The 576,716-nt window shown below is 42.8% G+C and overlaps 1 protein-coding gene across 2 annotated transcripts; it reads left to right on the forward strand.

Annotated features, from left to right (window-relative positions):
* Positions 1-211,857: 211,857 nt before the first annotated feature.
* Positions 211,858-465,343, forward strand: LGR5 (leucine rich repeat containing G protein-coupled receptor 5). Of its 2 annotated transcripts, XM_073651787.1 has the most exons (18): positions 211,858-212,227; positions 315,926-315,997; positions 400,005-400,076; positions 403,599-403,670; positions 419,244-419,459; positions 421,186-421,257; positions 430,137-430,205; positions 431,840-431,911; positions 432,912-432,983; positions 434,483-434,551; positions 434,642-434,713; positions 440,727-440,792; positions 440,998-441,069; positions 446,250-446,321; positions 447,070-447,195; positions 457,399-457,544; positions 457,859-457,942; positions 463,945-465,343. In XM_073651787.1, exons 1-18 carry the CDS (start codon positions 212,013-212,015, stop codon positions 465,021-465,023), a joined length of 2,718 nt encoding a protein of 905 aa, XP_073507888.1. In that variant the 5' UTR covers positions 211,858-212,012; the 3' UTR covers positions 465,024-465,343. The 2 variants fall into 2 exon arrangements, with proteins under 2 accessions (XP_073507888.1, XP_073507889.1); XM_073651788.1 differs by lacking the exon at positions 315,926-315,997.
* The last annotated feature ends 111,373 nt before the right edge of the window (positions 465,344-576,716 follow it).

Genomic DNA, 576,716 nt, shown 5'->3' on the forward strand with positions numbered 1-576,716 from the left:
TGGCCTACACCAGACTATTTTCAACAGATCTATTTGTGTCTGAAAAATCAGGGAGACACTTATTATTTTTATACAGCAAAAAATGCCAAAAACAGGATAATAGAGATGTTTTACCGTGGAACATCAAAACCACAGTGATAATTTACTGGTGTATACCAGGCTTTTTAAAATATATATATATTTGCGGCTGAACAGTGAGCGACACACTCAAACTGTTTTTTTTAGATACAAATGGCCCAAAAGTGGATAATACAGAGGTTTGTACCGTGGAACTGCAAAACCACACTTGTATTTCTCAGGCCTACACCAGACTATTTTCAACAGATATATTTGTGTCTGAAAAATCAGGGAGACACTATTTTTTTTTTTTTACAGCAAAAAATGCAAAAAGCAGGATAATAGAGATTTTTTACTGTGGAACAGCAAAAGCACACTTCTGTCTCTCTGGCCTACACCAGACTATTTTCAACAGATATATTTGTGTCTGAAAAATCAGGGAGACACTATTATTTTTTTTATACAGCAAAAAATGCCAAAAACAGGATAATAGAGATGTTTTACCGTGGAACATCAAAACCACAGTAATAATTTACTGGTGTATACCAGGCTTTTTAAAATATATATATATTTGCGGCTGAACAGTGAGCGACACACTCAAACTGTTTTTTTAGATACAAATGGCCCAAAAGTGGATAATACAGAGGTTTGTACCGTGAAACTGCAAAACCACACTTGTATTTCTCGGGCCTACACCAGACTATTTTCAACAGATATATTTGTGTCTGAAAAATCAGGGAGACACTATTTTTTTTTTTTTTACAGCAAAAAATGCAAAAAGCAGGATAATAGAGATTTTTTACCGTGGAACAGCAAAAGCACACTTCTGTCTCTCTGGCCTACACCAGACTATTTTCAACAGATATATTTGTGTCTGAAAAATCAGGGAGACACTATTATTATTTTTATACAGCAAAGAATGCCAAAAACAGGATAATAGAGATGTTTTACCGTGGAACATCAAAACCACAGTAATAATTTACTGGTGTATACCAGGCTTTTTAAAATATATATATATTTGCGGCTGAACAGTGAGCGACACACTCAAACTGTTTTTTTAGATACAAATGGCCCAAAAGTGGATAATACAGAGGTTTGTACCGTGGAACTGCAAAACCACACTTGTATTTCTCGGGCCTACACCAGACTATTTTCAACAGATATATTTGTGTCTGAAAAATCAGGGAGACACTATTTTTTTTTTTACAGCAAAAAATGCAAAAAGCAGGATAATAGAGATTTTTTACCGTGGAACAGCAAAAGCACACTTCTGTCTCTCTGGCCTACACCAGACTATTTTCAACAGATATATTTGTGTCTGAAAAATCAGGGAGACACTTATTATTTTTATACAGCAAAAAATGCCAAAAACAGGATAATAGAGATGTTTTACCGTGGAACATCAAAACCACAGTAATAATTTACTGGTGTATACCAGGCTTTTTAAAATATATATATATTTGCGGCTGAACAGTGAGCGAGACACTCAAACTGTTTTTTTTAGATACAAATGGCCCAAAAGTGGATAATACAGAGCTTTGTACCGTGGAACTGCAAAACCACACTTGTATTTCTCGGGCCTACACCAGACTATTTTCAACAGATATATTTGTGTCTGAAAAATCAGGGAGACACTATTTTTCTTTTTTTTTTACAGCAAAAAATGCAAAAAGCAGGATAATAGAGATTTTTTACCGTGGAATAGCAAAAGCACACTTCTGTCTCTCTGGCCTACACCAGACTATTTTCAACAGATATATTTGTGTCTGAAAAATCAGGGAGACACTTATTATTTTTATACAGCAAAAAATGCCAAAAACAGGATAATAGAGATGTTTTACCGTGGAACATCAAAACCACAGTAATAATTTACTGGTGTATACCAGGCTTTTTAAAATATATATATATTTGCGGCTGAACAGTGAGCGACACACTCAAACTGTTTTTTTTAGATACAAATGGCCCAAAAGTGGATAATACAGAGGTTTGTACCGTGGAACTGCAAAACCACACTTGTATTTCTCGGGCCTACACCAGACTATTTTCAACAGATATATTTGTGTCTGAAAAATCAGGGAGACACAATTTTTTTTTTTTACAGCAAAAAATGCAAAAAGCAGGATAATAGAGATGTTTTACCGTGGAACATCAAAACCACAGTAATAATTTACTGGTGTATACCAGGCTTTTTAAAATATATATATATTTGCGGCTGAACAGTGAGCGACATACTCAAACTGTTTTTTTAGATACCAATTGCCCAAAAGTGGATAATACAGAGGTTTGTACCGTGGAACTGCAAAACCACACTTGTATTTCTCGGGCCTACACCAGACTATTTTCAACAGATATATTTGTGTCTGAAAAATCAGGGAGACACTATTTTTTTTTTTTTTTACAGCAAAAAATGCAAAAAGCAGGATAATAGAGATTTTTTACCATGGAACAGCAAAAGCACACTTCTGTCTCTCTGGCCTACACCAGACTATTTTCAACAGATATATTTGTGTCTGAAAAATCAGGGAGACACTATTATTATTTTTATACAGCAAAAAATGCCAAAAACAGGATAATAGAGATGTTTTACCGTGGAACATCAAAACCACAGTAATAACTTAGTGGTGTATACCAGGCTTTTTAAAATTTATATATATTTGCGGCTGAACAGTGAGCGACACACTCAAACTGTTTTTTTTAGATACAAATGGCCCAAAAGTGGATAATACAGAGGTTTGTACCGTGGAACTGCAAAACCACACTTGTATTTCTCGGGCCTACACCAGACTATTTTCAACAGATATATTTGTGTCTGAAAAATCAGGGAGACAATATTTTTTTTTTTTACAGCAAAAAATGCAAAAAGCAGGATAATAGAGATTTTTTACCATGGAACAGCAAAAGCACACTTCTGTCTCTCTGGCCTACACCAGACTATTTTCAACAGATATATTTGTGTCTGAAAAATCAGGGAGACACTTATTATTTTTATACAGCAAAAAATGCCAAAAACAGGATAATAGAGATGTTTTACCGTGGAACATCAAAACCACAGTAATCATTTACTGGTGTATACCAGGCTTTTTAAAATATATATATATTTGCGGCTGAACAGTGAGCGACACACTCAAACTGTTTTTTTTAGATACAAATGGCCCAAAAGTGGATAATACAGAGGTTTGTACCGTGGAACTGCAAAACCACACTTGTATTTCTCGGGCCTACACCAGACTATTTTCAACAGATATATTTGTGTCTGAAAAATCAGGGAGACACTATATTTTTTTTTTTTACAGTAAAAAATGCAAAAAGCAGGATAATAGAGATTTTTTACCGTGGAACAGCAAAAGCACACTTCTGTCTCTCTGGCCTACACCAGACTATTTTCAACAGATATATTTGTGTCTGAAAAATCAGGGAGACACTTATTATTATTATTATACAGCAAAAAATGCCAAAAACAGGATAATAGAGATGTTTTACCGTGGAACATCAAAACCACAGTAATAATTTACTGGTGTATACCAGGCTTTTTAAAATATATATATATTTGCGGCTGAACAGTGAGCGACACACTCAAACTGTTTTTTTTAGATACACATGGCCCAAAAGTGGATAATACAGAGGTTTGTACCGTGGAACTGCAAAACCACACTTGTATTTCTCGGGCCTACACCAGACTATTTTCAACAGATATATTTGTGTCTGAAAAATCAGGGAGACACTATTTTTCTTTTTTTTTTACAGCAAAAAATGCAAAAAGCAGGATAATAGAGATTTTTTACCGTGGAATAGCAAAAGCACACTTCTGTCTCTCTGGCCTACACCAGACTATTTTCAACAGATATATTTGTGTCTGAAAAATCAGGGAGACACTTATTATTTTTATACAGCAAAAAATGCCAAAAACAGGATAATAGAGATGTTTTACCGTGGAACATCAAAACCACAGTAATAATTTACTGGTGTATACCAGGCTTTTTAAAATATATATATATTTGCGGCTGAACAGTGAGCGACACACTCAAACTGTTTTTTTTAGATACAAATGGCCCAAAAGTGGATAATACAGAGGTTTGTACCGTGGAACTGCAAAACCACATTTGTATTTCTCGGGCCTACACCAGACTATTTTCAACAGATATATTTGTGTCTGAAAAATCAGGGAGACACAATTTTTTTTTTTTTACAGCAAAAAATGCAAAAAGCAGGATAATAGAGATGTTTTACCGTGGAACATCAAAACCACAGTAATAATTTACTGGTGTATACCAGGCTTTTTAAAATATATATATATTTGCAGCTGAACAGTGAGCGACACACTCAAACTGTTTTTTTAGATACCAATTGCCCAAAGTGGATAATACAGAGGTTTGTACCGTGGAACTGCAAAACCACACTTGTATTTTTCGGGCCTACACCAGACTATTTTCAACAGATATATTTGTGTCTGAAAAATCAGGGAGACACTTTTTTTTTTTTTTTTTTACAGCAAAAAATGCAAAAAGCAGGATAATAGAGATTTTTTACCGTGGAACAGCAAAAGCACACTTCTGTCTCTCTGGCCTACACCAGACTATTTTCAACAGATATATTTGTGTCTGAAAAATCAGGGAGACACTTATTATTTTTATACAGCAAAAAATGCCAAAAACAGGATAATAGAGATGTTTTACCGTGGAACATCAAAACCACAGTAATCATTTACTGGTGTATACCAGGCTTTTTAAAATATATATATATTTGCGGCTGAACAGTGAGCGACACACTCAAACTGTTTTTTTTAGATACAAATGGCCCAAAAGTGGATAATACAGAGGTTTGTACCGTGGAACTGCAAAACCACACTTGTATTTCTCGGGCCTACACCAGACTATTTTCAACAGATATATTTGTGTCTGAAAAATCAGGGAGACACTATTTTTCTTTTTTTTTTTACAGCAAAAAATGCAAAAAGCAGGATAATAGAGATTTTTTACCGTGGAATAGCAAAAGCACACTTCTGTCTCTCTGGCCTACACCAGACTATTTTCAACAGATATATTTGTGTCTGAAAAATCAGGGAGACACTATTATTATTTTTATACAGCAAAAAATGCCAAAAACAGGATAATAGAGATGTTTTACCGTGGAACATCAAAACCACATTAATAACTTAGTGGTGTATACCAGGCTTTTTAAAATTTATATATATTTGCGGCTGAACAGTGAGCGACACACTCAAACTGTTTTTTTTAGATACAAATGGCCCAAAAGTGGATAATACAGAGGTTTGTACCGTGGAACTGCAAAACCACACTTGTATTTCTCGGGCCTACACCAGACTATTTTCAACAGATATATTTGTGTCTGAAAAATCAGGGAGACAATATTTTTTTTTTTTTACAGCAAAAAATGCAAAAAGCAGGATAATAGAGATTTTTTACCGTGGAACAGCAAAAGCACACTTCTGTCTCTCTGGCCTACACCAGACTATTTTCAACAGATATATTTGTGTCTGAAAAATCAGGGAGACACTTATTATTTTTATACAGCAAAAAATGCCAAAAACAGGATAATAGAGATGTTTTACCGTGGAACATCAAAACCACAGTAATCATTTACTGGTGTATACCAGGCTTTTTAAAATATATATATATTTGCGGCTGAACAGTGAGCGACACACTCAAACAGTTTTTTTTAGATACAAATGGCCCAAAAGTGGATAATACAGAGGTTTGTACCGTGGAACTGCAAAACCACACTTGTATTTCTCGGGCCTACACCAGACTATTTTCAACAGATATATTTGTGTCTGAAAAATCAGGGAGACACTATTTTTTTTTTTTTTACAGTAAAAAATGCAAAAAGCAGGATAATAGAGATTTTTTACCGTGGAACAGCAAAAGCACACTTCTGTCTCTCTGGCCTACACCAGACTATTTTCAACAGATATATTTGTGTCTGAAAAATCAGGGAGACACTTATTATTATTATACAGCAAAAAATGCCAAAAACAGGATAATAGAGATGTTTTACCGTGGAACATCGAAACCACAGTAATAATTTACTGGTGTATACCAGGCTTTTTAAAATATATATATATTTGCGGCTGAACAGTGAGCGACACACTCAAACTGTTTTTTTTAGATACACATGGCCCAAAAGTGGATAATACAGAGGTTTGTACCGTGGAACTGCAAAACCACACTTGTATTTCTCGGGCCTACACCAGACTATTTTCAACAGATATATTTGTGTCTGAAAAATCAGGGAGACACTATTTTTCTTTTTTTTTTACAGCAAAAAATGCAAAAAGCAGGATAATAGAGATTTTTTACCGTGGAATAGCAAAAGCACACTTCTGTCTCTCTGGCCTACACCAGACTATTTTCAACAGATATATTTGTGTCTGAAAAATCAGGGAGACACTTATTATTTTTATACAGCAAAAAATGCCAAAAACAGGATAATAGAGATGTTTTACCGTGGAACATCAAAACCACAGTAATAATTTACTGGTGTATACCAGGCTTTTTAAAATATATATATATTTGCGGCTGAACAGTGAGCGACACACTCAAACTGTTTTTTTTAGATACAAATGGCCCAAAAGTGGATAATACAGAGGTTTGTACCGTGGAACTGCAAAACCACACTTGTATTTCTCGGGCCTACACCAGACTATTTTCAACAGATATATTTGTGTCTGAAAAATCAGGGAGACACAATTTTTTTTTTTTTACAGCAAAAAATGCAAAAAGCAGGATAATAGAGATGTTTTACCGTGGAACATCAAAACCACAGTAATAATTTACTGGTGTATACCAGGCTTTTTAAAATATATATATATTTGCAGCTGAACAGTGAGCGACACACTCAAACTGTTTTTTTAGATACCAATTGCCCAAAGTGGATAATACAGAGGTTTGTACCGTGGAACTGCAAAACCACACTTGTATTTCTCGGGCCTACACCAGACTATTTTCAACAGATATATTTGTGTCTGAAAAATCAGGGAGACACTTTTTTTTTTTTTTTTTTACAGCAAAAAATGCAAAAAGCAGGATAATAGAGATTTTTTACCGTGGAACAGCAAAAGCACACTTCTGTCTCTCTGGCCTACACCAGACTATTTTCAACAGATATATTTGTGTCTGAAAAATCAGGGAGACACTTATTATTTTTATACAGCAAAAAATGCCAAAAACAGGATAATAGAGATGTTTTACCGTGGAACATCAAAACCACAGTAATCATTTACTGGTGTATACCAGGCTTTTTAAAATATATATATATTTGCGGCTGAACAGTGAGCGACACACTCAAACTGTTTTTTTTAGATACAAATGGCCCAAAAGTGGATAATACAGAGGTTTGTACCGTGGAACTGCAAAACCACACTTGTATTTCTCGGGCCTACACCAGACTATTTTCAACAGATATATTTGTGTCTGAAAAATCAGGGAGACACTATTTTTCTTTTTTTTTTACAGCAAAAAATGCAAAAAGCAGGATAATAGAGATTTTTTACCGTGGAATAGCAAAAGCACACTTCTGACTCTCTGGCCTACACCAGACTATTTTCAACAGATATATTTGTGTCTGAAAAATCAGGGAGACAATATTTTTTTTTTTTACAGCAAAAAATGCAAAAAGCAGGATAATAGAGATTTTTTACCGTGGAACAGCAAAAGCACACTTCTGTCTCTCTGGCCTACACCAGACTATTTTCAACAGATATATTTGTGTCTGAAAAATCAGGGAGACACTTATTATTTTTATACAGCAAAAAATGCCAAAAACAGGATAATAGAGATGTTTTACCGTGGAACATCAAAACCACAGTAATCATTTACTGGTGTATACCAGGCTTTTTAAAATATATATATATTTGCGGCTGAACAGTGAGCGACACACTCAAACTGTTTTTTTTAGATACAAATGGCCCAAAAGTGGATAATACAGAGGTTTGTACCGTGGAACTGCAAAACCACACTTGTATTTCTCGGGCCTACACCAGACTATTTTCAACAGATATATTTGTGTCTGAAAAATCAGGGAGACACTATTTTTTTTTTTTTTTTACAGCAAAAAATGCAAAAAGCAGGATAATAGAGATTTTTTACCTTGGAACAGCAAAAGCACACTTCTGTCTCTCTGGCCTACACCAGACTATTTTCAACAGATATATTTGTGTCTGAAAAATCAGGGAGACACTTATTATTTTTATACAGCAAAAAATGCCAAAAACAGGATAATAGAGATGTTTTACCGTGGAACATCAAAACCACAGTAATAATTTAGTGGTGTATACCAGGCTTTTTAAAATATATATATATTTCCGGATGAACAGTGAGCGACACACTCAAACTGTTTTTTTTAGATACAAATGGCCCAAAAGTGGATAATACAGAGGTTTGTACCGTGGAACTGCAAAACCACACTTGTATTTCTCGGGCCTACACCAGACTATTTTCAACAGATATATTTGTGTCTGAAAAATCAGGGAGACACTATTTTTCTTTTTTTTTTACAGCAAAAAATGCAAAAAGCAGGATAATAGAGATTTTTTACCGTAGAATAGCAAAAGCACACTTCTGACTCTCTGGCCTACACCAGACTATTTTCAACAGATATATTTGTGTCTGAAAAATCAGGGAGACACTTATTATTTTTATACAGCAAAAAATGCCAAAAACAGGATAATAGAGATGTTTTACCGTGGAACATCAAAACCACAGTAATAATTTACTGGTGTATACCAGGCTTTTTAAAATATATATATATTTGCGGCTGAACAGTGAGCGACACACTCAAACTGTTTTTTTTAGATACAAATGGCCCAAAAGTGGATAATACAGAGGTTTGTACCGTGGAACTGCAAAACCACACTTGTATTTCTCGGGCCTACACCAGACTATTTTCAACAGATATATTTGTGTCTGAAAAATCAGGGAGACACAATTTTTTTTTTTTTACAGCAAAAAATGCAAAAAGCAGGATAATAGAGATGTTTTACCGTGGAACATCAAAACCACAGTAATAATTTACTGGTGTATACCAGGCTTTTTAAAATATATATATATTTGCGGCTGAACAGTGAGCGACACACTCAAACTGTTTTTTTAGATACCAATGGCCCAAAAGTGGATAATACAGAGGTTTGTACCGTGGAACTGCGAAACCACACTTCTGTCTCTCTGGCCTACACCAGACTATTTTCAACAGATATATTTGTGTCTGAAAAATCAGGGAGACACTATTATTATTTTTATACAGCAAAAAATGCCAAAAACAGGATAATAGAGATGTTTTACCGTGGAACATCAAAACCACAGTAATAACTTAGTGGTGTATACCAGGCTTTTTAAAATTTATATATATTTGCGGCTGAACAGTGAGCGACACACTCAAACTGTTTTTTTTAGATACAAATGGCCGAAAAGTTGATAATACAGAGGTTTGTACCGTGGAACTGCAAAACCACACATGTATTTCTCGGGCCTACACCAGACTATTTTCAACAGATATATTTGTGTCTGAAAAATCAGGGAGACACTATTTTTTTTTTTTTACAGCAAAAAATGCAAAAAGCAGGATAATAGAGATTTTTTACCGTGGAACAGCAAAAGCACACTTCTGTCTCTCTGGCCTACACCAGACTATTTTCAACAGATATATTTGTGTCTGAAAAATCAGGGAGACACTTATTATTTTTATACAGCAAAAAATGCCAAAAACAGGATAATAGAGATGTTTTACCGTGGAACATCAAAACTACAGTAATAATTTACTGGTGTATACCAGGCTTTTTAAAATATATATATATTTGCGGCTGAACAGTGAGCGACACAAACTGTTTTTTTAGATACCAATGGCCCAAAAGTGGATAATACAGAGGTTTGTACCGTGGAACTGCAAAACCACACTTGTATTTCTCGGGCCTACACCAGACTATTTTCAACAGATATATTTGTGTCTGAAAAATCAGGGAGACACTGTTTTTTTTTTTTTACAGCAAAAAATGCAAAAACCAGGATAATAGAGATTTTTTTACCGTGGAACAGCAAAAGCACACTTCTGTCTCTCTGGCCTACACCAGACTATTTTCAACAGATATATTTGTGTCTGAAAAATCGGGGAGACACTATTATTATTTTTATACAGCAAAAAATGCAAAAAACAGGATAATAGAGATGTTTTACCGTGGAACATCAAAACCACAGTAATAAATTACTGGTGTATACCAGGCTTTTTAAAATATATATATATTTGCGGCTGAACAGTGAGCGACACACTCAAACTGTTTTTTTTAGATACAAATGGCCCAAAAGTGGATAATACAGAGGTTTGTACCGTGGAACTGCAAAACCACACTTGTATTTCTCGGGCCTACACCAGACTATTTTCAACAGATATATTTGTGTCTGAAAAATCAGGGAGACACTATTTTTCTTTTTTTTTTACAGCAAAAAATGCAAAAAGCAGGATAATAGAGATTTTTTACCGTGGAACAGCAAAAGCACACTTCTGTCTCTCTGGCCTACACCAGACTATTTTCAACAGATATATTTGTGTCTGAAAAATCAGGGAGACACTTATTATTTTTATACAGCAAAAAATGCCAAAAACAGGATAATAGAGATGTTTTACCGTGGAACATCAAAACCACAGTAATAATTTAGTGGTGTGTACCAGGCTTTTTAAAATATATATATATTTGCGGCTGAACAGTGAGCGAGACACTCAAACTGTTTTTTTTAGATACAAATGGCCCAAAAGTGGATAATACAGAGGTTTGTACCGTGGAACTGCAAAACCGCACTTGTATTTCTCGGGCCTACACCAGACTATTTTCAATAGATATATTTGTGTCTGAAAAATCAGGGAGACACTATTTTTCTTTTTTTTTTACAGCAAAAAATGCAAAAAGCAGGATAATAGAGATTTTTTACCGTGGAACAGCAAAAGCACACTTCTGTCTCTCTGGCCTACACCAGACTATTTTCAACAGATATATTTGTGTCTGAAAAATCAGGGAGACACTTATTATTTTTATACAGCAAAAAATGCCAAAAACAGGATAATAGAGATGTTTTACCGTGGAACATCAAAACCACAGTAATAATTTACTGGTGTATACCAGGCTTTTTAAAATATATATATATTTGCAGCTGAACAGTGAGCGACACACTCAAACTGTTTTTTTTAGATACAAATGGCCCAAAAGTGGATAATACAGAGGTTTGTACCGTGGAACTGCAAAACCAGACTTGTATTTCTCGGGCCTACACCAGACTATTTTCAATAGATATATTTGTGTCTGAGAAATCAGGGAGACACAATTTTTTTTTTTTACAGCAAAAAATGCAAAAAGCAGGATAATAGAGATTTTTTACCGTGGAACAGCAAAAGCACACTTCTGTCTCTCTGGCCTACACCAGACTATTTTCAACAGATATATTTGTGTCTGAAAAATCAGGGAGACACTATTGTTATTTTTATACAGCAAAAAATGCCAAAAACAGGATAATAGAGATGTTTTACCGTGGAACATCAAAACCACAGTAATAATTTACTGGTGTATACCAGGCTTTTTAAAATATATATATATTTGCGGCTGAACAGTGAGCGACACACTCAAACTGTTTTTTTTAGATACAAATGGCCCAAAAGTGGATAATACAGAGGTTTGTACCGTGGAACTGCAAAAGAACACGTGTATTTCTCGGGCCTATACCAGACTATTTTCAACAGATATATTTGTGTCTGAAAAATCAGGGAGACACAATTTTATTTTTTTTTACAGCAAAAAATGCAAAAAGCAGGATAATAGAGATGTTTTACCGTGGAACATCAAAACCACAGTAATAATTTACTGGTGTATACCAGGCTTTTTAAAATATATATATATTTGCGGCTGAACAGTGAGCGACACACTCAAACTGTTTTTTTAGATACAAATGGCCCAAAAGTGGATAATACAGAGGTTTGTACCGTGGAACTGCAAAACCACACTTGTATTTCTCGGGCCTACACCAGACTATTTTCAACAGATATATTTGTGTCTGAAAAATCAGGGAGACACTATTTTTTTTTTTTTTACAGCAAAAAATGCAAAAAGCAGGATAATAGAGATTTTTTTACCGTGGAACAGCAAAAGCACACTTCTGTCTCTCTGGCCTACACCAGACTATTTTCAACAGATATATTTGTGTCTGAAAAATCAGGGAGACACTATTATTATTTTTATACAGCGAAAAATGCCAAAACCAGGATAATAGAGATGTTTTACCGTGGAACATCAAAACCACAGTAATAATTTACTGGTGTATACCAGGCTTTTTAAAATATATATATATTTGTGGCTGAACAGTGAGCGACACACTCAAACTGTTTTTTTTAGATACAAATGGCCCAAAAGTGGACAATACAGAGGTTTGTACAGTGGAACTGCAAAACCACACTTGTATTTCTCGGGCCTACACCAGACTATTTTCAACAGATATATTTGTGTCTGAAAAATCAGGGAGACACTATTTTTTTTTTTTTTACAGCAAAAAATGCAAAAAGCAGGATAATAGAGATTTTTTACCGTGGAACAGCAAAAGCACACTTCTGTCCCTCTGGCCTTCACCAGACTATTTTCAACAGATATATTTGTGTCTGAAAAATCAGGGAGACACTTATTATTTTTATACAGCAAAAAATGCCAAAAACAGGATAATAGAGATGTTTTACCGTGGAACATCAAAACCACAGTAATAATTTACTGGTGTATACCAGGCTTTTTAAAATATATATATATTTGCGGCTGAACAGTGAGCGACACACTCAAACTGTTTTTTTTAGATACAAATGGCCTAAAAGTGGATAATACAGAGGTTTGTACCGTGGAACTGCAAAACCACACTTGTATTTCTCGGGCCTACACCAGACTATTTTCAACAGATATATTTGTGTCTGAAAAATCAGGGAGACACTATTTTTTTTTTTTACAGCAAAAAATGCAAAAAGCAGGATAATAGAGATTTTTTACTGTGGAACAGCAAAAGCACACTTCTGTCTCTCTGGCCTTCACCAGACTATTTTCAACAGATATATTTGTGTCTGAAAAATCAGGGAGACACTTATTATTTTTATACAGCAAAAAATGCCAAAAACAGGATAATAGAGATGTTTTTCCGTGGAACATCAAAACCACAGTAATAATTTACTGGTGTATACCAGGCTTTTTAAAATATATATATATATTTGCGGCTGAACAGTGAGCGACACACTCAAACTGTTTTTTTTAGATACAAATGGCCTAAAAGTGGATAATACAGAGGTTTGTACCGTGGAACTGCAAAACCACATTTGTATTTTTCGGGCCTACACCAGACTATTTTCAACAGATATATTTGTGTCTGAAAAATCAGGGAGACACTATTTTTTTTTTTTTTTTACAGCAAAAAATGCAAAAAGCAGGATAATAGAGATTTTTTACCGTGGAACAGCAAAAGCACACTTCTGTCTCTCTGGCCTACACCAGACTATTTTCAACAGATATATTTGTGTCTGAAAAATCAGGGAGACACTTATTATTTTTATACAGCAAAAAATGCCAAAAACAGGATAATAGAGATGTTTTACCGTGGAACATCAAAACCACAGTAATAACTTAGTGGTGTATACCAGGCTTTTTAAAATTTATATATATTTGCGGCTGAACAGTGAGCGACACACTCAAACTGTTTTTTTTAGATACAAATAGCCCAAAAGTTGATAATACAGAGGTTTGTACCGTGGAACTGCAAAACCACACATGTATTTCTCGGGCCTACACCAGACTATTTTCAACAGATATATTTGTGTCTGAAAAATCAGGGAGACACTATTTTTTTTTTTTTACAGCAAAAAATGCAAAAAGCAGGATAATAGAGATTTTTTACCGTGGAACAGCAAAAGCACACTTCTGTCTCTCTGGCCTACACCAGACTATTTTCAACAGATATATTTGTGTCTGAAAAATCAGGGAGACACTTATTATTTTTATACAGCAAAAAATGCCAAAAACAGGATAATAGAGATGTTTTACCGTGGAACATCAAAACTACAGTAATAATTTACTGGTGTATACCAGGCTTTTTAAAATATATATATATTTGCGGCTGAACAGTGAGCGACACAAACTGTTTTTTTAGATACCAATGGCCCAAAAGTGGATAATACAGAGGTTTGTACCGTGGAACTGCAAAACCACACTTGTATTTCTCGGGCCTACACCAGACTATTTTCAACAGATATATTTGTGTCTGAAAAATCAGGGAGACACTGTTTTTTTTTTTTTTACAGCAAAAAATGCAAAAACCAGGATAATAGAGATTTTTTTACCGTGGAACAGCAAAAGCACACTTCTGTCTCTCTGGCCTACACCAGACTATTTTCAACAGATATATTTGTGTCTGAAAAATCGGGGAGACACTATTATTATTTTTATACAGCAAAAAATGCAAAAAACAGGATAATAGAGATGTTTTACCGTGGAACATCAAAACCACAGTAATAATTTACTGGTGTATACCAGGCTTTTTAAAATATATATATATTTGCGGCTGAACAGTGAGCGACACACTCAAACTGTTTTTTTTAGATACAAATGGCCCAAAAGTGGATAATACAGAGGTTTGTACCGTGGAACTGCAAAACCACACTTGTATTTCTCGGGCCTACACCAGACTATTTTCAACAGATATATTTGTGTCTGAAAAATCAGGGAGACACTATTTTTCTTTTTTTTTTACAGCAAAAAATGCAAAAAGCAGGATAATAGAGATTTTTTACCGTGGAACAGCAAAAGCACACTTCTGTCTCTCTGGCCTACACCAGACTATTTTCAACAGATATATTTGTGTCTGAAAAATCAGGGAGACACTTATTATTTTTATACAGCAAAAAATGCCAAAAACAGGATAATAGAGATGTTTTACCGTGGAACATCAAAACCACAGTAATAATTTAGTGGTGTGTACCAGGCTTTTTAAAATATATATATATTTGCGGCTGAACAGTGAGCGAGACACTCAAACTGTTTTTTTTAGATACAAATGGCCCAAAAGTGGATAATACAGAGGTTTGTACCGTGGAACTGCAAAACCACACTTGTATTTCTCGGGCCTACACCAGACTATTTTCAACAGATATATTTGTGTCTGAAAAATCAGGGAGACACTATTTTTCTTTTTTTTTTACACCAAAAAATGCAAAAAGCAGGATAATAGAGATTTTTTACCGTGGAACAGCAAAAGCACACTTCTGTCTCTCTGGCCTACACCAGACTATTTTCAACAGATATATTTGTGTCTGAAAAATCAGGGAGACACTTATTATTTTTATACAGCAAAAAATGCCAAAAACAGGATAATAGAGATGTTTTACCGTGGAACATCAAAACCACAGTAATAATTTACTGGTGTATACCAGGCTTTTTAAAATATATATATATTTGCAGCTGAACAGTGAGCGACACACTCAAACTGTTTTTTTTAGATACAAATGGCCCAAAAGTGGATAATACAGAGGTTTGTACCGTGGAACTGCAAAACCAGACTTGTATTTCTCGGGCCTACACCAGACTATTTTCAATAGATATATTTGTGTCTGAGAAATCAGGGAGACACAATTTTTTTTTTTTACAGCAAAAAATGCAAAAAGCAGGATAATAGAGATTTTTTACCGTGGAACAGCAAAAGCACACTTCTGTCTCTCTGGCCTACACCAGACTATTTTCAACAGATATATTTGTGTCTGAAAAATCAGGGAGACACTATTGTTATTTTTATACTGCAAAAAATACCAAAAACAGGATAATAGAGATGTTTTACCGTGGAACATCAAAACCACAGTAATAATTTAGTGGTGTGTACCAGGCTTTTTAAAATATATATATATTTGCGGCTGAACAGTGAGCGAGACACTCAAACTGTTTTTTTTAGATACAAATGGCCCAAAAGTGGATAATACAGAGGTTTGTACCGTGGAACTGCAAAACCGCACTTGTATTTCTCGGGCCTACACCAGACTATTTTCAATAGATATATTTGTGTCTGAAAAATCAGGGAGACACTATTTTTCTTTTTTTTTTACAGCAAAAAATGCAAAAAGCAGGATAATAGAGATTTTTTACCGTGGAACAGCAAAAGCACACTTCTGTCTCTCTGGCCTACACCAGACTATTTTCAACAGATATATTTGTGTCTGAAAAATCAGGGAGACACTTATTATTTTTATACAGCAAAAAATGCCAAAAACAGGATAATAGAGATGTTTTACCGTGGAACATCAAAACCACAGTAATAATTTACTGGTGTATACCAGGCTTTTTAAAATATATATATATTTGCAGCTGAACAGTGAGCGACACACTCAAACTGTTTTTTTTAGATACAAATGGCCCAAAAGTGGATAATACAGAGGTTTGTACCGTGGAACTGCAAAACCAGACTTGTATTTCTCGGGCCTACACCAGACTATTTTCAATAGATATATTTGTGTCTGAGAAATCAGGGAGACACAATTTTTTTTTTTTACAGCAAAAAATGCAAAAAGCAGGATAATAGAGATTTTTTACCGTGGAACAGCAAAAGCACACTTCTGTCTCTCTGGCCTACACCAGACTATTTTCAACAGATATATTTGTGTCTGAAAAATCAGGGAGACACTATTGTTATTTTTATACAGCAAAAAATGCCAAAAACAGGATAATAGAGATGTTTTACCGTGGAACATCAAAACCACAGTAATAATTTACTGGTGTATACCAGGCTTTTTAAAATATATATATATTTGCGGCTGAACAGTGAGCGACACACTCAAACTGTTTTTTTTAGATACAAATGGCCCAAAAGTGGATAATACAGAGGTTTGTACCGTGGAACTGCAAAAGAACACGTGTATTTCTCGGGCCTATACCAGACTATTTTCAACAGATATATTTGTGTCTGAAAAATCAGGGAGACACAATTTTATTTTTTTTTACAGCAAAAAATGCAAAAAGCAGGATAATAGAGATGTTTTACCGTGGAACATCAAAACCACAGTAATAATTTACTGGTGTATACCAGGCTTTTTAAAATATATATATATTTGCGGCTGAACAGTGAGCGACACACTCAAACTGTTTTTTTAGATACAAATGGCCCAAAAGTGGATAATACAGAGGTTTGTACCGTGGAACTGCAAAACCACACTTGTATTTCTCGGGCCTACACCAGACTATTTTCAACAGATATATTTGTGTCTGAAAAATCAGGGAGACACTATTTTTTTTTTTTTTACAGCAAAAAATGCAAAAAGCAGGATAATAGAGATTTTTTTACCGTGGAACAGCAAAAGCACACTTCTGTCTCTCTGGCCTACACCAGACTATTTTCAACAGATATATTTGTGTCTGAAAAATCAGGGAGACACTATTATTATTTTTATACAGCGAAAAATGCCAAAACCAGGATAATAGAGATGTTTTACCGTGGAACATCAAAACCACAGTAATAATTTACTGGTGTATACCAGGCTTTTTAAAATATATATATATTTGTGGCTGAACAGTGAGCGACACACTCAAACTGTTTTTTTTAGATACAAATGGCCCAAAAGTGGACAATACAGAGGTTTGTACAGTGGAACTGCAAAACCACACTTGTATTTCTCGGGCCTACACCAGACTATTTTCAACAGATATATTTGTGTCTGAAAAATCAGGGAGACACTATTTTTTTTTTTTTTACAGCAAAAAATGCAAAAAGCAGGATAATAGAGATTTTTTACCGTGGAACAGCAAAAGCACACTTCTGTCCCTCTGGCCTTCACCAGACTATTTTCAACAGATATATTTGTGTCTGAAAAATCAGGGAGACACTTATTATTTTTATACAGCAAAAAATGCCAAAAACAGGATAATAGAGATGTTTTACCGTGGAACATCAAAACCACAGTAATAATTTACTGGTGTATACCAGGCTTTTTAAAATATATATATATTTGCGGCTGAACAGTGAGCGACACACTCAAACTGTTTTTTTTAGATACAAATGGCCTAAAAGTGGATAATACAGAGGTTTGTACCGTGGAACTGCAAAACCACACTTGTATTTCTCGGGCCTACACCAGACTATTTTCAACAGATATATTTGTGTCTGAAAAATCAGGGAGACACTATTTTTTTTTTTTACAGCAAAAAATGCAAAAAGCAGGATAATAGAGATTTTTTACTGTGGAACAGCAAAAGCACACTTCTGTCTCTCTGGCCTTCACCAGACTATTTTCAACAGATATATTTGTGTCTGAAAAATCAGGGAGACACTTATTATTTTTATACAGCAAAAAATGCCAAAAACAGGATAATAGAGATGTTTTTCCGTGGAACATCAAAACCACAGTAATAATTTACTGGTGTATACCAGGCTTTTTAAAATATATATATATATTTGCGGCTGAACAGTGAGCGACACACTCAAACTGTTTTTTTTAGATACAAATGGCCTAAAAGTGGATAATACAGAGGTTTGTACCGTGGAACTGCAAAACCACATTTGTATTTTTCGGGCCTACACCAGACTATTTTCAACAGATATATTTGTGTCTGAAAAATCAGGGAGACACTATTTTTTTTTTTTTTTTACAGCAAAAAATGCAAAAAGCAGGATAATAGAGATTTTTTACCGTGGAACAGCAAAAGCACACTTCTGTCTCTCTGGCCTACACCAGACTATTTTCAACAGATATATTTGTGTCTGAAAAATCAGGGAGACACTTATTATTTTTATACAGCAAAAAATGCCAAAAACAGGATAATAGAGATGTTTTACCGTGGAACATCAAAACCACAGTAATAACTTAGTGGTGTATACCAGGCTTTTTAAAATTTATATATATTTGCGGCTGAACAGTGAGCGACACACTCAAACTGTTTTTTTTAGATACAAATAGCCCAAAAGTTGATAATACAGAGGTTTGTACCGTGGAACTGCAAAACCACACATGTATTTCTCGGGCCTACACCAGACTATTTTCAACAGATATATTTGTGTCTGAAAAATCAGGGAGACACTATTTTTTTTTTTTTACAGCAAAAAATGCAAAAAGCAGGATAATAGAGATTTTTTACCGTGGAACAGCAAAAGCACACTTCTGTCTCTCTGGCCTACACCAGACTATTTTCAACAGATATATTTGTGTCTGAAAAATCAGGGAGACACTTATTATTTTTATACAGCAAAAAATGCCAAAAACAGGATAATAGAGATGTTTTACCGTGGAACATCAAAACTACAGTAATAATTTACTGGTGTATACCAGGCTTTTTAAAATATATATATATTTGCGGCTGAACAGTGAGCGACACAAACTGTTTTTTTAGATACCAATGGCCCAAAAGTGGATAATACAGAGGTTTGTACCGTGGAACTGCAAAACCACACTTGTATTTCTCGGGCCTACACCAGACTATTTTCAACAGATATATTTGTGTCTGAAAAATCAGGGAGACACTGTTTTTTTTTTTTTTACAGCAAAAAATGCAAAAACCAGGATAATAGAGATTTTTTTACCGTGGAACAGCAAAAGCACACTTCTGTCTCTCTGGCCTACACCAGACTATTTTCAACAGATATATTTGTGTCTGAAAAATCGGGGAGACACTATTATTATTTTTATACAGCAAAAAATGCAAAAAACAGGATAATAGAGATGTTTTACCGTGGAACATCAAAACCACAGTAATAATTTACTGGTGTATACCAGGCTTTTTAAAATATATATATATTTGCGGCTGAACAGTGAGCGACACACTCAAACTGTTTTTTTTAGATACAAATGGCCCAAAAGTGGATAATACAGAGGTTTGTACCGTGGAACTGCAAAACCACACTTGTATTTCTCGGGCCTACACCAGACTATTTTCAACAGATATATTTGTGTCTGAAAAATCAGGGAGACACTATTTTTCTTTTTTTTTTACAGCAAAAAATGCAAAAAGCAGGATAATAGAGATTTTTTACCGTGGAACAGCAAAAGCACACTTCTGTCTCTCTGGCCTACACCAGACTATTTTCAACAGATATATTTGTGTCTGAAAAATCAGGGAGACACTTATTATTTTTATACAGCAAAAAATGCCAAAAACAGGATAATAGAGATGTTTTACCGTGGAACATCAAAACCACAGTAATAATTTAGTGGTGTGTACCAGGCTTTTTAAAATATATATATATTTGCGGCTGAACAGTGAGCGAGACACTCAAACTGTTTTTTTTAGATACAAATGGCCCAAAAGTGGATAATACAGAGGTTTGTACCGTGGAACTGCAAAACCACACTTGTATTTCTCGGGCCTACACCAGACTATTTTCAACAGATATATTTGTGTCTGAAAAATCAGGGAGACACTATTTTTCTTTTTTTTTTACAGCAAAAAATGCAAAAAGCAGGATAATAGAGATTTTTTACCGTGGAACAGCAAAAGCACACTTCTGTCTCTCTGGCCTACACCAGACTATTTTCAACAGATATATTTGTGTCTGAAAAATCAGGGAGACACTTATTATTTTTATACAGCAAAAAATGCCAAAAACAGGATAATAGAGATGTTTTACCGTGGAACATCAAAACCACAGTAATAATTTACTGGTGTATACCAGGCTTTTTAAAATATATATATATTTGCAGCTGAACAGTGAGCGACACACTCAAACTGTTTTTTTTAGATACAAATGGCCCAAAAGTGGATAATACAGAGGTTTGTACCGTGGAACTGCAAAACCAGACTTGTATTTCTCGGGCCTACACCAGACTATTTTCAATAGATATATTTGTGTCTGAGAAATCAGGGAGACACAATTTTTTTTTTTTACAGCAAAAAATGCAAAAAGCAGGATAATAGAGATTTTTTACCGTGGAACAGCAAAAGCACACTTCTGTCTCTCTGGCCTACACCAGACTATTTTCAACAGATATATTTGTGTCTGAAAAATCAGGGAGACACTATTGTTATTTTTATACTGCAAAAAATACCAAAAACAGGATAATAGAGATGTTTTACCGTGGAACATCAAAACCACAGTAATAATTTAGTGGTGTATACCAGGCTTTTTAAAATATATATATATTTGCGGCTGAACAGTGAGCGACATACTCAAACTGTTTTTTTTAGATACAAATGGCCCAAAAGTGGATAATACAGAGGTTTGTACCATGGAACTGCAAAACCACACTTGTATTTCTCGGGCCTACACCAGACTATTTTCAACAGATATATTTGTGTCTGAAAAATCAGGGAGACACTATTTTTCCTTTTTTTTTACAGCAAAAAATGCAAAATGCAGGATAATAGAGATTTTTTACCGTGGAATAGCAAAAGCACAATTCTGTCTCTCTGGCCTACACCAGACTATTTTCAACAGATATATTTGTGTCTGAAAAATCAGGGAGACACTTATTATTTTTATACAGCAAAAAATGCCAAAAACAGGATAATAGAGATGTTTTACCGTGGAACATCAAAACCACAGTAATAATTTACTGGTGTATACCAGGCTTTTTAAAATATATATATATTTGCGGCTGAACAGTGAGCGACATACTCAAACTGTTTTTTTTAGATACAAATGGCCCAAAAGTGGATAATACAGAGGTTTGTACCATGGAACTGCAAAACCACACTTGTATTTCTCGGGCCTACACCAGACTATTTTCAACAGATATATTTGTGTCTGAAAAATCAGGGAGACACTATTTTTCCTTTTTTTTTACAGCAAAAAATGCAAAATGCAGGATAATAGAGATTTTTTACCGTGGAATAGCAAAAGCACAATTCTGTCTCTCTGGCCTACACCAGACTATTTTCAACAGATATATTTGTGTCTGAAAAATCAGGGAGACACTTATTATTTTTATACAGCAAAAAATGCCAAAAACAGGATAATAGAGATGTTTTACCGTGGAACATCAAAACCACAGTAATAATTTACTGGTGTATACCAGGCTTTTTAAAATATATATATATTTGCGGCTGAACAGTGAGCGACACACTCAAACTGTTTTTTTTAGATACAAATGGCCCAAAAGTGGATAATACAGAGGTTTGTACCGTGGAACTGCAAAACCACACGTGTATTTCTCGGGCCTATACCAGACTATTTTCAACAGATATATTTGTGTCTGAAAAATCAGGGAGACACAATTTTATTTTTTTTTACAGCAAAAAATGCAAAAAGCAGGATAATAGAGATGTTTTACCGTGGAACATCAAAACCACAGTAATAATTTACTGGTGTATACCAGGCTTTTTAAAATATATATATATTTGCGGCTGAACAGTGAGCGACACACTCAAACTGTTTTTTTAGATACAAATGGCCCAAAAGTGGATAATACAGAGGTTTGTACCGTGGAACTGCAAAACCACACTTGTATTTCTCGGGCCTACACCAGACTATTTTCAACAGATATATTTGTGTCTGAAAAATCAGGGAGACACTATTTTTTTTTTTTTTACAGCAAAAAATGCAAAAAGCAGGACAATAGAGATTTTTTTACCGTGGAACAGCAAAAGCACACTTCTGTCTCTCTGGCCTACACCAGACTATTTTCAACAGATATATTTGTGTCTGAAAAATCAGGGAGACACTATTATTATTTTTATACAGCGAAAAATGCCAAAACCAGGATAATAGAGATGTTTTACCGTGGAACATCAAAACCACAGTAATAATTTACTGGTGTATACCAGGCTTTTTAAAATATATATATATTTGTGGCTGAACAGTGAGCGACACACTCAAACTGTTTTTTTTAGATACAAATGGCCCAAAAGTGGACAATACAGAGGTTTGTACAGTGGAACTGCAAAACCACACTTGTATTTCTCGGGCCTACACCAGACTATTTTCAACAGATATATTTGTGTCTGAAAAATCAGGGAGACACTATTTTTTTTTTTTTACAGCAAAAAATGCAAAAAGCAGGATAATAGAGATTTTTTACCGTGGAACAGCAAAAGCACACTTCTGTCCCTCTGGCCTTCACCAGACTATTTTCAACAGATATATTTGTGTCTGAAAAATCAGGGAGACACTTATTATTTTTATACAGCAAAAAATGCCAAAAACAGGATAATAGAGATGTTTTACCGTGGAACATCAAAACCACAGTAATAATTTACTGGTGTATACCAGGCTTTTTAAAATATATATATATTTGCGGCTGAACAGTGAGCGACACACTCAAACTGTTTTTTTTAGATACAAATGGCCTAAAAGTGGATAATACAGAGGTTTGTACCGTGGAACTGCAAAACCACACTTGTATTTCTCGGGCCTACACCAGACTATTTTCAACAGATATATTTGTGTCTGAAAAATCAGGGAGACACTATTTTTTTTTTTTTTACAGCAAAAAATGCAAAAAGCAGGATAATAGAGATTTTTTACCGTGGAACAGCAAAAGCACACTTCTGTCTCTCTGGCCTTCACCAGACTATTTTCAACAGATATATTTGTGTCTGAAAAATCAGGGAGACACTTATTATTTTTATACAGCAAAAAATGCCAAAAACAGGATAATAGAGATGTTTTTCCGTGGAACATCAAAACCACAGTAATAATATACTGGTGTATACCAGGCTTTTTAAAATATATATATATATTTGCGGCTGAACAGTGAGCGACACACTCAAACTGTTTTTTTTAGATACAAATGGCCCAAAAGTGGATAATACAGAGGTTTGTACCGTGGAACTGCAAAACCACATTTGTATTTTTCGGGCCTACACCAGACTATTTTCAACAGATATATTTGTGTCTGAAAAATCAGGGAGACACTATTTTTTTTTTTTTTTTTACAGCAAAAAATGCAAAAAGCAGGATAATAGAGATTTTTTACCGTGGAACAGCAAAAGCACACTTCTGTCTCTCTGGCCTACACCAGACTATTTTCAACAGATATATTTGTGTCTGAAAAATCAGGGAGACACTTTTTATTTTTATACAGCAAAAAATGCCAAAAACAGGATAATAGAGATGTTTTACCGTGGAACATCAAAACCACAGTAATAATTTACTGGTGTATACCAGGCTTTTTAAAATATATATATATTTGCGGCTGAACAGTGAGCGACACACTCAAACTGTTTTTTTTAGATACAAATGGCCTAAAAGTGGATAATACAGAGGTTTGTACCGTGGAACTGCAAAACCACACTTGTATTTCTCGGGCCTACACCAGACTATTTTCAACAGATATATTTGTGTCTGAAAAATCAGGTAGACACTATTTTTTTTTTTTTTTACAGCAAAAAATGCAAAAAGCAGGATAATAGAGATTTTTTACCGTGGAACAGCAAAAGCACACTTCTGTCTCTCTGGCCTACACCAGACTATTTTCAACAGATATATTTGTGTCTGAAAAATCAGGGAGACACTTATTATTTTTATACAGCAAAAAATGCCAAAAACAGGATAATAGAGATGTTTTACCGTGGAACTTCAAAACCACAGTAATAATTTACTGGTGTATACCAGGCTTTTTAAAATATATATATATTTGCGGCTGAACAGTGAGCGACACACTCAAACTGTTTTTTTTAGATACAAAAGGCCTAAAAGTGGATAATACAGAGGTTTGTACCGTGGAACTGCAAAACCACACTTGTATTTCTCGGGCCTACACCAGACTATTTTCAACAGATATATTTGTGTCTGAAAAATCAGGGAGACACTATTTTTTTTTTTTACAGCAAAAAATGCAAAAAGCAGGATAATAGAGATTTTTTATCGTAGAACAGCAAAAGCACACTTCTGTCTCTCTGGCCTACACCAGACTATTTTCAACAGATATATTTGTGTCTGAAAAATCAGGGAGACACTTATTATTTTTATACAGCAAAAAATGCCAAAAACAGGATAATAGAGATGTTTTACCGTGGAACATCAAAACCACAGTAATAATTTACTGGTGTATACCAGGCTTTTTAAAATATATATATATTTGCGGCTGAACAGTGAGCGACACACTCAAACTGTTTTTTTTAGATACAAATGGCTTAAAAGTGGATAATACAGAGGTTTGTACCGTGGAACTGCAAAACCAGACTTGTATTTCTCGGGCCTACACCAGACTATTTTCAACAGATATATTTGTGTCTGAAAAATCAGGGAGACACTATTTTTCCTTTTTTTTTACAGCAAAAAATGCAAAATGCAGGATAATAGAGATTTTTTACCGTGGAATAGCAAAAGCACAATTCTGTCTCTCTGGCCTACACCAGACTATTTTCAACAGATATATTTGTGTCTGAAAAATCAGGGAGACACTTATTATTTTTATACAGCAAAAAATGCCAAAAACAGGATAATAGAGATGTTTTACCGTGGAACATCAAAACCACAGTAATAATTTACTGGTGTATACCAGGCTTTTTAAAATATATATATATTTGCGGCTGAACAGTGAGCGACACACTCAAACTGTTTTTTTTAGATACAAATGGCCCAAAAGTGGATAATACAGAGGTTTGTACCGTGGAACTGCAAAACCACACGTGTATTTCTCGGGCCTATACCAGACTATTTTCAACAGATATATTTGTGTCTGAAAAATCAGGGAGACACAATTTTATTTTTTTTTACAGCAAAAAATGCAAAAAGCAGGATAATAGAGATGTTTTACCGTGGAACATCAAAACCACAGTAATAATTTACTGGTGTATACCAGGCTTTTTAAAATATATATATATTTGCGGCTGAACAGTGAGCGACACACTCAAACTGTTTTTTTAGATACAAATGGCCCAAAAGTGGATAATACAGAGGTTTGTACCGTGGAACTGCAAAACCACACTTGTATTTCTCGGGCCTACACCAGACTATTTTCAACAGATATATTTGTGTCTGAAAAATCAGGGAGACACTATTTTTTTTTTTTTTACAGCAAAAAATGCAAAAAGCAGGACAATAGAGATTTTTTTACCGTGGAACAGCAAAAGCACACTTCTGTCTCTCTGGCCTACACCAGACTATTTTCAACAGATATATTTGTGTCTGAAAAATCAGGGAGACACTATTATTATTTTTATACAGCGAAAAATGCCAAAACCAGGATAATAGAGATGTTTTACCGTGGAACATCAAAACCACAGTAATAATTTACTGGTGTATACCAGGCTTTTTAAAATATATATATATTTGTGGCTGAACAGTGAGCGACACACTCAAACTGTTTTTTTTAGATACAAATGGCCCAAAAGTGGACAATACAGAGGTTTGTACAGTGGAACTGCAAAACCACACTTGTATTTCTCGGGCCTACACCAGACTATTTTCAACAGATATATTTGTGTCTGAAAAATCAGGGAGACACTATTTTTTTTTTTTTACAGCAAAAAATGCAAAAAGCAGGATAATAGAGATTTTTTACCGTGGAACAGCAAAAGCACACTTCTGTCCCTCTGGCCTTCACCAGACTATTTTCAACAGATATATTTGTGTCTGAAAAATCAGGGAGACACTTATTATTTTTATACAGCAAAAAATGCCAAAAACAGGATAATAGAGATGTTTTACCGTGGAACATCAAAACCACAGTAATAATTTACTGGTGTATACCAGGCTTTTTAAAATATATATATATTTGCGGCTGAACAGTGAGCGACACACTCAAACTGTTTTTTTTAGATACAAATGGCCTAAAAGTGGATAATACAGAGGTTTGTACCGTGGAACTGCAAAACCACACTTGTATTTCTCGGGCCTACACCAGACTATTTTCAACAGATATATTTGTGTCTGAAAAATCAGGGAGACACTATTTTTTTTTTTTTTACAGCAAAAAATGCAAAAAGCAGGATAATAGAGATTTTTTACCGTGGAACAGCAAAAGCACACTTCTGTCTCTCTGGCCTTCACCAGACTATTTTCAACAGATATATTTGTGTCTGAAAAATCAGGGAGACACTTATTATTTTTATACAGCAAAAAATGCCAAAAACAGGATAATAGAGATGTTTTTCCGTGGAACATCAAAACCACAGTAATAATTTACTGGTGTATACCAGGCTTTTTAAAATATATATATATATTTGCGGCTGAACAGTGAGCGACACACTCAAACTGTTTTTTTTAGATACAAATGGCCCAAAAGTGGATAATACAGAGGTTTGTACCGTGGAACTGCAAAACCACATTTGTATTTTTCGGGCCTACACCAGACTATTTTCAACAGATATATTTGTGTCTGAAAAATCAGGGAGACACTATTTTTTTTTTTTTTTTTACAGCAAAAAATGCAAAAAGCAGGATAATAGAGATTTTTTACCGTGGAACAGCAAAAGCACACTTCTGTCTCTCTGGCCTACACCAGACTATTTTCAACAGATATATTTGTGTCTGAAAAATCAGGGAGACACTTTTTATTTTTATACAGCAAAAAATGCCAAAAACAGGATAATAGAGATGTTTTACCGTGGAACATCAAAACCACAGTAATAATTTACTGGTGTATACCAGGCTTTTTAAAATATATATATATTTGCGGCTGAACAGTGAGCGACACACTCAAACTGTTTTTTTTAGATACAAATGGCCTAAAAGTGGATAATACAGAGGTTTGTACCGTGGAACTGCAAAACCACACTTGTATTTCTCGGGCCTACACCAGACTATTTTCAACAGATATATTTGTGTCTGAAAAATCAGGTAGACACTATTTTTTTTTTTTTTTACAGCAAAAAATGCAAAAAGCAGGATAATAGAGATTTTTTACCGTGGAACAGCAAAAGCACACTTCTGTCTCTCTGGCCTACACCAGACTATTTTCAACAGATATATTTGTGTCTGAAAAATCAGGGAGACACTTATTATTTTTATACAGCAAAAAATGCCAAAAACAGGATAATAGAGATGTTTTACCGTGGAACTTCAAAACCACAGTAATAATTTACTGGTGTATACCAGGCTTTTTAAAATATATATATATTTGCGGCTGAACAGTGAGCGACACACTCAAACTGTTTTTTTTAGATACAAAAGGCCTAAAAGTGGATAATACAGAGGTTTGTACCGTGGAACTGCAAAACCACACTTGTATTTCTCGGGCCTACACCAGACTATTTTCAACAGATATATTTGTGTCTGAAAAATCAGGGAGACACTATTTTTTTTTTTTACAGCAAAAAATGCAAAAAGCAGGATAATAGAGATTTTTTATCGTAGAACAGCAAAAGCACACTTCTGTCTCTCTGGCCTACACCAGACTATTTTCAACAGATATATTTGTGTCTGAAAAATCAGGGAGACACTTATTATTTTTATACAGCAAAAAATGCCAAAAACAGGATAATAGAGATGTTTTACCGTGGAACATCAAAACCACAGTAATAATTTACTGGTGTATACCAGGCTTTTTAAAATATATATATATTTGCGGCTGAACAGTGAGCGACACACTCAAACTGTTTTTTTTAGATACAAATGGCTTAAAAGTGGATAATACAGAGGTTTGTACCGTGGAACTGCAAAACCAGACTTGTATTTCTCGGGCCTACACCAGACTATTTTCAATAGATATATTTGTGTCTGAAAAATCAGGGAGACACAATTTTTTTTTTTTACAGCAAAAAATGCAAAAAGCAGGATAATAGAGATTTTTTACCGTGGAATAGCAAAAGCACAATTCTGTCTCTCTGGCCTACACCAGACTATTTTCAACAGATATATTTGTGTCTGAAAAATCAGGGAGACACTTATTATTTTTATACAGCAAAAAATGCCAAAAACAGGATAATAGAGATGTTTTACCGTGGAACATCAAAACCACAGTAATAATTTACTGGTGTATACCAGGCTTTTTAAAATATATATATATTTGCGGCTGAACAGTGAGCGACACACTCAAACTGTTTTTTTTAGATACAAATGGCCCAAAAGTGGATAATACAGAGGTTTGTACCGTGGAACTGCAAAACCACACGTGTATTTCTCGGGCCTATACCAGACTATTTTCAACAGATATATTTGTGTCTGAAAAATCAGGGAGACACAATTTTATTTTTTTTTACAGCAAAAAATGCAAAAAGCAGGATAATAGAGATGTTTTACCGTGGAACATCAAAACCACAGTAATAATTTACTGGTGTATACCAGGCTTTTTAAAATATATATATATTTGCGGCTGAACAGTGAGCGACACACTCAAACTGTTTTTTTAGATACAAATGGCCCAAAAGTGGATAATACAGAGGTTTGTACCGTGGAACTGCAAAACCACACTTGTATTTCTCGGGCCTACACCAGACTATTTTCAACAGATATATTTGTGTCTGAAAAATCAGGGAGACACTATTTTTTTTTTTTTTACAGCAAAAAATGCAAAAAGCAGGACAATAGAGATTTTTTTACCGTGGAACAGCAAAAGCACACTTCTGTCTCTCTGGCCTACACCGGACTATTTTCAACAGATATATTTGTGTCTGAAAAATCAGGGAGACACTATTATTATTTTTATACAGCGAAAAATGCCAAAACCAGGATAATAGAGATGTTTTACCGTGGAACATCAAAACCACAGTAATAATTTACTGGTGTATACCAGGCTTTTTAAAATATATATATATTTGTGGCTGAACAGTGAGCGACACACTCAAACTGTTTTTTTTAGATACAAATGGCCCAAAAGTGGACAATACAGAGGTTTGTACAGTGGAACTGCAAAACCACACTTGTATTTCTCGGGCCTACACCAGACTATTTTCAACAGATATATTTGTGTCTGAAAAATCAGGGAGACACTATTTTTTTTTTTTTTACAGCAAAAAATGCAAAAAGCAGGATAATAGAGATTTTTTACCGTGGAACAGCAAAAGCACACTTCTGTCCCTCTGGCCTTCACCAGACTATTTTCAACAGATATATTTGTGTCTGAAAAATCAGGGAGACACTTATTATTTTTATACAGCAAAAAATGCCAAAAACAGGATAATAGAGATGTTTTACCGTGGAACATCAAAACCACAGTAATAATTTACTGGTGTATACCAGGCTTTTTAAAATATATATATATTTGCGGCTGAACAGTGAGCGACACACTCAAACTGTTTTTTTTAGATACAAATGGCCTAAAAGTGGATAATACAGAGGTTTGTACCGTGGAACTGCAAAACCACACTTGTATTTCTCGGGCCTACACCAGACTATTTTCAACAGATATATTTGTGTCTGAAAAATCAGGGAGACACTATTTTTTTTTTTTTACAGCAAAAAATGCAAAAAGCAGGATAATAGAGATTTTTTACCGTGGAACAGCAAAAGCACACTTCTGTCTCTCTGGCCTTCACCAGACTATTTTCAACAGATATATTTGTGTCTGAAAAATCAGGGAGACACTTATTATTTTTATACAGCAAAAAATGCCAAAAACAGGATAATAGAGATGTTTTTCCGTGGAACATCAAAACCACAGTAATAATTTACTGGTGTATACCAGGCTTTTTAAAATATATATATATATTTGCGGCTGAACAGTGAGCGACACACTCAAACTGTTTTTTTTAGATACAAATGGCCTAAAAGTGGATAATACAGAGGTTTGTACCGTGGAACTGCAAAACCACATTTGTATTTTTCGGGCCTACACCAGACTATTTTCAACAGATATATTTGTGTCTGAAAAATCAGGGAGACACTATTTTTTTTTTTTTTTTACAGCAAAAAATGCAAAAAGCAGGATAATAGAGATTTTTTACCGTGGAACAGCAAAAGCACACTTCTGTCTCTCTGGCCTACACCAGACTATTTTCAACAGATATATTTGTGTCTGAAAAATCAGGGAGACACTTTTTATTTTTATACAGCAAAAAATGCCAAAAACAGGATAATAGAGATGTTTTACCGTGGAACATCAAAACCACAGTAATAATTTACTGGTGTATACCAGGCTTTTTAAAATATATATATATTTGCGGCTGAACAGTGAGCGACACACTCAAACTGTTTTTTTTAGATACAAATGGCCCAAAAGTGGACAATACAGAGGTTTGTACAGTGGAACTGCAAAACCACACTTGTATTTCTCGGGCCTACACCAGACTATTTTCAACAGATATATTTGTGTCTGAAAAATCAGGGAGACACAATTTTATTTTTTTTTACAGCAAAAAATGCAAAAAGCAGGATAATAGAGATGTTTTACCGTGGAACATCAAAACCACAGTAATAATTTACTGGTGTATACCAGGCTTTTTAAAATATATATATATTTGCGGCTGAACAGTGAGCGACACACTCAAACTGTTTTTTTAGATACAAATGGCCCAAAAGTGGATAATACAGAGGTTTGTACCGTGGAACTGCAAAACCACACTTGTATTTCTCGGGCCTACACCAGACTATTTTCAACAGATATATTTGTGTCTGAAAAATCAGGGAGACACTATTTTTTTTTTTTTTACAGCAAAAAATGCAAAAAGCAGGACAATAGAGATTTTTTTACCGTGGAACAGCAAAAGCACACTTCTGTCTCTCTGGCCTACACCAGACTATTTTCAACAGATATATTTGTGTCTGAAAAATCAGGGAGACACTATTATTATTTTTATACAGCGAAAAATGCCAAAACCAGGATAATAGAGATGTTTTACCGTGGAACATCAAAACCACAGTAATAATTTACTGGTGTATACCAGGCTTTTTAAAATATATATATATTTGTGGCTGAACAGTGAGCGACACACTCAAACTGTTTTTTTTAGATACAAATGGCCCAAAAGTGGACAATACAGAGGTTTGTACAGTGGAACTGCAAAACCACACTTGTATTTCTCGGGCCTACACCAGACTATTTTCAACAGATATATTTGTGTCTGAAAAATCAGGGAGACACTATTTTTTTTTTTTTTACAGCAAAAAATGCAAAAAGCAGGATAATAGAGATTTTTTACCGTGGAACAGCAAAAGCACACTTCTGTCCCTCTGGCCTTCACCAGACTATTTTCAACAGATATATTTGTGTCTGAAAAATCAGGGAGACACTTATTATTTTTATACAGCAAAAAATGCCAAAAACAGGATAATAGAGATGTTTTACCGTGGAACATCAAAACCACAGTAATAATTTACTGGTGTATACCAGGCTTTTTAAAATATATATATATTTGCGGCTGAACAGTGAGCGACACACTCAAACTGTTTTTTTTAGATACAAATGGCCTAAAAGTGGATAATACAGAGGTTTGTACCGTGGAACTGCAAAACCACACTTGTATTTCTCGGGCCTACACCAGACTATTTTCAACAGATATATTTGTGTCTGAAAAATCAGGGAGACACTATTTTTTTTTTTTTACAGCAAAAAATGCAAAAAGCAGGATAATAGAGATTTTTTACCGTGGAACAGCAAAAGCACACTTCTGTCTCTCTGGCCTTCACCAGACTATTTTCAACAGATATATTTGTGTCTGAAAAATCAGGGAGACACTTATTATTTTTATACAGCAAAAAATGCCAAAAACAGGATAATAGAGATGTTTTTCCGTGGAACATCAAAACCACAGTAATAATTTACTGGTGTATACCAGGCTTTTTAAAATATATATATATATTTGCGGCTGAACAGTGAGCGACACACTCAAACTGTTTTTTTTAGATACAAATGGCCTAAAAGTGGATAATACAGAGGTTTGTACCGTGGAACTGCAAAACCACATTTGTATTTTTCGGGCCTACACCAGACTATTTTCAACAGATATATTTGTGTCTGAAAAATCAGGGAGACACTATTTTTTTTTTTTTTTTACAGCAAAAAATGCAAAAAGCAGGATAATAGAGATTTTTTACCGTGGAACAGCAAAAGCACACTTCTGTCTCTCTGGCCTACACCAGACTATTTTCAACAGATATATTTGTGTCTGAAAAATCAGGGAGACACTTTTTATTTTTATACAGCAAAAAATGCCAAAAACAGGATAATAGAGATGTTTTACCGTGGAACATCAAAACCACAGTAATAATTTACTGGTGTATACCAGGCTTTTTAAAATATATATATATTTGCGGCTGAACAGTGAGCGACACACTCAAACTGTTTTTTTTAGATACAAATGGCCTAAAAGTGGATAATACAGAGGTTTGTACCGTGGAACTGCAAAACCACACTTGTATTTCTCGGGCCTACACCAGACTATTTTCAACAGATATATTTGTGTCTGAAAAATCAGGTAGACACTATTTTTTTTTTTTTTTACAGCAAAAAATGCAAAAAGCAGGATAATAGAGATTTTTTACCGTGGAACAGCAAAAGCACACTTCTGTCTCTCTGGCCTACACCAGACTATTTTCAACAGATATATTTGTGTCTGAAAAATCAGGGAGACACTTATTATTTTTATACAGCAAAAAATGCCAAAAACAGGATAATAGAGATGTTTTACCGTGGAACTTCAAAACCACAGTAATAATTTACTGGTGTATACCAGGCTTTTTAAAATATATATATATTTGCGGCTGAACAGTGAGCGACACACTCAAACTGTTTTTTTTAGATACAAAAGGCCTAAAAGTGGATAATACAGAGGTTTGTACCGTGGAACTGCAAAACCACACTTGTATTTCTCGGGCCTACACCAGACTATTTTCAACAGATATATTTGTGTCTGAAAAATCAGGGAGACACTATTTTTTTTTTTTACAGCAAAAAATGCAAAAAGCAGGATAATAGAGATTTTTTATCGTAGAACAGCAAAAGCACACTTCTGTCTCTCTGGCCTACACCAGACTATTTTCAACAGATATATTTGTGTCTGAAAAATCAGGGAGACACTTATTATTTTTATACAGCAAAAAATGCCAAAAACAGGATAATAGAGATGTTTTACCGTGGAACATCAAAACCACAGTAATAATTTACTGGTGTATACCAGGCTTTTTAAAATATATATATATTTGCGGCTGAACAGTGAGCGACACACTCAAACTGTTTTTTTTAGATACAAATGGCTTAAAAGTGGATAATACAGAGGTTTGTACCGTGGAACTGCAAAACCACACTTGTATTTCTCGGGCCTACACCAGACTATTTTCAACAGATATATTTGTGTCTGAAAAATCAGGTAGACACTATTTTTTTTTTTTTTTACAGCAAAAAATGCAAAAAGCAGGATAATAGAGATTTTTTACCGTGGAACAGCAAAAGCACACTTCTGTCTCTCTGGCCTACACCAGACTATTTTCAACAGATATATTTGTGTCTGAAAAATCAGGGAGACACTTATTATTTTTATATAGCAAAAAATGCCAAAAACAGGATAATAGAGATGTTTTACCGTGGAACATCAAAACCACAGTAATAATTTACTGGTGTATACCAGGCTTTTTAAAATATATATATATTTGCGGCTGAACAGTGAGCGACACACTCAAACTGTTTTTTTTAGATACAAAAGGCCTAAAAGTGGATAATACAGAGGTTTGTACCGTGGAACTGCAAAACCACACTTGTATTTCTCGGGCCTACACCAGACTATTTTCAACAGATATATTTGTGTCTGAAAAATCAGGGAGACACTATTTTTTTTTTTTTACAGCAAAAAATGCAAAAAGCAGGATAATAGAGATTTTTTATCGTAGAACAGCAAAAGCACACTTCTGTTTCTCTGGCCTACACCAGACTATTTTCAACAGATATATTTGTGTCTGAAAAATCAGGGAGTCACTTATTATTTTTATACAGCAAAAAATGCCAAAAACAGGATAATAGAGATGTTTTTCCGTGGAACATCAAAACCACAGTAATAATTTACTGGTGTATACCAGGCTTTTTAAAATATATATATATATTTGCGGCTGAACAGTGAGCGACACACTCAAACTGTTTTTTTTAGATACAAATGGCTTAAAAGTGGATAATACAGAGGTTTGTACCGTGGAACTGCAAAACCAGACTTGTATTTCTCGGGCCTACACCAGACTATTTTCAACAGATATATTTGTGTCTGAAAAATCAGGGAGACACTATTTTTCCTTTTTTTTTACAGCAAAAAATGCAAAATGCAGGATAATAGAGATTTTTTACCGTGGAATAGCAAAAGCACAATTCTGTCTCTCTGGCCTACACCAGACTATTTTCAACAGATATATTTGTGTCTGAAAAATCAGGGAGACACTTATTATTTTTATACAGCAAAAAATGCCAAAAACAGGATAATAGAGATGTTTTACCGTGGAACATCAAAACCACAGTAATAATTTACTGGTGTATACCAGGCTTTTTAAAATATATATATATTTGCGGCTGAACAGTGAGCGACACACTCAAACTGTTTTTTTTAGATACAAATGGCCCAAAAGTGGATAATACAGAGGTTTGTACCGTGGAACTGCAAAACCACACGTGTATTTCTCGGGCCTATACCAGACTATTTTCAACAGATATATTTGTGTCTGAAAAATCAGGGAGACACAATTTTATTTTTTTTTACAGCAAAAAATGCAAAAAGCAGGATAATAGAGATGTTTTACCGTGGAACATCAAAACCACAGTAATAATTTACTGGTGTATACCAGGCTTTTTAAAATATATATATATTTGCGGCTGAACAGTGAGCGACACACTCAAACTGTTTTTTTAGATACAAATGGCCCAAAAGTGGATAATACAGAGGTTTGTACCGTGGAACTGCAAAACCACACTTGTATTTCTCGGGCCTACACCAGACTATTTTCAACAGATATATTTGTGTCTGAAAAATCAGGGAGACACTATTTTTTTTTTTTTTACAGCAAAAAATGCAAAAAGCAGGACAATAGAGATTTTTTTACCGTGGAACAGCAAAAGCACACTTCTGTCTCTCTGGCCTACACCAGACTATTTTCAACAGATATATTTGTGTCTGAAAAATCAGGGAGACACTATTATTATTTTTATACAGCGAAAAATGCCAAAACCAGGATAATAGAGATGTTTTACCGTGGAACATCAAAACCACAGTAATAATTTACTGGTGTATACCAGGCTTTTTAAAATATATATATATTTGTGGCTGAACAGTGAGCGACACACTCAAACTGTTTTTTTTAGATACAAATGGCCCAAAAGTGGACAATACAGAGGTTTGTACAGTGGAACTGCAAAACCACACTTGTATTTCTCGGGCCTACACCAGACTATTTTCAACAGATATATTTGTGTCTGAAAAATCAGGGAGACACTATTTTTTTTTTTTTTACAGCAAAAAATGCAAAAAGCAGGATAATAGAGATTTTTTACCGTGGAACAGCAAAAGCACACTTCTGTCCCTCTGGCCTTCACCAGACTATTTTCAACAGATATATTTGTGTCTGAAAAATCAGGGAGACACTTATTATTTTTATACAGCAAAAAATGCCAAAAACAGGATAATAGAGATGTTTTACCGTGGAACATCAAAACCACAGTAATAATTTACTGGTGTATACCAGGCTTTTTAAAATATATATATATATTTGCGGCTGAACAGTGAGCGACACACTCAAACTGTTTTTTTTAGATACAAATGGCCTAAAAGTGGATAATACAGAGGTTTGTACCGTGGAACTGCAAAACCACACTTGTATTTCTCGGGCCTACACCAGACTATTTTCAACAGATATATTTGTGTCTGAAAAATCAGGGAGACACTATTTTTTTTTTTTTACAGCAAAAAATGCAAAAAGCAGGATAATAGAGATTTTTTACCGTGGAACAGCAAAAGCACACTTCTGTCTCTCTGGCCTTCACCAGACTATTTTCAACAGATATATTTGTGTCTGAAAAATCAGGGAGACACTTATTATTTTTATACAGCAAAAAATGCCAAAAACAGGATAATAGAGATGTTTTTCCGTGGAACATCAAAACCACAGTAATAATTTACTGGTGTATACCAGGCTTTTTAAAATATATATATATATTTGCGGCTGAACAGTGAGCGACACACTCAAACTGTTTTTTTTAGATACAAATGGCCTAAAAGTGGATAATACAGAGGTTTGTACCATGGAACTGCAAAACCACATTTGTATTTTTCGGGCCTACACCAGACTATTTTCAACAGATATATTTGTGTCTGAAAAATCAGGGAGACACTATTTTTTTTTTTTTTTTACAGCAAAAAATGCAAAAAGCAGGATAATAGAGATTTTTTACCGTGGAACAGCAAAAGCACACTTCTGTCTCTCTGGCCTACACCAGACTATTTTCAACAGATATATTTGTGTCTGAAAAATCAGGGAGACACTTTTTATTTTTATACAGCAAAAAATGCCAAAAACAGGATAATAGAGATGTTTTACCGTGGAACATCAAAACCACAGTAATAATTTACTGGTGTATACCAGGCTTTTTAAAATATATATATATTTGCGGCTGAACAGTGAGCGACACACTCAAACTGTTTTTTTTAGATACAAATGGCCTAAAAGTGGACAATACAGAGGTTTGTACCGTGGAACTGCAAAACCACACTTGTATTTCTCGGGCCTACACCAGACTATTTTCAACAGATATATTTGTGTCTGAAAAATCAGGTAGACACTATTTTTTTTTTTTTTTACAGCAAAAAATGCAAAAAGCAGGATAATAGAGATTTTTTACCGTGGAACAGCAAAAGCACACTTCTGTCTCTCTGGCCTACACCAGACTATTTTCAACAGATATATTTGTGTCTGAAAAATCAGGGAGACACTTATTATTTTTATACAGCAAAAAATGCCAAAAACAGGATAATAGAGATGTTTTACCGTGGAACTTCAAAACCACAGTAATAATTTACTGGTGTATACCAGGCTTTTTAAAATATATATATATTTGCGGCTGAACAGTGAGCGACACACTCAAACTGTTTTTTTTAGATACAAAAGGCCTAAAAGTGGATAATACAGAGGTTTGTACCGTGGAACTGCAAAACCACACTTGTATTTCTTGGGCCTACACCAGATTATTTTCAACAGATATATTTGTGTCTGAAAAATCAGGGAGACACTATTTTTTTTTTTTACAGCAAAAAATGCAAAAAGCAGGATAATAGAGATTTTTTATCGTAGAACAGCAAAAGCACACTTCTGTCTCTCTGGCCTACACCAGACTATTTTCAACAGATATATTTGTGTCTGAAAAATCAGGGAGACACTTATTATTTTTATACAGCAAAAAATGCCAAAAACAGGATAATAGAGATGTTTTACCGTGGAACATCAAAACCACAGTAATAATTTACTGGTGTATACCAGGCTTTTTAAAATATATATATATTTGCGGCTGAACAGTGAGCGACACACTCAAACTGTTTTTTTTAGATACAAATGGCTTAAAAGTGGATAATACAGAGGTTTGTACCGTGGAACTGCAAAACCACACTTGTATTTCTCGGGCCTACACCAGACTATTTTCAACAGATATATTTGTGTCTGAAAAATCAGGTAGACACTATTTTTTTTTTTTTTTACAGCAAAAAATGCAAAAAGCAGGATAATAGAGATTTTTTACCGTGGAACAGCAAAAGCACACTTCTGTCTCTCTGGCCTACACCAGACTATTTTCAACAGATATATTTGTGTCTGAAAAATCAGGGAGACACTTATTATTTTTATATAGCAAAAAATGCCAAAAACAGGATAATAGAGATGTTTTACCGTGGAACATCAAAACCACAGTAATAATTTACTGGTGTATACCAGGCTTTTTAAAATATATATATATTTGCGGCTGAACAGTGAGCGACACACTCAAACTGTTTTTTTTAGATACAAAAGGCCTAAAAGTGGATAATACAGAGGTTTGTACCGTGGAACTGCAAAACCACACTTGTATTTCTCGGGCCTACACCAGACTATTTTCAACAGATATATTTGTGTCTGAAAAATCAGGGAGACACTATTTTTTTTTTTTTACAGCAAAAAATGCAAAAAGCAGGATAATAGAGATTTTTTATCGTAGAACAGCAAAAGCACACTTCTGTTTCTCTGGCCTACACCAGACTATTTTCAACAGATATATTTGTGTCTGAAAAATCAGGGAGTCACTTATTATTTTTATACAGCAAAAAATGCCAAAAACAGGATAATAGAGATGTTTTTCCGTGGAACATCAAAACCACAGTAATAATTTACTGGTGTATACCAGGCTTTTTAAAATATATATATATTTGCGGCTGAACAGTGAGCGACACACTCAAACTGTTTTTTTTAGATACAAAACGCCTAAAAGTGGATAATACAGAGGTTTGTACCGTGGAACTGCAAAACCACACTTGTATTTCTCGGGCCTACACCAGACTATTTTCAACAGATATATTTGTGTCTGAAAAATCAGAGAGACACTATTTTTTTTTTTTACAGCAAAAAATGCAAAAAGCAGGATAATAGAGATTTTTTACCGTGGAACAGCAAAAGCACACTTCTGTCTCTCTGGCCTACACCAGACTATTTTCAACAGATATATTTGAGTCTAAAAATCAGGGAGACACTATTTTTTTTTTTTACAGCAAAAAATGCCAAAAATAGGATAATAGAGATGTTTTACCGTGGAACATCAAAACCACAGTAATAATTTACTGGTGTATACCAGGCTTTTTAAAATATATATATATTTGCGGCTGAACAGTGAGCGACACACTCAAACTGTTTTTTTTAGATACAAATGGCCTAAAAGTGGATAATACAGAGGTTTGTACCGTGGAACTGCAAAACCACACTTGTATTTCTCGGGCCTACACCAGACTATTTTCAACAGATATATTTGTGTCTGAAAAATCAGGTAGACACTATTTTTTTTTTTTTTTTACAGCAAAAAATGCAAAAAGCAGGATAATAGAGATTTTTTACCGTGGAACAGCAAAAGCACACTTCTGTCTCTCTGGCCTACACCAGACTATTTTCAACAGATATATTTGTGTCTGAAAAATCAGGGAGACACTTATTATTTTTAATACAGCAAAAAATGCCAAAAACAGGATAATAGAGATGTTTTACCGTGGAACATCAAAACCACAGTAATAATTTACTGGTGTATACCAGGCTTTTTAAAATATATATATATTTGCGGCTGAACAGTGAGCGACACACTCAAACTGTTTTTTTTAGATACAAAAGGCCTAAAAGTGGATAATACAGAGGTTTGTACCGTGGAACTGCAAAACCACACTTGTATTTCTCGGGCCTACACCAGACTATTTTCAACAGATATATTTGTGTCTGAAAAATCAGGGAGACACTATTTTTTTTTTTTTACAGCAAAAAATGCAAAAAGCAGGATAATAGAGATTTTTTATCGTGGAACAGCAAAAGCACACTTCTGTCTCTCTGGCCTACACCAGACTATTTTCAACAGATATATTTGTGTCTGAAAAATCAGGGAGTCACTTATTATTTTTATACAGCAAAAAATGCCAAAAACAGGATAATAGAGATGTTTTACCGTGGAACATCAAAACCACAGTAATAATTTACTGGTGTATACCAGGCTTTTTAAAATATATATATATTTGCGGCTGAACAGTGAGCGACACACTCAAACTGTTTTTTTTAGATACAAATGGCCTAAAAGTGGATAATACAGAGGTTTGTACCGTGGAACTGCAAAACCACACTTGTATTTCTCGGGCCTACACCAGACTATTTTCAACAGATATATTTGTGTCTGAAAAATCAGGGAGACACTATTTTTTTTTTTTTTTTTACAGCAAAAAATGCAAAAAGCAGGATAATAGAGATTTTTTATCGTGGAACAGCAAAAGCACACTTCTGTCTCTCTGGCCTACACCAGACTATTTTCAACAGATATATTTGTGTCTGAAAAATCAGGGAGTCACTTATTATTTTTATACAGCAAAAAATGCCAAAAACAGGATAATAGAGATGTTTTACCGTGGAACATCAAAACCACAGTAATAATTTACTGGTGTATACCAGGCTTTTTAAAATATATATATATTTGCGGCTGAACAGTGAGCGACACACTCAAACTGTTTTTTTAGATACAAAAGGCCTAAAAGTGGATAATACAGAGGTTTGTACCGTGGAACTGCAAAACCACACTTGTATTTCTCGGGCCTACACCAGACTATTTTCAACAGATATATTTGTGTCTGAAAAATCAGAGAGACACTATTTTTTTTTTTTACAGCAAAAAATGCAAAAAGCAGGATAATAGAGATTTTTTACCGTGGAACAGCAAAAGCACACTTCTGTCTCTCTGGCCTACACCAGACTATTTTCAACAGATATATTTGAGTCTAAAAATCAGGGAGACACTATTTTTTTTTTTTACAGCAAAAAATGCAAAAAGCAGGATAATAGAGATTTTTTATCGTGGAACAGCAAAAGCACACTTCTGTCTCTCTGGCCTACACCAGACTATTTTCAACAGATATATTTGTGTCTGAAAAATCAGGGAGACACTTATTATTTTTATACAGCAAAAAATGCCAAAAACAGGATAATAGAGATGTTTTACCGTGGAACATCTAAACCACAGTAATAATTTACTGGTGTATACCAGGCTTTTTAAAATATATATATATTTGCGGCTGATCAGTGAGCGACACACTCAAACTGTTTTTTTTAGATACAAATGGCCCAAAAGTGGATAATACAGAGGTTTGTACCGTGGAACTGCAAAACCACACTTGTATTTCTCGGGACTACACCAGACTATTTTCAACAGATATATTTGTGTCTGAAAAATCAGGGAGACACTATTTTTTTTTTTTACAGCAAAAAATGCAAAAAGCAGGATAATAGAGATTTTTTACCGTGGAACAGCAAAAGCACACTTCTGTCTCTCTGGCCTACACCAGACTATTTTCAACAGATATATTTGAGTCTAAAAATCAGGGAGACACTATTATTATTTTTATACAGCAAAAAATGCCAAAAACAGGATAATAGAGATGTTTTACCGTGGAACATCAAAACCACAGTAATAATTTACTGATGTATACCAGGCTTTTTAAAATATATATATATTTGCGGCTGAACAGTGAGCGACACACTCAAACTGTTTTTTTTAGATACAAATGGCCCAAAAGTGGATAATACAGAGGTTTGTACCGTGGAACTGCAAAACCACACTTGTATTTCTCAGGCCTACACCAGACTATTTTCAACAGATATATTTGTGTCTGAAAAATCAGGGAGACACTATTTTTTTTTTTTTACAGCAAAAAATGCAAAAAGCAGGATAATAGAGATTTTTTACCGTGGAACAGCAAAAGCACAATTCTGTCTCTCTGGCCTACACCAGACTATTTTCAACAGATATATTTGAGTCTGAAAAATCAGGGAGACACTATTATTAATTTTATACAGCAAAAAATGCCAAAAACAGGATAATAGAGATGTTTTTCCGTGGAACATCAAAACCACAGTAATAATTTACTGGTGTATACCAGGCTTTTTAAAATATATATATATATTTGCGGCTGAACAGTGAGCGACACACTCAAACTGTTTTTTTTAGATACAAATGGCCTAAAAGTGGATAATACAGAGGTTTGTACCGTGGAACTGCAAAACCACACTTGTATTTCTCGGGCCTACACCAGACTATTTTCAACAGATATATTTGTGTCTGAAAAATCAGGGAGACACTATTTTTTTTTTTTTTTTACAGCAAAAAATGCAAAAAGCAGGATAATAGAGATTTTTTACCGTGGAACAGCAAAAGCACACTTCTGTCTCTCTGGCCTACACCAGACTATTTTCAACAGATATATTTGTGTCTGATAAATCAGGGAGACACTTATTATTTTTATACAGCAAAAAATGCCAAAAACAGGATAATAGAGATGTTTTACCGTGGAACATCAAAACCACAGTAATAATTTACTGGGGTATACCAGGCTTTTTAAAATATATATATATTTGCGGCTGAACAGTGAGCGACACACTCAAACTGTTTTTTTTAGATACAAAAGGCCTAAAAGTGGATAATACAGAGGTTTGTACCATGGAACTGCAAAACCACACTTGTATTTCTCGGGCCTACACCAGACTATTTTCAACAGATATATTTGTGTCTGAAAAATCAGGGAGACACTATTTTTTTTTTTTTACAGCAAAAAATGCAAAAAGCAGGATAATAGAGATGTTTTACCGTGGAACATCAAAACCACAGTAATAATTTACTGGTGTATACCAGGCTTTTTAAAATATATATATATTTGCGGCTGAACAGTGAGCGACACACTCAAACTGTTTTTTTAGATACAAATGGCCCAAAAGTGGATAATACAGAGGTTTGTACCGTGGAACTGCAAAACCACACTTGTATTTCTCGGGCCTACACCAGACTATTTTCAACAGATATATTTGTGTCCGAAAAATCAGGGAGACACTATTTTTTTTTTTTTACAGCAAAAAATGCAAAAAGCAGGATAATAGAGATTTTTTTACCGTGGAACAGCAAAAGCACACTTCTGTCTCTCTGGCCTACACCAGACTATTTTCAACAGATATATTTGTGTCTGAAAAATCAGGGAGACACTTATTATTTTTATACAGCGAAAAATGCCAAAACCAGGATAATAGAGATGTTTTACCGTGGAACATCAAAACCACAGTAATAATTTACTGGTGTATACCAGGCTTTTTAAAATATATATATATTTGTGGCTGAACAGTGAGCGACACACTCAAACTGTTTTTTTTAGATACAAATGGCCCAAAAGTGGACAATACAGAGGTTTGTACCATGGAACTGCAAAACCACACTTGTATTTCTCGGGCCTACACCAGACTATTTTCAACAGATATATTTGTGTCTGAAAAATCAGGGAGACACTATTTTTTTTTTTTTTTACAGCAAAAAATGCAAAAAGCAGGATAATAGAGATTTTTTACCGTGGAACAGCAAAAGCACACTTCTGTCTCTCTGGCCTTCACCAGACTATTTTCAACAGATATATTTGTGTCTGAAAAATCAGGGAGACACTTATTATTTTTATACAGCAAAAAATGCCAAAAACAGGATAATAGAGATGTTTTACCGTGGAACATCTAAACCACAGTAATAATTTACTGGTGTATACCAGGCTTTTTAAAATATATATATATTTGCGGCTGAACAGTGAGCGACACACTCAAACTGTTTTTTTTAGATACAAATGGCCTAAAAGTGGATAATACAGAGGTTTGTACCGTGGAACTGCAAAACCACACTTGTATTTCTCGGGCCTACACCAGACTATTTTCAACAGATATATTTGTGTCTGAAAAATCAGGGAGACACTATTTTTTTTTTTTTACAGCAAAAAATGCAAAAAGCAGGATAATAGAGATTTTTTACCGTGGAACAGCAAAAGCACACTTCTGTCTCTCTGGCCTTCACCAGACTATTTTCAACAGATATATTTGTGTCTGAAAAATCAGGGAGACACTATTTTTTTTTTTTTTTTACAGCAAAAAATGCAGAAAGCAGGATAATAGAGATTTTTTACCATGGAACAGCAAAAGCACAATTCTGTCTCTCTGGCCTACACCAGACTATTTTCAACAGATATATTTGTGTCTGAAAAATCAGGGAGACACTTATTATTTTTATACAGCAAAAAATGCCAAAAACAGGATAATAGAGATGTTTTACCGTGGAACATCAAAACCACAGTAATAATTTACTGGTGTATACCAGGCTTTTTAAAATATATATATATTTGCGGCTGAACAGTGAGCAACACACTCAAACTGTTTTTTTTAGATACAAATGGCCTAAAAGTGGATAATACAGAGGTTTGTACCGTGGAACTGCAAAACCACACTTGTATTTCTCGGGCCTACACCAGACTATTTTCAACAGATATATTTGTGTCTGAAAAATCAGGGAGACACTATTTTTTTTTTTTTTTTACAGCAAAAATTGCAAAAAGCAGGATAATAGAGATTTTTTACCGTGGAACAGCATAAGCACACTTCTGTCTCTCTGGATTACACCAGACTATTTTCAACAGATATATTTGTGTCTGAAAAATCAGGGAGACACTTATTATTTTTATACAGCAAAAAATGCAAAAAACAGGATAATAGAGATGTTTTACCGTGGAACATCAAAACCACAGTAATAATTTACTGGTGTATACCAGGCTTTTTAAAATATATATATATTTGCGGCTGAACAGTGAGCGACACACTCAAACTGTTTTTTTTAGATACAAAAGGCCTAAAAGTGGATAATACAGAGGTTTGTACCGTGGAACTGCAAAACCACACTTGTATTTCTCGGGCCTACACCAGACTATTTTCAACAGATATATTTGTGTCTGAAAAATCAGGGAGACACTATATTTTTTTTTTACAGCAAAAAATGCAAAAAGCAGGATAATAGAGATTTTTTATCGTGGAACAGCAAAAGCACACTTCTGTCTCTCTGGCCTACACCAGACTATTTTCAACAGATATATATGTGTCTGAAAAATCAGGGAGACACTTATTATTTTTATACAGCAAAAAATGCCAAAAACAGGATAATAGAGATGTTTTACCGTGGAACATCAAAACCACAGTAATAATTTACTGGTGTATACCAGGCTTTTTAAAATATATATATATTTGCGGCTGAACAGTGAGCGACACACTCAAACTGTTTTTTTTAGATACAAATGGCCCAAAAGTGGATAATACAGAGGTTTGTACCGTGGAACTGCAAAACCAGACTTGAATTTCTCGGGCCTACACCAGACTATTTTCAACAGATATATTTGTGTCTGAAAAATCAGGGAGACACTATTTTTTTTTTTTTTTTACAGCAAAAAATGCAGAAAGCAGGATAATAGAGATTTTTTACCGTGGAACAGCAAAAGCACACTTCTGTCTCTCTGGCCTACACCAGACTATTTTCAACAGATATATTTGTGTCTGAAAAATCATGGAGACACTTATTATTTTTATACAGCAAAAAATGCCAAAAACAGGATAATAGAGATGTTTTACCGTGGAACATCAAAACCACAGTAATAATTTACTGGTGTATACCAGGCTTTTTAAAATATATATATATTTGCGGCTGAACAGTGAGCGACACACTCAAACTGTTTTTTTTAGATACAAATGGCCTAAAAGTGGATAATACAGAGGTTTGTACCGTGGAACTGCAAAACCACACTTGTATTTCTCGGGCCTACACCAGACTATTTTCAACAGATATATTTGTGTCTGAAAAATCAGGTAGACACTATTTTTTTTTTTTTTTTACAGCAAAAAATGCAAAAAGCAGGATAATAGAGATTTTTTACCGTGGAACAGCAAAAGCACACTTCTGTCTCTCTGGCCTACACCAGACTATTTTCAACAGATATATTTGTGTCTGAAAAATCAGGGAGACACTTATTATTTTTAATACAGCAAAAAATGCCAAAAACAGGATAATAGAGATGTTTTACCGTGGAACATCAAAACCACAGTAATAATTTACTGGTGTATACCAGGCTTTTTAAAATATATATATATTTGCGGCTGAACAGTGAGCGACACACTCAAACTGTTTTTTTTAGATACAAAAGGCCTAAAAGTGGATAATACAGAGGTTTGTACCGTGGAACTGCAAAACCACACTTGTATTTCTCGGGCCTACACCAGACTATTTTCAACAGATATATTTGTGTCTGAAAAATCAGGGAGACACTATTTTTTTTTTTTTACAGCAAAAAATGCAAAAAGCAGGATAATAGAGATTTTTTATCGTGGAACAGCAAAAGCACACTTCTGTCTCTCTGGCCTACACCAGACTATTTTCAACAGATATATTTGTGTCTGAAAAATCAGGGAGTCACTTATTATTTTTATACAGCAAAAAATGCCAAAAACAGGATAATAGAGATGTTTTACCGTGGAACATCAAAACCACAGTAATAATTTACTGGTGTATACCAGGCTTTTTAAAATATATATATATTTGCGGCTGAACAGTGAGCGACACACTCAAACTGTTTTTTTTAGATACAAATGGCCTAAAAGTGGATAATACAGAGGTTTGTACCGTGGAACTGCAAAACCACACTTGTATTTCTCGGGCCTACACCAGACTATTTTCAACAGATATATTTGTGTCTGAAAAATCAGGGAGACACTATTTTTTTTTTTTTTTTTACAGCAAAAAATGCAAAAAGCAGGATAATAGAGATTTTTTATCGTGGAACAGCAAAAGCACACTTCTGTCTCTCTGGCCTACACCAGACTATTTTCAACAGATATATTTGTGTCTGAAAAATCAGGGAGTCACTTATTATTTTTATACAGCAAAAAATGCCAAAAACAGGATAATAGAGATGTTTTACCGTGGAACATCAAAACCACAGTAATAATTTACTGGTGTATACCAGGCTTTTTAAAATATATATATATTTGCGGCTGAACAGTGAGCGACACACTCAAACTGTTTTTTTAGATACAAAAGGCCTAAAAGTGGATAATACAGAGGTTTGTACCGTGGAACTGCAAAACCACACTTGTATTTCTCGGGCCTACACCAGACTATTTTCAACAGATATATTTGTGTCTGAAAAATCAGAGAGACACTATTTTTTTTTTTTACAGCAAAAAATGCAAAAAGCAGGATAATAGAGATTTTTTACCGTGGAACAGCAAAAGCACACTTCTGTCTCTCTGGCCTACACCAGACTATTTTCAACAGATATATTTGAGTCTAAAAATCAGGGAGACACTATTTTTTTTTTTTACAGCAAAAAATGCAAAAAGCAGGATAATAGAGATTTTTTATCGTGGAACAGCAAAAGCACACTTCTGTCTCTCTGGCCTACACCAGACTATTTTCAACAGATATATTTGTGTCTGAAAAATCAGGGAGACACTTATTATTTTTATACAGCAAAAAATGCCAAAAACAGGATAATAGAGATGTTTTACCGTGGAACATCTAAACCACAGTAATAATTTACTGGTGTATACCAGGCTTTTTAAAATATATATATATTTGCGGCTGATCAGTGAGCGACACACTCAAACTGTTTTTTTTAGATACAAATGGCCCAAAAGTGGATAATACAGAGGTTTGTACCGTGGAACTGCAAAACCACACTTGTATTTCTCGGGACTACACCAGACTATTTTCAACAGATATATTTGTGTCTGAAAAATCAGGGAGACACTATTTTTTTTTTTTACAGCAAAAAATGCAAAAAGCAGGATAATAGAGATTTTTTACCGTGGAACAGCAAAAGCACACTTCTGTCTCTCTGGCCTACACCAGACTATTTTCAACAGATATATTTGAGTCTAAAAATCAGGGAGACACTATTATTATTTTTATACAGCAAAAAATGCCAAAAACAGGATAATAGAGATGTTTTACCGTGGAACATCAAAACCACAGTAATAATTTACTGATGTATACCAGGCTTTTTAAAATATATATATATTTGCGGCTGAACAGTGAGCGACACACTCAAACTGTTTTTTTTAGATACAAATGGCCCAAAAGTGGATAATACAGAGGTTTGTACCGTGGAACTGCAAAACCACACTTGTATTTCTCAGGCCTACACCAGACTATTTTCAACAGATATATTTGTGTCTGAAAAATCAGGGAGACACTATTTTTTTTTTTTTACAGCAAAAAATGCAAAAAGCAGGATAATAGAGATTTTTTACCGTGGAACAGCAAAAGCACAATTCTGTCTCTCTGGCCTACACCAGACTATTTTCAACAGATATATTTGAGTCTGAAAAATCAGGGAGACACTATTATTAATTTTATACAGCAAAAAATGCCAAAAACAGGATAATAGAGATGTTTTTCCGTGGAACATCAAAACCACAGTAATAATTTACTGGTGTATACCAGGCTTTTTAAAATATATATATATATTTGCGGCTGAACAGTGAGCGACACACTCAAACTGTTTTTTTTAGATACAAATGGCCTAAAAGTGGATAATACAGAGGTTTGTACCGTGGAACTGCAAAACCACACTTGTATTTCTCGGGCCTACACCAGACTATTTTCAACAGATATATTTGTGTCTGAAAAATCAGGGAGACACTATTTTTTTTTTTTTTTTACAGCAAAAAATGCAAAAAGCAGGATAATAGAGATTTTTTACCGTGGAACAGCAAAAGCACACTTCTGTCTCTCTGGCCTACACCAGACTATTTTCAACAGATATATTTGTGTCTGATAAATCAGGGAGACACTTATTATTTTTATACAGCAAAAAATGCCAAAAACAGGATAATAGAGATGTTTTACCGTGGAACATCAAAACCACAGTAATAATTTACTGGGGTATACCAGGCTTTTTAAAATATATATATATTTGCGGCTGAACAGTGAGCGACACACTCAAACTGTTTTTTTTAGATACAAAAGGCCTAAAAGTGGATAATACAGAGGTTTGTACCATGGAACTGCAAAACCACACTTGTATTTCTCGGGCCTACACCAGACTATTTTCAACAGATATATTTGTGTCTGAAAAATCAGGGAGACACTATTTTTTTTTTTTTACAGCAAAAAATGCAAAAAGCAGGATAATAGAGATGTTTTACCGTGGAACATCAAAACCACAGTAATAATTTACTGGTGTATACCAGGCTTTTTAAAATATATATATATTTGCGGCTGAACAGTGAGCGACACACTCAAACTGTTTTTTTAGATACAAATGGCCCAAAAGTGGATAATACAGAGGTTTGTACCGTGGAACTGCAAAACCACACTTGTATTTCTCGGGCCTACACCAGACTATTTTCAACAGATATATTTGTGTCCGAAAAATCAGGGAGACACTATTTTTTTTTTTTTACAGCAAAAAATGCAAAAAGCAGGATAATAGAGATTTTTTTACCGTGGAACAGCAAAAGCACACTTCTGTCTCTCTGGCCTACACCAGACTATTTTCAACAGATATATTTGTGTCTGAAAAATCAGGGAGACACTTATTATTTTTATACAGCGAAAAATGCCAAAACCAGGATAATAGAGATGTTTTACCGTGGAACATCAAAACCACAGTAATAATTTACTGGTGTATACCAGGCTTTTTAAAATATATATATATTTGTGGCTGAACAGTGAGCGACACACTCAAACTGTTTTTTTTAGATACAAATGGCCCAAAAGTGGACAATACAGAGGTTTGTACCATGGAACTGCAAAACCACACTTGTATTTCTCGGGCCTACACCAGACTATTTTCAACAGATATATTTGTGTCTGAAAAATCAGGGAGACACTATTTTTTTTTTTTTTTACAGCAAAAAATGCAAAAAGCAGGATAATAGAGATTTTTTACCGTGGAACAGCAAAAGCACACTTCTGTCTCTCTGGCCTTCACCAGACTATTTTCAACAGATATATTTGTGTCTGAAAAATCAGGGAGACACTTATTATTTTTATACAGCAAAAAATGCCAAAAACAGGATAATAGAGATGTTTTACCGTGGAACATCTAAACCACAGTAATAATTTACTGGTGTATACCAGGCTTTTTAAAATATATATATATTTGCGGCTGAACAGTGAGCGACACACTCAAACTGTTTTTTTTAGATACAAATGGCCTAAAAGTGGATAATACAGAGGTTTGTACCGTGGAACTGCAAAACCACACTTGTATTTCTCGGGCCTACACCAGACTATTTTCAACAGATATATTTGTGTCTGAAAAATCAGGGAGACACTATTTTTTTTTTTTTACAGCAAAAAATGCAAAAAGCAGGATAATAGAGATTTTTTACCGTGGAACAGCAAAAGCACACTTCTGTCTCTCTGGCCTTCACCAGACTATTTTCAACAGATATATTTGTGTCTGAAAAATCAGGGAGACACTATTTTTTTTTTTTTTTTACAGCAAAAAATGCAGAAAGCAGGATAATAGAGATTTTTTACCATGGAACAGCAAAAGCACAATTCTGTCTCTCTGGCCTACACCAGACTATTTTCAACAGATATATTTGTGTCTGAAAAATCAGGGAGACACTTATTATTTTTATACAGCAAAAAATGCCAAAAACAGGATAATAGAGATGTTTTACCGTGGAACATCAAAACCACAGTAATAATTTACTGGTGTATACCAGGCTTTTTAAAATATATATATATTTGCGGCTGAACAGTGAGCAACACACTCAAACTGTTTTTTTTAGATACAAATGGCCTAAAAGTGGATAATACAGAGGTTTGTACCGTGGAACTGCAAAACCACACTTGTATTTCTCGGGCCTACACCAGACTATTTTCAACAGATATATTTGTGTCTGAAAAATCAGGGAGACACTATTTTTTTTTTTTTTTTACAGCAAAAATTGCAAAAAGCAGGATAATAGAGATTTTTTACCGTGGAACAGCATAAGCACACTTCTGTCTCTCTGGATTACACCAGACTATTTTCAACAGATATATTTGTGTCTGAAAAATCAGGGAGACACTTATTATTTTTATACAGCAAAAAATGCAAAAAACAGGATAATAGAGATGTTTTACCGTGGAACATCAAAACCACAGTAATAATTTACTGGTGTATACCAGGCTTTTTAAAATATATATATATTTGCGGCTGAACAGTGAGCGACACACTCAAACTGTTTTTTTTAGATACAAAAGGCCTAAAAGTGGATAATACAGAGGTTTGTACCGTGGAACTGCAAAACCACACTTGTATTTCTCGGGCCTACACCAGACTATTTTCAACAGATATATTTGTGTCTGAAAAATCAGGGAGACACTATATTTTTTTTTTACAGCAAAAAATGCAAAAAGCAGGATAATAGAGATTTTTTATCGTGGAACAGCAAAAGCACACTTCTGTCTCTCTGGCCTACACCAGACTATTTTCAACAGATATATATGTGTCTGAAAAATCAGGGAGACACTTATTATTTTTATACAGCAAAAAATGCCAAAAACAGGATAATAGAGATGTTTTACCGTGGAACATCAAAACCACAGTAATAATTTACTGGTGTATACCAGGCTTTTTAAAATATATATATATTTGCGGCTGAACAGTGAGCGACACACTCAAACTGTTTTTTTTAGATACAAATGGCCCAAAAGTGGATAATACAGAGGTTTGTACCGTGGAACTGCAAAACCAGACTTGAATTTCTCGGGCCTACACCAGACTATTTTCAACAGATATATTTGTGTCTGAAAAATCAGGGAGACACTATTTTTTTTTTTTTTTTACAGCAAAAAATGCAGAAAGCAGGATAATAGAGATTTTTTACCGTGGAACAGCAAAAGCACACTTCTGTCTCTCTGGCCTACACCAGACTATTTTCAACAGATATATTTGTGTCTGAAAAATCATGGAGACACTTATTATTTTTATACAGCAAAAAATGCCAAAAACAGGATAATAGAGATGTTTTACCGTGGAACATCAAAACCACAGTAATAATTTACTGGTGTATACCAGGCTTTTTAAAATATATATATATTTGCGGCTGAACAGTGAGCGACACACTCAAACTGTTTTTTTTAGATACAAATGGCCTAAAAGTGGATAATACAGAGGTTTGTACCGTGGAACTGCAAAACCACACTTGTATTTCTCGGGCCTACACCAGACTATTTTCAACAGATATATTTGTGTCTGAAAAATCAGGGAGACACTATTTTTTTTTTTTTTTTACAGCAAAAAATGCAAAAAGCAGGATAATAGAGATTTTTTACCGTGGAACAGCAAAAGCACACTTCTGTCTCTCTGGCCTACACCAGACTATTTTCAACAGATATATTTGTGTCTGAAAAATCAGGGAGACACTTATTATTTTTATACAGCAAAAAATGCCAAAAACAGGATAATAGAGATGTTTTACCGTGGAACATCAAAACCACAGTAATAATTTACTGGTGTATACCAGGCTTTTTAAAATATATATATATTTGCGGCTGAACAGTGAGCGACACACTCAAACTGGTTTTTTTAGATACAAAAGGCCTAAAAGTGGATAATACAGAGGTTTGTACCGTGGAACTGCAAAACCACACTTGTATTTCTCGGGCCTACACCAGACTATTTTCAACAGATATATTTGTGTCTGAAAAATCAGGGAGACACTATTTTTTTTTTTTTACAGCAAAAAATGCAAAAAGCAGGATAATAGAGATTTTTTATCGTGGAACAGCAAAAGCACACTTCTGTCTCTCTGGCCTACACCAGACTATTTTCAACAGATATATTTGTGTCTGAAAAAACAGGGAGACACTTATTATTTTTATACAGCAAAAAATGCCAAAAACAGGATAATAGAGATGTTTTTCCGTGGAACATCAAAACCACAGTAATAATTTACTGGTGTATACCAGGCTTTTTAAAATATATATATATTTGCGGCTGAACAGTGAGCGACACACTCAAACTGTTTTTTTTAGATACAAATGGCCTAAAAGTGGATAATACAGAGGTTTGTACCGTGGAACTGCAAAACCACACTTGTATTTCTCGGGCCTACACCAGACTATTTTCAACAGATATATTTGTGGCTGAAAAATCAGGGAGACACTATTTTTTTTTTTTTTTTTTTACAGCAAAAAATGCAAAAAGCAGGATAATAGAGATTTTTTACCGTGGAACAGCAAAAGCACACTTCTGTCTCTCTGGCCTACACCAGACTATTTTCAACAGATATATTTGTGTCTGAAAAATCAGGGAGACACTTATTATTTTTATACAGCAAAAAATGCCAAAAACAGGATAATAGAGATGTTTTACCGTGGAACATCAAAACCACAGTAATAATTTACTGGTGTATACCAGGCTTTTTAAAATATATATATATTTGCGGCTGAACAGTGAGCGACACACTCAAACTGTTTTTTTTAGATACAAAAGGCCTAAAAGTGGATAATACAGAGGTTTGTACTGTGGAACTGCAAAACCACACTTGTATTTCTCGGGCCTACACCAGACTATTTTCAACAGATATATTTGTGTCTGAAAAATCAGAGAGACACTATTTTTTTTTTTTACAGCAAAAAATGCAAAAAGCAGGATAATAGAGATTTTTTACCGTGGAACAGCAAAAGCACACTTCTGTCTCTCTGGCCTACACCAGACTATTTTCAACAGATATATTTGAGTCTAAAAATCAGGGAGACACTATTTTTTTTTTTTACAGCAAAAAATGCAAAAAGCAGGATAATAGAGATTTTTTATCGTGGAACAGCAAAAGCACACTTCTGTCTCTCTGGCCTACACCAGACTATTTTCAACAGATATATTTGTGTCTGAAAAATCAGGGAGACACTTATTATTTTTATACAGCAAAAAATGCCAAAAACAGGATAATAGAGATGTTTTACCATGGAACATCTAAACCACAGTAATAATTTACTGGTGTATACCAGGCGTTTTAAAATATATATATATTTGCGGCTGAACAGTGAGCGACACACTCAAACTGTTTTTTTTAGATACAAATGGCCCAAAAGTGGATAATACAGAGGTTTGTACCGTGGAACTGCAAAACCACACTTGTATTTCTCGGGACTACACCAGACTATTTTCAACAGATATATTTGTGTCTGAAAAATCAGGGAGACACTATTTTTTTTTTTTTACAGCAAAAAATGCAAAAAGCAGGATAATAGAGATTTTTTACCGTGGAACAGCAAAAGCACACTTCTGTCTCTCAGGCCTACACCAGACTATTTTCAACAGATATATTTGAGTCTAAAAATCAGGGAGACACTATTATTATTTTTATACAGCAAAAAATGCCAAAAACAGGATAATAGAGATGTTTTACCGTGGAACATCAAAACCACAGTAATAATTTACTGGTGTATACCAGGCTTTTTAAAATATATATATATTTGCGGCTGAACAGTGAGCGACACACTCAAACTGTTTTTTTTAGATACAAATGGCCCAAAAGTGGATAATACAGAGGTTTGTACCGTGGAACTGCAAAACCACACTTGTATTTCTCGGGCCTACACCAGACTATTTTCAACAGATATATTTGTGTCTGAAAAATCAGGGAGACACTATTTTTTTTTTTTTACAGCAAAAAATGCAAAAAGCAGGATAATAGAGATTTTTTACCGTGGAACAGCAAAAGCACAATTCTGTCTCTCTGGCCTACACCAGACTATTTTCAACAGATATATTTGAGTCTGAAAAATCAGGGAGACACTATTATTAATTTTATACAGCAAAAAATGCCAAAAACAGGATAATAGAGATGTTTTACCGTGGAACATCAAAACCACAGTAATAATTTACTGGTGTATACCAGGCTTTTTAAAATATATATATATTTGCGGCTGAACAGTGAGCGACACACTCAAACTGTTTTTTTTAGATACAAAAGGCCTAAAAGTGGATAATACAGAGGTTTGTACCGTGGAACTGCAAAACCACACTTGTATTTCTCGGGCCTACACCAGACTATTTTCAACAGATATATTTGTGTCTGAAAAATCAGGGAGACACTATTTTTTTTTTTTTACAGCAAAAAATGCAAAAAGCAGGATAATATAGATTTTTTATCGTGGAACAGCAAAAGTACACTCCTGTCTCTCTGGCCTACACCAGACTATTTTCAACAGATATATTTGTGTCTGAAAAATCAGGGAGACACTTATTATTTTTATACAGCAAAAAATGCAAAAAACAAGATAATAGAGATGTTTTACCGTGGAACATCAAAACCACAGTAATAATTTACTGGTGTATACCAGGCTTTTTAAAATATATATATATTTGCAGCTGAACAGTGAGCGACACACTCAAACTGTTTTTTTTAGATACAAATGGCCTAAAAGTGGATAATACAGAGGTTTGTACCGTGGAACTGCAAAACCACACTTGTATTTCTCGGGCCTACACCAGACTATTTTCAACAGATATATTTGTGTCTGAAAAATCAGGGAGACACTATTTTTTTTTTTTTTTTTACAGCAAAAAATGCAAAAAGCAGGATAATAGAGATTTTTTACCGTGGAACAGCAAAAGCACACTTCTGTCTCTCTTTCCTACACCAGACTATTTTCAACAGATATATTTGTGTCTGAAAAATCAGGGAGACACTTATTATTTTTATACAGCAAAAAATGCCAAAAACAGGATAATAGAGATGTTTTACCGTGGAACATCAAAACCACAGTAATAATTTACTGGTGTATACCAGGCTTTTTAAAATATATATATATTTGCGGCTGAACAGTGAGCGACACACTCAAACTGTTTTTTTTAGATACAAAAGGCCTAAAAGTGGATAATACAGAGGTTTGTACCGTGGAACTGCAAAACCACACTTGTATTTCTCGGGCCTACACCAGACTATTTTCAACAGATATATTTGTGTCTGAAAGATCAGAGAGACACTATTTTTTTTTTTTACAGCAAAAAATGCAAAAAGCAGGATAATAGAGATTTTTTACCGTGGAACAGCAAAAGCACACTTCTGTCTCTCTGGCCTACACCAGACTATTTTCAACAGATATATTTGAGTCTAAAAATCAGGGAGACACTATTATTATTTTTATACAGCAAAAAATGCCAAAAACAGGATAATAGAGATGTTTTACCGTGGAACATCAAAACCACAGTAATAATTTACTGGTGTATACCAGGCTTTTTAAAATATATATATATTTGCGGCTGAACAGTGAGCGACACACTCAAACTGTTTTTTTTAGATACAAATGGCCCAAAAGTGGATAATACAGAGGTTTGTACCGGAGAACTGCAAAACCACACTTGTGTTTCTCGGGCCTACACCAGACTATTTTCAACAGATATATTTGTGTCTGAAAAATCAGGGAGACACTATTTTTTTTTTTTTACAGCAAAAAATGCAAAAAGCAGGATAATAGAGAATTTTTACCGTGGAACAGCAAAAGCACAATTCTGTCTCTCTGGCCTACACCAGACTATTTTCAACAGATATATTTGAGTCTGAAAAATCAGGGAGACACTATTATTAATTTTATACAGCAAAAAATGCCAAAAACAGGATAATAGAGATGTTTTACCGTGGAACATCAAAACCACAGTAATAATTTACTGGTGTATACCAGGCTTTTTAAAATATATATATATTTGCGGCTGAACAGTGAGCGACACACTCAAACTGTTTTTTTTAGATACAAAAGGCCTAAAAGTGGATAATACAGAGGTTTGTACCGTGGAACTGCAAAACCACACTTGTATTTCTCGGGCCTACACCAGACTATTTTCAACAGATATATTTGTGTCTGAAAAATCAGGGAGACACTATTTTTTTTTTTTTACAGCAAAAAATGCAAAAAGCAGGATAATATAGATTTTTTATCGTGGAACAGCAAAAGTACACTCCTGTCTCTCTGGCCTACACCAGACTATTTTCAACAGATATATTTGTGTCTGAAAAATCAGGGAGACACTTATTATTTTTATACAGCAAAAAATGCAAAAAACAAGATAATAGAGATGTTTTACCGTGGAACATCAAAACCACAGTAATAATTTACTGGTGTATACCAGGCTTTTTAAAATATATATATATTTGCAGCTGAACAGTGAGCGACACACTCAAACTGTTTTTTTTAGATACAAATGGCCTAAAAGTGGATAATACAGAGGTTTGTACCGTGGAACTGCAAAACCACACTTGTATTTCTCGGGCCTACACCAGACTATTTTCAACAGATATATTTGTGTCTGAAAAATCAGGGAGACACTATTTTTTTTTTTTTTTTTACAGCAAAAAATGCAAAAAGCAGGATAATAGAGATTTTTTACCGTGGAACAGCAAAAGCACACTTCTGTCTCTCTTTCCTACACCAGACTATTTTCAACAGATATATTTGTGTCTGAAAAATCAGGGAGACACTTATTATTTTTATACAGCAAAAAATGCCAAAAACAGGATAATAGAGATGTTTTACCGTGGAACATCAAAACCACAGTAATAATTTACTGGTGTATACCAGGCTTTTTAAAATATATATATATTTGCGGCTGAACAGTGAGCGACACACTCAAACTGTTTTTTTTAGATATAAAAGGCCTAAAAGTGGATAATACAGAGGTTTGTACCGTGGAACTGCAAAACCACACTTGTATTTCTCGGGCCTACACCAGACTATTTTCAACAGATATATTTGTGTCTGAAAGATCAGAGAGACACTATTTTTTTTTTTTACAGCAAAAAATGCAAAAAGCAGGATAATAGAGATTTTTTACCGTGGAACAGCAAAAGCACACTTCTGTCTCTCTGGCCTACACCAGACTATCTTCAACAGATATATTTGAGTCTAAAAATCAATGAGACACTATTTTTTTTTTTTACAGCAAAAAATGCAAAAAGCAGGATAATAGAGATTTTTTATCGTGGAACAGCAAAAGCACACTTCTGTCTCTCTGGCCTACACCAGACTATTTTCAACAGATATATTTGTGTCTGAAAAATCAGAGAGACACTTATTATTTTTATACAGCAAAAAATGCCAAAAACAGGATAATAGAGATGTTTTACCATGGAACATCAAAACCACAGTAATAATTTACTGGTGTATACCAGGCTTTTTAAAATATATATATATTTGCGGCTGAACAGTGAGCGACACACTCAAACTGTTTTTTTTAGATACAAATGGCCCAAAAGTGGATAATACAGAGGTTTGTACCGGAGAACTGCAAAACCACACTTGTGTTTCTCGGGCCTACACCAGACTATTTTCAACAGATATATTTGTGTCTGAAAAATCAGGGAGACACTATTTTTTTTTTTTTACAGCAAAAAATGCAAAAAGCAGGATAATATAGATTTTTTATCGTGGAACAGCAAAAGTACACTCCTGTCTCTCTGGCCTACACCAGACTATTTTCAACAGATATATTTGTGTCTGAAAAATCAGGGAGACACTTATTATTTTTATACAGCAAAAAATGCAAAAAACAAGATAATAGAGATGTTTTACCGTGGAACATCAAAACCACAGTAATAATTTACTGGTGTATACCAGGCTTTTTAAAATATATATATATTTGCAGCTGAACAGTGAGCGACACACTCAAACTGTTTTTTTTAGATACAAATGGCCTAAAAGTGGATAATACAGAGGTTTGTACCGTGGAACTGCAAAACCACACTTGTATTTCTCGGGCCTACACCAGACTATTTTCAACAGATATATTTGTGTCTGAAAAATCAGGGAGACACTATTTTTTTTTTTTTTTTTACAGCAAAAAATGCAAAAAGCAGGATAATAGAGATTTTTTACCGTGGAACAGCAAAAGCACACTTCTGTCTCTCTTTCCTACACCAGACTATTTTCAACAGATATATTTGTGTCTGAAAAATCAGGGAGACACTTATTATTTTTATACAGCAAAAAATGCCAAAAACAGGATAATAGAGATGTTTTACCGTGGAACATCAAAACCACAGTAATAATTTACTGGTGTATACCAGGCTTTTTAAAATATATATATATTTGCGGCTGAACAGTGAGCGACACACTCAAACTGTTTTTTTTAGATATAAAAGGCCTAAAAGTGGATAATACAGAGGTTTGTACCGTGGAACTGCAAAACCACACTTGTATTTCTCGGGCCTACACCAGACTATTTTCAACAGATATATTTGTGTCTGAAAGATCAGAGAGACACTATTTTTTTTTTTTACAGCAAAAAATGCAAAAAGCAGGATAATAGAGATTTTTTACCGTGGAACAGCAAAAGCACACTTCTGTCTCTCTGGCCTACACCAGACTATTTTCAACAGATATATTTGAGTCTAAAAATCAGGGAGACACTATTATTATTTTTATACAGCAAAAAATGCCAAAAACAGGATAATAGAGATGTTTTACCGTGGAACATCAAAACCACAGTAATAATTTACTGGTGTATACCAGGCTTTTTAAAATATATATATATTTGCGGCTGAACAGTGAGCGACACACTCAAACTGTTTTTTTTAGATACAAATGGCCCAAAAGTGGATAATACAGAGGTTTTGTACCGTGGAACTGCAAAACCACACTTGTATTTCTCGGGCCTACACCAGACTATTTTCAACAGATATATTTGTGTCTGAAAAATCAGGGAGACACTATTTTTTTTTTTTTACAGCAAAAAATGCAAAAAGCAGGATAATAGAGATTTTTTACCGTGGAACAGCAAAAGCACAATTCTGTCTCTCTGGCCTACACCAGACTATTTTCAACAGATATATTTGAGTCTGAAAAATCAGGGAGACACTATTATTAATTTTATACAGCAAAAAATGCCAAAAACAGGATAATAGAGATGTTTTACCGTGGAACATCAAAACCACAGTAATAATTTACTGGTGTATACCAGGCTTTTTAAAATATATATATATTTGCGGCTGAACAGTGAGCGACACACTCAAACAGTTTTTTTTAGATACAAAAGGCCTAAAAGTGGATAATACAGAGGTTTGTACCGTGGAACTGCAAAACCGCACTTGTATTTCTCGGGCCTACACCAGACTATTTTCAACAGATATATTTGTGTCTGAAAAATCAGGGAGACACTATTTTTTTTTTTTTACAGCAAAAAATGCAAAAAGCAGGATAATATAGATTTTTTATCGTGGAACAGCAAAAGCACACTCCTGTCTCTCTGGCCTACACCAGACTATTTTCAACAGATATATTTGTGTCTGAAAAATCAGGGAGACACTTATTATTTTTATACAGCAAAAAATGCCAAAAACAGGATAATAGAGATGTTTTACCGTGGAACATCTAAACCACAGTAATAATTTACTGGTGTATACCAGGCTTTTTAAAATATATATATATTTGCGGCTGAACAGTGAGCGACACACTCAAACTGTTTTTTTTAGATACAAATGGCCCAAAAGTGGATAATACAGAGGTTTGTACCGTGGAACTGCAAAACCACACTTGTATTTCTCGGGCCTACACCAGACTATTTTCAACAGATATATTTGTGTCTGAAAAATCAGGGAGACACTATTTTTTTTTTTTTTACAGCAAAAAATGCAAAAAGCAGGATAATAGAGATTTTTTACCGTGGAACAGCAAAAGCACACTTCTGTCTCTCTGGCCTACACCAGACTATTTTCAACAGATATATTTGAGTCTGAAAAATCAGGGAGACACTATTATTAATTTTATACAGCAAAAAATGCCAAAAACAGGATAATAGAGATGTTTTACCGTGGAACATCAAAACCACAGTAATAATTTACTGGTGTATACCAGGCTTTTTAAAATATATATATATTTGTGGCTGAACAGTGAGCGACACATTCAAACTGCTTTTTTTAGATACAAATGGCCCAAAAGTGGATAATACAGAGGTTTGTACCGTGGAACTGCAAAACCACACTTGTATTTCTCGGGCCTACACCAGACTATTTTCAACAGATATATTTGTGTCTGAAAAATCAGGGAGACACTATTTTTTTTTTTTTTTTACAGCAAAAAATGCAAAAAGCAGGATAATAGAGATTTTTTACCGTGGAACAGCAAAAGCACACTTCTGTCTCTCTGGCTTACACCAGACTATTTTCAAAAGATATATTTGTGTCTGAAAAATCAGGGAGACACTTATTATTTTTATACAGCAAAAAATGCCAAAAACAGGATAATAGAGATGTTTTACCGTGGAACATCTAAACCACAGTAATAATTTACTGGTGTATACCAGGCTTTTTAAAATATATATATATTTGCGGCTGAACAGTGAGCGACACACTCAAACTGTTTTTTTTAGATACAAATGGCCCAAAAGTGGATAATACAGAGGTTTGTACCGTGGAACTGCAAAACCACACTTGTATTTCTCGGGCCTACACCAGACTATTTTCAACAGATATATTTGTGTCTGAAAAATCAGGGAGACACTATCTTTTTTTTTTTTTACAGCAAAAAATGCAAAAAGCAGGATAATAGAGATTTTTTACCGTGGAACAGCAAAAGCACAATTCTGTCTCTCTGGCCTACACCAGACTGTTTTCAACAGATATATTTGAGTCTGAAAAATCAGGGAGACACTATTATTATTTTTATACAGCAAAAAATGCCAAAAACAGGATAATAGAGATGTTTTACCGTGGAACATCAAAACCACAGTAATAATTTACTGGTGTATACCAGGCTTTTTAAAATATATATATATTTGCGGCTGAACAGTGAGCGACACACTCAAACTGTTTTTTTTAGATACAAATGGCCCAAAAGTGGATAATACAGAGGTTTGTACCGTGGAACTGCAAAACCACACTTGTATTTCTCGGGCCTACACCAGACTATTTTCAACAGATATATTTGTGTCTGAAAAATCAGGGAGACACTATTTTTTTTTTTTTACAGCAAAAAATGCAAAAAGCAGGATAATAGAGATTTTTTACCGTGGAACAGCAAAAGCACACTTCTGTCTCTCTGGCCTACACCAGACTATTTTCAACAGATATATTTGAGTCTGAAAAATCAGGGAGACACTATTATTAATTTTATACAGCAAAAAATGCCAAAAACAGGATAATAGAGATGTTTTACCGTGGAACATCAAAACCACAGTAATAATTTACTGGTGTATACCAGGCTTTTTAAAATATATATATATTTGTGGCTGAACAGTGAGCGACACATTCAAACTGCTTTTTTTAGATACAAATGGCCCAAAAGTGGATAATACAGAGGTTTGTACCGTGGAACTGCAAAACCACACTTGTATTTCTCGGGCCTACACCAGACTATTTTAAACAGATATAATTGTGTCTGAAAAATCAGGGAGACACTATTTTTTTTTTTTTTTTTACAGCAAAAAATGCAAAAAGCAGGATAATAGAGATTTTTTACCGTGGAACAGCAAAAGCACACTTCTGTCTCTCTGGCCTACACCAGACTATTTTCAAAAGATATATTTGTGTCTGAAAAATCAGGGAGACACTTATTATTTTTATACAGCAAAAAATGCCAAAAACAGGATAATAGAGATGTTTTACCGTGGAACATCAAAACCACAGTAATAATTTACTGGTGTATACCAGGCTTTTTAAAATATATATATATTTGTGGCTGAACAGTGAGCGACACATTCAAACTGTTTTTTTTAGATACAAATGGCCCAAAAGTGGATAATACAGAGGTTTGTACCGTGGAACTGCAAAACCACACTTGTATTTCTCGGGCCTACACCAGACTATTTTCAACAGATATGTTTGTGTCTGAAAAATCAGGGAGACACTATTTTTTTTTTTTTTTTACAGCAAAAAATGCAAAAAGCAGGATAATAGAGATTTTTTACCGTGGAACAGCAAAAGCACACTTCTGTCTCTCTGGCCTACACCAGACTATTTTCAACAGATATATTTGTGTCTGAAAAATCAGGGAGACACTTATTATTTTTATACAGCAAAAAATGCCAAAAACAGGATAATAGAGATGTTTTTCCGTGGAACATCAAAACCACAGTAATAATTTACTGGTGTATACCAGGCTTTTTAAAATATATATATATTTGCGGCTGAACAGTGAGCGACACACTCAAACTGTTTTTTTTAGATACAAAAGGCCTAAAAGTGGATAATACAGAGGTTTGTACCGTGGAACTGCAAAACCACACTTGTATTTCTTGGGCCTACACCAGACTATTTTCAACAGATATATTTGTGTCTGAAAAATCAGGGAGACACTATTTTTTTTTTTTACAGAAAAAATGCAAAAAGCAGGATAATAGAGATTTTTTACCGTGGAACAGCAAAAGCACACTTCTGTCTCTCTGGCCTACACCAGACTATTTTCAACAGATATATTTGTGTCTGAAAAATCAGGGAGACACTTATTATTTTTATACAGCAAAAAATGCCAAAAACAGGATAATAGAGATGTTTTACCGTGGAACATCTAAACCACAGTAATAATTTACTGGTGTATACCAGGCTTTTTAAAATATATATATATTTGTGGCTGAACAGTGAGCGACACATTCAAACTGTTTTTTTTAGATACAAATGGCCCAAAAGTGGATAATACAGAGGTTTGTACCGTGGAACTGCAAAACCACACTTGTATTTCTCGGGCCTACACCAGACTATTTTCAACAGATATGTTTGTGTCTGAAAAATCAGGGAGACACTATTTTTTTTTTTTTTTTACAGCAAAAAATGCAAAAAGCAGGATAATAGAGATTTTTTACCGTGGAACAGCAAAAGCACACTTCTGTCTCTCTGGCCTACACCAGACTATTTTCAACAGATATATTTGTGTCTGAAAAATCAGGGAGACACTTATTATTTTTATACAGCAAAAAATGCCAAAAACAGGATAATAGAGATGTTTTTCCGTGGAACATCAAAACCACAGTAATAATTTACTGGTGTATACCAGGCTTTTTAAAATATATATATATTTGCGGCTGAACAGTGAGCGACACACTCAAACTGTTTTTTTTAGATACAAAAGGCCTAAAAGTGGATAATACAGAGGTTTGTACCGTGGAACTGCAAAACCACACTTGTATTTCTTGGGCCTACACCAGACTATTTTCAACAGATATATTTGTGTCTGAAAAATCAGGGAGACACTATTTTTTTTTTTTACAGAAAAAATGCAAAAAGCAGGATAATAGAGATTTTTTACCGTGGAACAGCAAAAGCACACTTCTGTCTCTCTGGCCTACACCAGACTATTTTCAACAGATATATTTGTGTCTGAAAAATCAGGGAGACACTTATTATTTTTATACAGCAAAAAATGCCAAAAACAGGATAATAGAGATGTTTTACCGTGGAACATCTAAACCACAGTAATAATTTACTGGTGTATACCAGGGTTTTTAAAATATATATATATTTGCGGCTGAACAGTGAGCGACACACTCAAACTGTTTTTTTTAGATACAAATGGCCCAAAAGTGGATAATACAGAGGTTTGTACCGTGGAACTGCAAAACCACACTTGTATTTCTCGGGCCTACACCAGACTATTTTCAACAGATATATTTGTGTCTGAAAAATCAGGGAGACACTATTTTTATTTTTTTTACAGCAAAAAATGCAAAAAGCAGGATAATAGAGATTTTTTACCGTGGAACAGCAACAGCACACTTCTGTCTCTCTGGCCTACACCAGACTATTTTCAACAGATATATTTGAGTCTGTAAAATCAGGGAGACACTATTATTATTTTTATACAGCAAAAAATGCCAAAAACAGGATAATAGAGATGTTTTACCGTGGAACATCAAAACCACAGTAATAATTTACTGGTGTATACCAGGCTTTTTAAAATATATATATATTTGCGGCTGAACAGTGAGTGACACACTCAAACTGTTTTTTTTAGATACAAATGGCCCAAAAGTGGATAATACAGAGGTTTGTACCGTGGAACTGCAAAACCACACTTGTATTTCTCAGGCCTACACCAGACTATTTTCAACAGATATATTTGTGTCTGAAAAATCAGGGAGACACTATTTTTTTTTTTTTTTACAGCAAAAAATGCAAAAAGCAGGATAATAGAGATTTTTTACCGTGGAACAGCAAAAGCACACTTCTGTCTCTCTGGCCTACACCAGACTATTTTCAACAGATATATTTGTGTCTGAAAAATCAGGGAGACACTTATTATTTTTACACAGCAAAAAATGCCAAAAACAGGATAATAGAGATGTTTTACCGTGGAACATCACAACCACAGTAATAATTTACTGGTGTATACCAGGCTTTTTAAAATATATATATATTTGTGGCTGAACAGTGAGCGACACACTCAAACTGTTTTTTTTAGATACAAATGGCCCATAGAACTGCAAAACCACAATTCTATTTCTCTGGCCTACACCAGACTATTTTCAACAGATATATTTGTGTCTGAAAAATCAGAGGCACACTTTTTTTTTTTTTGGGGGGGGGGCACCAAAAGGTTAATAAGATGGGTATTTGTACATTGTGAAGGAGGAAAAAAAAAAGAGGATTTAGATTAAAAAAAAAGGATTTTTCCTGGCCCCCGGGACCTGGAGCTAAGTCCAGCAATTTCAGCAACAGGAGCAGCACACAGGACTGTAATGCAGCGTTTGCTGGTATAACCACTGCGTCTCCTATACAGCCTGCCTGCCTGCCTGTCTGATATACCTGGGATGGATATTAGTCCTGAGAAGGACTGTTTGTTTGATCTGGCAGCCTTTACAGACCCTACACTAACTATTTTGCAGGATATATCTCTCCCTAAATCAGCAGCGCTGTCCCTACACTGTCTGATCCGGAGCGACTGTGTCCAAGATGGTGGCGCCCGGTTTTAAATACTCGAGGTGACGCTGTGCGGCCAGCCAATCACTGTAATGCCCACAAACCACATGGCTGCGGCATTACAGTGACTGGCTGGCAATCCCTGCATGTTCATTGGCTCTGTAAAGAGCGCCAAACATGCAGGGCGGAGACCCGAGCTCCCGCCCGAGTAACCCGGAAATGCTCGGTGCTCGCCGAACATCCCGAGTAGCGTGATGCTCGGGTGAGTACCGAGCAGTGTCGAGCATGTTCGCTCAACACTAGTCGTAAGCGAAAATACGCCACGGAGGAAGACCGAAAAGCAGCAGAAGCAGCAAGAAAACGACAACGTCGAGAGCAACAGACAGCACAACATACTGCCGCCAGACAAGCCCAGAATGCGGAATCTCACAAAAAACGCCAGGAACACGAGACACCACAACATACTGCCGCCAGACAAGCCCAGGATGCGGAATCTCACCAAAAACACCGGGAACAGGAGACACCGCAACAAACTGCTGCAGACAAGCCCAGGATGCGGAAGCTCAACAAAAACGCCGGGAACAGGAGACACCGCAACACACTGCTGCAAGACAAGCCCAGGATGCCGAATCTCACAAAAAACGCCTGGAACAGGAGACACCGCAACACACTGCCGCCAGACAAGCCCAGGATGCGGAATCTCACCAAAAACGCCGGGAACAGGAGACACCACAACACACTGCCGCAAGACAAGCCCAGGATGCGGAAGCTCAAAAAAAACGCCGGGAACAGGAGACACCGCAACACACTGCCGCCAGACAAGCCCAGGATGCTAAATCTCACCAAAAACACCGGAAACTGGAGACACCGCAACACACTGCCGCCAGACAAGCCCACGATGCAGAATCTCAACAAAAATGCTGGGAACAGGAGACACCGCAACACACTGCCGTCAGACAAGCCAAGGATGCAGAATATCACAAGAAACGACGGGAGCAGGACACACCGCAACACACTGCGCCAGACAAGCCCAGGATGTGGAATCTCACCAAAAACGCCGGGAACAGGAGACACCACAACACACTGCCAGCAGACAAGCCCAGGATGTGGAAGCTCACAGAAAAATTCGGAAGCAGGAGACAACACCACACACTGCCGCCAGACAAGCACAGGATGCGGAAGCTCACAGAAAAATTAGGCAACAGGAGACACCACGACACACTGCCGGCAGACAAGCCCAGGATGCGGAAGCTCACAGAAAACTTCGGGACCAGGAGACACCACAACACACTGCCGGCAGACAAGCCCAGGATGCGGAATCTCACAGAAAACATCGGGAACAGGAGACACCACAACACACTGTCGCCAGACAAGCCCAGGATGCCGAATGTCACAGACAACGTCGGGAACAAGAGACACCACAACACACTGCCGCCAGACAAGCCCAGGATGCGGAATCTCAACAAAAACGCCGGGAACAAGAGACACCACAACACACAGTCGCCAGACAAGCCCAGGATGCAGAATCTCACAGACGTCGGAAACAGGAGACACCACAAGACACTGCCGCCAGACAAGCACAGGATGCAGAATCTCACAGACAACGTCGGGAACTGGAAACACCGCAACACACTGCGGCTAGACAGGAACACGATGCGGAATCCCATAGACAATGTCGTCTGAATGAATCTCCAGAATCCAGGACAAACCGAGAACAACACAATCGACAAATTTATCAAAAACGAATGCTCTACCAACTAAGGCAAACCCAGCAGAACATTCAACAACTTGCACGTTACGTAACAGACAATGAAACTATCATTATTCAACACTACTGTGGGAAGATGAATGTAGTTTGTTCCAAATGCGAATCTATGAATTTTATCGAGGAAAAACCATCTGACAATCTGATGCTACCAAGATGTCACTACTCAGATCTGTTTGAGCAGTTGATGAAAGGAACGCATGAACACAGTAGAAATTTTATGGAAAATATCAGAAGTATCAACAGTTCTCATGCGTTTGCTTCATTTGGTGCCAACATTGCACTGCCCCCTGGATTCGGACCGTATTGTTTTAAAATTCATGGCCAGATCTACCACCGCACTGGAACACTTCACCCAGAACTAGGACAACCACCAATATTTGCACAATTATACATCTTTGATCCAAATGAGGCTACAGAACAAAGGATGAACCGAAAAGAAAATGAAAAGTGTAATGCCGAACTGATGAACCTAATTGCCGTACATTTACAAACAATCAGCCCATTTGCTGCCACATATCACATGCTTAAAGACGTTGAAGCTGAGGAAGAACAGAGAGCTATACAAAATGGGACGTAAATGCCTTCTATTATCATGGCCATTAAACAAGAACGTCAACAAGATCCCCGATGTTACAACAAACCACGTGTAAGTGAGGTCGCAGTTGTTTTTCAAAACGATGATGGAGAGCCTCCTTTTCAAAGAGATATATTAGTCCATCTTAAGCCAGACAAAAACAACCCTTTTGTTCCTAAAACACAACGAATTAGCATTTTGCACAGCAACCTTGATGCTCTTCTGTATCCGCTATTCTTTCCAAGCGGTGATCAAGGGTGGCATGAAAACCTACACCAACAAGGAACTTCAAGAAGAATTACACAACTACAGTACTACAGTTTTCTTCTGTCTGTGCGAAATTACTTCAATCCTATTTTAAACGGTGGGAAACTGACACAACAGTACTTAGTAGACGCATACGTTAAAATTGAAGCAAATCGGCTCAATTTCATACGAAGGAACCAAAAACAACTTAAAGTTGAAGACTACTGCGTTCTTCAAGAACATTTGCAAAAACAATCCATTCAAAAAGGAATTCCAATTGGAAAAACAGTAATTCTCCTGTCGTCTTTTGAAGGTAGCCCCCGCAACATGCAACAGCGTTATCAAGATGCAATGGCAATAGTAACAAAGTATGGAAGACCTGATATTTTTTTAACAATGACCTGTAATCCTAAATGGCCGGAAATTACAGAAAATCTACAACCCTGGCAGCAAGTTGAACACAGGCCGGACTTAGTTGCACGCGTATTTCGACTAAAACTCAGCAGCCTTTTTAAAGACATCACAAAAGGCCTTTTTGGAACAGTCGTAGCAATGGTACATGTCATAGAGTTTCAGAAACGAGGTCTCCCACATGCGCATATACTAATTATTTTAGACGCGGATTCCAAGTTTCGCATGGAGGACGAAATTGACAACATAGTGTGGGCTGAAATTCCTAACCAAGAAAAGTATCCTGAATTGTATAATATTGTAATCTGTAATATGGTTCATGGCCCATGCGGTGTAGCAAATCCAAAAAGTCCATGCATGGAAAACGGAAAGTGTACAAAAGGGTTTCCAAAGCAGTTGAAACAGCACACTGTTAAAGATTTGGACGGCTACCCATCCTACCGGAGACAACTGATTGATAACATTGTACACAACAAAAAGATTATAAATAACTCATGGATAGTTCCATACAACCCGTACTTATTAAAACGCTACAACTGTCACATCAACGTGGAAATCTGCGCTTCAATAAAAAGTGTTAAATATCTTTTCAAGTACATCTACAAGGGGCATGACAAAGCTAACGTCGAAATCCAACAAAAAACAGTCAATCAGACGAATCATCACGGTTTGTTGACTCAAGATATGTCAGTGCTCCAGAAGCTGCTTGGAGAATATTTGCATTTCCAATGCATTCACAGTCCCATGCCATTATACGTTTAGCTATTCATTTACCAAATCAACAGCAGCTTTATTTCTTTGAAAATGCTCAAGTCGAAGATGTCTCCAAAAATTTAAGCACAACGTCAACATTAATGGAATGGTTTTTGCTGAACCAACGTGACGAAAACGCAAGGCAGTATTTGTATCGAGAGATTCCAGAGCATTACGTTTGGAATAAAACTTGGAAGCCAAGACAACGAGGACTTAGCAAAATAATTAGACACATGTGTACGGTTAGTGTCAAGGATCAAGAAAGATATTGGCTTCGGCTGTTACTACTGCATGTCAAAGGAGCTAGAAGTTACGAAGATTTGAAAACAGTTAATGGAGTATTGCACGATACATTTAAAGCTGCAGCTTTGGCTTTAGGACTTCTATTGGATGATATTATGTGGACACTTACTTTAGAAGACGCAGTTACCCTACATATGCCTAAGAAACTTTGTGAATTGTTTGCCTACATTTGTGTCTTTGGACCGCCTACAAATCCGGCTCAACTTTGGACAAATTTCAAAGAACATATAATTGAAGATTACTGCTTACGTCTTCACAACAAAAGTGGAAATTGTCACAATTGCGAATCTTATGCCATGCAAGATGTCCAAAATATCCTACTACTGCATGGAAAAACGTTTTCAGACTTTAATTTGCCACAGCCTGCAAGTCAAGTTGCACAAATTTAAGAGTATGACGAAGCTTATGAATTATTGTTGGCAACACAGAAGAAAAACTCCTTAAATAAAGAACAACGGATTGCATATGACACTATTGTGAGCGCTGTAGAAAACCAAGCCGATCCAATGGCAAAATGTTTCTTTATTGACGGTCCTGAAGGCAGCGGTAAAACATACCTCTATGAAGTTTTAATGCATCACGTTAGAGGGTTAGGAAAAGTCGTATTGCCATCGGCTACAACAGGTATTGCAGCAAACCATTTAAGAGGAGGTCGCACTATGCATTCACTCTTTGGGATACCAGTTCCGGTCAATGAAATCTCCGTTTCCAGAATCAAACAAGACACATTTGCAGGAAAACAGTTGAACAGTGCAAATCTTTTGATACTTGATGAGTGCACCATGGTGCTCAAATATGCTTTGAGCTTAATTGACAGACTTCTGCGTGAAGTTATGACTACAAATATTGCTGAAAAAAAAATGAAATTCCTTTTGGAGGTAAAGTTTTTGTCCTTGGCGGAGATTTTAGGCAATGCCTTCCAGTTGTACCAAATAGAACAAGAACAAATATTATCGAGTCAACCTTAAAAATGTCAGACCTTTGGAAAGAGTTTAATAAACTCCAACTAATTAACAACATGCGATCTTCTGACCCAAAGTACAGCAACTGGCTTCTTAAGCTTGGTAATGGTGAACTTAGCAATGAATATAACCTTGGAGAAGACATTATTGAAATACCAGAAGACATGTTGTGCACTGACTGCATCGTAAGTGATGTTTTTGCACAACGCGTTGAAATAGATGTGAACGACCAAAGCAGTGTTGAGAGGGCCTCTTCCTATGCAATTCTCTGTCCCAAGAACGATGACGTAGCTCTGCTAAATTCCCGTGTGATGGATAGAATGCCTGGAGAGTATAAATTGTACAAAAGTGATGATTCGGTGGATGTCGACAATGAAGATGAACAAGAGCATTATCCAGTTGAATTTTTAAATAGTGTTACGCCATCAGGAATGCCATCCCACAGACTACAACTTAAAGTTGGAGCAATCGTAATGTTGCTGCGGAATCTAAATACAAGAAATGGCCTATGTAATGGAACTCGCCTTATTGTTACTGGACTCCATTCCCACATAATTCAAGCAACAGTGATCACTGGATCTGCAAAAGGAGACGAAGTGTTCATTCCACGCATTGATTTATGTCCTTCAGACACCGGTCTTCCATTTAGGCTTCGACGTCGACAGTTTCCAGTAAAACCAGCATTTGCCATGACAATAAACAAGTCACAAGGTCAAACTCTACACCGTGTTGGCATATATTTACCGGAGCCCGTTTTTGGTCATGGACAACTCTATGTTGCATTTTCAAGAGTTAAAATGAGATCCAATGTCAAGGTGCAAGTTTTGGATACCCATTTACAAGGAAAGTTGCTTAGAGATAGTCCAAAAGTATTCACCAAAAATGTTGTGTACAAAAATATTTTAGGTTGATATTGTTAAGAAATATATTCTAGGGTCGTACTTCTTTTGTCCGATGATTTATTGTTAAATATTGTTACATATTCATGGAATAGTTTATATATTTTGATCATCTGTTTAATAATTTTGTTCAGTTGTATTAAGTTCTATAACCAATAATAGTTAATAAAGTATTATTTTGTGTATTCATTGTATTATTGTTAAATCTTCATAGCGACATCTGCGGCATGTGCTATTAAAGTGAATGCAGATTTGTGCCTCTCTACGCACTTAGTCCCGGCGTAGAAAGCAGCGAATCTACAGACAGCAGCTAATCACAGCAGTATCTGAGAGCGCGTGCTGTGCCTCACATCCTGCGAGGAGCTGCTGAAAACAGGACAGACAGCGCTGGAGCAGAGAAAAGGAAACAAGGTGAGGATTAGGGTTTAGTTTTTGAAATGTGCTGTAGAGATGGGAGAATGAGTAGGTCATACAAAACCAGGATAAGCAGGCCATACAAGCTAAGATGAGGAAGCCGTACAATCCAAGATAAGGGAGCCATACAAACCAGGATTAGAGGAATGACGAAGCCATACAAAGCACATTGACAGACCGCGCTGTGGATGCTGGATGTGACACGATGAGGGATAACCCCGCCCAGAGCCCGTCATTCACTGTGGTGCGCGAAACAGCAGACCCCTGGCTGCAACCGCAAAGAGTCGTGATGTAAACGGAAGCAAGATCCGGCTGCAGGCGGAAGAATTATGTGCTGGCTGTGCGTCGACAGCGATGTTGTCACAAGCAGGATTGACAACATGACGTAATGACAAAATTCATTAGGGGCACCGAGGGGATACATTGTGAAGTTAATTTAAAGTAGTACACAACCCATTTAAACACTGCTTCGCTGCTTAGTCACGCCCGGTCGGCCGCATGCATATTCTAGATTACCCGATGCATTAGAATCGGGCCACCATCTAGTAAGCTATAATCATCAACATTAACAGAAATAAACACTTGAAATAGATCACTCTGTTTGTAATGACTCTATATAATAGATGAGTTTCACTTTTTGTATTGAAGAACTTAAATAAATTAACTTTTTGATGATATTCTAATTTTGTGAGAAGCACCTGTACATGAATATCCTCATTCTCAATCAAGAATATGAGATCAAACATTTAATGTGATTGGATTTATTGTTTCTTGACTCTGAATTCTGTTTTTTTGTTTATTTCCAATCTAAACATCCCAGATACGTTGATTAATGTATAGTTTCATATTTTAATGGAACTATGCGATCTTGGGAGGATATTCATATATATATCTATATATATAGATATATATATATATATATCTATATATATATATATATACAGTGCAGACCAAAAGTTTGGACACACCTTCTTATTTAAAGATTTTTCTGTATTTTCATGACTATGAAAATTGTACATTCACACTGAAGGCATTAAAACTATGAATTAACACATGTGGAATTATATACTTAACAAAAAAGTGTGAAACAACTGAAAATATGTCTTATATTCTAGGTTCTTCAAAGTAGCCACCTTTTGCTTTGATGACTGCTTTGCACACTCTTGGCATTCTCTTGATGAGCTTCAAGAGGTAGTCACTGGAAATGGTCTTCCAACAATCTTGAAGAACTTCCCAGAGATGCTTAGCACTTGTTGGCCCTTTTGCCTTCACTCTGCGGTCCAGCTCACCCCAAACCATCTCGATTGGGTTCAGGTCTGGTGACTGTGGAGGCCAGGTCATCTGGCGTAGCACCCCATCACTCTCCTCCTTGGTCAAATAGCCCTTACACAGCCTGGAGGTGTGTTTGGGGTCATTGTCCTGTTGAAAAATAAATTATGGGCCAACTAAACGCAAACCGGAAGGAATAGCATGCCGCTGCAAGATGCTGTGGTTGCTATGCTGGTTCAGTATGCCTTCAATTTTGAATAAATCCCCAACAGTGTCACTCAAAGCACCCCCACACCATCACACCTCCTCCTCCATGCTTCACGGTGGGAACCAGGCATGTAGAGTCCATCCCTTCACCTTTTCTGCATCGCACAAAGACACGGTGGTTGGAACCAAAGATCTCAAATTTGGACTCATCAGACCAAAGCACAGATTTCCACTGATCTAATGTCCATTCCTTGTGTTCTTTAGCCCAAACAAGTCTCTTCTGCTTGTTGCCTGTCCTTAGCAGTGGTTTCCTAGCAGCTATTTTTACCATGAAGGCCTGCTGCACAAAGTCTCCTCTTAACAGTTGTTGAAGAGATGTGTCTGCTGCTAGAACTCTGTGTGGCATTGACCTGGTCTCTAATCTGAGCTGCTGTTAACCTGTGATTTCTGAGGCTGGTGACTCGGATAAACTTATCCTCAGAAGCAGAGGTGACTCTTGGTCTTCCTTTCCTGGGGCAGTCCTCATGTGAGCCAGTTTCTTTGTAGCGCTTGATGGTTTTTGCAACTGCACTTGGGGACACTTTCAAAGTTTTCCCAATTTTTTGCACTGACTGACCTTCATTTCTTAAAGTAATGATGGCCACTAACAGTCTATTCAGTAGGACTATCAGCTGTGTATCCACCACACTTCTGCACAACACAACTGATGAGTCCAAATTTGAGATCTTTGGTTCCAACCACCGTGTCTTTGTGCGATGCAGAAAAGGTGAACGGATGGACTCTACATGCCTGGTTCCCACTGTGAAGCATGGAGGAGGAGGTGTGATGGTGTGGGGGTGCTTTGGGTGACACTGTTGGGGATTTATTAAAAATTGAAGGCATACTGAACCAGCATGGCAACCACAGCATCTTGTAGCGGCATGCTATTCCTTCCGGTTTGCATTTAGTTGGACCATAATTTATTTTTCAACAGGACAATGACCCAAAATACACCTCCAGGCTGTGTAAGGGCTATTTGACCAAGGGGGAGAGTGATGGGGTGCTACGCCAGATGACCTGACCTCCACAGTCACCAGACCTGAACCCAATCAAGATAGTTTGGGGTGAGCTGGACCGCAGAGTGAAGGCAAATGGGCCAACAAGTGCTAAGCATCTCTGGGAACTCCTTCAAGATTGTTGGAAGACCATTTCCAGCAACTACCTTTTGAAGCTCATCAAGAGAATGCCAAGAGTGTGCAAAGCAGTCATCAAAGCAAAAGGTGGCTACTTTGAAGAACCTAGAATATGAGACATATTTTCAGTTGTTTCACACTTTTTTGTAAAGTACGAGTGTCAGTCAATAAGTAATGCCTCCTATTTTTTTTCTCCTTAAATATGGTAGTTATGTTAAATATTCGAATTTGGCACAATTCCTCAAACCTTCTTCTCCAATCCACAGCAATTGCAACTTCCTGCACCAACAGGTGGCAGGACTGTATCCGTTTGCAAAATGGCTGACATCGATGTTCGTATTAGACAATGTTCTGTGATTGAATTCTTGCATGCAGAAGGTGAAACGCCCATTCGAATTCATGAGAGACTGAAAAATGTGTACGGTGATGCAGTGGATGTCAGTACTGTTAGACGATGGGTTCGTCACTGTAACACAGCTGAAGGGCCATCACCGTTCGTTGACAAAATGCGGAGTGGCAGGCCAGTAACCGCTGTGACTCCAAACAACATTCAGCGAGTCGATGACATCATTCGTGGTGACCGCCGGGTGACTGCAGATGAATTGTGTGGCATTATCTGCCTCAGTAAAGGCATTGTGATGAAAATTATTGGACAACTGGGATACAGAAAAGTTTATGCACGGTGGGTCCCAAGAATGCTTTTTACCATGCTGGAATACGTGCCCTTGTTAAACGGTGGACCAAGACTGTGGAAATGGATGGAGATTATATTGAAAAGTGACAAATTAATCGCTAATGTTGTGGTTTTCAACCTATGTAATTGCATTTGAATTTCTTGCCAATTAAAAGGAGAAAAAAAATAGGAGGCATTACTTATTGACTGACCCTCGTATATAATTCCACATGTGTTAATTCATAGTTTTGATGCCTTCAGTGTGAATGTACAATTTTTGTAGTCATGAAAATACAGAAAAATCTTTAAATGAGAAGGTGTGTCCAAACTTTTGGTCTGTACTGTACGATTGACATTCTCAGCATGAAAAGTACCCCATGCCATTTCTTCTACAAGATCCAAGAGAGAAAATTGTTTATTAAAAATTATAAAAATAATAAGGAAAAATAAAAAATATTAATGTATAATTGGATTAATAATGATTATGATAATCTATAATAAGGTTATTCAGAGGGGATATGGATATAAAATTAATTCAATCGCTGTATATATGGATATCTATATAGATAAATGATTCTTTGATGATTCTACAACAGTTTTTTGAAATGAGGATATTAATGTATATATATTTGATGTTCTGTAGATGAGAAGTCCTCCTCTCTTTTCTATAAGATGTAGGAGAAATGATGGTTTATCAAGATGAAAAATAAAAAATAATAAAACAATAGAGGAAAATAAGAATAAATGCATAGTTGGATTTATATTGAGAAGTAATAATAGGCTATAAAATTTATTTAAACTTTATATGCTTGGATATCCACACATATTAATGATTTCTTGGTGGCTCTACAAATGTTTGAAAAAACGAAACAGTAATTAATTTGGGATTTTGTTAAATAAATTTTGGATTTGTCATACATTCATTGAGGTGTATGGATTTTGTTAATTATTTATGTTTTTTATTTTTATATTTGAAGTTTCTTTTTATGTTAATTTGTATGATGTCATTTCCATGCATATATGTGATATTAAAACGTGTTAAACCTGTTGTTCCTCAATTGACAAAAATCTGGGAGAGGCAGAAACATCTTATTTAGTGTGGATTGCCATTAAAAAAGCATTAGTGAACGCGTGAGTGCTGGGGCTTGTCCTTTTCTCCTGTGTATAATGTCACTGGTGATCCCTGTATTACCTGTACACTATATACAGAGCCCCTCCAGGCTCTCCCCAGTACGTGGCGCAATGGGTCCACACCCACCAGCATGACATAATTAATATGTTAACATTAATATTGAGCAGAATTTCAACCGATTAGTTTGACTGTCCACAACAGTCACGTTCTCTCATGTGGCCCCTCAGGAGAATTAAATGCCCACCTGTGGGCTAGGGGAAGATTAGTTTCACAAAGATCGTCCCCATTTAGCTACTACCCTATAATCTTGATCAACAATTTTTTTAAATTTAGAATTACATTGATCTAATGAGGCCAAAATGTAAGAATTTTGGAATGATTGAAATGCCACCAAGTTTTAGGTGGTTATAATCATAACAATTGCCATTACACAACAGTTATGTCAATACAAATTATATATTCCCTATGAGGGTGCCTTTGCACCACAGCCCATAGACACAGGAATAGCAACCACCTGGTACCTGATCCAATTTAATACTGTATCTGCCTATATAATATCCTTAAATCAATTGAATCTACGAGATTAAGGGTAAGGCTAGATGTAGCGGCTAGATCGTGCCTGTGGTGTGACCGCAATGTGGCCAGAAATCGCAAGTGTAATTAACTGCTGTTGTTTTGGTGATTGTTTTCATAATCAATAGCTGATTCACCAATAAAAAAGCATGGCTGATTGTAATTACCATGTGGTTTTGCAGGTGAATCAGTTGTTCCTCTACAAAATCAAGCGATTGCCTGTTAAACATTTAGCAAACAACAGCGGCTAAGTGACCATATTATAAAGTGGCCTCTGTAGCGTCGGCGTCCCTGCCTCCTGCTAGGCAGGGACGCCGTTCCCCTCACCTCTCCGCTCCGTGCCCGGCGTCCTCCTCCCGCTCTGCTGGCAGCGCGCGCTGCTTCCCCGTCACTGTGCTTAGGGCGCGCGCACGCTCCCTCTCTCTTAAAGGGGCCACGCGCGCCGTCCTAAGGAGTCCCCGGCCAATGGCCGGAGGATCTCACCATATATAAGGCACCTCCTCCAAAATGGAGGTGCCCAAGCAATGTTGTTGCAAAGCCTTTCAACTCTGCTTCAGCCCTCAGGTCCCGTTGCCAGCTTGTTTTCCAGTGCTGTCTACCTGCTTGCAATCCTGCGGTCCGACAGTCTGCCTACCAGCATCTGCCAGTCTGTCTATGGATCAGTCTGCCTGCGGACCAGGAAGTACCTGCCAGATACCTGCCTGATACCTGCCTGATACCTGTCTACCTGCTTGCAATCCTGCGGTCCGACTGTCTGCCTACCAGCATCTGCCAGTCTGTCTATGGATCAGTCCGCCCGCGGACCAGGAAGCACCTGCCAGATACCTGCCTGATACCGGCCTGATACCTGCCTGCCAGCCTGTCCAGAGACTCTTACCCGCTCACCTGGGAGCGCTCACCTGCTACCCGCCTGCTAGCCTTCCTGGAGGCTTAGCCGTCACTTGCTGTGACCACCTGCCTGTCCAGAGACTCTTACCCTGCTGTCACTTGCTGTGACCACCTGCCTGTCCAGAGACTCTTACCCTGCTGTCACTTGCCGTGACCCCCCGCCTGTCAAGAGACTGTCCCCGTCACTTGCCGTGACCTCCTGCCCTTCTACCCAGAGACTATCCCTGTCACTTGACGTGACTACCTGCCCGCTTTCCCTGGGAGCCACCCGCTTCCTTACAAGGACTGCCCCTTTGTATAGTAGCTCAGAGGTTCAACCTCCCAGACCCGTTACAGTTTGCTCGGGCCATGAAACCCGGTGGCACCCAAACTCCCTCGCTCTCGGACCTATGCCATGAACTGTCCCGTCAGAGGTCCCAACAGGAGTCCATCCTGAGCCACCTGCATAGTGTTAACTCTCGCCTGGACACACTGACTACCTCTTCGGGACCTGCTTCCAGTCGCATGACTCCTACCCCGGCAGCGTCGCTGCCCATCAATACCATGGCATCCCTTCCCGGTCCCCGCCTTTCCGCCCCGCCTTGTTTTAGTGGAGATCCCGGTCAGGCACGGGGCTTCATTAACCAGTGCACCCTGCACTTCGAACTTTGGGCATACAGGTTCACCACTGACCGAGCCAAGGTGGCCTTCATCATGTCCCATCTCACTGGGGAGGCACTGGCTTGGCTAAATCCTCTATGGGAGAGAGGAGACCCCCTGGTATCCAACCTGCCAGCCTTTCTCACGGCCTTCCGGAAAGTCTTCGACGAACCAGGACGAAAGACCTCATCCGCCTCATCTCTGCTACGCCTCCGTCAAGGGAGTTTCACCGTGGGCCAATATGCCATACGGTTCCGTACCCTTGCTTCCGAGCTTGCCTGGGATAATGAGGCACTGGTTTCCGTCTTCTGGGAGGGCCTGTCCGGCCGGATTAAAGATGAACTTGCCGGTCGGGACATTCCTACCACTCTCGATGACTTAGTGACACTTGCCACCCGGATTGACATCCGGTTCCAGGAGCGCACCAAAGAGGTCACAAGTGAGAGGAGGTTTCCACGCCTTGCTCCTACTTTTCTGAATCCCGTCTCTTCCTCTGTAACTCCCCGGGCGCACTCGCCAGAGCCCATGCAGGTCGACCAAACCAAGATGGTCAAAACCCGTCAAGAGTCTCGCCGTGCCGAGGGGAGCTGTTTCTACTGCGGTAGTAAGGAGCACCGGATCCGTTCCTGCCTGGAGAGGTCGGGAAACGCCTGTGTATAGGATCGCTCAGAGAGGTCGTACTAGACAAAAATAAATCCTCTCCTTCTCTGATGTTGTCGGTCTCTATCATCTGTGGGGAGAACCGTTACTTTGAACTTGCTCAACTTGATTCTGGAGCTGCCGGAAATCTCATTTCTCAGTCCCTGGTAGAGAAATACCGCATTCCCACCAAACCTCTGGCTGTACCCTTATCTGTCGCCTCCGTGGATGGGGGTCTCTTACCGCATCCCATCCAACTCATCACCGAATCCATAACTCTGCAGGTGGGAATGCTGCACTCTGAGAGCATCTTCTTCCATGTTCTGCCTGGAATCTCTCACGCCCTCTTGCTAGGCCTACCTTGGCTCCAGAGACATGCACCCGTGCTTGATTGGCAGACCGGAGAAGTCCTTCGATGGGGGCAGGACTGCCATAAGACTCGTTTGGTTCCCATTCATCCTGCCCGTCCTTCTCCTACCCCAGCCAACCTACCCGGGCTACCGGTTCCCTATTAGTCTTATGCGGACGTCTTTAACAAAAGAGAAGCAGAGACATTACCCCCTCATAGACCATACGATTGCCCAATCGACCTGATACCCGGCGCTACTCCTCCCCGTGGGCGTATTTACCCTTTGTCCGCTGCTGAAACCCGGTCCATGTCTGAATATATCGAGGAGAATCTGGCCCGAGGATTTATCCGGAAATCTACCTCCCCGGCTGGAGCAGGCTTCTTCTTCGTCAAAAAGAAAGACGGCTCACTCCGTCCCTGTATAGATTATAGAGGCCTTAACCAGATCATGGTGAAAAATAAATACCCCCTTCCGCTCATTCCTGAATTATTTGACCGTCTGAGGGGTGCTAGAATCTTCACCAAGCTGGATCTCCGTGGGGCGTATAACCTGGTCCGTATCCGTCAGGGGGATGAATGGAAGATGGCATTCAACACCCGGGACGGCCACTATGAATACCTCGTAATGCCCTTCGGTCTCTGTAATGCTCCCGCCGTCTTTCAAGAGTTGGTCAATGACATCTTCCGTGACCTTCTCTACTCCTGCGTGGTGGTGTACCTGGACGACATCTTGGTCTTCTCTCCGGATCTTCCCACACACCGGAGTGACGTTCGTCAGGTCCTGCTCAGGCTCAGGCAGAACCACCTCTACGCAAAATATGAGAAGTGCCTCTTTGAGCAGACCTCGCTTCCGTTTCTGGGCTACATAATCTCTCAGACCGGCCTACGAATGGATCCTGAGAAACTGTCTGCCATCCAGAAGTGGCCCCGACTGGAGGGGTTGAAGGCTATTCAGCGGTTCCTGGGCTTCGCCATCTACTACCGCCTCTTCATTCCGCACTTCTCTTCCCGGACTGCCCCTATCTCTGTGCTCACCCGTAAGGGCGCTAATCCCAAAGAATGGCCGCCCGAAGCAGAGGAGGCCTTCTTTTCTTTGAAGCTAGCTTTCTCCTCCACCCCTGTGCTGCATCGTCCGGACAGCAACAAACAATTCTTCCTAGAAGTAGACGCTTCCTCCTCCGGAGCCGGAGCGGTACTCACCCAAAAGTCGTCTTCCGGAAGAATGGTAACCTGCGGCTTCTTCTCCAAACTCTTCTCCTCTTCTGAGCGCAATTATTCTATAGGAGACCGAGAATTATTAGCCATTAAGCTGGCACTGGAGGAGTGGCGTTACCTGCTCGAGGGGGCTCTTCACCCGGTAATAATTTACACGGACCACAAGAACTTGGCTTGCCTCCAGAGTGCCCAGAGACTTAACCCACGCCAAGCCCGGTGGTCCTTGTTCTTCGCCCGCTTTGATTTCATTCTTCATTTTCGCCCGGCAGACAAAAACATCAAAGCTGATGCCTTGTCCCGATCCTTTTTGGTCTCTGATCTAGAGGAGGAGCCTAAGCACATCATCGACCCCGCCAAAGTAATGCAGGTGGCCCCCGTGAATCTAAATCGTCTTCCACCCGGTAAGATGTTCGTAACAGTACCTGATCGTGAGAAGGTCCTACACTGGGGACATTCGTCTAAGCTAGCTGGCCATGCTGGTCAGAAAAAGACACTCCAGCTTATTACCCGGCATTACTGGTGGCCTACCCTGCACAAGGACGTAATAGACTTTGTTTCAGCCTGTGCGTCCTGCGCCCGCAACAAGGTTCCTAGACACATGCCAGCCGGCCGCCTCCTGCCTCTTCCTGTACCTACTGCCCCGTGGCAGCATATAGCCATGGACTTTATAACGGACCTCCCTGTCTCTGCCGGTTGTACGGTCATTTGGGTGATCGCTGACCGCTTTTCTAAGATGGCTCACTTCATTCCCCTGCCGGGCCTCCCGTCTGCATCTGAGTTGGCTAAAGACTTTATCCATCATATTTTCCGTCTTCATGGTCTTCCTCTCCACATCGCATCCGATCGAGGAGTTCAGTTCACCTCTCGCTTCTGGCGAGCCATGTGTAAATTGCTGGGGGTCACCTTGGACTTCTCTTCTGCTTATCACCCACAGTCCAATGGTCAAGTAGAGCGGATCAACCAAATTTTAACCAGTTACCTCCGGCACTTTGTTAATGCTCACCATTCCGACTGGGTGGATCTTTTACCGTGGGCCGAATTTTCCTACAATAATCACGAGAGCGAATCTTCCTCCAAATCCCCGTTTTTTATAGTCTATGGTCAGCATCCTCGGATCCCGTTTCCCGTCTCCACCTCGGTGGACAATCCGGCTGCAGAATCTATTGTTAGCGAATTTTCCTCCGTTTGGGAGAGTACCAGATCCGCACTTCTTCAGTCATCCGAGCGGATGAAAAAACAGGCTGACAAAAGACGTCTGGATCCGCCACAATTCCGTCCTGGAGATAAAGTCTGGCTCTCGTCCAAATATGACCGGCTCAAGATTCCTTCCTACAAGTTAGGGCCTCGGTTCATCGGCCCACTGGAAGTTATCAAACAAATCAACCCGGTGGCCTATAAATTGAAACTCCCGGCCAACTTGCGAATCCCTAACTCCTTCCATGTATCTCTACTCAAACCCGTTGTACTTAACTCTTTTTCCAAGTCTACAGGTACGCCTCCTGCTCCGGTTTCCGCTGAAAACGAGTTTAAGGTAGAGAACATTCTGGCCACCAAAAGGGTAAGAGGAAAGACCTTTTTTCTAGTGGATTGGAAGGGGTTTGGTCCTGAGGAGAGAACGTGGGAGCCCTGGGAGAACATCCATGCCCCTCTCATCCTTGATAAATTTCTCTCTGGCCTAAAAAAGGGGGGGCCTAAAGGGGGGGGGTACTGTAGCGTCGGCGTCCCTGCCTCCTGCTAGGCAGGGACGCCGTTCCCCTCATCTCTCCGCTCCGTGCCCGGCGTCCTCCTCCCGCTCTGCTGGCAGCGCGCGCTGCTTCCCGGTCACTGTGCTTAGGGCGCGCGCACGCTCCCTCTCTCTTACAGGGGCCGCGCGCACCGTCCTAAGGAGTCCCCGGCCAATGGCCGGAGGATCTCACCATATATAAGGCACCTCCTCCAAAATGGAGGTGCCCGAGCTATGTTGTTGCAAAGCCTTTCAACTCTGCTTCAGCCCTCAGGTCCCGTTGCCAGCTTGTTTTCCAGTGCTGTCTACCTGCTTGCAATCCTGCGGTCCGACAGTCTGCCTACCAGCATCTGCCAGTCTGTCTATGGATCAGTCCGCCTGCGGACCAGGAAGTACCTGCCAGATACCTGCCTGATACCTGCCTGATACCTGTCTACCTGCTTGCAATCCTGCGGTCCGACAGTCTGCCTACCAGCATCTGCCAGTCTGTCTATGGATCAGTCCGCCCGCGGACCAGGAAGCACCTGCCAGATACCTGCCTGATACCTGCCTGATACCTGCCTGATACCTGCCTGCCAGCCTGTCCAGAGACTCTTACCCGCTCACCTGGGAGCGCTCACCTGCTACCCGCCTGCTAGCCTTCCTGGAGGCTTAGCCGTCACTTGCTGTGACCACCTGACTGTCCAGAGACTCTTACCCTGCTGTCACTTGCTGTGACCACCTGCCTGTCCAGAGACTCTTACCCTGCTGTCACTTGCAGTGACCACCCGCCTGTCTAGAGACTCTTATCCTGCTGTCACTTGCCGTGACCCCCCGCCTGTCAAGAGACTGTCCCCGTCACTTGCCGTGACCTCCTGCCCTTCTACCCAGAGACTATCCCTGTCACTTGACGTGACTACCTGCCCGCTTTCCCTGGGAGCCACCCGCTTCCTTACAAGGACTGCCCCTTTGTATAGTAGCTCAGAGGTTCCACCTCCCAGACCCGTTACAGCCTCATCCTAAAACCATCGCAGCAAGCCTCACATACACTATGCAAGTTATATATTTCATAAATTTTACCATAGATGAATATTCATTTCTTTCTACTTCATCTTTACTTTCTTTTTCATTCATTTTGCTATTTACTGGAAAAAAAAACAAATAACAAAGCCAAATAATATTAAATTATTTCATGTAAATGGTATTAATTTCAGAAGGGGAATATATATATATATATATTTTATTTATACTAGTTAGACCCATGTCTCTTCCATGGAGAATTTAGAACCATGTGGTTTGTGATTTCTCCTTATTCCTTGGAGAATATTGTTAACTAAATAAATGCCCTTAATCATCCTCTTCTCAACCCAATTAAAGTAGGTTCTCCTTGAGACATTTATATTACTATGTCCAGTGTCAAAATGTAAAGGTTCTGTGGAAAAGAAGTTCAGATGACCAAAAGTGAACAAAGTATTTTATGATATTTAGCAGAATTTTGAGTTTTAACAAAAAAGTATTATTAGCTTATTTTGTATTGATTTATTTTATGTGAATTTCTTATAATCATTTTTCATTGTCACATAACTCTATTATATTATTAATATTATGTTCTTATTTTAGTTAAGTTGTTCCCTGATTGAATACTAATTAAAACCGTAAAAAATAAATGTAAGAGAACATACAAAGCCGTGTTGGTTCTGTAAGGATGGCAGACTATGTTTACTGTCAAAGTTGAGGATGACCTTACCTTGTGTGGTATCTCCTTTTACCAACATAAAGGTTGTCTACGTACTTATCTATGAGTGATACTATCCATGTATTCACATCCTGACAAGAGAGTAAAGGTATCATCAAGGGCACTAATTGGCTTCTTGATGTATTTTTCATAGTAAAGGATACATTATCTTGCTCTCTACCCAAAGGTCACTTATTTTAATTGAGAACTTCTGTGACATCATCTAGTGGCCCCTATATTAATCAATCATGTTATATTTCAGTCTGAAAACTTAGCATCAGTAGGCTTACTGCATATACTACATAGTTTTTTTTTTATTCTGGTACCAATTAGCTATATAGATGTTACGTACAACGTATATATGCAGAATTGAATAAATAAAGTACAAAAATGAAAGTCAAATGTAAAAAACTCACAATGCAGCATTTTAGAGAAAGGAGTTTCTTTACGGCCACGTTCACATGTTCAGTATTTGGCCTGTATTTTACATCAGTATTTGTAAGCCAAAACCAGGAGAGGAAAAGTATAATAGAAACGTCACCAATTTTGCATTTTTCACCCTCTCCTGGTTTTGGCTTACAAATACTGATGTAAAATACAGACCAAATACTGAAAGTGTGAACGTAGCTTAAAGTTCACAGTGCATGATAAGCATGATTAGGCTGTCTGCACTTGACGCGCCCCCTGGGCCATGGGGTACTCGGATTTGGGAAGTGTTCGTGACGCCACCTGTGGAATGTGGCTAAGGGGTGCCGCCGCTGGAGCTGGTGTTACGGCAGCAGGGATGGTGTGGCTCTCCACAGGTAGAGCTAGCTCCAGGGCAGCGTGGGGGGTGTAATGGATGGTGGTGCAGGGGCGAAATGGCAGGACGGTCCCGGAGGAAAGACGGACACTCACACGGGGGTAAGCTTCAGTACCTTTACTGGTGATGTTGCAGGCACGGTCCAGGGTACTCCAGGCGAAGGGCACACTTTTGGACTTTCCCCAGTGAGCAAGTATAGGGCCTCCTGATCCGTTGCTTTATTCTCTTGCTAAGCTTCTGACCTGCCTGGAGCTAGGCCTAGCTTGGTTACTGTCTCTCTTTGCACCTGCTGACCTGGTGGTAGGGCCTTCTCTTTGGAAATCACTCTCCCTGGACGCTGGGACCTCCGTGACTCCTAGCCCTGGTACTGCAATCAGCGTTTGGTGAACCTGGGACCTGTAGTCCTCCAGGGGTTCCGGTGGTTCCTACTGGGTATAAAGGGTCCCTGTAGGCGCGCACCCGGTTTCCGGTATATATATTGGGGTAAGCCTGGTATGCTCCTCTGCCTCCTCGCTACTTCTTCCTTCTCCTCTCGCCTTCGGCCACTCAGGGCCCTCACTAGGCCTTTACACGTGCTGTAGGCCTTGGCTCGCCTAAGCACGGCAGCCAGCTTGCTGCCTCTTCGCTGCTCTCTGAGCATCAGCACGCTCTCTGCTCACTCTGAGCTCTGTCCCTCTCCATGTCTGAGAGACTAACTAACTGAGCTGCCTGGCTCCACCCTCCCTATATATATCCCTAACGGGCTCCCTCTGGTGGTCTGAGGTGGTAGGGTGGAGGTGTGTGAATGTGTGAGGGCCTCTTGTGGAGAAGTCCATCCATGCACCCTTCTGGGTTCTGTGGCACCAATGCGCAGCAGGGCGCCACACACTACAATAAAAGTATAATGCTACAGCAATTCATGTAAATTAAGTGGTAAAATCTGTCCTGCTTTTTCATGTAAAACCATTACAAAATCCAAAGATCCAAAGAAAAATCTGCAAGAGTTTTGTGTAAATGTATTGTTGGACTAACTATAAATTTGCCATTCAGAAGATAGGGAAAACAGGTAGTTGAATTTAGCCGCAGAAGGGTTGATAAAAAAATACCAATTAGGTATTATAAAAAAAATGTAATCAAATGCTGAGCATTTCTGAACCAGTCTGGCTCCTTCATCAGGCTGGTATACAATGGCAATGAATACAGATGGTTTTATGCACTCACAGGATGGGCTCCTTCACAATAGATTACAGATACTGATCAATAAAGAGACCTATTGGACTTTTAAACTGACGAAACTCAAACCTGAACGTTTGAATGAATGTAATGACAATACGAGATAGTAAAATTAATTGAAGGAGGAAATACTTGTAAATGAAATACATATAATCAATATCAATGAACGAAAAATAAAAAATGAAAGCCAAACAGAAATAAAGAATGATAAATATATAATACAAAAACAGAAAACAAAAAATAATTCATTATGCTTCCAAACACTTTGGCTAAAATAGTAACAATATTTGTGTAGTTAAAGGGTTTAAATAATTTGTATGGCACTGATAAGCCTTTACATTATTTATTTTACACTATATATATATATTTTAACCCCTTTACGACCAAGTCAGTAATAGTACGTAGCTGCGCCCTGGGCATTATGGGCCAGCTACGTACTATTACGCACTCTGCGATCGCGCCCGCATACAAGCAATGCGGGGCGATCGCCGCCGGGTGTGAGCTGATTGTCACAGCTGACACCCGGTGCTACGTGCCAGGAGCGGTCCTGCTGCTGGCAATTAACCCCCAAAATGCTGCGATCGAAGTCGATTGCAGCATTGCGGGGGCAAGGGGAGGTAAGCGCCGATACTTACCTCCTCTGCTGGTGTTCCGCGCTGTCTGCGGCGGCTCCCGGATGTTCGCAGTGCAAGATCAAAGTAACTTCTCCCTGTGCAGCGCTGACAGGCTGCATAGCATAGGGAGCTGATGCTCTCTATGCTATATAGTCCATCAGGCTGCAAAAAGTGAAAGTTCCATAGTGGGACAAAGTTTTAAAGTAAAAAAAAGTGCCAGAAAGTGAAAAACATTTTTTAAAAAAAATTGTAAAATATTTAAAAAAAATAATAATAATAATCCCCAAAAAATGAAAATATATTGTACTCATAATATTTATTTATTTTGAAAAAACAAAAAACAATAAAAGTACACATATTTGGTATCACCGCATCCGGACCGACCTGACCTATAAAACAGTCCCACTATTTAACCTCTTTAGTGAACACGGTAAAAAAAAAAAAACGAAGCAAAAAACAGTGCTTTATCATCATACCGCCAAACTAAAATGGAATAACACGAGCTCAAAAAGACGAATGTAAATAAAAGTGGTACCGCTGAAAACGTCAAAAACCCCGCCATACAGCTCCATCATCCAAAAAATAAAAAAGTTATAGCTCTCAGAATAAAGCGATACAACAAAATGATTATTTCTATAAAATAGTTTTTATTGGGTAAAAGCGGCAAACATAAAAAAATATATAAATGTGGTACCACTATAAACATACTAACCCTATGAATAAAGCTGCCTTATCAATTTTACCACACACAGAACGGCATAAAAAAAAAAAAACAATTCCTGAATTGTTGGTTTTTGTTTATTCTGCCTCCCAAAAATCGGAATAGAAAGCGATCAGAAAATGTCACGTGCCCAAAAATGGTACCAATAAAAACGTCAACTTGTCCTGCAAAAAAAGCTGTCACATGACCCTGTCAGCCGAATTAAAGAAAAATTATAGCTCTCAAAATATGGCGATGCAAAAACTAGTCTTTGCAAAAAAGCGTCTTTTAGTGTATGACAGCTGTCAATCATAAAAACCCGTTATGAATCTGGTATCGCTGTAATCGCACTGATCTGAAGAATAAAGTTGTCTAATCACTTATACCGCACGAGGAACTGAGTAAAAAATAAACTCTAGGGTTAGGGTTGTGCTAGGGTTAGGGTTGTATTAGGGTTGGGGTTAGGGATGTGTTGGGGTAGGGATTTTTTCAAAAGTAAAGAAAAAAAATGATGACGATATGGCAACCAGTGTTGAGCGCAAGTGCTCGCTACTTGAGTCTGCATTGGGTGCTCGGGTATGCACTGAGTATCGCGGGTGCTCGAGTGACATGCTCGAGTCTCCGCCCCATATGCTTCGCGGCAAAAAAAAACCTTGCTGGGATTGCCTGCCATGCACAAGCGATCCCCGAATGGTATTTTTTGGGTGTCTAACAACCGTGAAACATGCGGGGCAGGGACTCGAGCATGTCACGCGAGCACCCACGATACATGGTGCATACCCGAGTACCCGATGCAAACTCAAGTAGCGAGCACTTGCGCTCAAGTCTAATGACAACTTATTCAATATGATGACCTAATGTTATCAAATTCTGTTGTACCTCTGGGTTCAAAATGTACACAATACCCCTTGATAAAATCCTTGAGGGGTCTAGTTTCCAAAATGGAGTCAATTGTGGGGGGTTTCCACTATTTAGGTGCATCAGGGGCTCCCGAAACGCGACATGGCATCTGCTCTTGATTCCAGACAATTTTGAGTTCAAAAAGTCACACAGTGCTCCTTCCCTTCTGAACCCTGCCGTGTGCCTAAACAGTGTATTTTCCCCACATATGGGGTATCGGCGTACTCAGGAGAAATTGCACAACAGTTTTTAGGTTCCATTTTCTCCTCTTACCCTTGTAAAAATAAAACATTTGGGGCTTAAAGATCATTTTTGTGGAAAAAGTTAGATTTTTTTATTTTCACGGCTCCATGTTATAAACTTCTGTGAAGCGCCTGGGGGTTGGGCGTTCAGGGTGCTCACCACACATCTAGATAAGTTCCCTGAGGGGTCCAGTTTCCAAAATGGTGTCACTTGTGTGGGGTTTCCACTGTTTCGGCACATCAGGGGCTCTCCAAACGCAACATGGCGTCCGCTAATTATTCAAGCAAATTTTACATTCAAAAAGTCAAATGGCGCTCCTTCCCTTCCGAACCCTGCTGTGCGCCCAAGCTGTGGTTTTCCCCCACATATGGGGTATCGGCTTACTTAGGAGATATTGCTCAACAAATGGTATGGTGCAATTTCTCCTGTTACCCTTATGAAAATGCAAAAGTGGGGGCTGAAAAACATTTTTGTGGGAAAAATGTGAAAATTTCATTTTTACGGCTCAATGTTATAAACTTCTGTGAAGCACCTGGGGGTTCAAGGTTCTCACCACACATCTAGATAAGTTCCCTGAGGGGTCTAGTTTCCAAAATCGTGTCACTTGTGGGGGTTTTTCACTGTTTAGGCACATCAGGGGCTCTCCAAACGCAACATGGCGTCTGCTTATTATTCAAGCAAATTTTACATTCAAAAAGTCAAATGGTGCTCCTTCCTTTCCGAACCCTGCCGTGTGCCCAAACAGTAGTTTTTCCACACATATGGGGTATCTGCGTGCTCAGGGGAAATTGCACAACAAATTTTGGGGTCCTTTTTTTCCTGTTACCCCTGCGAAAATAAAAAAATTTAGGTCTAAAGTAGGATTTTTATGAAAAAAGTTAAATGTTCATTTTTTTTCTTCCACATTCCAAAAATTCCTGTGAAGCACCTGAAGGGTTAATAAACTTCTTGAATGTGGTTTTGAGCACCTTGAAGGGTGCAGTTTTTAGAATAGTGTCACTTTTGGATATTTTCTGTCATAAAGGTCCCTTAAAGTCACTTCAAATGTTATGTGGTCCCTAAAAAAATGGTTTTGTAAATTTTGTTGTAAAAATGAGAAATCGCTGGTCAACTTTTAATCCTTATAGCTCCCTAATAAAAAAAATTTGGGTTCCAAAAATGTGCTGATGTAAAGTAGACATGTGGGAAATGTTATTTATTAACTATTTTGTGTAACATATCTCTCTGATTTAAGGGCATAAAAATTCAAATTTTGAAAATTGCTAAATTTTAACAATTTTCACCAAATTTCTGATTTTTTCACAAATAAACACAAGTGATATTGAAGAAATTTTACCACTATCATGAAGTACAATATGTCATGAAAAAACAATCTCAGAAACAGTGGGATCCATTAAAGCGTTCCAGAGTTATTACCTCATAAATTGACAGTGGTCAGAATTGTAAAAATTGGCCCGGTCATTAACGTGCAAACCACCCTCGGGGGTAAAGGGGTTAAATTTGATGATATGGGTTTTCTTCCCTGCCACTGGCAAGGCGCAGCCAAGCGCATGTGGCAGCTAACAGATTAACCAATCGAAAGTTGGATGTAATTAACGATGTTTCCTGTGAGTTTATAAAACCATCTGTATTCATTGTAAATGTATTTCTGCCTGATGAAGGAGCCAAACCGATTCTGAAACACATAGCATTTGAATAAAAGGTTTTTTATAATACCTGATTGGTATTTTTATCGACCCTTCTGTGGCAGTGCTAAATTCAACCATCGGTTTCCCTATCTTCTGAATTTTTCTTTGGATCTCCTGCCGGGTTCCAGCGGGTGGAGCAGCAGCCATCAGACCCTTTACACATTCTCTCAGTGTTGTGCCTGTCTTTCCACAACATTGTCAGGTGAGAACTTTCATTACTGTGAAGTGTGTGTGCTTTTAGGATGATCCACGCAAGGTGCGCTTTCTCTCTTTTATATAAATTTGCCATGGATTTCACCAAATGTGTACTGCAGGCGCATGCGCACTTATATTTTCGGCTTTGCCCACAGTAGGGAAAAGCATAGTGCGCAGGGGAGCGTTGCGATTTATGTGCGCAGACGCAAGATTTTGCCCGGTAATGTGGGTGAATCGAGCCATCGTCCACGTCAATTAAAGGAGGACGGCGAGTAGCAGCTGGGGGGAGAAATGGAGAGGCTCGAAAGCACGCCCATCGGACCAGACCGACCCGATTTTCATACAGTGCGGGAGAACTTAAAAAGGTTTTTGGGGGCTATACAGAGGGAGTTAGGGGGTTATACGAATATAAAATTCTCGTATAAGCATTTCTGGAGTGCAGAACAGTCTCTGAATAAGGTCATAATTTTAGTTGTTATATGACATAATTGGTGACAGGTTCCCTTTAAGGGTGAAACCCCTTAGAAAATCTGCAGAATAAGTTCACATACTGCAGATCAATTTTCATACAAATTTCATACATATTCTACTGCAGTGGGTGGATGAGATGTGAAAAAATCTTTCCCATTATGCTGTTACTGTAATATGGTGTGGATTTTCCACCCAGAAAATCAGGGTGGAAATTTTACAAAGTATAACCTAAAGGTTTGAGTACTTTTTGTTTGTTTTAAAACAAAATGCACTATCTAAGTAAGCATAATGGCAGCACTAATATTCCAAGACTAAATTCTAATAAAAGTGCCACTGCTGACACATGAAGTAAATGTAAACATGTGCATTCATACAAAATGTGAAGTAATGCAGGCAGTGTTCTTTTTAGGCTAGGGCAACATCAGGCCGAGAAGAGAGGACATTAGGGGGGGGAGGCAACACTCTCAGTATAATGGGGCACTGATTTGGATTCCCTTAGGTATTTAAAGGAAAGGTTGGGGGCATTGTCTGGGCTAAGAGTGTTGCCTCCCCCCCCCCAAGATCCTCTCTTCTTGGATTAACCTATCATAAGGGACCAGACCTAGATCGCACAAAAAGGACAGAATCCGCAGTATTGGTGAGATTGTTCCTTTTCTTCTTTTATCCATACACATAAGGAATATACTACATGTTGTGTGTGTTTTTGAGCCCAAGCTCTTTTTAATTAATATTATTAAAAGTTGCATTTTATATTTATACAAAATCTACTCAGCTAAAATTACTATTATATGGTGGTAGACCACTTACCTCTATTGCTGGTTATAAATACATTAAGCATAAAATATGCACAGTGGTCAGTTGAGATATTGCATAACACTCCACATGTACAAAACTGAATTAGTGTATACATACGTACAGTATATACATATATGTATGTGTGTATATATATAAATATATATATATATATATAAAAATATATACAGTATATTGTGGTAGATCGCTCACTTGGCTGCATACGGAGGTAGACACAGGTACTACGTCTCTTTAAATCTTTGGTTGATTTATTGTAATGCTGCATAAACCAACCTTTAGTCCATAAAAATAAACACAGCCCGCTGGACAAAGCAGGAAAACAAAGCAAAAATGGTAACACATAGAACACAGTCCTTGGAGTAGCAGGGATTCACCTGCTGAGAGTTCAGCAACTCCACATGGTTCAAACACAAGCTCCTTTCTGGAGCTTACTCCTCCAGACATTGAACTCTGAATGTCTCAGCTGGTCAAGTATTTAAACCTGCCCTAGACCACACCCTGGGGAGGAGATATGGAGAGGAACCTCCCACCCGCTCTATTGTTGTTCTCATAAAAACACGCCCTTTGGAAATGGAGACTTAACCCCTCCTTGCACATAACATGCTGGAGGAAACTTAACGGTTTCAATTCACTGACGCCCATAGCCTCAGGGAAACATATCTCCCCTCCACTACTTTACCAGTGGCTTTGTCAGAATATATATACCCAAAAAACAATCAATTGGTAAATTAATATCTGAAGTCAGTTTGTAAATCCGTAGTCATCTGGTGGAGTCTTGACTGTTTCCTGGGGCAGGGTACCACAATACATCGTGACTGAGTTGAAAGAATAAAAAAAAAAGACGATTGTGAGATCATTGTGAAATAGTGCATAGAAGAAAAGAAGTTCTTCATTTAAACCCCGTGGGGCTAAACTATCCACAAAGTAGATCCATCCAGATTCTCTCCAAAGGTGTTCTGGAACAGGATCACCACCAGAAATTTTGGTGGACACATCTATTCCTAAAACAAGCAAACACATGTCCGCCCCACCATGTGCCTTAAGAAAATGCATAGCAAGAGGGTCTTACCTTTTTTCATATCGTTTTCCATTTTCACTACATTATATAAGTGTTGTTGTATTTTGCGTTGTCTGGTCTACATATATATTTGAATAAGTACCAATGATGATCTATTTAACGCTACATGTTTAACAAATTATATAGACCTGGGAAAAACCCTATTTGGATAGAATAGAGAGATTCAAATCATTAACCAAAGTCATATACAGTGGGGAAAATAAGTATTTGATACACTGACAATTTTGCAAGTTTGCCCACCTACAAAGAATGGAGAGGTCTGTAATTTTTATTGTAGGTACACTTCAACTGTGAGAGACAGAATCTAAAAAAATATACAGAAAATCACATTGTATGATTTTTACATAACTAATTTGCATTAAATAAGTATTTGATACAATAGAAAAACAGAACTTAATATTTGGTACGAAAACCTTTGTTTGTAATTACAGAGGTCATTCGTTTCCTGTAGTTCTTGACCAAGTTGGCACTAGCTGCAGCAGGGCTTTTGGCCCATTCCTCCATACAGATCTTCTCCAGATCTTTCAAGTTTCAGGGCTGTCACTGGGCAACATTGAGTTTCAGCTCCCTTCACAGATTTTCTATTGGGCTCAGGTCTGGACACTGACTAGGTCACTCCAGGACCTTGAAATGTTTCTTATGGAGCCACTCCTTATTTGCCCTGGCTGTGTGTTTTGGGTCATTGTCATGCTGGAAAACCAAGCCACGACCCATCTTCAATGCTCTTACGAAGGGAAGGAGGTTGTTGGCCAAAATCTCGCAGTACATGATCCATTCCATCCTCTCTTAAATACGGTGCAGTCATCTTGCCCCCTTTTGCAGAAAAGCACCCCTAAAGTGTATTTCCCCCACCATGCTTCTCGGTTGGGACGGTGTTCTTGGGGTTGTACTCATCCTTCTTTTTCCTCCAAACACTGCGAGTGGAGTTGATAAAAAAAGTTCTATTTTGGTCTCATCTGACCACATGACCTTCTCCCATGCCTCCTCTGGATCATCCAGATGGTCATTGATGAACTTCAAACAGGCCTGGACATGTTCTGACGTAAGCAGGGAGACCTTGCATGCCCATCAGGATTTTATCCATTAAGGCGTAGTGTGTTACTAACAGTAATGTTTGAGACTGTGGTCCCAGTTCTCTTCAGGTCATTGACAAGGTCCCACATATAGTTCTGGGCTAATTCCTGACCTTTCTCAGAATCATCCTTACCCCACGAGGTGAGATCTTGCATGGATCTCCAGACCGAGGAAGATTGACAGTGATCTTGTGTTTCTTCCATTTTCTAATAATTGCACCAAAAGTTATTGCTGTTATGTTCTGCAACTTAGAACTAAGGAATAGGAGGGAAAAGCAGTGCCTGCACTGAGACTAAGCTTAACCCTACGCTGGGGTGGGTGCCCTATTCCTTGTGAATAGCCCCACCGAAACTTCTGCACTGAACTCAAACGAAGACCTGAAGTAAAGGGAAAAAGGGGTCCCTAAAGGATCTAAGGACTGGGAGCAAAAACAGGAGACCTCCTAACAGAAAAGCTAGTTGCAGAAATGAAAATAAAAGAAAACAAAACTGGTGGAACTATAAGTCCCAGGATAACTATAGTCAAAAGCTAGAAGAACCAAACAAGACTACTTAACCAGAGCACAAGCGATACAACACTGATGTCCAGCAGGGAATGGGGGCCAGGTGCTGGGTAATAAAGAGTGCAGAGATCACGTGACCAAGAAACCCAGCACCAGAGGAAAACACTAGAAACAAGCAAACCACAACAAGATGGCCGATAGTAAAACAACATAGATTTTAACAGTTGCCTTCTCACCAAACTGCTTTCCTATTGTCCTGTAGCCCATACCAGCCTTGTGAAGGTCTACAATTTTGTCCCTTGTGTCCTTAGACAGCTCTTTGGTCTTGGCCCTGGAGGAGAGGTTGGAGTTTGATTGATTGAGTGTGTGGACAGGTGTCTTTTGTACAGGTAACGAGTAGTGATGAGCGAGCACTAAAATGCTCGGGTACTCGCTGCTCGGGACGAGCAAATTGGAAAACCCAGGTACTCGACCCGAGCAATGAGCCCAATGTACGTCTATGGGAAACTCGAGCATTTTTCAGGCGGCTTCCCCCGGCGGTCTTCAGAGGGCCTAAAAATTGACCAAATCGATGGGAACAGTGCTCAAATGACATGGGAACAGCATGGGGAAGACCCCTGGAAGCATCTCTGACTCCCAGATCACTGCTGTCAGCAACATGGTCAGAGTATTACGCCACTTTTACGGACTCACAATAAAACATACAAAAACGAAACCAAAATGGATTTTCCTGGGAAATATGTTAAGGAACATCCTTTCCAGGGTAATGACTTGTATATAAGGCAAAATAAATAACCAAAAACAAAAATACTCCTCCACAACTTGGGCTATGTTCACACGTAGCGTTCTTGATGCGTTTTTGCACTTTTGAATTGCTTTCAACCAAGACAAAAGCATTCACCAGGAAATGTCATTTTAACATTTTACAACCTTATCTGGCCATGTGGTGTGTGACACATTATCAGACACATGCATACAGTGCTGAAAAGACATTGGAACAGCATGGGGAAAACCTCTGGAAGCATCTCTGACTACCAGGTCACTGCCTAAAAGTGTGCCCATCATCCTCTGCCTTCCACGAGCACGTATCCCACAACATTACCCATGCCCTCCCCAGTGCACTTACTGGGAAGGACCACCTAACCACAAACAAGTGAATAGGTGAATGTGGCCATGGACGGTACGGAGCCAGTCTACACCATTTTTTTTCTGAGAGTTGTATTTAGCTCGGTGAAAGGACTGGCATAGAGGGAAACCGTATGTACCCTGCGTGTCATTTCTCCCAGGAAGTCCTGTAATTGAGCTTGTTGCAGTAGCAATGTGTCACACTGTCACAGAATACTGGAGGTAGGGGGCCTAAGCTGACCCTAAGCTGGGGCCCTGACTAATCCCTCATCCTGGAGGTACTGTTAAAGGTACAGAGGTCCAGGCCGCCAGCGTAACCCCTACCTCCTGAGGATCCCTGCACCACAGTAATCTAGTCCTGAGAAGGACCCCGATCACAACAATAGGGAACCAGCAATAATATGCCCACACACAGTATTTAGACGAACGAGACAGTACAAGGGAAAAACCAAAACCACCTTGCATACAACTTCAACAAAACTACAACAGAGGGAACACCAACGGGAAAGGAGATAAATGATAAAGCGAGGAAAGGGAAATAACACTTTCAAATACACTTATCTCAGCAACTCCAAACACCACGATCCGCTCTGTAAGTCAGAATGAAAAGCTTTCACCGACACCTCACAAACAGACCTGCAGGAATATAAAGGAGTCTCACTAACGAAGCATTGATTGCAGCTGGGCGAGGCTGGACCTCAGCTAGCCCAGAGAGAGAGAGAATTAACTCCTTCACTGCCGAGAAAACACAAAGCACCAACAAGTCAGCTGCGAGAAGTCAGGCTGTGTACTCGTGACGATCTTCGTGGCAACACACCCGTGACAGTACCCCCCCTTCTACGAGGGGCCTCCGGACCCTCAGGGCCAGGTTTATCCGGGTGAGTCGTGTGGAAGGCCCGAACTAATCGGTCTGCGTTAATATCCGACGCAGGAACCCACATCCTCTCCTCAGGACCATACCCCTTCCAATGAACCAAGTACTGAAGGGACCGGCGATTAAAGCGTGAATCAATGACCCTCGATACCTGGAACTCCAAGTTACCATTGACAACCACAGGAGGGGGAGGTAAAGGTGACGGTACCACCGGCGCCACATACCTCTTAAGCAATGATCTGTGAAACACGTTGTGAATTTTAAACGTAGGGGGGAGGTCAAGACGGAATGCCACCGGATTAATAACAGAACTGATTCTGTACGGCCCGATGAACCTGGGACCCAGTTTCCAGGAGGGAACCTTAAGTTTAATATTCCTGGTAGACAACCATACCTGATCGTTCACACTTAGGTCCGGACCAGACACTCTCCTCCTATCAGCCATACGTTTGTATCGGTTCCCCATAGTATTCAGATTCTTCAGCACCCCTCTCCATACTGAAGCGAGAGATGAGGAAAATCGTTCCTCCTCCGGAACCCCCGAAGAGCCCCCCCTACTGAAAGTACAAAACTGGGGGTGAAAACCATATGCCCCAAAAAACGGGGACTTACCCGTGGACTCGCTTCGCCTATTATTGAGAGCAAACTCTGCCAGAGGTAGGAAAGAAGCCCAGTCCTCCTGGTTCTCTGACACAAAACACCGAAGATATGTCTCCAAGCTCTGGTTCATACGTTCCGTCTGACCATTGGTCTGAGGATGAAAAGCCGACGAGAATGACAAATGCATCCCCCGCCGTGCACAAAACGCCTTCCAGAACTTGGACACAAACTGAGACCCCCGATCAGACACCACCTCGGAGGGTACCCCGTGAAGCCTCACAATCTCCCCAATGAACACCTGCGCAAGAGTTTTAGCATTAGGGAGAGCCGGAAGAGCGATAAAATGTGCCATCTTGCTGAACCTGTCCACTACAACGAGTATGACCGTTTTACCCGAAGACGGAGGGAGGTCCGTAATAAAGTCCATAGACAGATGAGTCCAAGGACGCTCCGGGATCTTCAAAGGTAAGAGGGCCCCAGACGGACGGGTATGTGAGGTCTTAGAGCGCGCACAAACCCCACAGGACGCGACAAAAGTTACCACCTCTTTATGTAAGTTAGGCCACCAAAACCGACGCGAGAGGAGATCCACAGTTGCTTTACTCCCCGGGTGTCCTGCAAAAACTGAGTTATGGTGTGCCTCGATCACCTTTTGTCGCAACTGATCTGGAACGAACAGTCTCCCCGGAGGTCCAACAGGGGCGTCCCCCTGAGCCTCCAATATCTCCTCCTCCAGCTCAGAGCATACTGCCGAAACCACCACCCCCTCCTGAAGAACAGGAATCGGGTCGTCCGTATTCCCGGCCCCAGGGAAACTACGAGATAAGGCATCCGCCTTTACATTTTTAGACCCAGGACGATATGTAACGACGAAATTAAACCTGGTAAAAAACAATGACCACCTAGCTTGTCTGGGATTCAGACGTTTAGCGGACTCCAGATATAGCAGGTTCTTGTGATCGGTGATGACGGTGACCGGATGAACTGCCCCCTCCAAAAAATGGCGCCACTCCTCAAAAGCTAACTTAATGGCCAGGAGTTCCCTATTGCCGACATCGTAATTCCTCTCAGCGGACGACAATTTTTTAGAGAAAAAGGCGCACGGATGCCACTTACCAGGGGACGAACCCTGTGACAATACTGCTCCCACCCCTACCTCGGAAGCGTCTACCTCAACAAAGAATGGCTGAGACGCATCAGGTTGAATGAGTATGGGTGCCGAGGCAAAACATTTTTTCAAGGAGGAGAATGCTTGACAAGCCTTGTCAGACCACCTAGAAAAATCCGTCCCCTTTTTAGTCATGTCTGTGAGAGGCTTAACCACGGACGAGAAATTACGAATGAACTTCCGGTAATAGTTAGCAAACCCCAGGAAACGTTGTAGTGCCTTAAGATTCTCCGGCCGATCCCACTCAAGAACTGCCCGCACTTTCCCAGGGTCCATACGAAAACCGGACGCAGAAACCAGGAAGCCTAAAAACTGGAGTTCCTGTACGGCGAACACACACTTTTCCCACTTGGCATACAGTTTATTATCCCGCAAGATCTGTAACACCTGTCTAACGTGCTCCTGATGAGACACCAGATCCGGCGAGTAAATTAAGATATCATCCAGATATATGACAACAAACTGTCCCACCAGGTGGCGAAAAATATCATTAACAAAGTGTTGAAACACCGCCGGGGCATTAGTCAGACCGAATGGCATGACAAGGTTCTCATAATGCCCCTCCGGAGTGTTAAAAGCCGTCTTCCACTCATCCCCCTCCTTCATCCTAATCAAATTGTACGCCCCCCTGAGATCCAACTTAGAGAACCATTTGGCGCCCACGATCTGATTAAAGAGATCGGGAATAAGTGGGAGCGGATACGGATCTCGGACCGTAATCCGATTAAGTTCACGGAAATCCAGGCAAGGGCGTAGGCCTCCATCTTTCTTCTTAACAAAGAAGAACCCCGCGGCCACCGGTGAAGATGAAGGTCTAATATGCCCCTTAGCCAGACTTTCAGAAATATAATCCTTCATGGCCTGCCTCTCAGGACCAGAAAGGTTATACAACCTAGCTTTAGGTAACTTGGCCTCAGGGAGCAGTTTTACAGAACAGTCATACTCGCGATGAGGAGGTAGTTCCTGACACCCATTCTCCGAGAATACATCCTCAAAGTCTGCCAGAAATGGAGGTAAGACCCAAGGAGTAACCGCACCGATGACCGTGTTCATGCAGTTTTTATTACAGAATTTACTCCATTGGCTTATCTCTCTGGTTTGCCAATTAATAACAGGGTTATGCTTAGCTAACCAAGGAAGGCCCAACACTATAGGAGTGGGAAGACCCTCCAACACATAGCAAGACAACAGTTCTTTATGTATTGCCCCCACTTGAAGTTTTACGCCATGCACAGCTTGCAAAAAACTTCCCTGACCGAGAGGCCTGGCATCGATCGAGAATATGGGGATGGGTTTAGCCAACTCACTCAATCGCATACCTTGAACCCGGGCAAACCGAGCATCAACCAGATTAGCCCCGGCCCCACTATCCAGAAGAACAGATATCCTCTCAGTTCTCGTACCCACCACCACCTCCGCCGGTACGAGAAACTGAGACGAACCTAGGGACGAAATACCTACTCCCAGATTGCCGTCCACCACACAACCTGGGATCAACAGTTTTTTCGACGACTCTTTACTCAGCAAGGGACGGGATGGACACCCCCCAATAAAATGTCCCTTTTTCCCGCAGAGGAAACACCTTCCTGTCTTATGGCGCACCACCGGTCCCCTTCCCCGAAATGATGTCCCTCCTAATTGCATAGGCTCCTCCGGACTGACCAGGGGAACCACCATATGAGGGGACCTTGTAAGAGGTGGAGACATTACAGGGGGTAGAGTTATCCCGCACCTCTCCCGAAGCCGTCTGTCAACGCGAATAGCAAGGGCCATAGCGGCTTCCAGTGACGCGGGAGAGTCATACTGTGCCAACACATCCTGTAATTTGTCGGATAAACCATGACAAAACTGGCTCCTAAGAGCCGGGTCATTCCACTGGGTGTCCGTGGCCCACCTACGGAACTCCGAACAGAATTCCTCCGCCGGACGATCTCCCTGCTGAATCCTACGTAACTTAGACTCAGCAAGGGAGATCCGATCTGGGTCATCATACACGAGTCCCAAAGCAGCGAAAAACCTATCCACTGACTGGAGAACTGGGGAGCTAGGGGGAAGAGAGAACGCCCAAGATTGTGGGTCCCCTTGTAGGAGCGAGATGACAATTCCCACCCTTTGTTCTTCACTGCCCGATGACCGAGGCCGCAGCCGAAAGTACAATTTGCATGCCTCCCGGAAAACAAAAAACTTGTCCCGCCCCCCAGTGAACCTGTCAGGGAGAGCTACTTTAGGTTCTGGTCCGGCTTGCTCCAGAGGATGCAAAACCTTGGACCTAACGTCCGCCAGCCCCATGGACAAACTCTGCAACTGCTGAGCTAGACCGGCTACTGGATCCATGGTAGCTGGAGAAAAACTAAGATGGTCGGTGAAAATGTCACACTGTCACAGAATACTGGAGGTAGGGGGCCTAAGCTGACCCTAAGCTGGGGCCCTGACTAATCCCTCATCCTGGAGGTACTGTTAAAGGTACAGAGGTCCAGGCCGCCAGCGTAACCCCTACCTCCTGAGGATCCCTGCACCACAGTAATCTAGTCCTGAGAAGGACCCCGATCACAACAATAGGGAACCAGCAATAATATGCCCACACACAGTATTTAGACGAACGAGACAGTACAAGGGAAAAACCAAAACCACCTTGCATACAACTTCAACAAAACTACAACAGAGGGAACACCAACGGGAAAGGAGATAAATGATAAAGCGAGGAAAGGGAAATAACACTTTCAAATACACTTATCTCAGCAACTCCAAACACCACGATCCGCTCTGTAAGTCAGAATGAAAAGCTTTCACCGACACCTCACAAACAGACCTGCAGGAATATAAAGGAGTCTCACTAACGAAGCATTGATTGCAGCTGGGCGAGGCTGGACCTCAGCTAGCCCAGAGAGAGAGAGAATTAACTCCTTCACTGCCGAGAAAACACAAAGCACCAACAAGTCAGCTGCGAGAAGTCAGGCTGTGTACTCGTGACGATCTTCGTGGCAACACACCCGTGACACAATGGCAGCCTGTCCAACATCAACTCGCACTTGTCGGTGGTGCTTTGACACACACACATCTTTCTTTGCGCATTTAATTTCTTGAATACAGAGTTGGACAATGGCCTGATCTGTAATGCGTTTTGAGAAATAACATGCGTAAGCATGGCCGATCCACATTAAAAAAGCAGCCATAGAGTGTCCGGGAACCTTCCCCCACACTTTTCTTAGCCAGGGCTGCTTTTCGGCAGGCTTGGATGGGCTCACCAGAGAACCGGAGATTCCTCTGGCGGTCCCTGGCTTCTCCTTCAGGAGAGTTCATAGTGCTGAGGTGAGGCCATGATGATGATAGAGGCCACCATCTGCTTACAATTAGGTCCATATATATTTGGACAGAGACAACATTTTTCTAATTTTGGTTCTAGACATTACCACAATGAATTTTAAACAAAACAATTCAGATGCAGTTGAAGTTCAGACTTTCAGCTTTCATTTGAGGGTATCCACATTAAAATTGGATGAAGGATTTAGGAGTTTCAGCTCCTTAATATGTGCCACCCTGTTTTTAAAGGGACCAAAAGTAATTTGACAGATTAAATAATTGTAAATAAAATGTTAATTTCTAGTACTTGGTTGAAAACCCTTTGTTGGCAATGACTGCCTGAAGTCTTGAACTCATGGACATCACCAGACGCTGTGTTTCCTCCTTTTTGATGCTCTGCCAGGCCTTCACTGCGGTGGTTTTCAGTTGCTGTTTGTTTGTGGGCCTTTCTGTCTGAAGTTTAGTCTTTAACAACTGAAATGCATGCTCAATTGGGTTGAGATCAAGTGACTGACTTGGCCATTCAAGAATATTCCACTTCTTTGTAATAAACTCCTGGGTTGCTTTGGCTTTATGTTTTGGGTCATTGTCCATCTGTAGTATGAAACGACGACCAATCAGTTTGGTTGCATTTGGCCGGATCTGAGCACACAGTATGGCTCTGAATACATCAGAATTCATTCGGCATCTTCTGTCCTGTGTCACATCATCAATAAACACTAGTGACCCAGTGCCACTGGCAGCCATGCATGCCCAAGCCATCACACTGCCTCGGCCGTGTTTTACAGATGATGTGGTATGGTTTGGATCACGAGCTGTACCACGCCTTCGCCATACTTTTCTCTTTCCATCATTCTGGTAGAGGTTGATCTTGGTTTTATCAGTCCAAAGAATGGTCTTCCAGAACTGTGCTGGCTTTTTTAGAAGTTTTTAGCAAAGTCCAGTCTAGCCTTTTTATACTTGATGCTTATGAGTGGTTTGCACCGTGCAGTGAACCCTCTGTATTTACTTTCATGCAGTCTTCTCTTTATGGTAGATTTGGATATTGATACGCCTACCTCCTGGAGAGTGTTGTTCACTTGGTTGGCTGTTGTGAAGAGGTTTCTCTTCACCATGGAGATTATTCTGCAATCATCCACCACTGTTGTCTTCCGTGGGCGCCCAGGTGTTTTTGCATTGATGAGTTCACCAGTGCTTTCTTTCTTTCTCAGGATGTACCAAACTGTAGATTTTGCCACTCCTAATATTGTAGCAATTTCTTGGATCGGATTTTTCTGTTTTTGCAGCTTAAGGATGGCTTGTTTCACCTGCATGGAGAGCTCCTTTGACTGCATGTTTACTTCACAGCAAAACCTTCCAAATGCAAGCACCACACCTCAAATCAACTCCAGGCCTTTTATCTGCTTAATTGAGAATGACATAATGAAGGGATTGCCCACACCTGTCCATGAAATAGCCTTGGAGTCAATTGTCCAATTACTTTTGGTCCCTTTAAAAACAGGGTGGCACATGTTAAGGTGCTGAAACTCCGAAACCCTTCATCCAATTTTAATGTGGATACCCTCAAATGAAAGCTGAAAGTCTGAACTTCAACTGCATCTGAATTGTTTTGTTTAAAATTCATTGTGGTAATGTCTAGAACCAAAATTAGAAAAATGTTGTCTCGGTCCAAATATATATGGACCTAACTGTACAAGGGGGAAAATAAGTATTTGATACACTGCCGATTTGTCAAGTTTTCCCACCTACAAAGAATGGAGAGGTCTGTAATTTTTATTGTAGGTACACTTCAACTGTGAGAGACAGAATCTAAAAAAAATCCTGAAAATCACATTGTATGATTTTTAAATAATTAAATTTTATTTTCCCCACTGTATATATATATACAGCTCTGGCAAAAATTAAGAGACCACTGCAAAATTGTCAGATTCTCTGATTTGTCTCTTTATAGGTATATTTTTGAGTAAAATGTACATTGTTGTTTTAGTCTATAAGCTACTGACAACATGTTTCCGAAATTCAAAGCTAAAAATGTTGTATTTATTTACAGCAAATAATAAAGCGTCAAAATACTAAAAAAGAAACAGTGCTTTCAGACCTCAAATTAGTCATGTTTTAACTCAGGAACAGTTCACAAATTAATATTTGGTGGAATAACCATGATTTTTAATCACAGCTTTCATGCGTCTTGGCATGCCTTCCACCAGTCTTCCCATGCTTTCCAATAGAAAACTGTTCAGTGGTCTCTTAATTTTTGCCAGAGCTGTATATATATATTTATATATACATATATATACAGTACATACACACCTTCTCATTTAAAGATTTTTCTGTATTTTCATGACTATGAAAATTGTTCATTCACACTGAAGGCATCAAAACTATGAATTAACACATGTGGAATTATATACTTAACAAAAAAGTGTGAAACAACTGAAAATATGTCTTATATTCTAGGTTCTTCAAAGTAGCCACTTTTTGCTTTGATGACTGCTTTGCACACTCTTGGCAAAAAAAAAAAAAAAAAAAGTTAAGTAAAAGAAATGAATATCATATAAATATGAATATAAATACTACATTAGATCAGCAGGTTAAACCTCAGGCTCTTCACCATTGGCGCTCCTACTGTTTTTGTTTTCTATATCAGACCTGGCGCCGTCATGCTTGTCACAGTCACTCCGGATCAGACAGTGTAGGGAGAGCTGCTGCTGTGTCAGGGAGAGATTTGATCGTGTATTAGGTAGTGTAGGGAGAAAAACAGTACATTGCACATATCCATCTTAACAAACAGTCCTTCTGAGGACTAATCCATCTGCAGAGATATCAGGCAGGCAGTGTATATAGGCAGGCAGGCAGTGTATAAAGCAGACTGCAGTGCATATAGCACAAGAGGCTCCATTCCAATTCTGCCTTCTGCTGCTCTTAGATATTTCTATACAAAGGCACAGGTCTCAGGGGACAGGAATACTTTTCTTTGGATCTTAATCCTCATTATTTGCTTAAAAAGCAATACAGAGAACACCATTTTTCTGCACCATTTGCTTGTTGGCACTGCAGAATACAGCCAGGTCCTTTACATATTAGAGCGCTAGAAATCCAGCTATTTAAAACTGTGTTTTCTCCGTCAAACGGATCACATATACGTTGTCAGAAAATACTGCCATTTCTGGCCTTCATTAAAAATGTCCTTTAGTGTGTCATTGAAGCAATTCACCGCAGTTTGCTGTTCAAACTACCTACCTACAGGCCAGGTATTTAAAACTGTGTTTTCTCCGTCAAAGGGATCGAATATTCGTTGTTAGAAAATACTGCCATTTCTGGCCTCCATTAAAAATTTTCTTTAGTGGGTCATTGAAGCAATTCACTGCAGTTTGCTGTTCAAACTACTTACCTACAGGCCAGGTATTTAAAACTCTGTTTTCTCTATCACACGGATCACATATAAGTTCGCTCCAAACTCAGTCATTTGTAGTGAGCGTGGAAGATACTGTCCTCGATTTAAAATGGGCAAGGCACGTGGCAAGGGACGGGGAAGTGGACGTGATGGTAATGGTGCATGCAGAGGCCAAGGACAAGGCCGTGGGCAAGCCGAAATTGTGCCACATCAAACACCCACATCTTCTTGTCTGACCTTCCTGTCCCAATTTCTAGGGGACCACAGCACACCACTATTGAACCCAGAGCAGTGTCAAAATATTGTTGGTTGGATAGCGGATAATGCTTCCAGACACTTAGCCACCACCACTACCACCCTGTCTTCGACGCGGTCAAGTCTCAGTAGCCGTGAGTCTGGACCGCATATTCCTCACCCTGATCCTCCTTGCTCCCACCGTGCCATGTACCCAGAGACAACTGATCCCACACTTGGACACTCTGAAGGGCTTATAGATTCGGGCCTCTCGCCCGGTCCACTTGATGCGGGGCAAGAGGAGATTGCGTGAAGTTATGCCCAAATATTTGAGCAGCCACGGTCACATGAAGGCAACGCTGGAAAAGTGTCACAAGAGGTGGACGATGATGAGACACAATTGCCAGAAAGTCAGGAGGAGGACCAGGGTGTGGAAGTGGAAGACGAGGTGGTGGATGATATAGTAAGTGACCCAACCTGGCAGGAGGACATGCAGAGCGAGGACAGCAGCACACAGGGGGAGGGAGGCAGAGCACCCCAACAAGCAGGAAGAAGCAGTGTGGTGACCTCAGACAGAAGGCAGGCATCCGTTCCCCATAACACCAACACGAAGGAAGTTGCCAGTACAACTGTTAGGTCTTCCCGAGTCTGGTTGTTTTTTAAAGACTCTGCAGATAACCCCCAAAAGGCCATTTGCACCACCTGCCAGGCCAGCATCAGCAGGGGTGGCAAAACGACAAGCCTGACCACCACCAGCATGATCAGGCACATGGCAGCAAAGCACCCGACTTTGTGGGCCGAACCCCAGGGTCCAGGAACAGTGTCTGCGGGTGGCACCATTGCTTCTTCCGCTGTTGTGCATGCAAGCCAATCCCCTGTCCATGGTGCATGCGAAGACACCTCCTGCCCTGCACCTGTCGTTGCACACTCTCAAGTAGCAGCATCAGGAAGCACGTCCATGACCTTGTCCCAGCGCAGCGTTCTGTTGTACATACCCCAGTCCTTGGAACGCAAGCGCAAATATGCAGCCAACACCCCACAGGCCACACTACTAAATTCTCACATTTCACGACTGCTTGCGCCTCGAAATGCTGCCTTTTAGGCTCGTGGAGAAGGAAGCATTCCGCAACCTGATGGCGGCGGCCTCGGTACTCAGTCCCCAGCCGCCACTATTTCTCCCGGTGTGCCGTCCCCGCATTACACAAGCACGTGTCCCAAAACATTAGTCGTGCTCTCAACAACGCAGTTACCGGTAAAGTCCATCTAACCACGGACAAGTGGACAAGTGCTTGTGGGCAGGGACGGTACATCTCGCTGACGGCACACTGGGTTAACATAGTGGAAGCCGGGACCCAGTCAGACCTTGGGACGGAACACGACCTCCCGATGCCAAGGATTGCAGGCCCTAGGTCAATCAGGGTTGCCCCCACGGTCTACAGCTCTTGCACCTCATCCTCCTCTGCATCCTCCTCCTCTTCAGCCTCCATCTCCGAAATGACCACATGAGTCACAAGCTGGAAGCACTGCAGCACTACCTCGGCCAAGCGGCAACAGGCTGTGCTGAAGCTAATATGCTTAGGTGAAAAACCGCACAATGCTGAAGAGTTGTGGACAGCTCTGAAAGAGCAGGCAGATCTGTGGCTCACATTGCTGAACCTACAGCCAGGCATGGTCAGGTGTGACAATGGCCGGAACCTGGTGGCGGCTCTGAGGCGAGGCGAGCTCACACACGTACCATGCCTGGCCCATGTGCTTAACCTCGTGGTTCAGCAGTTTCTCATATTCTACCTGGAGCTGGCGGATCTGCTTGTTAAAGTACGCAGCCTGTGTGCCTATTTTAGAAAGTCAGCTACAGCTTTCGCCATCGCTGCAGTGTTGCAGCAGCGTTTGTAGCTTCCAGCTCACAGACTGGTGTGTGATGTCCCCACGCGTTGGAACTCTACACTGCAGATGTTGGGAAGGATTTGTGAGCAGAAGAGGGCAGTTGTTGAGTACCAGCATCAACAAGGCCGTCGGTATTCAGTTCAGACTCCAAACATAAGACCTCAGGAGTGGACATGGATGTTAGACATATGTACCATCCTCTAAAACTTTGAAGACTCCACCAAGATGGTGAGCGGCGATGACGCCATAATTAGCATAACCATCCCGCTTCTCTGTCTTCTGAAACGCTCTCTGCTCACAATCAAAGAGGGTGCATTGCAGACGGAGCACGATGAGATGTAGCAAAGAGCCATACAGGGTGATTACACACAGCCAAGCCTCATCTCATCCCAACGTGGATTGGGTGACAATGAGGAAGAGAAGGAGGAGGAGGAAGGACAGGAGCTAGTTTCATGCACTATAGACGGTACTACCTGCACAGCTGTCATACTGTCTATTCAGCGTGGATAGACAGAGGACAGAGAGGAGGAGGAGGAGGAAGAGAGCATGGTCAGTGAGGACATGGAAGTCTTGCCTGTTAGTAGTCTGGCATGCATGGCTGAGTTTATGTTACGCTGCCTTTCCCATGACCCTCGCGTTCTCAAAATTTTGGGTGACAGTCATTACTAGTTGGTGATACTTCTAGACCCACGCTAAAAGGAGAACTTGTTTGGGAAGATGCTGAGGGAGTACATTGCCGACCGTACCAAAGTCCACCGTGATTCCTATGTGCCTTATAATTATTGGGTATCCAAGCTGGATACGTGGAATGAACTGGCTCTCTATGCCTTGGAGGTCCTGGCCTGCCCTGCCGCCAGCGTTTTATCAGAGCGGGTTTTTAGTGCCGCTGGTGGAATTATAACTGATAAGCGCATCCGCCTGTCAACTGAAAATGCTGACAGGCTGACTCTTATAAAAATGAACAAGGGCTGGATTGGGCCAGACTTCTCAACACCACTGAATGATGGCAGCGTAACATAAACTCAAATCCAGTGTCTTTTCTTGGCAGGTGTATTCCCATGCACCTTTTCACACCCAGACATGGGTATACGCTTCCTGATTTTGTCTATTTGCTCTTGTCCTCCTCCTTCTCCTCATCCTCCACCACCATATCGCCAGGGTGATCGTGGTCCGTGATGCAACACCCACATAACTTTTTAAAGGGTGTTTATGATGCCCGTAAAAAAAAAATTTTGTACACTATGTTCATGTATACCCCCCAGGGGTAAATGTTTGTCAGCCCATACACTTAGTGCATGGGCATTACAAGTATAGGAGGCCCGCTCCTTTCTAATGGGAACATTTTTTTATGAGGCCCTCCTCCACGTCTCTTCCAAGGGGCATTGAAGTGCCTCCAAATTTTTGGCAGCCCTTGCATTCACTGCATAGGCCAACACTATGGGAGACTCTCTCCTTTCTAATGGGAATTTGTCATTACTGTGGTCCTGCTCTGTGTGTCTTTAAATTCTTAGTGGGGCTTTTCCTAAAATTGGTCAGCCGTTGGACTCACTGCATACCCTATAACTGTATAGCAGATAGTGTTGAGCGATACCTTCCGATATCGGGAAATATCGGATCGGATTGGATCGGACCGATACCGAAAAAGTATCGGATATCGCCGATTCCGATACCGGAAACCAATGCAAGTCAATGGGACATAAATATCGGAATTAAAATAAACCCTTTCTTTCCTTGTAGGTTATTTCTACATGAAGGAAAACAACTAAGAATAATGTAGAATGTATTGGGGGAGGTGGGGGAGACAATAAAGGCATAGAGGTTTAGCCCAGTCAAATGGAATAGCAGGAATTAATATTTTTTTATTATGTTCTGAGTTACGGAAATATTAACTATGTTAAGTATTTTTATATTTTGTCAGATATTTATGTTTCACTACTTCCATGCTCTTCACCTTCTTTTTTACTTCTCCCACACTTTCTCCTTCATCATCCTCAGCATCTTTTTCATCCACTTCTTCTTCACCTTCTTCTTCTTCACCTTCTTCGTATTATTCTTTTTTTTACATTCTTCATATTCTACTTCTTCATCTTCTTCATATTCTTCTTCTTCATCATATTCTTATTTGTGACAGGCATTCCTGTAGTTGTTATCTATAAAAGGTTGGACATTACACCTTTCGTTCTGCCCGTCACCAAAGATTTACAACAGGATTTGTCCGCGTTCAGTTTGGCCTGCAGCAGCAGGTCTTTTCCAGGGGCACCACGAGGAGGAACGGACTCACCCCCATACACTGCTTAGTCATCTTCTGCTTATAATTTAGATATTATCTTTTGCTCTGATTTTTAGTCTTATGCTTAATGTTCTTCCGCTTTTTGTTCTGCAGCTTCTTGTATTTCTGCTTCTTGGTTTTCTGTCTCTTGTTTTTCTGTATCTTGGTGCTTGTCTTCTCTTCTTTGTCTTCTTGGTCAACTTCTTCAGGGTCATCTTCTTGGTCTTCTTCGGGGTGGTCTTCAGGGTCGTCGTCTTCGGGGGTCCTCGTCTTCGGGGTCCTCGTCTTCTTCGGGTTGGTCTTCTGGGTCCTCGTCTTCGGGGTCCTCGTCTTCTTCGGGGTGGTCTTCAGGGTCCTCGTCTTCTTCGGGGTGGTCTTCAGGGTCCTCGTCTTCTTCGGGGTGGTCTTCAGGGTCCTCGTCTTCAGGGTCATTGTCTTCGGGGTCCTCGTCTTCTTAGGGTTGGTCTTCAGGGTCCTCGTCTTCAGGGTCCTCGTCAGGGAGATCCAGAGTGATTACCAAGAACCATTTCAAAAAGCTTGAACTTGGAAATGTAGCAGAAGGTACAAGAAAGCTGAGGAACTACCGAGGACCAGCTGACGGTGCTGGAACCCGGATGGATAGCAGAAGGTACAAGAGCCAATGGAACTACCGAGGACCAGCTGATGTTACTGGAACTCGGTTACTAAGCAGGAGGTACCTGTGCCAGAAAGCACTACCAAGGACCAGCAGACGTTGGTGGAACTTGGATACCGAGAAGGAGGCACCTAATCCAAAGGCACTGCCGAGAACCAGCTGACGGTACTGGAACCCGGATGGGTAGCAGAAGGTACAAGAGCCAATGGAACTACCGAGGACCAGCTGATGTTACTGGAACCCGGATGGGTAGCAGAAGGTACAAGAGCCAATGGAACTACCGAGGACCAGCTGATGTTACTGGAACTCGGTTACTAAGCAGGAGGTACCTGTGCCAGAAAGCACTACCAAGGACCAGCAGACGTTGGTGGAACTTGGATACCGAGAAGGAGGCACCTAATCCAAAGGCACTGCCGAGAACCAGCTGACGGTACTGGAACCCGGATGGGTAGCAGAAGGTACCCATGTAAAAAAAAAGTTCAAGGCCGCGAGCCGGCCGCAGTTACCAAAACCCACAGTCCTACAGAGGGTGCTTGTCCTATTGGCACTATGGAACCAGCCTTCATTGCCAGATCCCGCAGCCCACATAGGAGTCACCTAAACTGCAGGCACCATAGAGTCGGCTAACCCGACCGCAACACGACAGGACAACGCATTGGAGGCAAAGTGACGTTGACACTACCCGGAAACAGCTGGCGTGCTGGAACCAGGCTGGGCAGGAGGGAGTACCCGTGCCAAAGACACTGCCGAGAACCAGCTGACGGTACTGGAACCCGGATGGGTAGCAGAAGATACAAGAGCAAATGGAACTACCGAGGACCAGCTGACGGTACTGGAACCCGGATGGGTAGCAGAAGGTACAAGAGCCAATGGAACTACCGAGGACCAGCTGATGTTACTGGAACTCGGTTACTAAGCAGGAGGTACCTGTGCCAGAAAGCACTACCAAGGACCAGCAGACGTTGGTGGAACTTGGATACCGAGAAGGAGGCACCTAATCCAAAGGCACTGCCGAGAACCAGCTGACGGTACTGGAACCCGGATGGGTAGCAGAAGGTACCCATGTAAAAAAAAAGTTCAAGGCCGCGAGCCGGCCGCAGTTACCAAAACCCACAGTCCTACAGAGGGTGCTTGTCCTATTGGCACTATGGAACCAGCCTTCATTGCCAGATCCCGCAGCCCACATAGGAGTCACCTAAACTGCAGGCACCATAGAGTCGGCTAACCCGACCGCAACACGACAGGACAACGCATTGGAGGCAAAGTGACGTTGACACTACCCAGAAACAGCTGGCGTGCTGGAACCAGGCTGGGCAGGAGGGAGTACCCGTGCCAAAGACACTGCCGAGAACCAGCTGACGGTACTGGAACCCGGATGGGTAGCAGAAGATACAAGAGCAAATGGAACTACCGAGGACCAGCTGACGGTACTGGAACCCGGATGGGTAGCAGAAGGTACAAGAGCCAATGGAACTACCGAGAACCAGCTGATGTTACTGGAACTCGGTTACTAAGCAGGAGGTACCTGTGCCAGAAAGCACTACCAAGGACCAGCAGACGTTGGTGGAACTTGGATACCGAGAAGGAGGCACCTAATCCAAAGGCACTGCCGAGAACCAGCTGACGGTACTGGAACCCGGATGGGTAGCAGAAGGTACCCATGTAAAAAAAAAGTTCAAGGCCGCGAGCCGGCCGCAGTTACCAAAACCCACAGTCCTACAGAGGGTGCTTGTCCTATTGGCACTATGGAACCAGCCTTCATTGCCAGATCCCGCAGCCCACATAGGAGTCACCTAAACTGCAGGCACCATAGAGTCGGCTAACCCGACCGCAACACGACAGGACAACGCATTGGAGGCAAAGTGACGTTGACACTACCCGGAAACAGCTGGCGTGCTGGAACCAGGCTGGGCAGGAGGGAGTACCCGTGCCAAAGACACTGCCGAGAACCAGCTGACGGTACTGGAACCCGGATGGGTAGCAGAAGATACAAGAGCAAATGGAACTACCGAGGACCAGCTGACGGTACTGGAACCCGGATGGGTAGCAGAAGGTACAAGAGCCAATGGAACTACCGAGGACCAGCTGATGTTACTGGAACTCGGTTACTAAGCAGGAGGTACCTGTGCCAGAAAGCACTACCAAGGACCAGCAGACGTTGGTGGAACTTGGATACCGAGAAGGAGGCACCTAATCCAAAGGCACTGCCGAGAACCAGCTGACGGTACTGGAACCCGGATGGGTAGCAGAAGGTACCCATGTAAAAAAAAAGTTCAAGGCCGCGAGCCGGCCGCAGTTACCAAAACCCACAGTCCTACAGAGGGTGCTTGTCCTATTGGCACTATGGAACCAGCCTTCATTGCCAGATCCCGCAGCCCACATAGGAGTCACCTAAACTGCAGGCACCATAGAGTCGGCTAACCCGACCGCAACACGACAGGACAACGCATTGGAGGCAAAGTGACGTTGACACTACCCGGAAACAGCTGGCGTGCTGGAACCAGGCTGGGCAGGAGGAAGTACCCATGCCAAAGACACTGCCGAGAACCAGCTGACGGTACTGGAACCCGGATGGGTAGCAGAAGATACAAGAGCAAATGGAACTACCGAGGACCAGCTGACGGTACTGGAACCCGGATGGGTAGCAGAAGGTACAAGAGCCAATGGAACTACCGAGGACCAGCTGATGTTACTGGAACTCGGTTACTAAGCAGGAGGTACCTGTGCCAGAAAGCACTACCAAGGACCAGCAGACGTTGGTGGAACTTGGATACCGAGAAGGAGGCACCTAATCCAAAGGCACTGCCGAGAACCAGCTGACGGTACTGGAACCCGGATGGGTAGCAGAAGATACAAGAGCAAATGGAACTACCGAGGACCAGCTGACGGTACTGGAACCCGGATGGGTAGCAGAAGGTACAAGAGCCAATGGAACTACCGAGGACCAGCTGATGTTACTGGAACTCGGTTACTAAGCAGGAGGTACCTGTGCCAGAAAGCACTACCAAGGACCAGCAGACGTTGGTGGAACTTGGATACCGAGAAGGAGGCACCTAATCCAAAGGCACTGCCGAGAACCAGCTGACGGTACTGGAACCCGGATGGGTAGCAGAAGGTACCCATGTAAAAAAAAAGTTCAAGGCCGCGAGCCGGCCGCAGTTACCAAAACCCACAGTCCTACAGAGGGTGCTTGTCCTATTGGCACTATGGAACCAGCCTTCATTGCCAGATCCCGCAGCCCACATAGGAGTCACCTAAACTGCAGGCACCATAGAGTCGGCTAACCCGACCGCAACACGACAGGACAACGCATTGGAGGCAAAGTGACGTTGACACTACCCGGAAACAGCTGGCGTGCTGGAACCAGGCTGGGCAGGAGGGAGTACCCGTGCCAAAGACACTGCCGAGAACCAGCTGACGGTACTGGAACCCGGATGGGTAGCAGAAGATACAAGAGCAAATGGAACTACCGAGGACCAGCTGACGGTACTGGAACCCGGATGGGTAGCAGAAGGTACAAGAGCCAATGGAACTACCGAGGACCAGCTGATGTTACTGGAACTCGGTTACTAAGCAGGAGGTACCTGTGCCAGAAAGCACTACCAAGGACCAGCAGACGTTGGTGGAACTTGGATACCGAGAAGGAGGCACCTAATCCAAAGGCACTGCCGAGAACCAGCTGACGGTACTGGAACCCGGATGGGTAGCAGAAGGTACCCATGTAAAAAAAAAGTTCAAGGCCGCGAGCCGGCCGCAGTTACCAAAACCCACAGTCCTACAGAGGGTGCTTGTCCTATTGGCACTATGGAACCAGCCTTCATTGCCAGATCCCGCAGCCCACATAGGAGTCACCTAAACTGCAGGCACCATAGAGTCGGCTAACCCGACCGCAACACGACAGGACAACGCATTGGAGGCAAAGTGACGTTGACACTACCCGGAAACAGCTGGCGTGCTGGAACCAGGCTGGGCAGGAGGAAGTACCCATGCCAAAGACACTGCCGAGAACCAGCTGACGGTACTGGAACCCGGATGGGTAGCAGAAGATACAAGAGCAAATGGAACTACCGAGGACCAGCTGACGGTACTGGAACCCGGATGGGTAGCAGAAGGTACAAGAGCCAATGGAACTACCGAGGACCAGCTGATGTTACTGGAACTCGGTTACTAAGCAGGAGGTACCTGTGCCAGAAAGCACTACCAAGGACCAGCAGACGTTGGTGGAACTTGGATACCGAGAAGGAGGCACCTAATCCAAAGGCACTGCCGAGAACCAGCTGACGGTACTGGAACCCGGATGGGTAGCAGAAGGTACCCATGTAAAAAAAAAGTTCAAGGCCGCGAGCCGGCCGCAGTTACCAAAACCCACAGTCCTACAGAGGGTGCTTGTCCTATTGGCACTATGGAACCAGCCTTCATTGCCAGATCCCGCAGCCCACATAGGAGTCACCTAAACTGCAGGCACCATAGAGTCGGCTAACCCGACCGCAACACGACAGGACAACGCATTGGAGGCAAAGTGACGTTGACACTACCCGGAAACAGCTGGCGTGCTGGAACCAGGCTGGGCAGGAGGGAGTACCCGTGCCAAAGACACTGCCGAGAACCAGCTGACGGTACTGGAACCCGGATGGGTAGCAGAAGATACAAGAGCAAATGGAACTACCGAGGACCAGCTGACGGTACTGGAACCCGGATGGGTAGCAGAAGGTACAAGAGCCAATGGAACTACCGAGGACCAGCTGATGTTACTGGAACTCGGTTACTAAGCAGGAGGTACCTGTGCCAGAAAGCACTACCAAGGACCAGCAGACGTTGGTGGAACTTGGATACCGAGAAGGAGGCACCTAATCCAAAGGCACTGCCGAGAACCAGCTGACGGTACTGGAACCCGGATGGGTAGCAGAAGGTACAAGAGCAAATGGAACTGCCGAGAACCAGCTGGCGGTGCTGGAGCCCAGGGTAAATACTAAAAACAGAAGAGCCAGAGGTGTATTTGGAGGAGGTTTTAAATCCGTACTACAGTGGATGTGGACAAAGCAGGAGAATTTGCCGGACACACAGCTGGGGATCAGCTGACGTTACTGAATCCCAATAACACTGGAGCAAGCGTTGACTGTGCAGACGGCACTTCTGAGCAGCAACTAGCGGTATTGGAGCCCAGGGTAAATACTAAAAACGGAGGAGCCAGAGGTGTAATTGGAGCAAGTTTTAAATAAGTAGCACAGTGAATATGGACAGAGCAGGAGAAATTGCCGTGAACACAGCAGGGGAACAGCTGACGTTACCGAACCCCAATAACACCGCAGCAAGTGTTGACTGTGCAGACGGCACTTCCGAGCGCCAACTGGCGGTGCTGGAGCCCAGGGATAAGAATGAAAACAGAGGAGCCAGAGGTGTAATTCGAGCAACTTTAAAATCTGTAGTAGTGAGAATGTGGACAGAGCAGGAGAAATTGCCGTCCGCACAGCAGGGGAACAGCTGACGTTACTGAACCCCAATAACACGGCAGCAAGTGTTGACTGTGCAGACGGCACTTCCGAGCGCCAACTGGCGGTGCTGGAGCCCAGGGATAAGAATGAAAACAGAGGAGCCAGAGGTGTAATTCGAGCAACTTTAAAATGTGTAGTACAGTGGATGTGGACAAAGCAGGAGAAATTGCCGTCCGCACAGCAGGAGAACAGCTGACGTTACTGAACCCCAATAACACGGCAGCAAGTGTTGACTGTGCAGACGGCACTTCCGTGCGCCAACTGGCGGTGTTGGAGCTCAGGGATAATACTGAAAACAGAGGAGCCAGAGGTGTAATTGGAGCAACTTTAAAATCTGTAGTAGTGAGAATGTGGACAGAGCAGGAGAAATTGCCGTCCGCACAGCAGGGGAACAGCTGACGTTACTGAACCCCAATAACACGGCAGCAAGTGTTGACTGTGCAGACGGCACTTCCGAGCGCCAACTGGCGGTGCTGGAGCCCAGGGATAAGAATGAAAACAGAGGAGCCAGAGGAGTAATTGGAGCAACTTTAAAATGTGTAGTACAGTGGATGTGGACAAAGCAGGAGAAATTGCCGTCCGCACAGCAGGAGAACAGCTGACGTTACTGAACCCCAATAACACGGCAGCAAGTGTTGACTGTGCAGACGGCACTTCCGTGCGCCAACTGGCGGTGTTGGAGCTCAGGGATAATACTGAAAACAGAGGAGCCAGAGGTGTAATTGGAGCAACTTTAAAATCTGTAGTAGTGAGAATGTGGACAGAGCAGGAGAAATTGCCGTCCGCACAGCAGGGGAACAGCTGACGTTACTGAACCCCAATAACATGGTAGCAAGTGTTGACTGTGCAGACAGCACTTCCGAGCGCCAACTGGCGGTGCTGGAGCCCAGGGATAAGAATGAAAACAGAGGAGCCAGAGGTGTAATTGGAGCAACTTTAAAATCTGTAGTAGTGAGAATGTGGACAGAGCAGGAGAAATTGCCGTCCGCACAGCAGGGGAACAGCTGACGTTACTGAACCCCAATAACACGGCAGCAAGTGTTGACTGTGCAGACGGCACTTCCGAGCGCCAACTGGCGGTGCTGGAGCCCAGGGATAAGAATGAAAACAGAGGAGCCAGAGGTGTAATTCGAGCAACTTTAAAATGTGTAGTACAGTGGATGTGGACAAATCAGGAGAAATTGCCGTCCGCACAGCAGGAGAACAGCTGACGTTACTGAACCCCAATAACACGGCAGCAAGTGTTGACTGTGCAGACGGCACTTCCGAGCGCCAACTGGCGGTGCTGGAGCCCAGGGATAAGAATGAAAACAGAGGAGCCAGAGGAGTAATTGGAGCAACTTTAAAATGTGTAGTACAGTGGATGTGGACAAATCAGGAGAAATTGCCGTCCGCACAGCAGGAGAACAGCTGACGTTACTGAACCCCAATAACACGGCAGCAAGTGTTGACTGTGCAGACGGCACTTCCGAGCGCCAACTGGCGGTGCTGGAGCCCAGGGATAAGAATGAAAACAGAGGAGCCAGAGGAGTAATTGGAGCAACTTTAAAATGTGTAGTACAGTGGATGTGGACAAATCAGGAGAAATTGCCGTCCGCACAGCAGGAGAACAGCTGACGTTACTGAACCCCAATAACACGGCAGCAAGTGTTGACTGTGCAGACGGCACTTCCGAGCGCCAACTGGCGGTGTTGGAGCTCAGGGATTACAGTTCAGGTGGTAGAAACATGAACAGAACAGGAGACCTGGATACTGTTGCCAACCAATTATTTATTCTGGAAGAGGACTGGCAAATTCATGAGAGATCCAGGCCTTGTTCATTTTGAGAAAAGTAAGCCGGTCAACGTTATCGGAGGATAGTCGCATGCGACGGTCTGTTAGTACACCACCTGCGGCACTAAAGACGCGTTCCGATAATACACTAGCAGCAGGGCAAGCTAGCACCTCCAGTGCATACTGACTAAGCTCTGGCCATGTATCCAGCTTACAGACCCAAAACTTGAAGGGAGAAGAGCCGTCTGGGAGTACACTAAGAGGGCAAGACATGTAGTCTGTCACCATCTGACGGAAACGTTGCCTCCTGCTGACTGGAGCTGTCTGTGATGGTGTAGACATTTGTGGCGGCGGGGACACAAAACTTTGCCACATTTCGGCCATACTGGTCTTGCCTTGTGCTGAGGCGCTGCTTCTGCTCCCTCTTTGTGCAGAGCTTCCTCCACTGCCTCGACGCACTGAGCTGCTTTGTAAAGCACTAGCAGCACTGCTCTCGGTTGGAATGGAGAACATGATGGAATGCACCAGTGCGTCTTGGTACTCCCGCATTTTACGCTCCCGGTTCAATGGTGTTATGAGGCTTTGTAAGTTGTCCCGGTAGCGAGGATCTAGGAGGGTGGACACCCAATAATCAGCCGTGTTGAGAATGTGGGCGATGCGGCGGTCGTTTCTGAGGCACTGCAGCATGAAATCAACCATGTGCTGCAGACTGCCAACTGGCCAAGAAACGCTGTCCCCTGCTTGAGGCGTGATCTCTGCCTGCTCTGCATCACCCCACCCTCGCTCTAGATACTGACTACTAGAGCATTGTGTACCTCCCTCCTCTGGACAGATGTCTTCCTCATCCATTGACTCCTCCTCATCCTCCTCACAAAGTGTCCCCTGCCTAGGCCTTTGTGAGGAACCACATTGCGCAGACTGTAGAGAAGCAGATGGCATTTGTGACTCCTCATCCTCCACCTCTTCCAAAACCTCGTCCCTTAGTGCTTGCAGTGTTTTTTCAAGCAGGCAGATAAGGGGGATAGTCATGCTGACTAGTGCATCATCTGCACTCGCCATCCGCGTGGAATAATCGAAGGCACGCAAAACGTGGCAAATGTCCTTCATAGAGGCCCACTCAGTGGTGGTGAAGTGTGAACGGCGCGCACTGCGACTTGTTTGCGCCTGCTGCAGCTGGTACTCCATTACTGCTGCCTGCTGCTCACACAACCTCTCCAACATATGTAACGTTGAATTCCACCTGGTGGGTAGGTCACATATGATGCGATGTTCCGGAAGACATAATCGGCGCTGCAGAGCTGCAATGCGTGATCTTGCATTGCTGGAACGCCGCAAGTGAGCGCACTCTATGCGGACCTTGTGAAGCAGTGCATCAAGATCCGGATAGTCCCTCAAAAAACTCTGCACGACCAAGTTGAGCACATGTGCCAGACATGGGATGTGAGTGAGGTTGCCTAGGCCCAGAGCTGCCACCAGATTTCGGCCATTGTCACACACTACCATGCCTGGCTGGAGATTCGCTGGCACAAACCACACGTCACTCTGCTGCTTGATGGCATTCCAGAGCTCCTGCGCTGTGTGGCTTCGATTCCCCAAAGAAATTAATTTTAATACGGCCTGTTGACGTTTGGCCACGGCTGTGCTCATATCGGTCATCATAACAGGTAACCGTTCACGGGTCGATGTGGAGGTAGACCGTGACGGCTCCTGCAGCGCTGATTCAGAGGAACTGGAGTATGAGGAGGAGTCAATGTGTACAGACTGGATTCCTGCAATCCTTGGAGTTGGCAGAACACGTACAGCGCCACTCTCAAGATCTGTACCCGGCTCCACAACATTTACCCAATGGGCAGTGAGGGAAAGGTATCGTCCCTGTCCATGCTTACTGGTCCACGCATCAGTGGTCAGGTGGACCTTGCTACTGACGGCGTTTTGTAGCGCATGTTTAATTTTTCCCTCCACATGATGTTGCAGGGCAGGGACGGCTTGCCTGCTGAAATAAAAGCGGCTGGGCACGTTGTATTGTGGGACTGCCAATGCCATAAAGTTACGGAATGTGTCAGTCTCCACCAGCCTGAATGATAGCATTTCAAGGGCCAGTAGTTTAGCAATGCCAGCATTCAGAGCCTGTGCTCGGGGGTGGTTTGCCGAGTATGGGCGCCTTTTCTCCCATGCCTGTGCTAACGATGGCTGTAGACTGGCCTGGGAGTGTGAGGATGACTGGGAAAGTGGTGCTGTGGGTGGAATTACACTGTGTCTCTGTACAACAGTGCCAGAGATTCTTCCATGGCGATCCTGTGAGGAAGCCGAACCAGCTGTGTGTGAGCTGGAGGAAGAGGCTACAACACGAGCTGAAGAGGTGGTAGGTGGCGCTGTAGGTTGGCCTAGGTCTTCAGTGTGTTTGTGTAACTCCACCACGTGCTTGGTCCGCACATGTTTCCACATATTTGTGGTATTGAGGTTGCTGACACTTTTCCCTCTTTTCACCTTCTGATTACACAGCTTGCATTTGACAAAGCAAATGTCATCTGCAACTGTGTCAAAAAAGGACCAGGCACTGCAAGTCTTGGGAGCGCCCGCTTTGGATTTTGGAAGAGCCATGCTCCTAATGGGTGCCGAAGTGGAGGCTACAGGCAACCAAGTCTGCCCCCTCCCTCTCCCTCCTTTTTGGGCCGTTCGGAGAATCTCTTCCTCAGAGCTGCTCCCACCACCTTCCTGTCCCTCACGCCATGATGGGTCAAGGACCTCATCATCTACACCACCCTCTTCAAACAACTGCTTCTCCTGGGTAGTCTCGACAGCACAGTACGCACCAGAAAGTGGCACCTGAGTCTCATCATCAGATGCGTACTGAGGTGTGCTGCTGACCATAGGCACTGGCCCACCCGCCTCTTCAGATTCAGAGAGACAAAACGGTTGCGCATCACTGCATACTACCTCTTCTTCAAATTCTCGAATTCTGCTTGGCTGGCCCCCTCTTTCCAAGCCAAGAGATTCAGAGAACAGAAGTAGAGATGGCTCCTGTCCAGGGCTCTCTGACTGCCTGGGCAATTTGGCAGGTGGTGAAGAGACAGATGGGTGCTCTTCAGTGCTCAGGACCTGAGAGGATCTGGAACTAATTGAAGTCGATGCGTTAGCTGCCATCCATCCGACAACGGCTTCAATTTGGTCCTCGCGCAGCAGTGGGGTACGGCTAGCTCCTACAAAGCTGCGCATAAAGGACTGTTCCCTGGTAAAACTGGGGGATGCTGAGTCACTGGTGCCCGCAGCAGGCACAGAATCCCCACGTCCTCTCCCTGCAGGCACAGAATCCTCACGTCCTCTCCCTGCAGAAACTCCACGCCCACGCCCACGACCACGACCACATGCCTTACTCCCTGCCTTCTTCATCTTGGTAGACTGATAAAGATAGGCAGAAAAGTACTAAGGGCTTAGTGTGCTTATTCCTGAACAGCTGCTAACAGGTATAAGAAACACTAATTTTATAAAGTGTGGACTAGACTTTAATATGAGCTAATGTGGCCTACACAACTGTAAAGTGGAGTGTTTGGTGAACTTTATTTAGGTTTTTTTTGTCACAAAAAGACACTGGATGTGCCTAAAGATGTAATAACGATAGTATCACAAACTTTTTGTAGCTATTACAATGTAGGAAGGTAACCTACAATGCAATAGATGAGGCTGCAAAAAATAGGCTAATACTAATCTGGCTGGGGCTGCAGGGCCCAATGCTGCAGAAAGGCTCCTCTATCTACTCCTATATAGTGTGTTTGGAATCAATTTAGCTGAATATGGATGGAACCACCACACTAATAGGAGATATCAGGAAAAATTATGAATTGGCAATAAAGGACAATGTATGAGGCAGTGACACACACTGAGTGCACTACAACCAGACGGGGTTGAAGCACACACTACAGGGTGAGCTGCACTCACACACCAGACCTTGCAGACAGCGGTGAACAGTACAGATGCAGAGCACTGTGCACTAGTGCTGCAAGACGGAAAAAAAATTCTCTATCTACTCCTATATAGTGTGTTTGGAACCAATTTAGCTGAATACAGATGGAACCACCACACTAATAGGAGATATCAGGAAAAATTATGAATTGGCAATAAAGGACAATGTATGAGGCAGTGACACACACTGAGTGCACTACAACCAGACGGGGTTGAAGCACACACTACAGGGTGAGCTGCACTCACACACCAGACCTTGCAGACAGCGGTGAACAGTACAGATGCAGAGCACTGTGCACTAGTGCTGCAAGACGGAAAAAAATTTCTCTATCTACTCCTATATAGTGTGTTTGGAACCAATTTAGCTGAATACAGATGGAACCACCACACTAATAGGAGATATCAGGAAAAATTATGAATTGGCAATAAAGGACAATGTATGAGGCAGTGACACACACTGAGTGCACTACAACCAGACGGGGTTGAAGCACACACTACAGGGTGAGCTGCACTCACACACCAGACCTTGCAGACAGCGGTGAACAGTACAGATGCAGAGCACTGTGCACTAGTGCTGCAAGACGGAAAAAAATTTCTCTATCTACTCCTATATAGTGTGTTTGGAACCAATTTAGCTGAATACAGATGGAACCACCACACTAATAGGAGATATCAGGAAAAATTATGAATTGGCAAAAAAGGACAATGTATGAGGCAGTGACACACACTGAGTGCACTACAACCAGACTTGGCTGAAGCACACACTACAGGGTGAGCTGCACTCACACACACAGACCTTGCAGATAGCGGTGAACAGCACAGGGAACTGTGCACTAGCACTGCAAGGCACAGTGATTTAGAAAGTAGCTTGGGTAAAGCAGTATAGAGCAAATAGGTAGCTAAAACTGTCCCTCAGAACAACAGCGTCCTATCCCTAACTGAATTCACAGCAGAGTGAGCTCAAAATGGCGGCGGTGGCTTTTATAGTGCATCATGACATCATTTCAGCAGCCAATCACAGCCATGCCATTAGTTAAGATGCCTACATGCCTAACAGGATGTGCCCACACTTCTTAGGATCCTCATTGGCTGAATAAAATGAAAATGTCTCATTGCATTATGGGAACTTCCGATTCCGGTATACGATATTGCAATAGTATCGGAATTAAGTATCGGAATTCCGATACCGCGAATATCGGCCGATACCCGATATTTCAGTATCGGAATGCTCAACACTAATAGCAGACCCTCTCCTTTCTAATGGAAACATGTCAAACTTTGCTACTGTGGCCCTGCTCCATGTGTTTTTAAATTCTTAGTGGGGTTTTTCCTAAAATTGGTCAGCCATTGGACTCACTGCATAACCTATAACTGTATAGCAGACCCTCTCCTTTCTAATGGGAACATGTCATACCTTGTTACTGTGGCCCTGCTCCATGTGTCTTTAAATTCTTAGTGGGGTTTTTCCTAAAATTGGTCAGCTGTTGGACTCACTGCATACCCTATAACTGTATAGCAGACCCTCTCCTTTCTAATGGGAACATGTCGTACCTTGTTACTGTGGCCCTGCTCCGTGTGTCTTTAAATTCTTAGTGGAATTTTTCCTAAAATTGGTCAGCTGTTGGAGTCACTGCATACCCTAAAATTGTATAGCAGACCCTCTCCTTTCCAATGGGAACATGTCGTACCTTGTTACTGTGACCCTGCTCTATGTGTCTTTAAATTCTTAGTGGGGTTTTTCCCAAATTTTGGCAGCCCTTGCAGTCACAGCATGGGCATTACCACTATAGGAGACCCGCTCCTTTATAATGGGAACATTTTTTTTACTGAGACCCTCCTCTATATCTCTTCAAAGGGGTATTGGGTTGTGTCCAAATTTTTGGCAGCCCCTGCAGTCACTGGATAAGCAATAACAGTATAGGAGACCCACTTGTTAATAATGGGAACAGTATAGGAGACCCACTTGTTAATAATGGGAACAACAAAACATAGCTGGCTGATGGCTCTCTAACAATAGCTAGGGCCGACAGCTGGCCTTTTAAAAATAGTAAGGGCCGTCTGATGTCCCTATAAAAATAGGCTTTATGACTTTCAGAGTCCCTCCATCATAAATAAAAAAGGATGTGTCTGATGATGTGTCACACACCACATTGCCAGATAAGGTTGTAAAATGTTAAAATGACATTTCCCGGTGAATGCATTTGTCTTAAAAAATAACGTAAAAAAACCAAAACAATAGGATCTTTCTTTAGTATAAAAAACAGCGTCACCAATTTAACCTCAATGTAATCACATTGTTCAGCTCATGCACCTCCTCCTCCATCTCCGAAATGACCACATCAGTCACAAGCTGACAGCACTGCAGAACTGCCTTGGCCAAGCAGCAACAGGCTGTGCTGAAGATAACATGCTTATTGCTTAGAAGCATGCAGAGCTGCAGAGTTGTTGAAAGCTGTAACACAGCAGCCCGATCTGTGGCTCTCCACGCTGAACATACAGCCAGGCATGGTCGTGTGTGACAATGGGCGGAACATGGTGACGGAGAAATGACAGCCGGGGTAGATACGGTTTCCCTCTATGCCAGTCCTTTCACCGAGCTAAAGAATATGGCTGTGGTGAAATACAACTCCCACTGAGAAGCTGTTTCAGATTGAAAAACATTGTGCCCACCAGAGGATTTGATTCTGAGGGCTAACCTTTCTCACCCGCTCAAGAGCCCAAATTTAGCGCTATCATGAACTCTCCTGAGGTAGAATCCAAGGCACACCAGAGGATTCTCTGGTGGGACCGTCCAACCCTGCCGAGAAGCAGTCCTGGCTAAGAAAAGTGTGTGGGAAGGTTCCCGGACACTCTATGGCTGCTTTTTTACTGAGGAGGAAACACACGCAAACACAGGGAGAATATACAAAATCCTTGCAGATGTTGTCCTTGAAGGGATTTGAACCCAGGATCCCAGCCCTGCAAGGCTTCAGTGCTAACCACTGATCCAATGTGCTGTAGTTCACCCTCTAATATCTAACAGGCTGGAGAAACTTGCACCTACTGCCACTCTATCTTCAGCTCCTTTGTATTTGGGCAGCCACTCAGTCTACCAAATAAAATTCCTGAGAAGAAAATTGGGGATGGCTTCGCTACTGGTATTGGGGGCAGTGCTAATACCATGGCGTCGTACCATAGTTTTTCTGGAAATATTCCAGGCTGGTAGGAGGCAAGCAAATTCCCACAGAAAACTACCAGCAGTAATGTTCAGGCCACATTTCAAGTGCAAGCAGCTTTAGAGGACTTCCTGGGAGAAATTACACGCAGGGTAGATATGGTTTCCCTCTATGCCAGTCCTTTCACCGAGCTAAATACAACTCTCAGCAAAAAAAGTTGTGGACTGGCTCCGTATCGTCCATGGCCACATTCACCTGTCCACGTGTTTGTGGTTAGGCGGTCCTTCCCAGTAAGTAAACTGGGGAGGGCACGGGTAATGCTGTGGGACCCGTGCTTGTGGAAGGCGGAGGCGACACCGGGAAATATAGTGGCGGCTGGGGACCGAGTATGGACACCCGGCCACCGCCGACATGAGGTTGTGAAAAGCTTCCGCCTCCACGAGCTTAAAAGGCCAAATTTCAAGTGCAAAGAGCAGCCCAGTTTAGTGTTGCGGCCTGTGGGTGGGTGGCTGGCTGCATACTTGCACTTGCATTCCAAGTAACAGAAAACTAAGCAGATGGTGGCCTATATCATCACCATGGCCTCACCTCGGCACTATGAACTCTCCTGAAGGAGAAGCTAGGGCCCGCCGGAGAAGTCTCCGGCTCTCTGGTGAGCCCATCCAACCCTGCCGAAAAGCAGCCCTGGCTAAGAAAAGTGTGGGGGAAGGTTCCCGGACACTCTATGGCTGCTTTTTTTATTGTGGATCGACCATGCTTATGCATATTATTTTTCAAAACGCATTACAGATCAGGCCATTGTCCAACTCTGTATTCAAGAAATTAAATGCGCAAAGAAAGATGTGTGTGTGTCAAAGCACCACCGACAAGTGGTAGTTGATGTTGGACGGGCTGCCATTGCTTCTGCAACAAGCTCAATTACAGGACTTCCTGGGAGAAATGACATGCAGGGTACATACGGTTTCCCTCTATGCCAGTCCTTTCACCGAGCTAAATACAACTCTCAGCAAAAAAAGGTGTGGACTGGCTCCGTACCGTCCCTGGCCACATTCACCTGTCCACGTGTTTGTGGTTAGGCGGTCCTTCCTAGTAAGTGCACTGGGGAGGGCACGGGTAATGTTGTGGGACCCGTGCTTGTGGAAGGCGGAGGCGATACCGGGAAATATAGTGGCGGCTAGGGACTGAGAATGGACACCCGGCCGCCGCCGGAATGAGGTTGTGAAAAGCTTCCGCCTCCACGAGCCTAAAACGCCTTATTTCAAGTGCAAGCAGCTGTCAAAAATTTGGCAGTATAGTATTGCAGCCTGTGGGTGGGTGGGTGGCTGCCTGCATACTTGCGCTTGCATTCCAAGGAATGGGGCAGAGACAACTGAACGCTACAGTGGGACAAGGACATGGACGTGATTGTTGCAAGTCTGCAACGAAAGGTGCATGGCGGGAGGCATCTTTGAATGCGCCAAGGATCACTTATGATGGGCACACTTTTATGCAGTGGCCTGGGAGTCAGAGAAGCTTCCAGAGGTCTTCCCCATGCTGTTCCCATGTCTTTTCAGCACTGTATGCATGTGTCTGATGATGTGTCACACACCACATGGCCAGATAAGGTTGTAAAATGACATTTCTTGGTGAATGCATTTGTCTTGGTTGAAAGCTATTCAAAAGTGCAAAAACACATCAAAAACGCTACGGGTGAACATAGCCCAAGTTGTGGAGGAGTATTTTTGGTTTTGGTTATTTATTTTGCCTTATATACAAGTCATTACCCTGGAAAGGATGTTATTTAACATATTTCCCAGGAAAATCCATTTTGGTTTCATTTTTGTATATTTTATTGTGAGTCCGTAAAAGTGGCGTATTGCTCTGACTACGTTGCTGACAGCAGTGATCGGGGAGCCAGAGATGCTTCCAGGCGTCTTCCCCATGCTGTTCCCATGTCATTTGAGCACTGTTCCCATCGACTTGGGCAATTTTTAAGCCCTCTGCTGACCACCGGGGGGAGCCGCCTGAAAAATGCTCGAGTTTCCCATAGACTTACATTGGGCTCATTGCTCTGGTCGAGCACCCGAGTATTCCAATTTGCTCGACCCGAGCAACGAGTACCCGAGCATTTTAGTGCTCGCTCATCACTAGTCAGTAATGGTGTGGGGTGGCATTTCTTAGGAGGGCCACACAGCCCTCCATGTGCTTGCCAGAGGTAGCCTGACTGCCATTAGGTACCGAGATGAGATCCTCAGACCCCTTGTGAGACCATATGCTGGTGCGGTTGGCCCTGGGTTCATCCTAATGCAGTACAATGTGGCTGGAGTGTGTCAGCAGTTCCTGCCAGATGAAGGCTTCGATGCTATGGACTGGCCCGCCCGTTCCCCAGACCTGAATTCGATTGAGCACATCTGGGACATCATGTCTCGCTCCATCCACCAACGTCACATTGCACCACAGACTGTCCAGGAGATGGCGGATGCTGTAGTCCAGGTCTGGGAAGAGATCCCACAGGAGACCATCCGCAACCTCATCAGGAGCATGCCCAGGCGTTGTAGGGAGGTCATACAGGCACGTGGAGGCCACACACAATACTGAGCCTCATTTTGACTTGTTTTAAGGACATTACATCAAAGTTGGATCAGCCTGTAGTGTGTTTTTCCACTTTAATTTTGGGGGTGACTCCAAATCCAGGCCTCCATTGGTTAATAAATTTGATTTCCGTTGATGATTTTTGTGTGTTTTTGTTGTCAGCACATTCAACTTTGTACAGAACAAAGTATTCAATGAGAATATTTCATTCATCCAGATCTAGGATGTGTTATTTGAGTGTTCCCTTTATTTTTTTGAGCAGTGTATAATGATAATTCATGATGTTAATAGTTCTACAAAGTTTTCAACCAGACAACATCTTTACTATTGGTGTTCTGCTTTGCCGTCTCCTGACCACAGAAACAGGTAAGGTGTTGTGTACAAAATGTAGTTGAGCAATCTAAGGCCACGTGCACACGTGGGTGATAAATACAGAAGTGGTGATGTGTTTCTATTATACTTTCCTTTGACTGTTCCACTCCTGGTTTTGGCTTACGAATACTGAGGTAAAAATCTCACCAAATACTTAATGTGTGCACGTCGCCTTAGAGTAGATGAATCACCCAAGAAATAGGTATCCCAGCTGAAAAACATATATATATTTTCCTTCTAGTGCAAGGGCATGCCAGGAGGAATCTAACAACAGCCGTTTTCAAAACACATGCTCTGCCTAAGCTCCTATCACTGAGTGCCAAAATCAGTACTGCCAAAAATATACATGAGAAATCCACTTGAGCATGACGAGAAACTTAGCCAGATCTCCTTAGTGCCATCTCACAAATAGGCTGTAAATATTGATTTCATGTATAAAAATTGGTGCAGTTGCATATATAACAATATAACAGCCAATTAGATTACAGCGCTGATCATTTTAAAAAAGGTTTAATGATAAAATCAATGACTTTATTGTTTGTTATAGGCATTTGATCCACTTTTATTGTATATTGTTTTACATGTGACTGTAATAAGCACTTTATAAACACTAGGCATGAATTATTTTATAATGTATTATATGTATCGATTCTAGGCAAACAGGATATTATGAAGGTGGCTCATATGAGTTGATGTTCTACAGGCCATTAATATAATATATAACCATTTTCCTTGCCAAATTATTGCGTTGAGCAGATAACTTAAGCCATTTCATATTTGTATTGACTTTTCCTGTCCAATATTATTGTTTCACTTAAATGCTGTAAGCCACACCAGATGTTTTTGGAAGCAGTTCTACCTTCCCTTCCGCTTCTGCCTTTCTAGAATCCACATGCTCACTTGGCCAAGCCAAAAAGTGCATGGTAAACGGGTGAAATAGCTTTGGTCAATGATTATTTCATGTATGCCGCCAGCTTGATTTGACTTTAATTCTTTGGATCTTTCTGTTCTTTTCCTTTAGCACATTTATGTTTAAAGCCTTTCTACAGTCAAAAATGTAAACTTATTTAAAAAAAAAAGTTAAATGCCGTAACTGTGCCATCTTTATGTGGTAGTTCAGTCATTTGTACTCCAGCCTTTATTTTATAGTATAAGGCTATGTGCCCACGATGCGGAAATGCTCCGGATTTTTTCCTGAGCGTTTCTGCATCTCCCTGGCAGAAAAATCGCATGCTGATTGTACATGCGGATTGTACATGCGGATTGTACATGCGGATTGTACATGCGTTTTTCCTGCCAGGGACAAGCAGAAGTGAAGCGTTCTTCACATGCATTTCCGCATGCGAGTTGACAAGCGCTTTCCAAGCGATTTTAGCATCGCTTGGAAAGTGCTTGACAACTTGGTCACACTATATAAATCCATGCAACCAGCATGGATTTATATAGTGTGACCGAAAGGATGTTAAAAAATAAAAAATAAAAATATACTTACCTTCCGATGGCCCCCGGTGTTCTTGTCTCTGCTTGCCGGCAGCTCGCAGTAGATTTAAGGACCTGCCGACGTCAGCGGTCGCGTGACCCGTCACATGACTAAATGACGTCAGAGCAGGTCCTTTAGTCTACTGCGAGCTGCCGGTAAGCCAAGACAAGCACACGGGGGGCCATCAGAAGGTAAGTATAATGTATATTTTTTATTTTATTCTTTTTTTTACAGGGTCTATGGTACCCGGGTCCGGAGGAAAGTCTCCTCTTCTCCAGACTCGGGTACCATCCGCACATTGAAACGCATTTATTCCGCATGTACAGATGCAGTGATGCAGATTCCATGCGTTCCAATGCAAGTCAATGGCGGCGAAAATGCATCGCTTCCACAAAATAATTGGCAGTGCTGCATTTTTTTACGCAATGATAATCCGCAGCGGAAATTTCCACAGCATGTGCACAGCACATGCCGATTATCATTGGCGAATATGGCAAACCTTCTACCAAGCATTTTTGAAGCGTTTCTGCAGCAAAACTGCCGCTGCGGAAACGCTTATAAAACGCATCGTGGGCACACAGCGTAAGAAGATGCTTCCAGTCAGGAATTTTATAACCCACATGGGTAATATCTCTGTCAACCAGAAAGATCCTATAAATCTGTTTGTTAATCAGGCTTGTAAACTAAGATATGGATATGTAATGTCAGCTGCTGATTTACCAGGTACAAGTGCAGCCACCCCTCAATTCACAGTGGCCGGAAATGAGGCCTCATTATTAAGAGCTTTGACGCCCAGAGCTAATCTATGAGAAAAATACCCCATTCAGACCTATTTTATAGTGCTTGTAGACCACCCAATAAAAGTTTCAACACGTAGTTGCACAAGAATTTTGCAATATTTTGCCATTTTATTTGCTAGTCTTAACACTTTTCTAAAATGGTTGTAACTTAGCAGTGATGTGGTCATCCATTTCAATATAAGTTACTACAAAAAGGGGTGTAAATTGTAGCTAAAATCTAATAAAGTATATATCTGGGAAAGATTTAAGATTCAGCATCACCAGTGATCTGAAAGATGAACCTAATTCATTAACCCCTTCACCCCCGAGCCTGTTTTCACCCTCCTGACCAGGCCAAATTTTACAATTCCGACCAGTGGCACTTTATGTGATAATAACTCTGGAACACTTCAACAAATCCCAGTGATTCTGAGATTGTTTTTTCGTGACACATTGCACTTTATGTTAGTGGTAAATTTAGTTCGAATTTTTTTGCTTTTATTTGTGAAAATATCGTAATTTTGGCAAAAATTTTGAAACTGTAGCAAATTTCAAACTTTCAATGTTTATATCTTTAAAAAAATTAGTCATGCTGTATAAAATAATTTATAAATAACATTTCCCATATATCTGCTTTACATCTGCATCGTTTTTGAAACATATTTTTTTGTTAGGAAGTTAGAAGGGTGAAAAGTTTATCAGCAATTTCAAATTTTTCCAACAAAATTTACAAAACCATATTTTAGAGACCATATTATGTTTGAAGTGACTTTGAGAGGCATATATGACAGAAAATATCCAAAATACCCAAAAGAGACACCATTCTAAAAACTGCACCCCTCACAGTGCTCAAAAACACATTCAAGAAGTTTATTAACCCTTCAAGTGCTTCAGAGGAATTAAAGCAATGTGGAAGGAAAAAATTAACATTTTAATTTTTCCCACAAAAATGTTCATTTAGCCCCAAATTTTACATTGTACAAGGGTAACAGGAGAAAATGAATCATACAATTTGTTATGCAATTACTCCTCAGTGCACCGAGACCCCATATGTAGTGGAAAACTACTGCTTGGGTGCATGACAGGGCTTGGAAGGGAATGAGCGCCATTTGACTTTTGTAGCGCAAAATTGGCTGGAATTGATAGCGGACACCATGTCGCATTTGCAGACACCCTGATGTGCCTAAACAATGGAAACCCCCTCCCCCATCAAAATACCCAGAAGTAACACCATTTTAAAAACTACACCCCTCAAAGTGCTCAAAACCAAATTCAAGAAGTTTATTAACCCTTTAAGTGCTTCACAGAAATTAAAGCAATGTGGAAGGAAAAGATGACAATTTTTACTTTTCTCACAAAAATGTTGCATTAACCCCAAATTTTGCATTTTCCAAAGGGTAAGAGGAGAAAATGGATAGTACAATTTGTTGTGCAGTTTCTCCTGAGTACACCGATACCCCATTATGTGGTGGAAAACTACTGTTTGGGCCTAAGATAGGGCTCGGAAAGGAAGAAGCAACATTCAACTTTTAGAGCGTAAAATTGGCTGGAATAGATAGCATGTCACGTTTGTGAAGCCCTTGATGTGCCTTAGCAGTGGAAACACCCCACAAGTAACCCCATTTTGGAAACTACACCCCACAAGGAACTTAACTAGAGGTTTGGTGAGCAGCTTGAACCCACAGGTGCTTCTCTGAATTTTAGACTTGAGTTTCAAGATATGCTGTTCAAAGCTCTTTTGAAGAAGAATCTAGAAATGAGCAATATTGAGGACCATAGACAGAGTGGTTGACCAAGGAAAGACACATCATGCTTAATTCCCTTTGAATTCAGAAGATTTCCAGCAGTGACATCAGCACAGAATTGGCAGCAACAGGTGGGACACAGCGCTACACCCATTTACTGTTCTTGTTCAAGTAGTTTTTAATAGGTTTTCCATAATAGTGTTCTGAGATGTCTAGCCAAAAGTGGTTTTCATGGAGGAATTGCACCCAAAAAGTAATACCTATGATATGGAAACAAGGCTATGTGACTGAACTACAAACGAAAACATAGGATCTGGAGTGTAAAACAATGGTAGTAGGTGTTCTGGACTGATGAGTCTAGATTTTTAAATATTTGGCTGTAGCAGATGGCAGTTTGTTCCTCGAAGGCCTGGAAAACAGTAAAATAATGAGTGTGTGCAGGTAACAATGAAGCATGGTGGAGGTTCCTTGCAAGTTTGAGGCTGCATTTTAGCAAAAGGAGTTGGGGATTTGGATAGGATTAATGATGTCTTCAATGCTGAGAAATATAGGCTGATACTTATCCATCATACAATACCATCAGGGAGGCATCTGATGACCCCAAAACATATAGCCAATGTCATTAAAAACTATCTTCAGTGTAAAGAAGAACAAGGAGTACTAGAAGTAATAATATGGCCCCCAGACAGCCGCAATCTCAATCTGTCTGAGATTACATGAAGAGACAGAAGTATTTGCACAAGGCTACATCCACAGATTTGTGGTTAGTTCCTCAAGATGTTTGGAAAAACATCCCTGCCAAGTTCAAAAACTGCGGGCAAGTGAAAAATTGATGAAGTTTTAAAGCACCACTCGAGCGTTTTTTCTTATTTTGTGGTGCTTCTGAGCTAAGGTCCCTGACCCTACTCTTATACTCACCTGCTGCAGTTTTCTCCTTTTATCACCGCCACTCCCCTCAGTCTCCAGCAGTTTGGGACCTGCCAGATTGCTCCAGTGTTTCATGGTGTGAGCTGGAGATCACTATTCAATGCAAGTCTATAAGAGCCTCTTTCTGGCTCTCATAGACTAGCATTGAGCGCTTGTAATGTAAAAAAGTAAAGACGCCAGAGGGTGAATACAAGACCGGGGGTGGGGACCTTACATTAGAAGCACCACTCTAGAACTGAAAAAAAGAACACACTAGAGTGGTGCTTGTAAAATTACTGTATGTCCAATTAGCTTTTTTTTCCTCTGTTTTTTGCGTTGCTCCAATACAAACAAAGGAAATAAACATGTGAATAACAAAACATATGTAATTGCAATAGTTTTCTGAGAGAAATACTTCATTTTCTGGAACAATTTCTAGGGTGCCAACACTTTCGGCCATGACTGTACTTGTATGAGATATAGCACCTTTAAAAATTGAACCTTTAGTGTTCAAATTGCTGTCTCCAAAGCTCATTGTGTTACGGGTCCGGGTGGTGGAACCTCTGTGCCGAGGTGCAAGGAGGGACCCAGAGGGGCGTGACTAAGTATCCACCCGAACCGACCCTGGTCGTACGGCAGCTAACGACACCGTGACCAGGGAGGATCCGGGCTGAGGGACCAGGTGCTACTCTGGGGACGACCTTGTAAGAGAGCAGGTGGCTCCCACGGGTCAGATAGCTGGGACTGACCGGTATGGCGGATGGACACGGCAAGCAGGCGGAAGTCTCTGGTAGCAGACAGGTGGTCACAGTTCGAGAAGGCAGGGCAAGTAGCAGTCTTTAGTTTTACCAGGAAGGTGGTCACAGCAAGTGACGGCAGGGTCTCCAGGCAGGCTGGCAGGAAACAGGCAGGTGCTCCCAGGTGAGCGGGCAGACAGACGAGGTGGGTAACTGGCAGGTAACAGGTGGGCGCTCCCAGGTGAGCGGGCAGACAGACGAGGCAGGTAATTGGCAGGTAACAGGTGGGCGCTCCCAGGTGAGCGGGCAGACAGACGAGGCAGGTAACAGGCTGGTGCTCCCAGGTGAGCGGCCAGACAGACGAGGCAGGTAACTGGCAGGTAACTGGTGGGTGCTCCCAGGTGAGCGGTCTGACAGACAAGGCAGGCGGATGCTCCCTGGTGAGCGGACAGATAGCCAAGGCAGGTAACCGGCAGGTAACAGGTGAGCGCTCCAGGTGAGCAGGCTGGCAGGTAACGGGCAGATAATAGGCTGGCAGGCGGGACGAGAAGTCAGGCTAGCAGCGGGACCTGAGGGCTGAAGCACAGATCAGACACAGTGCAAACAACTTTGCTCGGGCACCTCCATTTTGGAGGAGGTGCCTTATATATGGGAGGTCCTCCGGCAATTGGCCGGGGACTCCTTAGGAAGGCACGCGCGGTCCCTTTAAGAGAGGGGGAGCGCGCACGCCCTAAGCACATAGCCGGGGAAGGAGCGCGTGCCGGAAGCAGCGGGGAGAGAAGCGCTAGAGGACGCCGCGCCAGGAGCGGGGAGGTTAGAGGGACGGCGTCTCTGCCTAGCAAGGGGCAGAGACGCCGATGCTACACATTGCTTGGCTTCGCTCATTAGCTTTGCATGTCCTTGCCTCCCTAACAGGTGATTGACAGCACTGGCTTGTCTGGAGCGGGCGCTGTCTGCAGAAAAAGCTCAGGCAATCCAGCGCTGTCAATCACCAGTGAGGGAGGCTGGGCATGTGAAACCAGTGGTGCAAACAGTGCACAGAGTCTCTTGGCCACAATAAGGGTGAAGGGGGGAGCACACAGGGTCGCTACTGACACACTGTGGGCGGAAACTCCATTCTCTTTGCACAGTGCCCCCTCTTTTATTAAAGACCGAGACAGGAGTGTGTGCTGCACTGGAGGATTCTCTGTACTCACTGTTACATTGTCCATGGGACCGGAACCGACTTCAAACAAGACAGGAGATCGTAGATCCTTGTTAACAGACTCACTTTTGCTGTGCAATTCTTCTGTACACGGCTGCAGTATACAGATTAAGACATGTTAAAGACACTGCTCTCTCCTGGTTCTCTTCCTACCTATCTGACCGCTCTTTCAGTGTATCATTCGCCGCCTCCACTTCTTCCCCCCTTCCTCTCACTATTGGGGTTCCTCAGGGTTCAGTCCTTGGCCCTTTTCTCTTCTCTCTCTACATAGCCCCAATTGGACAGATCATCAGCAAATTTGGTTTTCAGTACCATCTGTTACGGATCCGGGTGGTGGAACCTCTGTGCTGAGATGCAAGGAGGGACCAGAGGGGCGTAACTAAGTGCCAACCCGGACGGACCCTGGCCACACGGAGCTTAGTCGACTCCGTGAACCAAGGAGGGACCGGGAAGGTGAACCAGGTGACACTCTGGGACCGACCTTGTGTGAGAGCAGGCGACTCCCACTGGTCAGATAGCTGAAGCTGACATGTACAGCGGATGAGCATGGCAGGTGGCCTGACAGGTAATCCAGGTAGGCAAGCAGGCGGGCACGGCAGGTAGCCTGACAGGTGATCCGGCTAGGCAAGCCGGTGGGCACGGCAGGTAAGCTGACAGGTGATGCAGGTAGTAAAGCTGGCGGGCATGGCTGGTAAACAGGCAGGCGGGCACGGCTGATAGACAGGCAGGCGGGCACGGCTGATTGACAGGCTGGCGGGCACTGCTGATAGACAGGCAGGCGGGCATGGCTGATAGACAGGCTGGAGGGCACTAGAACCTGAGGGCTGAGGAGAGTGTTAGCACATAAACAACAACCTTGCACAGGCACCTCCATTTTTGAGGAGGTGATTTAAATGGGAGTGGTCCTCCGGCTATTGGCCGGGGACTCTTTAGGATGGTGCGCGCGCCGCTTTTAAGAGGGAGGGAGCATGCACACGCGTGCCCCAGGCATAGTGGCCGGGAAGCTGCACGTGGTGCGCGCACCCCGGGCAGCAGCAGGGGCGCTGGAGGACGCGGGACCGGGACCGTGGCAGTGAGAAGAACGGCGTCTCTGCCCGGCAGGAGGCAGAGACACCGACGCTACACCATCTTTATGCTGAGGACACACAACTATACACCTCATCCCCTGACCTTACCCCCACTGTACAGTCATGGCCAAAAGTTTTGAGAATGACACCAAAATTATATTTTCACATGATCTGCTGGCCTCTGGTTTTTATTAGTGTTTGTCTGATGTTTATATCACATACAGAAATATAATTGCAATCATATTATGAGTACCAATAGGTTATATTGACAGTTAGAATGAGTTAATGCAGCAAGTCAATATTTGCAGTATTGCCCCTTCTTCTTCAAGACCTCTGTAATTCTCCCTGGCATGCTCTCAATCAACTTTTGTACCAAATCCTGACTGATAGCAGTCCATTCTTGCATAATCAATGCTTGCATTTTGCCAGAATTTGTTGGTTTTTGTTTGTCCACCCGTCTCTTGATGATTGACCACAAGTTCTCAATGGGATTAAGATCTGGGGAGTTTCCAGGCCATGGACCCAAAATCTCTATGTTTTGTTCCATGAGCCATTTAGTTATCACCTTTGCTTTATGGCAAGGTGCTCCATCATGCTGGAAAAGGCATTGTTGGGCGCCAAACTGCTCTTGGACGGTTGGGAGAAGTTGCTCTTGGAGGACATTCTGGTACCATTCTTTATTCATGGCTGTGTTCTTAGGCAAGACTGTGAGTGAGCCGATTCCCTTGGCTGAGAAGCAACCCCACACATGAATGGTTTCAGGATGCTTTACAGTTGGCATGAGACAAGACTGGTGGTAGCGCTCACCTCTTCTTCTCCGAATAAGCTGTTTTCAGATGTCCCAAACAATCGAAAAGGGGATTCATCAGGGAAAATGACTTTGCCCCAGTCCTCAGCAGTCCACTCCCTGTACCTTTTGCAGAATATCAGTCGGTCCCTGATGTTTTTTCTGGAGAGAAGTGGCTTCTTTGCTGCCCTCCTTGAAACCAGCCCTTGCTCAAAGAGTCTCCGCCTCACAGTGCGTGCAGAAGCACTCACACCAGCCTGCTGCCATTCCTGAGCAAGCTCGGCACTGCTGGTAGTCCGATCCCGCAGCTGAAACAGTTTTAAGATACGGTCCTGGCGCTTGCTGGTCTTTCTTGGGCGCCCTGGAGCCTTTTTGACAACAATGGAAGCTCTCTCCTTGAAGTTCTTGATGATGCGATAGATTGTTGACTGAGGTGCAATCTTTGTAGCTGCAATACTCTTCCCTGTTAGGCCATTTTTGTGCAGTGCAATGATGGCTGCACATGTTTCTTTAGAGATAACCATGGTTAACTGAAGAGAAACAATGATACCAAGAACCAGCCTCCTTTTAAAGTGTCCAGTGATGTCATTCTTACTTAATCATGACTGATTGATCGCCAGCCCTGTCCTCATCAACACCCACACCTGTGTTAATGGATCAATCACTAAAACGATGTTAGCTGCTCCTTTTAAGGCAGGACTGCAATGATGTTGAAATGTGTTTTGGGGGTTAAAGTTCATTTTCTGGGCAAATATTGACTTTGCAAGTACAGTAATTGCTGTTAAGCTGATCACTCTTTGACATTCAGGAGTATATGCAAATTGCCATTACAAAAAATGAAGCAGTAAACTTTGGAAAAATTACTATTTGTCTCATTCTCAATACTTTTGGCCATGACTGTACTACAGAACATCAGTGACTGTCTGGCCGCAGTTTCTAACATCATATTCGCTCTCTATCTGAAACTCAACCTTTCCAAAACTGAACTTCTTCTGCTCCCGCAGTCTACTCACCTCCCTAAATCTGACATCTCCCTCTCCGTGTGTGGCACCACAATAGTGCTGAGCCAGCAGGCGCGTTGTCTGGGCGTTGTGTTTGACACCAATCTTTCCATCACCTTCCATATACAATCTCTTGCCCGCTCTTGTCGCTTGCACCTGGAGAACATCTCCAGAATCCGCCCCTTTCTCACCTTGGAAACAACAAAAACCCTCACTGTCGCCCTGTTCCACTCCCGCCTTGACTACTGTAGCTCTCTATTAATTGGCCTCCCCCTCACTCGACTTTCCCCTCTCCAGTCCATCCTTAATGCTGTAGCCAGGGTCATCTATTTGGCTAATCGGCACTCAGACTCCTCTGCCCTGTGCCAGTCATTGCACTGGCTGCCCATGAATTATAGGATCCAATTTAAATTGCTTGTTTTCACCCACAAAGCTCTCCACAGTGCGGCACCTCCCTACACTCCCTGACAGAAGTTAGGTCGCTTATTCATGTTATGTAAATAAAAGCTTATAACCTGACGTTAAATTCATCCATTGGTTTTATAAATTACTCTTTTGAAAGCTGAAACCCTCCCAAATGTGGTTTAGGTTAAGAAAATAAATTGGCATCAATGCTGAAATATTATTCATTTAATGAACACAGAATGGTCAGATTTTGGCAAGATAAAAGTTTTGTCGCCTGGTCATATAATGCACCCAATACTAGTTTACATCCTCACCAGTGCTCAGTAAATGATTGGTTAATTAGTGGGTGTGTATAAAAAGAAACTCAGCACCCCAGACCTTCACTTGAACTGCAACTTGAGCTCTGACAACATGCCAAAAATCCACCCTGCGACCAAAGCCTTGATTATCAAGAGGCTGAAGACCAAATCCACTGCAGAGGTGGCTGGCACATTTAATGTCAGCGTCAAGTACAAAGAATTAAAAAAAGATTTGAAGAGACTATAGATATGTTTGACAAGCCGAGGTCCAGGAGACCCCGCAAGACAACTGCTCAGTAGGAACGTTTGTTGGGTAGAAAATCCAAAGCAAGCCCCTCTTCCACTGCAGCAGAGCTCCAACAGGCCTGGTCACCTCATGTCCCTGTGTCAACTAGAACAGTTTGTAGGATTCTGTCTCGAAATGGCGTCCATGGTCAAATCAGTGCCCAGAAGCCAGCACTAAACAAAAGACAAATAAAAAAACGTGTGGCATTTGCAAAGTCCCACAGCCTGCTAAACAGATGGACGCTGGAAAAGTGGCAGAAGGTGGATTTCTCTGATGAATCTTCAGTAGAATTACACCACAGCTGCTGCAAATACTGCAGGAGACCTACTGGAGCCCGTATAGATCCAAAATACACCCAGAAAACAGTTAAATTTGGTGGTGGAAAGATCATGGTCTGGGGTTACATTCAGTATGGGGGTGTGCGAAACATTTGCAAGGTGAAAGGCAATATCAATAGCCTAAAATATCAAGAAGTATTAGCTACCTCTTATATTCCAAATCATAACAGGGGTCAAATTCTGCAGCAGGATGGTGCTCCATCTCATACATCCATCTCTACAACAAAGTTCCTCCAGGCAAAAAAGATCAAGGTGCTCAAGGACTGGCCAGCCCAGTCACCAGACATGAACATCATTGAGCATGTTTGGGGTAGGCTGAAAGAGGAAGCTTGGAAGACAAAACCAAAGAATCTAGATAAACTCTGGGAGGCATGTAAGACTGCACTCTTTGCTATTCCTGATGACTTCATTAATAAATTGTATGAATCATTGTTGAACCGCATGGATGCAGTCCTCCAGGCTCATGGAAGTCACACAAAATATTAAATATGACTCTAATAGCACCACAACTTCATTCACCAATGTTATGCAACATATATTTGTATTTTAAGATAATTATTTGTTTGAATATCACATTACTTTCTGTGGGCGACAAAACTTTTGTCTTGCCAAAATCTGACCATTCTGTGTTCATGAAATGATCAATATTTCAGCATTGATGCCAATTTATTTTCTTAACCTAAACCAAATTTGGGAGGGTTTCAGCTTTCAACAGAGTAATTTATAAAACCAATGGATGAATTTAACGTCAGGTTATAAGCTTTTATTTACATAACATAGATAAGCGATATAACTTCTGTCAGGGAGTGTACATCTCTTCTCTCATTTCTGATTATCGGCCTACCCGTTCTCTACGCTCCGCAAGCGACTTTCAACTAACATCCGCACTAATCCGTACCTCCCACTCCCGGCTTCAAAACTTCTCCCGAGCTGCACCTATTCTTTGGAATGCTCTACCCCAAGAAATTAGGACGAACGTCAGCTAACACAGTTTTAGGCGCTCCCTAAAAACACAACTATTGAGGGTGGCCTATTATGTTCCCTAATCAAAGTCCTTTTATATTCTTATAGCCCATCCCTTATTTCTCCGAACATAAATCTCCACCGAACCCAAAAGCACTACAGATACTGGCTGGTGATGAGCTCATGCAGCCTTTATCCATCCTTCATCCCCTCAAGATGGCTGGACCATCATTGTAAATAAGCCACTGTACTTTGTGTCACCCACACCTCATTGTAGATTGTAAGCTCTTAGGAGCAGGGTCGTCATTACTTTTGCTTTAATTATTGTATTATCTTTAGCTATGTTACGTATGACTGTTGAATATGAACCTCTGAATTGTAAAGCGCTGCTTAATATGTTGGTGCTATGTAAATAAAGATTATTATTATTATTATGTTCTTTACTTAGTGAAGTCCCCTTGGTTATGTGCGTTTCCAATGTTCGTTCTCATCCTGTCCTGAGACCCAACATCATCCACTTCTTCTGCGACCCAGCTGAGAATCTCCCCATGAGGGATATGGAGACCTCACCTTGAGCACCTCTAACAGGCTGTAAGCCTAGGACTGTTCCATCGTCCAGATTTAGTATCAAACGTGTCCTTATTTTGTTCTGACAACTTGCACCAATAAACAGTTTCTACACTGCTGTAACTGCTATTGGAGTCTGTTTCCCTGACTGTTCAGTCTTCCTCCAACACTCCACTTTTTCTCTTCTCTAGTACGGAACAGGACCTGCACCAGTCCTGTGCTTTCGGGTCATGAACCCAGAACTGTGGTGGCCTTGCCACAGGCCTTTCCTATTGGCTGTCTCACTGCCTAGGTCCCTCTGTCTTTCCCTCTAACTCCAACTAGACTTCTGCAACTCGGAATTGTTTTCTGTAAAAACTATTCTAAACCCCTCCCAGTTAATGATGCAATCCCTGAATTAACTATCTAACGTCTAAGTACTGCAAACTAAATCCCTACCTATTGTATAGTTCCCCCTCTGGGCAGACCTTCCACATCCCAGGGACAGCCTTAGGCAGAGCCTATGGGAGAAACGGCATACAATAACGGCTAAAGGGATAACACACAGCAAACATCTTTATAAAACAAATAACACAAATCATATAACACATCTAAAACCATAACTTAGTAACCCCTTGTTGACTCGGCATCTTCTCAGCCCACCACCCTCCTATAAGGGTGCACCAAGTGTCCTACTTAGCATTTTTGATTAAACTTTAGAAGAACAGAAAACTAAGGGCACAGTCAGACAGCCATATACCGTATTTTTCGGACTATAAGGCGCACTTTTGTCCTCCAAAATTTTAGAGGAAAGTGGGGTGTGCCTCTTATACTCCGAATATTATATACTATGGCTGTGCATGGTGTGGGGGAGTGAAAGCGGGGGATCAGGGGGGCTCAGGAGGCTCTGACCGTAAAGAATCCCCTTCTATGCTGGTGCAGGAACCTCCTTTCCTCCAGACGCATAGTGTGCCCCCTCGTCTTTGTCACCATCCTTGGTATAAACAGGTCATGGGAGAGATCTCTGTACTGCCCCCTGATGTATTTATACATGTTTATGAGGTCTCCCCTAAGCCTTCTCTTTTCCAACGTAAGTAGGCCTAATTTTGACAACCTCTCTGGGTATTCTAGTCCCTCCATTCCCTTTATTACCTTAGTCGCCCTCCTTTGTACCCTCTCTAGCTCCAATATGTCTTTCCTGAGCACTGGAGCCCAGAACTGTGCACAATATTCTAAGTGCGGCCTTACCAGCGCTTTATACAGAGGAAGAACAATGTTCTCATCATATGTCCCTACTCCTCTTCTGATGCATGCCATGACTCTATTTGCCTTCGCAGCTGCTGCCTGACACTGGGCACTCCAATTTAATTTGCTGTTAACCAAGACGCCCAGGTCCTTCTCCATGTCAGATTTCCCCAACGGTTTCCCATTTAATATGTATGGGTGACTGCTGTTTTTCTTTCCCATGTGCATGACCTTACATTTATCGGCATTGAACCCCATTTGCCATTTTTTGGCCCAACTCCCCAATTTATCTAAATCCTCCTGTAGCTGTGCCCTATCCTCATCTGTATTAACTACTTTACAAAGTTTAGTATCATCTGCAAATATTGCTATTTTACTATGCAACCCTTCCACTAGATCATTAATAAATATATTAAATAATATAGGGCCCAAGACAGACCCTTGAGGCACCCCGCTAGTAACCCTGACACACCCTCAGCTTACTCCATTGATAACCACCCTCTGCTTTCTATCACTCAGCCAGCGATTTACCCACTTGCACACATTATCCCCCAGACCAAGCATTCTCATTTTATATACCAACCTTTTGTGTGGCACGGTATCAAACGCTTTGGAGAAGTCAAGGTATACAACATCCACTGACTTTCCCCGGTCCAGCTGTGAGCTCACCTCCTCGTAGAAGGCGATCAGGTTTGTTTGGCAGGAGCGATCCCTCATGAATCCATGTTGATATGGAGTTAGACAGTTATTATCATTAAGATATTCTACAATAGCATCTCTAAGAAATCCTTCAAACAATTTACCCACAACAGACGTTAAGCTTACTGGTCTATAGTTCCCAGGGTCACTTTGAGACCCCTTTTTGAATATTGGTACCACATTTGCTTGGCGCCAGTCTAGTGGGACAGTCCCTGTCCATAAAGAGTGCTTGAATATAAGATACAGCGGTCTGTCTATCACATTACTTAATTCTTTTAGTACCCGGGGGTGTATGCCATCTGGGCCTGGTGACTTGTCTATTTTGATATTATTTAGGCGTTTCTGAACTTCCTTCTGGGTTAGGTGGGTGATATTTAGCGGAGGGTTTACTTTATCACTCTGCATTTCCTCCGATAAATAGTTTTCTTTTGTGAAAACAGTGGAGAAGAAGCTATAGAGTAGGTTTGCTTTACCCTCATCGCCCTCTATGATTTTACCCAGGTTATTTTTCAATGGGCCAACTCCATCAGTTTTAATCCTTTTACTGTTTATATAGTTAAAGAACAGTTTGGGATTCATTTTACTTTCCTTGCCAATTAGTCTCTCTGTCTCCTCTTTTGCTATTCTTATTTGTTTCTTACGGATTTTGTTTTTTTCCCTATAAGATATTAGCGCTTCCTCGCAGCCTTCTTGTTTAAGTTTACCGAAAGCCCTTTTTTTATTTTTCATTGCCCTCTTGACTTCCTTATTTAGCCACATTGGCTTCCTCCTATTCCTAGCCCTTTTATTCCCATAAGGTATGTACCTTCTACTGTGACTATGTAGGACTGTTTTGAAAATTTCCCATTTTCTATCCGTGCTCCTATTACTGAAGATACTATCCCAGTCTATAAGGTGAAGGGCATCTCTTAGCTGATTAAACTTTGCCCTCCTGAAGTTCAGTGTTTTTGTGACTCCCTTGCTGGGCACCCTACTGAAGCACATGTGGAATTGTATAATGTTGTGGTCACTATTTCCCAGGTGCCCCCCTACCTGCACCTGCATATTAAGTCTAAAAGGGCTGTCCCTCTAGTTGGTTCCTGCACAAGTTGTGACAAATAATTGTCTTTGATAGTTGACAGAAACCTGTTTCCTTTCTGAGATCTACAGCTTTCGGTTTCCCAGTCTATATCGGGGTAGTTGAAGTCCCCCATAATAATCACCTCGTTATTTTTTGCTACTTCGTCTATTTGTCTCATTAATAGACTTTCCATGGCTTCTGCTATATTTGGTGGTTTATAACAGACTCCTATGATAATTTTATTATTGTTTTTTGCCCCATGTATCTCCACCCATAAGGACTCGACCTCCTCATTTCCCTCCCATACATCCTCCCGTATTGCAGGCTTTAGACATGTCTTTACATATAGACAGACTCCACCCCCTTTCCGATTTCTTCGATCCCTTCTAAACAGACTGTAACCCTGTAAGTTAACTGCCCAGTCATAGCTTTCATCTAACCATGTCTTGGTTATTCCCACTATGTCATAGTTACCTGTAGATATTTCTGCTTCCAGTTCATCCATCTTGTTTGTCAGGCTTCTGGCATTTGCTAGCATGCAGTTTACACGATTTTGTTTTGTTCCAATCTTCTCCCTGTGGATTGTATTAGAAATTTTCTTACCTCCCTTCCAAGTATCTTGTCTTGGACCTTCTTTGTCGCACTTCATATCTTTCATTAGTATGTTCTCTGGTTTCATGTTCGTGTCCGGCGTTTTTCTTCCCATCCCCTCTTCTTCTAGTTTAACGCCCTCCTGATGAGTGTTGCGAGTCTCCTGGCGAATGTGTGTTTCCCAGGTTTGTTGAGGTGTAGTCCGTCTCTGGCAAGGAGTCCGTCATAGAGGTAATTCACACCATGGTCCAGAAATCCAAATCCTTGTTGTCTGCACCATCGTCTCAGCCAGTTGTTCACATCAAGGATCCTGTTCCATCTCCTGACGCCATGTCCGTCTACTGGAAGGATAGAAGAAAAAACTACCTGCGCATCCAGTTCTTTTACTTTCTTCCCCAATGCTTCAAAGTCCTTGCAGATTGTCGGTAGGTCCTTCCTTGCCGTGTCATTGGTGCCAACATGTATCAGAAGAAATGGGTGGACATCCTTGGAACTGATGAGCTTCGGTATCCTATCGGTAACATCCTTGATCTTCGCACCTGGGAGGCAGCATACTTCTCTTGCAGTTATGTCCGGTCTGCAGATAGCTGCTTCTGTTCCTCTCAGTAGTGAGTCTCCCACCACCACCACTCTACTTCCCTTCTTGGCTGTCCTTTTTCTTGTGGCTTCTGGGTGTTTCTGGGTGCTCTTTTCTTCTTTGCTTGCTGATAGTGCCTCATCCTTAGGTGTGCCATCTTCGTCCTCCACAAGTCCTTGGAATCTGTTTCTCAGTTGTGTGGTTGGTGGTGTCTCCATGGTCTTCTTGCTTCTTTTGGTCACTTGCCTCCACTTGTCTGCCTCTGGAGGTTCTCTGACGCTTCCTTCACTTTCCGTGACCAGTAGTGACGCTTCTGTTCTGTCCAGGAAGTCTTCATTTTCCTTGATGACTTTTAATGTCGCAATTCTTTCTTCCAGTCCCCGCACCTTTTCTTCTAAAAGTGCCAGTAGTCTACACTTCTGGCAGGTGAAGTTGGTTTCATCTTCTGGTCGATCTGTGAACATGTAGCACATGTTGCAGCTCACCATGTAGGTTGTCACATCTGCCATGCTGCTCCTTGTCCCTGCTGACTTGATGTCTGTCTTCTTTCTTGTGATACCCTAGGATAAACAAATTTGGCGCGCGGTTTGGCGATGCTTTCCAAGCAGCTGGTCCCGGCTGTACCCAACGATCTTCTAGCTGAGGGAGACTCTTCGCTTTTCCCAGAAGGCACCTGGAATATGCAAATTGTCCTCTTCAAGCTTCAATCCCTGGTTTGGCGATGCTTTCCAAGCAGCTGGTCCCGGCTGTACCCAATGATCTTCTAACTGAGGGAGACTCTTCGCTTTTCCCAGAAGGCACCTGGAATATGCAAATTGCCCTCTTCAAGCTTCAATCTCTGGTTTGGCGATGCTTTCCAAGCAGCTGGTCCCGGCTGTACCCAACAATCTTCTAGCTGGGGGAGATTCTTCGCTTTTCCCAGAAGGCACCTGGAATATGCAAATTGTCCTCTTCAAGCTTCCATCCCTGGTTTGGTGATGCTTTCCAAGCAGCTGGTCCCGGCTGTACCCAACGATCTTCTAGCTGAGGGAGACTCTTCGCTTTTCCCAGAAGGCACCTGGAATATGCAAATTGTCCTCTTCAAGCTTCAATCCCTGGTTAAAGGAAATGAATGGGCGTGAAAAGCAATGAATATTCATTTTCCTTAACAGCTGGCACACTGTAGTCGCAGCGCGGCTCCTGCTGCGCTCAGTGGTCAGTGTTCCCGCTATTAAATCTCATGAATATTCCCTACAACACACTCCCATGAGTTCTAGTGAATATTCATGGTCTTTAATAGCGGGCACACAGACCGCAGAGCGGCAGCAGGAGCCGCGCTGTGGTAGAGTGTGCCGGCTGTTGAAGAGACTGACTGGTCACTGCTCCCCACGCACACAGTCCCGGCGTGGGGAGCAGTGACTATTCTGGCACAGCACTTCATTGTGTGAGAGTGCATGGCAGGCACGCCATGCACGCCCTGCCATGCGAGGCTCACACAGTGAGAGTGTCTGCAGCAGAGGGGGACAGCACTGGAGGAGAGAGTAGATGAGTATAATTGTTTATTTTTTTCGTGGGCAGCGTGATGGGGGCTCAAGGGGTGCCATGCATACCAGGATGGGGGCTCAAGGGGTGCCATGCATACCAGGATGGGGGCTCAAGGGGTGCCATGCATACCAGGATGGGGGCTGAAGGGGTGCCATGCATTCCAAGAATAGTGGCTCAAGGGGTGCCATGCATACCAGGATGGGGGATCAAAGGGTGCCATGCATACCAGGATGGGGGCTCAAGGGGTGCCATGCATACCAGGATGGGGGCTCAAGGGGTGCCATGCATACCAGGATGGGGGCTCAAGGGGTGCCATGCATACCAGGATGGGGGATCAAGGAGTGCCATGCATACCAGGATGGGGGCTGAAGGGGTGCCATGCCTACCAGGATGGGGGCTCAAGGGGTGCCATGCATTCCAAGAATAGTGGCTCAAGGGGTGCCATGCATACCAGGATGGGGGATCAAAGGGTGCCATGCATACCAGGATGGGGGATCAAGGGGTGCCATGCATACCAGGATGGGGGCTCAAGGGGTGCCATGCATACCAGGATGGGGATGAGGAAGGGCCACGTATACCAGGAAGTAGGGGCCATACATACAAGGATGGAGGATATTAACAGAATTGGGGGACATTACCCCTATACCGGTGTCAGCAGCAGACCCCCTCCCCCATAACAGTGCATCATGACCACAGTTTTTGCTTACATTTTTTTTCCTATTTCCTCCTCTAAAACCTAAGTGCGTCTTATGGTCTGGTGCATCATATAGCCCGAAAAATACGGTCATACGGACAACGATCGTATCGCAGTGTTCGGACTAGCTGGCAGCTCTCCTGACCCGAGCGTAACAGCAACATAGAAATACAGGCTGTCACGCTCTCGACAGGAGAGCCGCCGGCCAGTTCAAGTATTGCGATGCGATCATGCTACGTGTTATACGGGCATCTGACTGCGCCTTAAAGGTATGATTTATATAGGGGCTATTTCCCCTAAAAGGCTATTTGCTTAGTTTGTATTTCAGTTTGGGCTGACAGACTTCCTTTAAGTCACACTTTCTGCTTATATCATTATATCATTGGCTAACACAACACTGTATTTTACAGGTACTGCACAGCTTATAAAGAATATCGGAAAAATAAGACAGAAATCCTGCTATGCAATTTGATTACACTATAGCTATAAATCTGAATTACAAAAATATTCATAGAAAATAAAACACTCCATAAATTCAATGCTTAAATATTTCTGAGAAAGAAGAGAGCTGAAGTGACACAAGCACCCAACTGTACATAATAACTATGAACAGAAGCTGCATAGATGCCAGTCTTGTAGAGCAAAGTCAAATTCTGAACATGTAAATCTATAATTAACATCCCTCTTTCCGTTCAATTAGATTAATACAATATCCTAGGCAAACAAAATCATGAATTCCAATACACATCAACATAATATAAATTACAAGGTACTGTATGGATGAGTTCTAATAAAGAATGCAGAATAAAAACACATATGTTATAGTTTCAATAGTAATGGCAATCACTTTGTACATTTCGCTCCCTAAAGTGGTAATATTTTATTCACTCAGCTCCATTATGTTGAAAAAGCATTGTTTATTACCAAATTGTTCCTGGGTCGTTAGGAGAAGTTGCTCTTGGAGGATGTTCAGTTACCGTTCTTTGTTCATGGCAATGTTCTTACGCACAATTGTAAGTAAACCCACTACTTTGGATGAAAAATAATCACACACAAGAATGGTGTCAGGATGCTTTACTATTGGCATGGTACAGGACTCATGGTAGCGCTCACCTTTTCTTCTCCGGACAATCTTTCTTCCAGATGCCTGAAACAGTCTGAAGGGAGCTTCATCAGAAATAACTTTACACCAGTCCCTTGCACTCCAATCCTTGTACTTACTGCTTAATGTCAGTCTATTTTTGATGTTTTTATTCGAGAGAAGTGGCTCTTCACCTCAGTGTACGTGCAGATGTGCTTACACCGGCCTACTATTATTCCTGAACAAGCAATGCACTGGTGTGCAACTGTTTCCATAGCTGAATCCTCTTTATGAAATGGTCCTCGCTCTTCCTGGACCTTATGGGCCCCTGAAGCTTTTTTCATAGCAATTGAACCTCTCTTTTTGAATTTCTTGATGACCCAATAAATGGTTGATTTGGTGGAAATCGTACAAGCAACAATGTTCTTGTCTGCAAAGGCCTTTTGATGCAAACCAATGATGACTGCACATGTTTCCTTGGTGGTATCCATGGATTACAGAAGAAAATCATTACATGAATCAGCCGCCTTTTAAAGTAACCAGTCTGCTCATACAATTCAATCAACATGACAGAGTGATATCAGCTGCCTTGTCCTTGTTAACAGTTTCACTGAAATTATGTAAGCAGATCATTTTGTATCAAGACTGAGATTCATTGGAAATGGGGGTTTTGTGATTAAGTTAACTTTCATGGCGAGGAATGACTTTCCATTTTTTTTCCAATTCGTCTGATTGGTCTTCATAACTGTCTAGAGTTAATGCAAACTGCCACAATAAAAACTGAATCAGCAAAATAAACAACCAAAATTTGTGTCAGTCTTAAAACTTTTGGCCATGAATATAGTATCTGTGTAGTTACACTCCCACTCCCATTTGTATACTCGTGTTGTCCTAAATGTTAACAGGCAGAGGAATTGGTACAGACAGTGAAATCTTCTGCTATTGCAAAAAGTAGCTTACAACAATATGGAAAAATAAGCAAACTTGAAAAATTGATTATGAAGGTGCTTGCAGAGGTGGAGAACAGGGATTTTACTAATGAATATGATGTGGGTCAGGGGTAAAGGTTGTGGACAGTGCAGAGATTGAGGAGAGGAGGTACTCTGGCAAGTGACTGTGGATAAGCTAAACATAAAAGAGGGATGTCTATTCTCTATCTGCTTTGTTTGCAAAGCCTGTGAAGCCTGGCTTTACTTCCTAAGATCAATCAAAGCTTCTCTGTTATTAGAGATGCATTAGACTTAACAACAGGCAGTGGATAGCAAGATACAGAAGATGGAGACCCCTAGTGGTCGCACGTTAGGGCATTTTTACAGGGTAAGACAACATTTTCTATAAATAAAGTGATTTAAAATTTTGCTATTTAGTACACAGGCTATCAAATAGATAAGTTTATTGAAACATCAGTGACTATTTAAAAATCATGGAGAAATAGCCTCAGATGCAAATATGAACAAGGCCCTACTCCCATTTTTATTCATGAAAGTAATGTAGCTGCATTTTATCCCTTTTTGTATTTGTTTGAAAAAGGCTGGTTGTGGCCGAATCATTGCACTTTATGTTTTAAAGGCTGGAATAAAGCTTTGTAAAAAAAAAATAATAACCATGTGCAGGCTAAGTCAGATACATATTTCAACAAACAAGAGACGAAAGAGCCCTGATCGTACCCTTACATCTACACCGCGTGCAGAATTATTAGGCAAATGCGTATTTTGATCACTTTGATATTTTTTATACATGTTGTCCTACTCCAAGCTGCATAGGCTTAAGAGCCAACTACCAATTAAGTAAATCTGGTAATGTGCATCTCTGTAATGAGGAGGGGTGTTGTCTAATGACATCAACACTAGTGTTGAGCCACCCCCGTAGTGTTCGAGTTCGGTTCGGTTCGTCGAACACCCGTGTGTTCGCCGAACTGTTCGTCGAACTGTTCGTCGAACACCTTCGAACACCGTTAAAACCAATGGCAGGCAAACAAAAACACATAGAAACACATAGAAAACACCTTCAAAGGGGTCCAAAAGCTGACAAACTGCTCAGAAGACACAACTAACACATGGAAAAGTGACAAGTACATATAGTCATGCGAAAAGAAAAGAGGTGGAGGAGTAAAAGGAGGGGGAGACACAGATATAGGCATGTCATGCCCTTCTAAAATCCAAAAAGTGAGAAGCCGACACGTTCAGTCCGCTCCTGCCCGTGCCACCTCCGCGTCGCCGGGTTTGTGCCAGAGCCGCGGTGAACCCTGACGGCCAGCCCCCCTCTCCCAATACTGGTGCCTGTCCGCTGGTGGGTCGAGCGAGCCCCCCTGTGGTGGAGGCAGCTCTAAGCTTTTTAATTTAAATTGTCTCTCTAATTTGAATGAATACACTTTAAATCCATTTACAAGGATCTATTGGAGGGCAAGTCTCATGCCAGCAGCCGCGTAATTCCAGCTCCAGTAGCGTCCACTAAAGCTGCTGCAGTTAAAAAGCTTTTATAAGGATCGAGCTCGGCTGTCCACCGCAAGGCATCCTACTGCCAGTCCCAGCCCCTATGCCTTGGGGTGCCTCCTGATGCTCTTCACTGAGTATCCCGTGGTCCCGAAGCATTTCCTTTGAAAAAATTAAGTGTCCAAACTACAGGTGGTGTAGCTTGCTTAACAGCCGGGATAATCCGCTGACTAGCAGACACTGCTACTAGGCACAAAGTATTTCCTGGGCTAGATGCAGTTAAAAATTTGTAATTAGATACTCTCGTTGGATGCTGAGAAAGCATTCCATAGAGTCTCCTGGCACGCCATATATGATTCTCTTAAAAAGCTTGGGGTAGGGGTCTAGGGGACCCTTTTATAGCCAAAATCACGGCCCTGTATCGCAATACGTCACCTAGGCTGAAGATAAATGGAACTGTAGCACCCTGAGGGCTCGGTTGCTACAGAGGTATTGCACCTCACCCAGAGGTGTGATATCTCACTCTCAGGTAAGGATGTAGTGTGGATCAGGACCCGACACCTGCATGCATTACACCACATTGCCGTGGGGCAGGGCGACCAATGTGCCCCTGAGATGGGCACGACAGTCCCTGTCCCTGGCTGGAGTGGGGGGAGGGAACACTGAGGAAGGGGAACCCTGTAGTGCAGGAGCAGGGAGGAAGCAGTTCCTGGGTGCATTGAGAAGGGAGTATAAAAGGTGGGCACCATCTTAGTTCAGTGCAGAGAAGTCTGAGCAGAAGTGGCAGGGAGCAGGGGCTCTGCATGAGCTCTGCTCCGGAGGCGGGCCTAGTAACAGAGGCCCAGGCCTGGAAGAGGGAGAAGGAAGGAAGAGGAGCAGAGAAGGCTCCAGGAACGAGGAACGAAGGGATCCCAGGGGTGCGGACGGGCGAGTCGCCACCGCACGCCCGAATCCACCTGCGTGGAGGGGTCAGGCCAAAGGGGGAGACCGGTCCCCGAAACTAGTGGAGGCAGGAAACGACCCTCAGCTAGAAACAGGAGGCTGTGACATTTTATGTGGCGCAGCCCCTCGCTACACCCGCTAGGAAGGCACCACATAGGGTCAGGGAAACTGGCGCCAAGTTTACCAAGAGGAGGCCCGAGGCAGCCGGACAGAAGGGTTGGTAAGAAAGGCCAGACAAAGGACACACAAAGGGGGTCCTGTGAAGCGCTCCAAAGTTATCTGAGAGTTGTCTGAGCCCCTCACCTGGTGAGCACAGTACGACGTGGGCAGCCGTTACCTGCAGACGTGGTCTGGATAATAAGAACTGTGAGTAAAGGCTCTGGACTGCATTACTGACTCCGTGTCGTTACTGCTGCTGCCCTGCACCATCACCCCCATCCTCCGCATACACTGCCCTGAGGCTATACTCCTCCCGTGGGGAGTTATGCTACGCTCTGCTGCACCCACAACACCAGCCTCAGCGGTCTGCCCTGGAGCGGCGGTTCACTCTGACCGCAATCCACGGGTGGCGTAGTCGGACATTTAAACATCAAAACCACATAAATAGTTCCGCCACTGGTTTGACCGCCCTGAGCCACGGAACCGGGTCGCCGCCACGGAGACTACAACCACCAGCATCCACCAAAAAGGGTCCGGCTCCGGGTGTCCCAAGGCCCAGGGGGCGCGTCAGAACATTTTCATCACCTTTCACAATCACCAATGGGACAAGGCAGGGATGTTCTCTGTCCCCTCTCTTATACATCCTAGTGACGGAGCACCTGCTCTCATCAATTCGCCATAACCCCAATATTAGGTGGATTGAGGTGGGAGGCACCGAGTACAAGTGCTCTCTATTTGCTGATGATGTCCTAGTATATATCACTCAATCACATATATCCATCCATGCTGTTATGGCTGAAATAGATCACATTTGTTACATGGTCAAATTTTAAAATCAATGCAGCGAAGTCTGAGGCCCTCGATGTCTCCCTCCCCAAATCCATATAGGATTCCATCCAGTCCAACTTTCCCTTTGCCTGGCCCTCACAGGGTATCAAATACTTAGGAATTCCTATTCATAGAGACCTCTCCCATCTATGTTATCTTAATTTTGGGCCCTTTATTGAACAACTCCATACAGACCACGGTTGGCAAGTTAGAACTGTAAGATTCAATACGTGAACCACTGGTGTTTTGTGGAAAAGCACATGTACACTGTGTTCCAAATTATTATGCAAAAAGTGTTTAGGAGTGATAAGGGAAGAATTTGTTTGTTTGTCAGTTAAACTCATTGATGGTGATGTGTGTCAGGGCTCTTTATATCACTGTAAGCAATTGCAGACACCTGTGCTAATTAGTTTGGCAGGTGTGTCCAATGAAAGGCAAGACTACTTAAGAAGGCTGTCTCACATTATTAAGCAGCCTACATTTTCTGCCAAAATGGGAAAGAAAAAGGATGTGTCGGCTGCTGAGAAGCAACAAATTGTGGAGTGTTTAGGTCAAGGCATGACTACAATCAACATTGTGCGATGATCAGGATGAAGTGTCTTGGCAATCAAGAAGTATGTAGCTGATTCACAGTACACACGTGTGCGTGCTGATAAGGGCAAATTGAGGACTCTTTCCTACAGGCAATTACGTCAGGTTGAAAGAGCAGCGGCAAAAAAGCCTTGTCATAGCAGCAGACAAGTTTTTGAAGCTGCTGGTGCCTCCAACGTCCCCCGAACAACAAGATGCAGGGTCCTTCAGAGGTTTGCAGCTGTGCATACGCCATCCTGTCGACCTCCTCTATCCACTTCACACAAGCAGAAACGGCTCCAGTGGGCCAAACATTACATGAAGACTGATTTCAAAACTGTTTTGTTCACGGATGAGTGCCGTGCAGCGCTCCATGGTCCAGATGGATGGAGTGGAGGATGGCTGGTTGATGGACACCCCACGCAAACACGGCTACAGCGCCAACAAGGAGGAGGTGGAGTAATGTTTTGGGCTGGAATCATGGGGAAAGAGATTGTCGGCCCCTTTAGGATCCCTGAAGGCGCTAAAGATGAACTCCATAATGTATGTGGATTTTCTCAAACAGCACTTCCTGCCATGGTTCAAGAAGAAGAACCGTGTATTTCACAGCAAGATCATTTTTTTTGCATGATAATGCACCATCTCATGCTGCACATAAAACATCTGCATCTCTGGCTGATATGGGCATAAAAGGGGACAAACTTATGGTGTGACCCCCATGCTCCCCTGACCTCTACCCCATTCAGAACCTTTGGAGTGTCTATGATGGCGGGAGGCAGTTCACATCTAAGCAACAGCTCTGGGAGGGTATTCTGTCCTCATGCAAAACAATTGAAGCAGAAACCATCCAAAACCTGACAAATTCAATGGACGAGAGAGTTCAGAAGCTCCTTTCGAACAAGGGGTCCTATGTGAAAATGTAACATCACCTAGAATAAAGTTTTGAGTTGAAAACTGTTTGATTTCAGTTTCTAACAACCTGCTAATGCTTATAATTTCAAAAATGACCATTTTTTTGGTCTTTATTAAAATGAAAAGGTTGATCGAAAAGTTTGGGGGATCTAAGAGTGTGGCAACCCAGTAGTCATGATTACTTCGAATTCTGACAATATGAGGGCCATGCTGCAGGTAGTGCAGCAAGAAGGCACTTATGTGTCTTGCGCATCTCGGAGCCCCAAAATTATTTTCCGGGCTAGATGCAGCTAAAAATTATTATTAATTTTAAATCTGGTGAAGCTTTAGTATAGATGGCCTAATAGGATCAGTGCTGCACACTGCTACAAAGCCCAAATTATTTTCCAGTCAAGATACAGATAAACATGATTAGTAATTTTAAATCTGGTGGAGCTTATTATAGATGGCCTAATAGAATCAGTGCTGCACACTGCTACAAAGCCCAAATTATTTTCCAGCCAAGATACAGATAAACATGATTAGTAATTTGAAAGCTTAAAACGGTTGGTAGGGTGATTTTAACCAATCATCAAGCTTTTACTCTCCCCAGGATGACACAGGGGTAGAAAAGTCGTTTCGGATCCATGATTTGTTCATCTTTATGAACGTGAGTCTGTCTACATTATCAGTGGAGAGCCGCGTGCGCTTATCTGTCAGCACACCACCAGCAGCGCTGAACACACGTTCAGACAGAATGCTGGCTGCGGGGCATGACAAGATCTCCAAGGCGTAAGTGGCTAGCTTCGGCCATTTATCCAGATTGGAAGCCCAAAAAGAGCAAGGGTCCAATGACACAGTCATGGCTTCAATGTTTACTTGGAGATACTCCTGTACCATCGTCTCTAGGCGTTGACTATGTATCAGACTTCTTGTCTCCTGTGGCCTTGCAAAGGATGGGCTAAAAAAGTGGTGAAATGATTCCGCAAAATTGATGTTACCAGCAGATACTGTGGTTCTGTTACGGTTTGAGTGCTGAACACTTGACGGTCCCACGGTTGGCAAGTTGGAACTGTGAGATTCACTACGTGCACCACTGGTATTTTGTGGAAAAGCACATGTAAGATTCTGCAACAGTCTCTGCTGATACTCCTGCATGCGTGCATCCCTTTCTATGGCAGGAATAATTTCTGCAAATTTACTTTTGTACCGGGGATCTAACAGTGTGGCAACCCAGTAGTCAGGATTATTTCTAATTCTCACAATTCGAGGGTCATGTTGCAGGTAGTGCAGCAAGAAGGCACTCATGTGTGTTGCGCATCCAGGAGCACCAAGTCCCTGTTGTGTTGGTGGCGAGGTAACAATCATGCTTCCTTCCTCTGTCCTCTCCCCCCAACCTCGCACAACAGAAATGTGATCAAGGTCTCCCTCATCTGATGAGTCTTCCATCAGTTCGTCCTCCACTTCTTCCTGGGCTCCTGCACCTTACTCACTAGTTTGGCTGCTACCATGCGCCCTGGTAAAACCATCTCCCCCACCCTCACATGCCTGCCGCCTTGGTGCTGCCGACCGTCTGGACCTTGCAGATGTTAGCCCTTCCGCATACAACTCCTCCTCCTCTACTTCCTCCACCTCCTCTTGTGCCACCACCTGACTCCGAATTCTGTTTAACATGTGCTCCAGCATGTAAATCACTGGAATAGTCATGCTGATAATGGCATCGTCAGCACTAAACATCTTCGTCGCCATTTCAAAACTGTGCAGAAGGGTGCATAGGTCCCTGATCTGAGACCACTCCTCCAGCGTGATTTGCCCCACCTCTGGATCTCGTTGGCCCAGGCTATACGTCAGAACGTATTGCACTAGGGCTTGTCGGTGCTGCCACAGTCGCTGCAACATGTGCAGAGTTGAATTCCACCGGGTAGGCACATCGCATTTTAGCCGGTGAAGTGGCAGGCCCAACGACTTCTGTAGAGATGTAAGTCGCTGAGCTGAGGGATGCGAACGGCGGAAGTGAGCACACAGCGACCGTGCCCTCTGCAGAAGGCCATCTAGTCTGGGATAGTGGGCTAAAAATTGCTGGACAACCAGGTTCAACACGTGAGCCATACAAGGCACGTGTGTGACATTGCCCCGGCGAAGGGCCGCACCCAGGTTTGCAGCATTGTCGCACACGGCCTTCCCTGGTTTCAGGTTCAGTGGAGACAACCATTCATGAAATTGGTTCTCCAGAGCTGACCACAACTCCTCAGCTGTGTCACTCACATTTCCCAGACATTTCAATGTAAAAACTGCCTGATGACGTTGAGCCCTACTGCCAGCATAGTAAGGAGGTGTGCAGGATCCCTTCTGCGCAGTTAGAAAGCTTGTGGCATGACCAGACAGGCTTTGGGTGCAGGTGGAAGACCGAGAGGAGGTTGAGGAGGCAGAAGCAGTGGAGGAACTTTGACATAAAGAGGATTGACGCACAACTCGTGGGGACGGCAAGACTTGGACAGCAGCCCCTTGTCCTGCTGTCACCATAGTTACCGAGTGCCCAGTCAGCGACATGTAACGCCCCTGTCCATGCCTACTCGTCCAAGTGTCTGTGGTGAAATGCACCCTGTCACACACAGAGTTTCTCAAAGAAGCGGTGATGTTGTGTGCGACATGCTGGTGGAGCGCAGGCACACCTTTCTTTGAGAAGTAGTGCCGACTGGGCATCTGGTACTGGGGCACTGCGACGGACATAAGGTCTCGAAAATCCTCTGTGTCCACCAGGCGGAAAGGCAGCATTTCTGTAGCCAAGAGCTTGCAGATGGTGAAATTCAACCTCTTAGCTTTTTCATGGCTAGGAGGAAATGGTCTTTTACTTGTCCACATCTGAGGGACCGAGGGCTGGCTATTGTGCTTAGACGGGGTTGATAAGGGTGTCCCCGGCAAACTGCCGGTCTGTGAGGAAGATGCAGGCGGACATGTTAGGTTGCCTTGATCCAAAGGTGGTGCTATCGATGTCGGACAGCGCTCAACACCAGCTGGTGTTACCACTAGAGATGAGCGTTGTTCTACTCGAACTGTTCGCCAATCTCAAATTCGAGCTGTTTTGGGCGGTGTTCGAGCCGGTCGGCGAACACGAACAATTTGAGAAAAATTCGGCTGTTCGAGGTTATGTTCGATAACTGTTCGTGCACCAAAATCATAACTGGATTTTTTCTCAGTAATGATGAAAATTAATGTTAATACGCAGTTTGAGTGTACAGCGGGGTGGGGGGAGGGGCAGGGGATGGATCTCTGCAGGAACAATGAAGATCTCCATTTTTTTTTCTCTTTCCCGCATTTGCAGTGGGGAGGTGCAATCTGTCAGCCTATCAGCAGCGCACACACGGAGCGAAGTGCTTTTTTTCACACAAGCAAGGGCATGTGTGATTGGCAGTGTATGTCACATGTCCTTGCCCTATAAGACCAAGCCATTTTCCCCGTCGCCACCATTTTCTCACTGCTGCAGCTGCGTGTTAGACGGCACCGCTGTTGCTGTGTGCGCTATACCTTGTTAATTTCAAGCCAATTTTCGCACAAATATACAGATAGCTTGGGAGTAGGGAATAGTTGTGATTGCAGTCCTTTTAAGGACTAGGTTACAGCATTTCCTACGACTTTTATCAGGCAGGTCTGTGCTCTTAAATAGATAGATTGTGGGAGTAAAGACTAATTGTAATTGGAGTCCTTTTCAGGACTAGGTTACATCAGTTCCTATCAGTTTTTGCCAGGCAGGTCTGTGCCAGTGCTGTGCAAGTTTTTTTCACAGCATTTGGCTGAATCTAGCAAAGCTAATCCTTTTTGGCCTATTGCAGAGTGTGTTAGTCAGTGGAGTAGCCTATCTGTGTTGCAAGATATACCACCTGTGTATAGAATACCAATTTTTTTACTGCACCTAGTGAAGTAAAATCTTTTGGGCATAGCATCATTCTATTAGTCCATCTATACTGACCTCCATCAGGTTGCAAACTGAATATAATTTTTTTCTGCATCTAGCTCTGAAAAAATATTTGGGCTTCTAGCAGTGTGTGGGACTTGGTCTATTAGTCCATCTATACTGACCTCCATCAGGTTGCAAATTAAAAATAATTTTTTTCTTCATTTAGCTCTGAAAAAATATTTGAGCATCTAGCAGTGTGTGGGACTTGTTCTATTAGTCCTTCTATACTGACCTCCAGCAGGTTGCAAATTGAATATAATTTTTTTCTGCATCTAGCTCTGAAAAAATATTTGGGCTTCTTTCGGCTTTGTGGGACTTGGTCTATTAGTCCATCTATACTGACCTCCATCAGGTTGCAAATTAAAAATAATTTTTTTCTGCATCTAGCTCTGAAAAAATATTTGGGCTTCTAGCAGTGTGTGGGACTTGGTCTATTAGTCCATCTATACTGACCTCCATCAGGTTGCAAATTAAAAATAATTTTTTTCTTCATTTATCTCTGAAAAAATATTTGGGCTTCTAGCAGCGTGTGGGACTTGTTCTATTAGTCCATCTATACTGACCTCCATCAGGTTGCAAATTAAAAATAATTTTTTTCTGCATCAAGCTCTGAAAAAATATTTGGGCTTCTAGCAGTGTGTGGGACTTGGTCTATTAGTCCATCTATACTGACCTCCATCAGGTTGCAAATTAAAAATAATTTTTTTCTGAATCTAGCTCTGAAAAAATATTTGGGCTTCTAGCAGTGTGTGGGACTTGGTCTATTAGTCCATCTATACTGACCTCCATCAGGTTGCAAATTGAATAAAAAAAATTTCTGCATCTAGCTCTGAAAAAATATTTGGGCTTCTAGCGGTGTGTGGGACTTGGTCTATTAGTCCATCTATACTGACCTCCATCAGGTTGCAAATTAAAAATAATTTTTTTCTGCATCTAGCTCTGAAAAAATATTTGGGCTTCTAGCAGTGTGTGGGACTTGGTCTATTAGTCCATCTATACTGACCTCCATCAGGTTGCAAATTAAAAATAATTTTTTTCTTCATTTAGCTCTGAAAAAATATTTGGGCTTCTAGCAGTGTGTGGGACTTGTTCTATTAGTCCTTCTATACTGACCTCCAGCAGGTTGCAAATTGAATATAATTTTTTTCTGCATCTAGCTCTGAAAAAATATTTGGGCTTCTAGCGGTGTGTGGGACTTGGTCTATTAGTCCATCTATACTGACCTCCATCAGGTTGCAAATTAAAAATAATTTTTTTCTGCATCTAGCTCTGAAAAAATATTTGGGCTTCTAGCGGTGTGTGGGACTTGGTCTATTAGTCCATCTATACTGACCTCCATCAGGTTGCAAATTAAAAATAATTTTTTTCTGCATCTAGCTCTGAAAAAATATTTGGGCTTCTAGCGGTGTGTGGGACTTGGTCTATTAGTCCATCTATACTGACCTCCATCAGGTTGCAAATTAAAAATAATTTTCTTCTCCATCTAGCTCTGAAAAAATATTTGGGCTTCTAGCAGTGTGTGGGACTTGGTCTATTAGTCCATCTATACTGACCTCCATCAGGTTGCAAATTAAAAATAATTTTTTTCTTCATTTAGCTCTGAAAAAATATTTGGGCTTCTAGCAGTGTGTGGGACTTGTTCTATTAGTCCTTCTATACTGACCTCCAGCAGGTTGCAAATTTAATATAATTTTTTTCTGCATCTAGCTCTGAAAAAATATTTGGGCTTCTAGCGGTGTGTGGGACTTGGTCTATTAGTCCATCTATACTGACCTCCATCAGGTTGCAAATTAAAAATAATTTTTTTCTGCATCTAGCTCTGAAAAAATATTTGGGCTTCTAGCGGTGTGTGGGACTTGGTCTATTAGTCCATCTATACTGACCTCCATCAGGTTGCAAATTAAAAATAATTTTTTTCTGCATCTAGCTCTGAAAAAATATTTGGGCTTCTAGCAGTGTGTGGGACTTGGTCTATTAGTCCATCTATACTGACCTCCATCAGGTTGCAAATTGAATAAAAAAAATTTCTGCATCTACCTCTGAAAAAATATTTGGGCTTCTAGCGGTGTGTGGGACTTGGTCTATTAGTCCATCTATACTGACCTCCATCAGGTTGCAAATTAAAAATAATTTTTTTCTGCATCTAACCCAGCCAATAGTTTTGGCCTAATACCACAGTTTGGCCACTCAGCTCTGCTCGGTTACCATCCATTGTTTTTTTGTGCAAACAACTCCAGAGTTGTGAATTAGTTAACCACCAAAATGAGTGGAAAAAGGCCTGCTGCTGGTGGAAAGGGGAATAGGCGTGTTGGGAAGGGGAAAAAAGGTTGTGTCCGTGGGGTAGGTGCAGAAGAAAGACCATCTTCCAGCCAAACTAAAATGTCTACTTCTTTTAGCGGACAATGTGATAAGATCCCTTTCTTACGGCCACGCCAATCGCTACAAATTCCAGATGAGGCACAAAAACAGCAGGTGCTTCAACGGATATCAAGTGCTCCTTTAAGTGGGCTCTCCTCCACATCAACTTCAACATCACAAATACTCCAGTCCTCAAAGGTGTCACCCAAATCGCACTTGCTTCCTCACAGCTCCCAAATCTCCAGCTGCCCGTCTGAGTATGAGGTAGAACAGATGGTTGAGTCTGCAGAGCTGTTTACTCATACTATAGCCTGGGAATCAGAGGTCGACTCCAGCGCTTCTGTGAATCCAGACGAGGAAATGATCTGCACTGATGCCCAGAATCTTTATGAGTCGGATCCAGGACCAGACGCAGAAGGTTCTGACCATAATGTAGACCCTCATTCCCAAACTGTAACTCCTGTTGGTGGAGACAATGAGGAAGACGATGATAAGACTCAAATACCTGATTGGAGCGACAACTTTAGTTTTTTGTCAGGGCAGGAACAGGTTGGCTCTGAGGACGACGGGTGTGATAACGCACAGGGTGATGATGATGAGGTCGGAGATCCCACTTACTGTCAACCCACAGTCAGCCAAGAGATGAGGTCAGCAGAGGAGGTGGAGGAAGATGCTAGTGACGACGAGGTCAGGTTGCGCCTTCCTGGACAGAGACGTAGTACTGGAAGCACGTCAACAACTGCATCCTCAAACACAACTCTGCCTCTCACCACAAGTCGTGGTGGCTCTTCAGGTCGCATGGGTGCTAAGCCTTGCATAGCCTGGGCATTTTTTCAGATCGATAAAGATGACCCAACTCGTGTTATCTGTAACATTTGTCAGCAAAAGCTAAGTAGAGGCCAAAAAATACATAGTTTGAGTACTTCATGCATGAACCGGCACATGGACATGAAGCATAAGTTGCAGTGGGAAGCTCAGTGTGCTACAATGCGGTCTAGCCGGCCGGGCCAACCACCGTCTGCCATATCTTGTGCATCCGCGGCCTCTTCATCCTCTGTGACTGGGGGGACAGCAGTCACACCTGTTTTGGGGCGCAGACCTGCCACCTCTTTACCCGCAACAGCCAGCGTAATTGGCAGGTCATCATTTTCTTTGGAGGTGGTAACACCAGCTGGTCTTGAGCGCTGTCCGACATCGATAGCACCACCTTTGGATCAAGGCAACCTAACATGTCCGCCTGCATCTTCCTCACAGACCGGCAGTTTGCCGGGGACACCCTTATCAACCCCGTCTAAGCACAATAGCCAGCCCTCGGTCCCTCAGATGTGGACAAGTAAAAGACCATTTCCTCCTAGCCATGAGAAAGCTAAGAGGTTGAATTTCACCATCTGCAAGCTCTTGGCTACAGAAATGCTGCCTTTCCGCCTGGTGGACACAGAGGATTTTCGAGACCTTATGTCCGTCGCAGTGCCCCAGTACCAGATGCCCAGTCGGCACTACTTCTCAAAGAAAGGTGTGCCTGCGCTCCACCAGCATGTCGCACACAACATCACCGCTTCTTTGAGAAACTCTGTGTGTGACAGGGTGCATTTCACCACAGACACTTGGACGAGTAGGCATGGACAGGGGCGTTACATGTCGCTGACTGGGCACTGGGTAACTATGGTGACAGCAGGACAAGGGGCTGCTGTCCAAGTCTTGCCGTCCCCACGAGTTGTGCGTCAATCCTCTTTATGTCATTTTTCCTCCACTGCTTCTGCCTCCTCAACCTCCTCTCGGTCTTCCACCTGCACCCAAAGCCTGTCTGGTCATGCCACAAGCTTTCTAACTGCGCAGAAGGGATCCTGCACACCTCCTTACTATGCTGGCAGTAGGGCTCAACGTCATCAGGCGGTTTTTACATTGAAATGTCTGGGAAATGTGAGTCACACAGCTGAGGAGTTGTGGTCAGCTCTGGAGAACCAATTTCATGAATGGTTGTCTCCACTGGACCTGAAACCAGGGAAGGCCGTGTGCGACAATGCTGCAAACCTGGGTGCGGCCCTTCGCCGGGGCAATGTCACACACGTGCCTTGTATGGCTCACGTGTTGAACCTGGTTGTCCAGCAATTTTTAGCCCACTATCCCAGACTAGATGGCCTTCTGCAGAGGGCACGGTCGCTGTGTGCTCACTTCCGCCGTTCGCATCCCGCAGCTCAGCGACTTACATCTCTACAGAAGTCGTTGGGCCTGCCACTTCACCGGCTAAAATGCGATGTGCCTACCCGGTGGAATTCAACTCTGCACATGTTGCAGCGACTGTGGCAGCACCGACAAGCCCTGGTGCAATACGTTCTGACGTATAGCCTGGGCCAACGAGATTCAGAGGTGGGGCAAATCACGCTGGAGGAGTGGTCTCAGATCAGGGACCTATGCACCCTTCTGCACAGTTTTGAAATGGCGACGAAGATGTTTAGTGCTGACGATGCCATTATCAGCATGACTATTCCGGTGATTTACATGCTGGAGCACATGTTAAACAGAATTCGGAGTCAGGTGGTGGCACAAGAGGAGGTGGAGGAAGTAGAGGAGGAGGAGTTGTATGCGGAAGGGCTAACATCTGCAAGGTCCAGACGGTCGGCAGCACCAGGGCGGCAGGCATGTGAGGGTGGGGGAGATGATTTTACCAGGGCGCATGGTAGCAGCCAATCTAGTGAGGAAGGTGCAGGAGCCCAGGAAGAAGTGGAGGACGAACTGATGGAAGACTCATCAGATGAGGGAGACCTTGATCACATTTCTGTTGTGCGAGGTTGGGGGGAGAGGACAGAGGAAGGAAGCATGATTGTTACCTCGCCACCAACACAACAGGGACTTGGTGCTCCTGGATGCGCAACACACATGAGTGCCTTCTTGCTGCACTACCTGCAACATGACCCTCGAATTGTGAGAATTAGAAATAATCCTGACTACTGGGTTGCCACACTGTTAGATCCCCGGTACAAAAGTAAATTTGCAGAAATTATTCCTGCCATAGAAAGGGATGCACGCATGCAGGAGTATCAGCAGAGACTGTTGCAGAATCTTACATGTGCTTTTCCACAAAATACCAGTGGTGCACGTAGTGAATCTCACAGTTCCAACTTGCCAACCGTGGTCTGTATGGAATTGTTCAATAAAGGGCCCAAAATTAAGATAACATAGATGGGAGAGGTCTCTATGAATAGGAATTCCTAAGTATTTGATACCCTGTGAGGGCCAGGCAAAGGGAAAGTTGGACTGGATGGAATCCTATATGGATTTAGGGAGGGAGACATCGAGGGCCTCAGACTTCGCTGCATTGATTTTAAAATTTTACCATGTAACAAAGTGATCTATTTCAGCCATAACAGCAGGGATGGATATAGGTGATTGAGTGATATATACTAGGACATCATCAGCAAATAGAGAGCACTTGTACTCGGTGCCTCCCACCTCAATCCACCTAATATTGGGGTTATGGCGAATTGATGAGAGCAGGTGCTCCGTCACTAGGATGTATAAGAGAGGGGACAGAGGACATCCCTGCCTTGTCCCATTGGTGATTGTGAAAGGTGATGAAAATGTTCTGACGCACCCCCTGGGCCTTGGGACACCCGGAGCCGGACCCTTTTTGGTGGATGCTGGTGGTTGTAGTCTTCGTGGCGGCGATCCGGTTCCGTGGCTCAGGGCGGTCAAACCAGTGGCGGAACTATTTATGTGGTTTTGATGTTTAAATGTCCGACTACGCCACCCGTGGATTGCGGTCAGAGTGAACCGCCGCTACAGGGCAGACCGCTAAGGCTGGTGTTGTGGGTGCAGCAGAGCGTAGCATAACTCCCCACGGGAGGAGTATAGCCTCAGGGCAGTGTATGCGGAGAATGGGGGTGATGGTGCAGGGCAGCAGCAGTAACGACACGGAGTCAGTGATGCAGTTCAGGGCCTTTACTCACAGTTCTTATTATCCAGACCACGTCTGCAGGTAACGGCTGCCCACGTCGTACTGTGCTCACCAGGTGAGGGGCTCAGACAACTCCCAGATAACTTTGGAGCGCTTCACAGGACCCCCTTTGTGTGTCCTTTGTCTGGCCTTTCTTACCAACACTTCTGTCCGGCTGCCTCGGGCCTCCTCTTGGTAAACTTGGCGCCAGTTTCCCTGACCCTATGTGGTGCCTTCCTAGCGGGTGGAGCAAGGGGCTGCGCCACATAAAATGTCAGGGCCTCCGGTTTCTAGCTGAGGGTCGTTTCCTGCCTCCACTAGTTCGGGGACCGGTCTCCCCCTTTGGCCTGACCCCTCCACGCAGGTGGATTCGGGCGTGCGGTGGCGACTCGCCCGTCCGCACCCCTGGGATCCCTTCATTCCTCGTTCCTGGAGCCTTCTCCGCTCCTCTTCCTTCCTTCTCCCTCTTGCAGGCCTGGGCCTCTGTTACTAGGCCCGCCTCCGGAGCAGAGCTCATGCAGAGCCCCTGCTCCCTGCCACTTCTGCTCAGACTTCTCTGCACTGAACTAAGATGGTGCCCACCTTTTATACTCCCTTCTCAATGCACCCAGGAACTGCTTCCTCCCTGCTCCTGCACTGCAGGGTTCCCCTTCCTCAGTGTTCCCTCCCCCCACTCCAGCCAGGGACAGGGACTGTCGTGCCCATCTCAGGGGCATATTGGTCGCCCTGCCCCGCGGCAATGTGGTGTAATGCATGCAGGTGTCGGGTCCTGATCCACACTCCATCCTTATCTGAGAGTGAGATATCACACCTCTGGGTGAGGTGCAATACGTCTGTAGCAACCGAGCCCTCGGTGCTACAGTTCCATTTATCTTCAGCCTAGGTGACGTATTGTGATACAGGGCCGTGATTTTGGCTATAAAAGGGTCCCCTAGACCCCTACCCCAAGCTTTTTAAGAGAATCATATATGGCGTGCCAGGAGACTCTATGGAATGCTTTCTCAGCATCCAACGAGAGTATCTACTTACAAATTTTTAACTGCATCTAGCCCAGGAAATACTTTGTGCCTAGTAGCAGTGTCTGCTAGTCAGCGGATTATCCCGGCTGTTAAGCAAGCTACACCACCTGTAGTTTGGACACTTAATTTTTTCAAAGGAAATGCTTCGGGACCACGGGATACTTAGTGAAGAGCATCAGGAGGCACCCCAAGGCATAGGGGCTGGGACTGGCACTAGGATGCCTTGCGGTGGACAGCCGAGCTCGATCCTTATAAAAGCTTTTTAACTGCAGCAGCTTTAGTGGACGCTACTGGAGCTGGAATTACGCGGCTGCTGGCATGAGACTTGCCCTCCAATAGATCCTTGTAAATGGATTTAAAGTGTATTCATTCAAATTAGAGGGACAATTTAAATTAAAAAGCTTAGAGCTGCCTCCACCACAGGGGGGCTCTCTCGACCCACCAGCGGACAGGCACCAGTATTGGGAGAGGGGGGCTGGCCGTCAGGGTTCACCGCGGCTCTGGCACAAACCCGGCGACACGGAGGTGGCACGGGCAGGAGCGGACTGGCCGTCTCGGCTTCTCACTTTTTGGATTTTAGAAGGGCATGACATGCCTATATCTGTGTCTCCCCCTCCTTTTACTCCTCCACCTCTTTTCTTTTCGCATGACTATATGTACTTGTCACTTTTCCATGTGTTAGTTGTGTCTTCTGAGCAGTTTGTCAGCTTTTGGACACCTTTGAAGGTGTTTTCTATGTGTTTCTATGTGTTTTTGTTTGCCTGCCATTGGTTTTAATGGTGTTCGAAGGTGTTCGACGAACAGTTCGACGAACAGTTCGGCGAACACACGGGTGTTCAACGAACCGAACCGAACTCGAACACTACGGGGGTGGCTCAACACTAGTTACCACCTCCAAAGAAAATGATGACCTGCCAATCACGCTGGCTGTTGCGGGTAAAGAGGTGGCAGGTCTGCGCCCCAAAACAGGTGTGACTGCTGTCCCCCCAGTCACAGAGGATGAAGAGGCCGCGGATGCACAAGATATGGCAGACGGTGGTTGGCCCGGCCGGCTAGGCCGCATTGTAGCACACTGAGCTTCCCACTGCAACTTATGCTTCATGTCCATGTGCCGGTTCATGCATGAAGTACTCAAACTATGTATTTTTTGGCCTCTACTTAGCTTTTGCTGACAAATGTTACAGATAACACGAGTTGGGTCATCTTTATCGATCTGAAAAAATGCCCAGGCTATGCAAGGCTTAGCACCCATGCGACCTGAAGAGCCACCACGACTTGTGGTGAGAGGCAGAGTTGTGTTTGAGGATGCAGTTGTTGACGTGCTTCCAGTACTACGTCTCTGTCCAGGAAGGCGCAACCTGACCTCGTCGTCACTAGCATCTTCCTCCACCTCCTCTGCTGACCTCATCTCTTGGCTGACTGTGGGTTGACAGTAAGTGGGATCTCCAACCTCATCATCATCACCCTGTGCGTTATCACACCCGTCGTCCTCAGAGCCAACCTGTTCCTGCCCTGACAAAAAACTAAAGTTGTCGCTCCAATCAGGTATTTGAGTCTTACCATCATCTTCCTCATTGTCTCCACCAACAGTAGTTACAGTTTGGGAATGAGGGTCTACATTATGGTCAGAACCTTCTGCGTCTGGTCCTGGATCTGACTCATAAAGATTCTGGGCATCAGTGCAGATCATTTCCTCGTCTGGATTCACAGAAGCGCTGGAGTCGACCTCTGATTCCCAGGCTATAGTATGAGTAAACAGCTCTGTAGACTCAACCATCGGTTCTACCTCATACTCAGACGGGCAGCTGGAGATTTGGGAGCTGTGAGGAAGCAAGTGCGATTGGGGTGACACCTTTGAGGACTGGAGTATTTGTGATGTTGAAGTTGATGTGGAGGAGAGCCCACTTAAAGGAGCACTTGATATCCGTTGAAGCACCTGCTGTTTTTGTGCCTCATCTGGAATTTGTAGCGATTGGCGTGGCCGTAAGAAAGGGATCTTATCACATTGTCCGCTAAAAGAAGTAGACATTTTAGTTTGGCTGGAAGATGGTCTTTCTTCTGCAGATGTTACTGTTGCTTTAACACCTACCCCACGGACACAACCTTTTTTCCCCTTCCCAACACGCCTATTCCCCTTTCCACCAGCAGCAGGCCTTTTTCCACTCATTTTGGTGGTTAACTAATTCACAACTCTGGAGTTGTTTGCACAAAAAAACAATGGATGGGAACCGAGCAGAGCTGAGTGGCCAAACTGTGGTATTAGGCCAAAACTATTGGCTGGGTTAGATGCAGAAAAAAATTATATTCAATTTGCAACCTGATGGAGGTCAGTATAGATGGACTAATAGAACAAGTCCCACACACAGCTAGAAGCCCAAATATTTTTTCAGAGGTAGATGCAGAAAAAAATTTTATTCAGTTTGCAACCTGATGGAGGTCTGTATAGATGGATTAATAGAACAAGTCCCACGCACAGCTACAAGCCCAATATTTTTTCAGATGTAGATGCAGAAAAAAAATATATTCAGTTTGCAACCTGATGGAGGTCAGTATAGATGGACTAATAGAGAAAGTCCCACACACTGCTAGAAGGCCAAATATTTTTTCAGAGCTAGATGCAGACAAAAAATTATTTTGAATTTGCAACCTGATGGAGGTCAGTATAGGTGGACTAATAGAACAAGTCCCACACACTGCTAGAAGGCCAAATATTTTTTCAGAGCTAGATGCAGAAAAAAATTATATTCAGTTTGCAACCTGATGGAGGTCTGTATAGATGGATTAATAGAACAAGTCCCACACACAGCTAGAAGCCCAAATATTTTTTCAGAGGTAGATGCAGATAAAAATTATTTTTAATTTGCAACCTGATGGAGGTCAGTATAGATGGACTAATAGAGAAAGTCCCACACACTGCTAGAAGGCCAAATATTTTTTCAGAGCTAGATGCAGATAAAAATTATTTTTAATTTGCAACCTGATGGAGGTCAGTATAGATGGACTAATAGAGAAAGTCCCACACACTGCTAGAAGGCCAAATATTTTTTCAGAGCTAGATGCAGATAAAAATTATTTTTAATTTGCAACCTGATGGAGGTCAGTATAGATGGACTAATAGAGAAAGTCCCACACACTGCTAGAAGGCCAAATATTTTTTCAGAGCTAGATGCAGATAAAAATTATATTCAATTTGCAACCTGATGGAGGTCAGTATAGATGGACTAATAGAACAAGTCCCACACACAGCTAGAAGCCCAAATATTTTTTCAGAGGTACTGTAGATGCAGATAAAAATTATTTTTAATTTGCAACCTGATGGAGGTCAGTATAGATGGACTAATACAACAAGTCCCACACACAGCTAGAAGCCCAATATTTTTTCAGAGGTAGATGCAGAAAAAAATATATTCAGTTTGCAACCTGATGGAGGTCAGTATAGATGGAGTAATAGAACAAGTCCCACACACAGCTAGAAGCCCAAATATTTTTTCAGAGGTAGATGCAGATAAAAAATATTTTTAATTTGCAACCTGATGGAGGTCAGTATAGATGGACTAATAGAGAAAGTCCCACACACTGCTAGAAGGCCAAATATTTTTTCAGAGCTAGATGCAGATAAAAATTATATTCAATTTGCAACCTGATGGAGGTCAGTATAGATGGACTAATAGAGAAAGTCCCACACACTGCTAGAAGGCCAAATATTTTTTCAGAGCTAGATGCAGATAAAAATTATATTCAATTTGCAACCTGATGGAGGTCAGTATAGATGGACTAATAGAACAAGTCCCACACACAGCTAGAAGCCCAAATATTTTTTCAGAGGTACTGTAGATGCAGATAAAAATTATTTTTAATTTGCAACCTGATGCAGGTCAGTATAGATGGACTAATAGAGAAAGTCCCACACACTGCTAGAAGGCCAAATATTTTTTCAGAGCTAGATGCAGAAAAAAATTATATTCAGTTTGCAACCTGATGGAGGTCAGTATAGATGGACTAATAGAGAAAGTCCCACACACTGCTAGAAGTCCACATATTTTTTCAGAGGTAGATGCAGAAAAAAATATATTCAGTTTGCAACCTGATGGAGGTCTGTATAGATGGATTAATAGAACAAGTCCCACACACAGCTAGAAGCCCAATATTTTTTCAGAGGTAGATGCAGAAAAAAATATATTCAGTTTGCAACCTGATGGAGGTCAGTATAGATGGGCTAATACAACAAGTCCCACACACAGCTAGAAGCCCAATATTTTTTCAGAGGTAGATGCAGAAAAAAATATATTCAGTTTGCAACCTGATGGAGGTCTGTATAGATGGATTAATAGAACAAGTCCCACACACAGCTAGAAGCCCAATATTTTTTCAGAGGTAGATGCAGAAAAAAATATATTCAGTTTGCAACCTGATGGAGGTCAGTATAGATGGACTAATACAACAAGTCCCACACACAGCTAGAAGCCCAATATTTTTTCAGAGGTAGATGCAGAAAAAAATATATTCAGTTTGCAACCTGATGGAGGTCTGTATAGATGGATTAATAGAACAAGTCCCACACACAGCTAGAAGCCCAATATTTTTTCAGAGGTAGATGCAGAAAAAAATATATTCAGTTTGCAACCTGATGGAGGTCAGTATAGATGGACTAATACAACAAGTCCCACACACAGCTAGAAGCCCAATATTTTTTCAGAGCTAGATGCAGAAAAAAATTATATTCAATTTGCAACCTGATGGAGGTCAGTATAGATGGACTAATAGAATGATGCTATGCCCAAAAGATTTTACTTCACTAGGTGCAGTAAAAAAATTGGTATTCTATACACAGGTGGTATATCTTGCAACACAGATAGGCTACTCCACTGACTAACACACTCTGCCATAGGCCAAAAAGGATTAGCTTTGCTAGATTCAGCCAAATGCTGTGAAAAAAACTTGCACAGCACTGGCACAGACCTGCCTGGCAAAAACTGATAGGAACTGATGTAACCTAGTCCTGAAAAGGACTCCAATTACAATTAGTCTTTACTCCCACAATCTATCTATTTAAGAGCACAGACCTGCCTGATAAAAGTCGTAGGAAATGCTGTAACCTAGTCCTTAAAAGGACTGCAATCACAACTATTCCCTACTCCCAAGCTATCTGTAGATTTGTGCGAAAATTGGCTTGAAATTAACAAGGTATAGCGCACACAGCAACAGCGGTGCCGTCTAACACGCAGCTGCAGCAGTGAGAAAATGGTGGCGATGGGGAAAATGGCTTGGTCTTATAGGGCAAGGACATGTGACATACACTGCCAATGACACATGCCCTTGCTTGTGTGAAAAAAAGCACTTCGCTCCGTGTGTGCGCTGCTGATAGGCTGACAGATTGCACCTCCCCACTGTAAATGCGGGAAAGAGAAAAAAAAAATGGAGATCTTCATTGTTCCTGCAGAGATCCATCCCCTGCCCCTCCCCCCACCCCGCTGTACACTCAAACTGCGTATTAACATTAATTTTCCTCATTACTGAGAAAAAATCCAGTTATGATTTTGGTGCACGAACAGTTATCGAACATAACCTCGAACAGCCGAATTTTTCTCAAATTGTTCGTGTTCGCCGAACGGCTCGAACACCGCCCAAAACAGCTCGAATTTGAGATTGGCGAACAGTTCGAGTAGAACAACGCTCATCTCTAATCAACACCCTATATAAGGTGTGCTTAATTATTAGGCAACTTCCTTTCCTTTGGCAAAATGGGTCAGAAGAGAGATTTGACGGGCTCTGAAAAGTCCAAAATTGTGAGATGTCTTGCAAAGGGATGCAGCAGTCTTGAAATTTCCAAACTTTTGAAGCGTGATCACCGAACAATCAAGCGTTTCATGGCAAATAGCCAACAGGGTCGCAAGAAGCGTGTTGGCCAAAAAAGGCGCAAAATAACTATCCATGAATTGAGGAAAATCAAGCGTGAAGCTGCCAAGATGCCATTCACCACCAGTTTTGCCATATTTCAGAGCTGCAACGTTACTGGAGTATCAAAAAGCACAAGGTGTGCGATACTCAGGGACATGGCCAAGGTAAGGAAGGCTGAAAAGACCACCGTTGAACAAGAAACATAGGATAAAACATCAAGAATGGGCCAAGAAATATCTTAAGACTGATTTTTCAAAGGTTTTATGGACTGATGAAGTGAGAGTGACTCTTGATGGGCCAGATGGATGAGCCAGAGGCTGGATCAATAAAGAGCAGAGAGCTCCACTCCGACTCAGGCGCCAGCAAGGTGGAGGTGGGGTACTGGTATGGGCTGGTATCATCAAAGATGAACTTGTGGGACCTTTTCAGGTTGAGGATGGATTGAAGCTCAACTCCCAGACCTACTGCCAGTTTCTGGAAGACAACTTCTTCAAGCAATGGTACAGGAAGAAGTCGGTATCGTTCAAGAAAAACATGATTTTCATGCAGGACAATGCTCCATCACATGCATACAATTACTCCACAGCGTGGCTGGCCAGTAAAGGTCTAAAAGAAGAAAAAATAATGACATGGCCCCCTTGTTCACCTGATCTGAACCCCATAGAGAACCTGTGGTCCATCATAAAATGTGAGATCTACAGGGAGGGAAAACAGAACACCTCTTGGAACAGTGTCTGGGAGGCTGTGGTGGTTGCTGCACGCAATGTTGATCGAAAACAGATCAAGCAACTGACAGAATCTATGGATGGAAGGCTGTTGAGTGTCATCATTAAGAAAGGTGGCTATATTCATCACAAATTTTTTTTGTTTTGGTTTTTGCATGTCAGAAATATTTATTTCTAAATTGTGTGCACTGATATTGGTTTACCTGGTGAAAATAAACAAGTGAGATGGGATTATATTTGTTTTTTATTAAGTTGCCTAATAATTCTGCACAGTAATAGTTACCTGCAAAAACAGATATCCTCCTAAGATAGCCAAATCTAAAAAAAAAACACTCCAACTTCCAAAAATATTAAGCTTGGATATTTATGCATCTTTTGGGTTGATTGAGAACATAGTTGTTGATCAATAATAAAAATAATCCTCTAAAATACAACTTGCCTAATAATTCTGCACACAGTGTATTAGGTAATGGGGGTAACACAGACTAAAATTGTGTTTTGTATGGTCTAATATTTTATCTAATAAGACTCTCAGCCACTATCTCTGTAGGCACGGATATGGAGTGCTACTGAGTGACTGGTCACTGGAAATTAAATTGCTTTTCTAGGATAGCACAGTCCAGAGAATTGGTGCAGCTCAAAAAAGTCTTAGAGACTGAAATTGATAATTGATAATGGTTGATATTAGTTTTACATCACTGGCAGAACAGAGAGCATTAGCATTAGGATGTAATGGAGATGGGAGAGTTTAGTGAGGGGTAAACTGATTAATAATGAGTTAGGAATAAATAAATTGCAACAACCATAAGAGTTTTAGCTGTTTTCATAGAAAATTTAATTATAAATCATTTGATGTGACATGTGTAGGAAGTCAATGGAAGATACTATACTTCTCATAAATCTGAAACAAGTAACTTTCCATAATTGCTAATTTTCTAGTTCTAAATATATATTTTCTTAGATCAGTATGTTTCCGCTGCTGTTTTAAAATATTTTTTTTATTTCAGCATTTGATGTTTATGAAAACATTATTACTGAATAGTTACTATTAGTTTGAAAACATATCCAATGAAAAGGACTATGGACGAACATGAAGAAACAGATGGTTTGTTTTTATGTAAATTATAAAGTAAAATAGCTGGTATCTATTGAGGAAATCACATATAATATGTTTTCTGACTCGGCTTCCTGTATTAACATTTTGGTTTCTACCACATGTAGAAATGATCCTCAAGGAATTCAAGTTTTATTCTGCAGGTGTATCCTATTTCTGATACCAAATTGGTTAGCATCAATGTTAAAATAATGCTCAGAAAATGGCATACATAACATTGGTTAAGCATGGATGTGAACCAAAAAAGTGTCTTTTCATGGTATTTATCAAATAATTGGATTAAAACTGAAACGGGCATATTTTACAGGAATAGGATATATATGCTTAGTTTGTCTCTGAGCTCAGCATACACTGGGGGAGATTACCTTTAACCCCGTAGTGCAAAATTGTGTACATGTACTCAGGACTGGCATGAGCATGTGTTGAGGGGGCTAACCGGTAAGCAAGAGTCCTATTCTTCAACCCACAGTTCCGCATCCTTTTCACCTTAGGAAAGCTACTTATTCCACTGTGGACATTACTTAGCTTCTCTTCTTGCTGATGCCTTGGAACTACTGCATGGGGCACCCTCTCTCTTCTTCCCGCTTTCCTTCCCAGCCCTGCTCCATCACTTGTCTGTCAGATAACTCTGTATTGTTTCACTAGGCCTCATGCCCCAGGCCCCGTCTCCGGAGAATCACTCACTCCTTCTAACACTTTTCCTTTGTTTCTACTCTGGAACATGCTATACATTGCCTTGGTCTCCGCTCACTTCAGGGACACCCTTTCATGCGGTTCTGCTTCTTAGTCAGACTGTAAGTCTGCTTCTACTGCAGACTAGGCCCTATCTGACTCCTGACAGGAACCTCTCTGCTGTCCCTTCACTTTAGCCCCTCCCACTTTGGGCTAGACCAAACTACAAACTCGCACTATCCCTGTCAGCTACCAGTGCTGGGCAGAATACATCTTCCTTGTTAACAGTGCAAATCACACTTCCACCTTCTTACACGTTTTCCATAGAATTTAATGTTTAAAAAAAACATATCCAATTGAAATAATTTTTTTCTTGTCCGGACAAAAAAGTTGTGTCACAACTTTTTTATCAATGGAATGCTGCTGGATCAATTTATAATGGATGATTATTACTGGACTTGTGAACTTAGCTTAACATAACTGAGCTCCAATCAGTGCTGTTAACCATTTAAATGCAGCTGTAAATCTCTGATAGCGACATTTCAAAGGAATCTGTTAATAGGATCAACCCTTCTAAGCTGTCTATATGGGCACTCAGGTCATAGAAAGTTGAATAAAATGATACCTTGAGATCTGTGATCTTATGTCTTATTCCAGAGAAATCCACATTTTTCTTATATGTACACATGTGGTCAAAATTGTTGGTACCCCTCGTTTAATGAAAGAAAAACCTACAATGGTCACAGAAATAACTTGAATCTGACGAAAGTAATAATAAATTAAAAATCTATGAAAATGAACAAATGAACGTGAGCTATTGCTTTTCAACCCTGCTTCCACAGAATTTACAAAAAAATTAAACTCATGAAATAGGCCTGGACAGAAATGATGGTACCCCTGAAAATAATGTGACAAAAGGGACATGTTAAATCAAGTTGTGTCCACTAATTAGCATCACAGGTGTCTACAATCTTGTAATCAGTCAGTGGGCCTGTATATAGGGCTACAGATACTCACTGTGCTGTTTGGTGACATGGTGTGTACCACACTCAACATGGACCAGAGAAAGCAAAGAAAGAGTTGTCTCGGGAGATTAGAAAATTATAGACAAGCATGTTAAAGATAAAGGTTATAAGACCATCTCCAAGCAGCTTGATGTTCCTGTGACTACAGTTGCACATATTATTCAGAAATTTGAGATCCATGGGACTGTAGTCAACCTCCCTGGACGTGGCCGCAGGTGGAAAATTGATGACAAATCAAAGAGACGGATAATACTAATGGTATCAAAAGAGCCCAGGATAACTTCTAAAGAGATTAAAGGTGAACTTCAAGCTAAAGGAACATCAGTGTCACATCCGTCGTTGTTTGATACAAAGTGAACTTCATGGGAGACAACCAAGGAGAACACCATTGTTAAAAAAAAACATGAAAAATCCAGACTGGAATTTGCCAAACTACATGTTGACAAGCCACAAAGCTTCTGGGAGAATGTCCTATGGATAGATGAGACAAAAATGGAAGTTTTTGGCAAGGCACATCAGCTCTATTTTCACAGACTGAAAAATGAAGCATATCAAGAAAAGAACACTGTCCCTACTGTGAAACATGGAGGAGGCTCTGTTATGTTCTGGGGCTGCTTTACTGCATCTGGCACAGGGTGTCTTGAATCTGTGCAGGGTACAATGAAATCTCAAGACTATCAAGGGATTCTAGAGAGAAATGTGCTGCCCAGTGTCAGAAAGCTTGGTCTTAGTCGCAGGTCATGGGTCTTGCAACATGATAATGACCCAAAACACAAAGCTAAAAACACCCAAGAATGGCTAAGAGGAAAACATTGGACTATTCTGAAGTGGCCTTCTATGAGCCCTGACCTAAATCCTATTGAGCATCTTTGGAAAGAGCTGAAACATGCTGTCTGGAAAAGGCAACCTTCAAACACGTTACAACTGGAGCAGTTTGCTCATGAGGAGTGGGTTAAAATACCTGTCGAGAGGTGCAGAAGTCTCATTAACAGTTACAGGAATCGTTTGATTGCAGTGATTGCCTCAAAAGGTTGTTCAACAAAATATTAAGTTAAGAGTAACATAATTTATGCACAGGCCTATTTAATGAGTTTAATTTTCTTTTTAATTCTGTGGAAGCAGGGTTGAAAAGCAATGTCTGACTTCCATTTGTTCATTTTCATAGATTTTTAATTTATTATTACTTTTGTCAGATTCAAGTTATTTCTATGACCATTGTGGGTTTTTCTTTCATTAAACGAGGGGTACCAACAATTTTGAACACGTGTGTAATTGAGCTGTTCTGCACTATGGACCGGACACTGATCTCCATGAGAATCTGCCTCCAGAGATTATTTTTAATAAAAGGGGGAGTTACCAGTGTGAGACATGTAACTAACACAGAAAAGTAGAATTGAACTTTGCCTTCTTTCAAACACATTTGGTGCAGATCTCATGCAAATGAAAAATTATAGAAGTTATGGTTATTAAATCGAAGGGATGGAAAATTTCAAACACTGACACAAAAATTGGCTGCAGAGGCAAGGGGTTAAAAAGCTTTTCAGGAACTTTGATATTGAAGGCCTATTCTTAGGACTTCTGGCATGCTCACCACTCAGCTGATTGAAGGGACCACAGTGGTTCAGCAAGAATTGTGTCTCTTTCTTTTTTTGTAACAAGTAATAGATCACTACAGGCAGATGTGCTTGACGCTGCAGCTAAGTCCCATTCAATGAAATTTGACTGAGTTGCAAAGATCTCCATTACCAAGAAAAGCCAATACAAAAATTAACAGGGCTCTCTCTGGTTAACAATGAAGAGGATGCAGTGCTTGCCTGAGCATTGTTGACTCTCCAACCAGCTGTACAGTGATGACGCCACCAATCTAAAATTAACGGCATATCCTAAGAATAAGCAATCAATATCTATGTCCTTGAAAAATCCTTTAAAGCAGCATATCTGATAGGGATATAGTCAGCATAACATATTCTTATATTTTATATCATGTTCTTGCCTGCCCATATAATTATAAAGAACTACAATATTATTAATTATATTGCTTTACACCTATTTGTTTGATTGTGTCACACGCAACAGTGATGTAACTAAAATCCTATGGGCCTTAGGGAAAAATTTCGACCACACACGTTCACACACATACACACATCTATTGATATTTTCTTCCTGACTGTTTTTTCAGTTTAAAAAGTTTGTCAATTGACAACCACATCACAACCAGTTTTCCAGAATACTATAGCAGTCAATAGCGTTTTACACTACACAAGTTTCCATCCAGCTCACTTGAGAAAAGCCATTGGAAGGTGCAATTTCTTCAACTCAGACTGAACTGCAGTACACTGGAGCAATTTCAACTAAATCAAAAGGCTATTCACGTAAGTTGATTTCTCAAGCTTTCCCACACTCATTAAACATGGACTGGCAGAATGCTCTTACTACCAAAGGTAAAAATGACCAATGCACTGTCACCTTGTTACATCTTACAATTACCAATGGAATGACATCTATGATATCCTTGTTGAGAACTGGAACTTCTTACATGGTGATCCCAAATTACAATCTTAGAGGTTAGATGGGCAAAGAATCTGGGAAATTACCTTTCCTCTAACCATTATAGATGCCCGACTATACGTGGGGCATTAAACTTTACAAATCATACCCTTGTAGGGTTGCAGTGTCTTACCATACAGTGGAGAAAATAAGTATTTTATACACTGACAATTTTGCAAGTTTTCCCCCCACCTACAAACAATGGAGAGGTCTGCAATTTTTTTTTTTGGTACACTTCAACTGTGAGAGACAGAATCTAAAAAAAATTCCAGAAATCAGATTGTCTGATTTTTAAATAATTAAATTGCATTTTATTGCATGAGATAAGTATTTGATCACCTACCAACCAGCAAGAATTCTGGCTCTGAGACCTGTTTTTCTTTAAGTATTCCTCCTACTCTGCACTAATTACATGTATTAATTGCATCTGTTTGAACACGTTACTAGTGATGAGCGAGCATGCTCGCTACTACTCGGTGCTAGCCCGAGCATCTCACTGCTCGAGATGCTCGGCGCTCGCCGAGTATTTCCGGGTTGCTCGGGCGGGAACTCGGGTCCCCTCCCTGCATGTTAGGCGCTCTTTAGAGAGCCAATGAACATGCAGGGATTGCCTGCCATGCACTGTAATGTTTTAGCCATGTTGGTAGTGGTCATTACAGTGATTGGCTGGCCGCGCAGAGTCATCAGGTCTATATCAGACCTGGTGCCGCCGTGCTCGTCACAGTCACTCCGGATCAGACAGTGTAGGGGGAGCTGCTGCTGTGTCAGGGAGAGATTTATTAGGTAGTGTAGGGAGAAAAACCGTACATTACACATATCCATCTTAATAAACAGTCCTCCTGAGGACTAATCCATCTGCAGAGATATCAGGCAGGCAGGGTGTATAGGCAGGTGGTGTATATAGCAGACTGCAGTGCATATAGCACAAGAGGCTCCTTTCCAATTCTGCCTTCTGCTGCTGTTAGATATTTCTATACAAAGGCCCAGGTCCCAGGGGCCAGGAATACTTTTCTTTGGATCTTAATCCTCATTATTTGCTTAAAAAGTAATCCAGAGAACACTGTTTTTCTGTGCTATTTGCTTGTTTTAGGAGAGGTGCTGCTGCGTCAGGGACAGATTTGCTTGTGTATTAGGTAGTGTAGGGAGAAAAACCATACATTGCACATATCCATCTTAACAAACAGTCCTTCTGAGGACTAATCCATCTGCAGAGATATCAGGCAGGCAGGGTTTATAGGCAGGCAGTGTATATAGCAGACTGCAGTGCATATAGCACAAGAGGCTCCATTCCAATTCTGCTTTCTGCTGCTGTTAGATATTTCTAAACGAAGGCACAGGTCTCAGGGGCCAAGAATACTTTTCTTTGGATCTTAATCCTCATTATTTGCTTAAAAAGCAATCCAGAGAACACCATTTTTTCTACGCCACTTGCTTGTTGGCACTGCAGAATACAGCCAGGTCCTTTCCATATTAGAGCGCTAGAAATCCAGCTATTTAAAACTGTGTTTTCTCCGTCAAACGGATCACATATACGTTGTCAGAAAATACTGCCATTTCTGGCCTCCATTAAAAATTTCCTTTAGTGTGTCATTGAAGCAATTCATCGCAGTTTGCTGTTCAAACTACTTACCTACAGGTCAGATATTTAAAACTGTGTTTTCTCTGTCACACGGATCACATATACGTTGTCAGAAAATACTGCCATTTCTGGGCTCCATTAAAAATTTCCTTTAGTGTGTCATTGAAGCAATTCACCGCAGTTTGCTGTTCAAACTACTTACCTACAGGCCAGGTATTTAAAACTCTGTTTTCTCTATCACACGGATCACATATAAGTTTGCTCCAAACTCAGTCATTTGTAGTGAGCGTGGAAGATACTGTCCTCCATTTAAAATGGGCAAGGCACGTGGCAAGGGACGGGGAACTGGACGTGATGGTAATGGTGCATGCAGAGGCTGAGGACAAGGCCGTGGGCAAGCTGAAATTGTGCCACAACAAACATCCACATCCTCTCGCCTGACCTTCCTGTCCCAATTTCTAGGGGACCGCAGCACACCACTATTGAACCCAGAGCAGTGTCAAAAGGTTGTTGGTTGGATAGCGGATAATGCTTCCAGTCACTTAGCCACCACCACCACCACCCTGTCTTCGACACGGTCAAGTCTCAGTAGCCGTGAGTCTGGACCGCATATTCCTCACCCTGATCCTCCTTCCTCCCACCATACCGAGTACCCAGAGACAACTGACCCCACACTTGGACACTCTGAAGAGCTGTTCACTTTTCCATTTATAGATTCGGGCCTCTCGCCCGGTCCACTTGAAGCGGGGCAAGAGGAGACCGCGTGTAGCGATGCCCAAATATTTGAGCAGCCACGGTCACACGAAGGCGACGGTGGGAAAGTGTCAGAAGAGGTGGTGGATGATATAGTAACTGACCCTACCTGGCAGGAGGTCATGCAGAGCGAGGACAGCAGCACACAGGGGGAGGGAGGCAGAGCACCCCAACAGGCAGGAAGAAGCAGTGTGGTGGCCAAAGACAGAAGGCAGGCAACCGTTCTCCGTAACACCAACACTAAGGAAGTTGCCAGTACAACTGTTAGGTCTTCCCGAGTCTGGTAGTTTTTTAAAGACTCTGCCGATAACCCCAAAAAGGCCATTTGCACCACCTGCCAGGCCAGCATCAGCAAGGGTGGCAAAACGACCAGCCTGACCACCACCAGCATGATCAGGCACATGGCAGCAAAGCACCCGACTTTGTGGGTTGAACCCCAGAGTCCAGAAACAGTGTCTGCGGGTGGCACCATTGCTTCTTCCGCTGTTGTGCATGCAAGTCAATCCCCTGTCCATGGTGCATGCGAAGACGCCTCGTGCCCTGCACCTGTCGTTGCACACTCTCAAGTAGCAGCATCAGGAAGCACGTCCATGTCCTTGTCCCAGCGCAGCGTTCAGTTGTCCATACCCCAGTCCTTGGAACAAAAGCGCAAATATGCAGCCAACGCCCCACAGGCAACACTACTAAATTCTCACATTTCACGACTGCTTGCGCTCGAAATGTTGCCTTTTAATCTCGTGGAGATGGAAGCATTCCGCAAACTGATGGCAGCGGCCATCCCTCGGTACTCGGTCCCCAGCTGCCACTATTTCTCCCGGTGTGCCGTCCCTGCGTTACACAAGCACGTGTCCCAAAACATTAGCCGTGCTCTCAACAACCCAGTTACCGGTAAAGTTCACCTAACCACGGACACGTGGACAAGTGCTTGTGGGCAGGGACGGTACATCTCGCTGACGGCATACTGGGTTAACATAGTGGAAGCCGGGACCCAGTCGGACCTTGGGATGGAACACGTCCTCCCGACGCCAAGGATTGCGGGCCCTAGGTCAATCAGGGTTGAACCCACGGTCTACAGCTCCTGAACCTCACCCTCCTCAGCCTATTCCTCCTCTTCAGCCTCCATCTCCGAAATGACCACATCAGTCACAATCTGGAAGCACTGCAGCACTGCCTCGGCAAAGTGGCAATAGGCTGTGCTGAAGCTAATATGCTTAGGTGAAAAACCACGCAATGCTGAAGAGTTGTGGACAGCTCTGAAAGAGCAGGCAGATCTGTGGCTCACACTGCTGAACCTACAGCCAGGCATGGTCATGTGTGACAATGGCCGGAACCTGGTGGCGGCTCTGAGACGAGGTGAGCTCACACAGGTACCATGCCTGGCCCATGTGCTTAACCTCGTGGTTCAGCGGTTTCTCAAATCCTACCCGGGGCTGCCGGATCTGCTTGTTAAAGTATGCCGCCTGTGTGCCCACTTTAGAAAGTCAGCTATAGCTTCCGCCGCCCTTGCAGTGTTTCAGCAGCGTTTGCAGCTTCCGGCTCACAGACTGGTGTGTGATGTCCCCACGCATTGGAACTCTACACTGCAGATGTTGGGAAGGATTTGTGAGCTTAAGAGTTTGAGTTGTTGAGTACCAGCATCAACAAGGCCATCGGTATTCAGTTCAGACTCCACACATAAGACCTCAGGAGTGTATATGGATGTCAGACATATGTATCATCCTCCAAAACTTTGAGGACTCCACCAAGATGGTGAGCGGCGATGATGACATAATTAGCGTCACCATCCCGCTTCTCTGTCTTCTGAAACGCTCTCTGCTCACAATCAAAGAGGATGCATTGCAGGCGGAGCACAATGAGATGGAGCAAGGAACCATACAGGGTGATTACACACAGCCAAGCCTCATCTCATCCCAACGTGGATTGGGTGACAATGAGGAAGAGGAGGAGGAGGAGGAAGGACAGGAGCTAGTTTCATGCACTATAGACAGTACTACCTGCACAGCTGTCATACCGTCTGTTCAGCGTGGATGGCCAGAGGACAGAGAGGAGGAGGAGGAGGAAGAGAGCATGGTCAGTCATCCTCTTGGTGAGGACATGGAAGTCTTGCCTGTTAGTAGTCTGGCACGCATGGCTGAGTTTATGTTATGCTGCCTTTCCCATGACCCTCGCTTTCTCAAAATTTTGGGCGACAGTCATTACTGGTTGGTGACACTTCTAGACCAACGCTACAAGGAGAACTTTATATCTCTTATTCCTGAGGCGGACAGGTCTACAAAAATGGGGCAGTACCAGAAGGCCCTTGTTGCGGAACTATTAAAAAAATTCCTATCAGAAAAAAAATGGCGGCAGAGGGCATACTTCGTTGGACAACCAAGGAGTACAGCCAAGCGAGACGCAACTTCAATCCAGCAGAGGCAGGGGAACACTGACAAAGTTCTGGGACAGTTTTCTCAGACCCTCCCATCGCACAGGCCCTGAGGCGCGGGGTACTCTCACAAGGAGTGCAAAGTTTGGGAAGATGCTGAGGGAGTACCTTGCCGACCGTACCAACGTCCTCTGTGATTCCGCTGTGCCTTATAATTATTGGGTATCCAAGCTGGATACGTGGAATGAACTGGCTCTCTACGCCTTGGAGGTCCTGGCCTGTCCTGCCGCCATCGCTTTATCAGAGCGGGTTTTTAGTGCCGCTGGTGGAATTATAACTGATAAGTGCATCCGCCTGTCAATTGAAAATGCTGACAGGCTGACTCTTATAAAAATGAACAAGGGCTGGATTGGGTCAGACCACCGAATGATAGCAGCGTAACATAAACTCAAATCCAGTGTCTTTTCTTGGGAGGTGTGTTGCCATGCTCCTTTTCACTCCCACACATGGGTATACGCTTACCGATTTTGTCTATTTGCTCTTGTGCTCCTCCTTCTCCTCATCCTCCACCACCATATCACCAGGGTGACCGTGGTCCGTGATGCAACACCCACATAATTTTTTTAAAGGGTGTTTATGATGACCGTAAAAAAAATTTTTTATACAGTATGTTCATGTATACCCCCCAGGGGTAAATGTTTGTCAGCCCATACACTTAGTGCATGGGCATTACAAGTATAGGAGACCCGCTCCTTTCTAATGGGAACATTTTTTTATGACGCCCTCCTCCACGTCTCTTCCAAGGGGCATTGAAGTGCCTCCAAATTTTTGGCAGCCCTTGCATTCAGTGCATAGGCCAACATTATGGGAGACTCTCTCCTTTCTAATGGGAATTTGTCGTTACTGTGGCCCTGCTCTGTGTGTCTTTAAATTCTTAGTGGGGTTTTTCCTAAAATTGGTCAGTCGTTGGAGTCACTGCATACCCTATAACTGTATAGCAGACCCTCTCCTTTCTAATGGGAACATGTCATACTTGTTGCTGTGGCCCTGCTCTGTGTGTCTTTAAATTCTTAGTGGGGTTTTTCCTAAAATTGGTCAGCCGTTGGACTAACTGCATCCCCTATAACTGTATAGCAGACTCTCTCCTTTCTAATGGGAACATGTCATACTTGTTACTGTGGCCCTGCTTTATGTGTCTTTAAATTCTTTGTGGTGTTTTTCCTAAAATTGGTCAGCCGTTGGACTCACTGCATACCCTATAACTGTATAGCAGACCCTCTCCTTTCTAATGGGAACATGTCGTACCTTGTTACTGTGGCCCTGCTCTATGTGTCTTTAAATTCTTAGTGGTGTTTTTCCTAAAATTGGTCAGCCGTTGGACTCACTGCATACCCTATAACTGTATAGCAGACCCTCTCCTTTCTAATGGGAACATGTCGTACCTTGTTACTGTGGCCCTGCTCTGTGTGTCTTTAAATTCTTAGTGTGGTTTTTCCTAAAATTGGTCAGCCGTTGGACTCACTGCATACCATATAACTGTATAGCAGACCTTCTCCTTTCTAATGGGAAAATGTCGCACCTTGTTACTGTGGCCCTGCTCCGTGTGTCTTTAAATTCTTAGTGGTGTTTTTCCTAAAATCGGTCAGCCGTTGGACTCACTGCATACCCTATAACTGTATAGCAGACCCTCTCCTTTCTAATGGAAACATGTCGTACCTTGTTACTGTGGCCCTGCTCCATGTTTCTTTAAATTCTTAGTGGGTTTTTTCCTAAAACTGGTCAGCCGTTGGACTCACTGCATACCCTATAACTGTATAGCAGACCCTCTTCTTTTTAATGGGAACATGTCGTACCTTGTTACTGTGGCCATGCTCTATGTGTCTTTTAATTCTTAGTGGGGGTTTTCCGAAATTTTGGAAGCCCTTGCAGTCACAGCATGGGCATTACCACTATAGGAGACCCGCTCCTTTATAATGGGAACATTTTTTTTACTGAAATCCTTCTATATGTCCCTTCAAAGGGGTATTGGGTTGCGTCCAAATTTTTGGCAGCCCTTGTAGTCACTGGATATGCAATAACATTATAGGAGACCCACTTGTTAATAATGGGAACAGTATAGGAGACCCACTTGATAATAATGGGAAGAACAAAGCATAGCCGGCTGATGGCTCTCTAACAATAGCTAGGGCCGACTGCTGACCTTTTAAGAATAGTAAGGGCCGTCTGATGTCCCTGTAAAAATAGGCTTTATGACTTTCAGAGTCCCTCCATCATAAATAAAAAAGGATGTGTCTGATGATGTGTCACACACCACATTGCCAGATAAGGTTGTTAAATGTTAAAATGACATTTCCCGGTGAATGCATTTGTCTTAAAAAATAACATAAAAAAAACAAAACAATAGGATCTTTCTTTAGTATAAAAAACAGCGTCAACAATTTAACCTCAATGTAAACACATTGTTCAGCTCATGCACCTCCTCCTCCATCTCCGAAATGACCACATCAGTCACAAGCTGACAGCACTGCAGCACTGCCTTGGCCAAGCGGCAACAGGCTGTGCTGAAGATAACATGCTTAATGCTTAATTGACAAACTGCCCAGTGCTGCAGAGTTGTTGAAAGCTGTAACACAGCAGCCTGATCTGTGGCTCTCACCGCTGAACATAGAGCCAGGCATGGTTGTGTGTGACAATGGGCGGAAATTGGTGACGGAGAAATGACAGCCGGGGTAGATACGGTTTCCCTCTATGCCAGTCCTTTCACCGAGCTAAAGAATATGGCTGTGGTGAAATACAACTCCCACTGAGAAGCTGTTTCAGATTTAAAAACATTGTGCCCACCAGAGGATTTGATTCTGAGGGCTAACCTTTCTCACCCGCTCAAGAGCCCCATAGCAGCTACAAAGTTAGCGCTATCATGAACTCTCCTGAGGTAGAAGCCAAGGCACACCAGAGGATTCTCTGGTGGGACCGTCCAACCCTGCCGAGAAGCAGTCCTGGCTAAGAAAAGTGTGTGGGAAGGTTCCCAGACACTTTATGGCTGCATTTTTACTGAGGAGGAAACACACGCAAACACGGGGAGAACATATAAAGTCCTTGCAGATGTAGTCCTTGCTGGGATTTGAACCCAGGATCCCAGTGCTGCAAGGCTTCACTGCTAACCACTGATCCAATGTGCTGCTGTTCACCCTCTAATATCTAACAGGCTGGAGAAACTTGCACCTACTGCCACTCTATCTTCAGCTACTTTGTGAGAAAATGTATTTGGGCAGCCACTCAGTCTACTAAATAAAATTCCTGTGAAGGAAAATGGGTTATGGCTTCGCTAGTGGTAAGGGGGGCAGTGCAAATACCATGGCGTCGTACCATAGTGTGCTGGAAATATTCCAGGCTGGTAGGAGGCAAGCAAATCCCCACAGAAAAGTACCAGCAGTAATGTTCAGGCCACATTTCAAGTGCAAGCAGCTTTAGAGGACTTCCTGGGAGAAATTACACACAGGGTACATACGGTTTCCCTCTATGCCAATCCTTTCACCGAGCTAAATACAACTCTCAGCAAAAAAAGTTGTGGACTGGCTCCGTCCCATCACTGGCCACATTCACCTGTCCACGTGTTTGTGGTTGGGCGGTCCTTCCCAGTAAGTGCACTGGGGAGGGCACGGCTAATGCTGTGGGACCCGTGCTTGTGGAAGGCGGAGGCGATACCGGGAAATATAGTGGCGGCTGGGGACCGAGTATGGACACCCGGCCGCCGCCGACATGAGGTTGTGAAAAGCTTACGCCTCCACGAGCTTAAAAGGCCATATTTCAAGTGCAAAGAGCTGCCCAGAAATCTGTCAGTTTAGTGTTGCGGCCTGTGGGTGGATGGGTGGCTGGCTGCACACTTGCACTTGCAGTCCAAGTAACAGAAAACTACAGTTAGGTCCATATATATTTGGACAGAGACAACATTTTTCTAATTTTGGTTCTAGACATTACCACAATGAATTTTAAGCAAAACAATTCAGAAGCAGTTGAAGTTCAGACTTTCAGCTTTCATTTAAGAGTATCCACATTACAATTGGATGAAGGGTTTAGGAGTTTCAGCTCCTTAACATGTGCCACCCTGTTTTTAAAGGGACCAAAAGTAATTGAACAATTGACTCCAAGGCTATTTCATGGACAGGTGTGGGCAATCCCTTCGTTATGTCATTCTCAATTAAGCAGATAAAAGGCCTGGAGTTGATTCTAGGTGTGGTGCTTGCATTTGGAAGGTTTTGCTGTGAAGTAAACATGCGGTCAAATGAGCTCTCCATGCAGGTGAAACAAGCAATCCTTAAGCTGCAAAAACAGAAAAAAAAAAACATCCAAGAAATTGCTACAATATTAGGAGTGGCAAAATCTACAGTTTGGTACATCCTGAGAAAGAAAGCACTGGTGAACTCATCAATGCAAAAACACCTGTGCGCCCACGGAAGACAACAGTGGTGGATGATCGAAGAATAATCTTCATGGTGAAGAGAAACCTCTTCACAACAGCCAACCAAGTGAACAACACTCTCCAGGAGGTAGGCGTATCAATATCCAAATCTACCATAAAGAGAAGACTGCATGAAAGTAAATACAGAGGGTTCACTGCATGGTGCAAGCCACTCATAAGCATCAAGAATAAAAAGGCTAGACTGGACTTTGCTAAAAAAGCATCTAAAAAAGCCAGCACAGTTCTGGAAGAACATTCTTTGGACAGATGAAACCAAGATCAACCTCTACCAGAATGATGGAAAGAGAAAAGTATGGCGAAGGCGTGGTACAGCTCATGATCCAAAGCATACCACATCATCTGTAAAACACGGCGGAGGCAGTGTGATGGCTTGGGCACGCATGGCTGCCAGTGGCACTGGGTCACTAGTGTTTATTGATGATGTGACACAGGACAGAAGCAGACGAATGAATTCTGATGTATTCAGAGCCATACTGTGTGCACAGATCCAGCCAAATCCAGCCAAACTGATTGGTCGTCGTTTCATACTACAGATGGACAATGACCCAAAACATAAAGCCAAAGTAACCCAGGAGTTTATTAAAGCAAAGAAGTGGAATATTCTTGAATGGCCAAGTCAGTCACTTGATCTCAACCCAATTGAGCATGCATTTCACTTGTTAAAGACTAAACTTCAGACAGAAAGGCCCACAAACAAACAGCAACTGAAAACCACCACAGTGAAGGCCTGGCAGAGCATCAAAAAGGAGGAAACATAGCGTCTGGTGATGTCCATAAGTTCAAGACTTCAGGCAGTCATTGCCAACAAAGGGTTTTCAACCAAGTACTAGAAATTAACATTTTATTTACAATTATTTAATCTGCCCAATTACTTTTGGTCCCTTTAAAAACAGGGTGGCACATGTTAAGGAGCTGAAACTCCTAAACCCTTCATCCAATTTTAAAGTGGATACCCTCAAATGAAAGCTGAAAGTCTGAACTTCAACTGCATCTGAATTGTTTTGTTTAAACTTCATTGTGGTAATGTCTAGAACCAAAATTAGAAAAATGTTGTCTCTGTCCAAATATATATGGACCTAACTGTATATATACTCTCTTGTTACAGGGGTGGTGCCACAAGATTGGAGGATAGCTGATGTGGTAACGATATTTAAGAAAGGTAAGAAGGTGGATCCAGGTAACTACCATCCGGTAAGCCTGACATCAGTAGTGTGCAAAGTTGTTGAGGGCATCATAAGAGATGACCTGCATAGTTATATCGCAGAGAATAATATAATAAATGTTAATCAGCACGGATTCATGAAAAATAGGTGGTGTCTAACCAACATGTTGGGTTTCTATGAGGAGGTAAGTGCAAATCTGGATGTTGGTAATGCAGCGGGTGTGATTTATATGGACTTTGCAAAGGCATTTGATACTGTACCACATAACAGCCTTATACTGAAGCTACAGAAGCAAGGACTTGGGGGAACTAGATGCAGATGGGTAAGGAATTGGCTAAAAGACAGGAAACAAAGAGTTGTCATAAATAGTACGTTCTGTAAATGGGATATATCAGCAGTGGGGTACCGCAGGGATTTGTGCTAGGACCGATTCTCTTTAACCTCTTTATTAATGACATTGTGGATGGAATTGAGAGTAAAGTGTCAGTCTTTGCTGACGACATGAAACTATGTAGGATATTAAAATCTGATCTTGAGATATTGCAGAACGATCTGGATAAGATGACTCAATGGGCAAACGGCAAATGAGGTTTAATGTAGACAAATGTAGAGTAATGCACCTAGGACGGAGTAATCCTATTGCTGCATATAGATTAAATGGAAGTATACTCTGACTTGGGTATTCTGGTTACAAGTAAGCTGAGCAGGAGTACTCAATGTCAAACAGCAGCCGCAAAAGCCAACAAGATTTTAGGATGTATAAAAAGAGAGATGAAATCCCGCGATCCCAATGTATTGTTACCTCTTTATAAATGACTGGTGAGGCCACATCTAGAATATGGGGTCCAGTTTTGGGCTCCACATTTTAAAAAGGATATTCAGAAGTTAGAGTCAGTTCAAAGGCGAGCAACTAGATTATTACAAGGGATGGAGGCCTCTCATATGATGAGAGGTTGGAAAAGTTGAACTTGTTTAGCTTAGCAAAAAGACGACTCAGAGGAGATCTCATTTATATGTATGGTCAGTACAAAGGACTGGCACAAGACTTATTCCTTCCAAAGACCATACTAAGGGCCAGGGGGCACTCATTATGGGTGGAAGAAAGGCGATTCTGGCAGCTAAACAGGCAAGGGTTCTTTACAGTCAGAGCAGTCGGACTGTGGAATGCCGACCACAAGAGGTAGTGATGGCAGACACTATAACAGCTTTTAAAAAAGGGCTGGATGATTTCCTCAGTACACATAACATTGTGGGTTATAGTGAAACTAATGACAGGATGGTGGAGGAAGGTTGAACTTGATAGACCTAGGTCTTACTTCCACCTATATAACTATAGAACGAGGTGCCTAAGCAAGGGAAACCACGAATATATAGCCAATGTAGTAGAAAAATAGAAAATTGCTTTATTTGAAAAATTTATATAGGAAAAATACTACAAGTCATACGGGACTCCAGTGGCAAAACATATGACACAAAATCACATATAGAAAATTAAAACATAATTAAAAACAAACAACAGGTGTCACCATAGGGTGCAGATTCCAAATCCATCATGTAACATTATCTTTTATTGCCTTTCCCTCACAAAAACCAAAAGAGGGGAGTGGGTTGAATATATGTATATGTATAGATGGGCGTGGAAGAAGCATGTCATAATACAATATACATGGCCACAAACAAGGCCTCACACATCATAACCTATACTTCCATCGACTCCCCAGCATCAATACTATCAGCCCAAACAAAAAAAAAAGAAAAGACATATTACAAGCAACGAAAAAGAAACATGATTCACCTTATAGGATGAAGAAGCTGCACACCGTGCTTGTAATATGTCTTACCAGGCCCATCGAACTGGCGCGACAGATATGTGGGAGGACGTCCAGTCTTGCCTGTGGTACTGGATGGCATTCCCATGAGTGCCCTACTGGACACCGGGTCACAGGTCACCACCATCCCGTACGTGCTCTTTAAGCAGTACTGGAATGACTCGGATATTACCCGCTACCCTGACGACGACTTGAGTATCATCGCCAGCAATGGCCAGCCCGTGCCACAGATCGGATTTAAAGAGGTGACCATCAAAATCGGTAGAGTCGAACTGGCAGCACAGGGACTGATCATTGTAGATATTGACAAACATGAGAGTCACCCAAAAATAACTCTAGGAACTAATGTAATTGAAAATTGTCTTGCAGAGGTGATTTTCCTTTTACAGCAGGTTGCCAAGAACGCCAGCTCCGGCGAGCAGTGGGTGCTCCAGAAAGAGATCCGGGCACTGATGCGACGGCAACAGGTGGAACTCTCCGGCGGTGAGATTGGTAGCGTAAGAATGTGTGACCCTTTTCCTATTGCCATGCCCCCAAAAAGTGAAATGATGATTTGGTGCCGGGCAGCTATTGGTCTGAGAGGTAGAGATTACCAGGCAATGGTAGAACCAGTTTACTCAGACAGTAGGCCCACCATCTTGACAGCACGGGGGGTGGTTAATGTACGCCATGGGAGGGTGCCCGTTCGCATAATCAATATCGGTAAGAGGGAAGTGTACCTGCCCCGGTATGCCACGCTAGCCAAATTATATACCATTAACCAAAATGCTATACAATCTGTGGAACCCTTGCCTCCATCTCACCCGGAGGAAGGTAACGGCTCTAAGAAAACAATGGAGGACTGGTGTCAGCAACTACATTTGGGTACTGACTCCACTCCCTCACATCAGAAACAGGGAGTCTATCGGGTGGTTCAAGAGTACGAGAGAGTGTTTAGTAAACACCCGTTAGACTTCGGGCGAGTCAAGGGGGTAGAACACCACATCCCCACGGGAGACCATCCTCCCATAAAAGAGAGGTATCGACCCGTACCCCCTGCACACTACCAACACGCCAAGGGGATGCTTAGAGACATGAAGGAGGCTGGGGTGATCAGGGATAGCTGTAGCCCCTGGGCATCTCCACTAGTCTTAGTCAGAAAAAAAGACAACACCATGAGGATGTGTGTAGATTACCGGAAAATCAACCGTATCACACACAAGGATGCGTACCCCTTACCAAGGATAGAGGAGTCATTGGCTGCTTTAAGATCTGCTAACTTCTTCTCTACCTTGGATCTCACTAGCGGGTACTGGCAGGTTCCTGTAGCAGAGGCGGACCGGGAGAAGACCTCATTCACCACCCCGATGTGACTTAGCGAGTTCACCTGCATGCCGTTTGGACTCTGCAACGCACCAGGAACCTTCCAACGACTAATGGAGTGTTGTCTGGGCCACAGAAACTTCGAGACGGTCCTGTTGTACCTGGACGATGTCATCGTATATTCCAAGACGTATGAGGACCACCTGAAACACCTGGCGGAAGTGTTCGAAGCTCTGGCGAGTTACGGCCTAAAGGTGAAACCCTCCAAGTGTCACCTCCTGAAACCAAAGGTGCAGTACCTGGGACACGTGGTGAGCGCTGACGGAGTGGCTCCCGACCTTGATAAGATCACCGCAATTAAGGAATGGCCAAGCCCCTCCAGCGTAAAAGAAGTGCGGCAGTTCCTCGGGTTGGTAGGCTACTACCGAAGGTTTATTCCCGGTTTCACCAAAAAGGCAGCACCTATGCAGGACCTCCTGATAGGCCAGTCCCGGAAGGCCAAGAACCAGAAGCCGCCCTTCAAATGGGAGGAGCTGGAAGAAGAGTCCTTCCGCCAGCTGAAGATGGCCCTCACGGGGGACGAAATCCTGGCGTACCCGGATTATAGCCAGCCCTTTATCCTCTACACCGACGCCAGTAACATCGGGCTAGGAGCCGTACTGTCCCAGATCCAGCAGGGGAAGGAACGAGTAATCGCCTACGCCAGCCGAAAGCTGCGACCCACCGAAAGGAACCCCGAGAATTACAGCTCATTTAAGCTAGAGTTCCTGGCCGTAGTATGGGCAGTCACCGAGCGCTTTAAGCATTACCTCGCTTCTTCCCGGTTCACCGTGTACACGGATAACAACCCGTTGACACACCTGGACACGGCAAGACTCGGTGCCCTGGAGCAGAGGTGGATGGCCCGTCTGTCCAACTACGAGTTCACAATCAAATACCGGGCCGGACGCTCCAATACCAACGCGGACGCCCTGTCCAGGATGCCCAACCTGCCGGACGAAGGAGAAGATCCGGAGGGACTGGAAGAAGTTGAACTCCCTGCGTTCCACCGTCATGGGACTATCCAGTACTCCCACCGGGTAAGGAGTAAGCAGGCTGCTACGTTGAACCCCTTACCTCACTACAACTGGGCGGAAACGCAAGACAGCGACCCTGCCGTCCGACTGGTGAAGGAGATGCTGACTCGCCCGGAGGCTTGCCTTGAACCAGACGCTCCGGAGGAAGCCAAACAACTATGGGCAGAGAGGAGTCGACTGTTCCTTTACAAGGGGAAGTTGTGCCGCAGAATGGTTAACTCCCGGACGCATGAACTACTCTGGCAAGTAGTGGTGCCACGAAGAGACGCAGCCATGGTGATGGAGGCATACCACGACGGAGCTGGACACTTCGGGTGGAAGAAGCTGGAGTTCCTGCTGCGCGAGCGATTCCACTGGGTAGGCATGAGGGGAACCATTGAGAAGTGGTGCAGAGACTGTGGCCCGTGCAACCTAAGAAGGAAGGACCGTGCCAGCCAGAAGACTCCCCTGCAGTCCATCGTCACCCGGCAGCCGTTGGAACTGGTAGCCTTGGATCATGTAAAACTGACCCCAAGCAGAAGTGGCTACGTCTACGCACTAACCATCGTGGATCACTACTCCCGGTTCTTGGTTGTCGTCCCCGTCAAGGACTTAACAGCTCGAACAGCAGCGAGAGCCTTCCAGCAGCATTTCTGCCGTCCACACGGGTACCCGGACCAAGTGTTGACAGACCAGGGACCTGCCTTTGAAGCGGAGGTCTTCCAAGAATTCTGCACTCTGTATGGCTGCCGGAAGATAAGGACGACACCCTATCATCCGCAAACTAATGGACTTTGTGAGGAAATGAACCAGGTGGTAATGGATCTTCTGAAAACGTTGCCCCTGGAAGAACGCAGTCTGTGGCCTGAGAAGCTGCCCGATCTGGTGGACCTATACAACCACATCCCGGTAGGTTCCACCAACTGTACCCCGGCTTACCTAATGAGGGCAAGACCTGGTAAGTTACCTGTTGACCTGGAAATGGGAGTCCTGACACCCGAGGACACTTCACCAGAAGCAGACTGGGACACAGAGAGGCAGCAGCAGTACCGGAGAGTACAGGAGAGCGTGGAGCGAAGTCTCTGTCAGGCTAGGGAAAGACAAGAGAAAACTTACAACCAGTATGCTCCCGCTGTTCCCCTGGTACCTGGAGAGCAGGTCTTGAAGAGGAAGAGACGGCTCCACAAGTTGGACGACCAGTGGGAGAAGGACCCGTACACCGTACTGCCCTCAAGCCACGAGAACCCGAAGGTTTGTACCATCAGTAAAGACGGAGGGGAAACTACAGCCATTGTATCCCGGGACCACCTGAAGAAGTGTCCCGAACAACTGAGGAACCCTGAAGAGGAACAAGAAGACCATCGACCCGTAGAGGAAAGGGAAGATATGGTTAGTACTGTGCTCGGGGACTTCCCTCGGTCTTGGACTCAAGTCGATGGTGCAGTTGTGGTACCCGTACTCACCTTCCTCCAACCAGCATCCCAAGCACCTACGGAGCAACAGGTAGAGCTGGAAGAACAGCCGGTCCAGGAGGCAGAAGACCCCACACCCGCAGACCAGGAGGATCAACCCTCTGCTTGCAGTGAGCCTGCCATATCCCTAGTGAGCCAAAGAGCCGGTAGACAGCTGCCCAGTTTACCCTTGACAGCTCCTACACCCTGTAGTTCAGGGCTAGACAGTCAGCTCCGTAGGTCCACTAGGGCCACTAGAGGCCAGTTACCCGCACGCTGGAGGATTTAAAGTGTATAAATTGTTTTATTTATGTTTACCTGTGTATTGTTGCTTGTGTATAATTTTGTGTTTCTAGTTATTTTTAGGAATCCTTGGTGGATCTACCGGGAATCCTTGTACAATTAGTTGGAGCGTAACCCAGGATAGACTAGAGACTGTTAAGGACTCGGGGTAGGACAGACCCCTACCTGGTTACGTCTCCCTGTTTTGGTGAAATGGACACCTTTGTTTCTTCAAAGACTGCACCCGGTTACGGACATGCCGTGACCACCTTTATGTGTTTCTTTATTGTATTGTTATTGTTATATCTTGCTATGTTTTTCTAAAATATGTTTAGTCCCGGAGTACTAAATTTCACTAGGGGGGAATGTGGCACCCCAGGGGTCTGGTTTCCACAGTAACAAGCAATGTTATGTCTGAGAGCAGGTGAGAGGTCTCTTGGCCAGGGATCCTGTGCATGCCACACCTCCTGCCCAGTCTTGGGAGGGGAAGACCTTCCCCTATATAAACCCGGGGCTGAAGCAGGGTTAGTCAGTCAAGGAGAGTAGAGACAAGAAACAGTCACAGGAAGAAACAGCAGAAGCTCAGTGGGAGCAATACTACTACAAGTCAGGGGCTGGCAGCTGCAGAGCTCGCCCTGACTGAGAAGCTTTCTTACCGGACCCGGCGTCCGAGGCTGTGGGGACTAACTCTTACCCAGCAGCAGAAGCCGACCGGCAGGGGATTTCAGGTCCTCAGGCCCAGAAACCCGAAGGCACGGTCACACGCGTGGGACCAGCGCCGCCATCGTGGAGCGGAAGCCATTAGAAGGCCCCGAGTCACCGGCCATACGGGTGAGCACCACACGGTACACTCAGGGACGTGGGCTACTTATATCCGCTTCTAGCAAGGTAGCCAGAAGAGTACAGTCAGTTTGGGAGGCCTACAACTCTGCCTGGCCAGGGGAGATCCCATCTGCTCAAGGACTGACCAGGCCCCGTTCGCTAGCAAGTACTCCGGGAGGGTCTATCGTTGTTACCAGTAAAGACCCTGAATTACACCGCACCGTCTCTGAGTGGTTCCTGCTACCCTCATCTTCCACGTCGGCTGCCCTGAGGCCATACCCCTCCCGTTGGGGGTTATACTATCACGCTGCACAATTCTACACCGGCCTCAGCGGTCTGCCCTGCAGCGGCAGCTCCATAGCTGCAAATCAACGGGTGGCGTAGTCGACACTCAAATAACATCTATCAAGACTGCCACACACTGAGTTGACTCCCTGGGCACGGACCGGGTCCCCGCCACTCGGAGACTACAACCCTCATCTGATCCGGTTCCGGGTAAGCCCCCGTGCGCGAGACGCTGCGCGACACAGCAGGCCCAGGGGCGCGTCATATAATTCTAGCTTTCTTTTATCCCTGTCTGTCTGGTTAGTGTTTTCCAATACACATCGGCCTCACACCTCCCTGGGTGGAGGAGGTAAAAGATAAAGTGTAAGATAGCATAGTGTAGCAAGGTACAAGACTCTGACGTCGCCACCATCCGGGGTAATTCAGAGGACAGGGATAGCCTAGTGTGCCCCAAGTTCAAGGGATCGGGTAGATGCCCACAGTCCCTTGTCACTACGTGACATTAAGCAATCAAACAATCGCAGATTCTCGTCCCCAGGGGTGATTACAAAATAATGTAAAAATTTTAAAAAATGTTTTAAAAAAAGTATAAAAAATATACAAAAGTTTAAATCATCCCTCTTTTCCTCAATCAAAAATAAAGACAAAAAAATGAAAATAAACATATTTGGTATCTGGTATTATGTCTGAAAAACTCTAATCTACAAAAATGTTAAATTATTTAAACCATACGTTAAATGCCAAAAAACAGATTTTGAAACTTCAGAATTGCTGTTTTTTGGTTGAACTTCCCTAAAAATATGCAATAATAAGTGATCAAAATGTGATATGTACCCTAATATATATGAATAAAAATTACAGCTCAAGCTAAAAAAAAAAACCCGCCACTTAGCTCTATGGACAGAAAAATAAAAAAAGTTACAATTATGAAAAAGAATGTGATACTAACAAAATATTTTATTTTACTTGGTTCTGATTTATTTAACAATTTTAATATAAAAAAAAGTTTATATTCCCGTAAAAATTATAAGTTTAGTATTGCCGTAATCATACTCACCTGAAGAATCATATTTGCATGTCATATTTTCCACACAAAGAACTCCATAAAAACAAAATTCAAAAAACAATGGTGCAATTGCATTTGTTTTCACCATTTCACCCAACTTGGAAATGCTTTTTTCAATTTTCGGTAAGATTATATGGTAAAATAAATGGTGTCATTCAAAACTACGACTTATCCCACAAAAATAAACCCTCATACTTACAATTCAATGAAAAAGTATACAAGTTATAGCTCTTGCAACAAGAAGAGGAAAAATCTGAAAGCACACAAATGAAAAAAAGTCTAGGTCCTTAAAGGGCTAATATTCATTTTATATTCTTATTTAAAGGGATTTTCTAGTGTTCTAAACAGTTTTTGTGAATGTTTTTAGCAAGAACCTCAGTGTGACCTGCACTATGCTCTATAAGCATACTGCTTCATAGATAATCATCAATTGAGTTTAGGCTGCCTGATGACTAGCAAAGCTTCATATAGAAGTGCTAAAGTGTGAGCACACTATAGATAATATCACCTCTGCATGGGATGCCTATTTTTTTCATTGAAAATTCCAAAAGAAGTTAAATAGCAAAAACCTGCAGCCAAACTCCATTTAATCCATTTTCAACAAAAGGGAAGAAAATAGTAATTTAATTTTTTTTTTATCATTACAACCAGGGATTTCTTAATGAAACTTGGAACAGTAGAGTCAATACATAAGACAGATTTCATGATCTGAATAAAATAAAATACCAGTACAAAAATAACAAACCAATATTGGAATTAAAGATTTAAATTTTACTACTTGCCAACCAAAACTTATAGTGGCCAAACAGCTGTCACCTAATATTCAGCAAAAAAACCCCAAAAGGAACTGTATAGAAAACAATATCCTATTATGAGTATTAACCATAATTTCTTTAAAACCTCACATTTTCCACCACTATTCTGTCAGCAGAATGTAGGAGCTGTTTTTAGGAGCCTGTACTCTGCCAATCCAATGTTGACAGAAGCTTGTGGATCAGTAACTGAACTTGTGGATCAATAACTTGTCTTGAAGTGCTCGTAATTCTGAAAACATCAGTAAGCACGAACTATGGCACGACTTTAAACATAGCCATCTGATTGGATTTAACATTGACAGCTTCTACACTGGACAGATGCAAAAGGCACAAAAATAAAAGAAAATAGGAAAACTTTTCAGTTAAAACATGAATTTCCCATGAGTTCACGTAGGTTTTGAACATGTTATCCTCACGAATGCATGATAACATTTTCATCAACTCCCCAATGGACTTTCTTAATTCCTGTTGTTTATAGTATGATCCAAAAGTTCATAGGCCTGTTGTACTTCCTTCATTACACCAACACTTTCAGCCAGAAAGCTTTTTGTTTCAAGGATTTACATCTACTTGGCTTACAATGTGCATGCAAAAATGAGTTAATAATAATAATAATAATCTTTATTTATATAGCGCCAACATATTCCGCAGCACTTTACTATTCAGACAATTTACAGACATTTTGGGCACTGTCCCCGTTGGGGCTCACAATCTACATTCCCTATCAGTATGTCTTCGGAGTGTGGGAGGAAACCGGAGAACACAGAGGAAACTCACGCAAACACGGGGAGAACATACCAATATTATGAAAAAAAAAAATAAAATAAAATAAAAAAGTACACATTTGGTATCGCCACGCCTGGAACGACATGACCTATAAAATTGTTCCACTAGTTAACCCCTTCAGTGAACACAGTAAAAAAAAGATAAAGCATTGTTTTTTGCTTCGTTTTTTTATTTATCATCATACTGCCAAACAAAAAATGGAATAACACGCGATCAAAAAGACAAATATAAATTAAATTGGTACCGCTGAAAACGTCATCTTGTCCAGCAAAAAACAAGCCGCCATACAGCTCCATCATCCAAAAAGTCAAAAAGTTATAGCTCTCAGAATAAAGCTATGCAAAAAAAAAATATTTTCTACAAAATAGCTTTGTGTAAAAGCGCCAAAACATAGAAAAACGATATAGATGTGGTACCGCTGTAAACGTACTGACCCGAAGAATAAAGCTACCTTATCAATTTTACCACACGCGGAGCAGAATAAAAAAAAAATTTAAAAAAACAATTCCTGAGTTGTTGGTTTTTGTTTATTCTGCCTCCAAAAATCTGAATAGAAAGCGATCAAAAAATGTTACGTGCCCGAAAATGGCACCAATAAAAACAGTCAACTCATCCCACAAAAAGCAAGCCATCACATGACTGTCGACCAAAATATGGAAAAATTATAGCTCTCAAAATATGGCGATGGAAAAACTAGATTTTACAAAAAAAAAAGCGCGTCCTTTAATGTGACAGCTGTCAATCATAAAAACTCGATATGATTCTGGTATCTCTGTAGTCGCACCGACCCGAAGAATAAGGTCGTCTAATCACTTTTACGCCGTTCCTAGTGCGGTATAAAATAAACGCTAGGGCTGTTTGTTTTTTTTTACTTTTGAAAAAAAAGATGACGACATGGCAACTAGTGTTGAGCTGAGCGCAAGTGCTCGTTATTTGAGTTTGCATCGGGTGCTCGAGTCTCTGCCCCATATGCTTCACGACCCAAAAAACCTCGCGGGGATTGCCTGCCATGCACGAGTGATCCCCGCATGGTTTTTTTGGGGTGTCTAATAACCATGAAACATGCGAGCGGGAACTCGAGCACCCTTGATACATGGTGCATACCTGAGTACACGTTGCAAACTCAAGTTGTGAGCACTTGTGCTCAAGACTAATGACAATTTATTCAATAGGATGACCTAATGTTATCAAATTCTGTGTCGTACCTCAGGGTTCAAAATGTTCACTATACCCCTTGATAAAATCCATGAGGGGTGTAGTTTCCAAAATGGGGTCACTTGTGAGGGGTTTCCACTATTTAGGCACATCAGCGGCTCTCCAAACGAGACATGGCGTCCGCTCTCGATTCCAGACGATTTTGCGTTCAAAAAGTCACACAGTGCTCCTTCCCTTCTGAACTCTGCCGTGCGCCCAAACACTGTATTTTCCCCACATATGGGGTATTGGCGTACTTAGGAGAAATTGCACAAAAGTTTTTGGGGTTTATTTTCTCCTCTTACCCTTGTGAAAATAAAAAAAATTGGGGCCAAAACATTTTTTGTGGAAAAAGTTTGATTTTTTTTTTTATTTTCACGGCTCCATGTTATAAACTTCTGTAAAGGACTTGGGTGTTCAAGGTGCTCACCACACATCTAGATAAGTTCCCTGAGGGGTCTAGTTTCCAAAATGGTGTCACTTGTGGGGGGGGGTTTCCACTGTTTAGGCACATCAGGGGCTCCCCAAATGCAACATGGCATCCGCTAATTATTCAAGCAAATTTTACATTCAAAAAATCAAATGGCGCTCCTTCCCTTCCGCACGCCCAAACAGTGGTTTTCCCCCACATATGGGGTATCTGCGCGCCCAGGGAAAATTGCACAACAAATTTTGGGGTCCATTTTATCCTGTTACCCCTGCGAAAATAAAAAAAAATTGGGTCTAAAGTAACATTTTTGTGAAAAAAGTTAAATGTTCATTTTTTTCTTCCACATTCCAAAAATTCCTGTGAAGCACCTGAAGGGTTAATAAAGTTCTTGAATGTGGTTTTGAACACCTTGAGGGGTGCAGTTTTTAGAATGGTGTCACTTTGGGGTATTTTCTGTCATAAAGACCTCTCAAAGTGACTTTAAATATGATGTGGTCCCTAAAAAAATGGTTTTGTAAATTGTTGGAAAAATTAGAAATCGCTGGTCTTTCTTTTAACCCTTATAGCTTCCCAATAAAAAAAAAATTTTGGTTCCAAAATTCTGCTGATGTAAAGTAGACATGTGGGAAATGTTATTTATTAACTATTTTGTGTGACATATCTCTCTGATTTAAGGGCATACAAATTCAAAATTGGAAAATTTCCGTTTCTTTCACAATTAAACGCAAGTGATATCGAAGAAATTTTACCACTATCATGAAGTACAATATGTCACGAAAAAAACAGTCTCAGAATCAGGGGGATCCGTTGAAGCGTTCCAGAGTAATTATGTCATAAAGTGACAGTGGTCAGAATTGTAAAAATATGCTTACTTTTATGTTTAAAAAGTGTGTGTCCTTTAGTTCTCTGTCAGATGAGGCTAGCTAGCATCATGCTGTTGGAGATTTAGTGCAGAAAATGATTTTCATATTCCAGTCTTTATTTTTATATAATCTATAGCTGTCAAATTTTTCAGTGCTCATTTGTAAAAGCTTTGCAGAAGCAGACGGAGAAAAAAATGTGTGAGCTGTGGAATACACCCAAGATTAGGCTATAATATCAAGGCATTTTATCAATCATGGGCAAGTACTGTACATTTTCAGAGGAGTTCAAAGATAAGTGAATTACATCAATAATTCCAAAACAATATCTTGGCTAAAAAAAGGGCCATGGCAGAAAGGGGTTTAATATCACAAAGCTAATGATATCACTATATCTTTTTTTTATAGAATACTCTGCGGACAGTGGGGCAGCCAGCAATGTCAGCAATGAAGTATAAGTTTGGTTTTTTTGGGAGCACCGCTCCAAGTTAGATACAAATTTGGGTTATGAGCAAACCTATCTAGCTTGTAACCCAGTATTTCTGGAAGCACTTAAGCCATTAGCCATGTGGAATAATGCGATTTGTTTGGCTTGTTGTCATGAAAATAACTAAATAATTTTTTATTTTGCTCAGCTTTATTGTTTATGTGGCAAAGGAGAAAAAAAGGTGATTTGCATTTTTAAAATGACATTTTTTTAAACTGTATAAAAACTTCATTTAGAGGAGCATCTATTGAAAAGATTTTTCTTTGCAAAACAACTTCTAACAGTTTTGACATAACATTAAAACCTGTCCTTTGGACAGTATTGATAAGTGCACTGTAAAACATACAGCAGAAAAAAAAAATATACACCTCTTTGTTTTTATTTTTTGTATATAAAGCGGATGAAATAAATATTGAACACGTCACCAATTTTGTAAGTAAATATATTTCTAAAGGTGCTATTGACATGAAATTCTCACCAGATGTCGGTAACAATCAATCCAATCCACACAGGAAAAGAAATGAATGCATAGATGTCCATAAAAGTATTGAACATATGAAAAAAGAGAGGTGAAAAAGTAATGGAAAGTCAAAACACCAGCTGAAAGTAATAAGAAAGAAATCCTGCCACTTAGTGAAAAATAATAGCAGTTTGTTCAACCGATGGCCTATAAACAGGTGTCTCAATACCAAGGTGCCACATAAGAAATATCTCATGGTGGCTAAAACCAGTGAGCTGTCTCAAGACCTTCGCAACATTATCGTTGCAAAACATACTGATGGCATCGTTTACAGTAGCATTCTTAAACTGCTGAAGGTTCCAGTGAGCACTATTGGGGCCATAATCCGGAAGTGAAAAGAACAACATTTCACCATAAACCGGCCACGACCAGGTGCTCCCTGCAAGATTTCAGACAGAGGAGTGAAAAAAATTATCAGAAGAGTTGTCCAAGAGCCAAGGACCACCTGTGTAGAGCTACAGAAAGACCAGGAATCAGCAGGTACAATTGTTTTATAGAAAACTATAAGTATAGCACATGGCCTGTATGCAAGCTCTCCAAGCAAGACTCCATTGCTGAAAAAAAGGCATATTCAGCGTGTTTAAAGGTCGCTCAACAAAATTTAGACAAGCTTTTGAAATACTGGGATAATATAGTCTGGTCAGATGAGAATAAAATTGAATTCTTTGGATGCCATAAGGCACACCAAACTAACAGTGAAATTTGGAGGTGGGAACTTCATGGTGTGGGGCGGTTTTTCAGCACTGGTAAACGTCATATAATTGAAGGAAGAATGAATTGACAAATTTACTGAAACGTTCTTGATAAAAATCAGCTGCCATCTACCAAGATGATGAAGACGAAACAAGGGTGGACATTTCACCAAGACAGTGATTCTAAACGCTGAGCCAAGGAAACTCTCAATTAGTTTCAGAGAAAGAAAATAAACTAGAAAAAAACTGATCAATAAAGTACCATTCAACAATTTCTCAACAGGGGACCGCTTATTAATACTTTCTGACTGTGGGGATATCATGGTGCTCAACCAATTGAGTAATGGCAATGCAAAACTCCAGATATTGAAAAAGTAGCACTCACCAGGAAAACACTTTTACTCAGAATGATCAGGACCCATTGAAGCGTAGTCTGATGCGAAATGGCCATCATTCACCACGCTACCCGTATCCTCCTGCATCCATATTTTTATTGAATTTTGAATAAAGGTGTTTTCATGGGAATGAAAATAAAGCTGCTAGAATGGCTCAGCCAATCGCCTGACCTGAATCCAATAGAGAATTTACGGAAGGAACTAAAGCTCAAAGTTCATAGAAGGAGCACACAGAAGCTTCAAGATTTGAAGAGTGTTTTGTGGAAAAATGGGCCAAAATCTCACCTGAGCAATGCATGCGACTAGTTTTTCCATACAGGAGGAGTCTTGAAGCTGTCATCACCAACAAAGGCTCTTTAAATACATTTCTGTAAGCGTGTTCAATACTTTTTTTCCTGTGTTATTTCTCATTATTTAACAAAGCTTAACTTATGGATATCTATGGTTTGATTTTCTTTGCCTGTGTGGTTTGGATCGGTTGCTAACGACATCTTGTGAGAATTTCATGTCAACAACACCTTTAGAAATATATTCACTTGGAAAATTGGTGACGTGCTCAATATTTATTTCATCCGCTTTATATACGAAAAATAAAAACAAAGAGGTGTAGCAGAGATGTAACAATGGTGAATTGAGAGGCTGCTGTTAAGGTCCCGTCACACATAACGAGATCGCTAGCGAGATCGTTGATACGTCACGGTTTTTGTGACGCAATAGCGATCTTCCTAGCGATCTCGTTATGTCTAACAGGTAGTAACGATCAGGCCCCTGCTGTGAGATCGCTGATCTTTACAAAGCTTCCTGGACCATTCCTGGGTCGTTGCGCTCCCGCTGGGCAGTGTGCATCACTGTATTTGACACCTTATCAATGACCTCGTTAGCGATTCAGAACTGAGACACGTAGGCGTGCATAAATTGGACTTTTCCACGCTCCTCGTCCCCGATTTGTTGTCGCTACAGCATTCTCATTTTCCGCCGTGCATAAAGAAGGCAACAGAATAGCGATTCCATCCTTTGTTTCTGACCTCGTGCTGGATTGCAGATCCTAGCAGAATTCTCCGGGCTGTTGATATCCGTTCATTCGACTGAGTCCTGATTTTGCGTAATTTTATGCATGCCTTTGTGACACAGTACAGTCCCTATCAAGGTGTGGATCGTTGAAATAGCTGCTGTGTGAAAGCGTCCCAACGACCGCCGAGATCGTTAGTAAGATCGCTGGGGCGGCCGAAATCGTTGGGAAGTTCTGCATGTTTGACAGCTCCCCAGCGATCACGAAACGACTCTCCAGCGATCCCAAAACCGTGACGTAATAACGATCTCGCTAGCGTATGGTCTGGGGATGCCATTTGCCTACCATTATCATTTAGCCTTATACCCATGTTTATCATCACTGTACTGTGACATCCTTACATTCAATGTTCCTGTAGTGGGAATCATTGTTCTCATTATCTCTCCACTGTGCTATTACCTCCTACAATACCCTTGTATTGTGATGTGCTGCTTTTCACTCCTATTGTGTGACATCATTTATTGCATTTATTTACTCATTAAATCTGTACTGTGGAATTACTATGTTAATTATCCGTGTACCATGACATCACTGTGTGCATTATCCTTGTGTTTTAATTCTGTGTTAATTGTACAAAAGGGAATAAGGCTATGTGCCCACGATGCAGATTGCAAGCAGAAATTTCCTGAGCGTTTTTTCCTCTCCCTGGCAGAAAAAATGAATGCAGATTTTACATGCGTTTTTTCTGCCAGGGAGAAGGGTTTTTTAAGCGTTTTTGCATGCATTTCCGCATGCTTTTTTTCAAGCACTTTTCCAAACGATTTTGAGCATCACTTGGAAAAGAACTTGACAAGTTGGTCACACAATATAAATCCATGCAACTGGCATGGATTTATATTGTGTGACCAGAGGGTTCTGCTTGCAAATGCTGCATCCATAGTAAAAAAAAGAAAAAAGTTATAAACAAAAAAACCTTATACACACCTCTCCGGCGGCCCCCGGTCTCCTCCCGGCGACGATCCTCTCTCCTCGGCGTCTCGCAGTGTTCTGCCAGGACCTGCGGTGACGTCATTTAATCAGCTGATGGTCACGCGACCATCACCTGACCGCTGACGTCAGCGGTCGCGTGACCTTCAGCTGACTAAATGATGTCACCGCAGGTCCTGGCAGAACACTGCGAGACGCCGAGGAAAGAGGATCGTTGCCGGGAGGAGACCAGGGGCCGCCGGAGAGGTAAGTATGAATGTTTTTTTTTATTTTTTACTTTAAATTCTTTTTTAACTTGCAGGTACGATGGTACCCGGGTCGGATGAGAGTCTTCTCTTCTCCAGACCCAGAGACCATCCGCGCATTGAACAGCATAACATCCATGTATACATGCAGATATAATGCGGTTCAATGCAAGTCAATGGCGGAGATTTCGCCGTGAAATCACACAAGAAATGGTTGTGCTGAGGATTTTTCCGCAATGATAATCCGCAGCGGAAATTTTCGCAGCATCTGCACAGCACATGAGGATTATCATTGGGAAACATGGCAGACATCTTAACAAGTGTTTTAATGCGTTTCCACGGTGGAATGCCGCCGGGGAAACGCATTAAATCTGCATCGTGGGCACATAGCCTTAAGAGGGAAACCACCCAATAGACTCGGATCAACCTAAGTCACGCTAAAAAGAACATATAAAAATAAAGGAAAAAGAAGTATGCCCAAAACAAATGGACCACCTTCAAATAAACAACATTTTATTTATATGAAAAGATATAAAAAAACACAATTGTAAAAACAATTAAAAATGCCAAAAGGCTATTGACACAAAATGGATCAAACTCTGCTGAGATCGTGAGCAGAGTGTAAGTGCTCTGTGCTCCTATCCTCTCACATGAGAGAATCACAGCACAGCTGCGGAGGAGATAAAGAAATTTCTCCATCTTCTCCATTGCCTGTATTGGCGTATATCGGACTGCACTGGGATGACATCCGAGTGCAGTCCGATGATTTACACGCACCCATAGACTTGTATGGGTGCGTGTGAGCCAAGTCTCGCTGCCATAGTGTATGCCGATTCGGTATGAGAAAATAATCACTGATGTGCACTGCCCCATAGTGTAACATTGGGCCGAGTGCTTTCTGATAAAACATCACTTGTGTGAGCGAGCCCTAATAGAAACACGTGCATCACTTCTTCATTTTTCACCCACTCCTGGTTTTGGCTGACAAATACTGCTGAAAAAAATGACCAAATACTGAGCGAGTGAACATGGGCTTATTGTAAGCATCCTGAGCACATATTATTTAGACAGATGAGGATAGGCATTTGCTCTATTGCGGGCACGTTTATATGTGGGTTTTTTTTGTCTTTTCATATAAATAAAAAACAGATTTTTTTTTAGGAGATCAATTTGTTTTTGATATACTTCTTTTCTCTGTATTGTCAATTCTATGTTTATTATTGCTGTACTGTGACATTACTGTGGCATAGCTCTGTTCATTACCTCTGTACAGTGTCAGCACTGTGAGCATTATCATTAGTATTATGATGTTTATTGTTCCTGCATTGTAAGATCACTGCAATAATTATTTCTGTACTATGACATGACTTTGTGCATTATCCTTGCAGTATGATTCTATATTTCATATTCCTGTATGCTATCATGACTGGATTAAAAGGGATTTCCACAATCAAATTTGTCGCATTTATTAGACCCCTTCCACGCCCCATTTCATCTTTGTAATACAGTTACATTACTCTGCCTGTCTCTTTTCCAGTTTTTTGGAGTAATCACGTGATCCGCACCGTACTTACACCATGTCAACTAGTCACATGACTGTCAGAGCTTCGCAGGCTCTCAGCCCTTCCCTATAGCTGGGATATCAATGAAATCCCATTTCGGAGCAGGCTACAGCACCATGTGAAAAGTGCATACATAGAGCAAGCACATGTTAGCTGGTTTTGTATATGCACTTTTCAAATAAAGCTGTAGTCCCACACCAAAGCGGGACATCATTGAAGACGTCTCATTGACAGGGCAGAGCTGGAATTCTGCTAACCTCATAGTCATGTGACCATTTTACATGATGAATCATGGCCCTATCATAACAGTAAAGCTTGGGTCATGGGTCAAGATCTGGAGTCACAGAAATAACAAAGTTGAAGTGGGTCACAAAGAGGGACTAATGAAGAAAGAGGGACTAATGAAAGGGACAAGACAGATTGATGAAAACCCATGACATCATAATGGTCTTAGCTGTTAACTGTGACATCATTGTTTATCATCTTTGTACTGTGACATTATGTGACACAGAGGATATAGAAGACAAACAATGCAAACATTTTTTTTTATTGTAAATTTTTATTGAAAAATGTTAATGTTTTACAGAATAAAGTAAGAAAGAAAATCCCATACAAAACAAAACAATATGCATAATAAGTTATACTGCATTTCAGTTGAGACAATTTGAGTCAATTGTAGAACATGAATAAGGCAAATTATTATATAGTTCATGAATCATAAGAATGAATTAGTTATTATATATTGAAACATTTCAAAGATATGGAGGGATAGACAAGACTAACATTAGACGTAAGGGTAGGAGGAGAGGGGTGGGGATTGAAGTGCAAAAATGGAGGGAAAGTTGAATGAATCAAGAGGTATGGTTTTTCATAGATTCAAAGGTATCCAAAAGGGGTCCCAAGGAAACCAGAGTAGATTCAATTTCTCAATCCTATTCTCATTCATAGCAATGCGATATTCATAATTTCTAATGTCCTTGATTCTAGTATAAAGATCTAGAGGGGAGGGAGAAGTCTGTTTCCAATGGGATGCTATCAGGCATCGTGCAGCTGTTAGGATATATAAGATGAGTTTCATTTTTTTTCTAGATTTAACCTGTGGAAATAAGTTCAGTAGGAAAATCTGGGTCAAACCAAAGATTTGCCTAATTACGGATTGAACAGAAGTCCAAAAAGGAGTTATAAGGGGACAGTTCCAAAATATATGAAAGGCCATTCCCGTTGCTAGAGTACATTGCCAGCATGTTGAGGGAATAGAAGGGTCAAGTTTTTGTAGATGTTCTGGAGTGTAGTACCAAAAGTGTAAGAGTTTATATTGATTTTCTTTATAAGTGATGCAAGAAGCTGTAATGGCAGCTCTTGACCAAACAAGTCGCCACTTCAACTCATCTAAGGTTCTTCCCAGAATGTCCTCCCATTTAAGCATATATGGATGCCTAATCAGAGGTTCATCAAGAGGTTTTTGTACAATGCTATATAAATCGGAAATTAAACCCTTTGTTGAAGTACCGGCTCTACACAGCCGTCTAAAAGGAGTTGGAGTGGAAACCCGTATGAAACAGGGACAGAGTGTAATGTCAGATTTTAATATATTGGAATAGTGAAAGTTTCTGTGTTGACAAGTTAGAGTTCATTTCGTTATATGTAAGTAAGTTTCTTGTTACCCGATTGGCAATATCTGCAAAGTTAAATATCACTGTGTGGGACCAAATATGGGCCATAGAAGGCAGTGCAAAATTTTTAATGAAACCTAATTGCAAAAATGATTTTGAGCCCTAAATACATGCATTTATATAATTAAAAAAAGAACATTTTAGGTGGACAATCCCAAAAGAAAAAACTTTACAAATTTTCACATTTACTTCAACAGTTTTGAAAAGTATGTAGAAAAAGTGGTGCACCTGGAAGAAGCTGTTAAATGCAGCACATTTCTTAAAGATGTGCACAATTTATTGGCTTACAAAACTAGTGTACATTGACGCGACTATGAGATGGTGTAAGAAAGAGAATGGAAATGTGTCAAAGGCTATGTGCCCACGATGCAGAAATGCTCCGGATTTTTTCCTGAGCGTTTCTGCATCTCCCCTGGCAGAAAAAACGCATGCGGATTGTACATGTGGATTGTACATGCGGATTGTACATGCGTTTTTCCTGCCAGGGGAGATGCGGATATGAAATGTTCTTCACATGAATTTCCGCATGCGGGTTGACAAACGCTTTCCAAGCGATTTTAGCATCACTTGGAAAGTGCTTGACAACTTGGTCACACTATATAAATCCATGCAAACGGCATGGATTTATATAGTTTGACCGTAAAGAATGGTAAAAAATAAAAAAACAAATCTATACTTACCCCCGGTTTCTTGCTTCCCTCCGTTCTCCCTTGCCGGCAGCGGTACACTGAAGGACCTACCGACATCAGCATTGCGTGACCCATCACATGACTATGATGTCAGCGCAGGTCCTCCAGTCCATCGCGAGCTGCCGGCAAGTGAAGAGAAGGAGAACGGGGGCCGTCAGAAGGTAAATATAATATTTATTTTTTATTTTATTCTTTTTTTCACAGTTTCTATGGTACCCGGGTCCGGAGGAGAGTCTCCTCTCCTCTAGACCTGGGTACCATCCGCACATTGGAACGCATGGAATGCGCATCTACATATACAGTGATGCGTAATCCATGCGATCTAATGCAAGTCAATAACGGCAAAAACGCAGCACTTCCGCAAAATAATTGGTAGTGCTGCGTATTTTTCCGCAGCATGTGCACAGCACATGCGGATTATCATTGGGGAACATGGCGGGCCTTCTACCATGCGTTTTTTAAGCGTTTCTGCAGCGTTTTTGCCGCTGCGGAAACGCTTAAAAAACGCATTGTGGGCACACAGCCTAAAACTTATCTGATTTGTGGTACAAATCACAAGATCGCTTTTTTTTAATCTAGGAGACATCTGTAACTCAGAAATTTGCTACAATGTTACTAAAAGTTTAAGTCACTGGTTTAATTTCCATAGGTAATTCACAGGATCACAGCAGTAGAATTCAGGGAACACTCACATTGGCTGCATGGCTTCTGCTTTTACTGTGTCAATCACAGTTATGACAGATCAATATTGTATAATATTGTACTGTCCTGAATATTGTATAAAGAATCTACTGAATCTGTTTTTTCCATACTGTGTTTTGCAGACATTTGATGTGAGTGTCAAATTTGGACAAGTGAAAAAATTAAAAGTAAAGTGGAATTTCCATTGAAATAAATAGGATTCAAAAAGTTTTTCATATGGATTTTGGAGCGAATCTGCTTTAAAATTTCCTTCCGAAAACTCTGTGTGAACCTAACCTTAGGACTGTGGGGTTTTTTCAGGGATATTCAGGTCCGCTTCAAAACACGCCTGAAAATGCTTGAAAGTCTCTTCCTCTTCACTTCTATTGTAAAACCCCTCTGTTGTACAAATGTTCAGGCTCTTGGGCGACTTTTAACCAACCGCTTCAGGTTTCTAACATACCAAGTGGTTAAAACAAGTGAGAGGACCATTCTTCAGGTGTTTTCTGCATAATTTACAATAAAAGTCAATGGGAACATTAAAAAACTCCCAGAAGATGCCAGGGTGTCTTACTGAACATTTTGTAAGCAGCCTCACCTCAAAAATGCTAGTATTTTATCTATTGCCTAATATATATTTATATATTTTTTAAATAATAGCCACAAATAGTCCTCCCAAAAAATGTATAAAAAAAACATCTGCAGAAAATGTTAACAAAAAGCTTCAAGAAGCGTTAACAAGCAATATAAGGATAAAACAAGACGCCGGTGTTTCCTGAAGAGGGTTTCACATGTAAAACATACCCTATGATAATGTTCACACTGCGACTTATTTCCGGCAGTGAAAAATATCCATTTCTCAACCAGAAGATGTTTTAGGTAACCCGGCTTCTTTCTAGAGTTTTGTAAACCTGAATCATCTATTGTTAGTACTTTTTATGGTTGTTTCCTGAGTTTTTTCTGCGTTTTTACAGCCAGAATTTTTGGAGAGGTTTATTTTTCAGCATATTTGGGGCTTTATTTCTGGCAGTTTCAGGATGTTTTTTATATCCATTTAAGCAGTGACTAAAATGCTAGCGTTTCTGTGGTAGATACGCTTACAAAACATGCATGAAAATGCCCAGGCATCTTTAGCCTTCCCATTATCCACTATTATATAGTATTGAGCGTCTTCTTAGTGGAAAATAAGAATTTACATGAAAGGCTGTAAAGTCTTCTGCTATTGTTTATCCGCATGTTTTCTACAGGTGTCTGCACCATTATATGCTATTAAAATCTCAGATTATTGCATTTTTTGCTGCGTTTTCTACTTTAGTTTATACATTTTTTTTGTGCAGATTTGAACCAGCATTTTCTAAAGTTCTAAAGTCTTTTTAGTACAGAAAAACGTTAACTTTTTTTTTTACATGCCTTTTTTTAGACTTCTATAGAAGACTATAGAGAAAAAAAGCACCAAAAAATGCATAGTTCAACAGCAGGCTACGTTCCCATAATGAGCTTTTGGTGAGTTTTTGATGCTGCAGAATTTCTGCACCATATCTGCACCCAATAGGCCATGTGCACACGTTCAGTATTTGGTGAGTTTTTCACATCAGTATTTTGTAAGCCTTAATCAGGAGAGGAGCAATCAGAGGAAAAGTATAATAGAAACACGTCATCACTTCTGTATTTATCACCCACTCCTGGTTTTGGCTTATAAATACTGATGTAAAATACTGACCAAATACTCAACGTGTGCAGCAAAAATATGCAGCGTCAAAAACGCACAAAATGCTCATTGTGGGCAGATGTTTTCATGAAACTACATTTCTGCATTTTTTTTACCAGTATTTTCTGAGGTTTTTTTTTCTAGCATTTTTGGGGCTTTTCGACCCAAATGTTTCAGAAACGTGGGCAACAAGCTTCCTAAAACATATAGAATAACAAACTCAGCAATTACCCTTCGTCTGTCTAGTGCCGGCTCCCCGGCGCTGTTCCAGTGTTTACAGTGGTGACGTCACTTGAACAGGGCACGTATCACAGCCTAAGGCCACGGCCCCACTATCAGTATTTGGTCAGTATTCAGTCAGTATTTTTTCTCAGGAGTGGGAGCCAAAACCAGGTAAGGAACAATCAGAGAAAAGATATAATAGAAACAAGTCACCAATTCTGCATTTATCACCCACTCCTGAGAAAAAGTACTGACTAAATACTGACCAAATACTGCTAGTGGGGCCGTGACCACATACTGCTACTGGGGTCGTGACCACATACTGCTAGTGGGGCCGTGACCACATACTGCTAGTGGGGCCGTGACCACATACTGCTAGTGGGGTCGTGACCACATACTGCTAGTGGGGCCGTGACCACATACTGCTAGTGGGGCTGTTACCACATACTGCTAGTGGGGCCGTGACCACATACTGCTAGTGGGGCCGTGACCACATACTGCTAGTGGGGCTGTGACCACATACTGCTAGTGGGGCCGTGACCACATACTGCTAGTGGGGCTGTGACCACATAATGCTAGTGGGGCCGTGACCACATACTGCTAGAGGGGCCGTGGCCACATACTGCTAGTGGGGCCGTGACCACATACTGATAGTGGGGCCGTGACCACATACTGATAGTGGGGCTGTGGCCTTAGTCACACATGGAGCTCACTGTTCATGCACTGAGGATGACGGCACGCCACGCTGCGCCCACTGACTGGCTAGAGCGGTGATACGGGCTCTACTGACGTGACGTCACCACTGTATTCAGAACACCTTGGCGGGGAGCTGACGCTGGACCCAGGGAGAGTGAGGCCCTGCCAGGTTGCCAATTTGACTTTTTTTACTGGATTGCTTATTAAAAAATCACGGACAGACAATATTTCTTACAGACACATTAGAAACCCACAATAAATCATTCTGATGAGCAGTGATCGGGGTCTACAGCCATATTCTGGTAGGAGACGTCTGCAGCATTCACTGTAACCTGATGAGAATTACAGTCAGAATAATCTGTAGAAGTTTCTGCAGCTTCAAAGAAATCAGATACTTTACATTATTACGGCCAGGGCAGAAATGTGCCCTATTATTACAGCCTGTCCTGGACGGTGGGCAGCCTGGTACCTGTGGGTTTATTTCCTCAGGTTGGGACCACCAATCTATAATAAGCTCAAACGCCTGACCATAGGAACAAGTCATTTTACATAGATATAAATAGGTCCATTATTTTAAGCAGTTTGTCACTTTTTCCTCTCAAAAATTATGAAAAAGACAGTGTGAATATACCCTGATGATGACAAGCAGCCCCACTACTCTAACACTGTGCCCTTATGTTACCTGTGCATTATAAACTAGTGCATACATAAGACACGCTGCATCTCCTGCTCTAATGTGCAGTGAATGTAGTACTACAAGTTCCAGGCACTATGTGATGGGCTCCACAGGCTGCCGCGAGCAGGGCACACTGACGGCCGCTCCGTCCTGTGAGTGGCTCTGCTGCCTGCAGTGACGTCACTGGGCGCGCAGTTCAGGCTTCCAGCGCTGTATAATAACGCAGTGCGAGATGCTGCAGGCAGTGAAGTGAGAGCGGAGTGGAGGCGGCAGCTGCACCGGGCGCACTGTCACTCACCTCAGCGCCGTGCTGCTACACCGAGGACTTACCGTACAGCATGGACACGTCCCGGAGCCGCCTGCTCGTGTGCTCGCTTCTGTGCGCCCTGCAGCTCGTTAGCGCGGTCAGGCTGGGGAAGCAGCAGCAGCAGCAGCATCGGAGCTGCCCCGGCCCCTGCGTGTGTGATCAGGACGGGATGATGATGAGAGTGGACTGCTCAGACCGGGGGCTCACTGCCGTGCCAGCCAATGTCAGCATCTTCACCTCCTACCTGTAAGTGGCACACAGCCCACTCCTCAGGGAGCACCGTGCTTATTATCACTGCCTTGGAAATGATGCATATAGCGCCTGCATGCACCGTGGCGCTGCTGGTGCCATGTGCTGTGTGATGCAGAAATAGTCCGTGCTTCCCCTGGGCATCCATGCCTCCTGGAGTGATAGCCATCACACCCTCATGGCTCACCCAATTATTACTGTAGAGATGCAAGAGATCTGCCAATTACCAGGCTGGCACCAAGCATACTGATAGATGTTTTGGGTAATATATATAAAATCAGCTACTAAAAATTAAAAAATTATATATATTTATATATAATCAACTACCAAAAAATGTAAAAAAATAATAAAAAAATCTATATCTATATCTATCTATCTATATATATATATATATATATTAATGTTTAGGTAGCTGATCTTTAATATAAGACACAGGGACAGTAAATTCTTAGTTGTCCCCCTATGTAAACTTTACACCCTTACATGATAGATATATATAGATATAGATGTAGCAGAGCTGGGCTTGTAGATATGGTCAGAGTGTAATTTGGGCAGTACACCTAAAATTTCTGGGCAATTTATCCCCCTCAAAATTGTTCGTGACTAACATTATTGATAATGGAAAAAATGAAAATCCAAAATAAGTACTATGTGCCTATAAAATGGTGATAATTATTGATTACGTTGACCTGGTCAGATATCACCAGTCTCAATAAAACTCTGAACATTTTTTTTAAATGGACACAATTAAGACCCCTATTTTTACGGCTGCCCATTTATGTACGGTTCGCAGCAGTGTATGTAAATGATGTAGTATAAATCAGCGCAATCTCTGACTAATGGGGTCTCCTTAGCTATTATCGGACTATACAGGTGGGTACCAGTTAGTGCTGAATTCACATCCAATGGCTGAGTGATTGATAGATTAGACAATATTCTGTATCCACACCAAAGACATCATTGTAAATCAAGGGGGCATGTTTACTGCGTCCAGCTGTCCCCTTTATAAGTCAGGGATCACAACACAAAAAAGAAGGACTATCCGATGATAAGCGGAATCACCGCTACTAACATCAGGAGCAGCTTTGTTGTAAATCAGGGATGAGCTTTCCTGTGTAAATCAGGAAGATCAGAAGGATCCTGGTGTTGTGCGGATGAGCCAGATAAATCAGATAGTCACATGAAATGGTAGTAAGTAGGTAAATTACTAATCGAGGGTCAAGTTCAGTAGCAGACCATGTGTGGAAGAAGAAGGCAGAGTATAAAACAATGGTTTGTTTATTCTATATTATACTACTACTAGTTTTGTATGCTAATGTTTATTATATTATTCCAGTAGTGAAATTCCACTATACAAATCACCTACGTTTTCTAACAGGAGCCAAAAATGCCTATGTGATTGCAGAATATATTTTAATGCTCCAAACTAGGGCCCGTTTGTGTGCCCCCTGTAGATTGTAATGAGCTTCCTAGAAAGCACTACCGCTCAGACAGTTCTGGGGATGGATTGATAAATGTACAACTTATTGCTTCTATGAATTAACCAGTATTGCTGCTCCAACACCTACTGGTGTTATGTGTAAAAATTCATTGTTGTTCTGTACTCCGGCCAATCCATGGCCATTTGGCAGGCACCAATCAAGTATATTGTAAATATGTTCCTTATCATGTGGTATTAGGAAAACAAGATCTTAGACTGATTTCTGAGAGGAGTTGTATTGGGCTTTAATAGTTATACCTTTGTGAGATATTTCTTATGCAATCATAGGGTTTAACTGCTAAAAGTTACACACTAGCCTTAAAAAGCTGCCGTAAACCAGATCGCAATAAGGATGAAGTAAACACCTGCATAGAAATCTCAGGATGCCACGTAAAGATGGCATTTTACGAAGCATTCCTTCACGTTCTAGTTGCAAAAAATTACATTGAATTTTTTTTTGATAGAAGGAGGAAGGGAGGATTGTGTTTTCTTCCTGAATTATTCTTGTAGTTCTATTTCTTAGCATTTTCATGTGACTTATAACCTGTCGTCATTTGCTTGAAGGAAGCAAAATTACAGATTGCCCATTTTTTTTACAGTAGCACAAACAGTTGCTTATCTTGTGAGGTTGGTGGAGGGGGAGGGGGGGCTGGGTGGGATGTAATATTATTTGCTTTGCTAATATTGATAAACTGTGAACTTTCATGATGATCTACAATGCAGTCCCTCTCCTTGTCAGGGTTATTGCAAGTGAGCCAAGGGGAAATGTTGATTACAGTTGCAAAAACTTTATCTCTACCTTTGGTTTATGAGACAAGTCTTTGAAGTGTGCAAGTAATCTTTAACTGCGATATTAAAACAAAGGAGACAAGTGAAGCTGCCATACAGGAAAGCGTGCAATAATATTCTAGGGATTTGCATACTAAATATGATTGTTACATTGCACATCTACATTTGGAAGCTGCAGGTGTCTTATAGGACCTAGTGTGTAAAAGCGGGACCCTTGCAGCTGATCTTGCCAATGCTGCAGTGCAGGATATTTTAACACCATTTTTCACAGTTTATCAATATATTCAAAGAGGACTAAAGTCTTGTGAGCTGCATTTTCTAATAGCCAAAAGAAACATCATATTACTAAAAGTGTAAAGGCAATTATCAATATATGCCTGAGTGATTGAAATAATATTAGAGGCATGTCTAAAGTAATATGTTAGAATTTTTACAATCTGTAAATTTAACCCCCCCCCCCATATTTACAGTATGTTACTTTACCCCTGTGATTAAATCAGAGGATCTCTCACCTCCATAAAACAAAAAAAACAACATATCTATCTATCTATCTATCTATCTATCTATCTATCTATCTATCTATCTATCTATCTATCATATCTGCCTACATCATAGCTGTTTATCTATCTGGCTGGCTGTAATGATAATTATAAGGTATGTTTGAAAAAATTTTCTCATAATGAAAAGACAATTTCACAGAATGGCATGAAATGCGTTGAGTCAGTGTGTATCCCCATACATTGGGTTGTAGTAATGTTGAGCATGCAGTCATATGAGGCTGACAGTAAATTGTTATTTGGGGCTACCCATGGTGTTTATTATGTTTCTGACCAATGTTCGTTGCCTGCATTGTTTCATGGTTTATGTGTCTGAGGATGAAGAAAGCTTCTTCTCTAGATACTTGTGTGGTCGCTTCCAACATCCTGCTTCAATGTTATGTGTTTGTTTTGATGCCCTAATCCCAGGGTTCTGTTTTCTTGTGTGAAGCACGCTGAATCTTCCAGATCCACTGAATTGCCGTTGTTGATGTTGTTTTATTTAATTTTTGCTTGGATTCCTTGCTACAGATGAGGTGCTATTAAAGCTGGGAAAGGTGTTCCCAATAACAACAGTGGCTTGTGTAAATATGATACCTTTGTCTGGTAACTTCTATATAGATCAAAGACACTTCTTAGACCACTCAGGTGTCTCCTTAGAAATTCAGCTTCACTGCTATACCTGACAATGAATGTTTTGTAGAAATGCGATTATTCTGCTCCCTCCCACACTGAATATTATTTTGTGCTTGCTAGATAATAGATTGTATTTATCGCTAATATGACCCTCTGAAGAGTAATCCTCTAGGTGTAATCCTGCAGCATGTACAAATTAATTTCTGGTGCCTGAAGCATTTTGGGATAATGAGACATGCCAAAGATGACAAGAAGCTGACTGGGATTCAAATGAAATAATCCTACCAATAGACAAACTATTTTCAAGGGTTTTAATATGATATCCCCTTTCATAGCTATAGTCTGCGGCCTTCAAAGCTTGTTTATGGTGTAATAAGAGTCATCTGATAGTTTACTTTCTTAAATTCCATTAAGAAATAACTGGGCTCTCTCAGAATGCTGATGCAGCTCATATATTGTAACTTTTTCCATTTTAAGGGCCCTCTAAAAATGTAGCCTTACTATCTAGAATGTAACAGCAATCCCATATACAGTGAATCTGTGGAAAGCTAAAGTAGAAATATTTGGAATTATGGTGTGACTTTCAAACAAAACAACAAGAGCCAAGTAACACGTATAGATAGCTAGTGAAATCAGCTACCGATTCATTATAGAGGGATGTGATTGTCGGACAGATCATTACTACTAATAAACTTGGTGCTGACTTTAATAGGGCACTTTTTTAAGCACTACATAACAAGCTTCATTTCTGTCTGTTCACAGTCTGATGTGAAATATCTCTGGATATTTTAAGTCATTGATTCCTCCCCACGTAGGTGCTACATTTTGGAAGCATGATATCACTAACTGCCCAAGCTTCAAAAAGAATATAATTCGAAAGGAACAATTTAGTTATCAGATAAGGCTAAGGAAGTTGTGTCTTTATTACATTTGTGTCATTGAATACTTTATCATTTAGTCATTCTTGCATTCATTATGTGTTCCCACTAAAATGTTTAGTGGATTAACTTACTCCCTTTAAATGAGGCCAAGTGTAGCAGAGAAAACTCCGCTTCACTTTCTCATACTGTAAAAGCAAGAAAAGGATAGACCATAGGAGGAACAATAACTTCCAGCATTAGCGTTATGTGATATCGCTTCAAACAGTGGAAAATAGGAAATCTCAGTGTGACAGCTATTGTGCGCTGCACACACCTTTTAGCAGTCCTGTTCTTGTTACAGCTCCTCACAAATGCCATTCTTGCTAGGCATGCTGAAAGCATTGCTGCTCTATTTATTTCCGTGCCACTATCAGGATTCATAGTAAGTGCAGTTGCATAATCATTTACTTTGTAGTATTTTCACGGCATATAATGAGTAAGGAGAGGTTGTGCGCAGTTAATCATCATACTGGAGCCATACACACCATTGTTAATGAATGACAGTTTATAGCTGAGTATAAAAGCATATTTGATGTAGTATGCAGCACAATAGTACAGCACACTTTTCTCTTTCCACATGCTCCTGGTAGTCGTTGTAATAGTGTAAACATGTGTGAAATAAGCCGCGTGGATTCTGGCGACAAGGCATATAAGCTGCAGCAATATTGTTATGATCAATGGACACGTTCCCTTTTATGATGTTGTAAAGACTCTCTTCTTGTAAAAACTTGTACAGAAGTTACTACATAAAGATATGAGGCTAGTAGGCCCTATGCGCAGTGGCTTGATATCAAACCCATCACTGGCGGACACAGACAGAAAAGGGCCCCTGTGCAAGAACAATATATGGGCCCTTTGCAACCCAAGAACTCCAAAAAATGCAAAATTGCACCTGCTTTGGAGGTAGAAATGGGCCCGTTTGCCTCTCGGGCCCCTGTGCGGCTGCACGGGTTGCACCAATGATATGTCCGCCCCTGAAACCCATCACGATTAGTCATTTGTAATTATATTGTTACCCCTACAGCTTTGGTAGGGACAGAAGTATGAGACGTTAAAAAGCTTCAGGAAAGTCTTATACGCGTGTGAAATAATCCACAGTATACTATGATATTTGCAGCATATTAGAATGGAAATAAAGTAAGAGTTGGGAAAGACTCTAGATAAAGAAAAACTGAAAAATCACTGTTTTGCCGCTACATTTCAACTCTCTAGCAGCACTCCTCGAATTGTGAGATGGGTCTCACTGGCGGACAAACCCTAGTCAGTGAGGCAGTTGTGGCAGAAATAATCATAGACTGCACAGGCCTTTCTTCTGGTTTACCAACATTAAACGACTCTTTATACAAGTGACGGGGTTGTGAGTTTTCACATGACCCAAAAACTCAAACGGCTATGACAGCAGAAACCAGAGAATCACACAATAACAGTTACCCCCTCATACACACACAGACAGACAGACAGAAGCTTGGAAAACCAGAAAATAATGTTTTACCAACGCCTAAAGAAAAAAATCAGTTCTGTTCATCTGAATGTGGTAGTTTAGGCAGGATTTTGGCCAACCCCATGCAGCTAAGTGAGCCAGAAATTTCTGCAATACATCTGCCATGAGTAAATGTATCCCTTAGGCCATGTTCACATGGTCAGTTTTTTACCTCAGTATTTCTAAGCCTAAACCAGGAGTGGGTGATAAATACAGAAGTAGTTTCTATTATACTTTTCCTCTGATTATCCTCCTGGATAAACCTCCTGGTTTTTGCTTACAAATACTGAGGTAAAATACTGACCAAATAATGAATTTATGATCGTTCGTGACCTTATTCTTCCATTAAGCTGATTAAGGCAAGCAGAGGGTGTTAAAGGCGTCTCAAAATATCTGCTTTGGTCCTGGACTTTGGTAAACTTGAAATCTGACTTGGGTTCAACATTGGAGAGTTTCCTGGATTAGCACGTCACCAGTACTATGTGTGAAGGGGGCTGACTGGCTAGTTTATTTATGTACCAGCTATGATAGAGAAGGGGGCTGGCTCCGTTGTTTGTTATAGAGACAATGACACGGGACTCTCTTTTATAACCCAAGCTGGAAGTGGGGCTTCAGGGATGTATGCTAATATTTATGCTGATATTTTAAGATTACGGCACATTTCTTAATTCAGGTATATTAGTAAATTGTATATATTTAAATTTTTAGGCTGCGTGCCCACGATGCGGATTTAATGCGTTTCCGCGGCTGCATTTCTGCAAACGCAGAAAAACGCATTAAAAAGCATGTTAATTGTCTGCCATGTTTTCCAATGATAATCCGCATGTGCTGTACACATGCTGCGGAAATTTCTGCTGCGGATTATCATTGCGGAAAAATCCGCAGCACTACCATTAATTTTGCAGAATCGCGGCGAAATCGCCGCCATTGACTTGCATTGAACCACATAACATCCCTATGCTTACATGTGGTTCAATGCGCGGATGGCACCCAGGTCTGGAGAAGAGGAGACTCTCATCCGACCCGGGTACCATTAGTAAAAAAAATAATTAAAACGTAAACAATAAAAAAAAAAAAAAATATATATATATATATGTATATATATATATATATATATATATATATATATATATATATATATATATATATATATATATATATATATATATATATATATATATATATATATACTTACCTCTCCGGTGGCCCCCGGTCTCCTCTCCGGTGGCGTGCTCTGTCCTCGCCGTCCCACGGTGTTCTGAAAGGACCTGCGGTGACGTCATTTAGTCATGTGATGGTTACGCGGGACGCCGAGGACAGAGCACGCCACCGGAGAGGAGACCGGGGGCCATCGGAAAAACACTTGAAAAACGCTTCTCCCTGGCAGAAAAACGCATGTAAAATCCGCATGCTTTTTTCTGCCAAGGAGATGCAGAAACGCTCAGGAAAATTTCTGCATAATTTCTGCATCGTGGGCACATAGCCTTAATCACATCTGACAATGTTTCTTTAGCTGGACAGCTACGAAAATGTGTTGGGAACTCAGAACTGTAATCTATCCTGCACCATTGCTTATACAAAATGCAAGCGGTGCAGCATAAGCAAGCTCAAGAAAGATGGCGGGTGCAAAGCCTACCAGACAAAACCAAACCTCAATTATATTCAATGAAGATAACGGCAGCACTCCAATTTTCAGTAGAAATTTTGTGGTTTATTGACATATAGTCAAAGTGGCAGTGGCAACGTTTTGTTCCAAATGTGGAACTTTTTCAAGCCTGCACCATTGCTTAAAATTCTATGTTGCCAAATAATTGCCATTTTTATTATACTTTTAATAGATTGATAGCTTTTACAATAGACTGGCATTTCTTGTCACTTTTCAACTTGTGCTCTGTACTGTACATTTGGGGTGGCTACTCTAGTTATCATATTTTCATCACATATAATGTAATATATGAATAAAGAGAATCTGTCAACAGGTTTTTGCTAGCTCATCTAAACAGCAGCATAATGTAGAGGCAGAGAACCTGATTCCAGCAATGTGTCACTTAGATGACTGAGTGGAGCAGTTGTGACACAATCAGAGTTTTTAGATGTAGCATGCAGGAGAGCTCAGAAAGATAACCTCACCCACACTAGGCTCTCTGTGTACATTGTCTATTGACAGTAAGCTGCTTATCAGAGGAAGGAGTGTGTTCGGATCGTGGCTCACATGAGGTGTAGGACAGGCAGTGATAATCTCCTGGTGATAAAACATTCATTGTATTGAAACAACAATGAGGAAGTGAAGATGGATCCAGCTCAACACACCTGGCAATTAATTAAAATTCAACAATCTTTATTGGCAAATCCTTTTAAAAACTTGTAAAAAAGACAAAAAATGGACATCTCAGACGACAAAGCATATATTATGGGGTGGTGTGTATAAAATATACCATACACGTTTCGAGTGAAAAATGCTTGAACACTGGCTTAGCTATCTTCATTTCCTCATTGACCCAGGCGCTGTGCAGCAGCGAGGACGCCATGATCCATGCCAGACTGTGATTACATCTCAGGGGTGAGCTGAAATTTTCTCTTTATTCATTAAAACAACAGTGCAGAGTGTCACTGACAACAGCAGCTCCCAACAGTTTGCCACAGAGAGGACATTGGGGAGATCATGCAGATCCCACCGCTGCCACCAATTTATCAGGGGACAAAACTCCGATGTCTCCAATCGTCAGGACAATTACGCAATTGACTGATGCATGATGGACAAGGCTGCAGCTGCTTCCACTACTAGGCCAGTTATTGGAGAACTCACAGTGAGCTTATGGTATATACACCTCAAATTCCAACATATGGAATATATATACGCCAATATGATCAATGTGAAATCCACAATAACAAAAGGAACTACTAGCTGCCACCAGCAATCGTTTATACAGGCCAATTGGACACCCGTTACAGGTAGTGTATGGCTTCAGGGGTTCAGTTTACAGGACAAGAGGAACGGGGCTATAATATTTTGTATATTGAATCTGGAAAGGTAGGCAATGTTTATAAAAAGTATACAAAGATGATACAAAATGGGAACAAAACAATACAGTATATATAATCACGTACAATAAAATTGATAACAGAAAAAATGTACTAAACCTGTGTCATGGAAATGGCTCCGGGCTTAGCGGAAGGATGTACTCCTTAGGAATATGAACAAAACTACAGAAAGATGTACCTTCCCTGACTGATGACATGCAAAACCCCAAATTCTGCTTTTTATTAGATCAAGGTTACGTTCACATACCTCCCATTGGTGAGCTCATATGTGGGCTGGTTGTGGGATGTGCTAGGTCTTTCAGAAATGTATGAGATCCCCACCTTTCAGGATATCTTTGCCCTTGGAGGTCCCAGTCTATAGATACTGTCATCATGTTTCCTATTGCAATTTTATTTTTCTATAGAGCTAAAACGTGCCATTGATAGAATCATCCATCTTATCTATATTACGGTGATCTGAGTGAATGTGTTATGTTTGTCCCTTCGCTACAACGGCAAAAATATATCTCCCATAAAAATTGGATCTATATGCAAAACCCAATATTCATCACTGGCTCCAAAGTGTCTCAGACGAGCCCTTTGAACTGAGGAAGCTCGTGCCTTGAAAGTGTACTTCTCCGCCTCTGAGTAAATGAATTCTAGTCTTAGTGACTGGTTCTCATAGGAGATCTCCTGTTGTAATTACCTGGTCACTGCAGTAGGTCCCTACTTCAATGCAGGTTGAAGTGGCAGCTCTTTCTCACTCCCCCAGTTATAATTAATCCCATATGTTCAATATGAGGGTGATATGTTCTCTCTCCAGAGATGTCTTTATGGATTTAAATTTTTCTCTGACACACAGCATAAGTGACACATGCCTGAAATCTGTGTCTCAGCCCCTACCTCATGCTGCCCTCAGATTACATAGCAAAAACCTTCTGATCGATTATTTTTAAATATAACAATATATAATACAGACATCAAGAAGTACCCCATTGTAAACAAATGAAAGGGGCAGCTTATTTTCTCCTCCCTCACATATAGCTTAACACAATTCCTAAAACATAATACTTGTATATAAGCAACTCAAGCGAGATGGCAGTTTACAAAAGCATGCAACAAAAATAGAGTATACAACAGAAAAAAAAAGATTTTATTAAAGTGAACAGTTTTTTATTTACTTTTATTCCTTCTGCTCCTTTGAGTATTACGTTTTTTTTTTAAATCTGCCATTCTGTTCCAGAGATATGATCCTTTATATTTAGTGCTAATTTTTTAAGGTTTTCGCAAGAAATGGTGTGGCTCCCAGGATAATAATTCAGAGCAGCCTAAAGGAACTCCCCAAATAAACCTTTGTAAAGTCGATAAAAATTATCAAGGAATAAAAAGGCCCATATCTCTTGAACTGTATGGTAAATAAAAAAAAAAAACACATAAAAAAACGGAATACTCAGTTGAGGAGCCAGAATAAAATAAGAGGAAAAACTGGTTAACTTTAACCTACTGACAGATCCTCTTTAAATACATGATACGTTCATTCTGTAGAGTTCTCTTTAAAGTTACAAAGGTTTTTCAAAGTCATAAGCTACAGAAAAAACTTCAGTAACATACAAAGAGATGAAAAAAGGGACTGACTCTAGTCATCAATAGGATTAGTGATAGGGCGCGAAAGCAGTGACTGCCTGCATAATACCTATATTACTGTATCACCACTGCAGATAACCTCCCTAAACATCATTTACATACATATCTACAGATTTTATATATATATATATATATATATATATATATATATACAGTACAGACCAAAAGTTTGGACACACCTTCTCATTTAAAGATTTTTCTGTATTTTCATGACTTTGAAAATTGTACATTCACACTGAAGGCATCAAAACTATGAATTAACACATGTGGAATTATATGCTTAACAAAAAAGTGTGAAACAACTGAAAATATGTCTTATATTCTAGGTTCTTCAAAGTAGCCACCTTTTGCTTTGATGACTTCTTTGCACACTCTTGGCATTCTCTTGATGAGCTTCAAGAGGTAGTCACCAGAAATGGTCTTCCAACAATCTTGAAGGAGTTCCCAGAGATGCTTAGCACTTGTTGGCCCTTTTGCCTTCACTCTGCGGTCCAGCTCACCCCAAACCATTTCGATTGGGTTCATGTCTGGTGACTGTGGAGGCCAGGTCATCAGGCGTAGCACCCCATCACTCTCTCTCTTGGTCAAATAGCCCTTACACAGCCTGAAGGTGTGTTTGGGGTCATTGTCCTGTTGAAAAATAAATGATGATCCAACGAAACGCAAACCGGATGGAATAGCATGCCGCTGTAAGATGCTGTGGTAGCCATGCTGGTTCAGTATGCCTTCAATTTTGAATAAATCCCCAACAGTGTCACCAGCAAAGCATCCTTACACCATCACACCTCCTCCTTCATGCTTCACGGTGGAAACCAGGCATGTAGAGTCCATTCGTTCACCTTTTCTGTGTCGCACAAAGACACGGTGGTTGGAACCAAAGATCTCAAATTTGGACTCATCAGACCAAAGCACAGATTTCCACTGGTCTAATGTCCATTCCTTGTGTTCTTTAGCCCAAACAAGTCTCTTCTGCTTGTTGCCTGTCCTTAGCAGTGGTTTCCTAGCAGCTATTTTACCATGAAGGCCTGCTGCACAAAGTCTCCTCTTAACAGTTGTTGTAGAGATGCGTCTGCTGCTAGAACTCTGTGTGGCATTGACCTGGTCTCTAATCTGAGCTGCTGTTAACCTGCGATTTCTGAGGCTGGTGACTCGGATAAACTTATCCTCAGAAGCAGAGGTGACTATTGGTCTTCCTTTCCTGGGGCGGTCCTCATGTGAGCCAGTTTCTTTGTAGCGCTTGATGGTTTTTGCAACTGCACTTGGGGACACTTTCAAAGTTTGCCCAATTTTTCACACTGACAGACCTTCATTTCTTAAAGTAATGATGGCCACTCATTTTTCTTTACTTAGCTGCTTTTTTCTTGCCATAATACAAATTCTAACAGTCTATTCAGTAGGACTATCAGCTGTGTATCCACCTGACTTCTGCACAACACAACTGATGGTCCCAACCCCATTTATAAGGCAAGAAATCCCACTTATTAAACCTGACAGGGCACACCATTGAAGTGAAAACCATTTCCGGTGACTACCTCTTGAAGCTCATCAAGAGAATGCCAAGAGTGTGCAAAGCAGTCATCAAAGAAAAAGGTGGCTACTTTGAAGAGCCTAGAATATAAGACATATTTTCAGTTGTTTCACACTTTTTTGTTAAGTATATAATTCCACATGTATTAATTCATAGTTTTGATGCCTTCAGTGTGAATGTACAATTTTCATAGTCATGAAAATACAGAAAAATCTTTAAATGAGAAGGTGTGTCCAAACTTATATATATATATACTGCTCAAAAAAATAAAGGGAACACTTAAACAACACAATGTAACTCCAAGTCAATAGCACTTCTGTGAAATCTATCTGTCCAGTTATGAATCTACACTGATTGTGAATCAATTTCTCCTGCTGTTGTGCAAATGGAACATACAACTGGTTGAAATGATAGGCAATTAGCAAGATACCCCCTATAGAGGAGTGGTTCTGCAGGTGGTGACCACAGACCATTTCTCTGTTCTCATCCTTTTTGGCTGTTGTTTTGGTCACTTTTTCATTTTGCCATTGCTCTCACCCCTAGAAGTACAGTAGCATGAGGCGGTGTCTACAGTATAACCCACAGAAGTTGCTCAGGTAGTGCAGTTCATCCAGGATGGCACATCAGTGCAAGCTGTGGCAAGAAGAGTAGATGTGTCTGTCAGCACAGTGTCCAGAGCATGGGGCAGATACCAGGAGACGTGGAGGGGGCCGTAAGAGGGCAACAACCCAGCAGCAGGACCTCTACCTCCGCCTCTGTTCAAGGAGGAACAGGAGGAGCACTGCCAGAGCCCTGCAAAATGACCTCCAGCTGGCCACAAATGTGCATGTGTCTGCACAAACGCTTAGAAACCGACTCCATGAGGGTGGTATGAGGGCCCGAAGTCCACAGAAGGAGGTTGTACTCACAACCCAACACCGTGCAGGACGCTTGGCATTTGCCACAGAGCACCAGGATTGGCAAAGTCGCCACTGGCGCCCTTTGCTCTTCACAGAGGAAAGCAGGTTGACACTGAGCACATGTGACAGACGTGACAGAGTCTGGAGACACCGTGGAGAGCGATCTGCTGCTTGCAACATCCTTCAGCATGACCGATTTGGCTGTGGGTCAGTAATGGTGTGGGGTGGCATTTCTTTGGAGGGCCATACAGCCCTCCATGTGCTCGCCTGAGGTAGCCTGACTGCCATTAGGTACCGAGATGAGATCCTCAGACCCCTTGCGAGACCATATGCTGGTGCGGTTGGCCCTGGGTTTCTCCTAATGCTGGACAATGCCAGACCTCATGTGGCTGGAGTGTGTCAGCAGTTCCTGCAAGATAAAGGCATTGAACCTATGGACTGGCCCGCCCATTCCCCTGACCTGAATCCGATTGAGCACATCTGAGACATCATGTCTCACTCCATCCACCAACGTCACGTTGCACCACAGACTGTCCAGGAGTTGGCGGATGCTTTAGTCCAGGTCTGGGAGGAGATCCCACAGGAGACCATCCCGCAACCTCATCAGGAGCATGCCCAGGCGTTGTAAGGAGGTCGTAAAGGCACATGGAGGCCACACACAATACTGAGCCTCATTTTGACTTGTTTTAAGGACATTACATCAAAGTTGGATCAGCCTGTAGCGTGTTTTTCCACTTTAATTTTGGGGGTGACTCCAAATCCAGGCCTCCATTGGTTAATAAATTTGATTTCCATTGATGAATTTTGTGTGATTTTGTTGTCAGCACATTCAACTTTGTACGGAACAAAGTATTCAATGAGAATATTTCATTCATTCAAATCTAGGATGTGTTATTTGAGTGTTCCCTTTATTTTTTTTAGCTGTGTGTGTATATATATATGTTAGCCACACTCTTATAGGCATTGTTCTTTAGATTTTATTAACTAGGCTGTGTTTGTTGTTAATGAGCTTGTATACAGTGCATTGTAAAAGTATTTGGCCCCCTTGAACTTTTCTACCTTTTGCCACATTTCTGGCTTCAAACATAAAGATATAAAATTCAATTTTTTTGGGGAAGAATCAACAACAAGTGGGACACAATCGTGAAGTGGAACGAAATTTATTGGATATTTTAAACTTTTTTAACAAATTAAAAACTGAAAAGCGGGGCGTGCAATATTATTCAGCCCCTTTACTTTCAGTGCAGCAAACTCACTCCAGAAGTTCAGTGAGGATCTCTGAATGATCCAATGTTGTCCTAAATGACTGGTAATGATAAATAGAATCCACCTGTGTGTAATCAAGTCTCCGTATAAATGCACCTGCTCTGTGATATAGTCTCAGGGTTCTGATTCAAGTGTAGAGAGCATCATGAAGACCAAGGAACACACCAGGCAGGTTCAAGATACTGTTGTGGCTAAGTTTAAAGCCAGATTTGGATACAAAAAGATTTTCCAAGTTTTAAACATCTCAAGGAGCACTGTGCAAGCGATCATATTGAAATAGAACGAGTATCAGACCACTGCAAATCTACCAAGACCCAGCCGTCCCTCTAAACTTTCATCTCGAACAAGGAGAAGACTGATCAGAGATGCAGCCAAAAGGCCCATGATCACTCTGGATGAACTGCAGAGATCTACAGCTGAGGTGGGAGAGTCTGTCCATAGGGCAACAATCAGTCGTACACTGCACAAATCTGGCCTTTATGGAAGAGTGGCAAGAAGAAAGCCATTTCTCAAAGATATCCATAAAAAGTCTCGTTTGAAGTTTGTCACAAGACACCTGGGAGACACACCAAACATGTGGAATAAGGTGCTCTGGTCAGATGAAACCAAACTCGAACTTTTTGGCCACAATGCAAAGCGATATGTTTGGCGTAAAAGCAATACATCTCATCACCCTCAAAACACCATCCGTACTGTCAAACATTGTGGTGGCAGCATCATGGTTTGGGCCTGCTTTTCTTCAGCAGGAACAGGGAAGATTGTTAAAATTGATGGGAAAATGGACAGAGCCAAATACAGGACCATTCTGGAGGAAAACCTGTTGGAGTCTGCAAAAGACCTGAGACTGGGACGGAGATTTATCTTCCAACAAGATAATGATCCCAAACATAAAGCAAAATCTACAATGGAATGGTTCAAAAATAAATGTATCTAGGTGTTAGAATGGCCAAGTCAAAGTCCAGACCTGAATCCAATCGAGAATCTGTGGAAAGAGCTGAAAACTGCTGTTCACAAACGCCCTCCATCCAATCTCATTAAGCTCGAGCTGCTTTGCAAGGAAGAATGCGCAAGAATTTCAGCCTCTCAATGTGCAAAACTGATAGAGACATACCCCAAGCGACTTGCAGCTGTGATCGCAGCAAAAGGTGGCGCTACAAAGTCTTAACTCAAGGGGGCCGAATAATATTGCACGCCCCACTTTTCAGTTTTTAATTTGTTAATTAAAAAAGTTTAAAATATCCAATAAATTTCGTTCCACTTCACGATTGTGTCCCACTTGTTGTTTATTCTTCCCCCAAAATTAGAATTTTATATCTTTATGTTTGAAGCCAGAAATGTGGCAAAAGGTAGAAAAGTTCAAGGGGGCCAAATACGTTCACAATGCACTGTATACAGTGGTGGCCAAAAGTATTGGCACCCCTGCAATTCTGTCAGATAATACTCAGTTTCTTCCTGAAAATGATTGCAATCACAAATTCTTTGGTATTATTATCTTCATTTAATTTGCTTGCAAGGAAAAAACACAAAAGAGAATGAAGCAAAAATAAAATCATTAATCATTTCACACAAAATTCCAAAAATGGGCCAGACAAAAGTATTGGCACCCTCAGCCTAATACTTGGTTGCACAACCTTTAGGCAAAATAACTGCGAACAACCGCTTCCGGTAACCATCAATGAGTTTCTTTCAATGCTCTGCAGGAATTGTAGACCATTCTTCTTTGACAAACTGCTCCAGGTCCCTGATATTTGAAGGGTGCCTTCTCCAAACTGACATTTTGAGATCTCTCCACAGGTATTCTATGGGATTCAGGTCTGGACTCATTGCTGGCCACCTTAGAAGCCTCCAGTGCTTTCTCTCATTTTATAGTGCTTTTGGAAGTGTGTTTTGGGTCATTGTCCTGCTGGAAGACCCATGACCTCTGAGGGAGACCCAGCTTTCTCACACTGGGCCCTACATTATGCTGCAAAATTTGTTGATAGTCTTCAGACTTCATAATGCCATGCACACGGTCAAGCAGTCCAGTGCCAGAGGCAGCAAAGCAACCCCAAAACATCAGGGAACCTCCGCCATGTTTGACTGTAGGGACCGTGTTCTTTTCTTTGAATGCCTCCTTTTTTTTCCTGTACACTCTTTTTGCCAAAAAGCTCTACTTTTGTCTCATCTGACCAGAAAACATTCTTCCAAAACATTTTAGGCTTTCTCAGGTAAGTTTTGGCAAACTCCAGCCTGGCTTTTTTATGTCTCGGCGTAAGAAGTGGGGTCTTCCTGGGTATCCTACCATATAGTCCCTTTTCATTCAGACGCCGACGGATAGTACGGGTTGACACTGTTGTACCCTCGGACAGCAGGGCAGCTTGAACTTATTTGGATATTAGTCAAGGTTCTTTATCCACCATCCGCACAATCTTGCGTTGAAATCTCTCGTCAATTTTTCTTTTCCGTCCACATCTAGGGAGGTTAGCCACAGTGCCATGGGCTTTAAACTTCTTGATGACACTGCGCACTGAAGACACAGGAACATTCAGGTCTTTGGAGATGGACTTGTAGCCTTGAGATTGCTCATGCTTCCTCACAATTTGGTTTCTCAAGTCCTCAGACAGTTCTTTGGTCTTCTTTTTTTTCTCCATGCTCAATGTGGTACACACAAGGACACAGGACAGAGGTTGAGTCAACTTTAATCCATGTTAACTGGCTGCAAGTGTGATTTAGTTATTGCCAACACTTGTTCGGTGCCACTTGTAAGTTACAGGTGCTGTTAATTACACGAATTAGAGAAGCATCACATGATTTTTCAAACAGTGCCAATACTTTTGTCCACCCCCTTTTTTAGGTTTGGTGTGGAATTGTATCCAATTTGGCTTTAGGACAATTCTTTTTGTGTTTTTTCATTGAAGACAAATTAAATGAAGATAATAATACCAAAGAATTTGTGATTGCAATCATTTTCAGGAAGAAACTGAGTATTATCTGACAGAATTGCAGGGGTGCCAATACTTTTGGCCACCACTGTATGTAAACATTTAAACTATATGTTTTAGATTCTTATTTTAAACATACCAGATCTCTGATTGTGGATTACATTTGTAACAATATTAAGAGAAATATCATAGAAAAAAACTGGTGTTATTCTGATTCTTTTTTTGTGCACAATTATTAAAATTGTTACTTCTAAAATTATAGCAAATAAAGCTTTGGTTGAAGGATATGTGCTAGCTAATGACACTTATAGTATTCCAGAACGATTCCAAGAAATATTGTGTCATAGTCCTTCATATCACATTGTTTTTATGAGATAATAAACTTACAATATGATGCCATGTGCCCATTTATTGAGTGACCATAGCCTGTAGGTCAGAGTCATAGGGATCTATGTGCCACTGTACAGGCTTAGTGTACATGCATCTGCTGCAAGGTTTGAGGTTAAAGATGACACAAAGTTAAATTATTTTCTAGGTCTAGTCTTACATCCTCCATCATTCTCTACAGCTTTTATAGCTTTTTTTTTATTTTTCTATCCCAGGTACCTACATTCCCCAGTTAGGGCTCCCGTTGTATTCGCCAGCCAGTATGCAAAAAGACAGTGCTATATAAAAATTAATAAATTACCCGGTAACAAGTGACTAGCCAGCTGAATGGGACACATTGAGCAGATGCAGCAACAAGCAACAAAAGTATAGAGAGATAACATAAAGCTTCTCCAAATCTGTCTTCTCCCATTGGGCTGTGTCAGAGAGAAGAAAGTTCATGCCCATTTCACATTGGAAGACCAGGACCACCCAGTTGTCAATTTGTGTATTACTTTTTGTACTGTGTTGCCTACTTGCACCCTAAAGCACAGATTTCAGCGATATTTCACTTATCAGGTTCTTTGCTTTTCTTTACTTACAATTAAGTTTTTATCACTAGGACATTATCATTGTATGGACTACATGACACATACTTGCTAGGACGACTCCGCCCCCTCCTCTGATAAGCAGCTCACTGTCTATAAACTATAAACATACAGTCCTGTTCATTGTTATTGGCACCAATGAAGTTTAAGTACATAATGTGGAATATCTCCTGAAAAAAATGAATCAAGTGAAGTAGTTTTTTATATAGAGCACTCCTGTTATATACAAAAGAGCAAATGATAAACAATAATTTAAAACCAAAAACAATGGGAGGGAAAATAGAAAAAGCTAAACCTTGCTGTGACACTGGTATTGGCCCCCTTTACATTAATTTAGTATGGAAACACATTTTAATTTGCCTGTGGTAAATCACAAAAGAGATTCCCCTGTGATTAATTGTCAGTGCCCATGTGACATGAATTAGCCAATGAATGATGACTTCAGTGTTTTAAAAAGCCACATGGTAGGCCCTGTTCCTTTATTACAATGGTGAAGACAAAGGAGCTGTCTGAGGACATCAGAACTGCTATTAACAAACAAAAGACTTCCAAAGTGTATAAGGCCATCTCCAAAGACCTTGGTATACCAGTTTCAACAGTGCGCAATGTTATTAAGAAGTTTGCCAAGCATTGAACCATCAAGAATCTCCCTGGATGTGGTGGAAAGAGGAAAATTGACAAGAGATGTGTTTGAAGGCTGGTGCGAATGGTGGAAAAAACACCACGTCAAACATACAAAGACCTGAAGGCCAACCTGGAACAATCTGGGGTCATGGATTCAACACGTACCATACTCCGCACACTAAACCAAGCAGAGCTTTATGAGTGAAGGCCAAGGAAGAAACCACTGCTGAACAAAAGTCATAAAAAGGAATGACTGATCTTTGCCAGAGAGTACCTTGACAAACCACAATCCTTCTGGGTAAATGTTCTGTGGATAGATGAAACAAAGATATAGCTTTTTGGCAATGCAAAGCATCAGTTTGTTTACAGATGGTGCAATGAAGTTTATAAGTAAATGAACACCTTACAGTTAAGCATGGTGGAGGATCCATAATGCTGTGTGGTTGCTTTGCTGCGTCTGATACTGGAGTCCTTGACCGTATTACAAGAATCATGAAATCATAGAATTATCAAGAGATTTTAGAGCGAAATGTCCTACCCAGTGGAAGAAAACTTGGTTTGAGTCGAAGAGCATGGTTCCTCCAGCAAGACAGTGACCCAAAGCACACATCTAAAAGTACACAGGAATGGTTGAAAAAGAAAAAATGGACTGTTTTAAAATGTCCAGCAATGACTCCTGACCCCAATCCCATTGAAAATCTTTGGGGTGAGCTGAAATCTGCCATTGGGAAAAATAACCCTGCAAACATTTAAGAGCTTGAACAAACTGCAAAGGAAAAGTGGGAGAAAATTCCAGCTGAGAAGTGCAAGAAGCTTATAGATGGCTACAAGAAACGTTTGGAGGCTGTCATCAATGCCAAAGAGCATGCAACCAAGTATTAATTAGGGGTGCCTTTATTGCTGCACATGCTGTTTATTTGGTTTCTTCTTTGAAATTGCAACATGGAAGCTGAAAACCAATGATTTATTGTTGTATTACTTTGGATCATTAATTAAATAATCCCGAGGATATAACTTTGGTACATTTCAATTTATTTCTGAAGATATTGTACAGTCTATGAAAAAAATGAAGGGGTGCCAATAATGGTGAGCAGCACTGTAGAGAGCCTTTTGTAGGTGGGGCCAGCTGTGGTGTGGGCGGGGTTAGGTTTCTCAGCTCTGCTTCATACTGCATTTAAGTTGTATCACAACTGATGCACCCAGTAAACTAAGTGATACATGGTTGGAATCAGGGTCTCTTTTCCTACATTATGCTGCTCTTAGTCGTAGCAAAACCCTGGTGGCATATTCCCTGAAAGGGGTTTTCCCATGAACAAAAGTATATTGTAATCAACAGATCTTGGAATAAAAATAAACTCCACGCCACAATTGGATGTCTTTTATTTTTTTTCTCCTATGTTGAGATAATCTTATAAATATGTCCCAGTGTAATGGCTGTGTCTGGCCCTGTACAGAACATGGTCAGATTTACCACATCTCCTGGGCAGGGGAAGAAGCAAAAGAGTATACAGACATTACAGCAGGGGATCACAGCTGATTCTTTCTTTGAGGTAAAACATTGCTTAAAAACAGGCATGAAAATGTTTTACTCACAAAATGAATCAGCTGCGATTCTCTGCTGTAATGTCTGTATACTCTTTTGCTGGAGCTGTGGTATGATCAGACCATGTTCCTGCTCGGTCAGACTCGGCCATTACACAGTACACAGCAGGAGCACATTTATAAGATTATCTCAGCACAGGAACATTTTATTTAAACACATCCAATTGTGTAGTTTATTTTTATTTCAAGATCTGTTGATTAAAATGTACATTTGTTTGTGACACAACCCCTTTAACAGGACTTTATTTTTAATAAACTAGAGTTTATTAGTTGTATTAATATATATTTTATTGGAAGTAGATTATATTCTTCATAGGAATCTTATTATGAAATTCCCATGGCTCATGATGATCTATTTGTGCCTGAATCCATGTCCAGTGTATGGACCATCACTATTGACGACATATACCGTGTATGGGCTTGCTGTAGTGCTACTTCTCCACAGTGCATGTGTAATTAATAGAGAGTTTGCATGCGCAGTATAAAACAAATGTTTAAGCAATTTATTTACATAATGGAGGACATGGGGCTGGGTGGTAATAACACTGCCTGGAGAGCAGATGCAAGGATTTGTGGAAAATATAGTTTGGTGCTCACTGCTGAAGCTCCAACACGCCTATAACTGGAAGTAGCAAGTTAAAAAAGGAAAAGAAGTTTGTGAGTAAAACATCTTCATTAGATCTACTATATACTTAGGGTTACTGTGCTGATTTGAAATGTAGTTATATGTTTTGTCCATTGTTCCTATACATTATATAAGCATCCAGAAATATAGAAAATGAGTCATAAAATAATGGTGATGACAACACTGTGTATTAACTCTAGGAGTTTGCATGACAAAGTATCTCCAAATCTGTTTTGAGGCCTGAAGTGCGGAGGACAATTGTCCTGGCATAGGGAGCCTGTTTCCAGCTGTTAACGCGTGCACCAAGCTGACCTCTTCAGTCTACACGCCAACCTAGATTAGAGTCTTCTCAAGTGTTCCTTGTTAACCTAGCGTCACTTCCCTATGGTAAGCCAGTATTTTACATCTTCCCTGGCTTCTTGGATGAATGTTATGCAAGCGATTTCATTCTTCTGTGGAAAGATGGATTTTAATTGCAGTTGTGCCCTTTGTATAATAAAAATGTAAAAGAAAAGTGGTTTGTTTTAACACTAAAATGTAACAGGTTTGCCTAAGAATTCAAGAAAAATTAGTCTGATTGACCCTTACCACAAATTAATTACATTTCCTATATAAAACGAAATGGAGTCTGTGAGCAAGATTAAACCCCTCCCTCCCAATCTGCCTATATGGGATGCAAATCTATGTACTGTATATACAGGGTGTAGTGTGTGTGTATATATGTATATACAGTATGTGTGTGTATATGTTTGTTTGTGTATGTATATATATATATATATATATATATATATATATATATATATATATATATATATAGCAAAACCTACAAAGACAAAAGATATATTTTTTGTCTTTTGTAGGTTTTGCTTCTTTTTGCTAGTGTGAACATGCTCCTATTTCTTGCATGTGTACCATCTTAGACCTCAGTTCACATTGCTTGGTTATATCTATATATATATATAGTACAGACCAAAAGTTTGGACACACCTTCTCATTTAAAGATTTTTCTGTATTTTCATGACTATGAAAATTGTACATTCACACTGAAGGCATCAAAACTATGAATTAACACATGTGGAATTATATACTTAACAAAAAATTGTGAAACAACTGAAAATATGTCTTATATTCTAGGTTCTTCAAAGTAGCCACCTTTTGCTTTGTCCACACTTTTGGTCTGTACTATATATACAGGGTGGTCCAAAAGTAGGTGGCCAGAAAATAATAACATTTATTTTGATTTATATATAAAATTATATTTACTAACACAAGCATAAGATTGACAATTACATTTTATTCTGAACAATAATACAAAAGCCCTTAAATTTTATCAATGCAGGTGCTCAAACTGTTTTCCGTTACAATTTGCACAGCTTTGAAGTCTGCCTCTTACGCTACGACAAACTTTTTTGCACAAGTCTCTTTGGGTCTTAATTTCTTGAAATGCATTTCTTATGTAATTTTTCAAATCACTGACACTTTTTGGTTTTCGACTATAAACTTTGTCCTTGAGTACTCCCCAAAAGAAAAAATCCATTGGGGTCGAGTCTGGTGAACATGCCGGCCAATCAAGTGGGCCTCTTCGGCCAATCCATTTATTAGGAAATGTTTCATCAAGATACTCGCGGACTACTCTTGAATAATATGGAGGGGCCCCATCTTGTTGGAAATAAAGGTCATTTGAATTAGGCTGTTGCTGTAACTGGGGAACAATTTGATTCATTAGAATTTCGAGATACTTATGTCCTGTGACTGTTCCATCAGAAAATATTGGTCCTAAAACAGCAAAACTTGAAATACCACCCCAAACATTGACACCAGGCTCATTTAGTTGTTGCTCAAATGTTAAATGCATGTTCTCATTATACCAGTAAATACAATTATGTCTGTTAATATGGCCGGAGAATTGGAAAGAAGCTTCATCACTCCACATATTTATATATATATGGTTTCTGGACAAAGCTCTATGGAGGAAACAATTTTTATATATACAGTGCCTACAAGTAGTATTCAACCCCCTGCAGATTTAGCTGGTTTGATAAGATGCAAATAAGTTAGAGCCTTCAAACTGCAAACGAGAGTAGGTTTTATGAACAGAAGCATAAATCTTACAAACCAAAAAGTTATGTTGCTCAGTTGAATTTTATTAAATTTTAAACATAAAAGTGTGGGTCAATTATTATTCAACCCCTATGTTTAATATTTTGTGGAATAACCCTTGTTTGCAATTACAGCTAATAATCGTCTTTTATAAGACCTGATCAGGCCGGCACAGGTCTGTGGAGTTATCTTGGCCCACTCCTCCATGCAGATCTTCTCCAAGTTATCTAGGTTCTTTGGGTGTCTCATGTGGACTTTATTCTTGAGCTCCTTCCACAAGTTTTCAATTGGGTTAAGGTCAGGAGACTGACTAAGCCACTCCAACACCTTGACTTTTTCCCTCTTGAACCAGGCCTTGGTTTTCTTGGCTGTGTGCTTTGGGTCGTTGTCTTGTTGGAAGATGAAATTACGACCCATCTTAAGATCCTTGATGGAGAAGCGGAGGTTCTTGGCCAAAATCTCCAGGTAGGCCGTGCTATCCATCTTCCCATGGATGCGGACCAGATGGCCAGGCCCCTTGGCTGAGAAACAGCCCCACAGCATGATGCTGCCACCACCATGCTTGACTGTAGGGATGGTATTCTTGGGGTCGTATGCAGTGCCATCCAGTCTCCAAACGTCACGTGTGTGGTTGGCACCAAAGATCTCGATCTTGGTCTCATCAGACCATATAAACTTGAACCAGTCTGTCTCAGAGTCCTCCAAGTGATCATGAGCAAACTGTAGACGAGCCTTGACATGACGCTTTGATAGTAAAGGTACCTTACGGGCTCGTCTGGAACGGAGACCATTGCGGTGGAGTACGTTACTTATGGTATTGACTGAAACCAATGTCCCCACTGCCATGAGATCTTCCCGGAGCTCCTTCCTTGTTGTCCTTGGGTTAGCCTTGACTCTTCGGACAATCCTGGCCTCGGCACGGGAGGACACTTTCAAAGGCTGTCCAGGCCGTGGAAGGCTAACAGTAGTTCCATAAGCCTTCCACTTACGGATGATGCTTCCAACAGTGGAGACAGGTAGGCCCAACTCCTTGGAAAGGGTTTTGTACCCCTTGCCAGCCTTGTTACCCTCCACGATCTTGTCTCTGATGGCCTTGGAATGCTCCTTTGTCTTTCCCATGTTGACCATGTCTGAGTGCTGTTCACAAGTTTGGGGAGGGTCTTAAATAGTCAGAAAAGGCTGGCAAAAGAGATCTTTAATCCACACATGTGAAGCTCATTATTCTTGGTGCCTGAACTACTTCTTAATACTTTAGGGGGACCAAACAGAATTCTTGTGGTTTGAGGGGTTGAATAATAAATGACACTCTGAATTAACTTTTAACGTTTTAAAAAAACAAAAACAAAAAAAACAAAAACAAAATTTGCTGCAGTGCATTTCCCACTTCCAGGCTGATCTACAGTACAAATGTCACAATGCCAAGTTAATTCCGCATGTGTCAACCAGCTAAATCTGCAGGGGGTTGAATACTACTTGTAGGCACTGTGTGTATATATATATATATGTATATATATGTATATATATATATATATATATATATATAATATATATAATATATATATATATATATATATATATATATATAATATATATATATGATATACTGTATATGTGCAATTATTATATGTGTTTAAAGTTCAGGAGCACCTTGTTTGCTTATCCTGCTATTTTACTTAGTAGCAAACAGTCTCAGAGTTCTTTGGTCTATTGAACTAAAAGGTGGGGTATATGTGAGCTATTCCCAAAAGTTGGGTTCCCAGAGGGGTTGGGGTTGGAATGGGATTCAAATGTCTCCAGAAATGTTTACCTTGTAGAGAGTGCCAAGCTAGTGTAAAGAGACTTATAGACAATGTAATGCTCCTCTGGGAATTTAAATATGCAAATAACCTCTTCAGAGAGGACGAGGACTTGAACTTTAACGCCACCTATTACATGTAGTAGTAATCATAAAAGTCAATTTTGACCCTTTAACAGGCTTTGCCTCATGACTTAGGATAGGAAGCCAAACCAGAAACTGCAAATCAGATCTCATGCTTTGCACTAGTGGAGGGGGGGGGGGGAGTGGGAGACAACCCTGAAAAACATATCTGCAAATGGAGTTTCTGGTTTGGCTTTTAGTATTGCTACTTCCAGTAGGTGGCACCAAAGTTCAGGTCCTCTTCCTTTCTGAAGAGGCTATTTGCATATCCAGAACTGTTGGCAATTATGATTTTGCCTTCTGGCCAATTAACGTAGAAACTGCAATATTTACTTCCTTCTTGTCTTATTTGCTTTGAAACTATTAGTTCTACCCTGATTCTGGTCAGCCCCTTTATTTAGATTATATGATGGAGCTAAAACAAAATTGTATTCGTCTTACTATGTATCTTTTAATTAAGATAAATACATTAATACACTCATTTTGTATCTGGAATCTGCCCATTCAAGTAATAATAATAATAATTTTTATTTCTATAGCACCAACATATTCCACAGCACTTTATATTTCAAAGGGTACTTGTACAGACAATAAAAACAGAACAGAGTAAACACATAATTCAACAGATACCAAGAGGAGTGAGGGCCCTGCATGCAAGCTTACATTCTCTGAGTATATCAGCAATACAGTCATTGGCACCCTGGAAATTGTTCCAGAAAATGAAGTATTTCTCCCAGAAAATTATTACAATTTCACATGTTTTGTTATGCACATGTTTATTTCCTTTGTCTGAATTGGAACAACACAAAAAAGAAAGGAAAAAGGCAAATTGGACATAATTTCACACTAAACCCCAAAAATGGGCCGGACAAAATTGTTGGCACCCTCAACTTAATATTTGGTTGCACATCCTTTGGAATAAATAACTGCAATCAAATGCTACCTATAACCATCAAGATTCTTACACCTCTCAACTGGAGTTTTGGACCACTCTTCTTTTGTAAACTGCTCCAGGTCTCTCATATTTGAAGGGTGCCTTCTCCCAACAGCAATTTTAAGATCTCTACACGGGTGTTCATTGGGATTTAGATCCAGACTCATTGTTGGCCACTTCAGAACTCTTCAGCACTTTCTTTCCATCCATTTCTGGGTGCTTCTTGAAGTATGTTTGGGGTCATTGTCCTGCTGGAAGATCCATGACCTAGGAAGCAAACCCAGCTTTCTTAGACAGCGTACTACATTGCAACCCAAAATCTTTGGTAATCTTCAGATTTCATGATGCCTTGCACAGAGTCAAGGCACCGCCTTCCAGAGGCAGCAAAACATCTTTGAACGTCCACCATTTTTGACTGTAGGTGCTGTGTTCCTTTCTTTGTAAGCCTCCTTCCGTTTTCGGAAAACACTAGAATGATTTGCTTTACTAAACAGCACTACCTCAGTCTTATCTGCCCACAAGACGCTTTCCCAGAATGATTTTGGCTTACGCACATTTTGACAAAATGCAGTCAAGCTTTTTTATGTCTCTGTGTGAGCAGTGGGATCCTCCTGGGTCTCCTGCCATAGCGTTTCATTCAAATGTCGATGGATAGTTTGTACTGACACTGATGCACCCTGAGCATGCAGGATAGTTTGAATTTCTTTGGAACTTGATTGGCGCTCCTTACCCTCCATTCGGACTATCCTCTGTTGCAACCTTTCATCAGTTTTTCTCTGCCGTCCATGTCCAGGGAGATTAGCTACAGTGCCACGGGTTGTAAACTTCTTGATTATGTTGTCGTGGAGAAAGAAACATCAACATCTCTGGAGATTGTTGATATTTTTCAACAATTTTGGTTCTCAAGTCCTTAGTCAGTTCTCTTCTCTTTCTGTTCTCTATGCTTTGTGTGGCACACACAGACACACAATGCAAAGATTGAGTCAACTTCTCCCCTTTTTATCTGGTTTCAGATGTGATTTTCATATTGCCCAGACCTGTTACTTGCTACAGGTGAGTTTGAACGAGCATCACGTGCTTGAAACAAAGTTGTCTACCCAGTTTTTTGGAAAGGTGCCAACACAGGGTCATTGTCCTGCTGGAAGACCCATGCCCTAGGACACAAACCCAGCTTTATGATAGTGGGCACTACATTGCAACCCAAAATCCTTTGGTAGTCTTCAGATTGCATGATACCTTGCACACAACCAATGCACCCAGTGCCAGAGGCAGCAGAACAACCCCAAAACATCTTTGAACCTCCACCATATTTGACTGTAGGTACTGTTATTTTCTTTGTAGGACTCATTCCGTGTTTGGTAAACAGTAGAATGTTGTGCTTTACCAAAAGCTCTATCTTGATCTCATCTGTCCACAAGACACTTTCCCAGAAGGATTTTGGCTTACTCATGTACATTTGGGCAAACTGCAGTCTAGTTTTTTTTAGTCTCTGTGTGAGCAGTGGGGTTCTCCTGGGTCTCCTACCGTAGCATTTCATTTAATTCAAATGTCGACGGATAGTTTGCGCTGACACTGATGCACCCTGAGCTTGCAAGACAGATTGAATTTCTTTGTAACTTGATTGGAGCTGCTTATCCACCATCCGGACTATCCTGTATTGCAACCTTTCATCAATTTTTCTTTGCCGTCCACATCCAGAGATTAGCTACAGTGCCATGGGTTGTAAACTTCTTGATTATGTTGCACACCGTGGAGAAAAGAACATCAAGATCTCTGGAGATGGAATTGTATCCTTTCTGGGAGAAATACTTCATTTTCTAGAACAATTTCAAGGGTGCCAACACTTTCGGCCATGCCTGTATATAAATGTTTGCTAAACCGTTACAGTAACATAAAGGACCTTCGGGTCATTCAATGTGAGTAGCATTGCTAAGAATGCCTCCTGCAATTGTCCTTTTTAACTATCATACGAAAGTAGACTAAAAGTAAATGCTCTGCTGCTTTGACCTATAAGGTGCCAACTAATTCAGCATGGCTGTGCAGAGCTTGTCTCCATTCATTTAAGACCATGCCTATAGTGGGGCCCGGGTCTAAGTTCTCATACATACCCACTAGGGCGAATGTGTACAAGGCTAATAAGGCTATCAGTTTGTTTTTGTATTATGGAAGGAAATCCATGGAGATGTTCCTATTCGTTGTATTTTCACTTAGAAACCCAGCGCAGCAAGACAATAGGGCAATCTGAGGTGCTAAGACTTGGGGACATGTTTTGTATCTTTTCCAAATAATAGGGTTTTTTTTAAATAAATTTTCCACTTGTTCTACCAAATAAATAAGTGCATAATTGAACACATAGTCATGCAATATACGTTTTCTAAATTACAGTAGCAGCTTCTATGGACGGTAGCAGGAGGCTTTGTAGAATTTAACAAGTGTAAAAGGAATATTTTAAGAACAGGGACTTTTGTAGAAAAATAGTAATTTTCAGTACAGAAATAAATCCACAAATACTATAATTTATCTCCAAATATAACCAGCCATGCTCGAGGATACTGGATACGTTGTGGATTTCTTTCTAATGCTCTCTAACAAAACTCTTTGTTTTATTATCACTTTACCTTCTGTGTATTCTCTAGCTGTTTGTCATTAAATATTGTATTATTGTATTGCATTTTGCATAGTTCCTTTCCTTATTAATTTAATATCAACATTTACTAAGTTAATTTTGAAGTTATCTGAGCTATAAGGCTGAAATTAAATTTACTGTTTTACATTCTATTTTGAGTTATTTTGTTGGCTTTTTTAACTACATCCTCTTAGGTGAAAACCGCTGAAACCAGACAATATTTTAAAGATTATAGTAAAAAAGCATTCTGGTTTATGGCATTTTTAAAATCAGTGCCTTTTTTTCTTCAAAATGCAGTATACTCTTGGTATGTTGTTTTCCCATTGGTTTCTCAGGAAAGCAAAAAAATACATGTTTAAAATGTTTTTTTTTTTTTTTTTTTTAAACAACAAAAACGCTACTGTAAATGTTTTGAAACATGCAATGAAAAACTCCTGAAATGCATGACTTGTTTACATGCAAGAAAAAATACACTGGAAAATTGGTGTGATTGAATACCCCAAAGTAGGCTATTCAACTGTTTTTTATTTCTAAACTGTGAATCTTTGCCATGTTCTACAAACCATTCTTAATCCATGCAGCGGACATTAGCCTGTTGAAAAAGAGCTCTACCATTAAGAAATAATTTTGGCGTAAAAGAAAGGACTTCTGCTTGTTTACATTGGCCAGCTGCCGGCATTTAACGACAGCTGATCATCTACTTGTTTGCTGATCGGCAATCGTTAACCTGTTTACACAGGCCGACCTTGCTTCATATGCGTATTGAACAATCTGCCGGTCAGTGCGCATAGACTGCCATTATTCATGTTCCTGTTTGCAAAGGACGATTTGCTGTCGAGGACATTGATCTATTGTGCATCTGTGTCAAAGTAGCATCCATTGCTGTATGGACCAAATTTCAAGCTCCGATTCCCACTGTAGGTTTACTTCACTGATTGTGTTGTTTCGTAAGAGAGGAGTGTGAAGACACGGGGTCTTCCGTGGGCGTAACACTACTCAGACAACACAGGGTGTGGGTAAAACAGAGTGGCAATACTTTATTGAACCACAAAGCAAACAGTAAACACATAGAACAGTCGAAGCAATTACCCAAGATGGTACAATATTAGACAGTCTCACCCTTCCTTCTCCCGCCTGGGATAGAACAGCTGCGACTTTGGAGCCTTCCAGGGCTGACTACCTCAACCAGTAGCCCTCCGCTTCTGGCCCCCACAGAGAGAAGGTAGCGGCAAGCTTAGGAAGCTAGCAGTCCATTGAGGTACAAGACCAGGAAACCCGAGGGTCCAAACCTGGCCTCTCCAAGAGTTTCCATGGGGCCAGGCAACCGATGGGTCCCTCCTGGCAACTCCCAATGTCTCCATGGGTTCTAGGCAACCAGTGGGTCCCTCGTAGCAACCCCAAAACAACATCCATGGGGCCAGGTGACTTCTTCTTCCTCTCCTGGTCTCCCCAAAAGTATCCATGGTCTCTCTGATGGTTAATGGAGCATATCCAAATCTTTCCAGTCAGAGCCATTACCCTTAGACTAGAATCATGTAGAATACAAATCTGTGTCTCTTTGTTTGCCGTGCAATCCATCTACTTTCCTGAATGATGTCTCTCATTCTCCTTCTAAGGTCTTTTTGATGTTCCTTGATTCTCTGTCCCAAGTCTCATTCCGTCTCCAGCACTACAGAAGCACATCTCCTTTTTAAGTACACATCCACAGGTTAAGAATTAGGGATGATATTATTCCACAGGACTTAAGTATCCACAGCTCATCCCCCACGATTGACTGGCAAACACCCTACAATCGTATTTAACATATCTTGCAAACATTCATTGTTCTAGCTAATCTATTTACATAGTTTGTATCACAGGGGCTCTTGTAAATACACTTCATTGTTACAGAATCAAAGAGCAGATAACATTCAGGGTTATACAAATAATAGTCTGGGTTAATCAACTAAAGAAGAGCATAGATTAAAGAATCAACATAAAAATAAAGGTATGCTGCTCTTGCCATCAGAAAGTATGTCTGGCATAATTAAGATTTTACTCTGTATCGTCACAAGGAGTATCATACAATACATCACAGGAGGCTGGGGTTGAACTTACTTCGCTGCAGCGTCTACCACCCCTCCTGGAGTATGACTTCATCAGGGGGCAGAGCTGTAGATCTTACAGTTTCTTGCATTGCTGCCCTCTGAAATTGTCATGGATCCAGAGTGCCACCACTTTATTCTATCTCCACCGCCACATCTGTGAAACAAGATGTCTTTAGGTGGCAGAGATAGAAGCAGTGAGTGACACCAGCACTGCCCTCAAGCGAATTGTGATCAGGGGGCAGTGCTGGTGTCAATCACTACTTCTCTCACCGCCATCTGATGTTAATTCGTTTGACTCTAGAAGCTGTTGGGGCAGTGCTGGTTTCACTTACTGCTTTTATCTCTGCCCTCTTATGATGTCTTGTTTGATAGTTAGAAGATGCGGAGCTAGAAGCAGAGTGCTGGCGCTGTGCTCACTTCTCACACAGCGTCTATCACCATGGATTCAAAATATTTTCAGAGGGCAGCTATGCAAAAAACTGTAATAACTAACTGCAGTGCTGCTCCTGATCCAGGAAGGGCGTTAGACGTCCTGTTTAAGACTCGTCTCAAACGAAACATCACAGGAAGTGAAGTAAAAAAAAAATGTATTAGCTAGATAGGAAGAAGTGTAGAGAATTTTATAATAAAGTTAATTACAAAAATGATTAGGGTGTGAAAATAAATATTTAGAAAAGACATTTTAGGTGCCCGACCAACCCTTTAAGTTTTTTTTTAAAGTACTGGCACTACCCTGTGGCATAGAGCCCAACTGGCTAGTCTTTGGATCATGCATGCATTAGTGGCCCTTGGATTATCATGAACCTGTCAGGAATTCACTGGTTTGGACAAATTCTGGCTGCTTCGGAGATATTCTGACCCAGTCTTCATTTCCAATGCATCATCTTCAAAAATTTGCTGTTTCTTGTACCAACTGACACGTGCCATTGCCACAAGATAGTCAGTCAGTGTTATTTTCTTCACAGGACAGTGGATTTCATTATGGCTGGTCGAGTATATGTTCTTAATGACTGGGTACTAAAAAGATAGAGGTGTCTATCTTGAAAGCCAAAAAGCAGCAAATTATATAGCTAGTGCATGTGACGTAATGCTTCTCATTTGTAGACCCTTCAGCCTTTCTCTGCATTTTACTGGTGGTTTATAGTCATATTAAAAATAACATTTAAACTGCTGGAAAAATCCCTTTGTAGATCAACCCTTAGTGCATGTATAATGAAACCAATAATGAAATTGTGGCCTCATTTACTTTACTAATTTACTTTATCTGCAAATGAATTGTTGGTGACACTCCTTTATTACCATTGTTCGCCTAAAAGAAACATACAGAGTGAACTAATGAGGCACCATTTAACTGAATTGACAAATTACCCTTCCTGTCCACCAAGATACAGAGAGCGTGAGTGATACTCTTAGTGCTGCTTAGCAGATCCTGCCAGCCACACATTATAGTGAGTAACAGAAACTAGCAATGGCTTTTAATAGGGGAGTTAGTGAATGCAGCTTGAGAATTTTCAACGTACACATGTTTTTTCTTTTAATCTTAATGGTAGAGTATTTGGAACAATTAAGAAGCGCCTGGAACTCCCAGTTAAAGATGTCATTTCAGGAATTAGTGGAAGGAATCTTACAATTAAATCATTGGGAGGAACGTCAACCACAGAATCTGTTTCCAACTGTCTTTATGGTTGAGTAGAACTGTAGTAAATCTTTGGAAGTTCAGCACATATGATGGAACGTATTTATCAATACTGTCATAATTTTTAGACAGTGCCAACTTATTTGCTGCAGATATATCCACATCAAAACAAGGTCTCTTGGTAGGAAAAACACTGCTTAAAAAAACATTTGTTTTTGTGTGCGTTTATGATGCATTTTTTCTATGTGTTTTCAATGTGTAACGCAACGTAGGACAGTACCCGCGGGCGAGGCATTGGTCTTCAGTGCCCCATCATGTTACATGAAAGTAGGAAAGTGTATCGGCTCCAGACAGCATACGGTGTTGTAATAGTCAATTCATATTCTTATGAGCTTGTGCGGTTTAGTCATTGTTTTTTGTGCTAAGCTGAATAGAATATAAATCCAATAACAAGAAAAAAGAAAGCTGCACTCCCCAATGAAGTAGACAAATATTAAAAGTCCTTTATTTCATACTTCGGGACGTGGACTGGAAATGCAGGACTGTTCCTTTCTCTCCCTGAATTCCTCTGCACTCTCTGTATTTCCAGTCCACGCCCTGAAGTATGGAATAAAGGACTTTTAATATTTTTTTACTTCATTGGTGAGTGCCGCTTTCTTTTTTTCTGGTTATTGGTGTTACATGAAAGTGTAGATATTTCCCAGGTGTGTGGACTTGTGCTGTTAGGGCCTTATGCCCATGCAGGCCGCATGTAGCCGGTGTTGTGGGCTTTCAGGACCAGATGTTCTACGGTTCAATGACGGAGAACACCATTCAAAAATAAAGTCTTTACTGAATGGTAACTTGATATGGGTTATATAGAAGGCATAGTGGGTACAAAGTCTGATGGACGTTTCCTTTACAGTATGAAGTATTTTCCACACAGTATCCTTCCTCTGTAGTTTACTCCAGGGCTAGTGAAACATACTGTCTCATCCTACTTCGCCACAACCCAGCTTTAACGCTACAGTCCTAATCACCAAGTCTCCTTACTTGCTCAGTAGTTCCATGTCCTAATTCCTCTACTACTGGTGCCCTGGGACCCTTGCACTCCATACCCCCACTAGTACCATGTACTCAGTCTTGTTAGGCTCTTTACCTTCTGCTTTACAAACTCGGGGGTTCGTGACTCAGCATCCTCTCCAAGGACCCTTCTCTGGAAGCCCACTCTGTCTCTTCAGTCACTTTTCTTCAGGATCACACTATCCCTCGCCTTAGTCTCCTCTTAATATGGATCACCCTTTAGGCAGCACTGCTCGCTTCACATTCCTAAATCGAACTTCCTAACTGACAGAAAGCAGTCACTTGCCCTAACACTAACCCCACTCCTGTGGGCTAGTACCAAACTTTAACTCTATCTTAACTTACCCTATCGTCACTACCTATGCTACAGTCAACTATTTATATCCCTATACTACCTGTCCTATAACACTATACCTTACTATATCTCGTACATCCTATACTATACATTACTAACATTACTAATCTTACGTTACTACACACTATACATAACCATATCAAAATACATTACACAATATATACAAAAGACGAACGACATAATACACACATGATACAACACATAACGTGGTTGGTGTTTTCAGGGGTTGGAACGCAATTGCACAGTCCACCACCCTTACGCAAGTCAACCAATTTATGAACTGATCCCAGGCTCTATTATGAGGCAAATACTATTAATGTCCTATTAAATACAGAGCTTCTCCCAGCAACATCATATATTAACTATAAGGAAAGATCATGAAATATCACACATGGATTTGAGCCATCATATGGTACTTGCATCAGTCAACGGCAAAAATTAAGAGACCACTTAACAATTTTCTATTGGAAAGCATGAAAAGACTGGTGGAAAGCATGCCAAGACGCATGAAAGCTGTAATTAAAAATCATGGTTAGTCCACCAAATATTGATTTCTGAACTGTTTCTGAGTTAAAACATGAGTAATTTGAGGTCTGAAAGCACTGTTTCTTTTTTAGTATTTTGACGCTTTATCATTTGCTGGAAATAAATACAAAATTTTTAGCTTTGAATTTCGGAGACATGTCAGTAGTGTATAGACTAAAACAACAATGTACATTTTACTGAAAAATATACCTAGAAAGAGAAAAATCAGAGAAACTGAAAATTTTGCAGTGGTCTCTTAACTTTTGCCAGAGCTGTATGTGTGTGTGTGTCTGTGTGTGTGTGTATATGTGTGTGTCTGTGTGTGTGTGTATATGTGTGTATATGTATGTGTGTATATATATATATATATATATATATATATATATATATATATATATATATATATATATATATATATATATATATATATATATATATATATATATATATATAGTACAGACCAAAAGTTTGGACACATCTTCTCATTTAAAGATTTTTCTGTATTTTCTTGACTATGAAAATTGTACATTCACACTGAAGGCATCAAAACTATGAATTAACACATGTGGAATTATATAAGTAACAAAAAAGTGTGAAACAACTGAAAATATGTCTTATATTCTAGGTTCTTCAAAGTAGCCACCTTTTGCTTTGATGACTGCTTTGCACACTCTTGGCATTATGTTGATGAGCTTCAAGAGGTAGTTACCGGTTGGGACTTCCACATGTGTTAATTCATAGTTTTGATGCCTTCAGTGTGAATGTACAATTTTCATAGTCATGAAAATACAGAAAAATCTTTAAATGAGAAGGTGTGTCCAAACTTTTGGTCTGTACTGTATGTATGTATATATATATATATATATATATATATAATATAATTTAAAAAAATTTAATTGTCACAGCGGGGCGGTTCTCTTCCATGCTCATGCCAGAACGGTTTAAAGTTAATAATAAAAGGGCATGGAGAGAGGTTATTTTTTCTATGTATGTTGTTTAGTATAGCTGTGGCCAACCCATTTAACCTAGAATTCATATCTGGTGTGTGTTTTGTTATGGTACAGTTGGGTGGCCAAAGTAGCCCAATATAAGCGTTTTGGGGTGGAGGTTTTTGTTATACATTCCTTGAGTCTTATCGGCTTGTCCCATGTAAAATTATTAAAATCAGCTGTACTTACAGTACCTTCCCGTGCTTTAAATCTTTCTACATTTTGACACCAGTTTCCTAGCGTGGAAGGGATGATAAATATCCTATACAAGAGAGAAAAATGTATAAAACAGACATTTCCTACTCATTGTACAGTATAGTGTCACCTTACCCTTTGTCCACTCAGTATTATTAGTAAGGGAACACCCTGACATATGTGATGGTTGTGTAAACCTGTTTATACAGATTAGTGATCTGCATCATATTTTGCTGGCTGTTATATAGTGGAAAAATACAACAATTGAAAACATATTGCTGTAGTCTGCAATCATATTTCCCCAAATAGAAGAAAGAAATAAGCCAGACATATTGCTCAGTTCCCAAGTTGGTGTTAACATAAAATTACAAAAACATGGGAAAACAAGCTTCGCATGTGTGGTCCTTTTCATCTCCTCTTCTGGGTCAGCCTGGAAGTTAACAATGGATCAACAGGTGACAAAAGCAAGGACAGAAGACATGACTGAAACCAGTTACATCTCTTGTTCTCTGATACTACAGAGGAATGTTACAGCTTTTCATTCATATTTTCTGCGGCTTTGTTATCTTCTGCTCTGAAGTAATTTATTGAGCAGTTTCAGTATTTTATTTTCATTTATGACTATTCTCACACTTTAGGACAATTGACAACCCTAAATGAATAGCGTTTGGAAGCATTGTTTGTTGGCACTTTAAACTTGATCTTTTCCTGCAAATAGATGTTAAAGTATAGCAAGTTATTGAAGATGTATGCATATGCTCTGTTTTTGGTGTTTGGTGTTTGTAGCAGTTTTTTTCACAACACCGCCTACTCTGAGTATAGCTTTTTCTGGTATCTAGAGCCATGAGTTAACCCTCAGAATATTCTTTCAGGGTTTGAAAGTTAGCAAAATTAAAGGGGTAGTCCGGTCTAAAATGATAACTCTGTAGTCACTCTGTGCCTGCAGACTCTTGAATCCGCCAAGTGCACACACTGTGGCTGCGAAGATTCGACTGTTTCTGAGCCGGAAACGGTGGTGTACGTGATATGCATACTCCCAGTCAGAAGCCTCCTAGTGGGTGCGGCTGTTCAGTGTGCACAGCCTCGCACAATCCACTTGTATGGAGCGAGGTCGCGCCCACTAGACGGCTTCTGCCCAGGAGTATCATATCACATACATACCCTCCGGTCCTGGCTCAAAAAACGACGAAGCCTTGCAGCGCACAGTGCGTGTGCTGGGAGATTTAAAAATCTACAGTTACACAGAGTAACAGCAGACTTTTCAATTTAGACTGGACAACCCCTTTAAAGCCAGATTCACTCAGGGCAGTGTGATGAATTTTTTTCCTTGAAAAATTGTCTTTTATTATTGAATTGGATACAGTTATATGAAAAAGTTTGGGCACCCCTATTAATCTTAAGCTTAATGTTTTATAAAAATTGGTGTTTTTGCAACAGCTATTTCAGTTTGATATATGTAATAACTGTTGGACACAGTAATGTTTCTGCCTTGAAATGAGGTTTATTGTACTAACAGAAAATGTGCAATCTGCATTCAAACAAAATTTGACAGGTGCATAAGTATGGGCACCCTTATAATTTTCTTGTTTTAAATACTCCTACCTACTTTTTACTGACTTACTAAAGCACTTTTTTTGGTTTTGTAACCTCATTGAGCTTTGAACTTCATAGCCAGGTGTATGCACTCATGAGAAAAGCTACTTAAAGTGGCCACTTGCAAGTTGTTCTCCTGTTTGAATCTCCTCTGAAGAGTGGCATCATGGGCTCCTCAAAACAACTGTCAAATGATCTGAAAACAAAGATTATTCAACATAGTTGTTCAGGGGAAGGATACAAAAAGCAGTCTCAGAGATTTAACCTGTTAGTTTCCACTGTGAGGAACATAGTAAGGAAATGGAAGAACACAGGGACAGTTCTTGTTAAGGCCAGAAGTGGCAGGCCAAGAAAAACATCAGAAAGGCAGAGAAGAAGAATGGTGAGATCAGTCAAGGACAATCCTCAGACCACCTCCAGAGAGCTGCAGCATCAACTTGCTGCAGATGGTGTCACTGTGCATCGGTCAACTATACAACGCACTTTGCACAAGGAGAAGCTGTATGGGAGAGTGATGCGAAAGAAGCCATTTCTGCATGCACGCCACAAACAGAGTCGGCTGAGGTATGCAAAAGCACATTTGGAGAAACCAATTTCTTTTTGGAAGAAGGTCCTGTGGACTGATGAAACCAAGATTGAGTTGTTTGGTCATACAAAAAGGCGTTATGCATGGCGGCAAAAAAACACAGCATTCCAAGAAAAACACTTGCTACCCACAGTGAAATTTGGTGGAGGTTCCATCATGCTTTGGGGCTGTGTGGCCAATGCCGGCACCGGGAATCTTGTTAAAGTTGAGGGACGCATGGATTCCACTCAGTATCAGCAGATTCTTGACAATAATGTTCAAGAATCAGTGATAAAGTTGAAGTTACGCAGGGGATGGATCTTTCAGCAAGACAATGATCCAAAACACCACTCCAAATCTACTCAGGCATTCATGCAGAGGAACAATTACAATGTTCTGGAATGGCCATCCCAGTCCCCAGACCTGAATATCATTGAACATCTGTGGGATCATTTGAAGAGGGCTGTCCATGCTCGGCGACCATCAAACTTAACTGAACTGGAATTGTTTTGTAAAGAGGAATGGTCAAAAATACCTTCATCCAGGATCCAGGAACTCATTAAAAGCTACAGGAAGCGACTAGAGGCTGTTATTTTTGCAAAAGGAGGATCTACTAAATATTAATGTTACTTTTCTGGTGAGGTGTCCATACTTATGCACCTGTCAAATTTTGTTTGAATGCAGATTGCACAGTTTCTGTTAGTACAATAAACCTCATTTCAAGGCAGAAACATTACTGTGTCCAACAGTTATTACATATATCAAACTGAAATATCTGTTGCAAAAACACCAATTTTTATAAAACAATAAGCTTAAGATTAATAGGGGTGCCCAAACTTTTTCATATAACTGTATCTAAAACGTTAAAGGACCAGACTATTGCAGTACTGTGTTAGCTGTAAATTACTGCTGACACCCATTATGGATGGTGCAGTGGATTGCGTAAAGTTCTTGGCAACAGCCATGTCATGGTACAATAGTTATTGGCAAGGGTTTTAAGACGGGCTTCCATTTTTAGAAAACCCCTGTCCCGAGGCACGGTTTGTTTTACAAAAAACAAACTGCTTTATTCGCTCTCCCTGAATCCAGTGCTAAGTCTTTGCTGCTGCTATTGTTTGCTGCTCTGATGTTACATTAACAATACTGCAGCCAATCAGTGAGCTAAATTGCTTTGAGATGCTTGTGCCATCTAAGGCACAGCTGCAGAGTTCACTGACTAGCTGCAGCGCTGAGAATATGATGTCAGCACTGCAGACAATAACTGTCATTGTGAGTAACGGCAGCAACTCAGTGCTGGACCTGGGAGAGTGAGTAATAGTGCCCCATAACATGAACATAGTGCACAGCAATGTCAAAATGACATTGTTGTCCAAATGTTCCATCTTATGTCACTTCTTTTAACCACTTCGGGGTTCAGAAATCCTAAAGAGGTGAAAAGAAGTGACAAGCTCAGTCTCTGGGAGGCTTTCACTAGGAAGTTGCCACTCTCTCATACATGACAAGGTCACCTCAGAAAAACATATTCTGGCATTTTACTGAAACGACTTACACTGGAAAAATTTGGCGACTGCACCAGTGCTTAAATGATGTTGCGTGCAAATACCATTCTGTCACCGTATTTGTTGCAGATTTTCTTCAGTTTTTCCACACCTAATAGCTAAATTAGGTTAGGTTTTTTTTTATTGCATTTTTTACATGTGTTTTTTATACTGCAGTTTTTGTCTTTTTTGGTATGTCATGTTTTAACTTAAGATGGTTTGTTTTTCTACTTTCTGATGCAGTCATATGTGGATAGTATGACTTTTTAGAGCATTTTACAATGCAAACACAGTAAAAGCACATGTGCATTTTCAACTTGCAGATTTTGTCATATCTAATGCAATTCTATGGGGAAAATCCGCACAAAAAAACTCGGCGTACTCTCATGAGAAATTGACACGTTACAAATTTCAAAAGCGAAATAAGGCGAATAAAAAAAGGTACAGTGAGCATGAGATGTCTATAAGGCCACATGCACACGTTGAGTATTTGGTCAGTTTTTCCCCTCAGTATTTGTAAGCCAAAACCAGGAGTGGGTGATAAATACAGAAGTTGTGACGTGCTTCTATTATACTTTTCCTCTGATTGTTCCACCCCTGGTTTTCACTTACAAATACTGAGGTAAAGAAACTCACCAAATACTCAACATGTGCACGTGGCCTAAGATGCCAAACTTTTTGCTCAGCCAAATTCACACCGTCAAAAACTCATTGTGGGAACTTAGCCTTAAAGGGGTTTTCCCACAAACAAATGTTAATTTTAATCAATAGATCTTGGAATAATAATAACTTCCACAATTGGATGTGTTTACATAAAATGTTCCTATGCTGAGATAATCTTATATACAGTGGGTACGGAAAGTATTCAGACTCCTTTAAATTTTTGACTCTGTTTCATTGCAGCCATTTGGTAAATTCCAAAAAGTTCATTTTTTTTCTCATTAACCCCTTTACAGCCCATGACGTATTAATACGTGGGCTTTAAGAGCCTGACCCGTATTAGTATGTCATCGCGATCGCAGTGCCTGGTTTTCTCCATACATACTGCTTAGAATTATCACTAAAAAATTCTATCTTCGTCTCATCAGACCAGAGAATCTTATTTCTCATAGTCTGGGAGTCCTTCATGTGTTTTTGAGCAAACGCTATGCGGACTTTCATACAGTATGTCTTGCTCTGAGGAGAGGCTTCCGTCGGGCCACTCTGCCATAAAAGCCCGATTGGTGGAGGGCTGCAGTGATAGTTCCACAAAGTCAACTTTCTCCCATCTCCCTACTGCATCTCTAGAGCTCAGCCACAGTGATCATGGGGTTCTTCTTTACCTCTCTCACCAAGGCTCTTCTCCCATGATTACTTATGACCATGTGATATTTCAGTTTTTCTTTTTTAATAAATTTGCAAAAATGTCTATATTTCTGTTTTTTTTCAGTCAAGATGGGGTGCAGAGTGTACTTTAATGAGAAAAAAATATGAACTTTTTAGAATTTACCAAATGGCTGCAGTGAAACAAAGAGTGACAAATTTAAAGGGGTCTGAATACTTTCCGTACCCACCGTATGTGCCCCTGTGTAATGGCTGTGTCTCACCGTGTACAGAACATGGTCTGATCATACCACATCTCCTGGGCAGGGGAGGAAGCAAAAGAGTATAAAGATATTACAGCATGGGATCACAGCTGATTCTTTCTTTGAAGTAAAACATTGTTTAAAAAACAGGCAGTGAAATGTTTTACTTCAAAGAAAGAATCAGCTGTGATCCCCTGCAGTAATATGTGTACAGTCTTTTGCTTCCTCCCCTGCCCAGGAGCTGTGCTATGATCAGACCATGTTCCTGTACGGTCAGACACAGCTATTACACAGGGGAACATTTATAAGATTATCTCAGCACTGGAACATTTTATTTAAACACATCCAATTGTGGAAGTTATTATTATTCCAAGATCTATTGATTAAAATGAACTTTTGTTCGTGGGAAAATCCCTTTAAGAAGAGATCCATTAATTGCATTAACTACAATGTAAAGAGTGATTTTCTGTATGCAATATTTATATTACTCCTAATGTTAGGCTGCGTGCCCACGTTGCGGATTACAAGCGTTTTTGCTGCGGATTTTCCACAGCGGAAATGCTTGTAAAACGCTTGGTAATCCGCCCCCCATGGTCCCCAATGAGAATCCGCAGCATGGGCATAGAACTTGCGGATTTTTCCACAGCGTTTATGCTGCGTTCAAAAATCCGCAGCATGTTCATTAATTTTGCGTTTCCGCAAGCGGAATTGCATAATACAATGCAATAAAAAACGCAAGGCAATTTCGCATGTCGAAAACGCGTGAAAAATGCGCGATAAACGCTTGCGGAATTCCGCATGCGTTTTTCCGGGAGAGAACATGCGGAAATGAAGCAGAAATTTTCTGCTTCATTTCCGCAACGTGGGCACATAGCCTAAGTGCCTCTTGTCTTTGGGCAGTGTCTGGTATTACAGCTCGACTTCATGCAAAACTGCATACAACACTTGGACAAGGGTGGTACTGTTTCCATTAAAAAAACAGATCTTTTTTCCCTAATCTCATACAACCCTTTAAATCTGGCAATCCATAAAAAATGAAATAAAAAAGAGTATTTTTATTGTCATTCATTGTTGTAGCACTTTGTATTCTACATGCCTATTATTATTTACATTTTTGACACTTATTCAGAGTGACTTCATTTGTTTTTTTTTCATCTCATATACTCTGCAGGTAGCCTCAGATGTCCATTCAGTTTGTTAACATTAAATCAACAAGCAGAGCTTCTGAGCCTCTTACAAGGGCTGGAGTAATGGGTTTTGGCAGCACTTGTGCTGCGTGCTGTATGGCCTCTCGCTGAGAACGCCAGCAAGCTTGACTAATTCCCAGTGGTGATAACTTCATAACTTTATTTTCTGCTTTCAAGTCTAAAGGTAATGACTTCATGCTGTTACCTATTGGTTGTATGATACTACAGAGAGGGATCAAATATTATTTATGTATGCATAAATAAACATATCCGATTAAAAGCATTCATTCAGCAATTCTGTTTATCAGATGAAGCCTGCCTTCTCTGAGCCCCTAAAGTGTAAGATCTATGTTGTCCATAAATAAGAATGTGAAAGAGCTGTTTTAGATTTCAGGTTACAGTGATATAATGCTGTAGTCTTGGCTGCAGTTTGGCCAGGTTAAAAGAATTTCTTAGGCTGATGTATTCAATCACGAAAAATACAGTAAAAAACACCATAGAAGACCCTTATTGTCTAACATTGATTTTATACTGTATGTATCTACAGTAAAATATTATGGTCAAATTCCATAAGTATCTTTCAAGCGTATCTTCTGTTTTGTTTTACATTGTTATGAGGCGGAGTATACCGATTTGCCTTCCTTCTGCCCTTCCTTCATCCTGTGACCAAGCTGCATGCTCTCCATCTCTGAGGTGCCATTTTCAATAGTATATATGAAGAAGCATAGCTCACAGGAGAGCAGGAAAGAATATACTCTTATTAATGGTAGATTCTGATTATTTTTTATTCGATATTTATTGGATAAGCCATCGGTGATGATACAGCATGTTGACTGTTTTGTATCTCCCATTGGTAATATGTGAAAGAACATGCAGCTACTTATCATCAAGGAATGGCACCTCCAAGATCGATGGATATTGCAGACAAACTCACTATAGATATCCTTCTACCTATTACCTAGACTACTGTGACATCGCTTTTCCTTACATTTGTTCTACAGTATAAATGGAGTGACATTTACTACTATTACCAAGAATGGTTCCTCCCCGTAAAGAGCTTAATTCTATAGATACATAGTAAATCAACTAAAGTTTTAAGTCACCCTTTAATAATTATAATGCATTATTGAGGTGGATTCATTTAGGTTTTTGTTTTTTTACTGTCCATATTTTACATACAAACACCTTATATATGTGCTTAATCTGTAATGTACAATAACGAATTTGTGACATTACTGAAACATGCTGATGAAATGTCCTAAACATGAGTGACTACTGTGACAGAAGAATTTTGTCCCCATGAAACCTGCAGAAGCTAGTGTGGGTAGTTTGTGAAAGAAAGCTTGGGGAGAGCTGGATTCTTTTATTCCTAATTAACACCTTCAGTCTAGGAAGAAGACTTACAGAAATACCATAAAATGTTGCAGCTGCATTGTTATTCCGCTTGGTTGGTTTGTTAAAAGTCGGCAGCTGAAGTAAAAAGGAACGCTCAATAGATGTTTTGTATTGTGCCCAAGGAGGTGGAAAAAGGCAATCATTTTATTTCCAAATAGGCAGCTGGCAAGATTGTGTTAAATACACCTAAATGTAAGTTTCACTATTAATTTATAGTAATTGATTATAAATAAAGATCGGGTTAATCTAGATCACCTCTTCATAGTCACAATGCACATGCCATGGTCAATAGAGTTCTTGAAAAAGGCAATTTTTGTGGCTTTTTTATGACATAAAATGGTAATAGCGAATGGAGATTTTTTTCACATATAAAAATATAATGGCCCCATGTGTCTAGCACAGTAAAAGCAAATCATTATTCTAAAACCAATGTGTTCACATTGAAAGGTGCAGGGAAATGTTTATTCTTTCCAGCCGCCTGTCTGTACCCCTCACACAACCCTTTTGGAAAAAAGAAAAAGACTGCGCACTTCTAAATGAACCGATATACAAGGAGAATCTGCAAGAGGTTGCATAGTTCTTAGCCTGTTTTCTGTGCTCGGGTGCGAGAAGAAAGAAAGCATTTAACTCTGCTCAGATAAATCTTACTCACATTCAAAAAATGCAATTAGAGAAATATGTAAATCTAGATGTTCCATCAAATACTAGCTAAGGGGTTACCAGTTCTCCCCTCATACAATGACTGAACTAAAGAACTTTAGTGTCTGTGTAAGCACCATTGTCTCAAAGGCAAAGCTTTTTGGAAGCAGAGTCCGGCCTGGCCGTGGGAAATACCTACATATTTGACACAAGCCCTGTTTCAGAGAGAAAAGGCAGTAGAATAGAAAAAAGTATGGAGATTTTACTGTTGCGTTCTAATCAGCCATGATCTGTGTAATTTGCTTTGATCATGAAGATAAACTAATTTTCCTATGTGCCGGATCAAAGTAATTAGCAATCCAATGCTTTTATGTCTTCAAGAGAGTGTCATAAAAGAGAGCAGGGATTGGGTTGGAGAGAGCAAAGTCCTTTTGGTTTTTGGCTCATCTGAAGTCATTGTTAGAAAATGGGAAAGTAAGACAAATGACAAATCCTATCATCTTTTAGAGGTAATAAACAGATATTGAGGATATAGAAGCTTTATCTGCAATATTAGAAGGTTTCAATATTATTAGAATAAAAACATTTATAATCAGTATCGCGTTTCAGTGAGAAATTATGGGATAAAGTTGATATATATCTATTTTAAAAGGTTTAAAACTTCCATAAAAGATTCAAGAGTTTAAAATTTGGTAATGAAGTGAGAGTATTCTATTAAACGTACACATTTTAACATCTTCTATTTAGACAATGTGTTTATGATTTTATTTTTAGTCTGCATTTATTCCTAGAAAGTCTATATAAAATACTGATATATTGGCTTTGACTAAGTTAAGCTTTCTACACCCAGCAGAGCCATGTACATGAGGCTGTATGATGGTATTCACTAAGGAGCCTTAGGAAGTCTTTTTGCCATGCTCCATTGGGTGCCATATGTGGGAGATATGCAGTAGATCGGCTCCATAATGCAGCATGGAATGGAGCTAATTTTTATTTCTGTTGTATTTGAGCAGAATGTTTCAGAAGAAAAGTATTGTCTCTCCATGAAATAAGGGCATACAGAGGTCCAGCAATGATCATCCACCATGCTTGCCAGTTTTTTTATATCTCTGGTATGGCCCTGTACATTACATGTAAAATTGCTATAAGGTTTTATCTCACACTTACATGAGGCTTGAACTTCTAAAGAATCCATCATGGTTCAAATTTTAATAATTATACCTGAACACTAACTGATCCTATTAAAAAGGACCTATCATCTCCTGACATGTCTTGGTTAAATACCTTAAAGAAGTAGCCCACTACTTTTTACCATTGCCCCAACTTATTTACCCTGTTACTACCAAAGGTAATTACAAAAAGACTTGTAATCATAAGGTAAATACATTGGGGCAATCGTAAAAAGTAGTGGATAACTCCTTTAATTCTTTAAGAAATAATTCAGGAGAACACTGTAGTATGTTTTTCCTCAGCCTACTCAAAGCCAACACTATGCAAGTGACGCGCCCCTGGGCCTGCTGTGTCGCGCAGCGTCTCGCGCACGGGGGCTTACCCGGAACCGGATCAGATGAGGGTTGTAGTCTCCGAGTGGCGGGGACCCGGTCCGTGCCCAGGGAGTCAACTGAGTGTGTGGCAGTCTTGATAGATGTTATTTGAGTGTCGACTACGCCACCCGTTGATTTGCAGCTATGGAGCTGCCGCTGCAGGGCAGACCGCTGAGGCCGGTGTAGAATTGTGCAGCGTGATAGTATAACCCCCAACGGGAGGGGTATGGCCTCAGGGCAGCCGACGTGGAAGATGAGGGTAGCAGGAACCACTCAGAGACGGTGCGGTGTAATTCAGGGTCTTTACTGGTAACAACGATAGACCCTCCCGGAGTACTTGCTAGCGAACGGGGCCTGGTCAGTCCTTGAGCAGATGGGATCTCCCCTGGCCAGGCGGAGTTGTAGGCCTCCCAAACTGACTGTACTCTTCTGGCTACCTTGCTAGAAGCGGATATAAGTAGCCCACGTCCCTGAGTGTACCGTGTGGTGCTCACCCGTATGGCCGGTGACTCGGGGCCTTCTAATGGCTTCCGCTCCACGATGGCGGCGCTGGTCCCACGCGTGTGACCGTGCCTTCGGGTTTCTGGGCCTGAGGACCTGAAATCCCCTGCCGGTTGGCTTCTGCTGCTGGGTAAGAGTTAGTCCCCATAGCCTCGGACGCCGGGTCCGGTAAGAAAGCTTCTCAGTCAGGGCGAGCTCTGCAGCTGCCAGCCCCTGACTCGTAGTAGTATTGCTTCTGCTGTTTCTTGTCTCTACTCTCCTTGACTCCAGGCTCAGGCCCCTGGACAGGGCCTGCCTGTGGAGCAGAGCCCATAGAGCAGCTCTGCTCCCTGTCTTCTCCTCTCAGAACTCTCTACCCTGCCTCAGCCCCAGGTTTATATAGGGGAAGTCCTTCCCCTCCCAAGACTGGGCAGGAGGTGTGGCATGCCCAGGATCCCTGACCAAAGGACCTCCCACCTGCTCTCAGACGTAATATCTCTATCACTGTGGCAACCAGACCCCTGGGGTGTCACATTCCCCCCTAGTGAAATTTAGTACTCCGGGACTAAACATATTTTTTTAGAAAAACATAACAAGCTATAACAATAACAATACAATAAGAAAAACACATAAGATGGTTACGGCGTGTCCGCAACCGGGTGCAGTCTTTGAAGAAAAGCAAGGTGTCCATTTCACCAAAACAGGGAGACGTAACCAGGTAGGGGTTTGTCCTACCCCGAGTCCTTAACAGTCTTTTAGTCCATCCTGGGTTACGCTCCACTAACTGTACAAAGGATTCCCGGTAAATCCACCAAGGACTCCTATAAATAACTGGAAACACATAATATTTACAAGATATGGCCGCTCTCAGTCCTCGGCCAGTGGGGATAAGGATTGGCTGCTCACAGTCCTCAGCCTGTGGGAAGATGGGATGGCTGCTCACAGTCCTCAGCCTGGTTAAGGATAGGGGACACACGGGAACAGTTCACACTTGTCCCAACGGGGACCATATTTTAATTAGCAACACAAGTACCCCTACGGGTAACTATGTACAGTTCCACTTTACCGTACTTCAGTAACGGCATCCTCCTGCTCCTTCTTGTGTGTAGGCTTCAGACCCGTCCGGGTCCTCTTGGCCTTCCTCGTATTGGTAGTACTGCAGCTCCTCCTCAGTCAGACGGTGTACATGGAGGGCGTACAGTCCTTTGGCACCCTTATGCCGGGTGAAGGTAACCACATCACCCGGATAGAGATCACGTCCACGGTGCCCGTCCGGGCTGGCATGTTGTGCGAAAAGATCTGCGCCCAGGGGTGGCACTGTGGAGGTTGAGGGCGCCGTAGGGGCGGCAGCGCCTGGGGGTACTCGGCCTTGCGACCAGGCCGGGGGTGCTTTGGAAGTAGAGGGCACTGTTGGAACAGCGGCGCCCTGGTTCACTAGGCCTTGCGACCGGGCCTGGAGAGGGTCGCCGTTGATGACGCCCGGGGTCAGAGAGTGCGACTTTGGGCCTGGGCGCGGGCTGGTGGTGGCGGTGCCCAGGGCTTGTTGCGGGGGCTGGAGCAGGTCGGTGTTCGCAGCGCCCGGGGTCAGCGGCTCCACCAGGGGGCCCGGGAGCAGGCTGACGCTGGCAGCGTCCGGGACAGGGAGACTCCTCTTACCTGCTCCCGCGACCGCTCCTGCGTCACGCGTCTTCTCCTGGTGCTGGTCGGGGCCCGCGACGGCTGGGGCGCTGCCGATGCTGGGCAGCTTAGTCTGCTGCCGGTTCGCCATCTTGCTGTCCGTTCCTGGTGTCCTCCTCCCCCCTAGTGGACCGTGGCCTACCTTGCGATGATCCTCTTCCGTAGGCCGCGGCTCCGCAGTGGATCGTCAGGGTTGAGGACCTTCCGTCGCGCTCCTGTGACGTCGGCGTCTGCTGGGCTCCTTCCAGGACCTTACGCAACGTCCGGACGTGAGGCGGGGCTTCAGTTCTCGCGCGCTTTCGGAGTCCACGCCCCTCTTCTTCCCACACGACGTCTTCAAGATGGCGTCCAACGGCGGGAAAACTCCACGGAAGGCGGGAAGAAGGCTGAAAATGGCGCCGGATGGCGGGAATCTTCACCGATGGCGGGAAGAAGGCTGAAGATGGCGCCGGATGACGGGAATCTTCACCACAGGTAAGTTTGAACAGTCTTTTTCAGGCACGCAGTACCCGGTGGTTGCGGGCACGATATCCTGCCGACTACGCCAAAGTTGACGCACCCCTGGGCCTGCTGTGTCGCGCAGCGTCTCGCGCACGGGGGCTTACCCGGAACCGGATCAGATGAGGGTTGTAGTCTCCGAGTGGCGGGGACCCGGTCCGTGCCCAGGGAGTCAACTCAGTGTGTGGCAGTCTTGATAGATGTTATTTGAGTGTCGACTACGCCACCCGTTGATTTGCAGCTATGGAGCTGCCGCTGCAGGGCAGACCGCTGAGGCCGGTGTAGAATTGTGCAGCGTGATAGTATAACCCCCAACGGGAGGGGTATGGCCTCAGGGCAGCCGACGTGGAAGATGAGGGTAGCAGGAACCACTCAGAGACGGTGCGGTGTAATTCAGGGTCTTTACTGGTAACAACGATAGACCCTCCCGGAGTACTTGCTAGCGAACGGGGCCTGGTCAGTCCTTGAGCAGATGGGATCTCCCCTGGCCAGGCGGAGTTGTAGGCCTCCCAAACTGACTGTACTCTTCTGGCTACCTTGCTAGAAGCGGATATAAGTAGCCCACGTCCCTGAGTGTACCGTGTGGTGCTCACCCGTATGGCCGGTGACTCGGGGCCTTCTAATGGCTTCCGCTCCACGATGGCGGCGCTGGTCCCACGCGTGTGACCGTGCCTTCGGGTTTCTGGGCCTGAGGACCTGAAATCCCCTGCCGGTCGGCTTCTGCTGCTGGGTAAGAGTTAGTCCCCACAGCCTCGGACGCCGGGTCCGGTAAGAAAGCTTCTCAGTCAGGGCGAGCTCTGCAGCTGCCAGCCCCTGACTCGTAGTAGTATTGCTTCTGCTGTTTCTTGTCTCTACTCTCCTTGACTCCAGGCTCAGGCCCCTGGACAGGGCCTGCCTGTGGAGCAGAGCCCATAGAGCAGCTCTGCTCCCTGTCTTCTCCTCTCAGAACTCTCTACCCTGCCTCAGCCCCAGGTTTATATAGGGGAAGTCCTTCCCCTCCCAAGACTGGGCAGGAGGTGTGGCATGCACAGGATCCCTGACCAAAGGACCTCCCACCTGCTCTCAGACGTAATATCTCTATCACTGTGGCAACCAGACCCCTGGGGTGTCACACAAGCAACTTTTTGAATATGGTATTCATTTGTTTAGTGCTGGCCCATACCTCCACACTTACACGTCATTCCATACTCATTACCTAATTATTCTTCATCTTCATTCAAGAAGAAAACATTGTGATGCCCTACTGAACTTTACTGATATTTGCTAATATTGGCATGACCCCAAATTGAATCTACAATACTCAAAAAAATGTGAACACTAAAATCACGTACTGGATTTCATAGTTTCATTGTTTTCATAGATGGATCTCGATGAATGAAAGATTGAAGTTGAAAATCTTTACTGTTCTAAATTGAGAGATTAGTTGATAACAAAATTTAACAGTGGTCTAAATCAAACAATAGAGGAGCTGAACACCAATCAACTTGAAATCAAAGTAAATGCAGTTTATTGGATGCAGTGGTACATAATGTCTCAGCGGTTCTTAGTTGTATTCAGGTGTGAGGAACATGAGTCACTCAGTGGTATCAATGCCTTTATCATTCAGGAATTATCTACACAATCTGGCCACATGAGGTCGGGCATTGTCTTTCACCAGGAAGAACTAAGTGCCTACTGCACTAGTTTAATGTCTGACAGTGTGTATGAAAATTTCATACTGGTACCTAACATATGGAGGTTTGTGCAACGCTCCAAAGGAAATGCTTCCTCAAAGCATCATGGAATCACCACCAAACTTGTTGTCGCACCAGCGTCTCAGGCTCCTACCCTCATTCCCCAGCAGAGACGCCGACCCCCTTACCGCTGCGGCCTCCTCTCCACGCTGACACTGCCTGGGGTGCGCGCACGGTGCGCAGATCCCCGGGCACTGTGCTTAGGGCGCGTGCACGCTCCACTCCTCCTAAAAGGACCGCGTGCACCGTCCTAAAGTGTCCCCATCCAATGGCTTGAGGACTCTAACTATTTAAGGCACTTCCTCCAATATGGAGGTGCCTGTGCAACTTAGTTGGTTTGTTTGTAACACTCTGTTTAGTTCTTAGGTCCCAGTGCATGTGCCCGCCCGCCTGCCTATCAGCCGTGCCCGCCCGCCTGGCTATCAGCTGTGCCCACCCGTCTGTCCATCAGCCGTGTCTGCCTATGCCTGCCTCCTGTCCTTGGGGGTCAGCTGCCAACCATCCGAGGTCAGTGCTGGAGTAGCACCTGGTCCGTCCTCATCGTCCCTCCTTGGATCACGGAGTTGATAAGCTGGCATAGATCTGAGGTCGGATTTGGTGAGGCACCTAGTCACGCCCCTCCGGTCTCTCCTTGCACTGCGGCACAGTGGTCCACCACCCGCCTCGTTACAGTTTGCACAAGCTATGGAATCCGATGGCTCCAAGGCTTCCTCCATCACAGACCTATACCAGGAGGTCTCCCGCCAGATGTCTCAGCACAATCCTGTCCTTTTTGGGGACTGTAAACTCCCACCTGGATGCGCTGACTACACTGACGGCAATTGCCACTGTCCCTACTCGGGCGATAACTATTTCAGCGGCATCTGAACCCTGTAGCAGTACGGGACTATGACTGACTGCTTCTCCACGCTATGGTGGGGATCCTGCTCAATACCGTAGATTTGTGAATCAGTGCACGCTGCACTTAGAAGTCCTGGCTCATCAGTTCCCGGCAGACCGGGCCAAAGTAGCCTTCATCATGTCCCATCTCTCCGGTGAAGCACTGGCATGGCATAATCCCCTATGGGAAAGAGGGGATCCACTGGTGTCGAACCCTTCAGTTTTCTTGGAGGCCTTCCAAAGAGTTTTCGATGAGCCTGGCCGAGCGTCCTCTACGACCTCGTCTCTCCTTCGATTTCGTCAGGGAAACCTAACTGTGGGCCAGTATGCTGTGCGTTCCCACACCGTCTCGTGTGGACTTACCTGGAATAATGAGGCTCTGGTGGCCACCTTCAGGGAGGGCCTTTTTGGACAAATCAAAGACGAGCTGGCCTGTCGTGACCTTCCCACCTCCCTGGATGACCTGGTGTCTCTAGCCACACGGATTGACATTAAGTTCCAAGATCGTTCCAAGGAGGTGGTCCACTAGAGAAGCTTTTCACCCCTGGTACCTACCTTTCAAAGGCCGGTCTCACAGTTAGCCTCTGCCGGCACCTCCCCCAGAATCCATGCAAGTTGATCGGGTGACGATGGTCAATAGCCGCCAGGAGGCGCGTCGTGCCGAGGGAAAGTGCTTTTATTTTGGCAGTTCCGAGCATTTAATCTGCTCCTGTCCTGAAAGACAGGGAAACTCCAGAGCCTAGAGCCGCTTGGAGAGGTCACCCTGAGTGGGAATCAGTCCTCTCCGTCTCTGACACTGCCAGTATCCGTATCCTGCGGCAACATCCATTTTGTTGAATCTGCCTATCTGGACTCTGGCGCCACAAGTAATCTCATTCAGCAAGCCCTGGTGGAGCGGTATCAAATTCCTATCCAACGTCTCCCAAATCCGTTGGCAGTTTCTTCGGTGGATGGGAGGGCCCTTTGAGAGACAATCCTGTTCGTTACTGAGCCCATGGTGCTCCAGGTAGGAATGCTCCACTCAGAAAAGGTTTACTTTTTTGTGATGTCCAGCCTCTCTCACCCTTTGCCACTAGGTCTACCATGGTTGAGGAGACACAAACCAGTTGTAACATCCCTGGCGGCGTGCTTGCATGGCTTACCATCTCCCACCATGCAAGACCGCAATCTTACCTATCAGGCCAGGCTGCACACTTTGCTCCAGTACCTGCTGTTTGTATGTCTGCTGGCTTAGGGCGTTGGCGCTGTTGCTTCCTGATTCTTAAAGCTACAGTGTGCGCAGTCCTAATGCGTCCCCAGCCTATTGCTGTGAGTCACTGGATACTTAAACCCCCTCCACCCAGTAGGAGGTGCCTGAGGAACACTTTCTTACAGTGTGTTCTGTGCAACTGTGAGTTGCCAGGTCTTGTCCTGACTCTAGTCTGTTTCCGCCACCCTGGGTGCTGAGTACCCAGGGCCGCTACCTGTATCTCTGACTTTTAGTCTGTTTCTGCCACCCTGGGGGCTGAGTACCCAGGGCCGCTACCTGTACCTGTGACTTCTAGTCAGTTTCTGCCACCCTGGAGGCTGAGTTCCCAGGCTCGTTCCTGTATCTTGTTCCTGGTTCTGATCCTGTCTGAACAGTGCCCTAGTCCGTTACTTGTTTGTCTTTATGTCTGTATCTTCCCTTTTTCCTGTAGTATCTGAACCTGCACCTAACTCCAACTCGTTGTCTCTGTACTTCTGTTTGTGAGTTTTGTGTCCACTCGCTACTTCATTGTAAGTACCTTGTGTGTATTTGGTTCTGCTCTTTGTTTCCCTGCCTCTGTATCTAACTCCTGTGTTCCAGCTATCTTCTTGTGTTTTCCAGTCTGTTCCATGTGAACAGAGCCCTGTCCTGTATACCGCATCTGTGGGTTTTGCTTTGCTCTGCTTGTTCACCGCACCTGCGGTTTTGCTCTGCTTTGCTTGTTCACCGCATCTGCGGGTTTTGCTCTGCTTTGCGTGTTCACCGCATCTGCGGTTCTGCTCTGCTTTGCTTGTTCACCGCATCTGCGGTTTTGCTCTGCTTTGCTTGTTCACCGCATCTGCGGGTTTTGCTCTGCTTTGCTTGTTCACTGCATCTGCGGGCTTTGCTCTGCTTTGCGTGTTCACCGCATCTGCGGTTTTGCTCTGTTTTGCTTGTTCACCGAATCTGCGGTTTTACTCTGCTTTGCTTGTTCACCGAATCTGCGGTTTTACTCTGCTTTGCTTGTTCACCGCATCTGCGGGTTTTGCTCTGCTTTGCTTGTTCACCGCATCTGCGGTTTTGCTCTGCTTTGCTTGTTCACCGCATCTGCGGGTTTTGCTCTGCTTTGCTTGTTTACCGCATCTGCGGTTTTGCTCTGCTTGTTCACCGAATCTGCGGGTTTGCTTTGCTCTGCTTGTTCACCGCACCTGCGGCTTTGCTCTGCTCTGCTTGTTCACCACACCTGCGGGTTTTGCTCTGCTCCGCTTGTCTACCGCACTTGCAGGTTTTGCTCTGCTCCGCTTGTCTACTGCACTTGCGGGTTTTGCTTTGCACTGCTGGTCTACCCCACCTGCGAGTTTTGCTTTGCTCTGCTTGTTCACCGCACCTGCGGTTTTGCTCTGCTCTGCTTGTTCACCGCATCTGCGGTTTTTGCTCTGCTCTGCTTGTTTACCACACCTGCGGTTTTGCTGTGCTCTGCTTGTTCACCGCATCTGCGGGTTTTACTTTGCTCTGCTTGTTCACCGCACCTGCGGCTTTGCTCTTCTCTGCTTGTTCACTGCACCTGCGGGTTTTTCTCTGCTCCGCTTGTCTAACGCACTTGCGGGTTTTGCTTTGCTCTGCTTGTCTACCACACCTGCGGGTTTTGCTCCGCTCTGCTTGTCTACCGCACCTGCGGCTCTGTTCCTGTATCCCAGTCTGTACTGGTCCCTATCCTGCCTACATTCCTACCTGCCAGTACCCGCCTGTCTGCATGTCAGCCGTGCCTGCCTGTGCCTACCTGTCTGCATGCCAGCTGTGTCTGCCAGTGCCCACCTGTCTGCATACCAGCTGTGCCTGTCAATATCCACCTATCTGCATACCAGCCGTGCCTGCCAGTACCCACCTGTCAATATGCCAGTCTAACCTGCCTGTTCCTGCATTCCCCGGTGTGGGTCAACAGCTGTGACCGGGGTCTGACCTGGAGTAGCACCTGGTCCCTCTGCTCGGTTCCTCCCTGGTTCACGGAGTCGACTGAGCCGCCGTGCGACCTTGGTCGGATCGGGTTGATACTTAGTTACGCCCCTCCAGGCACTCCTCAGTTCATGGTACAGTGGGATTACTAATCACGATCACGCCAGTCTGCCCGGGCGTGTGCGTAACCCCGGTCTTGAGTTGGAGTTCCGGAGAAGTGCTCTGTTGGGGCCAGGATTGTCACAAATCCTGCCTGCTTCCCATTCGCCCTGCTCAACGTCCAGCTTCTCTGTCTAAATTTCCTGGCTTGCGCGCACCCTACTGGACATATGCGAACGTTTCTGACAAAAAGCAGGCTGAGACTCTACCTCCCCATGGGCCGTATGACTGTCTTATTGACCTTCTGCCCGGTGCTACTCCCCCTCGAGGTCCAATCTATCCCGTTGCAGGCCGAAACCCGTGCCATGTCTGATTATATTAAGGAGAATCTTGCTAGGGGATTTATCCAGAAATCCACCTCTCCAGCTGGTGCAGGATTCTTCTTCGTCAAGAAGAAAGACGGTTCTCTTCGGCCCTATATTGACTATAGGGGATTGAATCAAATAACTATAAAAAATAAGTACCCTCTGTCCTCATCCCCAAGCTGTTTGATCGTCTCAAAAGTGAAGGCTCTTATATTAAGGAGAATCTTGCTAGGGGATTTATCCAGAAATCCACCTCTCCAGCTGGTGCAGGATTCTTCTTCGTCATGAAGAAAGACAGTTCTCTTCAGCCCTATATTGACTATAGGGGATTGAATCAAATAACTATAAAAAATAAGTACCCTCTGTCCTCATCCCCAAGCTGTTTGATCGTCTCAAAAGTGAAGGCTCAGAAGTCTTCACTAAACTCGACCTTCGAGGGGCGTACAACCTGATCCGAATTCGGAAGGGAGATGAATGGAAGATGGAATGGGAAGGCCACTATGAGTATCAGTTAATGCCGTTTGGACTCTGCAACGCACCAGCAGCCTTTCAAGAGCTGGTGAATGACATCTTCCGGGATCTCCTCTACTTGTGCGTGGTAGTATATCTGGACGATATCCTGGTGTTCTCTCCTGACCTGCCCTCACACCAAAGGGACGTTCGCCAGGTTCTGCAGAGGCTTAGGAAGAACCGTCTGTATGCCAAATTTGAAAAGTGTTTTTGAGCAGACTTCTCTTCCATTCCTGGGGTACATAATCTCGAAGACCGGCTTGAAGATGGATTCCGAAAAGGTGTCGGCTATTCTCAAGTGGCCTCGGCCAAACGGTCTGAAGGTGATTCAGCGGTTCTTCGGTTTCACAAATTATTATCGCCTATTAATCCCTCTCTTTTCTTCCGGGACTGCTCCCATCCTAAGATTTGGACCCCCGAGGCTGAAGGTGCTTTCGTGTCCTTAAAGCAGCCTTCTCTTCTGCTCTGGTTCTGCATCGCCCTGACAGTAATAAGCAATTTTTTTTGGAGGTGGATGCTTCTTCAGAGGCCGGAGCTGTTCTCATGCAGAAATCCTCATCTGGTCACATGGTGACCTTCAGTTTCTTTTCCAAACTCTTCTCTTTTGAGTGCAATTATTCCATTGGAGACTGGGAACTGTTAGCGATCAAACTGGCACTAGAGGAGTGGCGGTATTTACTTGAGGGGGCTTTGCACCTGTTGGTTATCTACACGGACCACAAGAATCTTGCCTACATGCACTCCGCCCAATGGCTTAATCCTCGACAGGCCAGATGGTCCCTGTTTTCCGCTCGCTTCAACTTCTCCCTCCACTTCCGGCCAGCGGATAAAAATATCAAAGCAGACGCACTTTCCAGATCTTTCATGTCATCCGATCTGGGGGAGGAGCTGCTGCACATCATTGAACCCTCCAAAATTACTACGTTCTTCTCATTGAATCTGTCTCAGCTTCCTCCCGGTAAGACGTATGTGGCGGCACCAGATAGGAAGCGTGTCCTTCTTTGTGGCCACTTGTCCAAACTGGCGGGTCACGCCGGACAAAAGAAGAGAGTTCTGCTTATTTCCTGACATTATTGGTGGCCGACCCTACACAAGGATGTGGCGAATTCCGTCTCGACTTGTTCCTCTTGTGCCCGAAACAAAACTTCTAAACAACTTCCGACCGGTCGCTTACTTCCTTTGCCGGTACCCTTGCTGAATGCCACATTGGATTTCTCATCCTCCTATCATCCACAGTCCAATGGACAGGTAGAGCAAATCAATCAGATACTCACTAACTTCCTCTGACACTTCGGCAATGCCCACCACAGTGACTGGGTGGAACTTCTGCCTTGGGCCAAATTCTCCTACAATAACCACGTGAGTGAATACTCTGCCAAGTCTCCGTTTTTTGGGGTATACGGTCAACATCCCTGACTCCACGTCTGCCGAGATTCCTGCTGCTGAATCCCTCATAAAGAGTTTCTCTGAAATCAGGGAGGACACCAAATCTACTTTACAGAAGTCATCTGAGCGAATGAAAAAACATGCAGACAAGAGAAGTCTAGATCCTCCTCTGTTTGGTCTTGGAGACACGGTTTGGTTGTCGTCTAAATATGTCCGTCTCAAGTTATGTTCATACAAACTGGGCCCATGTTTCATTGGTCCCTTCGAGATTCTAAATCAGATCAATGCGGTTGCCTACAAACGCAAACTTCCTGCCTCTCTCGGGATTCCCAACTCCTTTCATGTATCTCTCCTTAAGCCTCTCCTCCTCAGTCCGTTTTCCGAACACTCGGGTACCACTCCTGCTCCTGTCAGCATTGCGGACTTTTTTGAAGTAGAGAGTATTCTGACTACCAAGAGGGTAAGAGGAAATACCTTCTTTCTTGTAGATTGGAAGGGGTTTTGCGCTGGGAACCCAGAGAGAACATCCATGCCCCTCTCCTCCTGGAGAAATTTCTTGCGGGCCAGAAAAAGAGGGGGCGTAAAGGGGGGTACTGTAGCGCCGGTGTCTCTGCCAACTAGTCTCATTCACCGGCAGAGACGCCGACCCCCTTACCACCGCAGCCCCCAACCGGAGGGTCCCCAACCGGAGGGTCCCGCTCCGGCGTTCTCTCTCCATGCTGACACCGCCCCCGGCATGCAGATCCCCGGGCACTGTGGTTAGGGCGCGCGCACTCCCCTCCTCTTAAATGGACCGCGTCCTAAAGTGTCCCCGGCCACTGGCCGCTCGCAGGCATCACGTGACCCCCCACTGATGTCACATCAAGTGAGGCGTGACATCAGAGACGCGGTCCTCGCGGTGGCTGCGCGCTTTTCCGATGAATGAGGAGAGGGGAAGCATGCGGTGGATGCTGGGTGTGACGCGCGAGGTAACCCCGCCTATAGCCCATCACTCACCTTGGAACGCAGAAGTGAGTCACCCCTGGCTGCAGCCGGAACTTGACGTGACATCAGCGGATGTCAGAGCCGGCTGCAGCCGGGGGTCATGTGATACCTGTGAGCGGCCAGTGATAGCGCCACTCACAGGCAGTAACTGCACCGCAAGGTAATTACAAACAAACTTCTTTTCACCATAAAAATACATTGGAGCATTATCAATAGTACTGGACAACCCCTTTAAATATAGCCATATTGAGAGTATAAAAATCCTGGTTTAGTTTCAATAAAAGAGAATAAAATAGATTTAAGTCCATGCTGGCAAGAGAATAGCTTGCAAGCATGCCTGAATATCTGAACATTTAGAGTATTATTATACAGCATAAGTTTAATCACTAACTCATGCTTTCTTATAACATTGCAGAGCATCATTCGTGGCAAGGCATTTTGTGTCAAGCAACTAATGAGTCAAAAATTCACTTTCTCAATGTTTTTTTAGATTCATTAAAACATTAGGTTTAATTTAAGGTGTTGCTACTCAGATTAATTTTGTTTTCCATTTTAATTTTTTTGCATTTTGGTATTGAATAGTTTTAAATAATAATAATAGTTTCCTAGATTTCAAGTAACAAAATGGGGCAGATGTACAGGAAAGTTGGTGTCCCTAAAGTAATCTAGAAAGAAACAAATGTTGCGTCTTTTTTAATGTGTTGTGTAGGTATATAGCAGCATACGTACAATTTTAATGATTTAGACGTTAAGCAACTTAAAGCTGTTTTCAGCTCTTACATCTGTGTCTGCTCTTAAACCTGTTTAGCATGGAAGATCCTATAAACCTTTGTTCCCAAATACACTGTCATGCTATGCAGTACCAAAGATGGGAATTGTCCTTCAACACTAGCTGACTTTGAGATGTCCATCAGCTGCTAAATCCCCTCTAGGCCTATTGCCGTTGGATCTTCATTTGGCTGGTTGTGACAGCTACACAGAAGCACGATCATGAAGTCAATGAGAATAAATTTGTCAGAAGTTATATTCATTTTTCCTTGCATCGATACTATATAAGTTATTGGCTTATTAAATAGGACTTTTTAGGGCATGTATGTTTTTTTATAGGGTAAATGCTTAATTTTGATTTACTTCAGCATAAATAAAAACAATATAAATTCCTCTAAAGTAAACTATATGGTTAGATAAGTAAGCAAAACGAGTATGGGGGGATTCATCATGATTTTTACGCCACCTTTTATAGCATACAAAAAGTTTGTGACTTTTTGCTGTTTTGCGCATCTCCCTCTTGTTGAGGAGTCTTGTTGAAGTGGGCGCTGGAGTAAAAGTTTTCTGCATCAGTGGATCATGGTATAAAACATACTTCATTCGGAGACCGGAGTAAATTTTGATGACTTTGTTGGCTGCCCTTGGCTTTTCCACATTTCATGCCAGAATGCCGATTAAAGCCTTTTCATGAATTGAGGGCATAGTCTCTAAATAAATTTAGCACATTTTACACCAGTGCAATGCTGTTTAAACTGGCATATAAAACACTAGTCTTAGTAAAATCCCCCCTATTTGTTCCAATTAGAACATTATTTGGATAAGAAAGAAAGCACTGATGTTCACGCTGAAGCCATTAATTAAAAATTTCTGTTTTAGTTGATTGACTTGGTTAAAAATAAAATAACAGACATGGCAAACAGCGGTTCAGGTTTTACTAATTCGTAACAGAATGACCCTTCCATGCTTTTGTTGCTGAATGTTCTGTTTGCAGCTATGCCTTCAAGTTGAAATAACATCACATGAATGCAACTAGTGAAATGGCTATGTACACAAGACGAATGCTAAAGTGTTCTTTCTGAACGGACCTATTAATCCAGTCTTTATTCTGTCTCTGAAAAACCTTCCAGTGGAAGTACATACAGATTAATGAGAAATGCAGAGTCTCAAGGTTGAGGTATTTGCCAAAACAATTTTAAAGATCCACTGATGGTTGACGAATACCATTTTAGCTTTCAATGCCATCAATATGCCATTCAAGGGATGTGTCCTCCCTCTGTAGAAAAAGAGAGACTTAGAAGGAAAGTTGTGAAAGAGGGCTATTGCAGTGATCCTTCAAAGTGCTGGGTTTTGGAACGCGTGGCTGGAGAAAAAGGCAAGAGGCTGTCTTTTAGAAAGTGCCAGTATACTATTGTTAATGTGTAAGCATTGAATAGATTTAACCTCATGGAATGCTGCAGTCATTTCTAACTTATTTATTTCAGAAACACTTCAAACTTACAAAAGTAAAAACTATAGGGAAGAAAAATTGTGTAAAAATGAAAACTGTCTACATATATATTTTGTGTCTGCCTTTTGATATTGACAATGTATACATTTTTACACAAATTGACGACAACTAGGTAGTCTAAGTCTAATGCTTTTTCATAGAAAAACAAGGGATAAATTAGAAAAAAGTCACATCAACATTGTCCATTACCCCCAGTATGGTGTTTACTACCACCAAGCATGATGCGTGAATATTAATGGTTGAGAATGTATCATCCAGCATTCATACATTATTTCTTGTGTTACCCATTTTAAATTAAAGGGGTTCTCAAATTTAAAAGTTAGGGGATAAGTTAACAATTGCTCGGCGTCCAAATGCCGTGGGCCCACTGATCCTGGGAACCGGGGCTCTGAAGAGTCCCGGCTGAATAGAGTGGAAGTGAATCATGTGCACAGCCTCTCCATTCATTCTTATAGGAGTGCTGAAGATCAGTCGAGCACTGCACTCTGCACTCTCCAGTGCTCACACTTAGAATAAATGAAATGGTAGTGTGCATGATCGGCCTCCTCTCTATTTAGCAGTAGGGGCCACAACAGTTGACCAGTGATCGGAAAGTTATCCCTTACCCTATGTATAGGAGATAACTTTTAAACTTGAAAACACCACTTTAATGATCTAGTCATGTGAATGACCGACTGACCAATTAATCAATGAATCTACCAGTCTATCTGTTTTTTGCCATTTTTTTTTACTTTTTTTTTTCAGACTAAAGGACATATTTTCTAAAATTATTGATGATACCTTACAGAGGAGTTCAGTAGTAGTTTGGACAGCCTTCTTCTGTTAAATCTGTGAACTATTGCAGTTCAGATGTTGCCTTGCACTATCCATGTTCTTCTATACAGGGAGTACTATTCAGGGAATACTACTGAGATCATTTACTACAAAACAAGCGATGACTGATCAGGCTCAGGAAGAGGATGAATAAAGGTACATTGTAGTAGATCTATACCTCATGGATTAGACACTGTAGTGTCTAATGTAAACTTTCTTTTCTTTGAGACTTCATTGATGCATTATAAGATTAAATTGCCTCAAGGGTTTGTATAAGTTAAAGATCTGGCTGGTGTTTTTTTCTGTCTATAGATAAATAATATTCGGAAATAAAGCTAAAGTGTGTGTGCTGAAACAGTCCAAATCTTCAATTGACCTGACCTTGACTACTCAAAACTGCAGCAGAAAAACATTTCTTTAAATGAATGGAGACGAAATGTATTGAAGCGCTACAGACATGCTCCCAGGGAAATATATTTTATATATATTAATGGTCACTTTAAAGAGAATCTGTCTGGTACAAAACTATTAACCTGAACATATAGTGGTAATCTGCAAATAAATATCATTCAAATCATTTTAGACTAGTTTTCTGGAACAGCAGCTAAAGGGAGAAAATAAAGTCTTATTTCTGAAGTCGCTCTATTCAAATCATCAGGGTGGTGAAGGGAGGCGTTACATTCACTGATCACTATACAATGAGTGCGCTGTAATCAAGTATCTGCACATTGGTTGCCAGCCTGTTCGGTGTATGTGCGCAGAGAAGGCAGTTAATCAAGCAGGGCTGTGGAGTCAGTAAGCCAAACCTCTGACTCCAACTCCGACTCCTCAATTTCCATGACTCCAACTCCACGTCTCCGACTCCCTTATACATGGCTCATGTTTAAGTGATAAATTTACTGTAGCACAGATTCATCTCAGCTAAAAGTAAGGATAGGACAGACATTTATAGGACATTTCATAACTTTCCCAAATAATTATGAAAAAAATATTCCCCACAAACTGCATTGAACCACTGTATCCAATTTATTATATATTTTAGGAGTTGGCGTCAGTCCATTTTATGCCGACTCCGATTCTGACTCCACCAAAATGGGCTCCGACTCCGACTTCGACTCCACAGCCCTGTAATCAAGATGCAGGGGGGGAGTGATCTCAGAGCACTCTATATATAGTCGGTGGTGAATGTTACAGCCAACTGTGACACCCTGATGTCTGGAAGCGAAAAAGAATAAAGCTTCATTTTCTCCCTATAGCCGCTGTTCCAGTTAACCAGCCAATCATGATTTAAATGCTATTTACCTGCAGACAACCACTATATCTGCAGGTATATAGCACTTTTGTAACTGACTGGTTAAAACGAGTTGCACTCAGCTTCAGTATGCAATCTTCATTCTTTCGTTTAATTTCTGTCCCCCTGATATTCAGTTTACTACCTGCTTCTTGCTTTATTTATTTAAAATTTTCTTATATGGGCATGTTCCTTTTTTAGCAAAACCATGCTGGATTTGAGTTCTGTAATTGAAGAATGCAGTTGCCTTCTCTGCTTCAGCACAGCTTCATTCCTGGACTAACTTTAGCCAATGTGAGATCTCCTATTCCTTGTGGAAAGATTTTGGTCTTACCTATCCTGTGCTCAAGGTACATGAAGGTACTGTGGAAGATGGATAAAATCTTTAGATCATCAAAATAATTTGCTATCATGAAATATGTGGATTGAGAATGTTTTTATGTTGTCATTCTCGCGTATACATCAATTTTCCTGTAGTGAGAGGTAAAACAGGCCTTTGACTAATGTTGTGAAATGGAGATGGCTGCAACTTACAGAGTCCTAACCTGATGGCATCAAGTCACAGTTGTGTAGTATCCCTAGTCTAATGCTTTTACATTCATTTGGAGATCATGGGACACGTGTAAGGAAAGAAGTCATTTGCCATTTTGCAAATACTGACACATTGTCTGCTACTGCCAGAGTGGTACCTGTAATATCACCAGGTGAACCAAAACAGTAAGGCTATGTGCCCACGATCAGGCTATAGCAGCTCTTTGGACACAGCGTATATTCGCTGTTTCCAAATCGCTGCATTGTAATCACGCAGGTAAATCCGCATGTCTTCATTGAACAATGTGGATTTACCGCATCCAAGACATTCTATTGGGGAAATTGCCATGCTTCAGCTCGTATACCCGTGCCGCGGGTGAGTTTACACGGCGTCAGATAGAAGCACAGTGGGCGTGGGATTTCTAGAAATCCATCCAATGTGCTTCTACTGTACAACGCAGCGTTTTGGACGTAGCGCAGGTGAGCAGCGTCCAAAACGCTGCTATTCCTGGTCATCAGCACGCAGCCTTAAACATAAATTTTTTATGTCAACAAATCTTTAACTCTGGGGAGAAATGTTGTAATGTACAAAAAAAAATATTTCTCCCTGATAAATCCATCGCAACTCCAGCACCACCGCTCTGGTTCTTTGCTGCCTCTCTGTTTACTTTACTATACACTGTGTGCAGAATTATTAGGCAAATAAGTATTTTGATCACGTGATACTTTTTATACATGTTGTCCTACTCCAAGCTGCATAGGCTTGAGAGCCAACTACCAATTAAGTAAATCTGGTGATGTGCATCTCTGAAATGAGGAGGGGTGTTGACTAATGACATCAACACCCTATATACAGTGGTGGCCAAAAGTATTGGCACCCCTGCAATTCTGTCAGATAATACTCAGTTTCTTCCTGAAAATGATTGCAATCACAAATTCTTTGGTATTATTATCTTCATTTAATTTGTCTTCAATGAAAAAACACAAAAAGAATTGTCCTAAAGCCAAATTGGATATAATTCCACACCAAACCTAAAAAAGAGGGTGGACAAAAGTATTGGCACTGTTTGAAAAATCATGTGATGCTTCTCTAATTCGTGTAATTAACAGCACCTGTAACTTACCTGTGGCACCTAACAGGTTTCGGCAATAACTAAATCACACTTGCAGCCAGTTAACATGGATTAAAGTTGACTCAACCTCTGTCCTGTGTCCTTGTGTGTACCACATTGAGCATGGAGAAAAGAAAGAAGACCAAAGAACTGTCTGAGGACTTGAGAAACCAAATTGTGAGGAAGCATGAGCAATCTCAAGGCTATAAGTCCATCTCCAAAGACCTGAATGTTCCTGTGTCTTCCATGAGCAGTGTCATCAAGAAGTTTAAAGCCCATGGCACTGTGGCTAACCTCCCTAGATGTGGACGGAAAATAAAAATTGACGAGAGATTTCAACGCAAGATTGTGAAAATGGTGGATAAAGAACCTTGACTAACATCCAAACAAGTTCAAGCTGCCCTGCAGACCGAGGGTACAACAGTGTCAACCCGTACTATCCATCGGCGTCTGAAAGAAAAGGGACTGTATGGTAGGATACCCAGGAGGGCCCCACTTCTTACTCCGAGACATAAAAAAGCCAGGCTGGAGTTTGCCAAAACTTACCTGAGAAAGCCTAAAACGTTTTGGAAGAATGAGACAAAAGTAGAGCTTTTTGAGAAAAAGCATCAACATAGAGTGTACAGGAAAAAAAAAGAGGCATTCAAAGAAAAGAACACAGTCCCTACAGTCAAACATGGCGGAGGTTCCCTGATGTTTTGGGGTTGCTTTGCTGCCTCTGGCACTGGACTGCTTGACCGTGTGCATGGCATTATGAAGTCTGAAGACTACCAACAAATTTTGCAGCATAATGTAGGGCCCAGTGTGAGAAAGCTGGGTCTCCCTCAGAGGTCATGGGTCTTCCAGCAGGACAGTGACCCAAAACACACTTCCAAAAGCACTATAAAATGGTTTGAGAGAAAGCACTGGAGACTTCTAAGGTGGCCAGCAATGAGTCCAGACCTGAATCCCATAGAACACCTGTGGAGAGATCTCAAAATGGCAGTTTGGAGAAGGCACCCTTCAAATATCAGGGACCTGGAGCAGTTTGCCAAAGAAGAATGGTCTACAATTTCAGCAGAGCATTGTAAGAAACTCATTGATGGTTACCAGAAGCGGTTGTTCGCAGTTATTTTGGCTAAAGGTTGTGCAACCAAGTATTAGGCTGAGGGTGCCAATACTTTTGTCTGGCCCATTTTTGGAGTTTTGTGTGAAATGATCAATGATTTGATTTTTCCTTCATTCTCTTTTGTGTTTTTTCCTTGCAAGCAAATTAAATGAAGATAATAAGACCAAAGAATTTGTGATTGCAATCATTTTCAGGAAGAAACTGAGTATTATCTGACAGAATTGCAGGGGTGCCAATACTTTTGGCCACCACTGTAAGGTGTGCTTAATTAAGCAACTTCCTTTCCTTTGGCAAAATGGGTCAGAAGAGAGATTTGACGGGCTCTGAAAAGTCCAAAATTGTGAGATGTCTTGCAGAGGGATGCAGCAGTCTTGAAATTTCCAAACTTTTGTAGCGTGACCACCGAACAATCAAGCGTTTCCTGGCAAATAGCCAACAGGGTTGCAAGAAGCGAGTTGGCCGAAAAAGGCGCAAAATAACTGCCCATGAATTGAGGAAAATCAAGCGTGAAGCTGCCAAGATGCGATTCGCCACCACTTTTGCCATATTTCAGAGCTGCAACGTTACTGGAGTATCGAAAAGCACTAGGTGTGCGATACTCAGGGACATGGCCAAGGTAAGGAAGGCTGAAAAACGACCACCTTTGAACAAGAAACATAAGATAAAACGTCAAGAATGGGCCAAGAAATATCTTAAGACTGATCTTAAGACTCAGACGTCAGCAAGGTGGAGGTGGGGTACTGGTATGGGCTGGTATCATCAAAGATGAACTTGTGGGACCTTTTCGGGTTGAGGATGGAGTGAAGCTCAACTCCCAGACCTACTGCCAGTTTCTGGAAGACAACTTCTTCAAGCAGTGGTACAGCAAGAAGTCGGTATCGTTCAAGAAAAACATGATTTTCATGCAGGACAATGCTCCATCACATGAATCCAACTACTCCACAGCGTGGCTGGCTAGTAAAGGTCTAAAAGAAGAAAAAATAATGACATGGCCCTCTTGTTCACCTGATCTGAACCCCATAGAGAACCTGTGGTCCATCATAAAATGTGAGATCCACAGGGAGGGAAAACAGTACACCTCTCAGAACAGTGTCTGGGAGGCTGTGGTGGCTGCCGCACGTAATGTTGATCGAAAACAGATCAAGCAACTGACAGAATCTATGGATGGAAGGCAGCTGAGTGTCATCATAAAGAAAGATGGCTATATTGATCACTAATTTTTGGGGTTTTTGTTTTTGCATGTCAGAAATGTTTATTTCTAAATTTTGTGCACTGATATTGGTTTACCTGGTGAAAATAAACAAGTGAGATGGGATTATATTTGGTTTTTATTAAGTTGCCTAATAATTCTGCACAGTAATAGTTACCTGCACAAACAGATATCCTCCTAAGATAGCCAAATCTAAAAAAAACTCACTCCAACTTCCAAAAATATTAAGCTTGGATATTTGAGTCTTTTGGGTTGATTGAGAACATAGTTGTTGATCAATAATAAAACTAATCCACTAAAATACAACTTGCCTAATAATTCTGCACACAGTGTAGTGATACTGTGCTCAGATGATCTATACACTTGACCATGAAGTTCACCACAAAAATGATGTAAGGCACTGTTAGACTGATTTCCAATGATGAGTATTTGGTGCTATTTTTCTGCTGAGCATTTTTGTGCACACAAAAAAATTGTATACTAAAGTTCCAGCCAAGTTTTTGAGATTTAAATAAATGTTATGCCCATTGTGCTTTTTTAACACTACAGAAACTGACCTGTAGTTCCATTTTGAAATCATTTTTTCTTGCAGTAAATAATTATTCATTTTACTCACTGATATAGCCCCGTTAATTCTACAGCACTTTACAGACATTATCATCCCTGTCCCCATTGGGACTCACAAGCTACATTCCCTATCAGTATGTCTTTAGAGTGTGGGAGGAAACTGGAGAACCCGGAGGAAACCCACGCAAACACGGGGAGAACATACAAACTCCTTGCAGATGTTGTCCTTGGTGGGATTTGAGCCCAGGACCCCAGCGCTGCAAAGCAACAGTGCTACCCACTGAGCCACTGTGCTGCCCGTAAATATGTGTTTAATTTGCAGATTTTCCCCATAGACTTGAATGAGATGTGGAAAAACAGCAAATAAATATTGTGCATGTGTTTTTACTGTCTTTTCGCAGCAGACATGCAGTAAAAAAACGCTTGTAATGCGCACATGATTTTCTTAACCCCTTAGTGACCAAGCAACATTTTTCAAATCTGATATGTCACTTTATGTGGCAATAACTTGTAAATGTTTCAGCATATCCCTATAATTTTGAGTTTGTTTTTTGCATGACACATTATGTTTTAGAATAATGGTGAATTTAGGTTGATACATTTTGCATCTATTTATAAAAAATATCAGAAATTTGACATTTCTAAAAATGAGCAATTTTCAACGTTTCAATGCTTATCCCTTTAATCCACAGTCATACCACACAAAAAAGTTCATAAAATATACATCATGCCTGCTTTACATCAGCACCATCTGTAAAATGTTCTTTTATTTTGTTAGGATGTTAGAAGTTTTAACCCATTTACCCCTGAAGGTGGTTTGCAAGTTAATGACCAGGCCAATTTTTACTATTCTGGCCAGTGTCACTTTATGAGGTAATAACTCTGAAACGCTTCAACGGATCTCACTGATTCTGAGACTGTTTTTACGTGACATATTGTACTTCATGATATTGTACTTCATGAAAGTTGTAAAATTTATTTGATATGACTTGCGTTGTGAAAAAATTGGAAATTTGGCTAAAATTTAGAAAATTTCGCAATTTTCAAACTTTCAATTTTGATGCCCTTAAATCAGAGAGACATGTCACACAATATAGTTAATAAATAACATTTCCCACATGTCTACTTCACATTAGCAGAATTTTAGAAGCAAATTTTTTTTTATAAGGGTTGAAAGTAAAGCTGTGGAGTCGGTAAGCCAAACCTCCAACTCCGACTCCTCAATTTCCATGACACCAACTCCACGACTCCGACTCCCTCATACATGGCTCATGTTTATGTGATAAATTTACTGTAGCACAGATTATTCTCAGCTAAAAGTCTAGACCCTTAGATCAGGAATAGGACCGACATTTATAGGACATTTCATAACTTTCCCAAATTCTTATGAAAAAAATATTCCCCACCCAATTTATTAGATACACTGCTCAAAAAAATAAAGGGAACACTTAAACAATAGAATACAACTCCAAATAAATCAAACTTCTGTGAAATCAAACTGTCCACTTAGGAAGCAACAGTGATTGACAATCAATTTCACATGTTGTTGTGCAAATGAAATAGACAATAGATGGAAATTATTGGCAATTATCAAGACACCCTCAATAAAGGAGTGGTTCTGCAGGTGGGGACCACAGACCACATCTCAGTACCATTGCTTTCTGGCTGATGTTTTGGTCACTTTTGAATGTTTGTTGTGCTTTCACACTCGTGGTAGCATGAGACAGACTCTACAACCCACAGAAGTTGCTCAAGTAGTGCAGCTCATCCAGGATGGCACATCAATGCGAGCTGTGGCAAGAAGGTTTGCTGTGTCTGTCAGCGTAGTGTCCAGAGGCTGGAGACGCTACCAGGAGACAGGCCAGTACACCAGAAGACGTGAAGGGGGCCGTAGGAGGGCAACAACCGAGCAGCAGGACCGCTACCTCCGCCTTTGTGCAAGGAGGAACAGGAGGAGCACTGCCAGAGCCCTGCAAAATGACCTCCAGCAGGCCACAAATGTGCATGTGTCTGCACAAACGGTTAGAAACCGACTCCATGAGGGTGGTATGAGGGCCTGACGTCCACAGATGGGGGTTGTGCTCACAGCCCAACACCGTGCGGGATGCTTGGCATTTGCCACAGAACACCAGGATTGGCAAAGTCGCCCCTGGTGCCCTGTACTCTTCACAGATGAAAGCAGGTTCATACTGACCACATGTGACAGACGTGACAGAGTTTGGAGACGCCATGGAGAGTGATCTGCTGCCTGCAACATACTTCAGCATGACCAGTTTGGCAGTGGGTCAGTAATGGTGTGGGGTGGCATTTCTTTAGAGGGCCGAATAGCCCTCCATGTGCTCGCTAGAGGTAGCCTGACTGCCATTAGGTACTGAGATGAGATCCTCAGACCCCTTGTGAGACCATATGCTTGTGCGGTTGGCCCTGGGTTCCTCCTAATGCAGGACAATGCCAGACCTCATGTGGCTGGAGTGTGTCAGCAGTTCCAGCCAGATGAAGGCATTGAAGCTATGGACTGGCCCGCCCGTTCCCCAGACCTGAATCCGATTGAGCACATCTGGGACATCATGTCTCGCTCCATCCACCAATGTCACGTTGCACCACAGACTGTCCAGGAGTTGGCGGATGCTTTAGTCCAGGTCTGGGAGGAGATCCCACAGGAGACCATCCGCAACCTCATCAGGAGCATGCCCAGGCGTTGTAGGGAGGTCATACAGGCACGTGGAGGCCACACACAATACTGAGCCTCATTTTGACTTGTTTTAAGGACATTACATCAAAGTTGGATCAGCCTGTAGTGTGTTTTTCCACTTTAATTTTGGGGATGACTCCAAATCCAGGCCTCCATTGGTTAATAAATTTGATTTCCATTGATGATTTTTGTGTGATTTTGTTGTCAGCACATTCAACTTTGTACAGAACAAAGTATTCAATGAGAATATTTCATTCATTCAGATCTAGGATGTGTTATTTGGGTGTTCCCTTTATTTTTTTTGAGCAGTGTATTTTAGTACGTCAATACCGCACATGTGGGGAAAAAACAATGTTTGGACGCACGGCAGGGTTCAGAAGGGAAGTAGCACATTGAGTTTTTGAATGCAAAATTGGCTGGAATCAAGAGTGGACGCCATGTTGCGTTTGAAGAGCGCCTGATGTGCCTAAACAGTGGAAATCCCCCAAAAGTGACCCCATTTTGGAAACTGCACCCTTCAAGGATTTTATCAAAGGGTATAGTGAACATTTTGAGCCCTGATGTACAACATAGAATTTGATAATATTAGGTCATCATATTCAATATGTTGCCATTAGTCTTGAGCGCAAGTGCTCACTACTTGAGTTTGCATCAGGTACTCGGGTGTGCGCCAATTATCGCAGATGCTCGAGTGACATGCTCGAGTCCTCGTCTCGCATGTTTCACGGTTGTTAAACACCCAAAAAAACATGCGGGGATTGTTTGTGTAGCGCAGGCAATCCCCGCATGTTTTTTTTGGCTGTATAACAGCCGCGAGCATGTCACTGGAGCACCCGTGATACTCGGTGCATACCCGAGCACCTAATGCAAACTCAAATAGCGAGCACTTGCGCTCAACACTAGTCTCCATATAATCTTTTTTTCTTTCTTTTACTTTTGTAAAAATCACAACCCTAACCCCAACACAGCTCTTATCTTAATCCTAACCCTAAAGCAACCCTAACCATCCTATCCCGAGGGATCCATTCACTATAATGAGGCAGCAGAGTTACTCTGGACTCCATCTGGCCTCTGTTTAGCAGTGTCCTTTTTTCAGAGGTTCACAAAACTGGTCGATGGCACTTTTATGCAAGTCTAATTAAAAGATGGACACAGTGGGATCACAGGCCAGACGGCATTCACGGTGCCTCCATCTGTCCAATCTTCCACCAGGGATTCCGTCTGAATCACGTATTTCAGAGATTTACACGGAAACCCCGGTGTAAGCACTCAGCACAGAGCGCAGAATAGATGTGAGCTGAGCCTTACTGTGATCTTTGGGAGGCACAATGAACAAATCAGCAACAGGTGAAGAATTGTTTTTATTTATTTTTTACGGTGTTCCTCATGCGGTGTAAGTGATTAGACAACTTTATTCTTCAGGTCGGTGTGATTACAGCTATACCATATTAGGGTTTTTATATTTGGCAGCTGTCACACACTTAAAAACGTCTTTTTTTTTAGAAAGAAAGACTAGTTTTTGCATCGCCATATTTTGAGAGCTATAATTTTTCCATATTTCAGCCAACAGTCATGTGAGGGCTTGTTTTTTGCGGGACAAGTTGACGTTTTTATTGGTATCATTTTCGGACACGTGACATTTTTTGATCGCTTTCTATTCTGATTTTTGGGAGGCAGAATAGACAAAAAACAACAATTCAGGATTTTTTTTTTTTTTTTTTATGCCATTCTGTGTGTGGTAAAATTGATAAGGCAGATCTATTCTTCCGGTCAGTACGTTTACAGTGATACTACATTTATATAGTTTTTTTCTATGTTTTGGCGCTTTTACACAATTAAAACTATTTTATAGAAAAATTTTTTTTTTGCATTGCTCTATTCTGAGAGCTATAACTTTTTTATTTTTCAGTTGATGGAGCTGTATGGCGACTTGTTTTTTGCGGGACAAGATGACGTTTTCAGCTGTACCACTTTTATTTGCATTTGCTTTTTGATCGCTTTTTATTCCACTCTTTGTTCGGCGGTATGATGATAAAGCACCATTTTTTGCTTTTTTTTTTTTTTTTAACCATGTTCACTAAAGGGGTTAACTAGTGGGACAGCTTCATAGGTCAGGTTGTTCTGGACACTGCGATACTAAGTATGTGTACTTTTATTGTTTATTTTATTCTTTTTCATAATAATATTTATTTATGGGTACAATATATATATCATCAGCTGTGTGCGGGCACAATCTCCTGTGCATAATAATGTGTACCTGGTCCATATGGCCCAGGGCACAGGGACGTATTATTACTCACAATGTCAGAAAGGGGTTAAAATTGTAGCAGTAATTTTTCTAGGAAATTTGCAAAACTTATTTTTTTTTAGGGACCTATTCAGTTTTGAAGTGACTTTGGGGGACCTCTTTATTGGAACCCCCCCCCCCCTCCAAAAGTGGTACGATTTTAAAAACAGCAGCCCTCATTATATTCAAAACTGCGGTCAAGTAGTTTATTAACCCTTCCTGTGTTTTTCAGGAATTAATGCAAAGTGACATGTCAGGAAAGAAAAATTTTATTTTCACCACTTAAATGTTTCTAATTTCTGAACAGGCCAATATAACTGGCAGGCTCTAAGGCAGCCATGAATTGCTATGGCAACCATCAGAACCACATAATCATGATGTCAAGATGCCAATGGGGGTAAAGAGGGAGCCCCCACACTCTATTAACCATCTAAATTCCGTAGTCACTATTGTCAGCAGCATCTAAAGGGTTAAACAGCCATGGTCGGTGCCAACAGCGATCGTGACTGTGGCAACAGGGTCTCAGCTGTAGTGTCGGCGTCTCTGCCTCCTGCTGGGCATAGACGCCGTTCCCCTCACCACCGCAGTCCCGGTTCGGCTTCCTCCAGCTCCCCTGCTGCTGTTGCTCGCACCACTCGCAGCTTCCCGGGCAGTGTGCTTAGGGCGCGCGCTCTCACTCCATCTTAAATGGGCCGCGCGCCATCCTAAAGAGTCCCCGGCCACTGGCCGGAGGACCACTCCTATTTAAAGCACCTCCTCCAAAATGGAGGTGCCTGTGCAAGGTTGTTTGTGTGCTAACACTCTCCTCAGCCCTCAGGTTCCAGTGCCCGCTTGCCTGTCTATCAGCCGTGCCCAGTAGCCTGTCTACCTGCCGTGCCCATCGGCTTGCCTACCCGGATCACCTGTCAGGTTACCTGCTGTGCCCGCCTGCTTGCCTACCTGGATCACCTGTCTGGCTACCTGCCGTGCCCGTCTGTTTGCCTACTCAGATCACCCGTCAGGCTTCCTGCCGTGCTCATCCGCTGTACCTGTCAGCCTCAGCCACCTGATCCGTGGGAGTCGCCTGTTCCCAGAGTGGCACCTGGTTCACCTTCCCGGTCCCTCCTTGGTTCACGGAGTCGACTAAGCCGCCATGTGACCAGGGTCGGTCCGAGTTGGCACTTAGTTACACCCCTCTGGTCCCTCCTTGCATCTCAGCACAGAGGTTCCACCACCCGGATCCGTAACATCAGCTGATACAGCTGATAGCTGCTGCATTTTCACCCGTCGGGATGCTATTCACTTATATCTCAGGTCAGTTTTAAGTCATATGGGTGGTCACTAAGGGATTAATAAAGTTTTATCAAAGCTAAGCAACAGGAATATCCAAAACAAAGCAGTTTTTTTTAAAACGTGACATGCCAAAAAGAGTCAAAAAGTGCAGTTGATTAAGTGCAATAAAAATGTATTAAAAAATGCAATAAAAAAACATGTAAGTTGACTAAAGTAGCTAATTAATGCAGAAATGCTGAAGAAAATCAGCAGTATCAAAATAGCACCAAATACTCATCATAGGAATTTATATAAAACGGGTTTAATTATATTTATTTTTTGATACGTCCTATGACTAAAGTAGTAAACAAAGTGCATGTGTTACAGTCATGGCCAAAAATGTTGTCACCCTTGAAATTGTTCCAGAAAAAAAAGTATTTCTCCCAGAAAATTATTACAATTACACATGTTTTGTTATACACATTTTTATTTCCTTTGTGTGTATTGGAGTAACAGAAAAAATTAGAAAAAAAGGAAAATTGGACATAATTTCACACAAAACCCCCAAAATGGGCCAGACAAAATTGTTGGCACCTTTCCAAAATGTTGAGCAAACAACTTTTGTTTCAAACATATGATGCTCGTTCAAACACTACTGTGGCAAGTAACATGTGTGGGCAATATGAAAATCACACCTGAAACCAGATAAAAAGGGGAGAAGTTGACTCAATCTTTGCATTGTGTGTGTGTGCCACACTAAGCAGGGAGACCAGAAAGAGGACTTGAGGATACCAAAATTGTAGAAAAATATCAACAATCTCAAGGTTACCAGTCCATCTCTAGAGATCTTGATGTTCCTTTGTCGATGAAGCACAACATGATCAAGAATTTTACTACCCTTGGCACTGTAACTAAGCAACATGGACGGCAGAGAAAAATTGGTGAAAGGTTGCAACGCAGGATAGTCTGGATGGTGGATAAGCGGCCCCAATCAAGTTCCAAAGAAATTCAAGCTGTCCTGCAGGCTCAGGGTGCATCAGTGTCCGCGCGAAGTATCCGTCGACATTGGAATGAAATGAAACGATATGGTAGGAGACCCAGGAGGACCCCACTGCTGACACAGAGACATAGAAAAGCTAGACTGCAGTTTGCCACAATATATACAGTACGTGAGTAAGCTCAAGTTCTTGTGGACAGATGAGACCAAAATAGAGCTTTTTTGGTAAAGCTTGTCATTCTACTGTTTACCGAAAACAGAATGAGACCTACAAAGAAAAGAACAGAGTACCTACAGTCAAATATGGTAAAGGTTCAAAGATGTTTTGAGGTTGGTTTGCTGCCTCCGGCACTGGGTGCAAGGCATCCTGAAATCTGAAGATTCCCAAAAATTTTGGGTCGCAATGTAGTGCCCAGGGTCAGAAAGCTGAGTCATGGGTCTTCCAGCAAAACGATGACCCAAAACATACTTCAAGAATGACGCAGAAATAGATGGAAACAAAGTGCTGGAGAGTTCTGAAGTGGCTAGCAATGAGTCCGGATATAAATCCCATTGAACACCTGTGGAGAAATCTTAAAATTGCTTTTGGGAGAAGGCGCCCTTCAAATATGAGAGACCTAGTGCAGTTTACCAAACAAAAGTGATCCAAAATTCCAGTTGAGAGGTGTAAGAAGCTTGTTGATGCTTACAGGAAGCAATTGATTGAAGTTATTTATTCCAAAACCAAATGTTAAGTTGAGGGTGCCAACAAACATGCATAAAGAAAATACATGCGCATGCATCCATCATGTGTGTGTGTTTATTGTGCAGAACCTTTCATATTTTGTCAGAAAAGTTCAGTAGTTTGTCCTCAGCTTTATTTACCCTATGATCCTTTCTTTCTTGTTCTTAATTGTTTGCTGCTCCCTCTGCTGGAGTCTTGGCTCAACTGAAAGAAGAAAAAATGTTTCCTGAAGATTAACCAGTTAGTTGGTGTTTGCTTTGCAAACAGATCATACGTCTGCTGAGCCCTACTAGGTCTTTGATGCAAATAGTCTTTCATGTTCAAAGGAAGTTTTTTTTTCTTCCCTTTTCTTTATAATGGATTTTACAAAAGGTAACCTGAGCAATCCTCTGTAAAGGCAGACAGTTTTACAAGACGTCTTTGGTTATGCTGTTGCTATCAAAGTCTAGAAAACATTAAATATATGCCAAATGGAAGGAATTCAGGCTCATTGCAAAAGTCTTCAAGTAGACAAAGCATTTAGATTTAGGTGAAACCTTTTAGAAAACGGGGTAAAACCAATATTGGAACTTTTTTTTTCTTCTTGTCACTATATTGCTAATTTTATAAAGGGTCATATTCTGAAACATAGTTCTAAAGGTTTTAATGCAAATGATATTCCTTTCTATTGGGAAAGCATAATAATATATGTTTTGAATGAGTAGCCCTCACTGACTCATCATAGATGTATCATATTTCTATCATATTTGTGATGGTTCGTGAAGCAAATCACCAACCATCCCAAAACAATCCACTGATATTCTTTCTTTGGGTATTTTAAATCTTTTGCATTTTTAGCTATGAATCATATGGTAACTTAATTATTTAACAGTAGAGGGTGAAGGAATGAGAGGAGATATTATGTCTTTGCTGATTCATTAAAGAGATTGTCCACTACTCGTACAACCCCTTTTCAATACCTATCCCAACCCCCCAGTAAAATAATAATCCTTATACTCACCAACAGTGCCATTTCATCGTTGTCAGCACTGTCTCTCCTGGTTATTGCATGACATTGTCTCTGCGGCCAGTCAGCGCTGGCTTAACTCTAACCTCCTTCGGACAAATCAAGACATCCGGAGGAAGTGAGAGTTGCTGATGCCCTCTCATTTCCTCAATATGTCAATTACGTCCGTAGGTGGGCAGAGTTAAGCCAACGCTGATTGGCCTCAGGGATCGCGTGACATAAAGCGAGAGCTAGTGTTCACGCCACTGGAACAATGTTGACACCAAAGGTAAGTATAAGTGTTATTATTTTACTGGGAGCATAGATATAGATTTAGAAGGGGTTATCCAAGAAGTGGACGACCTCTTTAAGCAAGATTATCAAGACATTTACTGACTTCATGTACGGTCATGGCCAAAAGTTTTGAGAATGACACCAAAATTATATTTTCACATGATCTGCTGGCCTCTGGTTTTTATTAGTGTTTGTCTGATGTTTATATCACATACAGAAATATAATTGCAATCATATTATGAGTATCAATAGGTTATATTGACAGTTAGAATGAGTTAATGCAGCAAGTCAATATTTGCAGTGTTGCCCCTTCTTCTTCAAGACCTCTGTAATTCTCCCTGGCATGCTCTCAATCAACTTTTGGACCAAATCCTGACTGATAGCAGTCCATTCTTGCATAATCAATGCTTTCATTTTGCCAGAATTTGTTGGTTTTTGTTTGTCCACCCGTCTCTTGATGATTGACCACAAGTTCTCAATGGGATTAAGATCTGGGGAGTTTCCAGGCCATGGACCCAAAATCTCTGTTTTGTTCCATGAGCCATTTAGTTATCACCTTTGCTTTATGGCAAGGTGCTCCATCATGCTGGGAAAGGCATTATTGGGCGCCAAACTGCTCTTGGACGGTTGGGAGAAGTTGCTCTTGGAGGACATTCTGGTACCATTCTTTATTCATGGCTGTGTTTTTAGGCAAGACTGTGAGTGAGCCGATTCCCTTGGCTGAGAAGCAACCCCACACATGAATGGTTTCAGGATGCTTTACAGTTGGCATGAGACAAGACTGGTGGTAGCGCTCACCTCTTCTTCTCCGAATAAGCTGTTTTCCAGATGTCCCAAACTATCGAAAAGGGGATTCATCAGAGAAAATGACTTTGCCCTAGTCCTCAGCAGTCCACTCCCTGTACCTTTTGCAGAATATCTGTCGGTCCCTGATGTTTTTTTCTGGAGAGAAGTGGCTTCTTTGCTGCCCTCCTTGAAACCAGCCCTTGCTCAAAGAGTCTCCGCCTCACAGTGCGTGCAGAAGCACTCACACCAGCCTGCTGCCATTCCTGAGCAAGCTCGGCACTGCTGGTAGTCCGATCCCGCAGCTGAAACAGTTTTAAGATACGGTCCTGGCGCTTGCTGGTCTTTCTTGGGCACCCTGGAGCCTTTTTGACAACAATGGAAGCTCTCTCCTTGAAGTTCTTGATGATGCGATAGATTGTTGACTGAGGTGCAATCTTTGTAGCTGCGATACTCTTCCCTGTTAGGCCATTTTTGTGCAGTGCAATGATGGCTGCACGTGTTTCTTTAGAGATAACCATGGTTAACTGAAGAGAAACAATGATACCAAGAACCAGCCTCCTTTTAAAGTGTCCAGTTATCTCATTCTTACTTAATCATGACTGATTGATCGCCAGCCCTGTCCTCATCAACACCCACACCTGTGTTAATGGATCAATCACTAAAACGATGTTAGCTGCACCTTTTAAGTCAGGACTGCAATGATGTTGAAATGTGTTTTGGGGGTTAAAGTTCATTTTCTGGGCAAATATTGACTTTGCAAGTACAGTAATTGCTGTTAAGCTGATCACTCTTTGACATTCCGGAGTATATGCAAATTGCCATTACAAAAAATGAAGCAGTAAACTTTGGAAAAATTACTATTTGTCTCATTCTCAATACTTTTGGCCATGACTGTAGTAATCATGGATTCAATTCAATTCTGGCCATGGAAACACTTTTGTATGTTCTCTAAATGTTTGCAAAGATATGTGTATCTGCATGAGCCCCATTAAAATGTTATGTTTCTATATAATCAATGAATAACTAAGAAATAGCTGTTAAAACAAAATTATTAGGATACTTCGTATCAGTTCATTACATTGACTATTTTTTTTTAAAAACCTGCTGTTTTTTTAGCCTTGTTCTAACTTTTTTTTTTCAAAATACTGAGTTAATGTATTTTATAATATATAAACATTAAGACATAGATTTAGACAGTCATTTGGTGATAATTTATATTCGTAATTTAAATAATATACAGAACCCTGCATCATTCAAGAAGCACTCGTATTGTGTAGAATTGGTCTAATACGGATGTCTGGCAATTGGCATATGTGGTGTTTAACTATCCTAAAGTACATGAGCAGTTTGGTGCACAATGTCCTATTCAGATTAGTAGAGAACTGGGACAGAAGCTAAGAGCTCTTCTATTTTAGTAGAATTTTTATCAGCAGTTAAAGGCATTTCTGCTTTATGCTGTTTGTACCTTGATTACAGAATACTGAATAATTAGTTATTTGTTGTGGAACTTTGGCTCAGCTCAGCTTTTCATTGTATAACATTGTCAATTTAAGTTAATGAATTACTACTACATTACAAAACAAAGACATCAAATGAAGAATTCTAGGAAGACTATACTGAATTGTGATTCTAATTGATTTAGAAATGTTTGTTGCATCAGATCTTCATGTTTAAGCTGGATTTACATAAAGCATTGAGACCAGGTATTACAGTTCTTTTATCTGTTTTCTCTGTTACATAAAACGCTGTATGTGTGAAATAATCCTTAAAGTGTCTTGCTGCATTTTCTGTTGCTTTTTTTGAGGGGGATAGGGGAGACTAAGATGCTGATTCCAGACGTTAGTTTAAAGTCTAGGGTGAATTATCTACTTATATATTTAATGAACAAAATTTGCCATTAAATTGAACCTTAATTCTGGTACATGTGCTATGCGTCACTTTTTAGATATTTTTCATGCCTCACTAGATGTAGCTTAAAAAAAAAAGAGTGGTCACATAGTCATACAATTTGGCACAAAAAAGTGACGTCAAATAAGCCAACGAAAAGAAATCATAAAATTGGTGTAGAATGGTGTAGGCTACAGAGCTATTCTTGTCACCATAAATGGTGGAACACTGATGGACCTCATTATTCCTAAAGGCACTGGAGTCAGTCATAATTTATGTAAGTTCATTAAAAAAAGCCATGACATTAGTGTGATTAAGATTTACCAGTTTTTAATTTTTTTAGCAAACATGGGAAGTGTAAGTGAAATATTACAGCACTGAAGCAGAGTTTCTTCTTACAGTTCAATAATATCACATGTACGTCAATTTGTTTTCCGGTTTATTGTCCAAAAGTAAACTTGGAAAGGTTCATCTCATGTGTCGAAAAGAAAATGTGCGAACATCTTTATTCTTTTATTTATTCTTATGCATTTTAATTACTGAATGGAAAGGATGTAGCTATTGTGTCTAGTTTTTGTAAAATGAGGGTGTGTAGCTACTATCCCTGATTGTTCTGAAAGACGTGTGTATCCAATTTGAACACTGCACAAAGTTCTCACAGAATATATATATAAAAAAAAATCCTTTTTGTATTATTAAAAATTGTTTAGAGACTTTTTTTCTTGGTGTGGTTGTCATATTGGATTTCACTAGTGAAGGAACAGGACACCTTATATTGCTAGCTCTTTTTATCTAGATAGTGCTTGGATTTACTGGGTGATGATCACAGTGCAACCCAAGGCAACCGGTAGAAAAATTCTAGCCCGGAGCACATCCTTTTTGAAGAATATGATCCTACTTGGGTATTTATCAGGAGGCATATTGGTGGACTGCTGTTGTCTTAGTCATGAGAGTTATATTGTGAATTGTAATTGATAGTTTTTGATTCAGTTTTTGTCAGGTTATTTATATAAAGGTTATAGGAGATTAGTAGCTAGATTTGTTTCTATAATACATAGAAAAATATTTAGATTTGAGAGTCCTCAGTGGTTGATACCTTTTAATGGCTAACTGAAAAGATGGTAACAAATTGCAAGCTTTCGAGACTACTCAGGTCTCTTCATCAGGCCTGATGAAGAGACCTGAGTAGTCTCGAAAGCTTGCAATTTGTTACCATCTTTTCAGTTAGCCATTAAAAGGTATCAACCACTGAGGACTCTCAAATCTAAATATTTTTCTATCTACTGGCTAACACGGTACAAGAATATATATTTTCCCTATATAAAACATAGGAAATCTAACGTGTATTATACTGGCATTGATGAAATAAGATTAGTCTAGTCTGTGATATTTATGGGAAACATAAAGCATCATAATTGAATGCCCTACATCTTGTTCTGTAATTGACCCTCTAAGAGAAAATACGGAACCTTTTTAAATATGGCTCCTGATTTGTGTCTACAATAAATCTGTAATACATGTGTGCAGACAAGATTTCCTGCCTCTAAATTGTTACATATCTTTACATCTGGCAATGACGTTAGATCCATCTGATAGCTTGTAAAATCCACCAAGGACAAATGCCTTTAATAAAGTAGCCTTGACCCTCAATTTTAGGTAATTGTTTGAAATGTGCTCTTGCATATGTTTATTTAATACAGAGTACATGTGTGAATTATATTAATTTTGCAAATGTCTTTTCCTGCCTTAATATTTACTTACTTCAGCTGACATCTAAGAAGCTTGCATTTATGGAAGTAGAAAAGTGATATATTTTTCTTGGCTATCTTCCTAATACCGCGCATGCGTCTAGTTATGACTTGATTGATCATAACTTTTTGGATACATACACTCACCTAATAGTCCATATGAAGGTACCAAAGGTTGTTCTTCTCTGTGGAAGGAAGAAAGCAAGTTGAAACTAACATCTCCTGCGTATGCAGTAATGTATATCCAGAACAATGGGAATATTTCTGGGGTAAGGTATGAAGGCTATCCTTGGGCCCATCACTGTCAAAAATGTCACACATGGTGTCATATTTGATAAGTAAACTCTGTATATATGGTATATCTTGGCATAAGTATAGAGGACCAGTTACAGTTGTAACTGCTGTACCTTCTATTTCAATGGCTCTACCGTTAATTTTTCTATTGTCTCTATCGTTTTAATTTTTTTTAATGCACAATGAAGGGGACATGGCTTGGCTGCCAAACCAACATGTCTAAAACCAGAATTACTGCCCTATGAGTAGTAGTTTTGGTTTGGTTACAAATTAACTTTCCTTTGTTTGGGACTGGCTCATTTCCCAATAGGAACATTATCTGACCACCCCCCCCCAGCATTTGTAAGAAAAAGTGTTACTAAAGGAGCATTATTTTTCATTAGTTACCTATTAACAAAGATTTTATGATGCCTGCAGCTATCACCCGTAACACATTACGAGCATACACTACAAACATTTATTAAGGGAAGCAGCGTTGCTTAAGCTGTACGTTTTACTGAAGTTTATCACAATGGCTTGTGTGAGCCGTGAAGTTATTGCTTATGTTACAAGGCAGACACTGTGGGAAACTTTCCAATAAATTGGGAAAGAACTGAAAGCTATGTCCATAGTATCAAGTCAGGCCCAAGTGAGTTCTGTAGACATGACTTGTGGTTTCCTCTGCCAGGAACTACTGTGCAGCCCCATCAGGATGTGTTCTCCACAGCAATATCTCATTACATTGCTGTTTTATGGGTCATTTCACATACTTAATGCAACCTAAACAAATCTATAGTAAAGACGGAGCTAAATGTGGAAATGCATTTAATTTTACATTTTATTCCTATAGAAATGTTATTATGTTGCAAACACAAACTTTGTTGTATATTAGTACAACTATGCATGTTTCAAACTGCTGAAAATGTAAATTATTTTACTGTGCTGTTAATAAATAGGATTTCTACTTACCGTATTTTTCGGAATATAATACGCACCTTACCATAAGACGCACCTAGGTTTTAGAGGAGGAAAATAGGGAAAAAAAATTGAAGCAAAAAAATGGGTCATGATGCACTGTTAGGGGGGAGGGGGTCTGCTGCTGACACTGCTATAGGGGTAATGTCCCCACAGTTCTGTACTAATATCCCCCATCCTGGTATGTATGGCCCACCCCTTCCTGTTATACATGGCCCCCATCCCTATCCTGGTATGCGTGGCACCCCTCATCCCCATCCTCGTATGCATGTCACCCCAATCCCCATCCTCGTATGCATGGCACCCCAATCACCCATCCTGGTATGCATGGTAACCCTCATCCCCATCCTGGTATGCATGGTACCCCTCATCCTGGTATGCATGGCACCCCTTATCCTGGTATGCATGGCACCCCTCACCTCCATCCTGGTATGCATGGCACTCCTCATCCTGGTATGCATGACACCCCTCATCCTGGTATGCATGGCACCCCCCATCGTGGTATGCATGGCACCCCTCATCTCAATCCTGGTATGCATGGCACCCCTCATGCCCATCCTGGTATGCATGGCATCCCTCATGCCCATCCTGGTATGCATGGCACCCTTCATCCCTCATCCTGGTATGCATGGCACTCCTCATCCTTGTATGCATGGCAACACTCATCCCTCATCCTGGTATGCATGGCACCCCTGATCGTGGTATACATGGCACCCCTGAACCTGGTATGCATGGCACCCCTGAACCTGGTATGCATGGCACCCCTCATCCTGGAATGCATGGCACCCCTCATCCTGGTATGCATGGCATCCCCATCAAGCTGCACACAAAAAAAAAAAGATTCTACTCACCTTCCTTCCCTCTGCTCCAGCGTTGCGTCTTGCTCTGCTGTCAGCAGCTGATTTCACCGTGTGAGCAGCACATGACGTCATTGCCCTCACACGGTGAGATGAACAGCCGGAATAGTCACTGCTCTCCACACCCGGACTATGGACGAGGGGAGTAGTGACTATTCATTCTCCTTAGTTGCGGGCGCACACTGTAGCCACAGTCGCCGACTCCTTCAGCTGCTCGGCAATCGCGTGTGCCGCTATTAAAGAGCATGAATATTCACTCCTCTCCACTCCCATGGACGTAGAGAGGAGTGAATATTCATGCTCTTTAATAGTTGCTACTGACACTGTGCGCCCGCTGTTAAGGAGAATTAATATTCAGTGCTCCACGTGCCCTTGGGCGTGGGGAGAAGTGAATTTTCATTTTCTTTAGCAGCGGGCACAGTGTTGGCTGCAGCAGGCAGCTCCTGCCTCCTGTGCTCCGCTCCTCCGCCACAGCCGCTCCCCTCTCACCACCCACCATCCACAGCAACAGTATAGTGCATTCGAACTATAAGACACCCCCCCCACTTTCCTCCAAACTTTTGGAGGAAAAAAGTGCGTCTTATAGTCCGAAAAATACGGTAATACTTCTGGCTGCCAGTGAACAATTTGTTAGTAAGAAAGATAGTATTCCTATCTTCGGTTATATGGTTGGGAAACATTGAAGTCGTGCCAAAGCGATGCCACAGTTTTACAGCGTGTGTTTAGACAACATGACTTGTCAAACCCTGTACAATACAACGTTAATGCATACAATACGGTATCTTCCTTATGTCTTAGACACGTGAAGCAAAATCTGTAAAATGAAGATATTTTTAAGAATGACACATAATTATTTAAAATAAAATTTAAACCAAATAAAAAAGCTGAGAACATCTTGCCACAGTTTTAGGCCCCCTTCACATGTACTTGTCACCGGGTGCTTGTGTGGCACCCCAGGGGTCTGGTTTCCACAGTAACGGCAATGTTATGTCTGAGAGCAGGTGGGAGGTCTCTTGGTCAGGAATCCTATGCATGCCACACCTCCTGCCCAGTCCTGGGAGGGGAAGAACTTCCCCTAGATAAACCTGGGGCTGAGGCAGGGTTAGAGAGTTGAGAGGGAAAGTTCAGCCAGGAGGGCTGACAGGGAGCTGTGGCTCCGGCTGGGCCCAGCTCCTGGGCCATGCCAGAAGTAGAGAAGAGAAGCAGCATAGGAAGAAACAACAGGAGCTCTGTGGGAGCAGTGCTACAAAGAGTCAGGGGCTGGCAGCTGCAGAGCTCGCCCTGACTGAGAAGATTTCTTACCGGACCCGGAGTCCGAGGCTGTGGGGACTAACTCCTACCCAGCAGCAGAATCCGTCAGGCAGGGGATTTCAGGTCCTCTGGCCAAGAAACCCGAAGGCACGGTCACACGCATGGGACCAGCACCGCCGTCGTGGAGCGGAAGCTACTAGAAGGCCCCGAGTCACCGGCCATACGGGTGAGCACCACACGGTACACTCAGGGACGTGGGCTACTTATACTCGCTTCTAGCAAGGTAGCCAGAAGAGTATCGTTAGTTTGGGAGGCCTACAACTCCGCCTGGCCAGGGGAGATCCCATCTGCTCAAGGACTGACCAGGCCCCAACCGCTAGCCAGTACTCCGGGAGGGTCTATCTTTGTCACCAGTAAAGACCCTGAACTACACCGCATCGTCTCTGAGTGGTTCCTGCTACCCCCATCATCCACGTCGGCTGCCCTGAGGCCATACCCCTCCCGTTGGGGGTTATACCATCCACGCTGCACCATCCTTCCACCGGCCTCAGCGGTCTGCCCTACAGCGGCAGCTCCATAGCTGCATTCAACGGGTGGCGTAGTCGTCCAACATCTACCGCTGATACAGCGCCACTTAGTCTGACTCCCTGGGCACGGACCGGGTCACCGCCACGAGACTACTACCCCCATCTGATCCGGCTCCGGGTAAGCCCCCGTGCGCGCGATACCGCACGACACAGAAGGCCCAGGGGCGCGTCACTTGTAGCATCCGTTTTCACATGTACCGGAGACACGTATCTATTAAATCCAATAGTGATCTTCATATGTCTGTGTTTTCACACAGACCATGTGTCCGTGGGAGCCACACGGAGATATGTCCGTTTTTTTCCAGCCGCACAGATGACAAGCGCCAATACAAGTCACAGGGTCAGTGTAAATACGTACAGCGCACGGATGACAGGAACAGGAATAGAATGCAGAATAGAAATTACAGATTTTTATGTGTAAGGCTAAGTGCCCACGATGCAGAAATGCCCCAGATTTTTCCTGAACATTTCTGCATCTCCCTGGCAGAAAAAAACGCATGTGGATTTTACATGCGTTTTTCCTGCCAGGGACATGCGGATGTGAAGCGTTTTGATAATGCGATTACGCATGTGGGTTGTCAAGCGCTTTCCAAGCGATTTTAGCATCACTTGGAAAGTGCTTGACAACTTGGTCACAGTATATAAATCCATGCAACCGTCATGGATTTTATATAGTGTGACCAAGTTAGTTAAAAAAAAGAATAAAAATGGTAAAAAAAACATATACTCACCTTCCATTGGCCCCCGGTCTCCTTATCCGATGCGTCCGGTGTCTCGTGGTTGTGTAAAAGGACCTTCCATGACGTCATTTAGTCATGTGACAGATCACGCGACCGCCGACGTCAGCGGTTGCGTGACCAATCACATGACTAAATGACGTCATGGCAGGTCCTTTTAGACCATCGCGAGCTGCCGGGGAGCCAGGACGCATCACTATGGAGACCGGGGGCCATCGGAAGGTGAGTATAATGTATATTTTTTATTTTAATTATTTTTTTTTACAGGTACTATGGTACCCGGGTCTGGAGGAGAGTCTCCTCTTCTCCAGACCCGGGTACCATCCGCACATTGAATCGCTTAATATCCACATGTGCACATGTAGTCATGCGGATATTAAGCGATTCAATGCAAGTCAATGACGGCGAAAGCGCAGCTATTACGCAAAATAATTGGCAGTGCTGCGGATTTTTCCGCAATGATAATCCGCAGCTTAAATTTCCGCATCATGTGCACAGCACATGCAGATTATCATTGGGGAACATGGCAGACATGCTGCTGCGGAAACGCTTAAAAAACGCATAGTGGGCACACAGCCTTAAAGATGTGCAAAGATAGATAGATAGATACAGTGGCATGTAAAAGTTTGGGCACCCCTGGTCAAAATTACTGTTATTGTAAACAGTTAAGTAAGTTGAAGATAAAATGATCTCTAAGAGGCCCAAAGTTAAAGATGACACATTTCCTTTGTATTTTAGACCAAAAAAAAAAATTAAAAAAAAAAAAATAATATATATATATATATATATATATATAATATATTGGTGGCCAAAAGTACTGGCACCCCTGCAATTCTGTCAGATAATACTCAGTTTCTTCCTGAAAATGATTGCAATCACAAATTCTTTGGTATTATTATCTTCATTTAATTTGTCTTCAATGAAAAAACACAAAAAGAATTGTCCTAAAGACGAATTGGAAATAATTCCACACCAAACCTAAAAAAGGGGGTGGACAAAAGTATTGGCACTGTTTGAAAAATCATGTGATGCTTCTCTAATTCGTGTAATTAACAGCACCTGTAACTTACCTGTGGCACCTAACAGGTTTCGGCAATAACTAAATCACACTTGCAGCCAGTTAACATGGATTAAAGTTGACTCAACCTCTGTCCTGTGTCCTTGTGTGTACCACATTGAGCATGGAGAAAAGAAAGAAGACCAAAGAACTGTCTGAGGACTTGAGAAACCAAATTGTGAGGAAGCATGAGCAATCTCAAGGCTATAAGTCCATCTCCAAAGACCTGAATGTTCCTGTGTCTTCCATGAGCAGTGTCATCAAGAAGTTTAAAGCCCATGGCACTGTGGCTAACCTCCCTAGATGTGGACGGAAAAGAAAAATTGACAAGAGATTTCAACGCAAGATTGTACGGATGGTGGCTAAAGAACCTCGACTAACATCCAAACAAGTTCAAGCTGCCCTGCAGTCTGAGGGTACAACAGTGTCAACCCGTACTATCCATCGGCGTCTGAATGAAAAGGGACTGTATGGTAGGATACCCAGGAAGACCCCATTTCTTACCCTGAGACATAAAAAAGCCAGGCTGGAGTTTGCCAAAACTTACCTGAGAAAGCCTAAAATGTTTTGGAAGAATGTTCTCTGGTCAGATGAGACAAAAGTAGAGCTTTTTGGGAAAAAGCATCAACATAGAGTGTACAGGAAAAAAAAAGAGGCATTTAAAGAAAAGAACACGGTCCCTACAGTCAAACATGGCGGAGGTTCCCTGATGTTTTGGGGTTGCTTTGCTGCCTCTGGGACTGGACTGCTTGACCGTGTGCATGGCATTATGAAGTCTGAAGACTACCAACAAATTTTGCAGCATAATGTAGGGCCCAGTGTGAGAAAGCTGGGTCTCCCTCAGAGGTCATGGGTCTTCCAGCAGGACAATGACCCAAAACACACTTCCAAAAGCACTATAAAATGGTTTGAGAGAAAGCACTGGAGACTTCTAAGGTGGCCAGCAATGAGTCCAGACCTGAATCCCATAGAACACCTGTGGAGAGATCTCAAAATGGCAGTTTGGAGAAGGCACCCTTCAAATATCAGGGACCTGGAGCAGTTTGCCAAAGAAGAATGGTCTACAATTCCAGCAGAGCATTGTAAGAAACTCATTGATGGTTACTGGAAGCGGTTGTTCGCAGTTATTTTGGCTAAAGGTTGTGCAACCAAGTATTAGGCAAAGGGTGCCAATACTTTTGTCTGGCCCATTTTTGGAGTTTTGTGTGAAATGATCAATGATTTGATTTTTGCTTCATTCTCCTTTGTGTTTTTTTCCTTGCAAGCAAAGTAATGAAGATAATAAGACCAAAGAATTTGTGATTGCAATCATTTTCAGGAAGAAACTGAGTATTATCTGACAGAATTGCAGGGGTGCCAATACTTTTGGCCACCACTGTGTATATATATATATATATATTGTCACCTTATCCATTTTAAAAATTACAAACAGGAAAATGGGCCAATGCAAAAGTTTGGGCACTCTGCATGGTTAGTACCCAGTAACACTCCCTTTTGAAAGTATCACAGCTTGTAAACGCTTTTTGTAGCCAGACTAGAGTTTTTCAATTCTTGTTTGAGGGATTTTCTTCCATTCTTCCACTGTAGATAGATAGATGGATATTAAAAAAAGGCCTGGCCCTTGACTTGGAGGCTTGGCACCCTAACTCTGTTGCTGGTGTGGTTTCAATTATTTTCTTTTTAGATAGATGGATATCCCATATCTATCTGCAGTGTCGTACTGGGATGTCTGGAGCCCACAGGAGGAATTGATCCTCAGGGCTCACCCTACAGCTATATGCAAATACCTGATAGCCGTTATCCCTGTTATAGTGGAGCGTCAACTGTAAGACACAGGCGGCTCCTGCACATCTACTGTGCACATAATATAACTGGGATGTACAATTATGGTAGTTTTCATTAAAGGGTTCTTTGGTTAAAATAAGTTATCACCTATCCATGGGCTCCACAGGATAGGTGATCACTAATTGATCGTTTGGGTACGAACATTGGAAAACGCACCTATCGTAAGAAAGGGGACGTTTTATCCCTGTCAAGACACTTATCCCATTTTAAAATGCAGCGGCAGGTGGGACGTCTGACCGCAGCCTCATTTATTCTCTTTGGGGCAGCCAGAAAAAAACAAGAACAGCCACTGAGGGAATGAATGGATCAGTGGCCAAGTCGCACATGAGTTCCAGTCTAATGGGGATAAAAACACCACATTCTACCAATCGATGTGGGTCCCAGCATTCAGACCCCCCACTAATCAATAGTTTATCACTTATCCTGTGCAGAGGTGATTACTTGTTTTCCTCGGAGAACCCCTGTAAGTGTATCTTGTTCCAAGTATTTAATCAGTAATGAAAATAAAGAATCTTCTAATTAAATATCAGAGAGAACAAATGACTGCCATACACAACACAATCCTCTACACCAACACCAATAGTACCACATACAAGGGAGAAATACTGCCACACCGTGACCAGACCACATATTACCACCACATAGTGACCGAATAATACTACATACAAGGGAGAAATAGTGACACCCATGACCAGACCACATTTTACCACCACATAGTGACCGAATAATACCTCATACAAGGGAGAAATACCACCACACTGTCACGATACCACGTATTACCACCACATAGTGACCGAATAATACCACATACGTGGGAGAAATACCACCACACCGTGACCAGACCAGATATTAACAGCATATAGTGTCCAAATAATTCCCCATCATTGCTCCCCTCACCTTCTCCATCATTGTCATATCTCCCTCCTCCATCATCATTGCCATATCTCCCCCACCTCCTCCATCACCATTGCCATATCTCCCCCACCTCCTCCATCACCATTGCTCTCCCTCATCTCCCCCACCTCTTCCCATCACCATTGCTCTCCCTCTTCCCCCACCTCCTCCAGCACCATTGCTCTCCCTCTTCTCCCCCACCTCCTCCATCACCATTGCTCTCCCTCTTCTCCTCCATCACCATTGCTCTCCCTCTTTTCCCCCCACCTCCTCCATCATTGCCATATCTCTCCCCACCTCCTCCATCACCATTGCCATATCTCCCCCACCTCCTCCATCATCATTGCCATATCTCCCCCACCTCCTCCATCACCATTGCCATATCTCCCCCACCTCCGCCATCACCATTGCTCTCCCTCATCTCCCCCACCTCCTTCCATCACCATTGCTCTCCCTCTTCCCCCACCTCCTCCATCACCATTGCTCTCCCTCTTCTCCCCCACCTCCTCCATCACCATTGCTCTCCTTCTTCTCCCCCCACCTCCTCCAGCACCGTTGCTCTCTCTCTTCTCCCCCCACCTCCTCCAGCACCATTGCTCTCCCTCTTCTCCCCCCACCTCCTCCAGCACCATTGCTATCCCACTTCTCCCGACACCTCCTCCAGCACCATTGCTCTCCCTCTTCTCCCCCAACCTCCTCCAGCACCATTACTCTCCCTCTTCTCCCCCCACCTCCTCCAGCACCATTGCTCTCCCTCTTCACCCCCCACCTCCTGCAGCACCATTGCTCTCCCTCTTCTCCCCCCCACCTCCTCCAGCACCAACGGTTACTGACACGGAGTCTCAGACAGGGCTGATTCGGAGACTGATAGGACAGTCCAGATCCACGCAATACTCGGATAGGCACACGTTCAGAAACACGGGTCTTGGATATTGGTTCGGGTGCCGTCGGAGCAGCATCAGGGTTAGGGAACTGGCCACACAAGGACCAGGGACTTCGGGTTCAGGACAATGGTCACATATGGACCAGGGGTTCGGGTTTAGGACTCTGGCCACACTAGGACCAGGGGACCTAACAACTCCCTAGTAGACCACAAAACTACCTTATGACTTAATGTTGCTTCGGCACCTCTATATTGGGGAGGGTGCCTTTTATACAAGATGTCTCCCAGCTTTTCCCTGAGGGGCTTCTTAGCAGGTGTGCGCACTGACCCCTTAAGAACAGGCAGCGTGCGCACTAGGTGCACATCCAAGATCACAGAGAACCAGGAAGCAGGGAGAACGCCGAGGGACACGCCGCGTGGCCGGGGAGGTGAGTATGTTGACTTCCTTGCATGGAGGGGAAGGGGAGAAATACGGGATGCCGGCAGCAGCGGTACACCTTTCTCAATAAAGGTTTTGTGTAACCGAAACATGGCCACGCCACACGGGCTATTAAAAGTCCTCTTTCTTTTTGCTAATTTTGGAGTGCTGCTATTTTTTATTTTTATCTATCTGGCTATCTATTATCTTTCACATCGACAGCACAGAGATGGTTCATGCAGATGGTACGCACCTACACACGGATGGCCAACAGAAAACCAGACAGATAGTTAAAACGGACCTTCTCACGTGTACGTTTTTTTAAGCAGACGTATAAAGGGGGCCTTACAGTAGACTGACTGCTTCTGCCTTTTTTAGATAAATTTAAATATATGGTTATGGTCTCACATTCAGGATTGTGGCAGGATTTAGATGCAAACACTACACCTATATTTTGACAATCCCACTAACAGTCCATAGATAGTGCAAGTTAAAGGGAATTTTTTTCCCTTTTCGCATTCATCAGAAAAACTCAACAGAGAATTTTAAAATCCACAGCGTGTTTATAATTGATCCAGAATCCTCATAGAAAAGCTGTAGGTTAGCTAAATTAAATTACAGAAGGGCTAATCCACATCTAGGTCACCAGTCATCAGGGTTTCAGCCTTGGATTTCTACGTCAGATTTTTGGAAAAATCTATTGTATGACACGTGAACACAGTCTAATGTTTGAATGAATCTTTGACGTATGTGGAAGGGCTTATGTCCAGGAGAGCAAAATAATTGGCAGTCCGAAATCATACATGCGCGATAGACATCTCTCCCAACGATCAGTTGGCCTGTGCTCCCATACAGATTAAAATTTTGGCCAAACCCATTGATATTGGCAGGTTTGGCCAACATTAGTCTAATGTGTATGAGGGCTTTTAATCCATTTATGAAGTGAGGGGTAATAATACGTCCCTGTGCCCTGGACCTTAATGACCAAGTACGTATTATTACGTCTCGGCGATCGCACCCACATAGAGGCTGTGGTTGTCCGATCACCGCCGGGTGTCAGCTGATTCTGACAGCTGACACCCGTTGCCAGGAGCGGTCCAGCACCGCTCCCGGCACATTGACCCCCGAAATGCTGCAATCAAAGTTGATCGCAGCATTTCGGGAGCAGGCAGAGGTAAGACAACCCCTCTTACTTTGGATCGGAGAACTTGCGACGTCATTGCAGGGTCCCGAACATTGCCATGGTGACCCATTGTTGTCATGACAACATCCGGGTCACCAGGCACCAGCAAGTTAGTTAGATCATGCGTAGTGCATGATCTATCTAACTTGTCAGTGCAGCGCTGACAGTCAGCAAAGCAGAGGGATGCTTATGCATCCCTATGCTATACAAGCGATCAGCCTGTAAAAATGATATTCTCATAGCGGGACATAGTAAAAAAGTAAAATAAACGGAAAAAAAATTGTAAAAATATTTTAAAAAATGGAAAAAACAATTAAAAAAATAAAAATATATTGTACCCATAAATAAATATTATTATGAAAAAAACAATAAAACAATAAAAGTACACATATTTGGTATCGCCGCATCCGAAATGACCTGACCTATAATACTGTCCCACTAGTTAACCCCTTTAGTGAACACGGTAAAATAAAAAAACTAAGCAAAAAACGGTGCTTTATCATCATACCACCGAATAAAAAGTGAAATAAAACGCGATCAAAAAGATGAATGTAAATAAAAATGGTACCGCTGAAAACGGCATCTTGTCCTGCAAAAAACAAGCCGCCATAGAGCTCCAACAGTCGAAAAATAAAATAGTTATAGCTTTCCAAATAAAGCGATGCGAAAAATTATTTTTTCTATAAAATAGTTTTTATTGTGTAAAAAGCGCCAAAACATAAAAAAACTATGTAAATGTATCGCTGTAAACGTACTGACCAGAAGAATAAAGCTGCCTTATCAGTTTTACCACCATACGCGGAATGGCATAAAAAAAAAAAATTCTGAATTGTTTATTTTTGTTTATTCTGCCTCCCAAAAATCGGAATAGAAAGTGATCAAAAAATGTCACATGCCTGAACATGGTACCAATACAAACGTCAACTTGTCCTGAAAAAAATAAGTCCTCTGTCTGCCGAAATATGGTAAAATTATAGCTCTCAAAATATGGCGATGCAAAAACTAGTCTTTGCAACAGAAAAAAGTGTCTTTTAGTGTGTGACAGCTGCCAAACATTAAAACCCCAGTATAAATCTGGTATCGCTGTAATTGCACCGACTGAAGGATAAAGTCGTCTAATCACTTATACCACACGAGGAACGACATAAAAAATAAATAAAACCAATTCTTCACCTGCTGCTGATTTGTTCATTCTGCCTCCCAAAGATCGCAGTGTGGCTCAGCTCACATTTATTCTGCGCTGAGCGCTTAAACCGGGGTTTCCGTGTAAATATCTGAAATACGTGATTCAGACGGAACCCCCAGCAGAAGATTCCTTGCAATGAGGCAGGTGGAGGCACCGTGGACGCCGTCTGGCCTGTGAGCCCACGGTGTCCTTCTTTTTATTAGGCGTGCATAAAAGTGCCGTCGGCCACAGTTTTGTGAACCTCGGAAAAAAAGGACACCGATAAACAGAAGACAGACGTAGTCCAGAGTAACTCTGCTTCCTCATTATAGTGACTGGATCCCTCGGGATAGGTTAGGGTTGTGTTAGGATTAGGGTTGTGTTAGGGTTAGGATTAGGGTTGTGTTAGGGTTAGGATTGTGTTAGGGTTGGGTTAGGGTTGTATTAGGGTTGGTGTTAGGTTTGTGTTAGGGTTGTGTTGGGGTTGGGATTTTTTCAAAAGTAAAGAAAAAAAATGATGACGATATGGCGACTAGTGTTAAGCGCAAGTGCTCTCTACTTGAATTTGCATCAGGGGCTCGGGTATGCACCGAGTATCGCAGGTGCTCCAGTGACATTCTCGAGTCTCCGCCCCATATGTTTTGCGGCTGTTATACAGCCAAAAAAAAACTGTGGGGATTGACTGCCATACACGAACAGTCCCCGCATGTTTTTTTTTTTATGTCTAACAGCCGTGAAACATGCGAGGCGGGGACTCGAGCATGTCACTCAATCACCCGCGATACTTGGTGCATACCCGAGTGCCCGATGCAAACTCAAGTAGTGAGCACTTACGCTCAAGACTAATGACAACATATTCAATATGATGACCTAATGTTATCAAATTCTGTGTGGTACCTCTGGGTTCAAAATGTTCACTGTACCCCTTGATAAAATCCTTGAGGGGTTTAGTTTCCAAAATGGGGTCACTTGTTGGGGGATCTCCACTGTTTAGGTGCATCAGGAGAAATTGCACAAAAAATGGTTTGGTGCAATTTCTCCTGTTACCCTTATGAAAATGCAAAATTTGGGGCTGAAAAACATTTTTGTAGGAAAAATGTGAAAATTAAATTTTTACAGCTCAATGTTATAAAATTCTATAAAGTACCTGGGGGTTATGGTGCTCATCACACATCTAGATAAAGTGTGACATATCTCTCTGATTTAAAGGCATGAAAATTCAAAGTTTGAAAGTTGCAAAATTTTCTACATTTTCGCCAAATTTCAGATTTTTTTTTTAACAAAGTAGCGCAAGTCATATCGAAGACATTTTACCACTGTCATGATGTACAACATGTCACTAAAAACAATCTCAGAATCAGTGGGATACGTTGAAGCGTTCCAGAGTTATTACCTCATAAAGTAACAATGGTCAGAATTGTAAAAATTGGCCTGGTCATTAATGTGCAAACAGCCTTTGGGGGTAAAGGGGTTAAACTTGCAGGGAACTTTGCTGCACTTTACTATTAGTTGTAGACTCTTATCCTTACAGCACTTTCTTCTACAAACATGTTAGACCCAGAAATATTTTTGCCGTAGATATATTACATATTTTTTTACGTTTTTAGAGGGACATTCATATGGTTGTAAATTTCCTATAAATATACCCATCTTTAATATTTCATAAGACTTTACTGGAGAAATACTAGGATTGCAATACTTTCTGTTGGTTTACTATATTTAGCTAAGTCTGGACATTTTGAGTCATTCATTTTGGTGCATTTCTCCTCTGCTGCACTCTTTTTTGTTTTCATCCATTGTTTTAGTCCCATCAATGAACAAAACAGCAGCACAGAATGGAAATTAATATATGGGTTGAAGTCTCAAAAGACTTGGATCATGATCTCTTGCATCAAACCAAAATGGATAGGGAGGCAACACTCCTTAGTGAAAAATCCTCTTTATTTCACCCTTGCAATGTTTCTGCTCATGGTAGGCTCCGTTTTTTACCTTTATTTTTGACTATTTTCAAATTGCTTTTGAAAAGCTTGCACAATACAGTTGTATAGTTCTGTCATCAGTTTAATGTCTGCTTCAGAGAGACCTTGCAGTTTCATAATTATAATTATTATACTACCTTGTATCTTTTGATCAATTGTTTATCAGACCATTACCTTTTCTTTCCATCATCTAAGAATCTTTCTGTAAGGAGTCGCTCACACTGGCGTATAAATCAGACGAGTGCAATGCGAGAAAACATCGCATTGCACTCTGACCAATGTTAGTAAATGAGTCAATGCTCATCTGCGAGCTTTTTCTTAGCTTGGATCGGACAGAGAAAAAAAATCGAAGCATGCTGCGATTGTCTGCGAGAATTAGACAACACTCGCCAATGCAAGTCAATGGGTGCGAGAAAAAAAACGCACGGCACATGGACCAAACGTGTCCCGTACGATTTTAACCATACATCTTAAAGGAAACCCGACATTTCATATATTATATATATATATATATATATATATATATAATAGATAGAAATATATCTATATATATATATATATATATATATATATATATATATATATATATATATATATATATATATATATATATATATATAATAGATAGATAGAAATATATCTATATATATATATATATATATAATAGATAGAAATATATCTATATATATATAATAGATAGAAATATATCAGTGAGATATACAATCAGTCCTTTGCGTGTGTAGTTTACTGTACATGTGCTTAGCTAATAAATAAAAAAAATGGAGTGGAGTCCAGCTGCGGGCTGATATTAATAGGCTGGGAAGATCTATGGATATTGGCCCTTTCTCAACCTAATAAGACCAGCCCTCAGCTGCCCCAAAAATGGCACATCCATTAGATGCTCCAATTCTGGGGCTTAGCATTGGCTCTTCCCTATTGCCCTGGTGTGGTGGCAATCGGGGTAATGGTTTTGGGGTTGATGTTAGCTGTGTAATGTCCGCTGACGTCAAGCCCAGTTTCAGACACCCCCATTACTAACCCGTAGTCAAAAGAAAGAAACCCACACACACAAGTCCTTTTATTTGTAAAAAACATTCCCCGACATTTACCCTCTTTTACCCATTTATTACCATAAAAAAATCCACAGGGTCCGCCAAAGTTCATATGGAGGTCCATGATGATCCCCGACACTGAGAGTAGCGTGTGAACAAGCGGCAGTGACGAGCGGTGACGTCAGTAAGGTTATCGCAGTTCACAGCCGCTGTATTGCGGTAACCTTTCTGACGTCACCGCTCGCAGCATGAGAACCGGCAGTAAGTTCTCACACTGTGAAATGTGACGTCAGTAAGGTTACCGCAATACAGCAGTTGTGAACTTCAATAACTTTACTGACGTCACTGCTCGTCACTGCCACTGGTTCTCACACTACTCTTAGTGTGTTGCAATGGTAACGTTACTGATGTCACACTCATCACTGCTTCCAGATGTAGCAGAGTCAGGGATCGTCATGAGACCTCCATATGTACTTCAGCGGACCCTGTGGATTATTTTTTTATGCTAAGGCTGCGTGCCCACGTTGCGTATTACAAGCGTATATGCTGCGGAATTTCCGCAGTGTAAACGCTTGTAAAACGCATGTATATCCGCACCCCATGGTCCCCAATGGCATTCCGCAATGTCAGTGCCCATGCTGCGGATTTTTCCGCAGCGTATATGCTGCGGTCAAAAATCCGCAACATGTTCATTAATTTTGCGGAAGCGCAGCGGAATCAATGTGCGGATGGTACCCAAGTCTGGATGAGAGGAGACTCTCATCCAGACCTGGGTACCAAAGAACCTGTAAAAAAAAGAAAAAATAAAGTTTATACTTATCTTCTGATGTTTTCCCGGTGTTTTCCCGCCGTCGCGCTGTTGTGTGAAGGACCTGCCACGTCATTGAGTCATGTGACCCATCACATGACTCAATGACATCACCGCAGGTCCTGCACACAACAGTGTGAGCCGCTCAAGACTCCGGACGGGGCAGAGAATGCATCTGAAAATGAGTATAAACTTTATTTTTTTATTTTTTACCATTCTGATTCTTTTTTTTTTTAACTATTACTTGGTCATACTATATAAATCCATGCCGGTTGCATGGATTTATATAGTGTGAACAAGTTGTCAAGCACTTTCCAAGTGATGCTTAAATCACTTGGAGAAGTGCTTGATAACCCGCATGCGGAAATGCATGATAAGACGCCTCACAAACGCTTCTACCTGGCGGGAAAACCACATGTAAAATCCGCATGCGATTTTCCCGCCAGGGAGAAGCGTAAAAAATATGCTTCAGTTCCGCAACGTGGGCACTTAGCCTAATAAATGGGTAAAGAGGGCAATTGTCAAGGAGTGTTTTTTACAAGTAAAGGACTTTTGTGTGTGTGTGTTTCTTTCTTTTGACTATGGGGTTAGTAATGTGTGTCTAATAGACACCTCTCCATTACTAACCCCTGGGCTTGGTATCAGCGGACATTGTACAGCTGACATCAACCCCAAAACAATTACCCCAATTGCTACCGCACCAGGGCAATCTGCAAGAGCCAAGGTTAAGCGCCAGAATTGGCGCATCTAATGGATGCGCCATTTCAGGGATGGCTGATGGCAGGTCTTATTAGGCTTGTAAGGGGCCAATATCCATGGACATTCTCAGCCTATTAATATCAGCCCACAGCTGTCTGCTTAGCCTTTGCTGGTTACTAAAAATAGGGGGGACCTCACATCATTTTTTAGGGTCCCCCCTTTTTAATAACAATTAAAGGCTAAGCAGACAGCTGTGAGCTGATATTAATAGGCTGGGAAGCTCCATGGTTATTGGCCCCTTCCTAGACTACTAAGAGCACCCCCAAGCTGTCTGCTTTCCCTTAGCTGGTTATTAAAAATAGGGGAGACCCCACACCATTTTTATTATAAATTTGTTCCTAAAAAGTTGCTGGATAAGCTCCACAGAGCTTATTAAATATCTGACAGCTCTCTATCTCTCTGTCTCTATTATCTATCATCTATCTATCTACATCTGAATATAAGATTGCTTTATTACTTAGAAAACTAACTTTAAATTACATAGAGATTGCTGTATGTAAAAGATGATGTTAAAAACGCATTGCATACGGATTGCATATGCATGTCATACGGATGCTAGTTGAGTAAAATTGCATTGTACTCGCATGACACTCGTCCTACTTTTCTGGATCAACATCGGACCAATTTTTTATACGTTAGTGTGACTCCAGCCTAAAGCCAAGGTCCCACTATCAGTATTTGGTCAGTATTCGGTCAGTATTTTTTCTCAGGAGTGGGAGCCAAAACCATGAGTGGGTGATAAATACAGAATTGGTGACTTGTTTCTATTATACCTTTTCTCTGATTGTTCCTCACCTGGTTTTGGCTCCCACTCCTGAGAAAAAACACTGACCGAATACTGACCAAATATTGATAGTGGGGCTGTGGCTTAAGGCCGGAGTCACAACAGCGTATGGCATCCGGTGCGAGAGCATCGGATGAGATATGCTAGTGACCCTCGGCTCCTGCTCTGCTGTGAGCGGGAGCCGAGTGTCATGCTACTGTGCTGCGGTTCTCCTGCATGAGAGGATTGTCGCAGCACAGCTGCGGAGGAGACGGAGAAAGTAATTTCTCCATCTCTTCCATGGCCTGACTCGGCGTATATCGGACTGTACTGGGCTGACATCCGAGTGCAGTCCGATGTTTCACTCGCATCCATAGACTTGTATGGGTGCGAGTGAAACGAGTCTCGCTGCCGAACCGGCATGAGAAAATAATAGCTGATCTGAGGTGGCCCATAGAATAACACTGGGCCGAGTGCTATGCAATGTTTTATCGCATACCACTCGGCCGTGTTGTACGGTAGTGTAACCCCGGCCTAAGTGTTAAAATCTGCAATTCACTCTATTCTGACATACAGAGATAAGGCCTCATGCACACATAGCCAGTACTGTTACAATTTTTTAGACTCCTGGACACTGTGTGCCAGTGTGTGACTCATTCGTAAAGCACTTTATAAAAAAAAACAATGACTGAGGGTCTAGGCGTTGTTGGCATAACAGAAGGATGAGATTTGTATTTGTTATGTGTGTTCGAGCGTTGTCACAAGATTAAATAGAGCTTCATTACTAGTTTTACTGTGGAGCAACAAGGTTACTTGTTGTGCCCCTCCAGCCCCTTAATTCTATTTCTTCTGCAGCATCACTTTTTCAATTACTGTTGTGTTGTGACATCAGTAAAATATCACTGAATTATTCCAGTACTATGACATCATCGTGTGCATTGTATGGCGAATTTATTATGTGTGTTGTGAGCTGTAATGTCACTGTGTGTGCATAATCATTTGTATTTTATCTGTACTGTATCATTACTATATGTATATCAATGTGTATCTACATATTGTAGATAGGGATGCAGTTCGTCGGTTCAAACAAACAGGCGGTTTATTAAATGTCCATAAATTATTCAGGATAACAATATAAAACAGCCTCTTCCAGGTACAAAAGGTATAACCGAACAAAAATTAGAAATCACCACTGCATATAAAGAATGGCCTCAGCTGTTTAAATGTAAGTACTTTTCTCTGACTCCAGCAGGGTCTGAGCAGCACATGCAAGGCCTCCTCACCTTGCAAAACACACAGAGTGATACAGCACCAGCTGCCTTAAATAAGAACATTTCAGACCTGTACTAGAGGCAAGTGAGCAGCCGATCCCACCCAGCTCTTCCAGCTGCTCGGAAAACCCGGACCCATAATCCAGGTCTATTAAAATAACTCTCAGCACTATGTGTACTGGAGCCTTCTCTCCGGGTCCTACATAACCGAGGCTTGGCACCTCGGGGACACATACCCCCCCCTCCACAACCTGTCCCGCTGCCACCTTACTATATATATTTCTCCATATATATATATATATATATATATATATATATATATATATATATATATATATATATATATATATATATATATGTATATATATACACACTACTCAAAAAAATAAAGGGAACACTCAAATAACACATCCTAGATCTGAATGAATGAAATATTCTCATTGAATACTTTGTTCTGTACAAAGTTGAATGTGCTGACAACAAAATCACACAAAAATCATCAATGGAAATCAAATTTATTAACCAATGGAGGACTGGATTTGGAGTCACCCCCAAAATTAAAGTGGAAAAACACACTACAGGCTGATCTAACTTTGATGTAATGTCCTTAAAACAGGTCAAAATGAGGCTCAGTATTGTGTGTGGCCTCCACGTGCCTGTATGACCTCCCTCCCAAGCCTGGGCATGCTCCTGATGAGGTTGCTGATGGTCTCCTGTGGGATCTCCTCCAAGACCTGGACTACAGCATCCGCCAACTCCTGGACAGTCTGTGGTGCAACGGGACGTTGGTGGATGGAGCGAGACAAGATGTCCCAGATGTGCTCAATCGGATTCAGGTCTGGGGAACGGACGGGCCAGTCCATAGCTTCAATGCCTTCATCTTGCAGGAACTGCTGACACACTCCAGCCACATGAGGTCTGACATTGTCCTGCATTAGGAGGAACCCAGGGCCAACCACACCAGCATATGGTTTCACAATGGGTATGAGGATCTTATCTCGGTACCTAATGGTAGTCAGGCTACCTCTGGCAAGCACATGGAGGGCTGTGCGGCCCTCCAAAGAAATGCCACCCCACACCATTACTGACCCACTGCCAAACCGGTCATGCTGAAGGATGTTGTAGGCAGCAGATTGCTCTCTACGGCGTCTCCAGACTCTGTCACGTCTGTCACATGTGCTCAGTGTGAACCTGCTTTCATCTGTGAAGAGCACAGGGCGCCAGTGGCGACTTTGCCAATCCTGGTGTTCTGTGGCAAATGCCAAGCGTCCTGCACGGTGTTGGGCTGTGAGCACAACCCCCATCTGTGGACGTCGGGCCCTCATCCCACCCTCATGGAGTAGGTTTCTAACCGTTTGTGCAGACACATGCACATTTGTGGCTTGCTGGAGGTCATTTTGCAGGGCTCTGGCAGTGCCCCTCCTGTTCCTCCTTGCACAAAGGCGGAGGTAGCGGTCCTGCTGCGGGGTAGTTGCCCTCCTACGGCCCCCTCCATGTCTCCTTGTGTACTGGCCTGTCTCCTGGTAGCGCCTCCAGCCTCTGGACACTACACTGACAGACACAGCAAACATTCTTGCCACAGCTCACATTGATATGCCATCCTGGATGAACTGCACTACCTGAGCAACTTCTGTGGGTTGTAGAGTCCGTCTCATGCTACCACGAGTGTGAAAGCACAACCAACATTCAAAAGTGACCAAAACATCAGCCAGAAAGCATTGGTACTGAGATGTGGTCTGTGGTCCCCACCTGCAGAACCACTCCTTTATTGAGGGTGTCTTGATAATTGCCAATAATTTCCATCTATTGTCTATTCCATTTGCACAACAGCATGTGAAATTGATTGTCAATCAGTGTTGCTTCCTAAGTGGACAGTTTGATTTCACAGAAGTTTGATTTACTTGGAGTTGTATTCTGTTGTTTAAGTGTTCCCTTTATTTTTTTGAGCAGTGTATGTGTGTATGTATATAATATATATATATATATATATATATATGTATATATATATATATATATATATATATATTAGTACAGACCAAAAGTTTGGACACACCTTCTCATTTAAAGATTTTTCTGTATTTTCTTGACTATGAAAATTTTACATTCACACTGAAGGCATCAAAACTATGAATTAACACATGTGGAATTATATACTTAACAAAAAGGTGTGAAACAACTGAAAATATGTCTTATATTCTAGGTTCTTCAAAGTAGCCACCTTTTGCTTTGATGACTGCTTTGCAGACTCTTGGCATTCTCTTGATGAGCTTCAAGAGGTAGTCACCGGAAATGGTTTTCACTTCACAGGTGTGTCCTGTCAGGTTTAATAAGTGGGATTTCTTGCCTTATAAATGGGGTTGGGACCATCAGTTGTGTTGTGCAGAAGTCAGGTGGATACACAGCTGATAGTCCTACTGAATAAACTGTTAGAATTTGTATTATGGCAAGAAAAAAGCAGCTAAGTAAAGAAAAACGAGTGGTCATCATTACTTTAAGAAATGATGGTCAGCCAGTGCGAAAAATTGGGCAAAATTTGAAAGTGTCCCCAAGTGCAGTTGCAAAAACCATCAAGCGCTACAAAGAAACTGGCTCACATGAGGACCGCCCCAGGAAAGGAAGACCAAGAGTCACCTCTGCTTCTGAGGATAAGTTTATCCGAGTCACCAGCCTCAGAAATCGCAGGTTAACAGCAGCTCAGATTAGAGACCAGGTCAATGCCACACAAAGTTCTAGCAGCAGATACATCTCTACAACAACTGTTAAGAGGAGACTTTGTGCAGCAGTATTCATGGTAAAATAGCTGCTAGGAAACCACTGCTAAGGACAGGCAACAAGCAGAAAAGACTTGTTTGGGCTAAACAACACAAGGAATGGACATTAGACCAGTGGAAATCTGTGCTTTGGTCTGATGAGTCCAAATATGATATCTTTGGTTCCAACCACAGTGTCTTTGTGCGACGCAGAAAAAGTGAACGGATGGACTCTACATGCCTGGTTCCCACCGTGAAGCATGGAGGAGGAATTGTGATGGTGTGGTGGTGCTTTGCTGGTGACACTGTTGGGGATTTATTCAAAATTGAAGGCAGTTGTTGAAGAGATGTGTCTGCTGCTAGAAATCTGTGTGGCATTGACCTGGTCTCTAATCTGAGCTGCTGTTAACCTGCGATTTCTGAGGCTGGTGACTCAGATAAACTTATCCTGAGAAGCAGAGGTGACTCTTGGTCTTCCTTTCCTGGGGCGGTCCTCATGTGAGCCAGTTTCTTTGTAGCGCTTGATGGTTTTTGCAACTGCACTTGGGGACACTTTCAAAGTTTTCCCAATTTTTCGCACTGACTGACCTTCATTTCTTAAAGTAATGATGACCACTCGTTTTTCCTTACTTAGCTGCTTTTTTCTTGCCATAATACAAATTCTAACAGTCTATTCAGTAGGACTGTCAGCTGTGTATCCACCAGACTTCTGCACAACACAACTGATGGTCCCAACCCCATTTATAAGGCAAGAAATCCCACTTATTAAACCTGACAGGGCACACCTGTGAAGTGAAAACCATTTCCAGTGACTACCTCTTGAAGCTCATCAAGAGAATGCCAAGAGTGTGCAAAGAAGTCATCAAAGCAAAAGGTGGCTACTTTGAAGAACCTAGAATATAAGACATATTTTCAGTTGTTTCACACTTTTTTGTTAAGTATATAATTCCACATGTGTTAATTGATAGTTTTGATGCCTTCAGTGTGAATGTACAATTTTCATAGTCATGAAAATACAGAAAAATCTTTAAATGAGGTGTGTCCAAACTTTTGGTCTGTACTGTATATATATATAAATTTTATTACTGTATTAAGTAGTTTAGCATTACACTGCAGCATTACAATTGACTTATGGTAGTGATGTATGATAAAGAAGAAAAGGAAAAACATTAATTGAAGCACGCCTGTAGTATTTGAGATGACAAAAAAAGTTTCTGATATATATCTCGATACTAATGCAATAAAAAACATTTAAAAAAAAACTTTTTTGCAATTATTGTTAATGATATGACATTATTCTGCATATTATTTTACTGTGACATCAGTGTTTGCATGATTCCTGTGCTGTGTCATTGGTTTAATTATCTGTTTGGGGTAATCCTGTACTGTGATGTAATTGCATTATACCTGTAGAGCAGTATTTCCCAAACTACAGTCCTCACTTCCCCCAACCCCAACAGATCATGATTTCAGTATTTCCTTAGTATTACATTAGTGATGGAATTATTTTCAAGCCATCAGAAATGACCACAGCTTCTCTCACCTGTGCAGTATTGAGAAATCCTAAAAAGATAATCTGCTAGGGGGTCGTGACGACGATAGTTTGGGAAATACTAGTGTAGACCGATGCAATGTTAAGATTTCATGTTCCAAATCCAGTGCCACAACTAGAGTCCTATGGGCTCCAGGGCAAAATTTGGACCAGGCCCCCTCACTCACTAGCATGTTGCTTAGATACATTGGTCCCATTTAAGTCTAAAGACATATGTGTTCGCTCCCCATACAAACTAAAGATAAAACATATAAATCTTGTGGAAAACACAGCAATAAGATCATTCACTTAGTAATATTTCTAAATAATACGATCATGTGGTTACAAAATAACAAATATAATTGCTGAATAAAGTCCACGGTACCAATAATATCACTATACATTTTCAAAAAAATGTGTTAAACCATGACCATATATTACCACCACATAGAGTCTGAATATAACCATCATCCTTTAACTTAACAAAATCTGATACCAAGACCAATATACCACTAATGCCACTATACAAGTACAAGGACAGCTATTGCCACACCATGGCCACATTACCGGCATATGCAGTGGTGATCAAGTAATACCATCATACCAATCATTGAAAGAGAAACATAAAAATAATATGAAATGTATTTTTAACAGCAATTTTAATAAAATGCTACAAAAAAACCCTGTGGAATTCCTGTCAAAATGAGCCCAGTTTAGCGTTGAGCTAGAATCCTGTGGAAATGTTGGTTATTTGTAGCCAATTGACCAGTGCCCTGCTAACCTTTTTGCTCAACTCAAGCCCAGTTACATCAGGAACAGTGCACAAACTATTGTTATTTCACTACTTACAAGTATAAAGTTGGTGCCAAGTTTGTGAAATTGCACCACTATAATTACTAGTCTGACTCAGTTTCTTTCCTTTACCTGCAGTGATCTGAGTATGAATAATATAACCAAGCTGCCCCCCGGCACCCTGCATACCTTGCATTATCTTGTGGAGCTGTAAGTATATTTTCCAGATTTTTACAATGCTTTGGAGCCATAGTCCTTTATTTGCTGTGAAATTGAGATGCAACATTTCAAAAACTGTCAGCACTGACATGATCAGCAGACATATTGGAAACATTTGTTTGACTGAAAACAAAAATCCATGTGATTTGTAGAGAGAAGAAATACACAAGAGACAGGACTATAGGTTTTTGCAAGCAGTGGCTAAATCATGCAAATATAAAAGTTTAAAACCTAAGCTGGAAAGTTTCTTGGAAATAGTTAAGCAGCAGGATATTAAAAATTTCAGGGCTTCTCATGTTTATTAAAATAGACAGTAAAGTTATAATGAAAAACGGTTGTTTGGGTTTGATTATGTCATGAACATTGAAACGTGAGTTTTATTACAGCATAACTCAAGCTAATTTCTTTTAATAAAAAAAATACTCTTTATAAATATGACTTCAGGAGAGCCCCATGCTAAATTTATATACTGTAGATCCACAAACATACTGTATTCTTGTGTTGTGACTAATTTTCAGGTTTGCAATGGGAAGAATATAATACACTGTCATGGCCGAAAGTGTTGAACCCTTGAAATTGCTCCAGAAAATGAAGTATTTCTCCCAGAAAATTATTTCAGTTACACATGTTTTGTTATACACGTTTATTTCCTTTGTGTGTATTGGAACAACGCAAAAAAAAATCAGAAAAAAAGGCAGATTGGACATAATTTCACACAAAACCCCAAAAATGTTGGCACCTTTCCAAAAATCTGGGTAGACAACTTTGTTTCAAGCATGTGATGCTCATTCATACTTACCTGTGGCAATATGAAAATCATACCTGAAACCAGATAAAAAGGGGAGAAGTTGGCTCAATCTTTTCATTGTGTGTCTGTGTGTGCCACATTAAGCAAAGAGAACAGAAAGAGAAGAGAACTGACTGAGGAGGACTTGTAACCTTGAGATTGTTGATATTTTTCAACAATTTTGGTTCTCAAGTCTATCTCCAGAGATGTTGATGTTTCTTTGTCCACGATGCACAACATAATCAAGAAGTTTACAACCCATGGCACTGTAGCTAATCTCCCTGGACATGGACGGCCGAGAAAAACTGATGAAAGGTTGCAAAGCAGGACAATCCGAATGGAGGATAAGGAGCGCAAATCAAGTTCCAAGGAAATTCAAGCTGTCCTGCAGGCTCAAGGTGCATCAGTGTCAGTACAAACTATCCGTCGACATATGAATGAAATGAAACGCTATGGCAGGAGACCCAGGAGGATCCCACTGCTCACACAGAGACATAAAAAAGCTTGACTGCATTTTGCCAAAATGTACGTGAATAAGCCAAAATCATTCTGGGAATTTGTCTTATGGGCTGATAAGACTAATGTAGAGCTGTTTAGTAAAGCAAATCATTCTAGTGTTTAGTGAAAACAGAATGACGCTTACAAAGAAAAGAACATGGTACCTACAGTCAAAAATGGTGGAGGTTCAAAGATGTTTTGCTGCCTCTGGCAGGGGGTGCCTTGACTGTGTGCAAGTCATCATGAAATTTGAAGATTACCAAAGATTTTGTGTTGCAGTGTAGTGCGCTGTTTAATACAGCTGGGTTTACGTCCTAGGTCATGGGTCTTCCAGCAGGACAATGACCCCAAACATGCTTCAAGAAGCACACAGAAATGGATGGAAACAAAGTGCTGGAGAGTTCTGTAGTGGCCAGCAATGAGTCCAGATCTAAATCCCATTGAATACCCGTGGAGAGATCTTAAAATTGCTGTTGGGAGAAGCCACCCTTCAAATATGAGAGATCTGGATTAGTTTGCAAAACAAAAGTGGTCAAAAATTCCAGATGAGAGGTGTAAGAAGCTTTTTGATGGTTATAGGAAGCGAATGATTGCAGTTATTTATTCCAAATGGTGTGCAACCAAATATTAAGTTGAGGGTGCCAACAATTTTGTTTTTGGGGTTTAGTGTGGAATTAAATTCAATTTGCCTTTTTTCTCTGTTTTTCTGTGTTGTTCCAATACAGACAAAGGAAATAAACGTGTATAAAAAAAGTGTAATTGCACCATGACTTTTTATGCACTGCTAGGTATCTTACAGGGATCTATCAATAAATACCATATTTATAGTATATTACAAAAGTGAGTACACTCCTCACATTTTTGTAAAGATTTTGTAATATCTTTTCATGGAACAACACTGAAGATATGACCCTTTGATACAATGTAAAGTAGTCAATGTACAGCTTGTATAACAGTGTAAATTTGGTGTGCCCATTAAATAACTCAGCACACAGCCATTAATGTCTAAACCTCTGGCAACAAAAGTAAGTACACCCTTAAGTGAAAATGACCAAATTGTGCCCAAAATGTCAATATTTTTGTGGCCACTATTATTTTTAAGCACTGTTTTAACTCTCTTGGGCATGGAGTTCACTAAAGCTTTACATGTTGTAACTGGAATCCTCTTCCACTTCTCCATGACGACTTCACGGAGCTGGTGGATGTTAGAGATTTTGCGCTCCTCCACCTTACATTCGAGGATGCCCCACAGATGCCTAATATGGTTTAGGTCTGGAAACATGCTTTGCCAGTCCAGCACCCTTTACCCTCTTTAGCAAGGCAGTGGTCGTCTTGGAGGCATGGTTGGAATCATTATCATGTTGGAATACCGCCCTTCTGCCCAGTTTCCAAAGGGAGAGGATCATTCTCTGCTTCAGTATATCACAGTACATGTTGGCATTCATGGTTCCCACAAATGAACTGTTGATCCCTACAGCCGGAAGCATTCATGCAGCCCAAACCCATGACACTCCCACCACCATGCTTGACTGTAGGCAACACACTTGTCTCTGAATTCCTCACCTGGTTGCCGCCATACATGCTTGACATCATCTGAACCAAATAAATTTATCTTTGTCTCATCAGACCACAGGACATGGTTCAAGTAATTCATGTCCTTAGTCTGCTTGTCTTCAGCAAACTGTTTGCATTCTTTCTTGTCCATCATCTTTAGAAGAGGTTTCATTCTGGAATGACAGCCATGCAGACCAATTTGATGCAGTGTGCGGCGTATGGTATGACCACTGACAGGCTGACCCCCCCACCCCTGTAACCTCTGCAGCAATGCTGGCAGGACTCATGCATCTGATTTGAAAAGACAACCTCTGGATAGGATGCTGAGCACATGCACTCAGCTTCTTTGGTTGAGCCTGTTCTTTGTGGAACCTGTCTTGTTAAACCGCTCTATGGTCTTGGCCACCTTGCTGCAGCTCAGTGTCAGGGTGTTGGCAATCTTCTTATAGCCGCAGCCATCTTTATGTAGAGCAACAATTCTTTTTTCAGATCCTCAGAGAGTTTTTTGCCATGAGGTGCCATGTTGAACTTCCAGTGACCAGTATGAGAGTGTGAGAGCGATGACACCAAATATAACACACCTGCTCCCCATTCACACCTGAGACCTTGTAACACTAATGAGTCATAGGACACCGTAGAAGAAAAGTGTCTAATTGGGCACAATTTGGCCATTTTCATTTAGGGGTGTACTCACTTTTGTTGCCAGTGGTTTATACATTAATGGCTGTGTGTTTGAGTTATTTAGAGGGCACACCAAATTTACACTGTTATACAAGCTGTACACTGACTTCTTTACATTGTATCAAAGTGTCATATCTTCAGTGTTGTCCCATGAAGAGATATAATAAAATATTTACAAAAATGTGAGGTGTGTACTCACTTTTGTGATATACTATATAGAGATAGATAGACAGATAGACAGTTATATGTCAATTGAATAAGTAAGGATTGACTTAGTAATATATACAAATATATTACTAAATTAACCCTAACCTATTCAGGAAACATGCAAGCCATAATGCAAGCTGTATTTCCACTGTAGAAGTGATGCTTTGAATTAGAACATCTTCAAACAATGGTGAGTGACATAGTGAATCGCCACTATTGTGCCCTTGCCATGGCTTAAGGGAAATCAGATTCTTTACAACTGCCATACTTATTACAGACGTTCAAAATATAGTGTCTCTAAACCAGAGCTACGCTTTGACTTAGAACTAGTTTATACTGGCATTCATTTCTCAGTGATGTCAGCTTGCTTTAACTGGCATAGACTGAGTGTTGGAATGTGGCACAAGTGAATTTAATTCTTTAAGGTTATTCACCCGCATAGTAAAATGTCAGCGTTATTTCTAACCAATCTTCTTGTAAATGACAAATAGTAGAATTTATAAAGTAAAAATGGAGCAAACACACAAATATGTGCGACCCATAATGGCAAGGGAAGGTTGGAAAACAAAATAAATTACCTGCTTAGTTTCCGTAAATGACACATCCATTTTTTCTTCGTACCAGTTTATAAATTTCCTCCCATAGCGTTTCTTCAGCTACTTATACACTAAAGCTGGATTTATACAAAACGATTTTGGACTAATCTGATCAATTTTTATATCTTGACCTGAGCTGGACATTTGCACACAAATATTTTACTTGGATAAAACAAATTTCAACAGGAAAAATATTATTCCCATTTTTTTCTCATTTTGCAAAATGTCACCCTATTATACAGTGGTAGTGGTAGTAGTAGCAGTAGCTGTAGTGTAGTAGTAGTAGTAACAATATACCGTAGTTGTTTCCAATACTGTAACTCAGTTGTCAGGTCTTTTCATATAACTTCACACACTACAGTCATAATGATAGTGGTGGTTGCTATTGTTGGCAGTTCTCATCTAAAAGCATAAAATACTTTTTAGGTCTCATTCAGACATTCAGACCTATTTTCATCAGTGTGTTGGGTCAGATTTTAGTGTTAGATAAGTTATCTGCAAAATGTTAAGGATTATGAGTAGTGTTGAGCATTCCGATACTGAAATATCGGGTATCGGCCGATATTCGCGGTATCGGAATTCCGATACTTAATTCCGATACTTTTACAATATCGAATACTGGAATCGGAAGTTCCCATAATGCCTGCGCTCTACAGTGTCTCTGAAGGATGACAAGCTGGATGGCAGCGCTCAGCTGAGATCCAGCCTGTCATCAGAATGCCATCCCAGCGTGGGAGAATTCTCCTGATCGTTTAAAAGCCGGCGGGCAGTAAAAAGCCGCCGGCTTTTAAACAATCACACAGCCCCATACTGCTTCCCCGCAGCCTTCCACCCCGATCCTCCGCTCCCCTCGCCACCTCCCATCCCGATCGTAAGTTAGGACCGGGCAGGGAGCGTAGCACCAAGGAGCGGGGAGCGAAGGACCCGGGCGGGGAAGCCGGCAGTGAAAAGACTTCACCGCCGGCTTTCCCGTTCTGTGCTGCGCTTTCCCGCCGGTTATTTCAAATGAACAGCTGAGGTATCGGGTGATGCCGATCAGCTGTTCATTTGAAGTAGCCGCGGTGCCCTCAGAGGGTTCACGTGAGTTCATGCTTGACTGCATTGCATGAACTCACATGAACTTTCCCACGGCCGCACAGGTCAGCCTCACCTCCCAGACGATCAGCCCGTCATGATTGGTGTGTGTGGGTGTCTGTGCGTGTGTCTGCGAGTGTGTGCGGGGTGTCTGTGCGTGTGTCTGCGAGTGTGTGCGGGGAGTGTGTGCGGGGTGTCTGTGCGATGTCTGCGGGTGTGCGCGGTGTCTGTGCGATGTCTGCGAGTGTGTGCGGTGTCTGTGCGATGTCTGCGAGTGTGTGCGGTGTCTGTGCGATGTCTGCGGGTATGTGCGTGCAGGCAGACATAGGCCGATGTGACACTACTACTCCCATCGGCCTATGTCTGTCCCCCGTCCACTCGTGCCAGCAGGATCAGCTCGATGGGAGCAGTAGTTCCCATCAGCCTGATCCTGCTATTTAAATTGCCCTACTGTGTACCCAATAAATTTTAAATACATGTCATTGGTGGCCAGTGGTTGCCTACAATAAATTAGTTAATACATTACCTGTCCCCGCCGATCGCCACCTAAAATAAAGTAACAAATAAAAAACTACACCTATACTCACCTAGACACCTAATTCCTGAAGCCATCGATCTCCTGTAATAAAATATAAAATAATAAACCACAACCTTATCCTTACCCCTCCGTAGTAGTCCACGAGTGTCCCACGATGATCTCCAGTTTAGAGCAGCCACATAGAATGTGACCGCTCTGAACCGCTGCCGCCGCTAAAATGATGGGGCCGTAAAGCAGCCCCGTCATTGCATAAGCGGGTTCGCCGGAGTTCAGGCAGCGCTGCTCCGGTTAGCTCCTTTACGGCCCTGCTGTATCGTGAGAAATTCCCACGGTACAGCAGTGCCGTAAAGGAGGTCTCCGGAGCTGCGCTGCCTGAATGCACTCCGGTGACCTCTGTCAGTGGCTCCCGCTTCCGGGAGCGGACGTGTTCCCGGCAGTGTGAGCTTACAGCAGCAATGACAGCTGTCACCATCTCCAGATGTGACAGCTGTGCATGGGAGATCAGCGCAGGAACGTGGACAGGTAACTATTTTTTTTTAGTAAACTAAGAATGAAATAAAATGGTGTGTTTTATTTCAAATAAATTATTTTTTTCTGGGTGTAGTGTGTTTTTTCTTTTTAACACTTTGTAGGTTAGTAATGGGGGTGTCTTATAGACGCCCATCATTACTAACCTGGGCTTCATGGCAGCTGGCGCTGACATGAACCCCAACCCTATTACCCCCTGCCACCGCACCAGGGCAGCGTGGAAGAGCGAGGCTAAGTGCCAGAGTTGGCGCATCCTATGGATGCGCCATTTCTGGGGCGGTTGACGGCTGGTGTTTCTAGCCTGGGAGGGGGCCAATATTCATGGCACCCTTCCTGGGCTATTAATATCAGCCCCCAGCTGTCTGCCTAGCCTTTGCTAGCTATTAAATAGGGGGTACCCCACGTCATTTGGGGGGGTCCCCCATTTTAATAGCTAGTAAAGGCTAGGTATTCAGCTGGGGGCTGATATTAGTAGTCTGGGAAGCTCCGTGGGTATTACCCACTTCCCAGGCTTAAAACATCTGCCCCAGCTGTCTGCTTAACCTCCGCTAGAGCCTAAAATTATGGGGGATCCCACGCCAATTTTTTTTTAAATAAATCCTTTATTTTAACACTAAATGACATTTGAGGAGTTAATAAAGATGCAGTCCCTAAATTATTATTTATTTTTTAATTAATTTTTCCAAAAAATTTTGACGTGGGCTTTGCCATATTTTTGTATGCCAGCCAGGTACAGCATCCAGCTTCTATGAACGCGCCATTTTCCGGGGTGGCTGCGGACTGCAATTTGCACCGGGGGGGGGGGGGGGGGGCAGAAAGCTTGGGCCTCCCTGCACTGCAGATTCCATCCCCCAGCTGCCTAGTTGTACCTGGCTGGACACATAAATCATGAAATAATAAAGAAAAAAAGGGCTTCCCTATATTGTTGTGTCCGGACAGGTACAAATAGGCAGCTGACGTGGGGCTTCGCACTATATTTGTGTCCAGCCAGGTACAACTAGGCAGCTGGGGGCTGGAATCTGCAGCGCAGGGAGGCCCAAGCTTTCTGTGCCCCACCCGCTGCAAATTGCAGTCCGCAGCCACCCCGGAAAATGGCGCGTTCATAGAAGCGCCATCTTCTGGCGCTGTACCCAACTCATCCAGGGCCCTGGTGCGGTGGCTCACTGGGTAATAAAGGGGTTAAGGCCAGCTTGGCATTATCAGCTGGCCCTAAGCCCGAAATTCATGGGGTCACGCCAATATTAGACATGACCACCATGAATTTCTAGTAAAGTATTTAAAAAAAACACAACACCCAGAAAAAAGTCCTTTAATTGAAATAAACACACAATTCTTTATTGTTCTAAATTAAACCATACTTACCATCACGCCCATTCCATCTGAAGCCAACGATCTCCTGCAATAAAAGAAAAATAATAAACCAACATCATCCTTACCTTTCCATGGTTCCCACGACAGCTTCAGCTCTGCTACATCGAAATGACAGGCTGGACCGCAGCAGAACGCTGCCATCCAGCCTGTCATCCCGCAGACACTGAGAAGCGCAGGCTTTCTTGCGCTCCTCATTGTCTCTCTGTGACGGCATAAAGATGAGTCGAGGTCATGTCCAATGAACTCAGCTCACCTCATGCACGTCACTGACAGCGTGGGAAAATTCTCACGCTGAAGCGCTGAGTGCAGGAGAATTCTCCCACGCTGTCAGTGACGTGCATGAGGTGAGCCGAGTTCATTGGACATGACCTCGGCTCATCTTTATGCCGTCACAGCCAGACACTGAGGAGCGCAAGCATGCCTGCGCTTCTCAGTGTCTGCGGGATGACAGGCTGGATGGCAGCGTTCTGCTGCGGTCCAGCCTGTCATGTCAATGTAGCAGAGCTGAAGCTGTCGTGGGAACCATGGAAAGGTAAGGATGAGGTTGCTTTATTATTTTTCTTTTATTGCAGGAGATTGTTTGCTTCAGCTGGAATGGGCGTGATGGTAAGTAGAGTTTAATTTAGAACAATAAAGAATTGTGTCTTTATTTCAATTAAAGGACTTTATTCTGGGTGTTTGTGGGTTTTTTTTTAACTTTGACTATGGGGTTAGTAATGGGGGTGTCTTATAGACGCCTCTCCATTACTAACCTGGGCTTGATGTCAGCTGGCATTATAAGCTGACATCAACCCCAACCCTATTACCCCACTGCCACCACTACAGGGCAGTGGGAAGAGCGAGGCTAAGTGCCAGAATTGGCGCATCCTATGGATGCGCCATTTCTGGGGTGGCTGACGGCTGGTGTTTCTAGCCTGGGAGGGGGCCAATATTCATGGCACCCTTCCTGGGCTATTAATATCAGCCCCCAGCTGTCTGCCTAGCCTTTGCTAGCTATTAAATTAGGGGGGACCCCACGTAATTATTTTGAGGGGGTCCCCTATTTTAATAGCTAGTAAAGGCTAGGTATTCAGCTGGGGGCTGATATTAGTAGCCTGGGAAGCTCCGTGGGTATTACCCCCTTCCTAGGCTTCAAACATCTGCCCCAGCCGTCTGCTTAACCTCCGCTAGAGACTAAAATTACGGGGAACCCCACGCCAATTTTTTTTTTAATAAATCCTTTATTTTAACACTAAATGACAAGTACAGTAATCAACACTGTCACTGTACTTCATATATATGTGACTGACATGTTTCTATCTATCTAATCTATGTATGATTCTCTATTCCTTCTATTCTAAATTGTCGGGTACAAATGCTGAATTGCCGGCCGGCTTTTTTAAAGAGACAGGTGCATGAAAACACTATTATATTTTTAAATAAATCCTTTACACTAAATGACAAGTACAGTAATCAACACTGTCACTGTACTTCATATATATGTGACTGACATGTTTCTATCTATCTAATCTATGTGTGAAGCTCTATTCTTTCTGTTGTAAATTGTCGAGTACCGGTGTATGCCGCTGATGAATTGCCGGCTTTTCGCGTAATACATTCTACATTATTCTTAGTTGTTTTACTTCATGTAGAATTAACCTACAAGGAAAGAAAGGGTTTATTTTCATTCCGATATTTGTGTCCCATTGACTTGCATTGGTTTCCGGTATCGGAATTGGCGATATCCGATACTTTTTGGGTATCGGTCCGATCCAATCCGATACGATATTTCCTGATATCGGAAGGTATCGCTCAACACTAATTATGAGAGATCCAAAAGAATCCCAATAGAACAGATGCAAACTGTTTGGCAGTTCTGTTAGAAATAAATCCGATAGGTTGATGGAGTTGATCTGTTTAAAGACAACCTGTCTGCAGAAAAAACTTTATTAATCTGGAGATGTGGGGTTAATCTGCAGGTTAATAGCATTATTAGGGTATATACTGTAGCTTGGATACCTGTTAATATCTACAGGATCTAATCTCTCAGGATATATAATTTATTAAGCAAAGAAAAATTCCTTAAAACATAACTTTTAATAATAATTATAAAATCAAAAATATACCAGGCCAGAAAAGACCAAGAGCTGCAAAAATGATTCAAAAATAGGGCCTACATTAATATATAGATAAATAACAAACCTATGTTAATAGAAATCATGTGGGTATAAGACATATCAAATACAAGGTGCCATAGTGCATAAAAAGTGTAGATCTCATCCATTTGAGCTGTAGGCATGTCACGATCCATGGGGCTGCACTGGTAGCCAAAATCAATTGTCACATCTATCTACCCTGTAGTGCCCCATGCATGTTTACCAGCCCTAACAAGTTCAGTACCCAAGTATAACTCTCATGATATTTACCCCAGAAAAAATCCCTCCCCACGCGTTTCTTTCTCAGTAACGAGATGTCATCAGAGGAGTGTTCTTGCAAAGCATAAAACAGGTATAGTGAGGTCTATATTGCTCAAAAGTCCATAGAGCAAAAAGTGCATCAGTGTGTTGTAAGGTGACTGTCGGACCAGGGGCGGCGTCAGCACCCAGGCAAGTGCCCGGCCCACTCGCTGTCAGGGCCGCTCACCAGGGCTGGCGTCAGCACCCGGCGCACCCTGGCAAGTGCCGGGGCCCTGAACCATTAGGGGGGCCCACTCGTGGTTGGGGCCCGGGCCGCTTCCCCAGCATCTGTGCAGGACAGCCGGCGCTGCTTGATTGCCGGCACTTCACCAGACATGTCCACGTATAGTGCGCTGTGCGGCTGTGTCTGGTAGTAATGACATGGCAGGGGCGACACTAAACCAGTGTTGGCACCACTCCCGTGACTGAAACCGGAACGCCGCCGGGGAGAATAAAGTTAATTTTCTCCCTGCAGCGTTTGACAATGTTTAGGTGCCGGGCAGGTTAGTAAGGCTATTAACCTGTAGATTAACCCCATATCTGCAGGTTAATAGCGTTTCTTCTGGTGACAGGTTCCCTTTAAACAAATTAATGTGTCGAAAAGATAGCAAAAAACACAGTGAATGAGGCAGAAAACCAAATAGGGTTATATAGCATCAACATTCTTACAGTCAGTTTAGAAATAGCCTTGACAATTATTCCTCTCATGTCAAGTCTATGAGAGATGATGGCATATAAGGTTGTTTAAACACATTTTTATCTTTTGAAACCTTGATTTATTTCCTTCTGTACTGACATGGAAAATGTGTTTCTAACATATGGATATGGAACAAATGTGGACAATTTCATTCAAAACTGAAGTGTTTATGGATCTACTTTACCAAAATAGTATTAATCTCAGGCATGCTTACAAAAATACTAAATATGAACATTTATCTGTAATAAAAGCCTGTGTGTTCGCCTCCTGTGGGCGTACACTCCCGAAAAAAGTGCATGGCAGAGCGCACGTTCGCTCTGCTGTCACCATTGCGGTCTATGGCACCCATCGCAGCATACGTCCGGACCCTGTTTTGTGGGGAATTTTAGAACGTATGCCCCAACGGGGACACAACGCAATGTGAAAGCACCTTAATACTGGTTAATGAAGCAGGAAAAAGTATAAAGGTTAAAATCAATTGTATTTTGAGAAACATGTCTTGATTAAAGGGAATCTGTCACCCCTCCCCCGGACCTCTAATATGGGCATACAGTTTTGAAATTAAATTAGTTTTGGCAAGCTTTGCATCCCGGGGACACCAAGAAATCCCCGCCTACAGTATTAGCTTAATTTCACAGGGCCCTGTGACGTGCAGTCCCCGGCTGGATTCCGCACCTGCGCAGTTTCCCCTGTACGGCGCTCTTCCTGCCGTCTGTGTAGCCTTGTGGAGCAGGAAACTTGTGCGCAGGCACTGGGAAGGCAGAGTGACTCACCGGCGCCTGCGCACAAGTTTCCTGTTGCCAAGGATACACAGATGGCAGTAAGATCAGTGCCTTCCACACAAGGTAAGTTGCGCAGGCGCGGGATCCGGCCGGGAACTGCACGTCACAGGGCCCTGTGACATGCAGGGGAGTGGGGGGGGATATGGAAATTAAGCTAATAGGCGGGGATTTCTTGGCGTCCCCCGGACACGAAGCTTGCCAAAACTAATTTAATAAAAAGCTCTTACAAAGCAAGTAGACCTCTAATATGGGCCATACAGGTACGTATAGATTCACATTTCTATCACCTGTATGCCCATATTAGCAGTCTGATAGGTCCCAGGGTGTGACAGGTTCCCTTTAAGATTAAATCTCATTGTACAGCCACTCTCAATCGCACAGAATTAGCAATGATATACTAGAATGCTTTATGAGAACTGTATCAGAATTAGTGTTGAGCGATACCTTCCGATATCAGGAAATATCGTATCGGATTGGATCGGACCGATACTCAAAAAGTATCGGATATCGCCGATTCCGATACCGGAAACCAATGCAAGTCAATGGGACACTAATATCGGAATGAAAATAAACCCTTTCTTTCCTTGTAGGTTAATTCTACATAAAGTAAAACAACTAAGAATAATGTAGAATGTATGCGAAAAGCCGGCAATTCATCAGCGCATACACCGGTACCCGACAATTTACAACAGAAAGAATAGAGCTTCACACATAGATTAGATAGATAGAAACATGTCAGTCACATATATATGAAGTACAGTGATAGTGTTGCTTACTGTACTTGTCATTTAGTGTAAAGGATTTATATAAAAAAATAATAGTGTTTTCATGCACCGTCTCTTTAAGAAAGCCGGCCGGCAATTCAGCAGCGGTACCCGACAATTTATAACAGACAGAATAGAGCTTCACACATAGATTACATAGATAGAAACATGTCAGTCACATATATATGAAGTACAGTGACAGTGTTGGTTACTGTACTTGTCATTTAGTGTAAAGGATTTATATAAAAAAATAATAGTGTTTTCATGCACCGTCTCTTTAAGAAAGCCGGCCGGCAATTCAGCAGCGGTACCCGACAATTTAGAATAGAAGGAATAGAGAATCATACATAGATTAGATAGATAGAAACATGTCAGTCACATATATATGAAGTACAGTGATAGTGTTGATTACTGTACTTGTCATTTAGTGTTAAAATAAAGGATTTATTTTAAAAAAAATTGGCGTGGGGTTCCCCGTAATTTTAGTCTCTAGCGGAGGTTAAGCAGACGGCTGGGGCAGATGTTTGAAGCCTGGGAAGGGGGTAATACCCACGGAGCTTCCCAGGCTACTAATATCAGCCCCCAGCTGAATACCTAGCCTTTACTAGCTATTAAAATGGGGGACCCCCCCAAAAAAATGACGTGGGGTCCCCCCTATTTTAATAGCTAGCAAAGGCTAGGCAGACAGCTGGGGGCTGATATTAATAGCCCAGGAAGGGTGCCATGAATATTGGCCCCCTCCCAGGCTAGAAACACCAGCCGTCAGCCGCCCCAGAAATGGCGCATCCATAGGATGCGCCAATTCTGGCACTTAGCCTCGCTCTTCCCACTGCCCTGTAGCGGTGGCAGTGGGGTAATAGGGCTGGGGTTGATGTCAGCTTATAATGCCAGCTGACATCAAGCCCAGGTTAGTAATGGAGAGGCGTCTATAAGACACCCCCATTACTAACCCCATAGTGAAAGTTAAAAAAAAAACACAAACACCCAGAATAAAGTCCTTTAATTGAAATAAACACACAATTCTTTATTGTTCTAAATTAAACCATACTTACCATCACGCCCATTCCAGCTGAAGCCAACGATCTCCTGCAATAAAAGAAAAATAATAAAGCAACCTCATCCTTACCTTTCCATGGTTCCCACGACGGCTCCAGCTCTGCTACATCGAGATGACAGGCTGGACCGCAGCAGAACGCTGCCATCCAGCCTGTCATCCCGCAGACACTGAGAAGCGCAGGCTTGCTTGCGCTCCTCAGTGTCTCTCTGTGACGGCATCCAGATGAGCCGACAATGAACTCGGCTCACCTCATGCACGTCACTGACAGCGTGGGAGAATTCTCACGCTGAAGCGCTGAGTGCAGGAGAATTTTCCCACGCTGTCAGTGACGTGCATGAGGTGAGCCGAGTTCATTGGACATGACCTCACCTCATGCACGTCACTGACAGCGTGGGAAAATTCTCCTGCACTCAGCGCTTCAGCGTGAGAATTTCCCCACGCTGTCAGTGACGTGCATGAGGTGAGCTCATGTCCAATGAACTCAGCTCACTTCATGTACGTCACTGACAGCGTGGGAGAATTCTCACGCTGAAGCGCTGAGTGCAGGAGAATTTTCCCACGCTGTCAGTGACGTGCATGAGGTGAGCTGAGTTCATTGGACATGAACTCGGCTCATCTTTATGCTGTCACAGAGAGACACTGAGGAGCGCAAGCATGCCTCCGCTTCTCAGTGTCTGCGGGATGACAGGCTGGATGCCAGCGTTCTGCTGCGGTCCAGCCTGTCATCTCGATGTAGCAGAGCTGAAGCTGTCGTGGGATCCATGGGAAGGTAAGGATGAGGTTGGTTTATTATTTTTCTTTTATTGCAGGAGATCGTTGGCTTCAGCTGGAATGGGCATGATGGTAAGTATAGTTTAATTTAGAACAATAAAGAATTGTGTCTTTATTTCAATTAAAGGACTTTATTCTGGGTGTTGTGTTTTTTTTAAATACTTTACTAGAAATTCATGGTGGTCATGTCTAATATTGGCGTGACCCCATGAATTTCGGGCTTAGGGCCAGCTGATAATGCCAAGCTGGCCTTAACCCCTTTATTACCCAGTGAGCCACCGCACCAGGGCCCTGGATGAGTTGGGTACAGCGCCAGAAGATGGCGCTTCTATGAACGCGCCATTTTCCGGGGCGGCTGCGGACTGCAATTTGCAGCGGGTGGGGCCCAGAAAGCTTGGGCCTCCCTGCGCTGCAGATTCCAGCCCCCAGCTGCCTAGTTGTACCTGACTGGACACAAAAATAGGGCGAAGCCCCACGTATTTTTTTTTTTAATTATTTCATGAAATTCATGAAATAATTAAGAAAAAAAAGGGCTTCCCTATATTGTTGTGTCCGGCCAGGTACAAATAGGCAGCTGGTGGTTGGGGGCAGCCCGTTCCTGCCTGCTGTACCTGGCTGGACCCAAATATAGTGCGAAGCGCCACGTCAATTTTTTTTTAATTATTTCATGAAATAATTTTTTAAAAAAAGGGCTTCCCTATATTGTTGTGTCCGGCCAGGTACAAATAGGCAGCTGGTGGTTGGGGGCAGCCCGTTCCTGCCTGCTGTACCTGGCTGGACACAAATATAGGACGCAGCCCCACATCAATTTTTTTTTAATTATTTCATGAATTTCCTGAAATAATTAAAAAAAAATTGACGTGGGGCTTTGCACTATATTTGTGTCCAGCCAGGTACAGCAGGCAGGAACGGGCTGCCCCCAACCACCAGCTGCCTATTTGTACCTGGCCGGACACAACAATATAGGGAAGCCCTTTTTTTCTTTATTATTTCATGAATTTCATGAAATAATTAAAAAAAAAAAATACGTGGAGCTTCGTCCTATTTTTGTGTCCAGCCAGGTACAACTAGGCAGCTGGGGGCTGGAATCTGCAGCGCAGGGAGACCCAAGCTTTCTGGGCCCCCCCCCCCCCCCCCCTGCAAATTGCAGTCCGCAGCCACCCAGGAAAATGGCGCGTTCATAGAAGCTGGATGCTGTACCTGGCTTGCATACAAAAATATAGCAAAGCCCACGTCAAAATTTTTGGGAAAAATTAATTAAAAAATAAATAATACTTTAGGGACTGCATCTTTATTAACTCCTCAAATGTCATTTAGTGTTAAAATAAAGGATTTATTTAAAAAAAAAATTGGCGTGGGATCCCCCATAATTTTAGTCTCTAGCGGAGGTTAAGCAGACGGCTGGGGAAGATGTTTGAAGCCTGGGAAGGGGGTAATACCCACGGAGCTTCCCAGACTAATATCAGCCCCCAGCTGAATACCTAGCCTTTACTAGCTATTAAAATGGGGAACCCCCCCAAAAAAATGACGTGGGGTCCCCCCTATTTTAATAGCTAGCAAAGGCTAGGCAGACAGCTGGGGGCTGATATTAATAGCCCAGGAAGGGTGCCATGAATATTGGCCCCCTCCCAGGCTAGAAACACCAGCCGTCAGCCGCCCCAGAAATGGCGCATCCATAGGATGCGCCAATTCTGGCACTTAGCCTCGCTCTTCCACGCTGCCCTGGTGCGGTGGCAGGGGGTAATAGGGCTGGGGTTCATGTCAGCGCCAGCTGCCATGAAGCCCAGGTTAGTAATGATGGGCGTCTATAAGACACCCCCATTACTAACCTACAAAGTGTTAAAAAGAAAAAACACACTACACCCAGAAAAAAATAATTTATTTGAAATAGAACACACAATTTTATTAAATTCTTAGTTTACTAAAAAAAAATAGTTACCTGTCCACGTTCCTGCGCTGATCTCCCATGCACAGCTGTCACATCTGGAGATGTGACAGCTGTCATGGCTGCTGTAAGTTCACACTGCCGGGAACACGTCCGCTCCCGGCAGCGGGAGCCACTGATTGAGGTCACCGGAGTGCATTCAGTCAGCGCAGCTCCGGAGACCTCCTTTACGGCACTGCTGTACCGTGGGAATTTCTCACGATACAGCAGGGCCGTAAAGCAGCTAACCGGAGCAGCGCTGCCTGAACTCCGGTGAACCCGCTTATGCAATGACGGGGCTGCTTTACGGCCCCGTCATTCTAGCGGCGGCAGCGGTTCAGAGCGGTCACATTCTATGTGGCTGCTCTGAACTGGAGATCTTCGTGGGACACTCGTGGACTACTACGGAGGGGTAAGGATAAGGTTGTGGTTTATTATTTTATATTTTATTACAGGAGATCGATGGCTTCGGGGAATTAGGTGTCTAGGTGAGTATAGGTGTAGTTTTTTATTTTTTACTTTATTTTAGGTGGCGATCGGCGGGGACAGGTAATGTATGAACTAATTTATTGTAGGCAACCACTGGCCACCAATGACATGTATTTAACATTTATTGGGGACACAGGAGGGCAATTTAAATAGCAGAATCAGGCTGATGGGAACTACTGCTCCCATCGAGCTGATCCTGCTGGCACGAGTGGACGGGGGACAGACATAGGCCGATGGGAGTAGTAGTGTCACATCGGCCTATGTCTGCCTGCACGCACACACCCGCAGACATCGCACAGACACCGCACACACTCGCAGACATCGCACAGACACCGCACACACCCGCAGACATCGCACAGACACCGCGCACACCCGCACACATCGCACAGACACCCACACACACCAATCATGACGGGTCTGGGAGGTGAGGCTGACCTGTGCGACCGTGGGAAAGTTCATGTGAGTTCATGCAATGCAGTCAAGCATGAACTCACATGAACCCTCTGAGGGCACCGCGGCGACTTCAAATGAACAGCTGATCGGCATCACCTGATACCGCAGCTGTTCATTTGAAATAACCGGCGGGAAAGCGCAGCACAGAACGGGAAAGCCGGCGGTGAAGTCTTTTCACTGCCGGCTTCCCCGCCCGGGTCCTTCGCTCGCCGCTCCTTGGTGCTGCGCTCCCCGCCCGGTCCTAACTTACGATCGGGATGGGAGGTGGCGAGGGGAGCGGAGGATCGGGGTGGGAGGCTGCGGGAAAGCAGTATGGGGCTGTGTGATTGTTTAAAAGCCGGCGGCTTTTTACCGCCCGCCGGCTTTTAAACGATCAGGAGAATTCTCCCACGCTGGGATGGCATTCTGATGACAGGCTGGATCGCAGCTGAGCGCTGCCATCCAGCTTGTCATCCTTCAGAGAAACGGCAGAGCGCAGGCATTATGGGAACTTCCGATTTCGGTATTCGATATTGTAAAAGTATCGGAATTAAGTATCGGAATTCCGATACCGCGAATATCGGCCGATACCCGATATTTCAGTATCGGAATGCTCAACACTAATCAGAATGCATGTTGCCTTCACAGAGGAATCAATCTTGAATAAAGATATTTTTATTTATTTAAAGTAACGAGGCAGCTCTTATAATTTCTTATGCTAATTGAATTATATCAGCTGCCATGTCCTTGTTAACACATTCTCCTGTGCTAATGAGAAGATCACTAAAGTGATGTTAACAGGTCATTATGTAGCAGGGTTGAAACTCAGTGTACATGTTGTTTCTGTCATTAAGTTAATTTTTATGACAAGCACTGACTTTGCAACTTTTTTGCAATTCATTTGATCTTTCTTTATAATAATCTAGTGTTAAAGCAAATTGCCATAATAAAAACTGAAGTAGAAAGCTGTGAAAAACAAAATTTGTCAGTTTTAAAACATTTGGCCACTACTACAGTTGCAGTGTAGACATCACGCCGACCTCACTGTGTGCCTTCTACATGAACATCACCATTGAGTACATTGATTGACTGTAGCCGTCATGTGATGTTGTGATGTAAGCTCTGCAGTCATTTCTATATAGACCAGATCAAGAGGGTAGACTTGTCACTGAAGCAGGAGGGGGCAAGGACTGCTGACCTTATTATTTTTTTCATAACCAAATGCAAATTCGAAGCAAAAAGGCCCACGGAAAATTAGAGTAAACTGTATTAATATTCAAAATGAGACATACATATTAAAATTTGAAAAAAAGGAGAGTGTAGACACAGAATTTCAGGACAATCCAATGAAATAGTTAAAAGCTCGCAGTCATAAATAAACAGTGCTATAGAGAGCTTAATAGCATTTAATTTTATTTTTATGTATAGAAAGTCTTCAGAATAAAGCAAAAAGAAAGATACCCTTTTAAGTAACCACTTAAAATGTAGATGTATATATTTGTGTTTTTCTGATTCCTAGATATGCTGCTATTCTACATTAGAAATTAGATTACATTAACAGCAATTCAAGCTATGTACCTTGTTGCAACCATTTTTCTTCAATAAATTTAAAATGAACAGCATCTTTGCAATTGGCCTTGATTTAACCATGTCCATGTGAGGACTCAGCAGGTCTATGTGTCTCCATATCTATGGTTTCACACAACAAACACTACTCCCATACTTCTCTACTGAGTACTGTAGAGGCATCCTTGTGAGTACAGGTAAATATTAGACATACTGTACGTGTTGTATACAATGGCTTACAAAAGTATTCACCCCCTTGGCTTTTTACCTAATTTGTGACATTTCAACCTGTGTTTAAATATTTTTGGAATCTTATTTGTGTGTGATGGATCAGCACTAAATGGTCTAAGTTTGTGAAGTGAAGTGAGAAAAATATATAGTTATAAATTTAATTTATGGGATCAAATAGCTAAAAATTGGCATCTACATATGTATTCGCCCCTTTTGCAATGAAGCCCCTAAAAATTTCTGGTGCAAGCAATTACCTTAAGTCACATGCTTAGTGAAAGGAAGTCCACCTGTCTGAAATCTAAGTGTCACATGGTCTGTCCATATATACACATCTTTTCTGAAAGGCCACAGAGGCTGCAACACAATTAAGCAAGAGGCACCACTAACCAAACAACACCATGAAGATCAAGGAGATCTCCAAACAAGTCAGGGGACAAAGTTGTTTGGAAATACAAGTCAGGGTTGGGTTATAAAAAAATATCCCAATCTCTGATGATCCCCCGGAGCACCATCAAATCCATTATCATCAAATGAAAAGAACATGGTACCACAGTAAACCTGCCAAGAGAGGGCCGCCCACCAAAACTCTCAGCCCGGGCAAGGAGGGCATTAATCAGAAAGGCAGCACAGAGACCAAAGGTAAGCCTGAAGGTGCTGCAGAGTTCCCAAGCCGAGACTGGAGTATCTGTCCATACAACCACAATAAGCTGAACACTCCATAGAGATAGCCTTTATGGAAGAGTGGGTAGAAAAAAGCCTTTACTTTCACACAAAAATTGTAAGGCTCGTTTTGAGTTTACCAAAAGACATTTGGGAGACTCCCAAATGTATAGAGGAAGGTGCTGTGGATAGATGAGACCAAAATTGAACTGTTTGGCCTCCTAGGCAAGTGCTATGTCTGGCACCAAACCAACACAGCTCATCACCCAAAGAACAATATCTCTACAGTGAAACATGGTGGTGGCAGCATCATGCTGTAGGGATGTTTTTCAGCAGCAGGAACAGGGAAAATGGTACAAGTCAAGGGGAAAATAGATGGTGCAAAAGACAGGGATATTCTTGAGCCAAACCTGTTTCAGTGATTTGAGACTGAGACCGAGGTTCACCTCCCAATAAGACAATGACCCAAAGCATACTGCTAAAGCAACACTCAAGTGTTTTAAGGGGAAAAGTGTAAATATTTTGGAGTGGCCTAGTAAAAGCCCAGACCTTAATCCTATTGAGAATCTGCTGTCAGACTTGAAGATTGCTGTTCTCCTGAGGAAACCATCTAACTTGAATGAGCTGGAACAATGTTGCCTTGAGGTAGGGGAAAAAATCCCATTGTCAAGATGTGGAAAGCTCATAGAGACTTATCCAAAGTGATTTGCAGCTTTAATTGCTGCAAAAGGAGGCTCTACAAAGTACTGACTTTAGAGGGGGTTTATAGTTATGCACACTGAAATTTTCAGTTATTTTGTCCTATTGTTTGCTTCACAATTAAAAGAAAAGCAAATGTTCACAGTGGTAGGCATGTTCTTTACATGAACTGATGCAAACCCTCAAAAAACAGTGAAATTCCAGGTTGAGAGACAGCATAACAAGAAAAATGCCAAGGGGGTGAAACCTTTTGCAAGCCACTATATCCATAATGAGATTCCTGGGGTGAATTTTCACATAGAAATCACAGCTTTGACAGATATTACTTAAAGAGGAGTCATATATGATATTGAGCTCAGAATGTTAAAAGAAGTAGGCTGCGACAACAAAAGAATGCAGAAAATTTTACCCAAATACATATGGTATTTTTATATATATATATTTTTTTTAATTACATATCAAAAGTCACAACTTTGTGCAAAGAATTCACATTATTGGTCCTTTAAAATGAAATAATATTAGTGAGCACATTTTTGTGTTAGCTTAAGAAAGCAGCTTTTAGGACCAAAGTAGCAAAGTAATACATACCTTTTGCGTAAGATAGTCTCCTTGCTAGAAATATACTGTGTTTGATTACATTTACAGTAGGTCCACAAATATTTGGACAGTGACACATGTTTTAGCATTTTAGCTGTTTACCAAAACGTATTCAATATACAATTATATAATTAATATTGGCTTAAAATGCAGACTCTCCGCTTTAATTTGGGGGTATTCACATCCTAATTGGAGTAAAGGTTTAGGATTTACAGCTCTTTAATATGTAGTTACTTCTTTTTAAGGGGACCAAATTGGACAATTATCTCATAAGCTCTTTAATGGGCTGCATGGGCTGTTCCCTCATTAATTCATCATCAGTTGAGCAGGTAAAGGGTCTGGAGCTTATTCCAGCTGTGGCATTTGCATTTCAACGCTGTTGCTGTGAACCCACAACATGCAGCCAAAGGAGCTCTCAGCAGAAGAGAAACAGACCATCATTAGGCTGAAAAAAAAGAAGAATCCAGATAGAAGAAATGTCAGGAGTGGCTTAATCAAAAGTTAAAGTCGATCGCAGCACAGGGGGAGGTAAGCGCCGATACTTACCTCCTCTCCTGTGCCCCGCGGTGTCTGTGCCAGGTCCCGGATGTCATCATGGCAACATCCGGGTCACTAGGAGGCAAGAAGTTACTTTGGTCATGTGGAGTTCTCGACCAAAGTAACTTCTCCCCGTGAAGCGCTGACAGGCTGTATAGTACAGGGATGCTGCTGCATTCCTATGCTATACAGCCAATCAGAATGTAAAAAGTGAAAGTCCCATAGTAGGACAAAGTATAAAAGTTCCAAAAGTGTCAGAAAGTGAAAAAAAAAAAATAATGAAAAAAATAATCCCAGAAAAATAAAAATATACTGTACCCATAAATAAATATTCTTCTGAAAAAAAAAATAAACCAATAAAAGTACACATATTTGGTATCACCGCGTCCGGAACGACCTGACCTATAAAACTATCCCACTAGTTAACCCCTTTAGTGAACACTGTAAAAAAAAATTAAAAACAAAGCAAAAAACTATGCTTTATCATCATACCGTCAAACAAAAAATTGAATAAAACGCGATCAAAAAGACGAATGTAAATAAAAATGGTACCGCTGAAAACTACATCTTGTCCCGCAAAAAACAAGCTGCCATACAGCCCCAACGGCCGTAAACTAAAAAAGTTATAGCTCTCAGAATAAAGTGATGCAAAAACAATTATTTTTTCTAGAAAATAGTTTTTATTGTGTAAAAGCGCTAAAACATAAAAAAATATATAAATGTGGTACCGCTGTAAACATACTGACCCGAAGAATAAAGCTGCCTTATCAATTTCACCATACGTGGAATGGCATAAAAAAAACAATTCCTGAACTGTTGGTTTTGTTTATTCTGCCTCCCAAAAATCGTAATAGAAAGCAATCAAAAAATGTCACATGCTCAAAAATGGTACCAATAAAAACGTCAACTTGTCCCACAAAAAAACAAGCCGTTACATGACTCTGTCGACTGAAATATGGAAAAATTATAGCTCTCCAAAATATGGTGTTGCAAAAAACTAGTCTTTGCAAAAAAAAGGGTTTTTTAGTGTGTGACAACTGTCAATCATAAAAACCCAATATCAATCTGGTATCGCTGTAATCACACCGACCCAAAGAATAAAGTCATCTAATCACTTATACCGCACGAGGAACGGCGTAAAACATAAACTCTAGGGTTGTGCTAGGGTTAGGGTTGTGCTAGGGTTACGGTTGGTCTAGGGTTAGGGCTAGTCTTAGGGCTAGTCTTAGGGTTGTGTTTGGGTTGGGATTTTTTCAGAAGAAAAGAAAAAAAAATAATGATATGGCGATTTAGTGTTGAGCACAAGTGCTCGATACTTGAGTTTGCATTGGGTGCTCGGGTATGCACCGAGTATAGCTGGTGCTCGAGTGACATGCTCGAGTCTCCACCCCATATGTTTTGCAGCTGTTATACAGCCAAAAAAACCTTGTGGGGATTGCCTGCCATACACAAGCGATCCCTGCATGTCTTTTTTTGGATGTCCAACAACCGTGAAACATGCGGGCGGGGACTCGAGCATGTCCCTTGAGCACCCGCGATACTTGGTGCATACTCTAGTACCTGATGCAAACTCAAGTAGTGAGCACTTACACTCAAGACTAATGACAACTTTTTCAATATGATGACCTAATATTATCAAATTCTGTGTCGTACCTCTGGGTTCAAAATGTTCACTGTACCCCTTGATAAAATCCTTGAGGGGTCTAGTTTCTAAAATGGGGTCACTTGTGGGGGGTTTCCACTGTTTAGGCACATCAGGGGCTCCCCAAACGCAACATGGCGTCCACTAATTATTCAAGCAAATTTTACATTCAAAAAGTCAAATGGCGCTCCTTCCCTTCCGAACCCTGTGGTGTCCCCAAACAGTGGTTTTCCCCCACATATGGGGTATCTACTTACTCAGGAGAAATTGCACAAAAAATTGCATGGTGCAATTTCTGCTGTTACCCTTATGAAAATGCAAAATTGGGAGCTGAAAAACATTTTTGTTGGAAAAATGTGAAAAATTTATTTTTACGGCTCAATGTTATAAAAACTTTTGTGAAGCACCTGGGGGATCAAGGTGCTCACCACACATCTAGATAAGTTCCCTGAGGGGTATAGTTTCCAAAATGAGGTCATTTGTTGGGGGTTTCCACTGTTTAGGCACATCAGGGGCTCCCCAAACGCAACATGGTATCCGCTAATTATTCAAGCAAAATTTTCAAATGGCGCTCCTTCCCTTCCAAACCCTGCCGTGCACCCAAAGAGTGGTTTTCCCCCACATATGGGGTATCGGGTTACTCAGGAGAAATTGCACAACAAATTGCATGGTGAAATTTCTCCTGTTACCGTTATGAAAATGCAAAATTGGAGGCTGAAAAACATTTTTGTGGGAAAAATGTCAACATTTTTATTTGTACTTCTGTGAAGCACCTGGGGGTTCAAGGTGCTCATCACATAACTAGATAAGTTCCCTGAGGGGTCTAGTTTCCGAAATGGGGTCACTTGTGGGGTGTTTCCCAAACGCAACATGGCGTCCGCTAATTATTTAAGCAAATTTTACATTCAAAAAGTCAAATGGCATTCCTTCCATTTCGAACTGCCGTGTGCCCAAACAGTGGTTTTCCCCCACATATTGGGTATCAGCGTGCTCAGGAGGAATTTTGCGGTCCATTTTTTCCTGATATCCTTGCGAAAATAAAAAAAATGGGGTCTAAAGTAAAATTTTTGTGAAACAAAATAAATTTTCATTTTTTTCTTCCACATTCCAAAAATTCCTGTGAAGCACCTGAAGGGTTAATAAACTTCTTGAATGTGGTTTTGAACACCTTGAGGGGTGCAGTTTTTAGAATGGTGTCACTTTTGGGTATTTTCTGTCAGAAAGGCCCCTCAAAGTCACTTTAAATGTGATGTGGTCCCTAAAAAAAATGGTTTTGTAAGTTTTGTTTTTAAAAATGAGAAATCGCTGGTCAACTTTTAACCCTTATAATTCCCTAGCAAAAAAAATTTTGGTTCCAAAATTGTGCTGGTGTAAAGTAGACATGTGGGAAATGTTATTTATTAACTATTTTGTGTGACATATCTCTCTGATTTAAGGGCATGAAAATTTAAAGTTTGAAAATTGCGAAATTTTCTAAATTTTCACCAAATTTCTGTTTTTTTCACAAATAAACACAAGTGATATCGAATAAATTTTACCACTATCATGAAGTAGAATATGTCACGAAAAAACATTCTGAGAGTAAGAGGGATCCGTTGAAGCATGCCAGAGTTATTACCTCATAAAGTGACAGTGGTCAGAATTGTAAAAATTAGCCTGGTCATTAACGTGCAAACCACCTTGGGGGGTAAAGGGGTTAAAGTATACCTATTGCACAGGACGGTATACGGGCTCTACTCTGTGTACAGGCTCATTGAATTTCTATTGGACCGGTACACCGCTCTGCGCGGTCAAAGAAGTGGAATATTCTGCAATGGCCGAGTAAATCACCAGACTCAACCCCATCGAGCATGCATTTTACATACTTAAGACAAAATGTAAGGCCGAAAGACTCACAAACAAGCAACAACTGAAGTCTGCTGCAGTAAAGGCCTAGCAAAGCATCACAAAGTAGGAAACCCAGCAGTTCATGACGTCCATGGTTTTCAGACTTAAGGCAGTCATTGCCTGCAAAGGATTCTCTACAAAGTATTAAAAAATATCATTTTATTTCTGGTAAAGTTAATTTGTCCAACTACTTTTGAGCCCCTGAAATAAGGAGGCTTTGCAGAAAAATGGTTGTGTAGCGCCCCGAGGGCTCGGCTACTACAGGGGTATTGCACCTCTGCCAGAGGTGTGGTATTCCACTCCCAGGTAAGGATGGAGTATGGACCAGGGCTCAGTTAGCTGCATACAGCACACTCACCCCATTTCCGAGGGACAGTTCAACGGTGCTCCCATTAGACAGAAATGCAGGCACGACAGACCATGTCCCTGGCTGGAGTGGGGAGGGGGGAGGAATACCCAGTGATGTAGGAGCAGATAGGGGTTGGTTCCTGAGCGTAGGTAGGAGCTCATTGGTTGCTGGTCACCTGGGCTCACACACTAGGGAAGGGTATAAAAGTTGGGCACCAGCTTAGTTCTGGAAGTAGAAGAAGTCTGTTCAGTGAAGTTCAGTGAGAGGAGAGGACAGGGAGCAGAGGCTCTGTAGGAGCTCTGCTCAGAGGCAGGCCTAGAGAAAAGGCCGGGAACAGAAAGGAACAAGAACAGAAAGGAACAAGAACAGAAAGGAACAAGAACAGAAAGGAACAGAAACAGCAAGGAACAGCAGGGAAGGAGAGAGAGAGGAACAGAAGGGCTCAGGAACAAGAAGGCAGAAGGGACCCTAAGAACCCACGAGAATATAGGGTGAAGGGTCAGGCAGATTAAGGGTACCGGATCCCAAGTTGGTGGAAGAGAAACAACCCTCAGCCAAAGACCGGAGGTCGTGATCATTTATTGGTGCGACACCTCATTAAACCTGCTAGGAAGGCACCATATAGAACAGTGGGGAACGGGATCCACGTTTACCCGCACAAGTTTGCGGCAGCTGGACAAAAGTGGGTCACTGGTGAGGCAGGCCAGAGAAAGGATAAAAGGGGGTCCTGGGCCATCCTCCTGAACTGCCTGGGGGTTGACCGAGCCCCTCACCTGGTGGACACCGCACGGCTTGGGTGGTCACTACCTGTACAGAAGTGACCCGGAGAATCTGAACTGTGAGTAAAAGGCATTGGACTGTAGTGTGTTGTCTGTGTACTCTTTCGCTCCTCCCGCACTAACGGTACTGGGACTCCCTGCACCATCACCCCCACCATCCACTGCACTGCCCTGGGGTTACACTCTTCCCGTGGGGAGTTATACAATCTCAGCTGCGCATACCATCAACCTCAGGGAACTGCCTTGCAGCGGCGGTTCCTAATAACCGCAATCCACGGGTGGCGTAGTCGGACATTACCAACAGCACATAGCAGACTGCCATTGGTCTGACCACCCTGAGCCACGGAACCTGGTCGCCACCACTACCCCCATCGTCTCCCTATTGCCCGGCTCCGAGTGCCCCACGGCCCAGAGGGCGAGTCAGTTGCAATTCCTAAACGTTTCACAGGATATTTTTGTTCACCCCCTTTAATTAAACCTGAAAGTCTACACTTCAATTGCATCTCAGTTGTTTCATTTTAAATAAATAGTGGCATACAGAGTCCAAATCACAAAGATTCGGTCACTGTCAAAATATTTCCAGTCCTAAAAGTTTACATATAGCATTTGATGCAATTTTGTGGATTGGAGTTTGTACAGATTCTGTGAATATAAACATTAGTGTACCTTTTTAAAGGCAACCTGTGTTCCCGAATTTAATAGGTAATAGGAGACCTTTTAATACCTAATAATACCCTCTTTTATGTCTGTATTGGGCCTAAACGTTAAATATAAGTGTTTAAGTTTAATTGTCCTGCTCCCCCTGCCAGAAATCACTGGACTAGTCTGAGATCGCTGTCAAACAATGACACTGCATGAGGGGGCATGCAGTGAAACTGACATCTTGTCTTGTGCGGCAGAGCAGAGAAGTGGAGAAGAGGGACAATTAAACTTAATTTTTAAACACTTACATTTAACTTTTAGGGCTAATACTGATGTGGTTAAAGAGCTTGATAGGAAGCTGATAAAGAAATCCTGGTAACAGGTTCCCTTAAGGAATGTGAGACATACCCAGGTACCATAGAGCTGCCATGCACCCCTATTAAAATCCTGTTATGACACCAAACAAAACCAGCTATTATAGAACTGTAAGCATGAGTCCTCAAAGTATAACCGTTATATACAGTTTTTATTTTTTTTGTTTAGTTTTATCTGCTTACATATGCCAATAGGCGGGGGTCAGGGTTCTGAGACCCCCTCTTATTCCTTAATAGAAAGGCTATAATAAGCTTAGCTTAACAAGTAAAAGCCTTCAGTTCCTGCCAGAGCCCATGCACAGAGCGGTGTACCAGTCCAATAGAAATTCAATGAGCCTGTACACAGAGAAGAGCCCGCATACCGTCCTGTGCAATAGGTATGACGCACCCCTGGGCCTTCGTCGCGCGGCATCGCGCGCACGGGAGCTTACCCGGAGCCGGATCTGTTGAGGGTTGTAGTCTCGTGGCGGTGACCCGGTCCGTGCCCAGGGAGTCAAACTGAGCGGCGATGTATTAGCGGTAGATGTTGGACGACTACGCCACCCGTTGAATGCAGCGAAGGAGCTGCCGCTGCAGGGCAGACCGCTGAGGCCGGTGGTAGGATTGTGCAGCGTGATAGTATCACCCCCAACGGGAGGGGTATGGCCTCAGGGCAGCCGACGTGGATGATGGGGGTAGCAGGAATCACTCAGAGATGATGCGGTGTAATTCAGGGTCTTTACTGGTGATAAAGATAGACCCTCCCGGAGTACTGGCTAGCGATCGGGGCCTGGTCAGTCCTTGAGCAGATGGGATCTCCCCTGGCCAGGCGGAGTTGTAGGCCTCCCAAACTGACTGTACTCTTCTGGCTACCTTGCTAGAGGCGGGTATAAGTAGCCCACGTCCCTGAGTGTACCGTGTGGTGCTCACCCGTATGGCCGGTGACTCGGGGCCTTCTAGTGGCGTCCGCTCCACGACGGCGGTGCTGGTCCCACGCGTGTGACCGTGCCTTCGGGTTTCTTGGCCAGAGGACCTGAAATCCCCTGCCGGGCGGTTTCTGCTGCTGGGTAAAGATTAGTCCCCACAGCCTCGGACCCCGGGTCCGGTGATAGCTTCTCAGTCAGGGCGAGCTCTGCAGCTGCCAGCCCCTGACTCCTTATAGCACTGCTCCCACAGAGCTCCTGATGTTCTTTTCCTATATCTGCTTCTCTTCTCTGTCTCTACTTCTTCTCTACTCACTAACCCTGCCTCAGCCCTAGGTTTATATAGGGGAAGTCCTTCCCCTCCCAGGACTGGGCAGGAGGTGTGGCATGCATAGGATTCCTGACCAAGAGACCTCCCACCTGCTCTCAGACATAACATTGCTGTTACTGTGGAAACCAGACCCCTGGGGTGCCACATTCCCCCTTAGTGAAATTTAGTACTCTGGGACTAAACATATTTTTAAACATAACAAGGTATAAACAATAATAGTACAATAAGAAAAACATATAAAGATGGTTACGGCGTGTCCGCAACCGGGTGCAGTTTTTGAAGAAAAGCAAGGTGTCCATTTCACCAAAACAGGGAGACGTAACCAGGTAGGGGTCTGTCCTGCCCCGAGTCCTTAACAGTCTTTAGTCCATTCCTAGGTTACGCTCCAACCATGTACAAGGATTCCCGGTAAATCCACCAAGGACTCCTATAAATAACTAGAAACACATAATTATACACAAGCAACAAGAAAAACAGGTAACCACAAATAAAACAATTTATACACTTCAAATCCTCCAACGTACGGGTAACTGGCCTCTAGTGGCCCTAGTGGACCTACGGAGCTGACTGTCTAGCCCTGAACTACAGGGTGTAGGAGCTGTCAAGGGTAAACTGGGCAGCTGTCTACCGACTCTTTGGCTCACTAGGGGTACGGCAGGCTCACTTTAAGCAGAGGGTTGATCCTCCTGTTCTGCTTGTGTGGAGTCTTCTGCCTCCTGGACCGGCTGCTCTTCCAGCTCTACCTGTTGCTCCGTAGGCACTTGGGATGCTGGTTGGAGGAACGTGAGGACGGGTACCACAACTGCACCATTGACTTGAGTCCAGGACCGAGGGAAGTCTCCGAGCACAGTACTAACCATATCTTCCCTTTCCTCTACGGGTCGATGGTCTTCTTGTTCCTCTTCAGGGTTCCGTAGCTGTTCAGGACACTTCTTCAGGTGATCCCGGGATACAATGGCTATGGTCTCCCCTCCGTCTTTACTGATGGTACAGACTTTCGGGTTCTCGTGGCTTGAGGGCAGTACGGTGTACGGGTCCTTCTCCCACTGGTCGTCCAACTTGTGGAGTCGTCTTTTCCTCTTCAAGACCTGCTCTCCGGGTACCAGGGGAACAGCGGGAGCATACTGGTTGTAAGTTTTCTCTTGTCTTTCCCTAGCCTGACAGAGACTTCGCTCCACGCTCTCCTGTACTTTCCGGTACTGCTGCTGCCTCTCTGTGTCCCAGTCTGCCTCTGGTGAAGTGTCCTCGGGTGTCAGGACTCCCATTTCCAGGTCAACAGGTAACTTACCAGGTCTCGCCCTCATTAGGTAAGCCGGGGTACAGTTGGTGGAACCTACCGGGATGTGGTTGTATAGGTCCACCAGATCGGGCAGCTTCTCAGGCCACAGACTGCGTTCTTCCAGGGGCAACGTTTTCAGGAGATCCATTACCACCTGGTTGATTTTCTCACAAAGTCCATTAGTTTGCGGATGATAGGGTGTCGTCCTTATCTTCCAGCAGCCATACAGATTGCAAAATTCCTGGAAGACCTCCGCTTCAAAGGCAGGTCCCTGGTCCGTCAGCACTTGGTCCGGGTACCCGTGTGGGCGGCAGAAGTGCTGCTGGAAGGCTCTAGCTGCTGTTTGAGCCGTTAAGTCCTTAACGGGGACGACAACCAAGAACCGGGAGTAATGATCCACAATGGTTAACGCGTAGACGTAGCCACTTCTGCTTGGGGTCAGTTTTACATGATCCAAGGCTACCAGTTCCAACGGCTGCCAGGTGACGATGGACTGCAGGGGAGTCTTCTGGCTGGCACGGTCCTTCCTTCTTAGGTTGCACGGGCCACAGTCTCTGCACCACCTCTCGATGGTTCCCCTCATGCCTACCCAGTGGAGCCGCCCACGCAGCAGGAACTCCAGCTTCTTCCATCCGAAGTGTCCAGCCCCGTCGTGGTATGCTTCCATCACCATGGCTGCGTCTCTCCGTGGCACCACTACTTGCCAGATTAGTTCATGCGTCCGGGAGTTAACCATTCTGCGGCACAACTTCCCCTTGTAAAGGAACAGTCGACTCTTCTCAGCCCACAGTTGCTTGGCTTCCTCCGGAGCGTCTGGGTCAAGGCGAGCCTCTGGCCGAGTCAGCATCTCCTTCACCAGCCGGACGGCAGGGTCACTGTCTTGCGTTTCCTCCCAGTTGTAGTGAGGCAAGGGGTTAAACGTAGCGGCTTGCTTACTCCTTACCCGATGGGAATACTGGATAGTCCCATGACGGTGGAACGCGGGGAGTTCGACTTCTTCCAGTCCCTCTGGATCTTCTCCTACGTCCGGTAGGTTTGGCATCCTGGACAGGGCGTCCGCGTTGGTATTGGAGCGTCCTGCCCGGTATTTGATTGTGAACTCGTAGTTGGACAGACGGGCCATCCATCTCTGCTCTAGGGCACCGAGTCTTGCCGTGTCCAGGTGGGTCAACGGGTTGTTATCCGTGTACACGGTGAACCGGGAAGAAGCGAGGTAGTGCTTAAAGCGTTCGGTGACTGCCCACACCACTGCCAGGAACTCTAGCTTAAATGAGCTGTAATTCTCAGGGTTTCTTTCGGTGGATCGCAGTTTTCGGCTAGCGTAAGCGATTACTCGTTCTTTCCCCTGCTGGATCTGGGACAGTACGGCTCCTAGCCCGATGTTACTTGCGTCGGTGTAGAGGATAAAGGGCTGGCTGTAATCAGGGTACGCCAGGATTTCATCCCCCGTGAGGGCCATCTTCAGCTGGCGGAAGGACTCTTCTTCTAACTTCTCCCATTTGAAGGGCGGCTTCTGGTTCTTGGCCTTCCGGGACTGGCCTATCAGGAGGTCCTGCATAGGAGCTGCCTTTTTGGTGAAACCGGGGATGAATCTGCGGTAATAGCCTACCAACCCGAGGAACTGCCGCACTTCCTTTACACTGGAGGGACTTGGCCATTCCTTAATTGCGGTAATCTTATCAGGGTCGGGAGCCACTCCGTCAGCACTCACCACGTGTCCCAGGTACTGCACCTTTGGTTTCAAGAGGTGACACTTGGAGGGTTTTACCTTTAAGCCGTAGCTTGCCAGAGCTTCGAACACTTCCGCCAGGTGTTTCAGGTGGTCCTCATAAGTCTTGGAATATACGATGACATCGTCCAGGTACAACAGGACCGTCTCGAAGTTTCTGTGGCCCAGACAGCACTCCATTAATCGTTGGAAGGTTCCCGGTGCGTTGCAGAGTCCGAACGGCATACAGGTAAACTCGCTAAGTCCCATCGGGGTGGTGAATGCGGTCTTCTCCCGGTCCGCCTCTGCTACAGGAACCTGCCAGTACCCGCTAGTGAGATCCAAGGTAGAGAAGAAGTTAGCAGATCTTAAAGCAGCCAAAGACTCCTCTATCCTTGGTAAGGGGTACGCATCCTTGTGTGTGATACGGTTAATTTTCCGGTAATCTACACACATCCTCATGGTGTTGTCTTTCTTTTTGACTAAGACTAGTGGAGCTGCCCAGGGGCTACAGCTATCCCTGATCACCCCAGCCTCCTTCATGTCCCTAAGCATCCCCTTGGCGTGTTGGTAGTGTGCAGGGGGTACGGGTCGATACCTCTCTTTTATAGGAAGATGGTCTCCCATGGGGATGTGGTGTTCTACCCCCTTGACTCGCCCGAAGTCTAACGGGTGTTTACTAAACACTCTCTCGTACTCTTGAACCACCCGATAGACTCCCTGTTTCTGGTGTGAGGGAGTGGAGTCAGTACCCAAATGTAGTTGCTGACACCAGTCCTCCATTGTTTCCTTAGAGCCGTTACCTTCCTCCGGGGAAGATGGAGGCAAGGGTTCTACGGACTGTATGGAATTTTGATTGATGGTATACAATTTGGCTAGCGTGGCATACCGGGGCAGGTACACTTCCCTCTTCCCGATATTTATTATGCGAACGGGCACCCTCCCATGGCGTACATTGACCACCCCCCGTGCTGTCAAAATGGTGGGCCTACTGTCTGAGTAAACTGGTTCTACCATTGCCTGGTAATCTCTACCTCTCAGACCAATAGCTGCCCAGCACCAAATCATCATTTCACTTTTTGGGGGCATGGCAATAGGAAAAGGGTCACACATTCTTACGCTACCAATCTCACCACCGGAGAGTTCTATCTGTTGCCGTCGCATCAGTGCCCGGATCTCTTTCTGGAGCACTCGCTGCTGGCCGGAGCTGGCGTTCTTGGCAACCTGCTGTAAAAGGAAAATCACCTCTGCAAGACAATTTTCAATTACATTAGTTCCTAGAGTTATCTTTGGGTGACTCTCGCGCTTGTCAATGTCTACAATGATCAGTCCCTGTGCCGCCAATTCGACCCTACCGATTTTAATGGTCACCTCTTTAAATCCAATCTGTGGCACGGGCTGACCATTGCTGGCGATGATACTCAAGTCGTCGTCAGGGTAGCGGGTGATATCCGAGTCATTCCAGTACTGCTTGAAGAGCACGTACGGGATAGTGGTAACCTGTGACCCGGTGTCCAGTAGGGCACTCATGGGGATGCCATCCAGTACCACGGGCAAGACTGGACGTCCTCCCACATATTTGTCGCGCCAGTTCGATGGGCCTGATGATCTTTTTCCTGGGGCTTGGCCCTCTACCCCAGGTTGTGCCAGTTTAAAGGACAGTACCTTGCCATATGTCTGGGTTGATTGCAGCAGCGGCAGATGGGTTGTCCGTCCTCGTTGTATCGGTCGCTGGGTCTTCCTCTGGCCGGTGGGGTCCTCCTTGGTCGACGCCACGGGATGTCCTCCGGTCCGGATGCCAGCTGGATCTTCCCTGGAGTGGAAACCTGTAAAGACTGCACAGTTCGGGTTAGCGCGGCAACGCTTTTAGCTAGCTCTTGGACCTGATGGTGCAGGTCTGGAGCCGGGTCATTGTTCAAAGCCTGCGCATCAGCTCCCACAGGCCCTGCCGACAAGGGTGCCGCCTCCTGGTGGTAAGTGGTAGTGGGGCGTCTGTGGGTCACAACGCCACCTGGTGCCGGTTCTCGGAGCACCCGGATGGCTCTGTCCTTGAACTGTGCAAATCCCAGATGAGGGTCCTGTAAGGCCATTGCCCGCAACTGGGTTCGGTGGGCATTGCAATATAAACCCTCTATAAATTGTTCAGTCAACAGCCTGTCCTCGTCTCCCACGCCGTTAGGGTCGGTCTGCTTAATGGCTCTCAGGGCATCTTGTAGGTTCAGGGCATAGTCCCTTATACTCTCATGTGCCCGCTGTTTGTACCCGTAGAATCTAAGCTTGATCTCGGCTGAGGTGCGGGTATCAAAGGTGTCCCTCAGCCGGGTTAGTATCTCTGCGACAGTCCTCCTCCCAGGTGGCCAGGACTTTACCTCCCTTTGGGCTGCCCCGGTTAATTGGGCCACCAGGATGCTCACTTTTTGCTCCTCTTTGAGGGGATACACCTGGAAGAGGCTATCCAGCTTTTCTCTAAAGTCATGCAGGGTATGTGACTCCCCTGAGTACTGGGGTAGCCAGGCTGCCCCCGGGATATAGGGCATGGTGAAAGGCATGACCGCAACAGCGGTGGCGCTGGCGGGGGTTGAAGCGGTGAAGCTCTCCTCCGTATCCGACATCCTTCTCCCCCCTAGTGGACCGTGGCCTACCTTGCGATGATCCTCTTCCGTAGGCCGCGGCTCCGCAGTGGATCGTCAGGGTTGAGGACCTTCCGTCGCGCTCCTGTGACGTCGGCGTCTGCTGGGCTCCTTCCAGGACCTTACGCAACGTTCGGACGTGAGGCGGGGCTTCAGTTCTCGCGCGCTTTTGGAGTCCACGCCCCTCTTCTTCCCGCGCGGCGTCTTCAAGATGGCGTCCAACGGCGGGAAAACTCCACGGAAGGCGGGAAGAAGGCAGAAGATGGCGCCGGATGGCGGGAAAACTTCGCGGATGGCGGGAAGAAGGTAGAAGATGGCGCCGGATGGCGGGAAACCTCCACGGTTGGCGGGAATCTTCACCACTGGTAAGTTTGAACAGTCTTTTTCAGACACGCAGTACCCGGTGGTTGCGGGCACGAGATCCTGCCGACTACGCCAAAGGTTGACGCACCCCTGGGCCTTCGTCGCGCGGCATCGCGCGCACGGGAGCTTACCCGGAGCCGGATCTGTTGAGGGTTGTAGTCTCGTGGCGGTGACCCGGTCCGTGCCCAGGGAGTCAAACTGAGCGGCGATGTATTAGCGGTAGATGTTGGACGACTACGCCACCCGTTGAATGCAGCAAAGGAGCTGCCGCTGCAGGGCAGACCGCTGAGGCCGGTGGTAGGATTGTGCAGCGTGATAGTATCACCCCCAACGGGAGGGGTATGGCCTCAGGGCAGCCGACGTGGATGATGGGGGTAGCAGGAATCACTCAGAGACGATGCGGTGTAATTCAGGGTCTTTACTGGTGATAAAGATAGACCCTCCCGGAGTACTGGCTAGCGATCGGGGCCTGGTCAGTCCTTGAGCAGATGGGATCTCCCCTGGCCAGGCGGAGTTGTAGGCCTCCCAAACTGACTGTACTCTTCTGGCTACCTTGCTAGAGGCGGGTATAAGTAGCCCACGTCCCTGAGTGTACCGTGTGGTGCTCACCCGTATGGCCGGTGACTCGGGGCCTTCTAGTGGCGTCCGCTCCACGACGGCGGTGCTGGTCCCACGCGTGTGACCGTGCCTTCGGGTTTCTTGGCCAGAGGACCTGAAATCCCCTGCCGGGCGGTTTCTGCTGCTGGGTAAAGATTAGTCCCCACAGCCTCGGACTCCGGGTCCGGTGATAGCTTCTCAGTCAGGGCGAGCTCTGCAGCTGCCAGCCCCTGACTCCTTATAGCACTGCTCCCACAGAGCTCCTGATGTTCTTTTCCTATATCTGCTTCTCTTCTCTGTCTCTACTTCTTCTCTACTCACTAACCCTGCCTCAGCCCTAGGTTTATATAGGGGAAGTCCTTCCCCTCCCAGGACTGGGCAGGAGGTGTGGCATGCATAGGATTCCTGACCAAGAGACCTCCCACCTGCTCTCAGACATAACATTGCTGTTACTGTGGAAACCAGACCCCTGGGGTGCCACAGGTATACTTTAAGGCTCCCATATACAATGACTTCTTACACAGCAGGATATATTAATGTCCTCAAATATAATATAGCATAAACATATTTTTATGTACATTAGTTATCATGTTTTCCATATTTTCATACAAGTAAAATCTATCTTAATTCAAAGCAAGCGCCTACAATAGGTACCTATTAATGTAATCTGATTTCTGTCTTCACATTGAAAATTACCCCTATTCCGGGAACATACTTACCTATCAGACATGTATAATGAAAAGAGGAGGTTGTGTGCATTGTAAAACATCAGCCGTTATATAAATGTATACAATAAATGTAAAACGATATCCCAACTGAAAGGTGTGTGTTTAAAGCATGTCCTAAAAGTTTTGCACATTGACATCAAACAGAACTTTGCTCCTCTCTGAAATGTGAACCGAGTACCGTTGTAATGTGGAAATCTATAATCACCACCCGGAGTGGATTGACTTATTCTTGCTTTATCAAATACCATTTCAGGATTTAGACTGTCTCTTCTCAAGGCAAAATAGGTTTTCTACTAGTGTTAACATCAACAAATAGATCATAGAGTTCTAGAAGTTTATCACAAACTACATAGTAACCCACACCTATAATTAAGAAGCTTTATATTATGAGCAAAACAGTGGGGTTAAAGGGTTGGGATGTCATAAATAAACCTGAGATGGTGTGAAATACTAAGCTGCACTTTATGACTTTATCCACATGATAGCATCTTGTGTACTCTTGGTAGACATATGACAATTTTTTATGAACCATTGTCACATTAAATAAATGGTTTGAGAACATTTGGGCAATTACATTAGTATGGAAAAAACTGAAGTCTTTGTTGTGAATAGTCAAATGTTAATCTAAAGTGGCCACACACCTTAGATAGTTTTACCAGAACTGTATAGTTAAGAGTCTGGAAAAAAAACAGAGAAGTCAGAACTTTGGCTTACTGACTCCCCAGCCCTGAGTTTTACCCCAGCATATGCCATTAAGGGGAGATCAGCAGACCCACACACACATTATATAGTAAGCTAATCCCCCCTGAAATTGGTGACATTTATCTAATGTGTATGGTTAAACTTTTGATTTACAGTATTCCCATTTTGTCCATATCTCAGTTTAAGCTAGGTATGCATGACCCACTTTCTTACCTCGACAATACCAAAAGAGGCCAAATATAAAAGAAAAACAGTCAAAGAGAGAATGAGAAAAGAGGCGGTAGAATTAATGCTACATAAAATAATGTATACAGCAGCGAAAACACAAACTTGGAGGCTGACTGTATATTGACTTGGGATTTGAAAAAAAAATGCTGCTACCTTACTATCAACCTTGAGCCTATAATTAAAAAAGTATGTCTCCTAGGGTTAGGTCCTCTGCAGCACATTCAAAATGAATAGGTCAGGATTTGATGTATCTGCACAAGAACTTAAAAGGATTATCCAGCTCTACTCACTGCCTTAATGGGGCATGAGCAGCACTGATTATGTCGCATCTGCACGCAACTGCCAGGGCATGCTCATCTCCAGATGCAGAAGTGAGACAATCTGGACAATCCTTTTAAGATAAGGTCTACAATTTTTTTAAATGCCCAATAAACTGTCCAACTTGTAAAAATCAGGAGTCTATGTCCAACAGTAATTTGACTAGAGACCTTTATATTAGGCATCAGGTTGTCAAGAGGTGACAACTTGTAACATTTCAATATGAGTTCAGCATAATAGTATTAATCAGGGCATTGTGGCCATAATATGGACACCAAAATGTGGCCGCATTACGCCTGTCGGACACTGGTCTAACGATTTGCCCTTGGCTTGTTGATATTTTTAGTCTATGGTTATTTCGCTATTATAATAACCTGTTGTATCCCTATTAATAAAAGTACACTGATTGTGTACATTCATCCACAGATGAAATCACCTGAGTCATTTCCGCAACCATCATTTGTCTACTTAGTTGCTGAGGGATGGCTTGGCGCTTATAATGGTTGTTATTATATTACTAGTGGGAATATAATGGAAAAGTAGGTCAATATCCTATTCTCCAACTTAGGTTGAATAGCAGGTGTGACACTAACTCCCAAAGAACTGTTTTGCAGGCCCTGCGGCAGAAATGGAGTGTACCTGTTTGTTAGCATCTCAAGTTCTATACAAGTCTATGTTTCCTGTGTTTAAACAAAGCACAGATATCCTGTCTGATAAGAAAGGCATTGAAAATAAAGACTATGGAAACAGGCAATGAGTGTTTCTGATAGTAACTCAAGCTTTGAAATGTTGCCTACAAAAAACTTGACCAAACGAATCAGAGTATCTGTGAAGTCTAATGAAGAAAGCCAAAAAGATATGCTGCCAAAAACAGTTGATCATTGTTCAAAGGGGGACATATCCACTTTCTTCTGAGATATTAAAGAGTTTGTTCTGCTCACACAAAGGTAGGGCAGAGCTGGAGGGCGGCCAAGTGATTCTGTGTTCCTCATCACCATTGTGCAGTCATTGGGAGCAGGTGCTTTCACGAAGCAAGGGAGAAAAGTGAAAACACATGCATATAGTGGCTCTAATATGTAGGTGTTATTGGTGATCCCTACACAAATTAGCTTTAAGTTAACAATAACACTTTTTATTCAAATTAAAGAAGACATGAGGTCTTATGCTAAATCCAAAGCCAATGCAGCTGGACAGATATTGAAGTCTTATTTCTTAAGAGATTTGCTGAATTCTTTAGTTATAGACATTTTCATGTTGCTCTTTATGAATCATAATCTGGCCTGGAATATTTTAGACATTACGTAAATACCTGTTCATAAGGATGTGTCAGAGAGAGCAAGCAAAAGGTTTTGAGAATGTAACACAATGGAAAAATAGGGGTATATCTGAGTATGAAAAATACATTTATTAACTTACACAAATATCTGTATTGAGACAGCTGAAGATATACTGTATATACTAATGATATGAATTAGAAATGCTAACTACAAGCGTAAACTTCATTATACAGCATTGTAATCATATTCTGTTATGTAAGTAAACCATTTTAATATCTTTAGGAAACCCATAAACATATACAGTTGAAACCAGAAATTTGTAACTCGCCTTGCTCACACCTGCCTTTTCAGCTTTGCCCATAAATTTTCAATAGAATTGAGATCTGGGCTTTGTGATGGCCACTCCAAAACATTGACTTTGTTATCCTTAAGCCTCTTTGTTACCATTTTGGCTGTATGCTTCGGGTCATTGTCCATTTGGAAGACCCATTTCTGGCCAAGCTTTAACTTCCTGGCTGATGTTTTGAGATGTTGCTTCAGTATTGCCACACAATTTTCTTTTCTCATGATGCCATCTATTTTGTGAAGTGCACTAATCCCTCCTGCAGCAAAACAACCACACAGCATGATGCTGCATCCCACGTGTTTCACAGTTCGGATGGTGTTCGTAGGCTTCCAAGCTTCTCCCTTTTTCCTCCAAACATAATGATGGTCATTATGCCCAAAAAGTTACATTTTAGTTTCATCAGATAACAGGACATGTCTCTAAAAATTAAAGTCTTTGTTCCTGTGTGCATTTGCCAAATATTAATCTGGCTTTTTTATGTTTCTTTTGAAGTAATGGCTTCTTCCTGGCAGAGTGGCCTTTCAGCCCATGTTGTTACAGTACTTGTTTCACTGTGTTTATTGACACAATCTTACCAGATTCCGCCATCATCTTCACAAGGTCTTTTGCTTTTGTCCTTGGGTTGATATGCACATGTCGGACCAAAGCACCTTCATCTCTGGGACACAGAACCCATCTCCTTCCTGAGCGGTATGATGGCTGGACATTCTCATCTTGTTTTTACTTGCGTATTATTGTTTGTACAGATGAACGAGGCACCTTCACATATATTGAAATTGTACCCAAGGATGAGCCAGACTTATGCAAGTCCACAATTCTCTTCCTGATATCTTGGCTGATTTCTTTAGACTTTCCCATGGTGCTGCACAAAGAAGCAGTGTGTTTGTGGTGTGCATTAAAATACATCCACAAGTGTGTCTCTAATTAACTCAGATGTTGCAAAAAAAAACTATCAGACGCTTCCAAACACATGACAACATCATATGGGCAGTCCAGACTTGTTTAAAGGCATAGTAATCTTAGTGTATGTAAACTTTTGACTTTGAAGTAAGTAATAAAAATGCCTTAAAACATTCTCTCTCTCATTATTCTGGCATTTGGAAAATATTACACATTATGGCAATCCTAATTGACCTAAAACGGGAAAGGTTTATTTTGATTTCATGTCAGATATTGAGAAAAACATGCATATGTGTCTTTTTATATAGTGTATGTAAACTTTCAACTGTATACAGTACAGACCAAAAGTTTGGACACACCTTCTCATTTAAAGATTTTTCTGTATTTTCATGACTATGAAAATTGTACATTCACACTGGAGGCATCAAAACTATGAATTAACACATGTGGACTTATATACTTAACAAAAAAGTGTGAAACAGCTGAAAATATGTCTTATATTCTAGGTTCTTCAAAGTAGCCACCTTTTGCTTTGATGACTGCTTTGCACACTCTTGGCATTCTCTTGATGAGCTTCAAGAGGTAGTCACCAGAAACGGTCTTCCAACAATCTTGAAGGAGTTCCCAGAGATGCTTAGCACTTGTTGGCCCTTTTTTCTTCACTCTGCGGTTCAGCTCACCCTAAACCATCTCGATTGGGTTCAGGTCTGGTGACTGTGGAGGCTAGGTCATCTTGCGTAGCACCCCATCACTCACCTTCTTGGTCAAATAGCCCTTACACAGCCTGGAGGTGTGTTTGGAGTCATTGTCCTGTTGAAAAATAAATGATGGTCCAACTAAACGCAAACCGGATGGAATAGCATGCCGCTGCAAGATGCTGTGGTAGCCATGCTGGTTCAGCATGCCTTCAATTTTGAATAAATCCCCAACATTGTCATCAGCAAAGCACCCCCACACCATCACACCTCCTCCTCCATGCTTCACGGTGGGAACCAGGCATGTAGAGTCCATTCGTTCAACTTTTCTGCGTCGCACAAAGACACGGTGGTTGGAACCAAAGATCTCAAATTTGGACTCATCTGACCAAAGCACAGATTTCCACTGGTCTAATGTCCATTCCTTGTGTTCTTTAGCCCAAACAAGTCTCTTCTGCTTGTTGCCTGTCCTTAGCAGTGGTTTCCTAGCAGCTATTTTACCATGAAGGCCTGCTGCACAAAGTCTCCTCTTAACAGTTGTTGAAGAGATGTGTCTGCTGCTAGAACTCTGTGTGGCATTGACCTGGTCTCTAATCTGAGCTGCTGTTAACCTGCGATTTCTGAGGCTGGTGACTCGCATAAACTTATCCTCAGAAGCAGAGGTAACTCTTGGTCTTCCTTTCCTGGGGCGGTCCTCATGTGAGCCAGTTTCTTTGTAGCGCTTGATGGTTTTTGCAACTGGACTTGGGGACACTTTCAAAGTTTGCTCAATTTTTCAGACTGACTGACCTTCATTTCTTAAAGTAATGATGACCACTCGTTTTTCTTTACTTAGCTGCTTTTTTTCTTGCCATAATACAAATTCTAACAGTCTATTCGGTAGGACTATCAGCTGTATATCCATCAGACTTCTGCACAACACAACTGATGGTCCCAACCCCATTTATAAGGCAAGAAATTCCACTTATTAAACCTGAGAGGGCACACCTGTGAAGTGAAAACCATTTCCGGTGACTACCTCTTGAAGCTCATCAAGAGAATGCTAAGAGTGTGCAAAGCAGTCATCAAAGCAAAAGGTGGCTACTTTGAAGAACCTAGAATATAAGACATATTTCAGTTGTTTCACACTTTTTTGTTAAGTATATAATTCCACATGTGTTAATTCATAGTTTTGATGCCTTCAGTATGAATGTACAATTTTCAAAGTCATGAAAATACAGAAAAATCTTTAAATGAGGTGTGTCCAAACTTTTGGTCTGTACTGTATATTCAGAACTCTAATGTCTCAGAAAAAAAGCTGTGATGAATAATGCTATAAGAATTTTCTCAAATTTTTTTATACTGACTTATTGACCTATTTTTAGGCTGCAAAAGGTCTCCTATCTGACCAGCAAGCAATTAAGTAGACTAGGAGCTGACCACAGCACTGCAGCCCCTTTATTCAGCTGATCAGTAGGGGTGTTGAGAGTCACACCTCCACAGATCTGACATTTATGAAATATTGCAAGGATAGGTCATCAATAAGAAGGTCAGACGTTGCTTCATTTATCACAGTCACACTACTAAGTACTAGCTACAACTGTAAGTCAGGCTGGGCTACTGGAGATTGAATACCTTGGAGTCATGAGCTATTTCATAGTTCTAAAGTTAAAAAATGACTTGTTTATCGAGTTCAACCTAGGGAGGGAGGCAAAAACCCCATGAAGCAGATGCCTATTGCCCCATAGTAAGGGAAAAATTCCTTTCCAACTCAACATATGCCAATCAGACTAGTTCCATGGATCAACGCCCCATCAAAGAATGTAGTACCGATATCCTGTATTATCAGATTTTTAAAAAAGGCATTCAGGCACTCCTTGAACTTTTTTTGTGAATCAATCATTACAACATCATGTAGGGGAGAGTTCCATAGTCCCATGGCTCCTATAGTAGTGAATTGCTGTGTGTGATGATGGAGAAACTCATCTCTAGACAAAGGATGCACAAACAGTAGCCCATGTTGACCTGTGTGGTCCTCAGTCACCTGCATTGTGTCTGATCACATCTATTTTCCATGTCATGGAGAAGACCAGTGGTACATAGCACCGTAGGGACAGGTAATTATGAATAGTGTGAAGTGTGGTCACTTCTGGGCCAGCCATATTTTGGCAAAAGGGGTGAGTTCGGACTCCTATAAGTACAGAAAGTAGTAGATACAGTAAAGAAGTGACCATGCATGAATTCTGTTATATTTATTGAACTTTATGGGAGAAGGGAAACACCAGTTTGTTTCAGCATCTGGTATCTATTACAATGGTCTCTTCATTTCTGGACTGCAAACCCATGTAAAGGATGCCTCTAGCTTTCCGATAGGTTGGAGCCATATACATGGAACCAGCACCTATTAGATAATTATAGGACATTTTTTTAAAATGCAGTAAATGCCTCAGAACGTAATGCTGTTGTAATATTGCTTTTCAAGAAATTGAGGTTCGATCTGTATGGCACTCGGACCCAAATTTGGTTGTACACCCCTGCACTAGCTGTAGATGATGCCCCTTTATCATCTTTGCAGGCCTGGTTGCAAAAAGATCATTAGAAATATCTATGTACTGTCCCCTCATATGTTTGTATATTGTAATAAGATCGCCCCTACTGGGGTTTTTCCAAACTGAATAATCTCAAGTTTGATAAAACCTGTCTTGGTACTGCAATTCACCCATTCCCTTAATAACTTTGGTCACTTTTCTCTGCACCAGCGCTAGTTTTTCTTGTTCACTGGAGCCCAAAATTGTACACAGTATTTCATGCTATATGAGCTATTTCATCCCATAGCCGGATCCTTTTTAGAATCTGGATATAATTATACAGCCATGCTGACATGGATTTTCAATCCATTTTTTTCACTTTAGTATTGTCCTAAACCACAGTATAAATCCTGGAATTTTTGAATCTTTTAAATGTATCTTTAAAGGGGAATTCCCATCTCCAAGATCCTATCCCAATATGTAGTGGGTGTAATAATAGTAATATTAGCAAATATCTCCAATTAGAAATGTAGTATAGTATTATTAATTCACTATCTCTCTTTCCTCATGTGCAGGCATCGCAGGAACTTAGGTATCCATGGTTACGACCACTGATAAAGTGACAGTTGGTTAGCTACTTGCTAGTGGTCGTAACCATGGATACCTAAGGTCCTGTGATGCCTGCACATGAGAAAAGAGACATAGCGAATCAAAAATACTATACTACATTTCTAATTGGAGGTATTTGCTAATATTATTATTATTACACCTACTACATATTGGGATAGGATCTTGGAGATGGGAATACCCCTTTAAATATGACATTGTCCAAAGCTTGTTCTAACATGTCAGTACTCCTATTAAAATACATTAGGTGTCACGAGAGAAGCCATCATCTCAGGAAGACAAATAAAGAGCTTTTTATGTCAGGAATCTCACAAGGGTTGTTGAATGCTGAGAAATATGTTCCAGATAGTTTGTGTAAGATGAATGAAGCTCTTTGGAGTCCAGCAAATGACTTCATCTTTTCAAGCTAGTGAAGAACAAGCAGATAGTATCTCCCACTTTGTGATGATAAAAGTGCTGCATTTAAGATGTCCACAGCTACATCCAGCTGTACATGACCCCTTTTCCTGGCAATTATTCATTGTCAGTTTGGAGTTACAATTATATGAGGATTATTTTCAAGAACAGCCTGTTAACTGAAAAAAAAAGTAACACTTTTTTTTTAGGCATTGATGTTTATGAAATAATAGAATATTTAATTATTGAATTTTATGATGGGTTCTCAAAGGCAGACAAAAGTATCAAGGTTTATGGCTATGTGCCCACGTTGCGGACCTGAAGCATATTTTTTGCGCTTCTCCCTGGCGGGAAAATCGCATGCGGATATTACATGCGGTTTTCCCACCAGGTAGAAGCGTTTGTGAGGCGTCTTTGCATGCATTTCCGCATGCGGGTTATCAAGCACTTCTCCAAGCATCACTTGGAAAAGTGCTTGACAACTTGTTCAGAATGGTAAAAAATAAAAAAATAAACTTTATACTCACCTTCTGATGCATTCTCTGCCCCGTCCGGAGGCTTGAGCGGCTCACGCTGTTGTGTGCAGGACCTGCGGTGACGTCATTGAGTCATGTGGTGGGTCACATGACTCAATGACGTGGCAGGTCCTTCAGACAACAGCGCGACGGAGGGAAAACATCAGAAGATAAGTATAAACTTTATTTTATTCTTTTTTTTACAGGTTCTTTGGTACCCAGGTCTGGATGAGAGTCTCCTCTCATCCAGACTTGGGTACCATCCGCACATTGATTCCGCTGCGCTTCCGCAAAATTAATAAACATGCTGCGGATTTTTGACCGCAGCATATACGCTGCGGAAAAATCCGCAGCATGGGCATTGACATTGCGGAATGCCATTGGGGACCATGGGGTGCGGATATACATGCGTTTTTCAAGCGTTTACGCTGCGGGAATTCCGCAGCATATACGCTTGAAAAATGCTACGTGGGCACACAGCCTAAGAGATATGTACATATGCTTTATATATTATACTGTATATGTATATATATATATATATATATATATATGTATATGCTGAATACTTTGCCAAAATTTTAGGCAGTTGTGGGGAAATGCTGGAAAATAAGAATGCTTTCAAAAATAGAAGTGTTAGGCTATGTTCCCACGATGCAGAAATGAAGCAGAAAATTTCTGCATCTCCCTGGCAGAAAAAACGCATGCGGATTGTACATGCGTTTTTCCTGCGAAATACATGCGGATTCACATGCGTTTCCGCATGCGGATTGACAAGCGCTTTCAAAGCGATTTTAGCATCACTTGGAAAGTGCTTGTCAACTAGGTCACACTATATAAATCCATGCAACCGGCATGGATTTATATAGTGTGACCCGAGAGAATGGTAAAAAATAAAGCTTTAGTTACCTTCCGATGGCCCGGCGTGTGTTGCTGCGCTCCTTCCTGGCTGCCAGCTGATCGCGGGACACTGCACTGAAAGACCTGCTGTCACATGACTGTGACGTCAGCGCAGGTCCTTCGGTCTGCTGGCAAGCACAGGGAAGGAGACCGGGGGCCGTCGGAAGGTGAATATAATCTTTATTTTTTATTTTATTCTTGTTTTTACAGTTTCTATGGTACCTGGGTGTGGAGGAGAGTCTTCTGTTCTCCACACCCGGGTACAATCCGCACATTAGAATGCACCAATTACGCAAGTACAGATGCAGTCTTGCGGAATTGGCGCGTTCTAATGCAAGTCAATGGCGGCGAAAGCGCAGCGCTTCTGCAACATAATTGGTAGTGCTGCGTTTTTTTCTGCAATGATAATCCGCAGCGGAAATTTCCGCAACATGTGCACAGCACATGCGGATTATCATTGGGGAACATTGCTGCCCTTCTACCATGTGTTTTTAATGCGTTTCTGCAGCTGCAAAAACGCTGCGGAAACGCATTAAAAACGCATCGTGGGCACACAGCCTTAAAAGTTTATATTTATCAATTAACAAAATGCAATGTGAATGAAGAAAAAAGACATCCCATTAATATTTGGTGTGACCTCCCTTTGCTTTCAAAAGAGCATCAATCTTTCTATGTACACTTGTACACAGTTTTTTTTTTTTTTCTTCAATTCTTTATTTTAATTTTGCAATACAGAAGAAATACTATGCAGCACAGACTCATATCGATACTGAAAGTAAAGAAGACAAAATCACTGCACTGCACAGTCTTAATACAGTAAATACAGTATTTAACAATTTTCTCTTAACAAGCAGAGAAATAATATTAATCCAAACAGTTCAAAACATTCCCAATTACAGGAGATTATCAATAAAGCATAGCTCAATCCTAAAAATTAAGTAATTCTAGAGATATACCGAAGTTGAGTATACATTAGAGAAATCTGCAATTCTCGTCCCTCATTAGACCAATGCCCAAAGGGCAGCATACTCCCAATTCACCCTACAAGAATTGGCTATATATGTGAAAGGTTAGTATTGTTATACACAACACCGAACAAAGATTTGATACTCAACTGACCACTGTGGCGCCCCCCAGAGACTCACGGACTAAGAAGCGGTGCCCCCCATATATTGTATCCACGGGGCCCAGATCTTCTTAAACTTCTGATGCATCCAGGAATCCCAACTCGTCAGTTCCTCCAGCCTAAATAGGTCTCTCATTTTACATTTCCATTCGTCCAAAGTTGGTGGGGTTTGCTGCTTCCACTTGAGGGCTATCAATTGTTTCGCAGCCCCTAACATCAATGGGGCCAACTCATGTTTTTTAGGGTGGAAGTTATTTGTGGGAAGGGACAAAAGTACTTCTACTGCCGTCAAATCTGCAACAAGTAGTTTGAGAAAACGCATAACCCCCAAAACCTCAGACCAAAATTGTCGAAGGACCGGACAAAACCAGAAGACATGGGACAAAATACCTCGCAACCCCTCACACCTCCAGCATTGAGGAGAGCTAGTTAGTCTCAAATGATAAAGTTTATCCGGTGTGTAGTACCATCGCGAGAGCAATTTGTACGCCATTTCCTGAGACACCACACATCGTGAAAAACCATGTGAATTGAGGCATATCATTTGTTTGTCTTTTGGGGAGAGTTGGATATTCAATTCAGATTCCCAAGAGTGTAAGAATATCTGTGGGCATTATCTGTCATGTTCGCGAGATTTGAGTCTTGTACACAGTTTTTGTAGGAACTTGGCAGGAAAGTTGTTCCAAACATCTTGGAGAACTAACCACAGTCTCTTCATGTAAGCTCAGACAGACTCTATATGAGATCAGAGCTTTGTGAAGGCCATGTCATTACTTCTAGGGCTCATTCATCTTCTTTACACTGAACATAGTCTGTTTTTAAAATGGGGTTTTGTTTGGGGTTTTCTGACATAAAGGCCCCTCAAAATAAGTTAAAAAAAATAAGTGGTCCCTAAAAAATAAGTTTTGTAAAGTTTGAATAAAAAATAAAAATTGTTACTTATCTTTTAACCATTCTAACATTCAAACAAAAACATTCAAAAAATGACGTTGACTTAAAGTAAATGTCGAAAATGTTATTTATCTATTTTGCACAGCATGACTATCTGTTTCGAGGGCATAAAAATCCAAAGTTTCAAAATTGCATATTTTTCTAAATATGTGTCAAATTTCAAATATAATCATAAATAAATGCAAATAATATCAACCTAAATTCAGCATGAACATCATGTACAATGTGCTATGAAAAAGGCAATTTTGGAATCACTGGGATATGTAGACTCATTCCAAAGATATTACTATTACAATGTCAAGGGTCAGATTTGAAAAAATTGCATTGATGAAAAAGGTGAAAACTGGCTTTGGTGGGAATGGGTTAAAAAGTCCCAGTGACCAGTGTGAAAATTGCATGATTCTTAATATTTTTTTTTTTACAAAGATCATAAAATGGAAAAAAGAATTGTTAAAATTTGTTAAATGCAATATTTAAACCTTATTTAAACAATTGGTATTTTTACTGATGACGATACTGGACCTCAATCATGCAATTCAATGTCTTCTCCAAAATCTGTTGACGGATGACAACATCAAACCACATTTCTGTGATGTGAAGTCACAAGCTGTTTGGATTCTGACAGCTTCTTGAAAATGATGGATGCCTTTTACTTCAGTTTTCAACTACTATGATAATGACAATCAACAGTCAACTATTACACAGACACTGTGCTGCGACTATAGCGTTTTCCCTACAGATATATAATTGTAAAACGTGCTATATACTTAAATGGTCACTGTCATTTGAAGAAACTTTGCAAAAATCAATAGTACAATGAATCTGCTTTCTCCACATTTGACACACTTTTTCACCTCCCCCTGCCTCCTCAACTACTTTTTTTTGTCTGAAAAACTTCTAAAATCAGACTTCACCAAAGCAGGATAGACTGTCAGGGCAGTGAGGTATCAGGTTACAACTAGCTATTAAACACTATGGAAAATGGAGGCAGAGGAGGGGTTAGTAGCACTCGGCACAGTGAGGGACCAGGAAGATTGTGCTATCTCACTAGAGTGCTAGATTCACAGCCACACTGCTCACTACTGGTGTATTTTGTCTTCTATGGTGCTGCTTTTGTCTATGTGCTACAGAGAAAGAAGAGCATCAATCCATCTTTCTATGTACTGTTTATAAGAGACATGATAGCAGCTAGTCTCCACCCACTAGCTCTGAGAGTACTAAAAATTAAAAATAGGGCATCATGTACACATATGTAATAACCAATTCAGAAAAGTTACCTGAAACGATTGGTAAACCTTAAATGTGATATTGCTGCACTAAGTCTGCTTACGAAGTAATCAGCATCTCCATGTGATAGTATGTAGTTATAGTGTAAACATTCAGCATAATTGACCCTTTACGCCAAAATCTGTCTTCGGGGTAGAGCCAATACGCCCCATAAATATTAGATGGTCAGCTAGTCCTGCTGATTAATGATCACCATAGCTTTTCAGAGATGGACCGGCAGTGATCTGCTGATTGCTTGGTTATGAAAACTAGCAAATAGGGAAACTTGCCAGACAATTAGATGATCACTGCGTCCCCCGCACTTCAGGCTTATCAGGCTCGCTCTATGCATGAGCCGGAAGTCTCTTTTATAATGTAAGCCTATGGAGCCTCGTTCTGACGCTCTATAAGCTTACATTGTAAAAGTCACTTCTGATTGATGCAGAGCGCAGTGTGACCCTTACAGTTTGTAGAGCAGTGACGTCACTGAGAAGAGGAGCAGAACCTCGCTGAACACCGGAGAGAGCAGCAGTAGGTGAGTATATTAATACACACATTACACTATATACACATATACACAGATTTAGTTAAAAAAAATCATGGGAGTGCTTCTTTAATATGACTAAGAGACGTTTATACTAGCCAGAAAGTTTATGTTTAGCTTCTGATACAGGGGTAAATATTGTATGGGGCCTATTCAAATAATTGCACTGATGTTTACAACAGCCAAAAAGCGCAAACATTTTTCTTCTACCCCAAATGAGTTATAACATTTATTAATACCCCTAATGTAAATTAAATCTAAATGTACATATGTGCTGTACTTCAGCGCTCATTAAACACTACAATCTTTGTGCACGATACTATTGAAAATACTACAAATCTGAAAACATAGAACATTTTAGCGATACATGAACGAGCTACTCAATTGCAAAAGGAACGGTAATTTATTTGCATCTAGTAAAAAAAGGTCCATCGTATTTAAATACGTACGTGTTGGAGTGTTGGAGTGTTTTTTGATAGCTCTTCAGTGCAAAGTTTATGTTTTGCTTACAAATATGAATTTCAATAAAGGTTACATTTTACCGGAAGGATGTTGTGTCTTTTGGCAATTGTAAAGATAAGCTCTGTAATTATCATTCTCAACCCCTCTGACCTCACATGATATAAAGACTCATTAAAATAATTGGATAGTAATCATCAACTTTTAACTCTGACAAAACAGAGATTGGTCACAAGCAGGTGACATCCTTCTATGACTTTCATATAGCCAAACAGGGCATAAAGACAAGAGTTGCCTCTTTGAGACGACACCTTTAAGAGTCTCAGGCTAAGTTCCCACAATGAGTTTTTGATGCTACATTTTTTCACTGTGCAAAAAATGCAACGTCTTACAGCTCCAACAAAGTGGATGGGATTTAAAGAAATATCATCCTTTTTTTACGCTGCATAAACTGACCTGTGGTGCAAATCGAAATCCACAACATGTCAATGTCAACCTAATTTAGCTAATAAGTGGAGAAATGGTGCAGAAAATCATCTGCAATATAAAAATCACATAAAATACTTATTATGGAAACTTAGCGTTAAAGTTTCAAATTGCTTCTTAGTGTCTTACAGTTTCTGCCAAACATTATGAAGTCGCAAAAAGACCATTATTGTAACGTTTCCTTATTTAATATATGATGTTTGTGTGTCTATCCCATAGATGTGCTTACCCCAAAATGACAGCTGTATATTTAACAGGTTGGGTTCTTTATACCAGTATGCCTTGTCTGGAATGAGTAATCTGTAAATTTGGTGCAATTTTAAACTATTGTCCTCTACATATTTGCCGTATATACTTCTTAATAAGTGACGTGCGTTTAATGAAGGAAGTGCCAGTCAGATCGAGTGACTACAATGCTGCTGAATCTGGGTTATCTTAGCCCCAGATCATTTCTCATTGTTTTGACATGATTACAGTTTACCTAAAAGACAATCTAAACTTTTTCAGTTCAACTTAAAGGAAAAATGAGAAAATTATAATCATGTTGTTTGAAGGTGGAACAATTTGTGCAGATTGATTTCTAAATTTCCTAACGTGATCATAGCTCAATTTTTCATAAAGCTTCAAATGCAGTGTACTGATGTAAGACTAAATTCTGTCTGTCTGCAGCCACCTATAGGGAAGGCTTACTGCATACTGTTTTATTACTCAGCTCATGACAAAATAAACTCTTTAGTGATGGCTGACTTAACTGTAATGGAAAGATTTATTAAGATAAATTCCGGTGTACCAAAAAGAGAAAAAAATGGTGTTCATGCCTTACACCACTTTAATTACCGGTATGTGTTCAAGGCATTATTTCACCTAACTTGACAAGTGGGGGGTGTATAGTGGAAAGGGGCATAACTTAAATATGCCAACATGTATATGTAACAAAGTTTTGGTGCAAAATATTAGTGTAAAGCAAGCCGGGTGGTGTAAAGTTAGACAAAAGTATAAAAAGTGTCAATTTTTTCCATTCAGTGTGAGCTATTGTGATAAAAGTTTTGTGATCAGCTGTCTTGTCCCCGGAAAGGTGCGGGCTCTTTGCCTGAGCCCACGCCAAAGAGGGGGATGCGACCTTGGACATATTCATACGCCCAAGGTCGTAAAAGAGTTAACCTGCAGATTAACCCCATGTCTGCAGGTTAATAGCGTTCTTTCTGGTGACAGGTTCCATTTAAGACTGTTATTCCATGTACTGCATAAGAAAAGATTCTCTAGAAATGCTATTTCTTGTGGAATTTAAGTTTTTACTAAAGCAGACATGTCAGGAGAGCCAACATGTCTTCTTTAATCATTGCAGAGTTTTGGATCTTTTTATTATAAAATAAACAAAATTGCATTCATGAATAAACAATTCCTTTGTGGCAAGTCACAACTAAAGTTAAAAAACAAAATAAATAAATAAAACTAAAGCAACCATATATGTCGCGAAAAATGCAAGACATTGCCTTACAAATAAAACGGTATACAGCTGCCAAACCAGCACGTACTAAAAACCTATAAAATGTGCTTGATTATAAAGGCCAAAGATACCCTGGTCATTAAGGGTTAATATGTCTGTGGTTTTATTTTATGACCTGTCCTTGTTATATTGGAATTACCTGGCTGTTCTATGGGAACACTATGGCTTCAATCGGTATAGTTCAATAAAAATATATAACATTGACATTATGTGTGTGAAATGGATGGCTGTAAGTTGTCTAGGAGCATGTGTCTGGTTCTGATACAATTAAACTTCACTATGGAGTACTGAGAAAAAGTACTGTAGACATTCAGAAGTTGATGGAATATGTTCTTCTAGTACTTTCAGACAACTGCTGTAACCTGCAGTAGTTATAAAAAAAGAAATTGAGTATTATTCACCCTCCCCAGGTCCTGCATCGGCTTTCCGCCACAGCCCTGGTCTTTGTTGTTTGTCTTCAGCACTGACATCACATTGCCAGTGCTGCAGCTAATCACTGAGCTACTGCTTTGTATGTGCAGCATATAGCAGAAAGTTTTCTAAAAGTGAAAACTCCTTTAAGTGCTTTAAGGAGTTAATATTTTTCATTGAAGAAAATGTTGCGTTAATGTCTGAATGTCTAAAGTACTAAATGCCCATAGTACTCCATGGTGAAGTTTAATTATACCAGAATTATGCTAAGTGCCCACGATGCAGAAATGCTGCTGATTTTTTCTGCATCTTCCTGGCAGGAAAAACGCATGCGGATTTTACATGTGTTTTTCCTGCCAGGTATAAGCGTTTGTCAAGCGTTCTTCACATGCATTTCTGCATGCGGGTTATCAAGCGCTTTTCCAAACGATTTTAGCATCACTTGGAAAAGTGCTTGACAACTTGGTCACACTATATAAATCCATGCAGCCTGCATGGATTTATATAGTGTGACCAAGTAATAATAATAAAAAAAAAATAAGAATGGTAAAAAATAAAGATTATACTTACCTTCCGATTGCCCCCGGTGTTTTCTCCACTGTGTCCGGTCTGTTGTACTGCTCGCGGTGGTGTAAAAGGACCTTCCATGACGTCATTTAGTCATGTGACTGGTCACGCGACTGCCGACGTCAGCGGTCGCTTGACCTGTCACATGACTAAATGACGTTATGAAAGGTCCTTTTACACCATCGCGAGCCACCAGGGAGCCAGGACGCACCGGAGAGAAGACCGCGGACCATCAGAAAGTGAGTATAATGTATATTTTTTATTTTAAATTCTTTTTTTATAACAGGTGCTATGGTACCCGGGTCTGGAGGAGAGTCTCCTCTTCTCCAGACCCGGGTACCATCCGCACATTGAATCGCTTTATATCCGCATGTGCATATGTAATCATGCGGATGTTAAGCGATTCAATGCAAGTCAATGGCGGCAATTACGCCGCATGTCCGCAAAAATAATGGACTTGCCATGGATTTTTCCGCAATGATAATCTGCAGCCTAAATTTCCGCAGCATTTGCACCTCACATGCGGATTATCATTGGGGACCATTGGGCACATATTACCAAGCTTTTTTAAGCGTTTTTGCTGTGGAAATTCGGCGGCAAAAACGCTTTAAGAACGCATAGTGGGCACGCAGCCTTAAACACATGGTCTTAGACAGCTCATAGCAGAATGTGTTCCCAAAGTGGACAGCCCCTTTAAGCTATTGATAAGCCTTACTTTCAGAAGGGCAGGTTTAAAAAGGTAAACAAGGATCAGTATGTTGGATTTCAACAAGCCAGATCCTTTTTCCTGCTCAGATTAGACACTAACAGAAGTGGCTTCTTTCCACGTCCCCTGCCAAAATCTACATTTTGTGTACAGCCAGGCTTAGTAGTCGACCAGTATCATGTGGAATACATGTATTGAGACTTTCAAAAGTACTTCAGGAAAATAAAGCATAACAAGATTGATATATAATGTACTGGACCATGTAACAGTGAATGATAAAAAGATATAAGTCAATGGCCACAAAGATGTTGTAAGCATAGAGAAATGCATTATTGCTAATTTAAAAGTAATTTAAGTCAGTCTTCCTAAAAGCAAATAAACCTAAAAGGTGAGGCAAGCCCAAGTTTTATAAAGCATTATTTTCAAGCACTGGTGCAGTGCCAGGTATTGTAGTGCAAAGAATTATTGCCGTAACTGATTGCCACTTCAAAACGGCTCCGTGTCACTGTACGGTACAGTAAATCGAGCAGCTGCTTCATCCAGGCTTTCCCCCTATTAGCTAGGGTCATTTTAGGTTGAAGAAAGCAATATGTTTGGTGTAGTTCCAAATTTGGACTTTTACCCAGTGTCAAAACCACTGGAATTTCACAGGCAGTCCATGTGGTATAAAGGATTTTCTCCTTTTCATCCTAATGGTCTTCAATCTAAACCATTTGAAATCAAACAACCAGTAAAAGTGATGAAGTGAGGTTTGGGAAAGTGATTAACTATGTGAAATAGTGAAATCCCTGAAGTAGCCATACAGGCAGCTGTCTCTAGCAGCTTGTACAGTACACATCAGGGCCGACAGCCGATGCGGAGTACCGCTTTCAAGCTAGAAAAAGAGCTAAAAAAAAGTTGCCAGAATAGGTGCTGCAAGACAAATCATGTGTAATATTTTTTGCTAACACATCGGATGGTGCCCATGTGAGGTGCCATAGTCTCTCCCAGAATCAGTTCTTTTTAGGATAGAATACATACTGAACATTACACTGCATCTAATGGAGCATCTTACAAAGAGTCTATATAAATCAGTGAATCAAAACCTGTGCGTGCTTTAATATCTGAGATGTTGTATTGTTTTTGTTTGTTTCATGCAAAAAATACTTAATCAGAATCAATATGTAACCCTTGTTTCATCAATGTCAAGATCTTTGCAGCAGAAAGGTAGAGACAATTGTATCCAGTCCAGTCAATCATCTGTGACATAAATGCACTGGCAGTAACACAACTCTGATTATTTACATTGTATCAGTGCTATTAAAATGTATTAAATTTGGCTCTGCGTCTCTTCTGTTTTTATTATACACAGTATATTGCACTTTCCCCTCCATCAGTCCCATAGACATTAGATGGCAGAGTAGCAGGGCATATGCTCAACTGCAGCTCCGTTCAAAATTCTCACTTCGGTCATGCAATGAGGAGAAAAAGTGGCTTGGTAACCCCATTATATCACTGTTACCCCTCACCCCCACTCCACACCACCCATAGTGGCTCCCAATGTGATTATTAACTAGTCTGTTAATAGGTGATACATTTCCATATTGGGAAAGTCCCATCAAAACCAAGATTATCAAGATTTTCTGTAACCTCTATATTTAATTACTTTTTGTCGTAGTCAGTTATTCACAAGAAACAGGAAAGATTGAGACTTGTCCCATTAATGATGTTTTTTGTTTTTTAATATCATTACAGACACTGTAGAAAATATTTTAATTAATTGTATGCTCCGATAAGCAATCTTTCTCCAATAGAAAAGAAAATAGACGGGTGATGTTACCTATTCACAATTGGATTACTTATATTAGCTCACAAGTAAAACATATTTAAAATAGGTGCACTTTATGCTCACCTACAATATATTATATACTAGCTTACATGATCCATGCTACTGAATTGGATCCAAGTTTCAGGTTAAACCATCTCAGGGACAGACTGGCAATCTATATGAACATTGTTCTAAATCTTTGGCAGAAGACCATATGATCCTTTGATATATTTTCTCTACCGTTGCAATATCAAAAATGCTGTCTTCACTATTTTAATTTAATTTTCTTTCTACCCCTGTGGAAAGTGTGGTACATTATTTGTCATTGTCCTTACTGTCAAAGCTTTCACTACTTTAAACTGTAGATATAACTTCATTGGCTGAAATGTGGTTAGCCACATTTCCCAAGTCCACTCCAGTGGAGGTGACTCTGTTGCATATTGTCTTATAGGTTGGTGTTAGGATTGTGTAACCACTCACACGGGAAAATAGGTAAAACACTAAAAAAATGTAGTTGACCCAGCCGGTTCCTGTACACACTAGAGATTCTGACCCCGCAGTCCCTAGTGGTTCCTACCTGGGCTGGAATAGCCCTAACAACAGACTAAAGGATGACAGCTCGGACCTATGCTGCCTGAAAGCACTTCACGTTTCTCCTAAGGAAATGGAAAGCAGAGCAGAGTGCAAATTACCAACAGAAGTTCTCAGAATGCGTTAAAACAAACCAAGAAACATGAAATGAAAAGTTAAGGTACATAATGCTAGAGAGTATGCCGCCTACTTCCTAAACAAGAAACAGAAGATAGGTGTAGTGTGAAAAGCATAAACAGCAGAGAGATAAACCCTAGCCGCACTTTCACTGACTGGCATTAGCAACGGCAGTATTGCTGGACATTCAAATGAGAATATCACCAGCAAGAAAAACCTGCAGGGGGAAAGTATATATAGCCGCACTGGAAAGGTGATAGGGCAGACAAATGAATAAATGAAACACCTGTTAATCTAAAAAGACTAAAGCAAGGATAACAGACAATAAGCAACCGGAGAAAAGGTGTAACTGCTGTTGTTCAGCGGATAGAGAAGCCGACCACAAAGCTAAGGCTCAAGGGTTCGAACCCAGATGCATGACATTACCCCTTCTTCTACGAGGGGCCAATGGACCCACTGATCCCCAACCGCTGACGCTACTGACAGAACTCTCTCACTAGGTAATCCGCATGCAAATCTTCTGCATTAATGCAGCAATTATCCTCCGGATCGAAACCTTTCCATTTAGCGAGATACTGTAGTCAACGTCTGACACATCTGGAACTCAAAACTCATTCCAACTCATACTCCTTGTCCTCCTCAAAGTCTACTTCTTAAGAAACAGAAGATAGGTGCTGGGTGAAAAGCATAATCAGTAGAAAGATAAACCCTGCTGCTCTTTCACTGACTGACATAAACCACAGCGGTATTGCTGGACATCCAAATGAGAATATCACCAGCAGGAAACACCAGCAGGGGGAAAGTATATATAGCTGCACCTGACTCCTCCATACAGATATTCTCATGATTTCTCAGGTTTTGGGGCTGTTTCTTGACAACATCGTGTTTCATAACCTCCAAAGATTCTCTATTGGGTTCAGGTCTGGAGACTGGCTAGTCCACTCCAGGACCTTGAAATGCTTCTTACGCAGCCACTCCTTAGTTGCCCTGGCTGTGTGTTTTGGGTCATTGTCATGCTGGAAGACCCAGCCACGACCCATCTTCAATGCTCTTACTGAGGGAAGGAGGTTGTCCAAAATCCCATGATACATGACCCGATCCATTCTCCCTTCAATACAGTGCAGTCGTCCTGTCCCCTTTGCAGAAAAGCACCCCCAAAGTATGATGTTTCCCCTACCATGCTTTATGGTTGGGATGGTGTTCTTGGGGTTGTACTCATCATTCTTTTTTCAAACACGGTGAGTGGAGTTGATACCAAAAAGTTCTATTTTGGTCTCATCTGACCACATGAGCTTCTCCCATGCCTCTTCTGGAGCATCCAGATGGTCAGGTCATTGGCCAACTTCAAATGGATTTGGACATGAGCAGGGGAACCTTGCGTGCCCTGCTGGATTTTAATCCATGATGGCATAGTATGTTACGGTAATGTTTGAGACTGTGGTCCCAGCTCTCTTCAGGTCATTGACCGGGTTCTCCTATGTAGTTCTGGGCTGATTCCTGATCTTTCTCAGAATCATCTTTACCCCACGAGGCGAGATCTTTCATGGAGCCCCAGACTGAGGAAGATTGACAGTCATCATGTGTTTCTTCCGTTTTCTAATAATTACACCAACAATTGTTGCCTTCTCAACAAGCTGTTTGCCTATTGTCCTGTAGCCCATCCCAGCCTTGTGCAGGTCTATAATTTTGTCCCTGGTGTCCTTAGACAGCTCTTTAGTCTTAGCCATGTTGGAGTGGTTGGAGTATGATTGATTGAGTGTGTGGACACATGTCTTTTATACAGGTAACGAGTTCAAACAGGTGCAATTAATACAGGTAATGAGTGCAGCATAGAAGTGCTTCTTAAAGAAAAACTAACAGGTCTGTGAGAGCCAGATTTCTTGCTGGTTGGTAGCTGATCAAATACTTATTTCATGCAATAAAATGCAATTTAATTATTTAAAAATCATACAATGTGATTTTCTGGTTATTATTTTTAGATTCTGTCTCTCACAGTTGAAGTGTACCTACGATAAAAATTACAGACCTCTCCATTCTTTGTATGTGGGAAAACTTGCAAAATCCGCAGTGTATCAAATACTTATTTTCCACACTGTAGTTGTATTCCATTTTAAAGGGGTTGTCCACTAATTGGACAACCCCTTCTGAATCCATGTTTCCCCCAGTTAAACAACAACACTTATACTCACCTCCAGTGCCAGCGCTGGTGAGTGTAAGGCTATGTGCCCACGATGCAGAAATGCTCCGGATTTTTCCTGAGCGTTTCTGCATCTCCCTGGCAGAAAAAACGCATGCGGATTGTACATGCGTTTTTCCTGCCAGGGACATGCGGATGTGAAGCGTTCTTCACATGCATTTCCGCATGCGGGTTGACATGCGCTTTCCAAGCGATTTTAGCATCACTTGGAAAGTGCTTGTCAACTTGGTCACACTATATAAATCCATGCAAACGGCATGGATTTATATAGTGTGACCATAAAGAATGTTTAAAAAAAAAAAATAAATCTATACCTACCTTCCAATGGCCCCCGCAAGTCTTGCTTCGCTCCGTCCTGGCTGCCGGCAGCTCACGGTACACTACACTGAAGGACCTGCCGTCACATGACTATGACGTCAGGCCAGGTCCTTCAGTCCACCGCGATCTGCCGGCATGGGAGGACGAGCGCAGCGGGGGCCGTCAGAAGGTAAATATAACATTTATTTTTTATTTTATTCTTTTTTTTACAGGTACTATGGTACCTGGGTCCGGAGGAGAGTCTCCTGTCCTCCACACCCGGGTACCATCCGCACATTGAAACGCGTGGAATGCGCATCTACATATACAGTGATGCATAATCCATACGTTCCAATGTAAGTCAATGGCGGCGAAAACGCCGCACTTCCGCAAAATAATTGGTAGTGCTGCGTTTTTTTCCGCAATGATAATCTGCAGCGGAGATTTCCGCAGCATGTACACAGCACATGCGGATTATCATTGGGGAACATGGCAGGCCTTCTACCATGCGTTTTTTAAGCATTTCTGCAGCGTTCTAGCCACTGCGGAAACGCTTAAAAAACGCATCGTGGGCACACAGCCTTAGTGTTATTATTTTACTGGGCAGAAACATAGGGATTCAGAAGAGGTTGTCCGAGTAGTGGACATAGTCTTTTCATGTAAATATGTTTGACTTGCTCAGGATCTTCATCACTATTGGTTCAGAAAGTGAACAAGGGAGGTTATGATCTGTGGTGTTCTGTGTAATTCTGACTGTTCCTTAGAAAACATTGTGACCCATTGTATCATTACTCATTTGTCTAATTCAACCTTCTCATTAAAGTCCTAAGTAGATTGAAAAACTGCCGTTCTAATGAGCTAATATACTTACAGGCATTGCATTGAATTGTGATAAAGTTGTAGGCAACTACTTTACGCACTTATGTTTTTTTCACTGTGAACCCTAAGTAACCAGATTGAAGACAGAAAGCCATGAGGTATATACAGTGGTGCTTGAAAATGTATATGTAGCACCCTGAGGATTCGGCTGCTACAGGGGTATTGCACCTCAACCCAGAGGTGTGATATTCCACTCCCGGGTAAGGATGGAGTGTGGAACTGAGCTCGGTAGGCTGCATGCACTACACACATCCCATTTCCGAGGAACAGACCAACGGTACTCCCACTTAGAAATGTGCAGGTACGACCGAGTCTGTTCCTGGCTGGAGTGGGAGGGGGGTGGTACATCCCAAGTAGTGTAGGGGCAGATAGGGGGAGCAGCCTGGGTAAAGATAGGAGCTCATTGGGTGCTGGTCACCTGAGCTCACACTTAGAGGGAGTATTTAAGGTGGGCACCATCTAAGAACAGGGTCAGTCTGTCAGAGTCAGTAAGAAGCAGAGGTCCAGATGAGCCTGCAGAGAGAGAGTGGAGCAGAGAAGGAAAGACCCAGAGAGAGAAAAAGAAAGGACTCTGAGAACCCAAATTCAATCCCCGGGTGAAGAGTCGGCAATAGGGTACCGGATCCCAAACTGGTGGGGGCAAAAGCACACCCTAGCCAGAGACCGGAGGCCGTGGGCAGCGTCTGCCACGGCCACCCACCACATCCACCCCGAAGGCAAACCACGTGGAGGGTCAGGGAACCCAAGGCCAAGGGTCTCCCAACAGAAGGCCCGAGGGAGCTGGACCTAGGTGGATCACTAGTGGGGACGGCCAGAGGAAAGGACAGAAGGAGAGCTCAGGGTCACGCTCCGGACTTGTTTGGGGGTTTGCTGAATCCAGGACCTGGTGGACGCAGCACGGCTCGGGTGGTCACTTGAAGCTGGAGTGACTGGAACATCAGCAGTGAGTAAATACCCTAAACTGCACAACCCGACTCTGTCTTCACTTAACATCTATGCTGCACCACCACAACCCCCATCCTCTGCACCTGACCCCCTGAGGCTATACCCCACCCGTTGGGGGTTATACTACCAAAAGCTGCACCAACACCATCAGCCTCAGCGGACCCTGCTGCAGCGGCGGCCATAGTGACCGCAATACAACGGGTGGCGTAGTCGACATTAAGAACTTTATAACATCTGTAGAACTGCCACATACTCTGAGCTTGACACCCTGGGCACGGACCGGGTCACAGCCACTCGGAAGACTACAACTCCCATCTGATCCGGCTCCGGATATTCCCCTAAAGAATATGGCCCAGGGGGCGCGTCAACTTTGGCGTAGTCGGCAGGATTACGTGCCCGCAACACCCGGGTACTGCGTGCCTGAAGAAAAGAACGAGTTTACCTCAAAAAGAAGTCTCCTGCCGGTTCCGGAGGGTCCCCGCCATCGGACTCCATCACAGGTCGATTCCCGCCGGTTGTCCGCCATTAACAGCTTTTTCCCGCCATCTGCAGAGTTTCCCGCCACTGGGAGACGATTCCCGCCATTTCCGAAGATTTCCCGCCTTGGGGGAGCGGACGCCATTATGGGCGTGCCAGAGGGTGGCAAGAGGCCACCTCCCATCGTGGGCCAGGACCGAAAATGGCGCCAAAAGTGGAAACCGCCCCCACCAACAGAGACTGTGATGCTAGAGGTGTCTGTCAGCGTGAAAGAACTGTCCCTGGAGCTGACAATCACCAAGTGGCCCCGGGACCGCCCTCGAAGTGGGAGGACTGAGAAGAAGAGAGCAAAGATGGGTGTCGCTTGGAGCAGTCTGGAGCGAGCGCACCCGGAGGCAAGAAGCCTGGAGAAGAGTATCGGAGGAGCTTACCCGGAGATGGCGAGAAAGCAGAGCAGCACCGACCCGTTGGTCAGGAGCCTGCTAGAAACAGAGGAGGGAGAGCAGAGCAGCACCGGCCCGCTGGCCAGGAGCCTGCTGGAGACAACAGAAGGAGAGCAGAGCAGCACCGACCCGTTGGTCAGGAGCCTGCTGGAAGCAACGACCCCACTAGGCCTAGTGGAGGTCCTAGCACAGCTCCCCCGAGACCGGGAGTGTGCGCAGACCGCTCTGGAGGGCCTCGCAAGGAGGATGGCCCGGGTGCAGCGAGAGACGTTGGCGGAGTGGAGCCGTGAGATGGCCCAGCAGACCGAGACCCGTCAGCGGAGCACGCCACCCGAGATGAGGAGACAGACAGCCTCTGAGGATGGCGCAGGAGGACTGAAGGCCGGAGACGGCGCCGAGAAGGGAGCCGAACGAAAGGAGGCAGGTAAAGGGGACGTCTCTACCCCAAACCGGGAAACCGCGTACCTGCCCCAGCTCCCCGTCGCAGAGCCCGAAGTATCCCCTGCTGTGCCCGTCGCTGCAACGTCACCGCCGCAGACTAGGCCTCAAACGGGAGCCGCGACCCCTGTGACGTCACACGCCTCGACCCCGAGCGTGACCAAGCAGGAAGTACCACCAGCCTGGTCGCAAGGCCTAGTACCCCCGGGCGCCGCAATACCAACAGCGCCCCCTACCTCCGCGGAGCCACCAGCCTGGTCGCAGGGCCAAGTAGCCCAGGGCGCCGCCGTCCTTACGGTGCCCTTCACTTTCCAGGTGCCCCAGGCCTGGCCGCAAGGCCTGAGCAACCCGGGCGCCACCACCACCGCGCCCATAAGACCAAGAGTGCCGCATCTGGGAGAGGACCTGTTTATCCAACACACGTGCCCGGATGGGCAGCCTTTCATCTGGCCCCAGGAATATCATGAACTGGAACGGCAGAGGAAGGCTGGGGCCATGTGTGCACCCCTGATCCCGGCTCCAAAGCCCGTAAAGAGGATCTCGCCCCCGCTAGAAGAGGCCCAATTTGAGTGGGACCCCACCGGAGAAGACCTCATGGGGTTCACTCAGGAGACTCGGGCAGCTGCAGCGGAGCGTGCTGAGTGCTGCCGCCAACAACTCAAGGTCTTTGAGAGAGAGGCGGGTCCGGGAACAGCAAGCTCAAATAAGGAGCGCGGAGCAGAAGAGCCGGGCCAGGAGAGACCCCCGTGCAGCGCATAGTCCCCGCACCACCGGGACTGTGATCAAGTTTAACATGCAGCATGGGTGGGGCTTCATCCGAGACCACCGCACCCCAGGCGACGTCTTCGTGACCAGGAGAGACGTTGAGTCCCACCTACCGGAGGGACACAGAGGTCGTGACCTTTACATCGGGGACGAGGTCACCTTTACCCGGCACAAGTGTGCCAAAGGACCCTACGCCCTCCATGTGCATCGCCTGACGGAGGAAGAGCTGCGGTGTGAGGAGGAAGAACAAGAGGACCCGGACGGGTCTGAAGCTAAAGGTAACCACAAAGAAAGAGCAGGAGGACGTCGTCGTTAAGTACAGCAGAGTACAAGCTGTATATAGTTGCCCGTCGGGGCACAGTGAACTGTTGCTAATATAGTCCCCGTTGGGACCAGCAAGTGTGAACTGTTTACCCGTTTATCCCTTAAATCCCACTGACCGAGGACTGAGAGCGGTCATCCCTTTCCTAAATACCTGGCCGAGGACTGAGAGCGGTCATCCCTATTCCCATTAGCTGGCCGAGGACTGAGAGCGGCCCTACTACCCCTTGTATATAGTTGCGCGTCCTAAAGCGCTCCCTACTGGTTTTACAGGAAAGCCACGAGTTTTTCAAGAAAAGACTGTCGCACTTTACCCGGTCACACGTTGCACAGTGACCGGAGGAGGAGCCAGAGGCGACGAGAATGTTTTATATGAAAAGTTTTATGATGCTGCTAATATATGTTGTTTTATATGTTTTATTATGTTGTTTATGAAAAAAAATTGTATGTTTTGTGGTGTTTTGTTCTTACAGCCCGAGGACGTGCTGTGATTTACCAGGGGGGAATGTAGCACCCTGAGGATTCGGCTGCTACAGGGGTATTGCACCTCAACCCAGAGGTGTGATATTCCACTCCCGGGTAAGGATGGAGTGTGGAACTGAGCTCGGTAGGCTGCATGCACTACACACATCCCATTTCCGAGGAACAGACCAACGGTACTCCCACTTAGAAATGTGCAGGTACGACCGAGTCTGTTCCTGGCTGGAGTGGGAGGGGGGTGGTACATCCCAAGTAGTGTAGGGGCAGATAGGGGGAGCAGCCTGGGTAAAGATAGGAGCTCATTGGGTGCTGGTCACCTGAGCTCACACTTAGAGGGAGTATTTAAGGTGGGCACCATCTAAGAACAGGGTCAGTCTGTCAGAGTCAGTAAGAAGCAGAGGTCCAGATGAGCCTGCAGAGAGAGAGTGGAGCAGAGAAGGAAAGACCCAGAGAGAGAAAAAGAAAGGACTCTGAGAACCCAAATTCAATCCCCGGGTGAAGAGTCGGCAATAGGGTACCGGATCCCAAACTGGTGGGGGCAAAAGCACACCCTAGCCAGAGACCGGAGGCCGTGGGCAGCGTCTGCCACGGCCACCCACCACATCCACCCCGAAGGCAAACCACGTGGAGGGTCAGGGAACCCAAGGCCAAGGGTCTCCCAACAGAAGGCCCGAGGGAGCTGGACCTAGGTGGATCACTAGTGGGGACGGCCAGAGGAAAGGACAGAAGGAGAGCTCAGGGTCACGCTCCGGACTTGTTTGGGGGTTTGCTGAATCCAGGACCTGGTGGACGCAGCACGGCTCGGGTGGTCACTTGAAGCTGGAGTGACCGGAACATCAGCAGTGAGTAAATACCCTAAACTGCACAACCCGACTCTGTCTTCACTTAACATCTATGCTGCACCACCACAACCCCCATCCTCTGCACCTGACCCCTGAGGCTATACCCCACCCGTTGGGGGTTATACTACCAAAAGCTGCACCAACACCATCAGCCTCAGCGGACCCTGCTGCAGCGGCGGCCATAGTGACCGCAATACAACGGGTGGCGTAGTCGACATTAAGAACTTTATAACATCTGTAGGACTGCCACATACTCTGAGCTTGACACCCTGGGCACGGACCGGGTCACAGCCACTCGGAAGACTACAACTCCCATCTGATCCGGCTCCGGATATTCCCCTAAAGAATATGGCCCAGGGGGCGCGTCAACTTAACCCTACAATTTTTCATATTTCTCCATGAATTTGACCAAAAACTATATCAGATTTTCACACAAATCCTAAAAGTAAATACAGAAAAACAACAAATGAGTAAAAATATTAGACTTTGTCATTTTTTTAAATAAGGAAAATGATCCAATAGCACAATAAAGTGAGTGTCAAAAGTAAATGAACCCTTTCTTTCATTATCTGGTGTGAACCCTTGTGCAGCAATAATGGCATCCAAATGTTTCCAGTAATTATTTATTTGTCCTGCACATCAGCTTAGAGGAATTTTATCCTGTTCATCCCCACAAAACAACTTCAACTCTGTTATACTGTTGGGTTTTCTCCCATGAACTGCTCGCTTCAGGTCCTTCCACAACATTTCTATAGAATTAAGGTCAGGACTTTGACTTGGCCATTCCAAAATTTTAACTTTTATTCTTCTTTAACCATTCTTTTGTAGAATAACTTCTGTGCTTTGTGTCGTTGTTTTGCTGCATGATCCACATTCTCTTGAGATGAAGCTCATGTCCTGACAGACTTTGATAGGTCCCTGTTCTTTAGATAAAAACACATTACTCACTCACACCTTTTTGTCACCCCATTGATTAAAAACCCCTGACCCTAATTTCACCTTCAAATGATCTGATAATTTTAAAAGTTCACATACTTTGGCCACTCACAGATATGATATTGGATCATCTTTGTCATTTAAAAATGACAAAGTTTAATATTTTTTGACTCGTTTGATTTGGTCCTTTTATCTTTTTTTAGGACTTGGGTAAAAATCTGATATATTTCTAGGTCAAATATGCAAAAATATGAAAAATTCTGAAGGGTTCACAAACTTTCAAGCACCACTTTAGGTAGGTCAGCAGAATTCAGTTTTATAGGCTGACAATTTGTAGTAACTTGTTTGAAAATCTTTGTATAATACCATAAGCATAGGCGTTCTCAGTTGAGTACTACATTAGAGTCTTCTTTAGAGCTTTGTGGCAAGTATTTGCCGTTCAGCCCAGTGAAATGTTTATTTGGCTTAAGTGGAAAGATCACTTGATAACCTCACATATCATCTGCCAAAAAAGGTCATGCCCTGTCCAAATTTATATTGTCTTTCCACGTCCTGGTTTGGACTGTATGGTTATTATGTATGATGATTTGATTTATTACCTGCATTATACATTTTTAAAATAAGGGGAAAATGTTTTCCAGCTTTTTTTCTATAGTATTTATGTTAATGCAAAATTCCAGAGTTATCTCTTGCAGCTGCACATTTCATGTATTTCTTTTCTGATGTCATTGCAATTATTAGGTTACAAGTACCTCTAAATGAACAGAGTTAAGTTGTCATCACAAGGTTTGGTCTAAAACTGGAGGTTATCTCGCTTAACAAAAGCATGATTAGAGCATTATCCAGTGCAATGTATACTGTAAAACCAGTGAGGATACATGTATAAAGTAGATTCTCTTTACTGCTAAAAAAAATTCTGTAAATGACTAAATGTATAATTGATTCGTAATTCTCTGAAATTGTGAATGCATCTACAAACTAAAATGCTTACTGAGTTTATGGTCAAGATTTTCTGCAGAAAATCAGATACAAAGGCTGTGTTCAGATTAGCTTAAAGAACATACTTGTTAAAAAGGACTTTTCACCAATTTTTTCATGTTGAACTGGACACACAATGTAATAGTGGCTGCATAGCGAAATTAAATGTTGCCTCTCCGTTGCAATCATAGTATTTAGCACTTAATGAGTTCACTTTTTTAAGTCCAAGTGGGTGATATTCGACAGTTTTCACTGGGGGGCTGTACTTCTTCTCCCTGTATGATGCTGACCAATCATAAGCAGGCAACAACACTCAAAAGAAAGAAGAACACGCCCTCGCCATAGCTTAGAACAGATATTTCAGTGTTTTACATGTAATAATGCAGCCTTGATCTCCTGATCTAACCTTCTATATGAATAGAAGGCACAGATGGCTAACACCTTTCATAAAAGTTCCTTGCTGGGGATGGGGCAGCACAGCTGAGTTTAGCTGTGTCATATTACCAAACCTTTTATCAGCTCTCCTCCTTTCCTAGATAAAATTAGAACCCTGATCTCACTGCAGAGCGAGGATAAGTTGCCTGAGCACAGGAGACATAACTGTGATTACTGGCACACTCAGTAATCAGGAGAGCTAATAGAAGGGGTTGTAATATGACACAACTCTGCTGCACTGCTCTGCCCTGCCCCTCCCTCACTGACTCATGCAGCAGGTTAGACCAGGAGATCAGAGCTCTATAATTATATCTCCTATGCTGATAAGCGTGCTCTAAGCTATGGTGGGGACATGTTCTTCCCTTTGAGTTTTGTTGCCTGCTTATGATTGGTCAGCATCATGCAAGGAGAAGTACACACTATTCAGTAAAAAGTCTCTGATAACACCCACTTGGACTAAAAAAAAAAAAAAGTTTACTCACTAAGTGCCAAACACTTTGATCGCTAATATCTCTGCAACAGAGAGGCAAAATAAAACACAATTTTTTTATTCCACTCTGCAGCCACTATTGCACCCTCTATTCAGTTTAATAAGAAAAATGTGGTGAAAGGTCCTCTTTAACCCCTTTAAAGCCTGGGGTGTATTAGTACGCCCAAGGCCATCACCCCCTGTTCAGTGAGGGCTCCGGCGGTGATCCCGCACTGAATTATGTTTTTTGGTCTCCGCAACATTGCAATAAAATGCAATAAGGGGCGATCAAAACATTGGATCTACCCCAAAATGGTATCAATAAAAATGTCAGCTCGGTGCGCAAAAAAATAAGCCCTCACCTAGCCCCAGATCCCGAAAAATGGAGACGCTACAGGTCTCCGAAAATGGTGCCATTTTTTTTTTAGCAAACTTTGGATTTTTTTTTCATCACTTAAATAAAAAAGAACCTATACATGTTTGGTATCTACGAACTCATAATGACCTGGAGAATAATAATGGCAGGTCAGTTTTAGCATTCAGTGAACGTGGTAAGAAAAAAAAAAAAAACTTCTGTGGTATTGCACTTTTTTTGCAATTTCACCGCACTTGGAATTTTTTTCCTGTTTTCCCGTACACGATATGGTAAAACCAGTAATATTGTTCAAAAGTACAACTCGTCACGCAAAAAATAAGCCCTCACACGGCCATATTGACCAAACAATAAAAACGCTATGGCTCTGGGAACAAGGGGAGCAAAAAACAAAAATGCAAAAACGGAAAATCCCAGGATCCTTAAGGGGTTAAAGGAACACACGTATGTCCTTTATATATGTCCATGCAGTAGCCAGCAAAGATGGTAAACAGAAGCAACACCTAGAGATGCAAGTCCAAATGTAATGTGACCAAACCCTGAAGTAAGGCAACTGGTTTAGTGGCAACCACCACACAAGTGGTGTGCCATAGCAAGGACAGGAGATGACACCAAGATACAGTACAGACCAAAATTTTGGACACACCTTCTCATTTAAAGATTTTTCTGTATTTTCATGACTATGAAAATTGTACATTCACATTGAAGGCATCAAAACTATGAATTAACACATGTGGAGTTATATAGTTAACAAAAAAGTGTGAAACAACTGAATATATGTCTTATATTCTAGGTTCTTCAAAGTAGCCACCTTTTGCTTTGATGACTGCTTTGCACGCTCTTGGCATTCTCTTGATGAGCTTCAAGAGGTAGTCACCGGAAATGGTTTTCACTTCACAGGTGTGCTGTTATGATCTGCTACAAGCACTAAGGAAAGAAAGGAGATCTGTCCCTACAATAGAACTAAGCTAGATCCCTACGATGTAACGGGGAACCTGATCCTGCGATCAGACTCGCTAAAGTCCTCGGCTAGTCTGTACGAAGACCTATAGATGCAAGGGAGGGATCCCTACAAGAACTATAGACTGGGATAAAGTTGGGCACCTCCTAGCAGAAATTGTAGCAGTAAAAGACAAACACACAACATAGAACATAAAGGTCCGAAGACCAAGCTAAACTGACTGATAAAGGTAACTAAGCACCTGGCTAACTTAAGAGTAGAAATTACAATGAAGTCCAGCAAGGCCAGGAGGGCGGAGCAGGATTAAATAGGCAAACAAGGTCATGTGACCAGCAAAATAGAAAAAACCTAACAGGAGAGTTCTAACAGTACCCCCTCTTCTATGAGGATCCTCCGGATCCCCTAGGCCCAGGCTTATCAGGAAACCTCTTGTGAAACGCTCTGACAAGTCTGGAAGCAGAAACATCATCTGCCCTCACCCATGAGTTATCCTCGGGTCCGAAACCTTTCCAAGCGACGAGATACTGCAAACTCCCTCTATACCATCTAGAATTTAGGATGCGGGAAATTTCATATTCCCCGTCCTCCACCACCGGAGGAACAGTGGCAGAGACGTCTCCATCCGACACATAAGCTCTTTTCAACAGAGAAACATGAAACACCGGATTAATCTTCCAGGAGGTAGGAACCTCCAACCTAACAGCAGATTGGTTAACTACCTGAAGCACCTTAAAGGGCCCTACAAACTTGGGACCCAATTTTTTAGAAGGAATCCTCAACCGCAGATTCTTAGAGGACAACCAAACCATGTCACCAATAGCAAACAAAACCTCTTGCCGTTTCCTATCAAAGTACCTCTTAGATTTTTTTTTAGCCTCCTGAAGATTACCACGCACATCCGTCCAAACTCTCCCCAAGTCACCGGAAAAACTCTCCTCCTCAGGCACAGCCGATACCAATTTGTAGAATGACCCAAAAGACGGATGTCTCCCAGAACAACAAAAAAAAGGCGAACAACCAGCAGAAGAGGATGTATGGTTGTTAAGAGCAAACTCAGCAAGTGGCAGAAACTCAGACCACCCCTCCTGATTGTCTGCCACAAAACAACGCAAGAACTGCTCAACATCTTGATTCTTCCTTTCTGTCTGGCCATTAGACTCAGGATGATATCCGGATGAAAACGACAAATGAACTCCCAACCTGTCACAAAAAGCACGCCAAAAACGAGCCACGAACTGAGGTCCCCTATCCGAAACAATGTCAGTAGGAACGCCATGTAGTCTGACAATTTCCTTGACAAAGGCCTTAGCGAGTGTCTTAGCGCAGGGCAGTTTGATGAAAGGAACCAAGTGACACATCTTGCTAAAACGGTCCACGACCACCCAGATGACTGTGAAACCCTCAGAGGGGGGAAGGTCAGTAATAAAGTCCATAGCCAGATGTGTCCAAGGTGCACTAGGAACCTCCAGAGGGCAAAGCAACCCCGCTGCAGGAGTATGTGACGACTTAGATCTAGCACACACCGTACATTCACGCACCCACTTAATGACTTCCTTCTGCCATCCAGGCCGCCAAAAACTGCGACCCACAAGTCTCTTGGTCTCAGAAATTCCTGGATGACCTGCCAACCAAGACTCATGACACTCAACAAACAAATCTCTCCTAAAGGTCCTAGGCACAAACAACCTCCCATGGGGAGTTTTAGATGGGGCATTCTCCTGTGCTTTAAGAATCTCATCTTCCAAAATGGAGTCCAATGCAGCAATCACAACACCTCTTGTAAAATGCTCCCCTCCTCCTCAGCACTGACCATGGGAGAAAAGCTGCGAGACAAAGCATCAGCTTTAACATTCTTGGTACCCGGGATGTAAGTAACGGAAAAATTAAACCGCGAGAAAAAAAGTGCCCACCTAGCCTCACGGGCATTCAAGCGCTTGGCAGCATCAAGATAGATCAGATTTTTATGATCAGTGAAAACCTGAATGGGAAATTCAGCACCTTCCAAGAAATGACGCCAGTGTTCAAATGCGAGTTTAATAGCCAGCAATTCCCGATTACCAATATCGTAATTAAGTTCAGTCTCAGAAAATTTTTTTGAAAAAAATGCACAGGGATGTACTCCATCCTTGTTTTTCTGAGACAACACCGCACCGACCCCCACTGAAGAAGCATCAACCTCAACCAAAAACGGCTTAGTCACATCAGGCTGCATAAGGATGGGAGCAGAGCTGAACCTCTCCTTTAGAAACACAAAAGCTTCAATGGCCTCAGTAGTCCACTGAACCGCATTAGCACCTTTCCTGGTGAGATCGGTCAGTGGTTTGACAATAATAGAAACATTTTTATTGAATTTTCTGTAATAATTGGCGAAACCCAAAAACCTCTGTATCGATTTCAAACAAATAGGCCTAGGCCATTCCTGAACCGCCTGAACCTTCACATGGTCCACCTCAAAGCCCTCGCTGGAGGTAATGTAGCCCAAAAAACTAATTCTCTGTACAGCAAACTCACATTTCTCCAGCTTAGCAAAAAGCGAATTGTCAATTAATAACTGTAATACCTCACGTACGCTCCGCCAATGAGACTCCAGATCAGGCGAATAAATCAAAATGTCATCCAAATACACAACCACATTTTTGCCGATCAAAGGTCTAAGGATGTCATTAATAAGATTCTGAAAAAATGCTGGAGCATTGGTAAGACCAAAAGGCATAACCAGGTTCTCAAAATGACCCACAGGAGTGTTAAAAGCAGTCTTCCATTCATCACCCTCCTTCATGCGCAACAAATTGTATGCCCCCTGGAGATCAATTTTAGAGAACCACTTGGCCCCCACTAACTGGTTAAACAAATCAGGAATCAATGGCAGTGGGTAAGGATTGCTTAGAGTAATTTTATTAATCTCCCGAAAATCCAGACAAGGACGTAAACCGCCGTCCTTTTTTTAACTAAAAAAAATCCAACAGTCACAGGAGACTTGGAAGGCCTAATGTGACCGGCGGCCAAGCTTGTCTGTATGTATTCCTCCAAAGCCTTTCTCTCAGGAATAGTAAGATTAAATAAACGACTTTTAGGAAGAGTCGCTCCAGGGACAAATTCAATGGTACAATCATAGTCTCTATGGGGAGGCAATATTTGTGACTCCTCCTCAGAAAAAACTCTCCAAAAATCCTGAATAGGTACAGGTAATTCCCCTTTTTCCACCGCAGCAATATGTCCGTTACAACACTTGTCATAACACTTAGGGCTCCAGGACTTAATTTAATTGGTAGACCAATCCAGTACAGGATTGTGCAATTTTAACCAGGGTAACCCCAAAATTACTGGAGAAGGCAAATTATTTAATACCACCAAATCCAAATTTTCTTGGTGAATACCATTACTAGTGAGGGAAAATTCACAGACCTTGTGAGTAACACTCTTCAAGGGGGAGCCATCGACAGAAACCACAGCAATAGGAGATGACAAAGGTTTGGGTTTTAATTTAAGTTTTTCCAAGAATCCCCCATCAATCACAGTCAGAGTAGAACCACAATCCACAAATATCCGAAATTCAATTAATTCTTCCTGAGCAGCAGTAGTAGCAGAAAGAAATACCACCTTAGAATTTAAACAGGCAATACGGGCGTAACTGACCTTTTTTTTTTCTTTGTTCATACGAAGCACACAGTTCTTAATAAAATGGTCAGATTTCCCGCAATAAAAGCACAAACCTTCAGAAGATCTGCGGTCTTTTTCCTGAGAGCGGGGTGCCATCGCCCCAATCTCCATCGGCTCTCCAATGTCAGTACAGACCCTCTCAAGACTCGGAGTTGACATGGCAGAGGATTTACTTTCATTAACCCTTGCACGCAGTCTCCTGTCCACCCGTATAGCTAATTGCATAGCCTCCTGCAAGTTTCCAGGTGTGGGATAAGCAATCAGCAAATCCTTAACCCTTTCACCTAGCCCCGCAAGAAACAAACTTTTCAAAGCTGAATCGTTCCACCCCACCTGGGCAGACCACCGACGGAAGTGAGAACAATATTTTTCCACATTACCTGATCCCTGCCTCAAACGTCTCAATTCAGTTTCAGCTGATGAGACACGATCAGGATCATCATACAACAAACCCAAAGCAGAAAAAAAACTATCCACTGATCTAAACCATGGATCACTAGGTTGGAGAGAAAATGCCCATCCCTGAGGTTCTTTGCGCAAAAGTGACATTATGAACCATATGCGCTGTGATTCATCACCAGAGGATCTGGGTCTCAAACGAAAATACAATAAACAAGCATTTTTAAAGGAAAAAAAATCCTGTTGATCACCAAACAATAAATCAGGCAAACGTACCTTTGGCTCCACAAAATGTGCTCCAGAACAGCTACTCACGTGTTGTTGGAGCTCGGCCACCTCCAGAGAGAGTCCCTGCAGGCGTTGAGCCAAATCCTGAACCGACACCATGATGGAAACTGGAAGTCTTTCCTTAGAGATATTTTTGGGCTGGACTTAGTGTTATGATCTGCTACAAGCACTAAGGAAAGAAAGGAGATCTGTCCCTACAATAGAACTAAGCTAGATCCCTACGATGTAACGGGGAACCTGATCCTGCGATCAGACCCGCTAAAGTCCTCGGCTAGTCTGTACGAAGACCTATAGATGCAAGGGAGGGATCCCTACAAGAACTAGGGACTGGGATAAAGTTGAGCACCTCCTAGCAGAAATTGTAGCAGTAAAAGACAAACACACAACATAGAACATAAAGGTCCGAAGACCAAGCTAAACTGACTGAGAAAGGTAACTAAGCACCAGGCTAACTTAAGAGTAGAAATTACAATGAAGTCCAGCAAGGCCAGGAGGGCGGAGCAGGATTAAATAGGCAAACAAGGTCATGTGACCAGCAAGATAGAAAAAACCTAACAGGAGAGTTCTAACATGTGCCCTGTCAGGTTTAATAAGTGGTATTTCTTGCCTTATAAATGGGGTTGGGACCATCAGTTGTGTTGTGCAGAAGTCTGGTGGAAACACAGCTGATAGTCCTACTGAGTAGACTGTTAGAATTTGTATTATGGCAAGAAAAAAGCAGCTAAGTAAAGAAAAATGAGTGGCCATCATTACTTTAAGAAATGAAGGTCAGTCAGTCCGAAAAATTGGGAAAACTTTGAAAGTGTCCCCAAGTGCAGTTGCAAAAACCATCAAGCGCTACAAAGAAACTGGCTCACATGAGTACCGCCCCAGGAAAGGAAGACCAAGAGTCACATCTGCTTCTGAGGATAAGTTTATCCGAGTCACCAGCCTCAGAAATCGCAGGTTAACAGCAGCTCAGATTAGAGACCAGGTCAATGCCACTCAGAGTTCTAGCAGCAGACACATCTCTTCAACAACTGTTAAGAGGAGACTTTGTGCAGCAGGCCTTCATGGTAAAATAGCTGCTATGAAACCACTGCTAAGGACAGGCAACAAGCAGAAGAGACTTGTTTGGGCTAAAGAACACAAGGGATGGACATTAGACCAGTGGAAATCTGTGCTTTGGTCTGATGAGTCCAAATTTGAGATCTTTGGTTCCAACCAGCGTGTCTTTGTGCGACGCAGAAAAGGTGAACGGATGGACTCTACATGCCTGGTTCCCACCGTGAAGCATGGAGGAGGAGGTGTGATGTTGTGGGAGTGCTTTGCTGGTGACATTGTTGGGGACTTATTCAAAATTGAAGGCATACTGAACCAGCATGGCTACCACAGCATCTTGCAGCGGCATGATATTCCATCCGGTGTGCGTTTAGTTGGAACATCATTTATTTTTTCAACAGGACAATGACCCCAAACACACCTCCAGACTGTGTAAGGGCTATTTGACCAAGAAGGAGAGTGATAGGGTGCTACGCCAGATGACCTGGCCTCCACAGTCACCAGACCTGAACCCAATCGAGGTGGTTTGGGGTGAGCTGGACCGCAGAGTGAAGGCAAAAGGGCCAACAAGTGCTAAGCATCTCTGGAAACTCCTTCAAGATTGTTGGAAGACCATTTCCGGTGGCTACCTCTTGAAGCTCATCAAGAGAATGCCAAGAGTGTGCAAAGCAGTCATCAAAGCAAAAGGTGGCTACTTTGAATAACCTAGAATATAAGACATATTTTTAGTTGTTTCACACTTTTTTGTTAAGTATATAATTCCACATGTGTTAATTCATAGTTTTGATGCCTTCAGTGTGAATGTACAATTTTCATAGTCATGAAAATACAGAAAAATCTTTAAATGAGAAGGTGTGTCCAAACTTTTGGTCTGTACTGTATAATAAAAAAACACAACTTTATTGATGTGTTACAGCTTAAGACCAGTAAATACAATCCACATAACAGTCCATATGAGGTACATAACTTTACTGTTAGTTTTCACCGAGAGGCTTGAACTTGAACAGTATCTACAAAGGGACAACATCCATCCTCACAGTCACATGTCCAGACCACTGTGATGGCAGCTAGCTGGCACTTTTGTATACCGCTTTATTCTCTTCATAGAAACCAATTGACAAAATGTGCAGGACCAAGGTACATACAAATGTAGAAAAAAATTTATTGAATGTCAATTTAAAATAACATACTGTATATACTCATCTGAAGACACAAAATAATGGGTGAGCCAAAAAGAGATTCCCTGTAAAGAGTCAATTACAAAATGTGATACAGGAGAAGAGAAAAATCAATCTGAAATGGTAAATACAATAAATGTGCACTACAAATAGCAAAGCTTGTAAAACCCAAAGTAAAGAAGTACCGTATATTCCGGCGTATAAGACGACTTTTGAAGACTGAAAACTCTTCTGTCTAGTCTGGGGTCGTCTTATACGCCGGTAATGTTTTTGAACTTTCAGAAATTGACATGCGGGGATACTCTGGGGGTGTTAATAGGCTGCCGTGGCCATATCCCTGCCATGTGGGAGTTAATATAAGGTGGAGGGAGTTAAAATACGGCGGCGGTAGGTCCAGACAGTCAGCGCTTCTGTGCTGAAACTGACACATCGCTGCGCTGTGTCTTCTCAGGCCTGGGACACAGTGCAGCGTATTCCCAGCAGCGGAGACAAACAGAACCTAGCGAACTTTTCTGGCACATCGCAGTGTCTTCCCAGCTCCGGACACAGCGCAGGGCTTCTGTGCCGACAGCTTTCACTTGTCACAGAAGCGCTGCGCTGTGTCCGGAGCTGGGAAGTTCGCATCGCTTCTGTGACAAGTAGTGTTGAGCATTCCGATACTGTAATATCGGGTATCGGCCGATATTCGCGGTATCGGAATTCCGATACTTAATTCCGATACTTTTACAATATCGAATACCGGAATCGGAAGTTCCCATAATGCCTGCGCTCTGCAGTGTCTCTGAAGGATGACAAGCTGGATCTCAGCTGAGCTCTGTCATCAGAATGCCATCCCAGCGTGGGAGAATTCTCCTGATTGTTTAAAAGCCGGCGGGCGGTAAAATGCCGCCGGCTTTTAAACAATCACACAGCCCCATACTGCTTCCCCGCAGCCTCCCACCCCGATCCTCCGCTCCCCTCGCCACCTCCCATCCCGATCGTAAGTTAGGACCGGGCGGGGAGTGCAGCACAAAGGAGCGGGGAGCGAAGGACCCGGGCGGGGAAGCCGGCAGTGAAAAGACTTCACCGCCGGCTTTCCCGTTCTGTGCTGCGCTTTCCCGCCGGTTATTTCAAATGAACAGCTGAGGTATCAGGTGATGCCGATCAGCTGTTCATTTGAAGTCGCCGCGGTGCCCTCAGAGGGTTCATGTGAGTTCATGCTTGACTGCATTGCATAAACTCACATGAACTTTCCCACGGTCTCACAGGTCAGCCTCACCTCCCAGACCCGTCATGATTGGTGTGTGCGGGTGTCTGTGCGTGTGTCTGCGAGTGTGTGTGGGGTGTCTGTGCGATGTCTGCGGGTGTCTGTGAGATGTCTGCGAGTGTGTGCGGGTGTGCGCGGTGTCTGTGCGATGTCTGCGAGTGTGTGCGGGTGTGCGCGGTGTCTGTGCGATGTCTGGGGGTGTGTGCGGTGTCTGTGCGATGTCTGCGGGTGTGCGCGGTGTCTGTGCGATGTGTGCGGGTGTGTGCGTGCAGGCAGACATAGGCCGATGTGACACTACTACTCCCATCGGCCTATGTCTGTCCCCCGTCCACTCCTGCCAGCAGGATCAGCTCGATGGGAGCAGTAGTTCCCATCAGCCTGATCCTGCTATATAAATTGCCCTACTGTGTCCCCAATAAATGTTAAATACATGTCATTGGTGGCCAGTGGTTACCTACAATAAATTAGTTCATACATTACCTGTCCCCGCCGATCGCCACCTAAAATAAAGTAAAAAATAAAAAACTACACCTATACTCACCTAGACACCTAATTCCCCGAAGCCATCGATCTCCTGTAATAAAATATAAAATAATAAACCGCAACCTTATGCTTACCCCTCCGTAGTAGTCCACGAGTGTCCCACGAAGATCTCCAGTTCAGAGCAGCCACATAGAATGTGATCGCTCTGAACCGCTGCCGCCGCTAGAATGACGGGGCCGTAAAGCAGCCCCGTCATTGCATAAGCGGGTTCGCCGGAGTTCAGGCAGCGCTGCTCCGGTTAGCTGCTTTACGACCCTGCTGTATCGTGAGAAATTCCCACGGTACAGCAGTGCCGTAAAGGAGGTCTCCGGAGCTGCGCTGACTGAACGCACTCCGGTGACCTCAGTCAGTGGCTCCCGCTGCCGGGAGCGGACGTGTTCCCGGCAGCGTGAGCTTACAGCAGCCATGCACAGCTGTCACCATCTCCAGATGTGACAGCTGTGCATGGGAGATCAGCGCAGGAACGTGGACAGGTAACTATTTTTTTTTTAGTAAACTAAGAATTAAATAAAATGGTGTGGTTTATTTCAAATAAATTATTTTTTTCTTGGTGTAGTGTGTGTTTTTACTTTTTAACACTTTGTAGGTTAGTAATGGGGGTGTCTTATAGACGCCCATCATTACTAACCTGGGCTTCATGGCAGCTGGCGCTGACATGAACCCCAGCCCTATTACCCCCTGCCACCGCACCAGGGCAGCGTGGAAGAGCGAGGCTAAGTGCCAGAATTGGCGCCTCCTATGGATGCGCCATTTCTGGGGCGGCTGATGGCTGGTGTTTCTAGCCTGGGAGGGGGCCAATATTCATGGCACCCTTCCTGGGCTATTAATATCAGCCCCCAGCTGTCTGCCTAGCCTTTGTTAGCTATTAAAATAGGGGGGACCCCACGTCATTTTTTTGGGGGGGTCCCCCATTTTAATAGCTAGTAAAGGCTAGGTATTCAGCTGGGGGCTGATATTAGTAGTCTGGGAAGCTCCGTGGGTATTACCCCCTTCCCAGGCTTCAAACATCTGCCCCAGCTGTCTGCTTAACCTCCGCTAGAGACTAAAATTAAGGGGAACCCCACGCCAATTTTTTTTAAAATAAATCCTTTATTTTAACACTAAATGACAAGTACAGTAATCAACACTGTCACTGTACTTCATATATATGTGACTGACATGTTTCTATCTATCTAATCTACCGTATGTATGATTCTCTATTCCTTCTATTCTAAATTGTCGGGTACAGATGCTGAATTGCCGGCCGGCTTTCTTAAAGAGACGGTGCATGAAAACACTATTATTTTTTTAAATAAATCCTTTACACTAAATGACAAGTACAGTAACCAACACTGTCACTGTACTTCATATATATGTGACTGACATGTTTCTATCTATCTAATCTATGTATGATTCTCTATTCCTTCTATTCTAAATTGTCGGGTACAGATGCTGAATTGCCGGCCGGCTTTTTTAAAGAGACGGTGCATGAAAACACTATTATTTTTTTAAATAAATCCTTTACACTAAATGACAAGTACAGTAAGCAACACTGTCACTGTACTTCATATATATGTGACTGACATGTTTCTATCTATCTAATCTATGTATGATTCTCTATTCCTTCTATTCTAAATTGTCGGGTACAGATGCTGAATTGCCGGCCGGCTTTTTTAAAGAGACGGTGCACGAAAACACTATTATATTTTTTAATAAATCCTTTACACTAAATGACAAGTACAGTAAGCAACAATGTCACTGTACTTCATATATATGTGACTGACATATTTCTATCTATCTAATCTATGTGTGAAGCTCTATTCTTTCTGTTGTAAATTGTCGGGTACCGGTGTATGCCGCTGATGAAAATGGATGATAGTAATGTTGTTGTTGTATGCCTTATGTTTATGAGTGACAGTTTTCCTGCTATATACCTGCATGTCATAAGAATTTAAATTAAAAAAGGACCATGTTAAATTCAAATCTGTTTTTTTTTTAATTTTTACCGGTGTTTGGTATGCGTTGGAAAAGGGGTAGTCTTATACGGTGAATATATCCTAAACTCTATATTTTAACAGGAAAGTAGGGGGGTCGTCTTATACACCAGGTCGTCTTATACGCCGGAATATACGGTAAATGCTCCAAAAGTAGAATGTAAAAGTAGAGTGACTCACCCAAAAAGCAAGCATGACACGCATTTTGCAATAGCATAATCTGCAGTCCAGACTAAGATGTTGTGAAACGCGTGTCAGGTGTGCTTGGTGGGTGAGCATTTACATCTGCATTTAGCATTAGCTTTGTCTGAGATCCAGACAAAGTTACTGCCAAACTCGTGTCAGGTGTGCTTGGTAGGTGAGCCATTACATCTTGATTTTGTAGCATTCACTTCCTTACTTTGGGTTTTACAGGATTAATTTTTGTGGTGCACTGTGTCTCAGTACCCACATCTATTCATCTAGGGTTTATTATTTCTATTTATGATTACATTTTTGCTTATCTTATTTTTTGTTCTTTATATTACATTTTGAGATTGACTCTCTCTGTGGGGATTTTTTGGGCTCCCCGAGCATTTTGTTTTGAGCCTTATGTGTTGGTATGTGCATATATGTTTTTTTTAATTGACATTAAATAACAGTTTTTCTACATTTGTATGTTACTTTGTCCTGCATGTTTTGTTTAGTAGTTTTCTATTTAGGCTGTACACTTGGCCTCTGCACACTGCTGTGGACCACTTATATAGGTTTTTCTCCCATCTTCATATTGGCAGGATACTCAGTTTTGCATCCTTATGTTCCTAGGGTGTGTTCCTTTAGTAGCTGTCGGTCACCTAGAAGACCAAACATTCCAAGCAACCCCCAGCAGAAGTTCTGCTGATGACGGCATACTGTTATCATTATCAATTGGACCATCTCTCCTAACACAGCTGATAGCCATCTACCAATTTTAAACAGCTTCTTGGTGGAATTCTTGAATATGACATCTTGCCATTGTTATAATTAATCGTAAGAGGACTATGTCCCATTTGTTACGCACAGAAGTCCATCCGCACCATAGATGAGGTTGAAGGTTTTTAAGAATTTCTACCATATCATCACTGTGCCATTTGGTTGCAGAATCAAAATAAGCCTTTGACTATAGTTATATCTGGGTTAAGAGGTTTTGAACATTTGGTGATGTATGACATTAACCATTACTTTCCCATTGCTTGGATATCACCTACAGTTGAAACCAGAAGTTTACATACTCTATATAAAAAGACACATATGCATGTTTTTCTCAGTTTTTTGGCAACATCTGAGTTAATTAGAGACACACCTGTGAATGTATTTTAATGCACACCTGAAACACACTGCTTCTTTGTGTAGCATAATGGGAAAGTCTAAAGAAATTAGCCAAGATATCAGGAAGAGAATTATGGACTTGCACATGTCTGGCTCATTCTTGGCTACAATTTCAAGATACCTGAAGGTGCCTCGTTCATCTGTACAAATAATAATACGTAAGTACAAACAAGATGGGAATTTCCAGCCATCATACCGCTCAGGAAGGAGATGGGTTCTGTGTCCCAGAGATGAGCGTGCTTTGGTCTGACATGTGCATATCAACCCAAGGACAAAAGCAAAAGACCTTATGAAGATGATGGCGGAAGCTGGTAAGATTGTGTCAATATCCACAGTGAAACGAGTACTGTATGAACATGGGCTGAAAGTCCACTCTGCCAAGAAGAAGCCATTACTCCAAAAGAAACATAAACAAGCCAGATTGATGTTTGCAAATGCACACCAGAACAAAGACCTTAATTTTTGGAGACATTTCCTGTGGTCTGATGAAACTAAAATTGAACTTTTTGGGGATAATGACCATCGTTACGTTTGGAGGAAAAGGGGAGAAGCTTGGAAGCCTAAGAACACCATCCCAACTGTGAAGCACAGGGGTGGCAGCATCATGTTGTGGGGTTGTTTTGCTGCAGGTGGGACTGGTGCACTTCACAAAATAAATGGCATCATTAGAAAAGAAGATTATGTGGCAATACTGAAGCAACATCTAAAGACATCAGCCAGGAAGGTAAAGCTTGGGCTGAAATGGGTCTTCCAATTGGACAATGACCTGAAGCATATACTGCCAAAATGGTAACAAAGTGGCTTAAGGATAACAAAGTCAATGTTTTGGAGTGGCCATCACAAAGCCCTGATCTCAATCCTATTGAATATTTATGGGCAAAGTTGAAAAGGCAGGTGCGAGCAAGGCGATCTTTGGCAAAAATTAAAAATTATGGTAATCCTAATTGACCTAAAACGGGAAAGGTTTATTCTGATTTCATGTCAGATATTGAGAAAAACATGCATATGTGTCTTTTTATATAGTGTATGTAAACTTCTGGTTTCAACTGTACATACTTCTCCGCACTGCAGAGAGAGTAGTCATTAGAGGGAACCTGTCATTAGGTTTTTCTACCCCAAACTAATGTCATGCATGTAATGTCACTTTAATGCTGATTAAATCTATACCTTTCTTTTAGAAATCCATGTTTCTATTTTAGAAATCCATCGTTGAAATCTTATGCAAATGAGTCACAAGTGCAGAGGAGTGGGACACCTCATTTTCTACAGTGCATGCTGCTGTCAATTTCTGACAGGTCACTCTTCTTTAAGTGACCGGCTTTCCCTTGTCAGATCTCTCAGTAGCACCTTTATAGTCTGGGGTGGTATAAGGTACTGATGACCTAGTGCGAGCTGGCCATTGCACCAGGCAATGACAGCGCTCGTGCAGTGTCCCTCCCCTGGTGATGGTGAGAGATCTGGCTAAGGAAGGCAGGTCACTCAAAGAAGAGTCACTTGTTAATGGCTGACAAGAGGCTGTCAGTGGGTGAGGAATAGAGAGAAAGGACAGGAGAGCTGAAAATGCAGTTTCCCACCACGCTGCATTTGCTACTCATTTGCAAAAGATTTCAACTATGAATTTCTCTGGAATGGAAACACTGATTTTTAGAAGAATGGTATAAATTTAATCAGCATTAAAGCAACATTACATTAATGACATTAGTTTGGGGTATAAAAACCTGATGAAAAGTTCCCTTTAATATCATAATCTAATTTCCCTTCCTTAAACAAAAGCAATTTTCATAGGAAGCCAATTAACCTAGCAGTATGTGTTTTAAAGTGTGGAAGAAAACTAGGAAACCGAAAGGAAATCCACACGTGCAGGGCATACAAACTGTATGCAGATGTTACCCTTGGTCACATTCGACATCAGAACTACCATGTTGTCTAACCTGGTTTTCTTGTGAAAACAAATAAAGAGGAAAAGTGGAATTTCACTGTGACCACCATTCACATTACATTTGTCACTTTCCTACTTTAGTGCCAGGACACTTACCACATGCTATAATATTTGAAACCATAGAAGTGATTGTTGAATGGATACTCATGTAGAGTCTTGGCTGACTTTGATATACTTTACAATTGTAGCTTTCGAAACCATTAGCCAAAAAAGTTTTTGAAGCATTACCAAAAGATTTTCATTTTCACTGGTCAGAACTGGTGGTGTATTTTATAAACATAAAGGAAACTTGTCATCCAAGAAAACTGTATTTACTAGAATCCATAGTGCTAATCGGAAGGTAATTGTTTTAAACATGTCTGTCTAACTGGAAGTTCATCTGCATGGAATACGGTAAATGAAGTTTTAGTGTAGAACAGTTAGTGCTCTCTACCCAGTGAGTGCACTCTAATCACTCCCCCTGATACATGACTGACATCCTGCTTAGTAAACGGAGCAGGATGTCAGTCATGGAGCAAGGGGAGTGATTACAACACTATGTATCCAGGCACTACAGTAGGAAAATGACAAACGTAATGTGAAGGGTGGTCACAGTAAAATTCCATTTTTCCTTTTTGTTGGATTTTACAAGAAAATCATGTGAGATAGCGTGTTGGTGCTGATGTTAAATGTGACCAAGGGAGTAATATCTGGATGGAGCTTGTATGTTTTTTGTATGTGTTTTGGTGGGTTTCTTTTGGGTTCACCAGTTTTTTTTCGACACTTTAAAATATATACTGCTATGGAAATGGCTTACTCATGTTTGACATAAGAAAATAACATTGTGGGCAGATAATATTAAAGACTCTGTAGAGCGCAGAGAAATGTGTAGGTGATATATAAGCAACAGGAAGCTAACTGTTAATGTTATGTCAGTCAAGGAGCAGGAGGAGTGATTACAACCCGCTTACCATGTAGTGAGATCTGACTGTTCGCCCCCTTGGCATCCGTCCACTTGACTAGAAGTTAATGGCTGTGGGGAAAATATAACTTCAATTTCTCCCTCTAGCAGAACATCTAGGTAAACTGCTTAATATGTTTAATATGGTAGAAAAACTGTAGGGGAAGAAAAGTGCAAAAGACCATTGGGTGGTACCCTTTTGGGTATAAGGAGAGTAAAAGGAAGGTGCTCCCCTGAGTAGGTTGTGTGCAGGAACAACTCTTATGAACGCCTGAAAATATCAGCTACTGCTGCCTCGTGGCTGGGGATGATCTCCTCCTGGATAGTTGACCAATTTGGTTGAAAACACGATATTAGGCTGCGCTGCTGTAATGAAGAACCCTTTGGGTCAAGATGAATTGAACTTTTTTTATTTCCACAATGCGCTTCAATGCTAGAGTAGCATCTTTTTCAAGTGAAAAAAACACTTTAGCATCTTTTTCAAGTGAAAAAAACACTTGGAACAATTGGTTTTGTTTTCACTTGAAAAAAGACTCTAGTCCAGCATTGAAGCGCATTGTGCAAATAAAAAACGTTCAATTCATCTTGACCCAAAGGATTCTTCATTACAGCAGCGCAACCTAAGATTGTGTTATCATCCAAATGGGTCAAATATGTTTAAAACGGCATTTCTCTGCCGACTAGCACTGTGGCTGCAGATTAATAGCTTCTCTATAATTAATGAATATTTCTTCCATCATTGCAAAATGACCAATAACTTACTGATAACAGCACTTTGAACTCTGAACTCCCCACAACGAAAATGAGCCACATTGATAGTAACCTGGATCAGCTCCTACTGTTTATTTTACTGTTCACATAACAATTCATAGCCTATCATTCTTCATAAACTGCAACTCTGCCCCGTTCACATGACTGTTCGGTGTTGCAGTGCTCAAGACTTTACTGGGTCGGCAGCTTTACTGTGCAGAAAAAAAGCTAAAAGACAATATCTGCTTCTTTCTGTGTTCCAGGACTCGTAGTCCCAGCGGCTGAACCTCCTCTGATCGGTAACTTGTGTCATGAGCAATATGACATAACCTACTATGATGGGAAAATCTCTTGAAGTGTAGTCTGATGGCAAGTGCTACTTATCTGATTACACCAGAAAAACTTTCTTTACAGACAGATTAATTGTTTTAAGCACCATGCATTTTATATTGAGGGAGGCTTACAGCATTTCTTCTACATTCGGTGTTGTGCAGCTTGGCCAGTGTGCTCTGCCAGTTCATGGTGAGTGACGCTGACCTCTCTCTTGGCACACGCAATGAAAGCATATATGAGGCCACATACAGGACTTACCAAACAGTAAACAGACAACATTTACATTTCATTTTGCTGCTTACTTAGAAGGATTACTCTTATTTATTTACTTTGTTTTGTCATAACAAGACAAGATGGTAAGATAGTTCTGCCTGGCATGTCTGTTTACCGAATAGTTGTTATGCATTAAGATGAATCTTACTCAAATGAGTTCCACATGATGAGAAATGGATTTACTTATGTTATTTTTTTTTCCCCCTCAAAATCTGTGCAGACGTCTTGCAGGAAATGACTTGACATACATTCCCAAGGGAGCTTTTGCTGGACTCAGCAGTCTCAAAGTTCTGTAAGTAGATCAAGCACTTGTTATGTATATTTCCGATTACTGTTCCTAATTGCCCTGGGCCACTAATTATAGTCTTATTGCCTAAATTGCTTGAGCGTTTAAACCAATAAACCAGAACACTTGCTATAGCACATGAACTCTGTGCATAGTCCTATAGATAAAATGTAGAAATAGATATGTTTTGACTTCTAAATTAACTGTAAAAGGGGAAAATACCGGAAAACAAAAAGATGATATGCATGTTAATAAGAAAATCTTGTGATAATGGCTAGCATCTGGCTAAAAAATAGAATGAAAAGGTTTACAAGGGACTCAACCGGACAGTAGTTTATAAATTACTTAGATAAGGTTTCCTCTGAGTAGAGTTGAACATAGCTCTTCTTCATACCTCTCCTATGAATATGATAAGTCATGGGGCTCCTTTACAATCAGCTGTTATAAGATGTCCATTAAAATCATTAGGTGTCTGTTTAAAAGGTTTTGCTACCACCATCTTAGAGCAGTAACATGTAGGGGCAGAAACCCCGATTGCAAAGAAATAGTTATTATATTAAAACTAGCAGACCAGCAAGTGACACATTGCTGGAATCGGGGTCTCTGATTCTACACTATGCTGCTCTCAGATTAGTTTGCAAAACCTGCTGACAGATTTCATGAATGGCAATGATATACCTGCATAAGAGCTGCACTTTACAGTGGATTTCTGTTGTGGCAAATGGTGTGGGCTGTGAATGAACACCCCATCCTTTTGCTTCAATCTTAGAGGCCAAACCAATCACACTGAGGTCAGGAAAGTTGTAGATATTGTATAAATAAATTGTATTTGTGTCACACATAAGTAGCAGTGCTCCTCCAGACCAAAATGGTGGATTTCTGCTCTAAGACTCTAAGGCTTTGTTCACACTAGACATTTTTTCAGCGTTTTTTTTCTGCAGCAAAGCCTGATCTCTTGGCAGGAAAGAAGCTGTGTCAAAAACGCAGGTTTTGGTGCATTTTTGTGCGTTTTTCAGGATCCCAAAGTTCAGTTTTGCTTCCACCACAGAAGCATGAACACACGTCACCAATGCAAGACATATGTGAAACCATATTAACCAGAATTACAAATGTAACAGTGAAGGAGGTGAATTGTTCAGGAATAGTTTTTTTTAAGACATTGGCAGTACATTGAGTTTGTAGGACACTATTTATTTTCACACTATTGTCTGCCATTGAGTTGCTCAGAGATTGTCCAATTTCACACCTCCATGGGCCACAGGTATAGTTCAGTCTCACACCTAGCTCAGCCCATGTTTACATCACTAATTTAATTAAACTGTCCTAATGCAAATTGCCATCTCAGGTGACAAAGACAAGATGGTAAAATCACAAAAATAAATGAGTTTCACATACTGCTGTACTTTTTTTTCACTAAAAACTCAGCAAAACCTGATAACTATGTTCACACTAGGCGTTTTTTCAGCATTTTTTTCACCACCCATTACTGTCAGTGGGTGAAAAACACTAAAAAAACGCTGAAAGAAGTGACATGCTCTATTCTGCAAAAAAAACATGCAAACCACAAAATATTGGTGACACAAAAAACTATGTGTGCATGAGATTTCTGAAATCTCATAGACTTTGCTGGTATTGAAAATTTGCATTAAAAAATGCTGAAAAAACGCCTAGTGTGAACATAGCCTATGTGAGTTCTGAACTGTTTCTGTTAAATCTTTAAAATGTAATATAAAAGAACAATATTTAATAGACAGATGATATGAAACTAAAGCCTGGTTACATGGGTTGTCTGGTTTACACAGCCCCTGTTCATGTGCCTTCTTAGTGATATATCAATGTAATATGGGAAGTTTCCCACTCAAGAATCAGTCTATTAGGCCTTGTGCCCACGATGCAGAAATGAAGCAGAAAATTTCTGCAGCATTTCTGCATCTCCCTGGCAGAAAAAACGCATGCAGATTGTGCATGCGTTTTCCTGCCAAATACATGCGGATGTGAAGCGTTCTTCACTTGCATTTCCGCATGCGGATTGACAAGCGCTTTCCAGGCGATTTTAGCTCCACTTGGAAAGTGCTTGACAACCAGGTCACACTATATAAATCCATGCAAACAGCATGGATTTATATAGTGTGACCGTAAGAATGTTTAAAAATAAAAAAATAAACCTATGCTTACCCTCTGATGGCCCGGCGTGTGTAGCTGCGCTTGTTCCTGGCTGCCAGCTGATCGCGGGACACTGCACTGAAGGGCCTGCGGTCACATGACTGTGACGTCACCGCAGGTCCTTCAGTCCTGCCCGCACGCACAGGGAAGGAGACCGGGGGCCGTCGGTAGGTGAATATAAACTTTATTTTTTATTTTATTCTTTTTTTTTTACAGGTACAATGGTACCCAGGTCTGGATGAGAGTCTCCTCTCCTCCAGACTTGGGTACCATCCGCACATTGAAACGCATATAATCCGTGAGTACAAATGTACTGACACGGATTATGTGCGTCTCAATGCAAGTCAATGGCGGCGATTACGCCGTGCTTCCACAAAATTAATGGACATGCTGCGGATTTTTGAGCGCAGCATAAACGCTGCGGAAAAATCCGCAGCATGGGCATAGAACTTGCGGAATCCCCTTGGGGACCATGGGGAGCGGATTACCTAGCGTTTAACAAGCGTTTACGCTGCGGAAATTCCGCAGCATATACGCTTGAAAAACGTTACGTGGGCACCCAGCCTTAGTCAAAGTAGAGAGCTGCTGCAAAGATCAGCTCTCCCTCAGGAGAACATGCCTCGTCCATACATTGCACATAGAAAGGGACACTCACTGCCCTCTTGATCCAGTGAGAACATCCAGCATCAGGAGAATAACAGGTGTACAAAAGTTTTGACACCCGACACATTTTAAATGTATGGCATCTTCAGATTTTATGTGAAGTGACAGTAGTAGAAAATTCGGAAGAAAATGTATCTGTTCCATTTAGTCTACACTATGTATAATTTGCATTTTATGCACTGGCATTCTATATGAATATCTAGTTTACTTTGTGGTAGCTATACCAGCTCCGGATCCTAATCTCAGACAGTCTAGCCTTCATTAAATAAGTTCCACAATGACTTTAAGGCCCTGAACCCACTGTCATTTTGTAGTGACTTATGCAGATTTTCAAATGAGAATGCCTTCCTTTGAAAATGCAGCTGGGTAAATATGTCTGCACGGTGTGTTGTTATTACCATTGTGTAACTAGCAACTCCTATTGAACTCATTTTGTTACTAAACAGGTGACTACCTGCCAGCGACCTACAGGAATCTGCTTGCTGATGTATCCTCCTGTAGTTTATCTTTAGGTCCCTGAATCCTTTGGAGAATACCCAGACGGGTGTTTAAATATGGGAGAATGAAACCGATACCATGGTTTTTTATAAATGTTTTGTGTGATATTCTCACAAGGTTTGAAAAATGCACATGAATATGTGTTCCTTTTTTAGAATCCATATCCTCAATGATTTCATATACTTCTTTCTGTCTTTCAATTAGGATGTTGCAGAATAACCAGTTAAGACAAGTTCCAAGTGATGCCTTCCATAACCTTCGCAACCTGCAGTCTCTGTAAGTACAATAAAATGAAAATGACATCAGTAATGTAAACCTTAATGGGGTTATCCCATAAATGGCAATAAATGAGGGTCCCACTGCTGGGACTTGCATCTATCTCAAAAGTAAGCCTTGTCTTTCCTTACAAGTGAATGAACCTAAGGGGTCCGTTTATATGGACCAACCAGCGGCATTAATCGACTGCGGATCTGTGAATGTTTACTGTGCCTATTATGTAATCACCAATCTGTAAACGATGTACACTGAGCGATCTGGAGTAGATTGCTCAGAGTGCACCGGCTGCCATAGTTCTCAGCAGCAATGTGAGTCATGTTTACACAGGATGATGCATTGCCGAGAATGATGATCTTTTGTGCTGCTTGAAAAACGCTCATTCACTGGGTGATCAGCAGCAGATCATCGTGAACGAGCATTCTTAAGAACACATATTCACGATAATCTTCAAGTGTAGATGCAACCTAAATGTCCAATAAATGTGGTCCCAATGCTGGGATCTCTATCTCAAGAGCAGGGCCACGTGTCTCCAGACAAGTTAATAGAAAAAGACGTCTATGTGCAGCCATCTATATAATACCTAGATAACCTAGCTAACCAAAACACTATTTATTCTTAAACGGGTATTCTCATCTAAAGAGTTTTTTTGGCATAGCCATAGGATATGGCATATCCACAATCACCCCCCTTCATTATGATCGTAGGTGATACTACAACCTAACAGGCATTAAAGGGTCTAAAATTATAAGTCTGCAGTTAATCTATGTGACTGCAGACTTGTGAATCCTCACATTGCGTGGACAGTTAGGAATCTCCAGTGCCGGAGCGGGCGGTCATGTGACCGCAAGTTTGTGATTTGCATACTTCCACTCACATTCCGACTAGACTGCATCCGGCCTTGCTCAATTCACTTGCATTGAGCGAGGCTGGATATAGTCTAGTTGGCATATTTGCAAATTGCATACTTGCGGTCACGCCCGTTCCGCTCCTGGCACCAGAGAATCCTCATGGCACAGTGTGCGTGCTATGTTACTCCAGTCACATAGCGTTACAATTTTAGACTGGACGACCCCTTTAATTCCTGATAGGTTGAAGTATCACCTATGATCATAATGTGGGGGGGGGACAGGGAGCCATTGGCCATTGTCTACTTATGCACAACACTTGCTTGATGCATCAGTTTTAATGGAAAGAGCCGTATTTCTCTTGGTCAAAATGGTAAAAGTGGTAAAACCATAATGGTTAAATCAGTGTACAAAGTTATCAAGACTTCTGTTCTCCCAACAGATGGGGGTCCTAGAAGTTACTATGACATAAGTGTCTCACAACTCTTAAGAGGTACTTAATGTTTTTTGACTTTTGTCAACTATATTTTTTGTTATGAAGGCAGCCCCATTAGTGGTCTTTAAATGACTTTTTGGTTTGTGAATCCATTAGACGCAGTCACAGTAAGTAGTGGCATTTCTAAACAGCCATGCACCAGCCATGAGATGGGATGATAAGACTTAGCACAGAAAAGCTAATATACCAAAAGAAAGAATATTGGTTTAAACCACCCTTGCTTTGTTCATTCAGGCCGGTCTTTGCCCCTCACATAAAGGTGGGCATTTTTAGTTTCCTGTTTCACGCTGCTCACCAGGTGCCTTTTGCATTTTGGATTTGAACAAGGAATGCAATTTCTGGAACAAGTTAATCAATTAGGAGGACAGTGGATGGGGTTAAGAGCTTTAAGGCAACAAAGTAACCTTCACAAAAATTCCCCCCAAATGGAGGCTTTTGTTAGTATCAGCATTTGAAGTAGGTAATGTTTTGTGCCCATTGTGTAGCAGAATTCGCAAAGATCAGGTAACCCCTATTTAAAGGTAGGAGCAGCTGAGAAATGGTAAATGGTAAACGGTAGTTAACTCACTATCACAACTGCTATCTTGTCCTTTGTTCAGAAAGAAAATGACTTGTATTTGTCTATTATGGAAAAATTCCTGAGCGGAACTGAACTCCTAACTATTCAGAGAAGAGGAAGACTGCTACATTGTATCTCGGGGGAAACACTTGATGGTGGCCTAATACACATATCAGTTGGCAAGAACACTGTGTTTTGTGATACTTTTCTCGTGTGTTACTACATATACCAAGAGAGCCATATATAGCTTAATTCCCTTGTCACCTGAATGCTCAGCAGATTAGTAAAATGGTTTGGGTAATATAATGAAAAATGAAATCCCTTTTCAGAAAAGATGTAGAAGATGGATTAGTAGAATTAGGAAAATGCAAAGATTAATGCTATACTTGTATTCTGTCTGGTAATACTGGAAATTTGTATGGCCTTGGTAATTCCAAAATCATATATCACAGTCTGAAATCTGGTATATTGATCAGAGAACTGATCAGTCTTCAAGGAGATGAGCATGCAGTCTTATCAGTGGACCACACAGTATAGAGAAGCATGAATTGAGCCAAGTGATATATAGATTTCTTGGAGAGATTGAGTATTTATTGATTGAAATACTTGCTCATTCTGTTCTTATGAGACTACTGGGTGGTTATACTCACTAATTGATAGGCTTTACTGTGTGAGCTTACATAAAGCAAGCTATCTTACAAAACTGCCTTTGGCATCAGAAGTGGAACCTCCCTGCCTTTTTCTCTATAGAAGGGTGGAAAAGTCCTGTCCTTGGTGCAGTTACTTTTAAAATAAACTGTGTTTCATTCATCCTCCCCAGGTCCATTGTTAAGTCTCCATCAAAGTTCCTGTTGTCTGTTATTGTCTGCAGCGCTGTTGTCACGTCGTCAGTGCTGGTGCCTGAGTGGCTCATGCCGTCTACTCAGGCAGAGCCACTGAGCTTACTGATTGGCTGCAGTGCTGTCAAAGTGATATCAGCACTGCAGTCAGTAACATAACATACATCATAAGAAGCGGAGGAGAGTCAGCTCTACACCTGAGGAAGGTGAGTAAATCACAGTTTGTTTTTGTGCCGGGAGACAGGGTTTTTTTGAAACGGGAAGAGCCCTTTAAGCCCCCCCATAAGAAGTATTGTCTATTACTGCTACAGTTCCAGCTAGAACGATGATACCATGGAGAACCTGTTACTAATAGTGATGAGCGAGTATGTTCTGTTAACCCTTTCGGCGAGCATGCTCGGGTGCACGCCGAGTATCTTCAGCATGCTCGGTGTTATGTTTTTGACACTCAGTTCTCATGATTTGCAACTTTTTGACAGCTTTAATACATGTGAGGAATGCCTAAGGACAGGCATTCCTCACATGTATTAAAGCTGTCAAACAGTCCCAAATCATGCACACAGCGCGACTAAAACATAACACCCGAGCACGCTGAAGATACTCGGGAAACACCCCAGCATGCTCGTAAATCTCAAGCAACGAGCATGCTCGCTCTTATCATAGAATCATAGAATCATAGAATGGTAGGGTTGGAAGGGACCTCCTGGGTCATCTGGTCCAACCCCCTGCTCAAAGCAGGATTCACTAAATCATCTCAGACAGATGTCTGTCCAGCCTCTGTTTGAAGACGTCCATTAAAGGGGAACTCACCACCTCTCGTGGCAGCCTGTTCCACTCATTAATCACCCTAACTGTCAAAAAGTTTTTTCTAATATCTAATCTATGTCTCCTCCCATTTAGTTTCATCCCATTGCTTCTAGTCTTTCCTTGTGCAAATGAGAATAAAGATGATCCTTCTACAATGTGACAGCCCTTGACATATTTGTAGACAGCTATTAAGTCTCCTCTCAGTCTTCTTTTTTGCAAGCTAAACATTCCCAAATCCTGCAACCGTTCCTCATAGGACATGGTTTGCAGACCAGTCACCATTCTGGTCGCTCTTCTCTGAACTTGTTCCAGTTTGTCTATGTCTCTTTTAAAATGTGGTGCCCAAAACTGTACACAGTATTCCAGATGAGGTCTGACCAAAGAGGAGTAAAGACCGATAATGACTTCACGTGATCTAGACTGTATGCTTCTGTTAATACATCCCAGAATTGTATTTGCCTTTTTTGCTGCTGCATCACACTGTTGACTCATGTTCAGTCTATGATCTATTAGTATACCTAAGTCTTTTTCACATGTACTGTTGCTTAGCTCTATTCCTCCCATTCTGTATATGCTTTTTTCATTTTTATTGCCCAGATGTAGTACTTTGCATTTTTCCCTGTTAAAAACCATTCTGTTGGTTGCAGCCCACTGCTCCAGTTTATTTAGGTCTTTTTGAATCCTCTCTCTCTCTTCTCTAGTATTAGCTATCCCTCCTAGCTTTGTGTCATCAGCAAATTTAATCAGTTTACCCTCAATTCTTTCATCTAAATCATTGATGAAGATGTTGAACAATACAGGTCCCAGGACAGAGCCCTGTGGTACCCCACTTGAGACATTCATCCAGCTGGATGTGAAGCCATTTACAACCACCCTTTGAGTCCGATCACTTAGCCAGTTATGAATCCACCTAACAGTTGCCTGGTCCATTGCATACTTGGTCATTTTTTCAATAAGGATGGTGTGAGATACTTTGTCAAATGCTTTGCTGAAGTCAAGATATACTATATCTACAGCATTTCCCTGATCCACCCAGTCAGTGATTCTGTCATAGAAGGAAATTAAGTTAGTCTGACATGACTTGTTAGTTACAAACCCATGCTGACTCTGGTTAATCACTTCATTCTTATCCATGTACTTACATACATGTTGTTTAATAATTTGTTCAAAGATCTTTCCTGGTATAGAAGTCAGACTCACCGGCCTATAGTTCCCTGGGTCCACCTTCTTCCCCTTTTTGAAGATAGGAACAACATTTGCTCTTCTCCAGTCTTCTGGGACTTCTCCTGTTCTCCAAGAATTTTCAAAGATTATGGAGAGTGGTTCTAAAATTTCTTCTACGATCTCCTTCAGTACTCTGGGGTGTAATTCATCTGGACCTGGAGACTTGAACTCATTTATGTTAGCTAAATATTCCCTCACAATATTTCTGTTTACAGATAACTTGGATTCTTCTATTCCTTTAAAAGGACAGTGAAGATCAGTTGATGTTACATTTTCTTTCTGAGAGAAAACAGATGCAAAATAGGAATTAAAAAGTTCGGCCTTCTCAACATCCTCTCTTATCATTTCTCCATTTTCATCCTGTAAAAATCCTATAGCATCTTTGACTTTTCTTTTACTTTTGACATACCCCCAAAATCCTTTTTTATTGCTTTTGACATCTCTTCAATAGTTACTAACCACCAACCATGTTGTGCTACTCTTGCCATTAGTTGTTGCAAAACTGCCGACAGAGGCTCCAAATGGAAACTCTACATTTGATTTTATTTGCTAGTTTTGCTAATTTTTAAGAGGTGAGTGCCTAAAAAGCCTTAAGAAAACCATATTATAGGATTTTAAAGGCCTGGGTCATATTTGGTTGACTGATAGCTAATGATCTGGAGTCTTCCTTATGAGCTAAATTATGCCCTCATCACTTTTACTACCTTTATTAATGTCCAAGAAAAATAAAGTTGATTGGCACATCCAAAAAATAGATAAAATATTAAAATTGTATTCCATATATGTCAAACAATTAAAATCCACATTCTGGTGATAGAAAAAACACTCACATAGAATGACTAAAGGTGAACACAACAACATAAACGTGTAAGTGTGTTTTTTTTCTATCACCAACATGTGGATTTTAATTGTTTGACGTATATAGAATAAAATTTGAAGATTTGTATCAATTTTTTTGGATATGCTGATCAACTTTAGTTTTCTTGGACATATTTTCTGGCGGACAGCAGTATTTGAAATGGCACCCATCTGTGAGAGATGACAGGACAGATTTCATCATTCATTGCACGGTGAGCAATTTATTCAATACAGTGGCATGTAAAAGTTTGGGTACCCCTGGTTAAAATTACGTTTATTGTGAACAGTTAAGCAAGTTGAAGATGAAATGATCTCTAAAAGGCCAATAGTTGAAGATGACACATTTACTTTGTATTTTAGGCAAAAAAATATATATACATTTTCATCTGTTACATTTTAAAGTATCACAGCTTGTAAACGCTTTTTATAGTCAGACAAGAGTCTTTCAATTCTTGTTTGAAGGATTTTCATCATTCACAGTTCTGTGAGATTCCTGGGTCGTCTTGCATGCACTGCTATTTTGAGGTCTAGTCACAGATTTTCAATGATGTTCAGATCAGGGGACTGTGAGGGCCATTGTAAAACCTTCAGCTTGCGCCTTTTGAGGTTGTCTATTGTGGATTTGGACGCATGTTTAGGATCATTATCCATTTGTAGAGGCCATCCTCTTTTCAACTTCAGCTTTTTTACAGATGGTGTTTGTTTGCATCAAGAATTTGTTGAAATTTCATTGAATCCATTCTTCCCTCTACCTGTGAATTGTTCCCAGTGCCATTGGCTTCAACACAACCCCACATATACATTTGATCATTGCGACCAAAGAGTTCTATTTTAACCTCATCAGTCCACAGGACTTGTTTCCAAAATGCATCAGGCTTTTTTAGATGTTCTTTTGCATACTTCTGATGCTGAATTTTGTGGTGAGGAGACAGGAGAGGTTTTCTTCTGATTACTCTTCCATTAAGGCCATATTTGTGCAGGTGTCTCTGAGCAGTAGAACAATGTACCACAACGCCAGAGTCTGCAAAATCTTTCTGAAGGTCTTTTGCAGTCAAGCAGGGATTATGAATTGCCTCTCTAGCAATCCTACAAGCAGCTCTCACTAATATTTTGCTTGGTCTTCTAGACCTTATCTAGACCTCCACTGTTCCTGTTAACTACCATTTTTTAATTACATGGTGAACTGAGGAAAGGGCAACTTGAAAACGCTTTGCCATCTTCCTATAGACTTCTCCTGCTTTGTGTGCCTCCACCATTTTCATTTTCAGAGTGCTAGGCAGCTACTTAGAAGAAGCCATGGCTTCTGTTTTTTGGCACAAGGTTAGAGGAGGCTGCGTTTTTATAAAGCTTGGAAATTTGAATCACCTGGACTTTTCTAACAATGATAGTGGACAAGCCATAAAACTGACAGGTTAATTAAGGTCTGACACCATGGTCAAAGTTATCTGAGCACACAAATCTGCAAGGGTGCCCAAACTTTTGCATCAACCCATTTTCCTTTTTGTAATTTTTAAAATATAAAAGATGACAATATATTTTTTTCTTGCCTAAAATACAAAGGAAATGCATCATCTTTAACTTTAGGCTTTTAGGGATCATTTCATCTACAACTTGCTTAACTGTTCACAATAACAGTAATTTTGACCAGGGGTGCCCCAACTTTTACATGTCACTGTATTTTTTCTCAGCATTTTACCTTTATTAATATGTGTGTGCAGTTTGAGGGTCCATACATGTGAACACATAGCTGCTGAGCACTCCAAAATCATGTAGAATGTTCCAACAAGTGAAATAAAACAATTCTTGCCTTCAAGAGATGTCTGGATGAAGCATGTAAACATTTCAACTTTGTCCATTTGTTGACCAAAGCTTGACTTGTTTAGATTTATAATCTACATATTCTTTGCAAACATTTGTCAGAATTTTGACATCTAAAGTTTAACCGTTTTAAAATCCTCGTCTGGTTTTCAGTAGAAAGGCATTAGATTAGTACAGAGGCGAACTGTGTCTCCTACATATGTTGTGTACACTTTGCTGCAAGTATAGTTATTTTATGGTTGTAGTCAAAGTACTTTCATGCAGTTGTTGGCTAATTATTGATATATAATCAATTTTATCATTTTTATAATCCATGTCTTAAAGGAATATTCTCATGTGTTCTCTTTGAGGATGCAATGTTCCCCTGTCTTCCTGTTTATCAAGGGCGGTGCACTTCTGAAGATTGACAGTACGGACCAGCTGCATATTTGCACTACTGGTCTAAACTATGCATTCCACTCAAACATGTAAAATGGCCAGATTGTCCTCTCCAGCAATCCAGTCAGCTTTAGAGCAGTGCTTACAGTGCTTTTTTAAAAAGAGCTTGTAAGCACTGTGAATGCTCGGCCACACTTTTAGAATGCAGCGATGGCCAGTAATCTAGATAACAAGCATTAAACAATAAAATTAAAGACCCCTCTGTTCTTGTGAACGGAGATGGTTTTAATAAGATAAAACGTGCTAAGTTGTTTGTTTTTTACAAGCAATTTATAATTTTAACCATTATTGATGTTGAGGCAACCCCTTTAAAGGGAACCTGTTATGTGAATAAATGCTATTAACCTGCAGAGATGGGGGTTATTCTGCAGATTGATAGTGTTCTGAAGCCGTGCAGCTACCGGCTTTCAGTCATAGACGTGCAGCTTCAGTCACCGCTCTGTACATAGTGAGCAGCAGCTGTAATCATGCTCCGGCACTGACTGACAGTCGGCTCTGCGCTGCTAAGCTGGCTGTCAGTCAGTGATGGGGTGTGGTTACAGCCACTGCTCACTACATACTGAGCGGTGACTAAAGCCGTGCTCTATGACGGAAAGTCGCAGGCTGCCGGGAGGAATAAAGTTAATTTCCTCACGGTAGCCAGGCTTTCAGTGAGGTAGCCGCATGGCTTCAGAACGCTATTAGCCTGCAGATTAACCCTACATCTGCAGGTTTTTTTTCCACAAGACAGATTCCCTTTAACACTATCTAATGATACTTGCTAGAAGTGTATTCTGACTGCTGCAATGAGCACAATCTTCAGATCATAATTTACTGTCAAACTTTAATCAATTGGAATGCGCAGTACCAGAACAATGCCAATGATTAGCAGATTGTCGCAATTAAAAAAAATAGTAAAACTTAAAGAGGAACTGTCCGCTACTTTATTGCTTTGGTAAAAAATTGTATTCTACTGTGTTGTGCTGTTCCTCGGTTATCCCTTGGAAATTGACATCTGAGTGTTACCAGTTGGGGTTGTGTCCCTACAGCTTCTAACACTGTTCATTCCGTGCTGATAGCATCAGAATATGTAGTTAAACACCTCTTCGACAAAATGAATGAGAACACCCAGATGCCAATGTAATCATCAATGTCTAGTATACACAGAGGAGCGGTACAATGTAGGGTTCAAAGAAAAATGTATTTTGTTTTTGTTGTTTCATGGGGGAGTATTTATTAAAATGGCCATTGTAGGAGAGGTAAAAGGGTCTCTATAAGGAATCATTGTGTCAAGCCAAATTTACTTCCTTATATAGTAAAAGGGGTTTTCCCACGAACAAAGTTAAGTTTAAAGCTGACTTTAATCAATAGATCTTGGAATAATAAAAATTTCCACAATTGGATGTGTTTGAAAAAAATGTTTCTGTGCTGAGATAATCTTATAAATGTGCCCCTGCTGTGTACTGTGTAAGGCTGTGTGCCCACGATGCGTTTTTTAAGCGTTTTCGCAGCGGCAACTCCGCTGCAGAAACACTTAAAAAACGCTTGGTAGAAGGCCTGCAATGTTCCCCAATAATAATCCGCATGAGCTGTGCACATGCTGCGGAAATTTCCACTGCGGATTATCATTGCGGAAAAATACGCAGCACTATCAATTATTTTGCGTTTTCGCCGCCATTGACTTGCATTGAATCGCTTAATATCCGCATCAGTACATGTGCACATGCGGATATTAAATGATTCAATGTGCAGATGGTACCCGGGTCTGGAGAAGAGGAGACTCTCCTCCAGACCCGTGTACCATACTACCTGTGAAAAAAAGAATTAAAATAAAAAATATACATTATACTCATACTCATTATACTTCTGATGGCCCCCGGTCTCCATAGCCATGGGTCCTGGCTCCCCGGCAGCTCGCGATGGTCTAAAAGGACCTTCCATGACGTCATTTAGTCATGTGACCTGTCACATGACTAAATGACGTCATGGAAGGTCCTTTTACACAACCGCGAGACACCGAGAAGACCGGACGCATCGGATAAGGAGGCCGGGGGTCATCGGAAGGTGAGTATAATGTTTTTTTTTTATTTTTTTACCATTTTTATTCTTTTTTTTAACTAACTTGATCACACTATATAAAATCCATGCCGTTTGCATGGATTTATATAGTGTGACCAAGTTGTCAAGCACTTTCCAAGTGATGCTAAAATCGCTTGGAAAGCGCTTGACAACCCGCATGCGAAATTGCATGATCAAAACGCTTCACATCCGCATGTCCCTGGCAGGAAAAACGCATGTACAATCCGCATGTACAATCCACATGTACAATCCACATGCATTTTCTCTACCAGGGAGATGCAGAAACGCTCAGGAAAAATCCGGAGCATTTCTGCATCGTGGGCACTTAGCCTAATGGGTGTGTTTGACCTTATAGGAACATGGTCTGATCATACCACATCTCCTGGGCAGCGGAGGAAGCAAAAGAGAGTATACAGATAGCACAGCAGGGGATCACAGCTGATTCCTTTTGAGGTAAAGCATTTCCCTGACTGTATTTAAAAAATGTTTTACCTCAAAGTAAGAATCAGCTGTGATCCCCTGCTGTAATATGTGTACAGTCTTTTGCTTCCTCCCCTGCCCAGGAGCTGTGGTATGATCAGACCATGTTCCTGTACGGTCAGACACAGCTATTACACAGGGGAACATTTATAAGATTATCTCAGCACTGGAAAATTTTATTTAAACACATCCAATTGTGGAAATTATTATCATTCCAAGATCTATTGATAAAAATGAACTTTGCTCGTGGGAAAACCCCTTTAAGCATTTTCCTTTATGATCCAAAGTAATAAAGTTCATTAACATTTTTATCAAAAGTCTTATATATTCACTATTAAAAGGTGTACAATAAACACAAGAGAGGAAACTGTCAAAGATTATGTCATTGGGTTACAGTAGACAAAATGTACAACTTGGGGAGGAAGGTTGAACTTGATGGACCTAGGTCTTTATTCAACCTATGTTACTATGTGGGTCCTATACAGCATCCGCTAGCTGACAAATCTGCTAAGACCCTGTTTGTCATACAGAACACTAGAAGTCACACATTTCCACCCAAAAGTATCATATAGGAGAAAAAATGTTATAAAACCCAAATGTCAGGATTTATTTAAATGCCCTCACATTGTGTTCCCCTTATATAGCATACATCTCTAAGGTCTCAATCACTGGTTAGTTTCAACCAGCTCGGGAAGACAATTATTGGCTAATTAGCTACTTTTGTTTGAAAGGTCTAGAGTCCAGGTCAGAAGTCAATAGTGCTGTGCTTTGTGAAAAAAGGCCATGTAGAAAGGTCTCATGGAAACAAATTGCTGCATAAAAAACTGAATGGGAGGGCAGTAAAATATCTGAAAATGACCTTTCTGACTAATGTGTTGTGAAAGATCAGAACTTCTATTACATGAGAATATAGCCACACTATAGTGTCTGATTTCTAATTGTGCAATGGTTTTTGTTATAACCTATGAGAACAGACGGACCTGCCAGAACTATTGACCACCCATTTTTTTCTTTAAAGTACCGCACATTGAATAATTGTTTTTATGTGTTTTTAAGATATAAATGTTTGGACATTCTTATGTGAGTCCAAAAATATCGGTTGCATTTGACCTTCAGTATTTTGGGAATGACTCACAACTCATATGCACATGAACACATCTTTCCCTTTCCTACAAAACAATAACACCTATCAACATCTTAGCACGTGAAGAAACTAGGAGCAAAATAGCACAAATAGGGTCTTACCTGAGTAACATTAAATAAATAAGATTATGCTAACCTGGTAAGGTTGTGATCACACAACCATGTAAGGGCATAGAAACACAGCTGCTGTAGATTTACCGGTCTTCTGATCAGTAATATACGAAAATGAAGTAAAATTGTAGATTATCTGCGCTGCTGATCAGTAATGTAAATTCAAATTACACGATTATGGTATTGCGGTTTTCATTAGTTTTAGTCGACGCGTTTCGAAGTTATTCCAAACTTCTTCAGGACATGACCACATGTACAGGCAACAAGAAGTAGACACATTTATACATGTAAAATTCAAAAAAATAGGCGCCAAGAAGACACATGATATGTCAAAGTTAAATGGTTGCCACTTTTTTCTGACCATTCTATTAAAAAGAACAATGAATGTACATAAAAAGGAGAGAGAATAAAATGAAAGTTTGCTGTATATCAAAAAGTAGTGCATATCTATGTATGTATATTTTTCTTTAAAAACTATGATTAAAAATGATATATACATCATCAATATGAAAGTTACGGAAAACCCCTTTAAAACCCAATTCATACACTGCAGATTTGGTCAGTTTATTATATCAGCATTTTCAAGCCAAAATCGTGAGTAGATAGAAAGTAAAAAAAAAAAAGTATAAATCTTTCCATTATATTACCCTAGTGCTAAGGATCCAATTTTGGATTTGGCTTCAAAATACTGACCAATCTGCAATGCGTAAGACCTAAAAGTAACAGTGTTGTCAAATGGATTATAACCATATACAATCATGGTCTAAAGTGTTGTCACTCTTGAAATTGTTCCAGAAAATGAATTATTTTTCCCAGCAACATTGCAATTACACAAGTTTTGTTATACACATGTTTACCTTTGTGTGTATTGGAACACACAAAAAAGACAGAGAAAAAAACGCAAATTGGACATAATTTCACACAAAAACTCCAAAGATGGAGCGGACAAAATTGTTAGCACCTTTCCGAAATTATGTGTAAACAACTTAGTTTCAAGCATGTGATGCTCGTTCAAACTCACCTGTGGCAAGTAACAGGTGTGGGCAATATGAAAATTACACCTGAAACCAGATACAAAGGGGAGAAGTTGACATAATCTTTGCACTATGTGTCTGTGTGTGCCACACTAAGCATGGAGAACAGGAAGAGGAGAAGAGAACTGTCTGAGGACTTGTGAACCAAAATTGTTTAAAAATATCAACAATTTCAAGGTTACAAGTCCATCTCCAGAGAGCTTGATGTTCCTTTGTCCACGTTGCGCATCATAATCAAGAACTTTTACAACCAATGGAATTGTAGCTAATTTCCCTGGACATGGAACACAGAGAAAAACTGATGAAAAGTTGTAACACAGGATAGTCCGGATGGTGGATAAGCAGCCCCAATCAAGTTCCAAAGAAATTCAGGGTGGACCTAGGAGGACTCCACTGCTGACACACAGACATAAAAAAGCTAGATTGCAGTTTGCCAAAATGTACGTAAGCCAAAATCCTTCTGTGAAAGCATCCTGTGGACAGATGAGACCAAGATAGAGCTTTTTGGTAAAGCACATCATTCTACTGTTTATCGAAAACGGAATGAGGCCTATAAAGAAAAGAATACAGTACCTACCATCAAATATGGTGGAGGTTCAAAGCTATTTTGGGGGTGTTTTGCTGCCTCTGGCACTGGGTGCCTTGACTGTGTGCAAGGCATAATAAAATCTGAAGATTACCAAAGGATTTTGGGTCGCAATGTAAAGCCCAGTATCAAAAAGCTGGGTTTGCATCCTAGTTCATGGATCTCCTGGCAGGAAAATGACCCCAAACATACTTCAAGAAGCACCCAGAAATGGATGGCAACAAAGCGCTTGGGAGTTCTAAAGTGTCCAGAAATGAGTCTGGATCTAAATCCCATTGAACATCTGAGGAGAGATCTTAAAATTGCTGTTGGGAGAAGGCACCCTTCATATATGAGAGACCTGGAGCAATTTGCAAAAGAAGAGTGCTCCAAAATTCCAGTTGAGGGGTGTAAGAAGCTTGTTGATGATTATAGGAAGAGTTTGATTGCAGTTATTTATTCCAAAGGGTGTGCAACCAAATATTAAGTTGAGGGTGCCAACAATTTTGCCCGGCCCTTTTTTGGGGTTTAGTGTGAAATTATGTCCAATTTGCCTTTTTTTCCTCTGGTTTTTTTTGTGTTATTCCAATACGCACAAAGGAAATAAACATGTATACATTACGTGCAGAATTATTAGGCAAATTAGTATTTTGATCACATGATACTTTTTATACATGTTGTCCTACTCCAAGCTGCATAGGCTTGAGAGCCAACTACCAATTAAGTAAATCTGGTTATGTGCATCTCTGTAATGAGGAGGGGTGTTGACTAACGACATCAACAACCTATATAAGGTGTGCTTAATTATTAGGCAACTTCCTTTCCGTTGACAAAATGGGTCAGAAGAGAGATTTGACGGGCTCTGAAAAGTCCAAAATTGTGAGATGTCTTGCAGAGGGATGCAGCAGTCTTGAAATTTCCAAACTTTTGAAGCTTGATCACCGAACAATCAAGCGTTTCATGGCAAATAGCCAACAGGGTCGCAAGAAGCGTGTTGGCCAAAATAGGCGCAAAATAACTGCCCATGAATTGAGGAAAATCCAGCGTGAAGATGCCATTCGCCACCAGTTTTGCCATATTTCAGAGCTGCAACGTTACTGGAGTATCAAAAAGCACAAGGTGTGCGATACTCAGGGACATGGCCATGGTAAGGAAGGCTGAAAAACGACCACCTTTGGACAAGAAACATAAGATAAAATGTCAAGAATGGGCCAAGAAATATCTTAAGACCGATTTTTCAAAGGTTTTATAGACTGATAAAATGAGAGTGACTCTTGATGGGCCAGATGGATGGGCCAGAGGCTGGATCTGTTAAGGGCAGAGAGCTCCACTCTGACTCAGAGGCCAGAAAGGTGGAGGTGGGGTACTGGTATGGGCTGGTATCATCAGGTAAACTTGTGGGACCTTTTCGGGTTGAGGATGGAGTGAAGCTCAACTCCCAGACCTACTGCCAGTTTCTGGAAGACAACTTCTTCAAGCAGTGGTACAGGAAGAAGTCGGTATCGTTCAAGAAACATGATTTTCATGCAGGACAATGCTCCATCACATGCATCCAACTACTACACAGCGTGGCTGGCCAGTAAAGGTCTAAAAGAAGAAAAAATAATGACATGGCCCCCTTGTTCACCTGATCTGAACCCCATAGAGAACCTGTGGTCCATCATAAAATGTGAGATCTACAGGGAGGGAAAACAGTACACCTCTGGGAGCAGTGTCTGGGAGGCTGTGGTGGCTGCTGCACGCAATGTTGATCGAAAACAGATTAAGCAACTTACAGAATCTATGGATGGAAGGCTGTTGAGTGTCATCATAAAGAAAGGTGGCTATATTGATCACTAATTTTTTTGGTTTTTGTTTTTGCATGTCAGAAATGTTTAGTTCTAAATTTTGTGCACTGATATTGGTTTACCTGGTGAAACTAAACAAGTGAGATGGGATTATATTTGTTTTTTATTAAGTTGCCTAATAATTCTGCACAGTAATAGTTACCTGCACAAGCAGATATCCACCTAAGATAGCCAAATCTAAAAAAACCCACTCCAACTTCCAAAAATATTAAGCTTGGATATTTATGAGTCTTTTGGGTTGATTGAGAACATAGTTGTTGATCAATAATAAAAATAATCCTCTAAAATACAACTTGCCTAATAATTCTGCACACAGTGTATAACAAAACATGTCTAATTTCAAGCATTTTCCAGAAGAAATACTTAATTTTCTGGAACAATTTCAAGGGTGCCAACAATTTCGGCCATGACTGTATCTCAATTAATAAAATTATTTTTTTTCTCTCTCTAGGCGATTGGATGCCAACCATATCAGCTATGTGCCACCAAGCTGCTTTAATGGTCTAAATTCACTTCGTCACCTGTGGTTGGATGACAATTCCTTGAGTGAAGTTCCCGTTAGGGCACTGGAAAGTTTGTCAGCGCTTCAAGCAATGACATTGGCATTGAACAAAATTCACCATATACCAGATCATGCATTCAAGAACCTCTCCAGCCTTGTGGTCTTGTAAGTTTGTCTATATGTACATTGGATAATGTGAGACAAATAGACATTATAGCTTTGCTAGAGTAAAATTTGAAGATATTCATGGGAGGATTAAGAGGTCTCTTACTTTTTGAATGGGTCTCTGGGTTGGAGCTACAGGCTTTGATCAATCACATTAACTGTTGTGTGGAAGTGAATAAGATCTCACATGGTAGGACAGTTAGCTGTTGTCAGGTTGAAAGGGAAGCTGACAAATGTTATATTTCAATGGGTGAATAAGAAATATTTAAAAGTAGAGCTAATGAACATTCAGAAACATCTATTTTGTTTAAAGCATTTTTCAAATAGTTAAATGTTTTAGCCCTTAAGCTTTCACTGTTTAAAAGTAACATGCAGAGCTTAACTGATGACCCCTGCTTTAGCCCTGGCTCCCCTGCCCACTAGTCTGTTACAATCTACAGTGGTGACATCACAAAGATAACTCAAGTGACCACTGCAGCCGATCGCTGGACTCAGTGATCTTTTGTAGACTTCCTTGGTATCACCGTTGAACCCATTGATTGACTTTAGCAGTCATGTGTGTTGTGGTCATGTCATCACTATTGCAGCCTATCAACAAACACTAAAGGCAGCAGCGGAGAGTAGGTGCTGCATTAGGGGTTGTGAGTAAAGTTCTATATCTTATTTTTAAACTGTGACAGCCAATGTTGTAAAAAAATGTGACCCCTTTTAAAATATGTAGATAAAAAAAATAGGAACATTATAGTATTTGTATGAAAACAGGGAAGAAAAATGTTTCAGACAGATTCACTAGGTCATTAGCAGTGTTGCATAAGTCATCCAGCAGGTGAGCCTCGTAAATGTTCCTAATCCGTACATCTTCATCAGTGTGTGGACAACGGGTCTTAAAAAAAACATTATTCTGTCCAGCAGTTAAGTATGACAAATGTGTACTACAATGAGCCATCTTGTTTGAAACTTGTAGGTTTGCACATTATACTGCTGCATTTTAATACACCTTTCAGGAAATTGTATGCCAGCAGGAATTTCCATTTCTCTTTGGTGGAAATATTTCCCCAAGTTAAATGTGCCGCAGGCAGACATTACATTGCTTTTTTTTAGAGCCTCATGAGACACATAAGAACATTTTGCTTATTAACATTGAGTTACAAAGTTTCAGGTCTAAAGAAGTTATTGAGGGTTTGTGGGTTTTTTTTACGCCAGAGTGTAATAAGTTTCTAATAATGTAAGCAGAATTTAAAAAACAGACCCAATTTTTATGGGTTTATGATATATTTTATATTGCAGGAAAGCTAATGTTGACATAGTAATGCTTCTGACATACTTTTCTGTCAAAGTTTATTCACTCGTGAATTGCACCTTGTCAGGCAGTTGTCCATTGTGTCACAATTTGATTTCATGACAAGACCTATGGATTGTGCAGTGTTTTATTATACAGGATGCGATCTACATATTTGTATGGCAAAATACGGAGGTGTATAGAAGAAGCAGTACAGCACATCTTCAACTTATTCTTTACTCTACAACAGCTGCCAATCTTTTTGAAGGAGGAAAGTGAAAGCCTGAGGAGCATGCCCTCCAATAAATTCTTTGGCAGTGCTTGACTTGTATACAATAAGTGCATGGTTGAAAACACGTTTCTTTAGAAGCTTCCATTGAAGACGTTTGCATAGGTTCACTGTGCGCAGCATGCTATCCTGACTGTGCTTTTAATGTTCCCCTGCAGACATCTCCATAACAATAGGATCGACTCCCTGGGAAAGAAATGCTTTGACGGGCTCCACAGTCTGGAGACTTTGTGAGTTGACCTCTTATTTGTTTCAGTCCTTTCACTGTTTTCATTGATATTCTAAAAAGAATAAAAATAGCTCAAAAGCCAAACATGCTTTTTGGCTTGCCTAATTGCCGAGTGTTTAGTGCTATTGTTCATATGATGACTGTATAAAACAAATTCTGTATCTATTAACAATGACTGAACCATTTCTGAGCTCATGCTAAAGGAGACCAGTGAGAAGCTGAAGTAGAAGATTTTCTAGATTTCTGTACCTTTATGCTTCAAGGGGTTGCCCAGAATTAGAAAGAAGGCTCTGCCATCTGCCCATGGGCTCTGTCCTGTGTTGCAGCTCATCGCTTACAAATAGATACATTTTTTCTAATCCTGGACAATTTCTTTAAAGGTGTGTTCACCATTAAAAGTCTCCATCAGGGTCATGACAAAACTTAGTTGGCTTTCCCCCATACACTTTAAACTATCTCCCATAGACAACCATGGGAGGAAACAACTTTTCATACAGCAGTAAACCTGTATTCTTGCATGACCAGCATGACAATGTTCATTTGGGAAAAAGGGAATGCTATACTCTCTCCATTGGAGCTAATACACAATGCACGTGATAAAGCAGAAGGCTTTGGTTCATGACACCTGTTATGAATGTTAATGACCATAGTCTGAGAAATATGCTACCCACGTACTCACAACACCTATGGGTGCTGCCTCTGATATACCTAAACTTTTCATGCTATGCCGGCTTTGGCATGTGACCTATAGGTTAGTGTAACATGGGGGTTACACAACTCTTTTAGTTTTGATTGTGTGCATGTTGAAATTACTTTATGCAAAATAAAGTAATTCTTCACTCTACATTTCCTCTCTACTTTCTACTTTATAGAAGGATTCACTGGGTAAAAAAAGGATAAGGCTGTGTGCCCACGATGCGTTTTTTAAGCCTTTCCATAGCGGCAATTCCGCTGCAGAAACACTTAAAAAACGCATGGTAGAAGGTCTGCCATGTTCCCCAATGATAATCCGCATGTGCTGCGCACATGCTGCGGAAGTTTCTGCTGCGGGTTATCATTGCGGAAAAAAACGCAGCACTACCAATTATTTTGCGGAAGCGCTGCGTTTTCACCGCCATTGACTTGCATTGGAACGCATGGATTACGCATCACTACATATCTACATGCGGAATCCATGCGTTTCAATGTGCGGATGGTACCCGGGTCTGGAGAAGAGGAGACTCTCCTCCGGACCCGGGTACCATAGAACCTGTAAAAAAAAGAATAAAATAAAAAATAAATATTATGTTTACCTTCTGATGGCCCCCAGTGTGCTTGTCTTGGCTTGACTGCAGGTCCTTCAGTGTACTGCGAGCTGCCAGCAAGCCGAGACACATCGAATTAAGACTCCGGGGGCCATCAGAAGGTAAGTATAGATTTATTTTTTACCATTCTTTACGGTCACACTATATAAATCCATGCCGTTTGCATGGATTTATATAGTGTGACCAAGTTGTCAAGCACTTTCCAAGTGATGCTAAAATCGCTTGGAAAGCGCTTGTCAACCCGCATGCGGAAATGCATGTGAAGAACGCTTCACATCCGCTTGACCCTGGCAGGAAAACGCATGTACAATCCGCATGTACAATCCGCATGCGTTTTTTCTGCCAGGGAGATGCAGAAACGCTCAGGAAAAATCCTGAGCATTTCTGCATTGTGGGCACTTAGCCTAACTCAGAGTCCCAGTAAGGAGACATTTAGTAATCAGTTGTTTTTTTTTATTTATATAGCAAAGCGAAGTAGTAGGTGTTTAACTTTTCTTCAGTCCCACCCTAAGATAAATGAACCTGTTAAAGGGAATTTGCCAGAAGGATCAAGCCTCTTAAGCCACCTTCATGGGCATGCATTTCATAGGAAGCAGAATAAAACGATACGTTGATATCTGCAATCCGATGTCTTATTCCAGAGAGATCCACATGTTTCTTATGTGTATGAGCTGTTAAGATCTATGGGCAGACACAGGTCTCCCTGAGAATCTGCCTCCAGAGCTTATTTTAAATGAAATGGGATGCTTTACATATTAACCCCTTAACGACTTTTGATGTATATTTACGTCAAAGGTTGTGTCCTTGCCTTGGATGTGGGCTTGTAATCATTTATCATGTGCTTTTATCAGCCACAGGTGGAGCAGTGGTCCTCCCGCGGCTGTGAACCAGTTAAATCCCGCTGTCAATCACTGATAGCGGGATTTAACACATGCTGGACAGAAGAATGTCATTCATCCTGCCCATCGACGACCCTGTCACGTGATCGCGAGGCACCGATGGGTTGTCATGAAAGCCAGGGGCCTGCTGATGACCCCCGTACCTGTCATTACAATCTGCCTGTGAACACCGGCCCGGGTCTGGCGTTCATAGATCACTATTTCTGTTATATATAGCACTGCTATGTATAGCACAGGTGATTGAATGATCACAGCTTTAAGTCTCCTAGCTGGTCTATTAAATTCAATAAATAGTTTAAAATTAAGTTTTTAAAAATCTGAAAAAAAAAAAAAACACAAAAGTTCAAATCACCGACCTTTTGCCCCATTAAAAATAAAACAATTAAAAAAAATACACATATTTGTGTCCGTTCGTAGAAGTCTGATCTGTCAAAATATTAAATTAATTAATCCAATCGGTACGTTGTGTAACGAGAAAAATCAAAACGCAAGAGTTACTGTTTTTTGGCTGCCAAAACATCACAATAAAATGCAAAAACAGGCAATCAAAACATTGTATCAACCCCAAAATATTATCAATTAAAATTTCAGCGCAAAAAATAAGCCATCACCCAGCCCCTGATCCCAAAAAATGAAAACGGGTCTCAGAAAATGGCTAAATTTTTTTTTCTTACAAATTTCGGAATTTTTTTCACCACGTAAATTAAGAAAAACCTATACTTGTTTGTTATCTGCGTATTGGTACTGACCTGGGGAATCAGAATCATATTGCCAGGTCAGTTTTACCATATAATAAACAACGTAAATAAAAAAACAAAAAACTCTTGTGGAATTGCACTTTTTTTTGCAATTTCATCGCACTTGGATTTTTTTCCCCACTTTCCAGTGCAACACATGATAAAATGGATGGTATAATTCAAAAGTACAAATTGTGCCTCAAACAACAAGCCGACATATGGCCATGGGGACAGAAAAATAAAAAAATTATGGCTCTTGGAATAAGGGGAGGAAAAAATGAAAGCGCAAAAATGGAAAATCTGAAGGTCATGAAGGGGTTAAAGGGAATCTGTCATTAGGATCAACCCTCCTAAACCATCTATATGGGTATATAGGTCATAGGAAGTTGAATAAAGTGATACCTTCATATCTGCGATTTGATGTTTTATTCCAGAGAAAGCCATGTTTTGTATGTAAATTTATTTATTTTACTCACTTATATAGCACCATTAATTCCACAGTGGTTTACAGATATCATCATCACTGACCCCATTGGGACTCACAATCTAAATTCCCTATCAGTATGACTTTGGAGCGTGGGAGGAAACCGGAGAACCCGGAGGAAACCCATGCAAACACGGGGAAAACATGCAAACTCCTTGCAGATGTTGTCCTTGGTGGGATTTGAACCCAGGACCCCAGCGCTTCAAGACTGCGGTGCTAACCACTGAACCACCGTGCTGCCCATGTGCTGTTAAGATCTATGGGCTGGACACTGATCTGCATGAGAATCTGCCTCCAGAGCTTATTGTAAATGAAAGGGGGAGTTATCAGTGTGTGAAATAACTAACACAGAACAGTAGAGCTGCTGTACTGCATCAATATTGTAATGCTGACTACCTGTGAGATGGAAGCTGAGAGGAACCTGCAGATGCGTCAGTTATAATCAAACACAGCTCTGCAGTGAAAGGGTAACTCCCCTTTCATCTAAAATAATCTCTGGAGGCAGATTCTCATGCAGATCAGGGTCCGGCCCATAGATCTTAACAGCTCATTTACATGTAACCATGGGGACAAAGGAACCATGGGTATTTTGCTGCCACCTGGAGACTGACAGCTAAGGGCTTGTTGAAAACCCCCATCGCCAGTATGTTAGTTCTCCTATGAATAGGAGGACATCTGTTTAACTATATTGCTTCATAGGAGAACATGTATGTAACTGTATCACGTTATATAGTGTAAGCAATCAAATGGTTGCAGGTTCAAGGTTCAAGTTCCCTAAGGAGACTAAAAAATGTAAAAAAAAATCATAATAATGTATATATATACAGTACAGACCAAAAGTTTGGACACACCTTCACATTTAAAGATTTTTCTGTATTTTCATGACTTTGAAAATTGTACATTTACACTGAAGGCATCAAAACTATGAATTAACACTTGTGGAATTATATACTTAACAAAAAAGTGTGAAACCACTGAAAATATGTCTTATATTCTAGGTTCTTCAAAGTAGCCACCTTTTGCTTTGATGACTGCTTTGCACACTCTTGGCATTCTCTTGATGAGCTTCAAGATTAGATGGAAATTATTGGCAATTATCAAGACACACTCAATAAAGGAGTGGTTCTGCAGGTGGGGACAACAGACCACATCTCAGTACCAATGCTTTCTGACTGATGTTTTGAATGTTGGTTGTGCTTTCACACTCGTAGTAGCATGAGACGGACTCTACAACCCACAGAAGTTGCTCAGGTAGTGCAGCTCATCCAGGATGGCACATCAATGAGAGCTGTGACAAGAAGGTTTTCTGTGTCTGTCAGCATAGTGTCCAGAGGCTGGAGGCGCTACCAAGAGACAGGCCAGTACACCTGAAGACGTGGAGGGGGCCGTAGGAGGGAAACAACCCAGCAGCAGGACCGCTACCTCCGCCTTTGTGCAAGGAGGAACAGGAGGAGCACTGCCAGAGCCCTGCAAAATGACCTCCAGCAGGCCACAAATGTGCATGTGTCTGCACAAATGGTTAGAAACAGACTCCATGAGGGTGGTATGAGGGCCCGACGTCCACAGATGGGGGTTGTGCTCACAGCCCAACACTGTGCAGGACGCTTGGCATTTGCCACAGAACACCAGGATTCGCAAAGTCACCACTGGCGCCCTGTGCTCTTCACAGATGAAAGCAGGTTCACACTGAGCACATGTGACAGACGTGACAGAGTCTGGAGACGCCGTGGAGAGCGATCTGCTGCCTGCAGCATCCTTCAGCATGACCGGTTTGGCAGTGGGTCAGTAATGGTGTGGGGTGGCATTTCTTTGGAGGGATGCACGGCCCTCCATGTGCTCGCCAGAGGTAGCCTGACTGCCATTAGGTACCGAGATGAGATCCTCAGACACCTTGTGAGACCATATGCTGGTGCGGTTGGCCCTGGGTTCCTCCTAATGCAGGACTATGCCAGATCTCATGTGGCTGAAGTGTGTCAGCAGTTCCTGCAAGATGAAGACATTGAATCTATGGACTGGCTCGCCCGTTCCGCAGACCTGAATCCGATTGAGCACATCTGGGACATCATGTCTCGCTCCATCCACCAACGTCACGTTGCACCACAGACTGTCCAGGAGTTGGTGGATGCTTTAGTCCAGGTCTAGGAGGAGATCCCACAGGAGACCATCCGCAACCTCATCAGGAGCATGCCCAGGCATCGTAGGGAGGTCATACAGGCACGTGGAGGCCACACACAATACTGAGCCTCACTTTGACTTGTCTTAAGGACATTACATCAAAGTTGGATCAGCCTGTAGTGTGTTTTTCCACTTTAATTTTGGGGGTGACTCCAAATCCAGGCCTCCATTGGTTAATAAATTTGATTTCCATTGATGATTTTTGTGTGATTTTGTTGTCAGCACATTCAACTTTGTACAGAACAACGTATTCAATGAGAATATTTCATTCATTCAGATCTAGGATGTGTTATTTGAGTGTTCCCTTTATTTTTTTGAGCAGTGTATATATGCATACAGTATATATATTTCTAAAAATAAAAATCACTTCCCGTTTTCCAGTTAAAACACAAAGAAAGAAAAATAAACATCTTGTATTGTCAAGCCTGAAAATGTTTACTCTATTAATATATAAAATAAATTAAACTGTATGTTAAACATGAAAAAAACAAACACCAGCACAGTGGCTCAGTGGTTAGCACTGTAGCTTTGCAACATTGTCGTCCTGGATTCAAATTCCACCAAGGACAACATCTATAAGGAGTTTGTATGTTCTCCCAGTGTTTGTGTGGGTTTCCTCCGGGTTCTCCAGTTTCCTCCCACACTCCAAAGACATACTGATAGGGAATGTAGATTGTGAGCCCCAATGGGGACAGTGCTGATATTGTCTGTATAGCGCTGTAGAATAAATGGTGTTATATAAGTGAGTAAAATTAATTAAAATTGCCGTTTTCAGTTGCTTCACTTCCCTCAAAAAATGCAGTAAAAGACAATTAAAACATTGTATTTTCCCCAGAAAAGTAAAAATGTCAGCTTGGTAAATAAAACAAAAACAAGCTTTCACAAAGGTCCATCGATGGAAAAATAAAAAGTTGCTGGTTTCAGAAAATTGAAACGCAAGCCAAATTTTATTTTTAAGAATTTTAGAATTTTTTTTAATCAGCAAAAAATAAAAAGAAACCTTAAACGTTTGGTATCGCTGTGGTCGTAATTACCTGAAGAATCATTTTGCCAGGTCATTTTCACTGCACCTTGAATGCTGTCCACCATTTCACTACATTTGGAATTTTTAACCCATTTTTCAGTACATTAAAATTCGAAACTATATGATGTCATTCAAAACTACAAGTCATCCTGTAAAAAACAAGCATCCATACAGCTATGTCGACTGAAAAATTAAAAAAGTTATAGCTCATGGAAAAAAGGAGAGGAAAAAGCAAAAACTGAAAGTTGCCCAGTCATGAAGGATTTACTCCTTCCAAAATGTATTGAAAACTCATTAATTTTTTGAGAGGAAGAAAAGAAATGAAACATCAATTCTGCATTTTATAACATTTATTTTTTGGGTTTCATTTTTACTTTTATTGTGCAGATTAAATGATATGGTATGCTGTGGGTTAATATGATTATGAGGCTATCAAATTAGATTTGTTTTGCTACTACTTTAAAAGTTTTACAACTTTTGCACAGTATTCTTTTTTAATTAAAAAAAAACGAACAATTCGTTTTTATGTTGCCATGTTTTAAGAGCCATTGGTGAGCTAAGATGGCAGACCTGGAGATAATTATTAGGCTTCTGGCTCTCCATCAGCAAAGCGGACGCATTGAGGAAAGATTTTGTGGCAGGGGAGCTGTTTGACTATTGAGATACTGCAGTTGCTATTGATTGTGGCCTTTCATGTGTTAACCTGTCTGGATCAGAGTTATCTCTGATCCCAGCAGTTGAGGCAGAAGCATGACTGTACAATACATCTCATGGGTGCACTAGCTGCACCCACAAGACCACCATGACAGAATGTACATCTTAGAGCGAGAACAGGGGACACATTCTATTACAGATGACATTGAATTTTCCAAAAAATAGCCCCTTTTTTGCATTAACCAGTCACATGTAATTTGTAGAATCTCCTCCTTTGTATAAAAAAGTAAAATGCTCGCTCAGGTAGTCACTGTTCACAGTCATGTTCTGTTCTCTGGCAAGATATTTATAGGGTTATCAAACATTGTCCTGTTCTAATCTGAACTAGGCAAGGTGGAAGTGGAAATGACTTTGTCTCCTGAAATAATTGGACTGTCTTTAACTCTAAAGTGGCACCAGCCAGCTTAGAAAGGCTTAAACAAAGTACATATTTTTTGTTTTTTTGGCAGCATGTTCCCAGCAGTAGCGTTTTCTTTTAGAAGGATTATGCACATAAAAGCCTCCTACAGACTCTGAAAAGTGATTTTTTAACTGTGTTTATAATAACATAGCTCTTAAATCCAGAGATGAAGTGTAGTTTCCTCCCTAGTAAATAATATAGTGATAAAAAGAAGATTGCAGTTTCTAGGGAAAGGCCTTTCATTTAGCTATAGACTGATCTGTGCTCCCTGTACCACACAAGCTCAAAATGGGCACATCAAAAACATCAGATCTAAAAAAATACTCTCAGGCAGAGGGGGACCTCACTGGTATTGTGCCATACATATAATTAACTCCTTACTACCTTGTATTTTGTGTTATTACAATTTACAGACATACTGTGCATATTGTGTCCTAAAAATGAATACAGTGCATGTTTTTTTTTCCATTCAGTTAAACTCTAAAAAAAAATCTGAAAGCTATGAATTTAAGAAAACTGAAAATATTATGTAGGAACGCCTTATAAAATGTTAAAGACGTGAAATGTCACTACTGTACCCCTGTATGGATATACACTGTCATTGAGTTCAGTTACTGGTTTGTAGTGTGTACCTCCACTACTCCAATAACAGCATGGTAACATTTCCTGTCCTGTCATCTGGCAGTTCACTTCACCCTTGTCACAGGGACATTAAGGGGATTAACATCAGAGTCCTCATCCTAAGTACACTACCGCTATTCATGATAGATGGTGTGTGGGCATTGATTTGTATGGCGATTTAGCTGGCGATACGGTAAGGGAAACTGCCAGATGTCATAAAAGGACGTGTTGTCTTCAGCCCAGTGTGGCAGTGGAATGGCAGGTTTTGTGTTTGTAACATCAATCGGTTTTTAGTTTCCTTTGTTGGGTTTTAGCTATGGTACAAATCAGAATGCGTATTCACAGTTTACTCACTGGCTGAATATAAGTGTATGGTAGAGCGCTCAGGCTCCTGGTTGGGATGGTTCAGCTTTTCCTTACGAGCATGTGTAAGCACTGGTTGTGTTCTGCTGGGGAATTGTTGGCATTGATGCGCCCTCTGCTGGGATTACGTGTCAAGGTGTTTTTTCTCTTGAATTTTAGAGATCTGAACTACAACAATCTAGATGAGTTTCCTGCTGCTATCAAAACCCTCAGGAACCTTAAAGAGCTGTAAGTAATTGTGCTGTATTTACAGAACGTGTGCCGACTAAATGCTGTCAGATAAATCATAACATTTTCGCAAGTGACATAACATTAATTATTTAGTTTTCATCAAATAAATATAAAGGCATACATACCAACCCCTGCAAATGCTGTGGGGACCCTGTAGAGAAGGAGCACATGACCAGTTGGTAATGTGGAAGTGCTGCAGTGTTGGCATGCAAAGTGCAAAATACCATGGAGGCACCAAGTGGAGGTTTTGAGCTTCACTTAAAAAGGGGATTAATTTTAATCTTGACTAAGGGACTATGTTTTCGATGATATGATATCCAATGCTGTATTAGGAAGAAACTCTTTCAGATCACTATTTCTGGTTGAATATGAGTTATGTAGATGAATATTAACCAAATAACCATGAAGGAGGACAAAAACGAGACTTGTGTTTCAGAATACCAAGAGATCTGTTAGCGTATAAAAAATGTGCTAGTGTATTTTTACGATGTTGCTGTTTCTTTTATTACCATGCAAAATGAATCTGTAGTAAGTCTATTATTTAATAGCATATAACATGCATTGCATCCCATACTTTTTATTTGTTACTGTCTTCTCACAGGATATTCCTGTTGTGTCCTGTAGTATAAGCAGTCTTGCTGTGCAATTCATTTTAGAGCTTGTGCTCATGACTGTAAAAATTGGATGAGTGCTGTCCGTTGTTTTGACAAATAGCACTCGTCCCTATGTTATTCAGTGAAGACCCTAACATGTCCAATTTTTTTTCTTCATACCAAGTGGCCCAAGAAAAAAAAATTATAGCTTGCCCGATTTGCCTCCGAACACACTTGGCCATTCAAGTCTATGGGTCCAGTGACAAAATCAGACCGTACTCGGATAACATCCGAGTGCGGTCCGATTTACACAGACAGACTGAATGCGGAAGATGGAAAAAATATTTTTATTATTCTCCACATCTGAGAAAATAGGATCACACTCTGACCTCACTGTGATCAGAGTATGATTAACATAATCTGATCGATTTTTCTTGGATGAGAGAAAAACGGTCATGTGGCTCTAGCCTGATATTGTGTATTTGATCCAATTATCAAAAACAGAAGTTCCTCACTTATGTTGAAGAGATTTTCGGTTTTGGAGACTTATTTTTGGCAGCTGGTGTCCAATACACCTGCAGCTGCACCACAGAGGAAATGAAACGATACACTGATCTTATTAATACTCGTACATGGACATGCGAAGCCCTCCAGATCAAGAGACACTCTACCCACTCTCTGTAGCCACCCTGTGAATCGGGCACCCACTCTGTTAGCCTAAATATCACTCATAGGGTAATTAAAAGGCTCCTGAGCTAAATAAAAAACTATACCAAGGGACGGACATGTATGATATTTAGATAGATAAATGAAAGAATTGTTTGGCATTCAGCAGACATGTCTTTGAAGATTAGCGTCACAATAATAATATGGACATGTTCATTTACTGTGTAGTTCTATTGGCATGGTGAGAAGAAAGTGAAGACATAAAATGTGATCCTTCCTGAATAACTTCATGAAACCGGTGGTCTTGCCTTTGCTAATATCATTGACTATGATTATTCTTTACAAGACTTTTTCTTGTGTTTCTTCTTGCAGGGCATTCCATAGCAACAATATCAGATCTATCCCTGAGCATGCATTTATTGGGAACCCTTCACTTATTACAATGTAAGTATTCTAATGTGATACTTAGCATTACAAGTTTCTAAAAGAGTAATACAACAATGGAAGCTAACAAACATATGAACAAATACAAAAAGTAACACAAAATTATTGTACTTGTTGTAAATTTGATGAAAGCATTAACAAAACATACCAATGTAGCTTTTAAGGTGTGCCATACACTTACCATACTGTCCTAAATGAAAATGATGATATTGTTCATATCATTGACAAATAGTTAATAGAACTGAAGAGTATTTAAGAAGGTAGTAAAATATCAAATGAGCTCAAATTTCAATATCCAAGTTCTTTTAGGTCCATAGTATATATGCCATGCTATTACCAGGATTGCCTGCATATTTCTGCATGTACCTTATGGCCACGAACCACATGTAAAGAATGCAAAGGAGGATGTAGAACATGGAGCCATTTAGACAGCAGTCATTTCCACACAGGGATAAAAAAAACGTGAATATTGAAAAAACAACGTAGGAAACAAAATTGACATATTCCAGCTCAACATAATCACATTAGATGCAGGCTTTGTGCTACACATGGATTGCACTGAGACGATTGTTTCAGAACGTAAGGGCCATTTAAAGAAAAAACAAAATGCACCACAGTGTGGCTGTATAATCCTATAACCAAAACCACATTCCACACTGGAATGATTAGGCAATTGAGCAAGACATAAAACAGTTCACAATGCTGGTAAATCAAAGAAGACAATTGTAATTCAGATGCAGAGCAGCACACAATGTTGAAAAGCACAACCCCAAGGTCAGAAAACTCAGAACACTCAAATTATATCACTTAACTCTTGCAGTTACAGAAAAATAAATGAGAAATATATTGGCTACATGATAGTATGTGTATTACAGTTTGTTATTGCATATGTCACTTATGTGCTATACCACTGTGATCATTGTGTGATACATTCACATCACTGTATCGTTCATGTTTGTTGTGTTAATTGTATGATGATTTCTTATTCTGTTTCTTGCAGCCACTTCTTCGACAACCCTATTCAGCATGTTGGGCGATCTGCATTTCAGCACTTGCCGGAGCTCCGGACTCTGTGAGTTGTTAGGAGGTTAAATAATTCAGAATAGCTGACATTTGAGTCTGTCGTGGATGCTCAGTTTATCGCCAAGTCCTTTCCACGTAATCAGGGTGACTGTGTAGAGAACTATGGAATAATTATTTTCTACTGGTTTACTCTCAAAAAATCCTATTTTCTTTGGAATGTCAAACTCACTCATTCACGTTGATAGAATATTATGCCAGATACTGAAGAGTGTTTATATTTTGTCCATGACATACTTTTATGTTTCTGCAAGTCTGTTATATGTCCAAACACACAGACTTGCCACAATACACGACAGAAGGCAAAACAGCCATGTTCTTTACTTTTCTTCACTTGTTTATTAATTTCTGAGAGTTGAACAAATGTAATAGAGAGGATTCAAACTTTATCTGTCATCCCTTTTATGTATACTCGGGTCAACCTGTGACGTATAGGATTCACAGAGGGAATTTGTTCAAGCCCATACTACATTGTTCTGCATTGTGAATTGGAAATATGCAATTTTTTACAAGAGAGATGATTTTTATAAATGTGTCTTCCATCATTCATTTTATCTTTAAAGGTAATCTGTCACATTATACATGCAGTCCAATCTGTGAACGCCAAGCATAGAGAAGGAAAAGCCCAGCATTACAATGTATCGGTTTGTGGGAAAATATTCAGTATAACTTTTGTTTTATTCATTGATATTCCTGGTGTTTCCATACAAGCCCAGTGTTCATCGTATTCAGAGACTGCCTGCTATCTCTACATGCACAGTCAAACAGGGAGGACTGTCAATCACTGAATAAGACTGCCCACTTGAGTTATACATATAAGCACCAGAGATTTTAATGATTAAAATGCGAGTTTTGCTGAAACTTTTCCCACTAAAATGTATATCAATCTGATCAGCTCCTCCTAAGCTATAACACCCTGGCATAGGATGCCATTTTCAACATTGTATTCTCCCTTTAACACATCATTAAGAGAAATGCCTACAAACAGGATGACCTGAACTTGCAATATGTACAGACCAACAGAAACTTCATCTGTTTGGACCCAGCTTATTTAATATGTTCATTTATGCATCATCTTTGTAAATGTTCATGTTGTACTGTTATTTTAAAGCGTGCCTTTCATTTAATTTGCATTTATTTTTTTTAAATAGTTACTATAGTAGATTAGTTTTCTGAGCTTCTGGCTTAGTGCAAGCAGAGCGCAATATACAGGCTCAATAGAAAATATTCTATTCCAGTCTATGTACAGACTCTTAAGACTTTCCATTGATCGTGCACTTCACTGTGTGCATGCCGTCAGCCAGAAGCTCTGTGCTCTGAGCACGACACTGCTGAGCATCCTTTCAGCAATCAGGGGAGTCTTAGGACTTGGACCCTACCGATCTGCTACATTTATGTAGTACCTATCATTTAAAAAAAAAGTACTATTTAAGTTTTATTACCTTTTTTAATCTATTTTCACCTAAAGCCATACCTGTCGTTTACTTAAAGGATCCTCAATGGGGCTTCACAAATTACAGAGTTTCCTGACCTAACTGGAACCACAAGCCTGGAAAGTCTGTAAGTTATTTATTATTGACCGCACAGTTATTATATGACCAGTATAATTAATATCCCAGTACTTATTTGAATATAATGTTTTTTTCACAGAACCTTGACAGGAGCACAACTGGTCAGTCTTCCAGACATAATCTGTGACCAGTTGCCTAACCTTCAAATGCTGTAAGTACCACTGAAGTCTGTATTATTTTCTAGATATCTATATGAATTATTCCTTGACCACAGTTAAAGTCCGCGCCCTCCCCTTCTCAAGTAACTGTTGTTTTATTCAGAGGAAAATGTGCCCGAAGCTGAGATAAAAGTAATGTAAGCATGATTTAAGTGATTATTAAAATATATGCAGTAACCAGCTATTAGAGGAGCATTATTTGCTACCAATAAAAACAGTAAATCATCGGAATCAAAGTAGAGTTTGCCATGAATGTGACACTTGGTGTGATCACAGTGCTGCATTTGGCAGTTCATGCTGGGAGTGCAGTATTCTTATGGGAGAGGGAGAATCAGATTTCAGTGCAGATTATCTGTGTGCTTTAGAAAGGAATTTAACAGTTTTTAGCGTACTGGAATAGCTGCCCTACATTAAATCCTTAGCCCAGCTCGGTGCATGCAATGTCTTAGCAGAGGGAGGGGGTTGTTTTATGGAATTTGTCTGTGCTTGTTAAGATACGGTTCAAAGGTAGTGAATGGTCCAAGAAATATTGAGAGCAACCATGAAAGAGCATAGTTTGTTCTATCTTTCCAGCAATTAAAAGAGGAAAAAAAAATAGTAGCCCTGAACTGCTCATTTACTCGACTCATATTGTGTGTGAGCAAAGTTCTTTGTGTATGAAAACCACTGACTGCTACAGTGTTCTGTGCACACCATAAAGGATCTCTTCTGTACACCATGCCATCCTGAGCTCTGCTATTCACCATTGGCAATTAAAATTCACTCAAGACAAAGCTTCCCAGCTGCGGACTGCCGAGGAATCTGGACACCCCCTGTCACCCAATATGTTCTCCCAGGCTGATGACATGAAACTTGGCTGGCACTGCAACCTGTCTCCATAGCTGAACTCCATTCTTGGATACTATCTACGCAACATCAATGGCAATAGCATAAATCCTTTTTGTATCTACGTGAGGATATAAACTTGTAGGATCAATCAAAGCACTGTACAGTCTGTAACCTTTATATATAAAGTGCCCGAGCACAATTGGCGCATATATCATTATGTGCAAATAGCATTTGATAAGGATTAGACATGCATGACTTAGCTGCAGACTCCCAGAGTGCCAATTTATTTTGTCTGTAACCTACACAGAAAAAAAAATAATTTATGACAGCAGCTATTAGATCACTGTGAATACATGTGGTGTTCCTTCACTTGGCATTTTGGTGTATTAACACTGATTACAATTTATTGCTTTATTACCATTGTGTGTGTTGTAAAACTTTCCACAAATATGCCATACACATTTATGTTTTAAAGAGGGGAAATTATATTTATAGACCTGTTGTGTTTTTGGTCTGTAACGCCCATATGTGTGCAAAGAATAAGATCCAGTTCAGTGTTCCAAAAACCAAACACTGCCTTACAGAAACGTTCAGCACATTGTGATGTCCGGAAAGCCAAAAATGTGGAGCATTTACTAGTCAAAAAAATTATTAGGCACAGATCTTTATTATAATTATAACATTCATTATTTTACTCTCTCTATTATTAGGTTGGAGACAGTATTACACTGATGATGGAAGTTTGTTTGTTTTGCCCTAGTTTACGTCCATAAACACTTGGGTACATTTGTACAAAAATATGTGCCTGGATGAATGCATCAAGGGTTCCTCCTTCTTATGCTCATCCAGCACTCAGATGTCAAGTTTTATGGAAATAACTTTAAGTGTTGATCTTTTCTGTAACAAGATAAAAGAAGACACAAAACTATATTCTTCTCATATGAATACGCTTCATTAGCTTTAAAAATTGAGATTATTATCATTATTTCCATGGCGAGACGTTCCCTGCTGTGTGTATATACACTCTTCATCATTGAAATTGCAATACCAAGTAGGAAAAGTCGTGGAATTATGGAAATCACAGGATTGATAGACATATTAATGATATGCTAATGATGAGTAACTGGGAACAACATTTTTAAAACCTCTCGATTTATTCAGTGTTGAGTATGAGCGCTACCTGCAGAAATACACACACTTACTTGCCTTGGCATGTTATCAGTGAGGTTATTAATGGTTGTCTGAGGAATGTTCTGTCATGCTGAATGCATTTGGACACACATCATCAAGCTCCACTACTGGCAGCTCCCTTTGCAATTGCCAACAAATCATAACCCAGATATGGTCAATGAGAGACAAGTCTTGAGATGCTGCAGGTCATAGTAGCATGTTTAGGCCACACAGGCTGCTTAAAGTAGCACAAGCAACATGTGGCCTGGCGTTGTTGTGTTGAAGAACTGGGACACTTTGGAGAAACATCTGTACCACTTGTTCCATGACCAGAATCAATGTAAAACTGAGCTATTAGTGTACCTGGAATGAAGATTAGAGAGGTCTGGCCACTGTATATTACGTCACCCTACATCATAATCCCAGGAGTAGGACTGGTGTGACTTTCCCTCATTAAGGCTAAGTGCCCACGATGCAGAAATGCTGCACATTTTTTCCGCTTCTCCCTGGCAGGAAAAACGCATGCGGTTTTTACATGCATTTTTCCCGCCAGGTAGAAGCGTTTGTCAAGCGTTCTTCACATGCATTTCTGCATGCGGGTTATCAAGCTCTTTTCCAATCGATTTTAGCATCACTTGGAAAAGTGCTTGACAACTTGGTCACACTATATAAATCCATGCAACCGGCATGGATTTATATAGTGTGACCAAGTAATAGTTTCCCGCCAGGTAGAAGCGTTTGTCAAGCGTTCTTCACATGCATTTCTGCATGCGGGTTATCAAGCTCTTTTCCAATCGATTTTAGCATCACTTGGAAAAGTGCTTGACAACTTGGTCACACTATATAAATCCATGCAACCGGCATGGATTTATATAGTGTCACCAAGTAATAGTTAAAAAAAAAGAATAAGAATGGTAAAAAATAAAGATTATACTTACCTTCCGATGGCCCCCGGTGTTTTTTCCGCTGCATCCGGTCTCTTGTACGGTTCGCGATGGTCTAAAAGGAACTTCCATGACATCATTTAGTCATGTGACAGGTCACGAGACCGCTGATGTCGGCGGTTGTGTGTTCTGTCACATGACTAAATGACGTCATGGCAGGTCCTTTCACACGATCGCGACCCATACAACAGACCGAACGCAGCGAAGAAAAGACCGGGGGCCATCGGAAGGTAAGTATAATCTTTATTTTTTAGTTTACATTTTTTTTAACTGGTTCTATGGTACCCGAGTCTGGATGAGAGTCTCCTCTTCTCCAAACCCGGGTACCATATGCACATTGAATCGCATAATATCGGCTTGTGCACATGTAGTCATACGGATATTGTGCGATTCAATGCAAGTCAATGGCGGCAATTACGCTGCGTGTCCACAAAATTAATGGACATGCTGCGTATTTTTCCGCAATGATAATCCGCAGCGGAAATTTCCGCAGCATGTGCATAGCACATGCGGATTATCATTGGGGACCATGGGGCACGTATTACCAAGCGTTTTTTAAGCGTTTTCGCTACGGAAATTCCGCTGCAAAAATACTTGAAAAACTCATAGTGGGCACTCAGCCTAAGGCCTCTTCATGGTTTCTCCATGTGGTCTACTGACCAATATACAGCTATCATTGCATCCAAGACAAAAGCAAGACTCATCGCTGAAGAGGATAGATCTCCCTTCCAGCCTCTATTGCTGTTTTGCTCTGCACCATGAAGGGAGCTGCTAGCAGTGGATATCGACAGTTTGCATTGCCAAGTGCATTCAGTGTGACAGAACATTCCTCAAACAACCATTAATATCCTAAGTGCTAGCATGCCAAGGTGTCTAATATTTTATACTGAATAAATCAAAATGTTTTGAAAATGTTGTTTCCATTTCTTCATTATTAACATGTCAATTGATCCTGTAATTTCCATAATTTAACAACTTATACATATATATCTGTGTGTGTGTGTATATACATATATATATGTATACATATATAATATACACATGTAGCATAGAGGACGCTTGGTGTTTAGAACCCACTCAAGTTAGCTGTAAACCATTTACTTCGTACACACAGCTTCCCTTGGCACTTCAAAAATGTTAAAAAGTGAGTGAGAGTGGGCAAGAGCAAGAATTTTTTGAGTAAGTCTGTCTCTTGTAAAGGTATTGACCACCGCAGGGAAGAAGTATGTTTTGCAGCCTAATACGTTATATAATCCCTGACCTTGTCAGTTAGATGGTATAAAATACTACTACTCAATCCTCTAATGAAGAATATTGAAATGTTGCCTAGTTTGAATATATAAGAAACCAAAGCGTAGATCCCTTAATGAAATCAGTATATTTTCCATGTTATAGCCATAACTATGTGAACCTTCCCTTAAAAGGCCCCAATACGTATTACATAGCTGTCAGTCAAACAATTGTTTAGCCAACCGCCATCTTGCCAGAATTCCCTATACTCGGGAATGCTCGACTTGGCTGAGCATTGATTTCTTTCTCTGTGAGAGAGCTGATACCAGAATCATCTGACAGCAGCTTATCTCCTCAACAAATAAAAGTATCAGCCATTAACATCTTAACAGCTGGATATTCTCTCCCTCCAACACATGAAACCGTCAGTCGATCTTGCTTAAATCAGTGGGTTCTGCCAGGTTTAACCTTATGTGTATGGGGGTCTTTCCAAAGTATGGAGATGGGGTGACAAACCTGCACTAGGAACTATTTTGCCCATAATGGGGATACAATGGGGAGTGGAAGTTCTTCTTTATTGGCTTTGGTCCCCGCTATCTTCTATGTACAACCTTAGCTACATCCTTTGTAAATGAATCCGTTGGTAATTTTAGTCATCTATCATTGTGATCTGGAAGTTTGGCTTAATCAGTGCTCGAACCTTAGTGGAAGTTTGAACGATGTGTAGATGGATGGATATTTGCCTAAATAATTTCTGTTTGACTTTTAACTTTTATATTGGCCACAATTATTTGTGTTTGTGGTATTTTAGTCTGCTTTGCCATTCTGGTAGACATAATAGCGTATAAAAATGTAATTAGCAGTATTGAAGATGTATTCATTGAGGAGGATATTGTGTCTTGAATTAGCCAAGATAAAATAATAAAATACTCAATCCCAAGGTATGTGCTTGAGCTCATCCAATGAAGTAATAAGTGCAACTCCAACAATGTGATCACCAAACATGTCCACTATAAAGCAGTCCAGATGTGTCTTACATGCATTCAGTTATATCTGGCACGTGTCCAGTCCTCCATAACTGTGATTAATTGGCAATACTGATATTTATTTACGTGCTATAGTAAATTTCTATGATGCAAGGTAGCATTAAAGCACTTAAGAGGTAATTTAATTTGCTTTGAAGCTGCCGAAATAAAACACAGAAAGCTCTTATTCATGGAGGAGCTTCATCTGTATGTAATTTGATTGCCTTTCTTGGATGTGCCTGTATTGGATTTCAATCCTAAACATTTGTGCAGTGCTTCCCAGGCCTGCCTGCGTGGAAACATGTATGTAAGGCCTCTTTCTCACATCCAAGTTTCTACTACATGTTCGTTTTTTTTTTTTAAATTTTTGAGGAGAGAACATGTACTCATAATATATAAGTCTTTTCACATGCCAATTTGTTTGCAGGCCATCGGTTCCCCCCAAAAAATGTAGACGTGTCTGATTTGGTCTCATTTGCTGAACAAACTTGCCATTCAAGTGAATTTGACCTCAGAAAGAATAAACAGCATGTAGAGTTGTATTCGTCTGATATCTGTTTTAACTGACTAATGTCACTAGTGGATGACACTCAGGTGGTTAAAAACAAACACACAGACCAAAAACTGTTTTTTTGCATAGGAGCTGAAAACTGATGAACTGTTAATTCAACCTCAATGTGTTTAATTGACTTGATTATTTAGTTAATATTCTTTTGTTTCTGTCTCTATTAGACACCGTCCTTTAATCACATATGTAGCATAGCTTAAGGGGCTAAAACACATTATTTTTTCTCTTTTTTTTTTTACAGAGATTTATCATATAATCTTATCAAGGATTTGCCCAGCTTCTCAGCGTGTCAGCGGCTTCAGAAGATGTGAGTATTTATTACAAGTGCAGGTGTTTTACAGTTAATTCTTTCACTGCTACTTAAGCCTTCCAAGGCATATCACTTCAATCGTGAAATGCTTAATACCATTAGCCCCGTCATGTTTGGGTTAAAGGTGATATGATTGTGCCGAAAGGTTTGTTATGAAATTTCACGCTTAAACTCTGCACTTATAATTTGTCTGTCATTTCAGAGATTTGCGTCATAATGAAATCTATGAAATTAGATCCAACACCTTTCAGCAGCTGACTGTCCTAAGATCCTTGTAAGTGCTTTCCAAATCTTTTACTTGTTTGATCATATTTTGTTTAAGGATTTTAAGCACTTTATTTAAATAAACCATGAAATTAACAATGTATTAAAAATGGACACATTCCTGTTAACAAGTAGTAATCTCTAGTGGCTAGTCATTGGCTACATAACATATACATTACGGAAATAAACATTGTATCTGTTTTTGATATCCTCTGTTTTCTGTCTTAATTTTTGACTAGTTAAATCATTGAAGGAAATCTGTCAGCAGGTTTTTCTATGCAATCTGACAGCAGTGTGTGTTAGGGACAGAGACCCTGATTACATCGATGTATCACTTACCGTATTTTTCGGACCATAAGACGCACTTTTTTCCCCCAAATTTGGGAGGAAAATGGGGGGTGCGTCTTATGGTCTAAAAGTAACTTACCGGTGGTGGTGGAGTGGGATCGCAGGGCCATCAGGAAGGTGGCAGCAGCAGCAGGCGGCAGCAGAAGAGGAGGAGGTGAGGCGGGCCGGTATCTGCCTGGGGGCCGGGGTCAGTGTCTTGCTATGAGCCGCTTCCAGTGCAGTCGAAGCTGTGATCTACAGGAAAATGGGAGCCAGCGCATGCGCTCTGCCACGCCGGCGGCCATTTTCCTGTAGATCACAGCTTCAGAAAGCTGGCCGCGCACACCGGAAGCCGCTCTGCCACTCCATCAAGACACCTGCCCCAGTACCAGGCCCCCAGCAGCAGCCACCAGTGCCAGGCATCCAAGCCCCCTGCGCCAACCACCAGGCTCCCAGCGCCAGCCACCAGGCCGTCAGCGCCAGCCACCAGTGCCTGGCACCCAGGCCCAAACCCCCAGCACCAGCCACCAGGCCCCCAGAGCCAGGCGCCAGCCACCAGGCCACCATTGCCAGGCCACCAGGCACCAGGCCCACAGCGACAGCCACCAGGCCACCAGCGCCAGGCCCTGCTTCCTGAAGGACCTTGCCTCCTGTGACCCCTGCTCCACCCTCCCCAGGTAAAATACCTATTCAGCCCAAAATTTGGGGTGCTTCGTATGGTTCGGTGCGTCTTATAGTCCGTAAAATATGGTAGTTTACTGGGCGCAGCAGTTATGATAGAGTAAATGTTTTTCTGCTGCAGATCTAGCAGAGCTCAGCTGTTGAACACTGTATAACCCTAAGACAAGGAGGTACGAGGCCAATTGTCCCATAGCAATAATCTCCTATTGATAAAACACTGTATTGAAATAGCAAAACACAGCCCAGTAAATGACACATCACTGTAATCAGGGTCTCTGTTTCTACATTATGGTGCGTTCAGATTACATAGCAAAAACCTGGTGACAAATTCCCTTTAAGGCTAGGGCTAAACACAGACTGCTTCAATAGCAACTATGTGATATATACAGTCATGGCCGAAAGTGTTGGCACCCTTGAAATTGTTCCAGAAAATGAAGTATTTCTCCCAGAAAATTATTGCAGTTACACATATTTTGTTATACACATGTTTATTTCCTTTGTATGTATTGGAACAACACAAAAAAAACAGGGAAAAAAGGCAAATTGGACATAATACCACCATTGTTAAGAACTAGTAGGTACAAGAATATGAGTATAAAAAAAATAAGTTTTCATTAGATCCAGATTTCTAGGGCAAAATTGATGCCAGAGAAAACAAACACATATTTATTAATGCTACAAAGTGCTAGTTGAAGAAGAGCTAAACATATAAAGGGGGAGTACGCCTACCAAATTATAATTGCATAAAACCCAGGACTTCAGAGCAAAAAATATGTGATAATAGAAAAAAAATTACTTATCCAACAAACCAGTACCAGAATATGGACCACACCCACTGCACATTTCCGTAGATGCTTTATTAAGGGAACTCTTTATCAAGGACTAAACACTGACTTTTCCTAAATGACATGTTTAGTACCAGCTACGAGCATACATATCTTCTATGATATACACTGCTCAAAAAAATAAAGGGAATACTTAAACAACAGAATATAACTCCAAGTAAGTCAAACTTCTGTGAAATCAAACTGTCCACTTAGGAAGCAACACTGATTGACAATCAATTTCACTTGCTGTTGTGCAAATGGAATAGACAATAGATGGAAATTATTGGCAATTATCAAGACACACTCAATAAAGGAGAGGTTCTGCAGGTGGGGACCACAGACCACATCTCAGTACCAATGCTTTCTGTCTGTCTGTCAACAACTCAGCAGCAGGACCGCTACCTCCGCCTTTGTGCGAGGAGGAACAGGAGGAGCACTGCCAGAGCCCTGCAAAATGACCTCCAGCAGGCCACAAATGTGCATGTGTCTGCACAAATTGTTAGAAACCGACTCCATGAGGGTGGTATGAGGGCCCGACATCCACAGATGGGGGATGTGCTCACAGCCCAACACCATGCAGGACGCTTGGCATTTGCCACAGAACACCAGGATTGGCAAAGTCGCCACTGGCGCCCTGTGCTCTTCACAGATGAAAGCAGGTTCACACTGAGCACGTGACAGACGTGACAGAGTCTGCAGACGCCGTAGAGAGCGATCTGCTTCCTGCAACATCCTTCAGCATGACCGGTTTGGCAGTGGGTCAGTAATGGTGTGGGGTCGCATTTCTTTGGAGGGCCGCACAGCCCTCCATGTGCTCGCCAGAGGTAGCCAGACTGCCATTAGGTACCGAGATAAGATCCTCAGACCCCTTGTGAGACCATATGCTGGTGCGGTTGGCCCTGGGTTCCTCCTAATGCAGGACAATGCCAGACCTCATGTGGCTGGAGTGTGTCAGCAGTTCCTGCAAGATGAAGGCATTGGAGCTATGGACTGGCCCGCCCATTCTTCAGACCTGAATCCGATTGAGCACATGTAGGACATCATGTCTCGCTCCATCCACCAACCATCTGTAACCTCATCAGGAGCATTCCCAGTCGTTGTAGGGAGGTCATACAGGCACGTGAAGACCACACACGATACTGAGCCTCATTTTGACTTGTTTTAAGGACATTACATCAAAGTTGGATCAAACTGTAGTGTGTTTTTCCACTTTAATTTTGGGGGTGACTCCAAATACAGGCCTCCATTGGTTAATAAATTTGATTTCCATTGATGATTTTTGAGTGATTTTGTTGTCAGCACATTCAACTTTGTACAGAACAAAATATTCAATGAGAATATTTCATTCATTCTGATCTAGGATGTGTTATTTGAGTGTTCCCTTTATTTTTTGAGCAGTGTATATATTTACACATACAGTGGCATGTAAAAGTTTGGGCACCCCTGGTCAAAATTGCTGTTATTCGAACAGTTAAGCAAATTGAAGATGAAATGACCTCTAAAAGTTCTAAAGTTATAGAGGACGCATTTACTTTGTATTTTAGGCAAACAATATATATATATATATATATATATATATATATATATATATATATATATAGTCATTTTTAACATTTTAAAAATTACAGAAAGGAAAATGGACCGATGCAAAAGTTTGGACATCCTGTATGGTTAGTACCTAGTAACACCCCCTTTTGCAAGTGTCACAGCTCATCAACGCTTATTGTCGCCAGCCAAGAGTCTTTCAATTTTTGTTTGAGGGATTTGCATCCATTGCTGCTTGGAAAAGTCTTCCAGTTCTGTGTGATTCCTGGGTCATCTTGCATGCTCTGCTGTTTTGATGTATAGCCACAGATTTTCAATGATGTTCAGATCAGGAGGATGTGAGGACCATTATAAAACCTTCAGCTTGCTCCTTTTGAGGTAGTGTATTGTGGATTTTGACGTGTGTTTAGGATCATTATCCATTTTTTAGAAGACATCCTTTTTTCATATTCAGATTTATTACAGATGGTGTTTGTTTGCATCAAGAATTAGTTGAAATTTCATTAAATCCATTCTTCCCTCTACCTGTGAAATGTTCCCGTGCCATTGGCTGCAACACAACCCCAAAACATGATTGATCCACCCCCATGCTTAATGTTAGATGTTCTTTTCCTGAAATTGTGTCCTTTTTTCTCCGCACATACCTTTGATCATTGTGGCCAAAGAGTTCTATTGTAACCTCATTGGTCCATAGGACTTGTTTCTAAAATGCATCAGGCTTGTTTTATATGTTCTTTTGCATACTTCTGATGCTGAATTTTTTGGTGAGGATGCAGAAGAGGTTTTTTTCTGATGACTCATTCATGAAGGCCATATTTGTGCAGGTGTCTTTGAACAGTAGAACAATGTACTACAACTCCAGAGTCTACTAAATCTTTCTGAAGGTCTTTTCCAGTCAAGCGGGGATTATGATTTGCCTGTCTAGCAATCCTACGAGCAGCTCTCACTGATATTTTGCTTGGTATTCCAGAACTTATCTTGACCTCCACTATTCCTTTTAACTGCCATTTCTTAATTACATTTCGAACTGAGGAAAGGGCAACTTCAAAACGCGTAGCTATCTTCTTATAGCCTCCTCCTGCTTTGTGAGCCTTCAGCATTTTCATTTTCAGAGTGCAAGGCAGCTGCTTAGAAGAACCCATGGCTGTAGTTTTTTGGCAAAAGGTTAGAGAGGGCTGGGTTTTTATAAAGCTGGGAAATTTGCATCATCTGGCCTTTCCTAATGATGATAGTGAACAAGCCATAAGTTTAATTAAGGTCTGAAACCTTGGTCAAAGTTACCTGAGCACACAAATCTCCAAAGGTGCCCAAACTTTTGCATTGGCCCATTTTCCTTTTTGCAATTTTTAAAATGTAAAAATGACAATATATATTTTTTGCCTAAAATATAAAGGAGATGTGTCATCTTTAACTTTAGACCCAGAAATCTAAGGAAGAATGGATGAAAATCCCTCAAACAAGAATTGAAAGACTCTTGTCTGCCCACAAAAAGCGTTTACAAGCTGTGATACGTTAAAATGTAAAAAATGAAAATATATATATTTTTGCCTAAAATACAAAGGAAATGTGTAATCTTCAACTTTAGGCCTTTTAGGGATCATTTCATCTTCAACTTGCTTAACTGTTCACAATAACAATTTTGACTAGGGGTGCCCAAACTTTTACATGCAACTGTGTAATGAGTAGTTTGCTCTATTCTAAACCTCTTGGGGTTTTCATGTTATATAATAGTTGCCATAAAACAAAATCCTGTAATCATTAGTGTAATTTCCATTTGCCTATTGTTTATATGTTCTTTTTGTGTTTCCAGGGACTTGGCCTGGAACAAAATTACATATGTTCATCCTCACTCATTTTCATCTTTACCTTCACTTATCAAATTGTAAGTTGTATTTAAAACAATCAAATCCTAACTTATTGGATATTGATAAATGCATTACTTGTGTTTTTAGGAGTATCACCCAGTTCTGAGCTATTTTTCCTTTTTTTCTGAGAATGAGTAAGCATTTTATAATGTGTTTAAGACACTGTTTCCACTTTGTACAACAAGGGGGCATGGCTGTGCTGAAAAAGTAAGTGGTTTACTGGAAAAAGGCACATCTTAATGTGCGACACCTTGCGCCAATAACTGCATCAAAGTTTTTGAGTAAACTTCGGGCACAAGTAGGCCAACAAATAGGTGGTTTAATTTTAGACTAAACAGTCTTAAAATACGCCAGATTTATCAAACAGCATGAACCACCTTGAAAAATTTGGTACATAATAAGTATGTTGAGTAAGTTTGCACTTTCATAAGAATAGGGCAGTATTGATGAATCTGCCCTATTTGAATTACTTGCTCAGTGGCGGACAAGCAAGAAATGTTTTGGGAGCATGTGCTTCTAACTAGTAAGTGAAAAGCTCATTCAGAAGTGACAAACAAATTGAATGTGCTTTTGGTTGTCAGTTTTGCAAAAAAATAAATAAATAAATGTACCTTAATTACCAAACTTTGCTGCTTTAACTTCCAACTTACTAATATAAGTTCATTTTTATGAATAATTTTTACATTTTCAGAGATAGAAACACACAACTTGATAATATGCTGAAATTGTGGGCATTTATGATTTCCATGTGTCCTCTCTTCCCAGAGATCTTTCTTCCAATCATTTGTCTTCATTTCCTGTTACTGGTCTACATGGTTTGACTCATCTCAAACTGACGGGAAATACTGCGCTGCAAAAACTGATCCCATCAGAACATTTCCCAAAGCTAAGGTGAGCAGATCATAGTACTTATATAAATGTACTTTTCTATTGGAGCTTCTTCTCCTTTACTAGTCATACTTAAAGGGTTTGCGCGCCTTTAGGGACAAATTTTTTTTCAATAAAATATACTGTATGTATTGGGTGCTAAAAATAATTTTTCCAATTCTGTTTCAGTAAAAGTTTTGCATTGTCTGCCCTCTATTGCTGCCTTCTGTTGTCTCTGTGTCTATTGCTTGCTGCAGAATGTGATAACCGAGAATCCTCAGCGAGCTCATTTTAATAGGCAAACAGGAGAGTTTTTCTGAGCAACTCTGTTAATTTATGATCACAGACGACTTCAAAGTTGAATGAGGAGGGGGATCCTGTAAAAGCCGAACAATTCAAAATTTGTAATAAATCTCAATATCAAAAATTATTTTTAGCCCCAAGTACATACACTTAAAGGTAACCTGTTAGTAGGATTTTATACCCTAAACTAACATCATCTATTTAAATCATCTGAATTGTTGATGACATGCATTTCTTTGTATTATAAGTCCATTTCTCCATTTTCTAAAAATCCATTGGCAAATGTTTGTGCAGCGGGCCGGGCCTGCACTTATAACTCTTTAGCTTCTCTCCTTCTTTCTCTTCCCGCCATTGACCTCCTGTCAGTGACTGACAGATCACTCTTCTCTGTGACCTGCTTTCCTGACCGAGATCTCGCGCAGGCTCCATCATTCCCAGTGGCGGCACTTTCATAGATCAGTAGTTCAGCTCTCGCAACGTCACCAGGGCCTTACTGCCCATGTGCCACCTAGTGGAATGAATCCGCCTGTGCAAGATCTCAGGCAGGTAGGCAGGTCACAGAGAAGTGTGACCTTTCAGTCACTGACTGGAGGCCAGCAGCAGCAGGAGGAGAAAGAGAGAGGCCGGAGAGCCATAAGTGCATTTACGAGCTCATTTGCAGAAACATTTGCTGATGGATTTCTAAAAAACAGAGAAATGGACTTATAATATAAAGATATGGACATAATCAACAGTTCAGACGCTTTACATAGATGAGGTTAGTTGAGGGTCTGACAGGTTCCCTTTAAGTAAGTAAAAGAAAAAATTGTTGTCCCTAAAGGTGGACAACCCCTATAAGCATGTTTAATAGGATTGTGAAATATGGTTATAGATATGACTTTTCAAATCATATATTCTTAATATGGTGTATTATGGTAAATGTGTTTTGAGGGGGTGTGGTTTACAAGGTCTGTGTGCGTGCCCTTTTGGAGAGGATTCACTAAAATCAGTGCAAGCAAAATTGTGAAACCATTGCGTGGTTGAATGATTTTTTCGAAGGACCTCTGAATACGAAGAACAGGAAATGGCTCTGATAGTTATAGACATCACCTCTTATTTTCCCTTCTACTTGGTCAAAGACGCTAGACTTACCACAGAGGAGACAGGGAGTGCCAAAGCCATTAAAGCTATGACTAGACGCACTCATGTTGCCATATGTACAACATGCAATGCGCTTATTGGAGTCTTACAATCTGCATGCTAGTTTAACTATAGGTCACCAAAGCAGTATCACAGCCATGCTGCCTCTCGCTTGTTTGCACATGGATTTTAAATAGTGCTACATTATATGATATTACAATAAATTAGCGATAATGTAGCCGTTGTCCTAAGGTTATAAAGCTTAAAGGCTTTATCTGGGAATAGTTGCTCCTGGTTCATTTCACCTCACGTTCAACAGAGCAGCACCTTCTATTCTCGCCTTCCTGTCTTCACTGTCAACGGTGCATCACTGCCAACATCATGCTGAATGACAGCTGGGTCCCCACAAATAAGCAGCGGGGAGCCGGCTGTCAATCAGCATTACATTGGCAGTGACAGCCCATCATCAGAGCAGAGCGGAAGAGAAGGAGCTGCACTGTCAACTTGACGTCACCAGAAGCAGGAGAATCGCTGTCAAGACCTGTCCTTGACCACTCTGAGCCAGTTGATATTATCGCTGGGTAGAACAGGCAGGTAGTTAGAGTTAACAACTACCTATCTTTAAGTTCTTAGCCTCATAGGAAAAAACAACCGAATTCCCGGATAACCCCTTTAAAATAGCACTCTTAACTGCACTAAATGTTCTATAATTTAGTAGTGTGTATTATTCAGTACATTATAATGAAATGGTTTGCAGCTCCTTCAAGTAGTACAGTATGTTAATATGGACTGAAAAAACATGCATATCCCTGCACTAGCACAGCATCTACTGAATTTTGGGAACATCTATTCCCTAGAGCCCCCATAATGTCACCTTTTCCATATGTTTCCAGGTTCCTGCGTTTTCAAGGTTCATTCTATATCCTGTCTCATATTTTTCCTTACACATGTCAGGTACCCAATTAAACTGTCATCAGGACCTCACTACTCTTGTAGTAAATGTGAAAGCATAGTTGTATTTGTGGAATACATTTTTCTTGTACAAAAGAGAATAGACCTGGAGTGCCTGAAATAAATAACTGTAAGGCATGTTATAGCACGCTTTTGTTTTAGTACATTTTCTAAGTTTGTAATTTATCGTTCCTGTTAAGCACTGAAAATTACAATGAATAGTATAAAGAAAATATGTCTGCCACATTGTGTACTGGAGCAGAGGTAGACAATAGTTAGCACGCTAGAACTCCCCATTAATCTCACGAGGGCTGAAGCTTGCCATCATCAACATTCTTGCACTTTGGTAAAACAAAGGCTAATGTGACTATGAGTACAAATCCAATTACTCATCACAGGTACTTTTATTTACAGAAAACTAAGGAGAATGCCAAGGAGTAAGGCTTCAATTATATTGACTATATCATTACCAGAACATCATGCCATTTTTATGGCCTTTGTCCTTTATGAAGTGCTGCCAGACTCGCTTCACGTTGCCTTAATGAACAGCAGTTGTTTACAAACCACTATTTCCAACACCAGATTGGATGAAGATTTGTCAAATTTTACCACATTAACTTGTGCAGTGCACGGTACCAGTAATCTACCTCTAAAGGGCTCCAAAACGCAATTATAAATAAAGTTATTCGGCTACAAGTTCAAATAAGTCACTTTAGCGACATATCACTTATTTATATCTAGGAAATACACTGTATTTCAGTTGTGAAGTTTATCTGTATATTGGTATAGTCTAAAGAGATGAGCGAATCTGTAAATATTAGCTTCATGGCGTTCCACAGACAGACAAGTCTTCGATTATAGAGCCATATGTCTTCTATGGAGGATGAATGGAAAAAAGTCACCTCCGTAACAGGCATTGTACCCATCTGTGACAAAAGCCTTAAAATTAGAACCCCTTTAAAGTAAGTTCAAATTTTAAGACATCTTCAGCAATGTTATTTTCAAATTATTCTCTTACTGTAACTCACTAGGTTTGACAGCCAGAATTAAAAAAAAAAAACGGAGATGGGAAAAATAAGTAGGATAGGATTCAGCTGTTCATTTTGATAGGAATCAGCCATGTTGAATTATTTTGGTTAAAACATTTTTGCATTTCCCAGGATGAGCATTGACTAAGTGTACACATTTCAGCCTGCAAGCCCCATGTTTTATATTTCATAGTTGAACCTACCTACATTTTTTCATCTAAAAAGTATTCTACTCATAAAGGATCCACTGAAAAATTTTCACTTTCATTGAACCTCTACTCTCATTTCTGCTTTTAAGGAGCTTGGCGTAGGGGCTATAAACCAATCTATGACTGTTGCTCAGTGCTATAATTTGGAGATGTGTTGACTGATCTGCCAAGCATCTTTGTACATACTGAAATCCGTTTTCGTTGTAATTGTAACAAGTCTTGCTGTAGCTGTGCTTTGGTCAAATGCTGATTACATTTCAAAGAATCCTGATAAGAAACTGCTGGTGTATAGATACCAGATAATGGCCCCAATTAATCAAAGAGATTTTCCCAGAATTTTGGCCTAAATTACTTTGAAAAGTCACAAAATTTTGGTACAACTCAGAGTTGCACAAAATTTTTTGCGCCTTTTATAATTTTCCGGCCAGTTTTCCCTGCTCCGCCAAAATGGGTGGAGCTGATGCAGGATATGGGTGCGGCAGTAACCTGACTGGAGTAAGATTTCTGGCGTAAGGAACACCACAGCTTGTCTAATTCAAGACAAGCGGTTTGACACCACGGCTCGTCATGAATTGGACAAGTTGTGGCGTTCCTTACACCAGAAATCGTACTCCATGCCACTCGTCAGAAGCTACAGATTCATGAATACGTGTGCATATCCTTATGTATCAGAGGCGTCTGACTCCAACACGCCTTGTTATCAAGACCTCAAGAAAATCAAAGGTCTTGATTAATCGGAGTCATATATGCATACACAATTCTTTAAAATTTGCCAAAAATTGAATAGCTGTTATTTTTTACTAATTTTTGAGTTAAAGGACTCTAAATTGAACTCTTAAGATGGCTTTGAACTATAGCTTCCATTGTTTCTTTGCAGTGTACCTGAGGTCCTAAGTCAGGCCAGTCCACTGTCAGCTTGTAAAGAAAGCTGCTAAATGAGGACATAGGTGGGGTCTTAATAATTATTCAAGGGCTGACATTTTGATTAAGATACACACATGAAATTCAGGAGCATCACAGTGTAAGTTATGTATAGATAATATTTCAACAGAGGCGAAACACAGAAACTTGATGGGCAATGGTGAAGGGGTTAACAAAGAAGAATTCCATTCTAAAAGAGAGAGGCATAGTTTCATCTGGGGAAGATCAATCAACTGGAGATGCTGAAGCTATCACTTAGCATTGATCTCTTCTTTATACAGTAGCTATTTAATGTACCTCAAGTAGTATAAGGGTGCAATAAAAAGCACCATTACATTGAATGCTTGCTCTGCCGCATAACTATTGACTTCTTTTGATCTTCTTCTCTACTTAAATAAAGAACATCAGAGCGCTCTTCCATAAACACACTGTGCCTATAACATCACTGTAATAATACACTTAACTGAGAAAGCAACATGCTGTTACTTACTCTCTCTGTTGCAGACAACTTCTGTTCAAGTTGGCCATGAAGTCCTACCAATTTACCTCTATAAATAATGTGCGCATAGATAGTCTAACAATATACCAAGAGGGAGCGCTTGTAAAAGCAGAATAATTGTTTCCTGTGTTCATTCGTTGCAATTATGTGATGCCCCATAATTCAGAATGGGAAAGCAATGCTTGTGACACGTTCATTCTGTGCCTTTGTACATTTAAATAAATAACAGGACATTAAATCATCCACTTGCTGAAAACATGCACAAGATAGTTGAGATTTATAAGCGCGTTGGGCTGTAATTGCAGTAGTTCTTAAAAGAAAAGATTACATAAAATAACTGCAATTAAGAAGGGCAAATAAAAGTCACATAGCTATGTAAGAATCAAAGAGGAGGCAGAAAATAATATGTTGTGAAGACACATACAGTCTATGCAGGGTGATAAAAAGCTGAATACATTCCACACAGCCATATATTTGCAAATGTCAGTGGTGAAATAAGTCAGTGTTGTCATCTCCACTTTAGCATTGAAAAGCAAACTGTGTATGTAACCGCTCCCCAAACTCCTACATCTACCACTCCCAGCCGCACATTAGTTGCTTCTTATGAACGCTGCACTCTGGAAACTGCTCATATTGTCTTTATTTGGGGACTGTAGCAAGCACGTAACGTATACATTCATATAGTCATTCAAAAATATTGTGGATACATCATTGCACAGTACCCAACCTCGACTAAACAGGCTATTTCACATTCCTGGTTGTCCCACATTGATAGCTATTTGTTAATTCTGCTGCTTAATTTCAGTAGGATAGCTTGGTAAGCAGTTTCATAAATGAGCTATCATATGGATATACACTAGGTGTAAGTATAGTATCTTTTGTCCATATACAGAACTTTTCTGATATCCCATTACAAATTCATTGGCGTTAATATGGAGATACTTCCCCCTCTCCTACCTCTACCTACCCCTTTGCAGCTATAACAGCTTTCACTTTTCTGGGGAGTCTTTCTACAAGATTTTGGAGTGTGTTTGTAGGAATAATTTTTTCCCATTCATCCAGAGAAGCGTTAGCAGACGCTAATGTTGGATGAGAGGAACTGGCTGGTAATCTCCGTTCAAAACTCAACCAAAAGGTGTTTGATAGGGTTGAGATTAGGGCTATTCGTGGACCAGTCAAGTTCTTCCACTCCAAACTCACCCCACTATGCCTTTATGGATTTTACTTTGTGCTCTGGAGCACAGTCTAGATGAAACAGAAAAGGGCCATCCTCAAACTGTTCCTACAAACTTAGAAGCAACAGTAATGCAAAATGTTTTGGTATGGTGAGCATTAGGGTTTCCCTTCATTGGTGTAATGCACACGCCCGGACTGACTGGCGTGTGCGTGTTTAGTAGTTCCACTGGGCCATGAACCGGAGAGTGCCTGGAGGGGCGTAACTAAGTATCTGCCCAATCCGACCAAGGTCGCACGACGGCATATGACGCCAGTGCACCAGGGAGGAACCGAGCAGAGGGACCAGGGTCTACTCCAGGTCAGACTCCGGACACGGCTGTTGGCCCACACCGGGGAATACAGGAACTGGAAGGTAAGGCTGGAACACAGACTGGGGGTATAGGCAGACACGGCTGGTATGCAGACGGGTGGCCGCTGGTAAGCACGACTGGTATGCAGGCAGAGAGGTGCTGGCAGGTACGGCTGGAATGCAGGCAGGTGGATGCTGGTAAGCACGACTGGTATGCAGGCAGGGAGGTACTGGCAGGCACGACAGGCTGGAGCACAGAGTGGATAGGACCCAGTACAGACTGGGACTTCCAGAACAGAACCGCAGATGCGGTGGACAAACACAGCAGGGTGAGACCGCCCGGAGCGGCGGGCAAGAGCAGAGCAAGACTGCCGGAGCAGCGAGCAAAGGGTCAGAGCAGAGCGAGGCTGCCGGAGCAGCGAGCAAAGGGTCAGAGCAGAGCGAGACTGTCGGAGCAGCGAGCAAAGGGTCAGAGCAGAGCGAGACTGCCGGAGCAGCGAGCAAAGGGTCAGAGCAGAGCGAGGCTGCCGGAGCAGCGAGCAAAGGGTCAGAGCAGAGCGAGACTGCCGGAGCAGTGAGCAAAGGGTCAGAGCGGAAACCGCAGGAGCGGTGAGCAAGGCGGAGCAGAGCAGAAACCGCAGGAGCGGTGAGCAAGGCGGAGCAGAGCGGAAACCGCAGGAACGGTGAGCAAGGCGGAGCAGAGCGGAAACCGCAGGAGCGGTGAGCAAGGCGGAGCAGAGCGGCAACCGCTGGAGCGGTGAGCAAGGCGGAGCAGAGCGGAAACCGCAGAAGCGGTGAGCAAGGCGGAGCAGAGCAGAAACCGCAGGAGCGGTGAGCAAGGCGGAGCAGAGCGGCAACCGCTGGAGCGGTGAGCAAGGCGGAGCAGAGCGGAAACCGCAGAAGCGGTGAGCAAGGCGGAGCAGAGCGGAAACCGCAGAAGCGGTGAGCAAGGCGGAGCAGAGCGGAAACCGCAGGAGCGGTGAGCAAGGCGGAGCAGAGCGGAAACCGCAGAAGCGGTGAGCAAGGCGGAGCAGAGGGGACAGGGCTCTGTTCAAACGGAACAGACAGGAAAGGAAAGGCAGAACCAGATACACACTAGATACTTGCAATGAAGTAGCGAGTGGACACTAAACTCACAAACTAAAGTACAGCAACTACGAGTAGGAGTTAGGAGCAGGTTCAGACTCTGCAGAAAAAGGGAAGGGACGGACATATAAACAAAACAGGTAAAAGGAAGGAGAGTGTTCAGACAGGAACTGAGTGTTCGGACAGAAACCGACACTGCAGCGAGAGACAGGAGCGAGTCTGGGTATGCGGCCCCCAGAGAGGCGGGACGAACAAGCAAGGAGCGTGTTCAGACTGGCCTAGAAATACAGCCTCAGGAAGGCGGACAGACAGGCAAACAAACACAGAAACAGATCTAGGTATGCAGCCCCTAGAAGGCAGGATGAACAGGCTAAGTGCGTGTTCAGACAGGTAGCTGTCTAGAGTGCACAGACAGGACACAGTTCAGACACGGAACTGATACCGTAAGGCAGGGAACAGGGAAGGACCTGGCACGTCAGCGACCAAAGGCCAACTGACAGAACAAGATGCTCAGGCAAGGATTCCAGGAAAGAGCTGGGTTAAATACCAGGTGACAGACAGCAATAGGCTGAGGATGCACAAGGGGTGTGCCCGCAGCAGCTACAAGAAGCAGGAAGTGATCGGGCGCCGCCCTTAAGCAGAAGAAACAGAGGCAAGCAGACAGCATGGAGGAAAGCCAGAGTGATAGTCTGGACTGGAAATCAAGTGCGCGCTCTTGCACAGTGGGAGATGGACCACTATGCAAGGATGCCGCCAGGTATGTTACAATTGGAACTAAGGGGCGCAGGCAAACCTCTCTAAAACAACCCAATAGCATTATTCCTGCTCAGCCAGACTTTACAATTGGCACAGTGCAGTCAGACAGGTAACCTTCTCTTGCCTCTTCCCAAACCCAGACTCATCCATCAGACTTCCAGATCGAAAAGCGCGATTCGTCACTCCTCAGAACACATTTCCCCTGCTGCACAGTCCAGTGGTGGCAGCATGTTTTACATTACTCCATCTGATGCTTGGCACTGTGCTTGGTGATGTAAGACCTGCGTACAGCTGGTTGACTATGGAAATCAATGCCATGAAGCTCCCAGCACACAGTTTTTGTGCTGATGTTAATGCCAGAGGAGGTTTTCAGTTCTGCAGATATTGCGTCAGCAGAGCTGTTGCGACTTAGTCACAATGCACCTCGGGACTTTGTGACCTAGCTCTGTAACTTAGTGTGGTGTGCCACATTGTGGCTGAGCTGCTGAGGTTTATAATCATTTCCATTTTTCAATTATATAACTCGCAGTTTATCCATTAATATTTAGGAGGGAATAATTTTCACGAATTCACAATGGTGACATCCTATTACAGGACCACGCTGGTATCAGTGGGATCTATAGAACGAGCCATCCTTTCTCATGTTTATGAAGGCAGACTGCAGGGCTAGGGGCTGGAATTTATACACCTGTGGTTATGGGGCTGAATAAAAAATCTGAATTCAGTGATTAAGAGGTGTATCTTAATACATGTGTCTATATAATTTATCAACATAAAACTGTTATACTGTTAAATGGAACCTGTCACGTGAAAAAAATGCTATTATCCTGCAGATGTGGGGCTAATTTGCAGGTTAATAGCATTCTGAACCTACCCGACACCGGCACTTAAAGCCCCGCTGCCGAGAGGAAATTGGCTTTATTCTCCCCTTCCAGTCGGGGGGGTAACGCCTTTAGGGGTTCAGTCACCGCTCTGTGTATAGAGAGCGACGGCTGTAACCCTAATGATGAGCGAGCTGTCAGTTAGTGCATGGGGCGCTGTTACAGCCACCACTCTCTATACACAGAGCACGATTATAGTTATTGAATATATAGAGAATCCTATCACAATGACAAATAAAAATGGATTAGAACAATACATAAATAGTTGAAGATATATAAATCAAAACTATATAATTCTGAACTCACTTTCATGCCTCTGCAGTAAGCCGGCAAACAGCCTGCGCTCTGTATGCCAGTGAAGCATCCAGGAGTCCTGCTGTACTAATTACCTGAGTTTGAGTCCAGGGGATGCATTACAATGTAGATTACAGCCTTTTTATTCTATCATTCTGATAAGATGTGTATGTAGACTTTTCATGTTATCATGGGATCTCGATATGGGAGTTGTGTAACTAAAGAAAGCAGTAATTGACTTCTGATCTGATGTTTCTAAGAATGGAGAGACCTAGAACTCAACGCTAGAAGTGCTGAAACTTTGCTCTGTGTGTTTTGAAGCCAAATGAATAGGCTACATGTATAAATATGCACAGCTCATCTGTTATAGCCTTGGTCTCCACAAACTTATCTACAAATCTTAAATACTAGTCCAGCATATTACAGCGCTGTTGGAGATGAGGTGGGTGAAGATATTGATTACAGACATCAATTCTGTATTTTACTATTTGTTCCCCTCCTATTCTCTGCATAGAAATTTCTTAAGAAGTCATAAAATTTCTAACCTCGACAACAGCAGCACATGTAGCATATAATAAGCTATTTATTACTAGGATGGTGAAAAGTAGTTATCAATCCAAACTAAATTGACCCTTTTATCTTATGTCATTGGCAGAGTTATGGAAATGCCTTATGCCTACCAGTGCTGTGCCTTTGCAGTCTGTGAAAGTGTCTTCAAACAGTCAAGTCAGTGGAGCAAAGATGACAATAGCAGTGCTGATGACTTTCCTCGGAAGGATGTTGGAATGCTACATCTACAAGGTAAGATACATTTAAGACAAGGTAAGACATAATATAGGGGGAGACATATGCATGACTCAGGCTACAAATGGTGCTTTGTGGGAAAATTACCATAACTGATTGCCACCATTCCTGAGTAGCAATATGTATAATCCTTCAGTTATACTATTTTAGTAAAAATGAATATATTACTTTGTGGGTAATGTCATATTTTACTACCTTTAATCGTGTCATCAAGGAAATTGGCATATTTCCATCAAACAGTATTACTGCAATGTTTCTAAGTACTGTTATGCAGGATGTACTATAATAATGCCAACTCATTTACTTCTCAGATGATCGTGACTTTGATGATTTTCTTCTTGATTTTGAAGAGGATGTGAAAGCTCTTCACTCTGTGCAGTGTACTCCATCTCCAGGTAAAATGAAATACATGGTATCTACTGTCAACTAGTATTCTAGCTCTGTAATTTATAGTGTGGCAATACATGAAAGATTAAAGAGGTTGTGGACTAGTGTAAAAGTTAAAGGGCCCAGGCAATGGAAGAAAAGACAATGTCTCATCTCTCAGACCTGCACCGCTTCTCTTCACTTCCTACTGTGTCTCCTTTTGGTCCCCTGGCGTCAACATATGGCAGTGGACACCTGACGCCCCCCACCCCTGCCAAATGATAATACTGGGGTTCGCAGTACAGAGAAGTGGTGCTAGATTGAGAGATAAGTGTAGGGTTTTTTTTTCTTCTACTGCTGTGCCCATAAATATTAAGTTTTATACTTTTATAATAGTGAACAACCCCATAAATTCAAAAAATAAGAAAAGTCCTACTCAATTATGTTGAAATGCTTCACCAAATTTTTTTTTCCTAAAATGTTCCTAAATCTTTTTATTACAAATACAATTCACCTCATAAGTCACAACTGCTTTGAGCATATTATTTGCTCGGAAAAGTACTTGACATTCACCCATTGGTCTGACTAGTTAAATGCCTTAATGATAATAAGTGCTAGTGAAGACTACACAGTCAAAAGGACTTTCTCCACATAAATTTATTAATACATTTACTTTCCTACGTGCATTGGTAGTTTCAGCAATCTGGTACTGAATTTAATAGGGCATTTTTGCACCATAAGACAAGAATATGGAATGTATGTTGAGCTTACTGATATACTTTTGAAATCATAATTATTCAACCTCCTTTGCAAATTAAGTTTATTAGCAACATTTTATAAATGCTCTGTTGTTTAAAATAATCCAATAAAACAAGCACAATTCAATACGCCAATATGACTAACATAACAAAGAGTTTCTCCAAATTGAACACAAAATGTCAATTTTAATGACTACTGCAGTATAAGAATTATTCAACCCTTTCATGTTAAGTCTCTTTAGTACTCAATGGAGCACCCTTTGGCTCTTATGATCTGCTGCAAATGTAATACATTGCCAGGTACCAGCTTCTAGCAGCGTTGCTAGGTCATTCATCATGGGCAATGACCTCCAGTTCATTAATATTCTTGGGATGTCAAGATAGTGGTCCAAGAAGTTAAGAGGAGAGATCATTGTCATACACGCAAGTAAAAGAATAGAAGAGTACAGCATAGCTATTAAATGTCCCTATAGATACAGTTTGAAAAAAACTTCAAAAGTTAAAGGAACACTAGTTACTCTACTTGAATGTGTCAGAAAGCAGAAGCTGTCACTGACTACAACCAGGTTCCTTAGGAGACAGGTGGTCAAAAACCCTTGAATGACTGAAATAGATCTACAGGAATATTTGGTGACAGCAGGCACTGATGTTTTAGTTTGAACAGTAGGGCACATACAGTAGTGTTCAAAATAATAGCAGTCCAATATGACTAACCAGATTAATCACTGTTTTTGGTATAAATTATATTACCATATGTCAAACAATTTACCAGTTGGTGCAGTAGATCCTAAGAAAACCAACAGACTCAGCATTCATGATCTGCATGTTTTTTGAGTCTGTGTATTTGAATAATTAATTGAAAGGAGATGTGTTCAAAATAATAGCAGTGTGGAGTTGAATTAGCGAGGTCAATCATTCTGTGAAGAAACAAGTGTGAATCAGGTGTCCCTTATTTAAGGATGAAGCCAGCACATGTTGAACATGCATTTCTCCTTGAAAGCCTGAGAAATATAGATCGTTCGAGACATTGTTCAGAAGAACAGCATACTTTGATTAAAAAGTTGATTGGAGAGGGTAAAACTTATAAAGAAGTGCAGACAATGATAGGCTGTTCAGCTAAAATGATCTCCAATGCTTTAAAATGGAAATCAAAACCAGGGAGACGTGGAAGAAAACTGAAGACTACCATTCAAATGGATCGAAGAATAGCCAGAATGGCAAAGGCTCAGCCATTGATCAGCTCCAGGATGATCAAAGACAGTCTCAAGTTACCTGTGAGTACTGTGACAGTTAGAATATGCCTGTATGAAGCTAATCTCTTAGCAAGAAGTCTCCACAAAGTCCCACTGTTATAAAAAAAAAAGTTATGTACTGAAGCGAATACAATTTGCCAAAGAACAATACAATTTGCCAAAGAACACATCAACTGGCCTTAAGAGAAATGGAGAAACATTTTGTGGACTGATGAAAGTAAAGTTGTTCGTTTTGGGTCCAAGGGTCGCAGACAGTTCGTCAGAAGACCCCGAAACTCTGTATTCAAGCCATAGTACACTCTGAAGACAGTTAAGCATGATGGTGCAAGCATCATGATATGGGCATGTTTCTCTTACGATGCTGCCAGACCTATTTTCCGCATACCAGGGATTATGGACCAGTTTGCATATATTAAAATACTTGAAGAGATCATGTTGCCTTACACTGAAGAGGACATGCCCTTGAAATGGGTGTTTCAACAAGACAGCGACCCTAAACACACCAGTAAACGAGCAAAATCTTGGTTCCAGTCCAACAAAATTGAGGTATGGAGTGGCCCGCCCAATCCCCAGACCTTAATCCGATAGAACACTTATGGGGTGACATCAAAAATGCCATTTCTGAGGCAAAACCAACAAATGCCAAAAAATTGTGGGATGTAGTCAAAGCATCCTGGACTGGAATAACAGTTGACAGTTGCCAGAAGTTGGTTGACTCTATGCAGCACAGATGTGAAGCAGTTCTAAAAAACTGTGGGTGTACAATTAAATATTAGGTTAGTGATTCACATGAATGCTAAATCCTCAAAAAAAAATACATATTGTGAGTTTGTAAAGACAAATGCAGACACTTTTATTTTTTTGAACAGCCCAATGTTCATTTTTTGTTACTTTCTGTAAAGTAGTTAAAAACTATATACATTTCTCTTCATGTTTTGAATTAGAAAACAGTGTGCAATGTTCCCAATGCATGGAAATAAAAATTAATATAAAGATTTTGTGCTTGACTCATGTTTTTGAACACACTGCTGTTATTTTGAACAATACTGTATTATACTCTGAATTCTCCATGTCAGAACTCCAAGACATACATCGCCTTCAATATGTTCAAAACCATATAAATAATCCATAGAGGTTTTGTGTTAGGCTCACCTTGTGAAGTGGACCCACTAAACTTCAGGTCCGAATGGGTAAAGGGACCCGGTGCGTGGCAGGATGGCATGTGGGGAGCGAGGACGTTGTACACTAAGGAATCCTGGGAGCAGCAAGACTGATGAAGTGAAGTTAGCAGGGATAGAAGCGGGTTAAGCAGGGTGTTGCCCAGGAGGTGGAGTAGACAAAACTAGAGTCTTGAATCACAGTCTTAAGACACAGACGTGTCTTAATGGGCCTTAAAAGGCCTAGGAAGATAATGTCGCTGAGCCACGCCGGGCAACCCGCAAATTGCAACGTGGAGCACAACAGAGGGCAGCAGATAGAGGTGAAGGGAGCTGAGCCTGGGATACCCGGGACAGGTGTGTAACATTTGGTGAGTTTGTTTTGTGGAGTAATGAAACAATAACTGTAACCTATGGAGAAGCAAAATATCTGGAGGAGGATAGATGAAGCAAAACATTGAAGAGAACACTCTGCATACAGTGAAGCCTGGCAGTGGCTCGGTGATGCTCTCAGGCTGTTTTGCTTCCTCTGGTACTGAGAGCTTTGAGCATGTGGAGGGCAAGATGAATTCAATCAAGTATCAGAAATCCTAGGAAAATACATCATGCCTTCTATGAGGAAGCTGAAGCTTGGATGTGATTGGACTTTTAAACTGGACAATGATTCCAAGCATGCCTCAGACAGTGGCCATCACAGTTGTTTCACTTTAATCCCATAGAAAATCTTTGATGCAATGTAAGGAATGCTGTTGTAGTACACAAACACAAAAATATTATTGAACTGGAGACCATGTCCCTTAAGGAATGGGCTAAGGTTCCTCAGGAACACTAGAAGTACCTGGTGTTTGTCTATGCAACACATTTGCAGCAGGTCATAACAGCCAAAGGGGCTCTAATAAGTAGTAAAGACACCTATCATGAAGGAGTGTGCAAGGCGGTAACTCGCATGGCTTCTCAGCACCGCCCTACCCACCATGGTCACCGTGCGGCGTGTCCTTGTGTCAGGCCATCTTGTTGAGTTGCCTTTTGCAGCTCTCCTCTGCACTGCTGAATCAGCTTGTAGCTTCCATTTGGCCTTAGGGTGGTGTGGCCGTTCTATGCAGGAATTTAACCCTGCTGTGTCCTGCTGATATTAGTTTCCCTGGTCTATCCCGTGCCAGCAGGGTCTATCTTAAGCAGCTCTTACCACCACTCTTTGCCCGAATGTTGGTTCCTAGTTTGTTTGTCTGCTAGTGTACAGGTTATGCCTTTTGTTTGTTATTGACCTGGCTTGTATACCCGTCCTGTTTGACCTCTCTGCTCCTGACCTCGGCTTTGTACTCTGATCCTATGCTGCCGGCCCCGACCTTGGACCATCTGACTACACCTCTGTCTTGCTCCAATTGTACCTCGTACCCACGCCTCTGATCCTTTGGTCAGCTGCTGCAGTTCCGGGGACTGCCCTGGAATGATGCCAGGTGTCTACCAGCAGCCTCGCCTATCCTCACCATCTGAGGCACTAGTGAAGACCTGGTAAACACTTAGTCATGCCCCTCCAGGGTAAGCCCGGCCCGTGGCACTGTAAGCAGGTAGCAGAATGTAACAGCGGAGGAACAGGCGGAGCAACAGCCTATTTCTTTTATTTAATAAACTAATATTACTTATAAAACACATATAATACGGTAACAATATTCACAATATTTTACAGAAAAATAAGCAGGAATTCGCTGAACAGAATAAATTATAAGAATACAGTAGAATTCAGGGGCCGGCAGTTTAAAATGATCTACTGGAGGGAAGGGGAACTAGATTGTCATTAACCATATCGGACGAGGGGCAGTCTTTGAAAGCCTTGGCAATACTCTGTTCCTATCACAAAACACTGCCCGTTCCCCCTGTCACTCTCTACCCACTTTCGTGGTACCGCTCTGGCATCTGCTGGTCCCCGTCTGACTATTGTCTTTCCCTTTATTCGTGCCTGGTACCACATGTCCCTGTCACAGGTAACAGCCCGTCTCGCGCATCCTTCCTGGTCGCCAGCCCGACTGCGAATCTCCGATCTGGCACCTCAAGAGCTTCTGCGACGTCCTGTCACTGGCCCACCCGTCTGAGAACTGTGCCGCCGTAACCTGCTCCCGTCCTGTCGACCGACGTCATTCGGGTGAGGAACCTTGACTGGCATGGCTCGGGGATTGACTGTCGACGTCTGGGCTGGGAACCTTGGCTGGCGTTGCTCGGGTGTTCAGGGCTTGACCGTCGATGTCTGGGCTGGGCATATGCGCGGCACTTCTTTTCCTGACAGGACTCTGCTGCGGCTCCTCCCATCTTTCTCCTTGGTACCAAAATCACCTCAGACGTTGCGCACACGCTTTTTATCTCCTGGGCTGGTCTCTCTGACATCACTTGACCCAGAGTCCTAATTAATCTCGTCCTCTCTGCTACATGTCTTTGCTATTTTGGTTCCGCAGTGTTTTGTCTCCTTACAGCCAAGTGGGTCCACATCCACCAGAGTGGATAATTTCAGTATTCATTAAAAGTGACATTTTGTTTTGAATTTGGAGAAACTACTTGTTGTATTTGTTGTGTTGATTTGATTTAAATTGTTCTTGTTCAATTGGTTTATCACAAACCGTAGAAAGTTTGTAAATTTTACTAATAAACCTAAATTGCAAATACCTTTCATTGTATCTGGAAGATTAAATAGGCAGAATCATTATTGCATTTAGACGCATATATGATTGACATGTACTTATTATTTTACACCAAAAGGAAAAATCTATATACGGTATGTGTGTGTGTATAACTCAATCTACTGCACATTTAAAATTGATTAAGACATTATTTGTGTAAACATTAATATCAGGTCATTTTGTCATTACTACAGGGCCATTCAAACCTTGTGACCACCTGTTTGGAAGTTGGTTGATCCGGATCGGAGTGTGGCTGATAGTTCTCCTAGCCTTCATTTGCAATGCTTTGGTGATTGCCACAGTCTTCAAACATCTTTCGTATATTCCATCCATAAAGCTTCTAATTGGTCTCATAGCCATTATGAACACTTTGATGGGCCTATCCAGTGGGATCCTGGTTACAGTTGATGTTTTAACTTTTGGAAAATTTGCTCAGTATGGGGCTTGGTGGGAAAATGGAATTGGTTGTCAGATAACTGGGTTCATGTCTGTGTTTGCAGCAGAAACCTCCATCTTCCTCCTCACTGTGGCTGCACTTGAGCGAGGACTTTCTGCAAGATGTTCTAATAAGTTTGAATCAAAATCCTCATTTATAAGCGTCAAAGTGTCCATTTGCTTTTGTTTTATTCTGTCTTTAGTAATCGCAGTGTCACCACTATTAAGTGGTAATACGTATGGGACGTCACCATTATGTTTCCCACTTCTTTTTGGTGATCCCTCTTCTATGGGTTTCATGGTTGCTTTAGTCCTCTTGAATTCACTGTGCTTCCTTATAATGACAGTTGCCTATACCAAACTTTACTGCACGTTAGAAAAAGGGGAATTGGAAAATGTGTGGGACTGCTCAATGGTAAAGCATATAGCTTTGCTCCTCTTCACTAACTGCATTCTCTACTGCCCGGTGGCCTTTTTGTCCTTCTCCTCACTGTTAAATCTTACATTCATTAGTCCTGAAGTGATTAAATCAATTCTCCTGCTTATTATCCCATTGCCTGCATGCTTAAATCCTCTATTGTACATTCTCTTCAATCCACATTTCAAGGAAGATATTAGTGGACTTAAAAGCACAGACATGTTGTGGAACAGATCTCGACAAACTAGCCTGTCCTCTATTAATTCAGAAGATGCTGAGAAACAATCCTGTGATTCTACACAAGCCTTGGTGACCTTTGCAAGCTCCAGCATTTCATATGAGTATCCATCCAGCCCTTCATCATACCAAATGACTGAAAACTGTACATTATCAGCTGCAACATATGTGTCTTGTCACTGACAACATGGCCACACTGATGGTACTGGTTCCTGGTTTCCTTAAGACACAAGCCTTTCCTTATTCACTCTTATTGGGAGAATAGTATCAGTTTGTCTTCTCTGCATCCATATGAAACCAATCAGCTTTGCTATTTCTCTTGGATATTGTCTGAAAGATAAGCCTCGGGATTTATCATTAATCTTTTACAGGGTTATCTTGCCTTTCCATCACATCATTTCCTCTAATTAAACCAAAAACTGAATGTGCAGGACTTTGTCAATGTGCTCCCAGCTGCCAAGACTTCAGCATTCATAATGCATAAAATATGCTGCAGAGCCGCCTCTCACTTCATATGTATTACATGCAGAGCTTACAATCTAATACAAAGCACCAATATAGAAGAAGCTAGATCCAAAACTCAATATGTTGGAACACACACATGATATGTTTCCAACAAAGCTGCTCTAATATCTAGGAAAGTTTTTATTATTTTGCTTTTACTCCTCAACTATTCCAGTCTTTATCAAGAAAGTCTAGAAAAACTTTTCAGTGAAAGGACACAAATCTTGGTGTTTATACATTTCCCTTAAGATCATGAATTATTCATTTTGTAATCTAGTTTATAGGCAAGGACTTTATGTGCCCTTATAGGTAATATGACAGAACAAGCAGATGGACAATAGTTGTGTTCAATCCATCCTGATTGTTCCATGATTCCATGAGAATAAAGCCCCCATCACACTAAGCGAGATCGCTAGCGAGATCACTGCTGAGTCACAAGTTTTGTGACGCAACAGCGACCTCAGCAGTGATCTCGCTACTTTTGACACGTAGCAGCGACCAGGCCCCTGCTGTGAGATCGCTGGTCGTGTCGAAATGGCCTGGACCATTTTTTGATCGTTGAGGTCCCGCTGGGTAGCATGCATCGGTGTGTTTGACACCTTACCAACGACCTCGTTGGCGACTCAGAACTGAGAAGTCATCGCTCATCGAGGTCTGAATCGTCAGAGTAGCTGCTATGTGACAGGGTCCCAACGACCGCCGACATCGTTATACAGGTCGCTACGGGTCGCCGTATCATTGCTGCGTCGTTGGGAAGATCTGACTGTTTGACATCTCACCAGCGACCACATAGTGACACAGCAATGATCCCTGTCAGGTCGTATCGTTGTTGGGATCGCTGTAGCGTCTCTAAGTGTGACGGTACCTTAACTTTTTAATCACGAGAACACTGAATTTCAGCTTTTACCCTTGCTTCCACATCTCAATGACACAGTGGAGATTTTCACATCGTCACATATTTCATAATAACGTTATATTTATCAGTAAATGTGTGTGTGTGTATAACTGCTGTCATGTAAAGGGGAATATAGAAAAGAAACTGCATTCATCTTCATTCAGACAGGCATATTTTACCATATTTGCCAATATATATTTCAGATCCAACACTCTAACTGCCAATGGATCTATTAAACTATGTCTCCCAGTGTTTTTGCTAACCATGAGGATCTATATGGAAAAGCCGGGAATTACATCTAGAATACAGATTGTTAAGCATCCATGCGATATGTGTGTCTGAATGAGGCTTATGGTAATTTTACACGTAAACCTCCTGAACACTTACAGGAAGCTGTTCCATCTTCCTATTCAGTTGCATATAATATATTTAAAAGGGAATCTGTAACCATGATATCACCCCTCCCCCCAAACTATTCATATGCGTTCCCGCTCTTTTCCCCTCCCAGCGCCGCCTCCTCCTGATTGACTGATGACTCCTTTGCCTGAAGTCACAGCATAGAAGCTATGAGTCAAGCAGGAGGAGGCAGCGCTGGATGGGGGAGTAGAGCTGGAGTGACAGAGGCTTCAGATCTACAGCCTCACTTGCATATCAATACAAACGCTGTTTTCTCAGTAACGAAGGAACAGACTGGCCAAGTATAGGTATTGCTGAACTTGTCTTTGAAAGAGCTACATACACAGATAAATAGTTTGGAGCGGTGAAATCCTGCAACAGATTCCCTGTAACTGTATAGAAAACATAATCTGCACTGTCTGTTGCTGCAAATGGTGGACACTTCTATATCTTGTTTTTAATGAGTAGAGGCAAGAATTGACTCAAGTGGTTAAAGATGAGCATGAAGCTTTCATTAGAAGCACCCTCTCAATCTGCAGGTCTCCAGTAGATAATCCCTATAAACCATTTACATTTATGTTAAATATTTTATTAAACAAGGAAGCAGCTATCTACCAGCACAAATCCAGCAGTCAAAGTACGTTTTAGTGAAATTGGGCAGATAGTTTATTAACTCGTTCCACAAAACTTGGAAACTTATAGAAACTTTGAGTGTGATCATAGGTTACAGATGTTACAATGCAAATCCTTATAGCCAGCATTTTGATATTACTATATATCTAAGACTGTAATATTAAATAAAACCAGATCAGCAGTATAATCTGGAGGCGACCTGACATCGAGCCCATACTCCATTCTAAATTCCAGTTACTCTGTTATGGGAATCTTACGAGACTGTATATAATAGTACTGGACCTGGAAGAGCTTCAAGCAGTTACAAAAACAATGATGCTAGGCAAGGGTGACAATGGTTACTTCGTATATGATAGGCCTAAAATCACATGTAGGAAATGGGAAAAATTTATATGGGCAGAACATTGTATAAAATACATATAAATGAACCTATAGGCTCTCCTATAAATAGACACAAGGTTTTATTTTTATAAGCATGTTTGGAATATTGTGATTAGAAATGTGTAACTTGGAAATGAGAAATACTTAATTTTTATGAGATTTGTAAATATAGAACTGTATTTATTACTTTTGCAATGATACAATAACATCAAATGGTATAAGTGGAAACAGCTTCAACTTGTTTATTCTGCTCATTGGTTTTATTGAGGTTGTTATCTGTATATACTGTATATAAAAGTCTAGTGTCTGTACATAGGTAATACTTGCTTGCTTTTATATTGGTGTAACAAATATATGCAATTTGTAATAAAAATTTGTGATGAAATAATGAAGATATTCTTGTTCATTTTTTAAATATTAAATCTGGTCTAGATACACTTGATGTGCAATATTCTAAATGGAAGATAGTGTGATATATAACATATAAAAGCATATAATTAAATGGTCACTTGCTTCAACAAACTTCGCAGCAATCAATAGTACAGGTGAATAAAAAGAACTTTTTAATATACTTTATCAGAGAAATAAGCTCCTTTCTCCACTTTTGATCCACATCACTGATCTCATCTTTCTCTCTAAAATACAGCTCAAATGACAGACAGCAGCTTACAGAGCCTGTTATACTTTAATGAGTGTAGACAGGGTCAGACTGGGGTGCCTAGGGCCCACCAGGGGAACTGACTCTAGGGGCCCACACTACAGCTCACCATAACCGATTTTATTACTTGTTATGTTTTTCTATAATGTACTATAATTACATGATTGGCCAAGCTGTGGAGCACCAAGCGGCAGGACTTTGTTCGAACAGTCATTCCATACTGCCAGAGTGCCTTTAATGGTAACTTGTCACCTTGAAAAACGCTATTTATCTGCAGATATAGGGACAATCTGCACGTATATAGGGTTTAAAGCCTGGTTAGACGGCTTAATGGAAAAGCGTTGGCTACACGGAGAAAATTACGTTTTATTCTCCCTGTCACCACTCTCTTCCTGTTATAGGGTCGGTGCAAGGAGGGAGACATTACAGTCACCGGCAACTACAAAGTGAGCGTGCTGCAATAACGTCCGGCACCTTGATTGTGACATCTTCCATGGAGCCCAACCTCAGGCTGAGCTTCATTGAACGACTAACATGGCAGCAGCACCTGGCAACTAGTGCTGAGCGAGAGTGGTCTGATAAGGTGTTATCTTGTAGTGCTCTGCTAGTATGCTCGAGTCCCCGGGGTAGCATGTTTTGCGGCGGTAGACAGGCGCAACACATGCAGGAATTGCCTGTTTGTTAGGTAATCCCTACATGTGTTGCTTCTGTCTACCGCCGCAAAACATGTTACCGCAGGGACTCGAGCATATTAGCAGAGCACAACAAGATACTCAGATAACATCCGAGCATGCTGAGATACCACATTATCAGACCACGCTCACTCAGCACTACTGGCAACCCATCAGCAACCTCCAACTGCGTCACAGGGGGCTGAAAGGAGCTGATGACTGCATGCACAGGCAATCGTGCTATCTAAATGCTGCGGTCAGTGATTGACAAGGGCACTTAAATACTCAAAACAGCAGCAATCAAGGCGAGCTCTGAACACTGCAGTTACAGGCCGACGCCGGCTATGTAACAAAGCCGACATCTGCCCGGTATGGAGCAGGCTCAGCTCCTGAACCCGCTCCATACAAGCACATCCCAATGGTGACAATTATGACAAGGTTGGCAGATTTCACTTGTCTGTTCCTAAATGTGGAAAGACAAATGGAATTCCCTAACACATGTGAAAGAGTCCTGATAGATTTAGTAAAGGTGCCCCAAGCATATGAATGTTATTACACACCACAATGGACCCTTACATACACGCATCTTACAAAAATACATATTATTCCAGATACGTAGACACGCACAAACACGCAGACGCACACAAACACGCAGACGCGCACAAACACATCAGTACATGAATACATCATCTGAACCACCATCATTTGTAATGTCAGGTCAGCCCCATATATCTTTGTATCGCATAAACCTATAACTCCCAGTATGTAATTAAAAATAGAGATACTGGGAGTTGTTATCAGTAATCATTAGACTGTGGACCATACAGGAACTACAGTACTGATGAGACACAGGCAGTATCCCACTGACCCACTGCCAAACCAGTCATGCTGAAGGATGTTGCAGGCAGCAGATCGCTCTCCATGGCGTCTCCAGACTCTGTCACGTCTGTCACATGTGCTCAGTGTGAACCTGCTTTCAGCTGTGAAGAGAACAGGGCGACTTTGCCAATCCTGGTGTGGGGTGGCATTTCTTTGGAGGGCCGCACAGCCCTCCATGTGCTTGCCAGAGGTAGCCTGATTGCCATTAGGTACCGAGATGAGATCCTCAGACCCCTTGTGAGACCATATGCTGGAGCGGTTTGCCCTGGGTTCCTCCTAATGCAGAACAATGCCAGACCTCATGTGGCTGGAGTGTGTCAGCAGTTCCTGCAAGATGAAGTCATTGAAGCTATGGACTGGCCCGCCCGTTCCCCAGACCTGAATCCGATTGAGCACATCTGGGACATCATGTCTCGCTCCATCCACCAACGTCACATTCCACCACAGACTGTCCAGGAGTTGGCGGATGCTTTAGTCCAGGTCTGGGAGATCTCACAGGAGACCATCCGCAACCTCATCAGGAGCATGCCCCGGCGCTGTAGGGAGGTCATACAGGTACGTGGAGGCCACACACAATACTGAGCCTCATTTTGACTTGTTTTAAGGACATTACATCAAAGTTGGATCAGCCTGTTGTGTGTTTTTCCACTTTAATTTTGGGGGTGACTCCAAATCCAGGCCTCCATCGGTTTATAAATTTGATTTCCATTGATGATTTTTGTGTGATTTTGTTGTCAGCACATTCAGCTTTGTACAGAACAAAGTATTCAATGATAATATTTCATTCATTCCGATCTAGGATGTTATTTGAGTGTTTCCTTTATTTTTTTGAGCAGTGTATAATAAATCTTCGGAAGACCACACAGACATGCAGAAGCACGTTTACACACACAAAAACAAGCGTGCACAGACACATACTAAGGGCTCTTTCACACATCAGTACATGCGGTGACAGTTTCCATATGTACCAGAGACATTGGTACACGTAGACCCATTCAAAAGAATGGGTCTGTGCACATGTCAGTGTGTTTCCACTTTCCACAGACCATGTGGTGTCCGTGGGCAAAACACGCTGACATGTCTGTTTTTTACCTGCTGCGTAGGCCACAAAACGTCCCGCACACTGATGACAGTTAGCGCTGTTCCCAAGCACCGGGTGCTGAGCGCTGCCCTCATCATAGATCCCTGCCGGCACTGCGATCAGCAGCAGGGTCAATGATGAGAGTAGTAGTCTACTCTCGCCGTGTCCAACTGTAAAAATAGGAATAAAATTTAAAAAATCGTTATACTCACCTCTCCTAAGTGTCTCCCGTTGTAATCCGTGCGAGCGCTCACGCCGAGGAGAATGACTCCTGCAGCGAGTGGGCCCCGGAGCTGTGCTCAACAAGCGGTGCCCTGTCAATCACTGAGCGCAGCTCCGGGGCCCGCTTGCTGCAGGAGTCATTCTCCTCGACGTGAGCGCTCGCACGGATTACAGTGGGTAACACTTAGGAGAGGTGAGTATAAGGATTTTTTTATTTTATTCTTATTTTTACAGTTGGACACGGCGGGAGTAGACTACAACTCTCATCACTGACCCTGCTGCTGCTGATCGCAGCACCGGCAGGGATCTATGATGAGGGCAGCGCTCAGCACCCGGCTCTTGGGAACAGCGCTAACTGTACACTGATTCCCAAGCGCCAGTTTGTGTCACATTGATGACACACAGGTGGACACATATCTCCAGTCCCGTAAATATCAGGACATGTGAAAGAGCCCTAATATACACATGCAGATACACATACTCACAGAAATGGGGACACGTACACACGCAGACACACTCAGACAATCACACACACACACACACAAATGCAGACACGCAGGGAAGCATGCACACACGTGTGAAGACACATAGACACGTAGACATGCAGGCACTCAAATACATACACACAGACACATGCAGGCATATACACACACGCAGGCATATACACACACACTATACACACATGCAGGCATATATACACACACGCAGGCATATACACACACACAGGCATATACACACACACAGGCATATACACACACACTATACACACACGCAGGCATATACACACACACGCAGGCATACACACACACACAGGCATATACACACACACTATACACACATGCAGGCATATATACACACACGCAGGCATATACACACACACAGGCATATACACACACACAGGCATATACACACACAGTGGCATATATGCACACACACAGGCATATACACACACAGGCATATATACACACAGGCATATATACAAACACACAGGCATATACACACACACACAGAGGCATATATACACACACACAGGTATATACACACAAGCATATATACACACACACAGGCATAAATATACACACACAGGCATATATACACACACAGGCATATATACACACAGGCATATATACACACACAGGCATATATACACACAGGCATATACACACACAGGCATATATACACACACAGGCATATATATACACACACAGGCATATACACACACAGGCATATACAGTATATACACACACAGGCATACAGTACAGACCAAAAGTTTGGACACACCTTCTCATTTAAAGATTTTTCTGTATTTTCATGACTATGAAAATTGTACATTCACACTGAAGGCATCAAAACTATGTATTAACACATGTGGAATTATATACTTAACAAAAAAGTGTGAAACAACTGAAAATATGTCTTATATTCTAGGTTCTTCAAAGTAGCCACCTTTTGCTTTGATGACTGCTTATATACACACACACACAGGCATATATACACACACACAGGCATATACACACACAGGCATATACACACACAGGCATATATACACACACAGGCATATATACACACACAGGCATATACAAGCACAGGCATATATACACACACACAGGCATATACACACAAGCATATATACACACACACAGGCATATATACACACACAGGCATATATACACACAGGCATATACACACACACAGGCATATATATACACACACAGGCATATATATACACACAGGCATATACACACACAGGCATATACAGTATATACACACACAGGCATATATACACACACACACAGGCATATATACACAGACACAGGCATATACACACACACGCAGGCATATACACACACTATACACACACGCAGGCATACACACACACACAGGCATATACACACACACTATACACACACACACAGGCATATACACACACACAGGCATATATGCACACACACAGGCATATATACACACACAGGCATATATACACACACAGGCATATACACACACACACAGAGGCATATATACACACACACAGGCATATACACACACAGACATATACACACAAGCATATATACACACACACACAGGCATATATACACACACACAGGCAATATACACACACAGGCATATATACACACACAGGCATATATACACACACAGGCATATATATACACACAGACATATATATACACACACAGGCATATATATACACACACACAGGCATTTATACACACACAGGCATATATACACACACAGGCATATATACACACACACAGACATATACACACACACAGGCATATATACACACACACAGGCATATATACACACACAGGCATATATACACACACAGGCATATACACACACTCACAGAAGCATATACACACACAGGCATATACACACACACACTATACACACACAGGCATATACACACACACAGGCATATACACATAGGCATATACACACACACAGGCATATATACACACACAGGCATATATACACACACACAGGCATATATACACACAGGCATATACACACACAGGCATATACACACACAGGCATATATACACACACACAGGCATATATACACACACAGGCATATATACACACACGCAGGCATATATACACACACACAGACATATACACACACAGGCATATATACACACACACAGGCATATATACACACACAGGCATATATACACACACACAGGCATATACACACACTCACAGAGGCATATACACACACACAGGCATACACACACACACACACTATACACACACACAGTCATATGCACACACACAGGCATATACACACACAGGCATATACACACACTCACAGAGGCATATACACACACACTATACACACACACACAGGCATATGCACACACACAGGCATATACACACACAGGCATATACACACACACACAGGCAGGATATACATAAAATTCATACAAACACACACAAATATTACTACCTTGGCTTGTCTCCAGTCCGGCCCCTATAGTGTACAGAAGCACTCCTAAGGCAGGAGACTGCAGTGCAGGGTGCGCTGTGATGTCACTTTTAGCAGACGTGAGGCCATGCCTGCTAAGTGTGACGCTACAGTGCAGCCCCTGCTCTGCTCTTCGGCTCTCCTGCTCCCAGGCCCCTCCCGCTACTATCCTGGGCATCACGGCGGTGAAAGTGCATGTGCGCGCCCTAAAAGGGCCCGCGGCCACTTATTTGTCCATTTTTTTTTTTTAAATTCTCCTCTGACTTCTCTGCAGGGGGCCCAGGGCCTACCGGGAAATTTCCCGGCACCCCCCCAGGCCAGTCCGAGCCTGAGTGTAGAGGAATAGAGAGAGGCGCTGATACGCACAGACACACAATGTTTAACCAAATAAAGGATAATAAAAGTGAAAGGGAATCTGTCATTACCAGAGGCAGCATGTATCAGAGGCTGGCTGCCTGACAGGGGCCAGGTGAGTCTTTAAGAACACATAGTTTAAAAACCTGGCTGGGGACTATAGAAAGAGATCCCACACTGCTACAGGTGATTGACAGGACTCTCCCTATGTACACACATGGGATAGACCTGTCAAATGTACCAGATGGGACAACCCCTCTAATCTGTTTCTCTTATTAAATTATTCCTTGGTTGTGTTTAGTGTTGAGCGAGCACTAAAATGCTCGGGTGCTCGAAGCTCGGGCCGAGCTCGCCATGATACTCGGGTGCTCGACCCGAGCATCGAGCCCAATGTTAGTCTATGGGAGACCCGAGCATTTTTGCGGCGGCTCCCCCGGCAGTCTGTAGAAAGCCTAAAAAGTGCCCAAAACTTTTACAGGCTCACAATAAAACGTTCAAAAACGAAAGTGAAAGTGCTTTCCTGTGAAATATGTTAACCCCTTAACGACTATGGGTCTTTCTGTTTTTGTGTTTTCCTTTTTTGCTCCCCTTCTTCCCAGAGCCAGAACTTTTTTAATTTTCGTTCAATATGGCCATGTGAGGGCTTATTTTTTGCGTGACGAGTTGTACTTTTAAACACCATCACTGGTTTTACCATATCGTGTGCTGTTAAATGGGAAAAAAATTCCAAGTGCAGTGAAACTGCAAAAAAATGCAATTCCAAAGTTGTTTTTTGGGTCCTTTTTTTACCACGTTCACAGATTGCTAAAACTGACCTGCCATCATTATTTTCCAGGTCGTTACGAGTTCATAGACACCAAACATGTATAGGTTCTTTTTTATTTAAGTGGTGAAAAAAAAATCCAAAGCTTGCTAAAAAAAACAAAAAAAATGACGCCATTTTCCGAGACCCTTAGCTTCTCCATTTTTCGGGATCTGGGGCCAGGTGAGGGCTTATTTTTTGCGTGCCGGGCTGACGTTTTTATTGATACCATTTTGGGGTAGATCTGATGTTTTGATCGCCCGTTATTGCATTTTATTGTAAAGTTGTAGCGACCAAAAAAACTTAATTCTGGCGTTTAAAATTTTTTTCTCGTTACGCCGTTTACTGATTGTATTAATTCTTCTTTTATATTGATAGATCGGGCGATTCTGAACACGGCGATACCAAATATGTGTATGTGTTTTTTTTTTTATATATATATATATTTTATTTTGAATGGGGTGAAAGGGGGGTGACTTAAACTTTTATATATTTTTTAATTTTTTTATTTTTTTAAAAACTTTTTTTTTACACTTTCTGCTTGCTTCTATAGTCTCCAGAGGAGACTAGAAGCAGCAGTTGTCTGATTGCTTCTACTGCATACAAGCGATGAGCAGATCGCTTGTATGCAGGAGAAATGCTCACTTGCTATGAGCGCTGACCACTAGGTGGCGCTCATAGAAATTGAGACATGACAACCACAGGCGTCTGCTGCAGACCCTGAGTTGTCATGCCCACCCATTGGTGACCCGCGATCACGTGACGGGGTCACTGATGGGCGGGGCTTAGAGTTAAATGCCACTGTCAGAGATTTAACATGTTAACAGCCGCGGGTGGATTGCGATTCCAAAAATCAGCTGACATGTGCTCGCTTCAGTGCGGGCTCACCGCCGGAGCCCCGGCTGAACCGGCCTTCCCGACCTGGTGCGTACTATTACTGACCAGGTCGGAAAGGGGTTAAGGAACATCCTTTCCAGGGTAAAGACTTGTGTATAAGGTAAAATAAATAACCAAAAACAAAAATACTCCTCCACACCTTGGGCTATGTTCACAAGTAGATTTTTTATGCGTTTTTGCACATTTGTATTGCTTTCAACCGTGACAAATGCATTCACCGGGAAATGTCATTTTAACATTTTACAACCTTATCTGGCCATGTGCTGTGTGACACATGCATACAGTGCTAAAAAGACATGGGAACAGCATGGGGAAGACCCCTGGAAGCATCTCTGACACCCAGGTCACTGCCTAAAAGTGTGCCCATCAGAAGTGATCCTTGCCACATCAGAAGATGCAGACTTGCAACTATCCCCGTGCAAGTCCTTGTCCCAGGGCAGTGTTCAATTGTACCTCCACAATAACTTGCAATACAAGCGCAAGTATGCAGCCTGCCACCCACCCACCCCCAGGCTGCAATACCATACTGCTAGCTTGCTTGCACTTGAAATTGGGCCTTTTAGGCATGTGGAGGTGGAATCTGGCCACCACGTCATGGCTGCGTCGGTAGCCTGGTATTCATACTCAGTCCCCAGCCGCCCGGCGGCCGGGTGTCCACGCTTGGTCCCCAGCCGCCAGGGGGCGGCCGGGTGTCCATACTCAGTCCCCAGCCGCGTTGGGGTGGCCGGGTGTCCATAAACGGTCCCCAGCCGCCCCTATTTGTCCCGGTGCGCCTTATACACAAGCGCGCATACCAAAACATTACCTGTGCCCTCCCCAGTGCATTTAGTGGGAAGGACAGCCTAACCACAAACACGTGGACAAGTGAATGTGGCCAGGAATGGTCCATCTCACTGACGCCTTCACACTGGGTTAATATTGTGGAAGCCGGGACACAGTTGGACACTGGGATGCAACACGTCCTCCAGACATAGAGGATTGCGGGTCCTGGGTCAATCAGGCTTCAACACAAAGTTCAGAAGGTAGACAGCAGCAGTGGTCGGCCTCCTACACAACGAGTAAATTATTCACGATCATGAGGCCATCCACCTCCTTAGCTTTCTGTTCCTTGGAATGCAACCGCATGTATGTAGTAGCAGCTAGGCCTGAGGTGGTCAGCGTTTTGGCGCATATTCTACCTCCTTCGAGGATTGCTGGATGTTTTCCTGCTACTATCCCAGTTCTATGACTCCCGTTAAAACAAAGCTTCAGGTGATGAATGATGGATGAGGTGGTGGCAAAGGAGAAAGAGCAGGAGGAACAGGGACCATTCACATCAATATCAGGCCAGCCAACCACACATGTCTTGTAGGATATGTTTCTGTACCAAAAGGAGCGGTTCAGCTACACAGTTATAAGGCATACAGTGAATGCAATGCCTATCAAAAATTTCGAGGCACTCCAATGCCCCTTGGAAGTGACATGGAGGTCAGAGGGCCTTAACTAAACCGTTTTTTCCATTTATAGCAACTGGGTCTCCTGTACACTATTGGCCTAAGAAGGGAATGGAAGGCTTTCCAAAAATTATTAGGCACTGCAATGCCCCTTGAAACAGACGTGGATTACAGCGTATTAAAAACCTTCTACCCATTATTGGGGAGTGGGCCTCCCTTAGTGTTCGCCTATGCATTGAAAAGCAAAAGCTGACAAAAATTAGGAGGAAATGCAACGCCCGTTGCAAGAGTCGTGGAGGTTAGAGGTAATTAAAAACAACATGTCAATGCCCCTTGGAAGAGCTGTGGAGTTCAGAGTGGTTTAACAAGACGGTTTTAATGCCCCTTAGAAGAGACGTGGAGTTCAGAGTGGTTTAACAAGACAGTTTTAATGCTCCTTGGAAGAGATGTGGAGGTCACAGTAGCTTAACAAGATGGTTTTAATGCCCCTTGGAAGAGACGTGGAGTTCAGAGTGGTTTAACAAGACAGTTTTAATGCCCCTTGGAAGAGTGGTGGAGGTTACAGTGGAATAAAAAGACAATATCAATGCCCCGTGGAAGAGACGTGGAGGTCACAGTAGCTTAACAAGACGGTTTTAATGCCCCTTGGAAGAGTGGTGGAGGTTGCACTGGAATAAAAAGACAATATCAATGCCCCTTGGAAGAGTGGTGGAGGTTACAGTGGAATAAAAAGACAATATCAACGCCCTGTGGAAGAGACGTGGAGGTCACAGTAGCTTAAGATGCTTTTAATGCCCCTTGGAAGAGTGGTGGAGGTCGCAGTGGAATAAAAAGACATTATTAACGACCCTTGGAAGAGACGTGAAGGTCACAGTAGCTTAATAAGACGATTTTAATGCCCCTTACAAGAGCCATGCAGTACAGCATATTAAAAACATTATTCCCGTTATTGGGGAGTGGGTCTCCCATAGTCTTTGCCTATGCCTTCCAAGCAAAAGCTGCCAAAAATTAGGAAGGGGGAAATTGCAATGTCCCTTACAAGAGCCATGCAGTACAGCATATTAAAAACATTATTCCCATTATTGGGGAGTGGGTCTCCCATAGTCTTTGCCTATGCCTTCCAAGCAAAAGCTGCCAAAAATTAGGACAGAGGAACTTGCAATGCTGGCAACATGGACCACGGTCACCCTGGTGGTATAGTGGTCGTGGAGGCTGAGGATAAGGAGAAGAGCAAAAAACAGCCGAAATTAGGAAGCGTATACCCATGTGTGGGTGTGAAGCGATGCATGGGAATACACCTCCCGAAATAACACAGTGGATTTGACTTTATGTTACTCTGCTGTCATTTGGTGGTGATGAGAAGTCTGGCCCAATCCAGCCCTTGTTCATTTTGATAAGGGTCAGCTTGTCAGCATTGTCAGTTGACAGGCGAGTGCGCTTATCAGTTATAATTCCCCCAGCGGCACTAAAAACACGCTCCGATAACACGCTAGCGGCAGGGCAGGCCAGGACCTCCAAGGCATACAGAGTGAGTTCATTCCAAGTGTCCAGCTTGGATACCCACTAATTAAAAGGCACAGAGGAATCACGGAGGACGCTGGTACTCCCTCACCATCTTTTGAAACTTTCCACTCCTTGTGAGAGTACCCTGCGCCTCAGGGCCTGTAAGCTGGGCAGGTCTCAGAAAACTGTCCTAGAACATTGACAGTGTTCCCCTGCCTCTGCTGGATTGGAGTTGCGTCTCTCTCGCCTGTATGCCTTAGTTGGACAGTGAACTGTGACCTCTGCCGCTACCGTGTCCAGATGGGAATTTTTTTAATAGTTCTGCAGCAAGGGCCTTCTGGTATTGCCCCATTTTTGTAGACCTCTCCAACTCAGGAATAAGAGAGTGAAAGTTCTCCTTGTAGAGGGGGTCTAAAAGTGTCATCAACCAGTAATGACTGTCACCCAACATTTTGACAATGCGAGGGTCACGATTAAGGCAGCGTAACATAAAGTCAGCCATGGGTGCCAGACTGGTAACGGGCAAGACTTCCGTGTCCTCACCAAGATGACGACTGATAGTGTTGAGCGATCACTAAAATGCTCGGGTGCTCGAAGCTCGGGCCGAGCTTACCGTGATACTCGGGTGCTCGACCCGAGCAACGAGCCCAATGTTAGTCTATGAGAGACCCGAGCATTTTTGCGGCAGCACCCCCGGCAGTCTGTAGAAAGCCTAAAAAGTGCCCAAAACGATAGTGACAGTGCTCAAAAGACATGGGGGCAGCATGGGGATCGCCCCTGGAAGCATTTCTGACCCCCAGGTCACTGCTATCAACAACGTGGTCAGAGGTATTAAACCACTTTTGCGGGCTCACAATAAAACGTTCAAAAACTAAACTGAAATGGTTTTCCTGTGAAATATGTTAAGGAATTTCATTTCCAGGGTAAAAACTTGTGTATAAGGTAAAATAAATAACCAAAAACAAAAATACTCCTCCACACCTTGGGCTATGTTCACAAGTAGCATTTTTCATGCGTTTTTGCACTTTTGTATTGCTTTCAACCGTGACAAATGCGTTCACCGGGAAATGTCATTTTAACATTTTACAACCTTATCTGGTCATGAGCTGTGTGACACATGCATACAGTGCTGAAAAGACAAGGGATCAGCATGGGGAAGACCCCTGGAAGCATCTCTGACCCCCAGGTCACTGTCTAAAAGTGTGCCCATCAGAAGTGATCCTTGCCGCATCAGAAGATGCAGACTTGCAACTATCCCCGTGCAAGTCCTTGTCCCAGGGCAGTGTTCAATTGTACCTCCCCCATTCCTTGCAATGCAAGCGAAAATATGCAGGTAACCACCCACCCACCCGCAGGCTGCAATACCATACTGCTAGCTTTCACTTGAAATGGGGCCTTTTAGTTTGGAGGAGGCCGAAGCTGGCCACTACCTCATGGCCGCTTCGGCAGCGAGGTATCCATACTCTGTCCCCAGCCGCCCGGCGGCCGGGTGTCCACGCTCGGTCCCCAGCCGCCAGGTGGCGGCCAGGTGTCCATACTCGGTCCCCAGCCGCCCTGATTTCTCCTGTCACCTTCCCCCACACTTTTCTTAGCCTGGCCTGCTTTAGGGCAGCATTGGACGAGCCCACCAGAGAACCAGACTCCTCCGGTGGGCCCTGGCTTCTCCATCAGGGGAGTTGAGAGTGCCTAGGTGAGGAGCATGATGATGATGATAGAAGTTAGCATCTGCTTTGTTTTCTTGGAATGCAAGCGCATGTATGTAGTAGCGGCTAGGCCTGAGGTGGTCCGCGTTTTGGCGCATATCCTACCTCCTCCGAGGATTGCTGGATGTTTTCCTGCTACTATCCCAGTTCTATGACTCCCGTTAAAACAAAGCTTCAGGTGATAAATGATGGATGAGGTGGTGGCAAAGGAGAAAGAGCAGGAGGAACAGGGACCATTCACATCAATATCAGGCCAGTCAACCAGATATGTCTTGTAGGATATGTTTCTGTAACAAAAGGAGCGTTTCGGCTACACAGTTATAGGGCATACAGTGAGTGCAATGCCTACCAAAAAATTTCGAGCCACTCCAATGCCCCTTGGAAATGACATGGAGGTCAGAGGGCGTTAACTAAACCTTTTTATCGATTTATAGCAACTGGGTCTCCCGTGCACTGTTGGCCTAAGCAGTGAATGGAAGGCTTTCCAAAAATTATGAGGAACTGCAATGCCCCTTACAAGAGCCATGTGTGGCACCCCAGGGGTCTGGTCACCACAGTAATAGAGATATTACGTCGGAGAGCAAGTGGGAGGTTTCCTGGTCAGGATCCCTTAAACATGCAACATCCTCCTGCCCCAGTCCTGGGAGGGGAGAATTCTGCCCTTATAAACTGGATCTGGGGCGGGGTTGAGTGAGTCAGAGAACAGTCAGAGTCAGAGTGAGAGCAAGGGAAAGTAACAGCAAGGAGCTCTGTAGGAGCTAAAGACCAGGGGCTGGAAGCTGAGCAGAGCTCGCCCTGGCAGAAGACAATAGGAACCGGACACAGGAGTCTGAAGCTGTGAGGACTTATATATCCAGCAGCAGAAACCAGCTGGCAGGGGATTTCAGGTCCTCTGGCCATAGAAGCCCGGAGGCTCAGTCACAAGCAAGGGACCAGCACCGCCGTCGTGGAGCGGAGGCTAACAGAAGGCCCCAAGTCACCAGCCATACGGGTGAGCACTACACGGTACACTCAGGGACGTGGGCTACTTCTACCCACTTACAGCAAGGTAGCCAGGAAGAGTGCAGACAGACGGGGAGGCCTACAACTCCACCTGGCCAGGGGAACTCCTGCTTGCTCACAGACTGACCAGGCCTCTTATGCTAGCCAGTACTCCCGGGAGGGTCTACCTTATAATCATCAGTAAAGACCCTGAACTGCACTGCAAAGACTCTGAGTCGTTCCTGCTGCGCTCGTGCACCATCACCCCCATCATCCACACTCACTGCCCTGAGGCTATACTCCTCCCGAGGGGAGTTATCCCATTCTATGCTGCGCACACAACACCAGCCTCAGCGGTCTGCCTCGCAGCGGTGGTACTCCCTGACCGCAATCCACGGGTGGCGCAGTCGGACAATTAACCTCAAAACCTAAGAAAGCTGCCACTGGTTTGACCAGCCTGAGCCACGGGACCGGGTCACCGCCACGGAGACTACAGACCCCAGAGACCCGGCACCGGGTATCCCACACACGTGTACACACGGCCCAGGGGGCGCGTCACATGCAGTACAGCATATTACAAACATAAGTCCCATTATTGGGGAGTAGGTGTCGCATAGTATTTGCTTATGCTTTCCCAGCAAAAGCTGCCAAAAATTAGGACGGAGCAACTTGCAATGCCCCTTACAAGAGCCATGCAGTACAGCATATTACAAACATAAGTCCCATTATTGGGGAGTGGTTGTCCCATAGTATTTGCTTATGCCTTGCAAGCAAAAGCTGCCAAAAATTAGGACGGAGCAACTTGCAATGCCCCTTACAAAAGCCATGCAGTACAGCATATTACAAACATAAGTCCCATTATTGGGGAGTGGGTGTCCCATGGTATTTGCTTATGCTTTCCCAGCAAAAGCTGCCAAAAATTAGGACGGAGCAACTTGCAATGCCCCTTACAAGAGCCATGCAGTACAGCACATTACAAACATAAGTCCCATTATTGGGGAGTGGGTCTCCCATAGTATTTGCTTATGCCTTGCAAGCAAAAGCTGCCAAAAATTAGGACGGAGCAACTTGCAATGCCCCTTACAAGAGCCATGCAGTACAGCATATTACAAACATAAGTCCCATTATTGGGGAGTGGGTGTCCCATGGTATTTGCTTATGCTTTCCCAGCAAAAGCTGCCAAAAATTAGGACGGAGCAACTTGCAATGCCCCTTACAAGAGCCATGCAGTACAGCATATTACAAACATAAGTCCCATTATTGGGGAGTGGGTGTCCCATGGTATTTGCTTATGCTTTCCCAGCAAAAGCTGCCAAAAATTAGGACGGAGCAACTTGCAATGCCCCTTACAAGAGCCATGCAGTACAGCATATTACAAACATAAGTCCCATTATTGGGGAGTGGGTCTCCCATAGTATTTGCTTATGCTTTCCCAGCAAAAGCTGCCAAAAATTAGGACGGAGCAACTTGCAATGCCCCTTACAAGAGCCATGCAGTACAGCATATTACAAACATAAGTCCCATTATTGGGGAGTGGGTGTCCCATGGTATTTGCTTATGCTTTCCCAGCAAAAGCTGCCAAAAATTAGGACGGAGGAACTTGCAATGCTGGCACCCTGGTGGTATAGTGGTGGTGGAGGCTGAGGATAAGGAGAAGAAGATTAAACAGCCGAAACGAGGAAGCGTATACCCATGTGTGGGTGTGAAGCGGTGCATGTGAATACACCTCCCGAAATAACACAGTGGATTTGACTTTATGTTACTCTGCTGTCATTTGGTGGTGATGAGATGTCTGGCCCAATCCAGCCCTTGTTCATTTTGATAAGGGTCAGCTTTTCAGCATTGTCAGTTGACAGGCGAGTGCGCTTATCAGTTATAATTCCCCCAGCGGCACTAAAAACATGCTCCGATAACAAGCTAGCGGCAGGGCAGGCCAGAACCTCCAAGGCGTACAGAGCGAGTTCATTCCAAGTGTCCAGCTTGTATACCCAATAATTAAAAGGCACAGAGGAATCACGGAGGACGCTGGTACGATCGGCAAGGTACTCCCTCACCATCTTTTGAAACTTTCCACTCCTTGTGAGAATACCCCGCGCCTCAGGGCCTGTAAGCTGGGCAGGTGTCAGAAAACTGTCCCAGAACGTTGACAGTGTTCCCCTGCCTCTGCTGGATTGGAGTTGCATCTCTCTCGCCTGTACGCCTTGGTTGGGCAACGAACTGTGACCTCTGCCGCTAGCGTGTTCAGATGGGAATTTTTTTAAGAGTTCTGCAGCAAGGGCCTTCTGGTATTGCCCCATTTTTGTAGACCTCTCCACCTCAGGAATAAGAGAGTGAAAGTTCTCCTTGTAGCGGGGGTCTACAAGTGTCACCAACCAGTAATGACTGTCACCCAACATTTTGACAACGCGAGGGTCACGGTTAAGGCAGCGTAACATAAAGTCAGCCATGCGTGCCAGACTGGTAACGGGCAAGATTTCCGTGTCCTCACCAAGATGACGACTGACCATGCTCTCCTCCTCCTCCTCCTCTTCCTCCTCCCCCCTGTCCTCAGGCCACCCACGCTGAACCGACGGTATGACACTTGTACAGGTACTACCGTCTACAACGCATGATAGCAGCTCCTGTTCTTCCTCCTCCTCCTCCTCGTCCTCCTCTCCCTCATTGTCCCCCAATGCACTTTGGGATGAGATGAGGCTGGGCTGTGTGTAATCGCCCGCTACGGCTTCTTGATCCATCTCATCATACTCTGGCTGCAATGCCTCCTCTTTAATTCTCTGCAGAGAGCGTTGCAAAAGACAGACAAGTGGGATGCTGACACTAATGATGGCGTCATTGCCACTCACCATCTTGGTGGCCTCCTCAAAGTTTGTCAGGATGGTACATATGTCAGACATCCAGGTCCACTCCTGAGGTCTTATGTGTGGAGCCTGACCTGAATATTGACGGCCTTGTTGCAGCTGGTACTCCACAACTGCTCTCTTCTGCTCACAAATCCTTTGCAACATGTGGAGGGTAGAGTTCCAACGTGTGGGGACATCACACACCAGTCGGTGTGCCGGAAGCTGCAAACGCTGCTGCAACACAGCAAGGGCGGTGGAAGCTGTAGCCGACTTGCGAAAATGAGCTGACAGGCGGCGTACTTTGACGAGCAGATCTGGCAACTCGGGTTACGATTTAAGAAACCGCTGAACCACGAGGTTAAGCACATGAGCCAGGCATGGTACGTGTGTGATCTCATCTCGCCTCAGAGCCGCCACCAGGTTACGGCCATTGTCACACACGACCATGCCGGGATGTAGGTTCAGCGGTCTCAGCCACAGATCTGCCTGCTCTTTCACAGCTGTCCACAGCTCACAAGCAGTGTGAGGTTTATCACCTAAGCTTATGAGTTTCAGCACAGCCTGTTGCCGCTTGGCGGAGGCAGTACTGCAATGCTTCCAGCTTGTAACTGATGTGGTGATATCTGAGATGGAGGCTGAACATGAGGAGGAGGAGGAGGAGGAGGATGCGCAGGAGCTGTACACTGTGGGGGCAACTCTGACTGACATAGGGCCCGCAATCCTCGGTGTGGGGAGGATGTGTTCCGTCCCAAGGTCCGACTGGGTCCCGGCTTCCACTATGTTTACCCAGTGTGCCGTCAGAGAGATGTACCGTCCCTGGCCACAAGCACTTGTCCACGTGTCCGTTGTCAGGTGGACTCTCCCAGTAACTGCATTGTTGAGGGCACGGCAGATGCTTTGGGACACGTGCTTGTGTATTGCGTGGATGGCACACCGGGCAAAATAGTGTCGGCTGGGGACCGAGTACCGAGGGACGGCCACCGCCATAAGATTGCGGAAGGATTCCGTCTCCACCAGCCTAAAAGGCAGCATTTCCAATGCAAGCAGTCGTGAAATGTGCGAATTTAGGACTGTGGCCTGTGGGGCGTTAGCTGCGAATTTCCGCTTTCGTTCAAAGGTCTGGGATATGGACAATTGAATGCTGCGGTGGGATGTGGACATGGACGTTGATGCTGTTTCTTGAGAAACTGCCATAGCAAGTGAAGACTGAGAGGAGGGGGCATCTTTGCATGCAGTATGGACAGGGGATTGCCTTGCACACACAACAGGGGGTTCTATTGCACGCACAACAGTGAAAGAAGCAGTGGTGACACCCGCTGACACTGGTCGTGGACCCTGGGTTTCGCCCCACAAAGTCAGGTGCTTTGCTGCCATGTGCCTGATCATGCTGGTGGTGGTCAGGCTGGTAGTTTTGTCACCCCTGCTGATGCTGGCATGGCAGGTGGAACATATGGCCTTGTTGGGGTTATCAGCAGAGTCTTTAAAAAAATTCCAGACTCTGGAAGACCTACCGCTTGTACTGGCAAAGTCCCTCGTGTTGGTGTTACAGGGAACGGTTGCCTGCCTTCTGTCTGCGGCCACCGCACTGCTTCTTCCTGCCTGTTGGGGTACTCTGCCTCCCTCCCCCTGTGTGCTGCTGGCCTCACTCTGCATGTCCTCCTTCCACGTTGGGTCAGTTACTAGATCATCCACCACCTCCTCCTCTTCCACTTGCGCACCACAATCCTCCTCCTCACTTCCTGGCAATTGTGTCTCGTCATCGTCCACCTCTTGTGACAGATTGCCAACATCGACTTCCTGTGGCCGTGGCTGTTCAAATATTTGGGCATCGCAACATGGGATCTCCTCTTCCACCACTTCAAGCGTATCAGGCGAGGGGCCCAAATATGGAAATGGACTAGTGAACAGATCTTCAGAGTGTCCAAGTGTGGGATCACTTGCTGTCTGACGACACTCGGCATGGTGGGAGGAAGGAGCATCAGGGTGAGGAGGAGTATGCGGTCGAGACTCACGGCTACTAAGAGTTGACCGTGTGGAAGACAGACCGGAGGTGGTGGTGCCCAGGTAACTGGAAGTATTGTCTGCTATCCAATTAATAACCTGTTCACACTGATCAGTTCTCAATACTGGTGTTGTTCTGTGCTTCCCTAGTAATTCGGTTAAGAAGTGGGAGCGAGAAGATGTGGCTGTTGGTTGTGGCACATTTTCACCTTGGCCACGGCCCCGTCCTCTGCACGAACCATCACCAGAACATCCACTTCCACGTCCCTTGCCACACGCCTTGCCCATTGTAAATGAAGTAAAATAGCTTACACTTGCACTATCAATGGAAAAGGGTAATAAAGAGTAGATTAGAACCGTGGAAGAGGAAAACCACAGTAATTGTTTACTGGGGTATACCACACTTTTTAAATAGAGATATTTGCGGCTGAACAGTGAGCGACACACTCAAACTGCTTTTCTTTTAGATACCAAAGGCCCAAAACTGGATAGTACAGCGATTTGACCCGTGGAACTGCGAAACCACACTGGGATGTCGGGCCTACACAAGACTATTTTCAACAGATATATTTTTGTGTCACAACAGTCAGGAGACACTACTGTTTTTCTTTACAGAAAAAACTACCAAAACCTGAATAATAGAGATTTTTTACCGTGGAACAGCAAAACCACAGTTATAATTTACTGGTGTATACCAGGCTTTTTAAAATATATATATATTTGCGGCTGAACAGTGAGCGACACACTCAAACTGTTTTTTTTAGATACAAATGGCCCAAAAGTGGATAATACAGAGGTTTGTACCGTGGAACTGCAAAACCACACTTGTATTTCTCGGGCCTACACCAGACTATTTTCAACAGATATATTTGTGTCTGAAAAATCAGGGAGACACTATTTTTTTTTTTTTTACAGCAAAAAATGCAAAAAGCAGGATAATAGAGATTTTTTACCGTGGAACAGCAAAAGCACACTTCTGTCTCTCTGGCCTACACCAGACTATTTTCAACAGATATATTTGTGTCTGAAAAATCAGGGAGACACTATTATTATTTTTATACATCAAAAAATGCCAAAAACAGGATAATAGAGATGTTTTACCGTGGGACATCAAAACCACAATAATAATTTACTGGTGTATACCAGGCTTTTTAAAATATATATATATTTGCGGCTGAACAGTGAGCGACACACTCAAACTGTTTTTTTTAGATACAAATGGCCCAAAAGTGGATAATACAGAGGTTTGTACTGTGGAACTGCAAAACCACACTTGTATTTCTCAGGCCTACACCAGACTATTTTCAACAGATATATTTGTGTCTGAAAAATCAGGGAAACACTATTTTTTTTTTTTTTTACAGCAAAAAATGCAAAAAGCAGGATAATAGAGATTTTTTACTTTGGAACAGCAAAAGCACACTTCTGTCTCTCTGGCCTACACCAGACTATTTTCAACAGATATATTTGTGTCTGAAAAATCAGGGAGACACTATTTTTTTTTTTTTTTTACAGCAAAAAATGCAAAAAGCAGGATAATAGAGATTTTTTACCGTGGAACAGCAAAAGCACACTTCTGTCTCTCTGGCCTACACCAGACTATTTTCAACAGATATATTTGTGTCTGAAAAATCAGGGAGACACTATTATTATTTTTATACAGCAAAAAATGCCAAAAACAGGATAATAGAGATGTTTTACCGTGGAACATCAAAACCACAGTAATAATTTACTGGTGTATACCAGGCTTTTTAAAATATATATATATTTGCGGCTGAACAGTGAGCGACACACTCAAACTGTTTTTTTAGATACAAATGGCCCAAAAGTGGATAATACAGAGGTTTGTACCATAGAACTGCAAAACCACACTTGTATTTCTCGGGCCTACACCAGACTATTTTCAACAGATATATTTGTGTCTGAAAAATCATGGAGACACTATTTTTTTTCTTTTTTTACAGCAAAAAATGCAAAAAGCAGGATAATAGAGATTTTTTACCGTGGAACAGCAAAAGCACACTTCTGTCTCTCTGGCCTACACCAGACTATTTTCAACAGATATATTTGTGTCTGAAAAATCAGGGAGACACTATTATTATTTTTATACAGCAAAAAATGCCAAAAACAGGATAATAGAGATGTTTTACCGTGGAACATCAAAACCACAGTAATAATTTACTGGTGTATACCAGGCTTTTTAAAATATATATATATTTGCGGCTGAACAGTGAGCGACACACTCAAACTGTTTTTTTTAGATACAAATGGCCCAAAAGTGGATAATACAGAGGTTTGTACCGTGGAACTGCAAAACCACACTTGTATTTCTCGGGCCTACACCAGACTATTTTCAACAGATATATTTGTGTCTGAAAAATCAGGGAGACACTATTTTTTTTTTTTTACAGCAAAAAATGCAAAAAGCAGGATAATAGAGATTTTTACCGTGGAACAGCAAAAGCACACTTCTGTCTCTCTGGCCTACACCAGACTATTTTCAACAGATATATTTGTGTCTGAAAAATCAGGGAGACACTATTATTATTTTTATACAGCAAAAAATGCCAAAAACAGGATAATAGAGATGTTTTACCGTGGAACATCAAAACCACAGTAATAATTTACTGGTGTATACCAGGCTTTTTAAAATATATATATATTTGCTGCTGAACAGTGAGCGACACACTCAAACTGTTTTTTTTAGATACAAATGGCCCAAAAGTGGATAATACAGAGGTTTGTACCGTGGAATTGCAAAACCACACTTGTATTTCTCGGGCCTACACCAGACTATTTTCAACAGATATATTTGTGTCTGAAAAATCAGAGGCACACTTTTTTTTTTTTGGGGGGGGGGCACCAAAAGGTTAATAAGATGGGTATTTGTACATTGTGAAGGAGGAAAAAAAAAAGAGGATTTAGATTAAAAAAAAAGGATTTTTCCTGGCCCCTGGGACCTGGAGCTAAGTCCAGCAATTTCAACAACAGGAGCAGCACACAGGACTGTAATGCAGCGTTTGCTGGTATAACCACTGCGTCTCCTATACAGCCTGCCTGCCTGCCTGCCTGATATACCTGGGATGGATTTTAGTCCTGAGAAGGACTGTTTGTTTGATCTGGCAGCCTACACTAACTATTTTGCAGGATATATCTCTCCCTAAATCAGCAGCGCTGTCCCTACACTGTCTGATCCGGAGCGACTGTGTCCAAGATGGCGGCGCCCGGTTTTAAATACTCGAGGTGACGCTGTGCGGCCAGCCAATCACTGTAATGCCCACAAACAACATGGCTGCGGCATTACAGTGACTGGCTGGCAATCCCTGCATGTGCATTGGCTCTGTAAAGAGCGCCAAACATGCAGGGCGGAGACCCGAGCTCCCGCCCGAGTAACCCGGAAATGCTCGGTGCTCGCCGAACATCCCGAGTAGCGTGATGCTCGGGCGAGTACCGAGCAGTGTCGAGCATGGTCGCTCAACACTAGTTGTGTTACTTGTATGTATTACGGTATGCATGCTGGAAATTCCGTTGCTGCTCTGTATGTTCATCTGCGCTTGAGTTGTCCTTGTGAGTGTACAGATATCTACAGATATCATGATACAAGGAAGAAACAACTATTAACACTTTAGCACCCCATGATAGACATAGCCAGATCAGGTTGTGTGGCACCAGCTACATTAAATAGCTTGCATTTCTGTCTAATAGGCGCTACTGTAGCTGAGCACCGATCGCTGCTATTAGCTATTTAAATGCCGCTGTCAATCTTTGACATGTGGCGTTTAAATCATGTTGATGCTTGCTCACACTGGTTACTATCGGACACCCGAAACGAGATTGCGGGACACCGATGGTCCATGGCAGCCAAGGTCCTGCTGAAAACCCCCGTCACTGCTATATTGGAACTCCTGTGAAGCTCAGACATAGGCTGAGCTTCATGGGAGACTGAGATTTTCACTATACACTGTAAAAATGTTATATTGTTAGTAGTGTTGAGCCACCCCCGTAGTGTTCGAGTTCGGTTCGGTTCGTCGAACACCCGTGTGTTCGCCGAACTGTTCGTCGAACTGTTCGTCGAACACCTTCGAACACCGTTAAAACCAATGGCAGGCAAACAAAAACACATAGAAACACATAGAAAACACCTTCAAAGGTGTCCAAAAGCTGACAAACTGCTCAGAAGACACAACTAACACATGGAAAAGTGACAAGTACATATAGTCATGCGAAAAGAAAAGAGGTGGAGGAGTAAAAGGAGGGGGAGACACAGATATAGGCATGTCATGCCCTTCTAAAATCCAAAAAGTGAGAAGCCGACACGCTCAGTCCGCTCCTGCCCGTGCCACCTCCGTGTCGCCGGGTTTGTGCCAGAGCCGCGGTGAACCCTGACGGCCAGCCCCCCTCTCCCAATACTGGTGCCTGTCCGCTGGTGGGTCGAGCGAGCCCCCCTGTGGTGGAGGCAGCTCTAAGCTTTTTAATTTAAATTGTCTCTCTAATTTGAATAAATACACTTTAAATCCATTTACAAGGATCTATTGGAGGGCAAGTCTCATGCCAGCAGCCGCGTAATTCCAGCTCCAGTAGCGGCCACTAAAGCTGCTGCAGTTAAAAAGCTTTTATAAGGATCGAGCTCGGCTGTCCACCGCAAGGCATCCTACTGCCAGTCCGAGCCCCTATGCCTTGGGGTGCCTCCTGATGCTCTTCACTGAGTATCCCGTGGTCCCGAAGCATTTCCTTTGAAAAAATGAAGTGTCCAAACTACAGGTGGTGTAGCTTGCTTAACAGCCGGGATAATCCGCTGACTAGCAGACCCTGCTACTAGGCACAAAGTATTTCCTGGGCTAGATGCAGTTAAAAATTTGTAATTAGATACTCTCGTTGGATGCTGAGAAAGCATTCCATAGAGTCTCCTGGCACGCCATATATGATTCTCTTAAAAAGCTTGGGGTAGGGGTCTAGGGGACCCTTTTATAGCCAAAATCACGGCCCTGTATCGCAATACGTCACCTAGGCTGAAGATAAATGGAACTGTAGCACCCTGAGGGCTCGGTTGCTACAGAGGTATTGCACCTCACCCAGAGGTGTGATATCTCACTCTCAGGTAAGGATGTAGTGTGGATCAGGACCCGACACCTGCATGCATTACACCACATTGCCGTGGGGCAGGGCGACCAATATGCCCCTGAGATGGGCACGACAGTCCCTGTCCCTGGCTGGAGTGGGGGGAGGGAACACTGAGGAAGGGGAACCCTGTAGTGCAGGAGCAGGGAGGAAGCAGTTCCTGGGTGCATTGAGAAGGGAGTATAAAAGGTGGGCACCATCTTAGTTCAGTGCAGAGAAGTCTGAGCAGAAGTGGCAGGGAGCAGGGGCTCTGCATGAGCTCTGCTCCGGAGGCGGGCCTAGTAACAGAGGCCCAGGCCTGGAAGAGGGAGAAGGAAGGAAGAGGAGCGGAGAAGGCTCCAGGAACGAGGAACGAAGGGATCTCAGGGGTGCGGACGGGCGAGTCGCCACCGCACGCCCGAATCCACCTGCGTGGAGGGGTCAGGCCAAAGGGGGAGACCGGTCCCCGAAACTAGTGGAGGCAGGAAACGACCCTCAGCTAGAAACAGGAGGCTGTGACATTTTATGTGGCGCAGCCCCTCGCTACACCCGCTAGGAAGGCACCACATAGGGTCAGGGAAACTGGCGCCAAGTTTACCAAGAGGAGGCCGGAGGCAGCCGGACAGAAGGGTTGGTAAGAAAGGCCAGACAAAGGACACACAAAGGGGGTCCTGTGAAGCACTCCAAAGTTATCTGGGAGTTGTCTGAGCCCCTCACCTGGTGAGCACAGTACGACGTGGGCAGCCGTTACCTGCAGACGTGGTCTGGATAATAAGAACTGTGAGTAAAGGCCCTGGACTGCATCACTGACTCCGTGTCATTACTGCTGCTGCCCTGCACCATCACCCCCATCCTCCGCATACACTGCCCTGAGGCTATACTCCTCCCGTGGGGAGTTATGCTACGCTCTGCTGCACCCACAACACCAGCCTCAGCGGTCTGCCCTGGAGCGGCGGTTCACTCTGACCGCAATCCACGGGTGGCGTAGTCGGACATTTAAACATCAAAACCACATAAATAGTTCCGCCACTGGTTTGACCACCCTGAGCCACGGAACCGGGTTGCCGCCACGGAGACTACAACCACCAGCATCCACCAAAAAGGGTCCGGCTCCGGGTGTCCCAAGGCCCAGGGGGCGCGTCAGAACATTTTCATCACCTTTCACAATCACCAATGGGACAAGGCAGGGATGTTCTCTGTCCCCTCTCTTATACATCCTAGTGACGGAGCACCTGCTCTCATCAATTCGCCATAACCCCAATATTAGGTGGATTGAGGTGGGAGGCACCGAGTACAAGTGCTCTCTATTTGCTGATGATGTCCTAGTATATATCACTCAATCACATATATCCATCCATGCTGTTATGGCTGAAATAGATCACTTTGTTACATGGTCAAATTTTAAAATCAATGCAGCGAAGTCTGAGGCCCTCGATGTCTCCCTCCCCAAATCCATATAGGATTCCATCCAGTCCAACTTTCCCTTTGCCTGGCCCTCACAGGGTATCAAATACTTAGGAATTCCTATTCATAGAGACCTCTCCCATCTATGTTATCTTAATTTTGGGCCCTTTATTGAACAACTCCATACAGACCACGGTTGGCAAGTTAGAACTGTAAGATTCACTACGTGAACCACTGGTGTTTTGTGGAAAAGCACATGTACACTGTGTTCCAAATTATTATGCAAAAAGTGTTTAGGAGTGATAAGGGAAGAATTTGTTTGTTTGTCAGTTAAACTCATTGATGGTGATGTGTGTCAGGGCTCTTTATATCACTGTAAGCAATTGCAGACACCTGTGCTAATTAGTTTGGCAGGTGTGTCCAATGAAAGGCAAGAATACTTAAGAAGGCTGTCTCACATTATTAAGCAGCCTACATTTTCTGCCAAAATGGGAAAGAAAAAGGATGTGTCGGCTGCTGAGAAGCAACAAATTGTGGCGTGTTTAGGTCAAGGCATGACTACAATCAACATTGTGCGATGATCAGGATGAAGTGTCTTGGCAATCAAGAAGTATGTAGCTGATTCACAGTACACACGTGTGCGTGATGATAAGGGCAAATTGAGGACTCTTTCCTACAGGCAATTACGTCAGGTTGAAAGAGCAGCGGCAAAAAAGCCTTGTCATAGCAGCAGACAAGTTTTTGAAGCTGCTGGTGCCTCCAACGTCCCCCGAACAACAAGATGCAGGGTCCTTCAGAGGTTTACAGCTGTGCATACGCCATCCTGTCGACCTCCTCTATCCACTTCACACAAGCAGAAACGGCTCCAGTGGGCCAAACATTACATGAAGACTGATTTCAAAACTGTTTTGTTCACGGATGAGTGCCGTGCAGCGCTCGATGGTCCAGATGGATGGAGTGGAGGATGGCTGGTTGATGGACACCCCACGCAAACACGGCTACAGCGCCAACAAGGAGGAGGTGGAGTAATGTTTTGGGCTGGAATCATGGGGAGAGAGATTGTCGGCCCCTTTAGGATCCCTGAAGGCGCTAAAGATGAACTCCATAATGTATGTGGATTTTCTCAAACAGCACTTCCTGCCATGGTTCAAGAAGAAGAACCGTGTATTTCACAGCAAGATCATTTTTCTGCATGATAATGCACCATCTCATGCTGCACATAAAACATCTGCATCTCTGGCTGATATGGGCATAAAAGGGGACAAACTTATGGTGTGACCCCCATGCTCCCCTGACCTCTACCCCATTCAGAACCTTTGGAGCATCATTAAAAGGAGTGTCTATGATGGCGGGAGGCAGTTCACATCTAAGCAACAGCTCTGGGAGGGTATTCTGTCCTCATGCAAAACAATTGAAGCAGAAACCATCCAAAACCTGACAAATTCAATGGACGAGAGAGTTCAGAAGCTCCTTTCGAACAAGGGGTCCTATGTGAAAATGTAACATCACCTAGAATAAAGTTTTGAGTTGAAAACTGTTTGATTTCAGTTTCTAACAACCTGCTAATGCTTATAATTTCAAAAATGACCATTTTTTTGGTCTTTATTAAAATGAAAAGGTTGATCGAAAAGTTTGGGGGATCTAAGAGTGTGGCAACCCAGTAGTCATGATTACTTCGAATTCTGACAATATGAGGGTCATGCTGCAGGTAGTGCAGCAAGAAGGCACTTATGTGTCTTACGCATCTCGGAGCCCCAAAATTATTTTCCGGGCTAGATGCAGCTAAAAATTATTATTAATTTTAAACCTGGTGAAGCTTTAGTATAGATGGCCTAATAGGATCAGTGCTGCACACTGCTACAAAGCCCAAATTATTTTCCAGTCAAGATACAGATAAACATGATTAGTAATTTTAAATCTGGTGGAGCTTTTTATAGATGGCCTAATAGAATCAGTGCTGCACACTGCTACAAAGCCCAAATTATTTTCCAGCCAAGATACAGATAAACATGATTAGTAATTTGAAAGCTTAAAACGGTTGGTAGGGTGATTTTAACCAATCATCAAGCTTTTACTCTCCCCAGGATGACACAGGGGTAGAAAAGTCGTTTCGGATCCATGATTTGTTCATCTTTATGAACGTGAGTCTGTCTACATTATCAGTGGAGAGCCGCGTGCGCTTATCTGTCAGCACACCACCAGCAGCGCTGAACACACGTTCAGACAGAACGCTGGCTGCGGGGCATGACAAGATCTCCAAGGCGTAAGTGGCTAGCTCCGGCCATTTATCCAGATTGGAAGCCCAAAAAGAGCAAGGGTCCAGTGACACAGTCGTGGCTTCAATGTTTACTTGGAGATACTCCTGTACCATCGTCTCTAGGCGTTGACTATGTGTCAGACTTCTTGTCTCCTGTGGCCTTGCAAAGGATGGGCTAAAAAAGTGGTGAAATGATTCCGCAAAATTGATGTTACCAGCAGATACTGTGGTTCTGTTACGGTTTGAGTGCTGAACACTTGACGGTCCCACGGTTGGCAAGTTGGAACTGTGAGATTCACTACGTGCACCACTGGTATTTTGTGGAAAAGCACATGTAAGATTCTGCAACAGTCTCTGCTGATACTCCTGCATGCGTGCATCCCTTTCTATGGCAGGAATAATTTCTGCAAATTTACTTTTGTACCGGGGATCTAACAGTGTGGCAACCCAGTAGTCAGGATTATTTCTAATTCTCACAATTCGAGGGTCATGTTGCAGGTAGTGCAGCAAGAAGGCACTCATGTGTGTTGCGCATCCAGGAGCACCAAGTCCCTGTTGTGTTGGTGGCGAGGTAACAATCATGCTTCCTTCCTCTGTCCTCTCCCCCCAACCTCGCACAACAGAAATGTGATCAAGGTCTCCCTCATCTGATGAGTCTTGCATCAGTTCGTCCTCCACTTCTTCCTGGGCTCCTGCACCTTCCTCACTAGTTTGGCTGCTACCATGCGCCCTGGTAAAACCATCTCCCCCACCCTCACATGCCTGCCGCCTTGGTGCTGCCGACCGTCTGGACCTTGCAGATGTTAGCCCTTCCGCATACAACTCCTCCTCCTCTACTTCCTCCACCTCCTCTTGTGCAACCACCTGACTCCGAATTCTGTTTAACATGTGCTCCAGCATGTAAATCACCGGAATAGTCATGCTGATAATGGCATCGTCAGCACTAAACATCTTCGTCGCCATTTCAAAACTGTGCAGAAGGGTGCATAGGTCCCTGATCTGAGACCACTCCTCCAGCGTGATTTTCCCCACCTCTGGATCTCGTTGGCCCAGGCTATACGTCAGAACGTATTGCACCAGGGCTTGTCGGTGCTGCCACAGTCGCTGCAACATGTGCAGAGTTGAATTCCACCGAGTAGGCACATCGCATTTTAGCCGGTGAAGTGGCAGGCCCAACGACTTCTGTAGAGATGTAAGTCGCTGAGCTGCGGGATGCGAACGGCGAAAGTGAGCACACAGCGACCGTGCCCTCTGCAGAAGGCCATCTAGTCTGGGATAGTGGGCTAAAAATTGCTGGACAACCAGGTTCAACACGTGAGCCATACAAGGCACGTGTGTGACATTGCCCCGGCGAAGGGCCGCACCCAGGTTTGCAGCATTGTCGCACACGGCCTTCCCTGGTTTCAGGTCCAGTGGAGACAACCATTCATGAAATTGGTTCTCCAGAGCTGACCACAACTCCTCAGCTGTGTGACTCACATTTCCCAGACATTTCAATGTAAAAACCGCCTGATGACGTTGAGCCTACTGCCAGCATAGTAAGGAGGTGTGCAGGATCCCTTCTGTGCAGTTAGAAAGCTTGTGGCATGACCAGACAGGCTTTGGGTGCAGGTGGAAGACCGAGAGGAGGTTGAGGAGGCAGAAGCAGTGGAGGAACTTTGACATAAAGAGGATTGACGCACAACTCGTGGGGACGGCAAGACTTGGACAGCAGCCCCTTGTCCTGCTGTCACCATAGTTACCCAGTGCCCAGTCAGCGACATGTAACGTCCCTGTCCATGCCTACTCGTCCAAGTGTCTGTGGTGAAATGCACCCTGTCACACACAGAGTTTCTCAAAGAAGCGGTGATGTTGTGTGCGACATGCTGGTGGAGCGCAGGCACACCTTTCTTTGAGAAGTAGTGCCGACTGGGCATCTGGTACTGGGGAACTGCGACGGACATAAGGTCTCGAAAATCCTCTGTGTCCACCAGGCGGAAAGGCAGCATTTCTGTAGCCAAGAACTTGCAGATGGTGAAATTCAACCTCTTAGCTTTCTCATGGCTAGGAGGAAATGGTCTTTTACTTGTCCACATCTGAGGGACCGAGGGCTGGCTATTGTGCTTAGACGGGGTTGATAAGGGTGTCCCCGGCAAACTCCCGGTCTGTGAGAAAGATGCAGGCGGACATGTTAGGTTGCCTTGATCCAAAGGTGGTGCTATCGATGTCGGACAGCGCTCAACACCAGCTGGTGTTACCACCTCCAAAGAAAATGATGACCTGCCAATCACGCTGGCTGTTGCGGGTAAAGAGGTGGCAGGTCTGCGCCCCGAAACAGGTGTGACTGCTGTCCCCCCAGTCACAGAGGATGAAGAGGCCGCGGATGCACAAGATATGGCAGACGGTGGTTGGCCCGGCCGGCTAGGCCACATTGTAGCACACTGAGCTTCCCACTGCAACTTATGCTTCATGTCCATGTGCCGGTTCATGCATGAAGTACTCAAACTATGTATTTTTTGGCCTCTACTTAGCTTTTGCTGACAAATGTTACAGATAACACGAGTTGGGTCATCTTTATCGATCTGAAAAAATGCCCAGGCTATGCAAGGCTTAGCACCCATGCGACCTGAAGAGCCACCACGACTTGTGGTGAGAGGCAGAGTTGTGTTTGAGGATGCAGTTGTTGACGTGCTTCCAGTACTACGTCTCTGTCCAGGAAGGCGCAACCTGACCTCGTCGTCACTAGCATCTTCCTCCACCTCCTCTGCTGACCTCATCTCTTGGCTGACTGTGGGTTGACAGTAAGTGGGATCTCCAACCTCATCATCATCACCCTGTGCGTTATCACACCCGTCGTCCTCAGAGCCAACCTGTTCCTGCCCTGACAAAAAACTAAAGTTGTCGCTCCAATCAGGTATTTGAGTCTTATCATCGTCTTCCTCATTGTCTCCACCAACAGGAGTTACAGTTTGGGAATGAGGGTCTACATTATGGTCAGAACCTTCTGCGTCTGGTCCTGGATCCGACTCATAAAGATTCTGGGCATCAGTGCAGATCATTTCCTCGTCTGGATTCACAGAAGCGCTGGAGTCGACCTCTGATTCCCAGGCTATAGTATGAGTAAACAGCTCTGCAGACTCAACCATCTGTTCTACCTCATACTCAGACGGGCAGCTGGAGATTTGGGAGCTGTGAGGAAGCAAGTGCGATTGGGGTGACACCTTTGAGGACTGGAGTATTTGTGATGTTGAAGTTGATGTGGAGGAGAGACCACTTAAAGGAGCACTTGATATCCGTTGAAGCACCTGCTGTTTTTGTGCCTCATCTGGAATTTGTAGCGATTGGCGTGGCCGTAAGAAAGGGATCTTATCACATTGTCCGCTAAAAAAAGTAGACATTTTAGTTTGGCTGGAAGATGGTCTTTCTTCTGCAGATGTTACTGTTGCTTTAACACCTACCCCACGGACACAACCTTTTTTCCCCTTCCCAACACGCCTATTCCCCTTTCCACCAGCAGCAGGCCTTTTTCCACTCATTTTGGTGGTTAACTAATTCACAACTCTGGAGTTGTTTGCACAAAAAAACAATGGATGGGAACCGAGCAGAGCTGAGTGGCCAAACTGTGGTATTAGGCCAAAACTATTGGCTGGGTTAGATGCAGAAAAAAATTATATTCAATTTGCAACCTGATGGAGGTCAGTATAGATGGACTAATAGAGAAAGTCCCACACACTGCTAGAAGGCCAAATATTTTTTCAGAGCTAGATGCAGATAAAAATTATTTTTAATTTGCAACCTGATGGAGGTCAGTATAGATGGACTAATAGAGAAGTCCCACACACTGCTAGAAGGCCAAATATTTTTTCAGAGGTAGAGGCAGAAAAAAATATATTCAGTTTGCAACCTGATGGAGGTCTGTATAGATGGATTAATAGAACAAGTCCCACACACAGCTAGAAGCCCAATATTATTTCAGAGGTAGATGCAGAAAAAAATATATTCAGTTTGCAACCTGATGGAGGTCAGTATAGATGGACTAATACAACAAGTCCCACACACAGCTAGAAGCCCAATATTTTTTCAGAGGTAGATGCAGAAAAAAATACAGTACAGACCAAAAGTTTGGACACACCTTCTCATTTAAAGATTTTTCTGTATTTTCATGACTTTGAAAATTGTACATTCACACTGAAGGCATCAAAACTATGAATTAACACATGTGGAATTATATATTTAACAAAAAAGTGTGAAACAGCTGAAAATATGTCTTATATTCTAGGTTCTTCAAAGTAGCCACCTTTTGCTTTGATGACTGCTTTGCACACTCTTGGCATTCTCTTGATGAGCTTCAAGAGGTAGTCACCAGAAATGGTCTTCCAACAATCTTGAAGGAGTTCCCAGAGATACTTAGCACTTGATGGCCCTTTTGCCTTCACTCTGCGGTCCAGCTCACCCCAAACCATCTGTGGAGGCCAGGTCATCTGGCGTAGGACCCCATCACTCTCCTTCTTGGTCAAATAGCCCTTACACAGCCTGGAGGTGTGTTTGGGGTCATTGTCCTGTTGAAAAATAAATGATGGTCCAACTAAACGCAAACCGGATGGAACAGCATGCCACTGCAAGATGCTGTGGTAGCCATGCTGGTTCAGTATGCCTTCAATTTTGAATAAATCCCCAACAGTGTTACCAGCAAAGCACCCCCACACCATCACACCTCCTCCTCCTTGCTTCACGGTGGGAACCAGGCATGTAGAGTCCATCTGTTCACCTTTTCTGCATCGCACAAAGACACGGTGGTTGGAATCAAAGATCTCAAATTTGGACTCATCAGACCAAAGCACAGATTTCCACTGGTCTAATGTCCATTCCTTGTGTTCTTTAGCCCAAACAAGTCTCTTCTCCTTGTTGCCTGTCCTTAGCAGTGGTTTCCTAGCAGCTATTTTACCATGAAGGCCTGCTGCACAAAGTCTCCTCTTAACAGTTGTTGTAGAGATGTGTCTGCTGCTAGAACTCTGTGTGGCATTGACCTGGTCTCTAATCTGAGCTGCTGTTAACCTGCAATTTCTGAGGCTGGTGACTCGGATAAACTTATCCTCAGAAGCAGAGGTGACCCTTGGTCTTACTTTCCTGGGGCGGTCCTCATGTGAGCCAGTTTCTTTGTAGCGCTTGATGGTTTTTGCAACTGCATTTGGGGACACTTTCAAAGTTTGGCCAATTTTTCGAACTGACTGACCTTCACTTCTTAAAGTAATGATGGCCACTCTTTTTTCTTTACTTAGCTGCTTTTTTCTTGCCATAATACAAATTCTAACAGTCTATTCAGTAGGACTATCAGCTGTGTATCCACCTGACTTCTGCACAACACAACTGATGGTCCCAACCTCATTTATAAGGCAAGAAATCCCACTTATTAAACCTGACAGGGCACACCTCTGAAGTGACAACCATTTCCGGTGACTACCTCTGGAAGCTCATCAAGAGAATGCCAAGAGTGTGCAAAGCAGTCATCAAACCAAAAGGTGGCTACTTTGAAGAACCTAGGATATAAGACATATTTTCAGTTGTTTCACACTTTTTTGTTAAGTATATAATTCCACATGTGTTAATTCATAGTTTTGATGCCTTCAGTGCGAATGTACAATTTTCAAAGTCATGAAAATGCAGAAAAATCTTTAAATGAGAAGGTGTGTCCAAACTTTTGGTCTGTACTGTATATTCAGTTTGCAACCTGATGGAGGTCTGTATAGATGGATTAATAGAACAAGTCCCACACACAGCTAGAAGCCCAATATTTTTTCAGGGGTAGATGCAGAAAAACATATATTCAGTTTGCAACCTGATGGAGGTCAGTATAGATGGACTAATACAACAAGTCCCACACACAGCTAGAAGCCCAATATTTTTTCAGAGGTAGATGCAGAAAAAAATATATTCAGTTTGCAACCTGATGGAGGTCAGTATAGATGGACTAATACAACAAGTCCCACACACAGCTAGAAGCCCAATATTTTTTCAGAGGTAGATGCAGAAAAAAATATATTCAGTTTGCAACCTGATGGAGGTCTGTATAGATGGACTAATACAACAAGTCCCACACACAGCTAGAAGCCCAATATTTTTTCAGAGGTAGATGCAGAAAAAATATATTCAGTTTGCAACCTGATGGAGGTCAGTATAGATGGACTAATACAACAAGTCCCACACACAGCTAGAAGCCCAATATTTTTTCAGAGGTAGATGCAGAAAAAAATATATTCAGTTTGCAACCTGATGGAGGTCTGTATAGATGGATTAATAGAACAAGTCCCACACACAGCTAGAAGCCCAATATTTTTTCAGAGGTAGATGCAGAAAAACATATATTCAGTTTGCAACCTGATGGAGGTCAGTATAGATGGACTAATACAACAAGTCCCACACACAGCTAGAAGCCCAATATTTTTTCAGAGGTAGATGCAGAAAAAAATATATTCAGTTTGCAACCTGATGGAGGTCAGTATAGATGGACTAATACAACAAGTCCCACACACAGCTAGAAGCCCAATATTTTTTCAGAGGTAGATGCAGAAAAAAATATATTCAGTTTGCAACCTGATGGAGGTCTGTATAGATGGACTAATACAACAAGTCCCACACACAGCTAGAAGCCCAATATTTTTTCAGAGGTAGATGCAGAAAAAAATATATTCAGTTTGCAACCTGATGGAGGTCAGTATAGATGGACTAATACAACAAGTCCCACACACAGCTAGAAGCCCAATATTTTTTCAGAGGTAGATGCAGAAAAAAATATATTCAGTTTGCAACCTGATGGAGGTCTGTATAGATGGATTAATAGAACAAGTCCCACACACAGCTAGAAGCCCAATATTTTTTCAGAGGTAGATGAAGAAAAAAATATATTCAGTTTGCAACCTGATGGAGGTCAGTATAGATGGACTAATACAACAAGTCCCACACACAGCTAGAAGCCCAATATTTTTTCAGAGGTAGATGCAGAAAAAAATATATTCAGTTTGCAACCTGATGGAGGTCTGTATAGATGGACTAATACAACAAGTCCCACACACAGCTAGAAGCCCAATATTTTTTCAGAGGTAGATGCAGAAAAAAATATATTCAGTTTGCAACCTGATGGAGGTCAGTATAGATGGACTAATACAACAAGTCCCACACACAGCTAGAAGCCCAATATTTTTTCAGAGGTAGATGCAGAAAAAAATATATTCAGTTTGCAACCTGATGGAGGTCTGTATAGATGGATTAATAGAACAAGTCCTACACACAGCTAGAAGCCCAATATTTTTTCAGAGGTAGATGAAGAAAAAAATATATGCAGTTTGCAACCTGATGGAGGTCAGTATAGATGGACTAATACAACAAGTCCCACACACAGCTAGAAGCCCAATATTTTTTCAGAGCTAGATGCAGAAAAAAATTATATTCAATTTGCAACCTGATGGAGGTCAGTATAGATGGACTAATAGAATGATGCTATGCCCAAAAGATTTTACTTCACTAGGTGCAGTAAAAAAATTGGTATTCTATACACAGGTGGTATATCTTGCAACACAGATAGGCTACTCCACTGACTAACACACTCTGCAATAGGCCAAAAAGGATTAGCTTTGCTAGATTCAGCCAAATGCTGTGAAAAAAACTTGCACAGCACTGGCACAGACTGCCTGGCAAAAACTGATAGGAACTGATGTAACCTAGTCCTGAAAAGGACTCCAATTACAATTAGTCTTTACTCCCACAATCTATCTATTTAAGAGCACAGACCTGCCTGATAAAAGTCGTAGGAAATGCTGTAACCTAGTCCTTAAAAGGATTGCAATCACAACTATTCCCTACTCCCAAGCTATCTGTAGATTTGTGCGAAAATTGGCTTGAAATTAACAAGGTATAGCGCACACAGCAACAACGGTGCCGTCTAACACGCAGCTGCAGCAGTGAGAAAATGGTGGCGACAGGGAAAATGGCTTGGTCTTATAGGGCAAGGACATGTGACATACACTGCCAATGACACATGCCCTTGCTTGTGTGAAAAAAAGCACTTCGCTCCGTGTGTGCGCTGCTGATAGGCTGACAGATTGCACCTCCCCACTGCAAATGCGGGAAAGAGAAAAAAAAATGGAGATCTTCATTATTCCTGCAGAGATCCATCCCCTGCCCCTCCCCCCACCCCGCTGTACACTCAAGCTGCGTATTAACATTCATTTTCATCATTACTGAGAAAAAATCCAGTTATGATTTTGGTGCACGAACAGTTATCGAACATAACCTCGAACAGCCGAATTTTTCTCAAATCGTTCGTGTTCGCCGAACGGCTCGAACACCGCCCAAAATAGCTCGAATTTGAGATTGGCGAACAGTTCGAGTAGAACAACGCTCATCTCTAATTGTTAGTGAATCAATGATCGACAGTTCAAGTGCCATAACAGGAGTAAGAAATAAAGTGAAATAAAAAAAAAATGAAAAAATATTTATATTTTTCACCTAAATAAAGTAAAGAAATTAAGAATGTAAAACATAGAAACATATCTGATATCGCTGTGTCCATAGAAGTCTGATCTATCAAAATATAAAATTAATGCCTAAGGTGAACGCAGTAAGGAGGAAAAAATCAAAATGTCAGAATTGCAGTTTTTCATGCACCACACCTCCCTAAAAAATGTAATAAAAAACTATTAAAACATTATATGTACCTCAAGTTGGTAGAAGGCAACTGAACGGGGCTCCACATACTGGAATTTTGGATGGGGCTTGACGTGGGACATCGATGTGGATTACCGCAGATCCGTTGGACTACAGCTGACCAGCGTAGAATTTTTTGGGGAAAAATAAATTGGTGAAAGAGGATGTCTGTGTTTTTTTATTTAAATAAAGGATTTTTCTGTGTGTGTGTGTTTATTGATTTTTACTTACAGGGTTAGTAATGGGGGTGTCTGACTGACACTTCTCCATTACTAACCCCTGGGCCTGGTGTCAGTGCCAGCTGCTGACATCAACCCCTAATCCCATTACTCCGATTGCCCCCAAACCAGGCAATCGGGATGAGCCAAGAGTAAGCGTCAGAATTGGCGCATCAAATATAATGCGCCACTTCTGGGGCAACTGCAGGCTGGTATATACAGTGCTGGCCAAAAGTATTGGCACCCCTGCAATTCTGTCAGATAATACTCAGTTTCTTCCTGAAAATTATTGCAATCACAAATTCTTTGGTATTATTCTCTTCATTTAATTTGCTTGCAAGGAAAAAACACAAAAGAGAATGAAGCAAAAATCAAATCATTGATCATTTCACACAAAACTCCAAAAATGGGCCAGACAAAAGTATTGGCACCCTCAGCCTAATACTTGGTTGCACAACCTTTAGCCAAAATAACTGCGAACAACCGCTTCTGGTAACCATCAATGAGTTTCTTACAATGCTCTGCTGGAATTGTAGACCATTCTTCTTTGGCAAACTGCTCCAGGTCCCTGATATTGAAGGGTGCCTTCTCCAAACTGCCATTTTGAGATCTCTCCACAGGTGTTCTATGGGATTCAGGTCTGGACTCATTGCTGGCCACCTTAGAAGTCTCCAGTGCTTTCTCTCAAACCATTTTGTAGCGCTTTTGGAACTGTGTTTTGGGCAATTGTCCTGCTGGAAGACCCATGGCCTCTGAGGGAGACCCAGCTTTCTCACACTGGGCCCTACATTATGCTACAAAATTTGTTGGTAGTCTTCAGACTTCATAATGCCATGCACACGGTCAAGCAGTCCAGTGCCAGAGGCAGCAAAGCAACCCCAAAACATCAGGGAACCTCCGCCATGTTTGACTGTAGGGACCGTGTTCTTTTCTTTGAATGCCTCTTTTTTTTCCTGTACACTCTATGTTGATGCTTTTTCCCAAAAAGCTCTACTTTTGTCTCATCTGACCAGAGAACATTCTTCCAAAACGTTTTAGGCTTTCTCAGGTAAGGTTTGGCAAACTCCAGCCTTGCTTTTTTATGTCTCGGGGTAAGAAGTGGGGTCTTCCCGGGTATCCTACCATACAGTCCCTTTTCATTCAGACGCCGATGGATAGTACGGGTTGACACTGTTGTAGCCTCGGACTGCAGGGCAGCTTGAACTTGTTTGGATGTTAGTCAAGGTTCTTTATCCACCATCCGCACAATCTTGCATTGAAATCTCTCGTCAATTTTTCTTTTCCGTCCACATCTAGGGAGGTTAGCCACAGTGCCATGGGCTTTAAACTTCCTGATGACACTGCGCAGGGAAGACACAGGAACATTCAGGTCTTTGGAGATGGACTTGTAGCCTTGAAATTGCTCATGCTTCCTCACAATTTGGTTTCTCAAGTCCTCAGACAGTTCTTTGGTCTTCTTTCTTTTCTCCATGCTCAATGTGGTACACACAAGGACACAGGACAGAGGTTGAGTCAACTTTAATCCATGTTAACTGGCTGCAAGTGTGATTTAGTTATTGCCAACACCTGTTAGGTGCCACAGGTAAGTTACAGGTGTTGTTAATTAAACGAATTAGAGAAGCATCACATGATTTTTCAAACGGTGCCAATACTTTTGTCCACCCCCTTTTTTAGGTTTGGTGTGGAATTATATCCAATTTGGCTTTAGGACAATTCTTTTTGTGTTTTTTTCATTGAAGACAAATTAAATGAAGAGAATAATACCAAAGAATTTGTGATTGCAATCATTTTCAGGAAGAAACTGAGTATTATCTGACAGAATTGCAGGGGTGCCAATATTTTTGGCCAGCACTGTATAGGCTGGGTAGGGACCAATAACCATGGGCCTCCCCAGTCTGATAATGTCAGCCCGCAGCTGTTTGCTTTCCCTTAGCTGGTTATTAAAAATAGAGGAGACCCCATTTTTTTAATTTATTTACTTATCTATTCCAAGAAAGCTGTCAGATATCTGCCGGCTATTTCTCTATCTCTCAGTATCTATTTATCTATATATCTATTTATCTATCCATCCCTCTATCTCTTTAAGCCTTTTTTCCATGATTTTTCAACTAGCTTTAAACAGCATTCATTGCTGTACAAAAACGCAGCAAAAACACAATGTGTGCACACAGCCAAGAGACTATAAGGTTACTGGAGTTCCCAGCTGCTGAGAAACCTGGAGGCTGTGAACTAAGGTTACCTGAGTTCATAGCCTACAGGTGTTCCAGCAGGTGGGAACTCCAGTAACCTTAAAATATCCCTGAAAGGCTCCCTTAAGGTTTATGGGCCTCACTAATACTCTGACAGCATTGTTCCCAGCAGCGATCAGGGAGTCAGAGATGCGTCCATGGGTCTTCCCCATGCTGTTCCCATTGCGTTTCAGCTGTGTTTCGATCCATTTCAGTGAATTTCCACCCACCCTCCCCCAGACCTCCTGGTAGGGTTTGCCCAAAAAATGCTTGAATTTCCCTTTGACTTCCATTATGCGCGTTACTTGAAACGAGCACCTGAGCATTTTGATTTGCTCGATTTGAGTAACGAGCACCCGATCATTTTAGTGCTCACTCATCACTAATCAGAAGCTAAAAGTTAGAACATTTTTCCATTTCATTATAAAAAATTATCTCATTTAAAAATTGATGGCAGCAACAGATCTCAAAAACATTAAAACAGGGCCATGTCTATCATTGTGTAGTATCCTCCATTCTTTTATAGAGATCAATTGATGTGGGATTCTCGCTGCTCCATAGTCTGGGGTCTTTGCCGGATTTTTCATTTCATAATGTGCTAAATGTTTTCTACTGGTGACCGGTCTGGACTGCAGGCGGCCAATTCATCACCCGAACTCTTCTTCTGTGAAGCTATGTTGTGTTGGATGCAGTATGTGATTTAGCAAGCATTGTCTTTCAAAAACATGCAAAGCTTTCCCTGAAATAGATGTTGCATGAATGCCAGCATATGTTGTTCTAAAAGCTCTATATAATGCTCAGCATTCATAATGCCTTACAAGATGTCTAAGCTGTAGTGATAAGCGAACGTGCTCGGATAAGGTGTTATCTGAGCACGCTCGGGTTCTAACAGGGTATCTTCGGCGTGCTCGTGATGCTGCGGGTGCATGTCTCGCAGCTATTAGACAGCCGCAACATGTGCAGGGATTGCCTGTTTGTTAGGCAATCACTGCATGTGTTGCGGCTGTCTAATATATTTTTTCGAGCATGCTGAAGATACTTTGTTAGCACCCGAGCGTGCTCGAATAACCTTTTATTCTCATTAATTGAGGAACAGACTGGCCATGTAAAGGTATTGCTGGACTTGTCTTTGAAAGAGCTACATGTACCTATAAATAGTTTGTGAATCTATGAAATCCTGTTGAGAGATTCTGTAGCACCCCAGGGATTCAAGCTTGAAGAGGACAATTTGCATATTCCAGGTGCCTTCTGGGAAAAGCGAAGAGTCTCCCTCAGCTAGAAGATCGTTGGGTATAGCCGGGACCAGCTGCTTGGAAAGCATCACCAAACCAGGGATTCAAGCTTGAAGAGGACAATTTGCATATTCCAGGTGCCTTCTGGGAAAAGCAAAGAGTCTCCCTCAGCGAGAAGATCATTGGGTACAGCTGGGACCAGCTGCTTGGAAAGCATCGCCAAACCAGGGATTCAAGCTTGAAGAGGACAATTTGCATATTCCAGGTGCCTTCTGGGAAAAGCGAAGAGTCTCCCTCAGCTAGAAGATCGTTGGGTACAGCTGGGACCAGCTGCTTGGAAAGCATCGCCAAAGCAGGGATTGAAGCTTGAAGAGGACAATTTGCATATTCCAGGTGCCTTCTGGGAAAAGCAAAGAGTCTCCCTCATCTAGAAGATCGTTGGGTACAGCCGGGACCAGCAGCTTAGAAAGCATCGCCAAACCAGGGATTGAAGCTTGAAGAGGACAATTTGCATATTCCAGGTGCCTTCTGGGAAAAGTGTAGAGTCTCCCTCAGCTAGAAGATTGTTGGGTACAGTCGGGACCAGCTGCTTGGAAAGCATCGCCAAACCGCGCGCCGAAAATTTGTTTCATTTGTTTATCCTAGGGTAACACAAGAAAGAAGACAGACCTCAAGTCAGCAGGGACAAGGAGCAGCATGGCAGATGTGACAACCTACATGGTGAGCTGCAACATGTGCTACATGTTCACAGATCGACCATAAGATGAAACCAACTTCACCTGCCAGAAGTGTAGACTCCTGGCTTTTTTAGAAGAAAAGGTGCAGGGACTGGAAGAAAGAATTGCGACATTAAAACTCAAGGAAAATGAAGACTTCCTGGACAGAACAGAAGCGTCACTACTGGTCACGGAAAGTGAAGGAAGCGTCAGAGAACCTCCAGAGGCAGACAAGTGGAGGCAAGTGACCAAAAGAAGCAAGAAGACCATGGAGACACCACCAACCACACAACTGAGAAACAGATTCCAAGGACTTGTGGAGGACGAAGATGGCACACCTAAGGATGAGGCACTACCAGCAAGCAAAAAAGAAAAGAGCACCCAGAAACACCCAGTAGCGACAAGAAAAAGGACAGCCAGGGAAGAAGAGTGGTGGTGGTGGGAGATTCACTACTGAGAGGAACAGAAGCAGCTATCTGCAGACCGGACATAACCGCAAGAGAAGTATGCTGCCTCCCAGGTGCAAAGATCAAGGATGTTACCGATAGGATACCGAAGCTCATCAGTTCCAAGGATGTCCACCCATTTCTTCTGATACATGTTAGCACCAATGACACTGCAAGGAAGGACCTACCGACAATCTGCAAGGACTTTGAAGCATTGGGGTAGAAAGTAAAAGAACTGGATGCGCAGGTAGTTTTTTCTTCTATCCTTCCAGTAGACGGGCATGGCGTCAGGAGATGGAACAGGATCCTTGATGTGAACATCTGGCTGAGACGATGGTGCAGACAACAAGGATTTGGATTCCTGGACAACGGTGTGAATTACCTCTATGACGGACTACACCTCAACAAACCCGGGAAACACACATTCGCCAGGAGACTCGCAACACTCATCAGGGCACGTTAAACTAGAAGAAGAGGGGATGGGAAGAAAAACGCCGGACACGAACATGAAACCAGAGAACATACTAATGAAAGATAGGAAGTGCGACAAAGAAGGTCCAAGACAAGATACTTGGAAGGGAAGTAAGAAAATTTCTAATGCAATCCACAGTGAGAATATTGGAACAAAACAAAATCGTGTAAACTGTGTGCTAGCAAAAGCCAGGAGCCTGACAAACAAGATGGATGAACTGGAAGCAGAAATATCTACAGGTAACTATGACATAGTGGGAATAACCCAGACATGGTTAGATGAAAGCTATGACTGGGCAGTTAACTTACAGGGTTACAGTCTGTTTAGAAGGGATCGAAGAAATCGGAAAGGGGGTGGAGTCTGTCTATATGTAAAGACATGTCTAAAGCCTACAATACGGGAGGATGTATGGGAGGGAAATGAGGAGGTCGAGTCCTTATGGGTGGAGATACATGGGGCAAAAAACAATAATAAAATTATCATAGGAGTCTGTTATAAACCACCAAATAGAGCAGAAGCCACGGAAAGTCTATTAATGAGACAAATAGACGAAGTAGCAAAAAATAACGAGGTGATTATTATGGGGGACTTCAACTACCCCGATATAGACTGGGAAACCGAAAGCTGTAGATCTCAGAAAGGAAACAGGTTTCTGTCAATTATCAAAGACAATTATTTGTCACAACTTGTGCAGGAACCAACTAGAGGGACGGCCCTTTTAGACTTAATATTAACTAACAGGCCAGACAGAATAACTGAGGTGCAGGTCGGGGGGCACCTGGGAAATAGTGACCACAACACTATACAATTCCACATGTGCTTCAGTAGGGTGCCCAGCAAGGGAGTCACAAAAACACTGAACTTCAGGAGGGCAAAGTTTGATCAGCTAAGAGATGCCCTTCACCTTATAAACTGGGATAGTATCTTCAGTAATAGGAGCACGGATAGAAAATGGGAAATTTTCAAAACAGTCCTACATAGTCACTGTAGAAGGTACATACCTTATGGGAATAAAAGGGCTAGGAATAGGAGGAAGCCAATGTGGCTAAATAAGGAAGTCAAGAGGGCAATGAAAAACAAAAAAAGGGCTTTCGGTAAACTTAAACAAGAAGGCAGTTAATCCTCTCTGAACTGTGGTAGGCCAAGCTAAGGGGTTTGCTTCAGTGGTCCAGTCAGTAGAGTAGAGGGGGAACTTAGTGCCCGGATCAAGCCTTGAGTGATATAGAGCTTGTTCCTGGCATAATTCATTGTGGGCTGCAGTACCTGTAAACAGCCACAAGATGCCACTGTCCTGGGTGCAGATGTCAGGTTGAGTCTGCTAGCAGTGTTACAGACAGGGATGAGTTAATTCTGTGTGATGACAGCTCACTGAGGGTGGGCACATTAGGAAAATCTCTGTTTAGTTTCCAGAATCAGGAAGTGATTCTTCAGTACCAGTTGAGACCTCAAGTTGTTCAGACAGCCTGATTATAGTGACTGCTAGGGTAGACGGGAGCTCCGTACCTTCAGACAGTGGGATCCCAGCGTGCAAGTCTCCCCACACAAGAGCACGAGTCCTGTCAGCCCGCCGGAGAAACTCATCAAAGCGTAGTGAGGACACGGGGCACTTCTAGTCTGCAGGAAGCAGAGGAAGCTTAATAGGACTCCAGGCTAAGACGTGGGGGAGAGATATCGGATCCAGGTCACTGTCAATACAGAGGAGTCTCTTGGGCCAGGGATTATAGCCACAGAGATGCTCCGCTTAAAGAGGGAACCAGGGATGAAGCAGTTAACAGCGCCTGTGAGAGAGATGATTGCCTGTCGGGCCTTATCCATTATATCTGACTGTAAATATTGTATATATTCCTCTTCCCCAAGTAAAGTCCAAGTTCTGGTTAAGAACCTCGTGTCCTCTGAAATTATTGCTGCCCTGGTCCCAGAAGAAAATTGCCTGGAGACAGCCGCGATCGGATGGCTTGAAGTAAGTGAAGAGCACTACATACACAGCCACACTTCAGAGGGAGGACATGTATTGTCTGTAGGGTGCCATAGCGAGAGGGGGCTACAGCTCGCCCACGACTACCTCACTGAGGCACCTTACATTTGCGTCTGGAGGAAAGGAGGTTCCTGCACCAGCATAGAAGGGGATTCTTTACGGTCAGAGCCGTGAGACTCTGGAACTCTCTGGGAGAGGAAGTGCTGATGTCCAACTCACTTAATGAGCTCAAGAGAGGCCTGGACGCCTTTCTTGAGAACAATAAAATTACATCTTATGCTTAGTGATAGTTAATTAATCCAAGGATTTAATCTGACTGCCAGATTGGAGTCGGGAAGTGAATTTTTCCTCAATGATGTAAATTGGCCTATACCGCATGGTTTTTTTTTTGCCTTCCCCTGGATCAACGCTGCGAAATAGCTGCAGTGCACAAGAAATAGGATGAACTGGATGGACGCTTGTCTTTTTTCGGCCTTATAAACTATGTAACTATGTAACCCCGAGGGCTCGGTTGCTACAGAGGTATTGCACCTCACCCAGAGGTGTGATATCTCACTCTCAGGTAAGGATGGAGTGTGGATCAGGACCCCGACACCTGCATGCATTACACCACATTTCCGGGGGGCAGGGCAACCGATATGCTCCAAGTAGAGCACGACAGTCCCTGTCCCTGGCTGGAGTGGGGGGAGGGAACACCGAGGAAGGGGGAACCCTGTAGTGCATAGGAGGGAGAGGGCAGTTCCTGGGTGCACCTAGAGGGAGGTATAAGAGGTGGGCACCATCTTAGTTCAGGCAGTCAGAGGGAGGAAGTGACAGAGCAGGGCCTCTGTGGAGCTCTGCTCCGGAGGCGGGCCTAGCCTGTGAGGCCCTGCCAGGACAGAGAGAGAGAGAAGGAGGCTGGGAGCAGAGGCTCTGCATGGGCTCTGCTCCGCAGGCAGGCCGAAGAGAGCAGCCGGAGCCTGGAGGAAGCAGAAGGAAGGAGAAGGAAGGAAGAGGAGCGGAGGAGGCTCAAGGAACGAAGGGACCCCAGGGGTGCGGACCGGCGAGTCGCCACCGCACGCCCGAATCTACCTGCGTAGAAGGGTCAGGCCAAAAGAGGAGACCGGTCCCCGAAACTAGTGGAGGCGGGGAACTACCCTCCGCTAGAAACCGGAGGCTGTGACATTTCACGTGGCGCAGCCCCTCGCTACACCCGCTAGGAAGGCACCACATAGGGTAAGGGAAACTGGCGCCAAGGTTTACCCAGAGAAGGCCCGAGGCAGCCGAACAGAAGCGAGGTCACTGGCGGGGTATGACAGGCCAGAAAAAGGACACACAAAGGGGGTCCTGTGAAACGCTCCAAAGTTATCTGGGAGTAGGCCAAGCCCCTCAGCTGGTGAACACAGTGCGACGTGGGACGTTATGACCAGCTGTAGTAGCGTGGATAAAGAACCGTGAGTAAATACTCTGGACTGCATTACAGAGACTCTGTGTCGTTACTGCTGCTCCCACGCACCATCACCCCCAACATCCACACTTGCTGCCCTGAGGCTATACTCCTCCCGTGGGGAGTAATACTGTTTCCTGCTGCACACACAACATCAGCCTCAGCGGTCTGCCCTGCAGCGGCGGTTCACTCTGACCGCAATCCACGGGTGGCATAGTCAGACATTTAATATCATAAAAACCACATAAATAGACTGTCTGCCATTTGGGTTGACCACCCTGAGCCACGGGACCGGGTCCCCGCCACACGAGGACTACAACCCCCAGCATCCGCAACGGGTCCGGTTCCGGGTATCCCCACACACACGCGGCCCAGGGGGCGCGTCAACTTTTGGCGTAGTCGGCAGGATTACGTGCCCGCTACCACCGGGTACTGCACGCCTTCAGAGACTGATACTTACCATGGTGAAGGTTTCCCGCCATCCGCAGCCGTTTTCCCGCCATCCGCAGCCATTTTCCCGCCATTGGACGCCATCTTCAGGACTCCGCGCGGGAAGAAGAGGGGCGTGGACGCCGAAAGCGCGCGAGATCTGAAGCCCCGCCCCACGCACTGACGCTGCGCAAGGTTCTGTAAGGAGCCCAGCAAGCGATGACGTCAGCAGCGTGCAACGCCAGGTACTCAACGCAGACCATCGCCTGCGGAGCTGCGGCCTACGGAGGAGAAAGAAGAGAAGGTAGGCCGCAGTTCACCAGGGGGGAGGAAGACGCCTAAGATGGAGGGAACTTCAGCCACAGGCGCGGCCGCTGCCACCGTAATGCCGTTCTCCATGCCGTGTACACTGGGGGCGGCGCTGCAAGTGATCGGCGGCGCCCAAGCCCCGGTGAAGCTTCTCATGGATCGGGAGGTGATAGGCCGAGCTGAAGCGGTTGCGGGAGCAGGTAGGAGTGATATCCCTGTCCCGGACGCAGCTGGCGCTACACCGTCCCTGGTTCCCCTGCCAGAACTGCTTATCTGGGGAGCTCGCGCCCCTGACCTGTACCCTGGTGATCGCGTCATCTACACCAGGCACAGAGGTGAGAGGGGCTGGTATGCCCTGAATGTCCACAGGGTGGAGACAAAGAACAGTCCTTCACCCTACAGCGCTGAAGACCCGGCTGGGCCAGCCTACAGTGGACAAGAGCCTCCCCGGAGGGAGCACCACTACTGAAGTATAGTAGTTGTGGACTGAACTGTACATAGTTACCCGCCAGGGTGAAGAGTTACAGGACACACCGTTTTCCAGATTATGAGAAGTTTGCCCGGTTAAGGGTTGTTGTTCATTTGTTTGGTTAAAGTTACCCGGAGACGGGTCAGTAATATCTGGCTGAGGACTGGGAGCAGCCAACTTTTTGTGAACTATCCGGCCGAGGACTGGGAGCGGTCAACTTTGTAAATAGTTGCACTTCTTAAAGTGCCCCCTACTGGTTTTATAAGGAACTACAACAACTGACCTCAGAACAAAAACCCGTTAGAGGTGGCCGAAGACGAGGTCTAACAGCTGGATCAGCTACGCCCTGCAGCCACCCCAGGGCCTTCATTGAGGGTTTACGAATGGGTCCCTCATGTTCATCTGTTACCTGTTTGCAAGTTTGCATCTTATTGAAAAATAGACACCTGGTCGCAAGTTGCACCTCGGCTAGTACAAGAGAGTCCACTTGAAAATGTTTTATATGAAAAGTTTTATATACCGAAATGTTTTATATGATGCTTTACATGATGTTTGATAAAAGAGTTCCTGTGATATTAAAAGTGCACTTATAATGTTGAAGAGAGAAAATGTTTCCCATAAAGGGAAGTGATATGCAGTTGACAGTTTAAAAAAAAAAATTTTGCATGTCCTAATGTACCCTGTCTTTTGCTCTGTTCCAGCCCGCGGATGTGCTGTGGTTTACCAGGTGGGAATGTAGCACCCTGAGGGCTCGGTTGCTACAGAGGTATTGCACCTCACCCAGAGGTGTGATATCTCACTCTCAGGTAAGGATGGAGTGTGGATCAGGACCTCGACACCTGCATGCATTACGCCACATTTCCAGGGGGCAGGGCAACCGATATGCTCCAAGTAGAGCACGACAGTCCCTGTCCCTGGCTGGAGTGGGGGGAGGGAATACCGAGGAAGGGGGAACCCTGTAGTGCATAGGAGGGAGAGGGCAGTTCCTGGGTGCACCTAGAGGGAGGTATAAGAGGTGGGCACCATCTTAGTTCAGGCAGTCAGAGGGAGGAAGTGACAGAGCAGGGCCTCTGTGGAGCTCTGCTCCGGAGGCGGGCCTAGCCTGTGAGGCCCTGCCAGGACAGAGAGAGAGAGAGAGAAGGAGGCTGGGAGCAGAGGCTCTGCATGGACTCTGCTCCGCAGGCAGGCCAAAGAGAGCGGCCGGAGCCTGGAGGAAGCAGAAGGAAGGAGAAGGAAGGAAGAGGAGCGGAGGAGGCTCCAGGAACAAGGAACAAAGGGACCCCAGGGGTGCGGACCGGAGAGTCGCCACCGCATGCCCGAATCTACCTGCGTAGAAGGGTCAGGCCAAAGGGGGAGACCGGTCCCCGAAACTAGTGGAGGCGGGGAACTACCCTCAGCTAGAAACTGGAGGCTGTGACATTTCACGTGGCACAGCCCCTCGCTACACCTGCTAGGAAGGCACCACATAGGGTCAGGGAAACTGGCGCCAAGGTTTACCCAGAGAAAGTCCGAGGCAGCCGAACAGAAGCGAGGTCACTGGCGGGGTAGGACAGGCCAGAGAAAGGACACACAAAGGGGGTCCTGTGAAACGCTCCAAAGTTATCTGGGAGTAGGCCGAGCCCCTCACCTGGTGAACACAGTGCGACGTGGGACGTTATGACCAGCTGTAGTAACGTGGATAAAGAACCGTGAGTAAATACTCTGGACTGCATTACAGAGACTCTGTGTCGTTACTGCTGCTCCTGCGCACCATCACCCCCAACATCCACACTTGCTGCCCTGAGACTATACTCCTCCCGTGGGGAGTTATACTATTTCCTGCTGCACACACAACATCAGCCTCAGCGGTCTGCCCTGCAGCAGCGGTTCACTCTGACCACAATCCACGGGTGGCGTAGTCGGACATTTAATATCTTAAAAACCACATAAATAGACTGTCTGCCATTTGGGTTGACCACCCTGAGCCACGGGACCGGGTCCCCGCCACACGAGGACTACAACCCCCAGCATCCGCAACGGGTCGGTTCCGGGTATCCCCACACACACGCGGCCCAGGGGGCGCGTCAATTCCCTTTAATGTTTACATACAATGATTTCTGGAAGTATTCCTGAGCCCATCCAGTAATTTGACAGAATCATGCCTGTTTTTAATGCAGTGCTGCCTGAGGACCTGTAAATAACAAGCACCCAATATTGACCATCAGCCTTGTCCCTTGTGTGCATGGATTTCTCCAGAATTTCTGACTCCTTTGATAGTATTATATACTGTAGATGGTGGAGTATTCAGTTTTTGCAATTTTACGTTAGGGAGCATTTTGCTGAAGTTGTTGACACATTGGTCACCGTTGGCCAACTTTGCTTCTGAGAGACTCTGCCTCTGTAACATGTTCTTTTTATATACAGTCATATGACTGTTGAAATTTGACCCTCCAGCTGTTTTTCACTAGTATAACTTACTTTTCCAGCCTTTTGGTAACCTTGTCCCAATTTTACGAGCTACTACTCAAAAAAAACATCAATTTCTAAATGAGTTAAAAGGAATCTTTTAGCAAGATTTTGCTATGTAATTCTAATGATTTATCACTTACTGGACTTCTTGGTGTAGTTTTGATAGAATCTCTATTTTAGATGTAGCAATGGTCATAATGCTAACCTGTGTATAACCCCGCCCACACCCCTGACTGACAGCTTCCTGTGTACACTGTGCTATGTTAGCAAGCTGCCAATCAGTGGTAGGGATGAGGTTACATAGATTGGCCTGACTGCCGAGCACATGAGACCTAGTCAGGCAGTGATAATTTCCTGCTGATAAAACACTGATTGTATTGAAATTACAACACACAGCCTAGTAAGAAACACATCACTATAATCAGGCTCACTTGACCTATATTATGCTGCTTTTAGATTAAATAGCAAAAAAGCTGACAGATTCCATTTAATTTTTCTCAAATGAAGTGGAAAAATTTGTAACTTTCAACTTCTGATCTGTTTTATGTGTTCTGTTGTGAATAAAATATGGCTATAAAAGTCTGTAATTTCCAAATAATTGCATTCTAGTTTTCTTTACATTTCACAAAGCATCCTAGATTTTTTAGAATTGTGGTTGTACAATAGATTGGTTGTGGGTATGTTCAGCCTCTGATTATAATGCATTTTCATCATTGAAGGTGTTCATCTCTTGATGAACCTTAGTCAAAAATAACCAAAGGAAAACATGTAGAGATTTTTTTTTTCATTTGTATAATTTACCATTATTTGACTTTATCTTTTGTTGGAATTGTGTCTGTCTACCAATAGTAGGCATTGATACCAATGTATTGTGGGAGATTTGCTATTAAAACTTTTTTCCTGTCCACTTAAAGGGAATCGATCACTATGTTTTTGCCACCTAAACTGAGAGCAGCATATTATAGAGAAAGAGTCCCTGATTCCAGTGATGTATCACTGCTTATTATAGTTTTGATAAAATCATTGTTTTATCAGCAGAAGGTGATGGTGTTGGCTCAGTTATACAGAGCTCAACGTTCACAGAACTGGTAGATGCAGATAAAACAGTGATTTTACCACAATTGCAGCCAGCAGCCCAGTAAGTGATAAATTGCTAGAATCAGGGTCTATGTTTTCACCATGTTGCTCTCAGATGGGGTAGCAAAAACCTAGTGATAGATTCCACTTAACGTCTTTGAAGTGGTTAAATTGATTTCATACTTGTAATGCTGATCAACCTCATAAACTATAGTATGATTCTACAGTGGGGTAAGGCATGTTCTTGAGCAGGACCATTTTTCTCAAGGTGGCTACCTTGCATTAGGCAGGACAGTAGGAGTGTTACAATGGCAAGATTATTGAGATTCTTAAATTAACTTTCATATTATTACCCTGGCAGTCTCACAAACTTTTACACATCATTTGCATGTCTTTACTTTTAAGATATTTTAATTATCATTTTAATAAAGATTAAGTTTTATGTGGTGATCGTCTTTAATTTCATTACATAAAAGTTGGATCACTTTAAATGTAATATATTTTCAGTGAATGTTGCTAAGGGCACATTTAGTTGGTGGTGAGCCTCTTTAAATATTTTATAGGACACAATGACCCTTAGTGGTGACAAGGATGGAAGAAGGAGTGCAAGTGTACACTAAAGACAGTTCAAGATAACTTAGTAAAAAGCAATGAGCTTTATGGTTGCGGAGTTTCTTAAAAGGCTTCCTGTTTGGTGGTTATATACTGTAGAATCAATATGTTAGCGTTGGAAGGGACCTCCTGGGTCATCATGTCCAACCCCTGCTCAATGCAGGATTCACTAAACCATCTCAGACAGATGTCTGTCCAGCCTCTGTTTGAAGACGTCCATTAAAGGGGAACTCACCACCTCTCGTGGCAGCCTGTTTAACTCATTGATCACCCTCCTTGTCAAAAAGTTTTTTTTATTATCTAATCTGTATCTTCTCAGTATCAGTTCCATTCCATTGCTTCTTGTGTTTCCATGTACAAATGAGAATATTCTTTTGTAGACAGCTATTAAGTCTCCATTTAGCAGTGACCTAACTATAGTGTGATGGGCCTCGGTGCAAGATTTGAACCGGGACTCCTACTTCTCACCCCCCAATTAAAATTTATATATGCGTCCTCCATCCTGGTATATATGTCCCCTATCCTGGGCTCCATCCTGGTATATATTACCCATTCTTGTATATATCCACCATTCTGCCACTGTTCTTTAAACCATTATACTCACCAGCAGCATAAATAGATGTCATGGGGCCCCATAGAAGAAGTATAATGAACTTCCCATAGTCCTCCATATAATATACTGCACAGCTCATAGTCATCCATGTAGTATAATGCACAGTTCATAGTCATCCATAAAGTATAATGCACAGCCCATAGTCATCCATAAATTATAATGCACAGTCCATAGTCCTCCATAAAGTATAATGCACCCCATAGACATCCACAGTAGACACCCCATAGACATCCATTGCAGTAGTTTAGGTATCCATGGTTACAACCACTAAGCTGACTAATTAACTGTCACTATGCCATAACAATGGCCATAACAATGGATACCTAAGTTACTGCAATGCCTGCACATGGGGTAAACAATATAGCTAATCAGGAGAACTATACTACATTTCTAATTGGAGGTATTTGCTAATATTACTACACCTATAACATATTTGGATAGGATCTTGGAGATGAGAATACCCCTTTAGGGACTGTGCTATACATAATAAGCGAGTACACTATACACTAAGGGATGGCGATCTACAGTGGGTACGGAAAGTGTTCAGACCCCTTTAAATTTTTCACTCTTTGTTTCATTGCAGCTATTTGGTAAATTCTAAAAAGTTCATTTCATTCTCGGATCTATGATTTTCACAGAAATGTGAATGGATCTATGAAACTCTGAGCCCGTATACCTTTCAATACAAAAATCTAGCAGCACTTGGACATTTCACACAAAAGTGAGAATGTGGCCTAAGAGATTTTACAAATAACAGTATTACTCCAAGTCACACAGTACTGATACAGAATAAATACTTGCATCCAGTAACCGCTGATGTCTCGTCTGATTAGAGTCATGTTCTGCTGCTTCTTCTCCATCTAGTCAGACCTTCATGTCGACATCTCCCAGCCATGACTCACATTGTCACGATGATCACTGCGGCCCTGAAAATAACTGAAAATAACATGATCACATATATTGTATACATGCGTCTCCCCCACATTGCACACCTGACAGATGTAACCCGCCATTTATATACAATCAGCCACGCACCATTAAAAATATAAAGTGATAACCTAGCTCTGTGTCTCCCATTAACAATAATTTCTGGTACCCAATAAATATAAATTAATCAGTGTCTGCGGCTCTCCCACGGAATGTCTTCTGCAAAGCCTGAATGTGTGCACATAGTCTTAGTCCCTGTCCTGCGTCCATCCTCCCCTCCCCCATTCAATATAAATCCTTGGGGCCTTATAATGAATTTGCGGTGGTGGAGGATGTTTAGTCTCTGACAGCGTCTTCTCCCATCCCACAATTCATTATGACGCTATTAGGAACTCTGCATCCTCCCCCAGCACTCAATTCATTTTAAATCCATGTCAAACGCCCTCCTCCCCCTCCATTTGTTTATTATAAGTCCCTCTTCCACCCATCCCAATCCTCCACCAACCCCCTGTCATCGTCCTTTCCCCAGTGTATTGCTCCCCCAGTGTATTGCCTTCCTAGTGTACAGCCTCCCCATTGTATTGCCCTTCACTGTATTTCCTTCCAGCTGAATTGCCCCACACTGTATTGCCTTCCAGCTGTATTGCCCCACACTGTATTGCCTTCCAGCTGTATTGTCCCACACTGTGTTGCCACCCTGCTGTATTGCCTCCCCAGTGTATTGCCTTCCCGCTGTATTGCCTCCCCAGTTTATAGCCTCCCCAACACACACATACAGTGACTCACACACACACACACTCATTCACACACACTCACCTCTCCGCACGTTCCCCACCGCAGCATCGCTTCCTTTTTCTCTTTACGCCTCTGCCTTTTAGCCTTCTTTTTTGCAAGCTAAACATTCCCAGATCCTTTAACCGTTCCTCGTAGGACTTAGTTTGCAGTCCGCTTACCATCCTGGTTGCTCTTCTCTGAACTTGCTCAAAGTTTTTGGTCTTTTTTAAAATGTGGTGCCCAGAACTGGACACAGTATTCCAGATGAAGTCTGATCAAGGAGGAGTAGAGGGGGATAATTACTTCACGTGATCTAGACTCTATGCTGCTCTTAATACATCCCAGAACTGTGTTTGCCTTTTTTTGCTGCTGCATCACACTGTTATGTACCCATGTAAAATTTACAATGTATTCAAAAGAGGTAACAAATTGAACAGGGGTAGATAATTGGTGCTAACATCAATAGAGGCGCTGCACTTGCAACTCTGAATTGAAAAAGGGGAAATGGTGCAAAAAGGCACCAGACATCCAAATATCAGATAATTAAATTAAATAAAGAGAAAAATCTGTATTATAATACAAAGAGGTTTTTTATTCATTGAATAACACTGACAAAGAGAAATAGAAACCAGCAATAAAACCATTAAAACAGAAAGATTCCCCTTGACAAGAGGCATAATGATCATATAATAAGTAATAATATAGATGTCAAACAGGTAGACTCCCTCCAGAGTATCCTATCGAGGTATTTAAGCATGGAGACACATATCCCTAGATATAAAATGTGTGGCGTTGGCTAACACTCTATATAAAGAGTCTTTACTGTGTTATCAGTTGTGAGAAATCCCACTATAAGGGATAAATAATCCCAGCCAAAGCCAGTGTGGAATGGACTGAATCATACATGAAATAAGTAATCGTGTCCATACGAACCTGCACAGGGTATTGATTTTTCGGTCTGGGCGGCAAAAGATCTGCCCAATCCAGATGTTTTGCACTTTCCAGGGCATTACTGAGTATTTTTTTAGGATAACCCCTGGTCTTGAACCGGGATGTCAAGTCATCAGCCTGTGTAGAAAAGTCAACACTGTTACTACAATTTCTTCTAGCTCTAACAAACTGAATGTACAGAATGCTTCTCTGATGTAGCGGATGGAAACTACTAAAGTGTAACAGACTATTGGTGGATGTTTTTTTCCTGAAAAAGTTGGTGCGTATGCTCTCATTCTCCAAAATCATCTATAAGTCCAAGAAGCTGACGGAGGTGGATGAAATATGTGAAGTGAGACGTATGTTCAATGTATTTGAATTAAGGACGGCAATGAATTCTTGACAAAGCTCATACGGTCTTGTCCATAAGAGAAGGAAATCGTCAATATACCTGAACCACCTATACACATGACTCAAGAACATGTCGAGAGGGTATACGTGCGCCCCCTCCCACCAACCCAGGAAGAATTTGGCATAGGAGGGGGCACACTGCGCACCCATCGCCGTGCCAGAGACCTGCCTGTATTATTTGCGATCAAGCACAAAATAATTGTGTTTGAGAACATAGGAAAGTAATTCCATGATGAAGGAGGAATGAGCTAAATCCAATGTGTCAGAGTACTGTAAAAAAGAGGCAACTGCCTCTAAACCCAGATCATGGGGTATGTTAGTATACAGGGACTCCACATCCAGGGACACCAAAAGGGTGCCCAGCGTGATGTGGAGCCCCTCCAGATTCTCCAAAATTTGCATGGTATCTCTCACATATGAATTAAGCTTTAATACAAAAGGTTGGAGATAGAAGTCGATGTACTCACAAGGTCTTTTACTGAGTTCACCAATATCCACCACAATGGGTCTTCTGGGGGGTGTGGACATGGACTTGTGGACTTTCGGTAATAGGTAGAAGGTTGGTATCACTGGCTTAGTAGTCATCAAAAAGTCTTGTTCCCCCTTGTCTAAGGTACCCTGTTCGTATGCATTATGCAAAAGGGAATCAAGCTTTTTCTTAAAGCCTTGGATCTGAGGGAAGAATCGTGAAAGTATCAATTTTACCCAGCTACCTTCTTGCCACAGAGTGGTACAGAGTGGTACAGATCAATGGACCACAAAACTATATTGCCCCTTTATCCTCCTCTTTGATGACGAATGATTTGTTGTTCTTAAGGGAGGCAATTTCTTTTTTCTGAGCCAAAGACAGATTATTGAACCCATCTTTGTTTAGTTTAAGGACCTGAATGTCATGTACCATAACCCTGAAAAAGTATGAATAGCAGATAATAAGCCCAGTGAAGGTGTGGACTGTGATGGAATATGAGAATTAAACTTTCTCCAACCTCTGGGAACTGTTAGAACCCTCCTGTTTGTTTTTTCCATCTTGTGTTTTGCGGTCACGTGACCATCTGCCTTTATATTCCAGCTCCGCCCTTTTGGCTGTGCTGGACTTCAGTGTTTGACTGTTTCTCTAGCCAGGCGCTTCGGTGCCTTTCTCTGTCAGTTCACTTGGTCCTTCTGGGACCTCTAGTACCTTTTTGTCAGTTTGTCTATTTGTGTTCTGCAACAACTTCTCTGTTTAGGAGGTGTCCCAATTATGTCCCAGTCCTTAGTTCTTTTAGGGACCCCTCCCTTAATTCTATAGGTCTTCGTTCAGACTAGCTGAGGACTAAGTCGGGTCTGTTCGCTAGGAACAGGCAGCCCGCTACATCGTAGGGATTCAGCTTAGTCTTACTGTAGGGACAGCTTTCCCCTATCTTTCCTTAGTACTTGTTGCAGATCATAACAGGAACTTCATTCTCCCTCAAAAGATCCAAGAGGTCCCGAAAAGCCTGACGTTCATTCAGCGGCAGATCATCAACCATGGAAGGTTGTTAATAAAGAAATTTAAAGTTCAGATTCCTACAAAATAAATATATATCCTTAAAAAGAACAAATTTATCCAATGTTTGCATAGGGGAGAAGGTGACGCCCTTCTCCAGAACTGACATTTCTGAATCAGATAATTTATAAGAAGATACGTTAATAATTTGTAAATTCATGGGAAGTCAGCGTCTGTTCCTGCTCCTCAACCGGTCCTGGAATGGTGAAAGATTCCAGTGTGGCATCCCACAAAGTGGCCATTTCTATGGGGTACTGGATGTATAATGTGTACCATATAAATGCTGTTATTTTTTGTGTAAACTGTACATTGTAAACATATTGTGAGACCTGCTGAAAGGCAGCATAAAAAGAGTTAATCTTCCCCTCATAGGCTTGATCATGTGACCCAGCTCTGTTCAGTATGTAGTAACCTCTGGAACAAATGCCTCTGGGCAGCCAGCCAATGACTGCAGCTGTAAGAGTCACATGACAGTGGGAGGAGCTAAATCCTGAGAGGTAGTTAAGAATTGAGGTGACAGTTGATGGTCAGACATTTTGAGAAGAGGAAGCCATTTTGTAGGTGAAGGAGTTACGTACCCCCCCCCCCGCCCCCCTGACTGCTGCACTTAAAAAGGGGACTAGTAAAATAAGGGAAGCTGACAGCCTTCATATTAGGAAGATTCCTATTGCACCTCTAGGAGGAAAAATTACCTCAGGGCAGAAGCAAAGCACAGCTCTGAGGGAAAAAAAATCTGATTTAATGAAACAAGTGTTTACAGAGATCTGCCTGTCTGCAGGTACACAGCAGTCTTCAACCGTGAGGGTAACCCGCTACACCAATTCCTTACTGTTTGTAAATAATAATTTGCCCCATTATCATCAGTAAAGTGACTTCTTTTTAAGTTCTTACGGCTTCTTCATGATTGGGGCTCAGGTGAACAAACTACTACCACCTCCATCGTCCTCTACTTAGAGGCAGCTACTGTGCAAACCTTATATTGTGGAATTTCCTGTGTGTGTAATTTGAGAAGGGAAGACTCTTATCCTGACAGAAACCTTGGCCACCGTGAGGCACATTATACACTGCCAGGAGTACAACCCTCTGCTGTATACCACATGAGATTACCACACCTGTATCTGATCCTTCTTGTGTTTTTTTGACCTTTGACTCCTCCCCCCATGTCTAATGTGCCTTCTTGGTCGCTCGTATCCGTCGATAAAAAATCACTAGAAGTGGCTTTCCCGTCATTGCTATTACTGCTCGACCTAGCCATGGGAGTTCTCACCCTCCTGTTACCTGAGTGTGTCCACTTATAATCCCTCTGTGCTTCAAAGTCTAATTTGTCACTTAGGAACTTCCGTTTCTTTCCTGTGATTATTTCCTTCTCATATTTATCCAGAGTATCTTTTAATTTGGTAGGAAAAGGCTGAACTAATGATGCTCTATCAAAATAGTTCATTTTCAACTCACAACCAACAATCTGTTCCTTCAATTGTGACAGAGGTACTTGCAACACTATAAACAACCAGATGACAGTCTCCTCAGCTGTTCCGATGGCATATTCTCTGTGCCGCTCATGTTGCCGTACTTTTATTTTCAGTGATTGGAATAGACCCTCCATGGGTGCGCCTCATTTAACAGCAATAGACTGCAATAACATGTCTGGTACACCTGTGCATTCCTGCAGCCTACATACAAAATTAACTCGTATTGGTCCCTATCACTCAGGTGCCAGTCTCATTCCCATCTATGTGGTGGCAAATCCCTTCACTCAGAGACTTCAGCGTACAGACTACCTCTAGTGTGACACTTTTCACAGTTAGATTTAATCCCTTTGCTCCTGTCTGAGGTGGATAGTCTTCAACCAATGGTGAATACACTCTTCACCCATAGGAAAAAGCTTCAATACTCCTCACTGTGGTGGATATCATTGCCCCTTATCAATAATGTTGGTACTTGTTTTTAAAGGTGGGATGGCCTCCCTCATTTGTGACATACTACAGGATGGCAGAACAAGCTGGACCTCCGTTTTGCACTATATAGCCCTGGGGTAGCACAATATATATAGCAGGGGCTATATACCTCCAGCTAGCTGAGATGAAGACTTTTTCTGCTTGTCTCATAACTCTCATCTGCTATCTGCATATTTTTTGCTGCGTCCAAAATGCTGAGTTCTATTGAACGCAGGTAAATTCACATGTGTCACTGAACCATGCAGTTTCACCACATTCAAAACACTGTAGTGGTCAAATTTCTCTTGTGGAGACTAGCGACTCCACAAGAAAAATTGACATGTTGCTGTCCCAAAAGACGCGTCGCATGTCAGTGTCCACGGGTTATCTGCAGCCTCAGATGCACGCATAGTGGACATGGGATTTATAGAAATCCCATCCACTATGCTGTACAATCTGGATGCTGCGAGTTTGACGCTGCATAAACACGCAGCGTCAAACCCGTAGCATTTCCTGATTGTGGGCATGTACCCTTAAGCTGTCCTTCTGTGTGAGTCTGACCTCTATTGGTCGGAAAACAGTCCCTTATAGGGTAGTGGACACCCATTCTATTGCCAACCCCACACTGCCCAGTTAGTCAGCTGGCTGTGTGTGACTAGTTTCTGTGAGTCTTCAAAGAATATATAAAGAATCTTCTCAATGTGTCTCAGTAGATCAGAAATGTTCCTTTCCTCCTTACAGTCAGGTATGGGGCTGTTAGACAACTGACTGCAGCAGAATTCTCCCTGATGTGCCCTTTCTGCTACAGGACAAAAACAATGTTTAAATTCACTCCCTTGGAAAACCTCGGCCATTTCAAAAAACGGAACAGATCAGCAGATTACCTCTGTCTTCTGAGCAGACTTTCTACAAGACTGTTTTCAGTAGAATCCTGACAGGCTGGGGGCAAGTTTACATGTATCATTAATTTCTAGGCTAAGTATTCCTTTAACCTTTTACTATAGAAATACGGTTTAACAACCATACAGCCATGTACTGGTAACACAATAGCACATGCTGATGACATTAAAGGTTCCTCTATGACACCTCATATTTTGCGAAGGAGAATTCTTGTGGTAGGTTCACAGAATGATTGACATAGTATGATTAAAGCTATTTCTTAATTGCTTCAGTCTTTTCCTTGTTTATGTGAACAGATGTCCTGACACCACATATTATGACTCAAAATGGTAACATTGTTATGTTCGCTTTTGATATAGTAGACATCATGCAAAGCATTTCTCCAAAAGAGAATTGTACTTTATGACAAATAAAGCAGACCTGGTTAAATAGCCTCTTATTTGCACATAATCTTACTCATCTACATCTAAGTACATCCCTTGGATCCTATAATACAGCACATTATAACATAAGAATCAAGAATAGTTTACGTGCTGCATTTTGTTGCAGTTTTCTTTTTTTTTTAATCTGGAAATAGATCCAAAATAGTGACACATAACACTTTCGATTATTCTGCTCTCTCGTTTTATATGCAATGAGTACACTTTCTTTACTGAAATCTCTCTTAAAAAGGCATTACATCTAGACATGAAAACAAAAGGATTAATCTTCTGCTAATCATTTCTATCTTCCTTTGGGTAACAGGAAAAAATACACCATACAACTTGTGCAATTTCTCCTGAGCATGCCAATACCCAATATGTGGAGGAAAACTAGGCAGGGCTTAGAAGGGAAGGAGCGCCTTTGACTTTCTGAATGAAAAATTTGCTGGAATAATTAGCGGACGCCATGTCACAATTGGAGAGCCCCTGATGTGCCTAAACAGTGAAAAAAAAAACATAAGTGGCCCCATTTTGGAAACTAAACTCCTCAAGGAAAGTATCTAGATGTATGGTGAGCAACCTGAACTTCAAGGTGCTTCACAGATGTTGAATAATGTTGAACTATGAAAATGAAAAAATGAATTTTTCCAGCAAAAATGTTGGTTTTGCCCCAAATTTTTCATTTTCATAAGGGTAACAGGAGCAAAATGGACCATACAATTTGTTGTGCAGCTTCTCCTGAGTACGCTGATACCCCATTTGAGGGGCAAAACTACTATTGAGGCACAGTTCATATTTTGTTGGAATGGTTTGAGGGTGCCATGTCACCTTGGCAGAGCCCCTGAGGTGTCAGAGCAGCAGAAACCCTCCATAAATTACATCATTTTACAAACTACACCTCTCAATAAATTAATCTGGGGGTGCAGTGATCATATTGACACCACAGGCGTGTCACAGAATTTTATAACATTGGGCAGTGAAGAAAAAATAATTACATATTTACCAAATTTTGTTTTAGCCCCAGATTTTACATTTTCACATGTGGAAATGGGTAAAAACGGCACCAAAATTTGTCACACAATTTCTGCTATACCCCATATGTGTCTGTACAGTACTGCTTAGCCATACGGTGAGACTAAGGAGGGACGGAGAGCTATTTGCCTCCTGGAGCGCAGATTTTCCTAGAATAGTTTGCGGACTCCATATACAGAGCTCCTAAGCAGTGTTGAGCCACCCCCGTAGTGTTCGAGTTCGGTTCGGTTCGTCGAACACCCGTGTGTTCGCCGAACTGTTCGTCGAACTGTTCGTCGAACACCTTCGAACACCGTTAAAACCAATGGCAGGCAAACAAAAACACATAGAAACACATAGAAAACACCTTCAAAGGTGTCCAAAAGCTGACAAACTGCTCAGAAGACACAACTAACACATGGAAAAGTGACAAGTACATATAGTCATGCGAAAAGAAAAGAGGTGGAAGAGTAAAAGGAGGGGGAGACACAGATATAGGCATGTCATGCCCTTCTAAAATCCAAAAAGTGAGAAGCCGACACGTTCAGTCCGCTCCTGCCCGTGCCACCTCCGTGTCGCCGGGTTTGTGCCAGAGCCGCGGTGAACCCTGACGGCCAGCCCCCCTCTCCCAATACTGGTGCCTGTCCGCTGGTGGGTCGAGCAAGCCCCCCTGTGGTGGAGGCAGCTCTAAGCTTTTTAATTTAAATTGTCTCTCTAATTTGAATGAATACACTTTAAATCCATTTACAAGGATCTATTGGAGGGCAAGTCTCATGCCAGGAGCCGCGTAATTCCAGCTCCAGTAGCGTCCACTAAAGCTGCTGCAGTTAAAAAGCTTTTATAAGGATCGAGCTCGGCTGTCCACCGCAAGGCATCCTACTGCCAGTCCCAGCCCCTATGCCTTGGGGTGCCTCCTGATGCTCTTCACTGAGTATCCCGTGGTCCCGAAGCATTTCCTTTGAAAAAATTAAGTGTCCAAACTACAGGTGGTGTAGCTTGCTTAACAGCCGGGATTATCCGCTGACTAGCAGACACTGCTACTAGGCACAAAGTATTTCCTGGGCTAGATGCAGTTAAAAATTTGTAATTAGATAGTCTCGTTGGATGCTGAGAAAGCATTCCATAGAGTCTCCTGGCACGCCATATATGATTCTCTTAAAAAGCTTGGGGTAGGGGTCTAGGGGACCCTTTTATAGCCAAAATCACGGCCCTGTATCACAATACGTCACCTAGGCTGAAGATAAATGGAACTGTAGCACCCTGAGGGCTCGGTTGCTACAGAGGTATTGCACCTCACCCAGAGGTGTGATATCTCACTCTCAGGTAAGGATGGAGTGTGGATCAGGACCCGACACCTGCATGCGTTACACCACATTGCCGTGGGGCAGGGCGACCAATATGCCTCTGAGATGGGCACGACAGTCCCTGTCCCTGGCTGGAGTGGGGGGAGGGAACACTGAGGAAGGGGAACCCTGTAGTGCAGGAGCAGGGAGGAAGCAGTTCCTGGGTGCATTGAGAAGGGAGTATAAAAGGTGGGCACCATCTTAGTTCAGTGCAGAGAAGTCTGAGCAGAAGTGGCAGGGAGCAGGGGCTCTGCATGAGCTCTGCTCCGGAGGCGGGCCCAGTAACAGAGGCCCAGGCCTGGAAGAGGGAGAAGGAAGGAAGAGGAGCGGAGAAGGCTCCAGGAACGAGGAATGAAGGGATCCCAGGGGTGCGGACGGGCGAGTCGCCACCGCACGCCCGAATCCACCTGCGTGGAGGGGTCAGGCCAAAGGGGGAGACCGGTCCCCGAAACTAGTGGAGGCAGGAAACGACCCTCAGCTAGAAACCGGAGGCTGTGACATTTTATGTGGCGCAGCCCCTCGCTACACCCGCTAGGAAGGCACCACATAGGGTCAGGGAAACTGGCGCCAAGTTTACCAAGAGGAGGCCCGAGGCAGCCGGACAGAAGGGTTGGTAAGAAAGGCCAGACAAAGGACACACAAAGGGGGTCCTGTGAAGCGCTCCAAAGTTATCTGGGAGTTGTCTGAGCCCCTCACCTGGTGAGCACAGTACGACGTGGGCAGCCGTTACCTGCAGACGTGGTCTGGATAATAAGAACTGTGAGTAAAGGCCCTGGACTGCATCACTGACTCCGTGTCGTTACTGCTGCTGCCCTGCACCATCACCCCATCCTCCGCATACACTAACCTGAGGCTATACTCCTCCCGTGGGGAGTTATGCTACGCTCTGCTGCACCCACAACACCAGCCTCAGCGGTCTGCCCTGCAGCGGCGGTTCACTCTGACCGCAATCCACGGGTGGCGTAGTCGGACATTTAAACATCAAAACCACATAAATAGTTCCGCCACTGGTTTGACCACCCTGAGCCACGGAACCGGGTCGCCGCCACGAAGACTACAACCACCAGCATCCACCAAAAAGGGTCCGGCTCCGGGTGTCCCAAGGCCCAGGGGGTATATCAGAACATTTTCATCACCTTTCACAATCACCAATGGGACAAGGCAGGGATGTCCTCTGTCCCCTCTCTTATACATCCTAGTGATGGAGCACCTGCTCTCATCAATTCGCCATAACCCCAATATTAGGTGGATTGAGGTGGGAGGCACCGAGTACAAGTGCTCTCTATTTGCTGATGATGTCCTAGTATATATCACTCAATCACATATATCCATCCATGCTGTTATGGCTGAAATAGATCACTTTGTTACATGGTCAAATTTTAAAATCAATGCAGCGAAGTCTGAGGCCCTCGATGTCTCCCTCCCCAAATCCATATAGGATTCCATCCAGTCCAACTTTCCCTTTGCCTGGCCCTCACAGGGTATCAAATACTTAGGAATTCCTATTCATAGAGACCTCTCCCATCTATGTTATCTTAATTTTGGGCCCTTTATTGAACAACTCCATACAGACCACGGTTGGCAAGTTAGAACTGTAAGATTCACTACGTGAACCACTGGTGTTTTGTGGAAAAGCACATGTACACTGTGTTCCAAATTATTATGCAAAAAGTGTTTAGGAGTGATAAGGGAAGAATTTGTTTGTTTGTCAGTTAAACTCATTGATGGTGATGTGTGTCAGGGCTCTTTATATCACTGTAAGCAATTGCAGACACCTGTGCTAATTAGTTTGGCAGGTGTGTCCAATGAAAGGCAAGACTACTTAAGAAGGTTGTCTCACATTATTAAGCAGCCTACATTTTCTGCCAAAATGGGAAAGAAAAAGGATGTGTCGGCTGCTGAGAAGCAACAAATTGTGGAGTGTTTAGGTCAAGGCATGACTACAATCAATATTGTGCGATGATCAGGATGAAGTGTCTTGGCAATCAAGAAGCATGTAGCTGATTCACAGTACACACGTGTGCGTGCTGATAAGGGCAAATTGAGGGCTCTTTCCTACAGGCAATTACGTCAGGTTAAAAGAGCAGCGGCCATAAAGCCTTGTCATAGCAGCAGACAAGTTTTTGAAGCTGCTGGTGCCTCCAACGTCCCCCGAACAACAAGATGCAGGGTCCTTCAGAGGTTTGCAGCTGTGCATACGCCATCCTGTCGACCTCCTCTATCCACTTCACAGAAGCAGAAACGGCTCCAGTGGGCTAAACATTACATGAAGACTGATTTCAAAATTGTTTTGTTCACGGATGAGTGCCGTGCAGCGCTCGATGGTCCAGATGGATGGAGTGGAGGATGGCTGGTTGATGGACACCCCACGCAAACACGGCTACAGCGCCAACAAGGAGGAGGTGGAGTAATGTTTTGGGCTGGAATCATGGGGAGAGAGATTGTCGGCCCCTTTAGGATCCCTGAAGGCGCTAAAGATGAACTCCATAATGTATGTGGATTTTCTCAAACAGCACTTCCTGTCATGGTTCAAGAAGAAGAACCGTGTATTTCACAGCAAGATCATTTTTTTGCATGATAATGCACCATCTCATGCTGCACATAAAACATCTGCATCTCTGGCTGATATGGGCATAAAAGGGGACAAACTTATGGTGTGACCCCCATGCTCCCCTGACCTCTACCCCATTCAGAACCTTTGGAGCATCATCAAAAGGAGTGTCTATGATGACGGGAGGCAGTTCACATCTAAGCAACAGCTCTGGGAGGGTATTCTGTCCTCATGCAAAACAATTGAAGCAGAAACCATCCAAAACCTGACAAATTCAATGGACGAGAGAGTTCAGAAGCTCCTTTTGAATAAGGGGTCCTTTGTGAAAATGTAACATCACCTAGAATAAAGTTTTGAGTTGAAAACTGTTTGATTTCAGTTTCTAATAACCTGCTAATGCTTATAATTTCAAAAATGACAATTTTTTTGGTCTTTATTAAAATGAAAAGGTTGATCGAAAAGTTTGGGGGATCTAAGAGTGTGGCAACCCAGTAGTCATGATTACTTCGAATTCTGACAATATGAGGGTCATGTTGCAGGTAGTGCAGCAAGAAGGCACTTATGTGTCTTGCGCATCTCGGAGCCCCAAAATTATTTTCCGGGCTAGATGCAGCTAAAAATTATTATTAATTTTAAATCTGGTGGAGCTTAGTATAGATGGCCTAATAGGATCAGTGCTGCACACTGCTACAAAGCCCAAATTATTTTCCAGCCAAGATACAGATAAACATGATTAGTAATTTTAAATCTGGTGGAGCTTATTATAGATGGCCTAATAGAATCAGTGCTGCACACTGCTACAAAGCCCAAATTATTTTCCAGCCAAGATACAGATAAACATGATTAGTAATTTGAAAGCTTAAAACGGTTGGTAGGGTGATTTTAACCAATCATCAAGCTTTTACTCTCCCCAGGATGACACAGGGGTAGAAAAGTCGTTTCGGATCCATGATTTGTTCATCTTTATGAACGTGAGTCTGTCTACATTATCAGTGGAGAGCCGTGTGCGCTTGTCTGTCAGCACACCACCAGCAGCGCTGAACACACGTTCAGACAGAACGCTGGCTGCGGGGCATGACAAGATCTCCAAGGCGTAAGTGGCTAGCTCCGGCCATTTATCCAGATTGGAAGCCCAAAAAGAGCAAGGGTCCAGTGACACAGTCATGGCTTCAATGTTTACTTGGAGATACTCCTGTACCATCGTCTCTAGGCGTTGACTATGTGTCAGACTTCTTGTCTCCTGTGGCCTTGCAAAGGATGGGCTAAAAAAGTGGTGAAATGATTCCGCAAAATTGATGTTACCAGCAGATAGTGTGGTTCTGTTACGGTTTGAGTGCTGAACACTTGACGGTCCCCCGGTTGGCAAGTTGGAACTGTGAGATTCACTACGTGCACCACTGGTGTTTTGTGGAAAAGCACATGTAAGATTCTGCAACAGTCTCTGCTGATACTCCTGCATGCGTGCATCCCTTTCTATGGAAGGAATAATTTCTGCAAATTTACTTTTGTACCGGGGATCTAACAGTGTGGCAACCCAGTAGTCAGGATTATTTCTAATTCTCACAATTCGAGGGTCATGTTGCAGGTAGTGCAGCAAGAAGGCACTCATGTGTGTTGCGCATCCAGGAGCACCAAGTCCCTGTTGTGTTGGTGGCGAGGTAACAATCATGCTTCCTTCCTCTGTCCTCTCCCCCCAACCTCGCACAACAGAAATGTGATCAAGGTCTCCCTCATCTGATGAGTCTTCCATCAGTTCGTCCTCCACTTCTTCCTGGGCTCCTGCACCTTCCTCACTAGTTTGGCTGCTACCATGCGCCCTGGTAAAACCATCTCCCCCACCCTCACATGCCTGCCGCCTTGGTGCTGCCGACCGTCTGGACCTTGCAGATGTTAGCCCTTCCGCATACAACTCCTCCTCCTCTACTTCCTCCACCTCCTCTTGTGCCACCACCTGACTCCAAATTCTGTTTAACATGTGCTCCAGCATGTAAATCACCGGAATAGTCATGCTGATAATGGCATCGTCAGCACTAAACATCTTCGTCGCCATTTCAAAACTGGCCCAGAACGTATTGCACCAGGGCTTGTCGGTGCTGCCACAGTCGCTGCAACATGTGCAGAGTTGAATTCCACCGGGTAGGCACATCGCATTTTAGCCGGTGAAGTGGCAGGCCCAACGACTTCTGTAGAGATGTAAGTCGCTGAGCTGCGGGATGCGAACGGCGGAAGTGAGCACACAGCGACCGTGCCCTCTGCAGAAGGCCATCTAGTCTGGGATAGTGGGCTAAAAATTGCTGGACAACCAGGTTCAACACGTGAGCCATACAAGGCACGTGTGTGACATTGCCCCGGCGAAGGGCCGCACCCAGGTTTGCAGCATTGTCGCACACGGCCTTCCCTGGTTTCAGGTCCAGTAGAGACAACCATTCATGAAATTGGTTCTCCAGAGCTGATCACAACTCCTCAGCTGTGTGACTCACATTTCCCAGACATTTCAAAGTAAAAACCGCCTGATGACGTTGAGCCCTACTGCCAGCATAGTAAGGAGGTGTGCAGGATCCCTTCTGCGCAGTTAGAAAGCTTGTGGCATGACCAGACAGGCTTTGGGTGCAGGTGGAAGACCGAGAGGAGGTTGAGGAGGCAGAAGCAGTGGAGGAACTTTGACATAAAGAGGATTGACGCACAACTCGTGGGGACGGCAAGACTTGGACAGCAGCCCCTTGTCCTGCTGTCACCATAGTTACCCAGTGCCCAGTCAGCGACATGTAACGCCCCTGTCCATGCCTACTCGTCCAAGTGTCTGTGGTGAAATGCACCCTGTCACACACAGAGTTTCTCAAAGAAGCGGTGATGTTGTGTGCGACATGCTGGTGGAGCGCAGGCACACCTTTCTTTGAGAAGTAGTGCCGACTGGGCATCTGGTACTGGGGCACTGCAACGGACATAAGGTCTCGAAAATCCTCTGTGTCCACCAGGCGGAAAGGCAGCATTTCTGTAGCCAAGAGCTTGCAGATGGTGAAATTCAACCTCTTAGCTTTCTCATGGCTACGAGGAAATGGTCTTTTACTTGTCCACATCTGAGGGACCGAGGGCTGGCTATTGTGCTTAGATGGGGTTGATAAGGGTGCCCCCGGCAAACTGCCGGTCTGTGAGGAAGATGCAGGCGGACATATTAGGTTGCCTTGATCCAAAGGTGGTGCTATCGATGTCGGACAGCGCTCAACACCAGCTGGTGTTACCACCTCCAAAGAAAATGATGACCTGCCAATCACGCTGGCTGTTGCGGGTAAAGAGGTGGCAGGTCTGCGCCCCAAAACAGGTGTGACTGCTGTCCCCCCAGTCACAGAGGATGAAGAGGCCGCGGATGCACAAGATATGGCAGACGGTGGTTGGCCCGGCCGGCTAGGCCGCATTGTAGCACACTGAGCTTCCCACTGCAACTTATGCTTCATGTCCATGTGCCGGTTCATGCATGAAGTACTCAAACTATGTATTTTTTGGCCTCTACTTAGCTTTTGCTGACAAATGTTACAGATAACACGAGTTGGGTCATCTTTATCGATCTGAAAAAATGCCCAGGCTATGCAAGGCTTAGCACCCATGCGACCTGAAGAGCCACCACGACTTGTGGTGAGAGGCAGAGTTGTGTTTGAGGATGCAGTTGTTGACGTGCTTCCAGTACTACGTCTCTGTCCAGGAAGGCGCAACCTGACCTCGTCGTCACTAGCATCTTCCTCCACCTCCTCTGCTGACCTCATCTCTTGGCTGACTGTGGGTTGACAGTAAGTGGGATCTCCAACCTCATCATCATCACCCTGTGCGTTATCACACCCGTCGTCCTCAGAGCCAACCTGTTCCTGTCCTGACAAAAAACTAAAGTTGTCGCTCCAATCAGGTATTTGAGTCTCATCATCGTCTTCCTCATTGTCTCCACCAACAGGAGTTACAGTTTGGGAATGAGGGTCTACATTATGGTCAGAACCTTCTGCGTCTGGTCCTGGATCCGACTCATAAAGATTCTGGGCATCAGTGCAGATCATTTCCTCGTCTGGATTCACAGAAGCGCTGGAGTCGACCTCTGATTCCCAGGCTATAGTATGAGTAAACAGCTCTGCAGACTCAACCATCTGTTCTACCTCATACTCAGACGGGCAGCTGGAGATTTGGGAGCTGTGAGGAAGCAAGTGCGATTGGGGTGACACCTTTGAGGACTGGAGTATTTGTGATTTTGAAGTTGATGTGGAGGAGAGCCCACTTAAAGGAGCACTTGATATCCGTTGAAGCACCTGCTGTTTTTGTGCCTCATCTGGAATTTGTAGCGATTGGCGTTGTCGTAAGAAAGGGATCTTATCACATTGTCCGCTAAAAGAAGTAGACATTTTAGTTTGGCTGGAAGATGGTCTTTCTTCTGCAGATGTTACTGTTGCTTTAACACCTACCCCACGGACACAACCTTTTTTCCCCTTCCCAACACGCCTATTCCCCTTTCCACCAGCAGCAGGCCTTTTTCCACTCATTTTGGTGGTTAACTAATTCACAACTCTGGAGTTGTTTGCACAAAAAAAACAATGGATGGGAACCGAGCAGAGCTGAGTGGCCAAACTGTGGTATTAGGCAAAAACTATTGGCTGGGTTAGATGCAGAAAAAAATTATATTCGATTTGCAACCTGATGGAGGTCAGTATAGATGGACTAATAGAACAAGTCCCACACACAGCTAGAAGCCCAAATATTTTTTCAGAGGTAGATGCAGAAAAAAAATATATTCAGTTTGCAACCTGATGGAGGTCAGTATAGATGGACTAATAGAGAAAGTCCCACACACTGCTAGAAGGCCAAATATTTTTTCAGAGCTAGATGCAGACAAAAAATTATTTTGAATTTGCAACCTGATGGAGGTCAGTATAGATGGACTAATAGAACTAGTCCCACACACTGCTAGAAGGCCAAATATTTTTTCAGAGCTAGATGCAGAAAAAAATTATATTCAGTTTGCAACCTGATGGAGGTCAGTATAGATGGACTAATAGAACAAGTCCCACACACAGCTAGAAGCCCAAATATTTTTTCAGAGGTAGATGCAGAAAAAAATTATATTCAGTTTGCAACCTGATGGAGGTCTGTATAGATGGATTAATAGAACAAGTCCCACACACAGCTAGAAGCCCAATATTTTTTCAGAGGTAGATGCAGAAAAAAAATTATTTTTAATTTGCAACCTGATGGAGGTCAGTATAGATGGACTAATAGAGAAAGTCCCACACACTGCTAGAAGGCCAAATATTTTTTCAGAGCTAGATGCAGAAAAAAATTATATTCAGTTTGCAACCTGATGGAGGTCAGTATAGCTGGACTAATAGAACAAGTCCCACACACAGCTAGAAGCCCAAATATTTTTTCAGAGGTAGATGCAGATAAAAATTATTTTTAATTTGCAACCTGATGGAGGTCAGTATAGATGGACTAATAGAGAAAGTCCCACACACTGCTAGAAGGCCAAATAATTTTTCAGAGCTAGATGCAGAAAAAAAATTATGTTTAATTTGCAACCTGATGGAGGTCAGTATAGATGGACTAATAGAGAAAGTCCCACACACTGCTAGAAGGCCAAATATTTTTTCAGAGCTAGATGCAGATAAAAATTATTTTTAATTTGCAACCTGATGGAGGTCAGTATAGATGGACTAATAGAGAAAGTCCCACACACTGCTAGAAGGCCAAATATTTTTTCAGAGCTAGATGCAGATAAAAATTATTTTTAATTTGCAACCTGATGGAGGTCAGTATAGATGGACTAATAGAGAAAGTCCCACACACTGCTAGAAGGCCAAATATTTTTTCAGAGCTAGATGCAGAAAAAAATTATATTCAGTTTGCAACCTGATGGAGGTCAGTATAGATGGACTAATAGAACAAGTCCCACACACAGCTAGAAGCCCAAATATTTTTTCAGAGGTAGATGCAGATAAAAATTATTTTTAATTTGCAACCTGATGGAGGTCAGTATAGATGGACTAATAGAGAAAGTCCCACACACTGCTAGAAGGCCAAATATTTTTTCAGAGCTAGATGCAGATAAAAATTATTTTTAATTTGCAACCTGATGGAGGTCAGTATAGATGGACTAATAGAGAAAGTCCCACACACTACTAGAAGGCCAAATTTTTTTTCATAGCTAGATGCAGAAAAAAATTATATTCAGTTTGCAACCTGATGGAGGTTAGTATAGATGGACTAATAGAACAAGTCCCACACACAGCTAGAAGCCCAAATATTTTTTCAGAGGTAGATGCAGATAAAAATTATTTTTAATTTGCAACCTGATGGAGGTCAGTATAGATGGACTAATAGAGAAAGTCCCACACACTGCTAGAAGGCCAAATATTTTTTCAGAGCTAGATGCAGATAAAAATTATTTTTAATTTGCAACCTGATGGAGGTCAGTATAGATGGACTAATAGAGAAAGTCCCACACACTACTAGAAGGCCAAATTTTTTTTCAGAGCTAGATGCAGAAAAAAATTATATTCAGTTTGCAACCTGATGGAGGTTAGTATAGATGGACTAATAGAACAAGTCCCACACACAGCTAGAAGCCCAAATATTTTTTCAGAGGTAGATGCAGATAAAAATTATTTTTAATTTGCAACCTGATGGAGGTCAGTATAGATGGACTAATAGAGAAAGTCCCACACACTGCTAGAAGGCCAAATATTTTTTCAGAGCTAGATGCAGATAAAAATTATTTTTAATTTGCAACCTGATGGAGGTCAGTATAGATGGACTAATAGAGAAAGTCCCACACACTGCTAGAAGGCCAAATATTTTTTCAGAGCTAGATGCAGAAAAAAATTATATTCAGTTTGCAACCCGATGGAGGTCAGTATAGATGGACTAATAGAACAAGTCCCACACACTGCTAGAAGCCCAAATATTTTTTCAGAGCTAGATGCAGAAAAAAATTATATTCAATTTGCAACCTGATGGAGGTCAGTATAGATGGACTAATAGAATGATGCTATGCCCAAAAGATTTTACTTCACTAGGTGCAGTAAAAAAATTGGTATTCTATACACAGGTGGTATATCTTGCAACACAGATAGGCTACTCCACTGACTAACACACTCTGCAATAGGCCAAAAAGGATTAGCTTTGCTAGATTCAGCCAAATGCTGTGAAAAAAACTTGCACAGCACTGGCACAGACCTGCCTGGCAAAAACTGATAGGAACTGATGTAACCTAGTCCTGAAAAGGACTGCAATTACAATTAGTCTTTACTCCCACAATCTATCTATTTAAGAGCACAGACCTGCCTGATAAAAGTCGTAGGAAATGCTGTAACCTAGTCCTTAAAAGGACTGCAATCACAACTATTCCCTACTCCCAAGCTATCTGTAGATTTGTGCGAAAATTGGCTTGAAATTAACAAGGTATAGCGCACACAGCAACAGCGGTGCCGTCTAACACGCAGCTGCAGCAGTGAGAAAATGGTGGCGACGGGGAAAATGGCTTGGTCTTATAGGGCAAGGACATGTGACATACACTGCCAATGACACATGCCCTTGCTTGTGTGAAAAACAGCAGTTCGCTCCGTGTGTGCGCTGCTGATAGGCTGACAGACTGCACCTCCCACTGCAAATCCGGGAAAGAGAAAAAAAAATGGAGATCTTCATTATTCCTGCAGAGATCCATCCCCTGCCCCTCCCCCCACCCCGCTGTACACTTAAACTGCGTATTAACATTAATTTTCATCATTACTGAGAAAAAATCCAGTTATGATTTTGGTGCACGAACAGTTATCGAACATAACCTCGAACAGCCGAATTTTTCTCAAATCGTTCGTGTTCGCCGAATGGCTCGAACACCGCCCAAAACAGCTCGAATTTGAGATTGGCGAACAGTTCGAGTAGAACAACGCTCATCTCTACTCCTAAGTGCTAGAAGAGCAGAATCGCCCCTCAAGTGACCCCATTTTGGAAATTATACCATTTTGGGAAATTATCTATAGGTGTCATGATGATTTGACTCCATGGGTGTTTGCCAGAAACAAACAGCAGTGGATGTTGCTCAGTGAAAATTGCAAATCTGCTATTGTAGTGTCCGTACATTGTATTACCCAATACGTTGTAGTGCCCAGTACATTGTGGCCAGCTCGTGCTTCTCGAGACATGCACCTGTAAATTAGGTGGACTCTCATCGCTACAGAAATGTCAAACATGTGGACACTAAATGTGGTTTAGGCATACTGGGGCTCAGAAGGGACAAGGGCATTTGGGAGCGCAGAATTCCCTGGATTTCTTTTGTGGGACGAGGATCCATAGCGCTTCCTTTGTACTACCATTAACTTGGAAGCCCCCTATATTTCCATTGACAGATGATGGACCTGAGTGGGGACTTGCTTTTTTTGTGGATTGAGTTGAAGCTTTTATTGGGAACATTTTATATAACATTTGGGATCACATTTATCCTGCGCTCTATGCTGAGCACTTTTCGGTTTCCATCTAAATCTCCGAGTGACGTGATTCGGATGAAACTCCCGAGAAATCCATTCACTATAATGAGGCAACAGAGTTACTCTGTACTCTGTTTGGCCTCTGTTCAGTGATGTCCTTCTTTTCAGTAGTGCACAAAACTGTGGCCAACCGTGCTTTTATGCACATCTAAAAAGTCAGACACCGCCGGATCATAGGCCAAACGTCCATGGTTCCTCCATCTGCCTCATTATAGGGAATCTTCCACTGGGGGTTCTGTCTGAATCACGTATTTCAGAGATTTACACAGCGCTCAGCACAGAGCACAGGATAAATGTGCTCTGAGCCTTACTGCGATCATTTTGAGGCAGAATGAACAAATAAGCAGTAGGTCAAGAATTGTTTTTATTTATTTTTTATTACCCTGTTCCTCGTGCGGTATAAGTGATTAAACGACTTTATTCTTCGGGTCGGTGCGATTACAGCGATACCAGATTTATATAGTTTTTTTAAGTTTGGCTGCTGTCAAACACTAAAAAACGCTTTTTATTGCATTGCATTGCATTGCCATATTTTGAGAGCTATAATTTTTCCATATTTCTGCCAACAGAGTCATGTGGGGGCTTGTTTTTGCGGGACGAGTTGACGTTTTTATTGGTACCATTTTTGGGGCACATGACATTTTTTGATCGCTTTCTATTCCGATTTTTGGGAGGCAGAATGAACAAAAACCAGAAATTCAGGAACTGTTTTTTTTTGTTTTTTTTATGCCATTCTGAATGTGGTAAAATTTATAAGGCAGTTTTATTCTTTGGGTCAGTAAGATTACAGTGATATGCTGATACCACATTTATATCATTTTTGCGCTTTTACAGAATAAAAACTATTTTATATAAAAAAATAAGTATTTTTGCATCACTGTATATTGAGATCTATAATTTTTTTATTTTTCCACTGATGGAGCTGTATGGCACCTTGCCTTTTGCGAGACAAGATAACATTTTTAGCGATACCATTTTTATTTATAGTCGTCTTTTTGATCGCGTTTTATTCCACTTTTTGTTTGTATGATGAAAAAGTATAGTTTTTTGTATTGTGTTTTTTTTTTTATTTTACTGTGTTCAGACCACAACACTGTAGGGTTGTAGTCTAGTCCATCTGTCTGTAAGATTATACAATAAAAGCCAAAAATATACACCACAGTATTATTAATGCATATACAAAAGGATAACAGACATATGGCAGTCAGGGATCTATATTTAGAGCCCCCCATACAAAATACAAAAAATGCAAACTATTAAATAATAGAACGCAACCATTTGAACCATCATCTTGGTGTGCAAAGACGGCAAGTTAGTTATAGCACAGCAGCAGTATCAAAATTAAGAGCCCCCTGCACAAACTTTAACTAGGTGACAGATCACAAAATACAAAAAACGTTTTGCAAGCTATATAATAATAGAATGTAACCACATGAGCCATAAGCCCAGTGTGCAAAAAGGCAGGTAAGTTATAACACAGCAGCAGTATATTGTTGCATTCACGCCACTAGGTATACAGAGGCAATACAAATTAACATGAATTCTTTGAAATCCTGGGGGGAATGTTACTCAGGGCGACCATTACTCAGAGCTTCCACAGTCATGAGGTATATCGGCCTCCAGGCACACACAGTGATGACAGGGTCTCAGACTGCAGTTAATCACAATAGTTTTATTTAAGCTTAAGTCCATCACACTGAATCATTACTCTCTGTACAATGCTTCTGACGCGCCCCTGGGCCTGTGTCGCGCTGCGTTGCGCACGCGGGAGCTTACCCGGAGCCGGATCTGTTGAGGGTTGTAGTCTCGTGGCGGTGACCCGGTCCGTGCCCAGGGTGTCAAACTAAGTGGCAGTCTATGGCAGTAGATGTTAACTTGGATGTCGACTACGCCACCCGTTGAGTGCGGCTTTGCAGCCGCCGCTGCAGAACAGTCCGCTGAGGCCGGTGGTATGGGTGCAGCGATGATGTTATAACCCCCAACGGGAGGGGTATGGCCTCAGGGCAGCAGGTGAAGATGATGGGGGTTGTGACGGTGCAGTAAGAAGAGTCAGAGTCAGGAGATGCAGTTTCAGGGTTTTTACTCACGGGTGTTCTCTCAGTCACTCTGGCCTTGAGTGACCACCCGAGCCGTGCTGCGTCCACCAGGTCCTGGACTCGGCTAACCCCCAGGCAGTTCCGGAGCGTGGTCCTGAGCTCCCTTCTCTCTCTCTGTCTCTGGCCGTTCCCACCAGGGATCCACCTTTGGCCGGCTCCCTCGGGTCTCTTGGTGGTCAAACCTCCTCTGGGTTCCCTGACCCTATACTTGGTGTGCCTTTCTGGTGGATTTGGTGAGGGTCGTGGCAAATCTTGACCACGACCTCCGGTTCCTGGCTGAGGATAAGTGGCCTCCACCAGTTCGGGTTCCGGTACCCGTGTCCGCCAACCCTTCACCCCTTTTTGGTCTGATTCTGGGTTCTTAGGGTTCCCTCTGGTCTTCCACTCTGGGCCTTTCTTTCTCCTCTCTCCTCCGCGGGCTTGGCTCTGGAGCTGGGCCCAGCCGGAGCCACAGCTCCCTGTCAGCCCTCCTGGCTGAACTCTTCCTAAAGACTCCCTCAGCTCTCCCTGTCCTAAGATGGTGCCCACCATATATACTCCCTCTATGTGTGAGCCCAGGTGACCAGCACCCAATGAGCTCCTAGCTTAACCCAGAGTACTCCCCCTATCTGCCCCTACACTACTGGGATGTTCCACCCCCCTCCCACTCCAGCCAGGGACAGACGCTGTCGTACCTGCACATTTACTTGGTGGGAGTACCGTAGTTCTGTCCCCCGGAAATGGGATGTATGTAGTGCATGCAGCCTACTGAGCTCAGTCCCACACTCCATCCTTACCCGGGAGTGGAATACCACACCTCTGGGTCGAGGTGCAATACCCCTGTAGCAGCCGAGTCCTCAGGGTGCCACACTTCCAGTACAATTATGATAGTCTTTTCAATAATCAGTTCTCTTCACAGATGCACAGTGTTTACACAGCATATCTCTATTCATTTATCCTGCAGTGAGGTGGAGGGAGTGGGCAAGGGGAATGAGTCCTGTGCAGTGATTCTCTCACTCTCAACTTTATTCACTGATCTGACTCCTAGCTGTCAGTATTGGTTCTCTGATTCCATCAATAACTTCTCTTTACAATCTGCTCTTCATAGTCTCACTTGCCTTAGTTTCCCTTAGACTCTGCAAGCATACAACAGCTCCTTCCTGCTACTCCCAGACAATAACAACTCCCCCAGAATACCCCTGGAGCTGTGCTAACCACTCCCTGTCTCCTGTGGCTGTGTTAACCCCTCTAGTTGCTGGATGCTTTTGAAAACACCAGCAAAACTCCTGCCTTTCACAATATGCTACCTGCACAAAAAATTGGTGTTTAGAGTGGTGTAATTATAGCTATAACTTAGAGAATAAGCTAGGCGTAATAAGAATATATACTGCTGGCACAATTATGATTCCACATACACAAATAATGCAAAAATAAAGATATCAAGGCTCTAGAAGTAACCTGTTGAAATAAACAGTACAGATAGACATAGATGAGGATACACCACGCGTATCGCCACTCAGAAATGTGGCTTCATCAGGGGTGAGAGTATAGCTTTGCAGGGCTCCCCCTTTTTCTCTACTTCAGGGGTTAAACATTTATTAACACAGCTTACTTTGAATTCCATGCCAGCAGAAGAAATTTGAATATAGTTAATATCCTCTAGTGGCAAAGATGTCGCTACGAGTGATGGGGGGAGTAAAAATATATATAAACTTTAAAAAAGTAAAAAATGTAATAGATATGATACCAATATCTATGTATCAATCTATCCATCCTTCTATCTATCTATCTATCTACATATATATATATATAAATATATATATATATATATATATACATACAGTACAGACCAAAAGTTTGGACACACCTTCTCATTTAAAGATTTTTCTGTATTTTAATGACTATGAAAATTGTACATTCACACTGAAGGCATCAAAACTATGAATTAACACATGTGGAATTATATAATTAACAAAAAAGTGTGAAACAACTGAAAATATGTCTTACATTCTAGGTTCTTCAAAGTAGCCACCTTTTGCTTTGATGACTGCTTTGCACACTCTTGGCATTCTCTTGATGAGCTTCAAGAGGTAGTCCCCGGAAATGGTTTTCACTTCACAGGTGTGCCCTGTCAGGTTTAATAAGTGGGATTTCTTGCCTTATAAATGGGGTTGGGACCATCAGATGTGTTGTGCAGAAGTCTGGTGGATACACAGCTGATAGTCCTACTGAATAGACTGTTAGAATTTGTATTATGGCAAGAAAAAAGCAGCTAAGTAAAGAAAAACGAGTGGCCATCATTACTTTAAGAAATGAAGGTCAGTCAGTCCGAAAAATTGGCCAAACTTTGAATGTGTCCCCAAGTGCAGGTGCAAAAACCATCAAGCGCTACAGAGAAACTGGCTCACATGAGTACCGCCCCAGGAAAGGAAAACCAAGAGTCACCTCTGCTTCTGAGGATAAGTTTATCCGAGTCACCAGCCTCAGAAATCGCAGGTTAACAGCAGCTCAGATTAGAGACCAGGTCAATGCCACACAGAGTTCTAGCAGCAGACACATCTCTACAGCAACTGTTAAGAGGAGACTTTGTGCAGCAGGCCTTCATGGTAAAATAGCTGCTATGAAACCACTGGTAAGGACAGGCAACAAGCAGAAGAGACTTGTTTGGGCTACAGAACACAAGGAATGGACATTAGACCAGGGGAAATCTGTGCTTTGGTCTGATGAGTCCAAATTTGAGATCTTTTGTTCCAACCACCATGTCTTTGTGCGACGCAGAAAAGGTGAACGGATGGACTCTACATGCCTGATTCCCACCGTGAAGCATGGAGGAGGAGGTGTGATGGTCTGGGGGTGCTTTGCTAGTGACACTGTTGGGGATTTATTCAAAATTGAAGGCATACTGAACCAGCATGGCTACCACAGCATCTTGCAGCGGCATGCTATTCCATCCGGTTTGCGTTTAGTTGGACCATCATTTGTTTTTCAACAGGACAATGACCCCAAACACACCTCCAGGCTGTGTAAGGGCTATTTGACCAAGAAGGAGAGTGATGGGGTACTACACCAGATGACCTGGCCTCCACAGTCACCAGACCTGAACCCAATCAAGATGGTTGGGGTGAGCTGGACCACAGAGTGAAGGCAAAAGGGCCAACAAGTGCTAAGCATCTCTGGGAACTCCTTCAAGATTGTTGGAAGACCATTTCCAGTGACTACCTCTTGAAGCTCATCAAGAGAATGCCAAGAGTGTGCAAAGCAGTCATCAAAGCAAAAGGTGGCTACTTTGTAGAGCCTAGAATATAAGACATATTTTCAGTTGTTTCACACTTTTTTTTAAGTATATAATTCCACATGTGTTAATTCATAGTTTTGATGCCTTCAGTGTGAATGTACAATTTTCATAGTCACGAAAATACAGAAAAATCTTTAAATGAGAAGGTGTGTCCAAACTTTTGGTCTGTACTGTATATATATATATATATATATATATATATATATATACACTGCTCAAAAAAATAAAGGGAACACTCAAATAACACATCCTAGATCCGAATGAATGAAATATTATCATTGAATACTTTGTTCTGTACAAAGTTGAATGTGCTGACAACAAAATCACACAAAAATCATCAATGTATCAATGGAAATCAAATTTATTAACGAATGGAGGCCTGGATTTGGAGTCACCCCCAAAATAAAAGTGGAAAAACACACTACAGGCTGATCCAACTTTGATGTAATGTCCTTAAAATAAGTCAAAATGAGGCCCAATATTGTGTGTGGACTCCACGTGCCTGTATGATCTCCCTACAATGCCTGGGCATGCTCCTGATGAGGTTGCGGATGGTCTCCTGTGGGATCTCCTCCCAGACCTGGACTACAGCATCCGCCAACTCCTGGACAGTCTGTGGTGCAACGTCTGTTTGTGGATGGAGCGAGACATGATGTCCCAGATGTGCTCAATTGGATTCAGGTCTGGGGAACGGGCGAGCCAGTCCATAGCATCAATGCCTTCATCTTGCAGGAACTGCTGACACACTCCAGCCACATGAGGTCTGGTATTGTCCTGCATTAGGAGGAACCCAGGGCCAACCGCACCAGCATATGGTCTCACAAGGGGTCTGAGGATCTCATCTCGGTACCTAATGGCAGTCAAGCTACCTCTGGCGAGCACATGGAGGGCTGTGCGGCCCTTCAAAGAAATGCCACCCCACACCATTACTGACCCACTGCCAAACCGGTCATGCTGAAGGATGTTGCAGGCAGCAGATCGCTCTCCACGGCGTCTCCAGACTCTGTCACGTCTGTCACATGTGATCAGTATGAACCTGCTTTCATCTGTGAAAAGCACAGGGTGCCAGTGGCGACTTTGCCAATCCTGGTGTTCTGTGGCGAATGCCAAGCGTCCTGCACGGTGTTGAGCTGTGAGCACAACCCCCATCTGTGGACGTCGGGCCCTCATACCACCCTCATGGAGTCGGTTTCTAACCGTTTGTGCAGACACATGCACATTTGTGGCCTGCTGGAGGTCATTTGGCAGGGCTCTGGCAGTGCTCCTCCTGTTCCTCCTTGCACAAAGGCAGAGGTAGCTGTCCTGCTGCTGGGTTGTTGCCCACCTACGGCACCCTACACGTCTTCAGTTGTACTGGCCTGTCTCCTGGTAGCGCCTGAAGCCTCTTGACACTACGCTGACAGACACAGCAAACCTACTTGCCACAGCTGCACTAACTGAGCAACTTCTGTGGGCTGTAGAGTCCGTCTCATACTACCACGAGTGTGAAAGCACAACCAACATTCAAAAGTGACCAAAACATTAGCCAGAAAGCATTGGTACTGAGATGTGGTCTGTGGTCCCCACCTGCAGAACCACTCCTTTATTGAGGGTGTCTTGATAATTGCCAATAATTTCCATCTATTGTCTATTCCATTTGCACAACAGCAAGTGAAATTGATTGTCAATCAGTGTTGCTTCCTAAGTGGACAGTTTAATTTAACATAAGTTTGATGTACTTGGAGTTATATTCTGTTATTTAAGTGTTCCCTTTATTTTTTTGAGCAGTGTGAACTGGTGCCAGCTGCTGTAACTGAAATATATATAAAAAATAATGCAGCAGCACTCCAAATGGCCAAGATACGTCTTAACAATGGAAATATTGAATATAAACTGTATTTTTGCTCAGCAACAAGTACTTAAAGGGGGAGGTGACCTTGCAGTGGTTGATGGGCTCACATGAATTGGCCCATTTATGCGCTAAGAACCTCCATTTTTGTAAGTATTTGTTGCTGAGCAAAAATACAGTTTATATTCAATATTTCCATTGTTAAGACGTATCTTGGCCATTTGGAGTTCTGCTGCATTATTTCTCTTTATATATATACTAGCTATTATAACCCGTTCTATGCCCGGGTGGCGAGCATTTTTATTGGTATATGGTCTCCCATGCTGGTATGTGCTGCCCCCCTCTTTGTATTTGTGCTGTCCCCATCCTGTCTCCACCATCCTATCCTGGTATGCATGGCACCCCTCAACCCCAATCCTGGTATGCGTGGCACCCCTCACCCCCAATCCTGGTATGTGTGGCACACCTCATCCCTATCCTGGTATGCATGGTACCCCATCCCTCATCCCTATCCTGGTATGTATGGTATCCCTCATCCTGGTATGCATGGCACCCCATCCCTCATCCCCAATCCCGGTATGCATGGTACCCCTCACCCCCAATCCCAGTATGCATGGCACCCCATATCCCCAATCCCTGAATGCATGGCACCCCTCATCCCCAATCCTGATATGCAAGGCACCCCTCCTTCCCAATCCTGGTATGCGTGGCACCCCTCATCCCCAATCCTGGTATGCGTGGTACCCCATCCCTCATCCCTGTCCTGGTATGTTTGGTATCCCTCATCCTGGTATGCATGGTACCCCATCCCTAATCCCTATCCTGTAGTGTATGGTATCCCTCATCCTCGTATGCATGGCACCCCATCCTTCATCCCCAATCCCGGTATGCGTGGCACCCCACATCCCCAATCCCGGTATATGTGACACCCCTCATCCCCAATCCCGGTATGCGTGGCACCCCTCATCCCCAATCCCGGTATGCATGGCACCCCTCATCCCCAATCCCGGTATGCGTGGCACCCCTCATCCCCAATCCCGGTATGCGTGGCACCCCTCATCCCTATCCTGGTATGCATGGTACCCCATCCCTCATCCCTATCCTGGTATGTATGGTATCCCTCATCCTGGTATGCATAGCACCCCATCCCTCATCCCCAATCCCGGTATGCATGGTACCCCTCACCCCCAATCCCAGTATGCATGGCACCCCATATCCCCAATCCCTGTATGCATGGCACCCCTCATCCCCAATCCTGGCATGCGTGGCAGCCCTCATCCCCAATCCTGATATGCGTGGCACCCCTCATTCCCAATCCTGGTATGCGTGGCACCCCTCATCCCCAATCCAGGTATGCATGGTACCCCATCCCTCATCCCTGTCCTGGTATGTATGGTATCCCTCATCCTGGTATGCATGGTACCCCATCCCTAATCCCTATCCTGGAGTGTATGGTATCCCTTATCCTGGTATGCATGGCACCCCTCATCCCCAATCCTGGTATGCGTGGCACCCCTCATCCCCAATCCCGGTATGCGTGGCACCCCTCATCCCCAATCCCGGTATGCATGGCACACCTCATCCCCAATCCTGGTATGCGTAGCACCCCTCATCCCCAATCCCGGTATGCGTGGCACCCCTCGTCCCCAATCTCGGTATGCGTGGCATCCCTCGTCCCCAATCCCGGTATGCGTGGCACCCCTCATCCCCAATCCCGGTATGCGTGGCACCCCTCATCCCCAATCCCGGTATGCGTGGCACCCCTCATCCCCAATCCTGGAATGTGTGGCACCCCTCACCCCCAATCCCGGTATGCGTGACACCCCTCATCCCCAATCCCGGTATGCGTGGCACCCCTCATCCCCAATCCCGGTATGCATGGCACCCCTCATCCCCAATCCTGGTATGCGTGGCACCCCTCATCCCCAATCCCGGTATGCGTGGCACCCCTCATCCCCAATCCCGGTATGCATGGCACACCTCATCCCCAATCCTGGTATGCGTAGCACCCCTCATCCCCAATCCCGGTATGCGTGGCACCCCTCATCCCCAATCTCGGTATGCGTGGCACCCCTCGTCCCCAATCCCGGTATGCGTGGCACCCCTCGTCCCCAATCCCGGTATGCGTGGCACCCCTCATCCCCAATCCCGGTATGCGTGGCACCCCTCATCCCCAATTCCGGTATGTGTGGCACCCCTCATCCCCAATCCTGGAATGTGTGGCACCCCTCACCCCCAATCCCGGTATGCGTGGCACCCCTCATCCCCAATCCTGGTATACGTGGCACCCCTCATCCCCAATCCTGGTATACGTGGTACCCCTCATCCCCAATCCCAGTATGCATGGCACCCCTCATCCCCAATCCCGGTATGCGTGGCACCCCTCACCCCCCAATCCTGGTATGCATTGTACCCCTCACCCCCCAATCCTGGTATGCGTGGTACCCCTCACCCCCCAATCCTGGTATGTGTGGTACCCCTCACCCCACAATCCTGGTATATGTGGCCCCCTCATCCCTTTCACACTGTACACACATACAAAAAAAATAAACACTTATACTCACCTTTCTTCTCTGTACTCCAGCGCTGCTGCGTCCTGTTTTGCCGGAGGCCGGGGGAGGAATGTGGCGCCGGAGCACCGCGCTGTCCGGCGCCATTTTGCTGAAGACACACTGTAAATGTGTCTTCAGTAAAATGGAGCCAGATAGCGCTATGTGCACGCGCCGATCCAACGCCTCACTCCTGCCCCGGTCTCCTGCGAAGAGAGGCGCCGCGGCAGTGCCTACGCATACCGCGATCTCCGGCGCCATACACCTCCTCTTACCTGTAACGGCTGGATGCCAGCTTCTGTCTGGAGCCAGACTGCGCATCACGCATGCGCAGTCTATCGAGGCTTCAGACAGAGGGACGCATCCCTGGTTATATTATAGATATATACAGTGGGTATGGAAAGTATTCAGACCCCTTTAAATTTTTCACTCTTTGTTTCATTGCAGCCATTCGGTAAATTCTAAAAAGTTCATTTTTTTCTCATTAAAGTACACTCTGCACCCCATCTTGACTGAAAAAAACAGAAATGTAGAAATTTTTGCAAATTTATCCTCCTTGAGATGGTTCTACTCCTTCATTTTAGTCCAGCTGTGTTTAATTAAACTGATAGGACTTGATTTGGAAAGGCACACACCTATCTATATATGACCTCACAGCTCACAGTGCATGTCAGACCAAATGAGAATCATGAGCTTAAAGGAACTGCCCAAGGAGCTCAGAGACAGAATTGTAGCAAGGCACAGATCTGGCCAAGGTTACAAAAGAATTTCTGCTTTACCCAAGGTTCCTAAGAGCACAGTGGTTTCCATAATCCTTAAATGGAAGAAGTTTGGGACCACCAGAAGTCTTCCTAGACCCAGCCATCCAGCCAAACTGAGCAATCGTGGGAGAAGAGCCTTGGTGAGAGAGGTAAACAAGAACCCCAAGATCACTGTGGCTGAGCTCCAGAGACGCAGTAGGGAGATGGGAGAAAGTTCCACAAAGTCAACTATCACTGCAGCCCTCCATCAGTTGGGCCTTCATGGCAGAGTGACTCAACGGAAGCCTTTCCTTAGTGCAAGACATATGAAAGCCCGCATAGAGTTTGCTCAAAAACCCATGAAGGATTCCCAGACTATGAGAAATAAGATTCTCTGGTCTGATGAGACGAAGATCAAACTTTTTGGTGATAAATCAAAGCAGTATGTGTGGAGAAAACCAGGCACTGCTCATCACCTGCCCAATACAATCCCAACAGTGAAACATGGTGGTGGCAGCATCATGCTATGGGGGTGTTTTTCAGCTGCAGGGACAGGACGACTGGTTGCAATTGAAGGAAACATGAATGCGGCCAAGTACAGAGATATCCTAGATGAAAACCTCTTCCAGAGTGCTCTGGACCTCAGACTTGGCCGAAGGTTCACCTTCCAACAAGACAATGACCCTAAGCACACAGCTAAAATAACAAAGGAGTGGCTTCAGAACAACTCTGTGACCATTCTTGACTGGCCCAGCCAGAGCCCTGACCTAAACCCAATTGAGAATCTTTGGAGAGACCTGAAAATGGCTGTCCACCAATGTTCACCATCCAACCTGACAGAACTGGAGAGGATCTGCAAGGAAGAATGGCAGAGGATCCCCAAATCCAAGTGTGAAAAACTTCAGGGTATTTGTATATTGTGTTTCTGTCATTTTTTTTTTTCAGTCTAGTGGCCATGTGTGAACGTGTTCTTACATATATCGCACGCACACCAATTTACATTCCAGTTCAGATCTTCAGTTTTTTTCAGTGTGGTAAATATGCTGGAACGTAAGAATGCTTTAAAAAATAAGTGTTAGTAGTTTATTTTTATCAATTAACTCAATGCAGAATAGGTAAACAAAGGAGGAATCTAAATCAAATCAATATTTAGTGTGACTGACTATCCATTGCCTACAAAGCAGCATAAATTTTTTTAGGTACACTTTTTTAAGGGACTCAGCAGGGATGTTGTTCCAAACATCTTGGAGAACTAACCACAGATCTTCTGTGGCTTTAGATTTGTGCAAATCTCTCTCTTCATGTAATTCTTGACAGACTCAATGAAGTTGAAAGCAAAGCCCTGTAGTGGGGTACAAGTGGGGTAGAAAGAGCTGTAGTGGGCCGTATCATCACTTACAGGACTCCTTTATGTTGAAGGTAGTTCTTAATGGCATTAGCTGTATGTTTTGGGCTGTTTTCCTGCTGTAGAATGAATCTGGAGCTAATCAATTGCCTCCCTGATGGCATAACATGATCGATAAGTATCTGCCAGCATTTCTCAGCATTGAGGACACCTTTAATTTTGACTAAATCCCACTCCATTTGCTGAAATGCAGATGCAGCCCAAAATTTGCAAGGAACCTCCACCATGCTTCACTGTTGCCTGCAGACACTCATTATTGTACCACTCTCCAGCCCAAAAAACACCTGCTACCATTTTTCTGCACAGTTAATATGTTTTTGCTCATAGTTAATTTATTTGTCCTTGTTCCCATATCAAAGGGATGTTTTTTTGGCCACAATTCTTCCATGAAGATCACTTCTGGTCAGACTTCTCCAAACATCAGATGGGTGCAGCTGGGTTCCACTTGTCAGTTCTGAGCTGATGGCACTGCTCTACATCTTCCAATTTCAAAGGGAAGTAAGCATGATGTGTCTTTCATCTACTGCACTGATTATTTGTCAGACCACTGCAAACAATGATCCTCAATGTTGCTCATTTCTTGATACTTCTTCAAAACAGCTTGAACAACACATCTTGAAACCCCAGTCTGCTTTGAAATCTTTGCCTTGGAGATCTACTGATGCAGAATACCTTGTGTCTTGTTGATGTGCTCAGTCTTGTCTCAGTGTATGACCTGTGATATGAAATTATCTTCCACAATCTCACCTTTGTAGCAGAGTTTCGCTGTTCCTCACTCAGTTTTAATCCTCCTTAACAGCTCTTTTTGTTTCAGTTAATGACTGTTTAAACTGACATATGAAAATGATGATCATTATCATCCGTTTGTTGTAATTGGTTACTCATACACCTGACTATAATCCTACAAAATCTCTGACTTTGTGCACATGTACCTAGAAGAACTGATGCTCTTTTGAATGCAAAGGTTGGTGATGCAAAATATTGATTTAATTTAGATTTAAATTTAGGTATGGCAAAGCACAAGTGTTTGCTATCACACTAAAACGCCAATAAATTTAGATGAGGAGCGCATCTTGTAGCCTTTGCCTTGGACGTAAAAAGAGCTTGTGTTGCCCTGTTCCTGTGTACTGATTTATTATTGACCTTATTAAGACATTAATTTACCATTGCAAAACATATTGATAGAGGTTGCGGTCTAGCACGAGTTACAATTTTAAAACTTCAGTTTATTGAAATCCTTGATAAAACAGGAATTATAAAAATAGCAGCAATAATTTAGATATTACTATTTTTTTTAAAGAATGTTTGAATTAACATTTTTCAGATTACAAAAACACATAACATACAGTATATAAACAAGGGAAATAGATTAATACATGGTTGATTTGACTAAAGAGAAACCATTGTATATATATAATCTTTATGATATAAGTCAAAGAAGTAGTATAAATTACTGTGCAATAGGCTAATGAACAACAAAGTAACCTCTAAGGCTATGTTCACACATCATGGTTTATTCAGCATTTTTTGATGCAGTTTTTATGCAAATTTTCATCTGCCTTTTGCAGCAGCAGCCAAAGTCTATGAGAAACTAGAATACTCTGCTCACACATCATGGGTTTTTTTTTGTTCAAGATTTTGTGCCTTGCATCATGTCACTTCTTTCAGCGTTTTCACCCATTGGAAGTAATGGGTAGTGAAAAAACGCTGCAAAAACCAAGATGTGGGAACATAGGTATCAGGTTTTTCTGGGTTTTTAGTGAAAATAAGCAAGTTCAGCAGTATGTGAAACTCATTTATTTTTGTGATTTTACCATCTTGTCTTGGTCACTGAGATGGTAGTTTGTATTAGTACAGTGTAATTAAATTAGTGATGTGTAGAGTGTAAACATTGGCTGAGCTACGTGTGAAATTGAACAATACCTGTGGCCCTGGCAGGTGTGAAATTGAACAATTTCTCATTCCTCATTCTACATTAATAGTTTAAATAAGGAGATCAAAGTACTCAGTAAATCTGCTATTTCAAATTTTTATTTATGTTATCAAAAGACATACAAACACCCCATAAAATCATGTCAAAAACCCCTAAGACATAGAAAGCCCCAATAAAATTGAGGCAGTGTGGTCAAAAGATATCACTGTAAGCACAAAAAATAAATACAGTTCAGAAAATAGGGATGTAAGACTCTATCAGTAAAGTTCCAAACCTCTTAGTTTCGTGGGATATGCCCCATGTCCCTGCCATTAGATTATCACAAAACATGTGTAAATAGAATACATACCCGTATATATAAGCCATAAAAATATCATATGACATGTACAGAAAAGTACAAATTCTCACATTTTGAGGGATATATTCTCATATGGGATTATCATATAACATATATAGACAAGGTACAGGTCCTCATAATTTGAGGGAAATATCCTCCTGCACAAGTCATAAGATTATCGTGTAACATATGTAAGTAAAGTATAAATCCTCATGGTTTGAGGGATATCTCCCATATACAAGCCAGTAGAATAATCACAGTGGTTACATCAATTACAACTTACATATGGAACACATAAGCTAGTACATAAACCCGGGTGCATATCATCAATCATAAGGATCATATCAGAATCCTTATCAGCAATCAAGTGATATCAGCATTATAGTACCCCCACTGTGATTATTCTACTGGCTTGTATATGGGAGATATCCCTCAAACCATGAGGATTTATACTTTACTTACATATGTTACACGATAATCTTATGACTTGTGCAGGAGGATATTTCCCTCAAATTATGAGGACCTGTACCTTGTCTATATATGTTATATGATAATCCCATATGAGAATATATCCCTCAAAATGTGAGAATTTGTACTTTTCTGTACATGTCATATGATATTTTTATGGCTTATATATACGGGTATGTATTCTATTTACACATGTTTTGTGATAATCTAATGGCAGGGACATGGGGCATATCCCACGAAACTAAGAGGTTTGGAACTTTACTGATAGAGTCTTACATCCCTATTTTCTGAACTGTATTTATTTTTTGTGCTTACAGTGATATTTTTTGACCACACTGCCTCAATTTTATTGGGGCTTTCTATGTCTTAGGGGTTTTTGACATGATTTTATGGGGTGTTTGTATGTCTTGTGATAACATAAATAAAAATTTGAAATAGCAGATTTACTGAGTACTTTGATCTCCTTATTTAAACTATTAATGTAGAATGAGGAATGAGAAATAGTTTAGTGTATTTGGGTTTCCTCATTTTGTCTGAAGGATATTAATACATTATATTGAAATGAACGTCTATATCCTTTTTTGTTTACAAGTGAAATTGAACAATGCCTGTGCAACAGAATGGCAGACCCCATAGCGTGAAAGTAAATAGTATCATACACACTGAATGCACTGCCAAACTATTCTTGAACAATTCACCTCCCCCACTGTTACATTTTAAATTCTGGTTAATATGGTTTCACATGTCTTGCATTGGTGACCTGTGTTAATGCTTCTGTGGTGGAAGCAAAGCTGAACTCACATCATGTTTTTTTCAGCATTTTTTGTACCTAAACCAGAATGAGATTTTTTTTTTCACTGAACTTTATGTACATGCATAAACAGAGACAAAAGGACAGTGAGAACTCTGAAAAAACGCACAAAAAAAGCGCAAGAAAACAGCAAGAAAAATCGTGAACAATCTCCTGGCAAGAAATCAGGTTTTGCTGCAGAAAATGAATGCTGAAAAAAACATGATGTGTGAACATAGCCTAACAGTGACGACAAATGAGCACCAATAACAACAATGGCCCATGTTTCCTCCTCTCTCCCATCAAGGAGAATTTTAGTGATTGTAGAGGAAATAGTAGTAGAGAATATAGTAATAGAGGAACTCATCCTCATAGTGTGTGACTTTGTGTCTCCATGTTGCAGACATAACCTGTAGGGAACACTAAAGTAACATTATCGGAAGATCTCCCATCAACAGCCTTTGTTGAAACCATGTGGTTGGTCCAAATTATCTTGCAAGGATTTACAAATGTGGGGAGGTAAAAGTTCTATAAAACTCTCCTAAATGTAAAAAGAAAATTGAACTCTGTTGCTTTTGAAGAGATGCCTCCACCCAGTCCATCATCATCAAAAAGGCCAGTTTTTCCGAAAACAATTTGTATGGAGGCGGATGCATACTAAGCCATGTGTGTGAATTTGTGTTTTGGATCCTGCTGCTGCTGCTACCATATGTAAAAGTTTCCTTACACCAGGATTGCATCTATATGTTTCAGCATCAGGATATCCGAAAATGGCCCAAATAGGACCAAAGAGGGCGAAATTGGTCAGGTGATTAGGTACAAAAGCATGGATCTTTGTCCAGGAAGATTTTATTTCTGTGCAAGACCGCATGCAATGGTACAGGTCAGCCTCGGGGGCATTACACTTAACATAGTAACATAGTAATGTAGGTTGAATAAAGACCTAAGTCCATACAGTTCAACCTCCCTCCCCCAATTGTACTTTTATTATTGCTACACTATTACAATTAAAAATGAACTCGTTTATAATTTTTAAATTAGTTTTATATTTTTTATTACTCTTGTGATTCTAGTAATGGTATTACTAAAATCCCTATGCCTAAATCTGTTGATCCAGAAGAAGGCAAAAACCCCAGGACACATTCAGCCAATTTGCATAACGGGGAAAAATTCCTTCTTGAACCCGAGAAAAGGTGATCAGTCCTAGAACCCTGGATCAAACCTAATTATGTTACTTGTTATGTAATTACTATTGCCGTACTAAATGTACTACTATAGGTGTAATATTTTGTCGAATTTAACTGTAGCCCACTATGTTATGTGTATCGAGGAAATCATCCAGCCCTTTTTTGAAAGCTTTTATAGTGTCTGCCATTACTACCTCTTGTGGTCGGCATTCCACAGTCTGACTGCTCTGACTGTAAAGAACCCTTTTCTGTTTAGGTGACGGAAATGTGGCACCCCAGGGGTCTGGTTTCCACAGTAACGGCAATGTTATGTCTGAGAGCAGGTGGGAGGTCTCTTGGTCAGGGATCCTATGCATGCCACACCTCCTGCCCAGTCCTGGGAGGGGAAGAACTTCCCCTATATAAACCTAGGGCTGAGGCAGGGTTAGAGAGTAGAGAAGAAGTAGAGACAGAGAAGAGAAGCAGATATAGGAAAGAACATCAGGAGCTCTGTGGGAGCAGTGCTACAAGGAGTCAGGGGCTGGCAGCTGCAGAGCTCGCCCTGACTTAGAAGTTATCACCGGACCCGGAGTCCGAGGCTGTGGGGACTAACTCCTATCCAGCAGCAGAAACCGACCGGCAGGGGATTGCAGGTCCTCTGGCCCAGAAACCCGAAGGCACAGTCACACGCATGGGACCAGCACCGCCGTCGTGGAGCGGAAGCTACTAGAAGGCCCCGAGTCACCGGCCATACGGGTGAGCACCACACGGTACACTCAGGGACGTGGGCTACTTATACCCGCTTCTAGCAAGGTAGCCAGAAGAGTATCGTTAGTTTTGGGAGGCCTACAACTCCGCCTGGCCAGGGGAGATCCCATCTGCTCAAGGACTGACCAGGCCCCAATCGCTAGCCAGTACTCCGGGAGGGTCTATCGTTGTCACCAGTAAAGACCCTGAACTACACCGTACCGTCTCTGAGTGGCTCCTGCTACCCCCATCATCCACGTCGGCTGCCCTGAGGCCATACCCCTCCCGTTGGGGGTTATACTATCACGCTGCACAATCCTACCACCGGCCTCAGCGGTCTGCCCTGCAGCAGCAGCTCCTTAGCTGTACTCAACGGGTGGCGTAGTCGTCCAACATCTACCGCTAATACAGCGCCACTTAGTCTGACTCCCTGGGCACGGACCGGATCACCGCCACGAGACTACAACCCTCAAGAGATCCGGCTCCGGGTAAGCTCCCGCATGCGCAACGCAGCGCGACACAGGCCCAGGGGCGCGTCAACTTTTGGCGTAGTCGGCAGGATTTCGTGCCCGCAACCACCGGGTACTGAGTGCCTGAAAAAGACTGTTCAAACTTACCTGTGGTGAAGATTCCCGCCATCCGGCGCCATCTTCCGCTTCCTTCCCGCCATCGGTGGAGTTTTCCCGCCATCCGGCGCCATCTTCGGCCTTCTTCCCGCCATACGTGGAGTTTTCCCGCCATTGGACGCCATCTTGAGGACGCCGCGCGGGAAGAAGAGGGGCGTGGACTCCGAAAGCGCGCGAGAACTGAAGCCCCGCCTCACGTCCGGACGTTGCGTAAGGTCCTGGAAGGAGCCCAGCAGACGCCGACGTCACAGGAGCGCGACGGAAGGTCCTCAACCCTGACGATCCACTGCGGAGCCGCGGCCTACGGAAGAGGATCATCGCAGGTAGGCCACGGTCCACTAGGGGGGAGAAGGATGTCGGATACGGAGGAGAGCTTCACCGCTTCAACCCCCGCCAGCGCCACCGCTGTTGCGGTCATGCCTTTCACCATGCCTTATATCCCGGGGGCAGCCTGGCTACCCCAGTACTCAGGGGAGTCACATACCCTGCATGACTTTAGAGAAAAGCTGGATAGCCTCTTCCAGGTGTACCCCCTCACAGAGGAGCAAAAAGTGAGCATCCTGGTGGCCCAATTAACCGGAGCAGCCCAAAGGGAGGTAAAGTCCTGGCCACCTGGGGGGAGGACTGTCGCAGGGATACTAACCCGGCTGAGGGACACCTTTGATACCCGCACCTCAGCCGAGATCAAGCTTAGATTCTACGGGTGCAAACAGCGGGCACATGAGAGTATAAGGGACTATGCCCTGAACCTACAAGAGGCCCTGAGAGCCATTAAGCAGACCGACCCTGACGGCGTGGGAGACGAGGACAGGCTGTTGACTGAACAATTTATAGAGGGTTTATATTGCAATGCCCACCGAACCCAGTTGCGGGCAATGGCCTTACAGGACCCTCATCTGGGATTTGCACAGTTCAAGGACAGAGCCATCCGGGTGCTTCGAGAACCGGCACCAGGTGGCGTTGTGACCCCCAGACGCCCCACTACCACTTACCACCAGGAGGCGGCGCCCTTGTCGGCAGGGCCTGTGGGAGCTGATGCGCAGGCTTTGAACAATGACCGGCTCCAGACCTGCACCATCAGGTCCAAGAGCTAGCTAAAAGCGTTGCTGCGCTAACCCGAACTGTGCAGTCTTTACAGGTTTCCACTCCAGGGAAGATCCAGCTGGCATCCGGACCGGAGGACATCCCGTGGCGTCGACCAAGGAGGACCCCACCGGCCAGAGGAAGACCCAGCGACCGATACAACGAGGACGGACGACCCATCTGCCGCCGCTGCAATCAACCCGGACATATGGCAAGGTACTGTCCTTTAAACTGGCACAACCTGGGGTAGAGGGCCAACCCCCAGGAAAAAGATCACCAGGCCCATCGAACTGGCGCGACAAATATGTGGGAGGACGTCCAGTCTTACCCGTGGTACTGGATGGCATTCCTATGAGTGCCCTACTGGACACCGGGTCACAGGTTACCACTATCCCGTACGTGCTCTTCAAGCAGTACTGGAATGACTCGGATATCACCCGCTACCCTGACGACGACTTGAGTATCATCGCCAGCAATGGTCAGCCCGTGCCACAGATTGGATTTAAAGAGGTGACCATTAAAATCGGTAGAGTCGAACTGGCAGCACAGGGACTGATCATTGTAGACATTGACAAACACGAGAGTCACCCAAAGATAACTCTAGGAACTAATGTAATTGAAAATTGTCTTGCAGAGGTGATTTTCCTTTTACAGCAGGTTGCCAAGAACGCCAGCTCCGGCCAGCAGCGAGTGCTCCAGAAAGAGATCCGGGCACTGATGCGACGGCAACAGCTAGAACTCTCCGGTGGTGAGATTGGTAGCGTGCGAATGTGTGACCCTTTCCCTATTGCCATGCCCCCGAAAAGTGAAATGATGATTTGGTGCCGGGCAGCTATTGGTCTGAGAGGTAGAGATTACCAGGCAATGGTAGAACCAGTTTACTCAGACAGTAGGCCCACCATTTTGACAGCACGGGGGGTGGTCAATGTACGCCATGGGAGGGTGCCCGTTCGCATAATAAATATCGGGAAGAGGGAAGTGTACCTGCCCCGGTATGCCACGCTAGCCAAGTTGTATACCATCAATCAAGATTCCATACAGTCCGTAGAACCCTTGCCTCCATCTTCCCCGGAGGAAGGTAACGGCTCTCAGAAAACAATGGAGGACTGGTGTCAGCAACTACATTTGGGTACTGACTCCACTCCCTCACACCAGAAACAGGGAGTCTATCGGGTGGTGCAAGAGTACGAGAGAGTGTTTAGTAAACACCCGTTAGACTTCGGGCGAGTCAAGGGGGTAGAACACCACATCCCCACGGGAGACCATCCTCCCATAAAAGAGAGGTATCGACCCGTACCCCCTGCACACTACCAACACGCCAAGGGGATGCTTAGAGACATGAAGGAGGCTGGGGTGATCAGGGATAGCTGTAGCCCCTGGGCAGCTCCACTAGTCTTAGTCAAAAAGAAAGACAACACCATGAGGATGTGTGTAGATTACCGGAAAATCAACCGTATCACACACAAGGATGCGTACCCCTTACCAAGGATAGAGGAGTCTTTGGCTGCTTTAAGATCTGCTAACTTCTTCTCTACCTTGGAACTCACTAGTGGGTACTGGCAGGTTCCTGTAGCAGAGGTGGACCGGGAGAAGACCGCATTCACCACCCCGATGGGACTTAGCGAGTTTACCTGTATGCCGTTCGGACTCTGCAATGCACCAGGAACCTTCCAACGATTAATGGAGTGTTGTCTGGGCCACAGAAACTTTGAGACGGTCCTGTTGTACCTGGACGATGTCATCATATATTCCAAGACGTATGAGGACCACCTGAAACACCTGGCGGAAGTGTTCGAAGCTCTGGCAAGCTACGGCCTAAAGGTGAAACCCTCCAAGTGTCACCTCCTGAAACCAAAGGTGCAGTACCTGGGACACGTGGTGAGCGCTGATGGAGTGGCTCCCGACCCTGATAAGATCACCGCAATTAAGGAATGGCCAAGTCCCTTCAGTGTAAAGGAAGTGCGGCAGTTCCTCGGGTTGGTAGGCTATTACCGCAGATTCATCCCCGGTTTCACCAAAAAGGCAGCTCCTATGCAGGACCTCCTGATAGGCCAGTTCCGGAAGGCCAAGAACCAGAAGCCACCCTTCAGATGGGAGAAGTTAGAAGAAGAGTCCTTCCGCCAGCTGAAGATGGCCCTCACGGGGGATGAAATCCTGGCGTACCCTGATTACAGCCAGCCCTTTATCCTCTACACCGACGCAAGTAACATCGAGCTAGGAGCCGTGCTGTCCCAGATCCAGCAGGGGAAAGAACGAGTAATCGCTTACGCCAGCCGAAAACTGCGACTCACCGAAAGAAACCCTGAGAATTATAGCTCATTTAAGCTAGAGTTCCTGGCAGTGGTGTGGGCAGTCACCGAACGCTTTAAGCACTACCTCGCTTCTTCCCGGTTCACCGTGTACACGGATAACAACCCGTTGACACACCTGGACACTGCAAGACTCGGTGCCCTAGAGCAGAGATGGATGGCCCGTCTGTCCAACTACGAGTTCACAATCAAATACCGGGCAGGACGCTCCAATACCAACGCGGACGCCCTGTCCAGGATGCCAAACCTACCGGACGTAGGAGAAGATCCAGAGGGACTGGAAGAAGTCGAACTCCCCGCGTTCCACCGTCATGGGACTATCCAGTATTCCCATCGGGTAAGGAGTAAGCAAGCCGCTACGTTTAACCCCTTGCCTCACTACAACTGGGAGGAAACGCAAGACAGTGACCCTGCCGTCCGGCTGGTGAAGGAGATGCTGACTCGGCCAGAGGCTCGCCTTGACCCAGATGCTCCAGAGGAAGCCAAGCAACTGTGGGCTGAGAAGAGTCGACTGTTCCTTTACAAGGGGAAGTTGTGCCGCAGAATGGTTAACTCCCGGACGCATGAACTAATCTGGCAAGTAGTGGTGCCATGGAGAGACGCAGCCATGGTGATGGAAGCATACCACGACGGGGCTGGACACTTCGGATGGAAGAAGCTGGAGTTCCTGCTGCGTGGGCGGTTCCACTGGGTAGGCATGAGAGGAACCATCGAGAGGTGGTGCAGAGACTGTGGCCCGTGCAACCTAAGAAGGAAGGACCGTGCCAGCCAGAAGACTCCCCTGCAGTCCATCGTCACCCGGCAGCCGTTGGAACTGGTAGCCTTGGATCATGTAAAACTGACCCCAAGCAGAAGTGGCTACGTCTACGCGTTAACCATTGTGGATCATTACTCCCGGTTCTTGGTTGTCGTCCCCGTTAAGGACTTAACGGCTCAAACAGCAGCTAGAGCCTTCCAGCAGCACTTCTGCCGTCCACACGGTACCCGGACCAAGTGCTGACGGACCAGGGACCTGCCTTTGAAGCGGAGGTCTTCCGGGAATTCTGCAATCTGTATGGCTGCCGGAAGATAAGGACGACACCCTATCATCCGCAAACTAATGGACTTTGTGAGAAAATGAACCAGGTGGTAATGGATCTCCTGAAAACGTTGCCCCTGGAAGAACGCAGTCTGTGGCCTGAGAAGCTGCCCGATCTAGTGGACCTATACAACCACATCCCGGTAGGTTCCACCAACTGTACCCCGGCTTACCTAATGAGGGCGAGACCTGGTAAGTTACCTGTTGACCTGGAAATGGGAGTCCTGACACCCGAGGACACTTCACCAGAAGCAGACTGGGACACAGAGAGGCAGCAGCAGTACCGGAAAGTACAGGAGAGCGTGGAGCGAAGTCTTTGTCAGGCTAGGGAAAGACAAGAGAAAACTTACAACCAGTATGCTCCCGCTGTTCCCCTGGTACCCGGAGAGCAGGTCTTGAAGAGGAAAAGACGGCTCCACAAGTTGGACGACCAGTGGGAGAAGGACCCGTACACCGTACTGCCCTCAAGCCACGAGAACCCGAAAGTCTGTACCATCAGTAAAGACGGAGGGGAGACCATAGCCATTGTATCCCGGGATCACCTGAAGAAGTGTCCTGAACAGCTACGGAACCCTGAAGAGGAACAAGAAGACCATCGACCCGTAGAGGAAAGGGAAGATATGGTTAGTACTGTGCTCGGAGACTTCCCTCGGTCCTGGACTCAAGTCAATGGTGCAGTTGTGGTACCCGTCCTCACGTTCCTCCAACCAGCATCCCAAGTGCCTACGGAGCAACAGGAAGAGCTGGAAGAGCAGCCGGTCCAGGAGGCAGAAGACTCCACACAAGCAGAACAGGAGGATCAACCCTCTGCTTATAGTGAGCCTGCCGTACCCCTAGTGAGCCAAAGAGCCGGTAGACAGCTGCCCAGTTTACCCTTGACAGCTCCTACACCCTGTAGTTCAGGGCTAGACAGTCAGCTCCGTAGGTCCACTAGGGCCACTAGAGGCCAGTTACCCGCACGTTGGAGGATTTGAAGTGTATAAATTGTTTTATTTGTGGTTACCTGTTTTTCTTGTTGCTTGTGTATAATTATGTGTTTCTAGTTATTTATAGGAGTCCTTGGTGGATTTACCGGGAATCCTTTGTGTATAGTTGGAGCGTAACCCAGGACGGACTAAAGACTGTTAAGGACTCGGGGCAGGACAGACCCCTACCTGGTTACGTCTCCCTGTTTTGGTGAAATGGACACCTTGCTTTTCTTCAAAGACTGCACCCGGTTGCGGACACGCCGTAACCATCTTTATGTGTTTTTCTTATTGTATTATTATTGTTTATACCTTGTTATGTTTTTCTAAAAATATGTTTAGTCCCGGAGTACTAAATTTCACTAGGGGGGAATGTGGCACCCCAGGGGTCTGGTTTCCACAGTAACGGCAATGTTATGTCTGAGAGCAGGTGGGAGGTCTCTTGGTCAGGGATCCTGTGCATGCCACACCTCCTGCCCAGTCCTGGGAGGGGAAGAACTTCCCCTATATAAACCTAGGGCTGAGGCAGGGTTAGAGAGTAGAGAAGAAGTAGAGACAGAGAAGAGAAGCAGATATAGGAAAGAACATCAGGAGCTCTGTGGGAGCAGTGCTACAAGGAGTCAGGGGCTGGCAGCTGCAGAGCTCGCCCTGACTGAGAAGTTATCACCGGACCCGGAGTCCGAGGCTGTGGGGACTAACTCCTATCCAGCAGCAGAAACCGACCGGCAGCGGATTTCAGGTCCTCTGGCCAAGAAACCCGAAGGCACGGTCACACGCGTGGGACCAGCACCGCCGTCGTGGAGCGGAAGCTACTAGAAGGCCCCGAGTCACCGGCCATACGGGTGAGCACCACACGGTACACTCAGGGACGTGGGCTACTTATACCCGCTTCTAGCAAGGTAGCCAGAAGAGTATCGTTAGTTTTGGGAGGCCTACAACTCCGCCTGGCCAGGGGAGATCCCATCTGCTCAAGGACTGACCAGGCCCCAATCGCTAGCCAGTACTCCGGGAGGGTCTATCGTTGTCACCAGTAAAGACCCTGAACTACACCGTACCGTCTCTGAGTGGTTCCTGCTACCCCCATCATCCACGTCGGCTGCCCTGAGGCCATACCCCTCCCGTTGGGGGTTATACTATCACGCTGCACAATCCTACCACCGGCCTCAGCGGTCTGCCCTGCAGCAGCAGCTCCTTAGCTGTACTCAACGGGTGGCGTAGTCGTCCAACATCTACCGCTAATACAGCGCCACTTAGTCTGACTCCCTGGGCACGGACCGGATCACCGCCACGAGACTACAACCCTCAAGAGATCCGGCTCCGGGTAAGCTCCCGCATGCGCAACGCAGCGCAACACAGGCCCAGGGGCGAGTCAGAATCGCCTTTCTTCCACCAATAATGAGTGCCCTCATAGAATCATAGAATGGTAGAGTTGGAAGGGACCTCCTCGGTCATCTGGTCCAACCCCCTGCTCAAAGCAGGATTCACTAGATCATCTCAGACAGATGTCTGTCCAGCCTCTGTTTGAAGACGTCCATTGAAGGGGAACTCACCACCTCTCGTGGCAGCCTGTTCCACTCATTAATCACCCTAACTGTCAAAAAGTTTTTTCTAATATCTAATCTGTATCTCCTCCCATTTAGTTTCATCCCATTGCTTCTAGTCTTTCCTTGTGCATATGAGAATAAAGATGATCCTTCTACAATGTGACAGCCCTTGACATATTTGTAGACAGCTATTAAGTCTCCTCTCAGTCTTCTTTTTTGCAAGCTAAACATTCCCAAATCCTGCAACCGTTCCTCATAGGACATGGTTTGCAGACCAGTCACCATTCTGGTCGCTCTTCTCTGAACTTGCTCCAGTTTGTCTATGTCTTTTTTAAAATGTGGTGCCCAAAACTGTACACAGTATTCCAGATGAGGTCTGACCAAAGAGGAGTAAAGACCGATAATGACTTCACGTGATCTAGACTGTATGCTTCTGTTAATACATCCCAGAATTGTATTTGCCTTTTTTGCTGCTGCATCACACTGTTGACTCATGTTCAGTCTATGATCTATTAGTATACCTAAGTCTTTTTCACATGTACTGTTGCTTAGCTCTATTCCTCCCATTCTGTATATGCTTTTTTCATTTTTATTGCCCAGATGTAGTACTTTGCATTTTTCCCTGTTAAAAACCATTCTGTTGGTTGCTGCCCACTGCTCCAGTTTATTTAGGTCTTTTTGAATCCTCTCTCTCTCTTCTCTAGTATTAGCTATCCCTCCTAGCTTTGTGTCATCAGCAAATTTAATCAGTTTACCCTCAATTCTTTCATCTAAATCATTGATAAAGATGTTGAACAATACAGGTCCCAGGACGGAGCCCTGTGGTACCCCACTTGAGACATTCATCCAGCTGGATGTGAAGCCATTTACAACCACCCTTTGAGTCCGATCACTAAGCCAGTTATGAATCCACCTAACAGTTGCCTGGTCCATTGCATACTTGGTCATTTTTTCAATAAGGATGGTGTGAGATACTTTGTCAAATGCTTTGCTGAAGTCAAGATATACTATATCTACAGCATTTCCCTGATCCACCCAGTCAGTGATTCTGTCATAGAAGGAAATTAAGTTAGTCTGACATGACTTGTTAGTTACAAACCCATGCTGACTCTGGTTAATCACTTCATTCTTATCCATGTACTTACATACATGCTGTTTAATAATTTGTTCAAAGATCTTTCCTGGTATAGAAGTCAGACTCACCGGCCTATAGTTCCCTGGGTCCACCTTCTTCCCCTTTTTGAAGATAGGAACAACATTTGCTCTTCTCCAGTCTTCTGGGACTTCTCCTGTTCTCCAAGAATTTTCAAAGATTATGGAGAGTGGTTCTAAAATTTCTTCTACGATCTCCTTCAGTACTCTGGGGTGTAATTCATCTGGACCTGGAGACTTGAACTCATTTATGTTAGCTAAATATTCCCTCACAATCTTTCTGTTTACAGATAACTTGGATTCCTCTATTCCTTTAAAAGGACAGTGAAGATCAGTTGATGTTACATTTTCTTTCTGAGAGAAAACAGATGCAAAATAGGAATTAAAAAGTTCGGCCTTCTCAACATCCTCTCTTACCATTTCTCCATTTTCATCCTGTAAAAATCCTATAGCATCTTTGACTTTTCTTTTACTTTTGACATACCCCCAAAATCCTTTTTTATTGCTTTTGACATCTCTTGCAAGCCTTAATTCATTGTCAGCTTTAGCTAACCTGATACGTGCCCTGCAGGATCTGCAGACTGCATTATAATCTTCTTTAGATATGCCTCCCTCTTTCCATTTAATAAACATTTCTTTCTTTCTTTTTAGCATGTGTTTAAGTTCTGTGTTCATCCATCCTGGTTTCCTTAAATGCTTCCCATTCTTCCTACTTTTCGGGATTGTTAACGATTGTGCTTTGAGAATCTCATTTTTAAAAATTTCCCATCCTTCCTGGACATTTTTATCCTTAAGGACATCCAGCCATTGGATCCCTCCTATTCTCTTTCTGAGTCTCTTAAAATCTGCCTTTCTAAAATCTAACCTTGAAGTCTGAGTCTTCACATGTCTTCCTCCTCTAGTTATCCAAAATTCTATAATAGCATGATCGCTGCCTCCTAGGGTCCCAGCCACCTTTACCTCCTCAACCATTTCCTCCCTGTTTATAAGGATTAGATCCAAAGTAGCAGATCCCCTTGTTTTCTCCCCTACCTTTTGGAAGATAAAGTTGTCAGCAAGAGAGGATAAGAATTTGCTTGACCTGTTAGTTTTACTTGAGAGAGATTCCCAACAAATGTCTGGATAGTTGAAATCTCCCATGACCACTACGTCATATTTTTTGGAGAACTTGGTCATTTGATACATAAAGAGTTCATCCATATCTTCAGCTTGCCCAGGTGGCCTGTAGTAAATGCCTACAATGGTGTCCTTTCCGTTGTTCTCTCCTTGTATTCTTACCCAAACAGTTTCCACAGAACTCCCAGTCTCTGAAGCTTCAATCTCTGTGCAGATATACGCTTTTCTAACATACAATGCAACACCTCCTCCTCGTTTATCAAGTCTGTTTCTTGCAAATAAGTTGTATCCTTTTAGCCTTTTATTCCAATCATGTGTATCGTTCCACCAAGTTTCAGTGATTCCAATGACATCATATTCCTTTTCCTGCATTAGTAGTTCCAATTCTCCTTGTTTGTTGCCCATGCTTTGTGCATTTGTATAAAAACATTTTAGTTTGTGATTGGTTTCTCTTCCTCCCATATTTTTATTATTTAAATTGTTTTGTCTTTGTTCTTCCTTTCCACTTCCAGTAGCAGAGATCTCAATAGTATTTGTCAGCTGTATGGCTTTTTCTGGCCTTTTGCTTCCCTTCCCACATTGTTCTAGTTTAAAGCTCTTCTGATAAGTGTAGCAAGGCGACTTCCAAATACATGTTTTCCAGTCTTAGTAAGGTGCACCCCATCTCTAGCAAGTAGTCCATCGTATAGGTAATTCATTCCGTGATCCAGAAATCCAAATCCTTGTTGACGGCACCATCGACGTAGCCAGTTGTTCACCTGTAGAATCTTATTCCACCTCATTGTTCCATGGCCATCCACTGGGAGGATGGATGAGAAGACCACCTGCGCTCCCAATTCTTTCACTTTCTTGCCTAAGTCTTCAAAGTCACTGCAGATGGTTTCCAGGTCCTTTCTTGCGGTGTCATTTGTCCCCACATGTATTAGCAGGAATGGGTAGTGATCTGTAGGTCTGAAGAGTCTTGATATCCTGTCAGACACATCTTTAATTTTTGCTCCTGGAAGACAGCACATTTCTCTTGAGGTTATGTCTGGTCTGCAGATAGCTGCCTCTGTTCCTCTTAACAGGGAATCCCCCATGACCACCACTCTCCGTTTTTTCTTCACAACATTCTTCTTTCTCCATCCAGGAGGATTCTGAGGGCTTACAAGGTTATTCATTGCTGGCAAAGTCTTATTTTGCTGTATTTCTTCATGGTTCTCCTGCGTGAGAGCCTGGTACTGGTTCCTGAGCAGTATGGGTGCTGACTGCCTCTCAATCCTCCGGCTTCTGTGGGTCACATGCTTCCATTCCTCTGTTTCGTCAGGTGCAGTTCGAATTTCTTCCCTTTCTGAATCATGAAGAGATAATTCTGCTCTGTCTAAGAACTCTTCACCTTCCTTAATGATTTTCAAGGTAGTTAACCTCTCTTCTAGATTTCGCAACTTTTCCTCCAACAGGGACACAAGCTTGCATTTCTGGCATGTGAAGTTTGGCTTTTCCACTGGCAAGTCTGTGAACATGTAGCAGGATATGCAGCTCACCAAATGGCTCCTGGACTCTCCCATGTTCTTATTGTTAATGTTCTGAAAACAGTGAAAAAAGCTTAAAAAAAAAGCTTCAAAATGCGCGCGGTTTACCGATGTCCTCTTTTCAGCTCCAACAGCCAAAATCCAGTGTTCTTTGAGCTCGCGGAGACTCTTCACTTACCCCAAAATGCAGTGGGAATATGCAAATTATCTCCTCAGGACTCCTCCCCTGGTTTACCGATGTCCTCTTTTCAGCTCCAACAGCCAAAATCCAGTGTTCTTTGAGCTCGCGGAGACTCTTCACTTACCCCAAAATGCAGTGGGAATATGCAAATTATCTCCTCCGGACTCCTCCCCTGGTTTACCGATGTCCTCTTTTCAGCTCCAACAGCCAAAATCCAGTGTTCTTTGAGCTCGCGGAGACTCTTCACTTACCCCAAAATGCAGTGGGAATATGCAAATTATCTCCTCAGGACTCCTCCCCTGGTTTACCGATGTCCTCTTTTCAGCTCCAACAGCCAAAATCCAGTGTTCTTTGAGCTCGCGGAGACTCTTCACTTACCCCAAAATGCAGTGGGAATATGCAAATTATCTCCTCAGGACTCCTCCCCTGGTTTACCGATGTCCTCTTTTCAGCTCCAACAGCCAAAATCCAGTGTTCTTTGAGCTCGCGGAGACTCTTCACTTACCCCAAAATGCAGTGGGAATATGCAAATTATCTCCTCAGGACTCCTCCCCTGGTTTACCGATGTCCTCTTTTCAGCTCCAACAGCCAAAATCCAGTGTTCTTTGAGCTCGCGGAGACTCTTCACTTACCCCAAAATGCAGTGGGAATATGCAAATTATCTCCTCAGGACTCCTCCCCTGGTTTACCGATGTCCTCTTTTCAGCTCCAACAGCCAAAATCCAGTGTTCTTTGAGCTCGCGGAGACTCTTCACTTACCCCAAAATGCAGTGGGAATATGCAAATTATCTCCTCAGGACTCCTCCCCTGGTTTACCGATGTCCTCTTTTCAGCTCCAACAGCCAAAATCCAGTGTTCTTTGAGCTCGCGGAGACTCTTCACTTACCCCAAAATGCAGTGGGAATATGCAAATTATCTCCTCAGGACTCCTCCCCTGGTTTACCGATGTCCTCTTTTCAGCTCCAACAGCCAAAATCCAGTGTTCTTTGAGCTCGCGGAGACTCTTCACTTACCCCAAAATGCAGTGGGAATATGCAAATTATCTCCTCAGGACTCCTCCCCTGGTTTACCGATGTCCTCTTTTCAGCTCCAACAGCCAAAATCCAGTGTTCTTTGAGCTCGCGGAGACTCTTCACTTACCCCAAAATGCAGTGGGAATATGCAAATTATCTCCTCAGGACTCCTCCCCTGGTTTACCGATGTCCTCTTTTCAGCTCCAACAGCCAAAATCCAGTGTTCTTTGAGCTCGCGGAGACTCTTCACTTACCCCAAAATGCAGTGGGAATATGCAAATTATCTCCTCAGGACTCCTCCCCTGGTTTACCGATGTCCTCTTTTCAGCTCCAACAGCCAAAATCCAGTGTTCTTTGAGCTCGGGGAGACTCTTCACTTACCCCAAAATGCAGTGGGAATATGCAAATTATCTCCTCAGGACTCCTCCCCTGGTTTACCGATGTCCTCTTTTCAGCTCCAACAGCCAAAATCCAGTGTTCTTTGAGCTCGCGGAGACTCTTCACTTACCCCAAAATGCAGTGGGAATATGCAAATTATCTCCTCAGGACTCCTCCCCTGGTTTACCGATGTCCTCTTTTCAGCTCCAACAGCCAAAATCCAGTGTTCTTTGAGCTCGCGGAGACTCTTCACTTACCCCAAAATGCAGTGGGAATATGCAAATTATCTCCTCAGGACTCCTCCCCTGGTTTACCGATGTCCTCTTTTCAGCTCCAACAGCCAAAATCCAGTGTTCTTTGAGCTCGGGGAGACTCTTCACTTACCCCAAAATGCAGTGGGAATATGCAAATTATCTCCTCAGGACTCCTCCCCTGGTTTACCGATGTCCTCTTTTCAGCTCCAACAGCCAAAATCCAGTGTTCTTTGAGCTCGCGGAGACTCTTCACTTACCCCAAAATGCAGTGGGAATATGCAAATTATCTCCTCAGGACTCCTCCCCTGGTTTACCGATGTCCTCTTTTCAGCTCCAACAGCCAAAATCCAGTGTTCTTTGAGCTCGCGGAGACTCTTCACTTACCCCAAAATGCAGTGGGAATATGCAAATTATCTCCTCAGGACTCCTCCCCTGGTTTACCGATGTCCTCTTTTCAGCTCCAACAGCCAAAATCCAGTGTTCTTTGAGCTCGCGGAGACTCTTCACTTACCCCAAAATGCAGTGGGAATATGCAAATTATCTCCTCAGGACTCCTCCCCTGGTTTACCGATGTCCTCTTTTCAGCTCCAACAGCCAAAATCCAGTGTTCTTTGAGCTCGCGGAGACTCTTCACTTACCCCAAAATGCAGTGGGAATATGCAAATTATCTCCTCAGGACTCCTCCCTCTGGTCCTTAGTATGCACTTTGGAAGGAATAAGTCATGTGCTAGTCCTTTGTATTGACCACACATATATTTATACATGTAAATGAGATCCCCTCTGAGGCGTCGTTTTTCTAAGCTAAACAGACTCAACTTTTTCAACCTCTCATCATATGAGAGGCCTCCATCCCTTGTAATAATCTAGTTGCCCGCCTTTGATCTGACTCTAACTTCTGAATATCCTTTTTAAAATGTGGAGACCAAAACTAGATCCCATATTCCAGATGTGGCCTCACCAGTGATTTATAAAGGGGTAACAGTACATTGGGATCGTGGGATTTTATTTCTCTTTTTATACATCCTAAAATCTTATGTGCTTTTGCGGCTGCTGTTTGACATTGAGTACTGATGCTCAGCTCACTTGTAACCAGAATGCCCAAGTCCTTCTCCTGTTCTGTAGACCCGAGTATACTCCCATTTAATGTATATGACGCGCCCCCTGGGCCATATTCTTTAAGGGAATACCCGGAGCCGGATCAGATGGGGGTTGTAGTCTCCGAGTGGCTGTGACCCGGTCCGTGCCCAGGGTGTCAAGCTCAGTGTGTGGCAGTCCTTACTGATGTTACTAAAGTTCTTTATGTCGACTACGCCACCCGTTGAATTGCGGTCACTACGGCCGCCGCTGCAGCAGGGTCCGCTGAGGCTGATGGTGTTTGTGCAGCTTAGGTAGTATAACCCCCAACGGGAGGGGTATAGCCTCAGGGGGGTCAGGTGCAGAGGATGGTGGTTGTGGAAGTGCAGGGATGATGGTAATGAGAGTCAGAGTCGGGTTGTGCAGTTCAGGGTTCTTTACTTACTGCAGATGTTCCGGTCACTCCGGCCTTGAGTGACCACCCGAGCCGTGCTGCGTCCACCAGGTCCTGGACTCGGCCAACCCCCAAGTAGTTCTGGAGCGTGGTTCTGAGCTCCCGTTCTGTCCTGTCCTCGTCTCTGGCCTTCCCCACCAGGGATCCACCTATGTCCGGCTCCCTCGGGCCTTCTGTTGGTAACCCTTGACTCTGGGTCCCCTGACCCTACGCGTGGTCTGCCTTCCGGGTGGATATGGTGGGTGGCCGTGGCAGATGCTGCCCACGGCCTCCGGTCTCTGGCTGAGGTATGCTGTAGCCCCCACCAGTTTGGGATCCGGTACCCTGTTGCCAACTCTTCACCCTGTGATTGTATTTGGGGTCTCAGAGTTCCTTCTTTCTCCCCCTCTGGGTCTTTCTTGCTCTCCTCTCTCACTCTTGGGCTGGGGCTGCTCTGCTCTTCTGCTCTCTTCCACTGCTCTGCAAAGACTTACTGACTGACTTCTCTCAGACTGACCCTGATCTTAGATGGTGCCCACCTTAAATACTCCCTCTATGTGTGAGCTCAGGTGACCAGCACCCAATGAGCTCCTAACTTTACCCAGGCTGCTCCCCCTATCTGCCCCTACACTACTGGGATGTACCACCCCCCTCCCACTCCAGCCAAGGACAGACTCGGTCGTACCTGCACATAATTAAGTGGGAGTACCGTTGATCTGCCCTCCGGAAATGGGATGTATGTAGTGCATGCAGCTAACTGAGCTCAGCTCCACACTCCATCCTTACCCGGGAGTGGAATATCACACCTCTGGATTGAGGTGCAATATCCCTGTAGCAGCCGAATCCTCAGGGTGCTACATTCCCCCCTGGTAAATCACAGCACGTCCTCGGGCTGTAAGATATAAACAACATCCAAAACATACAATTTTTGCATAAACATAAACATATAAAACATATAAAACATCATATATATCAGCATAAACTTTTCATATAAACTTTCTTGTCTTCTGGTACCTCCGGTCACGGTGCAACTTGTGACCGGGTAAAGTGCGACAGTCTCTTGAAGAAACACGGTTTCCTATAAAACCGGTAGGGGGCGCTTTAGGAAGCGCAACTATATACAAGGGAACCATGGCCGCTCTCAGTCCTCGGCCAGGTATTAGGAAAGGGATGACCGCTCTCAGTCCTCGGTCAGTGGGGTTAAGGGACACACGGGTTAACAGTTCAGTTCTCTGGTCCCAACGGGGACTATATTAGCAGCAACAGTTCACTGTGCCCCGACGGGCAACTTTATACAGTCTCTCTCTACCGTACTTAACGACGGCGTCCTCCTGCTCTTTCTTTGTGGACAGTTTCAGTTTCAGACCCGTCCGGGTCCTCTTGCTCGATGGTCTCTGATAAAGCCCCATCCGTGCTGCATGTTGAATTTTATCACAGTCCCGGTGGAAGGGGGACCATGTGCTGCACGGGGATTCCTCCTGGTCCGGCTCTTCTGCTCCGCGCTCCTTATCTGCGCTTGCTGTTCCCGGACCCGCCTCTCTCTCCGCTCCCTCTCGAAGACCTCGAGCTGCTGCCGACAGCACTCTGCACGTTCTGCTGCGGCCGCCCGAGTCTCCTGAGTGAACCCCATGAGGTCTTCTCCGGTGGGGTCCCACTCAAACTGTGCCTCCTCCAGCGGGGGCGAGGTCCTTTTTACGGGCTTCGGAGCCGGGATCAGGGGCTCACACATGGGCCTTGCCCTCTTTTGGAGCTCTTGTTCGTAGTACTCCCTGGGCCAGACAAAGGGCTGCCCGTCCGGCCATGTGTGTTGGGCGAACAGATCTTCTCCCAGATGCGGCACTCTTGGTTTTATGGGCGCGGTGGTGGTGGCGCCCGGGTTGCCCGGGCCTTGCGGCCAGGCCTGGGGCACCTGGAAAGTGAAGGGCACCGTAAGGACGGCGGCGCCCTGGGCTACTTGGCCCTGCGACCAGGCCGGTGGCTCCGCGGAGGTAGGGGGCGCTGTTGGTATTGCGGCGCCCGGGGGTACTAGGCCTTGCGACCAGGCTGGTGGTACTTCATGCTTGGTCACGCTCGGGGTCGAGGCGTGTGACGTCACAGGGGTCGCGGCTGCGGCTTCCGGTTGAGGCCTAGTCTGTGGCGGTGACGTTGCGGTTACGGGCACGGCAGGGGGTACTTCGGGCTCTGCGACGGGGAGCTGGGGCAGGTACGCGGTTTCCCGGTTTGGGGTAGAGACGTCCCCTTTACCTGCCTCCTTTCGTTCGGCTCCCTTCTCGGCGCCGTCTCCGGCCTTCAGTCCTCCTGCGCCATCCTCAGAGGCGGTCTGTCTCCTCGTCTCGGGTGGCGTGCTCCGCGGACGGGTTCTTGTCTGCTGGGCCATCTCACGGCTCCATTCTGCTAACGTCTCTCGCTGCACCCGGGCCATCCTCCGTGCGAGGCCCTCCAGCGCAGTCTGCGCACACTCCCGATCTCGGGGGAGCTGTGCCAAGACCTCCACTAAGCCTAGTGGGGTCGTTGCTTCTAGCAGGCTCCTGACCAACGGGTCGGTGCTGCTCTGCTCTCTTCTCGTTGTCTCCAGCAGGCCTTCTGGAGTGGCGACCGGCAACAGGCTCCTGACCACTGGGTCGGTGCTGCCTGGAGTGGCGGCCCGCATCAGGCTCCTGACCACTGGGTCGGTGCTGCCTGGCTCTCCCTCCATCTCCGGGTAGGCTCTTTCTGGACTCTGCTCCAGGCTTCTTGTCTCCGGGTGCGCTCTCTCCAGACTGCTCCAGGCGACACCCATCTTTGCTCTCTTCTTCTCAGTCCTCCCACTTCGAGGGCGGTCCCGGGGCCACTTGGTGATTGTCAGCTCCAGGGGCAGTTCTTTCACGCTGACAGACACCTCTAGCATCACAGTCTCTGTTGGTGGGGGCGGTTTCCACTTTTGGCGCCATTTTCGGTCCTGGCCCACGATTTGAGGCGGCCTCTTGCCACCCTCTGGCACGCCCATAATGGCATCCGCTCCCCCAAGGCGGGAAATCTTTGGAAATGGCGGGAATCGTCTCCCAGTGGCAGGAAACTCTGCAGATGGCGGGAAAAAGCTGTTAATGGCGGACAACCGGCGGGAATCGATCTGTGATGGAGTCCGATGGCGGGGACCCTCCGGGACCGGCGGGAGACTTCTTTTTGAGGTAAACTTGTTCTTTTCTTCAGGCACGCAGTACCCGGGTGTTGCGGGCACGAGATCCTGCCGACTACGCCAAAGTTGACGCGCCCCCTGGGCCATATTCTTTAAGGGAATACCCGGAGCCGGATCAGATGGGGGTTGTAGTCTCCGAGTGGCTGTGACCCGGTCCGTGCCCAGGGTGTCAAGCTCAGTGTGTGGCAGTCCTTACTGATGTTACTAAAGTTCTTTATGTCGACTACGCCACCCGTTGAATTGCGGTCACTACGGCCGCCGCTGCAGCAGGGTCCACTGAGGCTGATGGTGTTTGTGCAGCTTAGGTAGTATAACCCCCAACGGGAGGGGTATAGCCTCAGGGGGGTCAGGTGCAGAGGATGGTGGTTGTGGAAGTGCAGGGATGATGGTAATGAGAGTCAGAGTCGGGTTGTGCAGTTCAGGGTTCTTTACTTACTGCAGATGTTCCGGTCACTCCGGCCTTGAGTGACCACCCGAGCCGTGCTGCGTCCACCAGGTCCTGGACTCGGCCAACCCCCAAGTAGTTCTGGAGCGTGGTTCTGAGCTCCCGTTCTGTCCTGTCCTCGTCTCTGGCCTTCCCCACCAGGGATCCACCTATGTCCGGCTCCCTCGGGCCTTCTGTTGGTAACCCTTGACTCTGGGTCCCCTGACCCTACGCGTGGTCTGCCTTCCGGGTGGATATGGTGGGTGGCCGTGGCAGATGCTGCCCACGGCCTCCGGTCTCTGGCTGAGGTATGCTGTAGCCCCCACCAGTTTGGGATCCGGTACCCTGTTGCCAACTCTTCACCCTGTGATTGTATTTGGGGTCTCAGAGTTCCTTCTTTCTCCCCCTCTGGGTCTTTCTTGCTCTCCTCTCTCACTCTTGGGCTGGGGCTGCTCTGCTCTTCTGCTCTCTTCCACTGCTCTGCAAAGACTTACTGACTGACTTCTCTCAGACTGACCCTGATCTTAGATGGTGCCCACCTTAAATACTCCCTCTATGTGTGAGCTCAGGTGACCAGCACCCAATGAGCTCCTAACTTTACCCAGGCTGCTCCCCCTATCTGCCCCTACACTACTGGGATGTACCACCCCCCTCCCACTCCAGCCAAGGACAGACTCGGTCGTACCTGCACATAATTAAGTGGGAGTACCGTTGGTCTGCCCTCCGGAAATGGGATGTATGTAGTGCATGCAGCTAACTGAGCTCAGCTCCACACTCCATCCTTACCCGGGAGTGGAATATCACACCTCTGGATTGAGGTGCAATACCCCTGTAGCAGCCGAATCCTCAGGGTGCTACATATATGCAGCAATAGGATTACTCCATCCTAGGTGCATTACTCTACATTTATCTACATTAAACCTCATCTGCCAAATATTTGCCCATTCAGTCATCTTATCCAGATCGTTCTGCAATATTGTAATGTCAAGATCAGATTTTAGTATCCTACATAGTTTGGTGTCGTCAGCAAAAACTGACACTTTACTCTCAATACCATCC

The sequence above is a fragment of the Phyllobates terribilis genome, unplaced genomic scaffold (assembly GCF_046119375.1).
Source record: "Phyllobates terribilis strain yellow unplaced genomic scaffold, ASM4611937v1 Scaffold_11__3_contigs__length_659146591, whole genome shotgun sequence".
Classification (NCBI taxonomy): domain Eukaryota; kingdom Metazoa; phylum Chordata; class Amphibia; order Anura; family Dendrobatidae; genus Phyllobates; species Phyllobates terribilis.

Bases quoted from the DNA above. Each gene is read 5' to 3' on its own strand.
- LGR5 (XM_073651787.1), top strand. From the start codon at position 212,013: ATGGACACGTCCCGGAGCCGCCTGCTCGTGTGCTCGCTTCTGTGCGCC. The intron at 434,714-440,726 runs GTAAGTACCACT...TTTTTTTTACAG, and splicing joins TTGCCTAACCTTCAAATGCT to AGATTTATCATATAATCTTA. The intron at 457,545-457,858 runs GTAAGATACATT...TTTACTTCTCAG, and splicing joins TGGAATGCTACATCTACAAG to ATGATCGTGACTTTGATGAT.